Source organism: Paralichthys olivaceus, chromosome 6 (assembly GCF_024713975.1).
Source record: "Paralichthys olivaceus isolate ysfri-2021 chromosome 6, ASM2471397v2, whole genome shotgun sequence".
NCBI classification, from domain to species: Eukaryota; Metazoa; Chordata; class Actinopteri; order Pleuronectiformes; family Paralichthyidae; genus Paralichthys; species Paralichthys olivaceus.
Window position 1 is genome coordinate 5,219,596 of NC_091098.1, and position 576,716 is coordinate 5,796,311.

At 41.0% G+C, this 576,716-nt stretch overlaps 18 protein-coding genes and 1 long non-coding RNA gene across 41 annotated transcripts; 10 read left to right on the top strand and 9 right to left on the bottom strand.

Moving 5' to 3' along the window:
• Nucleotides 1–11,462: 11,462 nt before the first annotated feature.
• On the bottom strand, nucleotides 11,463–24,916 carry adnpb (activity-dependent neuroprotector homeobox b). 3 transcript variants are annotated; one of them, XM_069526360.1, is made up of 5 exons: nucleotides 24,254–24,392; nucleotides 19,183–19,276; nucleotides 16,743–16,859; nucleotides 15,717–15,809; nucleotides 11,463–15,553 (listed from the first exon to the last, which is right to left on the bottom strand). In XM_069526360.1, exons 3-5 carry the CDS (start codon nucleotides 16,848–16,850, stop codon nucleotides 12,539–12,541), a joined length of 3,216 nt encoding a protein of 1,071 aa, XP_069382461.1. In that variant the 5' UTR covers nucleotides 16,851–16,859; nucleotides 19,183–19,276; nucleotides 24,254–24,392; the 3' UTR covers nucleotides 11,463–12,538. The 3 variants fall into 3 exon arrangements, with proteins under 3 accessions (XP_069382461.1, XP_069382462.1, XP_019944768.2); XM_069526361.1 differs by lacking the exons at nucleotides 19,183–19,276; nucleotides 24,254–24,392 and adding an exon at nucleotides 24,815–24,916; XM_020089209.2 differs by lacking the exon at nucleotides 19,183–19,276 and having other exon boundaries at nucleotides 24,254–24,843.
• A 1,159-nt stretch (nucleotides 24,917–26,075) lies between these two features.
• On the bottom strand, nucleotides 26,076–32,802 carry dpm1 (dolichyl-phosphate mannosyltransferase subunit 1, catalytic). 2 transcript variants are annotated; one of them, XM_069526362.1, is made up of 10 exons: nucleotides 32,683–32,802; nucleotides 32,564–32,646; nucleotides 31,428–31,527; nucleotides 30,947–30,980; nucleotides 29,897–29,973; nucleotides 28,994–29,019; nucleotides 28,758–28,853; nucleotides 28,543–28,611; nucleotides 28,329–28,443; nucleotides 26,076–26,552 (listed from the first exon to the last, which is right to left on the bottom strand). In XM_069526362.1, exons 1-10 carry the CDS (start codon nucleotides 32,737–32,739, stop codon nucleotides 26,448–26,450), a joined length of 762 nt encoding a protein of 253 aa, XP_069382463.1. In that variant the 5' UTR covers nucleotides 32,740–32,802; the 3' UTR covers nucleotides 26,076–26,447. The 2 variants fall into 2 exon arrangements, with proteins under 2 accessions (XP_069382463.1, XP_019944769.2); XM_020089210.2 differs by having other exon boundaries at nucleotides 32,564–32,799.
• Nucleotides 32,803–33,459: 657 nt separating this feature from the next.
• LOC109630740 (collagen alpha-1(XX) chain) lies at nucleotides 33,460–67,723 on the bottom strand. 2 transcript variants are annotated; one of them, XM_069527230.1, is made up of 42 exons: nucleotides 67,596–67,723; nucleotides 64,236–64,379; nucleotides 62,927–63,031; nucleotides 59,696–59,839; nucleotides 56,942–57,115; nucleotides 55,615–55,812; nucleotides 54,442–54,609; nucleotides 53,517–53,636; nucleotides 53,260–53,424; nucleotides 51,909–52,067; nucleotides 51,603–51,775; nucleotides 51,320–51,449; nucleotides 50,773–50,918; nucleotides 49,814–49,943; nucleotides 48,880–49,019; nucleotides 48,624–48,750; nucleotides 48,341–48,480; nucleotides 48,119–48,251; nucleotides 47,331–47,476; nucleotides 47,044–47,173; nucleotides 46,796–46,912; nucleotides 46,536–46,682; nucleotides 45,759–45,815; nucleotides 45,199–45,237; nucleotides 44,931–45,069; nucleotides 43,627–43,769; nucleotides 43,189–43,298; nucleotides 40,771–40,929; nucleotides 40,230–40,307; nucleotides 39,230–39,316; nucleotides 39,094–39,147; nucleotides 38,372–38,467; nucleotides 38,194–38,247; nucleotides 38,038–38,091; nucleotides 37,562–37,615; nucleotides 36,612–36,683; nucleotides 36,485–36,520; nucleotides 35,919–35,985; nucleotides 35,608–35,796; nucleotides 35,396–35,473; nucleotides 34,433–34,594; nucleotides 33,460–34,296 (listed from the first exon to the last, which is right to left on the bottom strand). In XM_069527230.1, the coding sequence occupies exons 2-42, from the start codon at nucleotides 64,363–64,365 to the stop codon at nucleotides 34,268–34,270; spliced, it is 4,779 nt and encodes a 1,592-aa protein (XP_069383331.1). In that variant the 5' UTR covers nucleotides 64,366–64,379; nucleotides 67,596–67,723; the 3' UTR covers nucleotides 33,460–34,267. The 2 variants fall into 2 exon arrangements, with proteins under 2 accessions (XP_069383331.1, XP_069383332.1); XM_069527231.1 differs by having other exon boundaries at nucleotides 34,135–34,293.
• Nucleotides 67,724–69,867: 2,144 nt separating this feature from the next.
• slc35c2 (solute carrier family 35 member C2) lies at nucleotides 69,868–79,207 on the bottom strand. 5 transcript variants are annotated; one of them, XM_069527236.1, is made up of 12 exons: nucleotides 79,070–79,159; nucleotides 78,039–78,212; nucleotides 77,481–77,687; nucleotides 76,589–76,739; nucleotides 76,151–76,214; nucleotides 75,954–76,026; nucleotides 74,575–74,743; nucleotides 73,730–73,813; nucleotides 72,376–72,551; nucleotides 71,482–71,611; nucleotides 71,219–71,267; nucleotides 69,868–71,082 (listed from the first exon to the last, which is right to left on the bottom strand). In XM_069527236.1, the coding sequence occupies exons 3-11, from the start codon at nucleotides 77,589–77,591 to the stop codon at nucleotides 71,260–71,262; spliced, it is 966 nt and encodes a 321-aa protein (XP_069383337.1). In that variant the 5' UTR covers nucleotides 77,592–77,687; nucleotides 78,039–78,212; nucleotides 79,070–79,159; the 3' UTR covers nucleotides 69,868–71,082; nucleotides 71,219–71,259. The 5 variants fall into 5 exon arrangements, with proteins under 5 accessions (XP_069383337.1, XP_069383336.1, XP_069383334.1 ...); XM_069527235.1 differs by lacking the exon at nucleotides 78,039–78,212 and having other exon boundaries at nucleotides 79,070–79,207; XM_069527233.1 differs by lacking the exon at nucleotides 71,219–71,267.
• On the top strand, nucleotides 78,658–79,838 carry taf13 (TATA-box binding protein associated factor 13). Of its 2 annotated transcripts, none has more exons than XM_020089074.2 (2): nucleotides 78,658–79,276; nucleotides 79,348–79,838. In XM_020089074.2, the coding sequence occupies exon 2, from the start codon at nucleotides 79,349–79,351 to the stop codon at nucleotides 79,721–79,723; it is 375 nt and encodes a 124-aa protein (XP_019944633.1). In that variant the 5' UTR covers nucleotides 78,658–79,276; nucleotide 79,348; the 3' UTR covers nucleotides 79,724–79,838. The 2 variants fall into 2 exon arrangements, with proteins under 2 accessions (XP_019944633.1, XP_019944632.1); XM_020089073.2 differs by having other exon boundaries at nucleotides 79,137–79,276; nucleotides 79,345–79,838.
• A 910-nt stretch (nucleotides 79,839–80,748) lies between these two features.
• Nucleotides 80,749–83,962, bottom strand: tnnc2.2 (troponin C2, fast skeletal type, tandem duplicate 2). Its single transcript, XM_020089072.2, has 6 exons — nucleotides 83,821–83,962; nucleotides 82,940–82,991; nucleotides 82,396–82,539; nucleotides 81,959–82,073; nucleotides 81,667–81,803; nucleotides 80,749–81,393 (listed from the first exon to the last, which is right to left on the bottom strand). Exons 1-6 carry the CDS (start codon nucleotides 83,821–83,823, stop codon nucleotides 81,362–81,364), a joined length of 483 nt encoding a protein of 160 aa, XP_019944631.1. The 5' UTR covers nucleotides 83,824–83,962; the 3' UTR covers nucleotides 80,749–81,361.
• A 1,594-nt stretch (nucleotides 83,963–85,556) lies between these two features.
• LOC109630739 (troponin C, skeletal muscle) lies at nucleotides 85,557–92,898 on the bottom strand. Its single transcript, XM_069527238.1, has 6 exons — nucleotides 92,648–92,898; nucleotides 90,775–90,829; nucleotides 90,364–90,507; nucleotides 89,255–89,369; nucleotides 87,744–87,880; nucleotides 85,557–86,007 (listed from the first exon to the last, which is right to left on the bottom strand). Exons 1-6 carry the CDS (start codon nucleotides 92,648–92,650, stop codon nucleotides 85,976–85,978), a joined length of 486 nt encoding a protein of 161 aa, XP_069383339.1. The 5' UTR covers nucleotides 92,651–92,898; the 3' UTR covers nucleotides 85,557–85,975.
• Nucleotides 92,899–101,167: 8,269 nt separating this feature from the next.
• LOC109630595 (olfactory receptor 2G3) lies at nucleotides 101,168–102,334 on the top strand. Its single transcript, XM_020088858.2, has one exon. The coding sequence runs from the start codon at nucleotides 101,168–101,170 to the stop codon at nucleotides 102,332–102,334; it is 1,167 nt and encodes a 388-aa protein (XP_019944417.2).
• Nucleotides 102,335–110,225: 7,891 nt separating this feature from the next.
• LOC109630674 (phosphatidylinositol 4,5-bisphosphate 3-kinase catalytic subunit gamma isoform) lies at nucleotides 110,226–121,691 on the top strand. Its single transcript, XM_020088990.2, has 13 exons — nucleotides 110,226–110,333; nucleotides 110,464–110,700; nucleotides 112,096–113,243; nucleotides 113,880–114,528; nucleotides 115,247–115,312; nucleotides 115,757–115,982; nucleotides 116,341–116,435; nucleotides 118,320–118,463; nucleotides 118,587–118,677; nucleotides 119,357–119,487; nucleotides 119,667–119,778; nucleotides 119,938–120,095; nucleotides 120,964–121,691. Exons 2-13 carry the CDS (start codon nucleotides 110,473–110,475, stop codon nucleotides 121,219–121,221), a joined length of 3,306 nt encoding a protein of 1,101 aa, XP_019944549.2. The 5' UTR covers nucleotides 110,226–110,333; nucleotides 110,464–110,472; the 3' UTR covers nucleotides 121,222–121,691.
• A 4,148-nt stretch (nucleotides 121,692–125,839) lies between these two features.
• On the top strand, nucleotides 125,840–181,088 carry lamb2l (laminin, beta 2-like). Of its 2 annotated transcripts, none has more exons than XM_020089346.2 (35): nucleotides 125,840–125,995; nucleotides 139,567–139,644; nucleotides 151,843–152,012; nucleotides 157,475–157,610; nucleotides 158,293–158,366; nucleotides 159,276–159,464; nucleotides 159,870–159,933; nucleotides 160,241–160,443; nucleotides 160,643–160,763; nucleotides 161,352–161,540; nucleotides 162,080–162,259; nucleotides 162,412–162,524; nucleotides 162,965–163,044; nucleotides 163,391–163,547; nucleotides 166,149–166,289; nucleotides 168,074–168,235; nucleotides 168,362–168,483; nucleotides 170,613–170,733; nucleotides 171,239–171,431; nucleotides 171,540–171,683; nucleotides 172,005–172,236; nucleotides 172,319–172,482; nucleotides 172,687–172,911; nucleotides 173,564–173,778; nucleotides 173,898–173,994; nucleotides 174,518–174,890; nucleotides 174,998–175,182; nucleotides 175,315–175,562; nucleotides 176,367–176,582; nucleotides 176,706–176,850; nucleotides 177,009–177,216; nucleotides 178,281–178,422; nucleotides 178,586–178,762; nucleotides 178,983–179,148; nucleotides 180,367–181,088. In XM_020089346.2, the coding sequence occupies exons 2-35, from the start codon at nucleotides 139,605–139,607 to the stop codon at nucleotides 180,501–180,503; spliced, it is 5,529 nt and encodes a 1,842-aa protein (XP_019944905.2). In that variant the 5' UTR covers nucleotides 125,840–125,995; nucleotides 139,567–139,604; the 3' UTR covers nucleotides 180,504–181,088. The 2 variants fall into 2 exon arrangements, with proteins under 2 accessions (XP_019944905.2, XP_019944906.2); XM_020089347.2 differs by lacking the exon at nucleotides 125,840–125,995 and adding an exon at nucleotides 135,814–136,018.
• Nucleotides 181,089–181,532: 444 nt separating this feature from the next.
• Nucleotides 181,533–187,169, bottom strand: asb14b (ankyrin repeat and SOCS box containing 14b). The gene is made up of 10 exons (XM_020089348.2): nucleotides 185,870–187,169; nucleotides 184,629–184,775; nucleotides 184,503–184,555; nucleotides 184,284–184,415; nucleotides 184,052–184,210; nucleotides 183,708–183,953; nucleotides 183,322–183,490; nucleotides 182,248–182,782; nucleotides 182,014–182,167; nucleotides 181,533–181,925 (listed from the first exon to the last, which is right to left on the bottom strand). Exons 2-10 carry the CDS (start codon nucleotides 184,751–184,753, stop codon nucleotides 181,747–181,749), a joined length of 1,752 nt encoding a protein of 583 aa, XP_019944907.2. The 5' UTR covers nucleotides 184,754–184,775; nucleotides 185,870–187,169; the 3' UTR covers nucleotides 181,533–181,746.
• A 141-nt stretch (nucleotides 187,170–187,310) lies between these two features.
• On the bottom strand, nucleotides 187,311–214,243 carry dnah12 (dynein, axonemal, heavy chain 12). The gene is made up of 74 exons (XM_020088734.2): nucleotides 214,108–214,243; nucleotides 213,772–213,996; nucleotides 213,605–213,692; nucleotides 213,489–213,515; nucleotides 213,218–213,407; nucleotides 213,061–213,130; nucleotides 212,811–212,969; nucleotides 212,155–212,350; nucleotides 211,564–211,752; nucleotides 211,314–211,467; nucleotides 211,137–211,228; nucleotides 210,092–210,270; nucleotides 209,836–209,971; nucleotides 209,630–209,755; nucleotides 209,416–209,550; nucleotides 207,914–208,107; nucleotides 207,591–207,834; nucleotides 207,313–207,498; nucleotides 207,014–207,214; nucleotides 206,706–206,900; nucleotides 206,508–206,629; nucleotides 206,287–206,422; nucleotides 206,038–206,184; nucleotides 205,604–205,723; nucleotides 205,062–205,218; nucleotides 204,800–204,972; nucleotides 204,561–204,713; nucleotides 204,217–204,456; nucleotides 203,796–204,041; nucleotides 203,563–203,682; nucleotides 203,335–203,444; nucleotides 202,470–202,653; nucleotides 202,235–202,375; nucleotides 202,045–202,128; nucleotides 201,426–201,614; nucleotides 201,187–201,306; nucleotides 200,873–201,058; nucleotides 200,644–200,795; nucleotides 200,346–200,484; nucleotides 200,056–200,222; nucleotides 199,688–199,943; nucleotides 199,251–199,547; nucleotides 198,879–199,057; nucleotides 198,249–198,441; nucleotides 197,968–198,129; nucleotides 197,682–197,876; nucleotides 197,432–197,565; nucleotides 197,196–197,358; nucleotides 197,020–197,100; nucleotides 196,752–196,928; nucleotides 196,512–196,643; nucleotides 196,337–196,426; nucleotides 196,114–196,254; nucleotides 195,780–196,021; nucleotides 195,540–195,687; nucleotides 195,299–195,444; nucleotides 194,967–195,181; nucleotides 194,683–194,875; nucleotides 194,397–194,589; nucleotides 194,133–194,305; nucleotides 193,397–193,537; nucleotides 193,128–193,286; nucleotides 192,180–192,475; nucleotides 191,854–192,107; nucleotides 191,612–191,752; nucleotides 191,360–191,497; nucleotides 191,051–191,284; nucleotides 190,778–190,966; nucleotides 190,577–190,680; nucleotides 190,284–190,488; nucleotides 189,155–189,292; nucleotides 188,957–189,048; nucleotides 188,794–188,861; nucleotides 187,311–188,653 (listed from the first exon to the last, which is right to left on the bottom strand). The coding sequence occupies exons 2-74, from the start codon at nucleotides 213,978–213,980 to the stop codon at nucleotides 188,460–188,462; spliced, it is 11,919 nt and encodes a 3,972-aa protein (XP_019944293.2). The 5' UTR covers nucleotides 213,981–213,996; nucleotides 214,108–214,243; the 3' UTR covers nucleotides 187,311–188,459.
• Nucleotides 214,244–214,638: 395 nt separating this feature from the next.
• LOC109630594 (protein FAM83A-like) lies at nucleotides 214,639–221,123 on the top strand. Its single transcript, XM_069526643.1, has 7 exons — nucleotides 214,639–214,754; nucleotides 215,071–216,311; nucleotides 216,431–216,571; nucleotides 216,724–216,830; nucleotides 216,979–217,146; nucleotides 218,265–218,389; nucleotides 218,479–221,123. The coding sequence occupies exons 2-7, from the start codon at nucleotides 216,020–216,022 to the stop codon at nucleotides 219,845–219,847; spliced, it is 2,202 nt and encodes a 733-aa protein (XP_069382744.1). The 5' UTR covers nucleotides 214,639–214,754; nucleotides 215,071–216,019; the 3' UTR covers nucleotides 219,848–221,123.
• A 4,932-nt stretch (nucleotides 221,124–226,055) lies between these two features.
• On the top strand, nucleotides 226,056–274,356 carry lamb2 (laminin, beta 2 (laminin S)). Of its 2 annotated transcripts, XM_069526062.1 has the most exons (36): nucleotides 226,056–226,308; nucleotides 226,761–226,828; nucleotides 244,156–244,328; nucleotides 244,443–244,578; nucleotides 247,991–248,064; nucleotides 248,208–248,396; nucleotides 250,118–250,181; nucleotides 254,161–254,363; nucleotides 254,450–254,570; nucleotides 255,250–255,438; nucleotides 256,175–256,354; nucleotides 257,002–257,114; nucleotides 258,253–258,332; nucleotides 259,571–259,706; nucleotides 259,804–259,962; nucleotides 260,439–260,566; nucleotides 260,656–260,785; nucleotides 260,878–261,070; nucleotides 262,079–262,222; nucleotides 262,629–262,860; nucleotides 263,850–264,019; nucleotides 264,386–264,421; nucleotides 266,538–266,762; nucleotides 266,849–267,066; nucleotides 267,163–267,259; nucleotides 267,741–267,922; nucleotides 268,026–268,216; nucleotides 268,431–268,615; nucleotides 268,739–268,980; nucleotides 269,619–269,822; nucleotides 270,146–270,290; nucleotides 270,387–270,594; nucleotides 270,692–270,833; nucleotides 271,024–271,200; nucleotides 271,294–271,453; nucleotides 272,524–274,356. In XM_069526062.1, exons 2-36 carry the CDS (start codon nucleotides 226,798–226,800, stop codon nucleotides 272,658–272,660), a joined length of 5,394 nt encoding a protein of 1,797 aa, XP_069382163.1. In that variant the 5' UTR covers nucleotides 226,056–226,308; nucleotides 226,761–226,797; the 3' UTR covers nucleotides 272,661–274,356. The 2 variants fall into 2 exon arrangements, with proteins under 2 accessions (XP_069382163.1, XP_019944913.2); XM_020089354.2 differs by lacking the exon at nucleotides 264,386–264,421.
• Nucleotides 274,357–275,190: 834 nt separating this feature from the next.
• Nucleotides 275,191–300,201, top strand: usp19 (ubiquitin specific peptidase 19). 5 transcript variants are annotated; one of them, XM_020089142.2, is made up of 26 exons: nucleotides 275,191–275,533; nucleotides 276,572–276,965; nucleotides 283,019–283,147; nucleotides 283,630–283,766; nucleotides 283,993–284,562; nucleotides 285,482–285,824; nucleotides 286,166–286,322; nucleotides 286,451–286,522; nucleotides 287,906–288,021; nucleotides 289,620–289,849; nucleotides 290,006–290,198; nucleotides 290,592–290,725; nucleotides 290,923–291,081; nucleotides 291,279–291,389; nucleotides 291,485–291,595; nucleotides 291,714–291,815; nucleotides 291,907–292,047; nucleotides 292,152–292,270; nucleotides 292,384–292,527; nucleotides 292,819–293,204; nucleotides 293,301–293,411; nucleotides 293,671–293,887; nucleotides 294,039–294,191; nucleotides 294,344–294,510; nucleotides 294,619–294,794; nucleotides 299,021–300,201. In XM_020089142.2, exons 2-26 carry the CDS (start codon nucleotides 276,737–276,739, stop codon nucleotides 299,159–299,161), a joined length of 4,548 nt encoding a protein of 1,515 aa, XP_019944701.2. In that variant the 5' UTR covers nucleotides 275,191–275,533; nucleotides 276,572–276,736; the 3' UTR covers nucleotides 299,162–300,201. The 5 variants fall into 5 exon arrangements, with proteins under 5 accessions (XP_019944701.2, XP_019944699.2, XP_019944700.2 ...); XM_020089140.2 differs by having other exon boundaries at nucleotides 275,200–275,533; nucleotides 296,049–300,201; XM_020089141.2 differs by having other exon boundaries at nucleotides 275,202–275,533; nucleotides 289,626–289,849; nucleotides 296,049–300,201.
• A 551-nt stretch (nucleotides 300,202–300,752) lies between these two features.
• Nucleotides 300,753–306,726, top strand: LOC109630499 (uncharacterized). 3 transcript variants are annotated; one of them, XM_069526067.1, is made up of 7 exons: nucleotides 300,753–300,873; nucleotides 300,942–301,208; nucleotides 301,958–302,134; nucleotides 302,537–302,751; nucleotides 302,862–303,022; nucleotides 303,106–303,238; nucleotides 304,726–306,726. In XM_069526067.1, the coding sequence occupies exons 2-7, from the start codon at nucleotides 300,956–300,958 to the stop codon at nucleotides 304,900–304,902; spliced, it is 1,116 nt and encodes a 371-aa protein (XP_069382168.1). In that variant the 5' UTR covers nucleotides 300,753–300,873; nucleotides 300,942–300,955; the 3' UTR covers nucleotides 304,903–306,726. The 3 variants fall into 3 exon arrangements, with proteins under 3 accessions (XP_069382168.1, XP_019944287.2, XP_069382167.1); XM_020088728.2 differs by having other exon boundaries at nucleotides 300,821–301,208; nucleotides 301,958–302,130; nucleotides 302,533–302,751; XM_069526066.1 differs by having other exon boundaries at nucleotides 300,823–301,208.
• A 2,410-nt stretch (nucleotides 306,727–309,136) lies between these two features.
• Nucleotides 309,137–456,194, top strand: klhdc8b (kelch domain containing 8B). Of its 4 annotated transcripts, XR_011243257.1 has the most exons (7): nucleotides 309,622–309,810; nucleotides 341,783–343,213; nucleotides 405,134–405,298; nucleotides 412,559–412,783; nucleotides 436,105–436,206; nucleotides 447,963–452,983; nucleotides 453,180–456,194. XR_011243257.1 is itself a non-coding variant. In XM_069527160.1 (6 exons), the coding sequence occupies exons 2-6, from the start codon at nucleotides 342,823–342,825 to the stop codon at nucleotides 448,157–448,159; spliced, it is 1,080 nt and encodes a 359-aa protein (XP_069383261.1). In that variant the 5' UTR covers nucleotides 309,137–309,615; nucleotides 341,783–342,822; the 3' UTR covers nucleotides 448,160–456,194. The 4 variants fall into 4 exon arrangements, 3 of the variants coding, with proteins under 3 accessions (XP_069383261.1, XP_019944550.2, XP_069383260.1); XM_069527160.1 differs by lacking the exon at nucleotides 309,622–309,810 and adding an exon at nucleotides 309,137–309,615 and having other exon boundaries at nucleotides 447,963–456,194; XM_020088991.2 differs by having other exon boundaries at nucleotides 447,963–456,194.
• A 9,794-nt stretch (nucleotides 456,195–465,988) lies between these two features.
• Nucleotides 465,989–479,511, top strand: LOC138410569 (uncharacterized). Of its 3 annotated transcripts, XR_011243282.1 has the most exons (4): nucleotides 466,007–467,072; nucleotides 467,997–468,092; nucleotides 468,272–468,371; nucleotides 469,311–479,402. It is a non-coding gene; the product is annotated as an uncharacterized lncRNA (long non-coding RNA). The 3 variants fall into 3 exon arrangements; XR_011243281.1 differs by having other exon boundaries at nucleotides 465,989–466,068; nucleotides 467,008–468,371; nucleotides 469,311–479,511; XR_011243280.1 differs by having other exon boundaries at nucleotides 466,007–468,092.
• On the bottom strand, nucleotides 473,037–478,810 carry LOC109630698 (serine/threonine-protein kinase SBK1). The gene is made up of 3 exons (XM_020089013.2): nucleotides 478,648–478,810; nucleotides 477,943–478,145; nucleotides 473,037–475,854 (listed from the first exon to the last, which is right to left on the bottom strand). The coding sequence occupies exons 1-3, from the start codon at nucleotides 478,808–478,810 to the stop codon at nucleotides 475,183–475,185; spliced, it is 1,038 nt and encodes a 345-aa protein (XP_019944572.2). The 3' UTR covers nucleotides 473,037–475,182.
• Nucleotides 479,512–576,716: the final 97,205 nt, after the last annotated feature.

The following is a 576,716-nucleotide window of genomic DNA, read 5'->3' on the forward strand; positions in this document are numbered from 1 at the left end:
GAGTAATGTGATCTTTTTGTGATCTCGTTTTGTACAAGTTGTAGTCGATCAATGGATTTTTTCGGTAATCCTGAGTATAGTGCATTACAATAGTCCAGGAGAAAAAGTATAAAAGCATGAGTCAGCTTTTTAACATCTTCCAGAGTGAGGTACAGTCTTACTCTTGCACAATTTCTTAAATGACATTTGTGACATTGTGTGTGAATTAAAATCAAGTTCTGAGTGAAGTGTAACACCCAGGTTCTTTACTTGCTGGTACTTACTTGTGCTACGGATAGATATAATTGAGCATCATCGGCATAACAATGATAGCTGACACCATGGTCACTAATAATGTTTCCCAGTGGTATCATATATAGGCAAAATAGTAATGGACCAAGAATGGAACCCTGTGGAATAATGAAAAGGTTATCATGCTGTTGTGAGACATGGTCACAGAGGCTAACAAAAGATGCCAGTGAGGTATGTGTTGAACCAGTTTAGAGCTGTGCCTGTGATACAATTCTAACTTTTGAGTTTGAAACAGGATAGATGCATTTTTCTTATCTGCGATCACTTGAAGATCATATGTTATTTTCACCAGTGCTGTTTCGCTGCTGTGCCCCTCTCTAAATGATGATTTTAGTTTATGATTCATAAGTAGAAATTCATCCAACAGTTTAAATATGGCCTTTTGTTGGAAATGGGTTGTTATGCGCAGAGTAATCAAGATTAAGTTTTTTAAGAAGGGGCTTTACCAGAGCTGTTATAAGTGCATCTGGACAGATACCTTTTTCCAGTGAGCAATTTGAGCAACGTCTCAAAGCTCGAGAATAAAACTGTCTAAAACCTCTTTAAAAAATGTAGTCGGGATTGCATCCAATGAGCATGTGGAAGACTTCAGTTGTGAAATAATGTTACGATGATCTGCTCCACTGATTTTTCTAAAAGAATTTAGAGTTGTCTGGGAAGACGTTGGGGTTGAGTTATTTGATGTATCTTTGGTGTTCACAATACTGGCACAGATATTTATTATCTTGTTTTCAAAAAAATCTGCAAACTCTTCACATTTTGATTGTGAGGCAGGACATGTATTTCGCGAGCTCTGAAACGGATTTAAAAGGTGATCGATTGTTAAAAATAAAAACCTAGGATTGTTTCTACTTGTTCTATTACTTCACAGAAATACGCCTGTCTCTCTCAAGGATCTTGTGAGAATCCCTCTGTGGGTTGTCAATCTGCTTTTTCTCCACATTCTCTCAGCTCTACGGCATTCCCTCTTTAGCAGACGTGTTGTGTCATTTTTCCATGGCTTTAGTTTAGTCTGTGATTTCTTTTTTGATTCCTCAGGTGCCACACTGTCAAGAGCTGATCTTACTTTAAAGTTAAAATGATTTCCTTTGTCATGTATAGATTTAAAATCCCTGGGTAGAGCTTTGATTTTGATTTTGCATGTGAGTACAGAACTCGGCAGCCGAGGATAAACATAGATAGCATTTCTTAATGAGACATTCTGTATCATTTTGTTATTGATGATCAAATCAAAAAACAATAGTGATCTGACAGGTAAGTATCAAAGATCTTGTTAACAAAAATATCTACACCTCTAGTGTGTCGCCATGGTTATGAGTAGGCCTGGCAGTATGTTGTGTAAAATCCAAAGAGTTTTGAAGTTGCATGAATTCCATGGCCTTGCAGTGAGAGGTCACCAGTTATGATTATCCTGTCATGGTTAATTAAACCGACATTTCTGGTAAAAAAAAAAATGAAGCTACAGGTTTTGGAGGTTGATAAATAGAGATAAAAAACACTAGATTTTGACTTTCCAATCTAAAAGCTTGATATTCAAAAGATAAAAAGCTACCTAGACTGTGATGCTTGCATTTGAAAGTGTCCCCCTTTCTTTCCCTCACATATTGGAGCAGGGTCTTTGTTTAAAAGAGCCGCTCCATCTGAATTGAGCCACGTTTCAGTCGGGAAAATTAAACTGATAAAATCATTTATGATGAAAGTCTTATTAGTAAGTGCACGAATGTTTAAAAGAGCCGTTTTTACCTTCTGTCCATGTCTGAGCTTTTTGGCTGGGCTATGATTTTTCATTTACACGGTAATAAGGCCAGACCACCCCCTCGACTGCCTCTTTGCTTTTCTTTGTTCATCACAAATAAAATCCAATCTGGGAGTAATCCTGACAGGAATGTCAGAAGCTGTTGGTGAGGGTGTACCAGAGGCAGAACTGCAATTTATCCACAACGGGGAGCTAGTGGCAGTATGGGGAGCATGAGTGTTTAAAGTGGCAGAAGAAGTGCAGGGGGTGACAGGTGATGTACAGATTCAGTCATGAGGGGTAAATTCATTGTCAATAAAAACCTGTGAACTGTATCCATGCTCATTTTCACATGCAAAGAAATCATTGTACGTTAGATCAGTATTTTGATCTCTCTAGTTTGATCCCTGTCAGTCAAAAGTAGTCGAATGACTAGTTGGTAAAATGATGCTAATAAATTTTTTTGTGAGGCAGTGGAATTTACAGGATTTGCATTTGTGAATTTAAATAAAATATAAATTACAACAATGCCACCTTAAAATAAAGGGCATTATGAAAATAAAACAATATGGCTAAAATGCACTTGTCAAAACCTTTGGACCAAGTAACACTTTAAACACCAAAACACAAATTATTTGAATTGTCCTTCTTTGTTTCCGATAGGTATTTATAAGCTAGTAAACCTTTTTAATTTGCCATAACAGAAAAAGTAAAGGTGTTAGTATTATCCACAATGGCTCTGTTCTGTTTAAATGTCCCAGTGAACTATGACAGTGAATCAGTATGAACAAAAGGACCCTGAAACTGAAGCAGCTTAATGGAATTCAGTCATAATTCATGTTAATATTTACACCTGTGGTTTTCTGTCTAAGTTAAAATGTCTTCTGTGGAAAGATCTCAGTTTTTTAAATTATTAAAATTATTTTTTTAATCAGCAAAGCTCAATAAAATTAAAAAGATGGGATTTAGGAGCATTCATGACATTATGATTTTATTTTCCAAAATAATAGTTACAGCGAGCTTCATTATCTATTAACTACTAATGATAGAGCAGGGACAAGAAGTCACGTTGGTTAAAGTAAAAATCTTTTATGCTCTTCGCACTGTAGCTGCCTTTTGATGTAGCACATTCACAGTGATTGCCCTCAAGGTAATTAGCATTACACCAGACAAGGCAATCAAATACATGGCAATCAATGTGTTCCCAGCACGGCCACATGAAACAAGCTGGAAACTAGCTCAATGGGAGATGTGTGATTCATTCAACAGATCCTCCATTTTTGAAACATCAGAAGTCAACAGCATTCCAACACAGATACAAAAGATCGACATAGTTAGGGAATACTTTAAAGGAGAAACTGACCGCTGCAAGAATCTAGGTAAACCCTGTGGACATGACCTTTAATAAACCAGTGAATACCTTGCTCCAAAAGCAACACAATGTTTTACAGTAAGTCAAGTAGATCGCATTTGTCATTCAGGCCATTGGTGGTTGCAGTATTCAATAGAACACTCATTGATGTTGGTTGTGAAAGAAAAGCACATTTGTTTTCAATTTAAATAACATTCAATTGATCAGAATGTTGCAAATGATCAATGATTTTTCATGGAATATCTACAAAGGCGTACAAGGGCTATTTTCAGCAACCATCCCCCCCGGGTTTCTTTTAAATTAGTCTCTTTCTCCCATGTATGTTGGAGATTATGGGTTCGGCTATAGCCTCTTGTTCTTGTTCTAACCTCAGACGTGATACCATGGTGAGAATGACAACAAGCTTAGACTTAGAGATAGCTGAGGAACTCTGGCAGCTTCATCACATGGCACCCACAAACACCGGTTTCAACGTCAACACTGAAGAGAGGACTCCAGCATGCTGGGCCTCTGGAAAGAGTTGAAATCATACCCGAAAGGAATAGATTAAGATGGGCAAGAGAACACATTGGTCGAGGAACATTTGGGAAAAGGGATATGGATATTTTTGAGACATTTGTGAGACATCGAACAGATGCTGGAGGAGTGCTTGCCCAGATCTGTGGAGCAAGGTGGAGATTTCTACGGAATAAAAGGGCTTCTGAACAAGAGCGCCACACCATCCTCCTGTGGAAGCTGCTGGATCAGAGCCAGTTTGCTCTGACAACAGGGCAATGACCCAAAGCACAGCTCCAAACTATGCATGAGCTATTTAGACAAAAAGCAGTCGACTCTTGTTGTGTCTATTATGAAGCGGCTAGTCACTGAATCTCAAACCTATTGAGCAGCTGTGGGAACAGTTGGTAAAGAAGAAGTGCCCATCGAACTGTGCTGTGATGCAGCCAATGGATGGTTCTTCAATGAAAGCAAAGTGTTAAGTTTAAGAATACAAAAAAAAAACTAAACTTGTGTCCAGAAACTTTTTTACTGCCATCACTTTACAGACTGCATCTTTTTTTTTTAACATGGACACATCTTTTTTCTGTTTTCTGTCCAATAATCAATGAAATGTCTTGGCCTAAGGACATATTGTATCTTTGTTCTACTGCAACATCAGTGTTCAATGGGTGGCACAGTGGCTGGCAATGTCTCATCACAGTAAGAAGGTTCTTGCACCTGATGACCAGCTGGGAGGAGTTTGCATGTTAGGTTTTGTCCAGGAACAGCTTCCTCCCAGTCCAAAGACAAGAAGCTTACATTATTTGGACACTTCGAATTGCCCATAGGTGTGAAGGTGAGTGTGGTTGTTTGTCTGGCCCTGCCGGAGACCTGTCCAGGTTGTATATCCCACCTCTCGTCCAATGTCAGCTGGGATTGGACCCTCAAAGGATGAGTGTCATTGATAACGAATGGATGGATGAACTTCTTCACTGAGTCTTGTTTTAGCATCCAAAGTTTTGCAAATGTAATAGTTTACATGGGAATTATTACAGAACAATCAATTTAGCCATAGGAACGTTTGGTGTGAACAGTTCTCCTGGGGTCATTCCGTAGCATAACATGGGAATTCTTTTTCTCCTTGAGCATGTTGAGCACAGCGACACTACCTCCAGCCTACTTCACCATAAGGATGAGGTTTTAACATTGGTATGCAGCAAACTTCTTACAACATACAAAGTGCTGCATGTTCTTGCCAGACAATTTAACCTTTTTTCATTAGATTCAACACAAAACATTTTGCGTCAAAGTACGTCAATGATTCGTGACTGGCAGTAATGACCTGAGATTTGAACCAACTCTGACAATATGTTGCTTGTAGCCACAGAACTAAATAGTCCTTGTTTATTAGAGAACTCGTCGGTTGAATACTAAGCTCTTTGAGATGTCTCTGTAATGCTTTCCAGCTTTATGCAAATAAACAATACCTCCCTCATCATTTTGTGAGGGATGGTTCACATCAGCAGATGCTTGTTGTAGAAAGCTCACTCAAACATTTTTGTTGGTAATGTGACACTCAAATCATTTATCCAAACCAGACTTTAATACATTTACACAAATGCAACCACAAAACAAAGCGGCATCAGTACTTCCACGGAAACGTTCCATTTTTATCTCAATCAAAGAGAGAGCACGCAACTTCATTCTGAATTTGGCTGTAATTTCCCTAAATTCACAACAGACCATGCTTTTCTGAGACACAATAAAAGGAAATCTCGTCAAACAGACCCAGGAGTATAGAGTCAGTTAGCAAAGCAAATGTTTAACATGCATGAACTGAAACATAACTCAACTTAAATAGTTATTGACATATGGCAAACTTAGCAAACAGTCCATGTGCACATTCAGCAGCCATGGAGTCACATTTGCATTCTGTGTCTGGCCTTCACTTTCCTTTAGCTATGTTTTTTAAGTACTTGTCTCTTGTTGCTGATTTTGACTCTCTGCTGTTGGATGCTGAGCAGGTTAGTGTAGAGTTTTTTGGTCTTTTCCCCAGAAAACAGCTGCATGTTTCAGGCAGAAATAACTTGAGAGTGAACCAAAACAGCAAAGTGGAACAATGAAACTTCAGAAATGTGATGATCTGAGTTCATTACAACGAGCAACTCCTTTTGCTAACAAATAGCCATGTGATCCATATGTAATCAATATCAAAATATAGATTGTAACAGCTTTAATCCCTTTCACTGCATGCATTTAAAGTTTGTTAACATTACTCACTGTTGTTTTTACAAATAAAGAAACTTCTCATTTAGTATGCTGGTCAGTAACCAATGACTCCAATCACTGCAGCTTTTCTTCAGGTGTAAGCTATACACAACAAACTATTCATCTAGCTCCAAATATCAGTTTTGTGATGCAGTTTTCTTTTCATCCATAAACATGAACATGGTCCCTATTATTCTTATTTTACACTGCAGAAACAAAACATTTCTTTTCACTTACTTTTAACTTCAATTACTTTTTCTCCATAAGATTAACATCTGCTAACATCAACTGGCGGTAGGCATTAATTAGTGCGGTGGAACATACACTGTACAAGGGATTGTCTCCTTCTTGTCCTCTGTTCTAAAATGGGACAGCCTTTAGTTTAAAAAGGCATAGAGATAATTATGATCTACTGAGTGGGCCACATGGCTTTCATAGTACGGCCGTACAAGCCAGTAGCCAGTCAGCTTTACATTTGGCCTCAGTGTACCCTCAAGTTAGGCCAGTATCATTGATTACAAGCCCAAAACACTTGAAGGCGCTAAGGTGCCCAGTTATGTCTCTAAAATCTGCTGGTGGCCACTTACTTAAATTGTGCAGAAGACCTTTAAACATAAGGAATATTCACCAGGACGAAGGAGACAGTCTTTCTGCAAGACACAAGTTCAGATGCAATGAAAACAAATGTGACACCTGACAAAAATTGTCTTCTTATGAGGTTCGAAGACTTGGTTGCAGTGCTGTTCTAAACGTGCCTGTCTGAATGTGTTGTCTTGTCCTGTGTTGAAGCTATGGAGCTACTTCAGAATGATTCCTTGTCATGAGTCCTCCTCAAACAGTTCTGAGTATACTGTCACTATTTATTGTTTGTGTGCTGGATGTTGTGTCCAGAGCTTTTTACAAAGAATGAAATAAAAAAAACATTTTGTGTTCATTCTACCTGGTTTATTTGCAGTAAAGATTTTTGAGTAAGTGTTCTCTGAATTTACTTTGTCACTGTTGATGTGTGTGGTTTATATAAGGTTGACTGATTTGCTTAACGTCTAATGTTGTTTTTCATACGTAGCTTATCGGTTATTTCAGAGGTCTGCTATATTATTGTTGCTTTTATTTTCAAAATAAAGTACTAAAGAGGAAAGTATTCTATGAATATTGTTGCCATGACAGAGATCAGCACCCGCAGCACCTGTCAATGATTATGATATGGTGAAATAAAATTTGTTATCCCCATCACACACAATTTTGGGGTTCGGTGTCTTGCCCAAAGACATGTGTAAAAAAAAAAGAAAAGAAAGGGTTCAAACCACCGACCTTCTGGTTAGAGAATGAATACTTGAATCTGACAACAGATCACCATCACAGATTTTTTATGTGCTGCTTTTTATCAATCTAAAAAATGAGTGCACCTTTAGTTATCAGAAATACTAATGACATAACACTTCCCTGTCACTCACCAGCTGCTCCACTCCTTATTCCCCTTCCTTCTCAGACAGCTCTGAGCAGAAGTATCTGGTCTCCAAGCAGACTCCCTCTGTCCCATTTCCCTCCCATCATACGTGCACTTTGATGCAGCAGACATCCTCTCTCCCCCTCTTCAAGGCCAGCGGCTCCCTCACTGTCACCGTGCAGAGCATATGGGACACTCAGTGTCACTCACAAGAAATAAATGTCATATTTAAATGACAGTCTAACTTAGAGAGGACGCTGTGTGCTAGGTGGCTATAGGTCATATCTGTAGAGCTGTTTGCAGTCCTGATACATACATGATCGAGAAGTGTCAAAAAATCCTGGACACTTTCCCCCTTTTGAGCTTGACATAAACTCCGGAGATTGTCTGCACAATGTCTTTCTCCAGAGTTGTCTTTCACTCATGAGCAACGCAGCGGGAGAAAGTCCGCAGCGACTGACTCGGACATTGGCGTGCTCTGGATAATTTATGGAGATTATTCAGAATTCAGAGCATGACTGGAAGCAGCTTTAATATCCTTGACTATATATCTTTCACAAGCAGCCATTTGTTATTTTAGGAGTCGCTTGTCCGAAGATTTTGGTAAGGTTTATTCTACCTCCTCAGGATTTCCCGAGAAACAGAACTTATTAAATGTCTTAATTTGAATGGTTTACAAAGCTTTCCTCTCTCTCTCTCTCTCTGACCAGCTGAGGAGGGTGGAAATAATCGATCCAAGCTGACTCTTCCTCTCTGTACTGACTCTGTCCAGGTGGAAGTTACCACGACACACTCAGGGTTTCCTAAAGTGCCTGAGGCCTGGTTTCTTGTCACCTTTTCCATGACTTCCTCTCTTACTGATCATCTCATTCTCATTCTTTTACCCCCACTTACGCTCCTATGTTCTCCCTCTCTCTCTCTTTCTCTTCCTCCCCTCTTACTGTTCACATCACATCCTCTCTTCCTACTGAATGATTCAATCCCACCATATTCTTTCCATGAATCATTTGCACGTTGTGTGTGTGCGTGCCACTGTGTGGTCCCTCAGACTGCAGGAGGCGCTACTAGTAGGGATAGATCTGCAACCATCTCTCTCTGTCTCCCTCTCTCTCCAGCCCACCCCCAACCACCCCCTCCAGCCTCTCCCTCTACTGTGTCTTCCCCCTCAGCCCCCCACCTCTCCCCCACCTCATCACCCAGCACTGCAGAAGAGGCCACTTGTCTCCCCCGCAGTCTGCAAGGCCTGTCTTTACCCCCCCCCCCCTCCTCTCTTCTATCTCTGTGCTGCTGTTATTGTCCCACTTTGTGTGGCGCCCTGATCTGGATGACCCCTAGCCACATGCGATTTTCAGAGGACGCGAAGCACAAGATACGCACAACAACATCTTCACAACACACAACATCACGAGCATCCTTTCGTTGACACACTTACATTAATTGTTTTTGCAATTTTGTTGAGATGAATCTCACACAGGCTGCTGTCGGTTGCCTGCAGAGGGCGCCACCACCGTCTCTGTGGCGGCCAAAATTACATTACAACCTGCCCCCCCCCAACATGTCCCTACTTTTCTCTATCTCACCCCCTCCAATCTGTCTCCTCCTCTCTCACCCCTGTCCTTCCTCCCCCTCTCCCCCCTCTCTCTCACCCGCATCACCTCTGTGGGCTGCAGGTCAGTCGGGGGCAACTGACCTGAGTCCAGTTCAACCAATTATCCTCCCTCCTGTAAAGTACAAGGGTTGTTTTGTCTCGCCAGCCTGTACCTCTTTGTGTCTGACAGCACACACACACACACACACACACTGACAGACAGACACACAAACACACACACCAGGGCCTCTCCATCCCTCTCCTCCAGCTGCAGGGGGCGCCAGCCTCTACACCACCATCACCACTGCCTTCACCTCCCCTCCCCCCCAATCCCTCCCTCTTCCTCTCCCCTCTTTCCATCCCTGCTCCTCTTCCCTCCCCTCACACCCCTCATCCCTCCCTCTGCCCCCCCACACTTCCTCCCCTCTCTGCCCCCCCTCATGGCTTCTTCTCCTTGGCGCCCCTGTCCCTCTCTGACTCCCTTTTTCCTCCCCACCCCTTCGTCTCCCTCTCTCCTCCCCCCTTTGAAAGGCTGTTGGGCGCTCCTTCTGCACACAGCACTGCAGATGAGGCCTCTGCCTCCCCCACAGTCTGTCAGGCCTCTCTCTCTCGCTCTCCTTCAGCCTCCCCCACCACTCCTTCCCTCTCTCGCTCTCTCTCCCTTGCTCGCTCCTCACAACAGCATAGCAACACTGACTAGCCAGCCAAGGAGAGTCTTGCCTCTATCTCTCTCTCTCTCTCCCTATTGCACTGGGGTAATTTCCCTCCATTTTAGATTTCTTGTCCCTGGGCGCAGAAGGGTGGGATTTTAATGAAACAGGTAGATATATACACAGCTAACCTACACTTCCACCTCATTCAATTTACCTGGGTTGGAAAAACAGTGTGACTCACTAGATCCCGGTTAGATGTGATTGATCCTCATACTCTGGGAGCGAACCTTTCATCCAACGGCAAAGGGTTAATAATGTAGTGTTCTATTTCTAACCAAGGCTTCTCCACATCTAATCACAGGTAACACACAGACAGCATCCATTTGGTGTGGTATTATAAAACCAGAACACAAAGGGACATGTTGAAGCCCTCTGACTGAACGCATCACACATTCTGTTTCATGTTTCCTTTAAGCAGCTCATCCACAGAGAAGGGCATTCAAACAAGGCTTTACACAGGTGCTGTGTTTTGAGCATGGCCATCATAAGTCACAACTCATAACGCTGCCATCTGGAGAGGAACCTTTTCCAATGATTTCAGATATTCAGAGTTTTTATCCAGCAGGGAGATTTACAGTAGAGAACCACTGTGATCTTACGAGGCTTGATTGGAGGGCATCTTCTTTTTGTTACCAAGCAATGTTGGATATTCTTGGAACTATTTTTGGCTTCTTACAGACGCAACTCCTGTATAACTAATCTTAACCTCATATGTGATGAATCAAGGTTCATATCCTTTGCTGGGATGAGAGGGTGAAAGAAGCCCTTTCATATCCGGCTAATGTATGCTTCACTTCCTAAAAACACACCAAATTATCTAAAAATGAAATAGACCCATCACTGTATAACTCCCCAAGATGCTTTTTGTCCTGGCTTTTGCATCTGCATTGTTAATTTAGCTCAGTATTTCCACCTACATTGTCATTAATCATTAAAAAACATTTTCTTCTGTTTTTGTGCTACAAATAATCTTAAAATGAAAGTCTTCCCTGTTGGCCCATTGGTTTGCACATTTAAATGAATCCCCCCTCTCTACATCCCTGCTAATTCAATGTAAGAAAATCTTTGCTGTGTTTTTCTAGCTGAGCAACACATTTCAACAGAGTGTTTTTTGATAGATATGTTAACATTTGGTTGGTGCTTTGGAGATTAATCTGTTGACCTTTCAGATTTATCTTGGGGCTGCTGTGGGGTGTTGAAAAGCACAGCAATCAATGCACCATTAACCATACAACCTCCACTGAGAAGTGATTTATTGCCCCTTAAGTCTCATTCACTTTTGCACTACTTAATAGGTACGCTTACTCTGAAGCACAATGTTTTCCCTTGTTTGTAGAAGTTTCGTTCTGGTGTCGTAAAGTTTCCAGTATGACGTACATGAAGAAGCAGGTTTAAGGAGAAGTGCTGACAGTTGCAGACAAATGTGGATTTACCACACTCATCATCTCAAAGAGAGAAAGACAATCAAAGTCTCTCCAACTATTGCTGTGCATCAACGAGCACCAATAATCTTTTTTTGTGTGAGATCTCCCTGTTCCTCACTTCAGAATTCAGAAACTGGCACACATCGCTATCAGTTGTGTGAGAAGCACAATTACAGCACTTTATTGTTCATAAATGCTTAAGTGAAAAATAAAAACGTAAAACAAATACACACAATTCAAAGAACACATACTAAACACAACTCTTTTTGGAAAAAACAAATTGCTTTCACGTTTATGGATGCCAATGTGGTGGCTACTGTCCACTCTTGTGGGGCAAAGGAACAAAGTCTTGAAAATGAGATGAAGTACAGGACAGTAGAGGTTTATTAGCTGCAAAAAGATGATGAAATACTCCTTTATACTGTGAGAGGATGAGAACAGCATGGTGCCACCATTCTTCCAGAACAGAATTCAAAGAAAAAGATGATGAAATAAAAAAATAAAATTATCAAACTAAAAAGCGGAAACAAATCAATTCTGTTTTCCATTCATATATAGATATATTATTTTGCAAAAGAAAAAAACCTAAGTTTTTGTTAAAAAATAAACTTAAACATACATGAAAATATCAGCCACCAAAGCAACACCTATCGTTAAGCATATCAATATAGAACATATGAGGCTACCTTACACACAGGTAATAGCAAATATTTAAGGGAACATGTACAGCAACATCTGTCCAAACATGTCTAAAAGACTGTACAAATTTACACTACCTAACTCGGTATAACTACATGAAAAACAATGGATTATCTGGTCAGCCTGAAAGCTTGAACTCACAACAACTCATGTTTTAAGCCACACTCTCAAGGTCAGTGGCTAAATCAACGTTAATCACTCATCATCTCAATGTAATAAAGTATATAGAAGGCAAAAAACGTTGTTTCTATTCGTTTGGTGTAACTTCACTGTTGTCTTTGAGAAACATTAAAACTCCACAACTCTTTACATCGACCCTAGCTGCTCGTTGAGTCCTGCCTTTAAATGTCATTGAATGGCTTGTTTTGAGTTTTTGCTCAATCAGAGTTCTCTCCTCATCGCTCCCTCCTTCGCAGATGTCCAATCCAACACTGCGGTGTCCTTCCGTTCAGGCGAGGCAGATTCGTTGGCGTGGATCAAATCTAAAGTGTCTCTCAGATTGTGAGTGGTTTGGGGTTTTCCAGTCAGACCTGTTGTTTGCCCAGCTGGGCCCCGTCTCTCCGGCTTCGGGCAGATGATGGGACAAACTTGGGAATAATGATAGGCAGAGCGTCTCTTCCTTTAGCAACCGGTCTTCCTGAGACCTCTGTGGACCTGAAGCCGTTCTCTACATGTGCTCCTTCATACTCATCCTCGTCATCATCCTCGTCGTCGTCATCATCCTCATCATCATCATCATCATCCTCGTCATCAGACATATCATCCAGATCTGAAACAATCTTTGCCCCTGTCCTCGGCTCCACTTCCTCTTTAGCTCCGGTAAGCTGTTCGTTACCATGGCAATGTAACTCTCCCTCTCCTTCCCTGTTATCTTTCTGCTGCTCTTCCTCATCACTGTCAGAGTCAATAGCAATGGGCTCAGAAAGGTCCAGAGGAAGTTTTTGTGCTGAGGTGCTGTTGATTGTCTTGGCTTGGTCTTTACTGGCACTGTTGGGTTTGGGAAAAGATGTTGTTGCTCTAGAAACGTCCAAAGTCTCACTTGGCTTTCCCCTTGGTGATGGGGCCACACCACCATTAGCAGCTACAAGCTCCCTGTGTTTTCGCAGAGCCTGTTCTGACACGCCCATACGCGTCCTGGATGTCCGCCTCTTGCTGTGTCTGTCCTCGTACACGCCATCCTGTATGAACGCCAGCTCGTGACTCACTTTGCTTACCTCGTGCATACTGAAGCCGAGCAACACGCTGGCATTTTGGGTTTCACATTCCTGTGTGCATTTTCTCCTCCTGTTGACAAAGTGGCTGGAGATGTCTGACTTCCACAGCCACAGACTGGCTGCGAGCTTCTCAACCTCCCGCTGTGTGGGATATGGCGCTTGATTGAAATACTCTGTTAGAAATGCCTTCCTAGACTCGTATGACTCCGTTTCATGTCCTTTGGGGTCAAGAGCTAGAACTACAGGTTCATCTGGATTTTCTACAAATGAAGATGGACCGTTGATATCCCGTGGGTGGGCCCTTTCGCCAGGGGGTCCCGACCTCCTTCGTTTTGGTGCGCTAGTGTCTGAGCTATGAAAGCCGGCCCGTTTAAGAGCACTGCTCTGCGCCTGGCTGACCCGAGAAGATAGAGGTGCTCGACTGTCCTGTCCATTCTGGGATTTCCCTACACCTCGACAGTGCACTAAGTGTAGAGTGATGGTGGAGGCAGTCATGTTACTGGTATACACCCCCAAGCAGTGAATACATTTGTAGGTCAGTTTCTTTTCTACAGGATGGACTGTCTGAATCACCTGGTGCCTCTCTCTCAGGTGGTGGGCCAGTGAGTCTGAAATTGGGCCCTTAAGGATAGAGAAGCAAAGAGGACATAGTGTCTTGCCCACATCCCTTTTGTACGGTACAGATGCTTGTGGGGCGGTCTTGGTTGGCACATTGTCAGCAGCCACTGAAGATGTTTTGGGTGGATGCTGAGGCATTAACCTCTTGCTTGATAACAGCGAGGCAGACAAGGCCGATGACACGGCGCTGTTGTTTTGAGCATGAAATGCCACCGACTCCTCTGGTGCGTCCTTCATGTTGTAGGTAGTAACAATCAACTGAACATTCTTGGGATTCCCTTGCTGCAAAGTGAGGTCAAAAGTCAAGGGAGAGTCTGTACGTGGGCCTACACTCTCATCTGGGTGTGAAAGCCTCATGTGGGCCACCATCTTCTCTACGTCATTGAAGGTTGCCCGGCAGTGTGGGCAGGACAGGCCATGGATCAACATGTGGTTTAACAGTGTGTCACTGGGGAGATAGCGGTTGCAGTAGAGACACTTGCTGGTGAAGTTGTGGATCTTCATGATGTAGTTGGCAACAGCAGGCACCTTCTCTGCTTTGTGTTCTTTCTCAAAGTGAGAACTGTACACATTCTCTGGGAAGAGCTCATTGCAGATAGTGCAGATTTTCCACTTCTGAGTGTAGGACGTGCCAAGGACTGAGGAACCACCTTTTTTGGCCGTGAGAGACGCTACAGTTGTGGCTGCTGCCTGGACACGTGAACCCAATGAGTTGGATTTGAGTGAAGAAGAGGCACTGAGCACAACTGGACTCCGCAGGCTGCCGCCAGAAATAAGCTGCTTTGCTGCATGTGACTGCTGGGGCACAGAAACCTGAGCGTTGCCTGGTAAACTAACTCTCACCTGACTGCCAACAGAGAACGGGTGGGTGGTACCGGCCTTTAATCCGACTGCATCATGCTTCATCCCAGCCAGAAGACTGTGAGAGTTGTAGCCCGTCTTTGATGAAATAACAACCCGACCCAGCTGTTGTGAGCTAGGAGACCTGGTAGTGGCCATTACTGCACCTTTAGGGCCCATCCCAATGATGGTCTTATCTCCTTGGGTTTTGGGGGGGATCATGATGATGGGTTTGGGACGTGGGACTATCACACTGGTGTGCCCAATCATAGCAGTTACCTGGTAGCCAATCCTCTCATGGTCCTCAATGACGTGTTGAACAAGTGCCTCGTATGTCCTTGGAACAAACAGACACTTCTTACAGTGTATCTGATTACTATTAACATTGTTTGTGTTATTACTCTCTGTATTTCCCGTTGATCTTGCTGTGCCGCCATTCTGAGCATTTGTCTTCTCTCCTGGTTTTGCAATATAGGGCTGGGCAACTTGCTGGAAGTGTTCCCGGTAGATGTGCTTTCGCACTACATTGTACAATGGGTCCCTATAGGTGCACTTTTTGCAATAATACACAGCCTGTTCCATACTGTCCCCACTCCTCTTCAGTAACCCATCCTTTATCATGAGCCCACCAGCCCCTGCCACCATTCCACCGGGGCCATGCCGCACGGTGTTGTTAGGCATGTGGAAAAGTTTGATGTGCGTTTCCAGAGTCTTTTTGTTGCCATTGTAAGTGCAGTAGGGGCAGTTGAGCAGAATATTGTTCTCAAAGTCCTCGCTGTGGACATTGCGGAAGTGGCTCTTGTATGCAGAGAAGTACTTGGATGAAAAGAGGCAGCCAGAGCAGCAGAACGGCTTCGATCTGTAGTCCTGGAGACAAACAGGTAGAAAAAAGTGTCAACTTTATAAAGGTTCTTCAACAGTGAAACTATTTTATTGCGACATCACAGATACTCTTGCTTTTTGTGGTGTAAGCAAAAAATTTAAGATTCAAAGGGATATTTATAGGTGTATTGGTGTATGCGTCACACACCTGGAATTTGGTATGCGATGGCTCCCACATGCACACATCTTCCCAGGTAGTGTGCTTAATATACACATCTGGAGGAGTGAAGTCTTTATAGTCCTGAAACACAAGAAATTAAAGATTAGTACTTGACGATGAAATATTAGATTTTTTATTCTATGGTGCATGACATACACATATTAATGTTAAATTCTGTCATTTTTCTTGCTTTTGAGTGATTCTTGAATTCAAGCTACAGCTAGCTTGAGTGATGATACCTGTTTACTTGGGGACATAGAGAGGGTTTGTGGGTAACTGTTCGTACCATTCATGAATTGTAAGAAATGTTAGTCTGTCGTTCTATGTGTCAAAGAAAAGGTGACTGAATGAGCACAACACAAAAATGCAGAGATGTTAATTACTTTCTGTTAGTCAGACAGATTTCTATTATCACATGGGACACATGTTTACTTTGCACATTTTTAACTGAAATTGGTCAAATGAAATGAAATCGTGACATAGTTCAGACGGTTCCCTCTAGACCCACTATAAACCCCACCATCAAACCCCATCAACATTTCTTCATGTTTGTGCCTAGGCCTCTATGAAATCCACAGAACCGAATGCTGAATTATGTAAAGCTCTTGGTTTCTGCTTTTAAGCCTGAGGAGCATCTTTCTCGTACATTGAGTGAGATTTAACAGAATGAGGACATGGTGTCAATGAGGATAATCTCATAATACTGTATGTGTTGTAAGTACAGTTCATAGATTTCCATCATCATATATTATCTGTATTCATGCAGAAGAGCCAGGCACCCTGCTGCTTAACTCTTATTTCCTGCAGTGAGCCAAACAGAGCAACTATCTAACTAATTCCTAAACTGACCTTATCACCAAACCAAACCAAATTTCCCGTTAGTGCAACATGTATCCAGACAAGATCTGTTCTTAAACCCCAGCAAAAGATGAAAATATTACTTTGAGCGTGAAGGCAATTATGGATACACTGAAAGAGAAGTTATCCGCAGAGTGGTACGTGCTGTATGCTCACCTCTAGGTGATCTCTGCAGAACTCCAAGCCGATGTCTCCCAGAACCTTCTTGACATTTCTCCTCGCTTTCCGCAGACTGCCCAGGTTATTGACCGGGAGCTGGAACATGCTGCCCACCTGAACAGAGAAGACATGCAGCGTGTGATTAACAGGTGTAGGGGTAGTGCAGGGAAAGGTGAGTATCATGAGTCATGAAATCAACAGCTCTCTAAAAAAGACATGTTTAATCTTTCATTTGAGACAAGAGCCACAGAAAAACTCTTTTAGAGAAGAAATTACAGATTCAGTAGTCTGTTAAAATGATGGATTTTTGGAATTTAGACATAGCTGTCTGCCATGTAAAACAGGGATTTTCCTGCAGAGAGAATTTCGAGGCAACAGCCTCAGTCGACTTTCGTGCCACCTCTGCCTCCTGACAGCATTCTAGTACAGTGGAAACAACGGTTGATTACTGTAAACAAATTGCGTAGCTTCCGTATGATAGTCCTGGAACTTGAGAGAAAGGTTATGGTGTCAAACAGACACACACAGACTGACTCCGCTGGTCCCCTCTCTCTCTCTCTCTCACTGACACGCAGACAGCCCCTCCCGATACACACGGTGTCCTTTGACACGCGTAAACTCGGGCAAACTTTAACAATGTATGGGAAGCTGGAGGAGATGGCGGGGCACACTCGGTCTGTCTTGATTCTTTTGGCAGTGCACAGCGAGAATGATAGAGACAGAGAGGAAAAACTGTAAAAAATGTCCAAACGTGTATGAAAAGACCCCAAATTAACACTGTCAGTGGAATCGGTGGAGTTGTGCATGACCCCCTAGGTGTCTGCCCCCTGACTTGGTGGTGCTGTGGCCTGGTGGTGTGCTCTCTGGCCCATGCAGTGGAGCTGTCCGGGGTCCCTGGGTCTGTGCCTCGGCGCCTTGCGCTCTGGAGCTGTGTGTGAGCTTCATGTCTTTTGGTACACACTCCCCCCAGTCTGACGGCTCAGTACCACCCCTGCCTAATTTTTAAGCCCTGATGCATTGGCTTTACTCAGACACGGCTACAGATGTGACAAGTAGTACAGCATCTGCAGCAAGAGTGATATGACAGTTAACAGTTATTCCGCAGTAGATTATCAAGCCTAATCGTAGGGACGGAAGGGATTCACACTGAAAACAGACCTGAGTTAAATTATTGCACAGGGCTGCGGTGGTTGGGACATGTTATTTTAAGTGCCCTGGACACAATGAAAAACGATGCAATAAGTCCAGTCTAAATAACAAATGAATGCAGTGGAAGATTTATCAGGCACCCAAACACTGCACAACACTTTGTGATAGATGCGATTTTACAACTCTGGACTTCTCACAGCAGCAACACTTTTATCTTGTCGGGAAGATCGAGGCATCGAAAATCTTTGTTCATGTTACACAAGGCTCCAATTGGTCGCAATGCTGCCTTCTTTTGAAAAGGGACCTTTAGAGAAATTTACTGCCATAAATGGAGGTTCAATTTGATTTTCTAACTGATAGCCAGCGTCCATCTAGACACAGGTTTATGAAACATTAATACACTATTTTTAAGTGTAAACAGCAGCAGAGGCAGTATTCACACAACACACACCTGCAGCTGCACAGCAAAGCAGACCAACGAACTAAATAATGTTTCCTGTTAAACACCATGACTCTGGCACCAGCCCCATTTTGCAATTTTTTTTTTTACACATCTCACAACAAAAAGGTCTTTAACTGTTTTGGGCACTTTTTCTATCTTTCCCTCAGACAAACATCTGTCAGTCAGAGTAGCCTTTGGCAGCACCAGGAGACATCCTGCCGTGTGAGTGGCCCATTAAAACACCCATAAAGTGTTGACAGGCAGGCAGGCAGAACTCGGAATAACACCTGCCCACTCCTGTCACACACGTGAATGAATGTAAAAGTCCAGTATGGAATCAAAACAATAAACCCAGAGTATTACCAATGTACCAGAAAGACAGCACATCGTGTCTGATATGTATCTGATCTATATAACATTTTTAAATCATTCTCACACATTGACTTGTCATAATAGGAAAAGCACAGAGGTGTTACATATATAATTTATGATGACCCAGTACACCAGTCAAACTGAATATTTTATTACAACTACTCTTGTACTGTGACATGTCAAAGTACTCTGTATCAATGGCTTATTTAGAAAGCTTCAATCAAAAGAGTTTGAGAGGCTGAAGATGGTTCAGCAAGTAAACATCCATCCATTTCCATCAAATCATTTAGACACCACACTAATGACTGAATAAAGATAGAAGACACGTCTTCCTCCCACTGTACAAAAATGATGCAAGAATATCCCAGGTACAGCTGTGGCCACTGACAACTGGATTGATGCAGTGTCAACAATAAGGTGGCTGTTGAGTCAAAGGGCAAGGCTTGCAATTTACCAGTTGATTTATATTCTCACCTGTGGTCATGGGCTTTGGGTTGTGACTGCGAGAGCGAGTTCATGGATACAAGTGGCAAGAAGAAGTTTCCTCTGCTGGGTGGCTGTGCTCAGCCTAAGAGATCAATCAGAACTATGATGAGATTTAATATATAGCTGCTTTCAGACATGTACTGACTGTGCAGATACTCTCCGGAGGAAGTGCATGTGTGAATGCAAATGTCCGAGTGAGAGGCTCTACAGTTTCTGCGGACTTTCTCAGCCCTGGCCCCAAGTACACAGTCCATAGAGATTCAGGAGAACTCAATGTGAGAGAACAGACGGATTCACCGTGATCAAGTGGGGGGGTTGATGGCACTTCTTACATGCGACAGATGCAAAAATCAAACAAAACAAAAGACAACGAATATCTCCTGGTGAAAGAGCAGTGTCACATGCAGAGAGGACACTGACTGATGCAGGTGTGTGAGTTTTAAATAAAATCACGTGAGGTAATGTTGCTTCCTGCCTCTGCTTGCTGCACCCGCCTGCTTCACCTCTCGCCTGAATAATGCGGAGGATTTGTTGCTGTTGCGAATGCATCTGTGCAGAGAACCACCCCCTGTGTTGTGCATGTGACAGACAAACTCTGGGTCAACTCCAGACTCAATTTTCTGGATTTTACCAGTAGGTCTGAAAACAACTTTTCACCAACAAATAAGATTGAAGTGATAAAGTGAAAGATAAATGAATGGACAAGTTTCAATGCAGTCTTATTCAACAACCTGCATTCTTCAATCAGCACACATATCTCCTAAGTAGTAGATCACTGTTCAGAAGATCATTCATGTCTGCTTGAGCTGATGCACTAATAATAATAAGAAGAAGAAGGAACACCTAACATAGTTTCTGAATGACTCATTGCTCTGCAGTGAACAGTTTAGCAGCTACCAAGAGTTTGAAAATGCTAACTGGATTCCCTGAGGTGAGTCAGTCTGTAATACTGCAGAGCAGAGGGGCATGGACACGCTGAAAGAGACACCTGTAACCATGGTAACTGTACACAAAGATGGTGACTGTTGTGGCCTCAAAAAGCACTGAAGACACAACAATTACACAAATTTGATCAGCTGAAAATACAACTTAACTAAACTGTCTTCTGCTTCCGTCAACTAAAACTAACAAAAATCATATCACTAAACTTTTACTAAGACATAATGCAAAAGCAGTTGCCAAAATATTCTCCTCATCTAAAGTTTTTGACCTCTAGAAGAAGTAATACCCATTCCTGTAAATGTTAACCCTAACCTTAATGTCCCGAGATACACAGCAATGTGTCTGCAAAGACAGGTGAGACAATTTCTAACTTGTAAACAAGCCTACAAACAATGCAGGTTTTGAATGCTGGCCATAAAGGACGGACCCTGCATTTCAGTGAGAAACACGACGTAGACATAACCTTTGATTCTTTGAGAGAAAACTCCAGCACACCTTTACCTACAGGTCACAAGCCAGTGCTCAGTGGTTTGTAGGACTGCAGCTCTTGATTGTTATTTTTTTGGATTAATCGATTAATCTAACGATAATTATTTATTACTCTATAAATATAACAAGGAATTTATAATTTTTTATATTTAAAACTTGTGCCAGTTATATTTATTTAATCATCTCTTAAATACAAACATATGACAAAAAACCAAGTATGCACTGTAAGGCATTATTCCACAACAAAAAATAGCCCAGTCTGAACTGCTCAGCCTCTTACAGTCCCTTACAAAACTTCTCCAAAATAAAATTTGTGGAAACGCTTGTTCCATCTGAATAAAGGAATATATCAATCTACGTTAAGATATCCAACAACAAAATAAATGAAAACCAAAGTAAAATTCAAGTAACTTTCTGGAGGAACATCAAAACACTGTAAATTAAAGTTTAGCAGTCTATCAAAAAATCATCTTAGGGTGAAATTAGTGGAATTTGAGTAACACTGAAACTTTTTTAAATTAATAATTTATCTCTTAGTAACAAACACACCCAAGCACATAACACCCCCCCCCCCCCCCTCAGAAACATCATGATATCTAACATACGTTATGATTCAGTGCCTTATATTTTGGAGTAGTTTTATCAATGACTTTATGTTATCAAATAAAATAAAGAAAGGTAAATTAGTATTTCAACTCTGTTTATTATTCATTTTCACATTAAACTGGAGGGTACTGCAATAATAAAATAAATGTTATTTTCCTGTTTCAAGTAAAATAAGGTTTGCATCTAAAAACTAAATAAAGAGCTTTTAATTATAGGCATCTTAATAAAGTGCTTAATTTTGGAAGAAAATAAATAAAAAGATGTGATGATTGAGTTTCCCCCTTTCTTCTTCCTACATTTCACATATAAACAATCTCAACAAATATTAACAACTACACAGCTTTAGCACATTTTCTCTTTGTCCCCCACTTTCTCTTGTTCAGTGACAGAAGTAAACTCTACCTTGTGCTGCCAGGATTTAATACCGTAAAGACGGAAAAGCGGTGCAAGTTAAAATAAGACTGCCATAATTGTGAGAAAGGTGTACAGTTTTGTTTCACTTCAGCTTTTCCCTTCAGGTGAATCCATGCTTTGATGAGGCGCAGCCACCTTCCATATGACGCTTCATGTTTATGGATGTTTCTTCTATCATTAGTAAAACCACCTTTTACCAGAAGTAAAGGCAGTTTGATTCACAGTCCTAATGTGCTCTGCTCAAATATCTCTAAGAGGTAGATGCAGTGGGGTCAAAGGTCACTGTAGCATGGCGACAGAAAGGCACAACAGTTACAACAAACAGCCACGTCCCAAACAATTCCTGTGAACACCTCAGCTCAATTCACTTCTAGAAAGCACAAAACAGAATGGGGAACTTTTTGTGTGTGCGTGTGTGAGTGAGTGAGTGAGTGAGTGAGAGAGTGAGAGAGTGAGTGAGTGAGTGAGTGTGTGTGTGAGTGTGTGAGTGGTTCCAGCAACTGTTGGCCGACCAAAGTCGGTCCTCTTGATTGTCTGCTGTCTGTCTTACATTTAGAAATGTGCTTGGGCCAGAGTGGGAGAAAGAGACACACAACCCTACCCAACTCCCCCCTCTACCTCTCTGTCGTGCTTCCTCCCATTACTTGCAGATGGCGCTAGAGAGGACCTCCATTATGTAAGCTTCCCTATACTCTGCCTGCCCCCTTTTTTTCTCCCTGCCTTGCAATGCTATCACAGAATGGCGCCTCCTATTGAGTCAGCAGCAGCCTCTCCAATATGTCTGCAGTGGAGGGGGAGGGGAGGGGAGGGGGAGGGAGGGAGGGAGGGAGGGATGGATGTTGGGAGGGAGGAAGGGGAGGGACAGAAGGAGCGAGAGAGATCAGGGAAGGGGGAGGGGGAGTGTGAGAGAGAGGATGAGGTGGGGGGTGAGGCAGCTGAGAGGAAGAGAGGGGAGGGACGGAGGGAGACGGAGTGGGTGAGTGAGTGAGCAAGCAAGGGTAGGAGTGTGAGGGGAGAGATGAGAGGAAAGGAGAGGACAGAGAGTGAGTGACGGAAGTGGAGGGGGGAGGGGAGGGGATGGGGAGGCATTGAGGTCGGGCAGACAGGCTCAGAGGAGAGGGGTGAGGAGGGAGGGAAGGCGAGGGATGGAGGGGAAGAGGCTGAGGGGGGAGAGAAAAATGGGAGAGGGAGAGAGAAAGAGGGGGCGATGGATATACATGCAGGGGAGGAGGGGGGGCATGAGGAAGAAAAGGGAGAGAGAGGGGGGAAAAAAAGCCAAGGAGAGGCTGAGCAGGAGGGAAGGGAGGGAGTCAAGGAAGAGGAGAGGGAGGAAAGGCGATAGGAGGCTCTTCTGCTCGGCTGAGGGCTGCCGGCAGAAAACAGGTTTCTCCTTCCACTGTGGTGAGAATAAAAAGAACACGAGGCCTCACAGACCTTCAACCACAGACCTCCTGACGCTCGCTCGGTCCTCCACCTGGAGGAGTTTACCTGTGACACTGCTGCTCACACTTCTCCTTCAGAGTGTGGGTGAGGACCAAAGGGGGAGAAGCTCCTGGTGACACCAATATTCACAGAGACACCCGAAAAGTTTGAGGTGCTTAAAATGCAGCAGGGTGAGTTCAGGCTCAACACCTGCGTGCAGCCCACAGCCGTGGAGGCAGAGGGCGGTCTGGATGTGATGTCTGAGGATGCGCGTGCATGTGTGCAGCAGTAGGAGATGGATGTAGATGTAGTGACCGTGTCCATCATCTGACACTTGCCCTGAGTGCATCACAGCCCCACACTCACCAGAGTGGCTTTGATTAAAAGGCAAACTTGCAGGATGCTTGTATGATTCCCACGCCTCGCTGTGGCTGGGAATGTATGGAGTGGAGGTAGATGGATGTAGATGAAGTGTCCATGTTCACTATCTGACAACCTGCTGTGACAGCCCCTCTCTCCGCCGGCTCAAACACGAGCTCTCGGTGCATCTCAGCCCCACAGTGTCACCTGGCTGGAGCCCGATCACCTCACAAGTGGCTTGGAATAAAAGAAACTCATGATGCTCTTGTGAATAACATGCCACTGTGGACATGTATCGTGTCCCCCCCCCCCCTCACCACCACCACCTCCAAGTCAACACTCCATGTACAACAGCTGCACTTTCGGCACTCGCACTATTTCTCGCATTGGAAACTCGTGGTGTGGTTGTCAGTCCAGCTGATCAACATCTGGCAGCGTCCAGGTCGATAGCTTCGGCGGAGAGCTGCTGCCACTGACAAAGAATGAGGACACACCGTGCGGGGTTAGCATGCTAAGCTAGCCAACTCGCAACAACAACATTGACTAGTGAAGAACTGACGCTGCCATTTGTTTCACCCAGTCTCCCACTGTTTATTTGGGTTTTTTTTTTTCCGGGGGCTGTGGTAGAAACAAAGCTGCCGGGGGAGTCGTTCAACTTGGACGGTGAATGGACCAACACAAACACAGCGTTAGCCGTGTTTCACACAAGTTACCTCAGCTGTAGTTCAGCGCCACCCGCCGCATCAGCGCAGGTAGCAGCCGCACAGCTAGCAGCGAACTGTGGCTCTGTGGGGGACATGTCCAACACTATGACAGACAAGTTTACCTGCTTTCACATCCACTGCTCCCGCCCGAGTCAGAGGCGTCACCCCGGGATGGCTGACACGATATTCGGACACTTCTTCTGCTGATATCCCGGTGATGTCCTCTCAGGTGATCGGTAGATCCGTCGCCGCTCTTCCCAACCCCGGCGGTCCCTCACCGACAGGGGCTATCCTCTCCTCTTCCCTCCGGTCGGGCACTGAAAGCCTCCGAGCCTCATCAGACTGTTACAGCCTCCGTTCGGCGGAGCGCTGAGGGCGGACACATGTCCTGCTGTCGGCAGCAACAACCCGGGAGGAGCCGCTCTCTCAGTTAAAAAGCTCGGAGCGCCTGAGTGTGCCGGGCAGCGCACAGCGGTGAGACCATTCTCCCTGACAGACAATACACATCCAGCCTAGAAGCTGCCCGATCCAAAATGGCGCAAATAAAAGGGGCGGAAGTGACATCTACTTGATTAGCATAAATAATCTCATTGTGAGGTCCTCGCGAGCCGGGCTCATTACGACTCCTGATTGGTTTGTCAATCAATTTGGCCAATTAAGAAAATGCCTGACAGAAAACTCACCTCTCCGCTCCCTCTCAGCCCGGGGAAGGCCTTTGGTTTCCGTATGCGAGGCTGGGGGGTAAACAACCCGGGGTAGCAGTGGCAGGATCTCACCGCCAGCGGGCGTCCTCCTGGAGTGGGTTTCAGCGATTTGTGCGCATGCGCGGTGTGGCTACATCTGGCGTCCTCCTCCTCCTCTTCCTCCTCCTCCTCCTCCTCCTCCTCCTCCCCTGCGGAGGGTCGAATGCACACAGTGCCTCAGCACTCAGCCCAGGAGTGGTGTCTCTGGTATCTCCGATAGGTGGCGCTGTACGGTTGCTGTGCCGTTACTGCCTGGTCCTGTCGAACCGACCGGAACTACTTTCCTGAGCGGTTCCCGGTGAAGGACAGCTCCGAACCCAGCGTCAGCACATCAGCCCACGTGACATTTCAGTGGTTAGAGTGGTGGTAAAAGTTCTCCATCAGCAGGGGGTGATTCACCTCTTCATCATCATCATCATCATCATGTGAGCCAACCACCTATTTTTAAATGCAGCTATTGTTCCTCACTGATGTTGCAGAGTGGAAATTTGAATAAGCAGTATAATAGATCTTGACACTCGGCCCCCTCATGAAGACCAGGCATGTAAACAGGATGTGTCTCATTGGAGCGTGGAGCGATCAGGGTGTACAGGGACACGGGGCCACGACACTCTCTAATTGCTGTTAGAAGAAAAGTGGGACATTTACTGTCTTAACCTCTGACTTGTTAAAAGTCGTTCATGCACTGCCTCCCTAGACACATACTGCTGGACTTCTGTAAGCATTGACTTCTTGTCCTGTATCTGGTGTATAAGCTAGTGGACGCTGAAAATCCCTTCACAATCAATTAAGTGTCCATCTACCCGTCTGTCTATCAATCTATCTACAGTATCTAGATAGATCCAGATTTGACCCCTGGACGACATTTCCATAAGTGTGTGTGTGAGATGACTACTACTGTCTATGAGAACACAACACTGCATACGAGTGAAGACCATACGACATGGTTGAAAGTCAAACTACGGTTTCAATGGTCAGGGATCAAGTATAACTGTGTTACAACATTATCATCATGAACATACAGGACAGGCCTGAGGTCACATCCATGCACATGAGAAATGGTCTTTATTTAAAAAGCTGCCTGTGTTTAAAATCTGAATATGAATGAGAGACGCCGGTCGCTCTCCATAACCCAGTTCAGGTTTTGACTCATTGTACAACAAAAGCACAGTCAGAGGAAAGAAAGGAAGAGAAAACAGGGGATGATACAAACTGTTTAATTTGATAGACACAATGACAGGTGTAGCAGTTCACTAAACAGAGTGGAGTCAGCTGTCTTGACTGGAAATGATGAGAAACTGTACTTTGTTCACGATTCATTAAAGAGGATGATGGGAATGTAAAGCACTGTGTTCCTTCAGTACTCTGGACAGCTACTGACAAGGAATTACTTTATATTTACTGCGAACAGGGGACAGAGATGTCTCCATGTCGTTTGACATCATGTCACTATCGGAACATTAAGCGGAGCTTTTTTTTTTTCCTCCCCTCATTACAATTCTGATATAACTACTGTGCACAGTATGGGAGACAGCCCCGCGGGATATCCACACATCAGACAGTACGTCACTGATCATGTTGTGGCAAAGAGTGTGAGCAGTCCCTTCGCGAATGACACGATCTCGTTCCCTCCCAGTTTGGACTCTCCATAAACTCGATCCACAAAGGAGATGGGCACCTGTTTGTTTCAATGAAGAAGAAGAAGATCATTGTTTTTTCAGTTCACACCACAAAGCAGAGTCACAACACTGAAGTTAGCTTCAGATTCTGAGGTTAAAGGGCAAGTTAAACTACATTTATTTTAACTACTTATAATTGTGATAAAGTATTAAACATTATAGTTCCAACACACTTTCGGAAAACTAAAACTAAAAATGATGGTTTCACAGATTTGTTTTCTACACTCGAAGAAATTAGACCAGGTCTTTCTAAAGGTCCAGTGTGTAAGATTTAGGTGAAAGGGAACTATTCGCAGAAATCTAATGTAGAATAATCCTCATGATGTTTTCACTAGTTCGTTTCATTTAAATTGTATGAATTGTAGTTTTCTTTACCCCAGAAAAGACCCTTTATATTTAAATACTTTATATTTACATGGAGGGGGTCCTCTCTACAGAGGCCACCATGTTTCTTACATTAGTCCAGACTGGACAAACTAAAACCTTTTGAGTTTTTATGACAACTGAAGCTACCACAGGTTCTTTTTCATGTTTGGATGGAGAGGGTGAGGTGAGGGGTGTTCAGCTGCAATTTCAACACTAGATATCACTAAATTCTACACACCGTACCTTTAACTTTAACTTCCAATTCTGAACCTACAGATCCAGCCTAGGTTTGATAAATCTACATAGTGTGTAATAAACTGGTTTTTGAGCTTAGATCTGGACTACTCTTTTTTAAATGAATGTAAATCTGAACCTGGACTTTAAAAAGTCTCTGGAAGCGACTCATTGATCTAGTCCACATCTATCTATCTAATCAGTCTACCTAATAATTCCAGGAACTCCGGGTCTCTATGTGGAACACATATCTCAAGAACATTTGTCTTATCAGCTTCACACTTGGTATATGTATTGTTAAGAAACTGCAGCTTTGAATTTGGTGCAATTTGGACACTTGATAAGTTCAATATTGATACACTTTGAATGAACAGGCAACCAACGCTGTGTAGCAACGGCTGCTGGAACTCATCTGTGTCAGTCACGTCGTAGATCATGACAGCACATTCACGGCAACAGCAACGACTTGTGATTCTCCAGTTCAGGGTTCTGCATTCTGAGTCAAGCTCCACTGAACTTTGAATAAACAGGTCAACAGCTCTTTGTGCAGCAGCAATGGTTTCATGGTTCTGTGGACTGAGTCTTGCAGCCAGTCTTTGCTTTCTGTTGCTCAATTACTGCATGTCACTTTTACAGAAAGCAAACAGCCCATTCCAAACAGGCACGCTTAGAACTGCACTGCACTTGTTTCACAAATCTTAAGTATCGTGGTTTTTCAGTTTAACCTGATCCTCATGTCTGGATGCAGATTGTTTTTACAAATACGACACAGGTTTCACAAATCTGTGGGTTTCCTACTAACCAAAAAAGTAAAGCTTGTAAACTACACCTAGTCTGATATGGTCTCCCTCTCCCATGTTTCACTAATCTGACAAGAGGTTTTCAACAGTGTGTGACCATTTGAACACACCTTAACTCAAGCATTTTCTATGTTTCACAGTTGGGGAAATGGGTTTAAATGGTGTTAAGGCCTTCATTATGATTTCTAATGTTTTCACTTCTATAAATAATGTAAAAAACATATAATCTAGTGAAATAAATAAAAGTAACATTTTAGTTTTCTCCAGTTCAGAAACTGCAAACCAGAAGCCACTTCAGTGTCACTGCTAGGTCCTCATTATGTGAAAACCATAAATACAGAAATTAGAGTGAGGATGAGAAAATCAGGGTCTCACCTCTCCGACCGTGTAGTTAAGCTGTCTGGCGCGGACGATCATCTCCATCTGAAAGACGTAACCTTTGGACACGCAGCGCGCAACCAGGTTCTCCAGCACGTTCTTCTTGTACAGCCTGATGGGAATGAGAATAAACAAACAGCACGAGTGTGAAACATCTCACTTCCATGCACGTTCAGTTCAACAGGCAGCGGTGTTTCCCAGCAGCACATACCTGAAGCTGCCTGTGAGGTCTGAAGCATCGGGTCTCAGCAACACTTGCGTCAAAAAGTTGGCTCCTCGGCTGAGAACCAGATGGAGACAGAAAGGAAATAACCCTTGTCCATGTGTACACAGATTGTTTTTAAAGATCTTTCTTTCACGTTTTGGCCTTTAGTCTACATGGAAGCTGAAAGGTCACTGAAAAAGGAGCATTCATAGTGCTGTTACCTGATTAGCTTCCTGCGCAAGTCCCAGCCGTATACGCCACCATTGCCTCGGTAACGAGTACCAGAAACAAGGTCGCAATTACCCTCTTTCTGCTTTCTGGCAAACAAGGAAAAAAGAATCTTTAACAACAGCGGAAAACAAATTTTGTTTTCACTGACTTAAGACTAAAGTTTAAATATGGAGATTTTTTTTACTGTGAATATCAATTATAAAATCAGGAAAATAATAACACTTACTCAATAAATTCTGGAATAAATTTGGGCTGAAAGAAAAAAAAAAGAACAATCAAATCTCAGTCACTGAAGAAAAACGAGACATGTACTAGTTCTATTACAGTTCAGGAATCTGTAGAGCCCCTTTCTCACTGGTATAAAGAAACACTAACACCCACTAATATCTGGTTTTTGTCTGCAGTGGGGATTGATACAATCTGCATTGACTCCCGGGTTAAATGACTCCAGACACAGGTTTTTCATCGACTCTAGCTCAGATCAGTAGTGAGAGAAACGACACACCCGGGTAAAGGTGCTTATTTTGCAAGACAGCGAGGTGAGAGGGCGCCTCAGCTCCCAGTGTGTTCACGATGTCAGACATAATGTGCCTTTGGAAAAAAACAGAAAGGCAAACTCCTCGACTGGCAATCAGTAAGGACTACCAGTATTAAAATAAAATTATACACCCACTAAATTTTGTGTAAAAAGAGGATAATAGAATAAGTTAGAGCTGAATTACAATCTAGCACTAATAGTTAATAGTATATGTTAATACAATCAACAACTGTTTTAACTGATAGTTTTAATCAGTGGCTTCAGCTTCTTGAACATGAGGATTTGTCTCATATCAATTTGTAATGTCACCAGTAACCTGAATCTCTTTGGGCTTTAGAATAATGTTCAGACAAAAGAAACAGACTGTGACACATGTAGATCTATCACCACCTTCTGGAATTTTATAAACTAAATAATAAATCAATGAATCAAAAAAGCGTCTATTTAGTCCCTGTCAGTTTACAGCGAGGGCTTAGCCTCATGTGTTGTGCAGCCATGGACTGTTATCATGCCAGTAGAAGTCAAACGCCCACAGTGTGTGAGTGAACTCTGAACATACTGTGTACACACAATGAAGCAGGCTCCACTCACATGATGGGAGAGATCTGCATCCATTATAAAGATGAAGTTCCCAGTTGCGTGCTTCAGGCCGTGGATGTAGGCAGTGCCTTGGAAAAGAAACAGGAGTTTATCAGAATTTGGCAAACGTTACTAAAGCCATTTAAAGGTTCAGTGTGTAAGATTTAGGTGAAATCTATTAGTAGAAACTGAATATAAAATAATCCTCATGATGTTTTCACTCGTGTGTTTCATCTAAATTGTGTGAATTGTTGTTTTCTTGAATGGGCCCTTTATGTTCAAATACTTTATATATTTATATCGGGAGTGAGTCCTCTCTACGGAGGCCGCCATGTTTTTTACAGTAGCCCAAACTGGACAAACTAACCACCTTTTGAGTTTTTATGACAACTGAAGGTTCCCACAGGTTCTCTTCATGTTTGGAAGGGGAGGGTGAGGTGAGGGGTGTTCAGCTGCAACATGCAACTTCACCATTGAATTCTACACACTGAATCTTTAAGGGATGAACCTCAAAGAATGTCTTCACAATGGGGTCTGCACTTTCTCCGGAGTTTGCCTTTTACATATGAAGAATGCAACGGGAGATTCTCCGGTGAGACAGGTACAAAACAACACAGACATCCCCGGAGCTTTCAGGGGAGGAGTTGCGCAGTATACAGGCAGCAGGACGTAGCAGCACATCGACACCAGCGACGCTGCTGGATTCTCGTTGTCTTACATGTTCTAATTTTTGTTGAGGTCTTGTACGTGTATAGCACCTCTTTTTCATCCTGAGATAACTGTATTGTTTTTGTTTTTGCAGTTTTGCATCCGTTGCTGTCTAGAAACATCATCAACGCAAATCCTCCAGAGAATCTCTAGCTGTTTTCTAACATGGGCTCATTAAGACATTATATTTTATACAAGGGGGCTGGGAGGAGACACTCCAGAGAAAGTCCGCAGCAACTGAGTTGGACATTTGCGTTCTCACATCTGGATAATTAAAGGAGATTATCTGGACTTCATTGCATGTCCGAAAGCAGCTGAAGATGAAAACACACATTTTTACAGTCTCAAACTTACCGAGGCCTAATTTTTTCGCTCTAGGTCGTAGAAGCTGAAACACAGAACAGAAAGAGTAAGACTGTGCATGTACACAGACATCAAGGTAGACAAAGCATGAAACAGCCTGGGGCTCCAAGCTGAGAATGGCTAATTACTTCTGTCCACATCAATGACAATTTTGTGAGAAGCCCCTTATATCTTAGGATCAGCTTTGTACAGGAGACTGCAACAACAACATGATGAGAAAACCCTTAACAAGTCCCCATGCCACTATATTTTGCCTAAAGTCTTAATTGTAGAGGTTTGGTTGAAGACTAGAACATCTACATGTGTGTGCATGATGTGTCTTGGATGACTGTGTGGTTTAACTATTATTCATGTGCGTGCGCTGTATGCACTTTGTTCATAATATTGATAATAACCGTTTGAAGATAGAAATATTGTGGCTTGGTATCATGTGTTTCTGCTCAAAGAAAGACAGCAGTGATCCTTCACTTACTATCCTGTCCTCTCCATATATTTTCTGCAGCTGCTCTGCCACCTCCAGGGTTCCATCTGGGCTCCCGTCATCAATCACTATGATCTCGTAGTCATACCCACTGTAAACACCACAATTTAAAATTACACTTCAGATTGTAATCTGGTTAGAACACACACACACACACACACACACACACTTAAGGGTAAGTGTATTTAATGTCCCCACTAACACCCAAAAAAGTGAAAAATATCAGTTCAGTTCACTGACTCCCTGTCTGTCACAGAATTGACTTCAAAAACCTACTGTTGGTTTCTACAGATCTCCTGCTACATCATGAAGCATCCAGACTACCGACCACCGGTTCACCTGGGACGAGTCTACTTTCTGTCCCCAGACTCAAAACTAAACCTGGAGGAGCAGCGCTGTGTTTAATGCTCCACACGTGAGAACCGCAGGTCTGCTGCGAATCTTCGGTCTTTTTACTCGATGCTGCAGACCTTCCTGTTTGCCACAGCCTGTTATCATTTCAGTGAATCACTCAGCTCTCACACTGCACTGTTACTCTTTTACTTCTTATCTATTTATATTTTTCTTCTCAGTGCCACTCTTTTTAAATGCTTCGTTTTTGTTTTGTCTTAGCTGCTTTCACAAAGTGTCATGATGCCTTTAATATCTTATGTAAAACACTTTGAGTTGCCTTGTTGTTGAAATATACTGTAAAAATAAACTTCATGATCATTTCATTTGTCATATAATCTATGAACATGACCTCATTGTTATTAGGTGCAGTTTATTTATGCAGCAGCGTTGAAATTGTGACATTAACCCTAAAGAAATAATACAATATACCTATTTGTCACAGTCAGCCATGTTTTTTGTTTACGTTTCATGTCAACTCCAACCGGGGAAATCGTGACGTTGTCCTAACTTCACAGGAGTTTATATGAATCTAAAGAATAAAATGAAGACTCTTCAACTTATCGACACTAGGCTCAGACCCAACCTGGAGCTCAGAGCCAGGTCTCTGCCCTCACACAGCCTCCAGAGGTTGGAATGAGCGGCTGCTCTCAGGCGAAGTGACAGCTCATCCCTGGCTTTAGCACTGATGCTAGCTAGCGTCAGCAGCAGCTCCGCCAGCCGAGAGCCGGACTCACCTCTGAGTGAAGCACTTCACCAGCAGCCACACGATCAGAGGGAGGTTCTCCCGCTCGTTGTAGGTCGGTAGCAACACTGAGTATCTGTCTTCTCTGTCTTCTCTGTCTTCTCTGTCTTCTCTGTCTTCTCTGTCTTCTCTGTCCCGGCTCGGCTCGGAGCTCTTTCTGCTCGCCATAGCGACGCGAGGGGCACTTCCTGTGCGAAGTAAGCCACTCCACTTCCTGCTGGTCCTTTTCAAAACAAGTGGGGGGGGTGGTGGAAGTGGAAGTACTCAGATGTTGTACTTAATACAAACAATACCTCAGTGATCTACCACAAAATATCCAAAGAAAAAGTAGCCTACATAGGTTTTACCATTACCACCAAAATGTTATGTACTTATTATGTAGAATATCCAATTTTCAGATATTAATATCATTATTTGAATTGTTGTAAGTGTTATTATAGTAGTATTGACAGTAATACATATTCATTTATTCATTTCTTTTTAATAATCTCAATCTGCAAAGTAACCAGTAACTAAATCCTTAAATTAAATAAAGTGGAGTAAAAAGTACATCTCTAAAAAAAGCAAATGAGTAAAAGTAAAAAGTATTGTAAAACTGAAGTACTCGAAGAAAGTACCTTAAATTGCTATAGTTGAGTATGTGAAGTTATTCATATTCCACAGATTTAGTCTGTTTACATCAAACCCCACTCCTTCTTCAACATGGATATGACTAAGGATTTTGAATTTGCTATTATAAGACCCTTGTTATTTACTCTGTCTTCTCTTGCCCTCCACAGAGAAAGTAGAGTGTCGTGATGTAGAGCACTCTTAGTCCTCCAGGAGGAAAAGCATTTAACAGCACCACATGATATAGTTATTTTGAATAAAATAATACTACACAAGACACATATTAATGGAATTTTATTAACAAATTAATAAAAAAATATACATACGAAAAATTCAAACACACACACACACACACACACACAAACACACACACACAAACACACACACACAAACACACACACACACTATGTAATGCTTATTAACCAACCCCCAGGAAATCATTAAATGTAAACATTACTTTTCAATGTGAATAGATACAGTATAAAATATTATAACATGAATAACTGTATACAGTAAATATAATAAACATGAAATATACAAATTATCATACACAGGGCAACAAACGTTCTCACAGTATCATTTCTACCATGGGACAAAGTGGAGCTTTTACACCATGGATTGTGTGTTTTGGTTATCCTTGAGGCAGTAAGGGTTAGGATGGCCGATGGAACAGGCAGAAATGTAACACAGGTGGCTAAATTAAACTACGTGACATCGATACAGTGCATGAGTACATTTACATGGTGTGGATAAGATGACACTTTACAGGTCCCAGTGGGAAAATATTTTCCTTAATTGATGTTTGTCTGTCCATCGAAACGCTGATCTATATGAGGAAGCTCACTTGTTCTGTTTCTTTCAGAGAACACATCAACAGTCAGACAGAGATCTCCTTCCTGTTATTTCCTTTTCTCAGATATAATGAAGCATCAGCATCAGTCAGTGGAAAGTTCAACACACCGAATCTTGTCAGTAGTGCTTTTCTTAAATCTCCATATCCCGTCTGTCATCCAGCTCCGAAGGACGCACATTCATTTCAGACCGATGTCAGTCACCATGCAGCTGCTACCTGCTTCTTCATATCCACTCAGGGCTCGTAGCCATAATAAGGGTCTTCTGGGTGAAGAGAGCAGGAAATAAAGTCAAGTGGAGGCTAGAAACAGAGCTAAGAGTGTTTCTCTGTGTGTGGTGGGCACAGACACAAGTCCAATACTGTATTTTAATATTGCCCGGAGCTTTCCTTGTTGCTTACCTGTTTGCTGGGGAACTCTGGGGCAGCCTCCACTACTGTCGCACATGCCCGGTGGTCCAACTTCGCCTGGCTGCCCAGGATGACCAGGGATTCCCGCTGGCCCTTGTTTACCATCATCTCCTTTGGAACCTGGGTCTCCCAGCTTGGACTCACCTGAAGGCCCTGCAGACAAACGCAATACACAACACATATGCATCAAAACCAATTGTCAGTACTATAGAGTTGTTAACTGACCGTTTTGTGTCCTATTAGTTCAGACATGACTTCTTGCAACTGATAAAATTTGATGCAGTGTCCGTTCTGAACCTGCCTGTTCTCTCTGTTAAAGCTCTGGAGCTACTTCAGAATTATTCCTTGTCATTAGTGAGTCCTCCTCAAACAGTTCTACAATATACTGTCACTTTTTACAGTCTATGGTGCAGAGTGAAGTTAGAAAACGTTTTGTTCATCCTATCTGGTTTGTCTGAAAATTTTATAGTCAATGCTTTTTAAAAAGTTAAACTGAATAAGTTTTATTGCTGTTCATGAATGGGGTTTATATAGACATTTTAATTATTTACTGAACTAGTGTTATTTTTTTAAACATTGCACGTTGGCTGTTTTTGGAAGTCTGTTAACAATTGACAATCTTCAGACCCAAGTTCACAACTTTTCAAAATAAAAGCTCTGTAGTTCCTTATACAACCTTATAGCAACCAAACAAAGATTGTGCTTTTACTTAGACAAATTGCTAAAGAGGAAGTGATTCTATGAATGTTGCTGACCAAACTCAATAGTGTGTCCTTTGGACCTTACACATGCCAAGCATGAAGCCAATAAGTTGAATCGTTTGTGAGATATGCTTCGCACAAACGGACAGATGTTTGTGGAATATGTAGATAGATTCAACTATTCAAACGATCAGAGCACCAACAACTTGCAATACGTAGTGAGTATGAAAAAAAATGACCCATGAAGAGATACCTGCAAGTCCTTTGACCCCTGTGGACCCCTGGACCTTGGTCCCTGCATCACCTTTCCCCCCGGGCATACCTCTCTGCCCTGCAGAAGAAGAAGATCCAGATCAGCTTGTAATATTATCATAAAATTAAAGGTGACATCATCAAGATGTATAAATGTAAAGCCTATCTGGTTTCTATTCATTTGTACAAGCCCTCGACTAGATGGAGTCTTACCCTGTTCTCCTGGATATCCAGGCCTGCCAGGTCTCCCCCTCTGACCAACCTTACCCTGGTTGCCCCTGGCACCTGGTGGCCCCTTCGGCCCTGGGATGCCCGGTTCTCCCGGGGGCCCCACTGGCTCCTCAATAGGAGCTGGCTTGCGACTTATCTCGTTCATGAACATGTCAAGCTTCAGCACCTCCTCTGAAAAAGCAAGAGTGTCTTTGCATCTGGAGATCATTCTAAGTTACAGCTGCACAGATAAACACACAGATACCTTCACTGGAGAAGATTCCCATTTTACCTGTTTGCTAAAGACAACTTACTGTGCACTAGATGCTCACAGGCCTGTGTGACCAGCTGGTAGATCATGGCCATTGACTGAGGTTCCCCCTGTAAAACAAAAGCTAACTCAACAACTGTGCCTCCAACAAAAAACAGCGTTTCACTTTGATAAACCTTTAATTCACTAGTGCAGTGTAAACCTGCCTGGTTGGAATGGGCTGTTTTCTAGGGCCTGCGCTAATGCTGGTTGCAATTTTCTCTCTGAGAGTGACCTGCAGTGATCGAGTTAAGTCCGAATGCAGAACCCTGAAGCTGCGACCCCACTACTGCACAAAGAGCCGTGTTTATTCAAAGTTTGCCATGAAAGTGCTGTTGTGGTAGTCTGCAGCATCGTAGTCTGCGACTTAAGTTGATAAGTCCCAGCTAACACTGCTACAGAGCGCTGGTTGCCCGCTCATTCAAAGTTTCTTGATCCTGAACATATCGCAAAGTTGACAATTAATTTCCTTGGGTCCTTAACAATACACATGCCAAGTGTGAAGCTGATGAACTGTTGTTGAGATATGCAAACCTGTGCTGCAAGAAAGAATACATAAGAAAAACCCACCTTCTCTCCTTGTTCCCCTTTATTTCCTGACAGACCCTGTAAAATGAAAAACACGTGTATAGACTATAAATAAACAAATGTGAAGACATATAATGGCTGATGTTGTCATTTGTCCCTCTGGTCTTACCGTAGGTCCCACAGGTCCTGAGGGGCCCCTATCCCCTATAGGCCCTGGGTATCCTGGCAGTCCTTGGAAACCCTGCACAATACACACAGATGGATGAGTGGAATGCAGAAAAATGACAAAGCAGACTAAACTTACAAACTTGATCTCAGAGATACCAAATCCCCCGGCAACAAGAACTGAGTATAATGCAGAATTTACACAGGGCACTAAACCTGTGTCTTTGTCCATATTAAACAATAAATTGACATGACAAATTTTATCCAGCTGGGTGTGAATGATACCACACACAAACTATTTCAGTTAAATGATGTTACGGTGTGTTAATACATTTGGAAACAGTGCATGTCAGAGAGGGAATCTGAGGCATAATCTTATACTATGAACAATAGAGACATGATACAAAGGCCAGAAGTTTAAATTCCATCTATCATTATTAGTATTATCATTAGTATCAGTAGGTTGCTATCTTAAAATAGTGCACCTCAATGACAAACATCATCAAAAAAACTGTTTAAAGATCCAGTGTGTAAGATTTAGGTGAAAGGGATCTATTGGCAGAAATTTAATGTAGAATAATTCTCATGATGTTTTCAATAGTTAATTTCATCTAAATTGTATGAATTGTATTTAGGAGGGGGTCCTCTCTACGGAGGCCGCCATGTTTTTTACATTAGTCCAGACTGGACAAACTAAACACCTTTTGAGTTTTTATGACAATTAAAGGCTACCGCAGTTTCTTTTTCATGTTTGGAAGCTGAGGGTGAGGTGAGGGGTGTTCAGCTGCAACATGCAACTTCACCACTAGATTTCATGCAATTCTACACACTGTACCTTTGAATGGCTGGGCTACATGCAAGGTTTAATTCATGTGTGAAAAAAACGTGACAACATTTCTGGCCTGACGATATATTCTAACATTTGACACTTGGATAATTCAAATTTCGTCTTACCCTGGGTCCAGTGATACCAGGTGAACCAATGTTACCTTCGATCCCCCTGATGCCCTGTGACACATGCAGAGAGAGGAGAACAGACACAGAGGTAGAGGGTCAGCCCGGTGAAGAACTGCTCACGTCTACTGTTCTGTAAAACCGTTTTCAGGTGTGAACTCCGGAGGATGTCCGCACAATTGTCTTTCTCGCATGAACATCAACGCTCTGATTTAGTCCAGTGGTTAAATCACTTGCCCAGTGACGCAATGTCAAGGGTTCAAGACAGGAGACCCCCCCCATAGTAACAGGATGTTATCAGGAAACCTGTAAGGAACCTGGATTTTCCAAATAAAACTCAGACAAACTCCAGAATTTTTACGGGGGACTGGCCCGGAGAAACTCTGAACATATAGCAACTCCGAAAAACTTAGATTATCTGCAGTTAAGTGCATGTTTGAAAGCAGCATATATCCAGCTGGGCTCAAACAGCTCACCTGGGGGCCTGGGATCCCCTCTTCCCCTTTTGGGCCTGGAGGTCCTGGTAAACCCTACAGGACAAGACAACGATAAGAGTTAAATTAGTATTTATCCAACGTTACAGCATTCTGTGTTTTCTTGTGTTTTCGTGATTCTCTTCTGTTTAAACTCACCTGGACTCCTGGGCGGCCAGGATCCCCCTTTTCCCCACTTGTACCAGGAGGGCCCTAACAAGAAAAACATGAAAACAGAAAGCAGGTAACATTTTCACTCAGATAATAGATTCATAAGTAAGTAGTGTAGCATCATATTTATCATTGTCATGTATTGAAGTATAAGACATCTCCCCACCGCTTTGCCGTGGACAGTCATGCCACGGGGTCCTGTGCTGCCGACAAGTCCAAGGCCTCCCTCAACTCCAGATTTTCCATGGGGACCCACCTCCCCCTGAAACACAGAGAAAAGTAACATGAAGATATCCATTTGTGAATCCAACCAAACCTCAGAATACAACGTGAACTAATGTGTAATTAATGTGTAAAAGCTGAACTGATTTGACATGTTCAAAAAGAATATGAGAATATTTAGAGATTGTTCTGAAGAAGCAGACTTAACAGGAGTCAAACAGCTTGATGTAACAATCTCTTCTATATTATGAGATGATTCCTGTATTGCCGACCAAATGTGATCCTTTCTTAGATCAGTGCATTCGAATCATTTCACTAAACCTGTCAACATTTCAATGTTAACTGGCTGCGGCTGGCTTTGTCAGTCATTCACATCTTCAGTTTTTATACATAGCACGGTTCTGCACATTCTTTAGATAGAAAATCTGTTCAAATTCATGTGTTTTTGTTTAAACTATGGACTTTGGACTTTTGCTTTTTGGACACTGCATTAAAGTGTAAATGCAAACTTAAAACCTAAAATTATACCTGAGACTTTGTACTTTAGTTTAATATCCATTAATTTAACACATAAATGTTTGCTGACATATCCTTGTTAGGACTTTGCGTTGACCTCCATTCATTGTGGACAGCCTAACCAAAATCGTATCCCTTTTTTCACATCACCTTATGGCCTTGCTCTCCCTTCTCGCCTTTTTCTCCTCGGGGACCTGGTTTTCCCTGGTAAAAAACAAACAGAAATGAATGTCACCATGCTGTCAAACAAAAAAGCGATTCAACAAACACTTGAATGGTGACGTACAATTGGTCCGGGGGAACCTGGAGCTCCAGGGACGTCAGAGGAACAGGAGCAGGTGTAGGCGGGGGCAGGACAGCTCTCCTCATCTCTCTGATGCACCCAACAGAGACACAGCAGACGACAAAGACATGAGGTCTGCCCTTGTATAATGTAATTACTGTGCTCTACTACCCCTCACTGTTGCCGTTAGAAAAAGTCAGTGTGCAGGCTAATATTCTACAGCTTATGATCAGTGTCAGTTTCTTTTTAGTTTACAGTGAATTGTCAACAATAGAAAACCTTCACAGTAAGCACTTGGCTCATTGTATGTCATAGACTGCATATTAAGATGGACGATATGTCTCCACTTCCTCTCACGTTCTAGAAACGGAGCCAAAATATCCCAGATATGACGTCAAAGTCGTTGAATTGGAGCCAAAGTCGGCGCACTAGCAATTGGGAAATGGGGCCTTGTATTGAGGTACATGCTCGACCAATCGTGAGTCAGTTTCTGTCGATCGTGTAGTTTCACCATGTTTTTATAGCATCAGATAACTAGAACTAAACTGAACAGATAAATGTGCATTTGCACATAGAGCAGTGAGATTAGAACTACCTAAAACAGTGTTTCCCCAAATATAGTTTACTTAGTGATGGTTTGATTTGATCAAGAGTTTATGAGGCTGCATTTCAACATAATGAAAAATTACTTGTCAACATTTTGTGATGATCGTAAGTTTGTCACCTAAATCATGACCACCCCAATAAAACAAATGAACAAATTCACATTCATTTTTGTGAACTTACACTTTAAAATGAAAAACTATGAAGTTCACAAACTATGAATGCGAACTTGTTAATTTTTATCTGTAGGAAGTGAACTTTGAAGTAGATCTTTTTAAGTGTGAACAACACTGCCCATGTTTATATGCAGTCTATGTTTCAAATACTGTATTCACTCACAATGAGCTTATCCCAAGTAAGAATGGCAGAAGAAGGTAAATGTAAATAATAACAGACTGACCACTCCAGGCAGGTCACAGCAGGTGTCCTCTGACGCCCACGTTGTGTTACAGACAATCTCAAAAGATTGCAGCTGGAACTGGATTCAGAGAAGAACAAAGGATGGAAGTTGAGAACAGGGCAGAGGAAAGGACCATCAGATGTTTTTAGGCTACAACCACATTAATACATCTCTAATTTAAATGCATCAACTCTGCTACAGATTCTCTACACTGGAGTTTGAGCTAAAAAAGGAGAAGTTGGGAGAAGAATTCTGTATTTTACAATGTTTTAACTGTTTGCATGTGACGAGCAATCTGTGACAATTTCTACAGTTTCGACTAACTACCAAAGGCTTCCAACAGTATATGTGAGTGGTCACATGATATGCGTTTTCAGCTGTGTTTGAATGGACGAGGAACAAAACTGATACAGAGCCAAAATGCTCAGGTGGGACAATTTCAAACGAGAACATAGTGGTATGGATGTAGCCTTAGAAACGCTCAGTGTTTACAACATTACTGACAGACTGAAATAATCAGTGCTGAATAGAGAAACAGTACCGGGGCAGATCCACTGTTGGGTCCTCTGGTCTTCACCAGTTTTCCCAGCATCTCAAAACCGTCAGTGGGCAGGGTGCCCAGAGGGCGGGCAGGTCTCTCCCCCACACGCTGGCAGTCCACAGACAGGGCGACACTCACCTGGCTGACAGACAAGTGAACCTGCAGAGTGGAAGAGAGAGGACTGATTAAAATCACCAACAAAACGACATTAAATCCCAGACTGCGTTGTCATATTAGGCCAGAGTTTTAGATTTACTAGACCAAACCTCTGAGGAAAATGCTCCCGAACAACACATTATAAATCTATTGTTACTGTTATGATATTCTTCAGCCTGGACAATGATGCTCTAAGTGATGGAGCTAAAGTTCCTATAAAACTATCACTGGATACTCAAGAGAAAAACACTATGATTGTTAAGCTAATCCAGGAGCGATAAGCTTCATTTTTGTACGATTTCTAAGTAGATTTATGCACGTTCATAATCACACTGAATCTAAAAATGTGTGCACCATGTTTATGTTAATATTTGACTGAGCAAATCGGGGAGATAGGTTGCTAAGTAGCAAGTAAATAAGTGTAAGGCTCCATGAGCTATCACAGTCACTGCTGCAGCTCCAACTGCTGATGAAGATCAAATAAACCAAACTACAGTAACTGCCCCCTGAGGTCCCTCTCCCTGTGCCCCCCCCTGTGACCACTTGTGATCAGATCTCGCATCCCTGCTGTATATGCAAATAATCCAATCTGTCATTTGTATTCATATTGATGAAATGATGTGTTTTTACCCAGTCAGAGATTACAGGTGTGTCTGATCTCACTGTCTTCGTGTGTGTGTGTGTGTGTGTGTGTGTGTTGGTGCAAGCAAGAGATAGAGAAAGGGAGAAAAAGAGCGAGCTCAGCAGGAGCTGAGTGAATCAACGTGCTGTACACAACTCTACAGTGGATGAAGATTTTACCCATTTGAAAAAAGATACACAGATAGGTCAGCTCTACGTGCATTGATGACACATTAATGATCTGTTCACTCAGATCACATTTGCAGGTTGTCTGGGACACATGTGGCCACATTGTCTGACCCACCAATATATTGAAAGTATAGTAAGCAAGTTTTCCCCCTGCCAGACTGGGCGGCTGTGGCTCAGAAGTAGGGCAGCCATCCTCGAACCAGAAGGTCAGCAGTTTAATCCCCAGTCTTACCCATCTGCATGCCAAAGTGTCCTTGGAGATACTGAACCCTGAATTGCCCCTCATAGAACAAAAAAGTGCTGCTAATAGATAAACTGTATGAATGTGTGTGTGAATGGCAAACTGTACTGTAAAATGGCCACCACCATAAATCAACACTGACCACATTTCGATTTTCTTTTTTTATGAGCAAAATCTGCTCACAGACACACACACAAACAAGTTGGCAGCAGACACATCTGTATTGTCAGAATGTGTAACAAACACATGATTTGGTCTTTGTGAAAATAAATGATGTACGTGTGTATTTGGATATTTAGCAGGGATGTGAATTCAGATCACAAGTGGTCACAAGCGATGCATTCATGATGCATTTTCATATCAGGTGCATTTTAATACAAATGTCGTACGTAACACTGCTCACTTATGATCGGGTCTCCTAGGGTGGATGTTAGTACAAAGTCTGAACTCTTAAAGGTTCAGTGTGTAGAATTTTGTGATATCTAGTGTTGAAGTTGCATGTTGCAGCTGAACACCCCTCACCTCACCCTCTCCTTCCAAACATGAAAAAGAAACTGTGGTAGCTTCAGTTGTCATAAAAACTCAAAAGGTTTTAGTTTGTTCAGTCTGGACTAATGTAAAAAACATGGCGGCCTCCGTAGAGAGGGTCCCCTCCATGTAAATATACAGTATTTAAATATAAAGGGCCTTTTGTGGTTTAAAGAAAACTACAATTCATACAATTTAGATGAAACAAACTAGTGAAATGAGGATTATTCTACATTAAATTTCTGCCAATAGTTCCCTTTCACCTAAATCTTACACACTGGACCTTTAAACCAAAGAATTTCTTTTTACTCAGAGGACATTTTTGACATATTTTGTTCTTAAGTTTGTGAGTAGGAGTAAAAGTGAATATTATTATTTTATTATTGATTAAACCATTAAGGTTTTAAATGACTGTATGGTGTCATCTGCAATGTAATGTATAATATAATATAATATTAAGCATTGCTGAATTTTACACTCTCATATCAGTTGTTGGTCTTTTCATGTGTAATATTCTCATCTTATTCTGACAACTGATTCTGTGCTGCATGTCTCTTTTATTTCTTCTCATGACATTTCTGTTTTATTACACAAGGGTTAGCGAGTCCTGCAGGAAGAGAATGTCAGTATTTCATATCCTGCAAAATGACGGTAGGGTCAGTTCTGTGTATGTTGTCTCTCACCTTGTGAAAGCTGCCATAGAAGAGTCTGTGGACCTGCGGCTGGTCGAAGGTCAGTTCCTGCACCTCTCCCCTGTAATCCAGACTGAAGTACACCAGGTGCTTTGTAGTGGCTGTGGATAAAATCACTCATTTATAAGTTATTTCTTACATCAAACCACGGGGCGCTTAAGATGGGAATGTCAGCTACAGTTTGGTTTGATCTAGCTGGATGCAGAGAAAAACTGTCTGGGTGTAAATAAAAATAATAAAACTAGCTTCAATAAACATCTTTTGCCTCAGTGAGTTTTAATTTACCATTAACGAAACTAAAAAAATACAAAGTGAAAGCAAATTTAAAAAAGGCAGATGTTTCAAATGTAACTTGAAAGTTCTTGGTCATTTTGTTCGTCTTCACTCCCTGAGACTAGACGGATGAGAAGATGCATTAATGCTACTCACGATCTAGCACCACTCCCATCTTGGGCTGGAAGTCATTGTCAGTTAGCTGCCACAGAGCGAAGGGTTCCCTGGGTGTATCCTGCAGCATGCGGAAGGCGATGCCGATGGTGTGTTCTGGAGAGAAGCCTGCAGGGTGGATAAACCTGGAGCGATAGAGGGAAAGATCGATAGGTTCATTACATGAGGAAACCAGGAATCTGTGTGTGATTCAAATAATCAAAAATACACCTCAGTCAGACAACTCACATTCAAATGAACAGTAGAACATGTTTGTGTTTGGCGCCTAGTCTCCATCTTAATCACTCCCCCAGATATGATTACACAGACATGATGGGAGTGATGAGCAAACATTTCCCCATTGGAGCCTACAGGTGAAGCAACTGGCAGCAACACTGACACAGCAGCGGAGCAAGCAGAGGGAGAGAGGGGATATTTTCTCTGCTTAATCGGACCATCTAATAAGATGGGTGTGTATTATACATGATTGTGGAGAGTGAGGTATGTCACGTGATTGGAGCAGCGCAGCTCGAGTTGGCTGCCTGAACTTCACGCCAAATGTCAAGCTGATAAGATGAACGGTTCTTTAATATGTGAGCTACATACAGACAGAGATTTCTGGAATTAGAAGATAGATTAGACAGATGCCTGCATTTTTATGTTCTTCTGTCAATTTGATGAAATACTCTACATATTGTGCACTTCATTACTTTTTCTCTTTCTTCCACCATTTGTGCATCGTATTGAACCCCTACGACTATTGTTCATTTCTTCTTCTTCACATATATTGTAAATAAACCTCTGTAGATTTGACTTTCTTCCTTTCACACTCACTCATTACACAGATTTGAGTGCTCCAGCCACATTTGGAGGTTGTCATGAAACCAAAAATAAATTGCTTGTGCAGCTTTTACTTTAAGCACAGCATACATACAGCTGTATACAGCTGTGATCATAGCACGTAGAAAGCATTTAAGTTTATAATGAAGGCTACAGGCTCTGTATGTAATTCATTGGTCGAGGCTGAGGACCAAGGGTGACAGGGTCTTTGCAGCAACTCAGATTGGCGTCTTCAAATCATCTCTCAAAACTCGCTTTTCCAAATGGCTTTTATAAATTGTTTTATGTGCTTTATCCATTGTTGTCTTAGGTTTTTTTGTTTTCTTGATTTATATTTGTCCTTCTTTGTGTGGAAGGTGCTACATAAATGAAGTTATGGTCATTGTTATTACTTAGGTTAGTAAATGTGGGGCTGCATCGAGACAAGGTCAAATCAACAATAGAGGCTGAAGTGAAATTTGTCTCACTTGGTGCTCTGTGTCAGTTGGACGTCCCTGAACAGGGTGTAGGTGGGGACCGTGTTGAAGACAAAAGGCTCGGCTGCCACGCCTTCCACGGACGAGTGAGCTCTCTGTGTCAGACCAAATGCTTCCATCATGTCGAACCCTGACACAACACACACACGGCAGAAATAAAATGAGGCACATCATGTCGACAGTTTGAATCTGATGTTTCAATGATTTAAAACAAGTTTTTTATGAACATGTCGTTGCGAGTGAGGACAACAAGACTCACCTTTAACAATGCTGTTTCTGATGGTGACTTCAGGGCACACTGAAGAGAACACAAGAGGGCAGTGTTGAGATATCAGAATAAAGGCTGATAAACCATCAGTTGAAGACATTTTTTTTTCAGTATCTTCAACCAGACAAAAAAGCATTCAATCTCACAATGCACTCCAGGTACATTTAGTTAAAATTGCTTAGTATTAAAAAACTATATTTTAAGCTCGAGAAAATTATTAATTATTAACTATTTGAATGGCCCCATTCACATTTAAGTGGTCTAAATTCATGGCTTCAAGACCAATTTAGTCTTAACTATCGAATCAAATCATGACTTCAGTGCTGCAGTCAAATCAATTTCAACCACTTCACCAAATCCAACAGTTACATATGTGTCGAAAAATAAAAAAACTGATGTATTCCTTCTTTTGCAGTGGACCTGCTGTAGTCATCCACTGGCAGCCTGTCAATGTCTTGACTCTTAACATGTCCATTCGATTTTAGACTGAAATGACTCAAATATACTTATTGTTCTAATTATGAGATAAGGACAATAAAATGATTAGTGACCTTCATTGTGGATTGGATACATCCAGGGATGGATGGGAATTCTGGCTGGAGCTGTAGCTGTAAATGGAACAAGAAAAAAAAAAAAAAATCAATCACCCTACTTCACTCGCCACTTACCCTCATATACTGAATGTATCTGTCTATAAAAACAGTAACTCTACTCAACACCTATGATTTTGTACATTATACAAAGGAAAGCAGCCAAGAAATTATTTATTTTCTCTCCTTTTCGTGTGTAACCTTCGTGGTAATTTAAAGCTCTGCATTTTCTCTGGAGGGGCTGTACGTGAGAACGCAAATGTCAGAGTGAGAGCCTTTCTCAAGAGTTTCTCCTGCCAGCTCTCGTGCAAAAGCTTTGAAGAATGAGCATATGTGAGAAAACAGCAGATGATCCTCTGCAGGATTCACCACGAGCGAGTGGGGGTGTTGATGACGTTTCGAACACAAAACAGGGTCTGAAAGACCGCAAACGTTGGGATCATTAAAAGCAAACTTGATTGGAGAGGGGAATTTGGGCGATGCGGACGTGAAGAGGTGAACTGAAGCCAGATTATTGATCCACCTCATCATTAATGAAGTGTTAGTTGTGCTCGCGCAACGTGTGTGTGTGTAAAATCGCTGCAGGGAACGTGACTGCACCATCAGGAGCACAGTGCGCACTGGAGATCACTCACAAAAAATAAAGAGAACCTATTCACTTGCAAACTTCCATTGTGCGGACATCCTCAGGAGTTCATGTGTGAAAATGGCTGAAGTGACTTGTTGCTGAGATCAAACCTGTTGGATGGAGAATGGAGACAGCAGCCCCCTCTGCTGAGCCGAGGAGTGAGTGCACACTGATGCGATACAGAGTCTCTGGATCCAGATCAGTGAAACAGTGACTGCTGCTGGACTCATCAACTCTTTCTTCCTTTGTTACTTTGTCTACACGCACACAGACATAACACACACATGTTCAGACCAATGGATAAATTAACAGTGGTGACATACACAGAGCTGCCAGTTGACAAACTGTAACTGATTTAACTTTAGATTACCTTTGACGGACTGGACGACAATGCGATATCCATCGACAGCAGACACGGGTCTCCAAGACACACAGATGCTGGAGTGGTCTGACCTGACCACACTTACACTGCTCACCCGCAGACTGGCTGGAGAGAGAGAGCGTGGGGGAGGGAGAGCTAAAACAAACTTTCGGTAAAGTAAAATTCAACATAAGATCTTTTCCAGCAGGTGATGATTTCAAAAAGCCATGTGTATCCCTTCAGAGTGTTTGACTCACTGGTTTTGCCCTGAGCTGAACCGCTGCCTCCTTCTCTGTTGCGGTACTCGGCGGTGACCAGGATGCTGTAACGTGTATCTGGTTGTAATGACTCGAGCACCACCCGCTTTTCACTACCTGGGACCAATACCTGAGGACAACAAACTTACTTTTTAACTCAAAACGTGCATCTGTCAGTGCAATCCCAGAGATGTTTTACAGTGAGCTCAGAGCAGCAGAATGATTCAAACGACAAAGGATGAAGGACAAAGCAAAGGAGCAGGAGGTGATGATGACAGTCCACTTACAGTGCTGTCCTGGGTTTCAGATCCAGTGAGCGCAGTGTAAGACACACGATACTGGAGGACATGAGCGTTGGGAGGTACCCAGCTGACCACCAAGCTGACCGCTTTCTCCTCAGAGACTGTAACGCTGGACGGGCCTCCACCAGACACTGCAGCGAAGAAACTTACACTTACTATAAGATTAAATCAGTTCATATAATACTACATAAAATATTCATTTTTAATCTCCATTGTCCCACAAGAGGAAATGATGAAATACTTTTTGGCAACAATTAGGCACAATAAGATTTTCACCAAACTTGGTGGGAAAAGTAGTTATTATTATTAATTATAAGTTATTATAAGTTTTGCAGCTTTGAACAATAATTTATGATCATATGTTTGAAAAGACATCATCATGACCTCATTATGTAGTAATGCATTAACTTTAACTGAAACACATTCTACAACTTATTACCTCCCTCACAGCGGTTATGTTTTGTTTGTTTGTTTGTTTGTTTGTAGGCAACAAAACTTAGTGCAAGGATGAAGTATGGGTCAAGAAAGAACCAATTAAATCTTAGTGCAGATCTGGATCAGGCCACGGATCCAGACATTTCTTTTCACTCTCTTTGAAGTTTACATTTTTCAATATTTTCTCTTGATTTCTCAGAGAATTATTAATGGATCTTGATGAAAATGAAAAAAATCAGGCATGTTTAGGACACTAACTATTGGGCCTCAGTGAGGGTATGTGCTCTACTGAGTGCTATTCCATTATAACATTAGATTAGAGTGTGGGTTTGACTCACAGGTGCTGTAGCGTATGGCCACAGCTTCACTCTGAGCTCCATCTCCATAAAGTGCGGAAAGAGAGATCTGGTATTCCTTATCGTCCTCCACCCCCTCCAGGATCGCTACTTCACTCTCGCCACTTACCCTCAACTGAAACACACAACAGGGAAAAACAGCAACTTTTATACTGACCATTATAACATGTAATGTGCCGCAACCATCCATTTGTTCAGGCTTACCTGTCTCAGGTCTCCTCCACTGAGGGAGATCCACTTGATGAGGTAGGACACCACATCATCGGCTGCAGCCTCCCAGTGAACAGTGATGTCACTGCCTGAGAAGTTAGTCACCCTGAGGTCTGAGGGCGAAGGAACCTTCACTAGGAGAGAAGGAAAATGTGGAAGCATTAAAATAAAGGACACTTTAGCCTGCTCTGATATTTTCATGCAAAGTTAATTTTATGTTATTTTTACACTATGATTATAATTATGATTACATTACATATGATTATGCTCGTCTTACATGTGGTGACGTTACTGGTGAGTGCTGTAGAAAGGCCTTGTGGGTAGTGAGACTGCACTGAAACCAGGTATCTGGACAAAGACGACAGATTCTGCACCACCACTGAGTTCAGTCCTGTTACCTCCACCTAGAAAGATATTTTATTCATAGAAAGATCATTTATTCACTTCTGGATATGTGTTCCCTTTACATTTCTCAGCCCTGAGGATGGTTATGAAGACAGAATGTTTAACACTACTGTATATTGTGAAATTACCTGCTTGACGTCACTGCCGTGGTTGGTGCTGTAGGTGATTCTGTGGCCAGGGACGTCCAGGGTTCCAGGCACCCAGCTCACCCTCAGCATACTATGGGTGACCATAGGAAACTGAACACTCAGAGGTGACGCCAGGGGCACTGCAGGGAGGCAAAAAGTGAGGCAATAAAAAAAAAAGAAAAACAAATGAGTAGTGAGTGCACTGAGGCAATTATTTTATCTGTGTCGTTATGTTTATATTGTATTTTGATTTTAGAAATGGAAGCGAAAACATGAGAGAAAAATTGTTGGAAAGGGAAATGAGAGAAAAAAAGTAGCCACAGATGTGTCAGATGGGAATGTTTGTGTTTGTGTGTCTGTGTGGAGAGAAATAGAGAGTGAGCAAGGTGAGTCAGGACTGAATGAATGAACGAATGAATGCACGCAGCTATGAAGAAAGATTTTACCAATCTAAGAAAAGTATCAGTAATTATGGGGTGGTCAGTGTTGATATTGTGGCAGTGACTTCTAACAAATCAATAAATGGACACTAAGAAGTATAAAACTTAAATATATCTAAACTGTAGCAGTTCAGAGAATGTAGGCAGAGTAGGTGGTCCCTTGTTCACCAAGCAAAAAGAACATAGCCACATGCGTCCCAGACCACCTCTGAATGTGGTTTGAGTGGTCGGATCTCAGGACCCATTGAGGACACATTTGGTTACATTCAGACCTGTGTTACTGGCCACTTGTGATCTGATCACTCAGGACCAATGTTAATACAAGGTCTGAACGGGGTCAAAGAAAAACAGGGAAAGGTGGATTGACAGCAGAGTGAATTATTATGACAGAAGTAAAGGACAAAAATGAGAGGGAGAAATAAAGAAATGTGAGATAGAAATGAAAAAGTAGAAAAACGAGAGAGGGGGATATTTTGGCATCGTGGGTGTCTTACGTGTGGTGGCTACAGCAGTGACAGGGTCACTGGGATCCTCGTCATAGAGAGCATACAGGGTGACTGAATAGTCTGTTTCCGGCAGGAGCCCTGCCAGCTCCAGCACTGTCTGGTCTGCACTGAATTTCTCCTGCAATTTTACACATGTACACATGTGGAGTTAAAGATTATTCATATTAGCACAGGCTGGAACAGAAATCACGTGGTACTAAACCTCAAGTTCTCACAGTAATAGGACTTCACAATGAGTGCAATGGAAATGACCAACAAGAACCTGTTCATCTCTAACCAGCTGTTTCATTTGGTTTCTGGTAATAAAAACACTATTGAGATACAATTTCAAGACAATGTCGGCTCTTCTGTTGCATCATATGTGTGAGGACCAGGACAGGAGGCAGAGAGGAAGTGATTTGAGGATGAATACTGAAATGAAATACTGACACACACATCACTCCTCCATCTGATGTGGAGAAGAAGCCAGGGATCTAACCTCTGACCCTCTGGTTAGAGGACTAAGCTCACAAACCCACCCATTCATGCACATAGTCATACAGCACTTCTATAGACACTGATTTTTCTATCACACCATCACAACTCCCATTCATTCATGGGAAATTCAGGGTTTAGTATCTTGCCCCATCACACTCTGGAATGCAGATATGAGGAGCCGGGTATCGAACAACCCCCCCTTGTAGGGGACAACCCTCTCTACCTCCTGAGCCTCAGCTGCCCTAATAATGGGGCAGATCCAGAATATGTTTCACCTTCTTTAACATTGTGAGGGTGTTTTTTTTAAGTTTTCACCAATTTTTCAAGCAATAATTCAAAGATCTTGATGAAAAAAATAGGGCACATTCAGGGGACTGCTTTCTATGAGTGTGACCAATGTTGTGAGCTTGATAGAATTTGAAACAGACTGAAATAAACCTTAAGAGAGCACAGAGAAATCCATTTCCCACCTCTTTGGCGTCGTCTGGCTCTCCATGGTTGAGGGCTGAGTACAGGATCATATACTGTGTCGCGCCAGGCGCTGCACCCCAGCTTACACGCAGCGTGCTGAAAGAAGAAGGAGTCACCTCCAGGTTGGAAGGCATGACGAGGGGCACTGAGTCATGGAGACAGGAAAACACAGAGGGAATAAGAGGAGAGATGTTTCACACCTTGAGTAAAAACAACTTTGACAAGGGCTAAACTGTGATGGCTCGACAACTGGGACAGTCATCTCCAAAATGACAGATCTCGAGGGGTATTTATAATAAGCATTAGTTACTAACTACGCAAGGGGTACAAGCAAAGACAACCAGTGTGGCAACAGAGTCATGGGCATTCTCTTTCACGAGAATTGGATGGAAGGACAACCCGTAAGCAAAATGCTTCCAGCCACTGGCTCTTACCAGCACAGAGGCATCAAAATGGAACAGCAAGGGTTTTTACCTTTAAATGTAGCCTATCATCATCATCCACATCCTAAACAAATACAATATTTAACAGTGATGTCAGTCTTACGTGTGGTGACAGTTCCTCTGAGCGCCAGGCCAACGTTGTTTTCATACACAGGGAAGATGGACACGTGGTACAGCGTCTGAGAGGAGAGGCCTTCCAGCAACACAGTGGACTCTGATCCGGCCAGTACCACCTGGAAGCAAAGCATCGCTTACACTCACAAAAATATCCAACACTTCTAATATTCTGTAAAAATGTACCTGTTCTATGAAAACACAAGGCTGCTTGGAATTATTCACAGTGAAACATGAGTCTGCTTTTGCACAACAATGGGGAGGTTTCTCACCTCCTGTGGTCTCTGACCCTCTGCGCTGTGGTAAACCACCCTGTACTGTTGGACTGGCTGAGCAGGATTGGTCCAGTGTAGCTTCACTTCTCTGGAGCCCAGATCAGAAAAGCGTAGATCAGTAGGACTGGGGTAGGAGAGCACTGGGTCGTCTGTGGGTGCAGGCTCCATTCCTGAGGACACAGCAATGAAGAAATTGCACCGGAGACCTCACAGAGATATCAGTTGAGAAAACCAATTTCTGACTAAATGGTTAGAAAAGAAAGACAGGTGGGCAGATAGACAGACAATTGATTGATAGATTACGTTTTGAAATGCCACGGTCCTCTATCCTCCCACACAGGATGTGGACCAGTCGTGCCACCAGTTTACTGAGCAGAGGGAAGTCGTTGACATTGTAGACGTTCAGATCCACAGGCTCTGAAGCCACATGTCTCAACTCAGCTTCATCAGCGTTCTTCACACCTTAATAACACAAACAAATAAATACTTCACACAAAGAGCATTTAGAATACTGTACCTCCAAACACTGAAAACATAACAGGAGCTGTGTTACCGTGTAACATCAATGAAACCACATCAGGCCTAAATTCATAATATCACAGAGGCTGAACAAAATAAATGTAGACTGCTCACAGTCCCATGGCCACAGAAGTACAGTGGGTGAATGTAAATGGCTTCTCTTTTACAACAGCAGCCCCAGGAAAAGGCAACAATATACTTTGTACATAAATCAGTGTTACGCCTGGCTCTGAGGCCGCAACAACACAGACAAGGCAGCGTGATGTAGCGAATTACAATATGCTTTATTGATTTAACATAAACGGAAATGAGCGATGGAGTGTGAAAGTGAGCGTCAGTAGTGTGTGAGGGTGTTTGAGGGCTATGTAGTATGTGTGGTGCATGTTGTCAGGTGCAGAACATAACAAAAGTAGATGCAGCAGGATGGAGATCTCAGGGATGAGTGAGAGAGAGCAAGACAGCCCACGGCAGGGGGTTTATAACAGCAAGCCAATCAGGGAGCCCTGCACAGGAACCTCCAGCCGGCTAACAATCAGCAACCTGCAAGACACACCCACACAGCATACACACCATACACAGACAGGACACAGACATGGGCTGGGGCCGTAACAATCAGCCACAAACGTCTGATGTGTGAAGTGAATAACACTGATTATCTCAATGCAATGGCACTTGTCAGGGGCTAAGACATATGAGGCAGAAAGCGAACAGTCAGTTCTTGAAGTTGATGGATTGAAAGCAAGAAAAATAGGCAAGTGCAAGGATCAAAGTGACTGTGACATGGACCAAACAGCTGTAACACTGAGCAAGAGAATGAAATATAATAATTAAAAAATAATCTAAGGAGGAAAAAGCCGTGCCATACACGTAGAAGACACCGAGGGTGCCAAGTGCCCTGTCACATTAATGTTCAGGTCTTGTTTGAGGAACATAATAAAGAAGGTATTGACTTGGCCTCAAAAAACCTCAGATGCTAATGCCTTGGTGACTGTGGTAGACGCCACATTTTCAGAGTTTGAGCTGTTTCAGTTGGTCAAACAAAACAATATTAGGGAGCTGGTTTTAAGTTTGTAACCCATCACTGTATTTCAGTTTGTATTCACACCACCTCACACTCTCTTATTTTCAGTCTCACCTACAGCGATGATCTCCACGCCGGCATTCTTTAGCCTGTTTGCCGCAGCAATGGCATCATCCTGAGATTTCCCATCAGTCAACAAAACCAGGAAAAAGGGTGTGTCTGACCTCGCTCCTGCCTCGGCCCTCATGTTATCCTCCATGACGTGGAGCAGCGCCTGGCCTGGGAGATGGATAGATGGTTGACACTGACAGACGTGGTACATACTGTAGATTGTCAAATAGAATTAAAGCTGTATTGTGGGATGTGTTTACCTGTAAATGTGTTTCCTCCTTTATACCTAAAGTTCCTCACTGCCTCCAGCAGTTGATCTTTAGTAGTGAAGTTGTTGAGATGCCACTCAGTGCGAGGATCTCCACTGTACTGGGTGAGACCTGGGACAAAAATATTACTTGTAGGGGTGGTCGGTAGCGTAGCGGGTTGTGCCGCCACCCCATGTATAGAGGTTACAGTCCTTGCTGCAGTGGGCCCCGGTTCGGTCGGCCCTTTACTGCATGTCATTCCCCTCTCTCTGCCCCCTGCTTCCTGTCTCTCTTCCACTGTCCTGTCGATTAAAGGCATAAAATCCCCCCAAAATATACAAAAAGATATATATATATTACTTGTAAATAATGACACAATTCAGCTAATAATAAGAGTTGATCAAATCCAGAGCGATGACTTAGTTCTTTGAGCAAATAGCTAACAGCAAATTCTGCTCTCTGAGCGGACGGGCAGGTTTACTTCTTGGGTTAATGAATTTTCGCTCATTATTTTTCACAAAACCTTTTTTTTAATCTCTATAAGTGGGTGATTGGGTGCTCTGTGCTGTTACTAGGGCAGAAGCAGGGTATTTATCTGTGCTTGTGTGTTGTGTGTGTGTTCTGTTAGCAGACTAACGTATAAATAAATTATGGTCATCAACACCTCACCACAAGTGGACCAATCAGCAGCAATTCAATTAATATTGATTAATAAATAGAGCCATAGCTGAGCCATATAAATATACATATTGATCAATGCTCCAATGCCCTATATGTCATCACTTATGATATTTGACTTCAGTAACCTCAGTAACATGCAGTGACATGAATGGAGCAGAAGACAGAAAACCCACTGTGCGGCATTATGTATACATGAATGCAGAAAATCCAGAGAGGAAATTGGCCAATGGCCTCATCACCACACTCTGATTCTCACCGATCTGAATGTGGTTCGGCCCAATGTGGAAGGGAGTCACCAGGCCTTCCAGAAAGTCTCGGACGCGTCTGAAGTTGGTGCGCCCGATGCTCCAGGAGCCATCAACCAACAGCATGATGTCCGCTGCTGCCTCGCTGTTGCACTCAAACGGCTTCCTTGGAGACATGCCTTTGTAAAAAGATTAATTATATATTCTTCACCTGTTCAAGAGGCATTTGCAATCAAAGCTGAAGAGCATTGAAGCTACTTCGGGGGGGGGGGGGGGGAATATAAGACCTCATTTGCACACTTCATGTTTGGTAATCCTTTCATTTGTCACCCATCTGTGTTTCAGTGAGAACAAGAGTAAACGTATGGTTTTAAATCAGGAAACAGATGTCCCTCTGCATTTAGACAGGCACAATGTCTGTGTTTACACGTGTCGACAAAGTGCATACATGAACATGAATGAGTTTCCATGCATGTGTATGTGTGTGTGATCCCTTGGATTAAGAGGGAGAGGACACATGTGCCCTGCAGACAACAGGGTGGCCTGTCATTATCCTTTCTTTTACCTGTTCCTCCCTGTGTAAACACTGTCATCACATTTCAAACTAACACTTACTGCTCTGAAGCCATTTGTTCCTCCTAATCCCATGTGATGATGGCCAGATGTTCCTTAAAATAAGCTGCTGAACTTCTTGTTTTATTATTTCCATGTTATGCTCATGAAAGTAATAAATACAAAATTTGCTATTTAGATCTTGGGGCTACAACCACATTATTAGGTTTTCATTAGAAAAGCATCAACTCTGCTGCAGATACGTCTGGTGTCCGCTACTCCAGAGTTTTAGAGCCACTAAAATGGAGAAGTTTGCAAATGCTGCTCACCCCGCTTTAGTTTGAAAACTCCTGGGCTGCTCTTTAGTCTAGATGGGCATAAATAGAGCAACAGCTATTGTGCAGTTAAATTATAGATTTAACGAAATTGCTGCCGTTTGTATCATAGCACTTTCTGCAGCTGAAAACAAAATGCTTCCTGTGTACAATAGCACACGCATGCCCAGTGTACGTGATTGGTCACGTGATATGGGTTTTTTAGTTAAAAACTTTGTTTTCAAATTAAAATGTATTATGGATCTGGCCTGAGTTTGTAGTGTCATGTGTTTTGGAACACTGAAGAAAAGAGGTCACCTGCAACCGGCTGGTTAGGGAATGGTGTCTTCCGGGGTCTCTCCTCAGCTGGTTTACCCTGTGTTGTCCCTTGCTCCTCCTTGTTCTGCACCTTAGACCGATCCCTCTCTTTTTCTTTCTTCCTCTTCCTCTTCTCTTTGGTAGTTTTCTCGGTGGTCTCGTCAGGGAGCTCTAAGTGGGTTTCTGTAGCCGGGGGCTCTGGAGCAGAGAGGGAATGGCAAGCACATGGGTGAGGTTACAGTAAGATAAGCAAAGATTGTTGTTGAGGCTGTGCGTGACCGGAAATCTTCTGTTGACGTTACATCAATCTGACTTCCTGAGTATCAAAGAGAAAAGTGAGAGAAAACATGATTTTTTGTTTGACAAACCCTCTTCTTTGTCCATTAATCTCGTCCCTGCTTTCATTGCATGTCCCCTCTTGTCCTCTCAAGAGAGTTACTCCATCTACTGTTGCTGCACTGTCATTATTGTGTGTGTAAATGTGCCAAAGCCCTTTGGTGTAGCCTTGCATAAATACAGTACACTGTCTGTACAGTGCAGGCTGTAGATGTGTTGGGAGCTTTTCTGCTGCGTCCGTCCTCTGGCAGCGTTATAATGAGAGAGGCCATGGAAGATCAGAGCAGCCAGGCTTGTGACTAGGACAAAAATAATCTCATAACATAACCCAGGGCTTCAGGTTCTTTGCACTGGTTACTTTCTCCTGTTAGTGAATCATTTTTAAATCTCACTCAGTTCAAAGAAGGCTTTGTGTAGCTCGACATCAAGAGTAGATCAGTGAACTTTGAACTCTTTAGATGTGATGGGGTTAGGCCTGTGAGCTTTTCCAGGTTAACGTCAAGGGGTGATTGAGTCTTCCATTTAATATTCATATAGTTGCCACTGTCTCATACCTTAATATACATTTCTATACACTTGCCTTGTCTGACCATTGAACTGACTCGTTCACAGATTTTCTTCATTTATGCTGCTCATGTGTTTTTTTACAAAGTAAAGATTGGTTTGATGAGTAGCTTTGGTTTTATGGTTTTACCGAAAATCACTTTAGGATTTTGCATTGTGTGATAAAATTATTGTTATAAATATACCGATTCAATATCAGTACAGACACCAAAGTGTTAAAAGGTCTAGGCAATAAGACAATATCAATACCTATCAGACTAAAGTTTTCATCAATAGTAATATAACAAAAGTTCAGAGTTTAAAACAACAACCTGGAAGAAAACTCAGCCTTTAAACTTACAAGAAATACAAATTGGAAATTGATCATGACAAGATCTACTAAAGGAAAATTTTTGGTTGTTGCGTCATTATCTACTCATCACACTACCTGTAGTAGTGGCAGGAGCAGTGGTGATGAGGTTCGGATAAAGAACTGTCGGCATGCCCAGCACAGCCTCTGTTGCATCGTCCGGGTCTCCTGACCCAGACCCACCTGGCAACAGCTTCTTCCGATTCTCTCGGCTACCACTGCGAATCATCTCTTCCTCCCGCAGACCCTCCACTGGAAGACAGAAAGTGATCTATGAATATTCATCATACCAAGGACAATAATACAATACTCAATCATTTCAGAATATGTAAAAAAAATCCTTGCATTTACATTTGTACTTAAATCAAAAATAACCAGATTGTCATAACCATATCACTTTTTACCACAAATGTAAACCTCAGGGTGGCAAAAGAAGAAAAGATTCATCCTCTGAGGACCATGAACGTTTGAACCAAACTGACCCAAACTCCCTACAGTCATTCAACATAGCTAAAAAATAACATACCAGACAAACATGTCATTTCAGTATCAGTACCATAGGTCAATGCACACAGCACTCAAGGGGATTAATATTTAACCAAACAACCACCTATGTGCTGGTGTCAGTCTGAAAGTACAGACATCATCACCATTTGTAGAAATACTATGACAGTGGCGTCTGCTTAGTATAATGTATCAATGGATTCACTTTCTGTCATTTCAGTTTCTTTGTTTCACACAATTAGCTCTAGCTGATGATGAGGAAATAGACTCTGCATAATAACACAGCTAGTCGTGTTTTCATTGATATTTCAACATTTCTACTGCCATATAAACAAACACCTCCTTCAGTTCATCCATTCTCTCCATTCTCATCAACTAATTCTGACTTCTCCATAGTTTTTGTGGCTATTTTTGGCAAAGGATGTAGTTGAATAAATATTTGTCAGGATCCAATGTTTGGAAAACTTAAGTTTGACGCTTGCCCCTTTTTTTGTTTGTTTTGTTTCTGAACCATGACTCTACAATCTCTATCCACATTTCTGGGCAGGGAGGGAATACTTTACCTCATCTTCTTGAGATTTCTTTCTTACATGCTATTGGCAAAGTTTTAACCAGGCACCCATCCCTTATTTGTATCTTCTCTCTGAGATTAAGGCCCCTGTTTTTTGAGTAAAACTACTGTAAAGCCTTCTGGTTTCTGACTGCATGACTGGACAACATATCTATTTTCAAACTTGATTTCAATTTGAGAGAAGTTGGACATTAGAGAGAGAAAAAAAATGAAAAAGCTGGAGGTAAAAACAGAGCTGTTTCATATGTTACTATTTTTCACTGGCCTTACCAGGTCGTGTTGGCTAATCCTTGCCTGGAGTGAAGAGACAAGTTCAACAGCAGCAAATTGAGGGTGACATTTCCAGGGAAGTAAGAACTATCTTATCGCAGTGACCTACTATCACTGGCATGGCTCATTATAAGTTCTGGGCCCTGAGGGACTCGAAGCAATTGGAAAAAGCAAAGCCACATTGGGAAGGAATTCCCAGACTGCAATCATTCCAGCTAGACAGCCCCATGTTACAAATTTCCAAGTAGACATGTTTTTGAGGCATGCCTGCACATGTTCGACTCGACACAGTAACCTACTATCACTGGCACGGTTTTACAAGCAGCCAGGGGTTAGCTCCATTATACAATCTAATGAGCTGGGGAAGGATTACCTGTCCAAAGTGTCTAAATAAAATGTCATCGGTGGAAAGGGACATTCAGGGAAAATGAATAGACAAAGTGCCGTGAATGTGCTGTGATGAGAGTAACTGTCACTGCATTGGGAAATGACAATGATGGTTCCAGCAACAAAAGTGTCTGAAATAACCTGAGGAACAATAGGTGAGCATCATTTGATGCTGCTCGCCAAGCAGAGCCTATCCCCCCCCCCCCCAGATAAAAACCTGTAAACTAAAGACAAACTCTCTGAAAGCTGCTCGTCCTTCAGCTCAGTGCAAGAACCTTGACTGTAGGTATAATTTTAATGGTAAGTTTTCCTTTGTGATCCACAGAGGAACAAATGGTGGGCAGATTTACGACCCTGGAACATGCTTATCGACTCACAGTAAGTTCAAAAAACAACCCACCATCAGCCTGATGGTGGGTTGTGTGTGTGTGTTTGTGTGTGTGTGCTTAAGAATGTCAAAAATGCACCATCTCCTCCCATATGACTTGGCGGTCTTGCCAAAGTCACAGTACCGACTGAGTGAACAAATGATGGTATTTCTTTGTATCTCTAGTCAGTGTTGTACATCACATCATGCCTGTGGATTTTATGTTCCTATTCCAACCACACAAAAACACTGTATTTGTTTTGTGACATTTCACTAAATTTGAAATTTTAAAAATAATAAAAAATCTTACACCATGATATGAGATAAGATGGACTATATATATATATATATATATGTAGTCTCATGCACATACCATTAACAACCTTACTTATATCTACTTGTTATTCCGCACACTGTGTCTATTTCTTTCTCCTGTCAATCTATGGTGAGTAAACTACAAACCCATGAATGGTTCAACATCAGAGATAAGCACTGCCACCAACCCCTGACATTTGCCCTTCTTTGTCTCACATACCTCAGTCAGCAATCACAGGCCACTATACAGTGGACCGCAGATTCGTTCCTGCCCCACCTGTGATGATTTACCTTAATGGTTCATTTCCGTCACGTTTGAGCCCAGTGGCCTTGATCCCAATAAGCTCAAGTCATTTGTTCCCTTTGTGTTCATCCACCTCCCTCTGTGCTCTCCCACCCACCTCACTGTGTTACCTACTAGTGAATCGTCTCTTTGCGAGAAGTTTCTCTGTCGTCCCATTGAGCACCAGGATTTGGAGGGCATACTCCTGGCTGGAGTCCAGTCCTGCCACGGTAGCTCGGCCCCGTGTGGTGGTCAGCATCAGCTCCGGCTGTGGGACCTCTGATAAAGAAACAAGCATTTTGGTGAATTATTGCCTTGATTTTAATTTTGAAGTGGAATTCCAGTATTTTCCAACCTGAACCTTGTTGATAAACGTGAGTTTGCAAATGAATGTTACAACCTCTTATCCTGTCTGTTTAGTTTAATCTGGTTTTATTTTAGTTTTGAGACATTTGGAGATTTACGTGTCTTACCTCTGTTGACACCGCACTTGTAACCATAGTGCACTGTTTGAGGGTTGCTTATGGGTTGGGCTGATATGCAGCAGCAACCGTATGTCCCATGCTGGTGAGAGTTTCTCACAGGATTTCAAGGTATGATAATTTTCCCGAAATAAAATCTGCTGTGTTTTTCTGAATTGACAACTTAATTATGAAGCATTGCATTACTTCATGCAGGACACATGTGCTCAGCTGTCATAAGCTGTCAGCTAGGTTTATGGGTGCTCGTAAGTCACCTACCAATTACAGCCCATTCTCTCTACAAGCAGTCCATTTAAATACAACCTGCTTCTCACTGAATACTGCTCAGGTCCACTGCAACTCATACTCTACTGCTAGAAAATTGCCTACAACGCCCCAGCCTCCACCTTTTTAGCACTGAGTCTAAACATGGTCTCAGTAAATGGTATTCATCTTGAACAAAATGTATCTCGCCTGCTTACGCCCACTGGGGGTTTTGCACATGTTCCTTGTTTTATTTTGGCATGCTGCCTGGCGAGTAGGGAACATCCAAAGAATGGAGCCGTCCGCGCCAATCATAAACGTATTCCCATTTGTGTAATAAATGGTTAAATCATGACAAAGTGCTGACTGAAATATCGTAAATTTAGAAAAACAGAGCAGATATTTTTTTCTCAAGAGACAGCAATATGCTTCCCTAGGAATCTAAAGGACCAATTTAAAACCATTGTTTTAAAGAACCATTCATGTACACACTGACAGTAACGAACAGACGGCCCAAGTCAAAAAATACCCAAATTGCTGGAAATAAAAAAATCAAACATAAGCTGGAGAGAGCCTTTATTTTAGTTTTAGAGTGGAGCTGAGCTTTAATAAAACCATCATGTACATAAAACAAGATAGTGTTCACAGAACTATCTGTTGTGAGTCTCTTAGTGAAAAACAAACTGAAGAGAGAGATAGGAGGGGGTGGTGATTACTTTTTGAAGCCAAGTGAAGGATTTGTTTTAGCATCTGTCTGTTTATAAAGCAAAACTGTTGTACAACGAAAGTAAACGCTCTAAAACTAATTTTTCAAACAAAAATAACATCTTCGTGATGAGCCAACTGTACAACTTAATAAACTTAAAGATATTAGATATTCTGTCGTCAAACAAATGTATACTCCTTCATACTTTCTTCTGCTTTGTCAGCAATTCCACATCAAATTTTCTCAAGGCCTCCCTCTCCTAAAACCCTCTCTTCAGTTATGACCATATTAAGTTGAAGGCAACAGCACAAGATCAGACATCTCCCTCCAATATGCTGATTCATCTAATCTTATTACTAACACATCCACAGCAAACACAAATCATTCATATGAGTCATCAGAAGTGCAGTCCAATCTTTTGCAGAGAGAGCATCCCTGTCAGTGGCTTCGAAGGAGTGTTCACCACAGTGGCACAGCTAGGATTTTTCTAAATCAGAGGCCAAACAGGGTCCACAATTTACACAGAGGGGCCCATTATATGTCAAATATCCATGTACAATTCCTGATTCAGTAAGGTGCACATATAAAACAGCTCTTGTTTACTGTTAGCTTTATAGATTGGAACGAAGCCCCACATCATTGAATATATTTTCAAAAGTTGTTCCACATTCAAGCACATGTATACTTAAAGATTTATTTTTATTGTTAGTAAGTTTTTTAAGACTATTGACAGGACAGGGGCACTTCAGCGGCCAATCAGATTTTTGCTGGGGCCTTGCCCCCCCCCTAGCCCCATTGCTGGATCGGCCCCTGATTTAATAGCTACTTCTTTTCTTGCTCTCATATCACATCACAATCTATATTCAATGGAGGCTCAACTTCCTGTTACTGTATGGAAAAGTGAATGTTTTATGGTAATTGAATTTAAAGTACTGAGTTTAAGCTGCAACTATCAGCCTTTAATACATGAATAAAACTGCCTACATCTTTCTTTATCACAATAGTTCAGGTCATATAAGAGTTGAACTAATTTGAAGTGTCCTGCTGCAGTAATTTTTTTTATAGTGGAGTCATGATATACAGTCTGCTCCTATCATTGAAGTCATGTAGATGATGCACACGGTTTCCAGAAATTTTCTAATTAGATTTAACTAAATCTTAACAGTGAAATGTGAAGTGCATTTGTTCTACCTGTGTCTGTAAACCTGAAGTAAAATAAGTCTTAAATACAAGTCTTGGCTGTACATTCACCCTGAAGCTAACGGGGCTTGCTGTGTAATCCCTCTCTCCTCTCTCTCTACTTTTCAAAATCTTTCTCGATACACCACATCCTCCTCTGTCCACCAAATCACAGATCTATGTTGCAGCCTTCTGCAATTCTTTTTTTAATGCATTTCCAAGAACTGTACTGCCTAACCTTGCCCTTTATCTCATCAACATCACCTTTTCATCCTCATGCTGCCCCCCTCCCACCTCCTCCCAGACCCTATACCTCAAGGAACTGCAAAGGAACTGAAATCTTCCTCTGAGTGCCCCCCCCACCCATCCCTGTCTCGGATTTAGACCTGCCTGGGCTTAGCTGAACCGTGTGGAATGGCAGATAAGACGGTGACAGAAAGAAAACAGTGCAAAGGAAGAAGTTAGAGGGATTGGTGTGAAGAATGAGGAGGAGGAGGAGGAGGAGGGGTGGCTGCATTCTTATCCAGACCATCACCTGTGAAGCAAGACAGCTGACACATTCACCTCAGTCTGGATTACAGAGGCCCTGTTCAGACCTAGTATTAACATTCAACCTGAGAGATCCAATCACAAGTGCACCGTTTAAGTTTGTCTGTTCACACCTGACATTAAAATACCTCTCTTTAGGAAAGGTTTATGTCAAAAAGTATTCCACAGAGTGTTTTTAACTTTTCAACAGAGCCAGGATAGTCTCACCTGAGATGGGTTTCACTCGGACCTTGTAGCCCTGAACGGGTCCATCGGCCTCCTTCCATTTCATCTGCAGTCTGTCCTCAGACAGGACCGTCAGTTTCAGACGACCTTGACATTCACAAAAAAGAAGGTATGAGTCAAGAGGGTCAAGAGAAAGGGAAGAGCATAACAGCTGCAGACTTTTCACAGATCAAAGAAACAAGCCCTCTCATTTCCTTCTGCCGAAATCAAATCCACTTCTTGTTTCAACCTCATCTGCATAATTTCCAGCAGGGGTTTTCTAACAAGCAGTGTCTTTCATGTTTCTATCCTCTCACCCTTCATCCCTCTCTCCAGCTGCCTATTCATCCATCAAAGCACGCCCTGTCCTCTTGGCTGGTATAGAAACGGGAACAGGGTGCTGGTCGGGGACTGGAAGTTCATAGGTCATGTCAGAGGAACGCCACAGACTTTAACTGTGTCAGGGTTTTGTATGTACAATGTGGCGGGGTAAAAGATGGAGAGGAAGATGAGGGGGGAGGGAAAACGGAAGCAAAGAAGACAAAGGAGTGTAGACATGAACATGAATCATAGAACTTTGTCTTCATCCCTTCTGTGGATGTATGACCCTCTGCACTCAAACTGATCTTTTTTTGACTGGCATGTATGGCGAACGTGCGTGTTTGTATGTGTGTGGGCCAGATCCTCATTTTGCTGGGAGCCTGGCAGAGGATCAGATAGGGTCTAATGGGGATTTAGAGAGACTGGGGTCAAAGGTCTAACAAAAACAGCTTTTCCAGACAGGCAGACATATCGAGCATGAAGACAAGCACAGTAGCTGTGTTGTACTTCCTCATTTGTGGGGTAAGAGATTTGTGTAATTGTGACTGGTATTTATTAATTTAGCACTGAAACAGTAACGCCTTTGATTCTTGATTGTTTTATTTTTTATTTCTAAAGAAATGTAACCATAAAAATATTTTAATGATGGAAACATCACTGCACTGTGATGTACTCTTCCCCTAATCACAAGATATAAATGTTATTAAATTAATCAAAACACTAAGCAGACTGAAAATATGTATCATTAATTAGTAAGACTGGCATGTGTAAGGAATTTAAATGTTAATACACTGCGAGGTCGTAAAATCTCTTTGTCAGTGGAGATTGTTTTAGTAGTTTGTTATTGTTCTGAACATGGTAATAAGCTTTGTAGATTGTAATTCTCTCATTTGAAATATACTACACAACAAGTTTTTCTGCCATTATTTTCAGTGATTCTTACAAATTCTCTTATTTTAATCAATCCCAGAAGTCACAGAAGTCACTTTACCTTGGCCGTGGACCCCTGGGGAGAGCAGCAGAAGAACACTTAGCAGGAAACACAGCATTAGCCAGAGAGATGATGATGGCGACGATGATGATGATGATGATGATGATGAAGTGAGGAGGTGAGGAGACATGAGACAGGTGGAGCCTGCAAACATGAGAAACAAATGGATCCATTCATTAATATGTATGTGTATGTATATATTAATAGACCCTGAACCCTTATTAATTTTGGGGACTGATGCTGATCCTGATATTAGGAGGTAAAACATTTCTGATAGAGCTATATCAGTTGATATATATGTGTGTGTATATATATATATATATATATATATATATATATATATATATATATATATATATATTAATTGAAAAAAATTGTGTCTCTTGTGTCAAAGAGTGTGTGTGTCTGCTGTGTGAAATCCTAGTATCACCTGTTGATCATCGATTTCAGCAACAATTCTTAGTAATCACTGATGTTATTTGTTAAGCTTAAATAAAATATCTACAGGTCCAGCTCGTCAGATACGAAGGACGGCTGGTCACACACACTAATAAATCTGAGTATGGTAACTTTCAGCATTTTCACTTTATTTTGACCCTTGATAAACCCAACAATAAATCAAGAAAAATAATCTGCAAATCAATCAGTCATGAGAATAATCAAATATTAACAGACACTGTGCTTTTCTGTAAAAATTCACAGCCTTTTGAATTGTTTTCATTTCAACACAGCAGATAAAATGCCACCAGGAGACCCTGACACATTTTCCCATGGGAACTCTTTTTATGGCTGACTCAGACTACAGGTGCTTCAGTGCTCGTCCCCATTACAGACCCTCAAACTTCACACAGCTAATGACAAGCAAAGGGCTGTAATATTAACAAACATGCAGCACTTTAGGAGATCGTAAAACCAACACGCCTCTGTCTGGTGGACGGATACAAACAGTATACAAAGTGCAACACAAAGTACCTTCAGCCGATTCTGAAGTTTTAATGCTTGTTTTCTCATGAAGAAAGATTTGGGGATTTGGGGATTTGCTACGAGCCTTGAGATCCGTTGGTAAACGTCTGTATAACACATTGTTTGTATTTGGGGGGGTCATAAATCAGAATGTTAAATCACCACAGCTCAGCATTTTTTAATTGTCAAGCCCTGACTCCAGTATAATGAAGCTAGATGTTATTTTGAAATACACTTGGAAACTGTAGGAAAATGAATATAAGATGTGTAGGCAGGTGCTCTTTAGAAAACAAGGGCCAAGACCCAGACATTGTTCTCTGTGAATAAGATCACTGTTCGACAGAAAACAGACGGGACAAAGCTGTAATTAACTGACTGGTCCCCCGGCAGTCTCAGACCAGCCACTGTGCATGAGACAAGTGTTACAAATGAAATCATCTGGGTTTGGAGTAAGTGGCAGTTGGGTGTGTTCAACATCAAACTGTGAAAATGATTGAGGGAATGGGAGAAGCAAGGACAGATGGCGAGAAATACAAACACGCAAAAGACAGCTCTGCTGAATATGTCCCCATGATAGAAGTACAGTTTGACTCAATCAAATTAGGAGGTTCTTTTCTTAAATGTGAAATCTACATTATTTCATTTCACGCTGAGAATTGGTTTTATTTCTTTCTTTCATGAATTCCTGTCCGAGTTTTCTACCTGTTTTCTAGACACACATCGTGGTTATCCAGGCCACCACTGGACAGTTTAAGAGAGACTTCCAGCCTGAAGTCTTCTCAGTCCACTGGACGTGCAGCCATCATGTGCCGTGTGTGACTCGTATAGATTGCTCTTTTTGTTTCACATGTAGCTGCATGTCTGAATGTTGCCAAGTCGGAATTTAAATATCAGTCATATATGTCATGCATACCTGCCCGTCTGTCAGACGCGCAGGAAGAGGTGGGTGTTGTAATGCAGTGCTGATGGACCGACATGCCAAGAGGATTATCGAGTTTCCTCTTTTCAGTTCATTAAGTTGATTTGATTTACATTAAGTCATCTCAGCAATAAAGACCAGGACAAGTCTACTCTTGGACTTTAAGCTGTCCCCTTGATTCATCAGATTTTTTGTTAAGTACACACAGAGGGCATTGAGTCACTTTGACTAAACGTGTTGCCAAATCTCTTTCTATTTTTAGAGCATCACTTTTCCTTGGTGCGTAGGAAAACAAATTTCACACTCCACTTTAATCACAAACAGTTTCCTGGATCATGGAATACAACGTCCAACGTGAAAGGTATTCTATTGATGATTTAAAGCTGATATCCCGTTGCTGTGGTTCTGTAGATGACTATACCACAGTAAGACAACTCATGTTTTTACTGGCCTTACAGTGATCTCAGTCTAACCCAGTGACTGTCCAGTGGCCTGTGGACGAGGGGACAGACAAAACATGTGCAACACTGGACTGTCTGATTTCATTTGGAGCTCGATAATATCAAGTTTGTTTTAAAACACTATAAGTTATAAGTACATAACGTAAGTACATCTAATTATATATTATTTATTTACAAGTACATGTCCTGTGGGAGAATAATAGTGAATGCTGGTGTGTAAACACACAAATGAAAGATAATAATAAAGATATTAAATACGTCTTCACTGGAAAAGGTGCATTGCAGGAACAACTAACTTTAATCACTGAAGTGTTCTTCCACCAGTAAACAACTCCGTCACATTGTGTTATAAAACATTATATATATATATATGTGTGTGTGTGTGTGCGTATTGAATGGAGGAGCTTCAGGAATGAGCTCCTATAAACTATGTGAACACTGATATCTGCTAACCTGCTGCTAACTGCGCACATTAGGGGAAATGGAAAGAAAAGGAAATGTCTCCGAGCTGAAGTTTGGTTTTTCATGAATATAGAAGTTCTTAAGATGAAGGCTCAGCAGATCAATCTGTGTCCGCTGGCGGAAGTTTAGCTGTTGTCTATTTTAAAAGGAGGAGCAGTCAGACTCGAGTATAGTGAGCAGCTCAGTGTCCTGAGAGAGACAGAGGACAAAGACAGAGATAGAGTACAGAGGACAGAGACAGAAGACAGAGGACAGAAGTAGAGGACAGAGGACAGAGGACAGAAGACAGAGGACAGAGACAGAGGACAGGGACAGAGACAGAGTACAGAGACAGAGGACAGAGACAGAGAGAGACAGAGACAGAGGCAGAGACAGAAGACAGAGGACAGAGACAGAGACAGAGGACAGAGACAGAGGCAGAGGACAGAGGCAGAGGACAGAGGACAGAGGCAGAGGACAGAGGCAGAGGACAGAGGACAGAGACAGAGGACAGAAGTAGAGGACAGAGGACAGAGACAGGAGTAGTTTCCTTCCAGCAGCCAGGTGAGCTCTTACCTGGCTGAAGCGGGACTCCTCGTTATTCCTCCACACAGGCTCCGCACTGCAGCAGCGACATACCGCTAAACTGAGGGCAGCTCCCCTCACCAGCAGGTCACCTCCCCGGGGCTGAAACCCGAGAAGAGGGGCCCTCCCGCCGCCCCGGTATGGGCGTGCCGCTCCGGTTAGGAAGAAGGAGGAGGAGGAGCAGCAGGAGAAGGAGAAGAAGGAGGAGGAGAAGGAGGAGTAGGAGGAGGAGCAGGAGGAGCAGCAGCAGGTGGAGAAGGAGAAGAAGGAGGAGGAGGAAGATGAGTACGAGGAGCAGGAGGAGGAGGAGGAAGAGGAGTAGGAGAAGGAGCAGGAGAGAAGGAGGCTGAGGAGGAGAAGGAGAAGAAAGAGGATGAGGAGGAGGAGGAGAAGAAGGAGGAGAAGGAGAAGAAGGAGGAAAAGCAGGAGAAGGAGAAGAAGGAGGAGCAGGAGGAGGAGGAGCAGCAGGTGGAGAAGGAGAAGAAGGAGGAGGAAGAGGAGTAGGAGGAGAAGGAGGAGGATGAGGAAGAGGAGTAGGAGAAGGAGAAGAAGGAGGAGGAGAAGGAGAAGAAGGAGGGGGAGGGGGAGAAGGAGGAGGAGATGGAGAAGAAGAAGGAGGAGGAGGAGGAGCAGCAGGAGGAGAAGGAGAAGAAGGAGGAGGAGGAAGAGGAATAGGAGAAGGAGAAGAAGGGGGAGGAGAGGAGAAGGAGCAGGAGAGGAGGAGGAGGAGAAGGAGAAGAAGGGGGAGGAGCAGCAGGAGGAGAAGGAGGAGGAAGAGGAGTAGGAGGAGAGGGAGGAGGATGAGGAGGAAGATGAGTAGGAGAAGGAGAAGAAGGAGGATGGGGAGGAGGAGAAGGAGGAGAGGAGAAGGAGCAGGAGAGAAGGAGGATGAGGAGGAGCAGGAGAGAAGGAGGATGAGGAGGAGAAGGAGAAGAAAGAGGAGGAGAAGGAGAAAAGGGAGGAGGAGAAGGAGGTGAAGAAAGAGAAGAAGAAGGAGGAGAAGGAGGTGAAGAAAGAGAAGAAGAAGGAGGAGAAGAAAGAGAAGAAGAAGGAGGAGAAGGAGGAGAAGGAGGTGAAGAAGGCTGGAAGCTCAGCACAAAGCATTCCTAGAGCACAGTGTGATTCAGTGTTTCCTAACATTGTAGTTGGGATGTGAACTCCAACAGTCTGGAGGATGTCAGGTTTAACAGGTGCACTGTGGGTAAAGTGAATGGAACCTCTTTATATACAGTCTATGTTCCTGACATGCACTGAGCTCTGGAGAATCTCCTGACATTCTCCAGAGGAGGAGGAGCTGTATGTGTTAACCAGAGGGACAGCGGAGAGTTTCTCCAGCCCCCCCCCCGTGTCATAAAGGTAGAAGACACAGAGGAAGATGGAAAGTGAGCTTTTGCTGATGTGCTCTATACAACAACTGTAAACAGGAGCTCCATGGAATTCAAACTTGACATCCTGCCTCTCCCCTCACCTGAACGCTCCAGAGACTTCTGTGTGGCTGTGAGCGGAGAGGAGAATCTCCTGCTGCCTGGTTCATGTGACAGGGAAGGTCCCGACCCATTTGTGCGGACATCCTGCTGAGTTCATGTCTGAAATGGCTCCCCAGTAAAAACTCTGGAGAAAGTCCAGATGTGAAAACACAATCCTCTGGAGGATTCACCCGGAGCAGTGGGAGTGTTACAACAACAATACAAATATCTCTGGATGAAAAAGCGGTGCCATACATGTAGAACACACCACTGAAGATGTCGGGAGAGGGTTCTGTGATTTGGGGCCGACACTGGTGTGGATGTCCTGTTCACGAAACATGCGTCCTCCACAGTTCCAACAATAACTTGCATTCACAAACTGTACGATAACAAAGCAACATGAAAGTTTCTATAGCTTCTCCGTCTATCGGTGCATATCAAAATATCTGAATATCGTAGAAAAGTTCTCTATTGAATTAAAAGTTAAACTTTAATATATTATAGACTGTGCTTCATTGGCCAGTCAACTCATCTGTCTCATCAAAGTCTTATGTCTCACTTTGTGTAATGAATCTAGTTTCATTTTTTCCATTAGATTAAAAAACGATATTGTAATTTTTGAGATTCATCTGTATTTACCAGAGACCTGTGCCTCCTACATGTCTAACAGGTGACCAAGTGTGTACAGGTTCAGTTTCCTCAATGATAGTTATCGTGAGCGTGGCACCATGGGTACATCTGATTAAATGAATGAACAGGAAGGCAAGAAGATGGAGGAAGGAAGAAGGAGAAAATGATATTTTAAAGTGTGTTTCACGTCACACATTTATTCTGGAATTAAAAAATATTATTTCAACTTCTTTTTACACATCATTGCAACAATGCTGCATTTCTACAGAAAATCAAAACAGAAAAAAACATTAAAATACTAAAATGGCTTAAAACTGAAGGCGACATAACCACAGATTTAAATCATGACGGATTTTAAAAATACCTCTTTGAAGACATTTACAAGGCACATGATGGTACAATCTCCTCAGATCCATTACATCCCACAACACTTTTTGGGAGTTCTGTTAGATACTGTTTTAAAAATTCTACATTTTGTCACATGTACCCGTGTTGGGACACACACCATGGCTTTGTGTTGAAAGGGACTTCATGCCACCAGACGTAACATCTAATCTAAGAACACTTTGAGTGGTCTTGATAAATCAAATTAGTCAATCAATGGATAGTTAATCTGACTTTTAGATAACCAATTAAACATTTGAGCTGCTTTTCAAAGAAATACGCAAAAGATTCCCTACTTTCTTCAAAAGCTTCTCAAATGTGTGAGTTTCAAGATGAACCTTAAGGCTTTAGGTTAAGTTGTGATGGGCATTTTTTTTCTTTTAGACTTAAGAATAAGTGAATTAGTCAAGAAAACAACCTGCAGATTTAGATTCACTGCTCCTACTCCTTATCACTGTGATACCAGAGCTCTTTAAATTCATGTTGATTGTTCCTCAACCAAACGTCAGAAGATATTCCCACAGTGTGACAAGTCTATAGCAAAGAAAAATTACCCTCTACAATTCAAGGTGTCAAAGTAACATTTAAAGCTTTAAAGCTCTCCTCCCCCATACATCATACTTTGACACTTGCATGTATTAGCTACATTTCAGAGGCCCCCCCAAGGCAGAACATCATAACTTGTGTCAAGTTCAAAATCCACAAGTAACGTACAGCTGACTGCTGCCCGAAGACACGATCAGTCGGAGTAAAGAGCGGGAGAGGCTGTTTTGGATTTGGTGTGTTATGAGAGAGCTGTAGAGCAGTGTGTGGTATGATGGCAGTCAGGACTTCATTGGCTCGTATCCTATGTCAGTGCAGAGTGATTTCTTGTTCCTCGTCTTCGTCGCTGTATCCATCAGCGACTGAATCCTCTGCATTGTCTCTGTTTTGCTGCAGTAACGGCAACTCAAGCTCTGGGCTTCGACTGTTAAGCTGCCTTAACGTTGGGACCTTATCTGATGGAAAAATACCACATGGTTGAGATCGTCATCGCTTCTACTTCCACTCAAAATTTTGCATGATTATCATTACATGAGCGTAAATGTTTGAGCTTCACAGAGCATTAACGCTGCAAGCTGCTTTCTCATTTACCTACTGAGGAGGGAAGGTTCACTGTGCTCATTGTTTGTCAGTCATGGTTCTGATAAAAATGCAAGTTACATATTATGATAAAATGTTCAATGATTGGATTTCACAGTGAAGGAATGGATTTTTTGATTTTTAATTCAAAGTATATTTGACACATCATTAAATATGTCTGGAGTGGATTTTTTTATATTTAATTGATTCTCAATATGTTGTTGCTGAAACTGATCAAACTCTCTCTTAGGAAGAAAATTAAAACCAACACTTACTTTTTGAATAGTATGTCTTGAGTCCCACATGCAATGAAATGCCACACAGGCACACAGTGAATCCCAGCCAATTAAGCGAACTCATTTTGTCTCCCATCAGAGCTGCTGCCAAAAGCAGAGTACACACCTCCTGCAGGAAAACAGACAACAGAGGGCGACAGAAAGAGTTATGTGTTAGAGACGCCAGAACAAGTCCAACAACGCCGCAGTGTACTGCTCATTACACGGCAAAAAACTACAAGTTGTTGGACTGATGAAAAATGAATGTCAAAAAAAAAAGTCAAAGCTGTTTAGTTTGTCCAGTTTGGGCTACTGTTAAAAAAAAACGTGGCCCCCGTATAGAGGACCCGCTCCTGATGTTAATATAAAGTATTTAAATATAAAGAGCTCATTCTAGGGTAAAGAAACAATTCGTACACTTTAGATGAAACACACAAGTGAAAACCTCTCTAGGATTATTTCATATTCAATTTCTGCCAATAAATCTTACACACTAAACTTTTAAGTATTCTAAAGCCAACAAAGTTGTGGAGCTAAAAAAAAAGGCAGACAGATTTCCAAATAAGCACCAAAAGGAAACATGGTTCTCCCACATATACCTCTTTTACACCAAAATTACCGAGTGCACATGGGTTTTTTAAATGAGGGTAAAAGACCATAAAAGGCAATTGGCTCCTCTCCCTCACGTCACTTTCTTGCCAAATAAACATATTCACCCGGGCGTCACGTTTCCATCAGTGCCAATTATAGCCGGAGACGATTACAACCTGTGTCTACGTCACAGTCATTTGATCTGGGAGTGAATGCAGACTGTATCCATTCCGATTGCCGACAAAACCCAGATGTTAGTAAGTGTTAGTTGGGTTCATTGGGCTATATTGAACTGTAAAGCACCTTAAAGATCCCTGATATTGAGAGAGTGAGGCTGGAGGTTCGGGAGACGAGCAGGAACTCTGAGAAGCCTAAACCAAAGGCCAGCGAGCCGCCGATACTCAGCGTGAAGAGTGAGTATAGGAGAGGGGAAAGCTCCGTCACCCGGAACAACTTTTCTGAGGTACTGAGGCTGAGTCCTGGAGAGAGACAAAGAGGAGAGAATCAACACAAAGGCATCATTTATAAGACATCAATTCATATCTCATGTTTTTCAAGGCCAGTTCTCTGTACATGTGCTGTGCTGTAAATGTCACTGCGAGTGCTGCTTGAGCCTGCAGAGGTTTACCTGTTGATTTGGGAGGCAGAGCAATGAAAAAGCCAGTGTTAGATCTCTGGCAGGCGTTGTCAAGCAGCTGGAATGTCTCATAATCATATTCACACAGTCAGGGAGCGGTGTTTGCTCACTCTCATAACAACCAAAAACCACATTATGCACATTATGACTGGTTTATTAGGGTGAAAAACAAATGCAGCTAATGAGAAAATATTTTATCTGCAGCTACATGTTACACTGACTATTCAAGCTGAAAAGCAGGAGTGAAGAAATGTAAGAATGTGTGGCACTGAAGGCACAGTAAAACTATGGGTCTGCCTCAGTGCCTCAGTGCCTCAGTGCTCAATACCCCTCACTTTACCCTACCCTTGTAAATGTGAAGGAGAACCTGTGCTCGGCTTCTGTCAAAAAAACTCAAAAGGTGTTTAGTTTGTCCAGTCTGCACTTATGTAAAGAAACATGGCGGCCTCCGTAGAGAGGACCCCCTCCATGTAAATATACAGTATTTAAATATAAAGGGCCTTTTCTGGGGTAAAAAAAACTACAATTTATACATTTAGATGAAACGAACTAGTGAAAACATCAGGAGGATTATTCCACATTACATTTCTGCCAATAGTTCCCTTTCACCTTAGTCTTACACACTGGACCTTTAAGTCGTTCTTGAGATGTCATGTTCACAAGAATTGGACGAATGGATGGACGACCCGCAAACATTATGCCTGTTGCCAGCATGGAGGAATAAACACAGAGAAGGTAAAGTTCTCCATGTGGGAAAGATGCAAATCAGCATTCTTCATTATTTGTATAATCATTATATACACTGTTATTTCATTATCATTGGAGGTACCAGACTGATCAAAGAGTGACTTTACCTAAAGATACAGGGGAAACATGGAATCTCCCACAGGAATCTCTATAACATCCGTTTTTGAAAACAACTCAAATTGTGTAATTAGCCCTGTAGAGGTTATTTTGCTGCATCCTCACGCTTTACTGCAGAGTGACTATGACACAGCACAACTTGAGACCGAATCTCACCTTCATTAAACAGGAAGAGGGGAAAGAGGCCAAGGAACATGAGAGGTTGTAGGTGGTACATGGCGTCTATCGGGTTCTGAAGGCCTGAAGGAAGGGACAATATGAAAAATTCATGTTAAAGAGGAGGATAAACAGGTTTAGAGCAGCCAACATCAGCATCTCATGGCTATGGTAAATCGTGAATAACAAATGTAGATGTACTGAGCAGTGTTGAATGTACTGCTTTGCTTGGGGTGTATTTTCTATTAGTATTCTGCAGCGCTTCTTTCAAAGGTTTCAAATGACACTTATTCAATTGATTTAAAGTGAGAAGACTGTGAGGCAAACTGCACAATGATTATTCACTGACAGAGTCGTAGTTAGATTTATATTACCTCCACCCCTCTCTGCTTGTTTGTGGGTTTGTTTGTTTGAAAGCAAGATAATGCAAAAACTACAAGACATATTATTTAAAAACTGGAAGGATGTGGTATGGGTCAGGGCCGAACCCATTATATTTTGGTGCGGATCCAGAATGGGGCTGATCCAGGAATTGATTTAATGAATTTCAAGATTACAAGATTGACACGTGTTGAGGGAATAATTCACGGATCTTGATGAAAGAAATCTGACATATTTCTGGGACTGATTTCTATCACTGTGTGCAATTTGGTGAAGCTTGATTGAATTTAAGGGGACCATAGGTGCACGCTCTACTGAGTGCCAATCTAGCTTTCCATTTGCATTTAAAGCTGCCTCTCTTCACAAGTAGTGGCTCCAAACACCTTTTTACTTAACTCAATTCAATCAGGGTTCCACTCAACTGAAATTAATCATTTTCAATCTGACAGCGAATCAACACCGACCCAGCTCTGCTTTCTGCATCAGGACCTGGGTGAGGGTCCAGCGGATCCCCCCTATGAAGGACGCCAGCAGCACCATGACGAATCCCTCCAGGTTGAACTGGGTCGACTCGTATGTAAACATAAACAGACCGCAGGAGATCAGCAGGACCACCAGGACCAGGAATGGGTTCTGATTGAAAGGGACACAAAAGAGAGACAGAGAGAGAGTAAGGGAGGGTATCAGGGTCAGGTATAAGGAACAAATATGAAATGACAATTTTTTTTCCTTCTGCACTTTGAGAATTAAAGGTCCAGATTTAGGTGAAAGGGATCTATTGGCAGAAATGTATAATCCTCATGATGTTTTCATCTAAATTGTATGAATTGTAGTTTTCTTTACCCCAGGAAAGACCCTTTATATTTAAATACTTTATATTTACATGGAGGAGGTCCTCTCTACGGAGGCCGCCATGTTTTTTACATTAGTCCAGACTAGACAAACTAAACACCTTTTGAGTTTTTATGACAACTGAAGCTACCACACGTTCCTTTTCATGTTTGGAAGGAGAGGGTGAGGTGAGGGGTGTTCAGCTGCAACATGCAACTTCAAAACTAGATATCACAAAATTCTACACACTGTACCTTTAAGATGTGAAGTAAGTAAAGTCAAAATAAGTGAGAGGAAGATTTTTGTCAAGAAAAACTTCAACTCCTCTGGTCCTTCAAATCCAGTTAGCAGAGTGACTGACAGCTGTGTGAGCTGACAGAGCGAAACATCTTTGAAGCATCGATATCTTTGCATTATTCCATTACCAGCTCTTCCAGTTTGCAGAAATTACAACCACTTTTTGCAAGATTGTGTGGTTTCTCCTTCTTAGCAGGAGCAGTTTTCTCTGTCTCAAAGTCCGAACACTGATTACAACATGCACTCATTTCCTTGTTATCAAAACTGATTCTGAAGATTAAAAACCCCAGTTCATCTGCAGGCAAAGGCTAGTAGTTTGATATATCCTTTCCAATTTTATTCTGGAATCAAGAATCATGTTTCATAATATCTCCAAGTGCACTTTCTATCAGTGCTCAGTTTGTAGTGAAAGTGAGTGAATTTTTGGTACGACTTATTTCAATATCCAGAGGAAGAATACAGGAGGGGTCAGGATAGAATACATAATTTGTGATCAACAAAAGTATGAGCATGCATATTAATCCCTATTTTAAAAATTCCATCCTCCTTAGCACTCCTCCTCAGAGTTGCCAAACCTTCTGTTCTTTTTTGTTGTTTGACTAAATTCAGGAAGCAGAGCGTAACTCGAGAAGACACAATTACACAACTCTTAGTTTTTGCACATCACATGATTTCCACAAGTGTTTGAGGTTGACGACAAATAATTCTCACTCACCGGCTCCTCTAGTTTAAACACCAGGGAGAAAAAGAGGATAAAGAGTACTGCCGTGGACTTGGTCATGGTGTATCTGAAAATTATATGAAACAAGTGGGATGTCACAATCCAATAATGGGTTGAATATAACACTAAAAAGCTAAAGTTCATACATCAAGTCATATCTTCTATTTAAAAAGCATAATGTTCAAACTTACAAGCTTATGGTGATAAAGAGTAAGCTCCAGTTGGAAAGTCCAATATCCAGTGCTGTGGCCAAGGCTGGTGGAGACAGAATGGAGAACTTTTAGAAAACATACTGTCTTTGTAACTAAAAATTATGAATTACAAGCACAAGGGTGAAAAGAGATGCTTTGTAGTAAATAAAAGAATAGCTTCAATACACAAAACAAATCTGCTGGTTTATGATTTATGATGAATCGCTTTATTAGTTAGATTAAATCTTTTATTCTCACAGGGATGATGTAATATTTCTGTTGCTGTGGACTTTCGTCAAATGTCTTCACTCAGTCTGCTTAGTCAGACATGATTAAGATCTGACTGTCATTAATCTGTATTTCTCTGTTGTCTGAATACTTTGGACTGTCTTCCCAGCACAGAGGGAAAACGTTCAAGGGCTCAAACTAAAATCTCACCAGTGGGCGCTACTTTTATGAGGTAATCTGACCAGCTCAGAACAACACGGGATTTCCCTGTCCAGCACTGCATGGCCCTTCTCGTCAGAGACGACAGGCAGAAGATGATGGTGAGGTGGACCAACGTCATGAAGAGGGGGTAGTGGAAACCCTGAGAGGGGGAGAGAAAAACAGAAAGGGTTATTTTAGAGAGGGATGGCCTGGGTATGGGAGACACTGGGTATGGGAGACACATCCACAGTTTACCTTTCACTCATGCACAACGCAGCGGGAGGTTCTCTGCTCAGATGAGTTCACAGCACATGGACACTGGCATCGTTCCTTATCACTCCCTTGACATTTCATCGGTGTGTTTACGCAGATAGCACCTTTTTTATCCTGAGATATTTACATTCTTCTTTTGTTTTTCAGTTTTGCGTCTGCACGTGTTGGAAACGTCATCAACACGACAACTTGTTTACGGTGAATCCTGCGGAGGATCTCCTGCTGTGTTCTCACATGGGCTCATTCAGATATTCTCCAGAGCCTCTCAATCAGACATCTGCGTTGTGCTTTTACAGCTCCCCCCCAAATATGCCCAGAGATTATCCAGAGTCAGTACATGTCATTGTATTTGATGTTAATTTTTGTATCTTTGATGTAAATTTTTGTCGGCTGGTATTCCTGAAAGGACAGCATGAGAATTTCATTGCACAGGGGAACTCCTGTGCATTTGACAATAAAAATCTTTGAATCTTTGAATAAGAGCAGCTTTATGAATGTGCTGCACACACTGTATGAATGCGTTTCAATGGGTGAATGAAAAACTGAAAAAGCAAAAGCCGATATGTCCTGTGAAGAGGAACAGTTATTTTAAGGAAGCCAGCTGTGCTGTATGAACTCCTTCACTTACCTTCATCAGCCATTTGTTATAGAAGGTGATGCCGATAGAGAAGATATAGTAGAGGAGAACTAATCCAACGTTGCGAAGCCCCCGACAGAGGAACTGGACAGGGCACGCCATGTAGGGGCTGCCAGGATCAGCTGTCTACCACAGACAGCTACTGAAGGGAGGTCATCTCCTAACTGACTCTGCATCCATCTCTGTTGTCACCCATGTCTGACAGACCCAGGAGAGAGGGAGAGCCCCCGTGTGGAGGAGGAGGAGGAGAAGGGGGACGATGGGGGAGAGAGAGAGAAATAAAATAAATTCGGCTGTTTTACAGTGAGCAGGCACGTGGTTTTATGAGCAGTAAATAATCCCAGTGCAGCATTATCTTAACAGACACATTAAGTTTGATAACCACAGGGAGCTAGCTGCTAAACCACGTCAGCTAACTGTTGAGCTGCTACCAACCTTATGTCGACCACATTCAACCAACATGAGCTAGTTCACAGCTATTGATCAAACAGCATCTTCCAATATCAGCGACTGAACCCAGCAGAAGCTTGACACAGTGGTTGCACTCACCTGATGTTGTGTTTGACAGCACGGATGTCTGACTGCTCGTTATCTGCGCTAACTACTCTTTTAGCCCATTCATCCGCCTGCTGTGTAGGCCAGCATTGTGAAGGTGGGATCAGTGAATCAGCCAACATGTAGCTCAGCGTTGATCTTTAACCCTCCTCGCTGGCTCTCTGCAACCTGTGACAGAGTACACAGCGCGATCGCCCCTGAGGGGTGTCATGAGCGTATGGCGACACCCACATAGACCAACCCTCTTATTAATACTCGCAGTGTCCACGTGTTAGCTACAAGTCACATGCACACACACTTCAGACCTTGACAGAATTGGCAGGAATCGCCCTTTAATTCGGCGTCAACAGAACCAACCAGGAATGAATACGGTTTTCCAAAATGTTTGACTTTTGCCTCCGTTCACACTGCTGGAGCCTTTCACTGAGACAATCCACAAACCCACAATCTAAATCGGATTCATATTCTATATCCTTAGCCCAGGGCTGGGATAGTTTAGCCCATTTACACACACACACTGTTAACCCGGAGCTGAAATGAGCCCAGGGCTATACTCTTCACTGTGTTCCTACTAGCCCTACTTCCTACTAGAGCTAATGTTTACATCCAGTCTAATGACGCGTCACCCGGCTGCTCTGACAGGACGCAGCCTCGTCACACACCCGGGGCAACTTCCCCCCACAGTGTTCAGCACATCTCCCAGGGTTATTCCCGCAAACCCCGGTGAGCGTGGCCAGCAAGTCCCGCGCTAAACTTCGGGTTGGTCAGCACACTTTGAAACGTGGCAGAATGATGCCAGTGTAAAAGCTTCCTGAGCGTTAGCTTCAGGCTAACATCTCCTGAAGCCCCAGGGCTAAGAGCGGCATATGAGAAATAACCACACAGTCAATAAACAATGGCGCAAGGCGGTGATCCAGACAGAAGCGGTTATTTCAATGTCAGATTTTAGCATTCACTTTGCCCTCGGGTGGATGCGAACGAGACCGAAGCAGTAGAAGATATAATGTGATGATAGAACAACTCACCGTCAGTCATGGGGACGAGTCGCTGCGGCGGAGCTGCATGTGCAAACTTTGAGACGCAACAATCACGACTTGTGGGGAAGGGAGCAAAAATAACCACTAGGGGCAGTATTTATTAGTTTGATCCTTTTCTCCGAGAACCTCTTCCGCAGTCAACAAACAAGAGGCGGAAGTAAATACGGTGTGTTGTCCTGCAGGCTGAGAGGAAAGGTAGCGCTTCTTCTTTAACCGCACATCAGAACTGCGGGACTGTGACGTTAACCCGTGTTGTTTTCCAGCAGAATGGCGGATGAGGAAGACGAGGCCGGCTTCGACGAGGAGTTGGACGACGGCACCGGCGGGGTGGACGTCGGCCACGGGAAGAGGAAACGGCTCTTCTCCAAGGAGCTGCGGTGCATGATGTACGGCTTCGGGGACGATCAGAACCCGTACACGGAGTCCGTGGACATCCTGGAGGACCTGGTGATCGACTTCATCACGGAAATGACCCACAAGGCCATGTCCATCGGGCGCCAGGGCCGCGTCCAGGTGGAGGATATCGTGTTCCTGATTCGCAAGGACCCGAGGAAGTTCGCCAGAGTCAAAGACCTGCTGACCATGAACGAGGAGCTGAAGAGAGCCCGGAAAGCTTTCGATGAAGCCAACTACGGCTCGTAAACTCTCCCCGGGACACTTCATTCACACAATGTGGCTGTTTAGTTTGTTTACATGTGTTTGGACTGCTGTCGGGGAGTGATTTCAAATAAAGTAATCGTTATATTGTTTTAATAAAGCCAGTTGTTCAGTTTAATTTGATCAATCGAGCAGAATATATCTGAACATTAGGAATGTTTACATGGACACCAATATTGTGATGTTAACCCAGTCAGTAATTTGAGTAAGACACTCCCATGTAAACAGCATTTTCTGATTACCTGAACAACATGAAACTCGGAATAAGCAATAATCATATTAAGACGTGTGGAGTATTGTGACCAATATGTAGACATGTATGCGTATTAATCACATTATAACGTCCGACTGGAGATTTCACAGCATTTTGCGACATCGACATACAAAGGTACCCAACAGCCTGACGGTGTATACCCTGAGTAAGGTCTTCAGTTGTAGCTTTAGTGTGGCAATTTACAATTTCTTGTGAAGTGAAATTCAGGATGATTTGGAGTGTTGGACAGAATTAGATGCTTTTTCTATGAATTTCTGACATTTCAAAGAGTAAATTCTTCTCAGGGGCAGTATCGATGAAATTTAAATTATTCCATGTGAAAGTAAGTGGTCTGCTGAACATTCAATGACACAGTTGCATCATTAGGAATTCTTGATCTGAAAAATGGATGCCCCTACATTTAATTTCAGTATCTGTAATACGATGGGTTCAATGCTGTCATCTCAGTGGCCAGGTAGATACTTGCCTCCTGCGTGATAGGGATGGCAGTGAATCACACCCTCACATAGTCCACTCCTTAACAGAGCTTTGTGGCACAAGCACTCTGAGTTTCTATAGGGCTGTTGGTTTGACCTCCCTCCCCCCCTTCCCAGATGATAAAAGTAATCCCATTCCCATCTGTGGGGCCTCAACACATGAACAGCTCTGATCACAATCATGACTGTTGAGTCTGGAGGTTTGTCACAGGAGCAGCTGATAAAGACAAAACTGTGGTTCAAACTGAAATGGACAAAAAGAAGAAACAAACAGATTTTATTGATATTCCTCAAAATATTTTTTACACTGACCATATATATGTAAGACCAACTACAAGTGAGCATGTGTTAGTTAATTTATTCTGTTCAAGCAAATTACTTCTTTGTACAGTGAAGTGGTTGAATAAATTGGTCTAAGCAGCAGGTAACAGGCTGCCGTTCTATCTAGACTACATCTAGATTAGAGCTTTACCACCAGAGTGGGGAGAGTGGTGGGGCAGGGTGTCGCTGATGACACGTATACACGCCATGTATACTGCAAAGGGTGTGTATGGACAATTTCCCCCTTTGTTGCCTTGCCGTCCTGTCACCAAGTACAGTTTCAGCGCAGCATCCATAGGCCGTCTGCATTCACACACAAGCCGGGGTAGAGTGTACCCCAGCCAGCGACGCCCCCAACCCCAGCTGGGTGCCCCGAGCCGTCTGTTGAGGATGTCAATGAGGATGGAGAAGAGAGGCAGTGAACCAGGTGGAAAGGAGGGTAAGTATGTGTGTAAGGGTGGGGTGGTGGTATAGTGGGGTCAGTAGGGTAGAGTGTATTAAGAGTGGGGGGTTGACAGGGGGGAGGAGGAATGTCCATGAGTCTTTCTGGTTTTACTGCACATTCTCCATCATCTTGAGGAATTCTGGAAAAGAAAAAAAAAGACAGAACATTTCATTAATACCATGATGTTGTTAGAGGCTAAACTCTAGAATCAGAAGTTTAAAATCATGCATATAAATATTTGCTTAATAGAATTGTGATAACTGAAATTACAATATTAAGGTACTTTAAATTCTTTGGAGTGCTTCAAACACTCCCCAGGTCCTTCAGTATAATCAATAGCATAAAAAGTAATTATTCTAACATCAAACCAACACAATCATCATCACTACCATGTAGCCTATACAGTACGTACCATCAAAGTCCAGCATGCCGTCAGCGTTCTTGTCTCCATCCTTCATCAGCTCATCAATCTCCTCCTCTGAGATGGGCTCGCCGGTGCTGCGGATGATGAGGGCGAACTCCTCTCTGTCGATGTAGCCGTCGGCGTTCCTGGAGAAAACAAGCAAAATGTGTTTGGTTGTAAATATAAACAGGCATCTCTGATAAGAAAATAACATCCTGTCATCTGTGGATGGATATTCTGTGGCTAAATCGAGTTAGTGTGTGCGTGTGCGTGTGTGCGTGCAGCAACAGTGTGGCCGTACTTGTCGAACACGCGGAAGCACTCTGCCAACTCTTCCTCGCTCTTGCCGGCCTGGTCCTCCTTTAGCAGCCTCACCATCATGACCAAGAACTCCTCGAAGTCGATTGTACCGCTACCTGAGGTTAAACAAGAAGCCACATAACAGGTGAACAACGGCCAGCCCGGTGCCATGTGCCACCTGCTCGCCACGTCTTTGTGCGCACCATTTTACGCACGAACAACAGTAAAAGGAAAACACTTGAGTTTAGTGAAACCCATTAAGCAAAGCATCTTTCTAGGTTACTGATGTAATTTTAAACAGAACCAAGTAAATGAAGCTTGGTTTCTAATGATGCTGTTCCTTGTATTGTTGGCTGCTGTCTTGTGCGTAAAAATGCTCATTGCGCACACCAGGCTTACAGTTCGACTATCAGAGAAACACTGTCACCCGTTGCTTACCATCCTCATCGACCTCCTCGATGATCTCATCCAACTCTTCTCTTGTCGGGTTCTGGCCCAGCATCCTCATCACGGTACCCAACTCCTTGGTGCTGATATCACCGCCACCGTCGGTGTCGAACATGTCGAAAGCGGCTTTGAACTCTGGGTGAGACAAGGAGACATGGTCGAATTCAAACAGAGACACAAGCGGCGCTGAAATAATGCAGATTAGGAAATGGGATTATATAACGATTACCCATAAATAACCCCTTGGTTTTCTCCACAAACTTAACTAAAATAGACGGAATCATCTGTGTGAATGACCGAAGTCTATAACTTGCTGTGATGAGCATCCTTTTACCCCCAACATGCTGTTGTTCTACTCAGACGGTCTTATATTGTCTCCCTTTTCTAATGGAGCTCATTGTGAAAAAGAGTAAACTCATTGGATGTGGAACTGGAATAGATACCATTGTAGACCGCTGTGGCCGCTTGTCGATAGTAATCGGTTTCACTACTCGTTCCTGTGCAAAGTAACGCGTTACTGAAGCCTTTTACTCACCAGCCAGCATTTCCTCGCTCAGGTAGGAGCGGGCCTCTTGTTGCGCGTCAGTCTGGAAGAAAACAAGGGCCACGGCGTCACATCATGATTCACTACAGGCTTCATTCATATAGTCCAGTTAACACCCAGTCACACGGAGTCACAGAAACTGTCGCAATACACACGGACATTTGAGTGCGTAAAAATCAATCCATCAAATCAAGGATGCGCACATGATTCATTAACAAACGAATATTGTATTGTATTTGAATCAACGTTTTAAACTGTAAACTGTATTGTTTCATACATTTCAGAGAATGTATCTAAAATATTGTTTTAATTAGGAAGTTGTATTATTAGAGTTTCTCATCATAACAATTAATCAGTCATGTAGGATTCCGTCGCTGTGTCTCAACAGGTTTTTCGTGTCGGCTGTAGATTAGCGCGGCTATTTCAGGCTCAACACATTAGACTCTGCTGTATATGGCCTGCAGACATCCAATCCCTGGGAATTTGTTGCCCAAGCAGAATCCGCAGCTGACACCCACCCAGCACCCACTCTGAACTCTCTACAAGGATTAAAATAATTAGCAAAAGATAACTGGCTACAACTAATAGGCTGGTTAGTAACAATTCAATTTAAATGCAACTAAAATGTGTCTGAATGCAACATTTTGACATATTTTAAATAGATCTAATTTAAGGGAGGCCAAAGGATTAACATCTAAGCATCAGTAACAAAAGGAAACATGCTCAGGATATAAATTTTTAAGCATTCATATTCCACTAATAGTCATTAAATTTCCACTTCACAATCGCTCATTAATATGGTTTAATAACTAATGTCTGCTTGGCCTCAACTTGAAACAGTTCATCCCATTTGCACAAGTGACTGATCTTACCATGTTTGTGGATTAGCTTTCCCCCCCAAATATCCAAGGATAAAAGAAAAGCCCAAAGGAGTGGTCAATCCGTGTGCACCCCGACAGAGAGACTAGACGTCAAGTGATGGTTCACACACACTTTAAACGGGGGAGCCAGGTCCCGCCCCCTGCCTCTCACAGGCCTCCAGATTTAGTATCCTGAACTTTTAGGGTTCTGGGGCCAGGGCAGGCCAATCACACATTAGAGAGGAAAGCTCTTGTTTCTTGAAGTTGCAAGATTAAGAATGGAAAAGAGGTAAAGCTGGAGCTTTTAGCTCCACTTTGTTTATACAGGCCACCATACAGAAATGTACACAAAAGAGCAAAGATGCAAAACATAGCTTTTTTGAAGGGGATGTTATAAATATGCAAAAGATATTTCAGGCTCTCTCTGACTTGGTTTGTTAAAACTGAGACCACAAGAGGTCGGACGTGAGAAAACAACTGTGGTCATACTGTGAAATATCCATACTGGAAAGCAACACGCTTTAAAAAACGAATTACGGCTGAATGCATTGGGTTACTATTATTAAGAAATTGCCCAATAAAACCTTTCAGTGGTGACCTCCTAAAATGATTGAACTAAAATGTAGCCAGTATTCAGAAAGAAATAACTCTTAATCTACAGACTGTGCAGCTCATTGGGGCTGTTGATTTCCATTTAGGCCTTGTAAATATAAGACAGTGGGTGAGAAGGGGGCAGCCAAAGATTTCAAAGTGGGTTACAGGTTTTGTGATGATGGCATTTCAATCTGGGTGTGCAACTCAAAACCAAAAGAAAAATGCTGGGGGCTGGACCTCAAACTCACCCAACCCCCCCCCAACACCACCACCAGCCTGCCTCCACCCTTTTAGCCGTGCCCTGAATAGCATGCAGGTTTTAGGGCTGAGAGAGGGAACAGGGACATGGGGCATACACATCCCATACACACCCGTAGCCGATTTGCCCGAGAAACACAACCTGGTGCTCCTTGTATGGTGGGCAGTTCCTGCAGGAGGAGGGCCCCCTGCCGAGAGACGGGATAGGAGGGGAGGATGCTGAAGAGAGGAGCTGTTGTGGAGAAAGGGGGTGGGATGTTGCTTTTGAGAGATGGTGGGGGGCTTGCAGGCTATATACTCAAGAGGGAGACCTGCATTTTCCAAAGGGAGAATAACCTCTGTCTGACTGCCTGTCCCAAGCTTCTAATGCTGGCCGACTTCACCTCCTCTCACACCGGGGCCTGGCCACAGGGGGCACTGATTTCTGTGCTGGGAGACGTCCGCGTGAAGATCAGCAACAGAGCGTTACCTATATGACAGACTTAGGGGGAGTTGCAAGTGATGCAGTTGAAACCAGATCACTGAAAGTTTCTGCAGATGTGACAGTTTTCTAGTGCTGAATGAGACAGGGGAGTTTGTGCAAGGTATTATCTATGCCAACACTGCTATTGCAAAGTCCAGCATGGAGGATAGTTTGGGTCTGGAACAGAGATAAGAGCAGTGGAACAGTGTTTGGGTTTCTGTGTAAAGGTGCTGCTGGTGGTGCAGAGAGCAAACATGCTCCTGTGTCTGTGTAAATGACCACTTTTCATGTAGTTGTGTGTATGTATGCGCATGTGAGTCTGCAGGGATCTACAAGTCCCACTGAGAGTTGAACAAAAGAATGAATCAGGCAGGAGTCGGACAAGATCAGGCGTGTCAGGCATGCACGGTAGAATAATTGGTGAACAATGAGCTTGAAGGAGAGAGTTTATTTATTTAAAAAGCACAGGACAAAATGGTGGGAGAATCAGTGTCGAGGACAGTGAGGGGAGGGGAGGGTGGCAACCTGGGTGGTGTCGCATTTCTGGAGAAACGGCAGCTGCCCAGTAGACAGCTGGGTGGCCCGCGCAAGGAGATGGCAGGATGGCAGGGGGAAAGTGTCTTCGTCTTAAATGGTTTGAAGGGATATTTATAGATGTCGTCACCAAACCCTGGGGCCTCATAGGAGAAGGGGGTAGGGATTAAAGGCACTTGAGTTTCACTTGAATCCTTCCAAATCACATTCATAATTATACAGGGTGATACAGCTTTTGCTCTGAATAGATTTACATCAGACAGCGTGCTTTATGTTCGCTCCCAGGCAGGGTCACCAAGGAATGTAGAGCTGGTCTCATTACTGAACATTCTCCATCATTTTCAGAAACTCTGGAGGCACAGAGAGAGGACGGCAACAGTTAAACAATCAACCCACCACCAGCAGTACATTACACTGATTTGACAGATGAACGATTTGGTATTTTCAAAAGCTCAATGCGCGGACAAAATGTCAGGTCCAGTCAAATCAAGGCCTGCATGTGATTGTAACGCTTAAATTATTTGGAAATGATGAATAGTTCTTCATTCCAGTCATTCCATGTCTGCTTATTTCAATTCATTTTAAAATTACTATTTAAATGTCTTCGTCTGCTCTATTCAAGATTGTACTTGAAACGTTTCCCTCACTTTTGTTAAGGAATAGATTGGCATTTTGAGATTTATAAGACCATGTTTATTAGGCCATAAAGTCATGTCTTTTCTAATCCAAACAAGAGCTGTGTAAGTGTAAAGAATGAATACTGGGTTATGTTCTATGTCTCAGCCTGACAGACTGAAGAGGCAGTGACTTTGTCAGAAAAGATTTTAAGTTTAATTTTTTAATTTTTTAGCTTTTTGGACAGAAACACCCAGGCTAGCCATTTCTCCCTGTTATCAATCTTTATGCCATGCTAAGCTAACAGGTAGAAAGCTGTGATCTGCAGTGGTAATGCTATAAATTTGTAAGTTATTTATTAACGCGTGAGCACCAACCAGTGCAAGGAGCCTATTGTTATTATTTAACAAACTTATCTTCTTTTTCGACCAAATTAAATCACATTTTCACAAAACTCATGTAACTTTAATGACTTGGACACAGGAAATCATATTTTAAATACTTTCACTCTCAGTGGTCGCATACCTCGACATCATGGGGATGCGAAGGCCTAAACCCAATTGTCTTTGGTAATCGCTTCAAAAAAGAGAGCGAGCGAGTAATCTGACTAAGCTAAGCATCTTTTAGTCTAATCTAATTTTAGCATAAAGACTGTACAAAACAAGGGGAAACAACCTGGTTCTTCTCAAAGCTCATAACATTTGCCAACCAATAAAACTCACTGATGAACACTTTACTTAAAGGTACAGTGTGTAGAATTTAGTGGTGAAGTTGCATGTTGCAGCTGAACACCCCTCACCTCACCCTCTCCTTCCAAACATGAAAAAGAACCTGTGGTAGCTTCAGTTTGTCCAGTCTGGACTAATGTAAAAAAATGGCGGCCTCCGTAAAGAGGGTCCCCTCAATGTAAATATAAAGTATTTAAATATAAAGGGTCTTTTCTAGGGTGAAAAAAACTACAATTCATACAATTTAGATGAAACGAACTAGTGAAAACATCATGAGGATTATTCTACATTACATTTCTGCCAATAGTTCTCTTTCACCTAAATCTTACACACTGGACCTTTAAACCAAAAAGAAGAGCTGTAAAAAGTAAAGGATCTATCTATCTATCTATCTATCTATCTATCTATCCATCTATCTATCTATCTATCTATCTATCCATCTATCCATCTATCTATCTATCTATCTATCTATCTATCTATCTATCTATCTATCTATCTATCTATCTATCTATCCATCTATCCATCTATCTATCTATCTATCTATCTATCTATCTATCTATCCATCTATCTATCTATGTATCTATCTATCCATCTATTATCCCTCATATAAAAAGGATTTCTCCTCCTCTGCTGTGAACAAGCTAATTAGCTGAAACTCAACTGCAGTCTTTTCTTCCTGCTTCCTGTCTCTCTATTACCACACTGCATTATCCACTTGAACTCTACAGGTGGATTGTTCTCACCATCAAAATCAATCTTTCCGTCCTTGTTTGTGTCCGATTCTCCAAACATCTCATCAATGTCTTCCTCTGCGACTGGTTCTCCAGTGAGATGGAGGATTTCTCCAAACTCCTCCCGGTCGACGAAACCATCTCCATTTCTGCGGAGAAAAAAAAAAGCAATATTAAAACTACTACTAACACTGTGTGTTCTGTAGAGTCAAACAATATAAGATTTGCGAGGCAGATGCAATGTAGTATTTCAGGTTTAAAAAGTCAAATCTACACATATATAGACATAAATCTACTTTATAACATAACTACAATTTTTTATCAAGACCCATTCAATTTGATCAAGAATCATGACTATGAATAATAAATGTTAGTGCTCTCTAGTGGAAAGAAACAGTTGTGACTATGTAATGAGAAAAGCACATCCAGTAGATTTGGAGCAACATTAGGTCTCATGTTTCTGGAAATGTAAGTTCATCTCTCTCGCTCTCTCTCCCCCCGTCTCTCTCTCTCACTCTTTCTTGTTAACTGCTCCCTTTCCTTTCACTGTCATACAATTTCTGTTTGATTGCTACTATATATACATATATATTGATAATGCAGAGGATACACTGATCAGTCACAACGTTTTAAGGACATGTGTAATTTTGACTTAATAAGGCCATGAAGTCATGTAAATTAATCAAACCTACAAAATACTCACTATGAATCCCAGCTCTAAAAACAGGCCACAGTTTTACACAACAGCGCCACGACATGAAAATCAATCAGCATGAATGAATGTTGTGGCAGTTCAGTGTTTGTACCTTGTGTTAGATTGCATTCAAATTATCTTGGAAGAAAAAACACAATTGCTTCAGCCTCTTGTGTCCATGATGAGTATGACAGAAAAAAAAAGACAAGAAAAAGCAGTCTCACTTGTCTTTCAAGTCTTCCGTACGTAATTTGATGGTTGACAGTGAGAAAGACATGGAACAAGGGCAGAGGGAGGGAAGCATGACACAAAACAATGTCCCTAGAGCCAGAAGTCAAACCCTGGACAGTTCAGTCATTTGGTAACATGATACTCCACACATTGTTAAGATGCTTGCTCATTGTGGGAACTGTTGGGTTCCTCTATCATTTTTAAGGTCTCGCTCTTACTATAAAACGTGCCTTGAGATAATGTTTGTTATGATATTAATACAAATCAAATTAATTTAGTAAATATATTCGGGCATAGCATTTTTGTCTTTTCTGTAGCTCAATCATTTTTGACAGACTGGCTTGTTCTTGCTCTAAAATACAGATGATTTTTTGTGTAGAATGTATTTATTTCTTTGCTTGTTAATAATAAAGAGACGTTCAACAGAAAGTTATTAGATACTGTGCCCACACATACCTTTGGTGTAGATATACTAGGTTTATGACATTATTTCCAATTACAAGAATATTTGCTAATTAAAAGTTCCCTTTTTGTAATTGTAATTTATTCTAATCTATTGAGTCTTTAGTGAAGCCACAGTGCTAAGTAAATGTCATACTTGTCAAAAATACGGAAGCATTCAGAGAGCTCCTCTTCACTCTTCCCAGCCTGGTCCTCCTTTAATTGTTGCACCATCATGACCAGGAACTCCTCGAAGTCAATGGTGCCGCTGCCTGAGGAGAGGGGAGGTACATGAGTGAGGAGGGGGGACATCAGAAGACGGAGGAGGCAACATGATGTGGTCCACCTCGAAACATTTTTTTAATTCCGCCCTCTTGGAGAGAGGCAGTTTTCTCAGTCATTCCCAAATGATAAATAGACGAAAAAGAATGGGGGTCTTTTGAAAGCTAAGTGTTTTTAATTTGGATGACAAGTTTACAACTGTACTGGCCTGCAGACAAAACACATTTTAATCTGACCTCATCCCTTTAGAGACAGGGTTTATCCCACACAAACTCACAACACAACTCCTCTGCTGTTTTGGCTGTATGATGAGTATAATGGAACTAGAATTTTGAATCAGTTCTCATCTCCCTCTACAAGTCCCCACTGATGATGAGAAGAGAAGAAGCTCAATAAAGAGAGAAATAACCCAGTGTTAAACCTCACATAGATAATTTATGCTGAAATCATGTGGAATCCAAAATATATTAAAACTTTTTAAATGGTTTGTTCACGATACAGAAATAGAGGAGAGAACAGATTTAAATCCTGAATAAGGAAAAGATCTTATCTCTCATTTACCAGTGTCAGCCGGGGTTTCTGGGCCAGAGGTGTTCCCTGGACTTCGGTGTAACACCAGGGCCAACACAGTCACATCTATTTTGAGTTTCCAAATGATCTAACCCTAATCTGCATGTCTTTGTGTTGGAAAGTACTGTTAAATATACATTGGATCTAGTCATCGCTTACAAGGACTGTGTTTGGCTTAATACCCTTTTCTGTGCATATGCAGATCCACTCTGTGATAAATATTTATCCAGATAAGAATTAAATTATTTTATGCAATTTTCCAAATGTCAGTGCATTGGGGACCAACACTAAATTGCTTTCAGTAGAGATTGGCCTCTTCTCTGCTTTAAAAGATGAGTGAGCTGTGTGATCCTTTTAATCATCCTTAGAGTCTTTGCGTTAAGTTAGATTAGTGAGATCACACAATGACCTCACCATCCTCATCCACCTCCTCAATGATGGCGTCCAGCTCCTCCCTTGAGGGGTTCTGGCCCAGCATCCTCATCACGGTTCCCAACTCCTTTGTGCTGATGTCACCGCCACCGTCTGTGTCGAACATGTCGAAGGCAGCCTTGAACTCTGAGAGGCACAAAGAAATTGTTCCAACTCAGAAAGTGTCAGCTTTAACTGGCAATACAGAATCAGAGAATAAAAATGATTTCTTGTCCTCAAATGTTACATTTGGGAAGCTCAGAATATCTTGATATCATTTTCAACTGCATATTCAGTCTCACTGACTTCATCATGATTCTTTACAAAAATCTGAAGGTTGACGACAACCAGAAGAGGACCCTCAGGTATTACTCTGACTCATTCATGAAATAGAGTGGACAGAGAACGACTGACCTGCAATCATTTCCTCCGTCAGGAAGGAGCGGGCATCGCTTTGGGCGTCAGTGGGCTTAAGACAAGGAAATGGAAAAAGGTGTGAAAGGCAGTGATGGAAAGACGAGAGGGGGCATGGAAAGAGAGATAAGTTAATCTCACTTATCAGCCATAAACAGTACACCTGCAGCTGCACAGCAGTTTTGAGTACTTTGACAGGTATTTGTATTAACAGATGTTCGATGTTAATAGATTATAGAAATGCATAATGAATATATTAATGTTATACGATCTATTTGAAATGAGCACTTGTGTAATAATGAGTGCTAATGGAACAATGTAGAAATGAATGCAGAGTACTCATGTAATGATGCAGAGTGCTGATGTAATAACGTAGCAATAACGTTTTATAAACGAGTACTTAGTGCTTGTCTAATAATGTATCAATGACTATTGAGTACCCATATAATAGTGTAGCAATACCTACCTAGTTCTAATGGAATAATGTAGCAATAACTACTGGCCACACGTATAATGATGTGGAAATGTAGCAGACTTACAAAAATAAAATTCTTTCAGTGTGCTTTCAATAATCATTATACAAAGTATACTATGCAGTAATACATAATAAAACATGTATGTTTTTGCATGCTGTAGTGCACTGAAACACTGGTATGATCCTTCCTCCCAAAAGAGAAAACTAAAGCCAGAGGTATTGTTGACTAAGTGACTGCCAAGGACTTGAAATAGTGTCATAGGTCAGGTAAGAAGTCATGTTTAATCCCCGCCAGCTGTCTGCACCGGCTAATAATGGTTCTTAAAGGGGAACGCAGCTCAATATAAAACTCACTCATTACACATTTAAGACTTTCTGGTCACCAGTTAAACAGTTGAGGTTTCATACTGATACTGGTTTGGTTGAATTCTACTTTTCAAGAATGGACCAACCATCTAGACTTCAACCTGTTGGCTTCTGGATTTGATCCAGACTTAATGAACATCACATAGATCATACTTTACATGTAATAGGAATACTTCTCGACAATGTATATGTATTCATTGGGTCTTGTGCCAAGTACTTCTTCAGTTTTCTTAGAAACATTACAGAGTAATACAAAGTGTGACAAAAATAACAGTTCCTTCAATTGAGTGCTGATCCCCTTTAATTGTTATATAAACCATTCTTTGTCAGTAGTTCTGTAGGACAGTAAGTTATTTTCATTCATTCCCTGTTTACTTGACAGAACTTCATCAATACCGTATTGTGCGGACTGGGGACAGTCACACAATCTCACCCATCAGTATTCTTTAAAGCTAATTTTAAAGTGACACTTGGGAGAGGATTTGAGAGGGATTTTTTCTCAAGGTGAATGTCCTAACTTAGGACACTCAGAGACGGCAGCATGTCTTCTCACTTTACTCAGCTGTGAGCGTTCTATCTTTAGTATCACCCCCTCCGATCTAAATATCAATCATATTGAGCTTAGTTACTAATAGTTGGAAACACAAAAGCAGAACGAAATCATATTGTGCTGTGAACAAAGTGGGGTTACAGACATTGGACATGTGGACAGAGGTTTCCAACAGCAGGTTAGGATCATTTGTTTTTTTGTCATATAAAAAACAAACAAACAAAAAAAATGACGTCAAAATGTGAAGATTAATCTCCCAGAACACGAATCCCAAGAGATAAAGCATCGCTTGCAGTGAAATCCAGCCATGCTGCAGGCGAAAACCTGCCGGATGACTGAGGGGGAGCAGAAGATTCTCCATCCTCTGTCGCATGGATTTCAATCCTCATCAATGGAAAACTAAAGCAAATCTTCACAGAGCAAACTAAATGTCCTTCTTCTCGTGGCCCCTTTTACCTCCCTCTCAGTTGTCGGTCTCTTACCATGGTGGCTGGCTGTGCTGAACAACAGACACTGGTAGAAACAAGAGTCTGGGAAATAAGATCTCCGCTCCACACTGTCCAGGTAGCACTGTCGCTTTTTACTCTCCTCTCCGCTTAGTACACTCTTACCCCTCTATACATTTACTGAAAATGATCAGGATTGGGCAAGAGCCCCCCTCCTCAGGCCGGAGCCGGCCAATCAAAACCAACTTTAATTTGTGCCCTCTTACAATGTCCTGATGGACATCCCCTTGTGTGGCACACTCTCCAATCCCCCATATTTAGACAACAGACAACCTCAGTGACATTCATGTGAAAAAAAGAAAACAGGCATCACAGGCATTGGGCAGCTGGGGGTTATTTTGGCAAAGGATCAACTGGGCATCTCAGTGCGGATGGACACTTGATGTCACATACTGTAGAAGAACCAGAGTTCATGAACGCCTGCGCGTGCACACACATGCTCGCACGCGCACACTCACACACAAACACACACAGATTAACACCTCGCTGCATGCATGGATTCTCTGACTCTTTCGCAGGGTCTGTTAACCCCATCTATCTGCCCGTCTTCCTGTCTTCACCGCTGCTGACTGTGTCCTTGCACTTATGACATCTGTAACTTAAGAGGTGTACAAATGGATCTGTGATCTCACACAGCTCTACTGACCATTTCAGCTATTGGTCTCTCACTCCCACAATAAGTAAACATACAAAACCATCTCAATGGCTGCAAAACAGGCAAAGGCAGCAGAGGCAACAGCTGGAAAAAAGAAAGAATATTGAGTTTTATAGACAAGCTCCCTGTTGTACTGTGCACAATGCAGGATGTTGTGGAAAATGAAACACTTGCTGTATCTGCTCCCATAGAAAAAGTCATGACTGCTTATCATGTTATGAAACTGAAGAGGCCGCAGCAAAGCTAGCGGCAGTAAAATTGTGTTTAGTTTAAATGCTTAAATGCTCCCAATAATCCCGATATAATGTAATTATATCACAGGCATCTAAACACAAATCAGAGCGGAGGCTGGGAATGTCATTTGGTCATTGATCATTTCAAAGGAGCTTGATTTGTCTGATTAATGCAATATTATCTCAAATGCACCATTGAAATGATTCCCTTACACTTCACACCACCAAGTCAGCTGATGGAAACTCATGTGCTCATTTGGAGTCCTTGCTGATCTTGGTGTACACTGGAATTTTAAGCAGTAAGGCTCTGCAGCCTATCAGCTCGCTCACTGGAAATCTATTTACGCCGTGTGCCTTCATTGCCATGGAAACGAAAGCTATGGTTGCTCATAATTACTCAGGCTTCTTAAGTTGAGATCCAATCCTGCACTCTATGTGCTAAATCAGAATTCTCAATAGCCTTTACTCATTATCGGGGGTAGAGAGGAAAACAATGGAGCCACTTTTAAAAAGACGTGATGGATTGAATAGCTGACATTTTTAACATCCAGTGTGTAGTAGAATGATATTATATATAAATCTCTCTAAATATTAACAAAACAGCAAATGTGTAGCGGTCATCAGGGGCAGGGCAGAGTGCTGTCTGTCTGCGGACTGAGTCAAAGGTGTCTTCGTCTATGTCCTACACCAGGGGACTGCATTCACAGAATCACTTCCTGTTTAACAAGCTTTCTTCAAAGTAAATTTAATTTGGGTCTGAAAATTGTGCTCAGTAAATCATTCAAACTTATATACAAATCTAGCTGGTTATATTTATATAAATCAGATAGTCAAAAGATAGTTCCAACTACAGTACCTGTTATTAATATAATAATAAATGATGCATCAGTGTAAAGGGTGTGGTTTGGACCCAATAGCAGCACAAAGACAGGCGGGTATCGTTGGTAACAAACTTTATTGTTAAAGCCACAGAGGAGACGAGAGTGACACTCTCTATGCAGAGCAGAATCAGGTAACCACCGGATAGCCACGGGAGCAGACAGGCAGAATCCTGAAAGGGACAGGCGAGGATCTTGGTCAGGGACGGAAGGCTGAGTTGATTACCAGGAGCTCGGTCAGGCAGGATGGTCGGGGAGAAGCAGGGTCGAAACCGGGAGATCAGGCAGAGAAACGCTGGAGAGTCTGGTGCAAGCATGAGAACAATCTGGCAATGAGTGAGAGTGGAGCTGGGGCTTAAATGCAGCCAGAGCAGAGCAGAGAGCACAGGTGAGTGGAATTGGCTTGATGAGAGGGGTGTGTCTGATTGGCAGATTGAAGCAGGCAGGTGCAGAGTGGTGAAGCAGAGATGAACTGTGACAATCAGGAAGTCATTGATGCAATGGTATGCAAATGCATGATCCTACTATACAGCTACTTCAATATAATCCATTTAGTTATCAGCTTAGTTGACAACAACTTGGACACCTATTCAGAAGTTGTAAACAAACATTTGAGCTCTAAATCAATATGAATAAATAATCAATATGTTTTGAAATGTAATCAGAAAGAAGCTAGTGAACTTGTTAAGGAGTAGCCTATAAATAAAACTCTAACCACTGAATGTGTAGAGCAGCAGAATTTAGTCTTAAATAATAAACATAAAACAGCCCCTCACTAAGTTACACACTTAGACTGAGTTGTGAGCTACAACAAACACCAGTGGTGGATGGGATAACAACCTGTTGTTTCATAGCTTTGCAGAACAACGTTGTTAATGACAATACGACACAAAACACTTGTGTATCTGAGTTAAAGCATCTCGTGGCATTAAAAAGTAATGTTGTACAAAAACTCTGATACGCTTCATAGTTTATTTCTTGTGCACAATCAAAGAAAACCTAACATAGGCTGAAAGTAGCAAGTTAACATTGACTGTAAGGGGCTGCTTATGTTACTTGGGTTAAATAGTTAGAACCCCCCCACCGGAAGTTTGATTTAAACTAGGATGGTAAAATGAACACCACAACCCAACACATTTCTAATCTTGTGCTTCCTCTTCTTTGAGTCTCTCTTCGTGCTGAATCATCAATGTTCTGATCTCAACAAGCCTGGACAAATTACAGAGTAGACGCCAGTCAGAGGCTGCGTGCATCAATTTCCATTTTTAAGACGTCATCACTTAAAGGTCTCACTTCAACTACACAAACGTATTTTGATACAAAAAAATATGAATCCATAACCCTCTAAACAGTAAGATGATATTTTGTTGACAGATTTGGTCAGTTGTTGATTTTTACACCAAATGAGGAGAAAGAATCTTACTGGTAAATCGAGGCTGATTTAACGACATCACAATCTCATTGTATCACGTGTGTATGACATAGTCTAATGATCATCTTCTCTCTCTCTCTCTCTCTCTCTCTCTCTCTCTCTCTCACTCTCTCTCTCTCTCTCTCTCTCTCTCTCTCACTCTCTCTCTCATTCTGCAGGCATCTCAGTCTCCAGAGCTGCAGTCATAAAAATTTGAACCATGAAAATAATACTGTTGATGCTATCATTAATAACATCATAACATCTATCAGTGTAACTCTGATTATTGTCATGATAACAACCAGTCTGACAGAGCTTAAATATGAAGGTAAAAACTTCCCTGGTCTCCCGTTTTCTCTCCATCTTCTCTCCCCTCCTTTCCACCCACCTCTCCTCTTTCCCCCCATTGTTCTCCGCTCACCCCAACCAGTCAAGGCAAGTTGCCACCAACACTGAGTCTGGTTCTAGAGTTCTTTCTGTTGAAAAAACCTTTCTCTCTCTTCACAGTCACAAAGTGTTTGCTCGTTGTGGGATCTGTTGGGTGTGTATGTAATTTTGTGCCTTGAGATAATGTTTGGTACCATACAAATAAAATTGAATTGGGCACACGAGCAGTTTGACATTTAAAAAAGGCTGCAGATAAGAGCAGACAGAAGAATAACCAGCCATGGTGGAAATAGATTTTTTTTTTTTAAAACTCTAAATTAGACCTCAATTAATAGATCCGTTTCTTGCTGCTCTTATAAATGTGAGTCATGTCATATCCTTCTGTTGGGCTTGTTCTACATTTTCATCATTGTTCCTTTTGTTTTCCAACTCCAGTTACCCTTGCACAACTGTGCAACATGATGTAACATGTACCTGAGCTGAAGCTTTTAAAAGCACAGCTGTTTGTCCCCATAAAACGTTTTCACCAGGCTGGTGCTGGGTGAAACATATTTGTTTTCTCATTATCGTTACCATAACAGCAAAGGTCCGAACTTTATATATGTAGCTTGGAGGACTTGTACATTTGAAACATGCACCAACAGCTCTGCCTTTGAATTTGAACAAAATAAAGCTCAATAAGAGCTTAAGTCTTTCACAGTCTGAACCAACAACATAAAGGCTTTTTGTTTGCTATTCCAAAGATCAAACCATTGTGTAATTAAAGAATTGCCGCCTCACGTTTGTTTAGCTCTGCCAACCACTGCAGAGGACAAAGATGTCACAGTGAAGTGGAACTATGTCATCACCTCATCATTTGAAGACATTCGAGTTACATTTTATTATGATAAGTGTATGAATTCTTGAGTTAAAAGATTTAACATTCATGAAAGAGGGATGGACGAACAAGTGGATGACCAAATGGATAGATGAATCAATGGACGAACAGATTAATCTAAAGTGCATGGACCACTGGACGACTGCACAAACAGAAAAACACAATGCTGCCGCTGGGGCCAGCACCGGGGGACAAAGTCAGGCCTGTCAAGAAAAATGAAGTTGATGTGAAATATAATGCTTTCCTAGAGAAAAGGAGAAAAGATCAAGACAAGCCAGTGTGCCCATAGTTTAGCACAGGCATGCTCACAGTGATGAAAAAGGATGAGCTGTGATAAAGTTATTCAGAGTTTTCAGGAGACTTTGTGAAGGAGGAGCCAGACAAACCCATTGCTGAACAGATGTGTGATGTGGAAAAGATATCCCCAAAACACCAGCACCACAAAAAATGCAGCTTTTCCCACTGGCCAGTGAAAAAAAAACAGATACTACAAACACTGCTGATGTCAGATGGTAGTGATTCACACCACCACTACCATCTGACATCAGCTGTCTCATCAAACACGAGCAGTCCTGAATTTGATATGTGGGTTCAATCATTTCTACCCAACACACCCTTTCTTTACTTCTATCCTTGCTCCTTCAGACAACACTCCTCTCTTTAATCACCCTCCTACTGTTCTCCATGTTTTGATCCTCACCCATCTCCTCTTTCCCTCTCAACCTCCTCTCACCCCTCTCAGTCGTCACCCATGCCTCACCCCAAGGGCCACAGCGCAAGTTCAGGCTTCATGCCTTTCGACTTACGTCACCCCCTCATAGAGTGCCTGTTTGCTGCCTGACTGACAGCACCAGCTGATGCTCTGCCCAGCACCAGCTTTTCCACAGACACTCGTCCTCTTGTTGGGTCACTCAAATAGGCGCAGAGGGGTGACACAGAATTTTGGTTTAAGAAAAAGAGGAAAAGGTTTTTGTCTTTTTTTTGGTCCTCTTCCCTTTTTTGTCCTTCTTCCACCTTCTTCTTTTCTACCTCCCTCTATTCCTGGACATTCCTGGGGGGGGCACACCCTTTATAAGGCTGGAGGTATGCCATCACTCCTCCCCCACTGTCCCAATATCCCCTCATCCTGATCCCGCTTTCGCTACTCTTATATGTTTCTGTCTAACAATAACATTACCATCATATCATCAGTACTATTACCATCATATTGCCACTGCCAGTTATCTTATCTACCTATTCATCTTGTGTTTCTGTTTTTATTCTTTCTACCTCAATATTTTATTTTATTCTATTGTATTGTATTTTAATATATTCAAATATACCAGCTGCTATGACGACTTAATTTCCCTTCGGGGATGAATAAAGTAATCTATCTATCTATCTATCTTTCAATTATACTTTTTTATACTGATGACGAATGTGAAGGCAGAAAACGGGTTGAAAACCTGTTACAGATTAGATTACAGATTATAGCCACTGTCATAGTGGCGTGGCTCAGATGCTTGTAAAATTTAGTTTAGTCTTTGTTTATAGACTTTTTACCCAGTGGTGACTTCACCTTACTTTTCCTCTAGCGCCACCAACAGGCTCACAGGTGTGACTTCAGAGGCGAATGACTGAAGACACTAACCCCCCCACATTCTTTGTGCTCAGAGATAATTGGCCTTTATAGCACTTGTCTAATGGTAAATGGTTTGTATTTATATAACACTTTTCTAGTCTAGGTGACCACTCAAAGCACTTTACAGTACAGTTTGCCATTCACTCAGTCACACACACATTCTACCCCCCTCAGCCTTATCAAGGGCAGAAATCACTTGAAAAAAATCCATGGTAAAAAATGAGCTAAAATAAAAGGTATTCAATTCAGTTCAAATCATAACATTTTAAATTTCAAAGGTAGTTTAAAAATGTAAGCACAGGATTTTGGATCTGTATGTATCTTCATTCCTTCATCATTTTGTCATTCATGCTTTTATTCAGTATACCTGCACCAGTGCACTGCATGGACCTTTGGCCCGCGGATCAATAAATATGAATGTAATGATATCATTTCACTGTTAAGTCTCCTAGTAAAGAGTTCAATTGCACCATGCAGCACAAACCTTGCTTCAGAGGAAACAAGCACAGACTTCCGCACTGCAGTTACCTTTCTTTAACACTGGGAGTCAGTCTGCACCCTTTTAGTCAGTGCAAAAAAAAAGTTGCTTCCATGAGAATTACAAGGAAAGTATTTATTATTCTGACCCAGAGAGGAAATTGATGATGTAGCCTTGAGATTAATTAGTGTTTGGGTTCATTGTTTCAGCCTCAGAATTTGAATGTGTTTATCGCTTCAGTGCATAAAGCTTTCAGGAGTTTCACCAACTCCAGACTTCATAATTTAATTTAATCAGTGAATGTGTGTGATTTTGTTACCACTTTATTCTGACTATGACTTTAACATATTCAGGAAAACTGGGATGAATAATTATTCAAAAAGCCACTAAAATCTTCAGAGATTACTTCTCTGGTTTCTTGAATTGTCAAATAACACAACATATGTTCTGATGCATGTCTAATTATTGTTATTTCTATCACTTGTCAACCCTGTCATTATGTTGTGTGTAGTTGAGTCACAGTGAACATCTTTGGGGCTCCAGTGTAGATTTATCAGGCATTGGTGTAAAATGCCAAATGTCTTGAGACTTGAAATTCTCAATGGAAGAAGACAAGCTGTGGTTTTATCAATCACACATCACACATATATGCACAAGTACTGAAGAACTGAGTGTTGAATATAGGAGTGCAAAAATTAACACAAACTCCAATCGAAACTAAGACTGTAAATACCATAAGAAACCATTCATCCCTACTGCAAATATCAACAGGTCCACCAACCCTCCAGACATGTGCCATGTACAGACGTATAGAGAAATAATTAAATAAAGGCAAAAATAATACATAAAATATAATAAATATTTGGGTTTTCCATTGAATTGTACATTTTCCCCATCTTCCATTGTAATAAATATTTCCCATAAATTTAGATATTTCTTAACATCACCATTTGTATTACAATATATCCTTTGAGTATATAATGCCATTTAACAGCATTTTAAAATTGTGGATCTTTCAAGATAAATCTTTTCCCAGCAAAATAATCGATTTTATAGTGTATTTCCTTGTTTCTTTAACATATAAGTCTAATTGAAAACTCAAATTCATAGCATTCCACATTAGCTGAGCCTCCCTCCAAGAGGCACATTAATCTGCCTCTGATATATAACCCAAATATCTAACATTTTCATTGTTGGTAGATGTATCTATTGTTTGTTTTAGACAATAATCTAAAAACTTGTTTCCACAGCATAGAAAAATCAAAGGTGTTCTCACATTTGTATATGTTTTATAAGGGATAATGATATAGATTTAGAAGTTAAGTATATCTTAATTCCATTCAACCATCTTGTAATTGTTATAAAAGCTCCTGCAAAGAATTTGGATCATTGTACAGTAACATAACTTAAAACATTTTTATATTGAAAATAAAAAAAACAGCCTGATATTGTATGCGGTAGGCTATTTCTATTTTTGAATTTATCTTATCTTCACACTTCCGTGTGCTGCTGTGTCAATTTTGAATTTGCTCTGCAGGGGATCAATAACTCATTATTAATGATAAGGAAGAAAAGTATTAATCTGGTCTCACAAGGAAGATGGTGACGTTATGTCTCAAACACACAGAGTATAATCCTCCACATCTGGACACTGTTCAGCATCAGTCGTACAGATTATACCACTGGTGCGTAAAAGCGCATTGTGGACCGTTCATTCCACCTATACTCATCCAAACACCTGGATGCTTAGATTAAGCTCACACAGTGGAGGTTGTCACAAAGTGTGCGTACATTTGCTTGTTGTATGTGAGAGTGGGAGTAGGGGGGGGGGGTCTGCCAGGTCACGGGTGGACAGAGATGCTGGAGGCTGCGGACCAGAGGAGCGCACAACTCTTCTGCTGAGGAGGAGGATGGTGAGAAGAGCGCAGACTACTTCACATCAAAATTCTACCTGTGATGACGAGCACAGAGACCGACAACCTCACCGAGCAGTGCGACTGGTTCAGCGAGGGGAACCGAACTGAGCTGCGCGTAACCGGGCAGCTGGACACGGCCGGCTGCCTCTTCCAGTCCATAATGCCCAACGGAGACGCGGTTCCAGCGCTGATATGCCTTTTGGTGCTGCTGACCATCTTCTCGTTACTGGTCAATGGAGTCACTCTGCTCGGGATAGGTTGTTCCGAGGACCTCTCCTGGGAGCCGCGCTGTGCTTTCCTCAAGAACCTGATTCTGAGCGACCTCATGCAGACTCTCAGCTTCAGCCCGCCGGTGATCCACTCGCTAGTCCTGCGCCGGACGATGGAGTTCAACACCTGGTGTTACGTGCAGTACTTCGCAGGAACCACCAGCATTTTCTCCAGTCTCGTCACCATCACCTGCATGGCGCTGGAGCGCTACTTGTACGTGTGCCACGCCATCCACTACTTGGTGATCCTCACTCAGGTGCGTCTGCGGAACACCCTGAGCCTCATCTGGGTCTTCTCCATCTCCATCGGCATCGTTAACATGCTGCTGCTGCACACGGGCTCAGGGCACAAGATCGAACGGGCCACCAAGGGGCTTCTGTGCGAGCCGGACGTGGTGGAGCAGCACATGGGATTCCCCCGCGCCTCGGCGGTTTTTCGCAAACTCGTGGGCTCCTGCACTCTGCTGCTGTGCCTGTTCGTCCACGCGTTCTCTTACTTGAGGATGTACCGGGATGCGCGCAACGCGGTGATTCCGTTCAACACAGTTAACACCACGGCGCGTAAAACCGTGCTGTTTTACTGCGGCATGCTGTTCCTGCAGCTGCTGCCGCTGCTCATTAAAACCGCCTCAGACGCAGTGTGGGAATTGGAGGGCACCGTGGCTATGGTGGCGCTGACTTCTCAAGACCAGGGCGCCAGCAGCACGAAGATGACCCCCTCGGCCATCGCGTCCGGGCTCCACGTGTCCCTGCTGGTCATGCTCATCGTGCCACCGTGCATCAACCCGCTGGTGTACGTCCTGAGGACAGCGGATTTGAGGCAGGCGCTGCTGAGACTGTTCCGGCAGTGGGTGGAGAATACGGTGGTGGTTGTGCGCGATGTGGATGAGATGTGGTTCCGAGAACATGTGCATCGAAACCGAGTCCAGGCGGGTTAAAGTTCATTGTAATGTTTTTTTTAACTGATGCAAGATCAAACTGATGCAATGCTCAGACACCAGGAGAAAAATGAGCAACACAAACGTCATTCTTATTGTTGATACTGTTTTGACAATCATAAGAATCTCTTTGTCTCATAGGTTTAATTTCAAATCAGTGTCCAGCAATTTACTACATACCCGAATGAACATATTTTTAAAATTATTTCCAAATCAAAACCAAAACGTGAACCGTCTCAGGACTACACCTTCCCCCATAACTCATGTAAATCTCAAGCTGTCCAGTGTGTAAGATTTAGGAGAAAGGGATCTATTGGCAGAAATGTTATGTAGAATAATCCTCATGATGTTTTCACTAGTTCGTTTCAATTAAATTGTATGAATTGTAGTTTTTCCCTAACCCTAACCCAGAAAAGACCCTTTATATTTAAATACTTTATATTTACATTGAGGGGTCCCTCTCTACGGAGGCCGCCATGTTTTTTACATTAGTCCAGACTGGACAAACTAAACACCTTTTGAGTTTTTATGACAACTGAAGCTACCTCAGGTTCTTTTTCATGTTTGGAAGGAGAGGGTGAGGTGAGGGGTGTTCAACTGCAACATGCAACTTCAACACTAGATATCACTAAATTCTACACACTGAACCTTTAAGCACCAGGAATGGGGAAGTTCATCCATTTCTCTCCCTGGCAGACCCTCTCAAACCCTGATAGGATGTGATCTGACATTTCAGGTGTCTCCACCCCCAGGCCTGTCCATTAGGCCTTGCTACAGTAAAGTCTATAATCAGAGCCTTAAGTGCAGCACACAAGTCTGCACTGAATGAATGTGAAATCAGTGTTGAGAGCACTGAAAACTGTCATAGACTTACTGCTGTAGTCGGATTTATGAATTGAAAACCTTATTTTGTAAATTACAGCACACTTGTAGTAACAGTAACAGTCTATAACACCTTTTAAAGCACTTTCTAAATACAAAGGGAGTTCGTGTTTGTCTGAATGATTGTATTAACTAATGAAAAAGCAGCCATGTGCAGTAATATAATATAAGATCATCTGTGCAGTCGGCAGAGGAGCCAGGTTAATTGTTCATTGATTTAATGGTAATACCTCGGGTGTTCAGTAGTGGGGGATCACGCTCCTGTCCCTGACTCCAGTGAAGATGAGAGTTGACTGTTATCCTCTCTGGATCCATGACACCACCACAGACTGTCCCTCACTGAACGGTTGCTGGACCACGAAGTGTGTTCAGCAGAAACCAGGATATCTGGTGAAACACCTCCGATTGTGTGAATGCATAAGTTACGGACCCCCAGTGACATTTGGGAAAAATATATATATTACGTAAACCATTATATAATAACGTGTGGGAACGAGATAAATAACTCATGGCCAAAAGATATGATTCTGTTCTTTACTAACAAGATCTGTGGAACTGAAGTGAAGAAGCCTCCTGGATGAGATATGAAATTCTTCCCTTTAAGCACCAACAGTAGTGTCACTTTGGTGAGGGCTGACTCAGAGAGAGAGGGGAGAGGGGGGAGGGCTGTCACAAGGTGAATCCTTAAACTATCTATCCCCAATAACAAATTAATATTTCATTTCACAGGAGAAACTGACTTAAAGAGAATGATGCAAGTATAAAACTATGTCTGGTTGTATGTTCGACTCCAGCAGCTGACAAAGGTTTATCTTTCCCTCTGATGAGATCTATATCTTTCATAAAGACACTCATCAGAGTAGATAAAAGGATTTTGTGGGTCTCTGAAGACCCTCGTCCTCCTCAGAGACTCTAACAATCCACACCAGCTCCAGAGGGTCCTCTGAGAACGCTGATGTCACGTTTGAAAGGTATCAATTGGTAAGTGGGTGGTGCTTTAGGGTTGATCATTTATGTCCAATTTAGTTACCATGAGTTACCATGGTGATTTACCCCGGTACAAAGTAAATCGCAATTTACCCTGATGTTACCCTGATAAGCACAAATCCAGCTTCGTACTACAGAGCCGGGAGGAAACTCATACTGACACTACGATTGATAAAACTTGTGCATTTGCTTTGTATTTGGTTGTGTTGTGTGTATTTGCAGTGTGTTTTGTATTTTGTGTATTTGCAGTGTGTTTTGTATTTTGTGTATATGCAGTGAGTTTTGTATTTCGTGTATTTGCAGTGTGTTTTGTATTTTGTTGTGTTGTGTGTATTTGCAGTGTGTTTTGTATTTTGTTGTCTTGTGTGTATTTGCATTGTGTATTTGTATTTGGTTCTGTTGTGTGTTTGGATTGTTTATGTTGTCAAACATGATGCTGTTTTCATTTGTGTGTGTTTTGTCTAATTATGTTGTGTTGGACTCTCAGGGCCACCTTACTAGAAGGATTATGTGCTTATGGCACCTGAAACATTTTGCACTTTTTATTATTGTGTTGTTTTAGGTTTATGTATTACTGCTGCAGCCTATGACTTCAAATTGAAATATATACACGCACAAGTTTTACATATAAGTTAAGAGAGCATATACTGAGCAGGGAAAACATCTTGAATCATATCATACTTTCAGCCTCTTTGGCGGCAGATGTGAGGAATGACTGCTGAAATCCTTCAAACTGAAAATTATTATTGATATTTTGCAACTGATGTCAGCTATTTTTTTTACAGTGAGTTACTAAGCTCTTGTCATAGAATGAATATTGTACGGTAAAAAAGAGATGTATTGTTTTCATGAGGAGATGGATTTTTCTGAGCTTTTGCACTGTGAATAAAGATGTATGGAATCCAACAATAAGAAAAACTTGGTGGGTTCCGTTTTCTGGAAAAAAATCCAAAATGTGATATATTTATATGTTTAGCATTAACAACACCTTGAGTCAAACTCCATTGCCACCATTAGATGACAGCTGCTCATCAGAAAATGTTTTTATATACGATTGATTGTAAGATTTGGTTTATACTCAATGATATCAGCAAATTGTCAACAGTTTTTCTCTGACTGAGTTGTTGATCTGATTTATAAAATAAGAAAAGATAATCTGTGATTAGTCCCACAACGGGGAAATTGGCTTTGTTAAAGCAGCAGGGACATTCAAAAATTGCTTTCAGTAAAGTAATACGTTACTTATAAGTGAAATGAACATAAAAATAGAAACAATTGAAAAATATAAAACTATAAACCAATGCATATAGTGTAAACAGAATATGTGCAGTGACATCGATTGCACATAAACCATTGGATTGCACTGACAGAAATGAATATTGCACAGTTCACAGAGTCAGACCTGAGTTTAAGAGCAGTCCATGATAGGTGCGTTTAGTCCAGCTGGCACCTATGGTGTTCACATGACACACGAACATTTTGGAGATGGGAAAAACTGGAGCCAGATTATTGATCCACTTCATCATTAACATTAAAACCAACAGCGTTATTTGTGCTCGCGAGACAAAACTGTTCCATGAGAACTTTCAACTGAAAAAGATATAAAACTATTTACAGGAGATTACGTTCAGATACCATTAAACATTAATACCTTCTAACACTGTGCGTCATCGAGTACGAATTTAGTTTTCATAGTGTGTGTGTGTGTGTGTGTGTTAAATCGCTGCAGTGAATGTGACTGTGCCATCAGGCGCACAGAGCGCACACACAAAGAATAAAGAAAATCTATTCACTCTCAAACTTCCATTTCCAAATAACGTCCCAGAGTGAAGGTTAGGATTCCGCTGATGTGTGATGTAATCGGTCCGATTGCTCTAAATATATAAATACTGTGGTGACACACTCGTGCGTAATGCTGCGGGGTGAATACACGCGCATGGAAGGATGAGGAGGAAACGGGGGTTCAGTGATCATAACGATTTTTTGTTCCATGTTGATGATGATGACTGATCAGCTGATATAGATGCTATAGATCTGTGGTCCTGGATCTTTGTACTGAACTGAGTCCAGTAATACACAGATCGACTCGACTCGACCATTCCAATTCAAATTCATATTCAAAAGACTTTATAGACATTGCACAGTCGTACTTCGTACATTAGCACAACGAAATTGTGGCACAGTCCTCCTCCTCGATGCCAAATATACAATTAACAAGACACTAGACACAAACCACTACACAAATTGAGATAAAAAATAAGGGGATTCCAGGGCTAAAGGCATTTAACGAAGTGGATGTTGTACAAAAAAGAATAATTGTACCGATACATGCAGATGATATGCATATTTGGAGAAGTGCAAACTGTACAGAATAACAAACCACTCTGGTTTATTAACATGTATGTGTGTGATATGACTAACTCTGTATAATATTTACCTTATGTAAAGCCTTTTTTAATCATTTAAAAAATATATATTTTAAATTGTATAGATTGGGGACATCACAGCTGTCCCTGAATTTAATAATCCTGCAGTGTTGGGTTATTAAAATAACAGGCGATACAACAAGCCCCTCCACATTTTTAGCCTCCACCTTTGAATTCGATTTTTTATTTTTATTTCAGGCACTCATCCCTAGTTGCTAAGGTGCTTATGGGGCTGTCAGCAATGCATGCACTAATGTATCCTGCAGGCCACATTGATGGGCAACCTACTAAGCTGACCTTCTCTACAGGCAGTATGTATTCATTTGCATTCCCAATTCCTGCAAGGTGGCCTTGTCCACAATGTCTGAAAATGCTGAGAATCCAGGAACAGACCCAAAGTGTATTGTGTTGATTCCCTTTACTTTTAATTCAGTCTATAGACAAATGAAGTGAATTGTTGCCAAACATTGTATTTGTTCTTTGCAAATAGAAACAATGTACATTTTTATGAAGGATACATCTGATCTCGAGTAGTCATTGCAACCAAACCTCTTGTAAGGACAGGTGTGAACTGACGTACTCAGAGTCGTCCACTTGTGGTCGGAGCACCTGAGACTTTCACATATGTTGATTCCGGGTATGAGTGGGGCCTTTGTGCGACTGATGAAAATCCCCTTTGAGATTACTTTGTAAGCCTCTCCAGTTTAACGCAGATGAGACATCCTGTAATAGGAAAAAGGTTTGTTTTCATCAGTCAAAGTTGCTCTGACCCACAGCCTGAGGTTTTATAAATTCTGACCTTAGTTAACCTTTGTATATGGCATTAGCCTGAGGGATCCTTTTTTTTTTTTTTTTTTTAAAGATGATTCATTCAGTACAGACAGGAACAAAACAATATATGTCAACCATTAGTTCAAATTTTGTTAATGTTGCCAAACACCGTTCAACCATTCAGTTCAGTTAAGGTAATTAAACACTACTTTAATGTATAAAAACAAAATCAATGAATGAAAAACGAAGGAATGAAAGTCAAACTTTAATCAGTTGGTGTCCTGGTCACACAAACATCTCTTCAATATAAAGTAGAGCAGTGACATTTTTTATCAATGTTTTTATATTCAGCTTCAATGTTCAGCAAAATAAATCTGGGATAGAGATCTCAGCTGAGCCTTTTTACATTTAGATATCTTTAATAAGAGTTCATCCAAAGATTATTCTTTACATCTGTCTCAATGTTAGTCACAGTAATATTTTTACAGATATATGTCATCAAAATAGGAAACTTAGATTAACAAAAGAGGACACAGAAGTCAAATTTAATTCTATTAAATTTAGAAGATAGCTAAATCAATTAACAGTGAGCCGTAACTATATATATTATAAATATATTTGAGAAAGGACAGCCTGTATGGTTCAAAAGCATTTCATTCACAAAATTCTACACACTGTACCTTTAAAACGTATGAATCACTTATTTTTGAAACAAACAAAACCAATTCACCGAAGGTCAATATTTTTTTCCGTACAATTTTAAACTTTACAAATTTCTCATCAAGGGTTGCCAGTTTGTGTTCCTTTTTAGACGGTGAATAAAAGAACTTAAAGCAAGCAGGAAGACATAACAGAAAATCATACAGACATGTCATCAGTGAGTGTTGTAACAGAGAAGAGGAACAAAGAGTACAGAGTCCAGGGAGGATCATTGGACACAGGCGAAATACAGAAGCACAGATAATCGTAAATGAGGAACACAGGATCAAAACAGGAAGTACATCAATCAGATAAATAGGTAAGGAAATGTCAAAATAAAAGAGGAAATAATTAATCGTAATCATAAAGTCCTTTATCGCATCATAACATTGAGACAGGATACATGCGCGTGCTATACCTCTATTGCATTTCTCTCTGTCTCTCCGAGGTTTCTGGGGTCTATTTTATGTCTACATCAAACCAATAGATGAAATAACATCATGCTGTAAGAAATAAGAGTTGCATAGAAAGTGCATTTTGATTGAAATGTAATGACAGACAGGTTACACTGTTTTAAATACACTGATTATTGCGATGTGATCAAATTGAACAATCAAGGACTATAGACACACAATAGACAAATGTACAGACAGAGATGAGACAATAGACACTGATACAAAGTCCAGCTAATTATTAAATTGGTGCATGTGTAGTTATGTAGAGAGGAAACAGTTAAAAACTGTTGAAATGGAATTCTGGTATTTTTCCACCTGGCCATATATATTTGTAAAAGTAGGTGTGTAAATGAATACCAGACATGTTGCCAGACTTAGAGGACATTTCGTGGAGTGTCACAGTTGCCCCATAAGATAAGTTATTAGCCACTGCTGCCTTGTTGTGACAGAGGGCCCTGCTTGAATCCCCCTTCAAATCAGAGGATATTGTGTGAGATGGTGTGACAGGTGCATGTATGTGTGTGGGAATGGACAGGTATGTGTTCAGAGAGGATCCAAATGAAAAGTGAAAATAGATCCATTAATCATAAAGGGATGGAGAAAGAGAGAGAGCAAATTGGTGAAATGACTGTGGGAGTACATTAGGTTGTTTGTTATTGCGTTAATCTAACTATTACCATTATCATTACTTTTATTTCCCATTTCTTTATTCCTTCCTCCTTCATTTCATCTCTTCCCCTCTATTCCTTCTCTTTTTTAAAATCCATTTACCTTCAACATAGACACTACAATTTGCCCTTTATCTATAACCTGACCTTGGGTAGTGCTTGGAGAGAAGGGGGTATTTGTGGAATTAGCTATTCACATTATTCTCCTCATTGTGTGAGGATGGTCAAAACCTCTTTCACCCTAACTGGCAAGGCCAAAACACATTAAAATATATATATAAAAAGTATTTTGAAAAATTATAAAAACAACATTGGATACAAATACGAATACAACATATGAATACAAAAAAGAAGCCCTTAAAAAGAGTTGCATAGAAAATGAAGAATGAAACTATCATTATACAGTACTCCTTTTATAATAAAGTGGTCTCAGTGTTCTTTTATATGCATCTCAATTAAAAACTATGGTAATAATGATCACTTTAAAGCATGCACGTCAGCTTATTGTTTAAGTTTAGTTTAATGTTGCATAAGTACACAACTGTTTTAAAGTGTGGAACAAGTGCCACTTTAAATCCTCACTGGGACATTATGGCAGATTGAATATCATTAACTTCACTTGAACCATCTAGAATTCAAGGTGAATCCACATTCCACTCTAGAGTGCCATCAAAGATGAACAAGCCAGACAAACCAAACCGGTTTGGTGCTCTCCTGCAACACTTTGAGTCTAGCCGCTTTTTAATCTGTTAAAATTAAAGTACGCAGAAGTTCTCATTTTCCTTCTCTGTCCTTTTCTTTTTGAGGACATAACTAGAGTTAAATGGTAAACCAGGGGTTTTTATAGCAGAACTTTATTAACCCTGGCCCTTGACAATGAAAAAGTCACAAAGGTTAGACTTGCTCTAATTTATAACAGGAAACAAGGAAGTCAACCAACATTTATCAGAAAAATGCTTGTTAGGATTTTTTTTCTGTGCTGCTGTTTGAGAACAGGTATTAAAGAATGAGGAAGTCTCGAGCGATCATAAAAACAACTCAGTGTTTCACACTGTCACACGGGTACACACTCACACGGACTCCACCTTAACGCAGCACCCATCATCATAAGGTTTGTTTGGTTTCTAGTTGATTTGCTTTGTCCTAGTTGAATTGCTAAATCTGCACCGCCATATCAGCAACCTGTAAATCATTCTAATAACCACTCAGATACATGTTTAAAAGTACACCTTTAACTTCAGGTTATATCAATGGAAGCTCGACGGTTCGTGAATCAGTCTGACAGCCCATCTGCTGCGGAGCCTCAATTAGAGATGTCGACACAGAGCTGCTCTGAGAACAACCTGAAGTTTATCTGTGAGTTTAAGCCTGGGCCTGGTGAGGAGGGCTACAATGTTGACATGGACTGCAAGTCAGTGTCAGTCATCCTCCCTGCTCAGTGTAGCATCTACCAGCTGAGGCTGCACATCTGTCTGCAGGTAAGCCCACATTTATTTGATGGTCAACTAAAATTCTATATTTTATGAAGGTTGTATTCATGTTTTGTTAATATGCACATTCATAGCTGGTCATAGCAATAAAGTACATTCCAGAGTACTTTATAGATAAAAGTAACAACACTTTGCAACCTGAATATCCACCAAGGCAAAGTCATTTTGTTTGATGGTGGTATTAGTGGTGGTAAAGAATATAGGTTCAGGAAAATTCCAGGTAACACTGATTGATCCACCACCTTGGGCCAAACGTGTCTGAGCAACAATAAGATTGATTTTCTTGAAATTTGGTTCAGTTTAAATCCCAATACTGAACTGATCTCCTTACTTTCTTTATCTAGCACTACCATTTGGTTTGTTTGCACATGTCCTGACAACTATTAAACAGTTCTCTATGGCATGGATTTTGTACAGAGATATGATTTGAAGTTATGATCTCTTATTTAACAGCATCGGTAGGTTAAAAAAAAGTGTCAGCACAGTGCCCCAGTACGGATGGGGTCTTTCTGTGTAGAGTTTGCATGTCTTCTCCATGTCTGTTTTCTCTGGGTACTCAGCCCACAGTCAAAAGATATACAATTTGGGATTAGGTTAAGGAAGGCCCCCTTTTCCACTGGTCAAAACACCCACTTAACATCTGTCTTTTGTCTGCAATGGGACTGGATTCAATCAGCATTCAGTATTCAAAAGACACAGGATTTTATCGGCTCCGGCTCTGATGTGTAGTGACAGAAACATGACACCTGGGTGAAGGAACTCATTTGGCAGTTTTTGGTGCAGTTGTGATGTCAAACGTGACGCACCAAGGAAAAAAAACTTGGAAAGGAGTCAACTACCTTCATTAGTGGGTTTACCCACATTCAAAATGTATATTTGCTAATTTTGGTGAAAAAGATGTATGAGCCTGTAGGTGTGAATATGAGTGTTAAGTCTTTCTGCCACTATATGTTGGCCCTGTGATACCCTGGTGACCTGTCTAGGGTGTACCCTGCCTCTTGCCCAATGTTAGCCGGGAGTGGCTCCAGCTCTCCCCACAACCTTAAAGGGACAGTTCACCGAAAAACGAAAATTCCTTCATTATCTACTCACCCCTGGGGTGGGTGAAGTGTTTGAGTCCACAAAACACTTCTGGAGTCTCAGGGGTAAACAGTGTTACAGCCAAATCCATTCATTTTATTTTGTCAAACTAAAATTAAAGCTATTCCCAGACTCACAGACCTCACAGTACTTCAGCTTTAGCACCTCTATGCTATGCAACTCGATCTTTATCCTAATTAAAGTTTATTATACAACCTCACAGGGTTGCAAACATAACTTTAAACCTTTGTTCTTGTACATATTGTCAACCTGCAACCATCAACATTGTCTCTTTGCCTTTAGGCTGAGGAAAGAAACTGTCATCCAGCTCCAGTTGAAATACTTGACCCAGAGACCTACACTCTGTTATATGCTCGGGGGGATGACTGGTACGAGGCCTACGATGACTGTCAGGTTATCGGGACGTTAGACATTCCATGGTTGCGTGACGACACTGGGCACCTCTCTGCACACATGGTGCTAAAATCTGTGGTGGCAGTTGATTCGGAGGAGAAGAAGAAACACCTGCAGAGTCTGGCTCACCTGATTGGACACAACCTCGAGAAGGAAGCGTCTGACAGACTTGGTGAGCTCACATTCACCCGCAGGAAACTGGCATCTCCAAGAAGACTAGAGCTAAGAAATCGAGATGACAAGTTGTATGCCACTGAGCCTTGGGTAACAAGTGCCCCCATTCCAACTGAACTGCAGGAACGACTACAAAGGAAGCTTCCTGTCACCCTCCATTACATGAGCAAGATCAGCTTCAGCATTCAGGTGGATTTTAGTGCAACCCCAGATGTTCTTCTGGAAGTTCTCAGAAGGGTGTTGGCAGACCAGGGGCTTGATGCCGATACTTCTGATAGTTTTGCGTTAAAAGTCTCAGGCAGGGAGGAATTTTTATCAGGGGACTACCCTCTCAGCGATTTCCTCTGGGTTCGACAGTGCTTGAGGACCAATCAAGACCTCCACCTCTCTGTGGTGCCTCACTCACAGCTTGTCAAGGAGACCGTCCAGTTTGTGGACTGGCCGCTCGTTGATGGTTTCAGTGGCCAGTTCAGCTCCCATGATGATCTCTGTCTGGAAGGGAAGGATCTGGATGACATCTTCATGATATCTTTGTGGGACTGCAACAGAAAACTCAGAGTCAAGTTGCTTGGCTTTGACATCCCAAATCTTCCAGACAAATGCCCCCAGACCGTTTATGTTGAAGCTTCTATACTTTATGGCACCAAAGTTCTTTCTTCAGTCTCCTCTGTTCCCAAGACCTTTGCAGATGAAGTACTGTGGAATGAATGGCTTGAATTTGATGTTCTCCTCAGGGATCTGCCACGTGGATCTAAGCTGGGTTTCACCATTAATGCAAGTGGTGGTGACACCTCCCCAATAACCAAAGACACAGGGGAGGGGAAGTTGCTCTACTTTGTTAATCTTCTACTCATAGATCACAGGTCAGTCTTTGTAGTATCATACATGGCTTTGCGACATATTCAGAAGTGTCTTGTTAGTGTCAAACGTTTCCAGTCAAGTCATTTCAAAGCCCTCCATAGTTTGGGTATGTGTATGTTTGGGTTTATTTATCTACATGATTTTCCCTCATTTATTCACACAGCAAAATAAAAGTTGATCTTTAAGAACATTTCCCTTGAAGGTCCAGTGTGTAAGATTTAGGTGAAGGGAACTATTGGCAGAAATTTAATGTAGAATAATCCTCATGATGTTTTCACTAGTTTGTTTCATCTAAATTGTATGAATTGTAGTTTTCTTTACCCCAGAAAAGACCCTTTATATTGAAATACTTTATATTTACATCGAGGGGGTCTCATCTACGGAGGCCGCCATGTGTTTTACATTAGTCGAGACTGAACAAACTAAACACCTTTTATGAAAACTGAAGGTTTCCACTGGTTCTTTTTCATGTTTGGAAGGGGAGGGTGAGATGAGGGGTGTTCAGCTGCAACATGCAATTTCAGCAATAGATATCACAAAATTCTACACACTGTACCTTTAAACAGTTTAGTTGTTTTTATAATAATAATTCACTAGATGTTCTCAAGCCATGTGTTTTTTGACCTTCATCCCTGCAGGTCTGTCCTCAGCCAGGGCTCCTACACCCTGCACATGTGGTCCTACCCTGGCCAGGAGGAAGAGGCCATCACCTACCAGGCAGACAAACTGTCCACTGCTACTAACCCAGACGTAGTAGACTCCATGGCTATAAGCTTCCTTCTAGACCGCTACAGCTTCCCTGTGGTTCTGCCAAATAGCTTTAGTGCCTCTGAATGTTCCGGCAGTCCCACCTCCAACTTCTCCCCAACTAAATCAACTGCCTCCTCTCACAACCTTTCACCCTGTTCCACTCTACCCAGCACAGTCTCTTCCTCTCAGGATCTGGAACCTCCTCAGGGCCCATCAAGTGACACTGTAACTCTCAGTTCCCCACCCACAAATGTCAACACCAAAAATCCTTGCCTAAAAAGGTTCCGGGAGGAGAGCGTCCGCTACGCCTCCAACCTACCCCTCTACCTGCGCAATGTTGATTGGATGAACCGGAATGTTGTTAAGGATGTGCACTGGCTACTGGGAAACTGGGATACTGAGGATCTGGATCTTACACTGGCCCTGCAGCTGTTAAGCATGGATTTTGCTGATGAGAGGGTCAGGAGACTTGCTGTCCAGAGACTGGAGAGCCTGTCCAATGATGATGTATTGAAGTATCTGCTACAGCTGGTGCAGGTTTGTTTCAAAGAAGACTCATCATAAGTGTCTGCTGTTGATCTGAAAACTGTGAATATAACAAAATGGACGTATTTTCTATTGGAAGCTTCTATCAATATTATACATTCAAGTGTTAAAAACCACAGCCATTGCATCAAAGTTTTGCATAGTTGCAATAACTCAGCTCGGAAAAGTTTGTCCAGCAGATTCAACATTTACAATTCTGAGAATTTAATTAATATTTTTCAAAAAAAGTGTATCCTGTCATGTCTGACAGAGATAAACAAAAGTGAACTAATCGTTGCCAACCACTGATGGTGTTTGCTTTGGGAACATTCCACTTTAAATGATGAAAATTGAAAAAATTGATTATTCTGGAGGAGGAGCACAAAATCGATTTTACAGAGTGAAAAAGGACAACTGTCCCATTTGCACTATTTGCAAAACTTTTGTACAACTGAATAACAACTGTAGCTCTCTGGACAACTTCTCTTTCTAAAGGTAAGGATTCTTCATGTGCATCAGAGTCAGTGCAGCATCCTCACCAGTTAAAAAGCCAAAATGCATCGTTGTATAAAAGTTAGACAAGAAGTTGTAAGTACGACAAAATATAAGTGGAAACCGAGTAATTCGTAATAACATTAAAAAAAAAAAAGGATTCCACTGTGTGTAGATATACAGACTGTAACTTAGTGTCATTACTTACAGTTTTTCTTTGTCCTTTTTATTCATACAGACCCTTAAAGTGGAACCTTACCATGACAGCTTCCTTGCTCGTTACCTCATCCAAAGAGCTCTGCGGGTGAGTTATGCAGCATTAGTACATACAGCATCATACTATGTTAAGACTAGGAGGTCAGTGATCATTTACCAGTTTTTATTGGTATCTATTCATTTCTTTTAAAAAGAAAAAGCCAGAACATTATATTCTCATTTAATGCTTTGTCTCTCTGAAAAACTACTAAACTGAATACATTTCGTGTTATACAGAGGTTATTGACACTGCAGAGTAATTAGACTCAAATGCACAGAACATCCTTGAGATCACTTTCTAGGATAAAAGACACAGACTCATAACATTTAATCATTATAGTTCTTGCCCTCTGCTACTCCTCTTGTGTGAAATTCACTGTGTTATTTTCAATGACTGACTTCACCTATACACTGTCTGGGAGGTTCACACAATAGTGAGGCACTTAAGTCTAATTGCAGTGAAACATGGCCTCATTCACATCTTTGATTGCAGAGCAAGAGAGTCGGCCACTTCTTCTTCTGGTACGTCCGCAGCGAGGTGGCAGGGTGTCCGTACTTCCGCCAGCGCATGGCGGTGATTCTGGAGGCCTACCTGCTGGGCTGTGGCCAGGCCATGCTCGACAGCTTCACCCAGCAGGTCCAAGCTGTGGAGGCTCTGCAGGAGGTCGCTTTAATGATTAAGAGACTCTTCCCTGACAAGACTGACCTCCATCCTACAGGTAGGACACAACCAGGACATACATACTTATGTGTTCATATAATGTATTCCTGCATTCACAGCAGGATATAACATTTCCTGTCATGTTTATGTCTCACAACCTGTCCAATTCATCAGCAAGAATTCTGGCAGGAACACAACCACCCTTTTTCCATCTTGTGTTACAAAACCTGTGCCACACCACTTGTCTAGCAACTCGCTTACCAGTCTCAGTTAATATATCCATTTGATTAGTGAGTCAAATATTTTTTCTTTCCTGTAGCAGGTACTCCTGTCTGAAAAAACAGGATAAATATTTAAGTTGATTTAATAAAAAAAAAATGATGTGTGTCTTTTGTTTCTTTTTTCTGTTGTTTCAGCTCCCCTCAGGCTCCAAGAGCTTCTCAGAAGCTGTAATCTGCCAAATGAATTCCTGTTGCCCATTGACCCCCGCATCAAAGCTGGAATGATCCTGGTAATCTTTGTCAATACTCTGTTTGTGTGTGTGTTAAATTGAGTGCATTTGAGTTGAATTATGGTGTTCTTATTATTTAAATAATATCTTTAGCATGTTTATTTGTGTGTGAGTCTCACACTGACCATAACATAAAAATAATACTTGCTCCTCAGCTAAATGAAAACAGAAAGTAGCTACTGAAAAGTTTACAAAGTGATAGGTACTGTATATTTGAAATATGTTATTGTCCAAATCCATTTTTCGAGTAATTAGGATATTTTCATTTTCTATATTGTTTTCTATTTTTATGTTTTTTCTATTTTTTATATCTATGCTTGCTAAAACACACCACAGCAAATCCCCTATTAACCTACAATACACCCGTATTCAGATTCAGATAATAATCAAATCATAGAGCTGAGAAAAGATGAGGCACAGCTGAGTGCGTCACAGTCACCAGGTCGTCTCTCCCTCTCTTCATTGGTGTCTCTTTCTGTTTCTTTGTCATTCTGCCTTGTCTTTTTTATACACTTCCTTTTCTCTTATGTTGAGTTCTTTTCTGTCTGACTCGTCTCCTTCCACTCTCTCTGTGAGTTTGTTCTTCTGTCTCTCTTCCAGGACTCTCATACCTCTAATTTTGTTCTCCCTTCCATCATTTTTTGCATGGAAAGGATGCTTGTGTCCTTTATTTAAGCCCAATTCACAATCTCTTGGTTAAAATCTATGTTTCACAATGTAGGAGTATTCTGTTAATGTGGAGTATGAGTGTTGGATTCCTGAAATACTTATGACTGAAATATTAGAGTCTGAAGATGGAGCCAGTTTGGGTGATATGTTTATACAGAGCACACATTTGCATATGCAGTTCAATTCAAATTCAATTCTATTCAAAAGACTTTATAGTCATTGCACAGTCGTACTTCGTACACTAGCACAACGAAATTGTGGCACAGTCCTCCTCCTCGATGCCAAACATACAATTAACAAGACAGAAGACACAAACCACTACACAAATTGAGATAGAAATAAGGGGATTCCAGGGCTAAAGGCATTTAATGAAGTGGATGTACTGTACAAAAAAGAATAATTGTACCGATACATGCAGATAATATGCATATTTGGAGAAGTGCAAACTGTACAGAATAAATACTATATACTATATACCGATAACGTACCGATATATCTGGATAATCTGGATAATATACAAAGTGTTTTATTGCACCTATAATGTCCCGAAAGTGTTTATTGCACAGAAAGGTCAAGGACTGAAAGTCCCATAGTGTTATTGCAGCTGGAATGACACATGAATTGAGTCAGATATTTACATTTACATTTATCATTGCAGTCCGTGACTTCAGAACCCTGAGCCTTCTGCCTGAGGGCAGCGGCTCAAGCAGCCGGTGTCCTGGATGTGTGCTGTCTCTTAGAATGCTGCGTGCCCTCCTGAGACAGCGGGAGTTATAGAGATCCTTCAGGGAGGGGAGGGGTCGGCCGATGATTCTTTTGTTGTATGCAGATGACATGTTGTTGATTATGAAGTGAACAAAAAGGGTAAATTCAATCCCCACTGCAAACGGTAGGGTTGGTCATTTGTTTCTGAGACACTTTTTATATTGTTTGTTGAAATCCTCTCCAACTCCTGACAGCCATCAATAAATAGAGAGTCAGTAAAGAGTCAAATAAACAAACAAGCAAACAAACAGATTCTCGTTTGTTGTGTTCGTTGCTTATTTGGTCAGATTTTCAGTGGCTTGAGTTCAGGGACAGACCATGGCATAGTTATCTTTTGAGGGAGTCAGTGGACAGAGTTGTCTGGACCTTATCAGGAGTGTAAAGAAATTGACTTCAAGACATTTTAAAATTGAAAAGAAGATCAGTTCTCTTTCTGTTCCACCCGTCCAGCTGGATAAGTGCAAGGTGATGGCCTCTAAGAAGAAGCCTCTGTGGCTGGAGTTCTCTCCCATGCCGTCACCCACCTCTGCTACACCTGTCGGAATAATCTTCAAACAAGGCGACGACCTCAGACAGGACATGCTGGTCATTCAGGTGAGGGAGATTGTCCATAATTACACAACAGGCTTTCGAGTAATCTAACTCATGTTGTTGTGTGGTGTTGATTAATGTATTTTATCTCTGGGTGAAGTGACACATGTGCATCTTCCTGTTTAGACATTGATGGTGATGGACTCTATCTGGCAGGAGAAATCTCTGGACCTTAACCTTGTTCCATATGGCTGCATCTCCACAGGACACAACATAGGTATCAACATCAGTGTGGTTTAGAATTACCCCTCTCAAACACTTTGAATATTTTTATTTGGACGAAGAAAGAAAGATTTTATTTTGATTTTTTTAAATACAGTACATGCTGTTTGGTTGGTTCTGTTTTCAGCAGCTGTCCTCTGAACCCTACTTAACTGACTCAGGACTGTGGCTCTGGTTCGCACCAGATTGCATAGTTCTTTTCAAAAGTATTACATTAATAAGAATTGTATGTTTATATTTATAATATTTGTCTAAAAGTAGGCCTACTCATATTCCTTTGTAGTCATTATTCAGTCAATGCCAATGAAGGGGTGGGTGAAAGGTTTAAATCCACAAAATGCATTTGGAGTCTCAGGGGTAAACAGTGTTACAGCCAAATCCAAAACAGTTGAGGTCACTGGTGATCAATTCTTCCAACGTAAAAAATACATAACGTGCCTCCATGATACTTGTGTGGTGTCATCCAAGTTTCTGTAAGGCCTGACATTCAAATTCAACTCGAGTCTGGCCACTTTTTCGGGTTGTCCTCAAATTCCTCGATAGTAGAAGGCAGATGAATGATGACATCTCATCTGAGATCTAACAGCTAATGTTTCCACACGCTTTATTGATGCTGTTAAAACCTCCATTTGCTCCCACCAGCCCCTGTTTTTAATCAAGTGCTTGCTCAACAGGTATGATTGAGATCGTGAGGAATGCAGTGACTATTGCTGCAGTGCAGAGGTGCCACAGAGGAACAGCTTCAGCTTTCAGAAATGATGCTCTGTTTGAGTGGCTCAAGTCCAAGTGTCCACTCCAGGAAATTGTAAGTCTTATGAAAATATGGAGACGATTCAGAACCTGGTTTTATACAATATCTTCTTGATCCAGATTCGTGTGTTGGCCAAATCACATGCTGGGTCATATTGGTCTGTGCGTGATTGCTTTTGATCTGTCTTGTTCCGAAATATTTCATTGGACTTCTGTAATCTCATTTCACTACAGCACTACGAGACTGTGGAGAGGTTTGTGAAGTCATGTGCTGGTTACTGTGTGGCCACTTATGTCCTGGGTATCGGAGATCGACACAGTGACAACATCATGATCACAGACCAGGGTAAGCCTCACACATCCCTGAAACACTTCATCTTTCAATCCTTCCATGATTAAAATGACGAGTGAATGACAGACAAAAAATTAACGAATGAGACTGAATTAAGAAGACAAATGATGAATGAAGAGTAGGAACTCTCATGATGTTTATTTTTTTTAACAGGGAACTTGTTTCACATCGACTTCGGTCACATCCTGGGTAACAGGAAGCACTTTCTTGGTATGAACAGGGAGCGTGTCCCATTTGTCCTCACACCTGACTTCCTGTATGTCATGGGCAGGGTCAAAAGACGCAACAGCCTCTATTTCCAACGGTTCAGGGTAAGATGATCTGATTATGGGTGTGTAGATGTGATTGTGTGTGTTTTTGTGTGTAGTTGTTATTTTTGTCCATTCCTGAAGCCCCAAGCACACAAGATCCTGTTGATGAAGGAAACAGGTTACAAGATGTTTCATTTCTTTTGTTCATTTTAACAAGTCATTTCCTAAAAACAGCAGGGAACTGATTATAGTGGGACTATTTTCAGCTGTGGAGTAATACTTATTTGGTGTCTCCAGCAACATATGTAACTGACTCAAATTAAAGTACATTATATTGTGTAAATGATATTGAACATCTCATCCAATACAGTTGAGGGCCTTATTATTTTGGATACACAGAGAATACTTATTCGTTGAATAAATGGCTAGTTGACGAATATAAAAAAAGATTACAGCAGCTTCATCCATAATAAAAAGAAGTAGGGTCCGAGATGTCTCGCCACTTCCTTTTATGGAACATCAGCAAATTCTAAAGTCCGATGCTCAGATGATGAAGTCTTGAACTTTGATGAACGGTGATAATCAGATAGAGATTGATTCTTTTTCAAAAAACCCAAACCCATCTTTTAACTCCATTTACTTGAGTACTATGAATATCATTATAATATATATATATATTTTTTGCCTTTATTCAACAAATTAGCAAAACATTACACTGCACAATGGGGATGTAGGTGAAATGTATGCAGTAAGAATTCAAGTGGATCCACTGAGCGTGTTTACTGGTATTTTATTAGTAAAATATTCAAAATTAAAACCATAAAACTATGATTTCTTGCATCCTATTATATTTTCCTCTTTATTTCCTCAATATTTGACCTTGTTCCCTCTTCTACTTTTTCTTCCCCACTCCATCTACCACCATAAGGACACTTGCACAGAAGCCTACCTCTCCTTGCGCTCCCACTCTCGTCTGCTGGTCACTCTTTTCTCCCTCATGCTGCTGACCGGCATCCCAGAGCTGAGTTCCTCAGAGGACATGCGCTACCTGAGGGAGGTGCTCCAGGAGGAACAGGGGGAGGCGGAGGCCAAGGAGCATTTCCTCCAGCAAATCTCTGAGTGTGAGAAGCTGGGCTGGACAGTGCAGGCTAACTGGTGGATCCACGAGATGGCAGGCATCAAATGAATGTTTTGTTCTGCTGTGCTTCAGCTCTGGAGGAGTTTTTTTTTGTTTGTATTATTGTCATTTATATGTATTTGTGTAGCAAGTACAAGCTGTTTCTATATGCATCGATCTGGAGGAGGGTGGAAGATAATGGCATGGTAACCATTAACATGTGATATTTGTTGCACTGTAAATATATGTTATGTGCAGCTTCCTTTATCTATGAACACTCAAACATTGTTTTTCTATTTGCCATTTCAAGTCAATTTAAATGTCGGGGCTTGTCGACACTTGGATGACACCACACGAGCTGTATGAAGGCATGTTATGTTTTTCTGTTGTTTTATTACTTCCAAAGAAGGACTCCATCCTCCTAATCCATCAGTATAGTGCTGAGTATAATGAGTGAAAATTTTCACTTTTCAGTGAACTATCCCTTTAATAACTATATTCCACATTAAAACAGGCTGTGGGGAAACCAAAATGGCAAATGTCTTAACATTTCTTGTGGTATGTGACATCACAGTTATTTCACTTGGAAACAGATAGAATTGTTATTTTCACCTCATTAATCTTTTTAAAAAAACATTTTGAGGATTCACCTTCCACCTGAAGCTGTAAGAGTACAAATGCTGCCACTATTCAAAGTTTTCTGATACATTTCAAACATAAGCTGCTCTCGGACATAAACTGAATTCCAGAGGATCTCTGGACGTTCTCCAGAAGGGACTCCAGAAGAACTGAATGGTAAGTTCAGGTTAAGGGTATATGGTCAGGACCGTATACCGTATAGACAGGACCTTGTTGGCGCTCTGAGTCTAAGGAAAGTGCATCAAGTTGAATGATGGGGGGCGGCAACAAAGACAACCAAGAGATCATCATATTTGACAGACACATGTAAATCTGACTAATGTAGCAGCTGCTTACTTGTTCATGCTGGTGTTACTAACTATTCCGAGCTCACACAAAAACAGTCTGTTGGGAATATCCTTAAGTGTCTCGTGGTATGTGACATCACAAATATTAAAGGTATGTCACTACGATTAAAAAGGGGCACATTTAATCTAATCACCCCATAAAGTGAGAAGCTGAGAAGTGTTATCCACATTCTTTATCACCAATATTGGTTGAAAAACTTCTGTTCAGCAGTCTTTGCGTAATCCAAACAAACCCAGACGATTTGTCTTTTGACTGGAGTTCAGGCTCCACATTTAGGCCTTCCATTGGATGTGTTTCCTCACTAGAGGGCAGACCTTGGTCATGATAAATACAAAAAGCCCATTTAAGGGGAGTGAAGTGAGGATGACAAAGACTGGATCTTATCTGCTGCTGTGCAGACCTCTCATCAACATCCGCCAAACACAGTCTTCATCAGGAGTCTAAAGCAAATGCTGTGTTAGAAATGTTTGCTGGGATTGTGTTTGTGTTTTAAAGTGTACACATTTGCATGATTTACTACACAACTGGATTGCAATGAAAAAGCACATGAAGGGTCAATTCTAATGAATTGCAAGCTGATTTGCGTTCTGCGTTCCCGCTGTTATTTGTTTTTATTTCAACCTAAATCTATTCAAAACTTACCCCTTAACCTTTACCTAAACCCAATTATAGCCTAACCTTAACTTAAGCCTAACCTATCCTTAACCTTAACTTTAACCTTATCTAAACCTAACCTTATCTAAACCTAACCTTACATTAACCTTAACTTAAACCTTACCTTAAATCAAGACCTTAAAATTAAATGATTTACATCATGGAGACTTGCTATTTGACACACACACACACACACACACACACACACACACACACTGTAAAATACATGAAAGCATGTGCAGAATGAAAAGAAGAGGCTATTCCTGGTTTTCAACTGTTCATTTTCGCTTTTTGAGTGTGTTGCAATCAGGTCAAACACCTTCTCCAGATGTTTCCCTATTCAAAGAGCATAGCTGTGGACAGATTACAACCTTCCACCAGCATTCTCACCTCTCTCATGTATTTATCATTCTGTCAGTTTTCCCAGCTTTTCTCTCACTGTTTCTTTATCTCCTCACAACTATTTCTCCCTGACAATTTTTTTAAAGTTAATTCCTGTCTACCTCTTGTTGAACTGCTGCTTATCTCTTCGTGCTTTTGTTGATCACTGTCCTTGGTGCTTCTAAGTTTCATATAATGCCTTTGATTACAACTTACAGTTTAAAGTATGTGTTGTTTTTGTGCTTGCTGTTTACTTTCATCTTTGTGTTACACTGCGCAGTAGATAATTATGTATTCCAGCTTTTTCTGGGATTTACCTTGCACAACCTGCAGTGATTCCTGACAGCGGGTTTTACAGCTTTAGTCTTTCGTTCCCCACATCTCACTTTGTCTCACTTCACTGTCGTTCCCCTGAGCATCAGTGTTAACACATAAACATATCTCTACTTCCATCGATCTTCATTTCAAGACAGCACGTGCCAATTAGCTGATCAATCTGGCTTATACCAAGGCTAACCACAAACCCACACTGACCTCTTGCAGAGTAGATTGTCACCATATTAGGCGGCTGCTGGTTAGGGATATGTGATGTGTATCAGTTGACTCGGCTGGCACCACATAATGAGCTTGGCGATGGAGACTGTCATCTCTTGATAATTCCCCTGGTTCAAATCCTGTCGGTGATGAGCTATCCCTACGCACGCCATTGAAGCAACATAGGGAAACACACTATGCTGCTAGTGGAAACATTTTATTTGGTGCTTCCGCTTTCACGTGGGAAGGAATGACATTGGTTAAAATATCTAACCCTTACACACACAAACAACAAACACATCTTACTCTGAATGGAAAACTGATTTTCACTGTTGATTCATTCATTGCTTTGTTTACCTCTCTTTCCAGTTTACCTCAAGGGGCTCTGAGAGAAAATGTCAAATATTCCAAATCACCAGTCAGTTCAAGTTATGACTGTTTAAATCATGTTTTGGTATTTCAGTCCAGCTTATTATAGACCACTGTTGTTCTGCTGTTGTTCTCGGCGGTTGGTTACTCTTAGTAGACTAACTGAAAGATTTACTGATATTAATTAAATGTAAAAGGCCATATTATACAAGCCAGTGCATTCTCACAGCAGGAGAAATAATAACATGAATGATGTTTACTTCAGGATCCTGATCCTTGGTATTGTTCATATTCTCATTTCTGGAACCAGGAAACTTGAACATAACCTAAAATATTACCAATCAGACTGTCTGCTGTGAAAAGACTTTCAGGTGTATTCGGGCATCTTTTAATTTAAAAATGAGGAATCATTCCTCTTACATCCTCGTTCAACCCAGGCACTGAAATCTAATTGGCCCATGAAGTGCCCCAGTCCTGTCAGAAAAATAGTCACTTACTAACAGTATTAACGGTCCATCCATCCGTCATCTATACTGATTATTAGTTTTGATCGGCTAACTCCAGACTTTCTTTGGAGTTAACAGAAAGGAAGAAAAAACAACGCAGAAATCTCTCTTAGGGGTGGAGCAGCAGGCAGGATGTCACGTACTGATTCTACTGTGGAAATCAAATGTTTTTGTTTTCAGCACACTGAAACCAGTATCCACCCTTATTACCAAAACCTCTCTGGACATCTTTGCTGATGTCTGTTGGGTTTTTTTCAGTTTTGCATCTGTCTTATGTTTGAAACATCATCAACACAGTGAATTGCTCACAGTGAATCATGCAGTGTTCTCACTTCGGGTCTGCAGACTTTTTACAAGGTGACTGGCTAGAGAAAGTCCAGAGTCCAGAGTCTCTCAGTGAGACATTTGCGTTCAAACATGCAGTCTCTTTGGAGAATGTCCTGAGGATCTCCGTAGTTCAGTACATATCTGAAAGCAGCTCTACAGTCAGTTTTAAAATCTCCAATTAACTTAACCACGATCTAGATATCTTTAGACTGAAGAGAAAACCCATGAAAACACGGACAGGACATGCAAACTCCACACAGGAAAGACCAAGGAAGAACCGGGGTTCAAACCAGGAACCTTCTTGCTGTGGCTGCTTGTTTGCTTTGCTTTTTAACACACAATGACCTTGAACAAGGACCAATTTCTTTTCAAAATATATACAATGATGTGTGCTTAAAGCTAGAGCTAACAGTTATCAAGGAATGACTTCAAGGTTCAAGGTAACTTTATTGTCCCTGAGGGGCAGTTTGTTACACAGCCAGCCGAGCAGCCACACAATCAGTGGACATAAAAACAATACCTCATATTGTTCAGGCCTGTAACAGCAGGGACAAATGCATTTTTAAACATGTTTGTCCTGCATCTAGTTTAAATATACTTGATTTAGATATCATTATATACTCTATATACTGAACCAGGAACTGTGCATGGCTGTTGGGTATATAATTGGCCCCTCTGTAAATTGTGGCCCCTTTATGGCTTTAGATCCACTGGAGGAATGTGCATGTAACATGTGTCTCTGTGAGAAAAACCTGATAATGTTAAGTTCCTTTGGTGCATTTGCTTCCCTGACATTCAAGTTCACTGGCGAGCAGCGCGGCACGGAGGGATTAGTGGACAGTAATGTTTAACTGGGACTGGGTGGGTCCTCACCTGCAGCCGCTCCGCGCTCTCACCGCCGGTGTGACACTTCAGCTCCGCCTCCTCCGCTGGGTTTACCGCCGCGGACCGGACACACTCACACACACACACGTGCACACACAGAGGCGGTGCTGCCGGACGGTGTGTGTGTGCGTGTGAGAGAGAGAGAGAGAGAGAGGGAAAGTGTGTGTGAGAGAGAGGAGCAGCTGAAAACTACCGAGCAGGTGAGAGCTCCATCTAATCTTCCGTCTTTGCGAACATTTGTTACCGGGCCACACCTCAGAGAGACCTTCTGTCAGCACAGTGTATCCACCACCAAGTTGACATGGAGGCTGTGTTATTACTGTGCTACCTGCCATCTGAACAGGCCAGGCTCATTTCATCACCTTTAAGCCTAGTTGACACGTTGATGTAGACAGTGGAGCGGTTTCACCTGAACTTAAACAAAGAATTGGTGCGTAAACGCTGCAGTTTTAACTTAACTTAAAGAAAGTATTGGTGCGTAAACGCTGCAGTTTTAACTGAACTTAAAGAAAGAATTGGTGCGTAAACGCTGCAGTTTTACCTCAAACTATTACCGTCGAGATGTCTGGTTATCTGGTTTGGTTTGCATCACAGCATGGGGTTACTGTTTAGTCCTTATTCAACCCTCCTGAATGAGCCAGGAGTATCACTAGTGAGCCTGCAGCAACTCAGGCTTCATGTTCCCCTCTACTCAAAAAATGTGTGTCCAGTAGAAAACTGTTGTGCATTTGTCTGCTGTAGAAGAAACTGTGCTTATCGTACCTCAGAGTTTAATGTGTGATGTGCTGGAGAGCAGATCCAGTGTGGTGCACATGCACTGAGCAGGAACTCCAGAGGTGGTTCATCAGTTAAACATTTGAAATGAAATGTGTTTGAATGTGGACAGGTTCTGGATTGAACTCGAATCAAATTATATTGGAATATAACCCATATCCACAAATCACAATTTGTGTTTCAACAATATGTTTGTCTGAGTTGTTGTTGGGAGGGGATTTGGTGGAAAAACCTTATCAGACACTAATTATTATTTAGAGAAGATCTTTTTATAAAAGGAATGAAGAGGATTTAGACTAAATCAATGCAAAAGCTGGGAAGTAAAATAGAGAGCTGCCAAAAGTTGTGTCAGACTTGTGCTGAAGAAATGAGAAACTTGCACTTGCACTGTGTGTGTGTGTGTGTGTGTGTGTGTGTGTGTGTGTGTGTGTGTGTGTGTGTGTGTGTGTGTGTGTGCAGGCTGCTAATGGCTGGGAGGCTGATTTGTGACACTGTGGCACACATTCCTACCAGATTAACCAGCAGCACAGATTAATGGAGAGCAGAGCTCACATTCGCCGTCCAGAATGGTTTGAGTAATATTCAGATGTTTGCTGCAGGTGAAGAACAAACACACTGTTGTGTTGTTTCTGTAAAAGATGGACCCCTGAGCTCCCATGAGTTAACACTGAATATCAATGTAACCTCAAAAAAGCATGTTCTCCTTATTGGTGCCTTTTGTGGGATTCCTATAACCGTTTAACTTTTCAGTGAGGAAAAGTTGGCTCTCGTCCTTTGAGTTCAGGAATTCCATATCAGCACTATTTCTTTTCAGCAACTTGTCAGTGTATTTAGACGTGTGTGTGTGTGTTTGGAGGGACATGTTCCTGTGGCCCTTGCAGGCTTAGTCTAGCTTTAATCAGCTCAAGGACATGGCCTCTCGCCCCACTGCTGAGAGCAACTCTAACCTGAAAGGTTAAGAGGATCCACGAGTCTCTCAGACCCCGAATGGTAGAGCTGGCTATGTGGGAGAGAGGAACACAGTGTGGGGGCTGCGTGGCCTCTCTGTTAATTGATTATTGATAGACCAATTGGGGTTTTGATGATATATGCGAGGACATATGCTGTGCAGGGATGAAAGGGTGTTAAAGGGTTATTTGTTAATTGTGACCAAAATGATCATGGTTATCAGAATTATTGCTGTATTGTTAAAAAAGCTTCTTGATTGCCCCCCTGGTGGCTGGCTGCAGTATTGTTTATAAACCCCGCCTCCGCCTGGTTAGTGGAAGGGACATGGACCAAACTAAAGTCAATTTGACAATTTATTAATTTCAAGTATTGTTGGATTTGTTGGATTTTCCAGTGTAACTATGTGACATCAATATATGTACTTGTCTGAAGTTCAGTAAATTGTACAATTCAAGTCTTGTGTCAGTCTACTTTGATGTCAGGGTCAACTGAACATTAGAAAACACTGCTATTTATTTATTATATACTATATTTATTTATTTCCTTCTTTACTGCTAATATTGCCTAATATTACATTCGATATTGTGTTACATGTTGTTATATTATTTTCACTTATAATAAATGTATTAACTTACATTTTGGATAGTTTTAGTATATTTCAACAATACCGCTATAAATCTGATAACCATGATCATTTTGGTCACTGTAATAAGACCCAATCCGACTGATACCCTGGCAAATCCTTCTGTTTTGTTATTGTTGCACAGCTGCTCCCATTGTGTGTTTCCTTACAATGTTTGCTGTGTGTGAAAAGGTGAAAGTCTTGCCAGTAGTTTTTTTCTCTTATTGATCTTGGACATACAGCGTAGCCCTAGTTACTGGGAAACAGTGTATAGAAGAAGTAGTTTTAAAATAAGGCTTTGATATTGGAGCCTCTGTCATGGCCTCTTCAGGCCGAGACGCTCATAATTACGTTGCCCGATATAAATCAACCCCTTCACTGACAAGAGGGACTGATGACTGCTACGCCTATTTTTCATGTCTGTCTTGCTCTAGTCATCCTGTCTGAAAGTTATATCAGGCTAATTTATCTCAGCGTATCTGCAACAAATGGTACTTTCATAGTCAGGAGATATAAAGATTTACTCTTGGTATAGGGGAGGATAAATAATGGATGAATGGATGGATATGGACTCTGGTCAGTTATTCCCATTATAATGATTTTTAGTCTGGTTTGATTATTGTTGATCATTTTTCATCTTCCATGAGCAACATGCTTACACACACACACACACACACACACACACACACACACACACACACACACACACACACACACACACACACACACCTCTCTCTCTCTCTCTCGCTCTCTCTTCCTATTAACCATTATAAATGTAGCCAGGAGTTTAATTCACCTATACTGGAGGTAGTTATAGTATAATAAGGCCATGAAGAATGTGGCTTGAACCAGGACAGTTTACCTGTTTACTTTTTCACAACTAGTCAACACTTTGCTCCATAAACAGAACAACTTCCGTCAGTGACCCTTCACAATAAAAGTCCCATACAGCTTCACTGCTATGATGACAGGCCAAAACAAATTCACTGACCAACCTTCCACAATAAGGCAACAAAATAAAATAGCTTACATACATTTCTTGAATAGCCAAACGTTACACTATAAAAACTAACCGGATATTGTTGATGTCATTGATGTCATTACCTATATTATTAGCTATATATTCGCTGCGTTGTTTGTTGTGTGTCTTTTTCCTTCTATAGTATAAACAAAATGAAAATCGTGGACATCCCTAACGCACACACACGCCTGTGAGTCACATCAGAGATTTTCTCTTCAATAACAGGAAATGCAATTTCCTTAAATCTTACTGAAAAAAGAAAAGCCAAAATATACAGCTTATCATTCATGTTGACAGGAAACACTGATTGCCCCTTTGCTTGTCAGATCACAGGACACGTCATCTGTACTTTCAAGTGCAGATTGTTTGTCATTTGCAAACCAGGTCTATTTAGCTGAGTCATCAAGCATGAGCCTTCAGATTCAGCTCACTGTAATAAAATATACATCTGCTGGAGGTGATGAATGTAGTGAGAAGAAATGCCAGTTTACACAGTGCACTGTCGTTATATAAGTGATGTCACCGTGAGATGTGCATGCACGTGGGGTAGAAAACTAGCGAGGATCACCCAGAGATCTTGAGGAGATCAACAGGGGAGTGGTTTTTGTGCCTTGAAGGAATGAATGGGCAGAAAATGTTGATTGTCTCAAGAAGGAAAACCTCTTTGTTAGCTCAGAGGGAAACATTTGATATTAGCATCCTAGTGATATGGTATCTAGCTACCGTTCCTCAATGGTAATCCATGCATTATGTTCGCTGACACATCCCTGTCATCATGTGGTGCGAATAAACACTACTGAACTTTCCAACAAGTTCCTTCCCTATCTAAATCATAAACATGCCCATATACAAGCCTTGATGTTCTTTTAACAGTGTCTCTCCTCCACATTACTGACCTTCTCTACAGGCCTTTGTCCTGAGCCAAACTCTGCATTGCCCTGTTCACCTCCACCTCTTACATACGGATTCTCTTGCTTTCTAGTCCAAACATGAAAAGTGGTGATTGAGTTGGTTGGTGTGTGTCTGCAATGAATTTAATCACCTTTAAACCTCCTTTTTTGCCACTGCCTAGTCATGCCCTTGCATGAGCTGCTTTGGACCTTGCAGGCGTGTCTCCCTGAGTTAAAGATTAATTTTTATGATTAAAACAAAAGACCCCTGATGACATAGTTGATCGGGGAATTGGACAAGAGCATAACCAAGGCAAAAAACACTTCACTGGTTGTCCATGAAGAGGAACCCACATACACATTGTCCAATGGGTGTGTGTGTGTGTGTGTGTGTGTTTGTGTGTGTGAAGTACAAAGGTTGCATCAAACAAAAGTCAAGCAAAATCAATAGTAGTAGGTATTAGGTGTGCTTTTATTAGGTATTTGGGGTCAGTAGCAGTGAAAATCTGCAGTGCATGGAAGATTGAACTCCCCAAATGCAGAATTAACTTTGACGGTAATCTTTCTTTTACTGTGAGATACCATCAGAAATAAATCACATATCCAGATAGTATTATGAGATTTCCTATGGCTCCATAAGTAATCATCTGACATGCATGTATGTGGTGGTTTGAGGAATTGTTTGATGGGAAGACGTTTCCTTTTTTGACGCCATGGCTAAACTGAATCCCTTCGGGTTGAAGAGGTTGTGTTTGGGTGGTCTATTAACTTGTAGAGTGTCACTGATTTACTGTAATCTCTTATGATTTGGGCTCTTTGAGTGTTTTAACGTAGAGATTTCAGTTCTCATTGTTTCCTTAGTGTTGCTTAAAGGTAAAACACTGTATCATATCTATTGAAATCCTCTTCACGTCCCAATAGCAACCAATAAATGAATATTGGCTGGCGTACCAGTCTGTCACTTACAGATTCACCCTGCTTTCACTGCACATAACTAGAGTATTTAGCCAGGGAGGCTCACACTGCTCAAGCAGAGACGATAATCAGTTATTGAGAGAGTCATGGAAAAGTCAGCCTATAACAGTTTTCAGGCAGTGCACGTTCATGTGTTTCAAAGCTCAACCACAGCTTTAAATCTAACGGACTAGACAATGCAACACCCCGTACCTATTTAGAATATTTACAACTTCAATGTTTCTCCAAAAAGTTTGGTACAAGTTTTCATATATTTTTTAATTACTATGTAATTGAAAACCACTGCTATAAATATTATTCATGCTATATATTTAAGTTGAAAAGTGAAGCATGGCTTGAAAGGCATCACAAAGACTGCAATTTACTCCCTGTCTAATCTGGGCGGAAGCACTTATTGTGGTTATGTTACAGTAACACAAGTGAAATCAAATATTTTAGAGTATGTTTATATTTTTTAGACACAGCTAACTAACTCAACATTTAACAGGAAGATCTGAACAATAAGGTTCCCCAGGGAGCTGGAAGTATTTTTCACAATATTTGACTGATGTCACAATCAGGAAACAGCAGTCATTTATTTTGTGTACATAGAACCTTAGATCAAAGCTTAGCTTTTAAGCAATCCTATCTTGAGAGCATGTTATCTGCTGCTTGCTGCACACTGCAGGTGTATTTGTGGTAGCTGCATATTTTAGAATACAATACATTGTTAAAGATTAAACCAGTGTCTCCAATCTTAGTCAGGGTCACATTTCAGATGCCCATTACTTGTTAAAGGTCCAGTGTGTAAGATTTAGGTGAAGGGAACTATTGGCAGAAATCTTATGTAGAATAATCCTCATGATGTTTTCACTAGTTCGTTTCATCTAAATTGTATGAATTGTAGTTTTCTTTACCCCAGAAAAGGTCCTTTATATTTAAATACTTTATATTTACATGGAGGGGTCCTCTCTACAGAGGCCGCCATGTTTTTTACATTAGTCCAGACCGGACAAACGAAACACCTTTTGAGTTTTTATGACAACTGAAGCTACCACAGGTTCTTTTTCATGTATAACATTTTTCTATATTTCACTTCTTTCCTGTCCTATTTACTATCTAACCAACCATATGATTTATAAAACTGTACATAAAAGTGTAGCACAAAGTAGCAGCTGCTCCAGCAGATACATCAGTAGCTCACACCCTGGTGCCTCAGTATTAATCATCTAATTGTCATACATTAGTCAGTGAGACCAAACCAGTGTTGTGTTTACTTTTGCTGGTTATACTTTACTTGCATTATCTTGAAGTGCCTTTTCTTAAATTATTATTAGATAAGCTATAGCTTAAAATGCTCAAAACAGTTTAAAGTCAATTACAGTTAAACATTCATCTAAAAGTAATGGATTAATAGATTTCTGAATTAAGTTTGATGTTAAATACGTGAAACAGTCAGTTTCAAATGGCATGCAGATCCACTTTAATATCACCAGTAATATTAAATGACATCCAGTTTAATATCAGTTGAATTGAACATATTTGGAACATGGTGCAGATGTTTAGGTGTATTTGAATGAATCTGGCTGGACTGAAACCTCTGGTGGAGTTGACAGTGGTGCAGGTTTCAAAAATGAGTCACCTCCCTGTATGGAAAACAGACTTCCTGCATGATCTCATCTGTATGATCTGATCCCATTTCCAGCCCAGCCTTGTTTTACAATACCTTAACAACAGTGTCTCAGCCTGCAGCGCGTCTGCAGTGTTTTCAATGGCTCAGTCTGAATCCCTTCATTTGATGTGTACACAAACCCACGTAGACACACACAGAGAGTCAAGCTTATCATGTTATGGTGTGCAAGGATCTGGGAGTCTGGGATTGTTTGGACTAGTGTCTCAAGATTTCTTGTCTTTGTCTGACTGTCGCACAGAAGTTATACGAGTTTCCCTTTATCTTTTTGTCGTTATTGTGTGTGTGTGTTTGTGACAAAGTCTTTGTTCAAGAACATTGATTTTCTGCATTCAACTAGCCTTCACACTACGACAATCATTGTTTTATATTTCTTATTGCCTTTACCTATACATTTACTTTAATTATACATTTAGAACCATATTAATGTATGCATGTATGCAGTGTATCTATTTTAACAAGCAGACACATACAAGGCATCCCAAACCACACTGGCCACTTACAATCAACAAGTCTGATATTTCAAAAATCTAAAAAGACAGAATGCAAAACTTTACTATCAATACAATAACAAATCATACAATCATTATTAAATGAGTGTTCTGTAGAGCACATACCTCCACCAAGGCCCAACACTCCCCTTGTGAAACCACGTTCAAATGCACTAGATCCTGACGCCAAGATCTGTGAATTACTGTCCGAGAAATCAACGCAAATGTGTGGAAACATTCGCAAAGTAAAGTGGATTCCAGGATATACAGTAAGATTCTAACTCTGAAGGGGACCATGGCCCTCTCATCGTGACTCTGATTAAGTTGAAATTGAACTTGTTTGACTGTAAAAGTCCTCCATGATGGATTTGTTGCTCATTTGTACACTGTGCAAATTGTAAAATGCTAGTGCAGATATATATGAATGCAAGATTGGTGAAAAAAACATGTCTGCCATCCACTTTGCATAGGGCAATTGAGACTTAAGAAAAAAAAAAGTGAAAAGAATCCTTTTGATGAGGTGTTGCATTGATACACAAAAAACGCAATAATACAGATTTATTTGGTGTCAAAATGAAATAACCAACTATGCAATGTCTGTGTGTAAGAGTGTAGTGATTGGCATGACTTCTAAATTCTCACAGCAGATGAATATTTGACAAAACCTCAACATAACTCAGCCCTCTTGCCAACAGGAACTCCACTTCTCTACTCTGTGCCGCCTGCATGACATGTTAATTCGGTCCTTCTCACTCTTTAGCAGAGGTCAAAGGTCACGTCATAAGAGCAGTATGAGTGCGAATGCTGCTTTGTTCTCTCCTGCAGTTCTGCAGTTGTCTCACCTAAATCTCTCCCATGTGTACACATATATCCCGTATGGTGATTTCTTTTACAGGTACAAACACGCACCTTCCCACTCCTCTCTCTTTCTTTTTTCTACCCTGTCATGGCACCAGAGCTGCCTCAGAGTTGTACGGTCCATTTTCATTTGACAGAGAGTTTGAGATAAAGATATTGAGACCAGCCTTCCTCTCTATGCTAAAGATAAAGCTGAAGGCAACAGCTAGGTAACCTGAAGGCCAGGTTTAAAAACAGCTTTCAAAGTCGGATCACTGCGCAGTTCACACTACACTGCTTGCTGTCTTATGATTGGGAGTCTTGCAGTTGTTGTGACTGACTGGTAAAAAATCAGGGGGCACCTCATAACTACATGTACCTTCACCACCTTCACCCGTCCTGAGCTCTGATTGGATGGGGGTAGCCAGAGTTTTTTATGCCGACTCACACTAGATTTCCAGCAGGTTAGAAATCAGATCGGAGTCTGCGACATGCTGGGACGAGCCCTTTAATCGTGTCTTTGAAGATTTCACACATAGCGAGTGGCGACTGCCGATCGGTGTGGGCTTTAGCTTTGCACTGTGACTTGAAACAAGGGTAATCAGTTTGTCTGCTTTTTCTAACAGTAACAAAGTTATGTTTGCTACAAGCATAACAAAAAGTCAGTATATATTATTGTGCATCTTGTTTTTAGGTCTATTGAAATTTAAAATAATTACATCCTCCTTTAATACTTCAACTCGTATGTGTGCAAATTGAACATATACAATTCATTCGTGAGCTGCATCAATCTTGTCATCTATCTATGAACCATGAAACTAAAAAGAGTATCTATATAAAGAGTATATGTCTTACCAGTCGACTACAGTCTCCAGAAAATTTCTCCTATTTCTAGATCTTGACTAGATTTAAGAAGTTTAAGTTTTATATTTGCGATTACATCCATACTACTACATCTCAACTTTGCCCCGGATACGCCTGCAAGCACACTACTCCTACAACTTTTAGAGCCACCAAAACAGAAGTTTAGAAATGCTGCTAGCTTTGTTTTGCTTTGCAAACTTGGGTGTAGTTTTAGTATGGACGGTCAGAAGCGGAGATGTTTTGTTCGCCTACAAAATGCTTCCTATTTGCACCAGCACATGCACGCCCAGTGTATGACTGGTCACTTGATATGCGTTTCTGGGCATGTTAGTATGGATAGAGACGAAAACTGATACAGAGTCAAAACTCTCTTGTGGACAGAGATCGTAGTAGACAGTAGTTTGGATGCAGCCTCGGTACAGAGGAGAAATGTTGGTCAGAGTGGAGAAGAAGCTTTTCGGCTCCTCTTGTCAAGTGCCACCAAAGTGCTGTTGTGAGGGTGAAGCTCTGTGGCCTAGTTTACCCCAAACAATCTGTCCCTTCTCATCTTCTGTCTCTTCCTCTGTTAACCATCTCTACTTTCTCTCTGGCTTCCTCTGCATCTCTTGCCCTTCACTCTCCCTTCGTGTCCAGAAGAAAGGGGTGGTGCATTCCAAAAGCCTGGAGACCATTCCCCTCTTTCAGCCAGTGGCCCACAGAGTGACAGAGGAATTAGAATAAGAATAGCTGCCCATTCACCCCAGTGCCCCAGTGACGAGTTGGAGGGAGCGAGGGAGGGCGAAACAGAGGGAGCCGGAGGGAGGAGAGGAATGAAGGTGGGGGGGGGGTCCCGCAACATACTGTGTTCCCATTGGCCGCTGGTGTTCCCTCTGTTTTTACATCGCTGCCGTCAGTTGTGCTTTCAAGTTTGTTTTACGCATTCTGGCGCACATACACACCGCACATGTGCATGCATGCGTAAATATACACATTGGGGTCCTGGGTTTGCACACATGCACACTGGAATACGGGAATCTACACACACACACACACACACATAGACGCTGTCAAGCAGCATTGGCCTGCAGAGACAGAGTGAGCATATCTGACCACGCAGTGCAGTGCAGAGGAGAGTGAGGTGTCCTGTGGCTGTGTGAGTATGAAGCTGAAATCATTTATTGCCAAGTATGGATTTATAATGAACATTATACAGTGACTGTTACATTGTCGTCTGTGTCTCTGTAACAGAAGGTGAAGTCTCTTGTGTTTTCTTGACTAATCCACTCTTGTTTGGATCATAATGCGACCTTGTGCTGTCACCACCGCTGTGGTTTGCCTGTGACTAAACTGTAAACTTTTTACTATGTAGCTGTTAGAATGTAACATTGGTGCAGCAAGTGGTTTTTCACTTCCTTAGCAATGGAATGTGTCAAAATACACATTTCATCTAAGAATGATTCTTACCATCATGTCTCTGAGTTTTTCGTGTGAAGCAGGAGGGTGATCTTGTTGTTATATTCTTGTTTTAAATCATATGCCAGTCACATCATCTCCAGAGCTCTTCATTAGCGAAGAGGCTTCAGGGCTCTCTCAGATGGGATATGTGCAATGAGGGTCCCCTTTGCACTGGGGCTGTAGTGGTAAAAAATAGATGCATCACTCTATCTCAGTGTCTCTACTGTCAGATGAGGAGATATACCTACAGTCTTGATTCAAACAATATTTGTATGTATAGTCTGAACAAGTGAACATTTACCTTAAAAATTAAATCAGTATTTTGTGTTACTCCACTGATCATAATTTAACCTATACTGCTGTGCATCACTAAATATATTCATGGGGTAGAATTCATTCCTTTCTTAAAATATTTATCAATCATTTTTTAGCAGGTCCCATTGTGTAGTTTTCAATATTCCTCGTAACTTGAACATGAACGGTATTTCATCAGTTGAATCCAGTGAAATCCTCGAATCACTCTCTGTTTGTCTTCATCCTTTACCTCCTCTAAGTCTTGAATCAGTCTCACCCTCTTTTCTTTGATCATGCTTTGTTACACTTTTACATCCTGCTTGTTTTGTTGTGTTTCCTCTTTGTATGCCCCTCTCTAGAAATACAAAAAGGCCTTATTTTAAATCTCTGACAGTGAAGCAAGGATTTATTGAAATGGACAATCCTTTTATCTAACAGCCTTGTATCTCAGCAATTATATGAACTTCAAAACCAAAAGTTGTGCTGCTTAACATAGGATGAAATCATTTTGCTTTCATTAACTTTGCCACTGCAAATTGCTTTTGAATCCACTCTACTGCATCAATGTTTGGTTTCAGTCAAATACAAAACTACAAGTGCGTTCCAATTTACTTGTCTGAAAATGATCAGTGTCCAGGTGGGTGAACCACAACGAAAGTTCTGTGATGCTTGTTTTATTTTTGTCAGAGAGCACCAACAGTGATTAATTATTATTATTATATTTTTCCTGTCTTGCATTCAGACCATTAAGGCAGCTGGAAATATCAGCAAGGTAGTCTTGGAAGTCATTTTTTATACATTTTTGTAGCTCCCCGCTTTTTTCCAAAAGTACGAGCCTCATCTCGTCTTGCAGATAAAGAAATAAGAACTTTTTCTCTGTGAAACCATTGAATTTCTTCCTGTTCAAGGACTAGTGTCTGACAGAAGCTGATTATATGTTGTTGTGTCCAACTAGACAAATTAATTAACATACCGTCATATTTTTAAAAAGAAGAATCAACATATTGGGTGCTTTTACTTCATATTAACTTATTTTAAGTCCATTCCCATGACCTCTTTGTGATTCTTTTGTGACCCTCCAAAGGGGTGGGGGAGATCCGACCCCTATGTTGAGGTTTATGGCAATATAACTCTGGTCAAAGGCAAACAACTCCAAATGCAGCCTCAGAGACTTGATCAGGCTCAAAATCAAGGCCTTCCATACGAAGGTTCAGTAGAGAGGTATCAGAATTGTGGGGTAAAAGGCAAACATCACTACAAGGATCAGAGATCATACACGTAGGAACTGAACTCAAAGGTGTCAAGACAAACATAAAACACTCAGAGGCTGCGTGTGAAAATCACTCGCTAATCACCCCACTAAAGAGTGAATTTGCCATTTTGTAGTGCTGTCTGAATGTTAAGTGATTTTTCTATAGCCTGTACTAATTGTATCCCACAGTGTAGTGTGAAAAGTAGTGTACAACTGATGGTCACTAACCGAGCAATATTTACCATCATGCATTGCACTCGTGGAGATGACAGAAAGAAAAATAGGGGAGAAATTACAGAAGAAAGGGGAAGTACATCTCAGCTTTCTCTGTCTGGTGATTTTACTCCTTATTCTTATCAAAAATATTATCACAAGGTTATATGTTTAAAGTTGCAGACATTTTCAAAGACCTATATTAAAATAGTTTGTTTAAACATGGTCATTCAACAGGCATTTTATGTACAAGTATTATAAACATTTAAAACTTATCATGGAATTTTCCACCGGTAGACATTGTTGTTTCCCGTCATAATCCTGTGTAATGACGTAATTACTGATCCGAGTAGTGAATGAAAGCATCTTCTTCTTTTGTCGATGAGCTCACTATATAGTCTGCTACATAGAAGACCTTATATAGTGAGTAGGAAGTAGTGAATGAGTGAGTGAATTCGGACACAGCCATTGAGGCTAAATACTAAAAGAAGAGTGGAGACAACGAGACATGTTAGACACAGGAGGGCAGGTGTGGGTAATCAAGAGAGCGGCAAACATGACCACGAGGGAAGTAACCTAAAACGAGACAAAATGTGACAATCAAAATAAAACAGGAAACAAGTGAGATTTAAATATTGTACATTTTAAGAATGTGTAATTAATGAAATAGAGGACCAGATGAGGTGTGTGATCAGGTTGCAGTCCATACCAGACTGCAGGACCAGTGTTAATTAAAACACTGACTTAAAGGTACAGTGTGTAGAATTTTGTAATATCTAGTGTTGAAGTTGCATGTTGCAGCTGAACACCCCTCACCTCACCCTCTCCTGCACATGAAAGAGAACATGTGGTAGCTTCAGTTGTGATAAAAACTCAAAAGGTGTTTAGTTTGTCCAGTCTGGACTAATGTAAAAAACATGGCGGCCTCTGTAGAGAGGGTCCCCTCAATGTAAATATAAAGTATTTAAATATAAAGGGTCTTTTCTGGGGTAAAGAAAACTACAATTCATACAATTTAGATGAAACGAACTAGTGAAAACATCATGAGGATTATTCTATGTTAAATTTCTGCCAATAGATCCCTTTCACCTAAATCTTACACACTGGACCTTTAAGAGATGTGACAGGCAATTTTTCTTAAAAATCATACTGCACATGCACAGTACCATGTTAATATGAGCAGGAATAAACAAGTAAAACTACCTGTTTGAATAGTGATGTAGGAAAATATAATGTCATCCTTGAAGGTAGAGGGTAATATGAGCACCAACAGTTGCTTTACACAGGCAGTCAGGATACACATTCATTTAGGCTGGTACAGGCATCTAAATATGAAGCTGCCAGTTTAGAGTGAAGACTGCACCAACGCTGCCCCTGGTGTGAAAGATGGACTGCCCACTATGATGACAGTGTTACTGGGGTGTTTTACTAGATGACGATCTACTTCTTTGTCTCACTCAGTATTTGTTTGTGTCTGCTTGTTACAGCCAGAGACAGCTCAGTGTCCACGCATCCAGACATCCTGATGATCATCATGACTGTGCAGCTGAGCCTCCTCATGCTGGGTGAGTTTACAAACCAATGCAATCAATGCATCACCTGTCATTCTGTGTAACTTGATGTTAGCGGAGCTTGGTTTGTTTGTAAAAGGGTTTGTGAGCATGCACCGCAAGAGAACTCGAAGACAACAATGTATTTTTTATCCCTTCAATCTGGACTGTAGACTCGTTTTCCACTGCTGAGTGGAAAATGTAATCCAAGAGAAGCCTTACTAACATTTAGAGAAATTTACTGAAATGTCATGTGTGTAATTGAGGTATCCATTATCACTGCTGGCTTCTTCGTATTACACACAGGGTGAGTTGTACTCCCTTTGGTGATCTTAACATTTCTATCTGCTGCCAGCAGGTTAAAGTGAAACCTGTCTAGTACATTGATTTGTAACACAACTGATGACATTTTGTCTTTAGTGCTAAGTGGCTAATGACACAACAGCTCCCCAGGATGTGAATCATTATTGTCATTGTCATTATTGCCTCCTGGTGGCTGGCTGTAGTATAGGTCATAAACCCTGTCTCCTCCATATTAGATGATGGGACATGAAACGGCATCACATAGGACTAAATAGTTAAAAAACATTAAAATTTTCTGGGGGGGGGGGGTTAATTATTCAATTAATGCTATAAAAATGGGGTGAAAAGACATGGTTGACAGCTGAGACTGACTAGCCAAGGGTCAAGCGTGTGTATCGGTGGGATCTTGCTAGAGTGCAGAAGTCTGCATTAAGAGATGGCAGAGTTCATTTCCAGGATGTTATGGCTTCATTTCTGGATAGTTTTAGGAAGTGGGGACGTGTCGTCCTTCTTTATATACAGTCTTTGGTGCGGCAAACAGAAGTGAACTACAGGGACAACAGTGAACCATAGAAATAAATAAAGATGTAATAAATAAAGACGAGGTTACATTTTACCAACGATCAGTCATTCTAAGAAACATCGGAGCCGCAGTGCATTGGAATTTACAGTGGTTACTTTTATGGGACAAAAAGAAGAATCCAAAAGATACGTGTGGGTTGTTTTTGCTTCTCTGCTGCTGCTACTTTATCTTCCCTGTAAAAACAAGACAAAAGACAAGCGAACTGTAACCACACAGCAAGGACACATTCTTTTTTTTCAAACCAAATGCTCCCTCAGTGGTGAACATGTTTGTCTCATCACAGTGTCGTCTCATTCTGAGCCTGAGCCCTGTTGTTGGGGTTGTTGCAGGTTTTTGCTTTAGCAGACTCCCATCTAAGGGAAATCCTCAGTGACTCTACTCTCCCTATGTCACTAGGTGTAATCCATTATTGTTTCATGTATGCTTCTCACAGGATTGAGCTGGTACCATGACTGTTTGCACTGGATTGTGTTTCCTGCACGGAACAAAAAATGGATGTCTTAAGTGCAATATATGGAGCAGGATGGTAGAGTGATGGGCAGCCCCGGAGAAGCGCCCTGCGAGCAATTGGTTTGGTGCCTTGCTCAAGGGCACCTCAGCAGTGCCCAGGAGGTGAACTGGCACCTCTCCAGCTACCATTCCACCTTCCATACTTTTTAGTTCATGCTGGACTTGAACCGCCCACCCTCCGGTTCCCAGGCCAAATCTTTTCAAAATTCAATCAAAATGATGTCATAAGTGATTGGCCGACATAAGACTCCATGGCTCATTTAATGACATGTTCTCTGGTGTCCTTCCACTGACTCTGTGTGCGTCATCTTTCACTGCTGCTTTGGGTTTGGGGCTGGGGTCGCGTTGACATTGGTTCAAACAAATGAAGACATTTTTGCTTTGTGGCTTAATCTTTAAGAAAAACGCTGGTGATATCCCAGGTTTTATTTTTACTGTTGCCATCATATTCCATGAAAAGATGAAAAATGTTTTAGTGACTTCTGTTTCCACTGACTTCTTACATTTTTCTACATATATTCTTTGAATTTTTCAATGTCAAGAACTATGTCATTTACTTGAACAGCCATCCATTGTAGTTTGTTTTGAAAGTTCTGCATTTGTGCTTGTTTCAGTGATGTATTTGATGCACTAGTATGAATTTATGTCTGTCACTGTTACAGTGTTTGGACAATAATTGAACTCTGTGGCACTCTGTTGATTCATGGATCTTGATGAAAAAAGTCAGATGTATTTAGGGAACTGGTTTCAATGAGTATGTGGAATTTAATGCAACTTAATTGAATTTAAGGAACCATTAGCAGATATATACAATCTAGTTTTTCATTGGATGTATCGAGCGTCATAAAAATATAGACAATCATTAGTCCGTAGTCTTTAATGAAGACATTCTATATTTAAATCAATCAAATTCATGTGAATAAGGATCTTCCTTTTAAACAGGGTGAATTATTTTCAAGTTATTATTTTCACATGTTCAATAAGGGGTTGTTTGTACTTAGTTGCACATTTTCTAAGGATGAACAAATGAGGATTTTTCTGCTGCCACTGTCTACTGTCCGACTTCACTAAACTGTGCTTAAACCTGTGAGCCCTGTCACAGTGAGAAGTTTACTGTGTTATTACAGCCCAATACACCAACAGTCCAAGAATATATTTCACCTAGTTTCAGATGCACGTCAAGGGCATGTGTGTGTGTGTGTGAGTGAGAGAGAGAGAGCAAGAGAGTGAGTCAGAAAGACAGTCTAAGAGAGAGTCCACCTATAAAAAAAGTACTTTTTCTTTTATACCGAGAGTACTCAGAAAACAGTGTGATTGAAGAAATGGAAACATTTTAAGATGCTGTAGTGTCTCTGTTGATTTAAAAATTCAGCGGAGCATCTCCTGATGCTGCTTCTGCGGTGGTCATTTAAACCTGGTTCATTAGGTCAGGTCGTTGGGAAACTGAGTGAGAATCTGGGGTATTTGTGGAATGTGTAGTAGATGACGGGCTACTGACAGCAGAGCTGGATCTGAGGTAGCATGGGCACAGGGTTAATTGGTGATTGAGGGGCATTTTTCAATAGGGCCACACACACACATGCACACACGCACACACACACACACACACACACACACACACACTGCATGTACACACACTGTTTAATGTCTATGTTTAACTGGCAGGATTTTAGCCTGGCTCACCCTATGACCCATGTGTTTGAGCTTCTCAGGAGACTTAACAGTGATTTTATTCAAGCTATAGAGAAAGACCTTTTCTGGCCACCCACACACAAAGAAATGGAGACTGATTAGACTTGCTTTTCCTAACTGACCTATACACAGGCATCTGGGTCAACTTGTATAATAATTATTAACTAGAAGAAGCCTTTATTCATGTGTGCCTGTGTGTGTGTGTGTGTGTGTGTGTGTGTGTGTGTGTGGGTGGAAACAGTCAACCTCAGTAATGACAAGCTTGCGTTCAATTCCAATTGCAATACTAAACGGGTCAATTTGCATAATCACCATCATTGTCCCTCACAGACACTCTGCTGCAGGCTCACAATCACAGACCTCTAGTGCAATTTTATATAATTCAAATACCTCAATAACCTCTTTGGCCTCAGTTAATGCTCCACCTTCAATCCACCTAACCCCATTAATCACATTAAACCTTGGTACCTAGTCAATCAATGTAAAGCCTGTCTCCAGAAACCTATGAGTTCTGTTTGACCAAACACTCTCTTACTAACCACAAACTAAAAAGGTTGTGCAGTCTCTCTTCCTACAAATCCGAACCATCTCCAAAATCAAACCCATACTTTCACACCCAGACTTGGAAAAAGTAATTAACACACTAGTTTCTCTCTAGACTGGACTAGTGTAACTCCCTCCTCTCTGGAATAAGACAAAAGTCACTCTCTTGCCTCCAACTAGTTCAGAACGCGGCAACTAGGCTTCTCACTAGTCTTAAAAGGCAACATCGTATCACCCTGATCCTTGCTTGTCTCCATTAGCTCCCTGTTCGTTTTATAAGAAGATTTTACTTATCACCTTTAAAGCATGCATGGTCTGGCCCCAAGCTACATCACAGAATTGTCCACCTTCTTAGGTGCCTGCACGCAGCCTTAGATCCTCAGGTGGAGCCCTGCTGGCTGTTCCAAAGTCAAAGTTTAAAACTAAATATGAGCTTTGGAACAGCCTGCCTGAGGAGATAAGGCTTGCAGAGTCAGTGACTTCTTTTCTTAAAACCCATTTTTATAGACTTGATTTCATGTGATGTGTTTTTACTGAGTTTTTCTTTTCACCTTTTATTTTCCATTTTCCACCTCGTTCATTTGTTTTTATTGTCATATTACTGCTTTTATGTGTTCAATTTTTCATGTGACATAGTTCTAAATGTATTAATTTAAAGGAATTGTTCTCCCAAAAAGGAAAATTCACTTACCACTGTGCCGATGGAGGGGTGGGTGAAGACTTTGAGTCCACAAAACAAGAAAAAATACCCTAACCCTAACCCATAAAATGCCTCTATACTGCTCCTGTGGTGTCACCCATGTGTTCAAAAGCCTCGACATTCAAATTCGACTCGAAACATTGTCATTTACCCAATGTTTTTAGTGATCCACATGCGAACACGGCTCCAGGGGATATCAGAGGTATCCCCTGAAACTCCAAAAGGGTTTTTTGGACACCAAAAACATAAAAATCGGTTACAAATGAGAAAAACTTTCTGCTGAGGCTGCAGGTAATTGAGTCTGAAACTGAAGTCAGTTTCATTAATCCATGGAGCCAAGTTGTCTTCTGTCAACAGTCCAGGCTGCTGTGATGGTGTCAGGAACATCTCGACATTATGAGCCCTTTGTACCAACCAGTCATGGAGTATTGCTGCTGACTTTGTTTATCTTCTTACAGCCTCAGAAGAAGCCATCTTGTAATGGGTACTTCCTGCACGATAATGCTCAACGTGCAAAAGTCTCAAACTGGTTTCATGAACATGACAGTGAGTGTCACTACTTCAGTGCCCTCCTTAGTCACCAGCTGTCAATCCAGCTGAACCAGATCTGGGATCTTTTTTAAAGATCAGGGGCCATAAAGGGGACACAGTTAACATAGAGGGGCCAATTATATGTCCAGCATCCATGAACAACTCCTGATCAGTAAGAAACACAATAAAGTCATGTTTCCTTTTAGCTCTATAGCTTTGAGAAAAATCATACGTCATTGAATACAACTTGAAAATTATTCCTTGTTCAAGCACATTGTGGTCTTCAAAAAAATGTTAGAAAATAAAAGTTAAAAAGAGTTAAATTAGTAATATTTGAAGGAGACAACTTCATTTATAATAAGACCACTGACAGGACAGGAGCACTTCAGGGGCCTATTTGATTTCAACTGGGGGCAGTGCCCCCTTGCCCCCCCTGAGTTTAACTTCTTTTTAATGTGGTAGGACAGGAGATTGGCAGCATGAATGTAGCTGACAAATCTCCAGAAATTAGGTGATGCAGCCATGCTAACATGGAGCAGAAATTCAGAGCAAAGTTTCCAAATTCTTGTTGAATTTCTGCTCCAAAGAACTTAAGCTGTTTAAAGGTATCCTGATAAAATAAATAAAGTGCTTGGCGAGTGTATGTGCAGAACTAGAGAGTGTGTTTGCATCGTTTGTGTCCACAGTGCTGACACCTGGAATGTTTCCCTAATAAATAACATCTTCCTCTCTGTCCCTGCATTCCTGTCATAGCACTGTATTCAGAGGGGAGGTGCCTTAGCGTGTGTTTACCTGCGACTCTTCCTTTGTGTGTAGGTTTCATAGCCACGTGCTACACTTTAATCACACACTGGTAAACCAGCTGGTGTCAAAAAACATCTGTACAACCACTGTCTTCAGTTCAGGACACAACTCATGCGTAACCTCGCACTCACATAGGAGCTCTTTTTGTGTGCACCGGGCACATTTGTTGGCTTGTTACTGGAGACTCTCTTCATTTATAACTTTATTGCAGTTACAAAGTGCTTGACAATAAGCAAGACAACAAATAAAATGAAAGGACAGAAAAAAAATGAAAAGCCCAAATAAAATAAGGAAAAGCTTGGAAGATGGCACTGACTGTGGGAGCCGTATTTCCTCAGGTTCATTCTGAAGCCTTTGAGTCCTGACTGCAAAGTTTAGTTCTGAGTGTGGTCCCTGGAACAGAGAAGGCCTCTGCTGGAGGATCTTAAGCCACAGGTTGATATGAGATTAAAAGGTCGATAGTATAAGCAGTAGCCATGCCATGAAGTTCTTCCAAGGTAATTCACATTAACTTCAAAATTCAATCCTAAAGTAAACAAGGGCAAGTGTTACATGGCTAATACATGTGTAATATGATTGAACATCTTAGTTACAATTAAAAGTGGAGCAGCTGTGTTTTAGGCATTTTGCATCCTTAAGGCTGGAGTCCTGTGAAATGTCTTGACAATAACTCTTAAGATTACAAGTAATAACTAGGACTGCGAGCAGCACTGTGTGGTTCCAAGCACTTGCGAACTAATGCGTCTGCGGGGGAGGGCGGGCAGGGACTGGGTGAAACCCCCTCTGCGGGAAGGATAAAAGGGTCACTCACATGGTGATCAACGAAAACTCAGTTTCTATATGACTTCATCATTAATGTCTTGAGGCCCTTCTGTCAAAGTTTGACAAGGTCGCGGTCAGTGGATGAGGAGTACATTGAAGTGTAAGACGTGCAAATTACTGTGATTTTAAGTTATGATTTCTGTGTAGATGTCGTCAGGTCTGGACTGTTGTCCGGTTTGGAGTCAATCGGACCATGTATGACATGGTACCCACCCTCCCTGGTGTTACATGCCCATTATTGTTGTGTCAATACTTCAATGAAATCCCAAATATCCCACAAGCGCCCTCTCACAGTATGTGCAGAGGACATAGTGTTTACAGATACAAATTTGTTACAGATGCAGAAACAAAAACCTGAAAATGTTGACACCAGTGCACATTCTGACATTCTCCTTGCTAGTCGGGGCAGGTCAGCAATATGTCTCCTGCAGCCCACACAGGGAGTGGGATGAACACCACTGTTGTGTCTCAGATGTCACAAGGATATTTTGAATGGATTGGATGTTTTGCATGGGGGTGTGAGCGTAGATGACAGCTTTTCCTTGTAATTATCCTCACGGACACCATGCTTTTCTGCTGGGGCACAGTGCGACAGATCGGAGGAAGCCCTTAGACCGAGAGCCTCTGTGGACGGCCAACAGTTTAGCAGCAACATTCCATGCATGTGTGTTCTATTTCAAAACACAACCTCAGTCACTAATTAAAACTGAGGTAAAATTATGACTGCTGATGGCTACATGTCTAGACAACATGTCAGGAGATGATGCCATAACACATCTGGAAGTTCCTTTTGCCTTTCAAACTCTTTATGAATTGATAACTCCAGTGCATGCCAGGGCGAGTGTTGCTCGAAAGATAAGAGCTTAAAATTAATTGCAGCTTTAAAACAAAAACAAATTTGTGGTCAAAACCACATGAATATGGTGGGAACCTGCTGTTTGTTGGGACCTGTCATTTGTGTGACAGCCTTGGTGACTCATGTTGAGTCGCACTATGAAAATGAATTTGGTTGTGCCAAGATTTTGTACTTTAGTTTCTAAGAAATCAGAAATGTGTTGCTTTGATTGTTATAAGGGTATGCACTTTATTCTACTGACTTTTCATCAACTCTTGTATTTTCCTAGTCTAGTGGCTAAATGAAAAGCAAACTGAAGTGCAGAAGCTGTGGCAGCGGGACACAGGAAATAATTGCACGGTCACACATGTGCAAATGCATCACAGTTCACCAAAGCTGAACTTCACACAAAGCCACTCTGTGATTTGCCTCGCAACAGGAAGCCAATTTTGGATTAACCCTTTCACTTGCACTGTTTGGAAGTGAATAGGGGAAAAAGGTTCCTATGAAACATTTGCGTGTCAAATACTTTGAAAAATGATATAATGTTGAGATAAAAAGACACAACTGATGTTTTTACTTTTCCTTTTACTAATCCTGTATATTCTTCACAGTACCCTTAATTTAAGACCCTTCTCGTGATCAGTGCAGTAATATTTCTGTGCATGCATCCAGTGGTGCAGGTTACTTGACCAGTGAGTGAACCCATTGTGCAATGTCATACCTGTATAGTGAGTTCAGCTGAAACCCACTCACAGTCGGTCTGTCTGTCAAAGGGCTGTTTGAGGAGGGGGGTACACCAGTGATGCTTTACTGAAGACAAACGTGGGCAGGTTTATACTTCTGCTTACCCTAAAAGTTGTTTGCTATGGAAATGCATTCTTTGGTTCACCATAATAAGATACAGCACATTCCTTCATGCTGTTCTTCTCCGTGCACAGTCTTGTATCTGTATTACATCCTTGAGTTTCAGTAAGTGTGTGATGTTTGGTCAGGGTGTGATTGATCTTTATCTACAGTCCATAGGTTTGCCGTCCAACCCCTTTATGTGCAGTTGCGCAAGTTTGCACTATACATGTGCACACCTGCCTGTACAATTCTTGTATTTGTCTGTTATTCTTGTTTACTGTGTAGAGTATGTTCATACAGTCATACAATTGAATAATAGGCTGTAGAATTGTGTTACTCCTGACAGTGTAATCAGTAGAATTGCTCACAATGAATGCCAGGCTTTTCAAGAATTCGAGAAGAATCTTGTACGTGCACACCTGTGTATGTGTGTGTGTTTCTGTGTGTGTGCAGGAGGATTAGAGGAGCTGTTTTTTACTATCAGGAAACTGAGACAATCTTCTGGCTTTTGCTACAGAAGTTGTACATTATATTATTGTATTTTAATCCTCACAAACTACTCAAACTAAGTTTAGTAGTAGTAGTGCAGTAGTAGCATAATAGTAAGTGCATATATATTTTCAGTGCAGTTTTATATATTATCTATTTTATTCCAGACTGATGCTACAGACAGAGGGGTAATTTTGGCTATGTCAAGAAAGTAAAAAAACAAAAATAGATTAATTAATTAATTAAGTAAAAAAGTAAAACACATTATTTCAGTAATAATGTGTTTTACTTTTCAAGGCTCCAGATTTACCTTTTCCACTAGTAGCACTGGTGCTCCTTACTGAAAATTAGGGGCACCAGCACAAAGTTTAAGCGCACCACTTACAACAAAATCTGTTCAGCCTCCTTGACATCAACCTCTTCCAAGCTAGTTCCCTCAAGACCTTTTCCAATCAGGTCACTGTGTCCCCATGCAGGGACCCTCTGACATCAGATTAAATCCCCTTCTGTGCTGAGAATCCTGTCATATATTTTCCTGAAATAAGCTATTGTGCACTTTTACTTTTGTTACTTTAAGTACATGCTGATTATGCTGGGTATCGCCACTGATTTCCCAAATCGATTCGATTTCTATTTGATTCAATATTGATTCAGTTAGTCTCCAATACAGTGCTTCAGAGAACTAAAGCTGGAAACTGTGCAAGGAAACCCCTAACTTGGTGCATTATTGAAAATATTAATTTTTAATTAGATATATTAAATATTACGGTAGGCCTGGACAATATAGTGTCCTAGAAATGATTGTGATAAATTAAATCACTGTCTCATTTTGAAACAATTTCATACTGCTGAAAAAATAATATTAGAGCATAATCCTGCAAATACACCCTTTCAAAGAGCAATGAACTTTCAATTCTTAAGAATATTCAGTCTGACATTTGAATAACAATTAAAAACATTATAATATCTTCGATAAATAAACCACAAATAAAATAAACCACATACACAACCAATAAATAAAATGGGTCTCCTAACAAAAATTGCTCTTGAATAAACATTAGATATTTGGCACATGGTATGTGTAAGAAGCTTGTTGAACAGGATGGTTATTATTTACCAACTTATGATCATGTATTTAGTTATTAATCGATGGTGTCGGATCATGTATCTGTGTCACTTTAACACTGAGTCCTGGCTGTTCGCGTCACGTCTCGTGTTAAACTGAGCGCACACAAAATGTTGTCAATTAATTTTTCAATATGTTCAAACGCAGCCTCATAAACTCCCCAGTGAATCAAACAAACTCTCAGTAAACTCCATGTACTCCATGTATCAGGTCCTGATAACTTGTGATGAGTGTTGGTGTTCATTAGTTAAAGTGAGTGCAGGTCAACATGAATGTGGAGGCGGACGCAGGAAGCTCCAGCTCGGTACAAACCAACTGCCGCTGATCATTGCGTGTGAGTGAGGGCAGGGCCCCGGGGCCTGTATGTGTGTGTGTATGTGCGTGTATGGACTCCTCTTCGCTCCCAGTCTGAGGAGTTCAGGAACACACACAAAATGTTTTGCCCACTACTGGTATTTTACGTGAAAACCTATACAATGATGATTTTAACAAAAAACGTGCGCCTATTTATGACATTTAGTCGCACTGTCTCCAAAAACAATTGCAAAATGTGACTAAATGTTTGCAGTCTGGAGCCTTAGCTTTTAAATATGGTTTGAGTAAATTCTATGACCCTCATCCAGAGGAAAACCTTGTCTACCAGTGTAGAGCGCAGCATGGATAATCTATTACACGCGTGGCTGATCCAGTTGTCTTTGCTTACAGCTGTTGTTCAGTTAAATTCAGCATTTTACAATGATAAAACTGATAACATGCCAAGCACACAAACTATTATTCAAGCAATTACTGTGTAATATAGACTGCATATCCGTTTCCAGGTGTGTTAGTATGGACACGGATTAAAACACAAAAACGTGGTAGTATGGATGCTGCCTGACAGAGACATATATGAAAATGCGACCTAAAGCTACAATTATACAATTAGGAGGGGGTTGAAAAACAAAAGATTACAGTTAAGTTAGCTCGCACTCCAACATCTTCCGTGAAGAATCAATTACAAGCAATTATGTCTCGGTTTTATAGACACACCAGTGTTTAAGAGCCCGTCATGTGTCCCACCATTAGTCAGTCGGTTTAAAGAGGATGTTTTTGATTCCCTCTCAAACAGTCCATTTCTCTCCAATCACGCCTCAACATGTCGCTGCTCTGTCTCCTGTACAAGAGCCACATAAATCTCTCTCCACGTCTCTCATCCCCCCATCACTCTGTCTGCTGCTGTTTATGGAGCCTCAGGTTTTTCCTTGTCAGTCACATTCTCTCACTCATTTGCCTCAATTTCCCTTCATGTTGATTCAAATATCACACACTCTGACGGCTGGTTTGTGATGTGAGGGAAGGTCCATGAATGATAACTTTTTCTGTCTTATTGAACTTCCCCCTTTTCTGTGGGAAGTCTTTTCATTAGGTTTCTGTCCATCTTTCAGTTTCCCTTAAACAAATTTTAGTTCAATGATTTTCGCTCCTCCCCTCACTCTGTCTTTCTCTCTCTTTTTTGTCTCACATGTCCGTTATGAGGCCTGTTATTCAGAGGCAGTGATGCAGAGAGAGTGTTGACATGGGTGAGAGGGAGAGTTCCAGGGAAGAGAACCAGAAAATAGTTATGGTTAAAGGGATAGTTCACTGAAAAATTAAAATTCACTCATTATCTACTCACCACTATGCCGATGGAGGGGTGGGTGAAGTGTTTGCGTCCACAAAACACTTTTGGATGGTGATAATCACAAACACCAAACATATTCAAAATATAATATAAATTATTATTGAAGTTCATTTTGATAAGAACTCCTTAAATTAGTTTTATATTTGATGACCATTATATGCACTTAGCATATAATTATTAACAATGGATATTTGTTACATATGAGCTGATAGACAGTACACACTTTGATAACAACAATACTGCAACAATCTGCAGCTAATATTTCTACATTGGTCTGACTGATGCACTGGTGTTTTAAATGTGTCTGTGCCTTTCCTGTGCTCCATTTGTCTGGGTGGTGTTGATTAAATGGAATGTAGGCATGCAGCATCTGAGGCATTGTGATGAATTTATATCTGAGGTCTTATGATTCCTTTAAAAACTGAAAAAACAAAAGCATTAAGACTGAAAGCAGCACTGTACTAAAGCGTATTCTTTGTTCAAATCAGACTTTTGGTCACCAGAACCATGGACTGCTCCTGAAAAGGGGGAGAGACTTAATGACTCTAACGCCTAATTATGCAAATAAAGCACACTGATCGGTGCTGCATACAGACACTATATTTAGAGCAACTGAAGGCAGGACATTAGATTTTAATGAGACTAATGAGAATTCCTTTGATCATTTATTGTAGTATTATAAATAGTTATTGATGGTGTGTGCTCATGCACGATTAAGAAGTTCACTTGTATTCTCTCCTTTATTTTCACCCTCTGTCTCTTCCAGCTCTCAGTGTGTTTGGACAAGAGCTCCCATCAGGCCCTCATGGCTGCACGGACGGAAGCTGCTACCCTGCGACAGGAAACCTTTTGATCGGACGTGCAGTCAACCTAACTGCCACATCCACATGCGGCCTGGGCGGGCCTGAGCACTACTGCATTGTTAGCCATCTGCAGGTCAGGACCCGCACTGTTGCACATCATTTCTTTCCTTTTTTCGAGTTTTATTTGCTGTGATTCACCTTGAGTGTTGCTATAATTAAACTCTGCCTTTCTAAAAGTCTCTCCTATAGCCTTCACTCTCTAACCTCCCTGTTTCATCTCTCAGCCCTACGCCTCTCCCTACACACTGCATGGCCCCCTGCAGTCAATGCAAATGAAAAATGGCAGTGTGTTTGTTCACTCTTTCATGCAGTTGTCCATCTTCATGCCTCATTCTGCTCTCGTCTATCTTCATTTGTTCATCTGTCCATTTATTTTTAGCCCAGTTTCCATGAGTAGGCCTTCAGACACTACATAGCCAGTCAATATAAGGGCCCAGGTGTATACACACAGGTCCACCACACCTTTGTCACACGCTCACCCTCCTCGATCTCTCTATGTCCTCACACTGCATCTCTTTGTCTCTAGCTGTTTTGACCTTGATGTTCCCATTTGAGCTGTTTTAGGGACTCATCTACAAAGATTACAAATAAAGAGTGCTAAATTGCATGTGCATTATAACAGATTGCACGTTTGGTTAGTGGGTGATAATTGCATAAATGGTAACAGGTACAAACATGGTAGAGGAAGTAGTATTTAAATGATACTTTTGCGTGTTTTACTGGTTTCCGCCATGGAGCATTACAGAGAGTAGAGGGACCGCAAGCCAAGGTTACTATAGTTTTGAAATTTCATTAGTTTTTATTTAGTTTTTCAGTTTGCTTTTTTATTTCAGTTTAGTTTTAGTTCAACAAGTGATTTTGTAGTTTTAGTTTAGATTTTATTTTGAGGAATCGACTAGTTTCAGTTTAGTTTTTATTTAGTTTTAGTCTTAGTTTGAATTTTCCAGGTATTAAGAGAAAGCCTTGACTTGTAGAAGCTGAAAAAGGATGAAACAATGTGTGACACCAAATATGGTTAATCAAGTCCTTTAATTTCATTCTTTAACCATCACCTGCAGGACAGGCAGTAATCAAGGAAGAAAACGAAACAACAAAGAAGCTGAATTTATCTGCTTTTCAGTTTAGTTTTAGTTAGTTTTGCATTGTTCATTGTAGTTTTTATTTAGTTTTTGTTTTTTTTGCAATTGTAGTTTTTATTTTTATTTCAGTTAACTAAATTATTTTTTCATTGCTAATTTTAGTTTTAGTCTTAGTTTTCGTTAACTATAATAACCCTGCCACAAGCACAAAGCGAAATTTGATGCCATGGAATTGGAGGTGTTAGCGGAAGAGGCAAACCAACATTAGTATTGAGCAACAGGGGCAGTTCACTTTCTGAAAAAACCTGTTCTCTCCGTCTTCCTCCATGCCATTTCCTCCTCACCACAATAACAGCCATCTTTATGCCACGCTGTGCCAATTAGCACCTACCTTTCAAACGTATTAAATATAGAAGCAGTCACAATCACCGCACAGTCACACAGCTTGGTTTTATTTGCCCCATGCAGTCACTTCTAACCTTATCTGAGTTACCTGAAGAGAATGAGGTTCACATACAAATTGAAGAACGTTATTATGTTATTTTGATTGTTTTGTGAGTATCCATCCATCCATCCATCCATCCATCCTCCAGTGTTTATCTTTTGATGGTTGTGGGGATTGGATCTAATCCCAGTTGACATTGGGCAAGAAGCAAGGTACACCCTAGACAGGTCAACATACAGAGACATATGACAGGGACACATATAGAGACAAACAACTATTCACACGTTCACAATTTACCCCAATCTGCGTCAGGGACTGTAGGAGGAAGCTGGAGAAAAACCCATGCAGACACATGGGGTAGGTCAAAACCTTCTTGCTCTGAGGCGACAGTGCTAAGTAGTGCATTTTTTGTGAGCATCTAAGATGTATGGGGAGGGTAACAGGTGAACAGGGTTGAACATACAAATCTAGAATGGCAGTAGAGGCTCAAGGCTCAACAGTGCCCTGAAATTCAATAATGCCACACCAAATTGCAAGACCACTGCTTTATTTCATGAGAACGTTTCATGTTGAAAAATGCCCATCTTAAAATCTCATAATGTTAAAGAAGGTGAAAATAAATCCTGAATTTGCACTATTCATCAAATCAGCTCCAAGAGTTAGCAGGATGTTCCTCGGTGTATAACCCACCCTTCCACCAAGTTTCAGACAGACAGACGGACAAACAGCAATAAAAACATAGCTTTCTTTGCAGAGGTAATAAACCAGGACCCTAACACTCCCAGCATTAATCCGACCACAGATATTTTTTGAGTGCTATAGAGAGTCAGTAGCATTGTTTTACAGCCTCTGCACTGTAGTAACCTCACATGACCTGATTCCTGACATGGTGAAGCTGACCACTCTTGTATCCACACAGCACATCAGTATATCTCACAGGCATGTATCTGCCTGCACTTCCATATCCTCAGGGCAGGAATATCTTACAGTGTCAACTTTCAGGTGAACGTGAATGACATTGTCTGATTGGTGAGAGGCCCTCAACCACCGTGAGCGGGGGGGGTATGATGACAAACTGTCAGACCATAAATCAAGGTGTGGAAGATTGCAGGTATGTCAGAACCCACATAAGAGGCCCACACCAAACATTTGTGTCTCACCTTTAAAGGTTCATCAATCATTCCTAAAAGACACAGGCTCTACTAGGTAGTGTTTTGTCCCTTGTGAGATCAGTTTTTACTTCTCAGGAGAAGCAGGTCATTTAGGGAGATGCTGTCAAGCCCTGGTTCGGTCCGTAGTCCCACTGTTTGTGTGGACCTATAAATTTAGAGAGGTGAAGAAAGAGACAGAGATCGTAAAATGGGGAATGACAAAGTCAAAGTCTAAGATGAGATATGAGAAGCAGGGACATTTCAGTTCCAGAGGTAGAACTGAGGTGGAAAGGATACTGAATGAGCGAGGCAGGGCACTCTTTATTTTGTAAAGCCCCCATCTTAAGCCTGGCATACAATGTGCAATTGTCCTAAATCATGAGACTCATGTTAGAGTCAGACTGATTTTTACCTTCTTGCCTGCATTGTTGCCTGGCAGTGGATAGGAAGGTGCAAGGAGCGATCAGACGCTACTGACTACCCGTCTGACATTGAATTTCTGACTTGTCAGTAATTCTGGTTGGCTGTCCTCAGGCTCTCACTCAGTTGAAACAGAGTCACGAGTTGATCCTCCCAAAATCAGCACATTCTCTCTCACCGCGTCTACGCCAAATTTCAAAACACAACAGCAGAAAATGTAGTTAAAGGTTCAGTGTGTAAGATTTAGATGATCTATTGGCACACATTGGATGTAAAATAATCCTCATGATGTTTCCACTTGTGTGTTTCATCTAAATTGTATGAATTGTTGTTTCTTTACCCCAGAAAAGGTCCTTTATGTTTAATTCTTTATATTTACATCAAGGGTGTCCTCTCCAATTCTTCCATAAACTGTTCTTATGTCAATGCCTCTTTTTTGGATGTTTCGTCACTCACAATGACACATACTATCAAGTTAGCATATTTCTCCCTTGTTTGCATTGTTAGCAAATCTCAGATAATGTACTCATTCAGTGTGAGGTGAAATTTAACAACATTTCTTAAATCGGCTTAAGTCGTCGGAATATTTGTGCTTCAGTCCTCCATCCATCAATCTGGTGATGAGTGACTGGAGAGCCAGAGACTTCACACTAGGGAGGAGTGAAGTCGATTGCAGATTGCGCACAACTGCGCTGCTGCTCTAAGGTGCCACGAACGAAAGCACACCCACTCAGACATTTTATTTGCCAAGCTAGGAAAAATAAGTCGAATATTTAGTTTTAAAACTGAGTTGTAAAAATGATACTTTACTTTGTTATGTGAAATACAATGGAATGTTTTAACACTGCAATTGTGCCTTTTGGTGTCTTGTAAACCAATGTGGTCGAGGCACAAAAATATAATTAACTGTATTCATGCAAGAGTGGTACTCAGCACAGTTTCTCTTGTGGTTTGTAGTTATTTTGTAGCTGCACATTTTCTCTCCTGACAAAACCACAGACCCTTGGCTCTCAGTGGTGGTATATTGTAAATGGCTCTTTTCGCTTCGCTGTGTGTTTGTGTGTGTGTGTGTGTGTGTGTGTGTGTGTGTGTGTGTGTGTGTCACAGTAATGCTGCTGTGAATAATCACTGATTAGTAAGTGGAGGTGTGTTTGAGGGTGGAAAGTTTCCTGCTGGGTTTAGGGAGGGCAGGTAAAGAAGGCAAACATGCATGTAAAAATACACACACCTGATTAACATGTATAGATGTAAGTGGGCGTGTGCGTACATGTGGTCAAGCACAACCACATTCGTCCAGCACTTCCAGCACGCTTTAGTGCATTTCTTTTCAGGGTCTCTTAACAGCCATGTTGTTGTTAGCTGCTTAATCACCCCTGACAACAGCCTAATTAAGAAACGCTGCCCTGGAATCCACTGTTGTTCTGTGCCAACCTACCCTCATTTCCCTGCTCCCCTCTCTGTGGCCTCCTCTCAAAAGCACCCCCTCTTCTTAACATTTTCAGCATCTCCCTCGCTCTCTGTCCATCTCATCCTTTGTCCTTCACCCCTGCTGAAAGCCCTCTTCACTGCATACTCACGTATCTCACCTATGTCTTTCCTTTCAACAACCATCCTCTCTAACTTTTTTCTTTCACCTCGTCTACCAAGCTCCCAGGCTTGGCCTTGGTTCCCACATTGTTGTGTTGTTCCCATGCTCTTTGCCTTCACACTCATCTACTGATTTCACCATTCCACTCTTGCATATGAATTTCCCGGCTTACAAATCACTGTGGTGAACTGTGATCATGTTTGAGATTATTGCTTGTTATCTGTGTGTCTTAGTCACCCCACCATCTCACCCCAACTATCTCTGAAAACAATGAATTTTTTGCGAGTCATCATTATTGCCACGGAATGCAGTGTCCTGCCCTCAAGCCGGTGTAATAGGCTCTCCACAATAGGCAATGACCTGCGCCGCACCACTGGGCTCACAAGAATAGAGACCGGCCTGTTTTCTCCCTTTATCTTCACCCCTGCCTCTAACTCTCCCACTGTCCTTCTTACTCTCATAAGCCCACTTCTCTTTCTCCCCCTCTTTTACTCAGTGCTTTCTTTTCTCTCCCTCTGACTGCTCTTCCTTTTTAATCTTTTGACCCAGTGAAGACACAATCCAGTCCTTTCTGGCTTTTCTCCCAAAGTGCTACTGGCACTACATGCAGTGCTACTGGCACACGATGGCAATACAGTTTGACAACTGAAAGGACTAATCTTAACAGCTCTATGAAACTGTACAATACAAGACACAAGCTGCATAGACAGAATGAAATTTCAATCTAGGCTTATTGATTCATCCAGTGTTGCAACAAAATGTTGTAATTGAAAGTAGCTCACTTACAAAGCGATATTGAACATTTCTTAGAATTTCTGAATTAAATTTTTATCTTTTACTCTTCTTTAAAAGGAGTCAGACAAGTGTTTCGAGTGTAACTCCCAACACCGCTACGATCCGTACCGCCACAGAAACAGCCATCGCATTGAAAACGTGATCAACCTCATGGACAACATTGGAAGCAACACGTGGTGGCAGTCTGTCAACGGTGTGTGTGTGTGTTTCTCTCTCTGTATGTGTGTATGTTTGAGGAATTTGTTCTTCCTATAAATTAAAGATGTTATCGGTTTATTCAAGGAAAGCTGCTGAGGTGCATTGATATCATTAAAAATACTTGTTACTTACACTCTAGCTAAATCTAAATCTTAACATTGATATTTCTTAAAGGTCCAGTGTGTAAGATTTAGGTGAAAGGGAACTATTGGCAGATATTTAATGTAGAATAATTCTCATAATGTTTTCACTAGTTCGTTTCATCTAATTTTCATGAATTGTAGTTTTCTTTACCCCAGAAAAGACTCTTTATATTCAAATACTCTATATTTACATGGAGGGGGTCCTCTCTACGGAGGCGGCCATGTTTTTTACATTAGTCCAGACTGGACAAACTAAACACCTTTTGAGTTTTTATGACAATTAAAGGCTACCACAGTTTCATTTTCGCTTTTGGAAGGGGAGGGTGAGGTGAGGGGTGTTCAGCTGCAACATGCAACTTCAACACTAGATATCACAAAATTCTACACACTGTACCTTTAAGGAGAGACAGAAATGTAAAGAAAGTTGGAAGAGTTCTCTCTATAATCAGTAAAGCAGACAGTGACTATGGGAGATGAGACTTGTACATGAATTGTACATTGAAAATTGAATTGAAAAAGTTATTTCCTCCACAGGACAGGAGGACGTGAGCATCAGACTGAACCTCGAGGCCGAATTCCACTTCACACACCTTATCATGAAGTTTAAGGTAAGCGCGCATTGTTTGCATATGTGGATGCCTGCATGCATGTGTGTGTTTGCAGACCCTTGTCTAAAATCCTCCATAATGTTGCCTGGGAAAAAAATGACAACTGTTGCCAATCCCTGCCAGTCCTGCACCACCGTGCAGGTTATAGTGCAGCTTTAATGCACAGTGACAAATCACAGCACATTCTCTCGAGTTTTACTATAGCAGCAGTGCAACATATACATGGACATCCCCAAGCTCCGCTTAGTAGCCTGATACCCTGAGGTTCTGCATGAAAGCACAGGTAAATGATTGGGTTTTTTTTGTGTGCAACAAAATGAAAGTGACCATGACAGAAGCTGTTGCTTCCAGATTTAATGAAAGCAGTGAAAGAAAGGAGGTTAGTTGGTCTATCATGATATAAGTCACTGACTGATGCACACCTCTTTAAGTTAGATGTGTGTCTTTGTTATTAGTTTAGGAATCAAAAATCTTGAATTAATATTGGAACACGGTGTAAAAGCTTAACACAAAAACCCATATTTTCTGCTACTGTCTTTTCTGCTTCCACAAAAATATACATGTTATACATCGCAACAAACGAAACTTGCAACTTCTTAACAATCTCTACAAATTCTCTGACTGTTTCTCAGTCAGTCCCAAAAGGCCTTAAGTTTCTGGAGGGACAGAATTCGGAATATGTTGAAGCATGGTAGGCTGCATACTAAGTTTGTGCTGGTTATGCACACTCTGCACACCTTCATCCGACTTTTAGCAAAGCAAATATAAAACAAAAGGTCCAGATAAATCACACTCGCAGGCTGCACTCATCTTTCTCTGATAGTTCATACGTTACTGATTGATGTGATTGTTACTTAATTAGTTAGTACTAAACCATATTATTTTCTCATTGTCACTTTCCCTCCTCAGACTTTCCGACCTGCAGCTATGATCATCGAGCGCTCAGCTGATTTTGGCCGTACATGGCGCCCCTACCGATACTTTGCCTCAAATTGTACCAGAACCTTCTCTGGCATCCCATCCAATGGCCTTCGCCACATTAATGACATCATCTGCGAGGAACGCTACTCTGACATTGAGCCTTCCACTAATGGAGAGGTAAGCTGGAGGTAATGTTTGAGATGCTCTGTGTGCTCAATCCAAGCCTTCCCCATCTGTATGCTGAAGTGTCCTTGGGAAGATGCTGAACCCTGGCCTGCCCCTCGTAGAACAAAAAAGTGTTGCTAATAGATGCACTGAATGAATGTGTGTGGGAATGGGTGAATGGCAAACTGTAATGTCAACACTTTGAGTTGTCATTAGACTAGAACAACACTTTATATAAATAAAACCCATTTACCATGCTCTGGTTCTCAGCTCCAACCCCATTGGTTCCCATTGTAGGCAGGAATTGGAAAATGTTAAAGATACAATATCTTATAGCAGTGTTGTAGTACTCCCTGAATCTAATGTTTCATTTTTCTCTCAATTTCTCCACCTGATCATTTATCCTCTGTATTCAAGGTTATTTATAAAGTGTTGGATCCTGCCATTCATGTGAGAGACCCATACAGCTTGGACATTCAAGGTCAGTGAGGACTTTCAAACTCAGAATATGGAAAATGTACAGTCATTAGCAGCTCAGCATAGTGTATGTGTCAGTCCTGTGATAGGGTTATGTCAGCTGGGATGTCCAGTCCCCCTTTGGAAATGTCAAAGGAGTACCTGCTTGTGCACATCCTCTTCTTATTCCCTTCGGAGTTCTTAATCAGCCTTTACATTTATAATGGTTCATAATGTTTTCTGTTTTAACAGTGTCTGAAGTTTGCAAATGCTTTCAAGAAATTGAATCATACAACAATCAGTTTTAATTAGTCTCTTTTTCTTCTCTGCAGAACTTCTGAGAATCACCAACCTACGAATCAACTTTACCAAGCTAAACACTTTGGGAGACGACTTGCTGGACAGACGTTTTGACGTCCTGCAGAAATATTATTATGCCATCTATGAGCTGGTGGTCAGAGGGAGCTGCTTCTGTTATGGTCACGCCTCAGAGTGCGCCCCAGTGCCAGGGGTTGACGCCCGGGAAAATGGCATGGTGAGTTGTTAGACTGTTATTTTTATTATTTTTACAACCATATTATAGGGCTTTAATGATTCTCAAACCAAGACTGGAATTGCAATATAAAAGTCCACGGTTTCATGCTGCGAATAAATAAATAAAGGTATGAACTGAACTGTGGATATGCCTACATCAACATTTTCACTTATCATTTTGCTGCATTCTGTTTGGCCAGATCCACGGTCGCTGTGTATGCAAACACAATACAGAGGGCCTGAACTGTGAGCGCTGCAAAGATTTCCATCATGACCTGCCATGGAGACCAGCGGAGGCAGAGAACCCTCACTCATGCAGAGGTGGAGCACACACACATGCAACAAAACTATAGTTACTACTGACTTAACCCTTAAAATGAAACTTCCCTCATTATCTACTCACCACTATGCTGCTGGAGGGGTGGGTGATGTGACTGAGTCCACAAAACACTTTTAGAGTTTCAGCCTTAAAAGATGACTTGACTTCAAATTTTAGGAATTATAATATAGGGATATTACATAATGTGAGAACACACATAGAAAAGATGATGCAGATAAGGATATTTACAATGAAATGAAATGTTTTCAGAGGGATTTAAAAACTATTCCTTGGCTTTTTCAACTCTTACTCCAAGACACACACACACACATATATAAGCACTCACAGAAAGCCAGCAAAACATTCAGATACTGCTAACCTGCTATTGCACTGTAAGTCTCTTCTTCCTGTAGAAGCAACTCCTTCCTGAAAAGCTGTATTGAACTGTCTCCTCGACCCATTAAAGTCTACTGCTTTAAAAGTGTTAAAGACGGCGAGAGAGTTGCCATTAATGAAGCTCTTCAAAAGTTGTGGTTCCTTCTTACAGTCACAGTAATCTTAGTCATCTTTTTCTCTGCTTGTTTCTTCAGAGTGTAACTGTAACAGCCACTCAAACCAGTGTCACTTTGACATGGCGGTGTATTTGGCCACGGGTAACGCCAGCGGAGGAGTGTGCGATGACTGTCAGCACAACACCATGGGACGCAACTGTGAGATGTGCAAACCGTTCTACTATCAAGACTATATCAGAGATATCAGGGATCAACGGGTTTGTGCTGGTGAGTCATTTAACAAGGTTCTGCTGGACTGTGCACTTTAGAAGCAGTAAATGGCTCCTTAATTAACCCAGTATTGAGCATTAAAATTAGATTTCGCCCACACAGAACTCTACCAGAGGTTTGAGAAAACTTCATATTTTGAGAGAAAATGCTCTTGTCTAATGTTATTGTTCTTGTCTATGACTATTGTTATCCATTTGTGTCATTGACGAGACAGATCACTTGATTTCAAGTCAGTGAACATCTAGATCATCTTGAGACAGCTTCCAAAACAAATGAAAGACATGTCCATTTGCTATAAATGTCAGTTTAAAATGAATATGAGAGTAAATGTGATTATATTTGAAACCCATCATAATAATGTTGATACACATGAAAACTTAAATTTTTTGAAGATGTAGACAGTCAATGAAAGTGCAGGCCTGCGGTGTGTTGTGACATCACCATATGAAGGATTATATGTGGCAGCCATTTTATAGTAAATGCTGTTTTCTGATGTTTTTGCCTCTAATTATTTCCCCCCTTTACTTGACCTCCAGCCTGTGACTGTGACCCTGTGGGCTCACTGGAGGGGGGTGTGTGTGACAGTCACACCGACCCAGACATGGGGATGATCGCAGGACAGTGCCGCTGCAAAGTCAATGTGAAAGGCACACGCTGCGACGACTGCAAAGAGGGTTACTATGGACTCAGCCAGAACGACCCTCTAGGCTGCCAGCGTATGTATATGTGTGTATGTCTGCCACTGAAACCACACACATTTCAAATATGCATTTTCTTACTTTATGTGTGTGTGTGTGTGTGTGTGTGTGTGTGTGTGTGTGTGTCTGTGTGTGTGTACATGCATGCATGCGTTTGTTTCTCCCATCAGCTTGCAACTGTGACCCTCGTGGTATCATTATGATGGGAGCTCCTTGTGATCAGATCAGTGGGGACTGCTCCTGCAAACGATATGTCACAGGACGCTACTGCAACCAGTGTCTGGTGAGTAACAGCTGCTCTCCTTTCAATCTGCCGCTAATTGAACATTTTATAACAAATGATCCACCACTAAATATCATTGATTAGCATTTCAAGTTAGCTGTATAGCATTTCCAAGGAAGAAAACCAGATAATGGAGAACGTCAAACTGCCAGGTTTTTAAATGTTGCACATGCAGGTGCATTGACTGTTTTAATAATTCAATTATTATCCTAATTAATAAGGTTTTAATCACTTTATGAGTTCAGACCTTTTTTATTTTGTCACACTGTCAAAGAGGATATTCAGGTTTAGAGTGAACTTATTTTTCACCAGTCAAGGATAGCAAATAAATATTTTGGAAGTAGTGATAAAGAAATATACAGTTTTACTCTACAAGGTCAGCAGAGCTTCAGACATGTCACTGTACATCCTGGTGTTGAGGCTTATTTCCCTCCCTGCAGCCTGAATACTGGGGGCTCAGTAACGACTTGGCCGGCTGCAGATCCTGTGATTGTGACTTTGGTGGAGCCTTCAACAACAGGTACGGACGGAAACAGATCTTTATCTTTATCTCCTGATGCACCTGAACACATCGGCAGTGATGATAAGCTGGGGTCATTGGGTGTTTTGGTTCTTTGAACATCAGACGCCCTCCCCCAGGCGACCCAGCCGTGGTTCGTCAGGCCACAGCTCGTAACATTTGCTTTTTGAGAAAGAGGTGTTTTGTAGTTTGTATGAAAAGGATGGAATCATTTACTTGGATTAACTTTGAGTTGGGGGTATGAATCATTCAGTCTGCTCCTGAGTGAAGACCACAACGAAAGGGAGTAGAGAACTAATGTTCAAACATTTATATACTTTGAATTCCCTGTTTTCTGTTACTTAAGGTGCATGATGGAAAATGGCCAGTGTGACTGCAGAAGACATCTGATTGGTCGACAGTGCTCAGAAGTGCAGCCTGGGTATTTCTGTGCTCCGCTGGACTACTACAAATACGAGGCTGAAGTCGCAACTGGACACTCCCCCAGTGACCCTGCGCTGCCGGTGAGCAGAGCATTACAGTTCAGTACAGATCACAACAGATCACATTGCAGTCATTGGACACAGAGCGTGGAGTATCGTGCCAGGTGTCAAGAATTTATAATTCCCAGTAAGAACAAAGAGGTCACAGACCACATAGCTTTATATCGTAGATACATGCCTCAACACTATTCGCAGTTGATATAATCTTCCTCTGTCTGTTTAGTTTCTCAGAAAGACTGTACAGGCTGTTCCAACAATTTATCTGATAACATATGATAATGTGATGTTATGTCTGTTAGGAATTTCATATCGTTCTGACTCCACCAAGGTTGGATTTGGAGGAATGTGCTTGTTTGGGTGCTGAATTAAAAAGCAGAGGTGATACATCTTGGATGTCTTGCAAAGACATTTTTGTTCTCTATTTAATTAAATATTATTATTGTTGCCATAACTAAAAGGCTTTTTTCTGGGTTTAGGCACTGGGTTGGCTTCTGTGAGTGGGTTGGGGGTCGGGATGGGATGCGAATGTTTGTTCAGGACATTCGTGCATCAAGAAAATTTGCATTTTCACATAATGTTGGACCAATGTCATTATATCTTTACAAACACAAGCCAGCCTATTGTTTTTTACAGTGACCTTGTCAAGAAGAAAAGCAAAACTAAATAATGATGCTGAATTGGTTTCCTCTGTGGCAGCAGAACATCTGACAACATTCTTCCGAAACCAAGGCAGGTTGATCAGGTTCATACCTTGATCATGAGTTCATACTTGAAATGCTGATCAAAGACGCACTAGAAGCACATTAGATACACTATAGCCTTAAAACCTGCAAATAACCCATTCACCATGTTGCATTTGGATAATGTAGCACTTCACAAGAACGTAGTCACGCTGCCACTCTCTTCATTCAAACAAAAATATCTATTGTAATAAATGAAATTATGTTTGTAGAGTCCACACATAAAAGACAACCCCCACTTTTTAGAACCTTTTAAAAAACATATTTTGTCCCTCCAGAGCTCTGTGCATAGGTTTGTCATAATTTATCTGGACTATATTTCAATAACCCATAAATTATATTATGTCTCTCTATCCACATCCATCAAACATAAGCAAGTAACCTATTCAGATTAGCTTGATTCATTTATTTCTATTCAGACGAAACATATTTATTCCTGATTCACACAAGATGACATAATGTATTTGTCTTGATTTGATTCAGTCCAAGTTCATTAGAGAAGTTAGATTTATGCCTGCTGATTTTGAATCATACTAGTGCAGTGTAGTTGTAAACCTGCCTGTTTGCAATGGGCTGTTGGTTTGGTCTGTGGATGCAGTTTTCTTTCAGAAACTGTAAAAGTCACCTGCAGTTGTCTGAGCGACAGCAAGTAAAGACCAACTGGAGAACCCTGAAGACCTCACTGCAGCACAAAGAGCTGTTTATTTTAAGTTTGGTAAAGCTCAACTCAGTACGCTGGGGAACCGGGGAATTAGTTTTCATTGCCATTGTTGTAACCACATGTTGTTATAAGCTTGTTGCTGAATGTCACTTATGCTGAAAAGCCAGCCACCACTGCTACAGAGCACGTTTCGTATATTGTCAAAGTTTATTAATATTGAACATATTGCATGTTCAAATCGCACCAAATGCATCACTGCATTACCATGAACCCTTACTAATAGATATGCCAAGTGTGAACGGTTCTCAAGACATTTGTTCTACATACAGACAGAGATTTCTGGAATTAGTAGAATGAGGGATGATACGACTTATCATTGTTTCTTGTTTGCTTTGTTTTGATGACAAGAGTTAGATGGCGGAACAATAATCCTCATTTTCACAACTTAACCAAACGCACTTTCACCTTTAACTCACGGTGACCATGATCCACCTTGTTCCAACACAGAGCCCAACACTGTGACAAGCCTCTTCCGGCTGTCACTTACTAATCTCCATTTCGACACACCATCCCTGTCTCTATCCTCAGCCATCGTTGCTGTCTTACATTCCTTCCCCTTTCAGTCAGTCTTTTTCACTACCATTCACCCGCCTCCATCCTCACTCATAATAGACCTCCCCACCTCTGGCCCCTCCACTTCCCTCATCAGGCCCTCCGGGCAAGCTCAGGCAATTCTTAGCCTTGCAACATCACTGCCAGAGGAATGTGGACAGAAAGACAAGTATTGACATTCAGAATGTTTAGAGAAAACAGTGACACGAGACCCTAAGAAACAGGAGATGTGTCTTTGACATTTTGACGTCTTTGGCTGTTTTCTTCAGGGGGTGAACTTGAGACTGGATGGAAATTGAGTCTATGTGCCAAAGGTTCAAAGTCAAAGTCCTGGATTCCTGTGCAGACTTTAAACTACACAGCAAAAAACCCATAAAAAACACCTGATAGAAGGATAGATGCCAACTTGTCTCAATTCATTATTGCTGCTTTACACACACAAGACACACACAGAAAAACAAACTCAGGGTCACATTTTTGTTCCTCTTCAACACGCTGGTAATTTCGGCACAGCATGAGTCTCTGTGCTCCGTGTTGTCATTTTCACTTTTGAATGAGAAAGCAATAAAAGATTAACCATGTCCTCTTCTCTCCTCTCCTTCCTTTCAGGGCAAAGTTCGTCCCCAGGCAGAGACCGACTGCGTTCAGCACCTCAGTAACCAACTCAGGCGTCACCGCCGCCACCGCCGCGTTACCAACTCGCAGCAGCATCGGGCGGCACTGAGACGGATCCGCCAGCTTCAACAGACAGTGTGACATTTACTTTGATTGATGCATGGGTTTTATTTATGGTTGATGAGACACAGAACATGTCAAGGTTAGAACACTTGTTTCCTCAAACAGTCCTGAAGGTTGTAGATGACAGGTGGTTATAAATAATAAGCTCTGGTGGTTCTCAGCCTTTTTGGCTTTGGATCCCTGCCCCTTCATCACACGTTATAATGGGCTTAATAGGCTCATGTATTTGTATGAATGTATCTTAAGTACTTAAAGGTACAGTGTGTAGAATTTCGTGATATCTAGTGGTGAAGTTGCATGTTGCAGCTGAACACCCCTCACCTCACCCTCTCCTTCCAAACATGAAAAAGAACTTGTGGTAGCTTCAGTTGTCATAAAAACTCAAAAGGTTTTAGTTTGTTCAGTCTGGACTAATGTAAAAAACATGGCGGCCTCCCCTCCATGTAAATATAAAGTATTTAAATATAAAGGGGCTTTTCTGAGGTAAAAAAAACTACAATTCATACAATTTAGATGGAAGGAGGATTATTCTACATTCAATTTCTGCCAATAGTTCCCTTTCACCTAAATCTTACACACTGGACCTTTAAGTTGCTTTCAGACATGAACTGAACTCCAGAGGTGTGTGAATGCAGATGTCAGAGTGAGAGCCTCCCACAGTTCCTGCAGACTGTAAAAACAATCATGTGATCTCGGCAGCGTAATTATTCCAATACATCCTTTTGCTGTTGTGAACGAGTCTGTGCAGAGAACCCCCCCGCTGCATTGTGCATGTGTGAAACGAAAAATCAGACACTCAACTGTCTGAAAACGGCTTTAAATTTCTAATTTTAACAACATTCTGGAATGTAGAGGTGAAAGTTTTCAGTACTTTTCCCAATAAGGTTCCTTTTGGAAACCTTTGTTTTGAATGGTATACTCCACTGAGGCAATGTTAGTAGTGAGGTAAAACAAGGCATTGAGTTATACATAGTAGTAATAACAGCATATAGTACGTACATAGAGTGCAACATTTCTATGGCTGACATTGTCAAAGTTTTGTGGTCATGTGCTGTATGCACCTCTCTGCAGTTTGAGGTCACTTACCCTCATTAAATTCTTGCTTGTCAAGTTAATTATTTCAGCCCAATCTAGTCAAGCTTGAAGCTGAATAGTGAATATGAAGTGTGGGGACATTAAAGAGTCCAGTGGAGTCAGGACCACCAACACTGAGACAATGATAAGTCCGAGACCAATGAAGTTCAATCACAGCGTAGATTATGGAGATCTATGTTCGTGTGTCATAAAGTGTTTATCAAAATACTGAAAACCTTTTATTGATTATTTGCACTCGTTTGGGTAAATAGTTTTAATAACTGCTTGTGATGGTGACACTAATTATTCAGGTGTTTTGTTTTAGTGATATAAAGTAGAGTGAAATCAGAAAAATGTACTAAAGTATCAAAGTAGATCACTGATTCATCACCAATAATTATTGATTGTTTGTTGAAAATCTCACGCAAATTTAGAATTAATCTTCAAGTGTAACATTTATAACCAGGATAGACAGGATAAGAAACAAAGTCACCTTTCCAAGTTCAGTTACTACAATTTTTTAATTCAAACTGGTGATTATACGTGTAACCGAGCAGACTCTTCATAAAAGCTGCTTTATTAGACGTCCATGCACCTATAATAAAGAGAGAAGACCTCTCAGAGTGAACCAAGTGGAGAGTCAGTGATGTGAACAGATTGGAAAGTACAAATGTTAATTATAAGAAAAAAAACATTTTGGTAATTCTTCCTGTCTCCCTCAGCCAGATGTGAGAACCGTTCACAGAGAGCACTCTTCCAGCCACATGGTGACGTGGACAGGACCTGGGTTCGCCCGTGTCAAAGATGGTGCTGGCCTGGTGTTCACTATCGACAACATCCCCTACGCCATGGAGTACGACATCATGATCCGCTATGAACCCGAGGTGTGTGAGTGTGTGTGGGGAACATGACCTACATGACTTACTCAGGTAGACTCGTGTTGCTAATTAATGAAGGACTTCTGAACCAAGCTTGTCTCTCCCTCTCTCTCTCTCTCTGTGTTTGTGTAGTCCACAGAGGACTGGGAGGCCGTTGTCAGTATTACTTCAGTTCTGCTACCCTCCAGTCTCCGGTGTGGAAACCTTCTCCCAACTGAGCAGCTCTACACTGTAACACTGCCACACCGCAATAGGTACCACAACTATTGGTGTGTGTGTGTATGTGTGTGTGTGTGTGTGTGTGTGTGTGTGTGTGTTACTGATAAGTCTAAGACCGTGACCATTTTTTGCCTGTATGTTTATTCAGTTTGTCCAAGCATCCACAGGTGTTGATCTGGGTTGTGTTGTTTTACAGCTCGGGAAAAAATTGCATCATTACTTGTCACTTAGACTTGCCCTGGCTTGTGTGCGACTGTGTGAGTCGGGCTTGTCTTTATTTTTTTGTATTCCACTGTACCCTGCTGTAGATTTTTACTATTGGTTCTCCATTGGGAGAGCAAACATACCAGAAAGCCTGTGTAACAGTCAGCCACAGCTATATGAAAAGAAAGCAGCAGCTCTGTTTACATAGCGAAAACAATCACATGACCTTTTAGAGAAAAGCAGATAAAGGTAAATTCTGGAGAAATGTTTCTATATCCAACCCCCACACCTGGCCCAGGTTCACTGAGTTTGTCTTGGATCTTGTTCATGTTTAAATCCACTATCACATCAAAGGTAGTTCAGACTAATGTATATCATCAATGTGACACATAATCATAGACTGTATATAAAAATGAAGCCAATGCAGAACTGACTGAAACTTGTATTCTCTTGAATGAACAGCAGAGGGCGACTCCAGTGATTGCTAAATGAAGTTGGTTGCAATAGAAATTGTATTTTCTAAAGTCAAACTACATCTATCAAAGAGACTTAATAACTCTCAGTACAATGATGATACTCGGATTTAAAAAATAATAATTCATATCACATCTGCTTGAACAAGAACATTGCTAAAAGCCTTACATTAAAGATTGCAGATTACATATTGAGTTTATGATATGAAAAGCTTACTGCACTGATGCAGAGTCAACGCATTAGACAGATTATTGCAGATCAGACGAGATTAAACGTTATTCATCTCTGTGGTGAGATCAAAGCAGCAGAGAACAGGAAGACTGTTTAATTTCAACCTGCTGAAAAGCTTTTCACAGTCTGAACTGATCTGGAACTAAGTGGTCGGACTAGGCCCGGATCCGCCTGTCTCAGTGGACCGTATAGCTCGGCTTCCGCTCTCTTCTGTGGTGGGTCCATCAGCCAAAACCAATTAGCAATGAGAGGCCAAAACACAGACAACAGGGGGGGAAGCCAGATGCAGGCATAGGGTGGATCAAGTCTCCCCCTGGTGAACAGTGACTGCTCCAGAAACACACAAGTCAGACATGGAAGTGAGGAACAGCCTGCCACTAAAATATCATGGTCAGCAGATTCATTAAAACACTGCAAGATTTAATAAAAAAAGAGGAAATACATTTCGGATTGGATTGATTTTACACATTTTATTTGCCATCATAACAAGATCCATGCTAATCAATTTTCGCAAGCTCGCAATCAGCCTCATTTCTCTTATGTATAAGTGCTAAAGTGCATATGTATTGGTGCAGAAACGTCAGTAAAATTTGATTAAGATAGGTTTCTCTTTGAATTTTTGCTTTTCCTATTGTCTTTTTGACTACATGCAGAGTGCAGATCAGTGTGCCAGGCATGCAGCCTTATTCCCATAATCAAAACATTCATAGAGTGTTCTGGTTCAATGTTGCTGAGAATTAATTTAACAAATAAATAACAATTAAATAAGATTCAAAGTTTTACCTGCAGAGCCCATGAATCTGCTGATGCTGAGATCCTGAAGCAAATGGCTCTGGACCAGGAGGGAAGACCCCTCCGGGCCCCAAGATGCTAGGGACACACACACCCAGGTCTGATCCGCCTGTGGTGGTCCAGCCTTAGCCCTTCAAATGTATAAGAGATATTAACCCTTAATGGTTAGGGCATGGGGCAGCATGCCCACCGACACTATTAATAATGTAAATATAAATAAACTTAAATGGGGCTCCGTCAAATGCAGTAGCCACGGCTGGTTTTTAGACATTAAATTCACAAAAAACACTTATCTGAACCTTGTTACAAACCCTGTGGCTTTGTAACGTCATAGGCTACATGAATGTCCCTTCTTTTCACAGGGAGGGACGATGATTGAGGTGTCATTGGCTGTGGAAGTGAAAGTTGAAACACAAAGAGAAGAGTCAGAGAAACTTTGTTTTTATTTTGTGTGTTTTGACAGATATATCCAGATGCCCAGGCCATTCTGCTTCGAGCCCAGCAACCGTTACGTGGTGGCAATTAGGTTCCAGCGCCACGGTGTCTCACACAGACATCTCACTGCCTTCGTTCTTATTGACTCGGTGAGCTAAGAATGTTGGCCCGCCACCCTCATTATCCACCTCTCTCTATGCTTGAAAGGCTGCTGTAGTCTGTGGAGCTAATGTCATCGGCCAACATGCACGCTACAGTAGCCTTCACAAATGTTTCTCCATGGAGATTATTAAAAACTGTAAAAACGACACTAAAGCCATTCCATGAACTTCCAACAGGAAACAGATTTTAGCAGTGTAGTATTTACAATATTTGTCCGCTTGTGTAATCACTGTTTTTTCTTAATATGAATATAAAGCACATTCCAAGAATAAACCATTCAAATTAAGGGACACCCACACAAATACATTTAGTTTGTATGATGCTTTTATATCTAAACCTGTTTCAGGTTCTTCCTCTCAAAAGAACTGTTGAATTCTTATGATTTCTTTCAATAAGTTCATTACTATAGCTTATCAACTTTGTCAGCTTTATTGCATTGACTATAATTACTTCTTTGATTTGATTCTTTGTTTTTAAAAAAAATCTCAATAGCTGGTTCTAATTCCCAAATACACTGAGCTTCCTGGTTTCCAAAGTAACGAGCCATTGGCCGAGCAGCGGCGGGAGGAGATGATTCGCTACATGTGTCTGGATTCCTTCATGATCACACCGATGCCCGTCCTGGCTGAGATGTGTTCCAAACTCATCTGTAGTATTTCCTCCATCATTCACGGCGGCGCTCTGTGTAAGTACAGTCATACATAACTCACATTTAGTGGAAGCAAGTTGAAATCCAGTGACAGCTCAAGTTTCTAATGCTTTTTAAATATTGTTCTGTATTTCTTGTATCCAGCCTGTCAGTGTGACCCGCAGGGTTCCCTCAGTGGGGAGTGCGATAGAGTGGGAGGTCAGTGTCGATGTAAACCCAACGTCATGGGTCAACACTGCGACCAGTGTTCCCCAGGAACCTACGGCTTTGGAGTGAATGGCTGCACTGGTGAGTCTGCTATATGATCAGCTAACTCTCTCACATGGTAGCACTTAATTACAGATCAGAGCATAATAAATAAGATTTGTTTTATCAGGTAGTCTAAATTTTTGCAAGAGAGACTTGGGTAGAACAGATAAAAACAAAAAAACTCAGTACTAATTGAATTTCAATCCAAAGAGAAGTCCAGTTACACCATCACATTATTCATATAAATAATTCACTTCCATAATTCAGTATATTTTTGTTCAAAATTCCAATAGGAAAGACAAATAGTGAATATCAGTTGGGGAACAGTGAATAACCCTTTGAATACCTCACTCTGTCCAGCCTGCGACTGCCACTCTGAGGGTTCATTGAGCCACCAGTGTGACCCAGTTACAGGCCAGTGCCAGTGTAGGCAGGGAGCCACTGGACGGATGTGCTCTGACTGCCAACAAGGCCAGTGGGGCTTCCCCAGCTGCAGCCCCTGTCAGTGTAACGGCCACGCAGACCTCTGTGACCCCAGCACCGGGGAGTGTCGAGACTGCAGGGACTACACAGCTGGACACCTCTGTGAACGGTAAGGTTATAACACTCAGATCAGATGTCAGACTCTGGTCTTTTGAACCTCGTGGTAAAATACCTTTCTGCGTTCGCCCTAGTTGTGTGGATGGCTTCTTTGGGAACCCAGTGCTTGGCTCAGGGGAACACTGTCGGCCCTGCCCCTGCCCTGGAAACCCCGGCTCAGATCACTTTAACGGACACTCCTGTCAAGCTGATCACAGCACTAACCAGATCATCTGCAACTGCAAGCAAGGCTACACTGGTGAGCTATGACACTGGTGTCTTTTGTTGCTCACTTTTCACTAGGCCTGATCATTTATACACATATATTTCATTAATAATGGCAAAATCACTGTGGCTGATTCTGCACTGAACTACTCAGAGTTTAAGACTCTACTAATGTCTTACATCAGTGTAAAGAAGTTTTAAACCCAACATGTGCCACATTCTCTGTTTTCTTACCAAGGATCCCGTTGTGACCAGTGTGCCCCTGGTTACTATGGTAATCCAGACCAGCCTGGGGGGCAGTGCCTACCATGTGAGTGTAGCGGCAACATCGACACCCAGGACTTTGAGTCATGTGACCCCAGGACCGGCCAATGCCTCAAGTGCCTGTACAACACCGACGGCCCCTCCTGTGCACACTGTCAACACGGTTACTATGGCAACGCTCTGGCCCATGACTGCAGACGTGAGTAATGATAGCAAATGTATCTTTCCAATGTTATATTCGATGTCTGTGTTGTGTTAGATTACTGATGTTAGCGTCAAAAGCTACATGCCTAAAAACTGAGTGGATGATAAACCACCAACTTCTCTCTGAGTTTTAACTTTATAGAGAAAAGAAGAAGCACCTGTATCCAGGGTGGAACTCTCATTAAACATAGGAAATTTGGTCCAGATCTGACTTTGTGAAGTTTCAATACTTCATGATAAAGTCTCGAAATTCAACACAGCACCATTGATGAAAACTCACAATATTCACAATGAAGGTGATATTGAAAGTGATAGGATCAACCTGTTTGGAGGATATCCAAGTGTAAAAGGAGTTATTTTCAGTTGCTACTAGGTGGCACTTTGACTGAGCCTGAATATCGTAAAGTAGATATGTTCAGGCCGAGATTCTTATCTGACGTGATGTTTGGTACAGATTTGACCATGTACAGGCCTGTTGTAAAGTTCATCTCGTTTAACACAGAAATTCAACAGACCTGCCATTTAATGAAATTAAGAACGTTCAGTTTAACATTAGACTGCCAAATTTCTTATTTTATCAAAATACGGTTTGTGGAAATTCAACTTTGTGTCTTTGTGTGTCCATTAAACAAATGTTTTCTTGTCAGGTTGTACCTGTGTGACTGCTGGCACTATGCAGTCTGCTTGCAGCGATGGACAGTGTCACTGTGACCGGCAAACAGGAGCCTGTCCTTGCAGGGAGAATGTGGCTGGAAACAACTGTGACCAGTGCGCCTCGAACCACTGGAACTACGGTCAGGACCGAGGCTGTGAGCCCTGTCACTGTGACCCACAACACGCTCTGGGTGCTCACTGCAACATGGTGAGGAAGTGGAAAAGGAAAATGATCAATTATAAGTATTGTTATTTATTTCTTATCCGTATGTGACTGCCTATCATTCTTGGTGAAGCTATCTCTCTGTCTCTCTCTGTATTCTACAGTTCACAGGCCAGTGCCACTGTCATCCAGGCTTTGGAGGCAAGCAGTGCACTGAGTGTGAGCAGTTCCACTGGGGTGACCCTCAGGTACAGTGTCAAGGTAATTCACCCTGTAACAAATACCATAGAGTACATAGCACTTGTGAACAGGAATGGGAATTATATTTTAGGCTAGTTATAACAGTGAGATTTAGTGACGCTAGAACAACAGTCCATCAGTGTATACAAAATCAACTTGCCATTCCTACCATTCATATGGTATTTATCATTCCGGGCCTCTAATGTGGCCTGAAAAGATTTATTAACAAGGGTTGATAATGTATTACATCATTAAAACAAGGGCTAGTTTTAACCAGGTGTTTTAGACTTCTCTGTAGTGTGAGGTCCAGATTTTCAACTTATAATAATCTAATGCAAGTTAAATAATGATGATGACAAAGATTAAAAGCCAAAGAATCCCACACAATGTCCATCACTTGAGCTGACCTTGTTCACAGACATTTTCTGACTTCAAAAAACACCAAACATGAAAAACCTGCCAGTCAGAAGATACCAGCACCATCTCCGACATGAATTATACTAAATGTCTTTCTTTGCCTTCTCTCCTGGTGCCTTCCATTCAGAGTGTAACTGTCATCCCCTGGGCTCAGAGATGGCCCAGTGTGACCGAACAACGGGAGCATGCGAGTGCCTGGAGGGAGCAGTCGGGAAGCAGTGCGATGAGTGCGCTCGAGGCTTCACAGGCGTTTTCCCAAAATGTGTCCAGTGTCACCCGTGCTTTCAGCTGTGGGATGATGCGCTGTGCCAGATCAGAAGGGACCTGGAACACATCCAGTACACGGTGCAGAAGATCCTGGAGAGCGGGGTCACGCCAGGAGTAGAGGACACGCACATCAAAGAACTGGAGAGGAAGCTGAAGCAGGTGCAGGATCTGATCAGTGTGGACGACAGCGACAGGATCCACCAGCTGATTGGACAGAGCATTGATGACCTGAGGTGAGGATGTCAAACCGTGTTTGGATTTCCACGAATATGTCTTCTTTCACTTGCTACCAAAGAACAAACCAGGTAGTAAATCAAATACACCACTCTTTATGTTTCAGGGCTGAGATTGCACTGACCGATGGGCGTCTGATGGGCGTCACCCGAGAGCTAAATACAACAGCAGAAGAAGAGGAGGCACTGAGACGTACACTGAATGATCTGGAGAAAGACCTGAGGGACATCAACACCACTGTGGCTCACAAACAGCGCCTGCTCGATGACTACCTCACCGCAGGGTTTACAGGTAGCAAACTCAATTAAGTCAATGAAACTCAACAGCACAAGGTCTCATGACAACAAATAAAAGAAGTAAATATATAATGAATAATTAGCTGTCAATCATAACTGTCAAACTCGTATTCTTGTCTCATCCCAGATCAGTTTGAGAAAGTCAAGAAGTACTATTTACAGTCATTGGAGGCTGAGGAGAAATGCAACAGCTCAGTGTATGGTCCCTCCAGTGCAGTGGAACAGTCCAAAGAAACCCGCACTCTTACTGAAAACCTGCTGGATGCCAGCAAAGACAAGTTCCTCCGCTCTCTGGCAGCTCAGAACAAATCATTGAACGAGCTGCAGGAGAAGGCTCACAACCTGGATGAGAAGGTCCATCTCCTCAGCCAAAAGGTAGACAGAGCTGCAAGTTTCAGCCATTTGCTCTTGCAATTGACTGATTTGTTTATTTGTGTTAGCTACATTTAGCCTCTGCTTAGTCAGTGATACATTTTTGAAAATTTGAGTAATTGACTACAATGTTGATGCTGATTGTTGATGCTCTTTTTTTCTAATTACTCTTAATTGAGTTCAGTTACAGTGACATCTAGTGGCCTTAAGTCATCAGTAGTAGCTACTGGAGGGTGGACAAAGACGCACTCAATCACAAACATTCACGAGTGGATGGTCTGAAATGGGCTGAAAGTATTGGGCGTACCGAATGAAAGAAAATTCTTTTATAATAAAATGATTAATCACATGATGTAGCCTTGATTATGGACTTGACACTTTCTCCACTGACTCTAACTGAGGCTAAACTGTGGTGGAAACGTTTGCTATCACCAGTCAACACACTGCATGTGTGGTTAAATGTGCAGTGCACAGGGAGCATGACTGTGCACATTTGGTATTTTGGTGACAAGATGAGGCTGGTACATCTGGGGACAAGGAAAGATTGAGATGAACTGGATGTGTTAGCAGCAGGAATTGACTCAACCAACCAGACATACTTTTATACTTCAGGTGAGGGCTGGTTGCATTGTGGCCCCGTTGATCAATGTATAACCTAACAAATATATTGTAAAAGTAAATGTCGGCCTGTTTATACCTTGTATTAATACCTAGATCTAATTATATAACTAAACATGAGTCATACATTCTTTCCAGATACATTTTCTATTTTCGTAATTCGTAATAATGCATTGTTTCTCCCTTCAGGTATGTGGTGGTCACAGCAATGACAGCGTAAATGGAAGTTGCCCAGACAGCCAGTGTGGTGGCGCCGGTTGCCGTGACGATCAGGGTAATCGTGTGTGTGGAGGCGACGGATGCAACGGAACGGTGAGCGCCTCCATTGCTGCCCTTAAACAAGCTGGGCTCGCCACCAACGGTTTGAACACTGCCAATGAGGAGCTGCAGGGTGTCGCAAAAAAGGTACTGAAAAAAGTTCAACCACTCTGTATTTCCTGTGTGACAGTGCGTCCTGTTATCTGCCACGACTCGAGAAGCCAAATAATGGTTCTTTGTTGACTTGACATCGGGGTTTGCTGTGTCCAGCTCCAGGATATAGCCTCTCTGACGCAGGATGTGAAGAACCAGGCGATGAACACGCTGGAGAAAGCCCAGAAGAAGAAAGACCAGTTTGAAAACAACAACAAGAAGCTCAAAGATTTCATCGAGACGATCAGAAATTTCCTCACTGGTATGTTTATCATGATTCAACTGGTAACTCTTCTAAAAGATTGATCTTAGTTCAGCTAAACTGAGTTCACCCGCAGGAGGAGAAAATACAGCATGATGTTGTGTTTGAGTGTTTCTGTATTTGACATCTGTTGCCTCTCCTTCCTCCCTGTTGTGCAGAGGAGGGAGCCGATCCAGAGAGCATAGAGAAAGTGGCTCTGCAGGTGTTGTCAATCAAGCTGCCGTTCAACAAGACCACGCTGGACAACATGGTCATGAAGATAAGGGACGGCCTGTCCAACCTCACCAACGTGGAGGACATTGTCAACCAAACCTCGCAGCACATCAGCAAAGCCAAAGAGCTGCTTGAGCAAGCTCAAGATGCCAAGTTAGTAATCCTGCTGTTTCTCAAAACAGAAACAACATTCACCATAAACTCTTGCTGTTAAAAGAAGCATATGAAAGAGACAGCAAAGACTAGCAAGACATTTCATATTTTAGCATCCACCCACAAAGCAAAAGACATTAGATTTGTCAGATTGTATATTAGGGTCACACTTTACTGTTCAAAACACTAAAAACACTCAAATATATTTGCAGTATTCCTAAAAACTGGACTTAAAAGCTTCTCAAATCTTTTTTATTGACTATGACCAAAAAATTCACAAAATGAATTCCTTCAATGGCAGTTGTGTGTGTGCATGCACACAAACGACTGCAGCTGAAACTACATGAGGTTGGACTGTGTGCGTGGATGGTAACAACTTTATGGACAATAGCGCTGCGCACAGCGCTACACACAGCTGTACGAATAAAACAACAAGGTAGAAATCTCTTATATTATGTTTTTGTGGTTTTTCATTATGAAACTGTTGCAGGACAAATTAGAATATTGCGAGCCACCACAATCTAGATTATAGGGAAACACTGATCATTATATTTCATGTCATTTGGATGATACTTTTATCCAGAGCAACTTACAGTGCATTCAACATCTATGAGGGTCAGCATCATCCTGCCCAAGGATACTTCAACATGAGCTGGGATTTGAGCCACCAATAGGTATATTGTAGTAATGTAGACAATTATCCCCAGACTCTGTGGGTTTCCTCAGCTTAACTGTTTTGTTTCCTAGTGACAATTTCAGATGTTTTGTTCAGACAAAGCAATCGTTCCATGTGATCTGTCCAGGGGCAGACAGTAAAGAGCTACAGGTATTTCCCTCAGGAGTGGTACGGCCACAATCTCAGAATTTCACTTTGCTTAACCCAGTGACTGCAACACGTAAGGAGGACGCCATGCCATGTCTAAGCCAGAAACCTTCCCCCTGACAACTGAACTACCAGACCCCCAACTCAAAAGGAAACTAACAAACAAATGGAACTATTTGCATTTATCACATTAATGTTTCAATCACCACCTTTTTCTGTTTTTTCTGGTGACGTTGTGCAGGAGGCGAGCGGAAGGAGTGAAGGATAAAGTCAATAGCACGAAGCAGGCATTGGAAGTGTCTGAAAAGGCCATAGACAAAGCAAGAACAGCCCTGACAGAGGCCAACAATAACCTGAACAGCACCAGGAAGGCAACTGCTGAGGTACAGCATGACACCCGACACTTAGCTGTAATGTTCCATTAACTTACCACCTGCCTGTACAGTGCTTTATTTTAATTTCTTTTCAAAATAGAATAATATATCCTCTCAAATTGCTCCATTTATTCTTTTAATGATAATAATAATACTAGTAATTTTCTCTCAGGTGGAGGAGAGGCTGGAGCAGCTGGATGATAATCAAATGGACGTCATGATGCGTTTGAACAACCTCTCTATGGGGGTGGAAGCTCTGAGGAACAAGACGGAGCAGAACAGACAGATGGCGAAAAACGCCAAAGCACTGGCTAACAACGCCACTCACCGAGCGTCCTCACTGGAGCAGGTAAGCACAGTATGAAAGGATAAAAGATTCTGTGGCCTCAGCGAGCAAAACACCAAGTCAGAGATCTTTTATGTTATTATGAGACGTGCACCAAACTGTCGGTGGAAAAAATTAGAATAAGGCCGACTGCCACAGTGTAGAGAATTAATGGGAAACACTGTACCAAGATTTCTTCACAAAAAATAAGGTTAAATGTAACAAGACATGTGCTTTCTCCCAGAGCCTCAATGAAACAGAGACGCGGTTCCATGAGCTGCAGACGAAGGTGGACAATCTTGGTGGTGAGTCTGGAGATCTGAACAGCATCAACCAAAGGGCGAAGGACATGAAGAAGGAGGCAGACGACCTCTTAAACAAAGCCACTGACGGGATAAAACAACTCGAGAGTGAGTGCATGAAGCTGCTCTCAGTCTTAACAAGTTTTTTATCAGTTATCTAGTGTGGTGCTGCTGTGAGAACATCTGTTGCTTTTTAGCGTAATGCAACAGTTCACTTCTTCTCTTTTGTAAATGATGCGAGAATGTGTTGATACTTGTTTGATCCTTTAAGTTTTGGCAAAAGTGTCTTTCCCTGGAAATGAATACACACAAACACACACAAACGCACAAATTAGCTTGCTACACACACTTTTTAACAGAAATGTTAGTTTCTATGAGGTGAAGCTTCTTGCCTCTGGAGTTTCCTGACCGCCAAGACCACAGTTGTCATTTGAATCAGCACAGGCAGCTGCTGGTGAAACAGCCAGGGTCCCAGGGCTAAACCATGTCTGAGGAGCACGCGGTCTGGAGCTGAGATAGTCGGCTGTGCCAGTGGTTTGAACGGTCCATGTGAGAGACAGACAGGGGTTATGCGAGGATGGTAGACAAGATGGTGGTTTTCGGTTTGGAAGGTGCAGCTTTCCAGATTCCCACTCACCAACAGTTGCTGGGGGCGGGGGGCCGACAAACCTTAATTAGAGGGTGTTAACTTTTCCAATTTGATGATTTAGAGACGTCCCAAACAGGTGACTCTACATCAGCGTTAGCCCTAAGAGGTCCAAGATAGTTTGAAACACTATGTGGCATTATCAGAAATAAGGGCTGCTTCCTGTGGCTCACAGTAAATGATGAGGTTTTGATTAGGTTATTAAATAAATAAAATAGGTTCAAAAGTTCTAAATAAACAGTTTTGTGTCTGAGATTGTTTGGGGTCATTCATCAATACATCAAATTTTATTAGTATCCTCTCCCAGGACGGACTGAAGCACAATAGATGCTGAGTGTAGCAGAACATATCAATAAAATACCATAAATGGAGAGGCTCATCAATGTTTTTATAGAAATGAAAGAAGAAGGGAGCAGTAATGACAATTGCAATAATAGAGGTATTGCCAATAATAGTAGTATATGTGAATAGGCATATTGTTTATCTAAGCAGCTGCCTAGTTGTAGTCACTATTGATCTGCCACCATGATCATGATCCACTGATCTGATGGAGGAAGGACAGTTGAGCAGCACATATGATTTTGTGATTCCTGTGGATGAGTGAATGAACTCTCAAGTTGTCCAGCTGTAGAGTCCCTTCTTGCTGTCGCCCATGTTGACTTCTGTGTCACTCTCTGCAGAATTGGAGAAAAGGTTCAAGACAAATGAGCGGCGGATGCAGAGGCAGCGCGCGGACCTGGACGAGCTGAAGGAAAACGCCACCGTGGTGCGGGACAAGATCTGGGAACAGTTGCAGAAGTACTCTAGCTGCGTGTGAGGTCGCCAGGGTCGCTTGCTGCCTGTTCACCGTTTGCTGCTGTGGTCCAGAGTACAGTGTGACTGATGCTGTGCCTAGGACAGAAAACTACAACGCTGCTCTGGTACCTCCATATTTTTACTGCTACTGTAACTTTTACACTTTTAGCCATCAAGTGTTATATCACAGAAACTTCCAATGTCCATGTACTGTACCACTGTTTGACCTAGATGAAAACGCCACCCTGTGTGGTGTGTATGTCTTTAAGCTATCACAACAAGTGGATCACTTTTTGTTTCATTTTATACACCATGATAATTAATTTCATTTTCATGATAAGAAAATATATATCAGAGTATGTTATTAGAAAACTGTTATTTTGACCAAAAGTGCTTTTAGGGTTTTGTGTGTGGTGGTAGTATGTTATTTACATTATTACATTTCTATTAAGAAATATACAGATTGATTTCTGAAAAATTCAATGTTGTGTTTATTTTTATCACTAAAAGAAACTCTTGATTATATACTTATGAAGTATTCGTATAAGCAAAATTAAGACTGACTCGCAATGATGGAGAAAAATAAATTTGATACAGTTTATTTAAACTCATGACCTCCTGTGTGTGTCATAAAGTGCATATGTTATCTTACATATATATCACAAATGTATTAGTCTATGGTTTGCAGACAAGAGAATCTGCACCACCCAGCTGTGGGGATGGATACTGCAACAACTGAGAGAAATGTGATGGACATGGTCCTATGTCCAGGATATGGAATTTAAACTATTTAACGACACGAAGAAGTAATTACATGTAGGATGATATCTTGTTTTATACGACCAAACATTACCTTTATTTTTATAACCTCTATGTGAGACCTTTTTTACCCGACACTCACTGAGATGGCATGTGGCTGACAAGCTACACACACCTTAGAAACCCATGCAAATACCACCATTGTAACACTTCATCCTGCCACCAAGTGGTGAGGGAGATAATCACATCCTTCCTTCCACCTCACATGATAAAAGAAAGACACAGTTAAATGTATTTTTGATTACTTTATAAACATTTTGATCGAATGCATGTTTTGTTGCTCTCGTGTATTTTTTCATATGATAAATAAACTAATTATATTTTTGCATTCACATTCTTAAATAGTTGCAGTAAGAAGCCGAGTGTAAAATAAATATAATTAAGATGATGGTAATAATATCCTTATGTCAGAGAATCTTATATAAATCTATACAATGGGATGGGAGTCACATGGGAGTCACCATGCTGCCCCTGCTGTAAACATCAAACTCCTTGTAGCGGAGGTAATCTTTCAGCCTCAGAGGAAGAGGGAGAAAGTTGATGAACGCCGGGGCTCGCAGGCGCAAGCGTATGAGATGCTCTCTTATCTGCAGACGACACAGGTGCTTCAGGCTCCGAGCATTTCCTGAGTGTAGAGAAAAAAATCATCAACATTACTTTTGCTGCCAGGTAAATAAATAAATTGACTAATGGAGGATCATGGCAGCTCTTACTTTGAAGGTGACAGATCTCCGGCCACTGTTTCTGCTCCTCCAATATGTGCTTCAGTTTGGTGCAGAAGGACACGTGGTCGGTGTAGTCGAGCATGATGCGCACCACCTGAGCAGATAGGTGCTTCAGCCAGGACACGGTTATCACCTCACAGAACTAAAAGGCACAAAGAGACACGTGTGAAAGTCTTTACCTCCACTTCTCCTCCTGTTTCTCTCCGAGCAGCTTCGTCTCACCACCATGTCTTTGATGACTGAAGTCGTCCAGGGGGCGTAATCGTGGGAGCTGTCGCCATAAGGACAGTCAAAGCAGCGCTTGACATCATACCCATGGTTCAGGATCATTCTCAGCATGACCTCGTCTTTCAGGGCGTACTGCAGTGCTGAGGGGAAGTGGGTGGTGTTGATGCGGGAGTAGTAGTTCACATTTGCCCCAGACTTCAGCAGCGTGTTGATCAGTTCATAGTTGCCCTGTCTGAGAGCCACCTGCAAACAGTTGATAGGGTCCTGGTTCACCATGGCCCCTGCCTCTAACAGCAGGCGGGTGCACTGAAGGTCATTGTTGGACACGGCAAAAAAGAGGGCCGACCTGCGGTCGTCTTCGTAGTTGCGGCGCACCCTCTGGTGCAGCATGACGTTTGGGTCATAGCCAGCTTTGAGCAGCATCTCCACGCAGTGGGGATGAGCCCCGGCAGCTGCAGAGTGGAGAGGACTCATCCCGCTGTCCCTCACAGCTTCCAGTGTAGTCACAGGGATGAGGTGCTTCAGTGCCCTGTCAGAGAGGAGTCCACGTTTAATAACACACTCAGTTTGAAAAGATGCTTAAACATTTCAGACACCAACTGCAGAGAATGTCTATAGAATGGGGTTCAAACTATCTCTGAAGTTTGCAGCAGGAGATTCTCCGCACAGACGCGTTCACAACAACACAGAAATCTCTGCAGCGTTTGGGTGGGGGGTGGTGGTGCAGCAGACAGAGACAGGATGTAATGTATTATTTCTGCAGTAGAGATTATTTGTTTTTGTTAATCGACTCTTTTCACCATAGGCTCTTTAGACATCTTTGTGTCTCTAACATGTGTGGCACCATTTTTTCATGCTGCCATATTTGTATTCCCCCCCACTTGCTTGCAGTTAATCTCATGGAGGATCTACTGCTGTGCTCTCACATCGGCAACTGCGAACATTGGACTTTTTAGAGCTTGCCGACTGCAGAATATCCGGAGGCTCTCACTCAAACATTTATCACACATTCAGGCTGGATCTCCGGAGTTCAGTGCATGTCTGAAAGCAGCTACAGATTCTCCTCACAGTCTGTGTCCATGGTAGGCCACACGATGAATGGGCAGGTGGCCGCTGTAAAGAGGTACGTTGGGATCGGCTCCATTTTCCAGCAGTAGGGAGATTATGTCAGGGTTTCCTGACGCTGCTGCATCAAATAAAATAGTTCCCGAGTCAGATTCACACCACGCATGGGCTCCTGCAGAATTAATACATAGGAGGAAAAGAAAAGATTTAATTTGCAGAGCTGAAAAGAGAAGAATTCATATAAGCTGCTGCTTAGATACAATATATGACCACTATTTCTGTCAATACCTCTGTTATAATAATTGTCATCGCTGCTCCCTTCATCTCTGTCAGAGTTTATGATTTGTGAATATAGGCTTTACAAATAGAATTTGATAGATGACTGTTACCTTTCTGTAACAAAACCTCCACCACATTGAAATGTCCATTCTGTGCAGCCAGAGCCAGCGGCGTTTTCTTTCTGACATCACACGCGTTGGGGTCAGCACCGGACTCCAGGAGCAGGTAGACAAAGTTCTCCAGGCCTAAAAAGGCACATTCATGGAGAGCTGTCCTGTTGAGCGGCCCTGTCTGGTCCACTGTGGCTCTGTAGCGGAGCAGCAGAGTGGCCAGGTCGTACTGGTCATTAAGGATAGCTTCGAAATTATTCAGTTGAGAGGGAGAGAAAATATGTTTTAAAATCTTGTGTAAAATGAAATGCATTTTGCTTTCAGATGAATTAGCTGTCAGAGACCTGCCACTAATGGAGAATCCTGCTCGTCGTTCTGCAGATCCGGGCTACAGCCGTTCTGCAGGAGGAATGTGGCGTTCTCTCTGATTCCATGGACCACGGCTAGAAACAATGCTGTCTCCCCCTTGATAGTGCGACACTGAGTGGCACCTGGGGGTGAGGCTGGAAGACCAAACTAATCAACATGCAGAATTTGACCAAAAGAAGAAGATTTTTCTTGTTTTAACTTAACTACCTGAGAAAATGATCTCTAGTATCCTTTTATTCAGCTGCACTGCGGCCTCATGCAGAGGGATCCATCCTCGCTCATCCACTCTGGACAGAGTCTCTGGCTGCTCTGCCAGTTTGTTCAGTGCATCCTCATCACCTGCATAAATAGATACATTATAATAATACATTTTGATGAGATAATTAATCTGATTTAGTTTTGTCGGATTAAAAATACATCATTTACCCTCCTTGATTGCTTTGAAAATCTCATCAGGGTCATTACTGGGTTTCAGATCACTGCCAAATAACAAGAATTGAAATTAACAATGAACAGAAAGAGACGTTTAACACTGTGCGGTCAGAGATTTACCTCGGATTCAATCCTCTAAGTTTCCTATACTGAACCAGACTTTGTTCAATTATATACTGTGTTGCCTCATCTTCATCCAAGTCATCATCTGATTGAGAAAAGTCTTCTTCTGTCTTTGTGGTCATCTGAAATGCACAAGGAGGTCCTCTGGAGAGATAAAGTAAAGGTAGGTAGGTAGGTAGGTAGGAAGGTAGGAAGGTAGGAAGGTAGGTAGGTAGGAAGGTAGGAAGGTAGGTAGGTCAGGTAGGTAGGTCAATAGGTCTGGTAGGTAGGTCAGTTAAGTAGGTCAGGTAGGTAGGTAGGTAGGTAGGTAAGTAGGTCAGGTAGGTAGATAGGTAGGTAGGTAGGTAAGTAGGTCAGGTAGGTAGATAGGTAGGTAAGTAGGTCAGGTAGGTAGATAGGTAGGTAGGAAGGTAGGTAAGTAGGTAGGAAGGTAGGTGGGCAGGTCAGGTAGGTAGGTAGTTAGGTTAGTAGGTCAGGTAGGTAGGTAGGTAGGTAGGTGGGCAGGTCAGGTAGGTAGGTAGGTAGGTCAGGTAGGTAGGTAGTTAGGTTAGTAGGTCAGGTAGGTAGGTAGTTAGGTAAGTCAGGTAGGTAGGTAGGTAGGTAGGTCAGGTAGATAGATGGGTAGGTCAGTTAGATAGGTGGGTTGGTAGGTCAGGTAGGTAGGTGGGTAGGTAGGTCAGGTAGATAGGTGGGTTGGTAGGTCAGGTAGGTAGGTGGGTAGGACAGGTTGGTAGGTAGGTAGATAGTTAGGTAAGTCAGGTAGGTAGGTCAGGTAGATAGATACGTAGGTAGGTCAGGTAAGTAGGTCAGGTATTTAGGTAAGTAGGTCAGGTAGGTAGGTAAAAAATGTAGGCATCCAATAGCTATAAACACACATAAAGGGCAAGAAAAAGCAATTGAGAATTATAGAGATGAAGTTAAATGCTTTGCAAATAGTTAACAAATTGTCAACTATAATATATATATATATATAAAGCTATATGAGGAAAACCCTTGTGCATGGGGGGTGCTATATATCCAGCAACAAAGATAATGACCTGGAAATGAAATGAACAACATGACATTGAAATTCAACAGCTACAAAGCCCAGATCAACAGCTAAATCTTTACTGAATTTAATTAGTGCCTTTCAAGAGACCCAAGGACGCTTTACATGTGTCACTATAGGGACAAATATTAGAAAAGAAAAAAATCCACACAAAACAGTTTTCTCTAAATGCAAAGTGTCTGTTTGTTACCTTCAGTCAGAACGTAGTCTTTGGTTGGTTGTATCTCTCAACAGTGTGGCTCCTCAGTGTCCACACACACTGGAGCTATTTATATTTCCTCCTCTATAAATACAAGATCACGGGGTCTTTGCTGCCACCAACTTTAACCTACTGCTAAATACCACCAGATCACACACACATTAACTCAGAGCACAGAAGAAAGGCAAATATAAAAGAAAAAACCCTTGGTGAGATCATTCACCAACCTATAACCATTCATTAAAAAAACAGGTAAAAATCTAGATTTTTATATTTGTTTGAGATCCAATTCTGTTCTTCTAATAGTTTTATCTCTTTCAATATTGATCCTGAAATTGCTTTTGTTTACAAATGCACAGAATAGTGTAATGAAATTCCTGAAGAGCAGTGGCTCTCAAACATTTGCACTTCAGAGAACCGATATCGATGAGAACACAGTCCCCATTTAAATTTTATGTTTTAGATATGTTGTGTTAGTGAGTTTATGAAAATCAGGACCAAAATGGCCCTATATTCTCTCAGTGTGTTACACATGGATGAAATTTTAGTTTCACTTGTGTTAAAGTAGGTCTGGTGTCATGATTCTGGCCTCTTGTGAATGATTCAAAGACTGTTTTGGACCTTTTAAAGATTTTCTTTTTGGACTCTTCTGTGATGTTTTTCCTTCTGTGTCAATTTCTGGATTTGTCTTGTGTTTGATATTTTTTTGCACGCTAAGTTCTTTGTTTCCTGTTTTATTTTGAAAGTTCCTTCCTTATGTGTTTCTCTCACTTAACTTCTTGTGATCGTCCGTCTCTAATACGTTTCACCTGTGTTCCTGCCGCTCGTCTATATAGTCTCAGTGTTTCCCTTTGTCTTTGACAGGTTGTTTGACTTTTTCCTGTCATGTTCCCAAGGTCCACTTGTATTTTGCTTCTGGTGTTTCCAGTGTTTGATTACCTTAGTTTGAGTTGTTCCCTCTGAAGCTTGTTTTGTGTTTTATGAAATATTCCTCCTGCAGTCTGTATTTGCACTGTGCCTGCATGTGGGTTCAGCTTGCTGGAACCTGACATCTTGAGATGTTGCAGCAGGTCACAGCCTCACGTTGAACCAAAAGCTGAACAGGTGACAAATGGTGCATGTTGAGAAAAGGAACAGAGACCCCAACATGTTGGGGAAGAGAAGCAGCAGTTTATACAAGCAAGAAACGTTTGTCTAATGTCAAGTTTTCTTGTTACAAGCTGTATGGTTTTTTTTATTGAAGAAACGTTTGGCTTCTGGTAAATGAGTGTAATTGTGTGACTGTCTTTAAGCTCATTGTTTGAACTGATTGGGCGGCAGTGTCACATTTTAAATTAGTGACTGAGCTGTCGCTGCACACTGGGCTTATTAATGTGTTCTGTCGGGCTACATGAAAGTGTATGTGTCTCTCCAGTCAATTTATTTCAGATGATGTGATCCATGTGAATTTATTGAAGTCTTTCAGTTTCTCTGTTTGACATTTCCCTCTCCATATGCATCCACACCAGTTCCCTATCCAGTTTTGAAACACTGAAACTGAAATTACATTTTATTTTTGAATTGTTAAGGAACTGCGTGTCCACAAGCATCAAAGTGTTTAACGTTCCACAGTAAATAGCTTCAGTCTTAAAGTGTGTTTTCTGATCTGTGACTAGCTCGTGTTTCTTGAAGACATTTCACCTCTCATTCAAGAGGCTTCTTCAGTTCCCACTGACTAATGAGATGTGTCAGGAATTTAATACCTGTGGGTGTTTACCAGTCCTGAGGGTTGTTACGGTATACATGCAGAATGTTGAGCACCCAGCTAACTAGTTAGTACCCTGAGTCAAGACCCTGTTCAGACCTGGTGTTTACATCTGTCTGAGACATCTGATCACAGTTGGGCAGCTCTAAGTCTTGTCTGTTCATACCTGACATTAAAATGCGTCCTGCATGTGTCTCCTGTGAACACTTGTGATCAGATCTTCCCTGCTCTATATGCAAATAAACACGAACGTCAAATATGTTTGCAAAGACCAAATGATTTTGTTTTTACGTGGCTGAGTTTACAGATGTGTTTGATGATGTTGTGTGTGTGTATATCGTTGTGAATAAGAGATAGATACATGGAGGTAAATGGTCTTTATCTGTATAGAGCTTTTCTAGTCCTGATGAACACTTCACAGTACAGTTTTGCCATTCAACCATTCACACACATTTTCATACAGTGCATCTATGTGCAGCACATTCTCTATCATCCATCACTAATGCACAGCAGTGGCCCAAACATATTGTGGCCACAAGCAAATCAACACATAGTCACTTGTGAAACTCGTTGGTCCTTCATATGTGGCCCAGGACATATTTGTGTTCACACAGTAAAAAGAAGGTGGACACACGTTTTTCAGACCACACATGTACCAAGTGCTGTCCACGTCTGATCAAGGACAGATGTTAATACCAGGTCTGAGTAGGGGCTCATGCAAACCTATCAACCTGCCTGAATGACTCAACACCCCACAGGACAGGTGCTAACCCCTACTGGTCAGTTAGGACGGCATTAGAGGAGAAGTGCACAAGCATTCCAGGGGATTGTTTAGTTTCAGTCATCGAGCTGGCAGAGCATGGCCACACCACGCTTGATCCAGTGTTGAGGCGGTCTGCTGGTGGTTAACATCAAGGAAATGACAAAGTTGGTGGAGTGGCCTGTGGTGGACAGGGTGCCCTTTCTCTCACTCGTCTTGTATAAAGGGCAAACGTACAGTTTCTGAGGCTGATCACTGCTCCTCTTCTGAGCTGCGTGGGAGAGAAGGAACAAAGTGAACACGAAATAATAATTGATAAAAAAAAACAAACAACAGATTTACAAAATGAGAGTTGAGACAGACACATGAAAACATGAATGAAGTGCATTTTATCTGTAAGATAATACATACTGGGTTTTATCCAGATGATGGGCATCATGTCAAACAGGACTTTGGGCAGCTGCTCAGCCAGAACTCCACTGATGATAGAGACAAACAATCAGCATTTGTCAAGTCTCCTCTTATTTCTCAATTACAATTATATTCAGGAACTATTATAATAAAAAATATCTACCGCTCTTTGTCCCATCGAGCTCCATCCAGAAACAATCCAACAATGTAAACACCGTCCTCAGGTGATGTGTCTGACTCATTGACAGGAAGAACCTGTAAGATCATGAAAACAAAACCACATATCAGCGTTCACATCAAGACGACGAGACAATCTTTTGAGTTGGAGACAAAAGCTTTATGAGAAGTGGGTTCATTTGACCTCAAAATCAAAACTGAGCAGGTCAATGGGCATGTGGTATTTCCTGGCATAGTTCTGCATAGCCCCAGTGAGAAAGGCCTGGGTGAAGAAGAAGCCAGACAGCCAGAACACGTTGGGTTTGCAGGTGTCGTACCATCCCTACAGACACACAAAGTAAAAGTGTAAATACACTAAAGGTCCAATTTAATCAAATTGATGAAAATACTGTTTTGTTTTTTCCCCTCTTTTTATTCAAGGGCGTCTTTTCAGTGTGAGAGCAGGACTTATTGATTTCACAATCAGATTTTGTGATGATCTCATTCAAAATCCTGCACTCTGACTCAGACAGCCCCTGCTTTTGAGTTCCTAAAATTATCCCGCCCTCGCTGTGAGTTAGTTTTACTTCTTTAATGTGCGTTCACACTGAGCACGACTGGATGACTGCTACCTGAGGCTGACCAGTGACCAGTTAGATCACACTCTAGCTCGGGTCGGCGCCAGGACTGAGTTCAACATGTCATTGACTTTGTATGTAATCTCGACATGCTAATAATTTGTATTATACAATGCACAGTAACAGTCCCATACAGGCAGTTACTTTAACACGTTTCATGCACTCCCGCCCTGAACAGCTTTACATTACATTACATCATTTAGCTGACGCTTTTATCCACAGACTTACAATGAGTGCATTCAACACCAACTATAAGGGGCCATTTAGGGGCTCAGTATCTTGCCCAAGGATACTTCGGCATGTAGATGGGGAAGACAGAGGATTGACCCGCTAACCTTCTGGTTTGAGGACGACCACTTTACCGCAGCCGCCCTTTATCTACACACTCAGATACACACCCACAACGATGGTGGGAACATTTCATTTTCGAGTGATGAGCAGTGGAGAAACCCTAGAGCAGACATTTCAAGCTTTCACAGCATGAGTGCAAAGAAACGAGCTGGAGCAAAGGCAATCTGAGTGCAAGCAGACCGAGTGTAAGCAGAAGCAGGGGCGATTTGAGAAATCTGAACATGGCATCAATAATTCCTGCGTCAATTTAAAGACCACACCCTTGAATACAGAGCATAAAAACCTGTAATGCATTTTCCTATCTCCAGGGCAAATATTTTAATATCTCTGCTGAAAGAGTTTCACCTGCAAAAACTTCAATCTTGAGAGAAAGTCAGAAATGTAGCTGCCCAAAGGTTTGAGGCTCGGGTAGGAGCGCTTGACCCATTTCTCTGGGACCTTGCCCACCATCAGACTGCTGGCAACAGCCTCCAGATCTGCATCCATCACCACCAGACCCTTGATGGCCTTCAGCAGGTTCTGTAGACTCTCGCGGATCGTACTACACAGCCTGACAGAGAGGGAGAAAAAAGTCATGTAAAACAAATGGTGATGTTCTGTATTTCTTGGAGTTATGACACTCAGCTGTCTGTCCATACGTGTTGTAGCGCTCCATCTCTTGGACCAGGACGGTGTTCATACTCTCCTCATAGAGCACTGGGAACTTTGACAGAGCTGCTTCTATGTCAAAGTTACTTGGAAGCTACATGTGGGAAACAAACATAACCAGGTTTCCATGAGCATGTCCACTGGCATTGATGATGATTTCTAAAAGATGATGACATTTCACTTGTTGATACCTTGGTAAGGATGCTGTCAGCTATGTCATAGAGTGTGTTGTCACTCCCAGAGCTAACTCCTCCTTTAGCACCACCACCCTGTGTGACTAGGAGGGAATCAAACAGCATCTTGGTCTGCTGGAGATCTTTAGAGATGTCTACGTTTTCATGCATCCCAAAAACCTCTGGGTGCTGGCTGAATGGAAGCTCCTACCACACAACAAAGGTGTACTCAGTTGGATATACAGTGTATGTATGAGATTGGCACAATATTTAAATGTAAAGAGTTTATACCTTGATAAATTCAATGTAGTCGTCATAGATAGATTTAGGTGGGGCATGGTATTCACCACTAGGGGAGAAAGGGTAGCAAGGTTTCTCAATGACATCCTTGTTGTAGAAGTCTGTCAAGATGGTCATCAGGAGACGTCTATCCCAGTCATCTGTCACACGGCCTCCGTAGTTACATTCCCCGGTCAGATACGTTATGGCCTCGAAGGGCACTTCATTGTATTGGTTCACAAACAGCTGAAAAGGGAAAGAAAACTAAAAATTAAACCCAGATCAGATTGTTGTACAGCCAGTCAATCTTTCAATGAATACCTGTAGCTGTCTGATGCTTATACGCAGGTCAGACTCGTTAAAGCCATAGGGAATATTCCAGCCCAGTGGACCAAACTTCTTTCTTTCCTGAACAAGTGCATGGAAGAAGCACAGTCCATACAGGAGCTTTTCCCAAACCTAGTGGAGAAATCCAAGGGTCAGAAAACATCCTTTGTGTGATGGACTTATTAAATAAGGAAATATAAATTCCTGTTATATACAAAATGAAAAGGAGCCTCTTCAGTTGCTCACCAGCTCCTTATTGGGGCAATTATTGAAGAAGTTGGGGTCAGAAATAGGATCTGACAAGTAAGACTGAAGCAGGTTGAGTCTCAGTCCCGTAGGAGGCTCATTTGTCATTTTCACCCCACTCTGCAGGATGGTCACTGGAAACTGACATCAGAAAGGACGTTATTTATTCAGGTCTTCATTTGGATGAAATCTCCGTAGCGCTGTTTGGATTTCATAACATTCACATGTTCACTGCAAATTACCTTTGGTGAGGGGTAGCTTGTGAGCCAAAGGCGGAAGTCAGGATGGCATGTTGCTGGACTGAAGTCCTCACAGATTTTCTCCAAAGTGGACATCCAGGAAACAGCCAGATGACAATTCTGTAAACACACCCATGTCCCATTCTGCATGGCTGTAGATATCATTTTAGCAGCGATGGGACCCTGGCCTTGACCAAGCGAAATGGACTGGAACTTGACTCCACCCATGCTCTTGTCACTGGCAAACTTCAGTAAGCCTGTGGAGGGATTTTCAAGGGTAGCATCATCTGAAACGTTGGCAGTCAATCATCGGTCAAAGTGTGACTTACTGGCCATGGGATCTGCTCCTGGAGACAGCACAAACACCAGAGGGATGGTGGAGTTGGAGTCCAGGTAGATCTTACCCAGGTCAAAGGGAGGGGCTTGTACAAATTTCTTCCCCAGTTTGCCAGTCACATACTTAGTGACAGCTGGCACTATTTTATCAGGTCGGAGACAGCGAACAATGATGATTTTCTGCAGGTCGTTGAGTCGATCACACCATGGTGCAGGAAGGGGAGTGTTGCAGGGCTCTTTGCTGTCGTAGATGGGCTTGAAGTCTCCCGGACTCTTGATGAAAGCCTCTCTGTGGAATACATGTTTGTTTGTTTAGGTATTTGACGAGGGACAGTGCTGATTAATAAACAGAGAAAACACTGTCAATAAGACAGAGTTAGCTGTACAAGCTAATTTACATCTGTTGTCCACGGCCAGCTCTTACAAGGTTGTGCACATGAAATTATGTAAAACTAAAATACAGTGATGCAATTGTGTTCTTCTGCCAACCAGTGCAGTTTCAGTCGACATACATTTTTATCCAAGCTCATATGAGGTCACTGTGACCTTTGACCACAGGACTCGAATAAATTAATCTTTGAGTCCGAGTGACAACTGGTCAAAATATGACAAAACTCCCATAAGGTGTTCATGATATGTCCTGTTCACAAGGCAAAAAATATTATGTGAGCTCACAGCAACCTTGGCCTTTGAACTTACACTATAAAATTCTAGTCTAACTGATTATTAGTACCAAATTTCAACTAATTCTCTTAAGTTTTTCTTGAAAAATCATGTTTGCAAAAACTGGACAGATTGGTAAAACAGAAAACATAATGCCACTGGCCGTCACCGGTGTAGAGGCGTAATGAAACCCAGAGTCCCTTTAGTAATCAAATGAAATTCATAAAGTCTACAGGATACACCTAAGTCATGATAAAGATAATTTTGATGCTTTTTACTTAATTCCTTGTAAGCCAGGCAGTTCACTTGCTCGACATATCTCATCCCAGCTTTTATCCTGCAGCCAGCTGGGGTCAGGGTTATCGATGGTGTTCTGCAGGCCCACTCCTCCAGTCAGGAAGAACATGAAGTCAGTGTACTCGATCTCCTCCTTTGCTCTGAATGTAAATATCAATATCAGATATCACATATCATTATATGAGAACCTGATATAATCTGACTAAGAAAAATAATTCAACCAGTGTCCCACAGTGTCTTTAACACTTACAGGAGGAGATTGCAGCAGAGGAGGAAGGAGAAGAGCAGTTTGTCCTTCTCAAACAGAGAACGACAGACATTGCAGAACAGATTATAGGTGAAATGATCGATCAGGTATCGAAGCCTCCTCTCAAGGATCTTGGACTTGTTACTGATGAATAAAAGCAAAGAAATTTGGAAACAGTAAAAAGTACTGAACACCCAAAATTGCATGCAGTAGCATCATACAATCTACTGTTGTAGGTTGGGTTTTCAAAACTGGTGGAAGGATAGTTGATTTTGACATGAATCAGCTGTATAAAATATCTGCAATCGAAATATTGTTATTCTGAATAAAGTCAATTGTCGGAATATTTATGTCCATGTAAATGTAGTAGGTGAAATATAAATCTGAAACCAATTCCGACTGAGACAACAACCGATTCTGACATCCCAACAGAAACTTTTAAATTGCTGTAATAATCTGTTGTCCAACATGAAATTCCTGTGATTTTTAATCTTGTATTTACAGTTTGCACAACACATCATTGTTTTCTCTCTAGAGTCACCAAAGTGTTTGCTCTTCGTGGCAACTGTAATACTCTTATACTGTAAGGTTTTGATCTTATTAGGTTAACTGCATAGAGATAATTTATGATGTGATTTGGCACTGAAGTAGATTATTTAGCTGGTATCGTCATAAAGAAAAATTGATCTTGATGCATGATGTCTTTTAGGACAACGCAGAATACATGTTCCTCTCTCACCTGTCTTTTATGGAGTTGATGTAGAGGTTAACAAACCAGCTCAGAGAGTACTGGTACATGGGGTCGATATTGGTCAGATCAGCAATACTGAAGAACAGGACGGAGGAATGCTTGGCAATGGCTCTGTAACCCTCTCTGGACTCTGCTATCTCAATCTCTGTCTTTTCTGCAATCTGAGAAACATGTAAACAGAAGAATGTGAGACTAACAAATATCAGACAAATTCACACATTCCAGATGTTATGTTTTGCCTGTGGTCCACACCTGCTGTTTTTTAGTAATCTCATTGGACATGATCTTAGCGGAGTCTAGAATCTGAATAGCACTCTCATCCTCCAGGATGTTTCCCTCTGATGACTGCAGCGTCTCTAGGATCTTATCCTCAATTTCCTTTAGCTGCCTCTTATTAGCAGCTGACTGCAGAATTAGTGCATTTCTCTCCTCCTCCAGCTCTGGCCTGTAGAACATAAAAAAAGCAGTTGCGATGCTCCACTGAGGTGAATGGTAGTATTTCAGTGAAATGTCAAAGTGGCCCTTTAATGCGCATTACCTCTCCCTGGCAACCACGATGCCCAGCAGCTGGTCCTCCAAACCCTCTGGGGTGATCATGAAATTTAGCAGGGAAACCTTGGTGGCCAGTTCTGGTAGGTAGTGAGGGTTCCTCAGCTTAGTGGTGATGTAGAAACGGAAATCGCACGAGTATTCAATCACACTCTCCCCTAACTTGATGCAATCCACACCACCTAGGGGAAACAGAAAAAATCACACAATTTACAATTTCCGCTGTTTTTAATCTCAGATGAGCATTTAGCTGGTACATCACATTCCCAGCACCTTGTTTGAAGGTTTGTTTGAGCAACAGTGGTTCTAGTGAAGGGTCCAGCTCCTCTCCTACATTTTCCAGCAGTAATGGGGTTCCAAACTGAATACAGTTCTCCAAAGTTCTCATGTAGTCTGCATCAGTCAGCTTGATCACACTCAGGTTGTTGTCTTTCTCTGAATTCTTCACCCACTTGTTGGCCTGGCCCTGAGGGTCAATCATCAAGGGCCTACAATGACACAAACAATGATCCTAGTTTGAGTTGTATTAGCCAAAGATTTCATCCGTGAAAAATGTTTCAGTAGATTTATTAGATAGAGAAAAGTTTTCAGCAACAAGGACTCACCATCTGCGTGAATTACTGACAATGACACCGTTGTCGATGGAGAAAGAGTCACTGGGAAGGCCTGCAATGTTCCAAGCCCTGATCTTAATGGGATTTCCGAGGGTTTTACTGAGAGAGAAGTCATCTGATGATGGAATGTTCTTAGACTTGAGAATTTGAAATAAGCAGAAAAGAGATAATAAACAATTAAATGTGTATGACTTCAGAGTAATTCAAAATACAAAATAAAAAATTGGGTTACTTGGCAGAGTTTGGTCCATAATTTGGTGCACTCATGTCTGAAGCTGGCAGTAAAAGCCCCGAGGTAGGCGATGACACCAGCAGAGATGAGAACATCTCCAGTCAGGTTGTCGTATGTGTTCTGCAGCTCATCTGCTGCCTTAGACCACCTGCACACAGATTTCAGTCACGGGAGTCTTGTAATTATTTTACTTGCAAAAAATATTGAAGTAGTAGTAGTATTTCAGTGCATCATCATCACCTGGTCTTTTCTCCACCCAGACCCCCTATGAGTTTCTCAGCCCTCTCCAGCTTCCTGGCACACAAATCCACTTGGAACTCCAGCTGAGCTTTCTCCTCCGTCTTCTCCTCAAAGGTTTTCTGAAGAGCAGCTAGACGGTCCTCGACCTCCTTTAGCTCGGCTCTCTTTTGGTCCAACAGGGTCATGGTAGCAGCCAGCGACTCTTGAGCCTCCGCCAGATTGGCCTTCTTTGGAGCCACAACCTAAATGGACAGAGAGTGGTAGACAGTGTTTATGCATATGCTTACACAGATTATTAGAAAAAAAAGTCTATTCAAATCCAGAAACACTGCACCTTTGCCACACGGTCATACACTTCCATTGCTTTTATCCACTTGCACAAGCCCTCTGCTGCAGAGGATGCCTTTGCCACTATACTTGGGTCAAAGTCAGGATTTGTCATGTACTCACTACGGATTTTTTGCATCACAGTGACCTGCAATAGAGAGATACAGGTGTAGATTTAGACTAAATCCAAGTGGTTCCCATAATAGGAGAATAGTTTTCCTGACACTCACAGGAATATTGTCTTTGTCATATTCTTTAAGATCTCGTAAGAAGTTCATATCCCCCAGTAGCTTCTTGCTTGGACCCCAGTAGTCAAAAACCTAGACAATAAATAAAAACAAAGAAATATTAGCACAAGTTGGAATGTTGAAATAAGATGTATATTTTTATTATCCTTTATCCAACCTTTTTTCCAGCCCCAGCTGGGTCAGCAATCTTATCTGGCTTTATGTCCTTCATCACACACACAGCAGCCATCACCAGCTTCACCCCTGAAGGTGGATTTTTCATCGACTTCACAATTGTGACATCAGAGGGCTGAAATAAAAAAACCAACAGCTCAACTAACTCACCTGTCTAACATGTATTGGTCCGAGTGAAAACTACACCTGGTACAAAGAAGCTTTGTGGTGTAAGGGTGCTTGCCTTTAATGTGTCCAGGGCAGAGAGAGCAGCTTCCAGGGCAGGAATAGCCTCTGCCAAGTCGCTCTCACACTCGTTCTTCAGAGCCTGAGCCTCATTGGCTTTTAGAGTTGCTGCCTCCTCATCAACACGTACAATTTTACTTTTGGCTTCCACCTCCACAGACTCCACTTCAATCACCTGAAATCAGCGAGTTTAATAATATACAATATATATGTATTATAAATATTTCAGTCAGTGTTGGGGCTGAATAAAGATGTGATCTATTCACCTCCATCATTTTGGTGTTGTCTATCTTTGCCTGCTCTAGCTTGGGCTGTAGATCCACCAGCTCCTTCTTCATCTCACCCACCTACAGAATAAATTATGACTGAGGTGTGCAAAACATTATACATTAAAAAAGGACAATAAACAAAACAACTCATGTAAAAATGGTTCTGTATGTACCTGAGATTCAGCGAAGGCTAGTTTATCCAGACCATTGGTATACCTCTGTTTTGCCTTCATGACAGTGTCTCTTTTCTGAGTGAGCAGCAGACGGAAAGCTGCTATCAGCTCCAGATAGGATGTGGGTGTCACATAATTATGGCGACCAAGCTCGGAGAGGAATCTGAGGTGAAAACAACAAAAATTAATTGTCTATACATTTAAATATACAAGCTATAAAGTACCCAACACCGTACCTCTGTGAGAGCTGTTTGGCAGAGGTATGGAATGTTTTGCAGATGGGTATGACCTCCTGCCTCTCGTTTTCACTCATCTCCAGTGACTCCAGGAGGGAGTTGGCCACTCGCTCCAGAGCCTCCTCTGGCCATGGCTGTCAGGGCAGAGAGAGGGAAAGGAAAGTGAGGATTGGAACACACTGCTCAGAGTCTTCGGATTAGTGTCTATAATTCACCTATATTTCATTTTTGTCTCATGTTTATGTAATACCTGGAACCAGTCAATGGTACAGCAGTTGATAAGAGATGGAAACTGGCGGAGGCGATTTCGAAAGGCATCTCCAATTGGACTGAAGGCTACAACAATATGCAGGTTCTCTTTACAGCGTGCCACGAAGAACGCAAATAGAGTCAGAGGGCTCAACTCCAAATTCTTATTGCCAGCCTGGGCAAAGGGACGTACCGCCTGAAGAAAGAGAGGTGACATAAGAGTTATCTTAAATACAAATAAATAGGATCACATACTAACTGCTCTATAAGGTCCTATAACAACTTACCTCCATAATCTCTTGCTTCTCATCTATGGCAAACAGATTGGGCACCTCTCCTGTGTTCAGGACACTGTCCACATCTTCTAGAAAAGCCTCGTTTTTTATTTGAGCATCAGTTAGCAAGAACACCGTCTTCTGACCTTTCACCCCAGCATTTTTCAGTAACATCTGTAACATAATTAAATAATATATTAAATAATATTGAAACATCAGTTTAAACAAGCAGAGGTCACAAGAGTGAAGCGTCATGCATAAGAATAATAGAACACAGAAGTCTTTCCAAAAACCTTGAGGTCATCTCTCCAGTCAGTTATGCCATAGTTCTTCGAGATCTCAGGCTGGAACAGCGTCATGTGTGCCATGTACGTAGCCAGACGTGTGATGGACTGGCGTCCACTGCCTCCCACTCCCACAAGCAGGGCATTTCCTCCAGACTGTTTCAACACGCGGCTGATACGGGACAGATGCTCCAGGACGTAGCTGTAACGCAGACATTTTATACAAGTTACAATGTCCGTACAGAGAACATGAACATAAATAAATAATAAAATTGTCTCTGTTTACAGTTAATCACCATTCACTATGTCTTTTAGATGAATCTATAATCTGAATGTGCAAAGAATTCTCATCTCTCTTTCATCTTATTTATTTTTTTATTCAGTATGTGTAATTTAATTAATCTGTGTCCAATATCCTAATCTGTTTGTGCAACATTTATCAAATTATTTTAACTTAAGACACAAATATACATTCTTCAGAAAAAATCCCATTTGAAATTACATTTGTGAGCTGGATGCAATGTAATTTCGTTATACTGTGACAATAAAGTTTTAAATGCTGTATTACTTCATGCTTAGTTCGATGGACAGTTGAAGACGGGGGCATGTCATTGAGTCTGAAGTATTTAAGTCGTTTACCGGAAGATGACGAGGTTCATGTGATTCTTGTGCATCTGATTGTATTCGTCAAGACACGACTCCACCACCTGAGAAAAGCTTTCCATTGAGGGCACCTCAGCGTACAGCCGCTCATCATCCTGCAGGTTGAGGTTCATGTAGTCCCCAAACAGAAGATTGTGCATGTCCTCCTCAACCAGCTGAGAATGGTAAATCATTCAGAATTTTCTTTTCATTTATTATGTATTTTGTGCTACTAGAGCACAACCAACCAACCAACCAAAGAGGAGAAACAACAGGCCAACACAGCTCTCTTCTCGACTAACATAAAGTGAAACAGAATGATAGTTAAGCATATAACACAACAGAAAATACAACTCAATTTCAACTTACTTTACTCCCTTGTTTCAGGTGATCAAACACCTGTTCAAAAGACTCTTTAAAGTGATCTTTGAGGATGCTGTTCATCAGCTGGAAGAGCCACGTGCGATCTTTGTCATCCACCAAACGGTCATAGTAGACACGGAAGACCTCATGGACAAACAAGCGAATCATAGTGCGCTTGTTCTCCAGTGACTCCTTCTTAAGCAACAGGCAGCCTTGGATTACGCGTGAGAAGTCCCGCAGGTTGAATGTGTAGTGAGACTTGGCTGGAGTTGGAAGCAGGTTCTCCATGGCTTTCTTATACACCTTTGGAAATCAACAAATTATTCCATAAATAAAACAATACAAATGATCAGGAAGCCAAACTGTGGAAAAGATGGTTACTAAGAGACTGTAACACATGAAATGTGTTAGGTATTATCCAGGTGTGTCTTTGGGTCACTTACTTCCATTGTAGCCATCACTATTTGGTTGCCAACAGTAAAATATTCAGGTGGAAAGTCATTGTTTCTGAGATACAATGCCACCACATTGGAGAAGATGCGAACCATAGTGTCATCACTGAAGGCATTGATGCTAAAAATGTTGAAGTGCCGCAGGAAGCGAGCTGTCACTGCATTCCTCCCTCCACCAGGGGGGCCCATAGCTGAGATGAGCTGGAGGTCGACAAGAGTGATCTTGGAGGTATCCTTCAGATCATACCTGACGGAGCACAACAGATAACTGGCTGATAAATGAACAGTGCTTTGGTGCAGTAACTTAACTCACACTTGTTTTAATATGACACTGGTCTCCAATATTGGGTAGTTCATACCAGTTTCCATGGTCTATGTACTGTCGAAGAAGCTCCACAGGTGGCTGTGCTCCAAACTGTTCCAGTGCAGGCATGTTCATGTCATCCACAAAGATGACACACTTCTTGCCCATGGGGGGCCCAAACACTCCCTTCCTTCTCTTATCTAACCTGGACATGATGATATTCTGGAGGATGACACAGAGTGAGGAACAAAAGATATTAACCTATGTTGTTTGTCATGATTATTGCTTTTTTTCTTCTTTATTTTTTACAAAAATTATTTCATCTGAGGTTCGCAAAATGCTTACCTGGGTTTGGTTTGCACTTGTGCGGGCTGAGAAATTGATGAAGAATGGTAAATAGCGATCTTTGTCCAGATTGTTCATCAGTTTCTCTTTCACGTACACTGACTTCCCAGTGCCAGTAGGACCAACGAACAGGAGCGGACTGAGCAGAGAAATTAAAAATGCAAAAAAATCAATTTTGTTAGATGACATTTAAATAAATTCTGATAAAAAAAAAATGGACCACAAAAAGAAAAAAATATATATAAAAAGCACTTTTGATTTGTGTTGATCATTGCCTATGACCCGTAAAAATACTAACACTCCGTAGCTGATGCAGAGGTCCAACAGATAAGTGTAGCGAACAGTGTCCATGGTGGGAACAATGATCTCTTGCACTTTGGTACTTTTGTCACCCAGGTTGACATTCTTGATGGCATCATTCCAGTGAACCCAACGGCCTTTACCTTTAAACTGTAAAAGAGACCACAGTCTGATTTACTGATTTAAACACAAGTGGAACACATGTGAGTGATGAGATCACACAATACCTCATAGAAATAGTCATACACCTGGCCTTTGTCATCCATGGGACATTGCCATTTTCCCACAGAGGCAGGGACTGGGAATTCTGTTTTTCCTGAAACAGTCGCCCTGAAGAACTCACTGAAAGTCTCTCTGCTGTCTGCATCACAGCTGCCGCCCACTGACCACACCAGGGAGAAGGCAAAAGCTGCCTGTGATCACAAAGTGGATGTGTCTCCATCAGATAAGTGAAGGGAGACATTTGCATGGATGTGCACTTCCGAATGAATGGGTTTAAAGAATTATGGTGATGAGTTGATAAATGATTGAGTGCTTTTACCATGATCCAGACGCAAATATTTTTATCTCCAGGATCCGTCTTTACAGGTTCAGTGAGCAGCATCTCAAACAGTCGACACAAGGACACAACAGTGTTACTGTCGCGAGTGGAAACAACTTCCTGTAAACAAAACCATCATTAGGGATGATTAAACATATAGTTGCGAACTGTGAAATGTGAACTAAATGTTCTGCAGATGTTTGTGTCTGGATTGTTTTGGGGGCCTTGGGGACACCCACTCTGCAGTTTTTACGCAGTGTCCTAAGCGCAGGCGGCAGGAGCCAATGGAAGAGTTCCAGCAGCAGTGAGCGGTTGTCCGGCCTCTGAAGAGCATCAGGAAGAGAGTTCATCCAGGAGATGACTAGAGGCTCCCAGCCCAACTGAGATGGTTCCATATAGATCATCCCACATCGACTGACTGTAGCAGGCTGCAGTGAGAAAAACACACAAACATGATCCTTTTAATAAGATCCAATAAGATCCTATTAATCAATATAACTACTATGGAGTATCAATCAGTTGTGGATTTTTTAGGCTGATACTGATCAATATTTGGGAAAAACATTAAAATGACAATATATTGGCCAGTATTTTCTTTTTCAACTTGAAAATATAACATATACCAAAATTGTTTTAATCATGATATACAGTGCACACTATGCTGTATGTTGCAATTGATGAAGCAACTTTAGCGCTCTTCTGATCTCTGATTATTATGTGAATGAATGAAATGTTGTTTATCTTAGTAATCCTACCAAGCATGCAGTATAGCAGCTGTTTTACTTTAACATTTAAAATAATAGATACATATAAAATTTGAAAGAAAATCATATACTTTACTCTAAATATCTGACTTACAGAGGCCTGTGATAGATCCATTGCTTCAAATATCAGATTCATCTGGTTGGACATCTGAATGATTTCACCACTCATCAGGCACAACTGTGGAGGAAGAGTAAAGCAATAAATATCTTGTTCATAATAATAAATATTGCACAAAAGTTAGTAATACTAAAACATCTAATGGTTCCAATGTGTATTTATGAACCTTTTTGTTGTCATCCAGCACAGTGTTCATACTCTCAATCCACAGTGTGTCTATAGGACCATCAAACACCACCCATTTACGGTCTGGTGTTTCAGCTGATGCAAATTCACGAAATGTGTTGGCCACGATTCCATCCGTCCACTTAAAAAGAGGAAAAGCAAAAAGTGAGAAAACATAGAGGCAGAAAGGGACAGTTGCTGTGGAAACTGGATCTGTGACACAGGCATAAACTTACCTCATGGGAAACTAGATCAAACTGTCCAAAGAGCTGTCCCATCGTGATGGACTTTGGGTTTAACGTCCTGTAGATGACCTTCTCCTCTTCACCATACCCTCTCTCATTCATGAGAGTCAGAGTGTCAGCAAGCATGTGCAGCACCTTGGTCTTTCCAGCAAAAGGCTCACCCACCAGCATGAACCTGATATTGCAATAGGAACATCTTTATGCAATATTGTGTTTAATATTTTCCCAACCATGTCTCAAACATGTGAAATACTGTATAACTGGAAACTGTGAACATCCATCCATCCATTCATTGTCTTGTCTCATTTATCCAGGCTCAGGTCATGAAGGTAGCCAGCCAGGTTGTCTCCCCAGCCAAGCATTCCAGCCCTTCCTGGGGGGGTCCTGTGGCATTCCCAAGCCAGATGGGATATGTAATCCCACCAGAAATGTCAGTTTCTACCCCGGGTTGTGCTCCTGGTTGGGCATGTCCAGTAAACCTCCAAAGGGAAGTTCCCAGGAGAAACCCTAACTCGATGCCTGAATCACCTCAACTGTCCACTTTTGACATAAGGGAGCAGAAAACTCTGTTTAGCTGAAAACATCCATCCATCCATTACCTATACCGCCTATTCTCATTGAGCGAGAGGAGAGGTACACCCTGAAATGGTGGCCAGTCCATCACAGGGCCAAACCATAGAGCCAAACAACCATTCACTCCCAATTTATCTATCAACCTAACCCCAATCTGCCCAGTCTTTGAAGTGTGGGAGGGAGATGGAGAAAACCCACACAAATATGGGAAAAACATGCAAACTCAATACAAAAAAGTGCAATATAAAAATTTGGAAGTGTGAGTAATTGAAATGTAACATACCCATGCCTGACTATCATCATCTCATATGTCTGAATCATCTTCTTTAAGAAGACCTCTGTTGGTTGTATATTGTTTTTCTTACAACACTCTGCAGCAGCCTCCAGAAACAACTGCCGAGGATATCAAAGAAAACATTGATTATAATAATCTGCACAATATAAAAAAAGACAAAGTACAAGTTTTTAAATGTTGTACAAAAGAATAAGTAATGACATCAATGAATCTGACCTTATAGTCAGCCTCAGGAAGGGAGACGCCTGGGAACAAATCACTGGTGATCCCATTGAATAGCGGAATATCATGGGAGAGAAACTTGGGCTCATTGACATCCTTTATAGACCTGAGGAGCTGAGCGTGACAAAATGTGGACAAAAGAAACAGCCACCAATTGACAAACCCAAAAAATTCAGAAGCTGGACACTGTGTATGTTAATGTTAAGAAAATGCAATAACTCAAATACCAGTATGTCCTCATTCTCCTTCGGAAACTTCAGCTTGAGGTTTCCTGCAGCCACAAGTACAGCTTTGACAGCTCTCATGCCGTAATCGTAATGAAACTGGGAAGACAGCTGCTCTGAACAGAGCCTGTAGGTCATCACTATCTTTACGGACAGTGGTTTAGCATTGAGGAAGCCATAGGAATACAGTGAAATCTCTGCTATCAGTGCGTAGTTGGGCACCATCATGGCCACTGTTCGGAACAACACCTGCATATAGAAGAAACAGAAAAATTGACTACATCTAGTATTGAAAATGTTAGGCAAAAGCATATATTTTCAAATTTTATGTTGCATTGTATTGAAGTTGTTCAAAAGCACAATCATTGCCTCAGAGTACATAATTTGATGTCTGACAAAATAGAGCGTATCCGTAGTTTAAGACCTTGAGATTGTCTGGGAGTTCTGAGCGTCCTGCATAGCCAGGGTTCATCGTTATGGACACGAAGCAGTTGGGATTGAGTTTGAGCAGAGTCCCCTCGAAGTCAAAGTACTCCAGCTTCTGCTCGATGGCTCTCTGGATGCACAGAACCTGCTGGGCCACTACAGACAGCACCTCCAGCTCAATACGGTTGAATTCGTCAAAGCATGCCCACGCACCAGATGATGCCAGTCCTTTGAAAAACTGTGAGATTGCACCAGAATACATGTTAAAACATAACCTTTTTGCTTATATAACATTAGCATTAGAATTATAAATTTGAATCCAAAATTTCCTGCTGGTGTTACTTTTCCCATAGCGATGTAATCCAGTCCATCAGAACAGTTGAAGACCACACACTGCACAGCTAGAGCCTTGGCGAGGTCTTTGGTGGTTTCGGTCTTTCCTGTTCCAGCAGGACCCTCGGGTGCACCGCCCAAATTCAGGTAGAAAGCTCCAATCTGAGACGAAAGTCTTAGAATTCAGCAGTACTCCAACAATACAAAAGTGTATTCACATTTAAATAATTATTTCTCTGATATTTTACCAGAGTTCTGTAGCATCTGTCAGTCAGCGGGGTGATGACCAGACGTGGTGAGTTCCCCAAGTACTCGTAGGCATATTTAACGTCACAGTTGATTATGCGAACACGAACGTTATCATTGCTCCAGTAATAACGCAGCTGGGCGAGCCACTGGAAGTCGGTCTCATGTGATACCCCTTTTAAAATTTGATATTTGATTTAGTTTCCATTGCTGAAGCAGAGCTCTGTAACAATTATCCGTTCTTTATTTTTTGCCATGAGGTACCTTTCTCAATAAGCTCCATCACCACATCTCTGGCATGGACGTCGATCGTGACCAATGCTCCCAAAGTGATCCGTGTTTGTTTGGGCAGTTTCCCTCTCACCAGCTCCACAATGTTATTCAGCTGATCCTGCAGTTGCTGATAGTATTTCTTTAAACCCTACATAGAGCAAAAGACAAAGCCTTTTTTATGTTGTGTGTGTATGTGTTTTCCAAGGTGAAAATATTTAGGTGCTATGGTTATCTAGGGAAAATTCATGTCAGTCATTCAGGAGAGATCTGCAGCAATTCCATTTAGTTTAATCTGTACAACACAAAATAATTACATTTTTTCAATGCAAGAAGGTAGAGGTATTATTATATTACCCAACAATATTACTGCTGATTTGATTACTATTACTTGGTAAATTTGACAGTAAAATATTTTCGTATTCACAAATACATGACGCATCGTTTCCATTAAGTCAGCTATGATTGAAGGTATTTGAAAAGTTAAACAATGTAAATTGTAAACCCCTTTAGAAAAACAAGATGTAAAAACTTACGTCAGCCCCATCTCTGATAGCCTCATGCACCTCCAAGGTCCAGTAGATCTGGGAGGTGCAAAGCACGACCTGCCCAGGCCATTCCTTCACCCACTGGCTCCGCGCAGTCTCAGCATAGGCCTGTACATACAACCACGCTTTGCTCTCAACTGTCACTGACTCATTTAACTTCATTGAAGTTATGGTTGTCACATTTTTTCTAAATCACATTTATCTTATCAATTGAAATAATCTTCACGTCTTTGTAGGCATCAATAAATAAAGTTTAAAGATTGTTGAGTAGCCTGCTGTTTCTAGCTTTACCAACACTTGCTTTAAAACAAACCCCAGATTGTCCAGATGCAGCAAATGATCCGTACACAACATGATGCTAGTTCAGTTAACAATCCAAGGTATTATGTCATCATATGAGATATAATGAAGATCAATCTCACCACTCTGGACCGGGCCACCACATCTCTGACACTGCGAAGCATCACATCCTCCACCTGCACCAACCACTTCTCCACAGCTCCTCTGGCTTCAGACGTTGAAATGTTTTGGATTAGCTGGACACGCTCCCCTTCACTGCTATACATGGCCTGGGGACAGTAAACAGTGTGTAATGTAATACAAGTAAAATAAATAATAAAATAAACAGCCATTATGTCATGTACCGATTACAATATATGTGATTGTCTTACCTGAATATCCAGATTGGGTAGAAAGTCGAGTTTAGAAATGCCTTCGAAGCACTTCTTAAGATGGGGCTGCACTCGCAGTGGGTCCTTTGTCTCAGACAAAATCTCCAGCATTTCATCATTAGACAGAAAGAAAAATCTGGAAGTGGTATTAACAACAAGTATTAAAACCTGGGACATTCATTAACATTTGAACATAAGAAAGTTTGAAAGTTTTTTTTTACCGTGGAAAAAAGAGACGTTTCTTCTCCAGGTAGGCATTAAGTCCTTTCATGATTCTATCCAGGAGATTGTTAGAATCTTGCAGTTTTTCTAGCAAACCAGGCAGTGAAGTTGCAGGCAGAATCTATGTTTTTAAAAAATCATTAGTTAACTTTCAAGTTATTTGTTTTGTGATCACCAAAAACTGTTTTGACAAGTACCTTGGGATCCTTAACGCAGTGTCTCATGACTTCTCTCCAGTTTTTGTCAACAGTTTGGAAAAGTCGTCCCTCCTCTGGAATCTGTTGCATGATGTCCTGAGAGGAGAAGATGGGCTCCAGGTAAAGCCACTGGGCCTGCACCTTCAGCCACTCATCTATTGTTTCCTGAATGCGAAGCAGACGCTCCTCCCATAGCTGAAACCAAACAACAAACAGTTAAAGCTTTGCACGACTAGGTTTACATTAAGAGAGCTTAAAATACACACACCAAGAAGAGCTCTATTTATTAAGCATCAGCTTCAGCTAACCTTGATCTGCTTTTCAAAGGGCTTGATGAAAGGTGAGCCCCTCATAGTCTGAGTCTTCACAATCTGGTCATCTAGAATTGTCTGAATCTCATCCCAGGAAGTCAGGATAGAAACCCCCGTCTCCCTGTAAGGTTGGTGGTGTAAAGAAATACCGTCCCAAATGTGCACCATGGCTTGCATTGCCTTCTCCAAGGAAAACTCCTGCAGAGACACAGACAATGACGGTACACTGTACGGTAATCAAAATGGAGATTCAGTATTGAGGTGATGTGAAAATAAACTTAAATCAAAGTCCTCACTTTACTTGCAGCAGCACTGATAGACTCAAACTCTTCCAGGTAAGGAGCCAGGTTTTGTTTGAGAACTTTGCGTAGAGTAGTACCAGAGTCAGGAGTGAGGTCATAGCCCACTATATGTGACATCTGGTCCCAGTGGCGGGCTCTGACACCTGGATTACACAAGATGGAGACTACAGGGATATGCTCCTGTTGACACAAGCATATTCCACATATTATTTTGGCATCAGGACTCCACTCATTATGAAACTCATGACATTAATGAGCCCCTTAATTAATACCTTGAACTCTTTGATCTGCTCCATTACAGTGGAGCACAGAAGCATGTTGGGGTTCTCTTGCTTCCTTGGGTCGTCTACACTAGGTTGTCGCTTAATCGTTCCAACAAACATTTCAGTATCTTGCTCGACCTTGTTCTGTTTCTGTTGGAAAAACTTTAGCATCTTTAAGATCTCTCTAAAGAATTCATCCAGTTGTGCCTCCATGCTCTCCCCCTCCAGGTCCTGGAAGGATCCGTCCATCCATCTATACACAAAGAGGATGAACGTTTTTCAGGGAATTTGTTTTAAATATAAACACAACAAGCATTAAACTGAAATTGGACCTGTTCTCTGTGCGCTGCCACTTCAGTACAAGTCCAAACAGCTTCTGGTACATTCCAATGCTCTCTTTGATGACATCGACCTCTGGGTAACATGTGGACTCCAACTGATAGAAGGTCTCTTCTTTGTTGATTAAGTCAATTTCCTCCTCAGCCTCCTGGAGAAGTTTCTGAACCGTTCTGACATCTGAAACATACTACACCCCCAAAAAACCAAGACAGAAGACAATTACATCTGCAACGTGATATAGAAAATAAATTGAGCATAAACTAAAATAAATAAGAATCAGAATCATTCATTCTTGACCACACAACCAAGATAGTGGAATTATTTTCAGTAAACCAGGGAAAGCCAAACCAAATGTCGACATGGCGGTGACCCTACTTCATTACGCTACACAATAACACTCAACAATATATGGACAGGACAATATCACATACAGTAACATCATAGTTTCGACTTGTTAAAGTGCATGTAAATCATTATTGTCTTTTTGTGGCTCTGCGATTGTGTGTTCCATTTGAGTGTGTTAGTGATGTGAGTGGCAAGATATTTGAATGAGTCCGTTACTTTTATGTGTTGGACAGGGATGTAAAGGGGGTTTTGGGTGAGGGGCAGTGTCTGAAGTCAAAAATGATTTCTTATATTTTAGATGTGTTAAACTGGAGGTTGCCGACCTGGCACTAAGTGACAGTATGAGAAACCTGCCCACTGCATTAATCTTCGTTGTTGAAAAAATGAATAATTGAACATGTCTTGTCAGACGAAAGAAAACCAAATTAATTAGAAAATTGAAAAGCTCATAACTACAACTTAAGAGTTATATTGAAACATTGTTATACCAAAGACCAGTTGCTATTGACAGAAAACCAGATAATGCAAAATATTGAGAGAGGATAAATGGATGAATTAAATTGAATTCATGCTCAAGGAATTAAAAAATCTTTTGTACAATTCTGAATGCTACTGTCATTGTAGCATTTCCAAACAAACTATAATTTCAGCATATGGCTCTCCTAGTAATTCCAGGCCTGGTTATTAAATCTACTGACTAATTTCACAAACATCTGTCTGTCTGTCTGTCTGTCTGTCTGTCTGTCCACCCGTCCGTCTGTCTGTTTGTGGAACGCATATCTCGCAACCCGCTCATCTTATCTTAATTACACTTATATAAAGCCACATATGAACATTAATAAAGTCAATTCAGTTTAATTTAATGAAAAACATTGACAATTAAATCATGTGACAAGGATTAATTCTGAAGTAGCTCCAGAGCATTAACAAGAGAACATAACATTCCAAACAGGCAGGTTTAGAGTGCACTGGTAGTAATAGTTTGACATTTTAAAAACGTTTTGCCGAGAGTAAGATGAGGAGAACCAGCAACATATTTACTATATGAGAGTCTTACCATCTAACTCTCTGCAACAAAGCAAATACATGTTACTATACTTTATCAAACTATTCCTTTCAGGTTATCTGAGAGTCAGTAGAGACACAGTACCTGCTGCATCATGTCCAGCTCAGAGCAATGTGGGAACTCCTCTATTCTGCGTCCCAGCTTCTCCAGCTGCACCATCAATCGTTCTCTTTTAGCAAGCAGCCCCTGCTCCCCTTTCTGCTTGGCCATCTGCAACACCTGGAAAGTGGCTGAATCAGGTCATCCTTAAAAAAATCCATCCATGATATATTGTTAAAGGCAGACAAAGGAGCTATACCTCATCATTGAGTTCAAAGACATGGAGAATGTTCTCTGGCCAGAGAAAGACAGTTGAATTCAGCTCCAGATCCTCAGGCTCAACGACGTGGACGTCCAAGAGGTAGATCAGTCTGTTGTATGCTTCCTGTTAAACAAAGTGTGGAAGTGGTTGGTATTAGAATCACTTAAATTACATATTTTTGTAATATATGTAAATATATTTACCTTTATTTTGTCATTCAGTTCTGCAATACTCTTTGTCTTAGTAAAATGTACGTAACCAGCCATTTGAGCCATGTCCTCTGTGTTCTCTGGAACCTTCAGAGCTGTCTCTCTGATGGTTTCAAATTCAGAGCAGATCCTTTGGACACAAATTATTGTTATCATTAAAAACAGTATTTGTTAAAAGCAGAACAGTATTTTCAAATAATGAAAAAAAGAGGGACTGTTATATTTCTGAATGTCACAAGACGTGACTCACAGTAGGTTTTTCTCACGGTGGCTGGTGATCATTTTCTTCAGAAGAATTTCGGCATAGGCTTTGGCTTTGTGAGCCAGCCCTTGTTTCAGCTCTTCACAGTCCAGATGGACCATTGTGAAGTGAACTTTTGCTGGGAGGCTGGTGATCTCCTTTGACAGAGCACGAAAATCCTCCACTAGCTTGAAAAGGCAGTGAGATTTGTTCATTAACTCATAGTTCAAAAACTCATAACGACTTTATCCTTGAACTGGAATCAGACCTTATATGATTGATATCCCACATTTCAATTAAATTCATTTGTATTGTGCCAAAACATAATGGGATTAATGTAATAGGACAAGTAGTTTTAACAGATGATCAATGGCGCTCCATCTTAGACTTGATATACACACTGTGCGTCTGCTAAACATGGCCTAATACATCTGAAACTAGTACACAGAGTTTATCTTACTAATTCAAGATTGGCAAAGAGTTATCCGAATATTAAGCAGACATGCCCTCGATGCGGAGGCCAGTCAGTACATGTTATGGCTGTGTTAGAATGTCTGCACCTTTTGGATAAGTAATGCTAAAGCTTTTAGAGAGACATTTTAAGTCGTATTTGAACCCGATCCAGTTTGTGCTCTCTTTGGTTTAATATCACAAAAATCCTGTGCTCTCTTACCAATCAAAGCCTGTATGGTTCTAGCTTTCAACTCACTCGTTGCAAGACTTTTGATCCTCTTCGATTGCAGGCAACATCTCCTCTGTCCTTTTCTTAGTAGGTCAAAGATGTTATGTCATTCCTAAAGTTGCCCTCAAAAGGTCCTCTCAAAGTTTTCTAAACTTTATGGAGACCTTTCCTGGGCTAAGATATTTTCCACTTGTCAAAAGACCCAATATATATTGCTTATTTGCTCTTGAGGAATGATGAAGTCATACATAGGCACAGTACATGCTTTGTATCTGTTACCTATGTGGGATTCAACTGTGAAACATGCAGCAAGGTAGGTTGAAGTAAAAAGGTGTCATGTCCTCCAAGAATTCAATGTTTGTATTTTGTTACCTTAGCGTACTCATCAAAAGAGTGCTCCTCTGCCATGAACATCTCCACCCGCGTCTGTGCAGTTCCATCGATTAGCCAGTCATACTTGTCAACTGCAAAGTAAAGCAGAAGTCAGCAATGAAGTGTCTTAAGGCCTGAGGTGTGACGATAGGATATGACTGCATCATGGATCATCACCATAACTCTGGAAATGATTGTTTGGTTCTTCCAGATTCCTGCACACAGCTGCCTTTAAGGCGTCCTGAGCCCAAGAAAGGACGCGATCAGCCACCTTAGCGTCAACAAACGAAGACGTGGCTTGTGTCAACCATGACTGGACCGTCTGTACTCTCTGTGGATAGGTTTCATAGATATCAATACTGGCTCAAAATACAATTCTATACGAAAAATGTGCCATAAAGTGGTCATTTAAAGTGGTCATCTTCACCTGCAGTGTATTTGTGATGGTGTTAAGAATCTCAAAAACAGCAGCTTCCAGATCTTGTAAGGTGGGGTATATTTCCATCTTCTCATCATCAAATGTCAAAGACAAACGGAAGAGGGGCAAGCAGTGGTGATTGCTCGGCTCAAACAGATTGACAAACTTCTCTACACTTGTCTGAAGCATGGATTTCAACTGGGAACAAACAAGAGAAAAAAGTGTAATCAGGAAATATAAAAACAAAGAGCACCACTGTAAACACACTTTCAATAGAGAAAGAAACAGATACATTTAATAATGATGCTTTTCTGCAATTTGTACAAAGAACTAACTGTGGACATCTGACCTCAATACAGCAGGCTGTGTACTTGCATGATTTGCATTATGTTCTGTTATTACAACTCTTAATCGAGCAAAATCAGTTCAATATAACTGATTTGTTTTCAAGATCCATTGATTATTCCCTGAGAAAACAATGAAAATGCCCAATATAAAAGAAATTGATCACACAGTATCTAAGATTGTTGATAACCCTTACTTTAAATCATTTTTATCGGACACGTCTCGAGTCATAATCAAGCCTAATATCAGTGTTACCTGATTGGAGATCAGTGTGGATGCACAGTCATAGAAGCAGTCCAGTCTCTCCTCTTTAACTGCTTTCAGAGTTTCTTCACTGGTTAGTAAGTGGATAACTTTGGGAAACCAGGTATTCATGATACGATCTTCTGTCCTCTTACACTCCACAGCCATTTTGTTCTGTAGGTTCTTACAGTCCACGGGTCCTGAAGCCCTGAGCCAGCAGAAGAAGAAAGTACTTTGAAACATCTCAAAGGTACAGTGTGTTGAATTTAGTGATATCTAGTGGTGAAGTTGCATGTTGCAGCTGAACACCCCTCCCCTCACCCTCTCCTTCCAAACATGACAAAGAAGCTGTGGAAGTCTTCAGTTGTCATAAAAACTCAAAAGGTGTTTAGTTTGTCCAGTTTGGACTAATTTAAAAAACATGGAGGCCTCTGTAGAGAGGACCCCCTCCATGTAAATATAAAGTATTTAAATATAAAGGGCCTTTTCTGGGGTAGAGAAATCTACAATTCATACAATTTAGATGAAACGAACTAGTGAAAACATCATGAGGATTATTCTACATTAGATTTCTGCCAATAGTTCCCTTTCACCTAAATCTTACACACTGGACCTTTAATATGTGCTAATTTTAGCAGAACGTCACCACATTCATGTTGTTTTCTCACCTCCATCCTGAAAGATCAGCCAGGACCAGGGTAGAAAATGTTGTGTAGCCAATATCCAAAACAGTTTGCATGACCGGATGAAGAATGTGCAAATTTCTTTTTATCATCCTGCGGGTTCTGACAAAACTGTCATGCCAAGGCCGGGAGAAATCAAGAACGCTGCAAAAGATTGTAAATGTATTTTAGAAAAGGATGTGAAAATGGATCAACCACTATTTTGTGTATGAATAATTTCTGTATAGACACTCACTTTATTTGGGTAGCTGTCTGTTTTTCTGAGATCAGCTTCTCTTTATCTGGATTCCTCAGCACAGAGTCCACTAAAGGGAGTGAATATGACATAATAATTCAGCTGTCGTCTGCATGTCCTCCACACACATAAACCACACACAAACAACTTGCATTACCCGTGTGCTTGACAATAACATGGCGGAATTCGTCGCTGACTTCTGTGCAGAGCTCCTGCAGCAGCTTATTTGTCTCAGGACTCTCCTTCAGTTTCTGCGGGACTCGGGAGACAATGGAGTCCAACCACTGCTGCTGGATGGGAGCGAATGGGCGTCTCTCCACACATCGCTTCAGGAACTCATAGTTCATCTGCCAAAATAAAACAAAGCGAGCGGGGTGACATAAGTAGTCTCTAGACAGGTCAAATTTAAAACTTTGAAGAAAACTCACCTTGCATTTCCGCTCCTCACTAAGCATCTGGAAAGCAAATGTTCAGCCCACATTATGTCATTACACATTATTTATATATGAATTCATATTTGAATGATGTGTAGTTGGATACATACAGAAGAGGGAAACTGTGGCTCTGGTGACTGATTGCGCACTGCTCTCCTCTCTTTGCTCTGTCTGTAAGTTTCCATTGCTCTGGAGAACCTGAAATGAAAAGTGTTACACAAGCCAACACAGTGATGACCTGTCCAGACATCAGTGGGGTGAGGGGGAAATAGCTCACAGCATCTTGTGGCGTAGCTGTTGTTTGCTCCTCCTGTGTCTCAGCAGCTTCTTATAAACAGACAGCCTCTTGGATATCTCCTCCTTAGTTGCTTCCAGCTGCTCCATCTCTCCTCCCCGCTGATGGGGGCCTTTAATAGGGGGCAGGACGGGAAACTGCGGCATGTCCTTCGTCTTTACGGTTTTGAACACTCCTGAAGAGGCAGCCATCTTTGGCCGAAAGACACTGAGAAGAAGAGAGTTTGAGGCTAAGTTACAGAAGTTGGAAGCTAATGCTAGGCTAACTTCCAAGACAACAGATCTGGCGCTTTCCTCGCGAAGATCAACCCGTGCTCACCTGCACTGTCTCCTCCGTCACGCCGTTCACGTGCAGTTGGTTCTCTCGGTTTATCTGTGACACTGACGCGCAGCAGTGTTACCATAGAAACCGTAAACAAGGCAACCACGGCAGGAGGGGGCGGGGCACGTCGGCGGTTCCGGTTTCAGGTGCAGGGTTGCCAGTTCTGACTTTTCCCGCGGAATCTTTTTAAATTTTGAGTCCTGTCATTGCAGCAGCATGTTTTTGATTTAGGACCGAGGTGGCGAGGGATCATAAAGCATCAAGTATACACTTCACCCCACTCTATACTGCCTGCTAGTGGTCAAACTACAAAAAAGAAAATCTTAGGACTCTTGCTTATTACTATGAAATGAGGTTACTAATCAAGAGACTGGGATGAATCTCATATATAAATTAAAAACCTGGCTCAATTAGATTTTTAATTGATTTAGCACTGCACACTACCAATCCCATCTGTGGAGGCATTGTTGTTATCTCTAAGTTCGACGTTACTACATAAACATATGTTTGTATCAATGTTTTCTTATGTGCCATTGCATATTTTATTTCATGTATTTTCTATTTTATCGGATGTGGATCCTGTGTCATCATCACTACCTGCTCCTCAACAACAGAGAATTGTCTGAAGCACCGTAACACACAAGGTTAGGTGATGTTCTGACGAGGAGGTGGTGATCAGAGTGGAGGTTGTATGCAGGAGTTGGATAGGAGCGCAGTTAATTGAATTTTTTTTTTAATTAATGAAAATGGTAATTTACACGTGTATGCAGGAGATAATGGGCTGTTTCCTACATAGAACATATAGGCTGTTTTTCTTTTTTAATGAAAGGAAAGAAGGTAAAAGACAGATTGGACCAGAAATGTACTGACTGCAAAACAGACCTGTGTGTTCCTGTTCCTCGCTGCTCTGTCTGGGTGTGCCTGTAACTCCGTGTTTGCCTTCTTCTGCCTTCCATCCAGGTGTTTGACGTGAGCTGAAGAGACAACCATCCTCATTCCTGTCACTCATTCTGCTCCATCGCTTCACCCATCTTTTATCTGTGCTCATCTGTGCCGGCTCAATTGTGTCACGACATGGAAAAGGAAACTCCCAAATTGAGGTGATAATTGTTTTGTACCATGCTTGACGTGGTTAATCTACCAGAAAAACAATATAAGATAAGATAAAAACGTACAGGTATCATCCCACGCTGGGGAAATTCACCTGTTACAGCAGCAGACAGTCAGAATGAAGTAGACAGGAGTATGAAAATGTACAATCTACGTAATATACACCTTTCACTACAGATGGAAATATTGTTTCTAGAGAAATGTACTTGAGTCAAGGGCAGTGGCACAGATTAGATTCGATTAGCTTCTACTTTATTGTCATTGCACAAGTACAAGTACAAAGCAACGAAATGCAGTAATCACAGGATGATTATACAAGGATGTAAACTGTATTTGTGCATTAGTGCAAGAAGACATTGAATCACACCATACATATGCATATACAGGCTGTTATAATACAAAATGATTATGTGTATGTGCTTTTTTTTGTATTGTATGTCTTCAAACTAAATTTAATTGAATTATCTATCCTCTTTGACACGTGATGCCATGTCCTTACAAATTAATAAATACTTTTATTTTGCATCCCTCCCTGTGTATTCTTCTGGAAAGGCCAAATCAGCATAAATACAAATATGCACGATTTATGCCTTTAGGACTAAACTGTCACTTCTCATCACTTCAAATGTCAAATCATCACGCCCTAAGTTGGGGCGTGTCATCTTTTCTTTAACCTCTCTTGTCTTTCTGTACCAGTTCTTTTTTAGAAAACACAGAAGGCTTCTAAAGGCTGTGAAGATCATGCACAGCCGCGACATCTGTTTATTCTCGTTGTTGAACTTGAGCCCAGCGTACCACCATGGATACCAGCAGTGTGTCCGTGTTGTGGTACAGGAGGTCAAAGCCTCAGGGGAAGGTGAGACGAAGGGTTCAAGATCTCCGCAACCCTTCCACCTGTTACAGAGATTTTATAGCCATCAGACCTGTGCTGGACCTGAGTCACAATGAGAGCGTCCGGCTGGCGGTGGACAGCCTGCTCAGCCGGGGCTTACAGGGATACCAGGAGGCGTTGAACGCAGAGGGAGAAGCTGACTTTCTGTCAGAGCTGGAGAAGAATTACATCCTGAGAAATGGAAAAGAGGGCAATGCAGGTTGTAGATTTTCCTACATTTTTTATGAACAGTTTTCCAGTTTTCTTCTTGTTTTTCCAGCTGTTGTGATCAAAAATGAATGCTTCATAATAGCTGTATTGTTTTTGTGCTCCACACAGCTAGTCCTGGTGATTCTGATAGCGATGATGAAAAGGTGTTAGAGGGCTTGTCAACTGGCTCCAAGACTGCCACACTGTGCCCTGCAGTGACCACAGGACGAATTCCTACGGAGGCAGGTTTAGGACAAAGCAGCATCAGAGGTATTCAAAAGAGCAGAAACGTATTTTATTACTCCTGTGTAAACCTTCATAGCTGAAGTTTTAAAATGCTGCAAACACATTTTTGAGTCACTACAAAATCTTTTTGGTTCTTGTTTGCGGCCATTTCTGATCATGATTTATGATGCTTTTAGATCGTGTCCGGGACAAGCCCAGTGTTGAGGTTTATTTCCAGTCTGATGGTAGAGGAGGAGCTGGTTTGAAAGACCTGGTCAGAGAGTTCATCAGGAAGGCTGCACACGTAAGTCTGTGTGTGTGTGCACTTATATCTTTGAGCTATTTTCTTTGTGTCTTTTGTGTGATTCTATTTGCATGTGTAAAAAGGAACATGACATGCATGCCCCTACGTGTTTGTGTGTGTGTGTGTGTGTGTGTGTGTGTGTGTGTAGGCCCTGGCCATAGTGATGGACAGCTTCACTGACGTGGAGCTGCTCTGTGATCTCCTGGAGGCCAGCAGGAAGAGGAATGTGTCTGTTCACCTGCTGTTGGATCATCTGAACCTGAACCTGTTTGTCACCATGTGGCAGGACCTCAAACTCAACAGCAAAAACTTCCCCGTGAGTTTTCCTCTCTCTGCCAGCTTTATGTCTGCATCACTCCACATTTATTTAGTTGCTGTTACAGTTAAGTTTATACCAAACAGCATAAAGAAAAGAAACTATGCCTAGGTTTAGATATAAGGCTAAACTTGTGGTGAACTACCATCAGTCTACAAAGGTTCATTAGTGTCATTTGGTCATCTTGCTCTTGTAACCTTGACAACCAGAACACCAGAAAATGACAAGCATAGGTTTTTACACTAGTTGACCTTGTCAGCATGGTGCAGGTGTACTGACCAAACAGCTCATACTTTGAAGCTGGGGACTTTTTCTGGAATTACACTTCTGCCGTTGACACATGTATCAAAAATGACCAATGAAATTCTGCTGGACCTTCATGTGGGCTGATCACAAACAAAAATAACAAAACAATTTTAGAATAAATGCAATATTTTTAGCTTTTAGCTTTAGCTGTCACTGTTGTTGAGGATTTTTTGACAATCCTCACACATTACTGCATATACCACTATATATAATGTATATTACACATTATTTCTGTACACCACAAGCACATGGCATGAAAATAAAAGTGAACACAAAATGACTAGCTCCGTCATGAAAGAAAAGGACATTATATAGATGAAAAAATTGTCATGAACAGGTTTAATGCTCCTGAAAAGTCGCTGGGAAAGTTCTTTGGAGTGGTCTCAAAAGTCCAATAACTGTCAACTTAAACTACAGATGTGAACCTTAGTTAAATGAACTAAAATAGGAGAGTTTCATGGCACATTGTTGACCTTGCATTCTCACAATGAACTTGGCTGCACGGCGCCACAAACAACAAAACAATGCATATGTGATTATAACATTTTAGTAATTTATGAACCCTTTCACTAGTTCCACATCAGATTCTAATACACAGCTTTAACCTTACATCACATTAATAATTTATTAATGTGATGATTTATTGGATGAAAATAAAAATGTTGCTTGAAAATGATTTCTCAGTGTCTAACTACTCATTTTACACAACAGCACTTACATAATGTAACTGCTATAAACCAAACTGTCCCTATCAACTGTCACATCATCTTATCTGGCCACAGTGACTGCAGCACCGTCTTGTGTTTGTCTAGAAACTGTCAGTCCGCAGCATCGATGGACAGACCTACTGTGCCAAGACAGGCAGGAAGCTGACAGGTCAGGTCGCTGAGAGTTTTATCATCACTGACTGGACTCAGGCGCTAACTGGCTCATACAGGTACACACACACACACAGACCTGCAAGAAAGATGACTTAAAGAGGATTTACTTTGGCAAACCCTGATCCGCTGTGTGTGTCTTTGTCAGTTTCTCCTGGCTGTCATGGCAGGTCCATCGTAGTCTTGCTGTTCTTGTAAAGGGCAGCGAAGTCATACCTTTCCATCAGGAATTCCACAGACTCAACTCCAGCTCCAAAACAGTGCCGGGCTTTGTCACATTTATCACTGTGCCTCACTCTCTCCTTCTTTTCATCTCATCACCTGCAGCCCAGAATGATCACACTGATAATAACATATCCAAGTCCCAACAGGCCAACACAGTGAGCCACTGGGCTCTGACCAGAGATGCTCCAAAGACCAAGATGACTGCAAAAATTCCACTTTCATCAAACCCAAAGAGCCCAGAATTGGAGTGCAACAGAGGTGACACCCAGCATTTACAAGGGGCAGTTACAGGTACACAAACACACACAACACCTCCATCGCTGTATCCAGAACCCTTGGAAAATCCTTGTACAAAAACACATGAGAAACCTCTGGACAAGAATCTAAACCAGATCCAGAGTCATTCTGAAATCGGTCAGACCCAGGTCACATACGTTCAGTCTCAGTGTGCTGGCCTTAACACCACCACCACAGCCGGAAGGAATGCAAACGTTCAACAGTCAAACCCTCTTCACGCTGGAAACCCCACACACAGACAGCAGATGACCAACACTTATCAATCCACATTGATGAAGAATTCAAATCTTGATCGTGACAGCCCTGTTACCGGAGGACTTTTCTCTCAGCAGAGGAATAGAAACAGACTGACGAGGCCTTCAGGGACAACTGCAGGTCTCAGCACACAAACAGCACAATGGAACTTGTCACTCAACCCCAAACCAACGGTGGAACTTAAATCTGATAATCCCAAACTACAGTCTCCTCCTACATCACAGCAAAAACAAGCAAAGACAGGCCCTCAGTTCCTTTTGAATCTTTCAAGAGGACACTCATCCGGACACCAAACCAAATTCTGCTCTGTGGGAACAATGAGGCAATATCAGCACCAGAGTCAGCACCAACCCCCAAATCATTCACACCCACCCGCTGAGTCTCTACGTTCAAAGTTGGCATCAATAACTGCGGGAATTCGGCTCCAGACGCACCCAGATCTGCTCTCACCAGGTACAGGTGCCAAGCTGGATCTACAGCCCCACACCTACCAGCAGGTGAAGCCCCCTCCCAGGCCAAACTGGATATTCCAGATTCACACCCCAAGACCCAGGCCAGTGGCCCGAACCAGCTCTCTTGGCGCTACCTATCGGACTGGACAGAAGACGCTGGAACAACCGGGCTTCAGGCCAGCTCCTGCTGACATGAATGCATTACTGAGAAGAAGCAAGAGCTTGACTGAGAGACGCACAGCAGGATTAAAAGGAGCAGGACTGAATCCAAACATTACCAAGACTTGACAGAAATACACACACACACACACAGATATTATTTTACAGGAAAAGTATATTGACATTCTGTACAGCTAATGAAATAAATGACTTGTGAATTTTGTGTGAAGCATGATACACCTTAGTTAAAAAATAGAAAAGCTTTAATTGTGCAAAACAATCAATGACTTTGGTTTCTTTAATGTTTTAATCCTACGAAGCGGGAAAAAATATTTTGGTCTATTTTTGACAATTAAAATAGATTTCACTTGGATTTGAAATCTCTGCTATCCTCATAGGTGTTTTCATTTCTCAGTTGATTAGAATTATGTTTCGGGAGCTAAGTTTTGTCACAAAACCTTAGATAAGTCTATGACCAGTGTAACATCAATAGTAAAATGTACAGGTTCTATAATATACTATGGATGAAATTAATTTCTATTGACACTGTTAACGTGTGTACATTATCTATATAAGTTTTGGATGATGTGGGTTTTTTTTCAGTGGTCTGGTATAATCTTCAGACCCAAGTTCACACTTTTTAAAATCAAAGTTCTGTAATTCAGCTCGATAAAAAGCATTGCAGCAACAAAACACACTGTGCTTTTTCTTCCAGCAAAAAATATTTGAGGGCTGAACTAGAAAATATTTATTCCATAAGAATGTTTCTTTTCCTCCTCTGGTTTTGTGTGTGTGCAGATTTGTGCTTCTACCCCTCATCTTGCCATCAGTGGAGGGATTTAGTGCCTCCTACGTGAGGAACCACTGTCATTCCCAATTTCGACAAACCCAGTTAGGCCTTGATGGGGGATCATGGGAGAGGGATTTGGTTTAGTTGTAAAACCTTTGAACATGAGACATTATAGTTGTGTCACTGGTGAAGAGGAATGCATTGGGTGAAAAGTGAGGTTATTAAGTGAGGAAATCAGCGGGAATAGACATCACTGTGTCATGAGTAGGTGATTGTGCTGATTTAGGTGTTTGCTCTGTTCTGCCCTTGTTTTCAGCAATATGTGGAACCCATGCTCTGTACACGAGGCCTGTTTATCCTTCCAAAACATTTCCCATAACCTCTACTCACTGACTTAGGCGTGCCACAGGTCCACTGACGTCATGCTCACGGCTCTTAACCTCAACTGTACTTTTCCAGTTCAAGCTTAGTGCTAAGCTAAGCTCAAATTCAAAATGTCATTTCTGAGGTTGATGTGACGTCCAAAGACGTTTATTGTAATGACAACATGGTTTTAACATGGTTATCATTTACAAATGTATCATGTTATACCATTAAACATGTAATGTTACAACATGATAAGTTTGCCTTTAATGACAACATAAAAATATCTTGTTTTACATGAATATATGTTGTTACTACAATAAACCTTTAAGGTTGTTACCTGATACTGACCTGTTTTTCTTTTTCTTGCGCGGCAGCAATATACTTCTGTAGTTTTGTGTAGTAAAGTAAATCTAAACTGCTCCATAGGTTGAGTCATGGTGAGCAATGCCCGGCGAGCTATTGCTCCTCTCCACTCACTCGCCGAGTATTTGATGATATTAAATTATTTTTCCAGCATTCCAGAGATCCCAGTGCCTGCCCCGTCAAGTTCACCGTGTCTCTAAGGCTTATCGCTTGCTCTTTTTCCTTCCCTCTTTCTCTCTGCATCTCGCTCTTGCCAGAGAGCCAGGCAGAGTGCACAGGCTCCACTGGTCAGTTCTGGTCATTTTGTTCCTCTCTGTGAGTTTGACACCACTGCTGTAGAATTTGGAGTAAAGGCTACAACATTTCCTAAATACTCAATTGAAGTATGAATACCTCAAAATTAAATAAATGAGAATTCTTATTCCACCTCTGGAGATGACCATTAGCACTGAAACAACAGAGTCATTGTGCTTTGCTATACAGTATGATCTTTTAATAGTTTGGAAGGCAGTACGGAAGGAAGAAGAAAAATGATAACGACCAGTGATAAAATAAATTGTTTGTCTTTCTTATCCAGAGTCTCACTGTACTGACTGAGTGTTTGATGCCGCCTCCTACCTGAGAAGCCATGACAAACTCAATCATTGCTGGTGGATTAGCAACAAGTTATAATGTTACTGTTGTGTTCATGGCTTGTTTCTGCAGAAGTCCACTACATGTTAAACATTTAAGGTCCTGAAAATGGACTTGAAGTAACACAATCACTCGGTAAAAATATAGCAGCCTTTGACAGTATTATATTTACACATTGGGTTATTTGATATTCCATACAGATGTATTAATTAATAAGAAAGATTCTTCTGTTGTGTGTTGAGATGGAGCTTGTTTTAAAGGTTGAAAGGTCCGGAGGTGGTTTACAGGAGAGGAAAAACAGAAACCCCAAGTTCTAATGCACAAGTTTTGTGTTTTGGGGACTTTGATTTGTGCATCAAGTTGTTTCAAAAACCATCTGATGGCCGCCCACAGACGACAAGGGGCCTAAAGACGCTGCTTTTTGTGGAAAGTGGTTTGAAAACCTTTTTGAAGCAGTGGCTTAATGAATCGAATGTATTTTATGAGCTTATCATGTGTGCAAAGATGCTGGAAGTACGGGGGTGCAGCACTCCCCAGTGACAAATGGTTGTAACTGCATGGCAAAACAAATTCATAGTTTAAATAATATTTGATTTATTTTCGAAAATTCAGTGTATTTTCTGTGCAGTCATCTAGATCATGCAAGAGGATCATAGATTTTAGTAGTGGTAATATCAGTTAGATGTCTCAAAAAAGAATTCTGGATTATTTAATTGTATTTTATTGAGATATAATCTTGTGCCAGAAAGTCGTGGTCAAGATGGGTTGGATTAAATTGCCCTAAAACCCTATTTGTGGACTGCAACAGTGTAAAACGTTCTAAAACTGATATATAATGCTATTCAAATTAATACAAACATTACGAATGTTGCGCTGCATTGACAACACTGTTTATCCTGTGCAGGTTGTTGAGTTCTCATTATTTCCCAACATCACTCTGGTCTAGAGCTACTGAAAACACAGTGTGGGGGCGTGCAGGGAAAAATAAAAAAATCACTAATGTTTTGACCATGAACCCTGATCAACCAGGTTTTATTTCTGGTTGATTTGATCTGCGTCTATACTTCCAGTGATTCCCCTGCTGCTCTCTGCAGGCTTCTGGCCCTGGCTTGTTTGGCTCCTAACAAAGAGAGGCTGTCCTCCTGCAGCTCAGGGAATGTGTGTAATATGACAGATTTACAGCAGCCTTTGTCCTGCAGATCAGTCGTCCCAGCACAGCAGCGGCCGAGGCACAGACACCTGTATGAATCCGACACTGTGTTAAAGAGAGCGAGCTGAAAGACTGCACCTGTACTTGTGTAATTTAAGCACACAGAGGATGAATTGAATGGATCACATGTAAACTACATGATGTCTTTTTTTTTCCTCCCCTGAAGATAGACCTGACCTTTTTGTTTCCCACTGGGACTTACTGTAAATCCTGAGAGAAGCAGGCACCTGTTGGATGAAGCTGCTGTTCTGAGGCCGAGCAGGCAGCCTGGGGGTGAGGGAGGATCTGTGACCTGTGCGCGGGCACGGGCTGCAGGCAATCAAAAGGAATCTAATCCGTCCACCAGGGAGCGCGCATTCCTGCTCCGTGTCAGCCTCGCACAGCGCACAGAGCCAGGCTGGAGGGAAAACCTGCGGTGGGACCACAGAGGACCACCTGCCCAGGTCCAACACATGAATCACCTGTTATTTATCATTCACCACATACACAGGATGCAAAGACTGCACCCCCCACATGTGATATTACCCCCACTCTCTGTGCTCTGGACTGACTGAAGTATGCACAATACATGTATTATATTATATTGCATTGCATGATACAGTACAGTTTATGTATATACCATTAAAATATTCTATTATTGTTAGATAAGTTATTTTGTTTACTGTATAATAATATATTTATTTGCATGACCATAATTGAGTCATAATACTTGGATCATTATCTGAATCTTATCTTATCTTAGCATCTTAGATCTTTGGAGGTAACATGGCTCAATACATTTTTTTTTAAATTTCAGTTCAATAATAAGCCAATGTTATGTTTAAAGGTCCAGTGTCTATAAGAGTTAGGTGAAAGGGAACTATTGGCAGAAATTTAATGTAGAATAATCCTCATGATGTTTTCACTAGTTCGTTTCATATAAATTGTATGAAATGTAGTTTTCTTTAAACCAGAAAATACCCTTTATATTCAAATACTTTATATTTACATCGAGGGGTCAGTAGTTTTACATTAGTCCAGACTGGACAAACTAAACACCTTTTGAGTTTTTATGACAACTGAAGCTACCACAGATTCTTTTTCATGTTTGGAAGGAGAGGGTGAGGTGAGGGGTGTTCAGCTGCAACATGCAACTTCAACACTTGATATCACAAAATTCTACACACTGTACCTTTAACGGTCTAGTTGAGCGTGCCCATGGCATTAGGTTTATATATCTCATATCATTAAGTGCACAGTGTTATAATGATGAATCTCTTGGTCTTAAAGTGAGTTGATCAGGAACAGCAAGGCCTGCTGTGAAAGGGACACATACATATTGGATGGATATATTGAATTTAAATGTTGCTTCATAAGTGGATGTGGGGCCTTGGTATGCGCTCGATTTTGGGAGATCCCACCATTTTGACAAATTGCTGATTGCTTTTTTGCTATATGTATGACAGACAGTAATGGAATGGGGTGTTGAAATGGTTCTTCCCACATCCTGCCTCTTTACCCTCCCTTAAATTATTTGGATATCTGTTTTTTACTGGGTAGAAAGATAATGACTTCTTTCCACAGAGATGTGTTTGTCTTATCACCTTGTCAATCTGATGGCAGAGCAGTGGATGGAACACACTCTGCTGTTACAGCCCAGCTGTTCACCAGAAAAACACACACACACACACACACACACACACACACACACACACACACACACACACACACACACACACACACACAGGAGAGAGAGAAACATTCATAGACAGCATTTTGGTTATATAGACAGGGTTTACTGAACAGAATTGTATGCATACAACAATGAAACATATTTCAAACAGTATTTTGTGATGCCCATTAATGATAAAGCTTGTTTTTATTTTAGTTACATATTTTTTTTAAAAGCTGGAAAATCCGCCGATTTTCTTATCACAAACTTTGTAATTAAATCTGATGATATTAGCGGCATATTTGTTTAAATCCTTCCATATTGGAAGGTCACAGTTTTGATAACATCTCAGAGGCTTTTATTGACAATACAGTGACTGATGAGATAAATTCAGAGTGTTGATGCTGATTACATTTATGCACAATAACAGAGGTGGACATTAGAGCTGGACCAATATAATCACTTGGGTGATAATATCAGCCAATAAGAGCATTTCACAGGCATATCAGTATCAGCATTTATATTTGTCAATGTGCACAGGTATGAAAACTTTTATTTTACAGAATAGACAATGCAAAAAAAAAAATGACATCGGCATTGGCATCAGCCCCTAAAACTCCATATCAGTCAGACTACAGTGGACATAGGCAGTCAGCTTCTGCCTATTACTATATCTTAATTTAATTTAAAATGTTTCGTCTTCATGCTCGGCTTTGTAAAGGGTTTCCTTGCTAGGGTTTTACATATTGCTAACAAAAAAGAGAAGTGTCATTTAAAATGCAATCATTTTTAATTGATGGAGAAAAAGCTTTGCAGACCGCTCAAAGTGCTTTTGTTGTTAAACAATTGATTAAATCAGGTTTTTAAATTGATGGAGCCGTACTCCTGCCAACTTTCACTATGTGATTCTAACTTCTGGCTCTGAAAAATGAAGCCAATGCGGAACTGCTTAAATGAACAATACCACAGAGCTCCAGCGGGGGCAGGCTCTAACAAACCTCGGACTCCTCAAAAACACTAACTTCTATTTTAAAACCCTCAATCATTTTTTCCACGAGTCATCACGGCGTCTTTCTCTAAAGTGACTCCTTATCAGTGAGGTCCATATGAAAACATTATCATAAGTAACTAGATATTAGGGCTCAACGAGTGGTGGGTTTTGGGGCGTGTCTGTTTGAGCGTCATGAATGATTGACAGGCAGCAGACCAGGCAGACAGAGGGAAACTATCCACATCGTGTTCACTCACTTGTCAACAGTTACTCTTATTCTATCGTTAAAGTTTGTTCTCGACTCACTGAGATTAATCTTGTTCTTCAGCCCACACGGGGACTCGAACCTGCGACCATCTCGTCAGCAGCACCGCCTCCCCTACTCCGGCTCCGGCTCCGCTCCGGGAGTCCAGCTCGGGGTTTCCAGCGGAGGGACGCAGGAGTTGCGGACTGTTCTCCGGGTAAACACGCTGCTCACTCCGCTGCTCAGTGTCCCGCAGCTCCGCAGCAAGTGGAGCAAGAGAGAGAGGAACACCGTGTGATAGCGCACACAGAGCGGACATCTGGACCAGCGAGAGCCGGAGAGGTGAGCGAGGAAACCCGGAGCATGTTGAACTTTAACCTCAGCACCGAGGTTTTTTATTTCAATATCAACCAGTTTAAACTGCTCAGGAGATCTCAGTGAACAGTGGTCGAGATTTAAACTGTGCAGAAACTGAATGTGGTTTCAAACCCTGACTGTGTTTGACTCTGAGCTCTTTACAGGGACCTGAGGTTTGTTTTAACTCTCTCATGTATTCCCATGAATACCTGTAAAACATAGAGTGGAACAAAATGACCTCAGGTACAATACAGTCCAACCACATACAATCAGCAGTTTAACAGGCAATCAAAGTGCAATTTAAGTTCAGATCCTTTTAAAATGCTGAAGGAAACTTTTAGAAACGTTTTCTTTCACTGATGAAAAACGTGATTGTACAGGACCATGTGTGAACAGTTGCATGTGTCAGAACTGATCTGAACACTGTGATGCTGCAGGTTGCCTCCAGCCCCAGTGGTCAGTGTGTTCTCAGAGATGCGGGCCTCGCTGTTGACGCTGCTCTGTGGTGAGTAAAGTCTGTTCACTTTGAAGTCTCTCCCTGTTTTCTGCTCCGAATCAAATCCTCACAAGTCCTCCAGTGAACGAAGCGTCTGCAGGTCACTGGGCTTCAGTCTGACCAGCCTCTTGATCATTATACTTTCATGTGTTTTGAAGTCTGGAGATGTGGAGCTGGTGATTTCACTGCACACTTACTGCATGTTCCTAGTAGTGCAATGATTCCAAGATCCAGGGGGGTCCAGCAAGTGGATACTTTGAAGAGGTCTTGTCTCAGTCCACTGGTGGAAGCTGCACTTGTTTTCAGTAGAAAAAGATTGGACCAAAGCTATTGGATGTATATTTTTTGCAGTGTAAAAGTAAAATCTGTTCACTTCTCAGACAAGATAAGATAAGAAACTTTTATTGATCCTCCGTCGAGGAAATTCACAAGTGATAGTGCAGCGTAATGGAAGTAGCAACGCAAGGGGAATATATAGGAATGAATAGAAAATAGAAATACTAAGAGCAATAAAGTAGAAATAATACTATATATAGGCTGATTTAAAAAGAGGGTTATTATCATGCAGTTTCTCCATTTTTTGTAATATAACCTAGAGTGAACCTAATCAAAAGTGTTCCCTGTGCAAAACTGTGCTTTGTTTATGCATGTTTCATGCATGTAACTCTTCCATAAGAAAAAGGCTATTTGAGTCAACAACAAAAAAACGTTTATTTGTAGCTAATGTCCCTGTATGCTATCATCGCTGTGAATATTCAGTAGCTGCACTCTATTTTACACGGAGCACAAGCTAAGGTAAAGCAGTAGCCTGAACGTGTCGGATGTGAGGCCCGTGGGAGTGTCGGCCCCTGCGTAGAGGTAAGATAGCTGATGTTTCTTTTTTAGGGCTCTCTGTGCCCTCCTGATCTCTGGGGTCATCCCTGTCTGTCTCTCCCTCACTCCCTGTCTCCCTGCGGGTGGCGTCTCTCTGTTTATGGCCCTCCTAAAACAGCCCAGCTGAATCCACAAATAGAGACACTCCACTCCATACCTATACCTACAGCACTGCTCAAGACCCCTCTGGATGCGTGTGTATGTATGTGTGTATGTGATAAGAATATGGGAAATGCACAGGTTTAAACAAAATAACACACAGGCTAACACACCATATTTGATAAAAACTCATTTTGAGTCAGACAACAACACTGAAAAGTTCATAAAAGTATGTATTTCTGACACGTGCCCCTTTAATCGTGCAGGTGCACTCAGTTTTATCAGCAACCTTAAAATTTATCCGAGTAACGACCCTCAATAAAACACATCCTAATGCATTTGTTCCCTGCAGCTCGAAGACAATGGGCTCATTGCTCCAGCTAAAGTCTGTTATTGCCTGCTGTTACCACCCGGAGTGACCCCACACACTTCACCTCCCATCTCCACTACAGCTCCTTATGACTGAGCTTGGTGCTCCTTTTTTTAAATTACAATACCAGTTGAGCTTCGGTGCAAAGTGTACATCATAAAAACATAGCTAGACGCAAGTGCAGGGTCAGAGACTTATCTTCAGTTTAGTAATTTCATGAATCAAGAGGAAGGAAGTGACAAAAACAACAAAGTCCTGAAACGATATTTTCGTAGGTTTTTATGGATGAATAATGGGATTCTGCATTTGATCGTGACTCATTGACATGACGAGAGTAGAATAATCATGGTTCATGGTCAGTGATTTAATCTCTTCATCGCAGCAGCAGGTATTTATCTGATCGTTAGGTAGCTGGTCTCGTCCACAGTCTGTCAGTGGATGGACGAGCACAAAACTCACCTCCCCTCTGCCTCAGTGATTCCAACACATCATCTCTCCTGATGTCATCTCTCTTTTCTGTTGCATTCATTTCAGTGAAAGTATCTGCTGCTCAACATTTCTACAGCTCCAGTTTTAGTTTCCAATGTTTAAAGTATACAGACACAGTAGCATAGAAACTTCACCACCAAATGGCATTTTTTGCAGACGGACAGAGACACACCAGAATTTTTCTCAATCCAAGTACCATAGAAGTCAGCTGTCTCAGAGTTGAAGAGTAAAGAGCAGGGATGTGAAAGAATGTCATTGAGGATTTTAAGAAAATGTCCGGAAAGGCATAAGAGTCACAGAGAGAGAGACAGGATCAGCTGAGTGGGCATTAGAGGAAGCAGTGGAGGTAACTGGAGACACGAAAAGGTTTTAGAGCGGAAAGGTTAACTTGGCGTCCGATGTGAAGTGTGTTTAAAAACCTCACACACTGTCATTACAGAGATAGGGAGCTGTCTGTTCAGACTGCGGACGCCTCAGAGGACGAGCTGCAAGGTCAAGGGTCCAAACCCCTGGGTCAGACACGGGGTTAATTGGAGTGTGTGTGTATGTGTGTGTGTGTGTGTGTGTGTGTGTGTGTGTGTGTTTGAGAAACAGAAAGAGAGAGTGAAAGGTCTCAAGCTGATCACAGTGACAAAAGAAGCTGCAGCGCCTCAATTCCTGTCTTTCTCTTTTCACTTTCTATTTCTTTTCTCTGGAGTGGGGGTGGAAGGAAGATCTTTAAGAAACTGAGTGAGTGTGTGTTTGTGTGTGTGTACATGCATCTGCAGAGATTCTCTCATATAAATACAATTTCAAGCTAGATGTAACTTTTTAGTATTTAAAAAGTTTTTCCCCTCATTAATAATATTTGTAAACTATAATGCACATGACTTTTCATGAAGTGGCGTTGTTGGGGTAAGCTGAGGGAGGGACCAGCTCAGTATTCTTCTGGAGGACGGAAGGAAGTGGGAAGGAAAGAAGGACGGGAAACTTAACATGAAAGAGGATCGGGGTTTGCCTCATGATGCAAAGTAAATCCTCTGTAATTCACCTTTCTTGCAGGTCTATGTGTGTGTGTGTGTGTGTGTCTGTGTGTTTGTGTGTGTGTGTGTGGTGGGGGGGTGAGACAGTGTGTTCCTGAGGCCTTTGTAAGCACCAGCCTCCGGAAATGTGCAGATACCAGAACAATGGTGCGGTAAAGCCTCCTAACCACCGGCACTAGAGAGAGAGAGAGAGAGAGAGAGAGAGAGAGAGAGAGAGAGAGAGAGAGAGAGGCCGAAAAAGAGAATGGGTTGGATAGTATGAGGACAAAGAGAAAAAAGGGAGAGAAAGAGTTCAGGCGGGGGGGAGAAGGAGTGAGCTGAGAGAGAAGGAACAGGTTTGTTTACATGAAAAGACGGTGAGCTAGGTTTCCCAGTCCTGTTGGCAGGGGCTTTTCTGGATGAATAGAGGATTTGGAGATAAAGGAGGAGGAGGAGGAGGAGGACTTGAAGGGCAGGAGGAAGGGGCAGGGAGGAGGAATATGAAACAGAGCTGGTCACATTGAAAACAATGGGGTGGCTGGTACTCTGGTGAACCTGAATGGAGCTGCCATGCAGGTGCTGACAGTGAGGAGGTGAGCAGTACCACAGTAAAGACAGTAACGAGTGAACTGAGTGTTATTAGTGCAGTTATCAAGCAGACTTATTAAACACGCCCTAAAACAATCACAACAACATGGCCTGTTTCACTGATGATGTTCGGACCTGTGGTGTAAATAATTTAATATAATGAGGGATTTTGTTTTATATTCTGTGCTTGATTTAAACAATGTGGACCAAATTACTTTGTCTGTGTGAAGGTTCTTTTTTTTTTTTTACCCAGAAACACACTTTCAAACATGACCTCAGAAAATGTCATGGGCATTTTCCAGCTGTAGATTTTGAGCAGATGAATGAAACTCACAAACTTTCAGTTTGATATATCTTAGAAATTGGGAACCCGACAGTGCTCCACCGCAGTATACACAGTGTAGGTGAAATATAACCAGAGCTTTACTTGTTGTCAGATGGTTAAAGAGGGATTCTGTGTACCCTAAGAGACCAGACAAGGTGAAGCCACATCAAGAGAATGTAGAGGAGGGAAATAATGCACTGTCGTGTATTGATGTAACACAAAGAAATACAGCCATGACATGTGAAACATAGAGTAACATGCTGCGTGCTCTGCTGCAGTGTGGCTGGACTCTGTCTCTGTCATGTCACTAACTGTGACACATTCATTTCAGATTCAGTTGATTTCTGAAGGCCGCAGGGCAAGTCTAATAGCAGGCCAATAACAGATTGTGTTGTACACTGAGGCACTTCCACACTTAACAGACAAGCAGCAGTTAGAAAAGAAGGTAGGAAGGAAGGAAGAAAAATAGGACGAAGTCACAGAACAAGGAAGGGATTGAGGGAGTTAAGGAGGAAGGAAGGAATTAATGTTATTTTCTTGAGTTATTTCAGAGCTTGATTTTGTCAAAAAAGACAGGGTGACCTCTAGCCACACTGTGTGGTGGTTTCATCTTGAAGCCCTGTAATTACACACACACACGGCGCACACACACACACGCACACACACTTGGTCTAATAAAATCTTGTGGCTTGTAAACATAGTCCAGCTGTCTTGTGTGTGTGTGTTGCAGGACACTGTATTTGACACTGACATGAGAGTTGAAAACCTGCATGCTGACGTAGCATCATGTTTTAGAGATTTAGACTAACTTTGACCACCGTTCTAGAAAGCTATTCGTTTTCCTACATGTAAATCAACAAGCAGCCTGCGGAAACTTCCTTATGACGTTGTATAACTCATCAGAGGGAACAAGTTAATAATATGAATAAATTACTTCAGGAAGTCACTATTCTGCTGCCATTAGGTTGCAGGGCTTTGATAGATTTATGTCAGGCCGGCATTTCCCATTTTGCAACTTGATAGTGTTTTTGGATTTACATTCATTAGATGCTCCATGAATTGTAAACACCTGCATCTTTCCAACACTGAACCATATTGCCTGGCATCTCCAGGCCAATTTGAATTTGCGACTGGCTCTGGAACCTCTACGTTTATTTTCAGTTTCTGAGCAGTCATCACTGGTGACAGATAGAAGTACCTCTGCACTCAATTGGACCTTCAACCAACCAGAGCAACAAAACATATGGCTCAGCATCTCACCGAATGCTGGAAGTGCAATAGTGTGTTCCCTCTGAGAAAATATTATGTCCAGACAGGAGATTCAGTAGACCTCTCCACGTTGCTCACAGCCATCTTGGTCTGTCAGTCATCATATTGAAACCCATTTAAGATTAATTATTTTGATTTGCTAGAACTGTTTGAGGACGATTGTTGTAATAAACTACAATAACATGCAACAACAATGTATATGCAGATATTAAGGATTGTGCAGCATCAGCATTTAAGAGTCTGATAAGTCATCTTTCTACTAATCGTCTCTGTCTGTCTGTCCATCTGTGGGAAACATATCTTGAAAACCCTTCATCTTATCAGCTTTACACTTGGCATGTGTGTTGTTAAGGCCCAAAGTGTTGAAAAATACTGAATAAACAGGCGACCAGCGCTCTGGACTCATCAACCTAAGTAACTTTGTCGATCCTGATAACAGCTTGTTTATGACAACAGGCACGCTCATTACAATGTCAATGACTACCCATTCTCCATTTCAGAGTTCTGTGTACTGAGTTGAACTTCACCAAACTGTGAATAAACAGGTGTCAGGTGGACAGCTCTTTGTACAGCAGCGGGGACAGCTTCAGGTTTCTGTGGACTGAGTCCAGCAGCAGGTCTTTACTTTCTGTGGCTCAATCGCTGCACTTTTACAGTTTCATAAAGAAAGCTGCAACCAGCATTACCACAGACCAAGTACACAGTTCATTCCAAAGAGGAAGGTTTAGAACAGACCCTACACTAGTTTTCATAATGCAAAAAAAGCAATTTCCAAAAAGGAAAAATACATCCAGTATTATTTAAAGCAGTTTGTCAGATTTATTTTCTCCTGCTCTCGGTCACCTCTAACCTCTCTCAGGGTAAACATAAAGCCAACAGACCTCACACTCACACCCTTGTGTATTCTAAATTACACTTTTCTCGAACACAGGAAGACAATTCCATCATTTAATTGTCATAATAGTCACTATAAATACATTATTGACCCCCCAAGAGAGTCACAACACAAATATTCTGTTTACAATTTAAAAACACAGCCACAAGTATTTGTAATTAAGTACAAATGTATTCACACAACAAACAGCAAGATTATTTTAATGTTTTAAATTTGCGGAAGGCATGCAGGGCACAAAAACACACATGCAAACATGATAACCACATGCCCGGAGTAATGACAAGTCCCACGTGTGCTGTAGTTTTCTTTAAGTGAAGCCAGATTTTCTTCATCAGAGGCTCCGAGTAGCACCTACAGCGAACACATCTGCACTTCGCTCAGCGTTCGCTCGTCTCCCAGAGCAGCTGCTGAGCACCAGGGCAAACACACAACGTCGCAATCACTAACCAAACCCACTGTAGCTCACTCTGTACGGCTGAGTAACCGATGGATAAGCTGGTCTCCAACATCTGCCGGCCATGTGTGCCTCTTATTGAGGGGATTACTTCAGCTTCAGGCAGCATGGCAGAGACTCTGTGGTCAGTAACTGGCTGTACAGACGAATTTTACAGATACGATCATCGTAATCATTTGAGTTCCTCTGCACTTTGTTAAATTTCAAGGTTGTAGCTGCACCCTTGTACCCTTGTTTGTGGTGGTCCCACTTATGGATAGATCTCCATTGAGCTAAGGACTGAAAGATCATAAGAAATTTGAAATAGAAATACTGTGTAAAGGGCACAGTGCTAGTTTTTAAACTGTGTCAAAATTATTTTTAATTTTCATAGATGGTCTGATATTAGGCCTTTGTTTTCCCAGAGTCAACATAGAGGTCCGTGAAGTGTGACTTTATTTGATTTCTTTAAGCGAGTGTTTGTAAATCTTCGGTAACTGCAGACATGTGGGAATGAAAGCCGGGCAGACGCAGGATGGGCAGGATTCCCATCCAGCTCCCACTCTCCACTGTCCACCTGTTGCTCATGATGCCTTGTTTCATATTTCCTCTTTCACATCAGAGTGAGTCAGACAGCTCCAGGATGGGACTGGAATGTGAATGTCTGCTCCAACGGGACCAGCTGCCTCCCAGTGCCAGGCCTTGTTAATATAACAGCCTGTGTAATGGCCGGTGTCTGGCCTCACTCACTGGGACCCTCTGTCGGTCTGTCTGAGAGCCGTGCAGACACACTCAGAAACAGCTGAGGGACTGTCAAAGAGCAGGCCAAGTAAAATCACTGTATATGATGAATACAATCCAAATATAGGCTACAGAAAATGAAGGTTTTTGGCTTTTGAAATGCAATTTTTTTTTCAAACACAAATCTAGGTCTTTTACATTATGTATATGCATTTAATATTTAGTATGAGTTCTCTGAAGCAAAAGGATTTGTGTTTCCTTTTCTGGACAGATTCCAAAATATTCTCTGCAGCCTTTGTAGAATTTTAAACAAGTAAAATAAATATTTAAATAGATCACAGTTTAATGGAAATTAAAACAAAGAAAATTATGCACTTAAATGATGTGTGGAAGGGGGTAGTCTGATGGGCCGAACTTTTAAAACAGAAGTATAGATGTTCTATATAATATGCATATGTTCTATATGCAATCGTAAACTCTACCAACATGATTTGCAGCCGCTACTTAACTTAAATTAAAACTTACCTAGTGAGGCTGTTCCAGAATATTAGATGCCATATCACTGATGACTTTAGACCTGGAGTGGGGAACAGATAATGAGAGGGAATGGAACAAATCGAAAACAGTAACCTTGAAATCAATTAATTCTATAGGTTATTGTTGAATGTAATTGTTCTGTGAAAGAAATTACTTTGGCAAATGTTCTTACATGTATAGATCAAAATAAGGTTGCCTCTTTTGGCCTACTCCTGAAAACAAAAAAGAAAACAATTTCCAAGAGGTTTGAAGTGGTTCAGATCATTTCTATCATATGCATTTGTGAAACGATGGAACTAGATGCCTGGTTTTGGTTGATAAAGCTTAATGGTTGCATGCACAAACAAATGGGGCCCTGGACTGAACCATGGGGAACACCACAACAAATAGAACATTTACAGAACTCCCTGGACAACATTAGTAGTTAAGCTCATAGACAAACTTGCTGATTGTTTGAAAAAACAAAACCCCAACATTGCACAACAGCAGATTTAGTGCATCAAATGTTTATTTTACACTTATACACATCCATGAACAAAAAAAGTAGCATACAGAAGAAAATGGTGGGTCTGTAGCTCTGCCAGCACTTTTCACACCACTAGTGACAGATCTGTTTTGGACATCATCTACTCCTCATTTTCTAAAATGGTGCGTGACATTAAGGTCAGCGGCGGTTTTTTAGAGGCGAGGTCTTGGGATTTGATTAAAGAAGGGAGGATGAAAGAAGTGATGAGGTTGAACGGCAGGGCAGAGAGAGGAGTCTGACCTGCTGAGGAAGGAGTCATTAGAACAGAAGATAGATGGGAGGCGAGGGCTGGCATTAATAAAGAGGCGAGGAGGGGGGAGAACAGCTGGATGTTTGGCTGTGGAAGTTGACCATCCATCAGCTAAGTGCAGAGCAAAGAGAGGACGAGACATGGCAAGGGAGAATGTAAACTAGTTAACTGAGAGTTAAAAATAAAAGGCTGTTGACTTTTCTCTGATGGTGCATGCTAAACATATCCCTGCAGCCTTCTAGTCCCACACTCGCTCAGGTTTGTCATGCAGATCATTGCCTGTGTTAAAATGATGCTATTCTTGTCAGTTCACTGCCCGGATGGCCGAGCACATACTTGATCCGACCATGCTGTCATTTTGATATGCTCAGCGTTCGAGCTCCCCCAGCATTGCATCCTGTCTGAGCAAACATGGTGTCCTTGTGTGCTTTCTTGTGAATCTGTTTGTTTGTTCAGCTTGGTTTCCGACATTGTTTACGCCGGTTGATGTGACAGCAAACTGTTTCGCCGGCTGGTTCCAGTGGAATGTGTCATGTTGATGCCACATCCCTGCCCCCCCCCCCCCCCCTACACACAAACATAGAGCTGTTAGAGTTAGTGACTCTGTGGGATCACATGGATACAGATGGCTGACAAATTAATAGGAAACTTGCATAACGTTTCTTTAAAAGATGTCAGGCCACCACAAGTCTATAAGTCTGGGAACTCTGCAGAGAAGAGCATCATTGACTCAAAAGTCACTTGATGAGGGTAGTGGTGGTGCTGTGTAACACAACAGTCCAAAATCTCTCAGAGCTATTTAATTGGCCCTTCACAAAGCTCTGTCCCCCCTAACAGCATATTATGACATATTAGCTTTCAATTTAAAGATCTCATACACGTATTATAAATTGTCTGTCAAACCACAGTATAGACAGCAGGACTGAATTATTATATTTCCAAAAATGCCAAACAGTTCTTTTAATTACTGTCACAACAACTCCAGATTTGAATTGCTATTTAGCACATTATCAGTTTACAGTAGAAACAGTGGAGGATTCAAGCACTAAACTGAAACAGACATAAGCAGCCTCTCATTTTTATTTCACTTTTATCAGCTCCTGCTATCTTGCTAATGAACATATTAGCATTATATCAATTTCTCCAGAAACGTGACTGGTTCATAGTATCCTGTCCACAAGGCTTCCGTCACCAAGCAGTTGGTAACTGCTGTATGTCGATATCGCAAAAAACTCTTCAAACTTTAGTAGAACATTATAATGTGGCTAAGTCGAATACATGTCCACATGGAAAACTCTACATGCCCTAATTTGATTATTGTTTATTCTGATTATGACCTTATTCAGAAAATCAGAAAATGCTGATTACAGGCAGTGTCTTATTCAGACTGTGGTCTCACTTTGGTTAATATCAGAATATTGCTCTTCATGTAAATTAATATTGCAAATTAATATTGCTCTCCATGTTAATGCAGTCACTGATTACTCATTGCTGTAAAATGAGACAGAGGCTGAAGCTAATAGTTCCTCTGTAAAAAGTCTGCAACTTGATCAAAACTGGAAATAAAGACAAAAAACATTGTTTACCTGGCTGAGCTCCTGCCTCTTATATTATCATACAGTACTGCATACAATTTTTTAAATGAGAGATTTGGTGAATATCAATGCAGTAATACAGTAAATGGTTCAGCCAGCTGGGAGTTGAACCAGGGGCCTTCTGCTTAAGGCACGTTATTTGGTTGCCACCACATTCAAGCTTTTTTATTTTCACATGATGTGTTTATGCTGTTTATTTTATTTTATTTGATCTGTTGCACTGTAAAATAAAATAGATAATCATAAACTAAGCTTTTGAGCAGACGAGCACACATAGCTATACTTTTTCGTAAAAGTGAAAAAAAAAAATTGGGGGGGGGATAAACATGGGAGGATACCCTGCAGGCTGCATTCTGTATCAGTGCCTCTGACAGTTAAAGCATTGCCTCATGTGGAAGACGTGCTGGCTTCGAGTCAGATTTCACTGTCCTGTAGCATGAGCATAATGATATCATGTCTTTCTTTTAGCCCTGAATAGGTTCACAACAGTGGACAGTTTGTCACTTGTTTGATGGCTTTAACAGCTGCCACAGTAACACTTAATATAACGCTTGTCTTTGTGCTGTTATATGAACATTGACATACATGTGGTGCTATGAGCAGCTCAATAATAAACCTTACTGTGATGTATGGCTTTAAGAGGCTAAGGAACGGAACGGTGCACAGTATGGTGCAGGGTGAAAAGCGCGTAGCCCACTGTTACAGGCTAACGGCTGGATGAACAGGAGTATTTTGTGAGGTGAGACCCCCACCCTCGCGTACACACACACCAGCAGCACCATTGCCATCCCCTTTTCTTCTCTCAGCTGTCAGCTTACATTCCTCTCCGCCATCCCATTTATGGTGAAGTAAAAAGGAAAGAAACCATCAATTCTTTTCATTTTGTCCTTGAAGCTATAAGATTAACTTTTAAGTATCAGATGGAGGGAGAGTAACAAAAGCATTGCCCCACAACCTCCACTCTCCTTGTCAACTGCCTGACCACCCTTCAATCACACTGAGACAAGGCTTTTGTAAACCACTATAAACCCACCACCATCCCCAAAATGATAAAGTGAAACTTTGGGTTCATTATATTATATATTTAAGTGCCAGCTATATGCTGAATTTGTGAGTATTCCACCTTAAATCAATTAATATCAATCAAAAAAATTGTCCAACCAACAAAAAAACCCAAATCTACCTGTAACACAGATTGAAACCATTCATATTTCCTCTCATCTAAACCACATTCTGCTCAAAAATGACCACCTACTTCTATTCACTACTAAATACATCGTCTCACAGCTGAGCCTGAGACATAACTGGTGATTCAAGGAAAGAGCTTTAAGCTGCTTTCAGACATACGCTAAACTCTGGATCATTTCCTGACATTCTCTGGAGGGGCTGTATATGACAACACAAATGTCCTGGGTTTCTTGTGCTTGTCTTCTTGTAAAACAAAAGTAATATGCAAAGGGATCAATGTGAGAGCATGACAGGAGATCTTCTGAATGATTGAGCGAGAAGATGTGTTGATGAGACATGTGAAAAAAGCAAAAATGAAAAAAAACATTAAGATACAAATATTTTAGGATGAGAAAACGGCAGCCACATGTCGGTGATTAGGGCTGACGGCAGTGTCAATGTGCTGTAAGCAAAAACATGATTTCCGCAGTGGAGTTAAAACATCATTTCCAGCCTCTGCCTGCTGCACCACCCCACACCTGAACGCTCCAGAGGTTTGTTGTTGTCAATGTGTCTGAGCAGAGACTCACCTCTGCATTGTGAAGGACAGACTCTGGAGAAAGTCCAAACTCAATTGTGCAGAGTTCGTGTCTGACAACAGCTTTATATTCTTGATTTGCTTATTGTGTCTAACTGTCTATCTACAAGTTGGATGAGGTCTATAACACTCTCCTGTTTGTCTGGTACTTATTTTTACCACCAAACTTAGGTTTAAAATGATACACTGAGATAGGAAAGGATAAGATAATCCTTTATTAGTCCTACAATGGAGACAGTAAAAAAAAAACAGTAAAGTGCTAATAAGAAATAGAAATAATATATAGGCCTACAGTGAGAGCAGCATGTATACCATGAAAGGGATTGCACAGACAGAAATGAGTGATTGCACAGCTAAATGAGTTACATCTGAGTTTATGTTTAACTAAAGGACATGACAGGGTTACCAATCTTCTCGTCTACCCTTCAGCAGAGGGGCCTTTCCAAGGATGTCAAACCTTTCTGAAGTAACACCTGTTTTGTTTGAATGTTAAATTAACATCTTTGATGGGGCGATGAGTATTAATGTTACAGAGACATACTTTACTCGGGAATTGAAGCCATGGTGTCAGGGGCTTTAGGGTTACACAGAGGTCAATGTCTTATACATAATGTTGTGCGAGAAAAGTGGCAAATTCTTCTTGGTGCACTTATCAGCATCTCCTTCATCCTTTTTTACTCTTCACCTTCACCTGCACAGTTAGAGCCTCTACTCTGAAACTAGTTTTAGTATTTTAAAGAGCTTTCAATACAAGTGTCTACCAAGTGATAGACACCACCTTCCATTTGTGTCTATTCATACCTTCCTAACCTCCTCAGGCATCTGCTTCTCTCTCTGGTTTGCATCAAGGCAGCAGTGATCTGATCACCGTCAACTATGCGACTCCGGCATCATCCCCCTGTCAGGCCTGTGTGTTACAGCATCAGTGTGACAATAACAAGAAATACCTCATCAACGACACTGTTTATATTCCTTATCATAGACATTTAACTGACTGAGATGTTCCATATTGTAGCACACACCACAGTTACCATAAGGATAAGTTAAAAAAGAATGTTCCTCAAGAAAAAGAGGCAGAAACCCCTAATACCCAGTTATTTCAGCTCACCTGGTAAATGGTCTGTATTTATGTAGAGCTTTATAGTCTTGATGGCCTCTCAAAGCTCTTTACTTTCAGAGGCCATCAAGACTATAAGACCAGTAAGACTCTTTACAGAGCAGTTTTTGCCACACACTCACACATTAATACAGTGGATCTATGGGCATCACTTAATGTATCACGCATCACACTAGCAGCTCAGCTGTCAGAGGCAATTTGGGGTTGAAGGAAACCTTGGCACACAGAATGAGGGGGAGTGGGGCAGAAGCAATGACGACCCGCTCTTCCTCCTGAGCCACAGTCGGCCCTGGTGCTGTGAGTAGAGGTGTGGAGGCTGTGCAGGTTAACGTAGACAGAAAACACACAAAGATAAAAGACAACATGGAAACCAATGATTAGACGACACATCAGACGTCTGCCTCACTCCCGTTCCTCCACCCTCCCTGATCTCACCACATGCGCGCACACACACACACACACACACACACACCTTTGATAGAGTGCCAGTAGTTTTCTGATTAGATATCAAGTTTCGTCTGCATGGGGTTTCCCACTGTCTGTCTGTACGAAAGCTCTGTGCTGTGTCTCCTCGTCTTTCCTCAAATCTGTTTGTGTTTGTCCACACTCTCTTCCTCTTGTCTCTCACACTTAGATAAAGGATAACGGAACGACCTCAGGCCTCTGTTATCAACGGCTGTCATGTCAGTTGTTGCTGATAATGATAAATGCTGAGCAGCTCAGATCTACCTTGTATTTGTTAGTCTAATAAATGTCTTTGCGTAGTCAACAAGTACATACTTGATGCTTGCATTCACTTGAAAATTAGAGGGGCTGTTCTGCTGTAGATGTGTGTTTGTGACCCACAGTGTGTTAACCTTATATCGACTTGTTACTCACTATGCTGGCACCAACCTGAGACTTGTACAGAAACCAGGCAAACACAGGTTTCCTCAAGAGAGTGGGTCAGGATTGTGTTTGTGTCCATGTGAACTCCGCACAGTTCCCAGCAGGCCTCCTGTCAAGACCTGATAGCTGCGTCAGGCTGTGATAATACGATGTTTCTGTCTATGTTGATCAGTGAGAATCCTGAGACCGTCCAGACTCTGGCAGGTACAGCAGACAGTCTCTCTTCATGCCTGTCAGCATTAAAAAGTTTATGAAATCTCACTTTCTGATGGCGCGTAGGCAGCAGAGGCACACAATTACAGAGAAAGCTGACATCATGGCAGGCTCACAATGTTAAGATCTGTTCATTCACAGTCTATATTTAGTGAGTAAGGGCCTCTTTTCCACTGTGTGCTGTGAAGATAGGGGACAATTATATGTGGAACATCAATGCACAGTTCCTGATTCAGAAAGGTGAACCATTAAGTCATTCCTTGTTTACTGTTAGCTCTATAGATTTGAGCAAAGTCACACATCATTGAATATATTTTGAAAAATGTTCCTTGTTCAAGCACATCGTAGGCCTACTTTACAAAGTGTATAAAATGAAAATTGATGTGATGATGTTGGCAACACAAGTCGAGTACCAAAACCTTTGGTTATGGTTTTCTGACTTGAGGTGGCTTTCACATGAACTGTCCCAATCGAGAACCATGTGAATAGATTATAACTCCCGAGGAGCGTTACCGAGATGCCAAGGCTGCCAAGTGGTAGGACTTGTCTATAGGGATGTCCTTAGCTTCATGTTATAATTTAGCTTGCAACAAAAAGTACAAGCTATTAAAGTAGGATACAGGCTAATTAAGAAACATAATTTCAAAAAACTGAGAGAACAACCCAATAAATTTGAGAAAGGTTGCAAGGAGATTAAGTTTTCATCTGCGTTTGTCTGTTAGTTAACAGGATTACGTAAACCCTTGGTAGAAAGATCCAGTATTGGTCAGGAAAGAACCCATTCAAGTTTGGTGTGGATCTGGATCAGGGGCCGATCCAGGGAGGACAGTTTTCTACACTTTTGTTGATTTCTCAGAGAACCATTAATGGAGCTTGATAAAAGATCAGGCATGTTTAGTGCGCTGATATGTGTGAGAAAAACTAAAAAATGTGTCTCATGTATTTAGCGGTTCTCAGATTGACACCAGGACTTCTTCTGTCATGTATGAGGAGCACTACCCTGCTGCAACAGGCTACTCAAATGAAGCTGCGGGTTATGGGCTGTGTATGTGTGAATGTTTAACACTGATGATATAACACAGACTAAGGAGAAGACTAAGCCTGGACTTTTTTAATCTGTTGTGGAATGTGAATATAAACCCTGTTAATTTGATTCACTGGACGTGTTTACATGCTGCATATTTCCACATAGAATATATAGTTCTACACAGTATGGAGGGAGGATTAGAAACACCTGTTGTTTACAGACTATAGATTGACAGCTGAACCCCTGGGTCCCCATGCACCCTCCTCATACCAGATTTCCTCATAGCTACACACACACACACACACACACACACACACACACACACACAGCGACTACAGGACCCAGAGGGGAGGAGAGGTTCTCATCAAGATGTCCAGTGGAATGTAATGTAGCGTCTGCAGGTTGTCACAAAGGTTTACAAGGTTTATTTTAACTCCCACACATAGCACAGCTCTTAAGTCACAAGAAGGCTCCGGTTCTTTGTCACCGACAGACACACTATCTCTTAAAATGCTTCTTTACTTTTATTCACATAATGTTTAAATTTGAGCGAATACTAAATACTTGTTTAACGATTTTTGAGATCTTAAGCTTCCAACCATGCTGGTTCAAGTCAACCTCTGTATGACCTGCATTGGTGTGTCTCCAGATTTAGCCTGTATCTGGGGCCTCATGTCAGGTCAGTTGTTTGGGACCCCTGCAGACTGCGGAGCCTGTTAACCTGCAGGGTTTCGTTGAGATAATCCCGCTCCCGCTGGATGTTGTCCCAACATTGAATCAGCTCTTGATCAGGCAGTAGCCCTGTAGGTGTGTGTGTGGGGGTGTCCAGACCATAATCCTATGCTCCATGACCTTTATGAGGTTTTTGTACAATAATAAATTATAATTAGGGCTTTGGTCAGCCATTTACCAGGGTCAATTTTGAAGTTGGCTGTGCGTTTTTTGTTAAGTCAGATGAGCAAAAAGTTTAGTGTGTGCATAAGCATTCTTTTAGTTCCTTTCAGAAGTGTGCGTTATCTCTGAGCTTTAGTTTAAACATTTGAATGGAAGCAATTTAGTATTTTAAACTGAAAACAATTAGATTATTTAAGATGATATTTGATATTTTTTACAAATTAGATCCCAGTCTCCTTCCAAAAATGAGGGAGCTATTAACTTAGTCCTATTGTCCCTTTCGGGGCATTAAGCACTAATGATCTACCACCATCTGGGCCTGTCCTGGGCTTTGCTTGGGTCTGTCCCCATGTCAGTCCCATCTCTCTCAGCTTGGCCATCACAGCTTGCCGCCACTTTCTTTTAGGCGGGCTTGGTTATAGTTTTCAAGGTATTGTCCATCTGAGGGGGGCATGCCCAAGCCATAGTAATCGCTGGCGTCTGATATCCAGCACCAGACTGTGACTCTTTGTTTTCTTGTAAAGTTCTTAATTAGGGATCTTTTAGGCCAAGAGAGGTGCCATATTTTCCTGATGCATCCACTGTGGAAGGTGTAGATCTTATTCATGTCTCCTTTTACTACGCGCCAGCATTTTGAGCAGAGGAGAAAAGATTTGGCATTGCTGTTGTAGAGTCTGATTGTAGTTCTCAGCTGTACTGCTTTGAATTCCAGAGTCATGCAGAGTCATACAAATGAGTGACCTATATCCTGATGTTATAGGTATATCAGTGTTAGTGCAGCATTTGATTTATCTTCAGGAGTAACACCAGGTGGAAAAGCAGTGATTTGCTGCCATCTCTGATTGAAAGTTTGAAGCCTGTTTCATCTCTGTTTCATCGACACCTGGTTGGGTGTGGTCAGATATGCAGCGACCTGGAGTAGACCTGTAAATCACTGCAACAAGGTGAGACGTTAAACCAGTGAAGGTCAACACAGACTTTAAGGGGGTGTGAAGTTACTTTACAAAACACCCCATCACAGTCTTTCTAAAGAAATTGCACTCTCTGTGCTCACTTGAGACTTCATCTGAAATACCCGGGAGGCTTTTATTCTGGACATGGTGTTGGTATAATATACTGTAACTGTAGATCACAACACTGAGGGTGATTTCATCTGAGTGGAAATGAGGATATGTCATAAATACAAGGGGGAATATAAAGTGTTGCTGTAAAATCCTTTTTACAGCCTGTCTGCACTTTATCCTGGAGTCGGAAGTTATTCATGAGCATTTCATGTTGTGTCTTTTTCTCTGACTGAAAAAAGGGTGTTGATTTCAATTTCAATTTTATATGCAAGCTCAAGCTCATGAATATGTGCTGTATTAAAATATCAGTCAAATCACTCTGCGCTGGTTTTCTCTGCTGACTGTAATTAATTGTCTTGTTTCCCCCCCCCTCACAGTCCTGGCTGCTGCTGCCGCTGCCCAGGAGCCTGACCACAGCCACGGCTGTGCTCATGGCAGCTGCTACCCGGCAACAGGGGACTTGCTGGTTGGACGAGAGAAGAATTTGAAGGCATCATCCACATGTGGGATGAGGAGAAAAGAGCCGTACTGTATCGTCAGTCATCTTCAGGTCAGTGAAATGAAGTGAAATTTGAGTTTCGTGCCTGTCTGTGTCACTTCTGTGTTTCTCATTGACCTGTTGACACTGACCTGTTGACACTGACCTTTCCCTGTCCTGTTGAAGGATGAGAAGAAGTGTTTCGACTGTGACTCCAGGCGGCCATATGACCCCGTCTACAACACGATCAATCACCGGATAGAGAACGTGATCACCACCTTCAAACCTCACCGCAAGAAGTCCTGGTGGCAATCTGAGAATGGTGAGAAGGCCTCATTTTCTGCACATCTTCATTTGAAAATGGCATTTTACAAACTAAAATGGACCACACATTATGTTTTTGGATGTTCAGTATGTCCATCTGATTATAACAAACATAAAAAACTTGCCTTGGGCTCGTTTGTTCTAAATTTGACTCAAGAATGAATCAGACTTCGGTGGTCAAAGGTCAAAAGTCACCGCAACCTCTCAAATGAAAAGGTATTTGACCATAACCCAAATCATTGTTTCACACAATTGTCTAATAGGAGAAGTGTTATACGTTTTATAACGTTTTATAACAGAATGGTTAAAAGTCAACTTCATTCGGCACAAACTATTATGGACATTATTCAAAACTCAGGAATAGAAGGGGATTTTGACCATATTTCAAAGGCTGCCAATCAGCTTTTTTTTACTGATTTGCTTTCCTCATGTGCTTCCTGCCTGCTCCTCATCCTCCACCTCACCCTACTCTTCTTCTACATTAGCTTTGCTGTCGTTCACTAGCAGTTATACAAGTAGATGACTGGGTTCATTTCTCGTTCCATACACAATCTTTGAAGAGTTTTCTTCTGTCATGAAGGGTTAGTAATGTTTGAATCTTTTTCTTAAGTACAAAGCTCCAAGACTCTCAATTTTCTTTTAACCTAAACTCTCTCAACATTGATGTAACCAACTTTAATTATATTCTCTGTGTAACTTGACAGCAACGTTTTTTAAATACTGTGGACAAGAGCAACAACACAGACATCAGAGAATTATTCAAATGCTTTATGTGCTCTAATTTAGTGTCTCTGCTCTTTATTTAAGCTCAAGAGTCTTGTCTATATTTTTTTTCACCTCATCACAGATATTTCATATTCATGCATAGAAATTTGCATTAAACCTTTCATCAAAGCCAATGCAGTAATAGATTTGAAGTGCCCATAAAAGCGTTAACTTCTCAGACTGGTGTTTCAATTTGGCTTCGTCAAAGTTGGTAGAATAGAATGACAATTAATTAGTTAATTTGGCCTCTAATTGTATATGAAAGCTATTATATTAAAGAAATACAGGCAGGATAGAGGGGCAGAGATGTAAAAAGACTACTGAGTGGTTATTCTGAAGCAGAAATTATGTAGAAAATGGGAAAAAGAACCAGACACTGTGGCCAACATCCTCGGACCAGCTACAGATAAGTTTAATGACAGGGTAGGTTCTGCTCTGGCCTCTTACTCAGCAGAGTAAGAAAAAGGGGAGGACAGGGGAAGGAGAAACGTTAAGGCTCAGACACAAAGATAAAAGTGGAAGATGATGGAATAATTAAGACAGAGTGAAGGACAGTATAGTGAGTTAAACTGGTGTATTTCCAGGTGTCCATAAATCTCCATCTCAATGAGTGAGTGCTGAGCTCTGTGTCAGACACAAGGCTCACTGCAGCTGTTTGCGAGCCATGACACTGGAATGGACTGCTGCTGATGACAGCACTGTGCATCACTACAGGACCCAGAATAGAACACAGACTAACAGAAGAAGGAGAAGGGGGACAGGAAGTTTGGTGACTATTTTTACTCCTGGTTGCTGATCCTTTTCCATGGCATCTTAGTGGCATTTCTGTGCTCAAAGTGGCACTGTGCACAGTTGGCCTATTTGATATGGATTACAGTGCTTGGATTGTGTGCACTCACTTATTTGAATGGTCATTTCCTGGAGCTGCATGCATACAAGCAGCCATTATAAGCCACAGCTAGTGAGTGTCAGCTGCACAGAGGAACAGGTGTGTGTCTGTTTCCTTTCTCCTCTCAGTTGAGTATGTATGACTTTCTCTAAAACACCTCAGTTAGACAGGCTAAACGTTTACTCTTTGAATTATCCAATCACTCCCTTCCTGCTACCTCTCTTTCTCCCCCTCTCCATCTCTCTCTTATTTCCTCCTCTACGACTGGGTCACACCCTTCCTTTTCTTTCCTTCCTGTGCCTTTGTCAACTGTTGATTTGTGGTGGATTGTTTTAACGTATGTTTACATGCATTTATCAGGAAGACAGCTCCAGTTTGTACGTTAAATGAAGTAGCTACAAAAATCTGTACCTGGACTCAGTGTTAAAGCATAAAAAAACACTTTTTTAACCATAAGTTAGTCATGGCTTCCAATAGAGCATAGTAGTGATCGCCCTTTAGAATGTCTCTGGTTCCTTAAGTACATTTCCCATTCATTTTCTCTATTGATGTTAGTTAGAACCACGCCAATGATCTAGGAGATGAATCGTGACAAAAAAAAATTGATTCAGAGTAAAAAAATATTGAAAAATGGAAAAAAAGCAAAGGTTGTGTAATCAATTTAAGAGTTAAGGAACTACACATCCCATAAACCTTTGCGAATGATGCTTTTTCAACCACTCCGAGCACTTTAACATTTTCACAATGCCTTTAACAATTTTCACTTTTGGACTCTGAAAAACATAGCATGGTTACAATATTATGACTGATGATCAAAATCTATATTTAGAGAATTAATGGGATTTTTGCCTCTTGAAACAAAGTGTTGAGCTCCAGCACATGGCTGAGTTGCAGGCTGTGAGGCCATTAACGAGCTGAGTGACTCTGAAAGGAAGTGACCATAGGATACATGACCAATCAGCTTTGGACTTTTTAATCACATGCCTCAGTAGAAAATCATGGAATCCCACACAGTGTTTAACTCCCTACATTACAAGACTTCAGATTCTTCAGATTTCTTTTCTATTGATGTCAAGAGTTTTTGATCCTTCGCACCTATCTTTAAGGGTTTATGGTATGCAAGATCTTAATTTGCAATTACTCTTTTTGCATCAGGTAAATACCGTGTGCCACACGTATTCACACTTTCATCACCTGCAAATGTTGAACTGGGGATTCCCCAGGATACATGGATGTAAGCTGTTTTTTCATTAGTGATTTGAATATGTGTTTAAAAGAGATGTGTGTTCTCTTCTTTAAAAAGTTACTGGATTACAGTGTTTAGTTTGTAAGATGTCAAATGCATGTGCTGTGGCTTTTATGTATTCGTACACAGGAATGGGAAAGTCCTCTTGGCTTTGTGCTGCACACAGAACATGAGAGAAAGTAGTTCTCAGAGTAAAGTGGCCTTTCAGAATATTTGATGCCCTACAACTCAGGAAGTGCGTGGGCTTTTCCGACTCGCTCGCTATATTTCTGCTGCCAAGACTGAATGTGCTTTCCTGTCAAGATGCCATTCCTCGAGCCAAGAGCACGGAAGCTACTTTACTGTCGCTAACCACTACATTCTGTCATCCATCTGTCAGAGATGTATGATAGAGATGGAAAATAAGTGTAAATGATTTAAGACGTCTTTAAAATAACCGGCAAAAATGTTGGCTTTATATAAACTCACCATCTCTCTGTATCGTTATCTTTGTGTGTGTGTCTCTCTCAGGAAAGTCTGATGTCTTTATCCAATTGGATCTGGAAGCAGAGTTTCATTTCACTCACTTGATCATGACCTACAAGGTAAAAATAAAAGCTGGTTTACCAACTTCACCTTCATCTACACGAAGCTAAAAAGAAGGACTCACAGTCACTCCAGGTGTGCTGTACCTTGTTGTATTTTTCCATTAAAAGTGTTGTGACACTGTGACATTCTTCTTTTGCAGACCTTCCGACCAGCGGCCATGCTGATTGAGCGCTCTGCAGATTTCGCTCGCACCTGGCAGGTCTACCGCTACTTTGCTCACGACTGCGCCGCAGCCTTCCCCGGAGTCTCCCAGGGTCCTTTGCGTAACATTAATGATGTCATCTGTGAGTCGCGTTATTCTGACATCGAGCCATCAACAGAGGGAGAGGTGAGCGTCTGATTCAAGAAATAGCCTGAGCTGTTCAACGCAAACACTAAAGCACATTTTATTTTAGTGAAGAAAAACAAACGTTTGACACTCATTGTTACATAATACATTGATTTTGATATGGAAGTAGAGTGTTTTTTGGATAAGAAGCTTCACATCTAATGTCCATGCACATACAAGGAAATGTTCCATATGATCCTGTTATTTCTCCCCAAGAGTTAGATAAGAGCACTGATACCTCTCTCAGTCTATGAGCTTGGCATAAAGACTGTAAGCAGCAGCAAACTGCTACATAGTCCTAGTCATGCTAAGTTAAAGAATTTTAAGGAAATCATCATATTTGTCTTTTTTATTGTATTTATTGCCATGCTCTGCTCCATGGTCTCACACCGCACCCTGCGATCTTCCTCTATTCTCTTAAACTCATTGTGTTTAGCAGTGAGCATGGTGACGGAGCAAATGAAGGCTTTGCTGCGAGCGTGCTTTTTCTGAGTTTCATTCACGAGGATGTTGTCCTTCTGTTGGACCATGTGATCGAGCTTGGTCTGCTCATTTGTCAGCGTGGTGACCTGCTGCTTTAGTGTCGTTGTGGAGGTTGCTCATCAGAGAACCTCTATGTGAACCAGGGAGAGTTAAACGACAAAGTTAAGGTTAGTTGGCCAATTGCTCCCTCTTGATTAAACGGCAGCAGCAGATCTGCCACAGGAAGCAGAAACACAAGAGAAGAGAATAGACTGAACAGGGCTGAGCTGCAACAAATTTATGTTTTGTTTAGATTTATGTTTTATTCTCAACAATAAATCATGTTGAAAAGTACATTTCTTGTCTCTGGCTGATGTTGGGAGTCTCCCATGTTGTTGACAGAAGAAAAATGGTAGAGAGAGGAGAGGGCAGCATGTCCCAGCCTTCTCTCTCTTGTGATTCTACTCCGTCCTATTCCTATCAAAAATAACTGAATACCGAAAAGTTTTCCGTCATTTCCACTGGTTTTAAACAGTCTGTTTATGCAATATTTGTGAAGGCGCAGTTAGTTTTTAATGAATGCCAAGAGACAAATTAGTGAGTGGGGGTGGTAAAATGGAATAAGAGCAAAGCAGCATATCCCAAAGTTTATTTCTACATTCAAACGGACATTCAAAGTGCTTTTTATCTAAAATAATTAATACTCAGTGTTAAATAAACATATATGCGACAGTGATATAAGCTAATTACTGCCACAGAGAAAGTTCTTTTGCCTATGAGCTCACTAAATAGTCCTCTACATAGACGTCCCTATGTAGTGAGTAGGGGAAAGTTTGCAGGGGAATGGAGGACGGACTTTGGAGGAGTAGCCGACAAACACACAAACCACTCTCCAATTGTAGTAGGATGTAATGTGATGATAATTAAAATGTAAAGATGAAGTGGGCAGATCTTATCATCAGAGCCTTTCCAGCTGTTTCCCTCTTTATATTTATATATAAGCTGCAGACTTGACTGAACTTCTTGACACTCAACGATCCAAGTAAGCAAATTCCCCATAATGCCAAGTCACTCCTCCTTTATCATGTAGCAGGGCACACACTAGTTTCCAGTTCATCAGTTGCTGCATTTGAAATCATGCAGTGTTAAGCAAGGAAAAGAAACAAAACTGTTGAACTTCTGCAAAAGAAAAAGCACAACATCTTCTGTGCACACACTCACGCTGCATAAATCTGAATAATATGTATTCCCTGGTCCAGGTCATCTACAGAGTGTTGGAGCCAGCCATCAGGATCGAAGATCCATACAGCCCGAGCATCCAGAGTAGGTCACACTAACACAAACATGTTTTTAACAGCAGCTGATGATACACCATTACCCTGTTCAGACCTGGTATCAACTGCGTCCTGAGATCCGATCACCCAAACCTCATTTGGCAGTTGTCTGAGAAACATGACCAAATTCACTGACCGTGAACGCAAATGCTGTTTAAACTTATTTTTACACTTCTCAGTGTCCATTTGTTGTTTTGTTTGTAATCATCACCACAATATTGACACTGATCACCACATAATAATGAATACAAAAAAAATAGGTGTTAAAATGTTTTAATAGATGAGGGCATTCATTAATTCAGTCCCTCTTTACATTTCCTTCTCTCCCTCTCTCACACACACACACACACACACACACACACACACACACACACACACACACACACACACACAGACACGTGAGATCCAATCAAGAGTGGTAACAGGAGATCTGATCTCTCAGGACTGATGATGATACCAGATTTGAACAGGGCGTTGTTGTAAAAGGGGCATTGGACAAACACAATACCCTTTTTGCATTTCTTTTTGTTACAAAGCATTAAATAATATCAGCTAATGTAGAACTTACATCCCTGTTGCTGTTTGTTACTGTGCAGCCAGATGTTTCCTTAGTTTAAGGGAATATAAAAGTTTAAAGCTCTACAGCAGTTGTAACATCAGCTATAAATACTGCATGAAATATTTTATTAAATACAATATAGTGGTTTAAATCAAGCAATAATATGGGAAATCATACCCTCATATCAAAACAATAAAAGTTATTCCACAGAAAAGTATCTCCTGTTCTTTCGTTGGCTTTGTTCACATTTGTCACCCTAAATCAAACCGGTTTACACAATTAGCTCTTGTTATCCAGCTGTGACACATTATGGACTGGAACAGCTTTTCTCTCTGGACTGTGAAACATGGCCCTGCTGTGTGGAAGCCATGGAGAGATGTGAAAAGCAGCTGTTTCTCTCCCACACAGCCTCGCTGTCCTGGCCCTCCTGTTTAGACTGGCAGGACATGAGAGCCTTTCCCAGAAACCCGAGCTCGGTTTCCACTGCAGCAGCAGAGGTTGACTTGTCCTGTTGTTAAATAACTCGATGTAACTGGCCCTGTTGTAGAGCTCTGACCCCTTCACAGCTGAAGAATCCATATTTACTGTCTGCTGTTGTAAAGACTGACTGAATTAATCAACATGCAGCCAATGTTGAACATTATGTCCTGACTTTAACCTATTCTGCATCCTTAATTAGGAGACCATAACCCCCATCCCGACCCTGACTCAAACCTTAACCATCTACCATGCAAAGCATTTGACCAGCCGAGCCTTTGGGGATAATACACAGCCTTAGAGGAAGCACGTCATGGAGGCTTCTTCTCTGTCTGACTGCCTCTCTCTGTGTCGAGCATTTGTTAAATTGGCCTTTCAAATTTTATACCACAAACTTAAGATCTACTATGCCCTGCAAGCAGCACTTCATAACACTTCCAAATACTCCCTATTCATTAATAATCCTAGCTCCTCTGTATATTTCTATATCATCTGGTGCAGGTATTTTCATGGTATTGTAGGATGTTCGCATTTGTTTAAAGAAATGCTGAAACTATAGAGATTTTTGTCCCTCAGGTTTTGACACCGGAACATAAAATGTGCTGTTGATTTGTCTCTTATAATAACTTTCTATCATAACTATTAACTTAAATAAAAAATGTTTCTAGATCAAAGCATACAAGTTTTTTTAATGTGTTTTTAGCCACGTTAGTGATTTGTTAAAAGGATGGCAGTCTTTGGTCTATCACACCTCAAACTACTTCCTGCACCTATATTAGCATTAGCAGTTTCTTCCAGTAGTTTGGTAGTTTTGGTCTATGGCTAAGTACCTGCAAAACTAATTAAATTCAGCTTCAACTGTACTTTGCAGTTTTTGCTAATTTGCAAAATGTTAACATGCTTATATTACCATGTTAGCATTGTCATGAACATGTTATCTTGCTGATCTTAGCATTTATGCACTGCTGTGCCCAATAACAACCTCACGGGCCATTAGACTGGCTGTAGACTTAGTCATCTAATAAAGAAGGGATAATTTAAGACGTTTCTTACTTGGCATGGTGACATATCTGCTAAACATCATCATTTGACCTTTAGTTAAAGCACCATAGCCTCACAGACGCTTCTATTTGTCAAATCATGTTGGTCTTTCAGAAGTGATTTTATTTCAATCAGGAGAGACACCATTTGAAGAATGAACAACATGTATTGCTATGCACAGTCAGAGATAAATGTGATGGGATGTAAATTAGTCTATTTAGTGGTAAGAAGATCTAGAAAATGTTGAGGATGTTCTGAAATGAGCTGATTAGAAGAGGAGAGTGAAAGGGAATTGTGAATAAATGAGACATCTTTCTGATTGAACCGTAATGCTTCATTGCAACTAATCAGGAAACACGCTTGAAATATAAAAAAGGTCGTCTGCACCTCTTACTCAACTCCATGTATATCTTCAGTTTTCTGGTCTATATTACTGCATGAGGGGAAACAGACACTGCCATAGTGTAGTGTAGCCGGAGGGATTAGCTCTTGTCTGTCAGAGTGGGGCTCTGTTGCTGCAGATAAAGTCAGAGGGGTAGGATCAGAGTGTGGAAGAATATAAATCCTCCCATGAAGCATTTCATTCATTTTAATGTGAGACTGCTGCTTCAACTGCAGCAGGGTTTCAAATGGCAGGAGAGTCAGAATGCAAGAACTGTTTTAAATCTTTGTCGTATTCATTTTTGTGGAGAAAAACCGATTTAGAAGTAGATTTAATATAGACTGAAGTTACTCTGTTGCTAAATTAAGAATGTGCATAATCATCATAGTTATATGATAATAGGTATTCACTCTACTGCCTACTGGTATGCAGATTTTATAGGGACAATATTGTAGTACTGTGTGTGTGTGTGTGTGTGTGTGTGTGCGTGTGTGTGTTTTCTGGTGAACAGCTGGACTGTAACAGCAGAGTGTGTTCCATCCACTGCTCTGCCATCAGATTGACAAGGTGATAAGACAAACACATCTCTGTGGAAAGAAGTCATTATCTTTCTACCCAGTAAAAAACTAATATCCAAATAATTTAAGGGAGGGTAAAGAGGCAGGATGTGGGAAGAACCATTTCAACACCCCATTCCATTACTGTCTGTCATTTTCAGATTTTCCATCTTCTGGGAATTTACTTCATTCATACATGTCATTTAGATTGCAAAAAACAGAAATCAGCAATAAACGTTCATAATTTTAAATACAAATCCATTCAATGCAAAAACCTACTCTGGAGTTTAGCAAAAACAAATAGAGTATGAGGCTTCATCTGTATGAATTTGTCAAAAAGGTGGGATCTATCAAAGTTAGACTTTTGAAATTCCTTCTTTGTGATGCTGTGGTTGGAAAGTAACACAAAGCAAATCCATACCTTTAACTAGAATTGCACTCAGTCGAGCACATACCAAGGCCCCGCAATCCCCTTATGAAACAACATTTAAATTCAATATATCTACATTTATTTTGGATCTGCACCAAATTACACACACTTATCAATATCAGTCCTCTGAACATGCCAGATATTTTTCATCTAGATCCATGAATCGAGATGCTGTTTTGAAATGATTTAAAAAGTTGAAAAGTCTTTGCCCTTTTGTGTAGGTACAACTTATGAAATTGTTTTAATTGCTTATGTGGTGAATATTATCACGCCATCAGAATTTTAACTGCGCATCCTAAAGTTCCATATAACCTCATGGTGCCTCAAATCTCTGAGGACTAACTACTCCCCAGACCATCTCAGATCATCAACTGTTGTTCACCCATAATGCTTTGCCACACAGCTTTTACCCGCTCCACTGGCCCAGACTGGGGGAAAGGTGCTTTTGTGCAGTTGTCCACAAGAAATGATCTGCACCATGTTCCTCCTCCACTTAGTCTCTTCTTGTCTTCATGTCCTCAGACCAGCTGAAGATCACCAACCTGAGAGTGAACTTCACCAGACTTCACACACTGGGAGACAACCTGCTGGACCCGAGAGCAGAAATAAAGGAGAAGTATTACTACGCCATATATGAACTTGTCGTACGAGGAAACTGCTTTTGCTACGGCCACGCCTCGGAGTGCGCACCCATCGACGGCATCAGGGATGATATAGAAGGAATGGTGAGATTGCACACACGTACACACAAACACACACATGTCCCCAAACAGTTTGCAGCAACTCTCCCTCCCTCTCGTCTTGTTTTAAGGTTCACGGCAGGTGTGTGTGTAACCATAACACCAAGGGTCTGAACTGTGAGCTATGTGATGACTTCCACAATGACCTGCCCTGGAAACCAGCTGAGGGACGCAACACCAACGCCTGCAAGAGTGAGTCCTGAGGAGACAGCCCAATGGACATTAAAGGGATAGTTCACTGAAAAATGAATTCACTCATTATCCACTCAGCACAATGCTAATGGAGGGGTGGGTGAAGTATTTGAGTCCACATTTAAGACATTTATGGAGTCTCAGGGGTAAACAGTGTTAGAGCCAAATCCAATACATTTGAAGTAACTGGGGACAGATTCTTCAAACGTAAAAAACAACAGAAAGCAAATAATAAAATGCCTCCTGTGGTGTCATCCAACTGTCTGAAAACCCCGACATTTAAAATTTGACTCGCCTAAATTCGCCTAAATATCCACTGTTGTCCTCCTCCTCGTTACTGCTGCAGTTCTCTCGCTTGTGAGTATCGCGAGAACTCTTAAGAACTGCAGTGACTGCAGCAGTAAACGACTTAAGCCTCAATGCTGTTTACCCCCAAAACTGCTAAAGCGTTCTATGGACTCAAACACTTCACCCACCCCTCCATCGCCAGAGTGGTGAGTATATAATGAGTAAATATTCATACTTAAGTTAATATAACTACATGTTAGAGTTATTGACACATGAAAAGATATAATCTAAGATGCTTTTTGGATTTAAATCTCTGGGAGAAAGTGGAAATGAAAAAGCAGAATAACATAATTTATGACAAATCTGTTGGAATTCATATCCTGTTTTTTAGAGTGTAACTGTAACGGCCACTCCACCACGTGCCACTTTGACATGGCGGTGTATTTGGCCATGGGTAACGCCAGCGGAGGAGTGTGTGACGACTGTCAGCACAACACCATGGGACGCAACTGTGAGATGTGCAAACCGTTCTACTACAAAGACCCCATCAAGGATATAAGGGACCCACGGGTTTGCGTAGGTGAGTGTCTTTGTGTGGCTGATTAGAGGATTTCTACCGAATTCGACAAAAGCCTGTTTGTCTGTCTGTGGAATGCATATCTCACAAACCGTTCATACTGGGCATGTATCATCTTAGTGATCTAGGGAAGTGCAGTAATAAATTTGGTGCAATTTAGACACATTAAATTATTAGAAATTGAATAACAAGCACTCTTTAGCAGTCAGGCGGTGCTTCAGTCTGTGGACCAAGCTCTTCTTCTATGTCCTTAGCGTCGGCAAACAAAACCTGTCCTGCCAGATCATTTTGATCATTTTTTTCTTTTACCATATTAGACACAGAAACACATTTTGTTGCTTAACAGACCTCTGAAATTAAAATAAGTCATTCAACCTCATATATAAACCAAACAACTGAACAGTGATAAAGCAAATTCTGTTTAACTTTATGAAAAACATTCACTGTAAAATTGCAGGATGAACAGTATTCTGACTTCACTCTGCACCGTAGACTGTTTATAAAAAGCTCCGCACACAACTGCTTGAGGAGGACTCACTAATGACCAGGAATAATTCTGAAGTAGCTCCAGAGCTTTAACACAGGACAAGAAAACAGAACATTACAAACAGGCAGGTTTAGAACAGGCACTGCACTGATTTATTTAAATACAAAATTCTATTCCAACATCATAACATAAACTCACACACAAACCAGACCTACTCAACATGTACCATATAACTTCTCATCTGTCCCATAGCGTGCGACTGCGACCCGGATGGTTCTCAGAACGGGGGGATGTGCGACAGCCACACAGAGCCTTCCCTCGGCATGGTGGGAGGTCAGTGCCGTTGCAAGGCCAATGTCGAGGGGCCACGTTGCGACAAGTGTAAAACCGGCTTCTTTGGCCTGAGCGCTGAAAACCCTCAGGGCTGCCAACGTGAGTACCTTCTCTGTGACGGTTCACACAAACACAGAAATGTTGTAATCACCTAGACTGTCATTCTGAGATGAGGTCCTTCAAAAATTCCAAAATGCATATTTGATTTTGCGTTTGTATACGTTCATATCAGTCAGTAAATAACCATTATACTGTAGAATACAAAAGATGCTGTATAGAGATCTGATACTTTATCATAAACAGTGTTTTAATGTTATGAAAAATCATTAAATGGAAATCTATTAGGATTCAAACTTTTGAATCCTTATTGATTCAAAACGTTTTTCAATGATGAACCCCTACACTCAATAAATCATTGTTTTTATTACATAAAGGACTGTCCTTTATCCTTTATCATTATCTTGGACTGGTGTTCAGTGGTAGCAGCATTTTAGGTGAAAGATTGTGAAATAAAAGCTCCTCTGAACTGTTCTCTCTGAACTGAAAGACGATTAAAAGTTTAAAAAGATTTCGGTAAAATGAATCAGTCGAAGTCTTGCCATCTCCCACTGGGCTCAGTAATGAGATGATGACAGTGCCTGCAGTTTCTTATTCAGTAATTTTTTGATGGTGATTTTTCGTTCCAATGTGCTGCAGTAACTAGTTGTGTGTGAATAAACGTCACGACTTTCGCCCTCGCTCTGCAGCCTGCTGGTGCGACAACAGAGGAACGGTGTCAGGAAGCTCCCAGTGTGACCCCATCAGTGGAGACTGCTTCTGCAAGCGTCTCGTCACTGGACGCAGCTGTGACCAGTGTCTGGTAAGAAGACGTAGCAATAAGACGTCTTTTTAGGCTTAACGTTTGTTTTCTTACATAAATGAAAAATCTCAGATTTTCTTAAATCTTCATATATAAAATTACTTTTCTTACTTACTTACTAACTTACTATTGGTGGTATGTGGCTGGGAACTAAATACCCTCCCATATTTTCTCTGACCTTTATGTCTACATAGGGAGCAGGTCCTCCTCCACAGAATCTCTACACCACCATATTTCTACAGGAGCCCAGAGTGTACAAACTAGACTCTGGCTGTTGAGAGGGCAATTTTATTTTATTTTTGATATTTTCACACATACTTGGAAAGGAAGGAAGGGGAATTCAGTTTGTTGCGATCTGCCGCCTCACCACTAGATGTCACTAAATCTCACACACTGACCCTTTAATATCTAAATGAAGGCCCAAAGTCTAATTGGTTAGTGATGCTTCTTTACTTTTCCCTCTGATTCTTTCTCCTGTTTATCTCCCACACTTTCTGCCCCAGCAGCCCACGTGGTGGTGATCAGCTTCCTGCTCTAACTCAACCTGTTGTCCCAAAGCTACTCAGCCAGGAATAGTGTAGGCAGGAATGTGAGCCTGTGTCTAAATTTAGCCCAGGGATTTGAGACTTGTCCGGTTGGTGTGGGTTACAGCAGGCCTAAAATGGTCAGGGCCTGGACCTGGTCCGAAAGCGGATCCTGACTGTGCAGAGCCTCATTTTAGAAACAATAATGACATCAGTGGAAATAATATTTAATGAATCCCTCTGAAGAGAAAATGCAAATTACTTTCACTGTGGTGAAACAGAATAAATATAGAAGTTATATGTAAATGTACAAATACAGAAGAAGCTGCCTCAGAATAAAAAATCCACATTGTAAAGTCAGCTCTTTTTGAAAGAGAAGATCCGACAAAGTGAACTGGAAGGAACAAGGTAGTAATAAAATAACCCTGGAGGCGATGGATGATGTTTTATTGGATTAGAGAGCTGCATACAATATTTATGACTCACAAGCAGCCATGACAGTCAAACTGCTTTGGAAGTTCCCCTCAGTCCATACAGTAATAGCATGTGATGCGTCATGTCTGTCTGGAGCTAACTGTCTGTCTCTCTGTCCCTCTGTCCTCCTGTGTTTCCAGCCTGAACACTGGGCACTGAGCCACGACCTGAACGGCTGCAGAGGTTGCGAGTGTGACATCGGAGGAGCTCTGGACAACCAGTGAGTGGCGCTGTAGCCTCAGTCATGAGTCAAAATCAAGTTTGGAGCTGTTACAAATTATTAGTTTCTGTCTTAATAACATCCAGAAACTGATCATTATCCCCAAAGCAGCAGCTGCAGCATCAGATTTATTGGCCTCCACCTTTTACCCTGGGAGCAGTATTTCTTTACACTTCTTGTTAAATGCTAAATGTTAATCATCTCCTGTGCAGTTGACATCCTATAATATATAACACAATGCAGTCATACAGTTACTCACTGATACTGGAAGCATGAATGTAATCACTCAGTCAGTCAGGCCACTGTTTTAATCCAAACTAAACTACTATTAGATCTATGCTATAAAAACATTCACAAACATTTATGATTCCGAGTGGATGACTCATACTGACGGTGGGCATCGCCTAACATGTCCTGTTTTGCCACTAGAATTTAAAAGTGAACTCATTTAAACTGTAAGTTGTCTTGCTTCCGTGCCAGCAACAGCTATTTGCCAAAGGCATTATTTTTTTGGGGATGTCAGTCTGTCCGTCTGTACGTACATACATCAGTCTCCGGTATCCTTGTATACTGTTTACATTTTTCTTTATATTTTTATATATATATATGTATAATTTTATTCTTATTTCCTTATTTTAATTTAATTTTTCTCTACCTTAATGCCCTTCTGCTGCTGTAATGTCCAAATTTCCCCTGTGTGGGATGAATAAAGTCTATCTTATTTTATCTTATCCCATTCTCGTGAAGGTGATATCTGAAGAACATCATGAGGGAACTTTTTTAAATTTGATACAAACATTCACTTGGACTTATAGATGAAACTTCAGAAGAAGTTGGTGGTCCAAGGTCATTGTGACCTTTTAAAACACGTTTTGCCTTGTGAATGTGATATCTCTGGAACACCTCAAGGGAATTCTTTCAAATTTGGCGAACATGTTCTCAAGGCGTCACTGATTAACTGATTAGATTTCGGTTGTCAAAGGTCAGTGCGGCCTTAAAATTTTTTTGTGATATCTCAACTCCGACTTGAGGGAATTTCTGAAACTTTTAATCACTTGTCACTTAACACTCAAGTGTTTAGATTTCAGTGGTCAAATGTTAAGGTCACAGTGATTCTATGTTAATCTTGGAAAACAATGATTTAGAAATATGTAGACGGAAACTGCACTGGTTATACTGCACGCATACAACCACTTATGATTAAGCAGGGAAATAACAGTTATTTGTCTGCTCTGTAGCTGCTCCATGGAGAGTGGTCAGTGTCGCTGCCGCAGTCACATGATGGGACGCCAGTGTACACAGGTGGAGTCCGGATATTTCTTCATGGCTTTGGATCATTTCATTTATGAGGCAGAGTTGGCCAAAATGGGACAGGTGAGCCAGCTAGTTTTCTCTATGTACACATGTATTGGAGTGATTCTATGGCCTTAGAACGGAAAGATAACTTTAGAAATATGTCTGATATTCTTAGGGCTGTATGCTGGAGACCAAGGAGCACCAGCCAGGTCGGCCTGCCACCTGGACGGGCATGGGGTTCGCTCGGGTTCCTGAGGGCGGCACCCTGGAGTTCCTCATCAGTAACATCCCCTACTCCATGGAATATGACTTGCTCATTCGCTACGAGTCACAGGTCAGTGGTTTTGTGCAGGTGCATTTATTACCTAGAAGATCATAAATCAAATAAAAAGGATCATAAAGAAGAGATTCGCTGGAAAATAAAGCCTAAAAGGAATAGTTAATTGAATCCATAGCTTCTACACTTTCATTTGTATAGAAAGCTTTATGCTAACCTATAAGACTCCTGACTGACAGATATGAGAGGGGTATGACAGAGCTATCAAATTGATATACTTTCCTTTGCAGACAAAGCTCAACTGCCTATTAACTCAAAACATGCTTGATGTTGTGCATGTTACAGCCATTAGTCTAAAAATCATGTTTATTTTAAACGTTAATCATTTTCCGAACCATAGTTGGTTGATGTCCTGTCTTTCAGTCCAGACAGCCATTACCTTGTTACTTTTCTTTTCCCCTTTTTCATGCTCATATTTCATGGTCAGTGTGCTCCAGGCTGCGTATTGACGGTTTAACTCGGTTTTTCTATAGATGCCACGGGACTGGGAGGAGGTGCGGATAACAGTGATCCGTCCAGGGCCGATTCCTACCAGCAGCCCCTGTGGAAACACCATCCCAGATGATGACAGGCTCACAGCCTCCCTGCCCGCCGGAGCCAGGTCCGTGGCTCAAACACCTAACCAACACACACTCAAGCATAACACGTAATCGCCTAATGTGAACTGTGAGCTCACTCTGTTTGCCTCAGGTTTGTGATCCCTCCTCAGCCTGTGTGTCTGGAGAGAGGTGTGACATACACGCTTCGCTTTGAGTTCAGACGCTATCATGATGCCAACAGTATCCTCACTGGAGCAGACGCCGTCATCCTTGTGGACTCGGTGAGATTTTTTTTTTTCAATAAGCACCTGACTCATAAAGAAATTGTAGTTTTCATTCCACACACAAACATCTCCCTCCTCATCTTCTCCAGATCGCCTTGATGCCACGCCACTCCTCCATGGAGATGTTCAACGCAGGGGATCCAGCCTCAAACATCAGGAAGCAGACCTATGAGCGGTACCGCTGCCACGAGGGGGCGAAGGGTGTGACCCGTCCCCTGATGAGTGACACCTGTGCCAAGCTCATCACCAGCATGTCGGCCATCATAAATGATGGCGCTCTGCGTGAGTGGAGAAACGGCTTATTAAACTGCCTTGAATTAATGTAATATTGTATACAATGCAGGAGGCTACAGGGTGACATGACACTCTTCCTGACATTTGACCACCCTTGAATGTTGAAGATAAAGGGGAATTGCAGTGTCTTTCGACCTGGGCACTGTGTTTATTGTGCGTCCTTTATTGGTGAAAAAAAACCCTTTTATCGGACATTTCCTGGACTGTCGAAGTCGCCCCATAAGAAGCCACTGCTGCTGAATCTGGGCTGCCAGCAGAGATGACCTACTGGACCCATTCCAAAAGTTTTTGTAAATACTATTAATTTACACACACATTTATAAACAGAGGGTCCAGGTAAAAAAATACTGAAATCCCCCTTTAACATTTTTAATTACATTTTTCAAAATAGATTTATTTCAGTCAGACAACTCAAGTTCAAACATTTATAGCAACAGTAGAACATGTTAGTGTTTGGCGTCTGGGCTCCGACTTAATTGCTCCTCCTGATATGATTACATAGATATGATGCTTTTGTCCTCTAGATATACCCTGGTATATAATGTCACTCAAAGACTGCAAACAATTTACCTAAGAGCCATAACCAAGCCAGAGATTAAGTTTCACACTACTGAAACATGAAGGCGCTTTAATTCGAACAGAGGCTCTAAAAATGTTGTCTATCACAGCCAAATAGGCTTTGATCTTGGCATTCTGCACGCATTAGAGGGAAATTTAGAGCTAGTTAGACTCCGCTCTTTGTATAATTCAGGCCGTGGTAGGGTTTGCATGTGACTCAGCAGGTCCTGAAATAACATAAATGAAATGAAAGTCTTTCTAGGCTAACGAGCCTCCATTTCAGTAATTGAGTAATACACCACTGGCACACCACACAAGTCTCAGCTGTCAATCAACAGGTTGAGTGAAGTGTAAAATTAGTCATCATTATGTTAGGAGTCAGTCTGTATTAGTTGAACAGTGTGTTCATGATGCCTTTTTTTCTTTGTCCTCGTCCAGTTTGTAATTGCGACCCCCAGGGCTCCGTCAGCTCTTTGTGTGATGTCCGCGGGGGCCAGTGCCGCTGCAGGCCCAATGTGATTGGTCGACGCTGTGACCAGTGTGCGCCAGGCACTTACGGCTTCGGACCCTCAGGCTGCGTAGGTGAGAAAGTCATATACAACTCTAGGCCTTTTCAACTTCGCTTGAGATGCAGATCTGTTAAGGTAACATACTGTGTGATGGAACATATCAACATTGTCCATATTACTCTCTTAAACTAAATTAAATCACTTTCAGCAAAAGCTCAGTTTTATTCTGATATTTGATTATTTCCTTTTGTCATATATTATATTAACGAGGTAAAGTGACTCCTTTACAACAACATTAAAACAATGAACTCTGTAAATTTGAATCGGTTTTAAGCATAGTGGCGCCCTCTACTGTCTCTCTGTGCACAACTGCAAATGCAAAGTTATCATATATCTTTCATCCCTCTCTTTCTCTTTCTGCCTTGAATTCGTTTTCTTCTTCACTTCCCCTCTCTCTTCCTGTGCCTCCCTCTGTCCAGCCTGCGGTTGCAGCTTGGAAGGCTCTGTGACTCGACTCTGTGACAAGTTCACCGGTCAGTGCCAGTGCCGCCCGGGAGCATTTGGTCAGCACTGCGACGGGTGCCAGACGGGTCACTGGGGTTTCCCCAACTGCCGACCATGCCAGTGTAACGGACACGCAGACCAGTGTGACCAGAGGACCGGAGCCTGCATCAACTGCAGGGACAACACTGGAGGGGACAAGTGTGACAGGTGATACTTCAGCATGAGGGGGTTCATGCTTAAGATGTCGGTTTGGCTTGGTATTATCAATGTTTTAGGTTTTTTAGTTCTATAACAAAGAACATACACATAACAAATATGAACTGAAATAAAATAAGACTATAATATAGAATATAACACGCAATGGGCCTCATGCAAGAACGGGTTCATACTCTTATCCTAAAATTCTCTACACATCACTTTTGTTTGTATGGTGAGTTCTGATTAACATGTTATGTTGGATTAAACAAACACTTCTATCTTCAGAAAAATGTCAGAATAACGTGTGTGAATATGATGAATGCTGCCTAGGTGTATTTGAGAGAACGTGCACAAGGAAAGGAAATCAGCTTAATTAATGCCCTAATAATAACAAATGAGGCTCCTACCCAGTGTCAAGTCCTGGTTTCAGAGATTCAGAAAGTAAAAGACAGCAATGTCAGCAGTGACCAACTAAAGCAGTGCTGTTAACACTGTTGATGCTGTCTAACCTGCTCAGTGAGAGACTTTAAACCTGAAGGAACAATATCAATGATTTTTTACTATGCCTGGTATTACTCTTGTACCAGTCCCTATATAATCAAACACATGTAATTAGTCTGGTTCTTCCGTTTATTGGCGGGTCGCCAACGTCAAGGTGCATTACCGCCATTAAAATAGTCTGGCTTATTTAGACATTTATACACATGAGACCTCCCACTAACTTATGAACCAGAATAGCATGATCTAACTATTTTATCGTAAAGAGTCGTCTTTTACTGCAGTAAAAATGTAACTTGAAAAGACAGGCATTAGTGGACTCATTGTTCAACCCTATCTATCATATAGATATGAGGATGAAGACAGGGCATTGTCTCCCCAATAAGATATTCATTGTTTGAATTTAAAAGAAACATTATTTTAACTCACTGTGCATACACTTTTGATATAACATGCAAAATATGTACCACATTCACATTATATTTCATTCGCCTGTGTAGGTGTGCCAATGGTTACTACGGAAACCCAGTTCTGGGCAAACCATTCGGTGGTCAGTGTCGTCCGTGTCCCTGTCCAGACGGGCCCAACAGCGGACGCCACTTTGCTGCATCTTGTTACCAGGACAACCGTAACAGGCAAATAATCTGCAACTGTAACCAGGGTTACACAGGTAAACTTTATTATTATTATTATTGCAATTTCATTTTGTCTTCTTCTTGCTGTCTTGTTCATCCATTGCTTCCTCCTCGCCATCTTTCTCCTGTTCATCATTACATGCTGCGTAGTTTTGCTTTGGATGATTTTCAAACGTAACTCTAAAACATATCTGAGTCAAAAGAGACTGAGGCTCCTTACGCCTCCGAAGCAGTTCTGAAATATATCAGTGCTATAACATAATTTTTTTTTTTTAACACAACAAGCCAAAGGAAGTAACTGAAAATAAGGTAAGACTGATGTTTGTCGGCGGGCTCTGGTGGATGGTAACTTGTATTATTTGTTATTTGCCTCCCTCCCTCCCCCTGTATAACTGGCACAGGGATTGTTAAACGCTCCGGGGTGGCCATTTTAAAGCGTGAGTAATGATGGTTGACCCCTCCACCCTCGTCCCTTCCCTTCCACTTCCTGCTCCTCATTTATTCTTGCCTCCAACCCTCCATTTTAACTATCCTATATCCATGTGTGTCCTCAATACCCCCCCCCGGTAGTGGTGCTGTGCCACAATGCACTCCTGCCCCCGTGTGAGACCTGGCTCAAAGTATATAATAATATTATAAATATATACATATATATATTTATATAATTAATTCTTAATCATAAAATGACATTAAACTTATATGACGCATGGTTAAATCATTTCAAAACATCATTTGAACCAGGTCTGTGTAAATGTCCCCATGACAACGACCTGACCCAGATGAATTCTATTTGTGTGATTGTGTAACATTACTTAAAAAAAAATGTTTCCACTGAAAATACAAAAAAAAGAGAAAAATGTGAGAAAGGTTTGTACAGAGATGTTGGTGTGATTCTCAGTCTGGGTCAGCTTCTGTCTCCTCTATTTGAAGTGGAGGTTTAACTGTTCACCTTTACAAGATGAATGACGCAGGGATGTGGTTGAGAAGTGAATTCAGCGACAAGAGAGAAAACGGTTGTATTGTTAAAGACGAACAGCTGCTGATGTCCTTTTTTGAAACTATCCTACATTTTTAAACAAAGCACAGTGTAGAGCACTGTAGGCTACTGAAAAAAATTATTATTATTGACCTGTCTGGTAGAAGAGAGATTCTCAATTATTCCAAGGACCTCCCTTACAATAGAGAAAATATTCCCCCTCAATATTGTCCCTTTGAATAATTTGACATAGCCCTGTTTTGTAAATATCTCCTTTTTTATGTGAGAGGACAACAAAATAGAATTGTCTTACAAAAATATTATTCATGTATTAAAAAATATTGTCACTATGACAACATGCACAGACCCCCTGGCAGTGTGCTATGGACCCCCATTTGAAGTAGTAAAGCAGACCATAATAGAAGAAATACGTAGTCCCCTCCTGAACAGCTCTTCTATTTTCTACCCCAATTTCTCTCCTTCGGCCCACCACTGCATCTTATTCCCCTTTGCCCCCTCTCATCCCTGCTCTCCATTAAACTTTCTCTCTTTTCTATTTCTCTCTCATCTAGTCTTCCCTCTGGTGTCATACATTCCAAATATGAATTCATCTGAGTCCAAACAGAGTCCAGAAACGTACAGTATATAGAATATCTTTACTGTCCGTCAAGATGGAAATTTGTCTTCTGCTCACCAAACACAATAACACAAGAAAAGCAATAACATTAAAAGAAAAATGCAATGAGTAAAATCAACACATGGATATACCAGTGTGAGTTCATACTGTGTGAACCAGGAAGTGTCCAGAGTGGATACATTTGTCTGTGTAGAGAATCTTGAAGCAGATGGAAACATCCTCTCTTATGTGTCATTTGTCAATATGTTGTTTATAATCCACTGAAGGTGTGATGACACATTTATGTTACTAATGAGAGCTGTTTAACAAACGTCACTGAGTGATAAGTAACAAAACTGATTCTAGCAACATGTACGAATTGAATAATGTTCATGCTTTAAAGAGATGGGTTAAATCAAGTCTAAAATGTACAAATATGTTTTGTCAATAGACAGTTTCCCCTAATATATTCTAGGCTATGTCTAGGGGCCTGGCATAGTAGCATAGTATATAACAGAGTATAATATGCAGAATGAGTATTGTAAAAGAGATTCAGAGAATAAACTCTCAATTTTTACGTGAATAAATATTTAATTCTATGAGATTAAGGGAAGAAAAACATTTTTTTTTATGAAATAAGCAGCAAGGAGAACCTACCGACTATATACAGGTGATCCCTACCAAACATTTCTTCTCTCACAGAAGTCAATTTCCTTCAAGTCTGTGTGGTTTTTTGCAGAATCTTTTCAAAGTCCAGATACTTATGATTATGTGGTGCTGATGAGCCGAAATATTAAGAATTTCATAACTTGTGAGACCTACGCTTTCAGATTTAGTTTCTTCAACATGGCCATAAAGATCAGTGTTACTTTTAATTACCAATTGATTTTTCAGCTTTAAGTTCAAGTTTCTGTCTTTTTAACTTTCACTCTCTTTCCTGTTTGCCTTTTCTCTTACCTAGGTGATCGATGTGATGAATGTGCCCCTGGTTATTTTGGCAACCCCTCTCAGCCTGGGGGGCGCTGCCAGCCGTGCCAGTGCCACAACAACATAGACATGTCAGACATGGATGCGTGTGAAAGGCAAACCGGAGAGTGCAGGAAATGCCTCTACAACACTGAGGGCCCGAGCTGCGGCATCTGCAAGAGTGGCTATTTTGGGGATGCTTCCCGACGCAACTGCAGGAGTGGGTAACATGTTCCAAAAGGTCTTGCACATTAATGTTGTTTCATTAAAGAAGTAACATGATTTTTGTAACTATTTTCATTTCAGAGTGCACCTGTAACTTCCTGGGTACTGAACGCAGCCAGTGTATGGAGCGGGGGGACTGTGTGTGCAAGCGCGCCACGGGCCAGTGCCAGTGTCTGCAAAATGTCGTAGGTCTAACATGTGACCACTGTGCCCCCAACCACTGGAACCTGGCCAGCGGGAGAGGCTGTGAAACCTGCGGCTGTGACCCCAACAACTCTGTCACCTCCTCGTGCAATGAGGTGCGGAACATAAAGACCCTTTATTCAAATTGTGAATACGTTCAAATCGCCTGTGACCTTTGTTAATTTGATATTTTATCTTTTTCTATCTTGCAGTTTACTGGTCAATGTCAATGTCGTGATGGCTTTGGAGGGAAGACATGCACAGACTGTCAGGAGAACTACTGGGGAGACCCAAGGACGCAGTGCAGATGTGAGGACATAACTGCACATCGTGTAGTAGTTTCAATTCAGAAATTAAGTGTTTTAGCTGCTGATGTAGAGAGATGGTTATAGACAGCTCATCTCTGGACAGTAGAGAAAGCGATGTATGTCAAGAAGCTAATTTTGGGGGCACAGCTTTGACGAGAGAGCTGATTGGAGGGGGTGGGATGTATCTGTCACATTTTTTTGCCTGCTCTTGCTAACATTTCCGGGATTACCAGCCCTAACTTTTTACATCCTACGAGCATTCATTTGAAAATGCACTGCACATAATCCTTTTCATGATAATCAAGACTACTTGAAATTGAAGAAATAGATTTGGAACTGACAGCTACTATGGTGACAATTAACAATTTACAATTGGTAAAATTCTGCATATAACATACAAACATAAATTTAACTGTTTTCATTTTTAAACTGTCCTCTTGTACAACATTCACAATACACTCCTTGTGTTTGGCCTCCTCCAGCTTGTGACTGTGACTGGCGTGGCATTGAGACCTCTCAGTGTAACCGCGTGACTGGGCACTGCGTTTGCCAGCAGGGGGTGTCAGGTGTACGCTGTGATCAGTGCGCCAGAGGCTTCTCTGGCCAGTTCCCCAACTGTCAGCCCTGCCACCAGTGCTTCGGGGATTGGGATCGCATTGTTCAGGTGCAGTCACACGCCAGTCCTCATTTAGAAGTGGAAAACAGAATAACCGATCGTTGAGAAGTGAACCATGATCCCACTCTTCACAATTTCGTCTCATTACCAGGACCTGGCAGTGCGCACCAAGGCTCTGGCAGAGCGTGCCCACGAGATTCAGACCACTGGGCTCACTGGTGCCTATGAGAAGGCCTTTAGAGACCTGGAGGAGAAACTGGCACAGGCTCAGGGAATTGTTAATGCACGCAATGCCACTGCTGCAGCTGTAGCTACCCTAATGGAGCTTATCGAAGATCTGAGGTACAGCTCTTACATTCCACTACATTTTTAAAATGGATAAAATACTGTTTTCTGTTACTCAAGTAAGACTACTCCATCAGTATTCTTTTTTTTGCATTTGGTGTAGAGAAAAAATAAAATAGTAGATTTATTCAATTTGTCTAAGAAAGTGAATTTGAAATCGTATCAGGATTACAGATAACATCTCCCAACAACTGCTTGTCTTGTCTCATAGAGCACAGATCGGTGAGACCACAGACACCCTGAACCGTCTGGAAGGAGACCTAACCATGGTACAGGACAGCAACTCTGAGGCAAGCAAGGAGCTGAGTGCTCTGGAGCGAGAGGCCAAAGAACTAAACCTCACTTCAGAGCAGCTACACCGTCAGCTGGACATCCTGAAAAACTCCAACTTCCTAGGTGAGAAAAGAGGAAGAGTAGAGTTGTCCCCTTTTCTTCCCCTTCTCATCCTCAATACTCTATGGTCCCTAACAAACCATTAACCATTTCTCAAACTTCACTCTCTCTCCTTCTCTCCTCTAGGTGCATACGACAGCATCCGTAGCTCCTACAACAAGTCTCGTGATGCTGAGAGGCGTGCCAATGAATCGACAACCACCAGGCCCAGCACAGTCAGCCAATCTGCAGACACCCGCCGCCGCACCGAGCGCCTTATCACCGCCAAGAAGGACGACTTCAATCGTAATAATGCAGCTAACAAGCGTGCGCTGGGAGACCTCAGCACCAAAGCACAGGGCCTGGACATGAAGAAGATCAATGAGAAGGTGTGATCTCATTCTTTGTTCTTTGTAACAGCCATTAGAGGTGAATTAGATGTGATGGGATCCATGTGTTCACCCACATAAAAGCAGAGATGTGATGAGGGTTAAGATAAACTTTGTTTGCCACCAATGGTAATTTACAGTGAAGTAAGTACAGAGGCAGTTAAACTGAGAGAAAGTGGCTTAACGTTTTCTGGTTGGGGGGATTGTAATTCCATTTTATGGGCTTTTTTTGCGTAGTGATAATAAAAAGATAAATGAGACATCAACATAATAGACCAAATTTTAATAAACTTTATATGTATATGACTGAGAAACGTTTAAAAGCAGGATAAGCAAGAAGTAGGTCCGTCTCTATGGATAGATGATATGGTGTCAAAAGATCTGAAATGTACTGAGGTCCAGAATGGACCTTAAAAGTCAGCAATAAAATATTAAAATAAATTTTAAATTGACCAGAAGCCAATGAGGAGAAGCTAAAATATTCTTTATCACTTTTAGTAGATTTGGGGAGAAGTCTGTCTGCTCAGTTTGTGTGAGCATACACAAAACTCCCTGCCTTCAGGGAAAACTATCCACAAACAGCATATAATGCTGACAATATCACACAGATACAAATTGGTGTATACCTGTCCCAACAGGTGTGTGGTGCCCCAGGTGATGCTCCCTGTGGGGAAAGCCCATGTGGGGGTGCAGGTTGCCGTGATGATGAGGGAAACCGTCACTGTGGAGGCCTGAACTGTAACGGTGCTGTGGCAGTAGCTGACAATGCTTTGGAGAGAGCCAAACATGCAGAGAAGGAGCTGAACAAAGCTATGGGAGAGGTGGAGGGACTCTTCACCAAGGTGTGTATATTGATATATGAATGTGAAACTGACTTCTCTTGCAGACCATTCAAAATACTTTACACAACAAATCACATCTTTTTACATCGAGATAAGACACATACACACCAATGATTCATCCTCTGGGACAATTTAGGATTTAGTGTCTTGCAAGATTGAACCATCAACCTTTTTATTAGTGGATGAAGCCACTCAACCCTCTGAGAACAGTTACAGAATATAAAATAGTTCATTTTCCATACATCTGTACTATTTATATATAGTGAGGAGGAAGTTGTATCTGTTACCCGTATCCGCTATTAGCATTTCTACCTTTCTTTCAGGTGGCAGAGGCCAAGACCAAAGCAGAAGAGGCCAAGGGTAAAGCTCAAGCAGCTCTGGACAAAGCCACAGCCACCAAAAACAAAGTGGAGCGCTCCAACAATGACCTGAGAGACCTCATCAAACAGATCAGAGACTTCCTCACTCGTGAGACTTATATGAATTCAAATTTTTCTGAACAACATATAGAATAATCATGTCCTGTGTCAACCATGTCATTTCTCATATCCATCTTTCACTCAGAGGAGGGAGCTGATCCAGACAGTATTGAGGCAGTGGCAAACCATGTTTTGGAGCTCTCCATCCCAGCTTCACCCCTCCAGATCAGACACCTGGCTGATGAAATCAAGGATCGGGTTCGCAGCCTTTCTAATGTGGATGCCATCCTGGCGCAGACACAGGAAGATGTTCGCAAGGCAGAACAACTGCTGCTGGATGCCAAGAGGGCAAGGTGGATGAACCAGTGCCAGACTTAAACCATTTGTACTGGTATAAGATTATTTGTGCTAGCAGGGAGCATTTCATGCTTATCACTTTGTCTTTGTTAGGCATCATTCTGAGGGAGTAAAGACCACAGCAGAGACAGTAAAACAGGCCTTGGTGGATGCTAAGAGTACCCAGACCTCAGCAGAGAAAGCCATAGCAAGAGCCAAAGCTGACATTGACATGACTGAGGCCCGACTGGCTCAGGTAATCAACAAAAATTGTACAAATACCTGTACCTATATCACGGCTGTATCTGTGATGGTTGGTACAGTTGTTCATCAATGATAGTCCCTTAATGATAATTAATTGTTCATTTCATTTTTAAACAACATAAACCATGTAGTAGTATTATTTTAAAAAGATTAGAATTTACCTGTACGTTTTCTCTCCTTAGATCGAGTCAGAGACATCTAATGGCGAGAAGGACCTGAATGATGCCATGGACCGCCTGGGCACCCTGGGACAGGAGATCAATGCACTGAAGACCAAACGTGCCAACAACAGCATGGCAGCGGCCCGAGCCGAGGAGACGGCCACCATGGCACGAGACAAAGCGAATGAAGCCAAACAGGTGAGTATCTGTAGTTGTGTGCATGTGTGTGTGGTGTCATTGAAAGCATCAACAGATATTATAGAAAATTCTTCCTGCTGTCTTGATGTCCAGATTCTAGATGGTCAGCTGACAGACAAATACCACGAGGTGCAGCAGCGGGTTGACAGCAAGGCCAAGGCCGTGCAGGACGCAAAGAAAAGAGCTGAGAGCCTCAGAGATGAAGCAAAGGAACTACTGAGAGATGCCCAGAACAAGTTGCAGACACTAGCAGGTGCCTACTAACATCAGCATGTGTTTATGTGGCCATTCAAACATTATCTAAATGTTTCTACATCTATCTCTATCTACTTTAACACAGGGTAGTGCGATTCGAAGCATCTGCGCTAATAATAATACAGTACACATATAAGTTTTGAAGACTAATGTATACAAAAAATAAAATGGGTAAAAGAAATAATAAAACGAATGAAATAGATAAGTCAATAAAAATAGAATTGAAAGAAGCTAATCATCATTAAAACTGTTAAATAACATGTTGGCCTGGCTGGTGCCAAGAAAATGGATATAGAAACTGTTATATGTCAATAAATATGAAAACTGTGTACACGGCTAACAAGCTCAGGGAAATTACTAACCTGTCTCTATCCATGTGTAAATAAATCTGCTAACCAGCACCTGTATTGCTCAGTAATGAACATGTATATATTCTTTGTTAAATCTATGCAAAGCCGAAGTGCACATGAAATTGTGGCCTCATAGGGTCTTATGAGCTGGACTATTTCTTGGCCAGGCTCTTCTCAACTGGTGGTCTGGTAACCAGCCGGAATGATATGAGGGTGGTAAAGATTTTCTCTTCTAAATCTCCATAAAAAAAGTAAACTAAAATTGGTCTTATTATTATTATTATTATTAATAAGAAAATACATTACTTTAATTTAAGTTAACAGATCCATGTGGCTTAAAGTAAGTCTGAGAAATTGTTGTATTGAGTAAGGGCCTAAAATGTATATTTCAGTTTAATCCTGAACTTAAAAATGTATTTAAAGGAGCATCAATAGGCTTTTTGTCATTAGAAGAGTCAGCCATATTGTGTGTCATCATAGCTGTAAAAAAACAAATATCAAGACTTTTCAAGATGCCATTGATTTAAAAAGTAGTGATCTTAAAATCAATCCCTGAGGAACCAAATAATTAATTTTAGCTCTTTGTGAAATGATCATGTACTCAGCAATGTGTTCTCTTTTTTTTAAATGACTGTGATGATCACCTATCAAAATCAAGTAGATTGACTATGCTGCTGTCTAGATATGTAACTATTCCTTAAATTCCCTGTTGTCACAGAACTAGAAAAGAAATATGAGGAGAACCAGAGGAAGTTGGAGGGGAAAGCTCGTCAGCTGGACGGCTTGGAGGACAAGATGAAAGCCATCCTCAATGACATCAACAGACAGATCCAGATCTACAACACGTGTCAGTAACTCACTGCTCTGTGCTGTATGAAAACGGGTCCATCGATGTGTCATTTTGCTGATTCCCTCAGATACAGTAAGCTTTCAACAGACTTTGAAGAAATGAATTAAAGAAGAAGGCTGGGGCAGTTCATTACTCCGCAAGTGAATATGAATATTTAAAATACTGTCATGTATTTAAAAAACATTGCCAAAAATTGAGATATATGAACATACCCATGACTGAACACTTATATGTTGCCTTGAGCTCACATATTTTATTTGCATTGAAATATTTCCACATTATCTCTGCTTGTATTTTCTAAAATAATATGGAAACGTTTCTGTGTTTAAATCTTGTTTTGAATATGGAAACGAAAATTATATTTTCGAAAATTCAATGATGCACAGATTTGAGACTGAATATCTCATTTTTTGAAAAGAATGGTTTGCAAACAAGCTGTTTAAATGTGTATTGTTTGTTTTTTGTTATTGCGAGTGACAGCTGCATAATCAGCAGGTCATTCTTGTTTTCTCCACCTTTTTATATGAACTCTGTTACTACTGGAAGTATATTCTGAGCTGTGCTCATCACAAGAAGACTTCATTTAAATTGTATCAAATAAACCTCGATACAGAGACAGGCTCTAGGAACTGGGCCCTTGTCCCTGTGAAATTTAGGTGCTATGTGTAAGGTTTTGATATTGCTACATAACCAATGTTGGCATTAACAAGTGTGTACGTAGCACTCCACAAATGTTGCAAGTTCAACATTGAATCACTTGCTTCTGCTAGAGCCAGTATGCTATCCAGCTGGCACCACCCTGTCCTATCAGTGGCAAAGAAAAAGTACATGCAGCCCTTATAAGGACATACCTTTCCAGTAAGGATAAAGAGACGAACAGGGTTGTTGCATTTATTTAGATTTTAAATTTAGAGTTTTCAATTCAAAGTTACACTTACAATGGTGCTATTGTTTTCATCACATCTGCCTTCGTACAAATACATAACAAGTAAACAAATGGCATGATATGACCATTTTATGCAAAAAGAAATGAACTGCAGGACTTGCTAACCTTCCCACAAACCACCTGTCTGCAGCAGGAGGATTGCTGTACATTTTAACACACCACACAGGAATAATAATGGATGGCAGTGTTACGCTAACAAAGTATACTTGCAGCATGTATATAGGGATTGCAGTGTCAGAATTGATTAATAAATAAGACATTAGTTTCAGTCGAATCTGATGTGTTCTGAAGGGGTCAATGTCAGATTTAGGTTTGATTTGGCTTTCTTTGATTTAACTTGTGCTAAGCTAAGCCTAGCTAAACCAAGACTATTTTAAAAATAGAAATCATTTATGAACTCGTTCCTTTGAGTCATCACCAGGATTTATTTTTGTAAATGTCAAACCCATGGTGCACATATTGTCAAGGTTTATCAAATTCTACGGATGAAATATGTAGGAGCCGCAGAACGTGTTGCCTCACTGAAGTGCCATTGAATTCTACAGTATATACACTGTTTAATTTTGCTGTGCCGGTATACTCATGTACTGATTGCATGACAATGTGTGTTTTACGAAACATAAACCAAAAAACTAATTGTATACATATTTCCCCCAGCTTGCATATCAGCTGGTTATTTTGATATCTTATTGCCAAAGCAGAAATACCAAAAGATGCTTGTGTACATTTGTGTCAATAAAGTTTAAGTAACTTAATATTTCTGTAAGTTCTCTTTATTCGCCTCCTGAGCGGCAAGTTCCTTGTTTGACTCCTGGCCAGCAAGAGCATTTATTCCATTCTCCTATTCATGGCTCCATTGTCAGTCTCTTAGATAAAGGCAAAAGGCCAAAAAACTATATATTTATATATATATATACCCACCCCACCATTTGTATTCCTCAAATAAATTAGTAAACATGCAGGGGGCCAGGGATAAAGGTGAAAATGAAATGTTACCTAATGATCAAGTTACTTTCAAGTAATCACTCATCAGTGCCATGATTATTTCTCAGGATGCTCTTTGTATCTTCTCATGCTCACAGTCAATTTCAGGGCACAGGGTGTCATTTGGGACTTCCGTAGTTGGAGTCTTCATGCATGGGAGCCCTGCCAGCCCCTTCCTTGATTTGATTATGATGGATGTCCTCACCAAGACGTGGCCTCATTAATAGGTAAATGCAGGAGCCACTTTAAGGCACCTTTGTGATGTACACTGGCAATAATGCATTCAATCAAATGGCTGAATATGAATTAGAGCAAAATTAACATGGAGACTTCAGGGACCCAGAGGATTGACCCCCCCCCCCCCTTTATCTCTTCATGTAAGAAGACTAGATAATTATGGACTGAAGAAAGTGTGTGTGTGTGTGTGTGTGTGTGTGTGTGTGTGTGTGTGTGAGTGTGTGTGTGAGAGAGAGATAGTGAGAGATAGTGAGAGATAGTGAGATAGTGAGATAGTGAGAGAGAGAGAGAGAGAGAGAGAGAGAGAGAGAGAGAGAGAGAGAGGTGAGGCGGGTTGAAGGAAGAGCTACGTACCACGTGAACGCGCCAGCCAGGAAGTGGTCTATGCGCGCACTCAGTCCAGGTTTGGCCGGACGGTGTTTTCGTTGGAAGTAGGTCTCTCCCTCTCAGACTCCATGACAGCGGCAGACTGAACGGTTTTCTGTTTGTTGTCATTCGTTTGAATTTTGGGATGGAAGTAGTTTAAAGTTTCCAGAGATGGGTCCTGGATAAAGGAAGAACATTCCAGAAACGCCGTGGACTGCGGGGTTTCGAGGGCACCGAAGCAGCGCAGCGGCCCGCGGCCGTGAAGGAGCTTAGCAGCCGGTAGTAGCAGAAGGAGTCGCCGGCCATTGTGTGTCAGCAACGGATTTCTCACCGCGCGGAAGCCCCGTAAGTCTCCCGTTTCGATGCTGTGATGAATTTGGCCTGTAAAGCTCAGACGTGTGTCAGGTGTCACGACATGTTGCGGGGGTGTTTGTGTAGAGTAGACGGACACATGAACTCAGCTAGCGTTAGCATGGATGTGGCTAATGACATTAGGTGCTTCGAAGACTGGGGGAGCGTTTGATTTTAAGACCCGTCCGGCGCTCTGCTGGAGCACAGATGAATGTAGTGGTCGAAATGATTAACTGAAGTCAGACTAAAGGCAGAATAAAGTCATAACGTGGCTGGTTATTTCCAGGCAGCAACGACAACACCGCTAGATTAAACCCAGTGTATTATTTAAATTAAACTCTAAGGTGTCTCCCACCAACCGCACTGTCCCTCACTTCCCGCTGTAGAACAGGCACATTAAATGAGGATTTGCTGATTCCAGTAAACGGGTTGAAAACCGATTAATGAGCCAATCACCACATCTTTTATTTGCTCTATAGACAGGCAAATATACAGTCCGTGTGAACAGACACATGTAAGCCGCCGACACGCGTGTCCTGAAATAAACGAACCTCTGCCGTCGGCTGGCTAACTTACCCGCTATCAAGCTAACGTCTCCAGGGACGGGACGCTGCATTGTTACGCGTGTAATAGCTATTTCAATAAACACTGTTCGTGATTAAGTCTCTATCCTGCGCTGAATGCCAATAAAATGGCTGATTTGTCTGTTGTCCTTTGTTTGTCATTTGTCAAGCTAGCAACTCGTAGTTGCTATGCTAAGGAAACGAGGCAAGGCTTAGCCTCGGTCTAGTTCGGCTAATATTATGCGCAACTTTATGCTAACGCCTCGTTTACTATTATGGTTTTGATTGTGGTTAGCTTTGAGCAGTGAGTCGCCCTCCTTCCAGCTGTGGCCATGCGTGCGTACCCGTGTTTACATGCAACAAACGTAGCAAAGGCAGGTTGCTATGATCACCTGGGTTGTTTCACATTACAAACAATGATCACCAGCAGTTTGTCCTCATGATTGTCTCTCTGTCTAAACTGCCTTAGGCCCCCTACCCCCGGTAGCCTTCCTGATTCTGTTCTGGGAGAGTTCAGACAAGTATCATCGCCAAGATAGCTGGGCCAGGCAGGAAGAGGCACACCTCAGATCCAGACCCCAGCAGCGATAGTGATTCCGGCGACGGGCGGCCTGTTAGTGCCAAGTGCCTGAAGATGGCCAGCAGCGGTGGGACCGGCATGGCTGGTACCGAGTCAGCGGGCCGTCGCGGTGGGGCTCAGCAGAGAGGAGGAGGAGGCGGCGGCAGGGACGGCTGCTCGGACCTGTCCTCCAGTACTAGTAAGAAAAAGCAGAAGGACAGAGCCAACCAGGAGAGCAGAGAGGCCAAGAGGGCAGCTGCAGCCGCTGCAGCAGTAGATGGGGTTATCGCTGAAGTCAAGAAAGGTAGGTAGATCTACACATATTGTGCACTGACAAATATTTGTTCTTGATACATTTCCAGATTATTTGTCAGGTCAGCATTCCCTTTATTTTGTTGTTCAAATATATTCATAAAGAGGTGGAATAATGCATTCTAACTACACTGCAGTAGAAATGTTTTAGTATGTAATAAAATAAATTGATTGAACCTTCCTGATAGTTCAGCTCAGTTGTTTCCACTTGCCATAAATTACACTGCATTTGACAATTGTAACACACATGTATCTGAGAAGCAGAGCAGTGTTACCTATTAATTATCAAGACTGTGGCGCCTGCCATTCAAATTTGTCTCACCACAGTTTCATAATGAACCAAAAAGTGTTTTCACACTTCTCATAACATACAAGACGTGCAAGATATATGTATCGCAAAAGACTGCACAGACTCCGCTGCTCTCTCTGTGCGATTTTGTGTCTCACTCTCATTCTCTCTCAGCTGACAGTTTAAATGTTGATTTGTTTGAAATGACACCACAATATCTTAACTGATCATCACATAACTATCGATAATTTTCTTTATGAGTTGACTCTTTCTTCAGAGCAGCCATCCCGCTTGCTCCTTTTCTCTCTCTGGCAACTTAGTAAATGTATGTGGAGCTAGAGGAGATTGCGGAGCCCTCGGTTTGGTTTGTCGCAGTTGGCGCAGTAACAAGCATGAATGATAAAGTCAGAGAGGAGCAGTATATCACTGACAGAACCACTAAAAACTGTCAAAAAAAACCTTTCACAGTCAAGCTATGTATGAAAGACCCCACATTAACACTATAGTTGGACTTAGTGGAGCTGTGCATGGCTCTCTGGTTTCTGCCCCAGATTTGGCGCCTTCTCCTGGCTGTGGAGCTGTCCTTGGTCCCTGCGTCCGTAGCCAGGGACTGTTAATGTTTATTTATTGCTAGTCATATTGTCATAACGATATTAAACAACGTTATCGCATATCACATGTTTTTCTAATATTGTGCAGCCTTAATCTCTAACTGTTATGCTCCGTTTCTGCATTGAATAGCTGTGTGCAGCACTTTTAAAATTCTTACAGTCCACACAGACAGTCAAACCTCATAGTTTCCACTTCTGTTGTGTGGATGCGCACAAGTGGCATCCAATACAGCTCTCTCTCTCATGTGAGAAGTTGTTTTTCACTCTTCAGTCCTTGTACCTATCACTCACAAGCTGTTGCGTGCATTAGCTATACTTGTGTACATGCACTAACCCCCACAACAGCCAAATAAATATTTTATTATATCACAGGTGTCCTGGGAAGTTTGTCAAAATTATGCTTACATTCACTGTCTCTCACTACAACGTATTGTGCGTGTCATTGAGGTTCCACAAATTCATTGAAAGGAATACCTTCTGCATAATAAGCTGATTTTTGAATATTTAATATCGTGCATTGTTTACATCCATACATACTAGTTTGCAGGCTCGTTCATCTTTCTGCCCTCTGTTGGTGCATTATTCTGCATCTTTCTACAGTAATGCTATGAATTGTCTTCAGCAGATTGTGACAGCAGGAAAGTGTATTGCATTGCCCATGTTTTCTTGCATGCATGCATGGTGAAAATCCCCACATTGTGTTTTTATGAGCGTGTCCCTCTTTTGCTGGGAACACACAAACATGCAGGGGAGGAGATTTACATCCAGTTGCTAGTGTTGTGTTGACATTGCAAGAGGGATGCTGATTGAAAAAGAAAACGTGGATGTAAACATGCAGTGTTTAAAAAAAAACAACATTACATTATTTTTGTAAAAAAGTTTACAAAAATGTTTAAGAGGAAAATAAATGGTAACAATATGTTTGCTTGACCTCAAGAATACATCCAATGTGTTTTGGTGAGATACACTGAATATAAATTGAAGTTTTCAACTACTCTGAATATGATAATTGCAAAAACAGGAAAAGCTGGCTAGAGAAAGCTGTTATGGGTGTGTTATAGCTACAAAGTACACACCAAAATTCTGATGTCATTGTGTTGCCACATATTTATAATATGAATTATACATGCTGATCTTTAAAAATGTTTTACATAATGCTTTGAAAACATTTAATACAGCTCTGGAAGAATTTAAAGACCACTGCAACATTATCAGTGTCTCTATCAAAATAAAATGAACATTTTCTCAACAACTGACGATATTTCCCCTGAAATGAAACTGGAACCGGAATGAAATGGCTGCCACATATCGAAATGCAGATTAAAGACAGTTGACCACTTTGTACATACTGTACTACTCAGTTATTGTGGGATGTGTTTGTCCAATCAAATTTGTTTTTCTTCTCTTTGGACTTAAACTGTCTATGTGTGGGTGTAGAGGACAGCGTTCCTTTAATACTGTTTTATGTCTGCTATTAAATTGCTAGTGGCTGAATATGCACTTTATTGTTGGAAGAGGAGAGTATTCGTACATTGATGGACATTTTTTTTCTTGTTTGAAAGCACCCCCACACTGGCACTTATCAAGGACATATCAGTGTTTCTTGGGTCTAACATCTACCTCTAGTGGTGGAACTCAGTAAACCCTGCTCTCTTGTGCTTAAAGATGAAGCTAGACATGATAATTATATTACATGTCCTCTAGAGTATTTAAAGTTGTAAAGGGTTGTGCATAATCATTACAGTGTCCATCTTTGGATCCACTCACACTTGCAATAGTTGCAGAATATGCTGTCTTCCCTGAAGGTTTTCAAATGGAAAACAACCTTTATAGCTCACCTTCATTTGTCTTGCTCAAACATCGTTACAGTAATGAGATAGAAATATAAATTATGGACTCAAACTTAAAACTGAGGTTCTTCTTGTTATTGATATTCTTGACATGCTGCTTCATCCCCGGAGGCAGAAGTGCTGATGCTTGTCATATCGCATTTCCCATAAGTCCTTGACCAAAGAGGTATGTTAACAACACCATCTCATACAAGTCTAAATCCAGTGATGATGAAACTTAACGATGCAAAGCAGGATTACTTTAATTTGTGTGTTGCCACAGCAGTACTTTGATAAATATTGAGTGCCTGCCAATACAGTGTGTCTGTAAAGTGTCTAAAGCAGATTTAAACACTCCACTCTGTATGGAAAAGTGAGTAAATTGCCACATATTGTGTTTGTGTGACTTAATGGAAGCTAACCTGTTTCTTGACTGGTATTTTTCAGCATATTTAGATCAGAGGTAAAAAATTCAGCTTTAATAATAGATCTTAATGTTGATGACACTATAATGCGGACACAGCACTTGATAATTAGCCAGGAGCAGCTCCAGTGAGGATACTTGACATCAGATTCTCAGGCAGATCCTCCATCCTGCTGGATTTTGTGTGTGTTGACTTTTTTCTTGCTGAATGTCACAAGATGGTGTTTATGAACAACATCATAAACTAGATGACTTCTTGTGCAGTGAACACCAAAACATGAGAAGACGGGGCCGTGTTTTGATTATTCTGCAATATGTAACGCTAGTACATAAGCCTTGATTTATTGGCACTTAACTGTGTTGTGGTCTATCTTTGTGATCTAAGTACATTCTGTTTTAATGTTGGTATGGTATCCCATGAGGCAGCTGCATTTGTGTTGCAGGTTTTCAGCTTTGTGCTGATGTGCTATAAATCTAATGTCAGCCCCTGATCTGGGAAACTTGTGTTTGTCATGATCATGAGAACACCCCCTTTAAACCAATACTTAACTATCAGAAATCAGATCTAGTGTTATATGTAGGATATTCTTACAGGTATGAGAAAGGTTTAGGGGATTACATGTCAGTACAGTCTACCTGTTTAATACTGATTGAGATTTGAAATATCTCAAAACCATTCATATGCACTTACTGTGAGTTTGAAATGTAATTGATGAGGCTGGATAAAGACAGACACTTTGCAGGCTACATAGTGTTAAAAAGCTGATTCTTAAGAGGTTGTACATTCATTTAGCAGAATTACCAGACGTTTGACAATGCACGTGCACCTGCCACAACAGTTTCAGATTGACGTTTCTCCTCCAACAGATATCTATTTAAAACTGTATGAAGCAGAACATGAAACTTTGAATTCAAGTAAATCAAGGGGTACATTCTAAATGCTGAGCTCTTCATTTGTTAAATGTTTTTTAAAAGATTAGATTACTAATTGAACTTAAACATCGTTAGGTATGTTTGGTGACTGGTGTTATTTGAACAATAATTACCTCCACCAAAGATGTTATGTTTTCACCCCTTGTTGGTTGGTTAGTTTGTTTTTTGGAAGCAAGATTAAACCATTAACCACGGCACAGATTGCCATTAAAATGTAGTGGAAGGATGCAGTATGGCTCAGGGAACAACCCCTTACATTTGGTGTGGATCTAGATCAGGGGGTGGATTCAGGTTCAGGAACATTGTGAGATAGAGCATTAGTCAACATTTTCTTGATTTCTGAGAATAATGCATAGATCTTAATGGAAAAAAAATCAGGCATGTTTAGGGCACTGAAATTTGGTGAAGGTCCAACAAAGAATCTGGATATATTGAATCTAAATGTGGGTTCAATAGGAGACTGTTGAGCTTTGGCAGAGCTATTAACCATACTGAGTGCCATTGTAGTTATGGAATAAATGTTTAACAGTAATTAGTATTTTATATTTAATATACTGTATTTCTTTTATTCAATTTCTAGTGGTTATGATAACCTTTTTAACTTTAGTTGCAGATAGAACTGGTGAATGTGTTATTTTTTCTTGTGGCAGTTAAGAGCCCTCTAGCTTCTGTCATGTGAACCTGCGCAAGGGGCTCAAAGTATTTTATTGTGTTAATAATGTTTACATCACGAATGTTTGTCATACTCTGTTGTAGTAAGTCATGAGAGTACACTGTGGTGTGGCTCCCTTGGGAATCCAACAGTTACCATCTGGAAGGGATTGGGTGTTGCTTGACCTTTCTGAAGTTATTAAGTCAGCGAGAGAGAGAGTGAAGGAGTGAGGGTGGGAAAGTTGAGGCTCCTTTAGTTGTTCTTGAAGACCAAATGGAAACACGAGTGTGTGCATGATTCATACGTGACGATTTTTGCCGGCTGGGCACCTATTCTTGGCACACTTTCTTTTGTCTGGTGATTTTATTTTATTTTAAGTTGTTGCAGCAATTTTAAGATCACAATGAAAAATGGTATGTTCATTTTCAAATTTTTCTTAGTTTCTGCCTTTGATTGAACCTTAAAGTTTGTGTATGTCCTGGTGGCATGTTTTTCGAAATAAGCCAAACATTTGCTTCCATGCCAGAGTTTGTGAGGCACGGATAATTTTAGTCCGGTCTGTGATTCCTGAGATCACTGTACTGTCTGCTTCAGTCTGTCCCTGTGTGCTCTGGGCTGACGCTGAGCCTATGAGTGCAGTGGTATGGCCTTTGTGAATGTGTTTGCATTTCAGTGTGTGTTTGTAATATCTGCGGGTAGCAGAGATGTTCACCATTGGCCTTACTCAAAAGCAGTTTTTTGCCTCATGTACTTTTTTCTTTGGGCTTCTGGCATTAAAAGATTTTTTATCCAGATTTTATCTAGATATAATTTTAACCTGATCAAATTTACACCAGATGATAATTTGTGTTTCCGGTGTCCTCATTGTGATCACAAAGCTATCTGATTGCTCTGTCAAGCGTACGTCATCCTGCTGAAAAAACAACAAATATAGACTCCATCCATATGTGTTTTGAACACCCTGAGGATTGTGGAAAGGACTCATACATGTTTCACCATTGATTTGGAACAGTATTCAATTATTTTCACTCTTGTAATTGTTCTTTGTGGTTTGGTATCACATTATTTCTTGTATTAATTGCGGGCAAGATGCTTCACTTCACTACGTCTGGAGATCACAGTCTGATCAAAAACACATTTTAAATCTTTCTATTCTAAATTTTAGAAAATTAGATTAGAAAATTAAAATCTGTCCTCAAAATGTTTCTGTAGTGTCATATTTGTAATGGACATGGTGTATTTTGTTATCTCTGATTCGTTCTGTGCTTTCACATTGGTGTGATTGTGTTCTCCTTTGTGTTTTTCAGATGTGTTTGTGGACTGGAAGCAGAATGTTAATGAAGTAACAGTAAGGCTGCGCTGTGGGGAGGGGGTGCAGAGGATAGAGGACATCAACACCACTTTCTCCGATACACACTGCCACGTGCGCTTCCCTGGTAAGTCATAGTAAAGCATGTAACTAAAACAGCAGTCGGCATTGGAGCACAAATTAAGAGAAGTAGGTTCAATTATATTCAGATGAAATCACAAAACAAGAATGCGCAGTTGATGTTAAGGCCTTATTGAAATTTGAATCTGTATTTGAGAGATCAGATCGTCAGCTATTTCCCTTTATAAATTTAGCCATTCTAATGAATATTTCAGCAAATCCCAATATATTTCATCAGGCACAAATATGATGAAATTGTGGATGAGACGCAAACATTTCAATTGGCTCTCAAGGGAGAATCGGGCAGATGCTGCAAAGTATATACATGCATGTGTTGAACGGTTCTAAATGGGTTAACTCCATATGCCTTAAACAAGTGTGTTCAAATCTGTCTGGCATGAATAAGTAGTCTTTTTTTGATCATTTATATTGAGTTTATGGGTCCAGTCCAGCTCTAATAACATCTGAATGCATGGTTTTGTCATCAAGATGGACGACAGTGGAGCTGCCAGTTGCAGGAGGAAATTGAGGCCTCATGTAGCAGAGTCCAGTACAAGGAGAAGGGAGGTTTCCTGCATGTCATCATGCACAAGAAGATTCCCTTTCACATATGGCCATCGCTTAAGGTGACTCCCATATGATTAGAGGATTTCTTTTATGTAGTTTGTCCTGACATGAGTTCATTTGTGTCCTATTTTTCTATATAGTATTTTATAATTTCATTTGAATGTGTCATTTTAGTATTGACACATTAATATCCACAACTAAAGGTGGCATTCACACTGTACAGGATCTTCAGCTCAATGTGCTTTTGGGTAAATGAGAAAATGGTTTTGCTTCTTTCTGCTTCAGTCAAACAAGAAGGAGAAGGAAAAGGAGGCAGCACCTACCGAGACCAAAAATGTCAAGGACCTGGAGATAAAGCCGGTCGCCTTGGAGTCATCCGAGACACCCAAACTGTCCACCCCGCAGCCACAACTTCATCCCTTGCCTCCCTCCTTGCCTGCACACAGCGAATCAAGACTTGGTGGTGGAAAAGCTGAGCGGGGGGTCAAGCGCTGTATGAAAAACAAACCAGCGTGCGACAAGGACACTGTGGACACTGTAGGGGTGAAAGGTGGAGCCAGAGATGGCTTAGCCACCACCAACAAGCCTGTGACCGAGCAGCAGCCTCAGGAACCCAGCGCCAAACGCACCATCGTACACCAACCCAAGACCACTAATGAGGCTACAGCATCTGCTGACAAGGACACACAATCTGTCAGGTCTGATGGTAAAGCTTCACACACACACCTGCCCGCTGGTCGGAGCCCACAGACACAACGCAGGGATGTAAATAACAGAGCAGAGAGACTCCACAGTGGTCAAGAGCAGGAAGCTGGAGCTGCTGTCGCTGCTCCTGGCCATACCAGCAACACTCAGGTAAGAAAGCTCCAACTATGTTGCATTCGTGTAAGATGCTAAAATGGATTTTTGTAATTTTGTTGTCAAAATTTGATAAAAGGGATGGTTAACTGAAAAATAAACTTACCACTATGCTGATGTAGGGGTCAAGTGTTTGAGTTCCAGCCAAAGTGACCCCTTCTTCCAATGTTATAAAACAACAGAAAAAACATGCTTCCATACTGCTCATGTGGTGTCATCCAAGCCCCTGACTTTCATATCCAACATCATCCTTTTATACTAGGGTACATCCTGATGTGAGGAAAGAATTTAGTCGGGGGGGGGACTTGCCTCGCTCCGTCAAATTTCTTTCTTCAATTATTTTTCAAATTCTAGGTTGTCTCTCTATTCTCTTCTTATTCTCTTCTTCCAACAATGATTAATTGATTTCAAAAACCCGTCAATGATATGAATATGTTTAATTTATTATCTAGGGCAGCAGGGCTCCATCTGATAGGCCGGTGATTTTTCTGGTGTGTCCATGAGAATGTAAACGCGCCTCTGAGGAGGATATCAGAGGACATTTAGGCTTAAAACACGGTGTAAATGACACTGTTTCAACTCGAATATAAATGTTGGGGCTTGCTGACACTTGCATGACATCGCATGAGGAGAATGGAGGCATTTCATGTTTTTGGTTGCAACACTGTTTACCTCTGAGACTTCAGAAGTGTTTTGTGGACTCAAACACCCACCCCTCCGTCGGCATAGTGCTGAGTAGATAATGAGTGAATTGTCATTTTTTGGGGGAGCTAAAATCAAGTGGAAACCCTTGCGGAGTTCGCCTTTGAATCCACTGCTCTCGGATATCCAACTCATCTCCACAACCTCTAAGACCTGAGAGAGGGAAAATTCCTCTCTGGAGGATTCAAACAAAATTTGTTTGTTTTTTGTTCAGGTGGAGGAGAAACAAAACCAGTCGCCAGACAGGTCTGCAGCAACAGCACATGGCCATGAAAACCAACCAGCAGCTCCCATCAGCACCAGTGACTGTCTAAAACCTGTCTGCTTCAACAATGAAGTGGAACCAGAGAAAAGTCCTGTTCAGCAGGAAGCTGAGCAAGAAACTCCGATCCGCCAGCAGCTCAGATCAAGAGAGACGGAAACCGTATCAACTGTTGGCATGGCTGCCAAGCCAGGCCTGTCACCTAGTGCTGCCCAGAGGCAGAGCAGCTGTGACGGAGAGGAGAAGAGGGACCAACCAAAGGAGGAGCCCTCTCTGGAAATTAAGCAACAGGAAGGTGTGTTGAGAAGGTTGTGATGTAGAAAGCCTTGGGGTTGGATTGTAAGTTTTTGTGTTGAAGTTGTGCGTGCATGTGTGTAACAACCTTCAAATAGCAAATACCTTTGACCCTAATTTTAATCCAAGATGACTATCTTTACCGAAAATTATAATCCAGACACATTTTCTGTTTTTGTTTTCCCTTTTTCTATTAACATTATTATTTTTTAAAATATTGCACTGACAGATTAACAGTGTAGATTAAGCTTTAAAAATGATCATCATAAAATACATTGTCGGTACGGACTTTATTCATCATTATGACAGGAGTTTGCTGATATTTACAATTACTTTCTACAGCCCCAGAGCCAATGGTTAACCTACAATTTGTGAAGAGTGATTCGTATGAGAAGGGCACCGATCTGATGGTGGTTAATGTTTACATGAAGGGGATCTGCAGGGAAACAGCCAAGGTCATCTTCAGGGAACAGGACTTCACCCTCATCTTTCAGACATGGTAGTAAATGCGTTTACACATTAAATTGAAACTGGTTATCCAATTATTGTCCCTTTTTTTTTTGCATGTTTTCATGTCATAAAACAACCACTGAATAACATATGTTCTCCTGTATCGTCCTCTTTCAGTGATGCCAATTTCCTGCGGCTTCATTCAGACTGTGGGCCCAACACAGTTTTTAAGTGGCAAGTCAAACTCAGGTAAGAGCTGCAGTGTCTGTAGTTGACATCCGGTTGTACAGTTGGAGAGAGGAGAGATGTTTTCAGTTTAGTTGTGTGAGCCGTAGATCAAAAAAAGTGTTGTGCCAGAACTCTACTGCTGCATTTAAAATAGATTGTTGATTGACTGATTTGACCTGGTATCACAGTTAGCTAAGTACCAAGCTGTTTCTTTTATTGCATACTGTTATTGCTTATTTTTATTGCTAACTTGACTCATGTGAGTTGACCGAGACATTAGTCTTGCATTTGGAAACTTGTGATCAGGAACTTGATCCAGTCGATCAGTTTGTCCTTTTAGGCCTTAGGTGCAGCACACAAGTTTAAACTGAATGAAATTCAAATCAGTGTTGAGAGCACTGACCACTGTCATAGACTTACCTTTATCAATTGAAAACCTAATTTTGTAGATTACAGCACACTTGTGATAACAGTCTGTAACATTTTAAAGCACTTTCTGAATAAGAAGGGAGTTCATGTTTGTATGAAGGATTTTATTGAAATGTGAAAAAGCAGCCATGTGCAGTAATATAGAAAATTGTGGATGTGATGCATTGAAATGCATTGAGATGCATCGTTGGGCATTCAAATCGTTGACTTCTGAATCGTATTAAAATCGTGAGGCTAGTGAAAACACACACCTCTATTAGAATTAGCTTTTATCAACATAGACAGTGGTTCCCCTTCCACCATGTTGAAGCACTATGTTTCTACAGTAGCCCAGAAGAGACACACCCATCACTGGTTCTATAGAGGACCTTTCAACTAGGATACTCAATAGGATTTTTACAGAGGATTGCGATATGAAACCTTGCTGTAAAAACTCTTTTACACCAAAATTTGTGGATAAATGCAATTGACTAATTTCCAGTAGAGGAGTTTGCCTTTCTTTTTTCCCCCAATGTATCACGTTTGTTGTCCAAATGCATTGCAAACTGAGAAGCTCTCATTGCTTGGCCAAATCAGTGTGTTAACCTGGGTGTCACGTGTCCATTGGTCAATCTCAGCCAATTAAAAAACGTGTCAACTGCAGAGTCATTTGACCCGGGAGTGAATGCAGATTGTTTCCATTCCCATTGCAGACAAAAGTCAGATGTCGTTGGGTTTTGAGTTTTTTGACCAGTGGAAAAGGGGCATCGGATACCACTTTATTTTACACACCTGGCTTTTCAAATTCCAGTTATTACAAAAAAACGAGATGTGTCATAATTCTATTCATCTACATATTAGTTTATCAAGTTAGACTTTTGTGTTTTTAAAATGAACTGTGTCAAAAGAATAAATATCAAACCTTAGTTAGTTTTACCTCACTGCCCTTTGTCTTTTTATCTGACCTGTGTATTTTTCTTCATCCACGTGCTTCAGGAACCTAATCCAGCCTGAGCAGTGCAGCTACTCGTTCACCCCGTCCCGGCTGGACATCACCCTGAAGAAGAGACACAGCCAGCGCTGGGGGGGTCTGGAGGCCCCTGCCACACAAGGTCTGCTGCCAGGCTTCTATTTGTCAACACTGTAAAGTTTTTCGTTTTTCACGAGTGGTGAAATAATACACTATTGCAATAACATTCTTGAGTGGCTTTTCACACACGCACTGAACTCTGCAGATCCTCCATATTTTCTCCAGAGGTTTGAATGCAAATGTCCAAGTAATAGGCTCCAGATTATCTGCAGACTTTCTCTGCCTGGCCTCCTAGCATAAAGTCCATACAAATTCAAGAGAATTCGATTTGAGAACATTGCCGGGGACCCCCGGCTGGAATCATTGTGAGCAAGTAGGGGGGTTGATGACGCTTTTAAAATGCTACAGACTTAAAAATGAAATCACAAAAAGAAAAGGTCTTGCGATGAAAAAGCAGTGTCATACGGGTAGAAGATGAAGATATGAAGAGTTTGTGGTGATAAGAGCTGAGGCCAGTGACTGCGTTGTGAAGAAAATCGGAGTCGATCACTCCCTGCCTATGCCGGCTTCACGTGGCTGCTCCATCTCTCGCCGAGATTTGTTACTGTTTTGAGCACATGTGTGCAGAGAACCTCCGACTGCGGTGTGCATGTATGAAAGGCAAACTATAGGTAAACAAAATTCTCCGGACTTTACTCGCAGGTCATGCCTGAAAAAGGCTTTGAACAATCCCAAACATGAAAATGAAATATGAAAAGCAATGTACACTACATAGACCTTAATAACTTGTAAACTGTATTTTTTTAAACTTCAGTCAGTATGTCAACGTCAAAGAGTCACTGTGGACTAGTTTTCCTCACACAGACAGGTGACCTGTATGTCTGAATGTTTGAATGAGAAGTTGGTGTGGTGCCATGGTATGTTTTCTTTGTGTGCGTGCGTTTCAGTGGCTATCAGTGACAAGAATTTGAACTCTGTCACTTAGCCAGTAAGTAGATATGGGTGCCAGTCTCGTCTGTTAGACTTACGTTTGTTGCAGGCTGTGTGACCCCAAGATTACTTGAGAGCTTAGGCGTGGTTCGAAATGCAATTGGATGAGGATTTCTTTTCTTTTAACACTTATTCAGGTGAGCTAAACATTCAAAGACATACAAAATAGAAAAACGTATAATTCAATATACTCAAAGAAAAAAGTTTCCAGTGATAAAAAATGAAGTGTGTTCACGTACATTGTTGGCACACTGTAATCTTGAGACAGATAAAAGGGATTGTGCTTCCTTCCTTCCTCCAACACAAACCTGTTCTGAAGTCAGTGGCATAGTATTTCACTCTTGTTTTAAGGTACATTGTCAAGAAAGTGATGCACAAATACACACAAGTTCCTGCTTGGGCACAAAGTGATACTGTTTCCTCTTCAGAGAAGAATTCTTTTATGTCCTGTAAACTCAGCCTCTCTAATATTAATAAGCCAAGTTGGAAGCGTAACCTGGCTGTTAAAGTGAACAGGTGAAGGCACACTGATTGGTTTATTGCTTATCAAACATTTTGTATGTTGTTAACCTAACAGAGTGGACAGGGACAAGGAAACAGCCTTAATGCACTTGCACTATGACCGTAGATTGGTAAAGACTTCCTTTTTGGCATTTCTTCTAACCAGAACTCCATTCTCCTTTGTTGAAGGTGCAGTGGGTGGCGCCAAAGTTGCTGTGCCCTCAAGTCCTGCCTGCATTGAGAAGAGCCAACCAGGCAGCAGCCAGCACAACCTCCCAGCCAAGGAGGAGCCTCCAAGGGTTGGGGAGGAGAAACCCAAGGCCTCGTCCAGAGTGGAGGATGGTGGTTTGGATAACGTGGCTTCTCGCACAGTCTCTGAGCATGTTGCTATTACCAAGCCAGAGCCAACGGTTACTACGGTGAGTCACAAAATAAATATTCAACCAAACGTGTCATTTGGATGATGAAAGGAAAACACTACAGATTTTTCCAGTGTACTTGGTCTTGTTAGTTTGGTAACTTGTTATCATTATCTAATTAGAAGAATGGGTGTGTGTTTATATTTCCTGTCTCAGCCTAAGCCTACCTGCATGGTGCAGCCCATGACACATGCACCTCCTGCTAGCAATGAGCGGCACGAGGAAGAGGAGGAGAAGAAGGTGTGCCTGCCTGGTTTTACAGGACTGGTCAACCTTGGCAACACCTGCTTCATGAACAGTGTTATCCAATCCCTGTCCAACACCAGAGAACTCAGGGATTACTTCCATGGTAACTGCTGTTTTTGTTGACGATTCTGAAAAAGTCAAGCTCCTGTCGACCAAAAATAACATTCTGTTATACTTATGCCAAAAAGAAACCCTTTTATTTTATAAGGAAGTTAAACATGTGTTATTAATGTTTTTGTGCACAGATAGATTAATAGTGTTGTGCCACATTGATTCTGGGGTTAGTAACTTATATTAACAGCTACAGTTTCTGCAATTTAAGCATTTAAAGCATTGAGATCATTGCTTAAAAATCTAAATATATATCCACATCAAGTCATTTGAAGTTTTACTATGATGGACAAACAGTGACGCATGAAAAATCATCAATGTCTATGTGCCTTGGGTTGCTGTCTGGTTGTGTTATGTTATGCCTGTGTTTTCTGTGCCCCTGCAGATCGAGCATTTGAGGCAGAAATCAACTGCAGTAATCCGCTGGGAACAGGAGGCAGACTAGCCATTGGCTTTGCAGTGCTGCTCAGGGCCCTTTGGAAAGGAACACACCATGCCTTCCAACCCTCAAAGCTCAAGGTACACAAGATTTAGTGTATATGAAATACATTCAAAATTCATCCCCGTATCTTAAGCGACTAAGAACTGATGAACTTTGAAAGTTGCAACACATCTGATTTTGACTCCATGCATCATATTTTCAACATCCCGAAACATAGCAAGCCAGATTGATCAGTGTTTTCATTTCCTGTTTCATTCTTCTGTGTTGTTTGCAGGCGATTGTGGCCAGCAAAGCCAGTCAGTTTACAGGTTACGCCCAGCACGATGCTCAGGAGTTCATGGCTTTTTTGCTGGACGGGCTCCATGAGGACTTGAACCGCATCCAGAATAAACCATATACAGAGACAGTTGACTCTGACGGACGTCTGGATGAGGTATGTGTAGGTTCTCATCTGACACAAATGTCAGGGATATCAACAGTTGTTGATTAGTGATGTGTTCATGTCAGTTATATTTTACACAATCATTCACTCGAGGTAGCAAAGTGAGAGAAACATGTTTTGGGGAAATATTTATTGAGCACCCTACATTCTCATCAATGCTTGGTTGTGTGTTTTGTGTATTGGTGCAGGTGGTGGCAGAGGAGGCATGGCAGAGGCATAAGATGAGGAACGACTCCTTTATAGTTGATCTTTTCCAAGGCCAGTTCAAATCCAAGCTGGTTTGCCCCACATGCTCCAAGGTAAAACATTGCCACAAAATGCTCTTGATTTAGTTTTTGTCTTGTTACAATGATGTCTAACCCGACTAACTGCCCTTTACATTCCTTTTGTTTAGGTGTCAATCACCTTTGACCCCTTCCTCTACCTGCCAGTCCCATTGCCTCAGAAACAAAAGGTGCTGTCAGTTTTCTACTTTGCTAAGGAACCACATAAAAAACCTATCAAGGTAAGATAAAATAACTGATTTCAAGTCTTTGCTTAAGAATTTAATTAAAAAAGGAAAACATCAACAAATCTTACATGTGAAGCAGGTTTTTAATGAACTTTTGTGTATATGTGTGTAGTTTTTGGTTAGTGTAAGCAAGGAGAACTCCAGCACTGCTGAAGTCCTGGAATCCATTTCCAGGAGCATGAGGGTAAAACCAGAGAACTTGAGACTGGCAGAGGTGAGATATTTACAATATTCATTTTAGAGGCTCAACCTCGCCGACAGAAATGTCCATGATTGGACTGAAAATTGGACTCCACTCCTCTCAGGTTGGGAAGAACCGCTTCCAGCGCATGTTCCTGCCGTCCCATTCCCTGGACACGGTGTCCTCCTCTGACATGCTGTTCTGCTTTGAGGTGCTCTCCAAAGACCTGGCCAAAGAGAGAGTGGTTTTGCTCCGAGTACAACAGGTAACAAAAAAACGAATTGTCACTGTACCTTCTACAGCACATTCAAATAAATCTGAGCTTGCAGATATTGAAAGGGCTTTCATTTCCCTCTGTTTGCCCTCCAGAAACTCCAGGTCCCTAATATCCCCATCTCAAAGTGCGCTGCCTGCCTGAAGCCTCCAGTTTCTGAGGAGGACAAGCTGAAGCGGTGCACTCGCTGCTATCGTGTGGGCTACTGCAATCAGTGAGTCCTCCTCTAAAATGTAGCCTCCGGCTCGCTCAACATGGACACCACAAGGAATATATCACTTTGTTTTAAATAAATCCATTATAATTCCCATGTTCTCGTCCTCTCAGGGTATGTCAGAGGACCCACTGGCCCAATCACAAGGGTCTCTGTCGACCTAACACGGAGCATGTGGGCCTGCCCTTCCTGGCCAGCGTGCCAGAGTCTCGACTCTCCTGTGCCCGCCTCACTCAGCTTCTAGAGGGTTACTCCAGGTACATGGTCTAAATTACAGTTTGCTAAACTGTCACTCAGTTACAAGATAAATAAAAATGAGTCGAACAAACACGTAAACATCTGCCAGTTCCACTTTGTGACTACTTTTATCTTATGTCATATTATTAAGTAAATCAAATTTTCCCTTCAAAAGATGTACAGAAATAAACCTTGTAATCAGACCTGCACGCTACAAACATTCACACATACAGAATGTGCAAGTCCCTGCTGAATGGATGTAAGTAAATAATGTGCATTACCGTGTTGTGGGGGTGTTTCTCTCTGGGCAGATTTTCCGTCAACGTGTTTCAGCCTCCTTTCCAGTCAGGCAGGACATCCCCTGAGACATCCCAGTGCAGAGCAGACCTCCCCCCAATGCCTGCAGGCTCATCTGATGGTGTTGGATCTGGTGATGAAGCCATGGGTGGGAGCAGTACTACAGTAGCAGGGGACGTGGAGTTGGAGAGCCCGTCTCTGCTGCCTGAATCCCAGGCAGAGTACGGCCAGGCCTCAGCCCCCCCCTCTGTAGAGGCCCTCTCGTCCTCCCAGACCTCTCTCTCCACTACAAGAACCTCAGATTCAGGATTCTCTGAGCCAGTCACTACAACTTCCTGCTGCTCTCTGGACCCTCATGCTGAAAAAGAGACGTCGTGTGAGAAGGCAGTGCGGCCAGAAGGTGATAATATAACATACAGATCCACCACTGTTTTTCTTTTTGTGTTTTTTCATTCTCTTGCATCAACTTATTTCTCATTCTTCTCACTTTTTGCAGCTGCAGTAACAGGGTACCAGCACCCAAGTGAGACAGCATCAGGTCATGCCAGTCAGTTTTACATCTCTCTGCTGGACTCTAACAACAAGGAACAGAGGCTGGATGAGAAAGGTAGGACCACCAGTCTCTTCTGTAATTTCTATATATGTACATTTTCCAAAATGTTGAATTGTAATGCTCACGTGTCATGTTGAGACAGTCAGAGAGGTGTTGATTTACTTTAATGATGCTCAAGATGGGGCAGTGAGTTTTTCATATACCCATCTCTGCGTGGGATATAAGCTGTTTTTGCTGCGTCGACTCCTACTCCTAGAACTAAAGTTCAACATACCAGCATTATTTTCCTCCTTCTCCACCCCCCCCTCTGCAGAGGACTTGCTCGCTGACCTCCCTGAAGACGTGACCTTGGAGCTGGTATGGAAAAACAACGAACGCCTGAAGGAGTATGTGCTGGTGAGCTCCAAGGAGCTGGACTACGAGGAGGACCCTGGCTCTCTGAGTGAGACAGCCAGGGCTGGTCACTTCACCCTGGAGCAGTGCCTCAACCTCTTCACCAAGCCTGAGGTGCTGGCACCAGAGGAGGCATGGTAGGGGTCTTATTTATCTCGTTTTAAGATAATAAACAAAAATAAAATGTGTCTGTCTCTGTCCGTCTGTTATCTGTCTTGTTTCTTACTGTCTAAGGTAACATTGTTGTAGTTGCATATTTAAAGTCTTAAAAACTTTAACGTTTTTAAGGTACTGCCCAAAATGCCAGCAGCACCGTGAGGCCTCCAAACAGCTCCTGCTGTGGCGTCTGCCAAACGTTCTGATCATCCAGCTCAAGCGCTTCTCCTTCAGGAGCTTCATCTGGAGGGATAAGATCAATGACATGGTGGACTTCCCCGTCAGGTAAACACACATCAAAAAGTTAACCGGACACATCAACTATTTACTCATTCACATTTTTCTAAACCATGTCAATTTTGTTTATTTTAATGTAAAAATGTGTTTGTGATGCAGTACTTTGATCATTGCGTTCACATGTTGTTCTTGTCCTGTAGGAATCTGGATCTGAGTAAGTTCTGTATAGGCCAGAAGGATGAGATGCAACAACCTCCTATCTATGACTTATATGCAGTCATCAACCACTACGGTGGAATGATAGGTGGCCACTACACGGCCTACGCTCGCCTGCCAAGTGACAAGAACAGCCAGCGCAGTGATGTTGGTGAGTGTGCAGTCAATTAAGTTTAACCCCTTATTTATTCATCTGATGCAATTGTTTCATCATCATTCCTTTTTTCACTTATTCTTTTCTACACATCCTTTCCCAAAGGCTGGCGTCTGTTCGATGACAGCACTGTGACAATGGTGGAGGAGAGTCAGGTGGTGACGCGCTACGCCTACGTCTTGTTCTACCGGCGACGCAACTCCCCTGTGGAGAGGCCACCACGCTTCCTTCGGCCCGTTGGCGCAGAGTCGCCCACCGCTGCAGGAGCTACTGCCAGCCAGGTGAGGGAGCCACATTGGCAAGAGACTGAGGGCCTGTGTCTGTCAAAGGGGTGTACAGATTAAATGCTGCAGCAAAGATTTGGATCCTCTTCAAATGTGTATTTTCCTTTATTAACCTTAAAGAAATGTGTGGATTCTGGTTTACTTTTATTTCACACACACAATGATGTTCAAAAGACTTAAACACCCTATTATACATCTTGTATTTCTCACATTTCTACTGATCAAAACACAATATAACAGAATGATAAAAGCAACACTATCTCTTTAAGACTGTTGTGTGATGTGGAATAGTGTAGGGTTGAATAAAAGGTGTTTATAAAAGGGCTGAAGTGTTTTTGAAAATATCCTTACTGCATCACGGTCAATGCAGTGAGTTCACCAGGATAGGGTTACAACATGATGAAAAATATATTTGAATACAACAGAAGCGTGTTCAAATCCACGTTTAATGGATCTACTGCAAATGTGTGTGTCTCCTGCTGGTTAAGAATTAACAGTATTTGGCAGGTTGTAACAGAGAAGCCAGTGAGTTGTGAACCAATGGCTCTTTTTAATTGGTCTTGACAAGAGCTCCCACTCCAGCCCAGTGGGTTCATAATGAAGAGATCCATCACTCACATTGTCTGTTAATCTCAGCTCAATAGAGCTCAGTTGTCAGGCAGCATTAGCATCATGTGACATGTAGTTTTTCAGTGGCGTGTACTGATGACACTGCTTTTATTGTCCACACTATCTTCTCTCCACACAAATGGAAGAAATGTTGCATTAGTTTTTATGGCATAGGTTGTTTGGTTCAACCTTGTGATCCTGTGGGATAAAAGAGAAGAGTGGTTGTTGAAAAACTAAGTTCCTCATACAGCTAAGCTATTAATAATACAAAGGTTTTTTTTTATTTTGTATGTCCAGGTCATAGTGATTGTGTCAACAGTCAACACTGAACCATACACCCTCACGTTTTTCTCACACACCATGTTGCTTTCTGTACAAGAGCACAGTTGAGATTTTATGGTACTTTCGTTTACTCAAATGGGTTTCTCTTAAAATCGTGTGACTTTCCTCCACCTGATTTCTGGAAGATGAGCCTCTCAGACAGCCTCATGTCCTTAATCTATCAACTCAGATGTCAGATTCCTGTAATCGACACATTTGATTGGAATCTGATAGATCAGCTGATCGTTTCTTATTATAATCGTACAATGTGTTAGACCGCACCTTTTCCCAGAAGCTGACACCGGTTTCCGCCAATCGCAGGCCTCTCTGATATGGCGGGAACTGGAGCAGGAAGAGGAGGGGCTTGACGAAGGCCCACGCAGACTGTTCCGCTCTGCGCTCTGGAGGCAGAAAACTCAGAGGAACAGTGAGGAGGAAGACAAAGATAGAACAGATGAGCCGGTGCGACGGCACCGCAGGCAGAGGATGTCGGAGTATCCCGACGATGACTGTGTGCGATACTTTGTTCTGGGCACGCTGACCGCAGTCCTGGCTCTGTTAGTCAATCTGGTCTACCCTCTTCTTTACAAAGCCAATTGATCCTGAGCTGTGGCCACGGCGGTCCCAGTTATGAATGTGAGGTTAGATATAAACTGATGAGGAGGAAGTTAAAGCCAACAGGAAGTAAAGTGGTTCTTCATTTTATCCAATACTCTAACTCAACCCTTTAAAATACTTTTTGCAGCTACTTCACACAGTAGAGTGTTGTCTGAAGAAACTCCCGTAGTCAAAGCTGCAGTAGTGTTATTCTATCAGCACAGTACTGGTGCATTGATAGTAAACTACTGTGCCTCGGTGCGTTGTTTTGACTCTTGCATCCAGCGAACATGTACTTTCCAACAAGCCTGTAATTTTAAGAACCATATTTTTTGTGAAAGAGCTCCCGTTCACTGTCTAACTTGCAATCAGAAATGTATAATGCAAGGTTCTGTTACTAGAACATTTCTGAAGGTCTAGTATTGCAAGTTAGACAATGTGTGTGGGAGCTCTATCACAAGTTTAGACTTACTCGCACCCTGTCCGCAAAATGGATGTGCAAAGTGTTTTTTAGTTTCAGAATCAAATTTTTAACAGTAGTTAATTGTCAGTTGACAATCAGCTCATCTACAACCTTTATAAATTAACTTTATTGTGAATCTGTTCTTAATTAACTTTGAAAAAATAGTTTGACAAAATCTTCAGTGAAGAGACAGAAAAAACTGAATAAGATGCGGTTGAAAACTCAGGAAAATGTTAGTAAGTAGGTATTTAAGTTTCAATTCTTCCTATTTTTCTTTAGAAAAGCTGTGTAGTTGTATATTTATGTGAAATACATATTAGCTAAGTGTAATCACATATATTTCCTGTGCAATAGTAAAGTTACTCTTGAAAGCGACACACAAAGCCATAATTAAAGGCCTTTAGTTTTCATTGCACAACACTGCAGAGGATTGTGGATGATTGTGAGACAGACAAATGGATTATGTCAGAACTTCTGTCTTTTTAAATATGCTGTATAAATTTATATGTGTGACAAAATGCTGTCACAATTTTTCCTACATTTAACACACGTTTAAGTTTCAGCCTAAAATGTTTTGTTAATGTCCAGACATCATGTTATTGATAACCTGTTCCAAACTGTGTTTTTTGGTTTTTATTGAAAATTTTGTTCCGATCTGTTCTTAGTTGCTTTTATTGAGATATTTCAAGCAATAGACTGGTGAGGGGGATTTTAAAGTTCTCGTGATGAATGGTTAACATGATGATGCAGTTTGTTCACAGTCAAGAAACAAGGAGCTACCGTCCACTTCTGAATGTAACCTTTTTACTATATGTTGCCTTGTTTTGAGTGGGAAGCTTCATAGGTTTTCATTGTGGACATAGTTACACCTGTCGCTTAAGCTGCTTTCAGACATGCACTGAACTCTGAATCATTTTCCGACATTTTCCGAATGGGGTTGTTTGTGATAATGCAAATTTGAGAGGCGCAAGACTTTCTCCAGAGTTTTTCCTGCCAGTCCCTAATAAAGACTCTATATAAGCTGATGTGAGAACAAAGCAGGAGCGGGTGTGTTGTTGATGTTTCTAACATGCAACACAGACAAATGGAAAAAAATAGGTCACATGCACACAGAGGATGTAGATGTCTAGAGAGTTTTGGTGATAAGAGCCAACGCTGGTGTAAATGAATCAATATGTTAAATCCTGCTCCTCACCTGAATGCTCCTGAGATGTCTGTGTTGTTTTTAACGCGTCTCACAGAGAATCCCCTGCTGCGTTTTTAATGTGTGAAATACAAACTCTGGAGAGAGTCTGGACAAATGTGGTGTTATGTGGAGTTCCTGTCTGAAAACGGCTTTACAAACTATGTCAATACTGTCTTCTTGAAATACTCTGCTGTGTGATTGTTATTAGCGGCTTTTGTTTTAATTTGCAATCTCCAAAAGGCGTTTCTTATTTACTGCATACGCCAGCCTAAGAATGTACAGGGGTTTTTTTTCTCTTAATGTTTCACACTTGCTCAAACTCTAAACTGTCTATAACTGATGTCTTTTCTCTGCAGTCTTTGCAAGTGAGTATTTAGGTCTCAGGGAAATCTCAGCTCACTTCTGGTATCTCCACTGTGTAGAGCTACCTGTGTTTGCCTTAAATGCTCAGCATAGCACCATCTTTGTATTCTTGACTTGGATATATGCAAGACTGAGGTCCATCTTAGGCATGTGCTTAATATACACTACTGTTGTGATAAACTTAAAAGTATGAAACAGCAGTAAAGAACAGATCTACTAGTCATCCTAGATTTTAGGAGCTTTTAGAACATCTGTCGTTTGTGACTCAATATCAATGGACCTGACTGAAGGATAAAACTACATATTAAGTATTCAATATAGTCTGTTGTATGATGTTAGTGCAACAAATAATGTATTTTATGAGGAAATAATCTCTTACAAGTCTATAATATACTTTTAAATCGATATGTTGTTCATAAAATCATTGCGAGTACTGTATTCAAAAGAAAATGGTAACCTACCTAATTTCCCTGCAATAATGTATCTAGATACCTCTCATCTAAATGCTGCTTTCGAATACATAAAGCATTGTGCTCCTTTTGGAAATAAAATCTCCATCTGTTTATAGTCTTCATGTACATTATTTCAGTCCTGTTAACACCCTGAGTGTTTTCCCCACACAGATGAAAGCTGTCAGAACACCACACCAGCTTGATTTATTGTTAACACTGGTTTATTTTATAGGCCTCTGGTCAGTCAATGTTCGGGACTGACCTGGATCCCGAAGGACCCCCCACGCTGACCCCAGAGGTCCCCTCTGACCTCTTCGCCCACTCCGGAGAGTGTACAGCGCCATCCTACAGCAACATGGAGGAGGTGGACTAGTCGTGATGAGGACTGATGGAACGTGGAGATAAGGGCTGGTGATCCAGGGAGGTGGAAGCTGCTCCTCAGTTGCAGACACATCAGTGCTCATTTCTTTACACAGGCGTCTGAAGCGGCCGTTAAAATGAAGGTGAAGATCTGGAGGTGACCTTCGAGGACTTGGCGGCTTGCGAAAGACCTTCAGATACACATATAGATGTGTACTCAGCACCAACTAGACACATCGTTGATATAATCACATTAATATAGTTACACATTGATAAAGACTTAACAAGCTGTGTTTGTATTTCTATTCATTCAGTGCATATAGTGACTCACAGACAGAAGCTAACGCGTGTATAATCTGCCCCTGTAAGCTGATGGAGTTGATCCTCAACCACCTAACAGAGTTGAGTGGAGCCTGCCAGACTTCCATGCACCAACGCACCTTGCGGTCTGGTTTCAAGCTGAAAACACTGCTAACTTTCACCAGACCATTTCATCCCTGACCACGGCTGTCGTCGATCTGTGGGCTATAAATGGGGAGTTTTGAGTGAAGATTGTTGTATTGTGTGTAAATCTTTATTTGTTTGTGGCGGGTATTCATTAAGTTGGATTAGATTTGTTTCAGCTGATGTAAAGAAATTCAATGTGAGATAAGTGATGACCTGCTACATTTTTGTTTTTTTCTTTTTTAAATCCAGAAGGCACACGATGTTTGATTTGTAAACCTCATATTTGGCTTCTGTTGCTTTGGCATGTTCTTTTTTTTGGTACTTGTTTGGATATTTGAATCCTGTGGATGCAACTGTCAGAGGCTTCAGTGTAAACTGAAAAAGTGCATGACTGCATGTTCATTCAGACTGTATCCCAAGCCCCTGTTAAGTATCCCCTCCCTCTTAAACGTTGCTAAATGTCATTATTTCTGTTTTGCGTGAGTTGTTCGGTCTCACCCCTCCCCTCCTTTCTAATGGTATAATATGAAGTGGGGATCATTAAGAATGCTGCTGTGGATACATATGAATGGTTAATATAAATAAAACAATTTTGAGTATGGCCGACATTTGTGTGGGGGCTATTTTTATTGTTTTAGTAGACACTGTCCAGGGCCCATTCAAAACCTGCAGAGGGAAGTTAGAAAACGTGTTCATCCTACCTGGTTCATCTGCCATGAAGATAAGTCAATGTTTTTTTTCAATAAAATGAAACTGAATTTGCTTTATTTTCATGTGTAGCTTGTATATAAGTTTGAATGATTTACTGAAGTGGTTATTTTTTACCATACATAGCATATTGGCAACTTCAGATGTCTGTTAAGCAACTGACATATTGCAACAAAAGACAAATTGCCAAACAGGAAATGATCCTATGAATGTATGAATGAAAAATTATTATTGCTGGCGATGCCATCATGTACCAAAATATACTGTAATGTCAAGAAAATAGATTTTGATGGAGTGTTAATGTCTTCCTGTCTCTATATTAACAGGTCATAGTGGACACAGAGGAAGACATGTTCAATCAGATCCACAGAGGACACACTGCCCTGCCACCCACTGGTTTCCTTTTAATTTATACTTAATATACATAATTTGTCCATTAATACAACACGAGTAGCCAATAAGATGGAGTTTCACATACAGACCTGAGGGTGGCGCTGTTTGATTTGTATGGCAGTGCTGAGCCAGGTACATGACGAGGAAGAAGACGGCATGGGGAATGGAGATGAACCGGTAAATAACAAGTGCATGTCAGTGGAGCAGGTTAGATCAGGAGTTTCAGTCCAGCTCTCTTCTGACAGGGAACAGCCTCGTCATGGCGGACTTCACCGAGACCAGCGGCCGACAAGCCGAGCGACACGACGGGACCAACGGCAGAGCTGTCCCCGGTGAGTCTGCGTCCCCTTGGGGGCTCCGGTCCTCAAACCACCGCCAGAGGAAAAAGCTCGTCCTCCACATGGACGTGAACAACACCGTGGTGGTGTCCGACACTGTGACGGGTCAGGGCACCGTGGCTGCTCTGGACGGCTTCCTCACCACCTCCACCTGGGGAAAGATGACCAGACACGGTAAACACTGGCTCACTGTCACTCAGCCTGATCGGTCAGGTGATGGACTGAAGCCATTGTTCCTGAGGTGCTGAGCGATCACACCGGACCTCAGTTCATCACCTGAGCTTTTAAAGACATTCTCCCTGTGCGCTTCTCCCAAACACAAGGGACGACACTTTGTCATCCAACACTAAAAGTTAACTCGTTATTTGAACCGGACGCATCATTGGGATGACAGTGATGCCGAATTGCAGGTCATTGTTAACATAACCAGGGTTTATGTCTAAAGCCATGTTTGATGATGTTTATGAATAAAACCTGAAATTGACTGTTAAATGAACGTTTTCTCAAATAGTGTTTGGTTGACTCATCTAGAGACACTGATGTTGGGGACAAACATAATTATGTATTTAGTATCTTTTCTCCCTGTCCATTCAATATAAATGTTATGTTATATATCCCTCTCTCTCACTGAGAGTCTGCCAGAGATTGACAGAGTCTCTCTCTCTGTGAGAGGTTGTTATGCTCTTGATGTTATCTGGTGGGAAGAAGATGAGAACCACATGTCCTCAGCATTGATAACCCTGCAGTTTCTCACTCTTCAGTAAGCAGACAGAGAACAGGACGCCATGAACCCCATTACAAGAACGAGATCATAAGACAAGAAAATAGATTTTGACAGAGAATAGATTTCTTCTGTTATTATTACTTGTTTGTCTGCATTTCAAGCCGTTAACAGACTCTTTGTTTTCTTCACCTCTGTGCAGGAAAATGGGAATGGCTCAGTGACTCGCCCTCCCTGCTGCCACCATGCAAAGATGCAGTTCGTTACTCCGTTCAGTTTGGACGGATTCCTGGTTTCACCTCTGGTGCGGGACGACGTTTCCGTGGAGTTCTCGATGAACACCTGGATCAGCTGCGCTGGCCCGAGGGTGTCGAAGCAAGTATTCATGCAGGAGAGCGAGATGACGATAATCTACTCATATACTGACCCAGTGATGACCACTACGTTTTAGATTTCTACTCAGAATTTTTTTACAGAACCAATATAATAGCAAAAACGATTGCAACAGAAAAAACACAAAGGAAGTTCTCCAGGCTTCTTGGGAGCACGCTGAGTGGGACAGCTTGAGCTTCAACCAAAGACAAAGAGGCCAGTCTGGTCCTGTCTGGCCTCCAACCTGTTCCACTTAGCGCCGTCCCAAGATGGAGAACTAACTTTTGTTCACTTTATAAAAAAACAACATGATAATATGACACTGCAGAACATTGTAACTTGGAGTCAAATGAAAGTTTGTTTGTGTGTGTTTTACCGACTGCTCCCTAACTTTGCTGTCTGCAGGAAGACAGCGAGCTGTCTGTAAAAGGAGAGGACGGACGACTGTACCACTGGATCCTACCTTCCTTCTTCCAGCTGCTCAAAGACCTGGTGCAGGAGGGATGGGAATTTGCCATTCTGTTTCGTACGTTTGGAACAGACCTACCTCGTGTGCTGAGAGCTGTGCACAGAGCACTGAATGAAGGGGCTCATCCACTGTTCCCTGATCTGCCTGATCTGAAGGTGGAGTAAAATCATGAGGGTCAATTTACCCAATTCATAAAAAAAAATATTCCACTGTGAAGATGAGTTATTCACAGATTTGTGTCATGTTTTGATTCTCCTCCACTCAGATAAATGTGAATATGACTCCAGGAAAGATCCGCTGTAGCAAGAAGGGAATCGTCCTGAGTCGAGCTGAGGACCGCGTGTCGTCTCGAGACGGAGAGAGGGGCCTGTATCAGTATTTCAGCTCAGTCCAGGGCCTGGGAGGCTTTCAAGACCACTTTGACTGGTATGTGTAACACTCCTCAGACCATCATTCATGTGGGACCCCCTCCGTCGCCCTTTTCCTGATACATCTTGTTTCTCATCCAGGTGGGCCAGTAATACCTTCTCCATCCGTGGGGGGAAGCCTCTGTGGGTCGACCCATTTGACCAGAGCGTTCAGCACATTTTCATAGACGACAACATGCGACAGGATGACGAGGACACCATCGTTCAGCCCAGGGTACTGTCACTTACTTTTTATTCATCACCATAAATACATCAACTGTTCTTGCAGACTGCAAGGACTGGAGCTACACTGACAGCTTTTTGGTAATGCTTACTGTTAACGTTTTTTATCTATCACTTTTCTGAACAATATTACAAAAAAGAAATAACACCAGACAGATTGATACAATGAGAATAAGTCAAAGGAACATGAGCAGAGAAAAACTGGATGATGCAATCATATGAGTAAATAAATAGAAAAGTTTTAAGATGGGATTCTCAAAAGCTAGAGACTTGGTTTCAGTTCAATGGGCAGTGAGCTCCACTGTGTGGGAGCTAGTTTAAATACTCATAAGATTATTTTGTTGATGTGCTCTGCTACATGTGGAATTGATTGCACCTCTGACCATCCTGGGAGAGGGATCCCGCACATGTTACTCTGCCTGAGGTTTCGACATCTCTCACCTGGTTAAAGTAGTTTTTCCTCACTCTGGTTGAGGCTTCAGGACAGAGGAGGTTGCACCTTCTTAAGCTCTTTGAGACAAACAGTGATTTGTGAATATGGGATATACAAACACAATTTGATTGACTGATAATAGCAAAAGCCCTTTGTTATGTGTCGCCAGCAGGGCTCCATCCACATTGTACAGTTTTTATTTTAGCAGATGCTTGAGACAGCACATCTGTAAAAGGTGAATTCTGGTATTTTTCAACCTGGGTTCTCTGTTTTATAAATGTGGGTGTGCAAATGAATTGTACTGGAATCAGTCCAGTAGATCGTCTCTGCCGACAGACGAGAGAGAGACAGACAAGAGATGCTCAAAATGCTAGAAAAACAATTCCGTTCATACAAACAGCTGTTGCATGAGTTCGAGTGCATCATGACGGTGTCACAGTGAACCAGCCTGAACAACAGCACCACCATCCTGAAACTGAAGCAGCTGAACAGAATTCAACCTTCATTCTTTTTATTATTTCTGCATCTGCCAGTTTCCTACTTTGATGTCATCCATCAGTGAAAAGAGCCATTTCTCAACAGGAGGACATTTTTAGTAGAAATATTTATTTGCCAACACTTTGCAGTTACCCTGGTGAAAAGTCACACTTCATGTTACCTTCAGGTTCTTTATACAAAGCTTCGGATTTCTACAGTTTTTCTGATGAGAATCATCTTTCATCTTATGTTCATCATCCTGTAAGTGTCCCAGGATGATGAACAGTGTTCAGTGTTATGTATGATGTGGTGTTGTTTGCATCCTAACTATTGTGTGTATGTTTCTCTGTCAGTGAGTTGTTGATATCCTGGAGTCTGGACTCTAAACACGCTGTTTGCATTCTATTTTTGTTTTTGTCTTCCTCTTTTATTGCATAGTGATGATGTTAATGCAGCTACTCACGTTGACCCAGACAAAACAATGCAGCTGGTTCAGAACCCCTGAAAGTTAAGAAACACAACTTTCTTCCTCTTCCCTCTTCATGTGTGTGTGTGTGTGTGTTTCTCAGATCTTCCTAGACCCAGGTGGCAATGACACTCGTGTAGCCTGCACCTCTGAGCTGTACGACATCACCTTGGTCCAGAACGACCTCCTCCGGGCCATTTCTGACCTCAACTATTTCACTGAGCGTGTCAACATCTGCCTGGAAAACTATGAGAGGAATCTCCAGCAGGGGGCAGGCTAGGGTACACTTTGTCTCTGTGACAAACTCCAGTTTCGGGTAAAATAACCAAGGTACTACACCATCCCAGCACAGACTGAGGATGGAGACACAGTTTACTGTAGGCAGGACTATTTAAACGCACAGTTTAGAGACCGAAACACAAAAGTAGGAAGATTATATCTAGAAGGTTACATGAATCAGAGTTTTACCAAGGAGGGATTAACGTTATGTTAAGATCAGAGCTTGAAAAGAATGCACATTGAGCTAAGACGTGTCAGCCAGATAAGTGTGATTTTAATAGCACACATACTTCATTTACTCCGGGACGGCAGAAAGATGTCAGCTCATAAAAGGAGCACTTCAGTTTGACCATGTCCACTGTGCTGGGCTGAACCTCAGCAAATAGAGGTGTGGACTTCATGTAGCACTGAAGTGGCCAGAGCAGTTTAATATGCAACAAAGGCTCTGAGCTGGCCAGCGTCCCTGGAGTCAGTTATACTCAGAAGAGTTGCAGTAGTTGTTTGTAGAGTATTTATTATACTCAGAGTGTGACTCTGTTTAGATTTTATCTGTCAGCGCCTTCATTGTTTACATCCGCTCAGAACTGAGAAGTGATACTAGTATGTTTCCAGATGACTGAAGAAAACGTGATCACTGGGTGTGACTGTGCAGGCTCAGGGCGACACCTCATAATGACACTCTGACCTCGATACCATCGGGTGTGACTAAGAATCACAAACCACACCATGTGACATTAATAAGAGTACACACCATCTGTACATGTGGTTCAGAGGACTCAGTATCTCTGATGCATTTCTTCTGAGCAGCTTGATCAGAGGAAGTAATGTGTTGTTGAAGGTCTGACTCATAATTAGTGTTTGAACCGACTTATTTACTGCAGTTTTTATTCATTTACAATATTAGCAATATTGGATTGTGTGTGAAGGTGATGGTAATTTTTGCGAGAATATATATATTTATATTTGGATGTATTTATTTCCAAGCTTTCAGGGAGGTTTTAATTGCTTTGTGTTCCTCAGGTCAGAGACATGAATGCAAACTATTGATAATATAAAGAAATGTAATCAAAGCACCATTAAAAATAGTGGAGTGGTGATACAAGGCTTTTCTCAGTATGTATATATGTTTCTTGTGTGTGTGTGTGTGTGTGTGTGTACAGCACTCTGTAGCAGGCAGTGGACAGTGGGCCTTCCCTCTGTGGACCGGGTTGAGCATGTCTTCCTTTACGTCCTCAGATAAACTACAGCAGTACTCAGCAAATTGGTCAAAATATATATATAATTTGATTATTTCACCACATCAGACTGAGACACTGACACCGAACACAGGTGCGGATGTCCGTCAACTTTCTTAGAGTCACCTCCTGTTTGGCAATTTATCTTCAAAGTAAAAGCACAATGTTCCTGCTGCAATGCTTTACATTGAGCTGAATCGCAGAGCTTTTATTTTGAACAGTTGTGAACTTGGGTTGTGTCGATGACTTAACGTACCTCTGAAATAGCGACATGCAAAGAATGAAGCATTGACAGCAGTTCAGTAAACCTGCAGTCACACAAGGCTAAATGATTGAATCCTCTGTCTGCTTGGTAAAAGCAGTGGAACTAATAATAAGATAATATGAGCTTGTGGTGTAGAGATCTGCACTTTGTATTGTAGAGTTTATTTTGGTTCTGAAAACACTGTGATTCACAATCAAACCTCATGATCATCAAGTGTGATGCTTCTCTACCTTAGACTGTACATCACATCGATTTTTATTTATTTTTACTTTTATGTTGAATATTAACATGTGCTGTTAAATAAACCTTTGAAGTTTTGTGTTAATTGAAACTGTTTGGTGTTTTGCATGACAACTGAAGAACAACTTAAACTGACATGGTGCATCAGAGATGTAGGAAATCTAGTTCAATTGTTTTGTCTTAAAAGTCTGAAGAAGGTCAGAGTAAGAAAATCATTTTAAAACATAGGAGAAGATGGAGAATATGTCTTCTATGTTTAAAGGTCTACCACACGTATTAAGATGGTAGTGTTAAAGGTCCAGTGTGTAAGATTTAGGTGAAATAGAACTATTGGCAGAAATTTAATGTAGAATAATCCTCCTGATGTTTTCACTAGTTCATTTCATCTAAACTGTATGAATTGTAGTTTTCTTTACCCCAGAAAAGACCCTTTATATTTAAATACTTTATATTTACATTGAGGGGACCCTCTCTACAGAGGCCGCCATGTTTTTTACATTAGTCCAGACTGGACAAACTAAAACCTTTTGAGTTTTTATGACAACTGAAGCTACCACAGGTTCTTTTTCATGTTTGGAAGGAGAGGGTGAGGTGAGGGGTGTTCAGCTGCAATTTCAACACTAGGTATCACTAAATTCTACACACTGAACCTTTTAGTCTAGATGTTAGGGACATATCCTCAGTTGTGTACTTTATCCTCTTGGTTTTTTTTAAAACATAAAAATCTATGTCTTTTGTCTGTAAATAAAAGTGGGAGTCTGGAAAATCTGCAACAACCAAATAAAGAGCAGCCTCAGGTCCTGTGGTTGCCAAAAGTATCACATTCCCTTCTATTTGGCCCCATACGTATTATGTATTTAGACACAAATTAACCAAATACAACCTATGTTTAATTTATTATCTAATTAAATAATGTTTAACATTTTTATACAGGCTTTTTTGTCTCAGGATGTTGAAGGGGGCGGCGCCCCAGCATCCCATATTAACCAGCTGCCACTGCTTTGTGTGAGGGACATATCTTCAGTTGTGTACCTCACTGCCATCAGGATTTTTGGCCTTTTAATCACAAGACCCCCTCTTCTAAGGCAGGCCCACCGCAGGTTGATCAGACGTGATGTTTCTCTTATGGTCTGGCGCAGGGCTTGTCTGTGGATCCCCAGATCTTTGAGCATCCTGATGGTGGATGTTGCAATAAAACCCTGTGGAGGAGGCCCTCTCTGTCCCTGTTCCCCCTCAGTGACAAATGTTGGTCTTTGAATTGCGCTGGATGTTTTGGATGGCAAGGCATTGGTAGCAGTTCTCTTTGTTTCTATCGTTTCTGCAGGGCATTTGTGTACCTGGTTGTGTCTAAACGTATACCTACCTTTGGAGAGACGATTTTACAACCAGTGAGGATGTGCCTGAGGGTAGCTGGAGTTGAGCAGAGTGGGCAGGATTGATCTTATTCAAGCACTGCTGGAGGTTTTTGGGTGAGGGTTTTCAGAACTGCCAACTTCCGATAAATGGAGAAAATAGAGACTCAACAGCTCAGCTATAGATCAGCACATTGATTGATATGTAGTCGTTTGTGTGGGAGAGAGACCAGGTCAGGTCCACTGGGTATGAGTGACAGAAGATGTGTTTAGGGCAAAGGCTGAAGAGTAATGAAGTAAATGAATGTGTGTGAATACCTCTGCTCCTGCCACATCAAAACAAATGCATTTATCAGCAGCGCTGCAGATACCTGCACTTCTGCGCTTCATACATATGTTTTGAAGGTTAATTTTGTCTTTCTGTCTTTATTTGTACTGACACTGTGAAAATGACAAGAAAAATGTAAAACTAGTGTTACAACGTGCTTCACACTATTATTCAAAGTCCAGAAACAACCACATAAGAACAACATGAAATAATTGAAATCAAATAAAAATATCACATTGTCCATACAAAGTCCTTTAACAGAAGAAACAACACGAAACAAATCAAAAACAAAAAACCTGTGCACCTGTCGGACCACGTGTAGAATTGCTGATTACATTCTCCACATCCATCACCCACAATGCCACAGTCCATCAGTCTTTTTCCACATCTGCTCATGTGATCCAGTTACATCAAATTAAAACAGTGTAATTCATTTTTAAATCATAATATTATGAGAATAAAGTCCTGACAATATACATGGGTAAAAGTCATTATATTAAGTCAATAAAAGAGTAACATTTGAGGGAGAGAAAAAACCTGCCATTTTCTCCTCCGCATAAGAGACAATTTCCCCCATGTCCATGTGGTTCCTTCATCTGAATAGACCGATTTTCTTTCACAATCTTTTCAAAGTACACATACTTAAGAATGAGGTGCTGATGTGCCAAAAGATTCAGTATTTCAGTATTTGTTAAACCTGAAGTATAGTTTCCCAAGTTTTCCCAAGCTGCTTTTGAAATAACATGGAGCCTAAAACTACAACTCGTAAAATGTTGAGTTTATTCTGGTGATATTATAACTTTATTCTCGAAAAATCTGAATCTTCAAATTGGCCCCAATATTCCACCGTACTCATGAATGAGTTCCCCTGGAACCCCCTTGAGGACCCTTTGGGTTCCCCGGGCCCCACTTTGAGAACCCTTGCTCTAAACCTTTACTTTTCCATGTGTTTTGTGTGTTGTCGTGGCTCTGTCAGTCCACGTGAGGGCAGCAGTGCAGCTTTCAGTGGCAGCTTCTTCCCCTCCAGGTGAGTCTGGAGTTACCTGATCCTGCTGCTGAGCGGAGGAAGCCTCAGAAACACTCGAACTGCGTCTCACAGCAGCACAGACACAGAGAGAGGCAGCAGTCCGGGTGTGTCGGTGAATTAAGTCGGGTGTTATCACTGGAGGCTGGTGGGGGGGGGGGCAGCTGGCCGCCTGGCACCGTGGACGCAGCGGCGCTGGTGACGCTCGATGCGCACTGAGTGAGCAAACGGAGGGAGGAGAGAGGACGGGAAGAGGAGGCAGCAGGGGGGGTGAGTTTATTCAGATGGTGCGGGACGATGGTGACAGTGAGTGCATGTTTCTGTGGACTGTGTCAGTGAACAGTTAAACAGAAGGAGCGATAATTCTGCTTTCTCCATCCGCGGGTAACAAGCTGCTCCAAACATTTTACGCGCGACAGCTGCTCCGACGCAGCTTAAGAGAGCGTCCACCCTCCGGACAGAAAGGTAAGGACGGATGACTCCTAAACTTTCCCCCTCTCTGCCCTTACTCCATGTGGTCATCTGGACACACAGCTGCCTGTGGAGTTATTACAGCTGCGCTTACCCTGGCACCGCTGGATGGTGAGATGTGGCTTCACCTCCACGCACACGTGCTCTGGTGGACGGGATGCTCAGGTTGTTGTTGTTGGGTTATTAAGGACCCTCCGTCATCAGATCTCTGAACTCACTGTGTGTCATTAAGTTAAATAAGTCCTCGTTTAATGATGTGGCTGCAGCGATAAAATGGTGGAGGAGGATGGAGCAGTTATCGTCAGATATCAGATTGGACGCCATGTCCAGGATAACCCCAGCACAGGTCAGTGTGAAGTGTCATGAAGTTGTCATGAGCAGCCTTTGTCTCCGGATGGTGAACATAATAGTGATCTGTTTTCTTCTAGTGCAGATTCAATGATTTGGGTGGGGGGGTTGCTGAGTCAATCCATCCAGCTTGTCAGTGAGATGTGTCTTTTCTAGAAAAGGCTAGTGCCATCTGCTGCACTGCCCAACATCTGGATGTGTCTGTCAGTCACGAGAAGGGTCTGTCTTCATTCAGCTTTCAGAGCAACTACAAGTTTCTTCCGCTGTGTGTGTCTTCAGGTGTAGAGTGTGTTCCTCCTGGAAGTGATAGTCGCACACACTCGCCCATGTAAGCACAATGCATTCCCTAGCTCTAACCTGAACCTTAACCATAACTACTAAATGTCTAACCTAAATCTAACCCTAATTTAAACCTGAACCTAATTCTTACCCTAACCCTAATGCTAAACCTAATTTAAATCTAATTCTAATTCTAACCCCAATTCTAAGCCTAACCCTAAAAGTGAGTCTAAACCCTCAGTCCATAGAAAGTAGAGCAGATAGTGAGCACTCACCCAAATATCCTCACTCTGTAAGGTCAAGGCTAAAAATGTTCCTCACAAAGATATCTGTACAAGTGTGTATACACACACACACACACACACACACACACACAGAGCCCACTTCCTTTTAAGAGCAGCAGCACGATACAGTTGAAAGCTCTCGCTCTTTCTGTTCAAAGAGTTTCTCTGTTCCCACTTGTTCAACACCTCCCATCACCCCCTCTCCTCTCCTCCCTGCTGCTGCTGCCTTCTCCCATCCGACCTGCGATGTTAGTCCCTAACTTGGTGTGAGTTCATTAGCATAATGAGGATTACAGCCTGATGTGCAGCGTCTGGACCTGTCTGTCTGGATCCAGCGGAGCAGCAGTGGAGCTGCGGCAGCTCTTGTTGTGCCAGCAAAATGCCACCTTCAATCGGGACTCACCGGGAGTCAAGTATGGAATTGACTACTGATGTTGAGTTAGACACAGTGGCTTGTTAGATATAAATGGAAAAATGAAGCTTATATTATTTATTTACTAAGTATTACATTAGCATTACAAATTAATGACCTTATTCATTAATAGTTTGAATCAGGCTCAATTCTGTTGAGACGAGGAAATATACGTCTCTTCTTGTTGTTTTCTTTTTCAAACTAAATTTGATTCAATTTCAACTGTGAATTTTATTTGTATAGCGTCAAATCATAACATACATTATCCCAAGTCACTTTATATGCCGACAACATCACAGGAAAACCCAACGGTTCCCACAGCGAGCAAACATTTGGCGACTGTGGAGAGAAACAACTTTCTTTTGACTGGAGGAAATCTCCAGAACCAGCCTCAGAGGCCATCTGCCTCGACTGGTTGGGGTGAGCAGAGAAAAATGTAGAGAGGTGGGTGGAAAACAGGGGAGAGAATATCATAGCTCTGTCAGACTGCTTATAATGAAATCAGCAATTGAAATTTATAGGCGATGAAACCCTAATATTAATAATAGTAATAAAAATAATAATAATAGTTGATAAGTTGATGAAATAGACAGAGAGATTTACTTTGAAATGTATTCTAAAGTTCAAATCATGGGTCGGCCCTAACAGGAGGACACAAACCACATGACAAAAACTACAAATGTATATTTGTTGAATCTCTTCCCCGGGGCAGATCATGACATGTCAGGTCTGCTCTGATACTTCTCATGTCTTCTCACGGAGACGAGTGTGTCTTCAGGTGTCTTAGCCCCCTCTCTTCCTATGCATCATTCATTGCATCATTTTCTGGTCGTTTTACAGTAATTTAGTGAAAGCGCAGTGGCTCTGGTGCTGAAATCACCTGTTGTGTGTGGCTCGTGTTGCTGTAGATTGTGTTGGATGAAAACTGCAGCTGGGAACAGCTGATGGTGACCTGCAGGCCTCATATATCAACTGTGTGCATTGATCTGTTTCTTCTGGTCATGGAGCGTGTGTACATCGAGAAATTCAGACCACAATAACCAACCGGAGAATTTATTAATGTCATTCAACTGTTATCCATTTGCCTTAATGATGATTTGGAACCGTTCATTTGAATTTAGGTACAATCTGTTTTCGGGGCTTATCTTAAGGAGGGCTGATGGGAGGGGGTGGGATGTATTGTGTATCACATTTTCAAAGCTTAGCCTGCTCTTGGCATCTTTTCAAAACTGGTAATCTATAGCCCCTATTCCTCTGGTCAAAAAACACACTAACACCTGCTAACATCTGGTGTTTGTCGGCAGTGGGAATGGATACAATTGACAAATGACTCTGCAGTAGAAACTGCTTTTTATTGACTCTGATCGGCGGGGATGGAAACGTGACACCTGAATGATTGAGCTAATTTGGTGAAACAGCGAGGTGAGAGAACACGTTCACAGCATCAAACATGATGCACAATGTTTCTACTGGCAGTTGGAAAGGAGTCAATCAATTTGACGATACATGTTTAAAGTGCCTGCCTATATACCCCCTAATTCTTGTGTAAGAGTTATATGAATTGCATTAAACTTAAATTGAAGTTGTGCCGAGCCCTGTATGTGTTTATGCAATCCTTTATTTGACCGTCACATAAACTCTCCCCTGTTCTGTATCTACATTTTTAGACAAGTCATTTGTCCACACTGTTTGGTTTTAGCTGAGCATCATCAGAGACTGTGGTGCTCTTTGGTTCTCAGTAGTTCACCTTTAAAACAGAGGCTGCCTGATGTTACACTGCAGTTTGGTGGCTGGCAACAGGCTCTGCAACATTTCTGCAAAACCACAATTTATCCACGGCTGAAGGAACTGAAGCAATTGTTCTAACTGCATCACACACGATGTAACTTTGCCTAATGAGTCCGTGTGTGTGACAACAAATGAATTGTGGAAATGGGGGAAAAATGTTGCAGAACACAATGTGAGAGACAAACAAGAAGTGTCTACACACTATCACTGTAAGACTTTGACCAAATGCATGCTGGGGACGTTTCCGTCTTAACTTTGTAGTCGCTCTGTGATGTTTTCAGTTTGAGTTTTCTCTGCTGCTATGATGAGGCCGTTTTAAAGAAATGTGCTGACGATAGACAGAGTTCTGTGGCGCGTTTGTGTGTGAATGAGCAGATGAATGTAGAACAGGTGAGAGCTGAGATGTGTTACTGTTAATTGACCATGTTTCATAAGCTGCTTTCAGACATGCACTAAACTGAAGAGAATCTCCAGATAGTCTCTGGAGGGGCTGTAAGTGAGAGCACAAGTCCGAGTGAGAGCCTCCAGACTTTATCAGGAGTGTCTCTTGCAAATCCCCGAGTAAAAACTCCAGAGAATGAGCCGATGTAAGAACACAGGAGGAGGTCCTGCTCCGTCGCCAGTGGGTGTGTTGATGATGTTTCTAACACGTGACAGATGGAATGGATGAAAAAGTGGTGCAATACACTTAGAAGACACCAACTAAGATTACATCCTGCCTCTGTCTGCTGCATCAACCCTCACCTGAACGATCCGGAGATCGTGTTCCTGTACACACATTTTGCTGTGTGTGCTCTGATTAATGACACCCCTGGACTCTGCAGGACAGAGCAAGTGCACAGAATAAAATGTCCTCAGCTGCGATCAAGGTGGTTTGTTTGGGACAGATACACACACACACACACACACCAGCTACAGACATTAACCTGGACAGATATGCGTGTGGAGTTGAGCCAATATTCCCATCAGAGGATTAAGTGGTGTGTTTAGAGTGGACACTTTGGAGATCCATCCTGCGGCTCTGGGACTTTCAGGCCTGAATGAGGTGATCAGGAAAACTAGTTCAATAACATAAGTATTGTATTTATATAGCCATCGATAACTAAAGTAGTTTGAAGAAAAAGCTGTGTCTGTGGCCCTCGCAGGACTCTAATAAACACGTCCACGGTCTTACTGCACATGACTGGAGTCTTAAGCCAGAGAGACATTCACCACTGAAGCAGAGTCGATAGCCAGAAGTCAGCAAGCGAGTCACGGAAAAGTCATCTTCTAGTTGTTAGGCAGTGCGTGTTCAATTGTTTTAGGGACACGGCTTTGAGGACCGGGGGTGTCTGTGTATCATTTGAATTTAAAAGGTTAGCCGGCACTTGCTAGCTCTTACAGGATTACCAACCCTGGCTTTAATGTATGTACAGCAAATTATTCCTGCTGATGAAGAATGTCTATGACATTTCAAGGTGAAAATAAAGCTTGATTTGCTGAGTTTTAATTTTAAAAAACCTGTTGGGACTCGAGGGGCTCCTTACTTCACAATTACAGTCATTAACATATCCATTATCCTATTTTCTCATATTTTCTCATACATACTGCCCACTCCAGGCCGGCAAGCTGTTTCCTCCTGTCTGCTGAGTTTATGCAAAGCTAAACAAAGCTTAGCTCAGCCACACTAAGCTCAGTTTAGCTGACCTGCTGATGGCTGTAGCTTCTTACTCATCTTCCAGACATGTTTGTGATATCAATCTTCTCATGTAACTTTTGCAAGAAAGTGAATAAAAAGTATCCTTTATCCTCATATGAAAAGGAATCAGTGAGGAACGTAGAGAAGGCGATCAGCTCACTTCCACGTCTCCTGCCTCCATCTCTGAAGATGTAGATTTCACCCAGTGTGTGAGCCTGTTTCTCCAGCAGGCTGGTCCACATGTCAGCGGGCCGCTGCCACGTTAATTAAACCCGCTCCAATTATTATTAGTACGTGATGTCAGGATTCTCTTAAGGACACATGGAGGCTCAGCAGGTGTGAGATGGCAGCAGTCTTATTATTTAATCACAATTAATTGGTACTACGATTCTCCTCATGATCATTAGGCCTGGCGCTGTTGCAGGGCTGCTGGGATCCTGATTAAATCGTGTGGAGGACAGTGGAGTTTAGGGAAACATGTTGGCCTGTGCTTGTTTTATGTCTCGTTGATATATTGGGTACAAAAGTACAGTGGGTCCTCTAGGGACAGAAGCAGCGTTTACAATAACAAGCATGAAACGTGAGCTTGTAGCTATATTTACTACCCCAGCTCATTCTCATCTCAGTGCAGTGGGATCAGGTTATTGGGCTGAGACATGCTGTATTTTGATAATGCCACATCTTTAAAAAATTAAATATTCTTGCATCTCGTTAGATATGGTTTTGTAAAATTATATTTGGTCTGGTAACTAATCGACACAATCTTCAGACCCAAGTTCACAACTTTTCAAAATAAAAGTTGTGTAATCAGCTTGATATAAAGCAGTATAGCAACAAAACAAAAATTGAGCTTTTACTTTGAAGAAAAATTGCTAAATGAGCAACATGGTGATTATAACATTATGATCATGGCGGTGGATCGTGATCATGGTGGCAGCTGATCATGGATAGTGGTGGATTGTGGATCGTGATGATGGATCCTGATCATGATGGGGGCTGATCATGGACTGTGATTACAAGACTTACTGGCAGAAAGTCCTCCAATTCAATTGTCGTTTCTGCACCCTTCACCTCTTTCTCATGTGTAAATACTTAAAACATTGACACTCCTTGCCATTATGCTAAACCCTTTTCTTCTAATCAGTGTTGTAAATACTGTTGATTTGTTGATGTGTTCCGCTACACGCAGCATCTATTCTGTCAGTCCCGGGAGAGGGATCACTCACACTCTCTCCGAGTTTTCAGAAATGTGTTCCTAGCTAATAATTAATTTTTTTGCGGTCGTCCTTACTCTTGTTGAGGGACAGACAATGTCCCACCTTGTTAAGCCCTATGAGCCTAATTTTGATTTGTGAATATGGGCTATACAGTACATATACAATTTGATTGATTGTTTGAACACTAAACTTTGGGTCCAGACAGGTCATAGGTTAATATGACAACAGAAATATCTTTCAAAGGAAATAACTGTCAGGTTGAAATATGTGAACAACCTGCGTTTAGGGAAATCATTGTTAGGCGCAATTTAAAGGTAAGGGAAATGTTTCATTGAATAATTACTGTAATGGTTTAAAGTTTAGGTGTGGTTGTGAGAGAATCTGGCTCGGTTGTTTGATTATTTTATGTGGTTGCTTCCCCTTTTGTATTTACCAGAAGCACATGCTCAGACTGGAAGGGAACAAGCTGCTGTGTGATTGCTTTGTGTGACTGCCGCCACACGTTTCAAGCTCGCCAGAGGCGCAGAGATGCATCAGCTCATGGAAACTGATTACTGTTTTATCTTTTTGTGTGATTGCCGCCACCAGAAACACTGGCTTCCATGCCAGCTCTTGCCGGAGAGGCGTGTAAAAATGTGGCTCAAAGACAGAGCTGTACCATCAAGGAGAAAGCTCAGATTCATCATGAGAATGTCCTATGGCTTCTACACACGTGACACACCAACTACGGCTACACATGATTAATGCTCATTATTAAGTGTTTAAAATGGAGGAAAATGGCTTTATACCATCCTTGGCCATTTTACCTGAGATGAAATGGTCTTTACATTGCGTCACCAGCTTGTCCGGCCCTTACAGCCGTCGCCTAGCAACAAAGCTATGGACAAAATTGTTCTTCGCTTGAAAATATGTTTTTTTAACGTGTATCGTACTTACATTTAAAAATAAGCTCTTATGATGTTTGCGCCTTGCTTTTTACCACCATTAACTCTTTGAAAAACAGTTTGTCACTGAAGCAATGAATCATGGGATATGCTGGGCCAGGAAGAATCCACCTGGTGGAGCCTCCGTTGCTCACGGGTGGAAGGACACATTTGGAGGAGCCTTTGAATTGGGACAGTCTAGTTGGGCCATTGTGGCGTAATTGGTCTACAAATTATAAATTACTACAAACAGTCCCAAATTCAGAGACAGCTATTTTGTAATGATTCCCAGGCGTTACTGCACCTCTCTCTTTTTTGTCTCACTCTTATTCATCATACCCCAGAGGATCTGTTCTTTTCTGCTCGTTGGCAGCCATGTTGGAACTGACCGGCAGCCTCTGAGGACCTCCAGGACCCCGTAGGTCTAATATGGATGGTCAAGGTGAAAGGAGAGGCAGGGAAAGAGGGACATGGTCCAACAGCTGGAGCTGGATGGTGCTCGAGCAGCCTGTTGCACGGACTCATATTTTTATATTTTCTCAAGCACTGTTTATAATCCCACCTTTATTACTCACAGTTTAGAGAGAATCAACATCATCACCCACCATGATCATATCATCAGCTGGCTCATCCTGAGTGTTAAACTGTTTGATGGTGTGTTAGTCCCAGCCTAATGCTCTCCAGATAGAGGACCCTCTAAAATGAGTTGAGCTGTTGAAATGCAGCAGCTCTCTTTCAGAAGTGTAGTGCAGTGTCCGCTCTAAACCTGTCTGTTTGGAAGGGGCTGTTTGCTTGACCTGAGGTAGTACTGGTTGCAGTTTTCCTTCTGAAACTGTAAAAGTGACGTGCACTAATTGAACCAAGGCGATTAAAGACCGGCTGCAGGACTCGGTCCTCAGAACCTTGCAGCTGCGTCACATATGCTGCACAAAGAGCACCTGCTTATTCAGTGAAGATCAACGCAGTTTGAAGCCCGAACTGGAGAATCAGTTGTTGTTGCAGTTTTTGTGAAAGGGCCCATTTTCATCAACGTGCCTGTTGTCGTGATTGCGCTGTAGTTGTCGTGATCCACAATGGTACATTGATGAGTCACAGCCACCATTGCTACAGAGCACTGGCCACCTGCTTATTCAAAGTTTTTTAATATCCACAGCAAATTCAAAACTGCACTTCTGTGAGTCCTTATAATTTATTAATTCTGCTGCAGAGATCGTGTTTTTGTTAACAGCACATCAACACCAGCATTGGCCCATATCACCAAAAGCTCTCTTGACATCTTCTTCTGTGTCTTGTTTGTCAATTTTGCATCTGCTTCATGGTAGAAACCTCATCAATGCTCCCACTCGCTCACAGTTAATCTCCTGCTGTGTTCTCACATGGGTTCATGTGGACATTATCCAGGGTTTTTACTACGAGGCTGGCAGGTGAAACTGGAGAATGTCTGAGGCAAGTGACTCAGGCATTTGCGTTCTGTCGTACAGCCCCTCTGTAGAATGTCAGGAGACTGTCCAGAATTCAGTGCATGTATAATAGCAGCTATACAGACTTCAGATTTCTGGAATCACAGATGGATGGTTGTTGAACTGGGCTGAGGTCTTATATAAACCATTTTTAAAATATGAATAACCTGATAATGTGTTAATAATTTAATCTGAATATCTTCTTTGTGAAGAGAGGGAACAAGGTCAAAGATAATCAGCTGTTGTTTACAGGGTTGCTCTAACAATTTGTATTACAGAAGTCATGTAATCCTCCTCACACTCCCTGAGCTCTCACGCCTCTCTCCTCTTCTTCACCTTGCTTGATTACATTAAGCATAGTAGAGGTTATTGATGGTTGACATTGACATCCCTAGCTCTATATTTAAATAACAAGCCTTCAGGGACAAGAGCAGTATCACCGCTTTTTTCTGTTTTGTTTTTTTAGCACATGTCCTTGTTTTCCTTGTTCTTCATCGCCTCTGTGAACGCTGTCATCCTTTTCTCACTTCGCATTAGTTTCTTTATTATATTGTGCTTTTGCGGCCACAGTGCACAATAGGCAACATCACTGTGGCAGCCAGATATATCTTTTTCACATGGATGATTTTTTTTCTGCTATCCCTTAGCCCACTCTTTCCTGTGTTTTTTTCTCAAGCTCTTCATCTTTTACTCTTCTCACTCTCCCTCACTGGCTTTTTTCTTGTCTATTATCTCTCCTCCAACGTCTGCTCTCCTTCCCGCCCTCCCTCTGTTGCTGCGTCTCTTAATTCGGCCTCACATCTATTTAAGGAAGAAATCAGTGTCTGCTGGGAAACTGCTGGGCTGGGTGGGGGAGATTTAGCTGAATGGCACAGCAAGTCCCTAGATGCCCTGTTGTGACTCACGCTGCAAGGGAGGAAGGGGGAAAAAAAGGAAAGCACAATGCATTGTGTCAGATAGACAGAGAGATATGGACAGAGCAGCAGTGTGAAGAAGAGAAAACAACTGTACAGTGAGTGGACACAGGCGGAGACTGACACATGAAGCAGGGGACTGGGGAAGGAAGTGGAGTGCTGAGCTCCATGTCTGCTGCGTCCTCTCCTGTTGTTTCTGCACCACCATGCCACTGTTGTTTGGCCATGAAAGCACACACAGATTTACACACCAACCACACACCTATACTCAACCCCCGAAGTTTGTTATTTTGTTTTTCAATCAAATGTGGGTGTTATTTTTGTAGTAGGGGTCATCATGGGGAGGTTTGTATCACTAATAGCACTACAGAGCAATTAGTTTATTTATATGGATGTCAGTATCTCAGTTATGAGGCTTATACCAGTTTTAATCATGGGCAGGTTATGATGTTTAAATGGAACACAGAGTAATATGGAAATGCATATTGTACATAATAAATAACAACTTAAATAATAATTATTGCATTTATACAGAACCTTTCAAAACAGCCTTACAAAGTGGTTCACAATGAGGGTAAATAAAAACAAGAATACAAAACATCGAAGACAAGAAGCAAATTCATACGATGTTATGTAAAATCAAAGACAGATAATGATATTATACAAAATCTAAAAGACAACAGATAAAATAGTACAACATCATTTGCAGTAAAAGTAATGGAAAAAGACAATAACAGAAACATAAGTAATAGCCATAAAAGAATCAAGTGAAAGGCATTTGGTAAAAGTATGTTTTGATAAAATGTGTTTCCTGCAGAATTGGATTCTATCTCTCGTGGCAGTGGCTGATATCTTTGAAGGAGGTCCAGCCGGCATATTTAGAATACTCAAAACCGGAATAAGAGCTTATCCGGGTTTCTTAATCTGATGTGTTCATGTGCAAACGACTATATCATCTATTGGCAGGGGTTGGGTCCATTGTAGGCTGTTTGGGTGATTATTTGGACACTAATTTGAAATTTTACCTCCAAATCAAGATTTAGCTTGTTAGTAACCAGTTTGATAATTACACTGTGAGTTTCTCTCATCTGACTGTGTTGTAGAATTGTCACCCTGTTCCCTGATCTTCACAATTAGCTTGGCATGTCATTATCATCCCCAGTATAACAATAGCCATGTTGTATTAAAGCATAATTATCTTTTTAAGATTCATCATAGGCTTTGTACCTGTAAGGTGCATGAATGTGAGAAAAGTGAGAGGCAAAAGGCAAACTGGGAAATTTAAATCTGATAGCAGAGGGAGGCAATTACTAGATGAAGTGGTGCACTCCAAAACCAGATTAGAGCAGTGCTGTGCTTGTTAGATGGGAGTGGTATACAAACCAATAATTCTCTGCACAAAATGGCAGATGCTGTTTGTGTGTGCAGAAATCAGATGGTTCACAGTTGGTTCATCTGGGACGACGAAAATGATATAGGCTCTTACATTGAAATCACCATTTTGATGTGAGTTCTATTTTCACAAGAGCAGCAAATTGAATAACTCTCGATTTCTTTGTAGCTCTTTCTTAAAGTGTATAGTTTGAAGGATTATATAACCCCATACTTTTGGATTAATTCAGTGAATTCATTAATGCGTGTGAAAAGAGTACACTATCTATTGATGTTCTTTCAGTCGGCTTTAATTGCTGTATTGGCAATAGGCCAAAATTAGTTACAAGATATTGGCATATCAGATATCGGCTAAAATCCAATATTGTGCTTCCCTAGCCATAATGTCAAAAGTCATCAGCACATTTATTTAGCTGTATTTAATTGCTGTGCTTTAGTCTGTCAGTTGGCATAGCAGTGAAAAATAAACTCTGGCTCTGGATCAGTTTGGTCCATTAATCTCGAGGGATTGTGCATTCACACTTGGCCAAAAACATTTTCTGTAATTATTTTATGTTTTGATGATAAATAAGTGTTTTCTGTCTTTCTGGTGTTCATGGATAACCTTCAGAGTCAATTTAGGGTCACTTCTTACTCATCCGTTTTAAACTCACTCACACAGGGTAATGAGGCAGAAATGACAAAAAGCTGGTTTGAAGTTGTGTAGCTGTGAAGCTAACATACCGCTAGTTTAGTGCTGAGCTGTCATCACAAAAAAAGAAAAAAAAGGCAATGGTACAGGACTGTGTTCATAATTATTTTAAGAGTAAAGAAACTACGCATCCATCAACCTTGTGAATGATCCCTTTTCACCTCTTTGAACTCGAAACCTCAGCGTGTTAGAAAGTCACGGTCGCTCCGTGTTAAACGTAACGCTGAAACATCTGATCGTAGCTGACATGATTTTCCATTTCCATGGTAACAGCAAGATCCACCAATCAGAGACATTGATATTACTCCTGAGGATTTTGGGTAGTGTAGTGCCTCACCTTGACTTCAAAAATGTTATATATTATATGATTCTGGAAATGGTGTTGGTATCGTACAGACTTTTGGCTTCAATCTCAAAGCTTGCAGTGAGTCTACCTTGGATGGTTAAAATATGGAGGTTTTTTTTCTTCAGGAACCACACTGTTGAGCTCTATTCCAGTCCTAGTCTGGTGTATAGGTTAGACATAGCTTTCAACTTTAAATAAGTAATACTCTACCATTGTCTGTGATAACTTTTTTGAGCAGTTTTTCAGTCCCACTATTTAATTGGTTTTCTCCACCCTCAGTTGTACACAACACCGACTGGAGCCTGTGATATGATAGAAATGTGTGACCATTCATTTCCTGCGATGTTCCAGTGAGCAAAGGTGCAAACCACATATACGACCACCTGCCTTGTCTTTTCTTACAGCATCATATCTAATAAAGTTTTAAATAAGTTTTCACAATTTCTCAGTTCTTCATTATTCTGACTTTCCTTCCACCTTTCTCGTGCACATTTTTCTTTGTGGTTGAAGTTTTTTTCCCAGCAACTGGTAAATCTGAAGATCTATCTCTGTTTATGTTTACAGCAGGCTTGCTCTCTATAGGAGACATATCTGTTTTCCCACTGCTCACATCTCAACTCATCTTCTCCCATATCCTTACCCACCTTCCCAAACCTTTATTTAATTTTTATCCATAATCATTTTTAGCAATTTGACCTAGTTCATCATTTCCCTTGGCTGCTTACTCAAGCTTTTCGTCTCTGTTGTTTTTCTCTTGCTAACTGAACTCCGGGGGATGTTCTTGTGTCTCTTGAGTCAAGTCTAACACCCCCATGGAACGGACTGCTGCACTGCTGCGTTCTCAGAAAACTTCAGATGCAATATGAGCTGCGGCCTTCACTCTCTCTGCAGGACGTCGCGTCACTCAATATAACTGCGGGCTGAGGGCGGCAGAATAAAAAAATAAATAAAAGGCTGTTCATCACTGTGAGATAATTCTAGCTGTACACAAAGACAGCTGAGAAGTGGGGGTTGACTGGTGTTATGAAAGATACGAAAATCAAAGAAAAGGTCAAATGAAATTTTTATTTTACTCTACGTAGAAATGCTGCATTGCATATATTCACTGCAAGAATTGTAAATGACGTAGACGAGCTGCAGGGTGGAGACACTGCACCCTTCAACTGCAGTGGTTTGAAAAAAGCATCTGACTTCTCCTGAATCCCCCTGCTTCAATAACACCAGTCAAGCATTGGTATTATCTCCAGCTCAGTGTATGTGCGTGTGTTTGAACTCTGACCCCCAGCCTTGCTGTAGATTAAAACTCAAGCTGGCATTATGAGATATACAGATGGACTCAGTACATGACAGGCTGGGTTAGCATATACACATTGTTTCAGTGGTGCTTCATCAGTCTAGAATATAAGACGCAGCTATAGCTCAGTGCAAAAAAATCAAGTTGAACTCACTGCAGCCTCGTCCGGTACCTTCGCTGCCTCATGTGAGATACAAGCAAGTGATCCTGAACAGCACTTTTTTTAAGGTCAGTAAACAGATTCACATTTACTAGCGTTTTTCTATCTATGATGTCAAATCTAAAATGCATTCCTTAAAAATGGTTTGGTGTCATTGTAGTTGCAGTGCGTCTCGCCACTTCTCTCCATTGAAAAGACAGCAGTGTCAAATGGTGCAAAGTAAACATCCCAAATGATTAGAAATGGATGATTAGAATTGGAATTTGTTTCAAAATATTCATTTTGTAATTAAGCTCAGTTTTCAGCTAGGCTGTACATCACTCAGTGAAACCTTACAAATCTTAAGACTGTGATCCTGGTTGATCATCACTGAGGTTACTACTGGTTTCTACAGGTGCGGTTTGAAACTACAGGGCTGTAAACACTGCCTGGGCAGATGCATACTGGTATACTTCCAGTTAAGCTCTGGCTGCGAACAACAGAAGAAAATGTTGGGTTTATTTATTTATGAACTTTACAGAGCTCTGACATGGCTGCATGAGAGTGAACAGTAAACAGGTTGATATCAGTGAGAGAATAACACAAAACACTGGAATACACGCATGGACTGTTTACTGTGAATCCTCTGAGCATACTGTAGGTAGGCAGTAGTGTGAATCTTGTCTGCTGCTTTTAGATTTAGTTGTAGTGCCTGTTCTGAAAATCTGTATTTAGATAATTAGTTATATAAATCAACCTCACCCTTTTCTTTTTAGTCACTTTGTGCCAGACTCTGGACTCTTTAGTGTTTAAGAACAACAAAAAGCTTTAAGGTTAGATTTTCATATAACTTCATTAAAATGCTTACAATATTTCACCTAAGTCTGGAAAGACATACATTAACAACATTATCAATCCAATGCAGTCTAACTCTTGCAACATCCATCAGAAAGTAACCAGTAAAAAGTCTCCCTGCAATAATTCTTAGTGGTTGTGTTTTTAATTTAAACTATGACTTATGTCCAATAAGCTTTATTCAAACGCAAAGCAATGTACTACACTGTTATATGTGTTGGTTGTTATATTCTCTGTGCTTTAACATGGAGAGTATTAAAACCAACAAGTCTGTTTGAGACTAAATCTCCATCTGAAAGCAATGCACAGTTGTTGTTTGATGCCGATGAAAGGATTGTCAGTTTGAGTGGGATATCACTTGAAATTGTCAGACTGTATATGTGAACCTGAGTGGTTAAAAAAGTGAGTTACTGATGGTTCATTTTTTCCAAATTGAATCACGGTATTTGCTTATTGCAAAATTTTCACTCTGTAAGAAACTTCTTTCAAGGTCATTGTGTCTCAATGATTTATTACTAAGAAGGGCAATTCCTCACAGTATTAGCTCTGTTGTAGGCAAGGACCACTTGAACAACATTAAAACAAGTGAACAGTGATGGGCCCAGGTGCAGGGTCTCCTCAGACTGGTACCTCTGGGTATTGATTAAAACAGAACTTTCTGTAGTGAGGAAAAGGTTCCTGAATGTTAGGACAAGACATTACTGATGGAGTGTTTTCAGAGATGGTGATTAATTGACAGCTTAAACTGTAGTTTATACTCGCTGCTCCCACCCCGCCCATCAATGTCATTTCCGCTGCCGCGTGGTGTCGTTTCGGTTGGTCGCGCCCTTTCAAATTTTATAACTTGGCGTGCGGCTAGGCCATTACAAACATGGATACGCTGGAGGCAGGAAAGTGAGAAATGGTGATCTACAGGGATCTCTATGAGCCATCATTAATGAAGGAGCTTAGAGATCCGCAGATGGCTCCTGGAGGGGGATTACAGACACTCTTGGTAAAGATAAGCCAGAAAAAAAGACTCTGGGACTGGTTTGTCAAGGCGAAGAAGCACGCACAAGCCCAAAGTGATGCTCTTCTCAAACGACAATTCAGGAAAGTAAACAGAAAGAGAAGCGTCCGTGCCGCAGTTCAATACAACAGTGTTTCCATGTGGGCACTCACGGTACCAGTCTGTCGCACATACAGCGTCAGTCTTTAACTCAGTCAAGGCCAGTAGCTCCAGGAAAACTGCACAGGGAATAAACAATCCACCAGACGATTTCCTCCTGACTCCGACTTTAGAGATGAGGCATCTGCTCCCGAACGGAGACAACATGCTGACTTTACGACGCTTTTTTTCACATCCTCTCCACTCGTTGTTTTTATGTGCAGGTCTCTCTATTGCTTTTGTACGTGTCTGCATGTGTGTATGTGTGTCTCTCTCCATGCATTTTTCATAAGTAAAACAGATCCTCTCTGACCCCTTCACTCATTGCTGTGCTGGTTACGAGTCACTTCTGTATAGTGGTTCAGAATACACAGGTCTGAGGTCTGGGATTGTGATTGGATTATTGACTGATTGTGGGTGTGACTGTGGAAAACACGAGTGACCTCATCAAACTCTGGACGTAGTAAACACACGGGCAATATCGCGGTCAGCAAGAATGATCGTGGTCATGTCCATATATCGATAAGTTGATCATGTAACGTTTGACTGTGGATTTGATTAAATGTGTTTGATTCATTTGGAACGACCCTAGACTTGAATTAAAAATACTTTCGTTCAGCCAGCTTGTGTGGTGTTTCTCATGTTGTGATGGAACACCAGTTCTCACACAGATGTAAAAATGATGCAACTATCCCGTCGATCCATCCTTCACTTAAACATTGTTATAATAGATATGAAGTCACTGTTCATGAGCGTTTCTTGTTTTTGAAAGAGACTTTTATTTTTCTCCTGTTTGTAGCAGCTATTATCTGTCAGTTGTTGCGGCAGGGAGAAAGTGAAGGCCACACAAAGAGGATTACATGGAGACGATTAAATGGCGCTGATTGAAGAGGAACTAGCAACATAATACCAGCAGTCTTGTATGTACCCATGGGGTCACGACACTGGCGATGTGATTGCTTATCATTTTGCTTTACTCTACCAGCCAGCCTTCATCCCCGATGATGTCACCGGGGCTGTCTCCGTGGAGACAGGTAGTGGAGCGACTGATTGGACAGTTAACCTCCGGGGCATCTACGCCGGCTGTGCTTGCTGTTCCTCTTAGTGGGGCTGATGGGAAATGTGTGCCGGAGAGAAACACTTTCATTTAGTCTCCCCGGCCGACTGTGTGCGTTGATATGATTCCCATGCCAACACATTTTTCTTTGCTCTTGCGTGCCTCATTGACTGTGACCATTCTCTCCCTCTGCTGTTTATGCCTCACCAGAACTATCCCTGTTTTTCTCTCTCTGTTTTATTCCTGTTTACCCTCCCTCCTCTATCCCTTTATCTTCACTAGTGTCTTTATCTTTTATGCAAATTGAAACTACTTCGCGTTTTTCTTTCATGCTCTCTCTTCCTCTCCTCCTGCTCTCTCCACTTGTTCTTTTGGTGTGCAAGTCTCTCTATACAAACTATTTTGCACGTGTCTGCATGTGTGTATGTGTGTCTCTCTCCATGCATGAGTACTGTCTCACTAAATTATTTTTTCACACTGGTTGCCCTGATCTCCATTGAAATTCACCACTCCTCATTTAGAGACACTGGTTCCAGTGTTGAATCCCCGTCTAGTGGTGACTCAGGCTTCATTGAGGTTGGGATGACTAAGCCAGACACCATTCACAGCAACCTCGGGAGGCTCTCACAGCCAGGACTTTTACGTTTGAATTTCCCTGCTGCAAATATTGGCTGCTAAAGGATGACACACAGCCAACCTTTAACCTGTCAATCATGTCAAGGTTTTCACTGTTAGAATTTTATAGTTGGAGTAGACGGAGATAGACTGGTAATCCAATCAGATGATAAAATCTGCATACTTTTCTGAAATGGTAATTGTTAGATAGTTGGTTAGATGGCTATATTTGATTAGAAACAAAATTCAGCTTTTTTAATTACAGAAATCCAAATATTGAATAACGCATACAAAGATACCATAGGTTTTTTTTAGCCTACAGTGCCATCGTAGTGTTGACCACTGCTTTTTGTCATTCTGTCGCCGTGTTGTACATGTTGTTGCACAGTGCAGCTAGCAATGGTTTACATTGGGTTAATGAACAAGTCCAACAAGACCACTGCAGCATGGCTAAATGTAGAGCTGAATAAAGTTGGAGCTCAGAGTCGGCCTCCGTTTTTCAACTGATTTAGCCTTACACTGTTATTTGGCATCTCAATTCTGTGCTGTTCTCAGCAGAGAATTATTGCCAGTGTGACTGAACCACATTAGAATAGTGGTATTAATGTATTAGTGTGCTTTTGGAATACACTGGAACGTGTTGTGTTTGCTCACAGCTAGGAAAATATCAGGAATGACAATCCTACAAACTGTAGCTCTCTTTAAAACCCTGCTGGTGGTAAAGATTCTCCGTCTAGTGTTGAAATTCCATTTAACACTAGAGAGAGTTTTAACAGCTTAACACAAATGTTTTCAATGTGGCCCCAGGGGAAATAATCTCCAACTATTCTCAAGGCTTCTGATGCAGTTTGCATGTCTTTATACTGGCATTATGGTGCTATAGTGGTTAGCACTGTTGCCAGCTTGCATGTTATCCCTCCACCTACATGGGATCTGTAGTGGTACTCTCGCTTGCTCCCACATTCCATAGACATGCTGTCCAGGCTGTACCCTGCCTCTCACCCTATGTGGTATGGATATGTGTGTAGTTTCAAAAGATCCCAAATAAAGACGCTGAATTATGTGGTGCAGGCTCGGGCTGCAGTGACTGCTGCAAGACTAGCATACGAAACTTGCGTCCTTTGTGGGCCACATAGACCTTGTCCTCTGAAAGAGACGACCCTGAATTGAGACACAGATTTACTATAATCTGTAAAATGAATGTGAGTTCCTTCACCAACCAGCAAATACCTGTATATGTTGGAGCCAGTGACAACAAGCTTGCTCTCTTAAACTACCTTAGGTTTGAGGACATATTAAGAGCTTGTTGACATGAGGCTTTTAAAGACCTCAATATATTATTTATGTTTCCAGAAGTGTTTTTGCTGAGGGTCTGGAAATACATCAACCATTCTATTTTTCAAGACCGAAATTAGCCTCTGCAGCAGATTAGAGGAGCCAGCCACTGTCGGACTATGTATCCAACATTAGATCTGTGTGAGCCGCAGTGTTTTTCTCCCCTCTCAACATCTCACTTGGTCAAACATCTCTTTGATCAAAAGTCTCACAGCCAGAGAGGATTGATTAGATTCAGCTCTCTGGCCACTTTTGGCACAACGGGAGGGAAAGAAAAAGTGAATGCCTGCTTGATTTTTAAAGGAAAAGAGTAAAAGCCAAGTCTGTAATAAACACATTAGCTCTGTCCCAATTCAGCGTCCACCCCCTTCATTGGCCACATAGACCGCTAAGACCAAATTGAAATGAGACTGGCCGGTCTACAGAGGATTTATGGCTTCACCAGCTTGTCCTGCCCTTGTCGCCTAAAAACAGAGCTGCAGTTGGGCAGGAGGAGAAAGTTTTAGTGCCCCTCGGTTTTATAGCATATTTATCATTAGCAGTTTGGTTAAGTTGAAGTGTGATACTCAAGCATCGGGCGTCTTATTGCTTGCTGGTACAATTACAATTACCTGTTTAGAAGAAAGCTGTATGATTGCATTGTTTGATGTGATGGGAATGATGGAAATGTCCTGTTTAAATAACAGCATTAGTTTTTCTATCTTCATAACATCTGTCCAATCACCCATTAGCATTAAGGCCTTTTACACATTGAGGGGCGTGACTAATATATGAGACAATTCCTACCAGCAGTAATGCAAATTGCAACAGTTCCAACACACGTTCAATAATGGTGAATAAATTCAGGGCAGCTCATTCATCACAAGGAATGATTGATTCAACATCAGCCTGTGGTGAGGATTTTCACTTGTAACATTTTCAGACTGAATCTGTGAAGGGAACTGGGATCGGATGGATGAGAAAATTAAAAGGGTGGGTGTTGAGAAAAGTTGTCTTGAACTATTTTGGGGTTTTGGGTGGACTTGGCTTTCAACTTAATTGTTCAGTCCATTAGAAAACAGCCTTCATGATGAAATAGCCAAGAGTAGATTAAAACGCTTTTAAGTATTCAAAGCAGAGGGGGAAGTGAGCAGAGCAGCTGCAGTGATTACCCGCTTGTCTCGACACACTTCACAGATTGTATGTAAAGAGACTCTCCAGCTCTGAGATGTGGGAAGGGAATCAAACGCATTTGACCTTTTTGTTGAAAAAGATGTTTCCAGAGATCAGCAGACATTCTGTTTAGAGGTGAGATCTGCTGGCATGAGCCAGCTGTCGAGTCAACTGTCTTTGTTTCTTTAGGGTATGCGAAGTGAAGGGCTTGTTTATCTCATAAATTATCTTCATGTGGAATATTATATATGAAATATTATTATGTAGTGTATATAATAAATAACATTGAAGAAACATTCTCACCCAGTGCAGCTGCATAGCTTTGTTGGATTGGTAGAGAATAATACTTTGTTATTAAGAGTGTATTAAAGGCACATTTTACAACAGATCTGTGGACCTCTTAAAATTACATTCTATGTTGCAGCTTTGTGTTAAAATAAAAAAATAATACCCCTATACCTTCAATACCCCTGAACAACAAAGTGTAAACAGAAATTTGCAAATGTGTTCAAATTTATAAAAAGCTAAATTGAAATATCACATTCAAGTATTCCAACCCTTTGATAGGACATCTGATATGTAACTCAAGTGCCTCCCATTACTCTCAATCATCTTTGAGATGTTTCTACGCCTTGATTTGACACCACCCATGGTGAATTGAATTAATTGCATTTCATTTGAAAAGGCTCACACCTCTCTAAGGTCTCATAACAGATGATGAAAAAACCAAGCCATGAGTTGAATGAGCTGTCTGACGAGCTCAGGAACTGGACTGTGTTAAGGTTCAGATCTGGGGAAGGTTCCAAAAAAGGAATTCCACACTGTTGAAGCTGCCAAGGAGCCTCTATAATTCTTAAAGGGAGTAGTTTGGAGTAAATGTCCTAGAGCTGGATGCCCACCTGAACTGAGCTGGGCCTTAGTAAATGAGGTGACTAGAGGTGGTCCCTCTCCGCTGCAGAGACATCTAAGTGGCCAGACTGAAGCCTCTTTTTTGTGAAAGCTTCCAAAGAAAGAGGCACCTAATGGACTCTCAGACTGCCAGAAACAAGATTTTCTGGTCTGATGAAACCAAGATTGAACATTTTGGCCTCAATTTTAATCGTCACGCCTGGTTTGCTCCGGACGTGAAGCTTAAAATCGAGGTCTGGGCTAGAATTGATTATTCTTTTCAAAGTTTCTTCCATATATTGGCTACATGTGTTACTCAATCCGGTTCACATTTAAATTCACATCATTCACTAAGCAGTAATTAAAGATTCACCTTGATACCTATTAGAATGTGGGGGGAAATAAAAATTGAGGACAGGGTAAAGATTCTAATCAAACCACCGGGAGCATTGTTTGCCTGCATTTTGATTTGAAGCAGTCATAATTAGTCATTATCTCATCACCAGCAGAATGTCATTCATTTCCCTGGGTCCTCTTTGTCATCTCCTATTTCCCTCTTCCCCATCACCACTCCCACAACATTGTTTATTATGTAAATGCAAGTGCACAGCCTATGCAGTCTTGGAACCCCATGGCTAAAGACATCTTTAGATTAAAAGATGAATATGAGAGAATGAGTTCAGAATTTCATCTTTTATTTCCTATTTATGATTAGAAAAGTTAAATAACATAGGGCATAGCATGTTTTTCAGACAGTCCTTCAGTCTCCTCCTTAGAGGTTGAAAAGGGGCTTGATTGAGTTAATGTCCAGTGATTGCCTTTGGCAGTCTAAAACCTTCCACTTGGTCCCCTGATAAAAACCTTTGTTGTGTTTGAAGGGTATTTTGGCAGACATATTTTTCCGTAGACTTCTGAATTAATTCTGCTGTTCCCATCATGAGTTACATCATCAACTAGAAGGGCACGTGGAGAGCGCATACCTTAAATTATTTTTTCAAGATTCATGAAATCAAGGAAATTGTTAAAAAACACCCATCTTATGTTAAAGACAGTGAAACATACCTATACTGAAGGTAACAAAGACACCACATTTACCATCCTTCAAAGAAGAACATGTATGTGAGGTTAATGTCCTATCAGTCCCAAAAACTCCAATAGCTTTTGCAGCTTGTCTCTTTCTTTGTACTGATTATGGGTGCATGCTCTGCTTTAGTCCAGTGGTTAAAGCACTTGCACCATGTGATGTGAGTCTGGATTCAAGACCGGGTGAGGACGGGAGCTTTTGCTTCACTTTTTGGCAATTTAAATAAATATAAGCCCCTCACCCCCCCATAGTACCAGGAAGTCTGTAAAGAGCCTATATTTTGGAAATAAGCCCCCCCCCCCCCCCCCATAGTAATAGGATGTTACCATGAAGTCTGTAAAGAGCCGATATTTTGAAAATTAAAACTACCAAAAAACATATTAACTTAGAAACCTCAGAGAGAGCCACATTTGAGGGCTCCCTCTACCTGAGAACAGACTGCGTCTAACATTGTTGTTGTGAGTCAAATTGCTACACAGATACATCCACAATATTATTTCTCATTTATTAACAGTAAGAATCTGCTTATGAAATAGAAGTGGAAGCTGCCTGTCGCAAAAACCTCTTTCTTGTCTGTAAGAGACTTTATATTATTTATTTATATTTATAATTTATGTGATATAAGAAAAAGCTCTAGCGCCATTCTCGTTTTCTTTTCTGCAATGATTTGGTTTCACGGTTCAATTTGTTCTGTTTTTAAGCTTCTGTTCTGTTTTATCTTAAAAACCTTGAGCTGCATTTCATGCTGTGAAAAGGACCATATGTATTAAATGTATTATTATTATTGTTATTATTCACACCAGTTAGATTAACATCACTACTCTTCCTGGCCTGCTGTGGTCACCAACTGGTTCCCTCTGCCTCCCTCTTCTCTCTGGCATATATGAGTGCATGTACTGTGTTGCATTGCACCGCACTGCAGAAGAATCCTGTGTGACAGTCCTGACTCACTGCAGAAAAGCTGTTGTTGAGTTGTTTAGCACTATATAACAACATACATTATGTCAAAGCACTTTGGGGGGGGGGGGGGGGGATCACAGTTGCCATTGATCCTCCATTCTGATCCCCACATATTCAGAAAGGAATAAAACCCAGCAACATGCCCTTCCTGACCCTTGGTGTCCTTGTAGGCACCACAGTTACTAAAACTGTGAAGAGTCTGTTTGACCATTTCCTCCCACCTGGAGAGAGAGATGTAGCAGCACCCATGCTAACTACTGAACTGCCTGAATGGGAACCTAATGCTGAAGAGGCAGAGGCCAATCCATTGGCCACTGCAGAGTCAGAGCCTGCAGCTGTGTTTGATAAAGAAGAACAGGATGAGGTTGGACCTGCTGCAGCTGTGTTAGACGTTGCAGCATCAATGGATACAACCAGTACTGCGGCTGTGTCCCAAGTTGCTACGGCTTTCAATCTCGCTGCACGCGCTGTGAATAAGGCTGTAGCAGAATTGAAAAGGACCTGCCCCGCCTCTATTTTTTCAGGTGATACAGCGCCAATGGAAGAGACCAGTGCTGCAGCTGTGTGCAACCTTTCTGAAGCTGCAGATGCTCTGTTTAACTTGTCAGTAGAACTGCACCAGGCCGGTGCTGATGCTGTGTTTGACACTGCAGTGGCTGCCCTCAACGCTACAGCTCTAGAGGATGACTCCAGTGCTTCAGCTGTGCTGAATGTGGCTGTAGATTTGTACAGTGCTGCAGATGCTTTGCACAAAGTCACAGCATTGGATTCGACCAGTGCTGCAGCTGTTTGCACCTTTGCTGCAACTTGGTACAATGCTTCACTCGCAATATACAAAGCTGCAGCAGCACTGCATGAGGCCAGTCGTGCTAAAACTCTGTTTGGTGTAGTACAACCTCTCTCATATGTAACAGAAAGAGCGGATGTGGACAGTGCTGCAGCTTTGTCACCCGTTGCCACAACTGTTTGACGGAGCAGGTGATAGCTTTGGAGTTTTCATCTCTCAATGAGACCAGTCCAGCACAATCCCGGGAGGATGGAAACTGTCAAATTAGAAATAAATAAAATTGAACAATATCTGCTTACTATCTATTTTCTTGTATATACCAGTAGCATTGCACCTCTGTTGATTCACACCAATGTTTAAATTTACAGAAATAAAAATTAGTCTTAATACTCTACTATACTATTGATACAACTTTAACTTTCATTTCAATTATTTTTAACTTTCTAAAAGTCAAAACTTTAAAGAAAAATTACAATCTATTATCAGTGAATTTTCAATTAAGATGAAACACAAACATGAAACCAACGGGTTCCCTCTGCCTCCCTCTTCTCTTTGGCATACTGTATATGAGTGCATGCAGTGGTGGCGCCAGAGTATTTTTTCTGGTTCAACTACGGTGGGGCTGAAACACACACATGCACGCACGTGTGCGATACACACACACACACAGACAGACAGACAGAGAGAGCGAGAGCGAGCAACCCATATGTCCGGCCGAGCCTGACACATGGAAGATGTGGGACCGGAGTGGTCGTCTTCCCCTGCAGGTGTCAAAGGTGTGTCCGTAGTTTATCCAACACACCCGCCACCGCCCTCTGTTGTTCTGTCCGACGACGTTTAAAAACAAATTTATCCATGATAAAGTTTGACCTGAGCTTAATAACGTGACTGTAAACCAACTAAATGTCTCTGTGACGAGCATACACTCAAAGTGCGCTCACATGAGTGAAATACGTCATGTGAGTGACAGTTGTCATCGCAGCTGCCTGAATGCCGTTACGATGTGGAGGCGCTGTTGGACTCTGCACTTCTCTTGGTTTTATGGTAGGGCTAACGGTAGCCCCTAGCGCCGCCTATGAGTGCATGTGCTGTGTTTCACTGCACCGCGCTGCACAAAAGTCCTGTGTGACAGTCCTGACTCACTGCAGAAAAGCATAGGAATCAATCAATTCAATGCATTTGTTTAGCATCACATAACAACATACAATATGTCAAAGCATTTTGGGGGGGAGGGGGGGACATGACATCACCATGCCATTGATCCTCTAGTTTGAATAATAAATCCAGTCTTGCCTTCTTTCAAAGTCTTCTTCAAATGGTGCTTCCATTACTGATTACACACAGTGGAGGCACTTTTTTACATCAACATGAGTACGAGCACTTCCACCTGAGCCAGTGAGATTTTGATTGGTACTGCCACTGATGTTGAGGGAAAATCACTTGTTGCATTGTGTGATCGCACTAAATCATGCACTGTATCAGAAAGTGTCTTTTTACACATTAGCAAGACAAATCTGTGTGTCTCTGAACAATTCCCACAATAAGAATATACAATGAGAGGGAAACATGTGCTGCCAGTTGTGTTCCTAAACATAAATGGAGACTGAACATTTTCACGTCACAATTGTTTCATTATAAAAGACACTCGAAACATAAAAACGATTTTTATACTTGTTGGATGCTCTGCCAATCTCGCCAAACTAACGCATGGTTTTTCCTATGGTAGGTGTGTCCACCTGGAGGTTATTACATGTTACTGAACTAGTAACCTATAGACACATTTTGATTTCTGTTTTGTTTGAATAGCAGCCAGCTCTATCTATCATCTGCTTCAATTCATATTGTTAGTATTGATGATACCGGTTCACACCTGGAGGAGTCGGGTTAACACCGGGGTGATTAGTTGACGGACATATTAATCTCCCAAGAATTGTGATCAAGTCAAAATGTAAATTGTCTGATATTAGTTTATATGCTAATACATCCCAATTCAATTACAGTGGTTTGTGTTTTGTGCTAATTAGCATTTTGTGTTGTAACTGCATGTTGTCATGCTACTATAAGAATAATGATCAAAGTGGTACTGAACTTAATTGGTAGTGGATTATTTTGATTAACTGAATTTGAAGTGAAGGGCCTGCTGGGTATCCCAGGCTACTTTAACTGTCACTGTTTGTTACTAGTAAGGACCAATGAGGGCCCCAGAGGGTTTAGATTGTCCCTATATATATCCATCGGCTTTTCAGCAACTGCCCATTACTGCAGACTCTGGTTAATAGATTCTATAGGATCATTGATCCTTTACACTTTGCCCTATGTCCATTATATGAATGGCTGCTGAAGGCAAGATTTTTAAATAAACATAAGTAATCAATATTCAGTGTTGGAGTGGGATGCATTTTCTTCTCAGTGCGATGGCCTTGATTGTGCTAAAAGTCCACCATTGCTGAAGAGAGTTAATCGTGCATTAATTCGGTGATTTTTGCAAAACTGTTCCACCAAGATACATTAGAACAGTTCCACATTTTCTCAGTGAAACAGAACTGCAGGATCCCTCAGGCGACACACTGCTGTAAATGCACTCCATGAGTTCCCGCATTTCAGCTGGTATCTAGTTGTCGGCTCACATATTAGGTTGTCAGCATGTGTTGCTCGTAGGGACAGAGCACCCCAGGGAGTCTTGGTCATACTCACATCTGCCATGCATGCTCAAACACTGCACCATTCACAGCTGATAATCAGAATGTATAATAATCTCTAGAAGCTGAGCAGTAAGAGAACAGTTTGTACTCTTTAGCCTGCTGGTATTTTATAATAAAACTGTTCAATTTAATCCTGAAATGAATAACCTACACCACTTTCAAAACAGGCAATTTACAAATTCATATAATCTCAGCCTTTAGGCCACCTATTTTTGGCATCATCTAGCACAGCTTTCATTGGAGAGAGAGTATGAGTGTGAGAGGAATAAGATAATTCTAAGTAATGAACATCATGGGCATAACTTTGAGAATGCCTTGTCTGCTTATTCGTCTGACTCACTGGAAGATCTACAGGAAGGGCCGATGTCGTTTTTGCCCTTGTCGGTATGAGGATGTGGGTGTACAGCTTGTTATGATAAGCTTGCGATGTTAAATTTAGCAGCAAGATTTACATCTCACATCAAATTCTTCCACACTGCCATGTGTGTTTCCCATCTTATAAAAGCTTGCATGCTGCAATCTTTGTATTCTAACATAGCAGTATGAGCTTACCTCCCCAAATCATAGATCAGTGATAAATAGTATAAGAAGAGCTTAAGTCAGATTTAATATTTTTTTGTAGTTGTCTTCTTAGGCTACATCCCAATTACCACATGCATCAGTGTTGCTTTGTTTATGCCTGCTATCCAGAGGACTTCAGAGTGTTCAAGCTTGGAAACGCTGTTGGCCCCGTTTTAGTGCAAACAGGCAGAAATGGAGATGTTCGGAAATGATGATGCAGTCATTCACATTGGCTTCCTGATTGACTACCAGCTTTGAATGCAAGGTTTTCCTAACACTTACTCTCAGCAACTGTTCCACCCCCTTCGTTTGTCCAAGAAAAGAAATCCCGGCTTGTCTTTTCACCAATGCTTTTACTATCTTGTAGTATTTTCTGCAACTTAGCAACCAAACGAAGAGTAGACAGTCTGCTTACACCCAGTTTACACTGGCATGTACATGATAAGTATATGTGACTGGTGATAAGCATTTTAGGTGTTGGTATGGACAGAGATTATTTCTGATTAAGGGCTAAAATATCTGGATCTTAAAAAATCCTGTTTTAAAACCTGTTATGGATGTAGCTTTAGTCTTGCCAATGGGCTACAGAGCTCTCAACAAAGCAAATTCACTGCTATGTAATTTTCCTGTCAATCCTCAAGTCTCAGTGTAATTACCTCCTGCTGTGTCTCCACCACACACACACACACACACACACACACACACACATCCAAAATGTTTTACCCTCCTCTTGGTGAATTGGTGTAACATTCATCTTAACCTGTGCATGGTCCTGTGATGACTATGCAGGCGCTCTAGTGCATATATCATATAAACTGCATGTGCATTGAACAGTAACAATAAACAGCTTCATTAACAGACCAGGCCTACCTCATTCCTCAGCTTGTTGACTGTTTTTTATCCAGACATAGCAACATGTTCACAAGCTGTGAGGTCAGTCTGGTGACAGTCTGTTGTTTGCAGCGAATATCTGATCAGATGGTAATGTCCCAGGATTTTAGGACTGTTAATCGGTTACATTTTTTATTGAGGTTGACGGTTAAACAGTTGATAATGAACAACAATGGTGAAAACGTGGAACCCACGAAGTTGCCAGATATGGTCACAATGAGGTTTCTGTGTTGAACCTGGCCTGTGTTTCATGCACCGTCTGTATCACATAATACCTTCTTGATTACTCCCTGATGGGAACTTCTCATCAGTGGATTATTTTGGTTGGTCATCCACAATCATGGTCCCACATCTTTGATTTGCCTGTTTATTTGTACTTGGCCATCTGCTCACTGCTTCTTCACTCCTCATGTTGAGAGACAACCTTCATTTACATGGCAACACTCAACTCTGAGCCACGTGTGAGCTCTTTTGTGCCTGAACTGTTTGTCAATGAAACATGTTATAGCCATGTTAACCTCTCCTAAGCCAAGGAGATGGTTTTCTTTTGTCAGTTTACAGGATTATGCAAAAGTACTGAAAAGTTTTCCATGAAATTTTGTGTAGAGTTGGGACATGACCCAGGAAAGAATCAGTTATAATTTGGAGCAGACCCAAGTAAATACACAGTTCCAGGAAGTATTTTTCACATAATTTGTAGCATTTCCCCACAAAGTTAATCTATGGTAACGGGGAGTGCACCTGTATGTGCACAAACGCAGCTCTCATGAACACCAGATTCCAAATGACAGGTACACAGACAACTACATTGCAACCACATTAAAGATCTCTTATGTTAAATAGTAACATTTTTGGAGGTTCATTATGAAACTATGGCACAAATTAGAAAATGGCGGGCTGCCACAGTCTAAATAATTAATGGGAAACACTGATTTGACATGGCACGAGGGGGAATTAGCCCTCTAGTTCCAATTACCTTTGAACTCTTACAATTTAGACTCTATATATATTATAGTGTTAAAATGTCTCATTAACAGTTTATATGGACAAAAACCAGTGTGAAGCTTAGACTTGCGATCTGGACTGTAAAAAACCTTCCTATTGTCTTCCATTGGTGAACACATTTCAGTCACAGAGATGTTAGGTAAAAGTTAAAAAAAGATTGTTTCTTTCTGTTGTTGCTTGAAATCAGGAAACAAATTTGTCTTCTTCATTCCCAACAAACTCTGTCATCCCTCGAGGACAATTATCGGATTGGGGGCAGCACTCTCTGAAAATACACTACATGCTTTATTTATGCGACCATTTTCACATATGCCACAGTGCTCTCCAGAGTCTGGAAACACATTTTGAGGTGTGATGATGATGCCAAAGTTAGTTTACGTTTAAACTAAGATTCTTTCAGGTAAACGCATTAGAATTAATGGTTCAAATACATTTTGATACCCTTGAAGTTTAGTCCCTTCCTCCTTAGCAGCACAATATATTAACATGATGATAATAAAGCTATAATAAACCACAATAACAGGACTTTTTCAATGCTTCAGTTTTTTAAAAGGATGAGTTCAACCCATGAAACACCTAAGTATTTATTTGTCAAATCATGATATAAACGTAATGCCATATATATCAGTATTATTTGCATCTTGTTTAGCATCAGCAAGGTAAAAGGAAAAGGCAGATTTCCCCTGGTTCCAAATAAGAGACTATCTGTGGTGGTACAGAAGTAGTTAGGATATTAAAGGTCAGATCTATAACAAACTACTATAATATTTAAGCTGTCCCCTGGAACCCCAAAAAAGCCAAAACAAAACAAACTTCATGTAATGCATTTTTTTGCATATTCTTTAGGTCTCTTACAAAAAAACATGCAACATCATAATGTTTTGTTTTTTTTAAAGGTTCAGTGTGTAGAATTTTGTGATATCTAGTGTTGAAGTTGCATGTTGCAGCTGAACACCCCTCACCTCACCCTCTTCTTCTAAACATGGAAAAGAACCTGTGGTAGCTTCAGTTGTCATAAAAACTCAAAAGGTGTTTAGTTTGTCCAGTCTGGACTAATGTAAAAAACATGGAGGCCTCTGTAGAGAGGACCCCCTCCATGTAAATTTAAACTGTTGTAAAGTATTTAAATATAAAGGGTCTTTTCTGAGGTAAAGAAAACTACAATTCATACAATTTAGATGAAACGAACTAGTGAAAACATCATGAGGATTATTCTACATTAAATGTCTGCCAATAGATCCCTTTCACCTAAATCTTACACACTGGACCTATGAGGTAAAACCACCAACCTCTGTGAGACAGTATGGTGATATTCAGACTTTTCCCCAGACACACTCACATGCACACAAACACAAAGCTGTTCAAATTCCCATTCACATCATATGCAAATACATCCACACACACATTTATAAGTGTAGACGCACACTGACCTCTCTGTTTTTGTCCTCATTTCTCTTTTCTCCTCAATTGTAAAAAGGTCAGCATGTCTACAGGGCTCAGGCCACTAATTGGGGGTTAGAAGAAGGCATCATTAATTATGAATATACTGTACAGTGTATGTGTGTGTGTGTGAAAGAGAGATGGAGGACGAGGACAGCAGAGGAGAAACAGATATACTGTGCTGCTTTCCTGCTCTCCTCCCACCTGCTATATGTCATTTTCCCATCAATCCTCAGGTCACAGTATATTCAAGACACACACACACACACATCCACACACAAATTCAGTGCTGATTATAACATGCTCAGTAAATCTGAATGCTAGGCTGTTATATTGAGACCTGACAGGAGATGCGTTCTGACTCAGTTTTCTCCTCCACCTCAGCCTTGAGTCATCCACGTAGATACATTACAGAAGCAAGAAAATAAAATTGGGAAATCAGGAGATGTCACATTTGCAAATGTAATGCTTTGATCAGATTTTGACTCCCTTTGGGACTGATTCCAAATTATGGGGAAAGAATCTCATAGCTCATGTCTTCTTACATCTAATGAATCACTGCCAATTTCTTTTAACAAGGTCTTCGTGACTCATTTATGCCTCGGGTTGTTTGAACTTTTGTTGTGTAACTATTTTATATTTTATGTTTTCAGTACTTTAGTGGGTAATGCATGGAAAGCAAATTATTTTCCACTTGAATGAAGGTTGTCTCAGATCATGGTCTCATGGTCAGACTTACTTCTTTAAAACGACAACATAAATAGGTCCATGTGAAAACATGCAGATGGAGATTATATGCAGAATTCAGTGTGAGCGAGTGGGTGTGTTGATGATGTGTCTTACAATTGACAGATGTGAAACTGAAAAAACAAATAGAATACAATTATCTCAGGATAGAAAAGAGGTGCCATACACGTAGACGACATTGACGTCAACTTGCAAAGAAAACGAGATTCAGGCGCTCATGGCGATAACGCCAGTGTCAATGTGTTGTAAACAAAACTGTGATCTTCACAGTAGAATTCATATGTTACATCCTGCCTGGTGCACCTCTCCTCACCTGAAGACTCCAGAAAATGATGTGTTATTGTTAATGTCTCTGACTGGAGAATCTCCTGCTGTATTTTGTTTGAAAGAAAAACTCTGCTACTGCGGAGAACGTGCAGAATCCTCTTTTTTGCTGCCACAGTAATATTGACCTTTACTGGCTCATCGTCTGTTGTCTGGGTGCTCAGGGTAGACTTGTTGTTCTGGCTGCAGTCGGCACGATGCAGGAACTTGGCTTGGGTCAGCAATGAGTGAAAGTGTTGCTTCTACAAGAACGTAAGTGGTTTTCACCTGAGGGGGAGGGGTGTTTTGCTCAGCACATAGCTGTTGCATCATGACGGAAATATATGGAAACTAGTTAAAAGGCACTGGATTATCTACAGATATGATCATATGTGTATTATTATCAGGACCCCCTGGTTTATAAGAAAATACTTACAAAACCAAAACATTTCCACCACTGACACAATAACATGAGAGATCTCCAACTGCTTTGCTTCTGCTTTCTGTTGATTCCTTCCACGATTGATGTTAAAAGAAGTTCTCTCACATGCGTCTCTGTAGCTGTCGCTACAGACCGAATCAATTCTGTGGGAAATTCTAGTCTTACGTGCACGTCCTGCCACAGACAAATAAACATGATGTTGTTTCAAATGGGCCTACATATGTAACATCTTTCTTCCATCATCCATATGGCTTCTCGAATTCGCCTGCTCCTCCAGTAACCGAGGCTTTCACAACGAAAAAAATGCTTTGAACGAGTGCGAATTATGTGAACACACAACTGCTTTGATTTGACTGCATTTTTCATGGCGGAAATTTCCACAATTATTAGGGACCGTCAAACTCTATTTTACCCTAATATGTAAACGTTGCAATTAATATGTGATTCACATGCGATTCCATGGGGGTTGATCCAAACAGATCACAGCTCAAGCGTGGTTCCACCGGTAGTTGTAATTGATATCTATATTTAGATTTAATTGGTCAAGCACTGCATGTCTTGTCAGTACTGACAGTTTACCATTGCTCGACTGTTTTCTTTGTCTCATGTAGCTGAGGCCATCACAGCACGTTGTATTGTTTTATCACAGTGCTGTTTTTGGTCTAAACAACGGTTACACTTGTTAGACAGTAAAGTGCTTAAAGGAATATGACATAAAGTCTAATTGTTGAGCATATAAAGAAGATGTTCTTCATTTCCTGAGTTTAAAAATTCATTCCAGCTCTTAATTTACACTCCAACATCTAATCCTGTGTTGTCTTTTCTTACAGGCTGGGCGTCGCTAAGGGAACCCCATCCTCTCCAAAGCTACCAGGAAGCTGTGGAGCACATAGCTCAGAAGATGCTGTGCCTGACAGCGAGTCCTCGAACAAAGCTCGTGGGATTTGGAGCTCTTGTTTAATTAAGGGAAGAAATTCTTTCTTAAAATACAAGAAAGCCGTGCAGTCACTACACACCAGTAGATCTTTAAACAATTTGTTTTATTTATTATTATAGGATTTTTTTCAGTGCAGGCTCAGTCACCAGGGTGCAGAGAGAACTGTGGAGCTGCAGCTGAGGACTGGTACCCTGTAAAATTGTCTTTTTGTTTGAAGATAGAAGATTCCCTGCTGCAAAGGCTTTCTCTTGGATTATCAGGTCACTGGTGAATGTCAGTGCTCCGTAACTTTCCCTCTCTTGGTCTTTGATCCAGGGCCATCTCCCCACTGCTCCTATTTCTTTTTCATTCATCCATAATTGATGTTTAGGTTTTTGTGGTATTAAGTATTAACCTTTGGGACTCCCCTGGAATATACTAAAGCCGAAACTTTAACCAAACCTGTCGGCAGGATGTGGTGAGGAAGAAGAGAGAGGGGCTGGAGAGAGAGGAACAGACGGGAGTGAAAGGCAGATGGCTTCACTGCTCGAAAACACCAACAGCTGTATGAATAAAACATTTGAATAGAGAGAGTCGTGACATCTGGGTGAGGAGTGAGGTAGACATCCTCCTCATACCCTCGGTCTTTCTTTTTCCCTATTCCGTCCTCTCACCCACTAGCCTTTATATCCTCTTCATCCCACCACACCTCCCCTCCTCCCTCTATCTTTCACTCCGTCTTGTCCCTTTCCCTCTGTGAAATCAAGAGTTCAGGTGGTCACTCAAACAGACAGAAACAAGTTGTGCTTCCACTTGTTTCGTCTTCTCTCGCTGAGTTTAGTTCCACCTGTGTGTCCCCTCTCTCACTCCACTCGTCCATCCTGCACCACCTCCTCCTCCTCCTCCCCCAGCACGCTGTGTGATGGTGCGTCCCCTCCTCTCGGCCCTGGAGACATGCCCGTGCAGGAGATGGCGGTGAGTCCTGTCAAGTCCCTGTACTGGGAGCAGTTCCCCCCCATGTCACAACGCCGCGTCTACTGCACCCCCGTCTACCACGAAGGCCTGCTCTACGTGCTGGGGGGCTGCAACGAGACCGGTATGCCCCTGGACAGCGTCGAAGTCTTGGATGTGGAAAGCCAGACATGGAGCCAGTTGCAACCACTGCCCACTGCACGGGCGGGCGCTGCGGCTGTGGCACTGGGGGGCCAGGTGATGGTGCTCGGGGGCATGAATCAGCAGCAGACTCCGCTGGCCTCTGTGGAAATGTACCACCCTGATGAAGGCAAGTGGGAGACGAGGACCAGCCTGGGTCAGCCATCTATGGGCATCACCACAGTGGAGAAAGGTAAGAAAGTAGAATGCATGTTTGTAACTCTGCTTTTCTCTGCAAATCCATGTGTGCAATTTTGTCATCAATAGAGAGAGCAGCAACAGATCCATTCTTTTTAAACTGTCAGACCACAGTATTTTCTCTACAGTATAAACTCTGTATGTTGTTACCACTGTTCTTCAACAAAGTAACTGAACGGCCGGTTCACGTTAAAGGACTCTGCTCCTCTCATTTCACAGAGTGTCACCATGTGTTACTGTCTTTGCTTGGTTTGAGGGGCAGATTGTCGGGGTGTGTAATCCCTCACGTATATTCTAGTGCTGCTGTATAAAATGTATCCAAATACCTGAACAGCCTTTGTCTGACAGGTTTACTTGACTGCTTTGCTCATTTGACTTCCACTACGAGATTCTACATTTATCACTGTGGGACTTTGAGTTTCATTCGTCAATTACTGTAAAAAAATAAATAAAATCTCGGCTCATGAAGAAGTGATGAGGTTGAGTGTACAGCAGCTTTGAAATATTTATCTGACTTTAAGATTTATAAGAAAACAAAAACAGTAGCAACAGACTTTTTCCTCCATAACAAGTGGGGAAGTGAGTTAATTAGCTGCTCGGGGGAGAAGACCCCTGAGCTGTTCAGCAACAGTGAAACTGTCTCCTGAGTGGAAGCTGTCCTCCTGTGATTAAAGTCGTTTCACTGAGATCAATGGCTGCCCACATGAAGCCCAGGCTTAAGTTGGGCTTAGGCTCTGTAAATATTGTACTGGTGCAGTCCCAAGATTCTGATTATATAGATGCTCAATAGGTTGTATAGGTGTCTACTGCGATATCTCTGCATGCATGTGTGCGTCCTTCATTTGGTCTCTTGAAGAATGTCAAACATGGCTGGCGTGGAGGAGCCTAGTGGTCATGCAGTCTGCACTGAATAAACACACTGGACCTAATGCTCATTCCTCAGGCGTGTGCAGGCTGTCTGAGGTTGTGAATGTTGGCACAGATGGAAGGAGAGTTGTGGGACAGTGAAGAATGATATGATCACATACTGTTAAAGAAGAAATGATACGCCACACATCTTTAGCCCAATGTTTCGGAGAGATTTACATTTTGAAGAGATTGATACTAGACTTAGAAAAAGAGCAGAGGGAGAATACAAGTTAGGCACACTTGCTGAATTCTCTCCTCTGTGCAGCTTCCTGTGTTTACATTTCGGGCTGCATGCTACTGAGAGCGACCTGATGAACGGAGGAATCAATATGACCTTTCAAGGTAATAGAGACAGAGTGGGGGAACATTTCTATGTTTTGTATTTTTAGTCCATATACAATATTTCAAGCACAAGGGAATGAACAGAACAGAGTGTTGTGATCTGTTTGATTCTTCCAGCATTTTTGGGACATTTTATGTCACATGCAGAAACAGTGCTATTTATAAGAAGCAGCTATTATATATTTATAACTTTACCAAAAATACATAAGAAAGTGTAAATAAAAGACGTATTTTTCTGCTGTAGTGTGTTTGCCAACTTACTAATTACTACAAAAGTAATGTTAACATAGTCTTAATTCAGAGCCAGGAGTTCACTGGCTAATTATTAGTGTGAATTACTAGTTCCGGACTGGAGCATCCACTGTGTGAGAGCTGGTCCTGCATAGAGAAATGTTCGCAACTATTTTGGATACCAGAGATTCATTTGCCAGTTCTGACTTTGGTTAGTTCTCATCCTGTAGGGCTCCAACGATTCTTGAACCAAAACCAAAATCTAGACGTCCATGGTTTCAGTTCGCAATACCAAAAGACGGAACTGCGACGCATCTTCCTGCCCACCCCCACTGCTGTGCGTTCATTTTTATTGCATCTGTTTTTCGTTTTTTGAACTGGATTGAACTGAACTGTGTTGGGCTTGTAGGGGAGACTGAAACAGACTTTGTAAATATACGGATTGAACTCTGGACAAAGAGATAATTTGATGTGTACTTTGACATATTAGTTTCATGCATGCCCTATCTGCTAACATGGAGGAAGCAGGGTTAATGAATGTATACTAAAGCCAGCCACCAGGGGGTGGTTGAAATCTTTTGGCTTCACATTTGGGGGAGCTGTCATGCCGTCCATCTTAATATGCAGTCTTTGGTTCTGAGTCATAATTGAAATTTAATTCAAGTGTAGTATTTGAGGTGGGATACATTTAAATATTTATATTTACCAAATAGAGCAATGTCTTTTGCGGAACTCTGTGGTGCGTGGTAATGAGCGTCGAGCTGGGACATGCTTTCAGTCCAGATACAAGTGTAGCAGAAAGAGTTGTGTTGTCGAGCCCTGCAGTCACAACACTTCCCTAAGTGTCGTACTCATTAGAGAAAGACTTTAGAGAAAAGCTTAACATTAACAGCTCAAACAGTGTTTCACGTTTGCTGAGAGCAGCAGAAAAGATACCAGTGTTTCTCAGCAGCTGTGGTGTGAACAGGAACATATAACAATATACAAATAAGAGAGGCACCCTGTAGTGTCTCTTTGCAATTATTTATTTCACCCTGTTTTCAGTGTTAAGTCATGATAGGAGGATGAGATTTTGTGTAGTTAATAATCAACCCCATCAGTTAATCTTAAGGGATTCATTAAACTGAGACACGAGGGACCCCATTGTTAGTCTGTGAGAGATTATAGCTGCAGTTGTGCATGTTAATGTTAAACTTCATTTTACCCTGATTATTTCTACAGCAGAGCTCTGCGGTACTGCAGCCTTTCTCTAACTACTCTGTCCTTAAGTTAGTGAACATGACTTCATGTGTATTGTGATATTTTCGCGTGTTTCTCTGTTGCCCTCTGACATTCGACAAATGATCAACTCTATTTGTGTGTATAGAGTATAATAGTGACTGCCCACCTTCAGAATGGCTTTGGTTGAGGAAGTCAATTTCCCTTAAATTTTCTCCATTGATGTCTCAGAAAATCCTTGTGAAAAGAGTTCTTAGCCTGGAACCAGGCCGACCAGCTGCATCGTAACCATGAACCATTTGATTCGAAGCAAAAGAAAATGGAGTGAACAAAAGGTACTACGTATCCAATAAACCTTTGTGAATGATCCCTATCCAAGGACGTCCAGTGCATTTCTTTTTTAATTTAACCTTGTGGCAGTGATTTTCATCTTTATACTCTTTTCCTCATCTTTAGGAAACCTCAGCATGTTACAAAAAGAAATCATGGCCGCTTTGTGGTAAACGTAATGTAACGCTCAATCGTCCAATCATAATCAACATGATTTTTACATTTCCATGGTAACAGCAAGCTCCACAAATCATAGGATTGTGGCTACTGTACTACTTCTCCTTGAGATCAGAAATAAAACTATTTATCAAAACACAGTTGATATCACACAGACTTGTGGTTTGGAGCATAGAACATTGTGCTAAGTTGAACTTGGATCGTTACAATATTATGGCAGATAATCAAAATGTGTGGTACTCATCTCAAACTGGTTTAGTAGGTTAACTCATCAGCAACATGTGTTTGTGGTGTGGTGTGAATACTGCATGTATGTGAATGTATTCCCACAGTATGTCACTTGGCACAGAGAACCACCCTCATCAATCCTTCAGCCCGATCACAACAGACAGCAGGTGTTTATGCATTCATTTTACTTGCCGTGCATCTCAATAGGGATTTCGCTTGTTTCCCTGTGTTGGTGACTGGACGATGAGCGAGGTGTGCTGCCACATTTACCACTGGGCATGAAACAGAATGTGCGGTTATTGGAGGAAGTGGAATAGACTTCCTCCAACTGTACAAATATAATATATTAATTCTCGGATACTGGCACCGTAAAAACCACAACCGCAGAACAATATCTGGGAGCAGAGAACATACTTGTGAGCAAGCATTTCTGCTTTGCATGCAATTGTGGTTCCGAGAGCACAGGGCTGAGATGAGCACAAGCTCGCCTTCCCCTACACGCTCGCAACCACCCCACACCGTCTGACAGTCGACTTTTGAGTCATGGACCAATGTCTGGTCCTGATGAGGTGAAACTTAATTTCTGAGCTCCTGGTTAAGGTTAGAGGTGAGATGTGAATTATGGTTTTTGAGGTTAGTGTAAGGCATTCATTTGTTACAGTTAATGTTAGGGATAAGGTTTTGAAAGGAAGTTCCAATAGGGATAGCTTTGCAGTCCTGTTTGTGTGTTTGTGTGTGTGTGTGTGTGTTTGTGCGTGTGTGTGTGTGTGTGTGTGCGTGTGTGTGTGAGAATCACATCTCAGTGAGTGCTTTGAGCCTGTGTTGAAAAGTGTTGGAAACGTCCACACAATCTCCACTGATGTATTCTAATGTTGTGTGTGTGCGTGCGCGCCTGCATCTTGCAGATGTGTCTTTCTCCTCCCCTCTCATCAGTTGCCCCCTAGCTGATTTCCTGTCCGTCCCCTGACTTCCTCTGCATTTCATGGGTGACTGATCAAGCAAGCATTGCTGTTGCTTGGCAACAGGTATGTGGCTGTCGTGTTTGTTTTTAGACTAATCAGAGGGAGCAGGCAGATTAGTTGTAAATATGTGTTTGTGTGTGACAGGCAGAGGCACACATTGAGTGTGTTGTGTGTGTTCCTAAGTTAGCCACAGATATAATATGGATTGCACAGAGTGACTGTGAATCTATGTGCATAATTTTGGAGCCTCGGGCATAATAACTGCTCATACCCACTGCTCCATAAGAATATAAGCTTTTCTTCCTCTTCATGCCTTAGAGAAGCATTTCTTTAATTGCTACTCCAGCATGACTCAAGTGTCCTAATCCAACTGAGCTGATATGTATAATGTCCTTCCTTTCCTCAGTGTGTGATTATTGGCTGCTGCCCTCTCCTCATAGCTTGGTCAGCTGGCCTACACACTGCCTGACATAACCGCTCCTCGAGGCTGTCAGGCTCCACAAAGATAAATGTTGTTTATGTTTCAACAAAGAATAAAATAAATGCACTGTGTCATGGCTTCACAGAGGAGGAGGAAGAGGGAAATCCTTTAGGGAGAAAAAGGTGTGAAGTCAGTGACAAAACGTCAAGAAAGACGCTTCTTCCTTCTCTTGTAGTTGCCTCCCATTCTTGGAATTAAAATAAATCATATGTTGTGTCTTTTTTGTGCTTTAGAGCATCCTGTTGCAACTTCCACTTATTAGCTGGTGCTTGCTTTTCCTGAGCAACCTGTGATGACCTGGTTTCTGGGCTCCCGGAGCTTCCGAATGCATAATGCAAGGCTCTGCTTCATTCTACTACGAGCTGCTGTAATGTTCTCTGTGATATGATAATGTGCAGAGTTTTGGATCACTTTGGTCATGTAATGGATTTGGGATTGACTTTGGTCATGCAATGGATTTGGGATTGACTTTGGTCATGCAATGGATTTGGGATTGGAAGGAGGTAGCTTAGAAATATGTGAGGCAGTGAACCTCTGGGCTTAAAGCAACACTAGGTAGTTTTTATACCTGAAAATATCAGCTTGATCATTTTGATGATACACAAACTTGTATTGGGGAAAATGATATGTCTGACAGCGTTCCTTGAACGCCTGAAACTGCACCACTCTGGCGAACTGTGCTGAAACATTACCACCTGCTTAACAGCACATGGCACACACCTAAAACCAGAGGTGCAGCTAGCTATAAGAGACAACTAGCTTGCCATTATTAGTGTGGACATCATTTCAGAGCTACTGTAGAAACCGAAGAGGACATTGTCTAAACGAAAGTGAATACCGGAGCATATTTTACTCGTTGGCAAGAACTAAAGGAGGCCAAACGATGCAGGCCAGATGCCCACCTGGTGCTGTTGGTATGGGGCAAGTATTTCAGGACCTTTGCTTGTTTGCTGTGTCTTGTGCTGTTCTGACTTTGGGCTGTGTAAGTGAAGTTGTTAACTCACAAGTTTGTCATCAGAAGCCAGGTAAACCCATTTCCATAGAGGTTTAGCAAGCCAAACAAGTTCATGTTTTTAAAAATACATCATACATCAAAATACATCTGTTTCTGCGTTGGCTTTTTGCTTGCTGTGTTAGCTAGTATGCTACTGTTAAACGCTTGAGAGTAATGAATATTGTAGTAAGTGTTTACTGCCAGACCCCAAAAACTTTGGTTTCCGACGTTGCTGGTTTATTGTTTGTCAGCCTGTCAACAAATAAACATCTGTACAATTGTGTGCATGAGGAGGTTCAGACTGCAACACTTATTTACTACAGCCAATTACGCATTCCACCTATAGGGGGAGCCCAGGTATAGCCCAGAGTGAATATGGCATTGTGTTGCTTTAAGTCTGAAGCCCTTTTCACACTGGTCCTAAACCTATTACCACCCATCCTAACGTCTGATCTGACTCTTATCTTTAATGGAGAAGGGTAGGATCAGGAGTTATGACTCTGCATTCACAGATTTTTATCACCTCCAGCTCTGATCGCCAGGGATGAAAACATTACAACCCAGTGGACACGCTTTCTGTCATGACTGGTCGGAGCCACATTATCAACTATAGCTATCATGGAAGCGATGGCGGCTTGTTGCCTCCGTCAGTATCTTTGGTAGATCTTTGTCATCTCAACCACAAAGTCCATTCGTCTCTGTTCCGCTTTGCTCCGTCTCAACATTTTGTAGTCACTGGTCTGTTTGAAGAAACTGAGGTAAAACAGATAGAAAAGTAGATATACCCATGAAAGTCCTTCGAAGTGGAGCGACAAAAGATGTGCAAACACACTCACACATCACACACACACACACACACACACACACACACACACACACACACACACACACATACACACACAGGGTTGTCCAGGGGACATTCTCAGGCTTTGCCTTTAGCTTCAAAGAGTTAGGTAAGCCTAGTTCACCACCATAACTAATTAACTAACCACTTTGTGCATGAGTGTGTATTATAATCTGTGTTTGTTGTGTGATATGTGAATAGATAGGTGAATAGACTGTAATTATATTGCAAGTATTTCAGGATACATGTCGCTGACAAGTAAACACATTTTCATTCAGTGCTTCCATACACCTCGTTTTTCTATCACACGTCATTCACACACAAGCAATTCACAGTTTAATGTCTTGCTCAAGCACACTAGAGAAGCGGCCGATCGAACCACCGACCTTCTGGTTAGTCGAAGATCCGCTCTGCCTTCTGAGTCACAGCTAACTGTATTTGTCCTTAAGTGACACACACACACACACACACTCACACACACAACCATAAAAGCACCACAAGGCTCTGTTCTTCTTTAAGCTGTGATTGTTTGTGCAAACTTGTTATGCAGCTTTTAAAAGCCATCATTCTGAAGGGGTTTTCCTCTCAGAGAGGCTTATATTTGTGAGAATAGAAAAGCCTGACATAATGACATCAAAGTGACATTCGTCTGTGAAGACGTGGCTTTCAGCTTTCTCTGTTTTGCTTGACAAGGCTTTACCCCTCAGTGTGCCGAACTTAAAATAATACGACTTTTGCTCGGAACAAAGTTTCAGAGTTTTTGCTTTCCATGCACCTCAAGTAAAACCCACAGCGCCGAGCACAGTAGTTTGTATTCCAGCTATCAGTCTCTGATGACAGAAGTCTCAGATCGTGGGGCCAGGCTGAGCTGAAGTTGGGATGTTCTGCTCGAGGGGAACTTGCTGGAGTTTCTTCATATTCATATTTCAGCCAATACTCTTTCTCTTCATATGATGGCAAAAAAAGGTTTTTACTTCTTTCTGTTCTGTCGGGGCAGCAAAGCAACATCCATCAACATCAACAAACACAACACACATTCTGTTGAAAGATCGGATAGCACATTGTGGCTCCTACAAAATAAAAGTTAGACACATCATAAATATTAAAGGCTGAATTTCTTTGTTAGCAAGCTTTAGAATTAAATCATGATTTAACTGACATACCTGATTCAGTTTGCTGAATTTATGACACTCTTTTTGATCTTAGTCTATTTTTCCAATGTGGTTACAGTGGCCGTGAAGAAAAACCTTTATTGGAAAATGTAATAACAAAACAGATTTTTAGTAAATACACTAAATCTAGTTTTTAATTTCTTTCCAAAATCAAAACTCTCACATTTTAATTTAAGTGAGTATATGTGACTTTTATTCAACAGCAGCCTTACCTGCCTCTGTCTAGTCTAAAAGACACTAAACATTTATATTCGGCATTTTAGAGTTCTGCTGTCTTAGTGGCGCATCTGATCACTTCCTTTATTGATAAATAGTTAAATGTAGGTGTAGATAATCACAGCACATGAAATATAGTCTTGCATCGCCAGAGTAGACACAGTGGTGCGGAGTTTAGTACTATCACCTCACAATAAGAAGTTTCCTGGGTTTGGCGGGGGTCTTTCTGCATTTGCATGTTCTCCTGGTATCTGTGGGGTTTCTATTTCTTAATGAATTTTTCAAAGAACTTGTTGAAAAAAAAAAGGAGCTTGATTATCTGAGTTGCATTTGTGAATAGGTCTCAGTTAATATTTGATTACCAAGTAGCATTGTCAGTGGTCACAGAGCAGGCTTACAACCAATCAGAGCAGATTGAAAAAATCTATGCAGTGCTGCTGTTCGTTCTTCTTTTACAGAAAACAAAACGTTAACAAAAATGCCTCAGCAGCAATATTCTGTCAGTCATTGTATAAAACCCACCCCATTTTAGATAAATGGTTTTGATTGGATGTGGGAAAGGGCAAGACCCATCTATGAGAGCGAATCAGCTTACAGATTGGTCTGGTTTCCAGGCTACATCAAATATCCTAATAGCTGGAACTTAGCGAGCTATTAAGAACATTAACAGCCAACATTAAATTTTGGGCTCAGCCACTCACACAGAAAATGTGTGCCTTGTGCTTAGCATTCTTTCTATTCTTATTATTTTTATTCTAGGGAGGAAGCCACAGCTTCAAAAGACTCAGAGATTTAAGCTCCACATTGATGGCAGCCTCCATAGTCCAAAGTGTAACACAGCACAACATCTTTTTTACTCCACTGGAATAAAAACACTTCTTCTTCAACAGTATTCTAAGTACGTACATTGTTCTTGCCACCTACACATGACTGCATAACACTAAACAAGATACTTCACTTGTCAGAATATGCTTAGAATATGTAGGGTAGGTGAAAGAGGCAAAACAAAAGTGTTTGCAGCGAGAAAGTAGAAGACGGCTCGTGGAGAGATAATAACTCCTGGAAGTGTGCTGAACGTCACGGACTGATGATGCACAATAACAGGAGAGTCTCTCAAAGTGTGACTGTCCTTAAAGGAGGAAGAGGTTGAGTGCCATCAAAGTGGAAACACGCGTATTCCCTCTGCCACTCTGCCCCAGCAGAGCCTTAAAACAAGAATGGAGCCTCTTTGGCCGAAGACTGGGGTGCTGACTCTTCACACTTGCAGCAAGGATTAGTTAATCTGGAATCCTGGTGTCTGACAATATTCTCTCCGCTTACTGTTAGTGGCAGTGCCTCATCCTCTCAGCAAAGCACTTTACCAAGGGAAGCCTGGAGCCCCGCTGAGGCTTTCATTAGATGCTCAGAGAGAGGATGATTAGAGAGGGAAAACCTACACAAACAAGCTGGCTGCCTGACAGAGTGAAATCTAGAGACATGAAACAACTCGAATGTGTTTCTTGCTCTGGGTGGGGAGGTCTGTGTGCTCAGGAGGAGCGACTAAGACAACAAAACAGGAGATGCTTGTTGGCTATACAAGAAAAAAGGAGCAAAAGAATTGACTTCTAACTGAGTTTAGTGGTGTTCAATGGATGCACATTTAATATGCAACAGTATCACAACAATAATTTAGTTAGTTATGTTTTCATGTGGGAAACTGGTTTCTTTGCTTTTAAGTTGACTGGATGGTGCAGCTTCCAGCAGCACTTGCTTGAAAAAGCAACTGGCTGCAAGGTTAGGCAGCACAGAGAGAATAAGAATAATTCCAGACATTAGAAGTTCAGACGTTAGTTGACTGTAGGGGGGTGTAGAGGGATTGGGGGCATATGCTGTGCTTTGATGTGTCTTTTATAACAGTGAAGCTTTGGCAAATAAAGCACTTCTGTCTGTTTCTATATTCAGATTTTGCAGGCCCAAGATTTTTGTCACAAGATAAAAGTTGGCCAAGTCTGAACAATCAATTCAAGTCCCCTTAGAGTTTTTAATAAAGCAGTCGTTCTTTTAGTTACTGTTCTGCTATTGGTCTGGTCTCATCATCAATCAAGCTTTGTTATCAACTGTAAAATCCTATTGTATCCGCTTTTACACGACTAAAAGCCTGTTACCATAGAGCTCTGTTTTGAGGTGATTAATTTCAATGTCATTTAAATCACAGCATTATAGCAATTAGTTATACGGTTACATTTACCAGGGAAACCTTTGCTCTTTGTAGCATCTTGGCAGCAGACAAGATTCTGCAGGGGAATCTAATCCTCCTCAAAATGGCACTCCACCAATTCAGCATTGCACTCCGTTAACATTGTCAGTCTACACACGTTCCTCTTTCTGGTTTATACCTGGGGTCTATGTTACCCACAATGCATCTCCAGCAACAGTTCAGGAGGAGACTGCGGTAGGGTTGGGTGATGTCTGCTGAATGACTATGCCTGTGTTTACAGTGTAACATTGTGATGGATGATGGTTTGGGGAGGAGGGGTGTACAGGTTTACTAAACTCCAACAATAGTAATCATCATAAGCATAAGCAATTAATTAATTAAATTCTTCTCATTGTATTATTAATTTACAATTTAGCCTATTATTACAATTCAACACACACACACACACACACATTTTTCAGGTTAGTCTGAGACTGTCTATGGTTGATTTATAGATTTATGGTTTCCTTTATTTGTCTCTGCATGCTGTACACGATTCAGAGCAAAATAAGCAGCGAACATCAGACCAGCAACAGTACACGTTTCAAGAGATTTGCAATGTCTGATACTGTATATCTGTAGAACATGTCACAGAGATGTGACTTTGAAAGCATTGGTTGAGGGGCAGCTCTTTCCTTGTGTACGCTCTCTTTCTCTGTCTATTTCTCAGCGTGAGGGTAAACACATTTGTGAAATAGACAAAAATACACATTTGAATGGTAATTACAGCATTCACATAGTACTGATATTTTTAATATTCAAATTATATTAAACTCCTAAAATTTGTTCCAACAGCCCGACAATGCAGAGTAGAAATCATTCAGCGGTAGCTTCCTATTTTAAACTGGCGTTGAGAGTAACTGTTGCTGGTTAAAAAAAACAAAACAAACATTATGCTTGGCCCAACAGTCAGTCAGTCATAGGCAAAACACAACTGCATTGTCCTTCGGCTAAATCCAGACTGGGATAATTGCTAATGGTTTAAGCAGAGATTAGTCAAATAAGCTGGAGAGTTCAGGCTCTTTTGTTTTCTAATTTCACTTCCCAGTTGTTTTCATTTTCAAACTTGTAGTCTTCTGCCCCAACAGACGCTGACTCAGGGGACATCGATCGAGGACAATTATCAGATTTATCACAGTTCCCTCTGGACAAACAAAGGACTTTATTACCTCAGCCAAGGACATTATGTTTCACTACAGTCAATTAGCTTATTGGTTGGTTTTGCTCTAAGATTAAACGGAAACTATCGGATCGATTGCCATGAAACTTGGTGGAATGATGCAGTAAGGATCTGGGATATTTTTCTTATTACTTTATTCAACGTTGTGAGATTATCATAGATTTGGTTAGGGAAAAATGAATTTGGATTTTTAAAGCGTGAGCATTTTGGTGCAGTTTGAATGAAATGAAGGAGACTGTCGAGCGTTGGTGGATGTGTGCACTCTACTGAGTGCCATTTTAGTTTGTTGTGATGGAATAAAAAATTAGTAAGCCCTAATGGGATTATAATTATACCAAAAGCTTTTCACATAAGCAAGAGGGTGTGGTGGTGGAGAAAGCTTGATCGTGACAGGTTAAGTGTGTGGTCATAACGGATGCTGTGTCACCTGTATGAATATGACTGGATAGCCAAGCAGCTAATGGATGAAACTGTTTTCTGTTTACAAGGATATGTGGGTCTCCAGGCTCAAACGTATGCAAATTAATAACAAAATAAATCCACACTATCTTCTTCTGTTAATCACTAACATTACCAAGAGTCGAGGAGAGCTGAGGGAGCACTTTCACTGCACCTGAGTGACTCTGTGGTCATTCCGCATAACATTAGCGCATTGCAGAGCATTAACAGTCCCATCCCAGACTGCTGATGCAGAGCCATCTGTGTTGCAATAGTGGATGAGGAAAAGTTCAGCTTTAACCTGCTGACAATGAGAAAACAAAGCAGCCGCATTTTCTCAAATGTCCCTTCATGTCACATTCTAATGTGACATGTGAATTATTTTCTTGTGCCCATAATGCACTATGATTGCGCTGTTTTTAAGTGTCTGAACATGGCTTTCAGTGATGGGTGCTTTTTTGAGGAGATGTTTTTACTGTAGACTTTCAGAGTTCCTCTCAATCGACCGAGGCAGAAATAGATTTGATGTTGAAAGGAGTCTGCAGGCACATCATGTGTATGCGATACTGGGGCCAACAAGTGGCTAGTGAGCTATTGGCCTCATGTACAGTGCTTATAAAGGCTTGTTCTGCACTGAAACATGTAATACAATATAAAAAAGATATTGAATTAATTATTTTTTGAAAATATACACATATTAAACTGAGAACAGGGTCAGTGCAGATATTTGGCTTCATATCTGGATAGTAGTCCAATTCTTACACAGTCTATGATTTGAACGCACTGTAATTTCTTACAAAATGAAAAAAACAAACACATGATGACTGATGACTACAAATCTTTAGATATAACTCACTGAAATGATTCAAATCAGCACAGGATTATAAACTGATGGTGAATGGTGCTGAAAGAGAGAGACTTACGAAATAAATGTGTGGTAGAGTAGATGAGCACAAGAATAAAAACACTATCATTCAAAACGTTTTTGAGAGATGGGGGGGGGCGGGATTAAACACTTACATCACAACCATACAGGCTGCATTAACACCAGTGAGTCAGTGACCCACACGCTCAATACTTGACCCCTCAGTTGTTCGGATGTAAATGGAGATTGTTTCCCTCCCTCGTTTATGCATCATTAAATATTACGATGAGGGGCAGTGAAGCCGTGGGTTAAATACATGCAGGGCAGCCCCTTGCACACACGCTTTTCCACAAGATGCACACGCACATTTTTCATTGACAATTTAGCGTCTAGGCTGATGGGGTCACATTAATGTTTTAATGTCTGATTAAGTGTTTTCCTCTGGAGAGCTCTTGAAGGAAGAGCATTGGCTTTTGCAACAATTGAGTTGAGACTGCTCCAGTTGTTTTTTTCTTATCACTGGTCTCTGTTCAGCAAAGTCTCTGCCAGATTTAAAGTTTTAGATTTGTTTACTCATGAACTCTATATTGTTGTTGATGTTTTGTTGTGTTACAGTCTTTTTTTCCTCAGTCAATTAAATCAAATTGTGTTTTTGCTGCTAATGAGCCACACTTCACAACTGAAAGAGGTCAATTGTGTGCGTGTGTGTGTTTGTGTGTGTCTGTCTCCCCTTTTTTCTTCCTCTATTTTTTACCTTTCCTCACTTTTATCATTGTTCATGCTGTTGTATCTGCATCTGGGCCACTGCTCTGCCTCCACTTCCCCCACATACATTACAGGCTAGTAAGCCAGATAATAGAGTGATAGTGTTGTCTTAATGACATTGTATGAATATGGATGAGTGTCATTACCTCTGCGGGCAGGTGAGTAGACGGATAGCGACAATTTTATTGAGAATGACTAAGGGTGAGCTGAGAATAAACAGATTTAATCTGTCTAACCTGATTAAAGACGTATGCATTAACTGAAGGTCAAGACAACAACAACATAACAAAGTAAGTTTCCTGGAAAGTTGTTTGTATTCAGGACATCACTGGTGTCGGGATGTTGTCACTGAAAAACGTACGTAACTTACAAAGCACTCACTCATCCCTTTAAAGGATCATCAATTCTGCCTTTATGGCAAAAAGAGATACGTCTGTTTTAAATTGTGTCGACGGTGGAGGAGGTTGTGATCACGTATCTCTTAAGAAGGAGGCAAAAGACGACTTCTCCATTTTGTCTTTCCTTCCATGTCTGTACATTGCAGAAATCAGGGCAGAGTATGGACAGATGTATACGTAGCTACCGTTGAGCATAAATTAACCATAATGTGTCCAACCACAATCTATCTTGTGAAAGTGGGTGTTGTATATGGGAACAACTGGAAAAGAGTATATGAAATAAACTCTTAGAAAAACTTGTAGAAACACCAATCTCAATCTCAGTTAAAAACAGTGCATTGGTAGGTAGGTATATATAAAATATTAACATACATGACCAGAAGTATACAGACAACTGAGCAAAGTGTGTAAACACCCAAGCATAACACCTTTTTAAGCTCTTTTGGCAACAAGCTCCACTTTTTCTTGGAAGAGTTTCTACCAGACTTTGGAACCTGGCCAGGTGATGAGATCTGGCTCATGGCTCACTTTAAGAATTCCAACTATGTGTCTTGCCAGACCAACAGTCCAAATCACACAAAGTATCTTTGTTTTGACAGAAATAAATCGTGGTTTTCTTGCTTTAACAAATCAAAGAGTGGAAAGACATGCCAGCAGGTTATCCATAAGACATCGCTATTCTACATATGACCTGCTTGATGGATGTTTGGATATTTTTGGATAGTCTTTTATTTCAATTTATATTGAGCTGTACATGTGCATATAACCAAGTTCTAAAGTTTCAGCACGTGAAGATGGATCTTCAGGGTCCCTTGTGGCTCCTGGGGTCTTGTGGCTTTAGCCTAGTTTGCAATTGTTTTCCAGTTTAGGAACGGAGGTGCATATTTAAACAGACAGCATGTGTCGCTGAAGTGCCATAAAGTTGGTATTCCACTGTCGCTGTAGAATTCCACAGATGAGGGAGAAATTACTTGAAGAATTCTGGGTAGTAAAGTTGATGTCATGCTAAAGATGGTGCTTGTTTGACTCATATACCAATCTCCCCCCAATCACCCAGTCTTCTGCTTTATAACAGCTAAAGCAGGAAACATGTCAGGGCATTTGTGCTGTTGCTCTGCTGTGAGCAAATCTTTGTGCATGTGTAGTAGAAGTTGTTGAAGTAAGTTGACTGCTTTGTGTATCCTGCGTCTGTTTGGTGCGTGGGTTATGCATATCCTCAGAAATTAATGCAAAGCGTTTATGCCAGATGGAGCAGGGAGTTGTTGACAGGGTCAGTGGGTAGGTCATCAGAAACAGAAAAGGCTGAGTACTGGCAGAACAAGACATGTAAACTCAGTTTTCTTGACATGTCTGATATACCACCTTAAAATGCACAATCATGGAGGGTTGCCATCTTTGCGTTTCTCACATGCACAGAAGTGGCAGAAAAAAATCATTCGGAGTTAAAGATTATAGAGTGGCTAAACAATCTTTAGTCTGAGTTCTGTGGTGTGCCTTCAACTGGAATCCTCCAGTAACACACGTTGTGCCCAAGTAAGTACTGGAACAATAACGTTGCAGCCAGTTGCCTACGGGTATGTTTGATCAAAAAGCAAGAATACCACAGGCATGAGCATTATTTTATGTCAGCAAAAAAATGTAGTGTTTTTTTAAGCCTTGAATGGTGATCCAGTAAATGCAGTGTCTCTGTCCTGTGTGACCACTGAAAGTGCAGTAATGGCTCTCACTCCACTCATTTAGATACCGCAGGAGCAGGAGCCTGGTGTTCTTATTTTAAAACAACTACCTGGGGGTGCATGTGCTGAGTGGAGATTCTTGCCTGTATAGACTTTGATTCCCCTTAATTGGAAGTGAGAGACCCCAGACCAAGGGAAGCAAAGCTTGTCCACACATTTTTGTCCATACAGGATATACAGTATGCACACTATGAACATCATCATGGATCAACGTTTTATCTTAATATCTTTTCTCACATCTTTCTCCAGACATGTCTCCACTAATCCTCTCACTCCTGAATCACACCGCCCGCTCATTAGCTGCCTGTTGATGTCTCCTGTTCCCTCTTTGCTCTACTCTGTTCTTGCTCTGTCTCTTTTTAACACTTTGACCTTTACAATTCCCACAAACTCCTCCCAGTTTAGTCAAACACGTTTTAATGAACAGTAATATCCCTCCTCCATCTTGGCCTCACCCGCTCTTCTTCCCTCCCCCGCATCTTCACTATCTTGGTCACACATGCCTTTTTAAACAGTTCTCTCGCTATCTCACCAACTTATTCGAAATGTGAATCAGTTAGTGCCTTTTATAACTAATTACTCAACCAAATCTCTGTGGACAGCATGAGTCATATACAAACACACATTCACGATGCTCAGCCACTGCGTGATACATAAAGTATTTTTAATTCTTCTTAATGGTAATTTTTAGGTTTTTACAGGCACATTTGAATTTGTGGCCTCCCTCAGTGGTGAACATCTAAGCAGTGTAGACCTCCAGTGTGTTTTCCTCTCAAGCTGCTTTAGGCAATGTCACACCTTGGTGCCCCTGAACTGCAGTTGTGTTACACCTGAATCCTCCAATACGACAGCTTCACGCTCCTGTGTTTCTGCTGCTTTACATCAAAGAGTGCGAAAACAAAGAAGCAACCGGGTTTGAAATGTCTTCCTCTGAGATATTTTGACTTTCTCCAATATATTCTGCTTCCTGTCTTACATTTTCTTGCCAGGCACCATTTTAGAAAATGGCTCTGGTGTTATTTGTTGAGGATGACATGAAGGGGCGGCTGCTGCTCAGAGATTGCTCAGAGTTTGTGAGTGATGAGTGATAGAGAAAGTGCTGCAGTGCACGTAGATGCACTGTATGAATGTGTGTCAATGGCAAAACTAAAACCTATCACTTAAACCTATGAGTGGTCATCAAGTGTAAATACAGACCCTTTACCATTTTAATTGCTTTTTAACCATTTAATTTTGTGATCAACACATTATAACTGTTTATAGAGAGATCATAATATATATTTACATAATTAGAATATGGGTTTACTTCACGTTAAAGTAAAACACAACTATAATCAGATTCTGACTTTGTCCTGCTGAACAAATAAGTTCATTCATAAAGTTAATTTTCTTGATTATTTTGTACAAGTCTGAACACATATGTGTTTGACAGGTATTAAAACATCACAAATAAAAAGTAGGTTACTATAGAAATCAGTGCTAATGATAGTAAATCAGGCTAACTAGCCTCGGTTTCCGACAGGTGCAACATATATTGATAAACTTACATTTTACTTTATATTCTATAGCACTGTGAAAAGAGCTTCTGCACATTGTCCAACTTATGATCAGTGATTTATTATGCTGCAAAGTTTTCTTAGCAGACCTTCATCAGGCAAACATTTTGTGATAATGAGAAGTCATCTTAAATGGGGAGTGGTCACATGTCAGCCACCCAATGACTATCCTAAACAATTGCAATTTTCATTTGCAGGAGAAACTAATTTTTGGCAAGTACGAAAATCTTCTCTATATAAAATCGTTAGTTAAATGACGTAGTGATTATTAATGTTATTTTTAGTTTTTGCCATAATTGGGTGTTGCTTCTTGCATGCTGGAATATAAAGTCAGGACATGAGCATGAACCAGGAATGTGTTTCAGTTGTGAAAAGAAAATGAGAGCACATCTTCACCTATGAGTCAAGGTTGGCTCATTTATCATTAAGTGAGCCAAAAAACACACACTGTGTTATGCTGTGTCCAGTGAACCAAACCAGTATGGACATTTGAAAGCTACAGGGCTACAACATGCTCCAGTTGAACACAATTGAAGTTGACAGCGTGTCACCTGCCACCATGTGAAGCGCCTGCCCAGAGGCTGGAACACCGGATTCTGTTTTCCACAAATAACAGTTTCATCCTCTTTTATATGTAGAAAATTCAATTTTCAGTTTAATTTTAAATGTCTTCCCATGCTTACTTATGACCACCTGTCTATTCTGCCTCCACCATTCAAGTTTCCACCCTATCTGGTTTCTGTCGGCTTCACTGGAGGCTGTTATATGGTGGGATGGGACCTCTGTGCTAAGGAAGAAAGTTTCATTAGTGATAGAGCTAATGTGCTCTCTGGCTCGCCCGCCACACTCATTCTCTCTCTCTCTAATCATCTCATCATCAAATCATCATTGAGGTAGGGAGATATATATTCCACGCTCATCCTTCCAATATTTTTTCTCTCACTTAGACGTCTGCTAACCATCTCTCTCTTCATGCCGTCTGTACTCTTTCTGCCACACTGACTCATTTTTACTCATCTTTTAACTCTCCGCCTTAGTTTCTGTAGGCTACATTTTTCTTCCCACTATCATATAATCCCTCTATTATTCATATAACGGTTAAATCCACTGAATCTGTACAAGGGATAACAACAGTGCCAGTGTGAAAACTTACACAGCACTCAGGTGGCTGTACCAGGTCTGTGACTCTTGGTGAACACTTGCTGTAAACCAGTAATTGTTTATTCTGTTTTTTAAATGTCCCTAATGATTTGGAGTTCTCTCTAGTCAAAGTACATTTAAATCTTTTAATCAAGCTAAATAAGGTGTCTTGGACAGAAGTCTTGTAATAAACAGCATAACTACATAATAACTAAATCATCTAGCTGATGGAAGTAACAACCTTATTTATAAATAAATCCCTAGAGGTACTAATGAATACTCATCATTTTAAGTTCTGCTTTTATTTCTCTGCATATTTTGCTCTCAGTGTTTCTGATTTAATTACAGCTCTCAGGTAATGTTCAGGTGGCCTTGGTATTTTCAGACATGTAACATTTCCAGTAGTTATAACTATAAATGGAAGGACATTTTTCTCTGCAATTTGAATGGTTAGTAATAAAGTATATCAATGCACTTACAATGAAATAGCTTGCACTTAAATTTCCTGCACTATAATGTAAGCTTTTCTCTTAACGCTCACTGCACTTTAGTGCCTTTGTAAAATGTCTGCTCTTGGAGTTCTTTTGCAATAAATCAGTCAAAATTCCCTAACCAATAGAATGCCAGGGATAGTGATGACAAATTCAGTTGACCTTCTCACGTTTATGTACGGTTTCTATAAAGTACAGCATGAAAAGAAACACGGCAGCGGCTAATTTATTTTTTAAGGTTGCTACAGTGTTCCCACAATGTAAAAAAAAAATGTAGATCCTTGATTTGTTGCTACAGTCTGATCAGAGATCTATGGGACTCCTGCTGAAGATGTCATTGTTTTTCAGTCAAGCCATTGCGGGCCGGAGTGCATGAATAGTTAAGTACCGCCTGTATGGGACTCTCTCAGACGTAAAGCTATAAAACACCAAGAATTAGGGCAGGACAATATCGCTTTTCAGGAATACACCTGGCGTTCTATTGGTTTGGGAACTCTGACAGACTTGCTGCACACAAAAAAATACAAGAGAGGAAGAAAAAATTACAAATGACACTGTTACAAAATCGGAACATAAAATCAATAAGTCCTGCTTTCAAGCTGAAAGTTCACACTGTTAAATAAAGAGAGGAAAATAAACACCCTCATCTGTTATAGCTTCAAACGTGTTCCAGGGAAATTGTGTGAAAAAGAAGAAAATGGACTTCCTCATACCTTGTCCCTGGAGTGGATGTGTGTGTATATACTATGACTGATGAAACAGCAAAGATGAGATTTCAGATGAATAATGCAGGGAGCCCTGGTGGATAGGTGCGTTGGAAAAGATTAGAAGCTGTTCCTGTTGCTTTTAATTTGCCTCAGTATGGTCGTGTGTATGCATGTTACAGGCGGTGTGCCTGCTTGGGAACATGCATGTACATACAAACAGGTCATCAGGGTTTGACAATATATAACATTTAGCGATCCATGAAGCCCTCAGGTAATGTTGCAGTTCAACTCTCTTCACAGCCTCCACAAATAATTGACTTGTGAAAGTGTTGTAACACACGAACACAGACCCACATGTACTATTTATAGCAGCATGCTGGGGTGCTCGCAGCGCTGTGATGTCTTGTTCTTTTCTGCTTTCAGGTTTGATATCACAATGTCATTTCCTGCACTCTACATTCACCACATGGTCCTCAGATAGATTAATAGTTTACAATGAGAGACATCCTATGACTACAGAGACATCCTATGACTACAATGCTTTCATTTCATATCTGTTAATTCAGATGAGACCAAGCTGAATTTCATTTTCACCCTGTTTTTTCAGGCTGATTATGACGACAGAAAATCACTGTCACTATAGCAATGCACATGTTTTCCTACCCTGCTTATTTTCAGGCATGCAAACAAACACAACAAGAGAATATGATGCCAGAGTCACAGCTAAAAATAGTGCTGTGAAAAGAATTTGAAATCAACAGGAGGCATACTGTAAGTTAAGGCTGAGTAGAGCTGATGTTAGCTACAACATAGGTGAATATGCTTTGTTTATTATTGCAGTTTATTTGCTGGCTAACAATGCTAAGCACTTCTAAGATAACTAGCATGACAATAGCATGCATATAATACACATGTAATACTCAAATATGAACATGTAGTCATGCTTAATGCTGTGGACTGGAGTCAGTCTATATTGTTATCTCTTGCTGCAGGGGTCTGAGTTGAACGCGTGGGTTAGGAGGTTGGTGATTCTGTTTTCTTTGGCAGTCCAGGAATTTGAGACAATCTTATTGTTAATTAGTGGACACACGTCTTTAGTGATGGTGGTTAAACTGAGCAGGAAGTTGTCATTGCCGTTCAGTGTAGGTTAACCATGTCCAGATCTGATGAAGATGTCAGCTCTTCGCTCAGGTGAGATTTAAGGGTGTTGCTGTTAGTTTTGTGACATGGGAAATCAATTCAGAATTTCTGACTCTGACTAAGACTAGTGGAGGTAGATAATCAGGGATGATTGTAGGAGGGGCCATGAAATTCAAAAGGAAACTGCATCTGCTTTTTGCTTGAGTGAGATGAGGAACTAAAGACAGTTTAAAGACATGTAAGGTCAAGACTAGAGTAACGTCGCCTGTTAGAGACCTAGTAGATGTCAGGGCCGATGCAGGTCAAAACATTATTTGATGTCAACAATAGGCTTCTGTAACAATGCTCATTCCATTCACCGGCACGTTTCATTTTCCCTGCATGAGCCACATTGCTCTTCTAGAGAGTTGACAGTGAGAATGGTGTGATATCCGTGTAATATGTCATATACCGTTTTTTGCAAAACTTTGTTTCACAGTTAAAGCGTTTCTGTTGACTGACTCCATTCATTTGTTTTAATAAGGTCTTTATTGTTATTATTGCAAGACCGGAAGATGCACAGCTTTGGAGTAATGGCATTTAAATGAGTACATGGGCTACTTTTATTTGAGGAAATACAGGAGTTAAAGCAGAAACCTCATGTTGCAGCTCTGAAGCAGACACGCTTCCTGACTGAACAATAGTTGCATTGCTTCACATGCTGAACATGCACCCAGTGTGTGGGACGGATAAAGTGAATGGAGGCAGGACGGTGCACGAGCAGTAAGAAGTCATGTGTGGATATATTTGTTGCATTGCTTTGTGTGTCCCCACTCTTGTCTACTCTACTGCAGACTCAGGTTGCTCAGGTCTGTTGCCAGTATCTTATAGATTAGTTGTTACAAACCTCAACCAAATAAAATAACTGATACAGTGCTGCCCTGTTACTGTTACAGACCCGGTGCAGCTATAAAGCTCAACTGTGCTCAAAGTATTTCCCGAACAAGCTGAGAAACAGAAGTCAGGGGCTGGTTCTTGGCACCTTATGAGATACTGCCAGCTGGATTTCCTTCAGTGAGCCCATAAAAGCTGTTATAAGTCCTTGTCATGTCATCAGACTCACTCCATCAGTGGATGGCAAAGCACCAGACAAAGTTTCATCAAACTTTCACAAGTTGAAAAGCAAAGTTGTTAAAACTGCTTACCTCTTACTGGCTGACTTTTCTGATGCCACTATTTTTATACATTTTTTTTTCTAAAGATAATGCATTATTTAGTTTTGTTGTCAGTGTAGCACATATTCAGAGCCTTGTTGGATTTGACGGGTACATCTCAGCTGTACCAGAGAAGGACGGAGGTCTCGCAGTGTCAGAAACACCAGAAACAGGATATTTCCGTAAATCAATACAGCCATCAACCCATCATAACAAAAAGTTTGATCCGTACAATGTAAAGGCAACACATAATACAGAGTTCAGGGCAGAGTCTCAATCACATCCATTGAGTCTATAGTGTACTACATTTACTGAGTGTGTACAGTCATCCACTATAATGTGCCCTGAAAATGGAAGAATGCAACATCCTCCATAATTTTTGCGTGTTACAGTGCAACTTAACTGTCAGAGCAATTGATGATGTTCAGAATCTCGATTTACAGCTCACTGACACGTAAACTCTTGAGAAGTCCAAACATTTCATTTAATCATTATTCTCATATAAATCTAGGTTTAATCTAAATTGTTATCAAATGTGTGTCTTAAATTGAAGGATGGACGTCCTTAACCCTTGAAATTAGAGTTATCTGAGTTATCTGACTACACTAGTCATGTTCAGTTGGTAGTCTATAGTTTTAATTAATGTTATTTGCATCAGAATATGTGAACCATAAATGATGTGACACAGGATCACAGATTGTGGTGCACAGGCTCAGGAGGCAGGTGAGCACAGGTGTGGTAACAGTCTGTTCTAGGTCAAAGGGCAGTCAGACCAGCAGTCCAGAATAAAGGCTTGATTGGTAAGGCAGTGTGGATGATCTGCCAGAGCGTGACTGATAGACGTCTTCTGACATATACGTGGATGGGTAGCAGCTGGGTGGGTAGATGAATGGGTCAGGTGATGACAGAAGAGGGTAGAATGTGCAGCACAAATGATGTGTCCCAATTTACTGAATAGATCACACTGGGAGGACACAGCCTGTAACCGCTTCCCAGGAATGTGGCCCTGTTTGGCTCAAATTTACAGCCCTCAGTGTCCCACAGTCCAGTGCACGGGGAACAGCTGTTGAATGGTATTTGGAGCCAGGTGATCGTCAGTCACTGGTGAAGGGTAGAGGAACTGGAGCCACTGATTATGGAAATCACAAGTTTTACTGTTCTTTTTAGGACTGCAGGTTTACAGGCAACATTAACATCATTGCTTGTGCCTGGTTAACATTACACTTAACTGTGGTAGCCTGAAATGTCAGCCTACAGTTAGTTAATAGCTAACTCAAGCTTGAGTCGACACAGCAACAAAATACCTAAAGAACCCAGCTGTGGGGAGACAATTGATGACAAGGTCGGAGCTGAGTATTTTACTTTATTAAGTACTGAAACTGTTCTTTTGTGTGCAATTATTGTTGGGTTACAATAGATTTATTATGCTATTTAGACATTTTAGTTTTAGTTCTTATCGTCAACCATCATTTGGTGCTTTTTCCTAAGGACATAGCATCGCTCCAGTACTGTTTCAAAAGTATGGATTTAGCATGATTATTGATAAGAACCCAAATGATACCCAACCCTACAGGAAAATGCAGGATGCAGAAAGAGATTTAGATGAGTAGACACCACTTTCAAATCTGTATGCTAAATACACTCAGCAGTCATTTAGAATAGCATGAAGACAGGAAAAAGTTAACCTAGCCAAAGAAAAGAAAACCTTTACGTTTTTTTTTTGATGTAACAGTAAAATAAGAAGTTACCACCAGTGAGCGTTCACCATAAACTTTTTTTTCAAGTCACATGAAAGGAGTGAGAACATTTCCATGATAATTACTTATCCTAACAATGGTTTATTCGTGTTGGTTGTGTAGGAGGAGGTCAGAGTTACACTCACTCTCTCTCTCTCAGAGAGAGATAAATATATAGAATAAAAATGTTTCATCTTGAGATTTTTCTTGAGTTGACTTGGCACCGTGGCAGCCTTTGACAGTTTCTCCCTGCAGATCAGGCGGATGTGTGGGCTTCACCTCTTTTTGTTAGGAGCCGTACTGCAGGTAGCTTTCACTGTACTGGCTTTAACCAGAACCCTGCTGTTAAGATTGACAGTTCAGAACATGGCGCTGAGCGTGTTGTGCTCACGCTACAGAGAACGTCTCCAGAGCAGCCACTCTGATCCTGTGATCTGCCCATATTCATATTTAGATCAGAGACTCTGTCTCCTTCTTATTTGAACTTCTTCCCAGTGGCAGATGCACCACATGCATAGACACCAGAGTCCCAGAGTTGATGTTGAAGAGACCTTTCTCCCCAGAGGATCCAAATTCTTCATCCCTGGCATTCAGATCAATGTACACTAATTTGATACATCATATTCTCATCTTCATTGTAATGTGAACATTGCAAGAGGTTGTGCAAAATGCAATGTTACATTTTAATAAATTATTTTTTTATCTTCTTATATTTAGAGATGTCTGACATGCACCAACAACACCAAAACAAATTCCATGTATGTGTAAACTTACTTGGCAATAAAAACTTTTCTGATTCTGATGAATGAGAAATAAAAAAAAATCCATAAAAACAAGGGCTGGCTCCTACTTTATGCTAGACCTATTCTCATTGGGTAGCTCCTTCACGTTGACCTGGTAATATTTAAATCAATCTCTGTGGTGTCTGCAGTGCACCTGACTTGTATGCCTCTCTAACCCATGCGCTGGCACTGTCTGACCATAGAGGTTATGGATTACTGAACTTCCTGACCTCTTCCACCAGCGGGCCCGTGAACCATGACGCGGCCTGTTGGGCATCCCCTCCAGCCAGAGCGGGCTCCGAGCTTGACCTGTTTTGTGGTTTCAGTTCATAAGACATAAGGCAGGTTTCCCTGTGCATAGGGTACTGTAGTGGAAGAGAGTCCATACTTTGGGCTACTGTCTCCCGAGTCTTGACCAGAGTCTTGTTGGGTCACCACGCACTGTCAGCTGCTGTTGCGCTCCACTGTGTCTCAAGGTGTGTCTCATACATTCCATCAGTCTTTCCCTACAGCTCAACCCAAAAAATAAATGAATAAACAAACTTCCTATATCACAAATGCATCCACACAGGCTTTCTCACCTCTCTGACACACACACACACACACACACACACAAACACACAGCTGACAGCACGGAGGTGGCTTCACTTGAGTAGAAAACAACAGTTGCTGTAATGACTGAATATAAAACAGGCTTTTACACAAAGTACAAGTTCAAGGTTCTTTGCAGACATAGAGTAACAATGTCAACACAAGGTTCAGCAGATTTAGTTTTGCCTCCTGTCCTGGTTTATTATGGGAAAGACATATTGGAAAATGACAGTATAACAGTATTTTTAGCTTTGCTGATCTCGTGTATCCTTGGCATCAGCTTACACACTGATAGGAACATAAAGAGAATAGCTTCAGTCGTCCTTGCCTCTGCTTTCACCCTCAGCTGTTTGTAGTGCGATCACAATGTGGCCTTTTAACAGAAGAAAAGCCTCCTCATCTCTGAGAGATGACTCAGGTGGAACTCTACAAACCATAAATCCTTAATGATGTCTACATCAGGTCACTCGGGCCAGGGAAAGAGTTTAACTCCATCTCTGAAATTCTCTTTAGAAGTCTGCGTGAGGTTGTTATCAATCATCCTGTCTCCTGTCCGAGGCCGAGACGACTTGATTCAGAGATGGAATCATCTGACCTCCTGAACCTGCCTGGGGCCACTTTATCTCACCTGCATTTTGTGAACAGTTCCATCAGAATTTGCGTCCTCCTTTTTTCATCAGAGCGCCTAGTGTTTGATTCAATATGGCCACACATTCATCAGCAGCTTGTGAGGCTCCAGGTGTTGCCTCACCTCTCCTCTCTTCCCCACACTCATTTGAATTGCAAATTTCTTAGAAGCTGAAAAGCCGCTAGCTGCAGAGTGGCCGATCAACCTGGACTCCAGGCACACACACACACACACACACACACACATACACACACACATGGATGAGAGAGAGAATAGAAGAAGGAAAGGTGGTGCAATCAAGATTATTCCTTTGCCTCATCAGGACAGTAGAATTGCCATGGTGCCTTCTTCAAACATTTTTTTCTCCTGACTCTACTGCAATCCATCTGAAAACTAATAACCCTCAATATTTATTGTACCCAGATGTTGCAGGGTATAAACTAAAATGAAACTACTCCATATGAGGAACCTTTTTTGTTTTTTTCAGGCAAAACAACCTGTGTGTGTGTGTGAGTGTGTGAGTGAGTGAGTGAGTGGCACTTGACTGCATTACCATGTCTTTTGGGAGATAAGTTGGGGCTTTCTCAGCAATCCTTGACTTGATAGAGGCGGTGACAGACAGGAGGAGGAGAAAGGGGGGCAGTAATGTGTTGTAAGTGACTGATGGAGGACGGACATGGGCAGTGAGCTTTATGCAGGGAAGACATGAAGTTAAGGGAAGAGAGACAACGTAAAGATGATGGGTACGGTGCAGAGATTTTTCAAGTCTTGACAACACCGGTGTTATCGATTACTTCGGATATTTTACAAGAAAAGCAGCTCAGTATTCGTAGAGCTCTTACTTTGATCCTGAACATGAGACTTGTTATTATTCCTATCTGAAGGTGTGTCGTTGTGAAGTGTTGCCTCCACATGCTGCCACCTTAATTTGACAAAGTTTGCAAATTGCTTCAATAATTTCAACAGGCTCCACCTAGGCTTCAGATTAAAATATCATTAAAATCATATCAATCATATATCGTATCATTACCACATCATCTTTGAAGAGTTTGCTGTTCACTTTGACACCTAATCCTCTGTCTTGTCTGTCAACTCTCCTTTCATCTAAGGAGATAATTTTTACACCCCCCATTTAATAGAACATCGCCAGTTGTCATATTGTGCCATCGTCACATCATGTCTATAGAATACTACTCTTTAAAGATCACAATAATTATTGTTTGGTGATTCTAAGCAATTGTGCTTCAATATCCCTCCAGCAGCACAGCATTGTTTATAACCTGTGTCATAACTTGTCAGCGCCACCTACAGGGAAGTACTGCATGCTTATTTTGTGAAAGTGAAGGTTTTCATGGGGGTGAGATTTCTTACAGTGCTGCTGATGATCAATCTGACTGTGAAGGACGGTCAGTGTTTTTATGCGGGAGAGAGAGGGAGAGCAGGGAAAACAGCCATTTCATTTCAACTTTAAAAAAAATAAACTGTGGATTGAACAATTTTATAACAGGCATCTCTATAACACGTTCACCTGCAAATAGAAATTCTCTTTCTCCTTTCTCTCTCTCAGAAGAAATGGAAGAATTGACAGGTCTTTAAGGAGGATATTTTTTTGGACATTTTATCCCCCCATAAATTGCCAACTGATTATTGTCCCATACTAGCACAGAGCATGTGTTGTGACTGACAAATGCATGTGTATGTGCATGTGTATGTCGTGTAGTGATGTCCTTATAACATTTTGCTCCCCTTCAGGAAGTTTAGAGGTTTCACTTACACGTAGTTTGTCCATGTCCTCTCTTTCTTCTTTAACTTTCATTTCTCTTTACTTTTAGTTGTTTCTCATCTCATCTGCTCCTTCCTCATCATCCCTTTTCTTAAACCTTGTCTGTCTCTGTCTCTTGCTCCCTTGGTCTCACAGGGGCATGTCATCATTGATCATACAGCCCAGTGCATTGCCTTCAGATACTCAGGAGCCAGTGAACACGATATTACCACTTTTTTCTCAAGCACACGATAAATAAATGTTCCTTCTTTCTACGGATGTCTTTTCTATTTCCTCTACTTCATTATGGCCTGTGGGCATTATATATTGTCTTCATATGAGCTCACTTAATTTGAGTGCTTAGGATAATTACAGCATTTTTTTTTTTAGAACTGCCAGAGCTCAGGGTACGAAGACAAACAACTGCAATGTTTTGGCTGCCTGGCTAAGAGGCTGAACACAAACAGAGCAGGAGAGGAGATGCAGGAGTGCATGTGTATAAAGGGGAGAGCGCAAGCACACACACATTTATAAATATAACACATGCACAGGTGGATGCATGAACACACACATGCAGACAAACAGCTTACATAGAGCAGCACGATCGTCTGTTTTATAGAGATACCGCGCGCCTCCGGCATCGCTGCGCTCGCCAAATGTCAACGTTGTTTTGTGTGAAAAGCATTCGTCTATTCATAGGGTGTGTCAGTTTCCATTGAGTGTGTGTGTGTGTGTGTGTGTGTGTGAAACTTAGGAATCAACATGAGAGCATATGAAGCATAGTTCTGAAATGAATGCGTCAAATATACAGCCTCACTTTCTTCCTGAATTGTGCGCAGTTGGTGGCACCGTTCCTCCAGTCTGATGCCATTAAACCATTTTTACCTATAAAGGTTTCCATGTAGTCTTAAAATCTGAAATTTAGGCCTTTAAAAGTCTTAAATACATTGAAATATTACTAATAGTTTACTTTTTTATAGGACTTTTTGGGGCATGCTTGATTTGGAATGTGATACAAATGATAGCTTGCTGTAATAAATCTCGTCTTTGCTGTGGTAAAGTTGATGAATGCCTACTGTCTCTGCCTGTTGCTTGCAAGATATGTGTGTATATATATAGTGTATTGAGGGTGAATCTCTACAAATTTCTTGACTACTTCACCTGATATTCAATTATGGGGAGGTGTAAGTAATTCTGGGACTTTGATATTCCCTCATATCTGTTCAAGGTCTCATATTTTATTCAATATGGTCGTAAAAGTCTTGAATGTCAAGTGTAAAATGTCAAAAACGTTTGTCCTTGGCCAGTAGATATTGATAACTGATAACCTATATATCAAAATATTCATAATCGTCCTGTTACCTTTAGCAAAATCCTCTTCACTGTGGTACACAAAACAAATATCCAAGCTGGATCATGCAATCCTACAACTTTCATACATCTTAAAATCTGTGTGAAAAAAATGTTGCTGGTGACACTTTTTCAAAATGACATTTTTCTCTGTGAATATCACAAAGCAAATTCTATCAATTTCTATATTATTGCTCTGGAAATGTGGAGACAGATATCCCCAAACCTGGACAAATACAACTTTGTCAATCATTGCCTTGTGAAATGATAAAACTTGCATTTTTTTGTGTTTTATGTGCCCATCACTTGCTGAACAACAACATTTTGATGTGTATCCAGGATTGTCAGAGGGTTTAAAGTTAGACGTCGAAAGAGAACAACTTCCAGAGTTCGATATTCTGTTGATTTATTGATTTTCTGGAAAGCGGTGGAGCAGAGTTTAGGGTTAGTTTGATCTGAAAAGTTTTTCTTGGCCCAGACAAAAACAGAAAACACACGGTCCTTCATAATATTGTGGGAATGAGAACCCTTTTTTCATGTAGGTTTATATAATACACATGTAATTATCCAGTCAGTCAGTCATGTGGCAGTGGTAAAAAATCTAGAAGGCCAGGAGATTCGGTTAATGTTCAAGCATCAGAAAGAAGAAAATTGTGATATCAGTGACATGATTGTTGGTCCCTGTTATTATCATCCTCTCTGAGAGGTATGATCACTCTTAGTTCTTGCGTAATCTTGCAAACAGATAAAATAAATTGTCCTTGGCAGAGGCAAGAGCACTAACCTAAGAATGAGTAACCATGTACCAGTAGTATGCAAAGATTACGCTGTAAACAACAGCAAGGTGCTGCTCTACTGCTGCAGGCTCAGTAAATGAGCCGCACCAATCTTCCATATTTGTCACAGTGATTTTGGAACACACTTTTAAATGGATAAGCTTGGGAGTCAGTGAAGCTTGTAATTGGCTTATAGCATCTGCAGGTCCTCATGGGAAACATTGCTATAGATTTAAGGCTGTTGCATAGTGCAGAGGGGTTAGACACATCAGATGCTGCTGCTGCAAAGTCAATCTGAGAAGAAAGACACTGAGATAGCAGGCAAACATCTGCATTGTTCAGTTTGTGTGTCAGTTTGGGATAATCTGTGTGGGTGCAGGAGATGAGTGGGTGGGCAGCAAGGGGGAGGTGACCCTGAATTCTGTCTCCCTGGCTATCAACAAAGCGCCCTCATTGTCTCCCATTTCAGCCGCCACCTCTGTCTGTCCCTCAGTCTCTTTTGTTCCTCCTCCCCCTGCTATTCATACAGACCAGTCTCATTTCCTACACTGCCCAATTTAAGGGATAGTGAACAAAAAAAATGAAAATTCACTCATTATCTGCTCACCACTATGCCGATGGACGCGTAGGTAAAGTGTTTAATTTCCACAAAACACTTCTGGAGTCTCAGGGGTAAACAGCTAAATAGAATCCAATACGTGCATCGATGAGCCAACTCGGTCGCAGGAAACGAGATGGTAGAGAGGGAGCGAAACACGGCAACGTGAAAACAACAAGCTGTGATCCCTGGAGAGTGTCTTATATTCTTACCTGCATATATTAATATGCTGCCTCTGCACTGTGCTGAGGACTGTGCCAGGCTTAGTGCGGAAGTAATGCACATTAACACCATAACAGATACTGGATGTGCCCATGGAAAGACACAAAGAGTCATTTTAATTTCCTTGTTAAGTTTGCATTGACTGTCAGATAAAAAAAGATTTTACTGGACATAGTTTTTTATTTTTACCTCCTACAAGGAGTTTAAGTTCTCATGAAGGTTTGTTGTTTGTTATTTAGCAACATTCCACAAAAACCACATGGCAGATTATAATGAAACTTGGTGGTAGGATGTATTATGCGTCATGGAAGACCTCATTGAATCTGAAACAGGAGGCAGATCCAGGAAATATGTCACCTTCTTTAACATATTTAGGCGGTTGGTATTAATGAGGAATATAAATTGGTGCAAATCCAAATAAAAATCTGGTTCTAGTGGATTTAAATGTGGTTTCATTGGGGTGCAGACTCTTTTTAGCTGCTCTATGGTAACAAATGGGCTAGAAACCTGTAATGACCACCAATGTGCAGCTGAGAAATGTAATGTGTCCTTAGCTAAAAGACTTGTTTTAATTAAAGGGGACTGTTGGGCCTCGGTGGAAGTAAGTGCTCTACTGAGTGCAGTTCTAGTTTTTCAATGTGACCTTTGTGTTCTGGCACTTGTAAAGGAATACATTTAGCCCTGGTATCATTAAAAACCCAAACAATACCCATTTCTATTTAAAACTCTCAATATATCTACTTAATTTAACTTCATTTCTTGTTTGAATTTCATTTTTTTAGGTTTTAGATCAAAGTTCACATCCTATGTATCCCATCATAATTACAAACTGCAGCCGAGCTGGTTCAGTGATGAATAATGCAGAAAAGACAAAGTCAATGCTGGCTGTTTGCTACATGCATAGATAATCTGTTAGGGAACTCAGCATGGGATTGCATGAGCACTTAAATTATCTCAGATTTGCATGAAATATAGATGTGGCCCTCGGAGTGTTAGTACGAGGGAAAACACTGAGCGGCCTGGCATGACATGGAGGCCAGCATGTATTCAGCATGAAGATGAAAGAAGCATGTTATATACACTTTCAAATTTGTGCTTTCCCTTGTTTTTTCTCTCCACTGGCCGACCAAGCTGCAGGCAACAGCTGAGAAAGAGAAGTAGAGTTACAAGGACTTGTAAAGGAACAGCGACATCCCATGTGTCATACAGCTATAACCCCAACAAATATATGACATTCTGTTGAGATGACGCGGCGGGATGATAGGGGGAGAAAACTCAAAGCGGGAGGGTTAGGGTGGGGGAGGATGTTTATCCATTAGCTGGTGCACCAGTGCACATTGTAACGAGCTGCTAACAAGGAGGAAAACAACACATGTCCGTGCACGCAGTGTGGACGCAGGTTTTGTAAGAAACACAGGAAATACAGAAATAGAACTCACAGTCAGACCTACCTGGCTCCTTTCTGCTGGTCATTACACTCAGTTTGAAAGAAAGATTCATGGTCAAACAAAAGGAGCGTGATTGCAGCTGAGGTTCGTGTGTGTCTGCTCAGTCCATTATTGATAGCAGCTCAATCTTGGGCTTGTACTGTATGTGAGTGAGTGTGATGTCTGACTGGTGAACCTCCAACTGAGGAAGAGTGGGCGCCTGTCAGAACCAGAGAGAGAGAGGGGGGGGGGGGGGGGGGGGGGGGATCTTGGCTCTAATGAGAATTGTGATGTGAGATGTCCATAGGACTCAATATGGAACTTGGACTGTCTTCCTTCCTGCACCATGTGCTTATGGGGTAAGAGAAGAGGAGCGAGACTTGAGAGGAAGGACATGCTGGCTCTGGGTACATAGCCCCCCCATCCATCGTTACTCTTCATGTCCCCCCTCATCAACTATACTGTGCTTAGTGATTATTTCAGTTGATCAAAACATGGCTTTTATATTGGGCCAATGCTCAGAACAAAGCTGTTTTCTTACACGAACTCCTTCCGCACCATTGGGTCCGATCTTTCTCCAGAGTTTGTCACATATGAGGAATGCAGCAGGAGATTATCTGCTCTGACGCATTCACAACAGGCAAATCTCCAAAGTGTTCAGGTGAGAGGTGATGCAGCATGCAGGAGGCAGGACGTATAACGCATTAATCCAGATGCAGAGATTCATCTGTTTTACACGTTTGTCTTCATCACATCCAGTGCTGGCCATTCTCACCGAAACCTCATCTTCAACACGCCCTCTCCACACAGTGAATGTTTCCAATAATCTCCTGCTATAATCTCAATGGGCTCACTTGGAAATTATTGTGGTTGGCAGGAGAAACTCCAGAGAATGTCTGATTCAGACATTTGAGTTTTCACATACAGATATTATATTATTTTACATATTGATCATTTCAGGAGATTATTAGTTCATGAAAGCAGCTCAACTTAGCTACTGTTATCTGGGAACACAGTGACATCAACAAAAAACTCAAAGCAGGCTAAGAATAGGAGCAGTCAATGGTCATCAGACCCAACCCCTCACCAGGGGACCAGATGCAGTTCTCTCACTGCAGTGCAAGTAGACTTTGAAGTACCTGCAGTGGTAAAATGTATTTTGGATTGTCCCTTTGTGTCTATTGGAGACATACCTGAAAAGATCCAACAGAAAAAAACATGGAAGTGGCTGTGCACTGCTCTGTCACACAAAAGTACTTTTCTCTTGCTAAATCAAATTTTTTGAAAACTTGCATAAATCATACATCTCCCCTTTGTGCTGCTTCAATGTCATCAAGTTCAAGTCCTAGAGTTTCTGAACGAGAGCCACAGAAGTACAGGAGACAAAAACTCACGTTACAACACACACAATGAAAGAGAATTACAAAGATGGAAGGAGGTGACAGCGGCTGTTGCAATTTATATCTGCAAAAACATGGCCCCTGTTGACATGGTTGAGCAAAGGTACGAATAACTGTGTTCTGCACATAAGATGAGATTTTGGTTATATTGTACAGTAAGACTGCTGAGAAAAGAAAGGAAAGAGATGAGTACTGTAACTCTTAACCTTTGCATGTGTGTTTAATAAGCAAATGATCTGGTACTGTTTGAATGTCATTACCTCCATCAGTGTGGTTCTGTTTTCATTGGCACTTGTTTATTAGTTAGCAGAATTACGCTAAATCTACTGGACGGATTACTACGGAACTGGGGGGAAAGATGTGGATAAGATAAGACAGGGAAATTATTCTGCTTGCAAGATGACATTTTCACTGCTTTCCCAGAGATTAGTTCATGGATCTGGGTGAATAAAACATCTGGCATACTTATGGAATTTAAATCTGTGAGTGTGTGCATTTGGAGCAGTCTGATTGAGTTTAAGTGGACTCTTCGGGGATCCATTCCAGTTGGTACTTGTGCAAGACTACAAATTTTCATGATGGAGGTTTGGATCGTCCAGCCAGATTGTTTAATGGTGTGATGATCTAATAATAATCTGGATTATTTTATTATCTGGCTGAGGCATTGGCTTGTTTACAACCCGTCTCGTTTGACTTTTTGTTGGGTGTAATGCTGCCTTGTTCTCAGGAAATACGATGCCATCAAACCATATAGAAAGTAATGACTTCCATTCATCTTCAGTTGCAGTGCAAAGGAGAGGAAGAGAAGGAGTGAGGGTGTCTGTGACAGGGCAAATGTGTCAGCAAAAGCAAAAGATATCATCAGTTGTTCATGAGGGTTTTAAACCCGTAAGTGTGTGTGCTTCTTGTCAGTCAGTCTTAGTGTGGATTAAACTCTTGTAGTGGCAATACACAGAGCAATAGTGTGGATGACAGCAGAGTTCAACAGGCTGTGAAGCTAATTTAGCAGGTTTCATATCTGTTATCATGAGTGCCTTTGATGCATCGTGCACTTTACACTCCTGGACTCCTCACTCAGATGCTGCGTGAGGTCTTCTGGGGGTTAGAGAGGAGCTGTTTTTAGAAAAGTGACATTTTGAATCATGCAACAGTGGAGATAACAAAAGAAGGTAGATAAAGGTTGTTCTTTCCCTCTTCTTTAGACACCACTGATGTGCCTCAAGCAAGGCACAAAATACACCTAGTTGCTCCACAGCCCATCGCAGTCGTTCCTGTTGCTGTGTGAATTTGGCGCAGTGCGTTGTAGCAGCAGAGCCTGTCGAGAGCTCCTCCTCTGGGTATATTAAAGGTTAACAAATGCACAATACGGACCAGTTCATGTGTCAATTAAGCCGGTGCTTTAAACAACTGCTGCCACTCACTGGTGCTCTCATCTTCCACGCAGAAACACAAGTGTAGCACAAACTGAAGTGGAGGGTTTTCACTGTATGAGAGCTTGCAATGCTGAGTTACAAAACACATAGAGGTTCAGGCTTGATAAAGACATCAAGGCCAGAATCAATAAATAGAATTCAATAGAGAATCCCACCCTACAGCGTAGAGTAGTTACTCTCTGGATAGAAAGACCCAAAAAACAACACAAACATTCTTCAAAGTCTGTGTCTTTGTGGATCATGTCCTCAGGGAGCTTTGGAGGAGTCTCTTTTCTTTTAGTGTCACAGCTGGTATTGAGTTATCCATCTGGATTTTATCTCATGGTCAGTGTGATACCTGAGCAATTTTATCTCTCATATCAAAGCTCCATTCTTTTACCTTCACATTAAACCATCTCTTGATCCACAGGACTTTTCTCACTCGATCATCGAACGACCTACAGAGAATGGGATTTGAGTCTTTAGCTCTGTCTCTTTGGATTATTCACCTGCAGCTTCTTTGGCGCCCGTCTTCACTTTCAGTTTAGTAAGAATAATCCCAGTTTTTCATTCAGTAATGTATTGTATGAATTGACCCAGACTTCATTTTTTTCAGAACTGTCATTTTAATCTGTAATAACTTTTACTTGGATGGAATACTGTCAAAGAGAAAATGTGAAATCTCAAAAAAATGAATTCACTAAGATGATAAATATTAATTATGTGCCAAGTAAAATGTGAAATCACTTTACCTACATGCTGTCTCTACTTCTACTTGTACTATCTCGTTTTCATAACCTATCAAAACCTGAACAACCTCAAAAAAGATTATTCTAAATCCTAAATATTGTTTGAAAATAACCTCCCAAAACCACAGGATTGTAATGACAATCTTGACATTCACTAAAAACTTGATTGGTTAGACCCTGAAGTAGATTGAAATATGAAATAAAAACAATTACAGAGCATAAATTGTTTTGACTCTTAATCAGGTTTTGCATCATCAGGCAGGTCAGTGAAGATGTTGACTCTAACTCGCCTACTTTTGAACTACTTTTTACATTTTTGACGACATTCCACTGTTTTCATTGGTGAATGGAGTTGATGCTGGAACTATCATGTGATTTAAGTGTTGAATGTTGGTCACATGAGATCATAATAACTACTGGACCTTTGGGGATGTGGAGTTAATGGGGGATGCGGCCCATCAGTGACTTGCTCGTTTGTCAGATGAATTATTTTCAGATTAACTTAATAATTGATGGCTATCGTATAACGTAAAGAGGCTTTCAGCAAATTCAATAAAGAGACCAACTACCATCCTTACCTTTAAGTCAGTTCAGGGCTTACCGTCTCCTTTTTTTTGTCTATTTCCTTTTTTATGCCACCTGGCTCAGTTACTATGTAAACGTGAGTGTGAACGTAAATGTCAATGCCCCATGAAGCCTGGCAGTTGGGGTGAACAGTGATACTGTCAGCTCCCTCTGCCTGGCAACACAGTGTTGACTCTGCTACCTTCAGACCCATGTGTGCATGGGCCTCATAGAGAATCTGGTGTTCCAGTCTCCCCGACAGGCAGAGAAGTGAACACAGCAGATGGGGACGTACTTTACTTTTGTCAGGGGACCTAAAAATACAGTCAGACACTGGTTTACAGGTGCACAGAGGGAAGCCAGAATTAAACAGTGAGTCGTCTGCTGGCACCATGGGAAGAAGCATCAGTAGCAGGAGCTGCCCACTCCACAACCTCAATAATGCAACAGATCCAACACCACCTCTGTCTCTTATTGACAGACAGTCCAGCTTTTATTATTGGATTTATGAGTCATATAATCATCCTTCACTTTGAAACTAGTTTCTTTATCACATCTCACCTCAGTGAAGCAGTTTACAGGATGCACAAGACACTCAACAGAGGCTGTTCTTCTTTGCACATGAGCATTACTGTGTCCTAACCTAACCTTTGGGAAATGTACCCAGCACCGGACCATGGGCCTCATTTGTAAAACAGTGTGTAGGATTCATACTAAAAGAGTGTGTGCGCACCTGAAGGCAATGTTCACCTGGAAATGTGCATACGTGGATCTGCCTCATATTCCGTCCTCTTCACACCCACATTCAATCATAAATGGTCAATGCAAAGCACCCTGATGAATATTAAGTTATCCTGCTGACCAATGGGTTTTTACAGTGAGTCATAACATTACGCAATGAAAAGAAGAGCAACTGTCTGACACTGACATCGAGGTGTTTGTTAGTGAGGTGGATGTTAAGAAACACAGATCGTTTGGTGGCCACAGCAGCGATACACCGTCACTAATAAAGACAATACACTGATACACTGCTGCTGCTCTGGATAATACAGTGAGTGAGAGTGAGGACGATAGAGAGAACAGAGCCTGAAAAACAAAAAAAATCAGTTTCAAAGGTGGAAGCAAAAAAAGAATCGCTTCACACTGTCAGAATGTGCGGGGACTTATTGTATCGCCTGTTCATATTTGAATCATCCTAAACGGTTGGATTATTAAATTCAGAGACAGCTGTGATGTCCCCAATATATACAATTTGAAATAATTGTTTTTTTTAAATGATTAAAAGAGGCTGTACATAGAAAGGTAAATATTATACAGTGTTAATTATATCACACACATACCTGTCAACCAGAGTGGTGAGATCTTTTGTATTGGAATGGTTCGGTTTCATCGGGTCGATCTGTGTAATACTGGACTCAGTTCAGCACAAACATCCAAGATCACAGATCTATAGAATCCATTAGTCAATATCATGGGACAGGAAATCTTTGCGATCTCTGAACCCTTGTTTCCTCTTCATCCTCCCATTCGCACACTCGTGATTCCATCAAGAGGCATTAAGCACGAGTGTTACCACAGTATTTATATATTTAGAGCAATCAGACCGATTACATCACACATCAGTGGATCCCTGGAAATGGAAGTTTGAAAGTGAAAAGTTTTTCTTTCTTTATTTATTGTAAGTGACCTCCGGTGCACTCTGTGCGTCTGATGAAGTGGATCAATAATCTACATTAGTTCCCCACCTCACGTCAGCATCATCATCATCTCCAAAACGTTTGCACGCATGGCTCAGAGTTAGCGTGGAAGTGCGCACATTCTCCCGTCAAGTTTGTTTTTATAAATCCCAACGTTTGCGTGAGAAGTGGCATAAGCATCTTTCATGCGTATGCAGTGGTTATAAATGAGGCCCGAGGTCTGTAATTATTATCTGTGTTCAGCCTGTGGAGAGATAAGGATCCAGCTCAAACCTGAAAATGGCCTCATTAACCTTAATGGATGCAAACAACAGCTCACTCTTCTACTTGTTCTATCAGTCCACTTTCACTTTTCTTTGTTTACTTTGTTACAGTTTGGTTTTCGTTAAACAATGTCATTGTCAGACATATTTAGATTGACAACTTTTAAAGGAACAAAAGCAAAAATGTGCACAAAATGCCAGTACTTTCAAAAAAAGACATCTACACTTCAAATTAGACTTTTTCATATTACCTCTGCCATGGTAGTTATATTTTCACCCCTGTGAAAACCCCTGTTGGATTGTTTGTCAGCAGGATTATGCAAAAACTACTGAATGGATTTCCATTAATCTTTGGCCTAGAAAGAGCCTGTGAACATTTTGAGGCACATCCAGGAAACGTCTTTCTATCACTTTAACATTGCGAGTCAGGGCATTTTCTGAAATTGATTGATTACTTTATGGATCTAGATGAAAAAAAATCATTCCTGTTTCAGGGACTGATATTTATGAGTGTGTACAATTTGGTGCAGCTTGATTGTTGACTGTTGGGTCTTGGTGGAGGTGTGAGCTCTATTGAGTGCAATTTTAGTTTACTTACATTTTCCTTATTTACACATATCTATAGTATTTTTATTTATTCATACACAAATACAAGATAAACACAATTCTTTCTAGCTTACAAGCATTGTGTGTAAAATATAATATTCTCGTCACTAATCAAGCCAACCAGACACCTATGCTTGCTGTTAAACATAACAGACCAGAATTAAGTGCCTTGGAATTCTACACCTGACACATTTATTTCAGATGAACCGCGAGCAGCATGCTCTTTTCTTCTCATTTTTTTTCCAGCTGCAGAAATACAGAGTCAGTCCTTCTGACTTTACCTAATGAGTCAGCTTTCTGTGATTTGTTCTCCTCTCTCCTCAGAGTGAGAGTGACACTTGTGAGAATCTGTTCTCGCTCTGCTTCTCTTCAGTGTGCATTAAACCTATCTGAGTTTTAACTCAACATTGGTGTGTTGTTGCTGATCTGCAGTGAAACTCAGAGCAGATTCAGGTTTGTAGCTGTCAGAGGTGAATATGGTGTGGTTGCTTAATTCTGGCTTGAGTTAATGAGGACGGCCCCTGCTAAAAACTCCTGAAAATGTTTGACTGAGCCATTAGAGAACACAGCAGGAGATCATCGTGAGGATTCGCAGTGAACGAGTGGATGCCTTGATGAAGTTTCTAACATGCCAAAGAAGCAATACTGAGAAAAAGAACACAAACTTCTCAGGTTGAAAAAGAGTTACCATACATTAAGATTACATTAAGGTAAAGCATGAATTATTTTTTTCAAAAATAATAATTCATATCGTTAATTTAATTTCTGTATACTCTACAGAAAATTACAGAAACTGGTTGAATGGATTGAAAATTTATATTTAAAAATAGTGGAGGCCTCCTGGGGTCACCTTGTCACAGTTTAGTCATTGCCGCACACTTCTTCTGTAAAGATAATTGAAGTGCGTGACTGACTATTGAAGAAGTGGTGTTCAATATGTCAGGAAAGCTTACGTAAAGTCAGCGAATCAGAAAAGAAAAGAGAAAAAGGAAAGAAAACAAACGGAGAGCAGACAACTGTTGACAGATTTCTTTCCACAGAAAGATGAGTGCAACCAGTAATTACAGTTTATTACACTCGGGACAAACTGGCTGAGCTGCCTTAGTGTGTTGCAGATCCACAGTTGTCTGATGATCATGTAGCTGAGGATTTAATCCGCCTTTACTGAGCAGTTATGGTAAAATAAGAACTGAACAATGTGGACTTGAATCAGAACGACATGTCTGCTTACTTTTCCACCAATAGTCAAATCTCGCTCAAAAACAACAACCACGTCTGTTGGTGACCCTTCAAAATAAAAGTCCCTTATTATGACAAGAAACACAAATTCACTGAACAACCTTGTGATGATGCACCGTGGTTCTACAGCTGAGCTGTGTTAATACAGAGGGTTTATCTGGAAGATGGCCAGAAATAAAACAAACAAACAAATGAATGGATTCAGTCAACAGACACACTGGAGTCATTTTCACTGTGTGTTCTGTTGTAAAATGAGCGCATAACAAGAAGAAAATAGACGAGACCTTGAATATCTAGAAGAGCAGCACGGCAGCTGAATCGCAAGTGGCCCGGTTTTTCCACAGCCGCTCTGTGGCACAGGTGCAGCCATTGTGACACAGGTGTGACACCCTCAGGATTCACAATTTTGCTATAGCGGCATGATTCTATGGTTTTAATCTGCTTGAGTATCTCCATGATTATTCATACAATCAACGGAGGAAGACCACCTTCTTAGCATAAAATAATCCACTTTCAAATGATGGCTTACCTATATCTGTAATTGTAGTCATGGCTACTGTTCATTAGTGACTAGCCATACAAACACTACAGATTCATTTGTACAGTTGACTTTGTTATTTGTTGTATAGCAAGGGGGCCCAGAACCCAGTATAGGGCCCAGAACCTTGTGCTACATATGGATACAAAGTTGGCAACTTCTGGTCTCTCGTGAATCTCTAGTTCTGGGTGTGTGTTGATTTGAGGCAAAATGTACGCACCCAGCTGTTAACGCATCCTCTGCCAACACACACATCAACAACATCTTCTTCTTTGCATCCTAATTATTCATCTAAGGCGTGTCCTGACCTGATGGTACGTCAGTGCCCTTAGTCTAATTGATACTGGAATATTTCATTTTACTGGAAAGAAAATTACGACTTAGCAGCTACAAAAGCAATAAATAATCTTTCACAATTTTCTGAAAATATAGTCCTGTTGAGTCTGGCCGAGACGTTTCCCGCTGACTTTGAACACCTCCTGTTTCTGACAAATGACTCAGCCCTCCCCTGAGCGAATAAAGCTACCAGCCAATAAATTCTTAACAGCATGCTGTCCTCCACTAATGGCCCATTGTCAAGAAACACATCACCTTAATGGAAAATGCTTTGTTACCTACCAACTCGCTACTTGAAGCAGTGTGTTACTGTTACATGTGATGTGTGTCAAATACAGTGTGCCGAAGTTGGGTGCTATTTATTTTGTGCACACTTCAAAGCTTGTGTCGCTGTTTGTGTACATCCATCTATAGTGTGTGTGTGTGTGTGTGTGTGTGTGTGAGTGTGTGGAGTGTGTGTGTGTGTGTGTATGTATATTAAAGATAACTCTGGGACATTTGTAGGAAAAGAGCAGCTGCTTTGTGTGAAACATGCTCTGCTTTGTGGAGGGATTTACATTATCTCTACTCTATGTTGGAGAAATTAGATATGCACCAAGGTGGCTGTCAAAGCATTTATCATTTTAATAAGACAGAGGTCGTTCTGGGGCCCGAGAGCTGATTCTCTTTAGCACGCCGCCCTCTCCAGTGGCCAAATTCAGTCTGAGCAGATGATATTTAAATGTCCCACGGCTGAGCATGTTGAAAAACCATGTGCTGTTAAAGGGATTTTGTTTGATATGTTATTTAATGTCACAAATTTCCTTTGTAAATCAATGCCTGTGAAGCTGACACAAAAGTTTGCCTTCGAGGGAGAGCAGCAAATTCTCAGCTACCAAAGACACTTGAAGGGGGGATGATAAAGTGCTGATTCAGTCAGTGTCTGAAGTGTGTTCAGGGCTGAGCGTGCAACATTCATTTCTCTGTGCTGCAGTGAGGAAGTGGTGAATACAGAGGGCTGTTGTGGCCTGCAGAGGGGGGGAGATGTGTGTGAAGGTAGACAAGGACAAACAGAAACAAAATAATCTCTCAAAATAATTTCTGAAAAGTTGTTTTGATTTTACTTGTTGTCTTGAAGCTGCAATTATCTTCCAAGATAATGATTACAAAGCTGGTCAGGGCTACAGCTAATCATCATTTCATTGCTAATCAATTTTTGATTGAATAATTAATCAGTTCTCAAAGTGTCTAGCTACTGTGAAAAATGCCCATCCAAGAGTGTCTAATGATCAGTTGGAGACGCTTCGTCTGGTTTATGCGGCTCTTTGAGGCAAAATCAATTTATTATCTCAAGTTGACCTGTGTGGTTAGTAAAAGAGACGGGTATCATGCAGCTGTGGACCCGAACCAAACCAAACTACTCAGTAAAGATACAGAGTACAAACTAAATCAATCTCTGTCCCTATTAGTGTTTTGGCTCTTTTTCAGTTGTAATCCCTGTCCATACTAACACACCTGAAAACACATCATGTAACCAATCATTTAAACGCATGCATGTGCCGGTGTAAACACTACAGTTTATGTAGTGTACGTCATGTAGGGCTCAAAGTTTTAGTCTGTCTCATGCACATGTAAACACTTCTATCATTGTAAACCACAGAATCTAACTGCCCAACAGCTGTCACCAAAGACAACAGGATCAACAACGCTTGTTATCAATTATCCATGTTGTTCTCTACACTGGTAGTCGAGGCTAATGCCAGTTGTTTTCTACCAGCAGGAGGTCATGTGATAGGAGCCTGATTAATCAGAGAAGGCTATGTTTTGGCAAAAAGACCCAATCAGTAAGTGGTTGTGAGCGTCTACGTCATCGTTTCCAAACATATTAGTTTCTGTCCGTCCAGACTAAAACGCTGCCTCAGCTTTCAAACTAAAGCGCGGCCATCAGCTGTTACAAACTTTTCATTTTAGTGGCTCTAAAACTCTAAAGCAGGGTGGACGCCAGTCTGTAGCAGAGTCGATGTGTTTTCAAATGAAAACATACTAGCCTGAGTGAGACAGAGTCTGCTGCCCTACGTTAGAGAGGTCATGCTCGTTTATGCTCCAATATAATGTTCTATCTCCTGCCCTCTGCTTAGAAGAGGTGAATTTACGGCTGTTACAGCAACTTAATACGATATTACCTCTGGATTTGTTTTGTTATCTAGTGTTGGAAAATAATGTAGCCCATTGTCAATCTTTTTTTTAGTGTGATAGGCCCAGAATGGCTTGGAGGGATACGTTGAAATTTTGGTTTGGTTGATTATGTGAAGGTCTCTGTCATCCTGAACATCCAGTCAAATCCTGTTCAAAGATCTGGGACTTGAATGAGTTGTTGCTTGATAGTCTGTAAAAAAAAGTGAACCAATGGATGAATATTCATATTGAACAGCTAAATTAGATTAATCTGATATTAGGGTGTAGCCATAGAAACAGCACTACTGACAATACAAGAGCTTTTTAATAGAAAAGAGATGTTCCCCTGATGTAGTTCATTGTCATTTTCAGTCTTTTTGTGGAGAAAAAGGTGAAATGTAAAGACAGGCAGTCTCCCTTTACACAGTTCAGCACATTCTTGCTGGTCAAGCACAAGCTGATGTTTGAACCTGTGTTTATTCTTGAGGCCTCATCTAACATAGAGCCTCCAGTAGCCTCCAGAGTCAAAGTCTGACCAGTTCCAAAGACGGAACTGTAACCTTCACATTCATTTGGAGTGCAGTGGTGTGTAAGTACTTCACATTAACACCTCCTTCACATCAGCATGAAGTAAAGGTCCAGTCTGCATAAGAAAAGAAATGACCTTAAACTCTGGAATAGTGTGAAAACATTTTAGACTTTTTACTTCACTACTTTAACAAAAGTTACCGGCATCGTGTGGAATCACTGGGAAGTTATATTGAATAAATGAATTTTCTGCTGAATTTGAAGCTTATAGAAGTATTTTTTGTGTCATCGTTGTGTGTGTCTGTGTGTTTAGGGGCGTGTACGAGTGAGTGTAAGAGCTCCTGTGGTTTGTGTGAGATTCAAAGCCATCTGTCTGGTTTTGCTCCGCTGTTCTGGTGGAGCTCTGTTACTTCAGGGAAATCCTCAGTGGAATATTAGCTAACGATCCCATCAAAACTTGCATTACCACTGAGCTTACCTGGGATTACACACTGCAGAGCCCAGCGGAGGAGCGGGCAACACTGTCAGACACGGTGGAATAACACTGCTGAGAATGGTGTCGACAGTGAACAGGCAAACAAGGAGGCCCAGGCATTTATAGATGTATTACTTTTAGGTGGGCATCCTTTATTATGTAAGAGATCTGGGAGTTATCGGATATAAATTATTTTAGGGTATAATTGAGAACAATTATTTAGTCCAGAGAAGAAAAGCAAAAGAACAAGGAGGCAGCAACAGCCAGTTGAATCTAGGATTTTTCTAAATCAGGCTCCATAAAGTGGCCACAATTTACACAGAGGGGCCAATTACATGTCCAACTTCCATGTATTATTCCTTGTAATTTATTATAAGTGTTGAGAGTATGTTAATAGTGTATTTAAAAGACTATTGACAGGACAGGGGCACCCCAGGTGCCAATCAGATTTCAGCTAGGCCCAGTGCCCCCTGGATCCGCCCCTAGGAATTGCACACTAAAAGTATTAAATGTCCTAATGCTGACATTCTTGTATAGCTCACTTTAGATTCACTGTAGATGGTGTCTGCCTGTCTGGCATAGTTTAAATTATCTAAGCAGATGCCAGAGTTTGTATTTTACAGAGGAGACTTGAAGGTGATGCAGAAGTGGTCTAGAAACTTTTTGATTCACTCTCAGAACTGGCAGCGACACAAAGTCACGTGTCTTCATGGTGGCTGCTGTCCACATGGACAGAGCTCAATACATTTGAGTAGCTGAATGTCACTCATGGTGTTTCTGTGAAGGACTCTGACGACCTTCCCTGAAGGAACATAACTGGGAGAGCTGCAGCATTAGGTGACATTTGAGCTCTGATACTGAAACACTAGTAAAACGAATACTTTTGCTAGGATGTCAGATACAGTGCAATTTACCTTGTTGGTTTATTGGTCACACCGGATGTCTCACAGTGAAGTTCACATGTCCCTCAGAAAGTGACTCCTCATACTACCAGATGAACCACAGCTGCTGAGTAAATCACCACATGAAAAATGTACTATTCTACTGATCATCGTAAGTCCATGCAAATGAACAACACTGTAAAATGTGTAAGAACCCTCACGTCTTTCAGAAGCATTAAAATGGTCACTCAAACCTATGTACAGTTATAACATTAAGTAAAAAAAGGGAGAATATAGTATAAAGATACAAATAAAAAAAGAGTCTAATTGTACGTTACAACATATTGCTAGCAAAAAACACTAAAATATAACTAAAATAAAACTAAATTGCACAAATTCTCCTTGTGTATCACACAAATACACAAATGCAACAACACACCACTGCACACTTATGATGCACCTTGATGCAAAGTCATCAGTCACATCATTCTGACCAGCAACTGCATGGTTAACACTCATCACAGAAAGGCCACTCAGGCATTCCTGTGATATGCTGGACCTCAGGTAAGACTGAAGACAAATGAGTGATAGAAAACTGATTGTGCAAATGTAAGTGCTCCCTTTTTCATTTGCGAGAGCCCCGTGCGCCCAGCATGGTGCCCATGTCGCCCAAACCTGCATTCGCATTAATGTTCTCTCCTCTCTCATCCAGCACAAACCCAAAATGTTTTCACTTCACCTCCAGCTGCTTCACTGTCTGTTTCGCTCTGTGTGAGTGTAAACTCTGCCTCGCTCTCAGACACAGAGAGAAGCGGCACAACCCTTTAAATGTCGGTGACACTCATGTAAAATAAACACGCACGTAAACACAATGTGCAAGTTACCGAGGTCGGCAAAATATTTGAGTGTATATACGATAGGTTGATGGAGTAATTATCCTGACGGGGTGCTTGTATCTCTGCTGCTAAATACATGTTGGGGAAACTACTACTAAGGATTGTGAAATAACACATCATTATCTTCTCAGTACAGTGCAGAGGCCCAACTGAGTTGGGTTCTGAGATGTTTAGAAGCAGTTCAGGAAACCTTCCCTGAACTCTGTCATGTTGAGAACAGGTGTGTCTCACTTTCTGCCGTACAACATGAACTTGCAATGCATTGACAGTGAACAGTAACGTTGTTTTGGCAAGGTCACAATGCTCATCTCCACATCGTGATGACTCTCCACACTATCTGATCTCCTCAGCAGGATTTGACCTCTCGCTTGTTTCTTACAGTTGTTTAGAATGAGTGATGTTAATAGCAATTATGATAATAGTGACTTTGTCATTATATATGATCTGTGTGCTAAACTGCATTTTCCCCTTGTTTAATAGCTATAGATGTATGATAGTGTGCGTATGTGGAGGCCTTGTGTGATAATGTGTGAATATAATTTCATATTGTTAAAGAGCCTCAGAAATGAATCAACAAACTAAAATCTTTGTTGCTTGGGTGAAGTGACCCTTTAAAATGAAGCGAGTAGCTCACCATCTTATGTTAATGATATCCTTCTCCATCCAGCTCATTGTGTTTTATCATCATATGAGACGGGCTGTTGCTGCCGGTTTGTGCTACTGTTGACACCCGCGGAATGATGGGTAATGATGTTGTCGTGTTTGAACTGTGCAAAGCAAACCCTAGCTGCCATGGCTCGCTCTTCCGCCGCCCTGTCATCCGTCAGCTCAGCTCAGGCAACTCCACGCAATCCACCATCACATCTGCAGAATGGGACGGATCAGACAAATTAGTGTATGTTTTGTGTGTGTGTGTGTGTGTGTGTGTGTGTGTGTGTGTGTGCGCATTAGGGAGATGAGGGAGAGAGAGTCTGTCTGATTATGTTGTGTGTCAATGACAGCAAGACAGGAGCAGGAACACAAGCACAGGCTCAGATTGTGTAGTGTGCGTCTGTGTCTGTGTCACTGCCATAGCCTGTGCCAGACGTCGCCAAGCTGTCACTTTAGGTTAATGTCGGCTACCTTGTGTCTGGAAAAAGTGTGACATGCCTGCACAACATTACAACTGGCTTGTCGCTGTATCTCATCATCATCATCCTCATCATCATCATAGATAACACACTCTTTCAGTGTTTTTCTCACTCCTGGCTCACACACAGCTGACACTGCTTCACATCCTCTTCTAGTGATTATCTCATTACGCGCAGAGTGCAGTTTTCCACCAGGTACCTGTTTGCATGGATTGCGTGGTACATGAATCACCTTAAAGGTCGACTGTGACATTATATTTAAGTACATCCATTATCATCAGGGTGAAACCTGGCCTTTTAGCATCACTTTCATTACATTTCAGCACAAAACACTGGCTGAGAAGACACTTAAATAATAAACAAACCGTTTGGTAGCTGCAAAGAGTCACATATTTACATGTTCTCCTTCTCTCTGTGGTGGAGCTAAACAAAACCTGTCCTCATTCTGCTGCTGACTAAACAGGCAGAATGTATTATGCTCTGCTTTGTACAAGGCTCACAAATTAAAACAGCAGTTAACAAACATAGACGCTCATTACAGTTGGTCCCAATCATTTCAGCCGTGGCTCTTACAGGAAATGTGATTAGTGCATTATGTAGAGGGAGAGTGGAGAGAGAGCAGCTATACTGATGGATTGCTTTCCAAATGAAAATGTACTTCAAGCTTTAATAACAGAACAAACGAGTGATTAGTGTCTTTAGGCAGGTAGCTGCAGACATTTTATGTGCAAGATGTCAGTAGCATGTATTCCGGTCAGACTGCAGTGAGGATGTGTTACTGCAGCACATGCAGGAACATGTTCAGTACAGGAAACACATTTTCCGTGACAGTGGGCCTCACATAACATCATCATCTCTTACTCACTTCTCATCTCAAATCTGTTCCTAAAGCTACTTGTTATGCCCTATGTGTGTCTTTCACAAAAATGTTAGCTGAGGACTTCACAGTCCGAAACGGTCAGTCATAAAAACAAAATCAAAAAGTGTTGACCTAAAGGTGGCGCGAGACTTCTGCCTGGGCCACACTAGGTGCGTGTGTAGTAAATCGTACCTGCTGCATTCAGCTTTTACTTTGAAACAAGTACAAGAAGTGTAAGTAGTTATATTTGTTACATATTTTTCAGATTACAGATTCTGCAGCTCTAACATGGGCACCAAAATGAAAAGCAAGACGTTCCACGATGCACACGAGCTGCTCACGCATCCAGTGTGGCTTTGGTGTGAGATGCGTAGTGCTCAAGGAGATAAGGCAGTCATTGTGATTGATTAGAGGATATCTGGTAATGTTCCAATTCAGGGTGTGTGATAACAGAGCATGTTGCTCTGGACAGCAACCTGCAAAAACAATTATATAACTTCTGTATAAGAGTTGTAGAGGTAAGTTTGTCACGTAAAATAAAATGATAAAATCAAAAAAAATCTCAGTAAATTGAGAGGTCATGATGCACATAACACAGAAGTTAAGAGTAGGATATTCATTTTCTATTTAGTTGCTAAAATGGAGAAAGTTGGAAATGTTGCTGGCCCCGTTTTAGTTTGAAAACTCTGGTTCAGTGATTTAGTCTAGCCGGGCAGAAGAGATGTTTGGAAAAGATGATGTAGACAAACAACCTCTGACTGATTGGGTCTTTACGTCTGTTAACCTCTGCTGATTCGTCAGGCTCCAATCACATAAAGAAAACAACGAGTATTAACCTCGGCTACACAACATGGATTGTCCTAATGTCAGACATTTAGCTGGTGGCACATCGAACTTGCCAACTCGTTTGAAATGGCATCACCAGAGTGATGTTCTGCTAACATTGGGAACAACACTAACATTAGTGGGAAACAAGGAAAAAATGAGTTCCATGCAAACCCAGCTCCCTACGACATTAAGGCTGCCGCTTGAAAATAATTCAAAGCAATAACGAGCAACTCTCGTGTTTGTACAGCAGTAGATATGTGACTGTTTTCTGTTGTTGAGAACGCAGGGTTCAAACACACACTGAAAGTAATCGAGTCATGTTGAAAAGTTCCCTCTCATCTGCATTTGAGCCAGTGAGTCACACCAGCCCTTTATAAACCTCTGTCCCTGGTGTTCTCCACAGTGGAGACATTGTAAGTACCAGTGGGGCATCAAACCCTCTGCAAACAATAGTAGTTCATTATTTAGTTCCTATATTTTATAATGATAATTATAATATACAATAACGGTGCAATTTTTACATGCTGTACCTTAATGACTATTTGTATTTATTTAATTATGAGAGTGTTTATGTTGTCATTGTATGTAAAAATAGCTTAAGAAAGACACATATGCTCGAAAGAAAAACAAAAATCAGGTTAATGTTTTCTTTACCTCGTTTCAACTGAACCGAAAAACATTCTGACAACTTACCAAACCGTGAGCTCAAAACTGAGATACATACAGAACCCTAATATTTGTGTAGCGTTACACCCCCAGCACTTACTGAACAGGGAAGAACTAAATTCACAATACTTGCTTGATTGAAAACAAAAACGGTGCATTTTTGAGTCTGGGTTACCTGAAGTTGATTTTGATGCTAAAGATTTCCACAGATCTACCTCACTCCCTGGAGTTTATACTCTAGTCACAACAGCACTATTGAAATGTGCTGGTTTGAGGGCAGAAGAGCCATACTTTATTGATCCTGAAGGAAATTCAAGTCAATGAAATCACTTGTGGTCCATTTAGGAAATCTGTTTTGGTACCAGAGGTTCTTGCATGAAGCCCTTTGTAATTAAAGTAAGGCATAATCAGTTTTCTTATTTAACCAGAGAGGGGTGACTGAGCTCTAGCTCTCTTTTTACTACAGGGTCCTGCAAACACCCTCTGTTGACAACCAAGCAGCCCCACAGGTGCTATGTGCTTTGCACAGGAGGGTATTAGACCTGTATTGCTCCTGCAGAAGGAGAAGACAGTTTTTATTTTTCCTGTTTTCCTCTTCTAACCTTCACTGTGTTCACATGGTCTCCAAGTACATTGTTGAAGGGCACATCACATGTTGTTAAAGGATGATTACAACTGTATTAGTATCCATGTTCAAAGATCGCAGTCTCCTCCCGCTCAGCACAAAGCGAATAAATGAGCACACTGTTTGTGCAGTGCAGTAAATGTCACAGCTCAGTGGGGAGGATGAGGAAATGTTCAGGGTGGATTTATCTGCAGAGAGGAGCCGCAGTCAGATATCAATATTAACCAATTTTTTACTTGACATCAAGCAATTTATCACTTGTTAGCCCAGATCCATGATTGCTGCTTTATTGTGAATTCAAAGTGGTTTTAACACCAGTGAGAATAAAATTGTTCTTGTTTACTTGTTTACGGTGCGTATGGAGATTTTAATGCACACTGTTCACGTAGCACTGCAGTTTACACAGAACCAGGCTGTCACAGTTACAGATTTATTCCTTCTTTTTCAGTGCTCTGTTCTGACATTTTTTTCAAGTCATCCAGACAGTCTTTTTTTTTTTTATCCAGATTTTATCCAGTCTTTTTCTGCATGCATCTGCAAAAAAGTCCAAGAAACAGTGTGCTGTTTTCATTCCCCTTAGGAAGTATTTTACTCCCCTTAGTCTTTTGGATCAAGGACATCTTTTTCATGTATTAATTATAATTCATATGCATTTAAATGCAGACTGCTCAGCTTGTTCTTGCTTGAGTTTAAACAATATTTACATTTACAATTGCAGCACCTGGCGAATGAAGCAGATGGTGTTCAAACCATCAAGGTGCAGGTTAGAAAATAAAACAGATGTGCTTGGTGTTACTTAACAACAATAAACTTCAACAGTAACATCAGTGTTTTTAAACTAAAAGTGACTTGTGTTTTTGCCCTGATACCCAGTCAAACACACAAAGTTGTTTATTGGATGGATCCTGAAGTGATCCTCTGACCTATGAAACCTCTTGACATCGGACATTGGATGTGCACATAATGTTGCAGGACTTTGATAACCCCCTGACTTTCCCTCTGGTTTTTGGTCTTAATAATTGTTGAAGTGATTCTATGAAATTTGGTTCAGACATTATTGTTGCCATTTGGATGACAATGGCCCCACGTTGCATGTCTTCCTCATGCTGTCTACCTCTCACACCAAATATTGTCCTGTTTAATAGGCATTAAAAGCAGGAAGCTGAAAAACAAAGATCCAAGGCTCATTGTCATCACATGAGACGATTCTGTATTTGTAAAATGATTCAGTCGTATTGTATTCATACTTATGTGAGTTTGAACAGATCCAAATAGAAGCAGGAGAATCATTAAACACTTGTTGTAGCTTCTGTTGGTTATAACAGTTTCCTATCGAATGCTGTGATGGGTTAGGGTTAGGGTTGTGAAGTATTTATCATGATGTTATGGTCAATTTGAGATGCTCTGGATGGGCAATGTTCAGTTCAGAAGTGCTTTGTGTGTCCCTCTGAGCATGTTAAATCCTAAAGCACCCTGCAGTGCTGTGAGTGCTGATGATTGCGGCCACAGTGGAAAACAAACCCTGGCAGCACTAATGATATTCTGGACTGAGAAAGCCTTACAGGGTACCAACATAGAAATTGACCAACATGCAAAAACACTGCCACAGGGATTTACTTAATTCAAACAGAAAACACTGGTTTTAATTTGAAACCTTCATGTGCAATTCTTTCATTTGCTGCTTGCAGTCTCTATCTTTGCAATAATTAACATGGCCTTCCCCTGCTAACTCTTTGATTCCTGTCAATTCCAATATGATCCCTCCTCACTCACACTATTAACTAGAATTGACTTTTTCTACTCAGCCTCAAAAAAGAGGCTAATTTCCAGAGCACCTGCTTATCTAAACCACAGTGTGAAGCTTAAAGAGAACACGTTTAGCTGCTGCCAGGTCCCTTCATAACAAGAGTAGTAACACACTTAATGAGCCCAGCTGCCACAGGCAGACACTGTGAATGGGATTCTGGAATCCCTGCCTCAGTGGCACTGTGAATGTTTTTGGAGCTTAGCAGGTAAAGATCAGACATACGAGTCATGTCTTTCAAGTCAACACTTAAATGTCGTGGCAGCAAAAGAACGGTGATAAGAGCAGTTTTTTTTTTGCTGCATTCTCATGACAGCAATTCAGTTTTTCCTGTAATGAAAGAAACTAACCTGAACCAGACAAACATGTCCTTCAGGGTTCACCCCCTCTGGCTCTATTTTTGTCAGAGTCAAGGAAACATGCATGTGCTTACAAGCCTGAGGCAACTCTCAAGAATAGTAGATGCAGAATGTCGCACTATCCAAGAGCAAGGGAGTTTGTGTGACCGACAAGTAGCTTTCAGAAGATCACATTCTAACAGACATAATATTATACAGGCATGTATTGTGGTGAGTGAGCTTTAAGCTAAGAAGAATTCAGACAGAGATCTGAATTTGGGGGATTTGAGGATTTGTGAAGGAGCCTTGTTGCTGCTGTGGAGCTGTTCAAACCAGACAAGGTAACAATACTTGGCCTGTGATAAAAACAACTTGCTATTTTGAGATTAGTGCAGTCTTGCAAGCCATTTTAAGGCAATGATTAGTTTGAGCTGGTCATTTTGGCTTCAGCTATGAGCATCATCGTTATCATCATCATGATCATCCTCATCATCATCATAACCACTGTCATTTAAACCAACGGGAGAACGGTTGTTACTGAAGCATTCAAAGCTCAGCAGAGGTTGCAGAATATTCAGAACACGGCTACATCACGCTCAACAGCTCAGTGTTGTGGACTTGAACATGGAGTACTCTGTCAGTTTATTCTAGACATGATCTACAGTGTTTGTTGGTTACTTAATTGCACTGGACAGGTCACGTTTAGCATCCATATATTTGAATTAATCTCTATAGCCTCAGATTAAAAATTTTATATCAGAACATCTACTTCCACTCCACATTTCTGCTTGGCAGTGTGTTGGGCTGTGCTCAGCTATTTGCTTTAAACATGGGACAGTAATTTTCAGCTTTATTCAACAGGTGGTTTGCAAAATAAAGGAGTGTGAAAATTAAGGCTTGTACGTTTACACTGATGCATGGTGAAGCACAGTTGCAGTTGTCTCTCGATGTGGGTAGCATTAGGTGTTTTATATATATATATATATATGTACATATATATACCTGTGTTTTAAATTACATAGGTATCGACTGTAAATTTATGAAAATCACATAAATTAATAAACTTTGTCACAGAAAATGACTGTTAGTATGCCCATCATCTCAGAGAAATTCCTTTTCCCTCTTTAATACATTTTTATGGAATAAAATAGTGTCTAAAAAGTCTAGTGTACTTATAATCTAATATTAACCAACAATGAAAACCTGAAAACTGAAACTAGACATGTGTAAGTGTCATTTTTCCGTTAATTAATTCCTTAATAATAATAATAATTATACATCACTGTTTTTTGTAGGGAGGCCACTCATTATGCCAGTGTAGATTACACTTGCACCAGGTGCTGCAACTGTAACAGTGTTAAAATCCCTGTGGATAATCAAGCACAGATGTAGGTGGGAGCAGGTGGGCAGCATCATCATTGCAGGATAAAATAAATTATATATATATCTATTAAAATGAAAATGTGATAGGCTGGATGTAACGATTCATGTTAATGCATTGCCCCCCATTTAACCATACCCTCCAAATATGGTGCCTGATGATTAAAATTAAGTTTTAATTTTCTGTGGCTGATCTTTCTCAGTTTTCATCTACCCACTATTACTTTGACATCCTTTTTTTGTTACACCTCTGATGCTGGTTAATTTAAACATCACTAATATTAAAACCAAATGACATTTAATCAGGCTGATTGTCAGTTCATGTCTTTTAAAGTTGGCTTGTTAGACTGTTTATTACGGCACTTTTAATTGCAAATTATGTGGACGTTTAAAAATCCGCAATTAAGGCAACATCTTAGTGTATGGGGAAGACAGATTTTTAATAACAAACTCTAGGCGTAATTAAAATCTCAATGGTGAGAAAAAGATGGTGTATTTGCAAGATGGGGCTGCAGGGTTTTGAAATGCAAAGGAAGTGGGACTGAAAAAACTACCTGCATAGACCTCTGGTGAAAAGTAGAAATAATTGATAATCTTCCATACATTATCTATACATCTACATATCGTTATGTCTGTTAGCAGTTAACAACTTGGGAATTGAAGTGTAACATAGCATGCGAGAGTAGAGAGAAGATACATTATGCATGACAACAGTAGTGTTTTTCAAAGAATGACTTGTGCGTGGTTTGTGTGTAATTTCTAGTGTTGTTGCGCATGCATGATCATCCTTGTTTGTGCATAGCAAACAAACAAAGGGGAACCACATTTCAAAATATTGCAACCATCCCACCCACCACACGTAACAAGTTAACAGCTTTCTGTGATTGCCTGCAGCAGCATAAATGAGAAAGCTGCTAAAAAAGAGGTTCACAAAGACTGGTTTACGCAGGGTGAGATAATCTTGAAAAAGTGCTACAAAAAACTCAAGCCATCAACATCACCATCCTATGATTCATTAGTTATCCAGGGGCAATAGTAAGCTGGCCATAGGAGGAGATAGATCCTGCAAATGTCAAGACATGAAAATGACGGAGGTGTCCACCCAAAGTCGAGCACTCCAAGACTACAAGCATTAATAAGATGGAAGGTGAGGATCAGTGAGAGTCAGAGCCACATTCCAGAATGAAACATGGAGCATCCATTAATACATCAGGAAAATGGCCCCTGGGGATGAATATTAAGAGAGTGTCTCAGGCAGTGGATGACAGAGGGTGATGAGAAGGAAGAAAAATATTGTGGTAGACCAAGCCCCATCCATGGAATGTGTCATCAGCGGATAGAGGTAGTGGCTTACACCAAGAAATCCTGCCAGTGGTGAGAAAAGAGCGACCTAAAGGATAGCACAGAGACTCTGATAATGGCAGCACAACAACCGGCCCTAAGCTCCATAAGGCTGGGGTCTACCACAGCAGACAGGACCCAGGGTGCAGGCTTTGCAACGATAGTCATAGCGTAAGATGCAAGCTGGGACACATATGACCGAGTGGCTTGGATAATGTACAGGAACATCTGTGCCAAGAATGGAATGAGAATCCCAGAGATCTGAAAGGACATACCACAGAAAGTGTTTTAGAACAAGAGAGCGAAGATCCTGTGAGAAAGAGCTGCTGGTTAACCAAGCAAACATAGAGGTGGTTGATAAGAAGCAGAGGAGTGTCAGGGTTAGTGTGATACTGGTGCAATTCCAGCTGACAGCAACATCAGAGAGAGGGAGAGATAGTGGAGAAATACTAGGGTCTGAAAGAGCTAGATCAATTTGAAAGATAAAGTCTGAAGTAGTTCCAGGGATAATGGGAGGGTTAGGGGCTGTGACCTCCAAACTGTCACTGCACACAACCCTTAAACGTCCATCCCTTCCACACCCTCAGGGTTGCACAGCTATCCCTATGAGGACTTTGCAATGACTTTCACTCATTGTGCACAGACTAACCTAAACCAGGACTTCAGAATTGATCCTCTGCCTCATTAGGACTGAGCTTTAGATCTACTGGTCCTGACACGGTCAGTGTTTACACTAAAGGTCAAACAAAAATGAGTACGCACACATTTGTAAAGTAGATATGCTTCATCCGATGAGATTAGATCTAACACTCTCTGTTGCAGCATGTCTGTGTTCTCTTCATTAAAATGTCCACCTGAGAGAAAGCTGCTTTCATCTGTGTTGTGTCTGTGGTATGAGTTTGATCTCAGTGTGTTGAACCTGTTTCCTTTGTCTGATTGTTATTTATGCTCCTTGTCTTCACACCGACGGCTGGCGTCTTTCAAGCCAACAAATAAACTTTGATCTTTTCAATTTTCAACCTGGTGTACAGATCGAGGTTTTAAAGGGACTATTGATTGAGCCTCTGCCCCTTTAAAGAGGACATCGTGATTGCTCTACTATATTCCTTTACCATTGACCCCCTGAGTGAGTGTGTGTCTGTGTTGTCTTTGTTACATTGCACCTATAGCGTGCCTGTACACCAGCCATTCTTCATTACACTCTTTTGTCCGTGACTCGAGAGTGGAAAAGGAGAAACGGAAAGAAGAAAATAGGGAGCTAATCACATAGATGAAGAAAGGATGAAGGAACAAAAGATCGAGAGAAGATAAATTGGATAATAATTACAGGAATGGGCAAAGGAAAGAAAAAGGGAAAGAAAGATGGAGCCTGACTCATCTTTCCTTCTCAGTGAGGACAATTGATCCTAATGACCCCAGCCCTCCACTGTCTATACAAAGTGCATGATGACTATAGCTGGCAGCTGACTGGAGGGTATTATGGATCTGTATATTGATGAGTGTTCATTAGGACGAGTGCAGTAGCCTTTAAAGTGTCGCTGTGGGACATCATCTTCCATCCATCACAGCAGCAGTAAGGACTGTCATTACAGGAGCATGGGGCAACTTTGTACTTGCTATGGTTCCAGGGGTGAAATGTAAAAAAAAAAGTAACAGTGTAACAGATAAACTAGTGTAACATTCCAGATTCAGTAATTGTTAAGAGGATATTTGGATAAGGGTTATCATTCTTCTGTGTAACACCACACTTCTTTGGATACTGATATTATAGTTTCTCAAACCGCAGTTCCCTTCCTGTTTTCTTAACATGCCTCTTGTACACTTTGTGGTTTTTGAATTTGGACTACACTGCCCACTTTTCTTGTGTAACCCGAGCTACCACACTGGTGACAGTTGTGATTTGACGTTTTTTAGTTCTCTGTCCACTTATCCATTCATATCTCCATAGTGCATCATGGGAATGTCCTCAGATTTGGTAAAAACATTCACTGTGGACTCAAGGATCAAATGGTTGGATTTTAGTGGTCAAAGGTCAAAGATCAATGTCCCTGTGCCCTCTCAAAACATTTTAAATGTGAGGTTGTCTGACTGAATTATGACACATTTTGTATCCATGGTATCCAAAAGGTCAGTTTCACTGTGATATCTTTATATTCTGATAAAACACTTTTCTATATTATTCAAAGCCAAACCAGAAGGGCATATTGTGTCCATATTTCCTGTAACTTGACTCGTTGGTGGAGATATACAACCGCTTGGCTCGTATTTTTCTTCTTATTTGCTCACTCTCTTCTTTTAAACTTTGCTTTCATCCTCTTTCTCTCTTGAAGTGTTTTTAATCCAGACTGAGTCTGACTTCAGGAAGCCTCTAAAAATAGGACTACTGGGTCCGATGATTTGTCACATTATATAAGTGTTCCACTAACCTCAGAGGAACCTCAGAGGCCAACAGGTTCTCTGTAAACAAACGTCTGAAAAACTTTGAAGACAAGTTGAATGACTTACTAATCTTTAGAAGGGAAAAACTGTGGATTGATGTATACACAAACATGTCGATAAAACAGAGTGAATGGACAAGTTAACTTTGAATGTGAATCAAAATAAAATTCTGCAGTGAACACATTTACATTAAACTTTACATTGAACTGGTTTGAGACATCTGCCTTAAGGAGAGAGAAGAGGTAAGTGTAAAGGTTATTTATTGAATTATACTCATGCATTGATTCCTTTTTCTGTCGCTGTTTTGAAATACCGTCCTCCTTCTTCCTCTCATTACAATAATCAGTTTGATTAAACATGAAGACTATTTCTTGCAGCATGGCAAATATTACTTTTCAAAGGAAAAATACAATTATTTTAATCATGTTGCAAAGACTGATCACCAGAAAAGTTTGCTTTAAATAACATTAAATAACATTTTGCCATTTCTTGCTTTTTGTTTCTGAAGCCAAGCATTTAATACCAGGGCTGCAGCATGGGGGATGTAAATGAGTAAGGGAAACCGAGATGAGAGGGAAGGATAAAGGGTTAAAATGATCGGCGAGGGAAAAGGATTCTGTAAAAGGGACGGATGAGACAGTCAATTAGACTGAATGTGTGAAGTAGGAGATAGAAAATGATGAAAGCAAAGTGAATGTAGCGGTGAGAGGAGGTTGCAGGGGCAAGAAAATATATGAGGGACAGGCAACATGATATTAACAAGAGAGGGACCTAGAGACAAGTGAGATGAAAGATGTGCTGTGCAGGAATCAAAGCAGCAGACCCAGTGTGTACATCAGGTTTACAAAGAAGAACTGAAATAAAAAGATACACCAGTGTACAGTAAGTCATGTATATTCATTTTGTCCTTCATATATGCTGAACTGGTACATTTGCAGTTCATTGCTTTTGATCATTTGTGTGGATCAGTGCAGAGCAGTACAAGCACAATTCGTCCATCACTTTCAGTGCTGATGGATTTTTTTTCACCAAGCACTAGCCTGCCAAATTGCCACCCCATAATAATAGTCTGTAGGTTACGCTGTGGTTGTCATGGAGTCTCCCAGGGCGATGTGCAGAGAATAGAGCATGGTTTCCTTAATTACAGGCGATTGCGCATGATTAGGCCGAGGCAGGGCCGAAAGACACACACACCACACACACACACACACACACACACACACCACACACACACCATACACACACACACACACACACACACACACACACACACACACACACACACACACAATATCACACAGGTAGCAGTTGTGAGATGCTGCAGGTCACAGGTCACACTGTGGGTGGACAGGGAATGTCAAGCATTTACAGTTACCCAAATAATGGTCGATATTTGTCAGTGAGTCACACTTTCACTAAATCTATATGTATACATGTGTGAGGTCTTAACATCTCAGGTAATAGCTATTTACACACACACACTGTTTATATAAAGCTCTGCACACAAATAATAGAAAGTGACAGCTCATTGTAGAACTGTTTGAGGAGGACTCACTTATGACAAGGATGTAGCTCTAGAGCTTTAACACAGGATAAGAAAACAGAACATCACAAACAGGCAGGTTTAGAATAGATGCTGTACTAATTGCCACTATTGCACGATAACTATTAAAGGTGACTGTGAGCACAGAGGAGGCTCAGAGAGCACCTCCACCTGCAGCAGAGGCTCAATCAGCCAGCTGAGAGCTGTTAGCTGATTGACCCTCTGGTTTAAAAGGCAGCAGCAGAGCTGCCAGAGAGAGACATGGAGACGCATGAGGGACACATGGAAGAGAGACGCTCATGAGGGACACAGAGACAAACTGCCCGTTAAGAGTTTTGTGAATTTGTTTAGAAGAAAATAAAGATACTGAAAAGCCTCTGTTTAGTCTCTGGCTGGGTTTGGGACCTTCAATTGCCATAGTGATTAATCAACATTTGGATCAGCTACTGAAAAGAGAAGAACTGAACATTGATGTGGTTCACTTGTTTGCGAACATGGTGAAAGCCAGACTTGTAATTGATTTTAGTTTTTACAGAGCCTCTCATGACTTGGAGAGTTTCAGGCTGATGTGGGGACACAAAGAGGTTCTCTGCTCCATCGCAGAGGTCTATGGAGATGTGATAAATATATAATATAAACACAACTTAAAGTTGCTCCATGTTGTGTTTTCTTACCTCTAGCACTGCTACAGATAAATGTTTTTATGAGCAGTCCCCCATTTAGTTAGTATTGAGTACAGTTGTGCAACATGTGGGCAATGCAATACATATTCCAAGCTGTGGTTTTACAGTATTTCACTTGTTGGCACCAGGGCTGGAGAAGCAAATAAACATTATTTAAATAATGCAGGTTTAAGATATTAAGAATGGTTAGAAAAGCTCCCAACAAGTTGATCAGGTCTCAAGGATTCAACAGATGTTCACATCAACAACTGCATTTGTTGACGAGAAAATCACCCAGGGCACGAGAGAACATCCGCTGTGGGCAACAGCTCCTGGTGGTGCAGGAGGTGTTGAGTGGGACTGACAGGGTCTGTGAGGTCTCAGGATTGACTGACAGTTTGGTGCCGCGTCAGCTATAATGAGAACACAGCATCAAACTGTCGTGGCAGGGGGAGGGAGCTGAGTCCGAAGGGATTAAGTGTTCAATGTACAGTATTTTCCCACATTCTTTCAAAGTACACTTGTACAGGGTGTACCCCGCCTCTGACCCAATGTCAGCTGGTTTAACCCGCAACCTTCAAAAGATAAGCAGTGTTGATGATGGATGGATGATTTGTGGAACACGCACTATTTGGTATATAATAGGTAGAAACTGGGATGTAATAGGTAGAAACTGGGATGTGACAACATGGATCAGATGAAAATAAACAGTGTGGATGTATATCACAAGTAAGTTATATATTAGAGCATTAGATATAATATTATAATATAATTTATATTATATATTATATATAATATTAGAGCATATTTGGTGTTTTCTACAGGATGAAATTTTTGCAGACATCTTATGATTTAATTCCAGATAAAATCCAAACTTTTCCCCAGAGAAAGACATTTGAAAGAAAACGTCTCTTGTGACTTTTTTTTCACATTTATTCTCTGTGAAAACAAATTCTGGTTTCATTGTACCTGGAAACAGTCAACATACAGCTGCAGAAAAGTGTAAAAGCTCAGGTCAAGATGTTTTGTTTGTACCGCTTTTATTCATGCTCAGTCACATCCTGCACTGGAAGCTCTATTATAGACACACAGCATTGCTGTATAATCTTCTCCATTAGCATTATGTGTACATATGACTATATAAAAATGCTCGCCACATCTCAACGTCCTCCCACTGAACAATAATGAAGCCAAAATGTCCTGTATATAAAAATTACAGAAACCATATCTGTGAAAAATATATTTAGTAGGTGTAGGAGTAGGTGGGGTTAAATGTGCAGGCAGCCACCAGGGGGCAATTGCGATTTTAATTTACACTACTTAAACACTTCCGTTAGAAGAAGGCTTAGTTTGCACTGACAAGCAGCTGTGCAACCACTTCACAAACCATCACAACTCAAGGCCTAATGATCAATGATCTCATGAATAAGCTTCCCCTCATGCATTGGCCATATTCTTCAGATTAAACTAAGCAATGATGACAGGTTTGTGTAATTACACGCCCAGTGTATTTACTTTGGAGGTAGATCTCTGGTGTTGCCCCGCTCATTCCATTCAGGTTAACATTTGAACTATAAAATGAAATATTGGACTGTTTTATGGATTATCATACAATGTGATGCACACGTTAACATTCCTTTCGAGTTTTCATCTAGAACCATCATCCCGTCAGTTTGTCCAGTAGTTTGGTTTATCTTTCTAAAAGTTTGGTTTTTCTTTACGATGACCATCAAAGACTCACAGAGCTGTTAACATGGACTCTCCTTAAAACCGCTTATAAGTCATTAAAGAATAGTGATGAAGCTTCTACTTAGAAAGCTCAGCAGCAATCATGCTTACACTGTAAGTAAGTGCCGCTCTGCAGTTACAGAGTTTGTGGCCTCAGCTCCGTGTCTCTGAAATACACACACGTACACACTTATATTCTACATTTTCTGCCCTGCCTATCAACATCTGTGCATTGAGAAATTCTTAGCATGATGAAAGTGTCCTTGCTATGTCATTTATTTTATGTTCAACAAAATAAGATATACTCCGTGTTGTAAAAAATGTGGAACTGTGTGGCAATAGCACTCGTGTCAATCTGCATTCCTAGTGACAGATTTATTATTGCTTTATTCTTCACAGTTTAAGTCACAGCTCCGCAGATCTGTCATCTGCCTGGGTGTCTGAGACGCTCACGCTCTCCCTCCATGTCTCTCAGCTTCTCTCTGTCTGTCTCCTTCAGATTTAAGTTGTCACAACTTTCAGAGCGCTGATGAGCTGGTAATCCTCTCCTCCTCCTCCTCCTCCTCCTCCTCCTTCTCCTCCTCCTCTCCTCTGCAGCATGTCAGCAGGAGCAGTGTGACTGCTTTCTCAGCAATTTTGCTTTCTGTTGCTTCTCTGTGTATTCTAATGACACTGCAGTGTTTGGGGATGTGTCCTTGAGGAAAAGCAATTCGCTGGTCATCTGGGATGTTGTCAGACCTAAGCATAAATATTGCAGATAGTTTGGATGACTGTAGTCAGATGAGACGGATAGCGGACATGACAGCTGCATCAGAAATGGCAGGACTAAAGGACACAGTCATGTGTCTCTTTCTCTGGCTGCCTGGAAAGACATGTGTAGCATTCTTCCTCCATCACCTCATATTACTGTAACATGAAAACAAGCTGGACAGAAATATTGCATTGTTGCACTAAGAGTAAATTACAGCAAGCTTTTAATTCACAGTGAGTCTCTGTCTTGTGTCTCTCTACAGATGGGAAGGTGTATGCGTTGGGGGGTATGGGCGCAGACACCACACCACAGGCCCTGGTGAGGGTTTATGAGGCAGAGAAGGACCAATGGCTGCCGATGACCTCCATGCCCACGCCGCGGTACGGAGCCACTCCCTTCGTAACAGGAAACAAAATCTACATGCTAGGTAGGACACGAGATTCCACCGTCTCATGGCTTTTTATATCTGAGTTTTAACCGACATTGTCTGTTTCTATCTCAGTGGTTTTCAGATTTAGGAGCTCCACGAGGTGCCCTCTAAAAAATCATTATATAACCGAAGCCTCTTTAGGGGTTCAAAAGTGGAAAAACGTTCATTAAAACCTTTATGTCTCCTTTATTTATTATTTTGGCTATTGTTGTTAACCATTTCCTCATATGGTGTAACAATTAATTTGTCAGATTCATATTGGTGAATATTAGGACAAAGCCAATGATTTACAATAAAATGTGAGAGCTGGGTTTTAGGCTAAGACCATTAAAAAAACTAATGGATATGAATTTCATACGTCATATCTGATTCTTTTGGGAGAAGCACACAGACATTGCACCCAGTCTTAAAGACACACACACACGTTTCATCTGCTCTTATTGGGTTAAACTATGACATCTGTTTTCATAAAATATTTTTACAAACCAAAAATATGAGTAATAACACTGGATGTACCTGTAGGAACAAAAATTAACGTGGGACTATATAGAAATGACTTAGAACAAAATTAAATCAGCAGTTTTATGCCATGATGCTGTGCAGATATGTGGATAAATATTAACATTTTTTAAACATGTAAAAAATTAATTTCTAAATTAATTTGTCCAACATTTCTTTTTTCTTTATGAGGATGTTTGGCTGCAAGTGTCTAAGCAAATTAATGGTAAATGGACGATGGTTCAATAGAAATGTTGGCATTGTACCAATTGTCAGCACAGCAGTTGGAGGCAATTTGGTGTTCAGTACCAGGCCCAGGGACACTTGAAAATGCAGACTGGAGGAACCAGGGATCAAACCTCTTGTTAGTGGATGGCCCTCTCTACTTCCTGAGCCAGAGCCATTACTAAGAACAGCCTCCCAGAGCAGCTGGTGTTGCTGTAAACTTCCTTCTTGTCTGAGGACATCTTGTGTTGTCACTTGTATTGCAGCAGATCTGTTTTTTGTCTTTAGATTGAAGCACCGGCATCCTGGGAAAAATTGCATTCACTGTCTGTGCTGTCCAGGATGGGAACTGATGAGCGCCAAGTCCTATCAGCATTTCTTTTAGGTCTATTCATAGTGACACGTCTTTTCACTCTTTACTCTCACAACAATCCATATTTCAGAAAAAGCTCGAATGACAGAAAGCACTTTGTGTTACTACAGCAACCATAATCATGAGATGCACCAAAATTAGCATCTTACAGCATGTTGTGAAATCACTGCTCCATGCGACTACTTAGTCTGTTCTTTCTTGCACATATAAACACAGTCTCTCAGATATCACCAGAGAGTTTAGGGACTGTGTAGGGTGAGGAGGGACACACTTGGTCCCTATCTCAAGGACGTTGTCAGCTAGTGATGGATGACATATTTGAAGAGGCTAAATCCTCAGGCGATGGGGTTGTGGGACCATTTTGAAACGCTAGGCTACTCTGATGCTCACTCAGGGCTTAAATGGAGTGGATAAGGGGAAAGTAACCGTGCATTTGTCTCCTGTCCAGTCTGTCTCACACAGTTGTCGTGTCTGTTTTTTAGCATCAGCCTTTTAGCTCTGTGATGTTATCTGCCTGGTTGTCTGAGCCGCAAAAGGAGCAGAAACAAATGTGTCTCGGGTCTGCAGAGTCTCACAGTCGATACAGTATTGAACAGAAGGACAGATTTTTAGAACAATATTGATCAGATAGACAGTCTCTGTACAATATATATCAGTAGGACAAAAAGACCAAGTCTTAGTACAGAATTGACTAGAATGATAGTATTATCCCACTCAAAAATAACTGTTGATTTTATGTATTTCAGTAACATATTACATTGATCTCATATATGTAAAGTTCCACATAAATTTATTCCATAAATTCAATGTAATGGGTCACTTTTCAGGAATTGCTTCCTATGTGGATTTAATGTGAATAAATAAAATAGCTTGAGAGGGATTTAATTAGATGAAGTTAAACTTATACATAAATATATACATTTGATTTATTCTCCCTAAATCAAAATGATTGAAAACATTTCCGGTTACATTTGTCGGCATTGTATCTCATTTTGTCATTGCTCCATAACACTTGCTCAAAATTTCACACCAGCCCTGAGAGAGAAATTTGAATCACACAAGGCAGGGTACGGGTATTTCACTTCACCAGGGAAGCATTTTGCAAAGAGATGAATCCATTTCACGAGATAGTACAAGCAACAACACAGCCTGCATTCAACCTCCTGGGGGGAGGGTTATAGCTGCTCATTTCTATTTCCTACGTTTTTATTCACACGCTCCACCAGAGGCTAAGAATGACCCTTTTAATGATGGAAGTCACTGACGCTTGAGCAGCCGACAGACCTCAACACACTGAGAAAACCTTTCTCAATATAACAACACACTGACTGCATTCAGAACTACTGCAAACACTGAACACACTATACACTAGTATTACTCTTGAGTACAATATTGAGGTAATTGATTCCAGAGTACAGTATGTTACTTGAGTATTATCTACTTTACTCTGCTGCCCTACAAGACTTGTTGCTGTACTACAATTATTTGCTGTAGTTACTAGGGTCACAATTCATTGAATTGTTTTACAAACAAAACATGTTAAGTTAATCTGACTGTGTGTTAATCATTGTTTTTTAGATAGCATCATCTGTATGCTTAATGCAGGCCCTATATTACCAAATCATCCATCCATCCATCAATCAAACAAATTCTATTTGTATAGCTCATATTCACAAATCACAATTTGTCTCATGGGGCTAAACAAGGACCAACATCCTCTGTCCTTAACCCGCAACAAGATCCATCCATACGTCTTCCACTCATCCAGTATCACATAGTGGTGGCAACAGGGTAAGCTGCAGGGTGTCAGACATCTTATCAATCCTTTCTGGCTCCTCCTGGGGAATCGACACCAGAGTGTCTCCCACTTTGGAGCGCACACAGAAAACCTCCAGATGAAGGTGTTGGGAGGCATCCTGAAAAAATATCTGAACCTCTTCAATTTGCTCCTTTTGACATACTACTCCGAGCTGTCCTAACTTCCCACCCTGTCTTCTAACGCTGAGGGCCACCCTCACTACTCAAAGCTCAATATCTTAAGTGAGAGTCCAGGACCTAGAATTACTGGTAAATCGAAAGCTTTTCTCTGCAGCTCAGCCAGTCCAATGTCCGCATTGCTGCTGATGCTACACCAATGCACCTCTCCATCTCCCACTGTGAAACGCCATGCTGTGAGACTGTGCCTGGAACAGGGGAAAAATCTAATTATATAATGTATAAAATTATACAACTAACAGGAACATTTAGCTGCATAATGAATATGTTTAACTTTGAATACTTAAAGTGGATGTTGATAACAATTGTTCTCACATTTTCAATCCAAATTTTTTAAGTGGTCTTTGCCTAAAAGCTGCTCTGGTCAATACTTTCATATCAAAAGAGGAAATTACAGTAAAATCATAGATCTACATAATGATTCTCAAAACGCATGGTTTGGAGCTATGGGTTAGATGTTAACATTAATTATAATTTTTCTATGATTATTGTAATTAAATTCTAAAAAACTATGTTGTGAGATGCTAAAGCCCTGCCATGAGATCAGGCCTGAAGTTTGTGCACTGCACCCTCACATCAACATGACAATATGTCTGTAACACAGAAAACAAGACAACATGTTATGTTTAAAGTGGACAGATTCTGGACAGGGAAGAAATGACCAATTGGTAATACTCATCAACCAAACAGTTTGTCAAATTCAGAATTTAAGAAGATGGATGGTTTTTGTGTATTTACCTGTTTAAAAAAACATAAAAATATATGTATATGAACACACTTTCCTGTACTTTACCAGTGTTTTAACATTTAGAAATGTGTCTTAGCTGGAAAACCCTGACAGGCCATTAAATTCAACCATACCTAAGACTACACTGGCATTTCAAGAATAAAAATTTCCATACAGCACTTCCACAAGCTGTATGTCAGTACTGCTGCTCATGACCTGAGTGGTAATGCCACCCTAACATTTGCACTGCTGTCTGTGAACTTTCAGCACGGTGCAATTTAAAGGCCTGCTGTCATTCATCTGAAAAGACTTTGACATTTAAGTGGTGAATGATCAATTATTCAATATGTGCAACATTTATTTTTACTAAATTATAACTTCTGTTAAAAGTTCCATCATCTGCGAACATCTCCTGGTTTGGAGACACCAATCTATTCCTCTCATAGACATAAAAACACATTCTATCTATAAACAGCTTTTTAAAGTAGTTTTATGTGTACACCCATACAGACACATTAAGTGTGTTGTTCTAAACCTTAAATAAACACACAACAACACATTGTCTATAATATGATGAGATCTTGCAGAAAACAGCATCTGTAGCTTCTCTGCAGACCAACAAGACAACAGTTTGTACTGGTGTGTTTGGAGCAAATGATGCCTGACAGTGCATGGCACGGAGAGGGATGGCTAATCTACATAGCATCCACACGTATACAACACACAAACACACACGAATACAGCGAGTCTTATCACATTGCACACAGTTATGTGCAGTGAGTAAACAGAACAATGTTGTATTCATTCAGCACATTTGGATCAATGCATGACTGATTTAGCTTCCCAGTCAACACCAGACTTTATGGCACATGACGCAACTCATCAGGCTTCAAACTTCCTCATCTTGAAAATAGTGTGTGTGTGTGTGTGTACATACACAATTTGAATCATTGTTTTCACGGCAGTGTCAGGGTTGTTAAGCAAAACTACACACTCAGCTTTAATATCTTATTGTATGCGGAGAAAATATAAATATTACATCTTTAACATTTACGTAAGCTTTAGCTGGGAACAAAATCAGGAGGCTTTCAGACTGATACCTTGAATTATTAATCAATATCAAATATCCTTTTGGTATAACAAAATCAGTTATCATCCAGTTTCACACAAAGGGCAGTAAACAGATGAAAAACTCAATTACCCCTTTAAACAGCTTCAGTTCTCTGAGGCCCTGTTGGAGGACTCCTTGTTCTCTTCACTGCAGATGGTTCTTTAGGACTCTGACTTTGTAATTGGGCTCGTTATCATGTGTCTGAGTGGATGTGGGAGCGATCTGACACCTCCCTGATGTAAGTGCATGATGGATTAGCATCTATCTGTACTCCTCAGAATTGAGGACACTGCTAATTATAATCAAATCCCTGACTTCGATGGCATAAACACAGCCTTTAAACTTCAAGGGACCAAGAAAAAACCCACTATAACAGCAGCACAGATAGTTCCATCATAACTTGGTTTGGTTCATACCCAACAAACTCACCAAGGCATTCTTCTGAATCACTGTTTCAGCTTTCGAGTCTGTGCTGTCTGAAAACAAAAACAGCGTTCAGTCGTCTCTGTCCTGCTGTTGTTACAGACGTGTCTGAGCTGGCTGTGGCCTCAGCTCTCATTATGTGTAGCACACAAACATCTAAGACTCATAGGAAATTGTGTTCATTAATTGCTGGTAGAAAAAAAAAAAAAAAACTTGTCCTGAACAAACAAAACTTTTATATCCGTAACTAATAACCACCATCCTTATCTAAACATATTACTGCAGTGCCTGTTCTAAACCTTCCTGCTAGAAATGTTCTGTTCTCTTGTCCTGTGTTAAAGCTCTGGAGCTACTTCAGAATTATTCCTTGTCATTAGTGAGTCCTCCTCAAACAGTTCTACAATATACCGTCACTTTCTATTGTTTGTGTGCAGAGCTTCTTAGTCTATGGTGCAAAGTGAAGAAAGAAACCTTTGTGTTCATCCTACCTGGTTTATCTTAAATAGAGATTTTATAGTCAATGTTGTTCACAAAATGAAACTGAATTTGCTTTTATGACTGTTCATGTGTGGTTTATATACACGTTTGAATGATTTACTTAACCAATATGTTTTTGTACAGTACATGTTGAGCTATTTCAGCGCTCTTGTTAAGCAACCCACAATATCTTAACAACTCCTCAGAATAAATGCTCTGTAATTAAGCTCAACATTAAGCATTACATCAACAAAACGAACGTTGTGTTATTACTTTTTTTACCTGCGGTTTGACCCCGTTTCTGACTGCATGTGTAGATTATCTGAGAACGTAGAAGAGGGCGTGTTCAACTCAGTCCACAGACTGAAGGCACGTTGCCCCGCCCCACCAATTTTGACATTGCACTCTCTCTGGTATATAAGCATTACAGTTGCTTTATTTTACAAAACTGTCAACAATGCGTCTGTAACAATGTGGTATCACTGTAAAACTCAAATATGAATACAGATTACCCAATCTTACAAAAACTAAAACCATACACAACATATTTGACCGTAATCAATGGCTCACACCGTCCTTCTTTCTCTCACGCCTCTCTGACTCTGATGCTTCCCACTCACTTCGACTCTTTGTCTCGCTGTTGCTATCGATCTCTGTGCCACCCTACCCACTCCTGCTGACCCTCTTTCACTTTCCTCTCACACTCCTCCACATTCTCCTCTCCTCCCTATGTTGCTCATGCACAATGTCTCTGTGTCATTCACTCATTTTCAAATCTTCTATTCCCTTTATTTGGTTCTGTGTTTTGCTCTTCTTATCCCCTCTCTCTCTGCTTCCTTTCCTGCTCCTCCCCTTCTCCCTCGTGTATCCTTCCTCCCCCGTCTTTGTCCTCCTTTTCACCCTCAGCACCCATCTCACGTGGTCCAGTGCTGTGCGCAACCTCTCCTCTCCCTCTCCATCATTGACACCCTTACTGCCCAGTGTCCTCACCACTATGCCTTTGCCCTTGTAGTTGCATTGCACAAGGTTATCAGTTGTGAAAGTAAACAACTTGCGGGCATCCTTGGGGAGCATGCTTCTGTTGTGTTCTGTTTTCAATCCAAAATGAAATGTGGTCCCAGTGCTAGTCGGCGTGCTTGCCAGACGTCACGTAAATGCCACTGAAACTTTGTGACAGGAACGAGGGTTTAAAAAGCAATGAAAAGAAGCAGGGAAAACAATAAATACAATGGAAAAAAATCAGGAAATAAATGTTTTTGCGAGATCTATATTCCTGGAAATGTATTCCATGTATGATTGTGTGCATTTGGCAAATCAAAAAGATTTAAACATTGATGCACTGCACATTCTCAGTAGGTGTTAACAGTAGAATCAGTGAATATATATATTTATAGCCAGAGACATAAATTGTTCCTGCCTTCCCCTCAGGTGGTCGTCAGGGAAAGATGCCAGTGACGGCGTTGGAGGCCTTCGACCTGGAGATGAAGAGCTGGACACGCTACCCCTGCATCCCGAGCAGGAGAGCCTTTTCCTGCTGCACCACCAATGAGCGGAGCCTCTTCAGCCTGGGGGGTCTCCAACAACCGGGGCCTCACAACTTCTACTCCAGACCTCACTTTGTCAGCACCATGGAGGAGTATGACCTGGATCAAGGTAAGTCATGGACCTAACTTTTAAGATGGTAAGATTTGCTTGTCACTATTAGGCCATATCTATATGACTACCTGAATAGTCAGCTTAGTTACCTGGGTCATTAAACACTCGGTGGGTCAATCCCTGCCTTCCCCATTCCATTCCACATGCCAAAGTGTCCTCGGGCAAGATACTGAACCCCAAAAACTGCAACTCATAGAGAAAAGTGCTTTGAACATAGATGCACTGTATGAATGTGTGAGTGAAAGGCAAAACAAACTGTACCGTAAAGTTTTGAGTGGTCATCAAGACTAAGACCTGCGATACAGGTAGTAGTTCTAAATGTCTCCTAACTCAGACAGTTTGGATGTTGTCGTGTTGGTGTTATGAACTGATTTCAGACATGCACTGAACTCCAGATAATCTCCTGACCTTCTCTGGAGGGGCTGTTAGAACACAAATGTCCAATAGAGGCTCCGGACTTCACCAGAGTTTCCCAGCCCCCAGTGAAAACTCTGGAGAATGTCAGAATGTGCCGATGTGAGAACACAGCAGGAGATCCTCCACAGGATTCACCACGAGTGAGTGGGCACTGCGATGTTGTGTGATGACGTTGTGATGACGTTTCTAACACACTATGGAAGCAAAACTGAAAACAACAAAACAAATATCTCAGGATGATAAAGAAGAGCCATACACATAAAAGACACCAACAAAGAAAAAGTAAAGAAGCAGCTAGAGCGTGACTAACTGTGCAGCTGTGTATGTGATGGAGCTGCAGCTTGGTATTTAAAGCACAGTTGATTGAGATGATTGGTGGCAGGATCCTACTCCTGTACCCAGAGCACACAATCAGAGGAGGCCAGAGCAGAGGGCGTGACAGAGGCTTAATATCAGTTGAGTTCCACAGGCCGGGTTATAATTATAAATTATTTCATTATCTAACACTGTGCAGGGGGTTCTATTTCATAAATTACATTTTACTGCTTGATTCCCCATAGTGTCTCCCTACAAGTGACTGATCTGACTTTGATAGTCCAGTGCTGTGTCTTATTCTCTGCCGGTCTTTTGCTAATCAATAGAATTTCAGACAATGCAGAAACAAAGTGCATCACCAAAGCTTATGAATCAGTAAGTCACATAAAGACAGCTCATACATATTTCTGATGTGGAAATAGAACATTTTTCTAATTGGATATAATCAATAAATAAGAGCATTTTAATGATGAAGGCACAAATAACAATGACATGTTTCCCATTAGATTTAAGAGTGTGTGATTCATCATTCCTTTATAATGTAATTTGGGGTAATTTATGTATTTGGTTTTAGTTTGATTGATTTGGATGCATGGGAAGAGAGAAGCTGCCTTAATGCAGCCATAAATAACTTGTCTGTTTGGTGTCTCTCTGTGTACCACCCTGCAGCACTTTGAATAGAGCGAGAACACGATCTGTTCATGCTCATAATCCAGCCCAAATATAGGAAGATTATGCGTTAGTCGAGTCAGGTCATATCAAAGCTGATGAAGATGCTGACAGAGAAGGCTGTCGCTGCAAAAACAAATAGTTGCTCACACTGCTGACAAGTTATGGCTCATGTGAAACGTTGCCACATAACTTCCACTGAACAAATGTGGCTGATAACGTGTGCTCTGATATAGAAACAAAGCAAACAGGTGCTGAAAATACAATATCCATAACTTTGATTTTACAGCCACATTTTGCTGCACTGTGAAGGATTAGCACCCAAATCTAAATCATTACCTTGACAACAGTACGATTTGAGCTATGATAAGCTTTCATTAGTCCGCTATTTATTTCTTCTGTTTTAACATCAGTGCCAAATCCCATTTAAGCACCATAAAAACAGAGCAGTGTGCCTCCCTCATATATAAGTCTGTTATTATGTCTGTTATTAACAAGAATCAGATACATATCCCATATTTCAGATGTTTTTTAAAAGAGTTTAATCTTTCGAGACTGATCCACTTGGATGCTGTGGATTTGAAGTAAATTTAGGGGATTATTATGGTTTAACTTTTATTTAACCAAGTAAGTGGGCTGTTGGTAAATCAGCACTGAGGCCTTTAGTGTGATGGTGGAGGGTTTAAATGTTGGCAGCGTGAACATCGGCAAACAAAAGCACGATAGACATGGGACTCATAACAACTGTGTCATACAGTGTAATCTGCAATGTAAGAGTGCACCAGAAACATATCATAATAATAATAATAAACATGATATCACAATAATACAATAATAATGGAACACAGTTGGGAGGCTGTAATGTTGTTCTCATCTCAGGCCTTTTACAGTCACTCACACTGGCATTTTAATTCCTTTTCTGTTCAGTTAATTTCTTTAATTTCCATCAGCACAATGAGAAGTGAAGAACCTGCCATGATTCTCACCCGGAGTTTGAAATTTTGGAAACGCTTTCACACATTAGCTTTGAAAAACACACAAAAAGTACAGTTGATTACATGAGTAACAATTAGTAATAACATTTTCCAGCAGGCCTACTCACGTTTCTAGTGTGTGGGCACGCAGGAAAATTCACTGAGCGCACACTTCAAGATGAAAGTCAAGTATGAATGATGGATAAATGGAAAACAGCAGTTGTTTGTTTTAACTTACACAACTGTGACACAGTGTCTCCGGTATCTTTAATCTAACCAAGCTTCACAGGGGCTTTTCAATCTTGTGGTTAAATTCAGTGAAGGAACATCTCAACACACGTGCTGAAAGCGTGATGAGTCATAGCACCATAGACACATAGATGACCGTTGCCCAAAGCTCTGTGGAATGAGTCGTGATTTAGTTCTGGCTGAGTGGTGTTTATGAGTTGCAGAAAGTAAAGGAAACTGTATTTGGACGTTAAGAAAAACCCTGAAAGCATGAAGAGAGAGTAAATGACACTAGACACAAAGCCGACAACAGACCATCTGATGAGTCACGAGGGTTCAACACTTCATTACCAGGGCGACAGCAAGTAATTTGTTTTAGCATTGACTAATCTGTCAACACTTCTTTTCATTTAGTCACTAACTCAAGGTTCTGGGTTTCTTTCATGAATCAAGAGCCACAGTATTGAAGTGTAGTAAAGTGCAACATATTCAAGGACATGCCAGCACAGTTTGGGTAATTTTTCTGGTCAGAGGAGCCGGTGGTGCTGAGGGGTAGAGTCTGAAAGAAGATATTATGATGACAGTGGCCCTCAGAGCTCACACTCAATTTATGAAAACATGTGCAGACAAAAACGGAGAAAACATCTTCATCAATTTGACAGTAAATAGGAGAAATGGAAAACCCACGCAGATCCTCAAAACACAACTGAATCCTCGAAACACAACCAGATTCTCTCAACACAAGCAAAAAAAATCCAACAGAAGTGTTTCCAGGAAAAACTACTGATGAACACAACTGGAGCACTTGAAGTTGGTGTTTAGTTTGTCTAGTCTGGACTAATGTCAAAAACATGGCAGCCTTCGTAGAGAGGACCCCCTCGATGTAAATATAAAGTATTTAAATATAAAGGGCCTTTTTTAGGGTAAAGAAAACTACAATTCATACAATTTAGATGAAACAAATTAGTGAAAACATCATGAGGATTATTCTACATTAAATTTCGGCCAATAGTTCCCTTTCGCCGAAAATTTACACACTGGATCTTTAACATCATGTTGGCTAGTTATAAAACATGTATCAGCCTGTTTTTCAATTCATTTAGTGTATTTTGTCAGATTGCTTGAATTGGCAGGTTAATAAAGCAAAAATCTAAGACTAGGTTAACAGCATCTGCAATATATCTGAATCATACGACCACAATGATAAAATAAGCATTTATTCACTTAATTAAAAAAAACTGAAGGATTTCAGAATAGTAGCTTCACAAGTCACAAACCATGGAAACAACAAGAGTTCCCACACAATGTTCATCTATTTTTAGTGTCCCCTTGAGTATTTGGTTGTGTTCTAAGTATTTGGTTGTGTTATGGGGATTTGCAGTGTGTTTTTTATTTGCCCTGAATGTGTTGCAGTGCATTGAGCTCTCAGGGCCACCGTACATCATAGCATGTGTGTTAATTATGACCAATCAAATTGTCTGCTCTCCTCTGCTTTAAACTCACGGCTAACGGGTAAGAATCACCTATTACTTTATTAGATTGGTGGAATTATGGGAACAAAATTGTTTCCTCTGTGTGATCTGTCAGTTGGAAAAAATAAATCAGGGTTTGATTGTGCCTTGTCCAGTTCAAGTGAAATATGTCCAAGATGACAGGTGTGACTGTGCCCTGCTCCAAGCAGACAGGTGGTGGGTGGCGCAAAACACAGTCACTTGGCACCAAGATTACAGAGCACCACTGGACTGGAAATGTCTCACTCTCTCCTGTACCTGGCCTTCTGCTGACGTGGCGCTGTGGGATGAGGTGTGATGTGAATTTTGGTCCATGTCATTTTCTGTGTGATGAGTGAGTCACCTCCCCAAAGGATTATGGAAAAGTAGGAAATGTTCTACTCTATGCAAATGTAGGTTTTTTGGACTGTCTCAGAAACCCCACAGGGATTTGGTCATTCATATAAAGAAAAGGTGATGTAGTAGAGAAGAGGAATATTCTGTATTCTGCAGTCCCTGTTCCCTGTCTGCAAGGTTACACATACAGACACAATTAATTCATTGTTAGAGATTGTTGAGGTTGAAACATGGTAGGTTGCTTATTACATTTGCTACTTGCTGGCTTGTGAGTGATAGTGGAGTACATATTGGTGCATGGGGAGTCCCTACAAAACCAAGCTGGAAGCTGCAGGTTCAACAATTGTGTTTGCTGACATTTGAAGAAATGGGGAAGTCCTTGAGAGTTTTTAATTAGATAATAAGTACATATATTGTAATTTTCCTTTGTAATTATATAATATGTCGCAGAAAAAAAGGTTGAAATTCTTTTCCCTCTCACATTTTCATTCACTGCATTATATTCCTCGACTGCTAGAATGCTATATTATTAGTATATGTGGCTCGTAGATGCTGACATTAGCAAACACACTGTGTAAACAACTTGCCACATCAAAACCATGAGAGTTCCATTTGAAAGCTCGCTGATCACTTTCATCAAAATATCGGCACAAAAATAAGAATAAACAAATGAATAAAAATGTCAGCATGTTAGCATATCACTGTCTACCAGGCAAGAATTAACATTTAGCACAATGCATCCTTTCACAGCTCCCCGTGTCTGTCAGCTTGAATATAATATTTGATTTATCCCTTTGCCTCTGTGAATCCCCTTTTAATGTGCTTGGCTTTGAAGGATAATGGCCTTTTTTCCAGCGATCAGACCTTATCCTCATCTCACCTTTGAAAAAGAGCCCAGACTGGAGAACTGACAAAATGAATACAACAAGGGCTGTGTTCTAGTTTAGGTGTGAACGCAGCATTGTTGCACTGCATCATCATCACCATCATCTTTATTTGTCTAGTACCTTCATGACAGTGTTATCTACGTGCTTCCTATTGTTGAAAAAATCCCTCATGTGTAAGCGTGAGACTAAGTTTACAATATGAAGATAACAAGTAAAAAAAACTCAACATTGAATTATTCATTTAAATGATTCAAATGATAATAAAACCAAACAATTTACACAAAAGGGTTTATTTCCTTTTAATTGGGATGACAGTGAAATAAAAACAGTGACATTTTGGGTACTTGTTCTCAAACCTGAGTACGGGCACTTTCACAACTACCTTGTTTGATCTGCACCTCAGCTCGTCAAGTATAAATACACCTGTATGGAGACCGGAGGCCCATAAGGCTATAATGACAGGACATATATTTGTCATGCAAAACTTACTCCATTCCCTATATTGCAATATGAAGCAAACCTTAACTGCATCAAATGTTAACATTGCCTGGTCTGGACTTTTCAGGTATAAAGACACCCTAAGCAACCAAGATGATGTCATAAGGTTAATTCTTGGCTCTGACTCAGAGACTACACAATTTTAACCAAAAACTTGCATTTCAAACCAGTTGCATGGAGTTTGAAAGACATGGGCATTTACCAGGTTATAGAATGTAGATGCTCTAACTGAACCATACTGGGAACTTAAAGTCACAAATCTCAAAAATGTCAACCTAGAAATAAGAGTTACAGAATTACAGCCCCATGCTCAAAAGAAACCTCTGAGTTAGGCATTATAACAGGCTTTTTCCAACAACACGACAAATGGCAAAGAATCAGGAAGATGGAAAGGGATAACAGCTGCTACTATAATTTATCATCTGCAAAGACATGGGCCCAATTTACACAGATGAGAAAAGGCCTGAGTGATACAAGGAAATGTGTGGTCATCTGGATATGGAATACCTCTATTGGGATATGGGAATGTGGTCATAGCCCCCATCACAAAAAATACACTATGTTTAGAATAAAGTAAGCGTTAAACAAAGAACCATGGAGCTCTAACACGGATGATGAAACCTGACACAGAGGTGATACGGATATGGTTCTTGACTTCTTGTTATGTGTTTAGATTATACCAAGATGTCCTCCAGATAAAAGTCGTCACTGAAACACAGTAAACACTGAACATGTTGTATAGTTGCATGTGTTTGACGTGGAGCTTATGAGAGTATTGACAATTCATGTATATGCTCATAAGCATCAAAACAAAAGTCGAGCCCTCAGTGGTTGTTTTATTGTTCGGCTGTATTTGCCAGCTCTGTGTGTATGTGTCCACGGTTTCTGTGGGGCTTTTTTCTTGGGTGTGTTTCAGTGTGTGTGACTAATCATCTCCTGGATCTTTGGTGTTGTTGCTTGGGATTTAATGCTTTATTTCTGTCGCTCCCTTTAGCGGGAGGGAGGGGGAGCTCTGTAACCAGGGTTGACGGCGGCGCTATGATCGACACGCAGAGCGTACAGATCACAGGAGCGGAGATACAAGCGAATGTAACATGGAGCCATCAAAGCAACAACAATAACAGCAGCATATTCATATGCAGAGTCCTCCTGAGGCTTCTGACACTCACCTCACCCCCCCCTCCCTGACGACACCCTTGGTGAAACAGAGAGAGAGAGAAGATAGAACAAGAATAGAAACAAGGAAATTAAAAAGATATGAAGGGCAAAACCTACAAGTAGATTAACCTCACACAGTTTGATTTAAAGGCTCAGGAATGTTTGGCCAAGTTTACCCACAGGACAATCATTTACATTTGAGTGTGAACGAGAGCTGTTGTGTGATTATGCTCTTTAATAGATTTTATAACCCTCTGGTCCTTTTCCAGTAATGAGCAGGATCATTACCTGTTCATTTTTGTACTGTCTCTCAAATGTTTTAATCATGGTAATTTGCATTTAAATGTTCCCCACATTAGTATTCAGGGCTGGTGAAAAGCAAAGTGGGCTGCAGGGTGAATGGATGTTCTGTGGTTCAGTGTGAGTCATTTCTGTGTGAAGATACAGTAGCTCCAAGTTAACAAAGCCAGGAAAGCTGTAGCACCTTAGTCATTCTCACTTTTTTAAGAGAATGCAGCTTCTTTTGGGGTCAATAAACCAGTAACAATCACTGTGTTTAGCTCCTTTTCCACTGGTCAAAAAACCCACTAACATGTGGCTTTTGTTTGCAGTGGGAATGGATTTAATCAGCATTCACTCGCAGGTCAAAAGACTCTGCAGAACACAGGTGTTTATCAGCGGAAAAAAGACGACAGGAAAACTTTTCTACTGACAATAAGAAAGGACTCCATTGCCTTTTATGCAGGTTGTGATGAATTTGGTGTAAAAGAGGTATTAGAGTTCAATACAAAGAGAAACAGGCTGAAGTGCTTTGACTTACTGACAAACTGTTTTTGTTATTTATTGAGATAATCTTTCTACTAATTAAAGGTTCAGTGTGTTTGGTTTTAGGACATCTAGTGGTTAGGTTGCAAATTCCAACCACATGAATACTCCTCCCTTAACCCCTCCACTTTCAAATCTGTAGGAGAATATCTGGAGACGTTCAGGCCCTCTTTAGTGCCTGTATTGGTTTCTACATTTTGGGCCTCTGTTGAAACATGGTGGTGCAACATGGTGGACTATGTTGAAGAGGAGTCACTACCTGTGTAGAAATGGTGTCAGGAAACAAACAGGAAAGGGATTCAAAGTGTATAACACCAAACACAAGAGTAGAGCACTACAATAATTTGAAGACGGTGTATGTATGAATGATTTCATTTTCGGGTTGAGATAAAGGTCAACAGAGAAGCAGAAACCTGAGGTCACGCCCAGACAGCAGCACACGCTGCAGGAGAGAGGCAGCGTAGGGGCAGGGAAACACACTTAAACCATGCTAGCAGCACAATGTGCACCAGATAATTAGCCTAAAATCCACAATCCCAACAAAGTGGCTGATTCTAATGTAAACACGTCATACCCCTTGTCATTTCAGCAGTGAGTGGATGATAAAGAGTGGTGACAAGATAATGGCAGCAATGCTGTTTTTGTTTGTCTGACAGGGTCATCCAGGATTAACATTTTCATCCTTGAATATTAGTAATTTATACATGTATACTGTTTGTGATATGCAGTGCCTCCCTTTGTATAGAGCATCCCAGGCTGTTTTCTTTTTTTGTTCAGGAACATAGACACTAACAGCTGCTGCTGGATGGTTGAAAATTGTGGGCCAGACTAATAGACCCTGTGCTCGGCATGAATAGTCCCAACCTTTTGCTTCTCTATTTTTGGTTTTGGAAAAGTTAAAGAGAAAGTCACATTGTAACCTTTTATATGTGGAGCACTAAGCAACAGGGTCTCAGAAGCAGATACATCCAAAGCTTAGCTATGATTACAAACTAGCATTTGACAATTAGTGTGCACGATGGGTCGGTGGCCTGCCCTAGTGAGTCTTATCCATTATATGTTTAATTGGGTGAATTTTGAAGAGCAGCAGGCTTTTCATAAAGTCTGCCAGTGTCTCCAGAGCCATACATCTTTTCATCTTTTTGCTCTCTCATCCTGTCCATTCACACTGTCCACGTCCTCTCACATTCTCCTCCCCATCCAACTCCCCAGGCCTCTCGGCTTTAAAAAGGTCCCTACTTTTTCTCACTCTCTGTCTTATCTGAGGGTTTTTCTTCCCGCTGTCCTCAGTGGCTCTGCTTCAGTCACACGTACAGTATTTCTCACCCTTTAGGTTCACGACCGATCAGCAGCAAGGACACCAAAGGTTTAGCTTGTGAATCCAAAACTGGTGACCTGCTTTCTGTTCACTGCACCTGTCTTCACCTTCTTACAATCATCTTCCCCCTCTTGACTGATGCTGATAATCAGTTTCATCATGCAAAAGTGGCCTTTCCAGAGCCTGTTCAGCTGATTGTAGTGGTGAAATGCAACTGGTTGCCGGGGTTATTTGTTTTCCTGCTACGCTTCTCACTCACCTTGCAGCACGGCAGGCATGTGAGACTGCCACATTAGTATGCTAATGAACACAATGGCTATATGGTAATTATATATATATATGCATATTCAAATGATCCCCTAACTGACGGCTGCTGCAGGCAACTGTAAATATGACAAGTATGAAGCTGTTTCACTGTAGAATATCATATCTGTGTGATTAAGAGACGGGATTACAATTCAGACTATTATTGACTAAGACATGCTGTAACAGGAAGCATATAAATTGTCCCATGAGAGTGCTGGTGATAGTGTGTGTGTGTGTGTGTGTGTGTGTGTCTTTGCGGCCATGTGTGTATTACAAAGCTTCCTCGATTCCCAGCTGTGGTCAAATGTATTTGAGCATCTCAGGGGGAAAAGAGTGAGATGTGGATGGGGAGTGGGGGAGGGGGTAAAGGAAAATAGATTAATTATGCAGTGCCATATGTTTAGCAGCCTGAGAAAAAGGTTTCCTCCATCACAAGCCATCCACAGAAGACGTCGTATATGCACCAGCTTATGGTACACTCAAAGCTGGAACACTCAACGATATACATTTTTTTAATTAAGTTCTTATGGGTGCGTAATAGATCCCCCGTGCATCCTGTGTCCCTGGAATAATGGTGTGTCCTCAGAAATGAATGCTGCTTGTCAACAAATGCAATCAAGCACACGATCAGTGGGAGCCGTACGTACGGGTGTGAATTAAGGTCAGCAGTAAACAGAAACACTGGCAGAAAGTTTTTAAGAATAATGGAGTTGCTTCCACTGTGGCATTTTCTGCAATGTTAATGAATGCTAAAATTATGACAACCTCCTTGAGGATCACCATGTTTAATTATGTTTGCGCTGTACTAAGTCAGAAGTCCTCAAGGCGATATGCTTTTTAATACAAGACACTGACAAGTATACAAACAGCCACTTCTCTATGGATTCATAAAAAGGCAAATCCAAAACCAAGACAGCTGGTATTGGATGATTCCACAAGTCTCTGCTAGTTAATTAGATGTAAATTACGTTGTTAAATTATTTTTTTAATACTGGGCTATAAAAAATAAGGGGTTGGGGTTCGCCAGGTATTGATTAGTATTATGCAAAACACTTTTAGACAGACTCTTACACAGTTATTAAAGCCATTCCTTCCAAAAGCTGTGTAATTATGATGGGAGCAACGGAAAAAAGTTAGGTGATGCTATTATTCAGTGTCCATTAGTGATGCATGGATTGTTGCATCTACGCACTCGTGGTAGATCCTCAGGTTGTTTTTTATGGTCATAAAAATGTTTATTTCTGATTAATAGCGGATGGGTTTGGGTTAGTGAAATAGGCCAATTGGTGAAGTCATTAGTGCTGCGAGTGAGCGCTCATTCAGTGCAACCAGGTGCATCATTGAGGTGAGGCGGAGGCATCCTGGCACAGTGGATGTTATTTTATTCTTGGAATGTTCAGGCAGTTCTCTTAATTGGAGAAAAGAATTCCTTCGGGTAGGTGAGGGGTGGATGAGATTAGGATAACGTCACAGCCAATCAGCACATCTCTAGTATCCATGTCTGCATTGGACACATTGAACTTGATCTTTCCCTAACCTTAAATGTACCATAGATGACATGTGCAGATATTATAAAACAACAACTTTAAAATGTTGCTATTGAACATGAACGTAATCCCAAAAAGACCTCATATTTAACAACAAAATGAGCACATTAACCGACAGACAAAACTTTCAGTGATGCTGTAACACAATTAATATTACATTAGCTACAGCTGTAATAATCTACCATCAATGACATTGTTCATTTTAAATGTTCCAACAGTACCTTTTCCACAATGGTCTTCACTAATACAAACCTATTATTGAGAGAAATTGAAAAATAACAAGAGATTTATTAGCATCAGAGCTTAAAGAGTCTGGGCATTTTGCCACCCAGGAACTGGATCCAAATAGAACTGGCTAATGGAGCCCAATTTTCAATGTGTCACCCACCCACTCATCACCCCAACCTTCACACCTTTACATTTACTGCACATCCACCTCACTTTTACTCCCTGCCTTGTAGTTCATGTTGTTGACATAAATTTAAAGGTGTGACATCGTTCAATATGAACATAATTTCCTGGATACAGGGCTGTTACAGTAATATACCTTGTACACCTCAGGATGCAGCGTATAAGAGGATAAGGTGCCTAATCAAGAGCTGACATCTAAACTTGTCATTACTCCAATCAAACATAGCAACTCATAATCGCTAAAGAACCACGTCACCAAGATTAGGGACATGAAAAGATAATTACTGTGACTATTGTGAGGTAATTTTCTCTTTAAACTTTAAGGTTAACATGGTCCTCTAAGCACTGAAAAGCGTTTGTGACCTTGGTGACATGAATCCCATCTTAGATCAAGTGCAAAGAAAAATCCAGCTTTATATGTCAGAGGCATAAAACAGCAGCTACTTGCTTTTGACAGCCTGTTTAGTTACGTATTCATAAAGACAGAGATACTGGCAATGAGTATAATGCATTTTGTATTAGACTTTGGATTAAATGTGTAACAAAGAGCTCTTATCCAGCACACCATTTCTCTGCTGAATGTAATTTAAATAATGACCCTGAGTTATTGACAATAAGGCTCAAGAGAGGGATTACATCACCTGTCAGACAAAGTCAAGGTTTATCAAGAGAGAAACACTTGATGTACCCGAATGCCCCAGGAACTCAATTCAAAGAAGAAAAAAAATGACTATGAGATGATGGAGCTTTCTTCTCTGAGAACTCCATCAGCTCTTAAAAATGACCTTGTCAGAGTAAAGTGATCTCGCCTCATGGTGTATGTCCTCTGTGCGTGTTTACTCCAGATCATCAGTCCTCCTCCAGGCTCCTTTTAGCATTTCAGACAGCAGTTCTCATTCTTAGACCTTGTTCTTTTTGTTTTTCCTTCTGAATGAATTGTTCCTCTGTGGCAGGACAAAGCATTTAACACAAACCCTTTGTCTCTGACTACTTATTTTTCAATGTACAAGATTGCCCAAGTTACAACAAAACACATCTCTCACTTAGATCTAGTAGTGTCCAGCCATGCAGATGGATTTGGTTTATTTGCTGAGCTTCTGACACACATGCAGTGAACATTGATTACGATTAGTTTACACTTGGGACCCTGATGCTAATGAACCAGTTCTGGTCTGCCAGCCTGCCAGAGGGGCATTGCAGTAATTGATACGAGAGATAACCATGACCTAAACCTTGTGAGGTAGAGCCTTGTGACATAATGTGTAAGGTATTATGCCGTATTGTGCACGACTGGTCAGAGAAGGATAACTGCTCATCCAACATTCTGGGTTAATTGGCTGGGATGATGAGCAGTTCAGTCTTAAATATTACTCTTTGTCTTGTCCACTCACCCCAGCAGTAAACTGGGAAAGAAAAAACAAAGCTATGTTCTGGTTAGATACCGCTTCAAGTGACAAATACTCAGTTTTGGTCAACTTTGTCTTTAATCCAGTCCAAAATGCTGGAGCAGTCACACAGTACGCGCCTGCACCAAGAAACCACATTTTCACTTTCAAAGCACGAACACACACATTCACAGATCTGTTGTTCTCGCACACAGTAAGTGTGTCATATCTCACTTCTTCAGGTGTGCGTACACTCCTGTATGCTCACACACACATGCTGAGAGGCTAATGGGTGTGGAGTGTGGCCTTAACTGGACTCTGATGGTTGTTTTTCACACAGTAATTGAGCTTCATTCACCTTCATCCACATCATGGTGGTCACACTACCTGGTGAACGTGTTTTTGAAATAAAGGAGGAGAAATGAGGGAAGGAAAAACAAGATACAAGAGTTGACGTGAGAGACCGTCAGAAACACTCAGTGAGATGAAATTGAGTCTAAAACAGGTAAAAAGACAGAATATCATCTCCTTTTTTTCATTACAGTCTACGATGGCTTTAAAATAGCAGCTGTCATCCCCACTTTTGTTATTCAGCCGCTGCTGAATCTGATATTATCCTGTGATCGGGTAGACTTTCAGATAGGCTTCCTGCTGATAGCATCTCCTTCTATAAAATCGCTGTCTGAGGAATAATTACAGGTGTGCGAATAAGTGATGCTCTTCCTCGCAAGGGGAACGAGAGGAGACCACAGATGTGCTGAGCGGTGACTCAAAACCTGTCAGCTGCTGTCAGACGTCCAGAGACTTGTTTTTCCTCTCACTGAATCATCACTGTCATGTTTACACTCTCCCCCTCATGGCCTCTCTTTGTTACTGTAACTGTTTTCAGGATTTGATGTATGGATACTCAATACTGGCTATTTTTGGCTGTTTTGAAAAGTGTACATTTTTGCATGGCTTTATCCTCCAGACATATTTCCAACAATCTTTTGATTTCTCTTGCCGTGCAAAGCTGTATGAATAATAGTCAGGAGGTTAAAGTGGATGAGAGACAGGCCATGTGTGATTCATAATAGACAGATGATTATTGGTAGATCTTGACCCCTCAGTGCAACCATTAAAGAAAAATATACTTCCTCCTTTTTTTTGTTTTTTCTATGTGAGCAAAACACAATACAGAACTGCATTAATCTTTGAGATAAGGTTCATCATTTGGAAATGCATCTCTTTCTCTGCAGCTACTCTTTTTCATCTCTAATTCTTACTATTCTATAAAGTTGTAGTAACAAAGGGTCCCCTGGGAACAATTAAAATGTAATCTGAAAACCCTGTTTAATTATCTGCTTTACCAACCTTGACTAGATGTCATGTTTCTGAACAACTAAACTGGTACAACTAATGTTTTTGTGGAAATGTAATCGCTGGCTGAATCATGTTTAGAGTCAACATGGGGCACTAAATTTGTCAACAGAAGCCTAGCAACAGTAGGTGGTGACTGCGGTGGATAATGTCGACGACTGTCACACCAGAGATCAGGGTTCATACTCACAGTCCACTAACATCCACTCGTTAGGTTTGGGGGCTAGGGAAAGATGTTGTTGAATGTAAATATATATGTTGTGTCTGAGGCCACTGTGAACGTTTTCTGAATGAAACAGTTAGATAAGTACAATACCCACAACAGTGGGTATTTATCAGATATTATGGAGGATAATAAATACCTATGTAAGCATGTTTTATCTATGTTAATTATGAACATATTTGCAACTTGACAATTAACATTTCCTCATGAAAGCAAGAGTGAGTTATAATATGTTACCAATACATCCCACCCCCTTTTGGCCCTCTCATACACCACCAAAACATACGTACATGCAACGACTGACATCTGCCGACTTTTCTCGCAAACTTGTGGCTATCATCTCTGCTTCCATGGTGCATGTCTTTCCCGGCTGGTGAAGACTGCGGTCCTATGCAGAGGACAGGCAGGTTTAGTTAGTGACAGACAGGTACGCCAGCCAATCATTTGATTTGTTCCGAATTAAATGATTGGTGGTGTTTATTCCAGTATTGATAGAAACATGCTGTGATTGCAAATACGTTTCCTACAAAATGCAGTTTAGTTTTTCTGTATGAAGCCTAAATGTATTTCAGGGTTGGCTTTACGCATAAATAGATGAACCTTTTAGGTGAACATGTCTGGTAAACGCAAAAGATATTTTCCCAGCAAAACTTGACAATGAACTAAAGAGTTGTGATTCTCTTTAAGAGCTGGAGTCATTGAGGAAAAGTTGGGTTTGGATTAATTCCATCCACTACTAACCACTGACAGATCATTGGCTACTGTGCATTTCTCCTCTCAGTGGGCATTGTGTGTATATCAACTTGCAACACATGAAACACATCAATGCAGACAATTAAAAGGTTGAATACTGCATAAATCAATACAATTTAAGCTGCAGAAATTAGTTGGCGATGTCATTTAGATTTTTTTCCCCCTCTTTCATCTGTGCATTTCATTTCTCAGATGTTTCCTCCTTTTCTTAGTCTGTTAAGTACCAACATCTCACTACCTGCTGCAGATCCAACTTTTTACAGTCCAGGATTACACATTACATTGTATATATATATACTGTATATATGCACCAAGGCATGTGATATTTGTAGATGGATGTTTTGTGTTGGTTCAGGCTCTGCTTTCAGTGGGTGGTTTTGCTTACAGCAGCTAAGTGATGGATTTGTTCATGTCTGTGCTGTGGAAGGTCATTCACAGTGCACTTGCACACAATTAAATGAGCAATGGGATTTTAAAGGAAGGCACATATGGTGAGGAATTAGCATTTGTGGGAAGATCCGCATTTAAAAAGCATGATATGGTATAAATGAAGTACTGATTAAAGCCCACATCACCCACTAAGCATGAATATTTTACTGAAAGGCCAAGGGACAAGTTGAAACATGCAGCTTTTGTATCCTGCCCTTTATCCTTCTTTCGGGCTGTCCCCTAAAGGCCAATTCATGCTTCTGCGTTGAAGCTACAACAGTAGCCTACGCGTAGACGTGTACCATACGCAGAGCCCTACGCCATAACCTGACGTGCACATCCCCCAAAATGTATCTACGCATCACATTTCCTGCAGATTCTTTGCCATTTTCGTTACACTTCTTCATCTATCAGCTCCAACTCCAACATGATCCACTCAGTAACCGTCGCTATAGTTCTGAAGTTAACAGAGACCACAGACATTTTGTTAATAAGGGGACCAGAAACTGGAAGACACTTAACACCAGCTTAAAAACTCTACTGCCATTTGTTTTTCAGCGGTGTAATTGCAGCACTACTCACATTCACCTACATACAACTATGACTGCTTGGCCCCGTGCTTAGGCTGTGAGCATACCTCTGGCTTAGCTTTGATGCAGAAGCATGAATTTGGCTCAATGCCCTCCTGGATAAGACAGATGTCCAGGATCATATCCAAAGTAAGCTGAGTAATATCTTCCCTCATTCCCTCAGACTCACATTCAGCTCAGGCATTTGTCCTTCCTTTTCAAGGGTAGCTGTCCACCGTGGGTTTGTCTGTAATTCACAAATCAACACTTTCTCTTTCCTCTGCACTCACAGGAAGTTCTGTAAGTCCTGCTGGGTGTATTGTTTCCCCTGATTACTTGGCACATCCTCTCAATCCTCGTTAAGCATGCAGATTACTGCATCGATCCTCATAATCGATAAGGTTGCTAGTCATGAAACCTGCATTGCAGCAACTGCCTCAGGCTGAGTGTTTATTTATGAGTATGTGTGTGTGTCAGGCTCTGTGAGTGGATGAAATGATCTGCCTGTCCGAGATGCAAATCCAGTATCTGATAAGAGGAGAAAAATAATCACTTTCAGAGAGGCAGATAAAGAAAGACGGAGAGAGACTGTTGAAGGCTTTATATTGCACCGGCAGCTCCAGCAGAAAACCTAGATAAGGGAGGAGAGAGCAAGCAAGACTTTTTATAGTAGCGTGTTATGTGTGATTCAACAGAGCATTAAAGAGACCCACGAGAGCTGGGGAGTGGCTGGTGGATTTACCAGTGTGAAGCATTGGAAAATATATTGTTACATTTCTTGGTCCCTCAGGGAAGTAATATCAAAAAGGCTTTTATAAAACTGGCACACTTTTTTTTATTCCAAACCTAATGGTTGAGCTGATCATTTACAGCATTTATTACACTGTAACCTCTTTACTGTTTTATCCTAACTGGTTTATCTGCAATGAAGAATTTATCGTCAACATTTATCATTGATTGAAACTGACATCTTTACTTTTCATAAGGCTTATATATATATATATATATATATATATATATATATATATATATATATATAAAGTTTTAGTGATACACTGGACTGCTGTTTTTTCACATTGCATTTCTATTTTAGGGGTCATGTCTGCCATTTTTTAACCTGCTTAAAAAATTGATGAAGATGAGCAATGTCACCAGAGTTGCCTGAGATGTACTCAATCTTCTGATGCCAAAAGTCCACCAGATGACAATTTTGATGTCACTGGCAGACTTTTGCCAGGTCCCTGGCCATGTGCTAGAACATTTACTTTGAGTGCTTTGCTAACGTTGTTTTATGAATATAAATAAACCCAAATAGATTTTTTTCTGACAACCATAGACTGATGTATGGGATTTTTGAAGCCTAATATATTCAGAAAAATTGTTCAAGACAAAATCTGCGGACATTGGAGAAAAAAAAACTGTTAAGAAAAGCCTGCATTCCTCTGCATTATTCCCCACTGATTACCATTCTTAACGGCTGGCTAATTGCTATTATTGCATTATTATTCCTTTGTACTTAAAATGCAGCCATGCTTCTGTGGCCTTCTGTTGTCTGACTGCTTGTTTGCATACCTGACCTCCTATTATAAAGTCACACAGTGATTTGATGCTGTTGTGAAAGTGAGGACACCCCCCTGCTGTGTTGTGCACGTGTGAAAGACAAACTCTGGGTAAAATCTATAGCTAATCTCTGGATTTTATCCACAGGTCATGTCTGAAAACAGCCTACGTAAGTAACAGCTAGTTTGCATATGGCTGTTTAACTGTTCACTTTGTCTTCAGTATGCTTGAATGACAAATCGGCATCTTTTTCACATCACTGTGATGAAATCTCATCCTACCTGCCTGTACAGATCGCTGAGGATTCATCATTATTGTCAGCCAGCAGATGCAGATGCATTCAACCATATGGGAACCACACAGTGGGGCTATAAAAACTGAAGACCTCGAAGTAACTAGGTCGAGCGTGTAGGAAAAACAAACCCCTTCTGACAGTGATCAACTTCAATTCTTCAACACTTAGGATACACAGTATTAAGGTCATTTCTCTTCATTCTGCGATGATCTCTCAGTGATGATTCACATGCTGAGACAAGTGTCTGGGTGGTGTGGAATATCTTCATGGTAATATATTGCATTCTAAGATGTGAAATTGCACCTTCAGATTGTGTTTAATTTTTCACTTCAGTTTGGATTGTACTTTTTCATCAATGGACTTTAGAAGAAGGAAATATATTTTATTGTACAAACTAGACTTAATGATATTTTATTACAATCATTATTTCTATGGCACCTTTTTGCAAATCCTCAAAAGTTTTTAAGAACAATTTGAGGCACAGCTAATATACATCATACATAAAAATATAGAGCTATACGACAGTCTGCCTTGGGTAAATCTTTACTCAACTCGATGCAGTCATCAATTATGCAATCTTTAAAACCTCTGGATAGTTTCTCCACCTCAAAGATGTGGAGAAAATGGGTGCAACATGCAACCTCACCTCTAGATGTCACTAAATTCTACACACTGAACCTTTAAATTGAATATATCTTGAATTCTCAATCATTGGAAAAGGAGGGGTTTTTTGTGGTTTAAGTGAGCTTGTGAATTCAGATCACTAGTGACGCAGGTGTTGGATGTCTGCCTGAAATTTTCATTTATAAGAATGTGAACTATGACAAACCTGACTATGACATCCCATAACCTTCCCAATATCTTTCCATTTCTCTATTTCCATAATGATGACATTTGAAACTGGTGTCAGGTGGGATGTAACCATATCCTTCCACTGTGTGTGTGTGTCTGTGTGTGTCTGTGTGTGTGTCTGTGTGTGTGTGTGTGTGTGTGTGTGTGTGTGTGTAGCATGAATTACTTTGTATGCACAGGTGAAATTGTGGACTGAGTAAAGTGCTGGTGTCTGTGAGGGAGCGAAACAGAAGAGGGAAGAGGATTGATTCGGAGCTTTAAATAAACGCATCCCCCTCTCCTCCAGCTGAGTCCTTCAGGCAGATATCAGCCCCACACGTCACTCAGCTGCTCCTGCTCACCACCACAGTCAGTGTGAGAGCAAGCACCTCTCTCCGTGTGTGCAGCTCAGGCAGTCGGTTTTTCCAACAGGAACAAGGGAAATGTTGGCCAAAGTAAATTATGGACGGCTCATTAACCATCCCCAAGTTTGTAGTTGGCTAGAGAGGCTGAATTAATGATATGTGCTGACAAATGGCAGTATCCCCTCCTCTAAGTGGCTCATTTGTCCTCTTAAAATTTCAAGTGGCTGTGAGAAATACTGCATGTGAATATTTCTCTTTTCAGTTGGAGAATGGTTGGCTCGGTCTCTTGGTCACTTTCTGCTTGTCAAGCCCTGTGAGCGGCAGTGTGTGAGCATGATTGTTTGACAGGTCAGTGTGTGAGAAAACATACATACACCACCTCTCTATATGACTCAGACACCTTCATGTGATCAAGGTGATGTGTTGCAAGTAGATTTCTATCCGGACTGCAAAAAGGGATTTGATTCAAGCAAAGTTTCATCATTTATAAAATTGTTCGATTGAGCCTTTCTAATAAAGTTCCCCAGTGGTGTAAGTTCTGCATCTGTAACCAGAAGGAGTGTGTTGGGAAATCATCCGTTGTAGATGTTATGAGCCAGAGTACGTTCAAAAACTGCTTAGTATGTGTGTGTGTGTGTGTGTGTGTGCAAATCATGTTTGGACAAACAAGCACTGACTAAAACAATGCTTGGTGTTAAACAGCCGACCTGACTGAGAGCGGGTTCAGATTCATGTTTGTCTGAGCTAATCAATCACTTGATTAATCGATCTTAATCCTGTCCCTTCAACTGTTTGTATTGGTCACTCGTAATGTAGGATGATTATTCATTGCTGTTTGCTCCATAAGGTGAAAACAACGTCATATTACATCATCAGTGAACACAATGTAATCAAACTAGGTCTTTGGTTATTGTTTTAAATGAGAGACTCCTAGTAGCTAAAGCTACATATTGGACATTTAAATCAAGCTTTGATTAATTGCATTCAGGAGTTTGACCATTAAAGAAGGAGCTGTTCTTAAAATCTACAGTATATGGTGTTTATATTGTGTCCCTCTCAGAGTGAACCGTGCCGACCCAGACATCTTTGAGAGCATTAAGATTTGTTTCATCACCAAAATGAGTCACGCAAAAACTTCAATGAAATGTTGACATGTATTGTCGAATTGACATCACCAACCCTGTAATAGTGTAGTAATTGATCAGAGCCATGAATCCTCTGTCTGTGTGTATTCAAAAAGTTATGTACACAGGAAGATGCTTTTTTATTTTACATTACTTTACTTACAAAAGCACACAGAGGGTGGGGGGTTAGAGGGTTTGTTTTGGGGAGTAGGTGAAGGGTAAGGGGTGGGAGAGAAATTGGTAAGACGGGGCGGTAGACAAGGGAAAGGGAGAAGTGGGTAAGGTAAGAAGAGGTAAAGGGTTCAAGTTTTCAGTAAAAACCGTGAGGCCTTCGACTCTTCTTCGTCTTCTTCTAATGCAGCTGCTTATTGTTCTTTGCTTTCTTGTTTGAAGATTTGTGTTCACTCTCCTCTGTCTCGTGCTCCACCTCACTGCTGCACTCTTCTCCGGTCTGAGTCAGCTCCACCAGCTTTCCTGGTCTCAACCGCATATATTATGAGCTCATCCTTGTGTTCAAGCTCTTTCAAAAAGTTCCCACTCCTCCTTCAGAGCAACGTTGGCCTCTTCCAGAGTCTCCGCCCTGCTCCAGCATTTATCAGCCTTTGCTGTCTCGTGGTGCAGGTATGCCCCCAGAGTTGCACACCTGGCCTCAGTGCTCTTGAGCTTCTGGTGTTTTGCAGCCAGCTAGGCCAGGGCATCAAGTCTGAGAGCCTTAGTCTCAGCTATGGCTTTAATAAGGTCATCTCTTATCTTCTGGAGCTGCACTGATCCACAAGCCTGAAGAATAAAAACATACATGGAATTCTTGAGTAAAACTCCACTCCCACCTTAACCAGGGTTCCTGCAGCTCCTTAAAAAGTCTTAAATTACACATACAGCTTCGATCTGACCTCTGATGGTAGCTTATATATTTCTTACATCATTAAGTGCCCCCGACTGGCTTGCGGTGAATCCAGCAGAGGATCCCCTGCGGTTGGTATCATACACATGTCTGAAAGCAGCTTGAAGGTTTGATATTTATCACCCAAAACTAAAAACATTTCAAACAGCCAGTGTGGAATTTTTTGTTGAACGTCAAATTTATGTTAAGGCAACTTACCTCTCACAAACCTCTCTCTTTGCGTCTCCTTACACTTGCACCGTACTTTATCGGTGAACCCCTTAATCCACCACAGCTGCTCAACTGTAATTACAGTTATTGTGATGTTGACTTTGTGTTTTGTGCACTTTCTCACGCTGCTAGCCTGTGCTCTGAGGATGGGATCATGGCTTTCAGGCTGCCCACCATGGCTGCAGTTCCCAGGGGGGTGTTTGGGGGAGCACAGACCTGGAGAGCAGATCCACGCTGTGAATAGACAAACTCTCTGCCCTCCTTCAGCTCTCTCTCTCTCTCTCTCTCTCTCACAAACACACACACACACACACTGGTGGGCCCATCAGAGAAGTGGTGCAGAGGCTGAACTGAATCCAGAGATGGCTGAAACACTGAGGAGGAGAAAAGGAAAAACTAGTTACAAGCTTGCATGCCTGTTTAAAAGCACAAGCCTCTTGTCTCTTCCTGTATATCTGCACTATGTTTGCTTGTTGTCTGGTCTTTTCCACAGCTGAATAGATGATCTGTTGCAGCCAGCGGATCTGTTGGTGCTGGGGACTCTGCGTGTCCGTCCTCTGACTCAGAGATTATCATTTAGTTGCTCTGCAACTCTGCCATTACTCCCCTGCAGCCTCCTTTACAGCAGCACTGCAAAACATTTGCCCTCTCCTCTCCTTTGAAAAACTGTTGATTCCTTATTTTTCCATCCTCCTCTCTTCCTCTATGGTTATTGCTGACTAAGAAAAATAGGGAGTTTTTCCACCAAAGTGATGTTTTCTTTTAAGTCTCTTCGGTAGTGGAAAGCACATTTTAACGTTAGTTAAAAAAACAAAACAACAGAAAAGCAGCAGCAATATAAATGCCTCACAGAACAACTGCACCTGCCTCCTAACAACAGCAACAGTTGTTTTGTTAAACTAATTTTGCAATCATCCCCCTCTCTCTAGTGTCTCTCACATTCAATGTTGGCAACATTTTAACTGGCAGTCTGTGTCCTCAGTGCTCGGAGACTTGGCTGCAGTAAAGTACATTAACAAACAAACACCCGTCTGTTCAGCGGAACTAAGCTTATTGTGTTGTCAAATGACAATTCATTTGTTCACCCACCCATCTATCGACTGAACGACACCGTGATCCACTATCATGCTGCTTATGCAGGCAGCAGCTGTCGTGGTCGGGTGAGACGTCAGAGCAGACTGCTCGTCTCACATACTGATGTTCTATGAAGTTGATGAACTCCTCTCTTGATCAGAGAGTATGATACAGTCATCGTGGGATCTTTTAGCTTCTGTTTTTTTAAACTCACCTTAAAGAGCTCATGATTGTATGTGAATGTTGGCTAGAGGATCAGTTGTTAAAATGAGAACTCTGCCCCTGGTGTCGCTCAACTATAATTGAATCTAAGTCTTGCAGCTGATTGCTGTTGGTGGTGATCACTTCTTGCGTTTTTGTGTGAGTCTGTGTGGAAAAAAATAACAACCCAATAACATCATCATAAAACAACATTTGATTCATAGGATAAGTGACATCCTAGAGAAGTCAAAGAAATCCAAAAATGACGCCATGCATATAGTTCAAAAGTATATTTTTGTAGCTTCATCCTATAGCACCTACAGCTTATAATAGATCAAATGATGTATGGCCATATGGTAAGAATTATGTCATCATTAGCTTTTGCAAACAATAACAGGGGACAGGATGGTATAAAACGAGTAGCGATGACTGTGGCTTTATCATACAATAGTATTGTGGACCTGATTAATGCTCTAGTGGCTGAATGGGAGCAAATATTGCAGCAGAATATTGTCCAATGTGATGCTCACATTTTTGATGTGTGAGTGTTTACATACAGTACTTTGTTGTGTAGTTATTCCCTCAAAATGAGAAACTTTTCGCTTCTGTCATGGCTGACTCTCTTTTCTCCTCCGACAGGCATCTGGATCAAACCCAGCCGAATGTCCAGGATGAGGGAGAAGCGGGCTGACTTTGTGGCAGGTTGCCTGGGAGGAAGGGTCATCGCAGCTGGTGGTCTAGGTCAGCACCTCCATTCTTTTACCTGTCTTTTTTCTGTGCATTCTTTTCTCTCAATAAATTACAATGCTGTGCTTTGACTGAAGAGGGAAGAAAGGTGAGGCAGAACCACAACCCGGGTCATAGTAGTGAATGACGTCCATTGTTGCTGCACCTTTTTTCTGTTAATCAATGCTACATACCTCACAAAGGCCTTAGCCCAGTGTAGCAAAGCATTTATCTGTGTGTAGAAAACAAATGAGTCAAACACAACAATGTGTCTGATAGTATGTGACTGCAGTGTGTGATGCGGAGGTACATCTAAAAGTATATCTCTTATTGGCTTCATTTTATATTTGTATTTCTGTTCCTTTATGTTTCTCTACTACAGTTGTACAATAACCAATTTTTCCCTCAAACTATAATACATGTATATCTGCGTTGCCCTTTATCGGCTTAAAAAATGATGATGATGGCCTTAGCTCAACGACACTGTCATAAGAAAAGAAATGTCAATCATCAATTAGTACTATGTATTTGAACCTTTTCTTAAATGAAACTCATACACCAACACTTCAGGTGACATCAGACATTTCTCACAAACCCCTGTGACCCGCGACACCTGACGAATGGTCTTTGGGAGATGAGTCAGCAGTGACAATAAGAGACAAAGCTGTCAATCAACCTGTTGTATTTTTTTGTTATCTACTTTTATAGATGTGAACATTGCAAAAAAAAATATATATATATACATATCAGGAGCGAAGCAGATCTGATTCATGCAAATATTTAAGGAACGTTCAAATATTTTTCACATTTCTCATAACATAAGAATTGTTTCATCCATGTTAAGCAGTGCTGTACTGCTAAAAAATAAAGGTGGGTAAACCATAATTTTCTGGCAGCTCTCTCACGCTGTTATTAAAAAAGTGGATGAACTTCAGGCACCCAACAACTGAAATCGTATCATATAGACCAACTTTTATTTTCTATCAAGCTCTAGTTGCTAGTTGCTTCACAAATTCTGCTTATAAAACATATTAACAGACAACAATAAAATCCAGATTCTACATTAATGCATGTGTAATACAGTCTATGGTAATAACACATAACAACATACACAGGGTGCATTCATTGTAAAAATGGCCGAATAAATGTCCAGCCAGCATCATTGGAAATTAAGTTTAAAATGTAGCTGTTAGAATATGATTTAGATAGCTAGCCTAGATACACGTCTTACAGATGTATCCTGTTTGAGTTCATCAAACTTCACAAAGGCATGTTTTTAATCTTACTTACTGATAAACAAGCAACCACCATTTACCATTTGCAACTGAACTGTCATATAATGCTCAGTAAACAATGGTGTTGAATTTGACTCAAAGTTTAAAAAATTGGACAATAACAAGTGAGTAAACAACATTAAAAATGTGTGTAAATGCTATTTTGCATTTAAAAAGGTACTTAAACAGGGTTTGTTTGCATTTCCCCTGACTACAGCCCTGATCTAAAGCCTTCAGGAAACATTATTTTAAGCGGTTCTGTCTAAAAAAAAATGCAGTTTCTCAATTGGACCTTTTTTTAAATAGCATATTTTGGCGAATGCACACCCAGTCTGCTGTGTAAGATAACATTCAACAGTTTGCACAGCAGATGAATATCTACCGGCTGTAAAAGCGCTCGCAGATTAACTGGGTAGCAGCAGCACCCTTCAGCTACCGCCATTGGTCACCTGACCCTTGCTTCACAGGATGTAGTTTTATGTCAACAGTCTATTTCTTGCCTTGAAACCTCCTGCTCCCGGTTTACTCCCATGTCTCCACCTCCAAATTCTCAATGTGAAATTTCTATTTATGTGTGACTTCACAACCTTGTCCCCAAAGTCAGATGAGGCATTATGCAAATGTTTTCACAGGCGGAGTAATCCTAATGAAAAATAAATTGATCCTCATATGTGAAATGGAATGTCCCTTTAAAGCAAAGATAGAAAATGTAAAATAACCAATTTCTCCTTGCAGAGCTGGAGGTCCCACTGTTCCAGATGTACGCATGTTCAAATCCCACAACCACCGTTTTAGAATATGCACATACCACCACTGTTAGATACCAAACTTTACCAAGGCTGCCAACATTATAAATATGTACATATATATATATGTTCTTGTCCTCTAAAATAATTTCATGGATATTTATTTATTGATTATTGATTAATTATTATTTATCAATATAAACATTTATAAAGTTAAAACATCTGTAAGCCTACATAATAAACATAAATCTTAAAACAGTTGCTCTGCCTCTTCAGGGGTCACACAATGCACTGTCAAGAATGAGAGAAAAAAATACATATTCAGTTCCTTTGAAAAGTGCAATAGAGTTTCAGTTTAAATGTATGTACTGTATCAATAACCCTTTAGAATTGTGCTGGCATAGACAGGGAGAGACAGAGGAATACAACAACCTCTGGTGTCTCGTTTAAAACAGCAACACATCATTTATTATGCAGCATGTCTTGACATACAAAATGTAAACACACACATTAAGGCACTGTATTAACAAAGCTAACTTAGAAAACTGGAGCCTTAGTCCTAAACTATAAATGATAATAAAGTAATTTGTTAAATTAAACTATATTCATTTTCATTCAGAGCTTACCATTAGTTATACTGCCATTTCTACATGTTTTGAACCTTGCACATGCGTACATCTTGAACGGGGGATGGGCAGGGGCTCTGCCACTCTGCAGGTCGATGCATCATGTTGCCCAAGTAAATCAAAATCATGTCTCTACTAAGTATTGGAAATGTAAATATTTCCTCATGCTGAACACATGTCTGAACTGGAAGTAATGGCAGTCTTCACTCACAGCAAATCAACAGCACTGCCCTGATTTATCGAAAACATCGACACACACACACACACACACACACACACATAGACAAATTAACTTTCAATTTTCTCCTCGACTGAGCTGCATTTGTTAAACGTAAACACTCTGGCATGAAGAGAGACTGAGCAATGCTACAGATTAATCTGAGGTCAGCTTTCCTTGAAGACATGCTTGTTAAGCAGATATTGACTCCATTCTCTGCATCTACATGCATCAGCAAGATGACACACACACACACACACACACATTCAAACTTAAACATACACTTGCAAACTGGTGTTAACATACCATGTTAATAAATAGGTATAGTATTATAAATAAATTATTTCTGTTCTCCATCTCAGTTGTCATCTACAAATCAATACTGCATCAATTTTGAGATACTGCAGAAAAAGATGAGACAGCTTTTACTGGCTGTTACACTGGTTCTGCAGCATGTACAATTGTACATTTGATGTTTTGTGGCACAAAGTATAAAGAGTTGTTTCTGCGTATATATGTGTAGGGCAGCCACAGCTCCCTAGAGTTCATATCTATCACGTTTATCCTCTTGTGTAATGTTCAAATACAAAACCTACTCTAGCAACAAGAATTAACAAGTTACAGGGAAGGGTACAAGCCTAAATGTTTAATGCATGAAGTAGAGGCTCACAGTTATCTCAACCATCACTCTATTTATTCAAAGCGCACTCAGTCAAATTACCAATGTGGTAGAGACTGGCAGAGACTACAGCTTTAATTTGCTTCAAATTGATTAATACCTTAGTCGTTAGATTGTTTTTTTTTTTTTACCACATTCCCATATAGGCCTTATTCACTTAAGCTGCTTCTCTCTGTGCAGACCTCAGAGGGATAGTCAGTAATGCAGGCTGACGTGTGTGTGTGCGTGTGTGTGTGTGTGTGTGTGTGTGTGTGTGTGTGTGTGTGTGTGTGTGAGAGAGAGAGAGAACGCCAGTCCTATCCTGTTGAGAGTCAGTTAGAAATTCAGCAGACGACAGAGAGAAAGGACAGAGAGGACTGAATGAGGTACCAGGATGAAATGGATGTGTGTGTCTGTGTTGGCTCACGTAAAAATGACACATTGAGGAGGAGTGAAAGGGAAAGAGGTAGATATATTTCCTCTCTTTGTGTGTCAGCTTTGACTCTTCCATCTAATCCATGGGGGGATTCGGGGGCTTGTGAGTCATAGCTGTTTATGGCACATTTCAAACCTTCTGCCTTTTGACTTCGGAAATAAAAGACGAAAATACATCTGCAGAGATCAAAGAGCATCTGTAATGTAGTTGCACGCGCAGACACACACACTCACACACACAAGCACTGCATATGAAAGCACTGCATGAATGTGTATGTGAACAGATAAATGTACCTTGTAGTGTAAAGCGCTTTGAGTGGTTGTGAAGACAAGAAAAGTACTATATAATGCAGTATGTTTCCCATTTAAATAGCAAATTATTTCATACTCCTTGTATACTCTTAACTCCTCTAAAACAAGCTGTCTGTTCAAAATCTATAATCACTGCAGACCATACCATCTTGTATGTGTATGCGTTAAACTCTACTTAATGAAATAAAGCATCCCAAATACTATGCCACCAGGTTGCCTACAAAACTCTATTGAACATGTTGCTCGAAAACTAACAAATTTAGATTGGATTTTTATACAACTGAAAAACAAATCACATATTTTACTACCTAACACTATTTACCACAGTTACAACAGTGTAATTCAATTAATTATTGGGGACAGCTATTAAACTCATCACTGGTCATCGTTGATATTTATATAGAATCAGCATCTCTGTGTTGAAATTATAATGGCCTTGGTATAAGTTGCCAAAATATTTGACTTCAGTAGTTTAGTTCAATGTGGGAGGAAGAATGCATCCATTCTCCTGAAAGAGTTAGAGGTGATTATAGAGGATCTTTTTTCCTTAGCATGAAACAATTAGCCAGTATATACAACCCGTCACATCAGGGTTCACATGAAGAAACAGAAAACACAGAGGCAGCAAAACAGAAAAAACTGGTTCAAGTAGCTTTAAAAAAAGAATGTGTGCAAACCCACTGAAGAGAACTGGTTTTGCTCTAAAGTCAAACGATGGTCTCTCTTTCGGTTTACTGCACTTTGTTTAAAACTACTCATGGGAATATGTTTGAAGGCATCCTCAGTTTAAGAGCTTGTATCAATTCAACCTCTGAGCTTTCTTACATAAAATAAAATCCTGATCTCACTGAGACTCGAATAAATGAAAGTTTACTTAAATAAAAGCTTAGAAAATTCATAGTTATGATAAAAAGGCATAACAAGTTCAGAGTTCAATGTAGTTTCCTTTAAATCATGAAAAATACCTTTAACAGGCAGAATGACTTGCCTCGCTTGCTTTGTGAGTCACTGCTGCATGTTGATGCTGTTATTCTTACAGTTCGTTGCAGACAGATACAGATGAATTATTCAGATTTGTAGAGCTCTGTAGAAAAAGTAAATCCAATGTAATTTTCTCTCACAAGAACTTTTTTATTCTTGACATCACAAGGCCACACAGTGTCACAAACTTATTACACAACTATTAAAGCTGCTTTGTTTTGTTTAACTTCCAGTCTACACTTCAGTAGATTTGTGTAAAATGCAAGAGTACACCAAAAGCATCAAAAAACACTAAAAATTTCCATCACCAGATCTTTCTGTTCATAAAAATTCTGTCTGCCATTTCCAGAGATGTGCATCCCTGCAGGCCAGGTGAGAGCAGCTGGTCATCATGGCAGCTCACAAGCATGCTCCATCACAATCCTGCAGAGTCTCACCTCAGTGAACTCTTTCATGATTCATTGTTGGTTGGAAGATTCAATCTTTTTTGGAGATAAATTATGCTCAAGAATTAAATCTAACCTTTTATTGTTAACATACAGGTAATGCTGTATATACCAAGGCTGCCTCAGTGGAGTCTTGGGTTCTGACAGTATATGTGCAGATATCACCACATTTTAAAGAAATCAATAAACCGGAAATCAACAAGAACTTTATATGTGGCAAATTAGATGTGTTCTCACTAATTTATTATCAGCCAAATAAACTTTCTATATTAAACACATAATGGTTGTGGCTGGTAGATTGGTAATCTCTCTAAAACAGATTTTGCATGTGAAAATGCAGAATCTGCAGGCGCGCAACTAGATTTTGGGACCTTAAGGTTTTTCATAACTGGTATAACTGTTTGTATGTTTTGTTAAGAACTGGTCAAATGGTATATGATAAAGGAAACTAGATAGACTGTAAACAGTGTACACTGAAGAGAACATAACGTCTTGGCCTGAAGCCCCATTGCCCCCAGAGGCTAATTTGTAGTCAAATGATAGCCAATGGGCTCTGAGATTGGTCAACTCTGGACAATAAGTTGTTGAATTCACTATTTTGTTTCGCTTCTCTGACATCCTCCAGTCAGAATCTGGGCCCCACCTTCAGTCAAATACAACAGAGACAGACAGACAGATAAGAGGATTAATGAAGAAATTAATAACTGTCAAAATTCCAGTAAGCTACCTCTTACGACAACAAGCCGCATCAGAAATAGGTTCTCAACCACTCTCCTGCAGAGAGAAGGGATTTCTCTGAGCAAAGGAGCCCAAAGCAGCAAAATGATGACTGGAGATTGAGTTGAATTAATAATTATTTGAGCAAATCCGAGGTGAGATCAATCAGGCAGTAAAGCTGTGATAATCCAGTGTTGAGGAAATCAACCTTTTGCACTGGACTCTCCTGCAGCAGCACAGCTTCCCTGAGCTGTTGCTACTACACATCCACAAGCATCTGCCAGCAGGGACTAAACACCTGACCTGCTCTACACCCCTGATAGGCACAGTGTGAGCAAGGAGGTCAAGAATGAGTGCAAAAAAAAAAAAAAAGCCATGTAATGACAATGTCACAGCAATCGTGACGCTGCCACGAGCTCGGCTGCAGGTTTATTGTGGCTTCAGTTTGTAATGAAGCGCTGTCCTCTGGTCTCGCTGCCTGATAGAAGATATAGCAGGTGAGAGAGAGGTGACAGGAATAAGCACTTGTAAGCTTCAGGATGGATGGTACTAAGAAACACTCATGGAAACAGTCGAGGATGTAAGAGAAAGCAACGGACTGTGAAAACCACTGATGGGTTTGGATTTACCCGATGGCCAGTCTTACTATGATAGATGGGTCCATTGTTGGTGTGTTTGTGAGAGTGAGAAAATGAGAGCGGTTGCATGGAGGAAGTGAAGCAACAGTGCAGTTCTACATCACATTATAATGCAGTGGCAGGACAAATGAGACTGGGGCATGCCTGCAGGCTGCCGCAGTCCAGGTAATGGTTTGCAGAGTGTGGCTAATGTTAGCCTTCTACTTTCCTTTAGCGTCCACATGCCTGTGCTGAATGTGATAATGGATTAATTTCCAAAATCCTGCTGAATCATGCTGTTTACGAGATGTCATCTGTCCCACTTTGCACCTTTATGACATCCAGGCATTAGAGCAGGAAGAGAGGGGGTCTGCTGTCTGTTTAGCTCCCGATGGTGGGCTGCTGTGTTAAAACAGTTAACTGGCATTGTGCATAAATAAAATATATATATATATACATCATGAGGATTATTCTACATTAAATTTCTGCCAATAGTTCCCTTTCACCTAAATCTTACCCACTGGACCTTTAAGAGACCTCTGAAATAGCCGACATAATAATAATGTGTCCAAAAATAACACCATTCAAAAATATATATTAACTTCACACATGAACATGCAATAAAACAAATTCAGGTTCATTTTACAAAAAACATTGACCATAAAGTATTGTATTGCAGATAAACTGGGTAGGATGAACACAAAGTTTCATAATGACTTGACAGTATATTTTACTCTTTTCAGTAGCAGTTCTAGACCAATTTCACTGAGGGGGCCAGGCTGGGGCCAGGGGTTTTGTCAGAGGGGCACATTCAATCGAGGACAAAAGAGAAAAAAAACTGTGTTCAAGCTGTCGACATTTTTAGTTGAGTAGCCTATAAAAAGTAGTAGCGCATAAAAACTCCAGCGTATAATACTTTGATTCATATTTGTTACAATTACAACTTTAATTCGTGCTTTCCATGTAAACACCCACAGATCGTTGTTTTTGTGCAATTCCAAAGCAAATGAAGCAAGTCTGATGGAGTCTTATTGTACCAAAGTTACAAAACCTTAAAAACATGTCTATAGTCATATATAGTTTATGAGGAAATAGTCTGGTGCTCTAGGTTTTAGTTTCCTTTTGCTCTGTTTACTACTATGCAACTGTGCATATATAGTTAAAATCAGACTGCAGGCAAGGATAACAAGCTTCAAACAGAAATGGCAAATAAATATTGTTTGGTCATTGCACTGTGATTACATTCCACATCAAAATGTTTTAATTTAAAATGCATCACTGTTGTTCACGATAGAGTTTTGGAGCTTCGAGACTTATTAAATGCTGCCGGCCCTGTTTCAGTTTGTAAACTCTGAGGTTATTTTTTAGTCTAGATGTGCCCACGTTAGCTTCCTGACAGGGTCTTATAAGTCATGAGCTATCCTTCTGTTTCGTCGCACTTTAATCACATGACTCTTTTCCAGAGGACAAGAAATAAAGTGGCCTCACCCTTACTAGAATATCATGTGATATCTGTTTTCAGATTATTTCTGATTAGAAGCTAAAATACCCTGGATTATTTCCATTTCAAAAATACCTTTTATAAGGAAAATAGTATGAGTGTAGATGAATTTCTTTGTACCTGTGTGTGTGCATGAAGTTGGACAATGAGAAGAGGAGAGAAAGGGACGCTCACTCTGGAGGAGTTGAAGAACAAGAGAACTGGTGAGACAAAGAACGATGCAGCAGACGTAGCGAGTTAGAGAGGTGACAGGAGCAGAAGCCGGGAAGACAATTTAAGACGAGAGACATCAAAGAGGACAAAGTGAAGCCAAAATGAGAGAGGGAGAGTTGAATAGAGAAGGGTTAATGAGAAAGTAGAGCTGAGGGGAAATGAGATGAAAAGGTTTAAGTTTTATAAAGTAGAAAGAAAAATGTTGATAAGAAAACAGAGGGAAAAAAAACTAAGTATAAGAAAGAGGAGGCTACGAGTTAATGATGCCAAAGACCAAATAATGTGAGGGAGATAATGGATGGAATTAAAGAGGATGAATAGAGGTCAAAAGATGAGAGGGAGCAGAACAGCGGAGGAGAGGAGTGACGACCTGTGAATTGACATGACGTGGGCTGAGAATTAAAAAAGGAAGCCTTTGAGAGCAGCTAAGTTTGTGTGTGTGTGGGGGGGGGCTCACCAGTCCACATCATTTGGGGACTCGCTGTGATGTATGTCTCCATGGAAACAAAAATTATTTAGGGCTTGCATGTATAATGTCAGAGAGGATAGCACCTGAGGTGGAGAAGAGAAGCTGAGGGGGAGGAAAAGAGAGACAGAGGAAGAAGAAGAAAGATCAGAGCAGAGCTGAGGAACAAGATGGATCCTTGGTGAGACCCAACATGTGGTCTATAAATGAAAGCGTCTTTGTCATTTTTTTGCTCTCCTGTTGGTGTCAGCCTGTGGAGTTCATAGAGCAGCTTCTAAAAAACTAAAATATATAAATATAAAATAAAATTGCATTTCTACATTACGTAATAGAAAAAATCATTCTACCTAAAGCCAGAGGTAATTGGCAGCTTTTACATTAAGTTGTACTAAACAGCCCAAAAAAAAAAAAAACAAAGTTTAATAATTGATTAATTGATTTATTTTGCATTATCTGCTCTTTCTAAAATGTGGGAGTTATAGCAGTGATTGTGAGACAAAGAAAAGGGTTCCAAATATATAAAATCAAAACCTGTGTGTGCAGGTGAAGGGGCTGGGAGAGGTGAAGGGGCTGGGAGAGCACCTTCACCTGCACCACAGAGGATCAGTCAGCGCAGCTGAGAGCTGTTAGCTGATTGATCCTCATGCTTGAAAAGGCAGCAGCAGAGCTGCCTCAGAGGGACACACTGGGGAAGAGACTGGGTGAAGCTGGAGGTCCAGCAGAAAGAGCTGGATCCTTTAAATTAAGTGTTTTTGTGACTTGTGTTAAAGTTTTAAATAAAGAAGTTGCTGAGCCCGGAATGGTGTGACTGGTTCGTCTCTGACTGTCGTGGTGAGAGCCCCGTTGCATGGTCTACTGCCACACTGTGTTTAACTGATGATGACTGAGGAAGAAAAGAAAACTTTCATTTTGCTGGTCTGTGCCATAAAGTTGAGATACAAGGAAAACATTTAAACTTAATGTATGTTTTAATTAATTTCTTTCTGATATCATAGCAAATACAGATAATATTAAATCTGCATCAGTTAGTTTTATGGCCCCCAAGTAGCCATAAAACTTATGGCTACCTGGGGGCAGCACAACATCAACAACAGGCAAGCAGTTGCCTACTTTCACATTCAGCATACGCAACAATATAAGTAATCAATAATCAATGTTCACTGTTTTTAAGCTCTGTTTTTTGGGCTCCAACTACTCTTGTGGGAAATATCTGACTCTTTAGCTTCTAAATACTCCATTGTGTTCATCAGGAGCTCACTACCTTTGTCTGTCTGCTGTTTGGTGTTGGACAGGCAGCACACAGTCTGAACACAACACATGAGCGCAGTGAGGGTGAATCAGAACAAAAGGTTTGGGTAAAATGCTCTGTAGAGCTGAGAGGAGCTGCAGGACTGGATGCTGTGTCTTTATTGGGTCGCTACTACAAGCGACCCCTTGCATGTTACAAATTACGTTATAAACCGTTGAAGACAACTAAACAATGAGCACATATGCTGTATATATATCTTTGCTGTTTGTTGTTACTGGTGCACTCGGTGTACCACTTGGTTTTACACTTCCATTTGTGAAAACCAAAAAAGTCTTCAGTTGCTCCAGAGGGAGCTGTTGGAAATCAGACATATGTCCTCTTGTAATGTCACATGATTCAGCCTTCAGACCTTTGTAGCATGACACACCCAAATCTCCAACAGCTGGCCGTATAGTTGCATTGTGGGTCATGCAGGTGCCCTGTCTTTGACTTGGAAGAAAAATGTGTGAAATAAAGAAAATAGATATTTGGTTCCCTTGCAGTGACCATCATGAGTACAACAAAGGTACAGAAGTGCTATGCTAAACCAGTGTAGTGCCCAAAGGCCCTCCCAAGATTTAAAGGCTGCAGCTCTATGATGCTGTCCAGCTACACCAAGGGGGTGTGTCTCAGGGGTTTAGAGCAGTCGACCTCTAACTAGAGGTTCAGTGGTTCAATCCAAATTCTTTCATAGAGCACTTTATGATCATCAAGACTAGAAATGTCCCCTTGCTTTGCATGACAGTAAGGCACTGACTTCACATTCTGGTTGAACGTTTGTGTAGATCAGCTTTAAATAAGAATACAGTGTGTACTGGATAACATTTTCAATTGGAGTTTTTTGTAAATCTGCTGCTGTTACCTACAGTTTACCCCTTGCTTGTGCAATCACAGTAACCTATAGATATAAAAAAAGACCATTAGAGTGTGTTTATGGCAGCAGGGGGAGTTGAGTCAGGAGAATTCTTCATCACATCTCTGTAGGAGGTGTTACCTTGGATTCTTTGCATTTGTGCGTGTGTACATGTATTTATATTATTGTGTGTCTGTGTGTGTGTGTGACTGAGTTAATGAGTTATTTCTACTCCTGAAGCCGTGCCTACACGTGTGTACGTGGTGCTTGTGGGAGGTGTGATAAGTACACGTTATTCATATGTGTGTGTGTGTGATATGAATTTCAAGATTTGAATCTGTTTGTTTCCAGTTGTTGTCAAAGTGAACTGTCTAATCCTGATTAGCATTGTCATCCTAACATTTTACTTTACATTTTACAGGTAATGAGCCATCGCCGTTGGGCACAGTGGAGAGCTACAACCCTGTGAAGCGGCGCTGGGAGTATGTGGCGCCCATGCCCACTGCACGCTGCTCCTCTGCACTCCTGCAGACAACCAGCATGCTCTTTGTTATTGGTGGTGTCGCCCAGGGACCCAGTAATGCTGTTGAAGCCCTCTGCTTACAGGAAACAGTGTGACTCACATACAAGCACACACAGGGAATAATGCAACGTTGATATTTTAGTCATGTATGTGCAGAAACACAGGAATTGGATCCACGGATCACACTTTGAGATACTTTTCTATCTTAATGTCCCACTCATGGATTCCTCTTGTGAACTGGGATATATACGTGTCACCTTCAGCGAGGATTTCTAAAATGGGATCTGCAGAAACAGTTTGAGACAGAGATGGACGAATACAAGATTACAAGTCAGTCTGACTGCTGTGACTGGCAAGAACAGAAAAGTGACAGCTTTTCTTCTCGGGGGAAATCAGAGGAAGAAAAAAACATGAGCAAAAAAACGATACACACACACACGATGTGTCTGAAGAAACAACACGCCTTTAAACTGTTGAGCATTTTTCAGAATAAAAGCAGGGTACTTTGCTGGATAATAAAGGAACATAGGGCCATATCTGTATTTCCTCCTTTGCAGCAGCGTCGCTCTCACCTGCTGCTGCAACAGCAAGCTTGGACACTTTTCTATATGATCAGTGACGTTCTGGGAATGTGAATGTCTGTTTTTGTTCTTCTCCTTTGGTTGCAGTGTTGTATACATTACGTGAGACATTTAGCATTGCTAGCCACCGTTACCACGCTGTCAAAAAGAGTGGCCCTTGATACGAGTTGCTCCGCAAGCGGCTCAAATGATCAAATGATGAACGCCCAGTAAAACGCCGGCTGACGTCGACCACAGTCACTGTGTTTCCTTTATGTGCAGTTGGTGAAGGTTGGTTGACTGTGGTTGAACTTGTCGGGATCTCGCTCTGCTAACCATATACCCGCCTCTGCTACAACATGAGCACAGCAGCAGTCAATCAGCAAGCTCAAATGGTTCCTCACACTGCAGAATTGAGATGTAGGAGCTAATGGAGTGAATGCAGAGGTAGTCAAACAGCACCTGCTGCACTGAAGCATCCTGAAAGATAAATAATAATCTAAACCTCAGCCACCTGACATTATATTCCCCTCGAGCTTTATGATTGATGGCAGAACTATGTTTCTTTTAGCTCAAACTCAGCAGCCAGATGATGGATGAGGAGGGGAAGTGTATCTGATGATAACTGTGCAACATTTTGGAGCAATGAAAAAATGTGGGTATAGTCAGAGCATCCTAAGGTCCAGGTTACGACTCCTGTGTCAGATCCCTGTTCGTAACTGGTTCTAGGCTTCATATTTTTTTTAATTGCTGTACAAAACGGACAAAATCCTACAATATATACAGATTAGTGTTTTATTGTTATGACCTCGGTTACATTGATTCAATGTTTTCCTTTGGGTTTTCCGATGGACTTGTGGTGATCCAGGTGTGAAGCATTTACACCTGTCTGTTGTGCAAAAAGACACAATGAAGTCAGATCACATTCAGAGGTGGTCTGTGCGGCGTGTGGCCACATAATTTCAGCAGTTTGAATGTGTGTTGGCCATTTTGAAGGAGCAATTGATTCTCCAAAGACTTCTGATCGATTCAGTTTGTTTTGGCTGAGGTAATGCTCTGTATAAGAGTTGGGGATAAACAATGATGGAGGGAGCTGCTCTGCAGAACATCCTGTGACAGATTCAGTGACCTGTAGACAGCAGACGAGGCCAGGCAGGACACAAAAAGGATGAGCTGCTGCAGTGTTTCCTTTTGGCTGGAGCCTGTTTTGAGCTGTGTCTCGATTCAGCGGCCACATCCTGCGGAGGACTCGGTCTACACAGCCGACATCAGCTGCATCATCCAACGGCCACGTACACACGCATCGGCTGAACCGAAATGAGACGGTCTGGGCTTCCTAATGCATTACCAGATTGTACCGCCATAACAGCCGTCGCCTAGCAACAAAGCTACAGACGAAAATGTTCTTTGGTTGAACTATATTGAAAACATGTTTTATTTTAACATGTGTAACGTTAGCTGTTCGGTTAGAACTTAGATTTAAGAATACATTTTCCTGACGTTGACATGAATTATAATGAATCATGGGATACGTTGGGCCGGGAAGGATCCAACCGGTGGAGCCTTCGTTGCTCGGGGGTGGAAGGACCCATTTGTCGGCTGTATTTGGAGGAGCCTTCAAATTGGGACAGTCCTGCGCCTCGGTCTACGAATGCAGCCGACTAAGGATGCGGTCCCTGATTGAGACACAGCTTTGGTCTGTTCTGCTGTGGACTGTTCCTGCCACATTTGAAGCATTTTTTTTAAATCCATGTGAACCAGTCATCCTCTTCTCCATTCAGAATTGATGCACTGGAACAATCCATCATTACAGCTGAAGCAGATGCACTAGGTGGAACTGTCACACTGGAATTACCATTAGTCTGAGATTAATGTATCACCTACATACCCCTATCCCATGATAATGATATTTGATGGTAAGTTTATTTTAATTCAATAGTGTTTTTGATGATTAAGTGATTGAAGACAAAGTGTACTACAGAATGATAAATTGATGTGAGAGCCACAGATCATTCAATTATCTAACGTAGATAATTAAAGAGAGGTCAGATCGCGGGATATGATTGGTTGGTCCCCAGATAATATTCTATACACGTCTCCATCTTTAAATTTCAAGAAATAATACGTGCTGCATCCAAACAATTTCAGATAATTAAAGAAATGCAAGAGGCTAATGAACCACTGTGTCTGCTAATACAGGAACCCCTACTTAAGAAGACATATGTTGATATATATGCAAAGAGGGAGGAAGATAAAAAGGCTGTATCAATTATAGAGAGTCAATTATACAAGTAATCATTGTTTATTACATAGGAAAACACATGCACGCACACACACACACACACACACACACACACACACACACACACACACACAAATACACAAATCTATTTCCCTCTCTTGCCCCACCTTTTGTGCTTTTTTGGTCTGCACCCTGGCACACCTTGTTAGCAGAGTTAGACTCGGATGAGTTGCCAGCTGACAGTTGGTTATTTCTGGTGCTGCATTGTGTGCACCTAATTGAGTGTGTTTGGTGGAAGCCTCACACCCCTCACATACTCTATGTACACACAAACATAGACGCATATACACGTGCACACTACAGCCCGTATGCACAGTCAAGCACTGACTTTCAACCCTAAGCATTCATACTTACTCAGATACTGTATGCTCTCTCACACACACACACACACACACACACACACACACACACACACACACACACACATAATGCAGAATCTAGCCCCTAACTTTAATCATCACAGCTTAATGCCTAACTCTAATCTAATTCAAACCCTAAAATCAAGCTTTAACCCTCAAACAGGCCAAAATGTCCTCATTCCATAAGGTCTATGCTCAAAATGGTCCTCGCAAAGATGTAAGTACACACACACACACACACACAGTTCTACTTGGCACTAACCACAAAAGCTTGGAGAGAATACACAGATCACTTTGTCGCTAAGTAGCTCTGCTGGTAGGGGACTGTGGCCCTCAATACACTGATTAGCCTCCAATTTGTGTGAGAGTGTGTGTGTGCGTATGTACCCTTGCATGTGTGCTTTTGTCATGGATGGATTTGGAAGTAAATACATTTTGGCAACAAAAAGCCTATTTTCATACTTCAACTTGCTCAAATACACCCAAAAGGAAAAAATTCATCAAGTGAAAGATTTAAAAACAAACAGCAATAGTTGGAGATGCTTACACTTCACATATTTATGGGGCTGCAGGGGATTTTCTGTGTTGCACTGTCTGCATTGTCCACCACCATCTCTTTAGAAAACAGTTTCTCTCTCTTCAACTGCTAAATTCACCCGCTGGTCTCTTGCTTTGTCTTATTTTATATTTCTTTTTTTATCTCAGTATTTGGTCTCCACCTGGCCACTTGTAAAATATGGTATAAGCTTGCTGAATATTTGACCACCTGCAGTAGCTGTCTCATGCAACTGTAAACAGTGTGGACCTTACAACCAAAATAATGAGCTATAAAAGGCTTAAATGCTGCAGCTGGAGATTTAGTCACATAGTCATTGAATTAAATTCTCATTTTAAAAACTCTCATAAGTGCAATCATTTCCTGTGTGCGATCACAATTGTATACTTCTGACTGTATGTGGCTGTGTGACTTTCAGGGTCAGATTGTTTTACAGTGAAATCCTTCTGCTGCTCCTGACGGCAGGTTGAGAAAAAGAACAGAAGAACAGGATGCTTCAGTGCAGGTAGCAGCTCATTTCATGCTGTGCCTTTTTTTAACAGGCCCTGAGCAGATGATGCACAAGCATTTGTAAATGTGTTCTTACAGGACAAGAGCATTAATTTAGTTTTACGGGTTTCTGGGTGAGATTTGAACGATCTAAAGCATCTGAGGCACAGGTCAATGCAATAAGAGCCCTAAAATTATTCCACAGGTTTTTAATAAAGCAATCTTGTAAAATAGAAACAAATGCACAAGCATAACACCTTCTTTTCAGGCATGTTTCATCATCTGGAGCAAACAAACTTTCTTACATTGCCCCCAAAAGGTTGCCTTGTGTATCATTACCTCTCGAAACATCTGTTGATTTGCTGTCCCCTCTTGTCCAAGAAACATTCAGGGCCCTGTTTCAATGTAGGCACGCTGCTTGATTCACAAAAAACAAGATTCACAGACTCAGGTTCTGACAAAAGAACGGGGGTGCGTTCAGCATGGTGCCAAGCCGGGGGTTGAAGAAGCTGACTTTACAGAGTTTTCACTTTTTTGCATCCTTTGTAGAACTGTGTCTTATTTTTGACAATGAAAAGGCTCTTTTTATGATTTCTGTGCAGGAAAAAATGAACAGTTTCCTGGGCAACGAGGAACAGTGTCAAAACCTGCAGGTAGCATCAATGTGTTCCTCTTACATTAACATACCCACATGATCTCGTTGTGTTTTGTCTCATATTTGGCCCTGAAAAGAAAAATCTAACATCCACATGACTATTACTGTTGAAGTGATCTGGATTAGATATAATGTTTTGTGTTCTTTTGTTTTCAAACTGTTCATTGTTGTTTGTTGATATTTTTTCCCTCCAGATGTTTGTGCTGTGGATTGAGGTCGTGAGGTGACACATGTGTCGTTGTGTTGTGCAGATCAGAGCTGGGTTCCTCAAAGTGGTTGTAACTAGTTGTGTGTTCTTGCAAAGCTTTGCTTGGGCTGATGTCACAGCAGATATTATTTTTCGATATATACATAGATCTGTTTATTTTTACCATGTTGGTCTTGTACAGTACGTAGTCATGCTCGCTAACGTACGGCTCTTAAGGACAAAAGTCTACAGAAGAATGACAAGAAGGTGAACAAAGATATATTTGCCACCAACATATTTTATTAGTATTTGAGTATATGAGTGGTTTTTAACTCTCATGGGTTTTCAGACTGCAATCAGCAGAAAATAAATAAAATAAAAAATGTGTGGGAGCTTTGAACCGAAATGCTTCAAAAAGCTGCCATCTCCGAATCCCCAGCAGCTGGAGAACCACTGGTCTTCAAAGCTGTCCATCATTTTCAGAGCTGAGTATTAAACTAGTTTGTACAGACGTGTCTCTGCTTCTGATCTCTCTGGCTGTACTGTGCTGCCTCCCTGCAGTGACTGACTTGGTAAAACCTCTGTGGTCTCAGTGGATCAGTATTGCTGTGTGCTCTGTACTGTATGTGCAAGTGTAATTTGGGAGGTTTACTGAACCAAATCTAATGTTCTGAAGGTGATAAGAAAGATAGAAAACTGAACACAGGGAGAGGAGGACTGCTGTGTGGGGAGGTGTCGGGCAACGTGTGTGGAATTCTAAAAAGTTAAATATATCCTTATTTATGTTATAATACTTTTCACTTTGTATTTTATCCCTGTACTGACTGTGAAAACATATATTGGTTTAACTTCTGCCATTCAAATAATCACACACATAAACTTCTGCCACTTCAAATTACACTCTCAACATTAAATCAAGCCCCTGCAGCACTGAATTCATGTTACACAAACAATGACAAGATATATATATATATATATATATGTATATATATATATCCACTATGAAAAATCCTAATAATAATGAAGCTGTTTTCAGACATGAGCAGCAGGAATCACTATTCAGATGAGGGGGAGCAGACAGAGGCAGGACGCACAGATCACATGTTTTTGTTTACAGCATCTTGGCTCTTATCACCAGAAGCTCTCTTGACGTCTTTGTCTATGTATTCTCCATGTGTGGCTCCTCTTCTTTAAACTGAGATATCTGTATTATTTTTGTATTTTTCAGTTTTGCGTATGTCGCTTGTGAGAAATGTCATCAACGTGCCCTGACAACAGCCCTGATAATCTCCTGATGTCATCCAGACTTGAGTGCATGTTTAAAAGCAGTTTAAAGATCTATTTTCCACATGACGATCAATTAATCCAGTGAAGACAGTTGGACAACGTCTCTCTGTTGATTAGTATTGTGTCCCCAGACTGAAAATGGTCCTGATTATGTCTCTGAGGACAGTTTTAATTAGAAGTCCTGGGTTACAAACTGTGGGCATGGACTTTGAAAACTCTGACTATCAAGGAAAGTGAATCTTATAAAACACAATGTTGAGTGTTTTTAACTCAATCCACTTTAGGGGAAAAAATTAGGAAAGACTCTTTTTCAAATTTGTCTTGCAAGTGCTCTAATTTTGTAGAAAATCTGAACACAAAAGTCCACTAACTTGAATTACACTGAAATATTAATAAACATCTGATAAAAATGTGTGTTACAAAATTCTAAAATGTACATTCACAGTCACAGTACATCAGGGTACAGTTTATTCAATTTAATAATTATTTTTTCCTGCAATTGAGACAGAAAATTGTGAAGCAGTGTGGAGAGCATGTGGGAAAGTGTTTGACTTAAAAACTGATAACACTCTCATGTCTCTATATGGAGATAGAATCTTATTCTATGTGCTGTTACTATTGTTTGACCTTTTGTCTGTTTATCCACCCGGTACTTTTGCACTGTGTTTTAGCTGTTGCCTGGCAACCTCAGTGTTGCACATGACGTTAGGAAGTCCCTGCAGCTGGCTGATGTTTGCTGAGAAATAATTAAGATCCCCCTGAAAACCACAAGTTAGCAGTTTCCCTTTGTCCAGCCATAAGAGCGTGTCAATCAAAGCACATTTCCCAAAAGGTCAAATTATCCCATTAATCAACTCAGATTGTGACAGGGGTCATAGTGGACTGACCTATAACATATATAATTACATGCAGGCAAAAGTCAAGGCAAACTAGAAACGAGCTTCAATATATTTCTGTTCAGCGTCACTCAGCAGCAAACACATTGTGCTGTTGATGGAGCTAATGTGAGGATCTCACTCTGAGCCACAGATGTACAAAGTTATTATAACATCATTTAAGCTGCTTGATAATCCCTCTAGAAACAAACAAGATTAGACTGCTGCGACGAGGGTTCCTTTTCATTCTCACACAGACAGAAGGAAACAAGACGCGATATGCTGCTGTGGCTTTTGACATTATGATTTGTATCATAATGATAATATTCATCATAGTGATACTAATGGTTGGGGTTATTGTTGTCAAGGTAATAGATTCATGACCTTGCAGTGTTTTTATGGAAGACAAAGAGTGGAATCAAATGTATTGAAGAATCCAGGAGACTCCGTTAGATTAGTAGGATGTTGTAATGTCCACATGGAAAGGCTGACTCCCCTCACTGAAGCCTGCCAGTCACACTGGGACACTTTCTGAATCATAACAAAGGTTAATGTTGGGTTAAAGTGTTTGGTCAAAGTCGGTCTCATTAACACCCACATCTCTTAACATTTTTTATTCTTATTAATCAAAATATCCTGAAGGAAATATAAAATAGTGAGTCTTCATAGATCCACATCAGATCCCTTGATTTAGCAGATGTATGTCATGTTGATGACAGTGTGGTTGGCAGGCTTTGGTTCTCAGACCGAGTGGTGGCTGTGACTCCAGTGCAGTAGTTCAGTGCCTATACTAAATGTGAGGTAGTGCCTCGACTATGAATCCTGTTCTATAATAAAGTATTTTGACTTGCTGTCTGATTCCATATGTCCTGTGTACTTTTTTTCTCCCCCTCCTTGCCTGACTGCGGCACCAGAGGAAGAAAAAAGAGCAGATATAATTACAGGAAAGAGCATATACCACAATCTATTTCCATTTGCCTATTTCCATGTGCCCGTCTGTGAAGAAGTGTATCAGGAGCTGTCACCTGATCCATTATAGATGAGGCTGACATCAAAACCCACTTCAATCGCAGCACATGGATGGAGCACTTCTATAAAGAGAGAGAAAAACTCACAATGAGCACTTCTATTCTCACTGTGGTAATAACTGGATGTATGACTCCATGGTCAGCTGCTTCTCCTAATGAATCTCCTTTCTTCTTGATACTCTCCAACGAACCAGTCTGTCACACTGAATACGAGCTGCAGGAAACAGCCATTATTTCTACCATGCTGTGATTGAAATACTGTTCTCGCTGTTGTTTTACAGGATCTTTAAACTTCACATTAATAAGTTTGAACCTAATAACATCTCTTTGGCTTAGTCTACAGCTGGAGTTTTAAGCTTTAAATCGGGGACTGGATCATCTTTAGTTTGAAAACTTCTTTTTATAGTGTTTCCTGAAACTAAGCAAGAGCTGACAATCTACCTCTGACATGCACATGCCCACTGTATGTAAATAGTTGTATAGTATAAATATATTAAAGCTCCTACAATGAACTTTACATTTTATTTTATTTTGGCGCATCTGTGATCATGTATCTTTTTGTAGCTGTATGATTTAGAACTGTAATATGACAACATTATAATCGTTTTGTCTGATCTGGCCGGGGTCCGAGCTCATCACAGACTCTATAGTTTATTGAAAAAGACAATTTTCTCCCTGATTGTCTTATTTGCTATTTTAAGTCTCAAAGAGGCAGCGATATTCAAATGAGATAGTTTCATAACCAGTTAAAAACTCCTTGTTGTACGTATCAGTATGAGTGACTTAAAGCAGGAAAATCGACCTTTCAATAAGTCCAGTACCTATGGTGATATTTTATTCAAGAGTGTGTGAGAGCAGGAGTTATTGATTTTGTAATGCTTGTACTCCAAACCCTGCACTCGCACTCAAAAATACCCTGCTTGTGCTTAGATTTGCTGCACCCCAGCTTCAATTCTTCCCCTCTTCTGCTCGAGCCCATTCTGCTTCTCTGTGCATATGAAATATCTGCTCTTGGATTTCTCCTCAGTGCTTGGAAGTTAGGAAATAAAAGTCCCTTCCCTGAAATAATAATTTGCAGTTACATGCAAATTGTTATTTTTACTCTTGTATGGCACTTTATGGCATTCACAAAACCTTTCTCCCTAGCATTTGAAAAAGTTTGTACCCAGGAAAACATAGTATATTTACTTCTGTATTGTGTAACATTTTTCTTATATTTTGTAGACCTATTAATTTATATGTCCAGAAAATAAGCACAATATTAATCAATACTATTTATTTTATTTATCTCCCATTCTAATTCTGCATGGTACTATGGTTTTTCAAAGAAGTTTGATACTTTTCAACATTACAATAGAAATGGTAGTGTATGTTGAGACTTGGGTATGTCAGCTGGAGCTACCAGAGGGTAAACTTGACCAAATCCAGCAAAGATGAGGACAGAGTTGCAGATATTAACATACAACTTTTACAGCATCCAGGACCAGCTTCCACATGGTAAGAAAATTCTCTTCATGGTGACTGTGCTTGAGTTGTCTTTTTACATAACTTGTAACCCCCAAGCTAATGCAGTAATGCCTCTTACATACACTGTGGCCTTGGAAATATGCTGACTTTAGTAACCTAGTTAGCCAGATATGCAAGATTAGGAATTTGGATAGAAGGCACTGCAGCCGTATAAGATCCACTGAAAGAAAAATGATGCCATCTATACTGAGAGGACAGCATGAGGTGACAGTGACAGCAGGGAGGATGAACTGAAACACATACACTGTTGAACTATTGAAAGACCAAATTAACTTGAAGGACAAGGCAATTAAACAGACAAACAGTCTCTGTTACTTTCAGCTGACATGTGTGACGCTCTACAAATTAGAGGAAGCATTTCCCGAGCAGCTCTTTGTGGCCTCGTGTTAGCTTAAGTCAGACGCAGCATTAGGCCCAAGAATGAGAGGTATGTTAATTATTTATGATCATTTTTAATCAAAGATTAATGATCATCCTATCGCCTCTTTTACCCAGGCAGTCCCTGGTGTCTGGTCTGACACAGATTCATTAGAAGCATTATTCCCATTAAGTCATGTAAAGACAATGATAATAAACAAGTGGTTGAAGATGCTTTTTGAAATCTCAGGCCGAAGATGAATATTGCAGAAAACTAGTGGAACTCAAGTCGGATGTGTCACATTAAACACCCCTCTAAGATCTGTGGCCTGGGTTTGAAGAATAATGAGGGTTCTTTCTCTTGGGACACATGCACACTGACTTTATTCACTGGCTGTCGACCGCCACCTTCTTATTTTCATCCAGGGAGAGAAAAAGGCGGATGAACAACAGGAAATCATGAGTCTGGGTCTAATGAACATTCTGGCAGAGTATAAAAATACATTTTACCCATATTAATACTCTCTACCTGGAACCCGTGGCATCATGAATATATTTGTCACATCGTTCATTATGTTTGGTTTGATCTACTCACACAAGCAGGAAACACCAGACACAGATCAAACAGATGATAATGCAGCCGGAAACCAACCTAATATCATTCACATGAATTAAACAAATGAGCCAATGCATAATATAAGATCACAAAAACATTTTGATCTAATTTGTTGAAAGGTTTTTTTTATCACAAACACTTGTAATTGTTACCTCAGAAATTAAAATAGAAATAAAATCTTTGGCTTTAACGCGTCAGTGGTTTAATTCTGTCTTAAAACAATACTCATAAACCTACACCAGCAAACACAAAACAAGAAACTTTTCAGATTTTTATATGATCCTATTTTAAATGTTGTTTACATTATAATTATAATTACAAATTATAATATGTAACATTATATTACATTCTCTTCTATTAACTGCTTTTATAACGATACGGCACAGCACTCATGTAGTTTGTATGTTTTTGTATATGCAGTATATGCACACACTTAAATCGGGGTCCACTTGCTTCACACTGCAGCAGCTCTTTTCCTCGCACCATATCTGGACTAAACATTATCTTCAACCTGCAGGTTCAGTGGATGAAACCTTTCAAAGCAGGAATTCCCCCATTTTCCCTCTGAGATGTGGATATGACTGGTGTTTTTTTATTGGTGCAAACATGGAGATGATTATAACATGAGCCCCAGCAGAGCACAGCCTGTCCTCCACTCCTCTGCCAAGTCAACGCTGTTATCTCTTTATTATGGATGGTATCTCTCTTTGTGGTTGACACTGATAGGGCGGGTAAAATTAAATTTAGTAAAGTAATTTAAGGCGGGAAGTTAAAGGTTCAGTGTGTAGAATTTAGTGATATCTAGTGCTGAAGTTGCATGTTGCAGCTGAACTCCCCTCACCTCACCCTCTCCTTCCAAACATGAAAGAGAACCTGTGGTAGCTTCAGTTGTCATAAAAACTCAAAAGGTGTTTAGTTTGTTCAGTCTGGACTAATGTAAAAAACATGGCGGCCTCCATAGAGAGGACCCCCTCCATGTAAATATACAGTATTTAAATATAAAGGGCCTTTTCTGGGGTAAAGAAAACTACAATTCATCCAATTTTGATGAAACGAACTAGTGAAAACATCATGAGGATTATTCTACATTAAATTTCTGCCAATAGATCCCTTTACCTAAATCTTACACACTTGAAGGGAATTGAGTGCTACCACCTTTTTTCAGTCCCAATTGTAGCAATAAAAGATTAAACAGTATACTTTACCAAGCATAGATTTGTCCCCTTTTTATATAATTTCAGTTAAATTCTCCATTTATCTTCAGTATATATAATTCTCAACAAAATTATGACATTTGTGATTTTTACATTAGTTATTCTGCTGTTGAATTGAATCAATCCCCAGCACTTGTCTCTTTCTGCCACCTAGTGGTAAAACAAGTCTTTGTCCAAAGTGCCCTGCCCAAATCAACATCCTCAAGTCTTTGAGTGCATGTGAAGTGAGTGCCACTCATAGAACAAAATTTTTTACCAAGCAAAATTCCAGTAGGTAGAGTACAGTTAAGTAGAATGTCTTTTTTCTGTTATATGATCACGTATATTAGTATTGTTCTATTATTGTTATTCAATCATTTGGTTTTAGGCAGATTTAATGTTTCTCGTTACTGTGTATACTGCAGGCAAGTCTTCCTAAACAATGCATTATATTTTACAACCCATATGCTTTGTAAGTAAGAATCTCATCTGAAAAGCAATGGGAGATCAATAACTTTCTATATCAGGGGCCATAAAGGGGCCACAATTTACACAGAGGAGCCATTTATATGTCCAACATCCATGAACAAGTCCTGATTCAGTAAGGTCCACAATCACCTTATTCCTGTCTTTCTGCTCTATAGCTTTGAGCAAAACACACATCATCAAATATATTTTGAAAATCATTGTTCAAGCACAATATATAGTTCAAAAAAGCTCAGGAGATAAAAAATCTTAACAAATTGTCATATTTATTGTTTTTTTTAACACCAGTGGCAGGGGAACCCCAGGGATACTGCTGCTGCAAAGCAACAATTATATTTAATGCAATGGAGTAAAAACTACTACAAAGTATGAAAAGAATTATTGGATTGAAATATAATTCCATGCTATATCCTCTTCCACCTAAAGAGCTAGATGCAACAAACATCTTTTTTTTTCTCTACTGGCTCTGTTTCTGCAGGTCCACTCCAGCTTTGTTAAGATGCCCGTATATTTCGTCAGAACCGCTTGTCAGACAGTTGAATGGCTGGAAACCCTCCACCCCTCCAAATTTCTGGCGTCAGACTAAGAAACTGCATGTCCAACAATTGCTGCAGCTTTCCAAACCTGAAAATCTTATGCTTTTGACTATTCGATCGATAAGGTGTGTGGAGGCGAGAACATAGACAGAGTATGAACTTCCCCCCATCAAGCAGTTTTTTCCCCTCTTCAATTGTGGCCATATGGATCATGTATAAACACTTGTGTCCTTCCAACATGTTCAGATGATGCATCAAACTAAGGCTCTGTCTTTCTTGTTCTAAAGCACTTTTTGATGGGCATGTAACTCTCATCTCCAGAATTAGTGTCTGAAGCAAAGCTTGCAGATGGCTCTTGGAAAGGCTGAGCGGGACCCTTGAGATCCTCCATCACTCCTCTGGTCAGCCCAGTGGAGGCCAGCTTCCTCTTGTTTTTCTTCTTCTAATATCTAATGCTGCCTCAGCTTCCTGCAATTGGAACTGATAGTTTGATTCAGACTCAACTGAAAAGTCAGAGACCGGACCAAACAAGGTAGTAGTAACAGTTTCTTTATCTGGAGCCTCGAGGTGTGTGAGGGTTTTGAGTAAGAAGTGGATTTTATTTCTCTCTGTCAAATGTCAATTTCTCCTGGTGCTGCAGTTTGCTGAATGTCTTGTTTTTACCTTTTATGTTTCTCCAGGACAAGAATAGTCTAGAATAAAATCTGCTTTTACAGCAGCAGAATTACTGGAGCTGGAGAGAGGGACGCTGCAGTGGTTTGAGGATAGATTTTGCAATGTTTCTCCTCAGTGCTGGAGAGAGGCCCCTGGTTTCCATGACATTTAGAGTTGTTTTCTTTTTTTCCGTTCCTCAGCACAGTCAAAACTGCTCTCCACAAAAAGGCTGTGCTTAAAAGCCAGAGTTCTGCAGCAGGAAGCCCTCATCAGCGGCTGTGTTCACCTCCTTCAAGAAATCAGCCACAAAGTACTTCTTCTCCAACCACGCATCATTCTGGATGGACGGACTCAATGGAAACACAATGAAATCTGAGGTCCACGTCTGACTGTCATACTGTAGACATTAGTACAAATGCAGATCAAACGGTTTGTCAGATATTTATTATACAGGAAGGAAACAGAACATTATTTTCGGTTACGATCAGCTGAGGAAGACACCACTGTTGATGTTACATCTTTAGGTAATGGTATAAATGTCGATATATTGAGAATCAGACTGGAGCTGAGTTTGTCAGTGCTTAAAATTGTCTAGCCAAACCTCTCTGCTGAAGTCATGCAGACTCCGCAGGTTGTCAGGTGATCCAGAAGGGTCCTTTTCTCTGGAACAACGTGTCTGACGATGTGAGATCAGTCACGACTGCATCCGAGTTCAAAACCAATGAAAACTGTGCTGTTTTCTCAGCAGTGTGGGTAGCCGCTGTGTGTCAGTGGTTTTATGCCTGTGGGATGTGGGTTCTGGGTAAGAGTTTGCACATCATTTTTAAAGTAAAGCTTTGGGGTTGATAAACATATTTATTTTGTCTTTCTGTTTTTTCCTTTTTTGGGGGGGGGATTCACTAAAAAAATCAAAATCAAAGACATTCGCAGATCAGCTGTTTAAAGTGATATGATCATGTGACACTTCCTTCCGTCTATTCATGCATTCTTACATTATAATCTTTACTTCTGAGGGTCGCTGGGATCAATCCCAGGGGACATTGGGCGAGAGGTGGTAGCCTACATCTTTGACAGGTCGCCAGCGTATCACAGGATCAACAGAGGCAAACAACCATTCGCACTCACAGTCACACATTTGTCTCTAATCCACTTAACCCCAATCGGCATGTCTTTGGACTGTGGGAGGAAGCCGGATGCTTACAGACACAGGGAGAACATGCAGCTCCACCCAGAAAGACATTTAATGTGGTGTTCTCACTTTAAGACTAAAAAAAAGCTTTTAAGTTGAATTTGTCTTTGCACATTTATACAGCTGGCAAATGAGCTCAGGTGGCAACAAGTTAGAATACGACAGCAGTTTAATTTGCTTCTGGTAGGGGGTCATTATAACACAGATGAACGACTGCTTCAGTATCAACTGTGTGGGAGAAGATCAGCTGCCAGTGAGACAAAATGAAAGTGGTCCCTTGGTTTGTGCACTGAATTTCCATGGAGACAGTTCATCCTGCTACAGTATGTGGTGGTAAATGTCACACTGTCATGTGGGACATCACATTGTGTGTGTGTGTGTGTGTGTGTGAGAGAGACCACTGACAGTTATGTATTCTAAGCACACTGCAGGACCCTGAGCACATGGATGGCATTTATTCACCTTGATGAAAATAGATATTAATATAATTCAGTTAATGATACATTATAAATAGACAAAAGCCCACTTTGCAGAAACAGACGTTTTTCTAATACTCTCATAAACACAGCTGGCAGTTGACACGTTTCCTGAGAACGTGTAGAGATCGTGAAAGATCACTATTTCCTGTAAAGATAAATAGATGTCCTTAGAAACAAGTGGTTTGTGGCTAAGTTCTGCCAAGTTAGCTCATCTCTGAAGCTGATGGTTGAGGCAGTTATACTCTTATCTCTGATCGTGCAATGCACAATTGTCAAATTTATGGTTAGTCTGCTTCATCGAGAGAGATCTAACATTAAGAGCACTGCGGTGATATTCCACTGATCAGATAATGAATATACAAAAACATCTCACAGCAGTTCAAACATGTACCACTTATATTTGAACAAAGATAGCTAGTGTCAAAATGATTTTGTTTACTGAACTTAATATAAGTTCAATGTGTCTCTTTTTTAGTTTATAAAGGAAACCTGAAATGAAAGAGGACACAACTATGGCTCATGGTAAACTCGAGCTGTCATCACTTTTAACTGGGATCAATTGGGTGTCATGTGTTTTATCCTTGTGTCTATTTGTGTATTTGTATTTTTTATTTAAGAATAAGAATAAAATACATGAAAACAGAAAATACATGCCGTGTAATTACACATTTAAACAAGTTGATGGAAGACAATGGAACCAACAAGCTAATCATCAAAGTTGATTTTATAAAAATGCATTTATATAAAAATATTTATATGTACTGCATTAGTCTGACATTCTTTATTTTTATTGTCATTAGTGTTTTCTTTCCCTGTCAAATAAGCAATTAGATAAAAATATGAAGTTCATGTGCATTTCCCCACCAAGACATTTACCTCTAATAACACACTGCTAATTTCCCATGCCATACATTTAGGTACTGTAGCTTGACAGAGTTATAACACAACTAAGTTATAGATGTGATATCAGTACATCTCAAGCTACACATCTGAATTTTATCATTTATCATTTTATCAATAATCAAAAAGGTTATAAGGTTGTAACGGTTGTGTAGAATTTTTAGTTTATTCTAAAATATTTGAGGTTTCAAATGTTTAAGTAAAAGTTTGTTTAAAATTTAAATCATTTGGAGAACATAAAAATACAAATCATGCCAAAGCGAAAAAAAAGACGTTTTGCAGATATGATGTCATTTTATAGACAAAAGGATGCGATGTAATAAGTTTGGATCTATGAATACACATAATAAAATCCTTGTTTTACTTGTACCATACTTTTTTCATGCCACTTGACATATACTGCATAAATATATTGCATAATAATAAATGTTTTAATGCAGCAAAGAATATAGATTTTAGATGGGAAATAATAATAAATAATAGAATTTGTAAAATTATTACATATCAAATTACCAAACTGTATTTAAATCAATAAAATAAAATTCTCACCAGTTACAACAGATAGAGAATACTTGGTTATTTTACTTACTCTGAATGCAGAACCTCTGCTTTACACTATATTTTTAGCATCTGTGAGAACTTGAGGACAGGATGTGATTTATATCGAGAGCTATGGTATTTCCATATGATGATCTTCTCTCTTATCCCCTTATTGAGTGTAACCTGCACATGTTGAAGATAACAGAAGATAACACGCAACAGTGTTCAGAGCACTCAGCAGCGGTTGGTGGTTTTTTAGAGGTTACTCAGGCGCAACTTTAGCAATGAACTAAAAAGGTGCTAAAGAGTCGTTTTTCAGCTTTTCCACTTCACACTGTTATGTTACAGCTCTGGGAAGTCAGAGGCCATAAAACCACAGCTCTGTGCTGCTCCCACAGGTTTTCACTTTGCATGTGTAACCTCAGACCACAGCGTGAAGCAATCACATGCAGTATCTGACGCTGCCCATGTCAAGCTTATTATTTTGTTTAAAGTAAGTTTATTTCATGGCAGAAACATTCATGCCATTTGAATGAAATGAATACAGTTTTATAGGTAGCGATAATGAACCTTGTTCAGCCCTATGAGGCAAATTGTGATTTGTGAATATGGGCTACACATATAAAATGTGAATGATTGAAGAGTTTGGATTTATCTCTTACTACAGTCAGAGTAAAGTAAAGTCAACTTAGTCTTACTTTTGCAGATGAATCACTAGTGATGGAAGAAGTCTCAGATCATTTACCTAAATTAAGAATATGAATAGAGATTACTATAACACATGAATAAAAAATATTCCTTCTGAGTCAAAGCCCTAAAACTGTGAGAACACCCACACATTTTTTGTGTCAGAGTTTTTTGAGGAGCAGAGCTTGGTACTTTTTCTTTTTCTTCTCAGCAAAGTAATCTTTTATTTCTCAGGATTTTGAATAGCTTGTTGAAATTTCTCTAATATGAATTAACAATTAGCTTCGTCGAAAACTTCTAAATCTGGTGCTTCTGAGCTAAGTATAATATATATGTGTTTGTGTGTGTGTGTGTATGTGTGTGTGTGCGTGTGCGTGTGTGTGTGTGTGTACACCTGAAATCTTTATTTTCGATGGGCACATCGTGGGTGATATAAAGCTGAGCTGATTATTCTTCTGCCTCATTCTCACGAGTCATGAGCTGTGGTGATAATGTGCTTCCCCATTGTCTTCATACTGAGCGGCTGATCTTACATGCACAAGGCAAGTTACAGCTATTCTCTTTAAAATCTACCTCGATATATGTGACACATGAAATCTGAACAGTGGCTTACTCTGACAGACTTTAAGGTAAGATATATACACTATATATATGTATAATCTAAATCTTAAAAACTAAATAATAATGTTTCTGTGAGTGGTGAAGCAATAACTATTATTATTATACCTGTAAGCAACAATATAACACCCAGGTTCCAAATTAAAGTTTGGTCATGAAAAAAGGTGAGGATGAAGTTTTAGCATTTGCTCGCAATTTTTTTTTTTTAATTAATCATTTAATAATAATGATGAAATGAAAATGAAAGATAATGTTATAAGATTTTGGCAAACTATTAGAGATGTCCCGTGTGTCAATTGTCCATCATCATTTTTAAGGAACTGGTGACAATTTCAAAGTCTTGCCAATGTTTTAGTTTTTATGGAAATGAAAAGTATATATGAAATATAATGAATAATTAAATGCTAAGGTGAGTCTCTAAATATAGAGCTTACATTTTATTTTTTGAAAGTAAGGAATAAAAAAATGATTTAATTGTTAATGTTTTCAACTTTGAACTCAGATTTCCTGATCTAAATGTTTTGAAACTTATAGTGATTATTGAAATTATCTTAGTGAAAGAGAACATTTCTTAACGATTTTTAAAACTTAAGAGTCACCGCCAGCAAGAAAAATGTTCCAAATTTTAAAACTCCAAATATCAATAAAGTACTTTCCTTAACGTAGTTTTCTTGACAGAGCGTGTAATAATAATCATAATATATCGCATTTAAATTCTTGAAGGTGTGAATTATGTAATGTAAAACTCTTATATACAATAGAATGATTCACCAGTAAATCACACAGCTTCATGATTTGTTTTGTTTCATAAAAACATTAAATAACAGCTATCTAACTCTGTATCTTTGGTTCCTTTTTATCAGAGTCGAGCCCAGATTTAACATTTCCAGAGACAAATGTTCTGGAAATGTGGAGGTTTTCTATGAAGGTAAGTGGCTCCAAGTCGTACAACACACCATCTGTGCAGAGCTGGGATGTGGCCAGGCTGCTGACAAGACCAACTACTTCCGACCTTAACCAGCAGGGGGGCATCTCATGTCACAACAGTGTTCTAAAAATGTCACAAGGTCACTATCAGTGTGAAATGTCAGCTCTAAAGTGACCTCCTGCAGCCTGCTGGCCTTCAGTGCACCAGTATGTGTAACCATACGATAGGCTGCAATTTAACAAAACAATAGTATCTTGTAAAGGCAATAGTAAATGGTAAGATGGCCGAGACTTCTCATAAAGTGCATTAACGGAAAAAACGAATGCAAATGCAACAACACAAATGTAAAGGCCAGACAATGGAAACAACCACAATGGAAGTGAGCGAAGACAGATGTTGAAACAAGCAGTTACTTGCTGTGGGCAGGTGAGCACCTGGTTGTAAAAAAGAATGAAGTCAAAATGCTTGTTTTCTTTATTGTTGGAGGCTCCAAGCACCTTTACCGTAACACCTCAACTATCACGTTACTCATACATCAATGACCTGGTCACAGTAAATATCTCTATATATTATCTCTATTAATATCATGTTTTTGGTTGAGATGTCTCTGTCCCTCAGAATGGGCCATTTTTTACTGGGTTCCTTAACATGTGAGAACTTCCTTTAAAGGATCACTTCATTCATTGGGGAAATACTGAACTTTTATTAATATTCTTGCCGAGAAGATATTAGGATCTTGATCTTGACATGTTGGCACAATAGATATGAAGGCACCACCATTGTTAGCTAAGGTATTTTATGTGGTATCTTTCTATTTCACCACATGTTGTCTTTCTAGGTTATTCAGTCGCCATTTTCTCTGTCAGACAAATCCCTCTGTTGTGTTCTGAGGATTAAAACTAATGAATCTTAATTGGGTTCCAGGTCACCTTGGAAACAGTGCTGAATTCCACCGCTGATCACAACGTGTCACCAAGACGTGTTATGAGGGAGTCAGACCAGCTGAGATGCACTGTAACGGTGACCAAAGCCTTTTCCACAAATTCAGACTAACAAGAATATTCATTCTGTTGTATTTGTTTGGAATGAGCCTGAGCAAATATAAATGTATTTAATATAAAATGATATGCTGCTTTCACACAAGCCCCAGTCCCAGTGAGTAAATGCAGAAAAGGTAATGTGGGTGTGACTGATTTCAGGATATGAGCCCAAAAGACCCAAACCACTTAAACACACCGGGACCCCTGTAGCGTATATTGTCCGGGGCGTAGGATTGTCAGGATGTCATGAACATCCTAGGTGAGTAATTTACACTTTTCTCCTGCTAGTTTTTATTGTTTCACTTACAATTTAATACAGTAAATCATATGTATTTGTGGCATTTTGCCACAAGAGGTCAGTCTTTCTGCATGCTGACTAAAGTCTGACTCTTTGTAAACTTTTTAATATAACGGTATCACATTTGCTTTATTTTTTCTCCATGATTCATGTTTCAGTTCATAGGAATTCGTTTTTTTAAATTCAAATGGCTGTTTGGCCCACAAACGTCCACTCAAAAGCAGATGCAAGCACAGAATTGGAGCAAACATCTTTAAAACCTGGTTTATATGTGTTGTGTTATAACTGTTGTTGTTTGTCATGTACCAGAAAATAACTGATGTATGAACGGTAAATCCTGTCAAGACAAGAAGAGGTGTTTGAAAGTAATGACTCTGAGAAAGTCAGGAGCAGAGGGAACGAAATAGAGAACTTCAGTTGTGACAGTCAAAACATATTTATCAAATAATAATATAATGTATTATTAATATAGTGATTATTGACTGTTATTATTTTGTGATTATTATGCCTTATATTATTGTATTGTTAATGTACGGTTATATTATACACACACACACATTATATACTATATATATATATTTTTTTTAACTTATTATTCAAACCTAATATACTTGACAAATCATGGATAAACTTTTTTCCTCAAATATTTGCACTAATTATTTATACAGTCCAATGCCTTGTAATGCATCATGTATGAACGTTTTTTAATATCGCTCCTTTATATTATTCGATCTCAAATGAGAGCTTTTTTATCTTAATTTTCATATTTTATTTTCATGTAAAAATAACAAGTAGTTTTAAAAAACAGGATAAAAATATTGTATTTATATTATTTATATGATGTGAGAGCTGAAGTCATCGTGGAGAATGACACACAGAGCGCTTTCTCTTTTACTTAAGATGACATGGACGAAGCTGTTGAGGCTCAGCCCCTGACCTCACAGGCCGCCACCGCTGCTGCCTCAAGAGACAACTTTAGCCACGGCGGTGCCCTCGACCAAAGCGATGGAAAGGTTTAATCACACTGGTGAGCCACACAGGGCTTTAAAGCCTACTGAAATAAAACTACATCTGGCTAGGTTCATCATGCTGAGCCCCAGCGCCTGTTTACTCTGATTAAAATGGAAAAACTTACAAAACATTTAAATTACCAACAAGGAAAATTATTATTTTGATTATTATTATGATTATATGTGCTTTAAGATGAAGTGACCTCTTTGACTCACTTTACGTTGTGCAATGTGTTGGTCTGTCATCAAATCACAGGTCGGAGAGAGACATTTTGTTCAGTTGTAGCCTACAGAGTAGTGGTGTAGTGGAGTAGTAGTGTTAGAGTTATAATTATATCTTTATATCTTATATCTTCTTTTTTAGTTTAAAATATACATGCTATTTCTGATTTTATGGGTTTTATAAATTCTGAGTGATTTACGCTTACAAATTTTATGCAACATATTTTTTTTTACAAAAAATTATATAAGAAAAAAGATATTGAGGATTTCTGAAATATTTTAAGAGCTATTACTTTTGTCAATTTATCAACTGCAATCCATCAATAGTCATGTATGAACATGATCTATATTGTTAAATATTAGCTCTATAAAGCAAAAGCAAAGCAACAATAAAGTACATCTATTACAAACCCAGCTGATACAGCAAACTATGCATCCTTATTGTCCTATTGTCACATGTGCAGATTGTGTAGACAATGTTTTATAAGAATTTATAACACTGAGATTTCACAGTCACATTTCTTTGAAGAAGTAATTACCCAGAGTTAAATGAAAAGACAGAAGCACAGCTGGTTACCTTAGCTAAGTCTATTAGCCTAGCGAACACTGAAAGGAGAGAAAAAGCAACGAAATCCTGCTATGAACAGCTCTAAAGTTCACCAATCAATAAGTGATGTCTAATTCAAACATGTTCAAACTCCAAAGTGCATCAACAAATTGTGGTTTTACTGAGGAATATGTGCTGTATATTTCTTTTCTACAGTTTTTGTATAGACTTAATAACCAAGAGATGTGATGTTTAACAGTGAAAGCTTTAGAAATGTGTTACTAGAGCTCAGACTAAGGTTTTATCCTCTGCTTACCTCGAATGATGACTCTGAGATTGGAAACGGCTCAGATGTTGAGTATCAAACTGTATGTTATATATGTGTTGTATAGTTTGATACACAGCACAATGAGCCATTTTCTTCACCGAGCTTCTTTTATGAGTGATTTTACTCAATTCAATTCACCGCTGGTCTTTTCCTTAAAGGGGAAATATTTTTCAACCTGTGTCCTGTGTTTCTAAATGTTGGCGTATAAATAAATATCAGCTCTTCCCAAACTTTTGGAATCGGTCCAGTAGATCTACTCCACCAGCAGCTGTGACACACCAGCAGTAGTTTGACCCAAGTGTTTGCATCCATGTTTAGCACCACGAGCTACAACTTCAGCATTTCTACATCACACAATTCTAAACAATGACAGCTGTGAAGGTTGGCAGGGTATCCGATTGAGACAATTAAGGAATGCACGGACACAGACTATTCCTCTGTTTTTAGCTTTTTAATAGAAAAGAATCACTACAACACTGTGTCTTTACTATAACTCAACAAATTCTGCATCAACTCTCACTCTCTCATTTCCACGTTCCTGCAAGTGTCACAAAACTTGAGTGTGAAATCTCTTTGAGCGAGACGTGTAATGTTGCCAGACTTAAAGCTGAGGCTCAATTTGAGCATTTTACTACAACAAGAGATACTTTTACTTGACATTTCATGGACTGGCCCCTCAAGATAACATTGTAGCCACTGCCATTAATTTACACACCCACATTTATAAAACAGTGGCTTTAACAATAATATTATACAAGCTATTTCCATATTTTTTTATTTAATTGATTTATTATGAATTATCTTTTCTGATTTTGCCGTGCATTTGCCGCAAAAAGCACAGCAGTGCCCCTGGCCGACAACAGGAAATCAACAATTCAAACCCTGCTTCTGCTCACAACATTTCGAATACAGTTTCATCTCTATGCACTTAAACATCCACTATAATCTCTCAAACATTTGGCCCCAATGTGCAAGACATGTGAGAGCAGCTGCTTGCTACAAATGTTAACATGAGTAAGACCATCCATAAGGTACTGACAGACAAGCTAGTGCTGCTTTCAAGAGACTGACATAGCTGCGAGAGCCTCACATGTTTAGTCAGGAGTTAACCAAGGGCCGCTGAGATCACAGAGCCAGCGATACACCCAAAGGGACTAATTTGTAAGCAACAGCTCTCGTATGATATGAAAACATCACACTCAGCCTTGCTGTCAGAAAGCCTCGCTGATGCTTCATGATGTAGAATTAAGTCTGCTGCTCTGTGGCTGGAGCTGAAATAGATACAGTGGAGACATGGTGATCTGTATGTGAACGGAGTACGGTTTTCATCCTGTTTCTTCTCTTACAATTTTTATTTTTGTAAATATGCAACTCTTTCTTATAAATATGCAACCTTTTTCTCGTAGATATGCAACTTTTTCTTGTAAAATTAGGACTTTATCTTAAATACTCACTAATACACTGTCGCAGTGTATTCTCTCACAGTTTATAAGGGACCGAAAAGTCCAGTTTTAAATCCAGAACATTGATTTAAACCATTCCAATGCTGTGGTGTCTCATGGTTCTAATCTGTGGAAACAGATTTAATGTAGAGAACCGTTTCTTTAGCGGCTTGATGCTTCGTTTCTATGGAGGCTGACGAGTCATCAGCTGGGAGAAAGGCCCCAGTTGTGGTGATTTTCCATAACAGAGAGTATGGAGAGTATTATTAATAGTGCCCCCTTTTGTATGGTGCCATGCAGATAGCCTGGATATATTGACCATGCCTGTGTGTGTTTGTGTGTGTGTGTGTGTGTGTGTGTGTGTGTGTGTGTGCATGTGTGTGTGTGCATGTGTGCGTCCTCCAATGTAATGATGAAAAATCGTGTTCGCACTTGATAAGAAAATCCTCTAGTTCAGTAAAAACATTAATAGCAATTAAATACCCACAAGCAATAAAGCACTAATGCTGCATGAATAGTGGATTCATCTGGATAACACCAGTACCTCAATCACTATATGACAGAGTGGGAGGTTGTGCAGTTAAATCAGGATCATGTTAAAATCAAATGAGCAGTTCTTAAAGCAGCTTCATGCGGTGGAAGTCTGGAGATTGTGCTGCTCTTCATCATGTGACGCTTCTGTGTTGTGAGTTACATTACTTCTAATGTTGTGAGTCATTATCTTGCTATAGGATTAAGCCCTGAGTAAACTGTCTGTCTTCTGTAATACTTATTCAGTATTGTCCTTATAATGCATTAGAGCATTTAGTAACAGTTTGTTACAATGCTGTCTTTGCACTGACACAGGATTTGCATGTCAACAAAAATTGCTGAAAAACACTTGTAGGAAATATAAGCGTTAACTTATAAGGTTGCATTTGCTGGAGGGAAGTTAACCAATGCATTTTACCTTTTCTAAACATTCTATTTAATTTGTATTTGTATTCATTCATTACCAAGCAAAGTTTACTTGCATATAATATACAAATTCACATACAGTTCTAAGAATTGACTAATATGGTGTTGTGGTACTCAGGCATCAAGATGAGACATGAGTCATGTAGATAAGAGGAAGAGAAATGAAAAAGACAGACATTTTCTTGGAAATGATACTTATCTCTTTACTAAGTTCTTGAGCTTGTACCGTGAGTCAGGAAAGAACAGGAAAGCATGATCTCTCACTTCTGTGCAATGTTAAATGTGTCTATAAGTTATTTTCATGACAAAAGATAGGTATGCAAAGCATTATTTTAATCTTTTTGAACACAGGCTCTGTTATGTGTGTGAACACCAGCACAGTTTGTGAGTCACATGCTGTTGCAGACTGTGTAGGAGGATTTGCCTTGTGTGTATTAGCGCATGGTGTGCAGTCAGGACCAGAGGTCAGTGGAAAGATGACCCTGGTGTAGTGTAATGCCCTAAATATGCTGTAAAGCACGATGGGGGCATGCAGAGTGAGAGCTCGGGCCAAGTTGAGGTTGGCCCTCCTCAGAGGCTGACACGCTGAGTACTGAAAGCACCTGTGGTGTCCCATGCACCCCAACACAAGCAAAGACATCCATCATGGAGAACCAGCTGCAGCAGATTGTCAAGAGTAGGCAGAGACATCTTTGGGCAATGGATCTGACTTCAAAGAGGATAATATAATATATCAACTCAGGAAAGTGGCTGAAAATATGATTTTATTGATGATGATTCATTAGAATTACATTGTATATACATTTCAACATATATACAATCTTCTGAACAATGATTCAACGATCATGTGAACTGTGTTACTGACACGTTAAGAACAGCAATGAGTCGCACTGTGCAACACAGTTTTTTTTTTACTAAATCTCTTCATTTATATACATTTTGTAATTTAATATTATTCTTTTAAAATCAAACATTTGGGTGTACTCACAAATATAACTCAATAAAATAAAGCATTAATATTTGTTTCTTATTATAATGTCATTAAATATAGTCTGAAACAGTTTATAAATTATTGTGAATATTTGTTTTAGCTTTCAAATTTGTTAGTATACATGCATCCTGCAAAAGTTATCAGTGCTATTGTAATTTAGAAGATTTCGAGTTGACCTGGCAGAAAATTCAAATTCACAGAGAAGATAAATAAATCCTATATCAACATTAACACTGCACATTAAACATTATCTAAATAAATAATCCACTGTTAAACTAACAATATTATTTAGTTTGTGCAGCAACAGAAGTACCGACTGCATTAATACACTTATTCAGATCATTCATGTCAGGAATAACTGTGTTGTTGTCAACAAAAACACAGTTCTTTGTGTTAACAAGGTGAATTCATTTCTTGCATCACATGAAAATAATTTAAACGAACCAAGACATTTTTTATTTCTTTTTTTTATGAAAAATGCAGGAGCTGAAACTGGAATATTGTCAGATCCACAGACTTGATTTCAGCTTAATACTGAATCATTAACACAAGTACGAAGAAAAAGTCATGGTTTGTACATTTATTTCCTACTTACTCATTTGATTAGAATACAGTTCCACAAAGAGATAGAGAGGAGTGCAACTGAGGGTACCAGCTGGAATTGAACCAGGCATGTTGCAGTTGCTGTTGCAGTAATATAAAGTATGTCTGAATGGTTCAGATAATCCTTTCTTTTTTTGGAGACTTTACTTGATGTAATGTGTCTCCAGTCAGGATGTGTGATAGGAAAAGCTTTGCATTTAGAAGTGCTGTGTAAAAGTGTGCTTGAATGGCTGAATGCCACTTGTGTGAAGTGCCTTGAGTGGTCGCTAAGACCAGAATAAATGGTTCAGTCCATTTACCATGTTTCATCACTGCAAATTGCATGAAACATATCAGGCACTTTAAGGCCTTTTAGTTTCAGGGCCTATCTTCCGGAAGTGTTTGTGCTAGTTTTGGACTAACGCAGCTGTGATTTTCTCTACTTGGCTTTTAAAGGGAATGGGAGATGGCCCAGAACACAGCCAGGATGAATTAGAAAGTACAAACCTTTTGAGCCATGATCCTGGCTCAGCGATCTCTTTTCTTACTGCGGCTGAACAAGCATAAGGGGTTTTAGACATGCTCCAAAAGAACCATGTGCTTTATATCATGTGCTACAATCAAACGATAGAGCCCATGGTTCTAGATGCTTTATGCATTAGGAAGTTCAAGATGATTCAATGATACAAGTCACTAAGCATTAGGACATTCCTCCACCTTGCTATGCCCAGATGTATTTGGGGAGATGCTGGCTTTTTCTTTTTCTGCTGTTTCCTGCTGCTCCATCCTATATGCCATCTTAAGCCAGTCCTTCTCCGCATATGCTCTCACCTCTCCAACTGTACACCTCTCTCCTGCATCCAAAGCAAGGAGCTTACTAAACATCTCCATGGCTTCTGGAGTGAACCTTTTCCATAGAGGAGGGATGTCCTCCTCAGTGATAGGGCTCTCCTCCATTCTGCACCAGTCAGCAAACTCCAGGTAGAAGTCATCTGAGTCCATGCAGCGCTCCCACGGGAAGTAGCCCGTAAGAATGCAGAAGATAACCACTCCAAAGGCCCAGGTGTCCAGGCTTGGCTCCACACTGAGAGGGGGAGCAGTCACTTCTTTTTGGCCCTCTAGCATCGCCATGGTACAAAGCTCTGGGGCCATGTAGGGCAGGGTTCCTGATATGAATCGTATGAGTGTGCCTCTCTTCTGGGCCAGACCGAAGTCTGCCAGCTTGACCTGGCAACAATGATTGTCCAGCAGAAGAATGTTTTCAGGCTTGACATCTCGGTGGACCAAGCCATGGCTGTGGATGAACTCCAAAGCACTGGCGATCTGGAGGACACAACGTTTGACTGAAGATTCTGGAATACCCACCTGAACAAAGAAAGGAATAGAGAATGCAGCTTTTTTTAAATCATTTTGCAAATGTTCCAGAATTAAAATGATCACATTAAGAGCATCAGTATACTGATGTTACCACACAGCAGTACTTAGCCCCATTGATCAAATCTTCACGCTAGGTGCAGAAAATAGATTATATCGAATTGATCGAGATCATCGGTTAAAACAACATTTGTATTTCCTCAGTAAGGTTGGCGCAGAGAAACCTTTGTGACAGACTGACAGAGTGCTGATGGGACCTATTGGGCTGCACTGTATCTAAATACAACCTCACTAACTTGCTACCATGGCTATAGTCTAATGGTGTGGTCACACCTAATGCGGCACAAATTTTTCTCATTTCAAGATTATATACAAGGTCAATGCAAAGAAGCGTCTAGACACGCACGTTTCATGCAATTAGCCTAGATAAACACAAATGATCCTGCGGCGCATATAGGGGCGTTCAGGGCATCACGGAAATCTGTGCTGTGCTCGTGAATACCTCTCTTACACCCAAAACAAAGCACACCATCACAAATCAAAGTGTCTTTGAGAGTTCCAGCCTGCTGCAGTTGTCATTTTACCCAACCAGTTTCAATGTTGTTGAAATAGCAAATGCACTTAGACATTGATCGTGATATAAAATAACAAATGTGTAATGTCAAAATCAAGAGTTTTGAGGCACAAATTCTAGGGGTTGTGATGATAAATTGACATGGAAACAACATACTGAATATGTGAATGGTGAAATCTCTAAATCAAAAGCAATTCTGTACAAATCTAAAAGCACATTAGATCATAACGCTTTACATATAATTTACTGTTAACTAATACTTCCTTATCCATCATACTGTGTGGAACTGTGGGGTCTACTTTTAAAACAACTTTAAATTCAATTGTTTTACCACAGAAGAAAGCCACATGTATTGAAAATAACCTAGGTTATATATAACTCTAACTATTTATAAAATACCTTGTGATGAAATTACATGATTTGATATATTATAAGATAATGCAATTATGTTTATATTCAAATCAAAATCCCTCGAAGCTTATTTCTCTTTTCAGGACAGTAAATATGATTTTAGAGATGTTTGTAAATCTGTGGTACAAAAAGCAAAAAAAAAAAGATCAAAAAGAGATGTGTTTCAATTCTTGTGGTTAGATGGGAACATTGCAAATGTAAACTTTAGAATTTGTACCTCCATATTTGTTTTTAAAATGTTTATATCGATTGTATGTTTTGATTTGTTTGTATAAATCTAGAGGATTAATTAGATGGACAAAAATGTAGGATAGGCATATAGTGTATAAGCATCTTGCTTCTGCTGGTCATTTTCAGTCACCTTATACATTGACTGTTGACAATGTGTATAATATTAATAATTTCAAATACAAAGATACTACTCCTTGGTCTTTAAATGAGGTGTGATCAGATGCATTGTTTGTGTATTGCTATCTTGAACTGATTGGACAACTGTTTTAGCGATGGTTTTAACTAGTTTTAAAGGTGCATAATCAAAATAGTAATATGCTCGTACAAATGCGGGCACACGTAACATTCTGCTTGATTCACACAGATGGTCTACTGATATATTTCTTACTACCTAGCAAATAGGCCATTTTAATAGATATCCATCAAGCTCAGGGGCAGTGCAACATAGTAAGCAAGCAATTTTGTGAGACCCCCCCTTTAAATCTATGATAGCCTTTGCAAAGGTGACAGCAAAGAAAAGGTCCAAAGCCCCCTAATGAGGCCTCACTAGCTTTCTTCCAAAAGCCAAATAACTTTAGAGATTTGTTTTTGGGGGGCTAGGGAGGGGGGTTAATTAGCCCCCCCAGTTCCCTGTTGGTTTGAGCCCCAAAGTCACATGAAACACTCCTGAACAAGGTCCAAGTGTACCTGGCTTCCAAACACACCTTTGACTAACTTAAAGTGTTTTCTACAGCAGAAAAGGTCGATTTGAACACACTTTTAATGCCCTTGCTTCATGTGCTTGAGACTATGTGGTCAGATATAAAGAGATAGTTTGTGTTAAAATAGAACCATTAGTCCTGTTATGCCAATGTTTGGCTCACCTTTGGTTGGATGACAGCAAATAGGTCCCTGCCAATGACAAGCTCCTGGGCAAAGCAGTAGTGCTCATTAGACTGGAAGGCGATGCCAAAGAGGCCCACAATGCAGGGGTGGCAGGACAGGTGTAAGGAGATGCAGTACTCTCGCAGAAAGCCCTGCAGCTTAGTCGAGGCTTTGGGCATCACTTTCAAGGCCATGGGAGTCCCTGCAGACAATACATACTTTACTTTGGTTATTATTAGCACTGCTTATTCACACCTTCTTTGTCTATTGTCTTATTGCAGCATTAAACATATTATAACTGCACTGATACTCTGCATTTGCTGTTTACAGTTATAATTATCTAATATACCATTACATGGGTCCAATGTTTTCGTGCGGTGCATTCCCCACCTCTCCTCTGCTCACTGAGGTTGCTCTGTTAAGGTCCTTCCTTCTCTCCTTAGCTCTTTATTTATTTCCTGTTTTTTATGTGCATCATCTTCATATACAGCAAAAAAAATATCTACAAAGTTTAAGAGGTATTTGTATGCCTGGAATGGGGTTTTAGCAGCTCTATGCCAACTTCATAATTACAACAATGTTACGATTCGATAATATGACAACCCGATTTCTGAAAAATCAAATTGAGATAAATCAAATGATTAAAAATGACATGTTTTTACATAAGTCATTCTAAAGTTTTAGAAATCAAAGTGCTGTCATACCCCTGAAGCGGTGTGTCACCAGCAGTACTTTGCCATATTTCCCTCTGCCGATCTCCTTGATGATGTTGAAGTGCTCCTGGATCTCCCGCTGACTGAGGCTCTGAGCCGTCAGCTCCATCAGTTCATCGATCAGGCTCCCGTCAGCAAGGCCCAGCTCAATCATCTCTGCTGCACATGGCCAGTGATTTTTAACATATTACAAAATAATTAAATATGAATATGTCGATTGGTTTACATTCACATGAAATGGGCTCTTAGTCCTCTAAGATACTCTAAGATATGTCAAGAAAAAACTCAAGTAACTTCAAATGTTGCCATGTGGAACAACTAAATACTTTGTATTGGTGGTTTGAGAACTGATTGTCAAAAATAGTTTTGTTTGAGGATAATCTGGTCCTGAGGATATGCACACTTTAGTTTATTTGATATATTAAAAGACAAAACTGCAATAGTATGTCACTATTAATGTATCTAGTTACACGTGAAGGGTTCAGTATATCAGACATTTGTCTCTGCTGGGCATATCTATGAGAATTGTTAACCAAAGCATAATTAATGCATACAATGTCAAAATATATATATTTTTATTGATTTAAACAAATGTTCTGCCTTGTCTTCAGCAAATCATATTATAATGTGTACAAATGCTTCTTTTCAACAATGACTCGTGACTGGGCTTTGGTTTGGTTGACCTGATTTACAAACATTGTATATGTGCAGTTTTGTAAAACACAGTAAATGAGAAAAACACAAAATACTTTTTACATTCATTACATTATGTTATAAATCTCTGACTTTCCTTTCTTTGTAAAGCGGTCTTGGCCTAAGTTATTATTGTTATTAAAGCACTGATATACATTTAAACTCATTCAACCACTGTGTTAATGGGGAGTCCAGGTGGCTCAGGTTGATTGTGACTCAGAAAGCTTTTTTTGCTTATCATACAGACTCATGGAGAAAGACAAATCAACTGTCTGCATGCTATACAATAAACATAATGATAATTTTTAGTGCAAGTTTTCAGTGGTAGATTGTACATGAGTGCTGTAGTGTTACTAGTTTTATTTTTCATATGTAAAGCATTCTTTGGTCTCTTGAAAGGCTCTATATAAATTGAAGCTATTATTATTAACTGCAGTGAAGTTTATTAAATAATAGCAGTGTTGGACATTTCTTCATATTAACTACTAATTACTACTAATACTAATTAACTGATGTACCATAGTGGTCGGTTGCGTGTAGGTCTTACCTTTTTTTATCTGATCCCAAAACAGTCACGTGAGTCTGAAAACAGGTAAACCAAACACACACAGTGAAACACAGTCACACCACCATGCTCTCAGCTGTCAAAATGCAGCTATATGTTGTGGGAGTGCAGCTTGAAAGTTTGTCCTTTCCGTCGTCCACCTTCTCTGCTGCTGCTGCTCCTGCAGTTCAGAGTGGACCTGAGAGCTTTTCACTGCTTAGCACGAAGGTCTGCTCTCAACTGCTGCAGTTCGGACAGAGCCCACTGTGACAGCTGATTACAAACTGCCTCTGCAAACGGCAAACACACATACACACACACACACACTCACAACACACAAACACACAAACACACACACACACACACAGTCAGCCACACTTTAATATGTACTATCTCTATTGATATGCACATGATAAGCGTCAACATAAAATTCCACACATAGGAGCTGTCACTCATTCTCATGTTAAAATGTTGTTGTGCTTGACACATTCATGGATCTGTCTCCGTTCACACATGCACGAGTGTAGAGCGTAAGTCGACTCAGAAGATCCTCACAGCTTCCTCTCACTGAGCTCACTACTTGATGCAGCTGCACACAAGTTTTTCTGCCCACTGAAAATTCAAATTAGTCACACATAGTGATTTTGGCATTTTAATACAGATACGACTTATCAGTTTTCAATCATGCAGCTGATTGTTGAGCTTTCGAGAGACTTTTATGCTGGATGAACTAATTGAAACACTACAACACAAAAAGGGAAATACTTGTCACTACTTTGGTCAGTGCTTCAAACTAGTTTTCATTTCATCCTGCTTTTTACTTTTACTTTACAACAGGTCAGAGGGTCAATTCTGCTTTACCAAATTTACATAGTACTTCACGAACAACACATGTGATGTGTAGGATCTAATTGCTTAACCACCAAAAGTCATATAAAAATACAACATTTGATAGTTTAAGAACATTTTGCTGACAATATTTTGTTTTGCCTTTCAGCAGATACACAGGCAATGTTTGGTGCCTAAATCTAACCCAGTAGTTTTGTTGAAAATAGGAAATTACAGAAATTGATTGATCAGTGAACTCTCAGCAGAGCAGAGAGGAGTGTAAGAACAACTATCTATCAGTGGAGTTTGGAGTGGAGCTATTTTTTTCTTGTCTGGTAGACAAAATAACAGGTTTTCTTTTGGTAAGAATGACTAGTGATGCTGTGAGTTCCTGTAGCGCCACCTAAATATATATATTCATTTTGCGCAGAGGATAAATCCTGACGATATTCTCATCAGCCTCAGCTATACTTGAGTAATAATGCTAGGAAGGGGAATATCATACATTATCCCTGGTAAATATAAGTACATAGTCATTCAGCTCACAGCATGTTACTACTAGGCTACATTTTTAGTGACAAAAGAAAGATTTCTTTCAATCTTTCCTTGGCACAGCCTGTGATGGAGTAAAAACGTTCTCCTTATAATATTACAAGAAAAAGTCATAATTTGAAGAGAAAGAGAATAAATGTTGTTCTGCTCATTCTGATTACAAACTCTTGATTACCAGTCTCACTGTGTTAGGAAACACCTTTGAATATTACACAGACACAACCAATAATATACAACGATTTAAAGTCGGCTACGTCCAAAGGTTATCTCCTCCACAAAAGAATTTATTTCATCCAGGTCTGTGCATTGTTTTCTGTTTTCTTGATAATTTCATATTTGGTCTTTATTGTTGTAATATTAGGACTTTATTCTAGTAGATTAAAGTGGCATCTAGACTCTGAGTATCATGTTCCACACACCATCACTTTTTCAAGATTGTCATCTGCACTCTCCCCAAAAATGCACGAGTCTGCTCTCCACATAAGACTGATCTAACCCAAACAGTTTCTAACCCAATGTGGACATGTAATTGACATTTAATATATATATGTGTGTGTGTGTGTTACAACCTTCCCCGTCATAGTGGGAGTTTGAAACAGTACCAGACCAGTGGGATTCTTACCTCCACTATAAGCCATGAATGCACTCAAGCTGTGGCACACATACAAACAAATCCCTGGGGTGTTGCCTACACCTCAGGCCGCACTAATGGGGTGTTGTTGTGTGGGCAAAGTGTGTCTGTTTGTGTGTGTCTGCGTGTTGGCCAGTGTTTCATTTACAGTGCACTCACTCAACAGTGTGACCCCCTGGTAGTTATTCTGGGGACACCGAGAGCCCAGGCAAGCAGGACCAACGCTACAAAGAAACAGATACTTCGGAGAGTTGGCGTCTGCAGCGTTGTGGCAGGTTAAAGAGGCGTCAGTCACGTCAAGTTCAGAGCTGATCACTTTCCAAAAAGCTACAAAGGTCATTTTGCCGGAGAAAACTGGTATAAAGCTTGGACACTTACAGGTGACCCTTCCAAACAAAGTGGTTGGACATAACATAAATGATGGTATTATCTCATTACAGTCTACTTGAGACCAGGTTTAGCAGCTATATACAGTTTGATGTATCTATTTTTCTACCACATGGATTATAGAAGCATCCTGTTATGCTTCTCTGTGGCATGCAGTCCACAAACATCATCGCAGCAGTCCAAGAGCGTTCGCTCAGGCTGCCATCAGCGATTAAAGTTATGTTGTGGCTCGTGTTTTGAAGTTTGTGATCATCGTGTTACACTGTCACCACAGACATGTGCTCATGTCATGTTGGGATCTCTTACATCCCAGGACGGTGCGGAATAGTGTTGGAGGCGCCAGACAGCGTCCGTATCACAACTTCCCATCCCATTACGATACCGCTGCTGTCCTCATAGTCTCACAGGAGTAGAATTACAGAGCTGTTTAGACTGACAAACCACCTCCGTGCTCTCACTGTTCCTCTGGTTAACATTTTGAGATCAATTTTACGAACATACACTGTGCAGTGTAGCTCCAGCTGTCGGTTCAGGGGTATCGGTGTAAAGATTAGTATTATTTTCCAGGATTAATATTAGAGATGTCCTTTTGACATGCAGTGAAAATTAAGCCAAGACTATCTTTTCCAAAACAAACAGGAGGGAATACTCATTCCAATTTATCATTGTTCCGTCCTCCACATCCTGGAAAGGTAACCAGAGGCCAAAACATTATCTGTTTTTCGACTGAATCGACCTTATGAGTAGACCTCATATTTATCATGTCATGATGTCTTCAAGTTCCAAGCGCCAATGATTAATGGGAAATATGTATTTAGTCCTCGGATAAACTGCAGCAGTGGTCAGCAACTGGAACAAACCTCAGGTCAAAATCACCACCAGATCATTTTGATCATTTAACAGTAAAAACAAACTGAAATAGCCGACATGTATTGTTTGAAAAAATAACACCAGTTAAGTAAATCAATTAAACACACATGAGCAGTATTAGATAAAAAAATGTGTTATATTAAAAATATTCACCATAAAATCTTCACAGCAGATAGACCAGGTAGGACAAACTGTTTTCTAACTTTACTTTACCCCATGTTTAGAAAAAGCTCAAACAATAAAAACTGAAGTTTATTGTAGAACTGTTTGAGGAGGACTCACTAATAACAAGGAATCATTCTGGCTCTGCTCTAGAATTATGGAATTTGAGAATTATACTAGAAGAAGTGGAAAATAATCACAGATATAAAAATATTTTAAGGAACATAAAGTAAAGTTCATGCTTGCCAGGTATATGTATGCATGGTTTGGTTTTTCTCAATGTTAAAATGTTTGTGCTCATCCCTCGTGGAGAGATATCTTCTAAGATGCAACCATCAGAATTGATTCATAGTGCCAGCATTACCATGTGTAACCAGCACTGTTGTCTTTCTCACATCTTATTATGGGCTCTATAAGCAGAGCATACATAGCCCCATAGCTGGACCTCTTCCCTAAAAAGAGGCTGTGTACAGAGGGCTTATTGGAACCTTATATACAAATAATGGCAACACTCGAGTCCATCTTAAAATATGAATATATTTGACGTCTCTCTTTGATATTTTCCTCAAAGCTAATTTACCTACTCTTACTTAAATCCCTCCATGCCCCTGTACCCTCCCCAGGTACTCTACCTGTCTGACCTCCTACACCCATGCACTCTATCCAGTAACCTACGGTCCTCAGATACAGGTCTGCTCACCAACCTCTGTGACAGCCTGAAAACCTGCATGGTGCCATGGCTGGAACTCTCCTGACAGAAAGACACAAGGCCCCATCCCTGGAAACTGAGAGCAGTGGTTCTTTTTAAACTTTTTAGGCCCTAACTCCCCACCATAACAGAATTGTGAAGTCCTTACGAACTGCATGTCCCACACAGCTGCTGTGAACAATAGCGAGGGCAGATAGGAGGCTGGATGACATGTGACATTTAGTTTAACGCTTGAACCTTGAAATTTAGCCCTGTGTGAAGCTACATCAATATGTCATCATTTCCAAAAGTGTCTTATCAAAGAATATATCTGACAGCTGGTCTGAACACTGGCCAGGCCATTCATGAAAGGTTGTGACTTAACTCTACGTGCACAAATTGCCCGTATATGACGTGTCAGTCATTCAGCTCGTTTACAGACACTTTTTATATGGCTCAGAATGTGTGTTTAGGCACGATGTGTTAGAGTGTCCCCCCCCCCCAGCCACATATTAAAATATAGACATGTTCAGACACACAATTTAAGCAGCTGTTATGGAAGAACAGATTTATTCATCAACAGTAATGATTCTGGGTACAGACGACTTGAGCGTGACAAACTGCATCTTTACAGTCCAACTCTTGGTTCCATGGTAGTCACACACACACACACACACACACACACACACACACACACACACACACACACACACACACACACACACACACAGACGTGTTGCTTTAACATTCCAAACAGCATTCTTCAGCTGCCGCTTTAAACTTCTGAGGGTTTAAGATTACCACACCCTTCAGAATGATAATTCACATAACTCTTGTTTAATTGCTGTCATGATGGTGGTAATCTCTGATTGTAGGTTTAATATCCATAATTACAAATTATCAACATGTACACTGCAGTGACACGCTGGACCTTCTGCAATGCAGCAGTGTCAGGACCAACTTCCTGAACAATATTTAGTAGTGTGTTCGACTGCTGAATGAGTCGAAAAATAAATACAAATAAATTCAACAAGAACATTTTTTTAGTTATTTATTGGACATATGGTTGTTTATTTGTCTACTTTATTTGTCTACTCGAGTTTGAAATAATAGCTGGAAAAACTTAGCTATTCTAAAATGTTTGACCTGTGGTGTCCATTTGATAAATGCTTTATTGAATGTAATTGTAAGCAGACCATATGTACATATTATATTAAAGTAGTAGTCATACATATATATATATATATATATATATATATATATATATGTGGGTGTGTGAGTGATTATGTATGTAATTCAAATTATTGTCATAATGCATTGTGTGATGGCCTCTATATGATAGTTCTGGTTCTGCCTGTGTGAGTCTCTGGTTGCCTGGCTCCTCCCTCCTCATTGAGGAATTGGCCTCACCTGCTGGGAGTCTATATAAACCGACAGTCTGAAGATGGCTCTCACTCTCTCCCTCCTGAAAGGCTGGAGTCTTTCAGCCTCCGCTTGGTTTTTTGGGCTTGGTTATGGTTTTGCTTGTGTTTAGTTAGCTTTGTTTATGGATAATTTAGGTTAACTCAGTTACTCAACCCCCACACCTCACCATTGATTACTGATCAAGCATATATGGTTGATGTGTGCACCTTCTTTGTTGTGCTATCAAACGAGCTGGGCATAACAGTTGTTGCTCACTGTAGTTGTTATTGTGTTTCCGTTTGTGGCTTTTGTAGTTTTGTTGTGGCTTTTGCATTCATGTTTTCCATTAATGCACCCATGTGAAACATCTCAGCTACTGTATATAACCCGTTAATCAGCAATATAACATTTGATAGAGTAAACGTTGAAGCCTTGAATATTGTAGAGAGAAACAACACAACAGTGAGCGAACACTTGAGGACAGTGGAGAGAGAATAAATCTCCCTTTTTAACAGGTTGAACCCTCAGACAGAAACAGAAGCAGACTGAGGGTGGGCGAGCAGCTGCCTCAACCGGTTAGGTAATATCTCTAATTGTATTTAAACATATATTATTACACATATAAACAAATCCTCACTGCGTTTTAATATATTAATAGAACATGTTAAGCTTCACAGTTCATTACACATTTTTGACTTGAGGTTCACTTACCAGATTTCTGCCATAACAGATTGGCTGGTGCTTGTGTGTGTGTGTGTGTGTGTGACACACAAGCAGGAACCACCACAAAGCAGCTTTGAGAACATTAGCATGTGTTTATAGTAAAGGTCTTTTCAACTGTGTCTGTGACTTGATTGGAGATGGACACACCCTCTCTAAATACACTGTGAACATTTACCACACATGACTGTTTCCATTTCTTAAGGAATTGAAATAAACCTCTAAGGCCGTCTCTTTAGTCCATCTGTTCACTGGTTTAGTTTCTAGCTAGTGAGTGCTACACTCCGTTATGAGTTTATTGGGAAAACTGAGGCTATAGCTTATGCAGTCTAGAGTTCTTGCTGAAACAGTTTTAGAGAGGTGTTCCTAATAAACTGAAAGCTGACTGTATATAAAGCTTTGTAAATGTTGACCAGACTCATACTGATTTTGTTGAACCCTGTAAATCTGATTTGTGATGGCTCACAGTTTTTCCTGCTGTCAGCAGGGAGAATAAAACAAACCTGTGAAAATCTCTTTAATACTAAAAATAATGTAATGTACACAGACTGGGTGGCTATAGTTTTATTCTACGTACATAAAAATTGATGTCATAATAAACAGTAACTGGAGATCACTGGGCAGTGTAGGTGTAATGTACTACAGAATACCTCTGATCAAGTGTGTATGTATGGCAATGCAATGGTCGTACAAGGGGAGGGGGGTCAGTGGGCTTAATATAGAAAGGTTAGTAAGTGGATGGAGTGGAGGAATGGGGTTTACAGCAGTGCAAGTGTTGATAGAGTGGGTGAAGACAGGCTGCAGAGATATGGTTTCAGATTGACATGCCACCTCATGCCAGGAACCTTCCTCCAAACAGGGTTGTGCCTCTGACCTCAGTTATACCTCAACACTACAAGTCTCTATTTTCCACATAATCAGCTAATTTTGAAAAGAAATGAAGACTTAGTGGCAAATACAGCGGGATTATTAGTTGATTATTCAATTTGTTGACAACAATTGATGTGTTATATTTTTAATGATCACATAATTGCATTGGTCATTTAATAACTAGAAGTTATTACCAAATGTGAGATGTGAGAGATGTATTACTGCTGTCACAAGAAATACAACATCCTTTTAGAGGTGAAGTGGCTTTATTTTTCTTTTCACTATGCACATTTTTCATTTCATTATTAAACACAAAACAATTTCAAAAGAATGATGAATTGAAAGTTTAAGGCTAAAGTAAATTAAAGGGATAATGGAGAACAATAGAATAAGAAACATTCCAGACCCTCTCCTGGATACAACCCTTTATGTAAAGGGTTCTGTGTGGTGTGTGCCTGATCCCCACAGGACCTTTGGGACCTGTGTTAATTAACAGCATACAGCAGCAGAAAATGTTTGTGTTCTGTGTAATTTTGATCCACATATGATATAAAGGGTTGTTGCTGACTCATACTGATACTTACATAAGTTGTGTTTTTGCTGACTAATAAGGTTAATACACTGAAAAAAGTTTCTCATGAGTTTGCCATAACTCATTTTCAAATGACCACAGAATTGAATACTTACATTAATGGTGCCCGCAAATTGAACCTATGGTATCTCAGCTGTTTCCTGACCTGTCTGCAGATCCGTGAAATGTCCACCAAGTATGAGAGGAATGGACCAACATTTTGTAGATTTATTGTTCCTACATAATGGATCAAAACAACTTTGGTGACCCTTTATATCCAATTCTATGAAATTCCCATCACCCTCAGCCGTACTTTGTTCTCAGTGTCAATTGAAGTTTAGCGTGCAGCTAAGATGGTCAGCATGATAAACATTCCAGCTGCTAAACATCAGCATGTTAGCATTGTTATTGTGAGCTACCATTTAGCACTATGCACAAGTACAACTTCAAAGCATGGCTGTGGACTTTTAGTGTCTGGGACAATAATGTGTCTTGCTACTTGTGATAGCAGCACAGGTGGCTGGAGGGAGAAACATATGAGGACTAACAGGCTAAGTCCTGCTGGGTTTACAAAAGTTATGTTCAGGATGTAATGAAAGTTATGTTTTATGAGGTCTCGTGTTCCTGCCAAGGCAAATATGAAACAATGGAATGAGCAGCAATGGCCGAGAGAGTCACACCAGAGTCACGTTACATTATGAACTCTCTCTTTTCCCCTCTTCTCCCTCCTCCCTCCAAACTTTTTTCCATCCGATGAATCCACAACAGCGGCCTCTCTCAGGCCTGCAGCAGATCCTGTGGCTGGTGTTAATTGAAATAATTGTGTGGTATGAGGCTGAGCCACCGCTATGCCTGTCTAGTTATTCTTATCATGGGGTAACAGGGTGGCACACGGATTCCGTAGAGATTTTTACAGGGGACAGAGCGTTGGAAATGTATCCAGGCACAGCACAGAGGCTGTAATCCCCACAGGACTTTCAAGTAGCTGGATACAGTGTGTTGTGTTTTGTCAACAACTGCAGTTATAGTAGACTTGTGTCTTGGTGCAGTGGATCTCTAAGAATAGCTCAATGGTAGCTGATATAATTTTTTCAGGTTGGGTGGTAGGAGTGTGGCAATACTCAGAGGAAGGTGGCAATATAAGCAAAGTCCTCAGTGACGGCACCGCTCATAAAAGTGTCTGGTTTGATAAAGTAATTTCAGCTCAGTCCTTCCTCAAGTCTTTACTCCTTACTTGATGTGGAGTTCTCGACAAAAATTTGCACTGCTAAGGGAAAACACATTAAGCTGGTCAATCGACTTGGTGCATTTCCTTATTCTTTACTTAAAATGAGTGAAGGAAAACTCCTCCCAAAACAGTCCAAACAAAAATATTCCTGTAATCACAACTGTTGAAAACCATATTTAAAGATCATTTCAGCAAAAATTACTTTCTAATTTCTTGTATTAAAGTTCACTACAGTATTATCTCTCTTTGTGGAACAGGCGCCCATTGAAAGATTTTTAAAATGTAAAATAAAAAGTTAGAAAATACAACCTTTAAGAAAGAACAAATATTTCAATTCCTGAAAACTGGACCAAACAATCTCTCCTTGTTAATCAGCAACGATTTAAAATTTTAACTTATTTTGTATTTTCATATAATATATACTATAATAATATGCAATGATAAAAATAATTTAATAATAATATAATATTGGAAATCTGCCATTCTGTCACAATTGAGCAAACTCCAAATGCTACATGCCTTTTTCAAAACAAACATTAAAGTTCCAAATTAAACCCTAAATTGACAACTTCCCTCACGAGTACGTTATACCACTTAAATGAAGGTATTCTGTTGTTTCTTTACAGGCACTCTTTAGGTTCCAGTCCCATGTTCTACATTTACCCACATCCTCAGAGCAGCAGGTAGCTTCAATAAGTATTAATAGTACAGGCTGTGTGGTTTATGAGCTCTGGTAATAGAGTGTAAAGAGCACTGACCTATGTCACGATGACATGTTGATGGTGTCTCTTCCACCGCAGATTCCTGCCTTTATCGTAATGTTGAATTCTGCTGCATGACACTGATGATATAATTGTACAACACACTCATGGAAACATACACACGTGATGATCCTATAACACAAGAAAAGTCACATTTGCTGCTGATGTATGTTGGACACAAGCAGTTGTGATTATAGAGATCAGTTTGCTCCCCAGCTTTATTCGAGGTCAAAGTCAGTAAGGGCACTGTGATGTAGAAAAACAAGTGAAATACTGCCATCTAGTGGCACTAAAGATGAACACATATCCTTCTATTTGCATGCTGGTGGGCCCATATGTGTGTTTACATGAAATTCCATCCTGTTTTTAAGCTCATGCAGTAACACTGGAGATACACCTCTCACAAGATTTGACTGAATCCTGGTCCAGCAGTCAGCGGTGCCATTCTGACTCTGTGTAATGTGTGGAACACTGCCAGAAGAAACTTAATATTTAACTCGATACCTCAGGATTCTTCACCCTCTGCACACGTTACCATCTCACCTTGTGAAACCGAGTCAAACTCAGTGTAACCTGAGCACTGACCCTTAAAGACTTTGCTTCCTATTGCAACAACCAGATGGAGTAAATGTGGTTACAGTTACACTTATTTTAAGCTCAGGGAGATTTCTGGGTGAATGTTTCCTGTATGAGAACATTGGGTGAACATGTGAGTGTGGCTGTATCCAGTTTGGCTCTCAGACATCAGACACTGAAGCTTGTAAAAAGTTGAAGTTACGCAGAATTGTCTCCAATAATTCAATTTCAAAAAGTATCCAAATTAAAGGATGCAGGCTATTGCGTAAAGTGTCAATAAAACGCAACTCAAACATGTTCTCAGTGTGGCTGGTCATACAAATATTCCTGATTGTATCCATGTGTAACTGGTAGACCGAAAAAATGTAACCACTACCATTCAGCAACACACGTTATTCTTTGTTATTGAAAATGAAGCACATGATTTGTTTAATTTTATTTTAAAAAAGGATATTAGAAAATTGGAAAATTAAGTAATTTCCATTGCTCTGACCAAATATAGCCTAGTTTTGTAATATAATGTCAAAACTGAATTAGGCCATTACAGATAAAAGAAAACAAAGAATGTTACAGTAAATCAGATGATAGATACAAAACATTCATGGTATATACTGCCATGTATAAAATGACAGTATTTATTATTATTTTAAATTGATATTTGGGTTACAACACATGCAGTATTAAGTGACGTTAAGTAAGTGCAACCTTTGAGGATTGACTGAAGCCGCAGCGTCCCAGCAGCATGTTTTTAAGAGCCCTGGTCCAGCATCAGAAATCAGACCTGTTCTGTTTCCACAAGTCAGCTCCTCGGTGCTGATGCTGCTGACAGGGTGGTGCTGGGAAGCAGCCACCCGTGAAAGATGCTCTGTTTGCTGGGCCAGGACTCACGCTTGGCTGGGAGACAGCAGGGGACCGGGGGTCGCAGGGCCTGACTGCTTACTAAACTGCTGCTTTAGGACTTTGGTTAAGAGTGTGTGTGTGTGTGTGTGTGTGTGTGTGTGTGTGTGTGTGTGTGTGTGTGTGTGTGTGTGTGTGTGTGACATCGTAAGACAGTCAAGGTAAAGAATGAATACAACAATAGTGCGTGGGGACGTGTCAGGCCGCCCTCTTTTTGCTGTACGGTCATGCACAGTGTGTGTGTGTGTGTGTGTGTGTGTGTAGATGATGCCTTGACTGGTATCCATCTGTTTCACAATCCAGAGGAGATCAACAAAGCAGGGAAATGTAAGTGACAGAACCTGCTGCCCTGCCCCCATGGAGCCTCTCTGTCTCATGCATGCCCACCCACACACACATACTCACACGTGCACTTTTGCGTCTTGACAACTGACTTTGACAGTCGTCAGAGTCAGCTCTTCCTCCATATATGCGGATCACAGTACATTTACAAAGGGCACTACACACTCATATATTTCCACGCAGCCCCGATCAAATGAAATGTCACATTGTTATTGATGTGTCAGATGATTTTGACACTGACATGTCATTTCATATGTAGTGTAGGAGCTATAGGGTTACATGGAATAACATTTGCTGCATATTGTTCTTACATTTGTATTCATCTATAATAACAATGCTGTTAATGTACAAACACAGTCATATGCAAGCACACAGTATTTATTCTTTCTGCCCAACAAGTCAGAGAATTCCTTGTTTAGAGTTTACAGAGCGGTAGAGCCTGATCTCTGGAATCCCGAAGGCAGCGTCACAGTGTGAGTGAACAGGCACAGAGGGAGGTGAGGCTCAGACTCACAGCTTAACAGAGAGAAACACAGCGAGCGCTGTCACAATCCCAACATGTCAGGTTTCCAACTCTACCAGGGTTTAATGTCTAAGAGCATGCGGGCGGGTCAGGCTGAGCGGTCACACTGACACCAAACAGGGCTGTTTGTGTGTGTGTTTGCACATTTATTTGTTGACCTATATTGAATACCTTGAAAAACAAGAAGAGGAATGTTTTGAAAGTGAAATTCTGCAGAAAGAGGAACTGTGACTGTGTGGAGTTACTGGAAGGGGTGTTTCTCTTTCCCACCTCTAACTTCCTGTTTTCTTTTTTTTTTTTAGGCTTTTGTCGTTATCAGTTCACTATACATGTTATGACAGAAGTGAGTCAGAAAGGTCACGGCCCATGTGAGAATTCAACTCATAACAGTTCTTTTTATCGAGCGCAGAGTAAGCTGAGAGAAATGTAGGTAAACCTGTCACTGAAGGCACAAACACATTGAAGTGGCACAGTAAAACCCATCACAGTGTCTGTATACTGTGTCTATATCCTGTTTATTATGCTTTGTACATTCCATTTTGTTATTATAAATCATTTCTTTTTTACTTCAGAAAAGTACATTTCAGCAAAAACAATCTTAAATCTTTTCATAAATTCAGGTGCAGTGTGATTGATGGATTCTTAAAACCAATTATAAATAACATCTTTGTGTATAGGTCAGTTTAGTTTGTTATTCTGCTGACATATTCATAAAAAGTATATGTGCAAGTATATGGAGATATAAAGAAGATGTGAAAATACAGTTTGCTGCAGAGGGTTATATATCTATTGTCACTATTTGTATTATTATTTTATTATTGTTATCATGCACAGTACACATGTATGTGCAGTACAACTCACTATGTACATTCTGTAATGTAAGACAAAGCTATGGTTACAGAATACATGTTTTTGACAGGGGCACATGTTGTCGCTGTCCAGTGAAAACCATTTCAATTTTTCAGATCAAATGAAGGATTGAATGTTCGAATCCGTCTTAGCTCCTGAGAATATGACATATCAGAGCAGCTCGATCACAGATAGAAGTATTACATGAGAGCAGTTTGATTTTAACTTGATCCCAGAGATCAGTCAATGGTACAAAAACTTCCAACAAAGTATTCATTGTTGTATTTTTTGTCATACGACAGAAGAAGTATAGATGTTTTTCACATTTAACAAATCTGCTATGGGGTCTCTGGTATAATAAAGGTATTGAAATGGATTTAATAATTATCGTGGTGAAATATCAAGACAAAGTCCTGAAGTGTTCAATTCACATTCAACTTTAAATACATAGAGAAGGCGTTTGTTTGTTCTTCATTTGGTTGGTACAATATTTACACCAGAAGAGGGCGCTCCAACGTAGGTAAAGTGCAGTTCTTCTACAGTTCACCATCACCTCAGATCCACATAAGACATATTCAGTCTCTGCAGAATATTCCTCCTCCACTGCACTGTGCTCATAAAATGCATAAACGAACTGAACATAGCGTTGGATTTGCAGCTGTAGTGGCAGCAGAAGAGAAAACACACATCCTTATCTCTTCTATCCAGAGAGGAACGTGGTCACTGCTGTGTCTCATCTCACACATCACGAGGCTCCTTCCTTCCTCCTGTGACTGAAAAAAGTGCTGGGTTTCTAAGAATTCATTCACAGTTTTCTTGTCACAGTCTGGCAGCCTCCCACGCTCTCTTTGGAACAAATTGAAAACAAAGAAGTTTCAGTGTTTGTAGGTTTAAACTTGTACACTGACCATACTGCACTTGCACTGCCCCTGTGCACTGTGCATGTGTTTCCCTCTTGCCATGTGTCAGTATATGATAGAGTGACATGTAAGTGCATCTGCGTAAGTTAAAAAAATTGGCTGAATATTTAACGTATTTGATTGATTTAATTATGGATATTTAGGAAAGTAAAACTTGCTTGTTGGAGCAGAGGCTCGTGTGTTTTTACCCCCAAAATTCTAAGTTTTTTCTTTTCTGTTGTAAGTCGCTTCAACAACAGTCTGTAAACTACTCTGAAGTTCGTTGCATCTAAGAGATTATGAGCAATATTTTCACGATGTACCCAGTTCTACAGGATATGCTGGACAAAAGCCTTTAGAGAGTGAAATCTTGCATCCTTTAAAAGATGGATCGGATAATGCTCAACAACCTCATTAACTCTGCTGGATGTCCATCTGCATTTGTGTGTCTGTGAGAGTCCTCTGTGTCGCGTACTGCTACACAATATCGGACCTCTGTGATGTTGGCCGCAGATAGCCAAAAACTGTTAAACTGGGTTGCTCCCCTCTGATGCCAGGCTGCAGCACGTTTCCTTGGTAACAGAGGAGTTTTGGCTGGCAGCCAGGCCCTGCAGTGTGGAGTCCCACCGCATCGATGCCAACCTAAATATACTCCCATCTCTCTCTCCTTCTCACTCACACGGACTCGCTCCACTGCAGAGGAAGACACTCCATCGTCCATAAACGGACCCAGGCCCACATATGGGCATACAGTCGCTGCTGGAGAACGTCAAATAAAGACACACACATTCAATACATAGAAACACTCAGCATCACTACGAACTTTCATGATTGCTGCAGGGAAATAGTGTTTTCTTCAGAGATGACAGTAAACAGCATGTGCATCCACACTCGTTGAAGCTCTGTCGATTGAGTCCCAGAGTCAAACAATCCCACCCTGATGTACCCGTACCTGACCCCCAGTCAGGTTGAGTGAAGCAGTTCTTTGGGGAATAATGAGCTAATACACTGTAGCAGAGCAGCAGCACTGCTGTGTGTCGTGACACAGAGAGTCACACATGTCTGAGTGTGCGTGGCCAAGTGTAAATTCTAATTAGTCACATCTGTGGGGCAGGAGATATCTACTGTACAAGTAGTGTGTGTGTGTGTGTGTGTGTGTGTGTGTGTGTGTGTGTGTGTGTGTGTGTGTGTGTGTGTGTGTGTGTGTGTTGACGATTATTAGGAGTTGTCTTGGAGCTTGATGCCACACTCTCATGATTAATCTGCAGCAGCTTCTCCACACGTCTCTTATCACAATGTCACTCCACCATCCTTTGCCAAGAACCTACACCACATGATCTGGCGCTATATCAGTGCCTCCTTACAGTAAATGATAATGCATATGTCACAGAGCTCTGTGTTATTTCTGTGTTGCAACCTCTCTGCCAAATGTTGTTCAGTGCAGGGTTATTATAGTTAACTAAAACTAAAACTAGCAATGAATAAATAATTTATTTAACTGAAATAAAAATAAAAACTACAATTACAAAAACAATCGAAAACTAAATAGAAACTACAATGAACAATGCAAAACTAACTAAAACTAAATTGAATAGCAGATAAATTCAGCTTTGTTTCGTTGTCGTTTCGTTTTCTCCCTGGATTACTGCCTGTCCTGCAGGTGATGGTTGAAATTAAAGGACTTGATAAACCATATTTGGTGTCACACATTCATACCTGGAAAAACTAAAACTAAATAAAAACTAAACTAAGACTAGTCGATTCCCCAAAATAAAATCTAAACGAAAACTACAAAATCACTTGTTGAACTTACTCAAACTAAACTGAAATAAAAAAGCAAACTGAAAAACTAAATAAAAATAAAAACTAATGAAAATTTAAAACTATAATAACCTTGGTTCAATGTGCAAGCAAACCTGGCCTAAAGCCTCGAAATACCAAACAAAGATCAAGGTTACAATGTTAAAGTCACAGAGGAAGAATAGAACCTGATTACAGTTAAAATCAATCAACCCTGCTTTTCTGAGACTTGTTCGTATGCTTGGTTTTAGGATGACCTGTTCCTGTTGGGTTGAGTATCGCATCCTCCATGAGTCAAAAGAGGAATTGTGTGAGAAATGCATCTGAAAATCAATCAATCCATTTTCATTTTTATTTATCTTCTCAAATCACAATTTTACTCATAGAGAATAACATGTGCAACATTTCAACAGCTATCAATTATGTGGAGCTGCTCCATGATGGAAATAAGTAAGAAATTATATAACATCACATTAGATGCTGAAATATTTTCACTCAAAAGATTTCAGACCATTCCAGTTGTTTAAACTTCGAGGCCATCTGCCTCAACCGATCGGCATTATGCACATGAATGTAGATAAATTAAAAAGCGGATTGTCGATGCATTTTGGTTGATGTGTTCTGTGTCTTTTGCTCTCCACCTGCACTGTTTACATGTAGGTAACCAAAGCCTGCTCAAACAGAAAGTGGAAACAAGAAGGCCTCCGGTCCTAAAACCTTGTCCCTCACCTCCTTCTGAATATTCACATGAAGAATCTATTCATAGAGTTTAGGTGACCACTAGTTTTCCATGCAGCTAAATATCTATTGTTGTGTTTTGGTTCATTTTCCTAACCTCATTCCTTCTTCATTTTCTTCTGCTGTCATGTCGAAGAAGACGTTCAATAGTTCCAGGAGGCTTACTCCTTCCTTTGTAAGGTATCCTGCAACGAAAATGCTGCATCCATGGCTTCCATGGTGTTGACAGGTGAAATATGTTTCGCCCTCGCTGATGAAAATGCCTCCATAAGTGCAGATGCATGCACGTGAATGAACAAATTGTACATTTAAGTGTCCCCCCACGTTTGTAAATAAGGTCATCCTAAAATAGAAGCAGAACAAGAGGTAATGTTAGCCTTGTTTTTAACGCTGCAGCTCTTGGCCATTAAAGGAATCAAGTTTGATGCTGAACCAGCAACATTTCCACTAGATTGGTTAATAAAAAGCTGTAAATGCCAATCTTGGCAAAGTAGCGGGAATAGCAAGCACTAATGCTCTATTTTACAACAGTAGTCAGTTTGTTTGAAAAGCAATATTAAAAAATAACTGAAAACATTCCTTCAATTTCTGGAAACAAACACCCTGTGATTTTAGCGGCTTTTTTGAAACTACCTTTTCACAGAAATGCTTTGTCTTTCTGAGCTGCTTGAAGTTTACCTCCTGTGGTCATCCTCTGAGTGGAGGAGGGGTCGGTTTGGAAAGAGGAAGGGGGGGGGGGATTCAAGAATTTGAGCTAAAGACGACCACATGGCCAAACTCACGTGCATATTGAGCTCCCAGTTCCATGTCAAACTTAGTCACATGTCGGCGTCCATTCAGAACAGAGGTCTCAGCTCAGCAACTAATTTGTGTGTTTTTGTGTTGGTGGTGGTTAGAGGTTAAATGCAACTGCGGTTTTTGACATGTGTGTAACTATACACAAATGCATATAAGTATACAAAATATACAACAAAAATATGAAGTTAGTGTTCACAAGTAGCTTATGAGCCACAACCTGCCTAAATTCCCTGATGGAAAAGTCAGTTCATTCCAATAGAAATGTCTCAGTTGGTGGCAGCTTATTAGCTGTGTTGTGTGTTGCAAAGTCATGAACTTCTATCTAACCCCCAGAGGTATAGTTTTTAGACCTATTAGACCAAATGGTACTAATTCATCTGCTTGTGAACTTATTGTCCTGTTAGCAACCAAGCTAACAAGATTGCTAATTGGTGAGTATTGTAGCTTTTTTTGCATTGATTTCTTTAATACATAGAAGTCAACAGCCCAGTCCAGACAAAGTAGAAAGATTGTTTTTTCTCCAAAGACACAATGATGAATATTGCTCTGCTACTTTCTGGGGTGTCTGAGCGTTAGCTGCACTGAGCAGCATTATTTTACATTGCAGCATGTCTTCATGCATTATTTCACAAGCAGTGTATATAAGCAGTTTCACATCACCTCGGCACGATTAAAGCAATGTTGAAAAGATCATTTGATGGCCTCTCTTTTTTATGGCCTTAAATTTGAGACGCCACTCCAATGGAGAGACAAAGGTCTGTGCTCTACAAGACACCCCGTAACCTTAATGGTCCTCATCACATGCCTTCAAATTCACTTTGACCCCAATTTCATCATGCCCTTCCAGTTCTCTTTGGGAGCCCTGCCTCAGCAGTAATGGGATGTGACGGATGTTTGAGGGCAGTGCTGTGGGAGAACAGGAGCTGGTGTGGTCCTGAGTCTGTACAGGCCATGGGAAGAGAGATGGGGTCCAGCCTACAAGCCTCCCTCCTCCCTCTCTCCCTCACACACACACACACACACACACACATTCTCTTACACCTACCAAGGATTTTTGTTCTATCTCCTTCTATCTCCTTCTTCTTGCACTCTCACCCATAATCTCGTCTTGTCCTCCCTCCTCCTCTTGACCTACCCTTGTATTTGCAATGGTTTTTATTTCTCGGATCTGTCGGAGTCCAAGCCGTGGAATGTTGCCTGGCAGCCTTGTCCAGCCTCCTCCTCCTCTAGCATTCCAAGGCGGGGTCATTGTGGGTGGGATCGAACGAGCGTGGGTCACAGCCAAGGAAGTGAACTAGGAAGTTTTCACAAGAGTTTAGCTTCTTCAAGACCCTTCGGAACCCTCATTCATTGCAACCCTCCTCTGCAGGCCTCCAGGATTCATTTTAGCAAATTAAAATGTATGCTTATTGTTGCCACACTTTGTTGCTAAGTCTAAAGTCAGTAATAAAGGTTTAGTTTAAACCATAATAAGGGTTGTATTAGACTAACTTACAATTGATATGTTGACAGTTGAAGGTAACAAATATTCTACGGTATGAAAGTTAAGTATGATTAAAACAATCTAGCATGCTAACATTTGCCTATGCTTTAGTTTGTGCAGGCATTATTGAAAATAAGTTACTATGAATCCTTATCCTTATGCACAAACCTTCCCCAATACACAGTAAGACATTGATTTATTTATTTATATATATATACATACATAGCTAGCTTGTGGACATGAAATTTAATAATCATGATATAACTTTTCCAGTTCAAAAAGAAAGAATAGTTTTTTTTTCTTGTGCTGTATATTTCACAGAAACCCTGGCTTCATTTGGTGGTCACATTCCTTTTTGGTTTAATGTGGGAGGACGTAGCCATATCTTACATGAGGTGGGGGCATACACACACACACACACACACACACACACACACACACACACACACACACACACACACACACACAAGGGGAGAGTGGGCATTGGGCTTGTGGCTCCAGAGGCCGGATTGTCTGAAAAGATCTGTGTGTGGCGGTCGCGGTGATTCTGGGGCCTTTCTCCTCTGGATCCTTTGTGTCTCATCCAAGGATAGCAAGTTCACAGAAACACAAAGAGACTGGAAAAGGAGGGAAAGTGAGGGTGGACAGTTTTTTTTTCACCCTTTCTTCTCAACGTTTCTTTCTTTTTTGACTTCAAAGGCTACTCTCCGGTACTTGAATGGCCATCATGATTCACGTTCAGGCAATTTAAAAAAAAGCTTGTGGTTTTTTGTCATGCACACTTTGCTTTGTAAGTAATGATGAGGAGATAAATAGATGATGCAGACTGACATGCAACAGTGATACAATATGATTTGACAGAACTGCAGCGGCTTTGGCTTTATGCTTTGTGAATCTATACAGTGTCTGGAAGGCAGGAGTTCATTCTAGGTAAGAGGGCTGCACACATGAGTTCATATCGACCATAATCTTGTTGTTCTTGGAAACCTGAAGCATTTGTACATTAAAATCATCCCATCAGCCTCTCTGCTCTTCCCTTCTTGCTATCCAGTTACATCGAAAATAAATAACTACTTCCTACTACGGGGAAAAAACTCCACTAATATACACACACCATCTGCTAATGCTCCATTTAGCTTTCCAAGAAAGCAGGCCATCTTGGAATAGAAACGCCAAGAGGATGGATCTGTGTTTACATTATTGTCTGGCTGAGTGGTGTCTCTTATCAAATATTCTCCCATTAGTTCGAATCAGTTTCATATCCTCACGTGCACATTTATGATACACTCATATAAACGTGCACCAACACACACACACACACACACACACGCAAGGAAGAAAATGCGTGCAACTAAATTGACAGTTTCCTGTTTCAAAGTGCTTGCACACACACACACACACCCACACACTCACCACAACATTGCCCGTGTAGTGTTAAAGGACCATTTTGTTCCGCACTTGTTGCTAATGAGTGGTTGGGAGATGGTAAGCATTTCCTCCCTGGCTTTTCGTCTCCATAGTGGCCATTAAGGCCCTCATCAATCACTGGATCACAGGCTGAAACCCTCCACTGTCGTTGATGGCTGGGATTGGATCCAAAGAACCCCTCTTTCCTGGAGTTGAGGATTAAGAGCCTATTTTGTTCATGGTCATTTGACGAATGTGTTGAGTGCCAAAATTCCACCTTTTGTGTCCATTTATTTTGTGCACTTTGAAGGGTCAGTGATGTCATTTCTATCACTTATAATCTGGTCAGTTGTAAATTCAGCTACTATCTATTGGCCTATTGGTTCTCTACACCTGTCAGAGAGCCAAGTCCAAGTGGAAAGGCAACAGCATGCTTTGCTGATGGAATTGTAGGGAGGAGGCTGCATCTGACCCAGTTCTAACCATCCTGATTGATCCAGTTACAAGTGTCAAGCAAGTTCAGGTCTGAATAACCTCACAGGTGATCTGGGCCACATATGAGGGACCTACTAGCTGATGTCTCTGACCCCGCTATGGTTTAAACATATTTTTACTCTCAGTGTCAATATGTTCATTTGTTCACGACAATATCAACACTGGTCAACAAATAATTACTGATACTTTTCTTAACTTGGTAAAATCTTTCTTCATAGCTGTGCACATTCATTCAGTCCCTCTGGACTCTGTTGGCTCTCTTTCTTTCACTCTATCTCTCTGTTGTACACACGCACACACACACACACACACACACCAAACTAATTTCAATATTAGGACAGAGCTTCCTCATTCTGAATAATTTCTGTTCTTCCCTCTTCATCTGATGAGAATAGGCAGTTCCCTTCAGCTGGTGCACTGCAACATATATTTCAAACAGCTCTCAAGACAAAGTGACTGATGGCACCTTCAGATTCAGCCAACACTAAAGATAATCTCCTGACATTATCCGGAGTAGCTGTGTGTTTTAACACGAATGTCCAGAGTCAGTTGCACAGGACATTCTCTGGAGTTTCTCCTGCCAGCCTGCAAAAAAAAACTCTTGGCAATGTCTGAGTGAGCCCATGTGTGCCCACTGCAGAATATCAGGAGGATTTGAGCGAGTGGGCACACTGATGAAATCTTTTTACATGCAACGGATGCAAAGTGATAAGGAGAATCTCCTGCAGTGTTCTTCATATGTGAGAGGCAAACTCCAGGGAAAGTCTGGACCCCATTGTGCTCTGGAGTTCAAAAATCTGTAAAGAGTCTTGACAAACATATATGTTACACAATTTACAATGGACAGATGAAAGATTTACATAAAACTTTGTCTTGTTCATTTACAGTTTCAGTTCACACAATTCTGTAAAACATCATTAGTACAACAGCCTATTCCCAAGAAAAAGCCAGAGATGTTCATTTCTATGTGTTGCTTTCATAAACTCTAATTCTTTAGTAGAAAAGAACTCATAGTTAAGCTAAAATGTTTGAAATTATGACACAGTTCTTTTTTACGTTAAGCTCAATTTTACTAAAGCTAAACCTCCTTTAAAAAATATCAATCTAACGTCCAAACCTTTCTATTTTTCCCCTCTGTTGTGCCCATCTTCACTTTCCCCTCATCTCTTTTCTCTCTCTTCTTATCTCAGTCTCTCTGTCACCCTGCATCTCTCCATCTGTCAGTGTCACTCCCTCTCATCTCTCCACATGTCCCCCAAAGCCCACCCTTCTCTGCATCATAGGATTCCCGCCACTTCAGTCTCCAATCTTGTTTCTTGGCAACTGCTTTTCAATAAGGGGCTCTGATGGTGGCGTCGGGGGGGAGGAGGAGGTGAAGGAGGCGGGCGGGGTCTGAGTTGGGGTTCAGGGGAGGAGCTGCTCCGTGAGAATAGACAATATCTGCGCCACATGAATGTTCTAAAAGGTACACGTGAAGATTGGAGCAGTCATGATCACAATGTTGATGTTCACTTAAGTGGGGGTTTGGTGGCTTCTCAGAGTGTGAACAAGAAAAGCACAAAGATTGTCAAGTCGTTTGTGGAGTCACTGAGCTTGGCAAACCCATGTCAACTGTTTCTATGTGTTGCATACAGCTCAGAATCATTCCCACAGGTTTTTAACGCTGCAGGTGGGAAATGGCTTCAGTTGTGATTTATTCTGTATGATGTGAAATGCATTCCGCAGAAAAGTACACAGACAAAGATTGTTTCACACCCGACTGCACCAGATGGAATTCCTGACATATTATTCATGGAGCTATACGACTCACACATGAGTGCGATTAAAGGTTAATAAAGGTTATTGATACAAAATTGATTTTTCAATGAGGGGCTTTGATAGCGAGGACAGAGCTGTTCTGTATGACGGAAATCAAAGTAATTGATTATTTACATTAGTCTCCTCTTCAGCGGGGAGATCAGTATAAAAAAAACCCATGATTACCTGATATCCAATGGAACACAAATGAAGACCAGCATCCACTTTATAAATCATTGATTATTTGACATCTAAATGGAGCTTTTATAGCTTCATCCCGCTGCATTTTTATGAGACCCAGCCTGTGTGTGTTACTGCCGGACCAGCCCACTGCAACCTATGACCCTCTGCAAGAAGGCAAGTTAAGAGCTTTCACCCCTCATGCCTGCCACCCCCTAGGTTTTCTCATAATGTGTGAATTATACATATTCTATTCACATTTCTGTGCTTTTGTGTTTACGTTATGTGTGGCATGCAGTGGCCTCCCCCCCATACCATTTTGTAATGGTAATAGTACTAATAATAGTACTTTTGTTTTTCCTGTGCCAAAATTATTATTTTTGCTGTGTCCATTCTAAACCTGCCTCTTTGTAATGGTCATTTCAAAGGGCTGTGAAAGAGAGACTCAAGTTCACATCTTTTCAAAACAAAAGCTCTGTAATTCAGCTCAATATATAGCATTGCAGCAACAAAATGAACGTTTTACTTTTACTTTGAAGATAAATTGCTGAAGAGGAAGTGATTTTGTGAATGTTGCTGCCATAATAGAGATAAGGTAATGCGATATGTGTTTGAGAGAAAGACATTTGTGGTAGGTATATCACCTTGCTACCTGTCTTTATCTTTCTGGACTCCAACCAGGCTCAACAAATATTTGGATTATTCCTTTAACCTGAGAAGAAACATATCAAATGTGCGGTATCTCTCTATCTATCAAAAAAACAACAACACCTCTTTGAAAAGAAAAGAAATATCTCAGGAGGAAAAAGCAGTATCGTAGAAGACAGAAGAAGATGTCAAGAAATCTTACGACAGTGTCTGGGTGCTATAAACAAAATCATATGATCTATGCAGCAGAGTTATATGTCACTTCCTGCTGCTCAACCGATCTCATGAATATGCTGAGGATTTGATGCTGTTGTGAACACATCTTTACAGAAAACCTCCTACTGCCTTGTGCATATGTGAAAGGCAAATTGTGGATAAAGTCCAAAGCCAGTTCTCCCGATTTAACCATAGGTGTGTGTGTGTGTGTGTGTGTGTGTGTGTGTGTGTGTGTGTGTGTGTGTGTGTGTGTGTTCTGTGATGTTGCCACCCATGGTCAGCAGCAGCAGAGTTGAGAAGGTGAGCAGAGAAAGGGTCTCTGCTGTCGGTTATTACAAATCACTCAACTGACCACATTAACTTGTAACAATTGTGTGAGTGCGGTGCTTGACCCAGACGGGAGGCCTGTTTGCCATTGCGTTGCAGTTAGTGAAATAAATCAAACCTTTAGAGGAGCAAGCTGACAGAGGGACTGGTTGCAGAACAATCAGTTTAAGGGTCAATAGGGGTGAAAGGGACAAGGTCACAGGCTGAGCCCGAAAAAGATGTAAGGGGAAAGTGAGTAAATGACAGAAGGGAGAAAGCTGGGGTTTTGCCTCTGGTGATCTTTGGGAAGTAGGAGAGCAAATGGAGAAGAGGGAGAGATGGAAACGCACAAGAAAAAATTATGAGAAAAGAAAAGGTGCAATTGAACTCTGGTGCCCAGCCTTAAAGGGAGAGAGGAAAGAACAGAGACTGGAAGCATAGCAGGGAGGGAGAGCGGGGAGATGACCCGGGGGTTCACCTAGCTTTAGAGGGTAGTTAACACAAGAAAACTCCTCATGTTAAGAAATAGAGAATGGGCAGTAAATCTGTTTTCAGTCAAATTAGCAGTAAATCTTTACTGCTGGTTTATGTATGACCAAAGGTGGTGCTGAGATAAAAGCAAAAAGGCTTTTCTTTTCTTTCTTTATAGTACCTTACCTACTGCACCGGAAATTCTGCTCTATATAATATAGGGGTCTTCTGAAATGGATCCAGCAGTTCGATGTTATAAATAGATATCAGATGTGATAATAAGTCTGCTCTGATCATCAACATGGCACATAGACCAGGGCAATAGAAGAGTATTGTACCCAATGCAATCAAAATAAAAAATAGTTTGGTACTGTTCAGGTCCAGTCTGGGTTTCTGATCTAGGATCTAGGTTCTCAGTGTATAAACGCTGCAGACTGTTCAGTACTCACAGGGTTGTTTCTAAACTTGCACCCTTTCTCCTCTGGGGACATGGATGATGCTGTTTTCTTTGGCAATGCCAAACTAACGAGCTGTAAAACCATCTGAGAAGCAATATTATGAGGCATTTTGGATTCCACGTCAAATATGTAAAAATCATGGCAAAGGTAAGGCTGTTTGATTGGGCTGTCACTTTACCTAAAAGTCAAATGTTGGGGGAAAAGTTTTTATTCGACCTGTAATGACCCATTCACATTCAAAATATACAGTCTGGACCGTCTTAGGTAGTTTGTCACCCGATCCAGCAGATGGAGATCACTTTCAGCTTGATCTATTGCATTTCGTCATAGTAAATCAGTGTTGTTACATTGTTTTGCAAGGAATATTTAGCAAGCGAAGCCATCCCGAACACCTTAACCCCTGTGAATTTATAAAAATGTTTAAGCCATACTGTTTGATGACTTTAAAATGCAGCTACACTCTTTACAATCAGTGTTGGGATTTGAGTCTTCAACAGACTCCTCCATTTTTACAGTAGCCCAAAATTCACAAACTGAACTCTAGTTCTAGAGAGGGCCTTTTGCATTTTTATGTTACCTGAAGGCCACCATAGATTCTCCTACAGGCCTGCAATGTGAAACCTCACCACTAGGTGACACTAAATCCTACATGCTGGTCCTTTAATCTTTGAGACAGCAGACAGCATCTCAAACCATTTCAAGGTTTTATAATCTTGTTTTCCTCCAGATTCAGGCAATGATTTACAGATTATTTATTTTCATCATTCTCTATTATCATTCACACATTCATATTTAAAATGGTACATTTCTAAGAAGCAGCCCCACGAGAAAGCAACCCCCCACACAATAAATCCAATTACAGCATCTCAACTGATCAAAGATAACATTTTAAAATCTGCATGATGATTAATTTTTTTTGCTTGCCTCATTGACTTTCTCATGCATGAATTTATGACTTTGTAATTGGGCTGGAATCAACACGGATAAGTATTTATGTGTGTACATTCAGAATGGAAATCTGCTGGATAGGACTTAACACACGTGTTTGTGTTTCCCTTGCCTGAGTGGCATGCTAATGATGATGTTGCAGCCGCTGTGGTTTTTTCACACTGCTGCCCATCCCAGATCTGCTCTCCATTATGTAGTCCTCTGATAGTTAATCCCCATGTGGTAATGAGCTGAGGGGACGAGTAATGAAATGCACTGTGTGCTTCTGTATGAGTGTTTATATATATATATATATAGATATATATATATATATATATATATATAGATATATACAGTATATGCATATGTCCACAATTCATTTCAATGGTTGGATAGAATGTTGGGAATTAGTAGGGGGCGTGGTAAGGGGTGGAGAGAGGGGGTGGGTGCGAGTCAGGGTGTGGCTGAAGTGGTGAGGAGGATGAAGAATGAGCATGTCTTTGTACGGATCTGAGCTTATGGTGTGAGCTGTACAAAAATCACATAAGAACAGCCTACACAGCATGAACATGACTGACATTTAAACACACACACAGACACACAAGTGTACACTTTTGCACTGTGACCTTCCACCCTTTGCTGGTAGTATGCAGTTGATGGTCGGCTGCCTTGTTAACCCTGCAGTGGTTAGTCATTCAGCCCCCAACGGATGCTGCTGCTGCTGACCAGGCAAGACACACACACATGCATCTACACACCCAGCCATTCGCACTCGAGGAATAAACCCCCCCAGATATATGCCACTGTGAACAATCCCCCTCACTCCCCCCACATGGCCCCTTAAAGGCTCACATCAAGCCCCCCTCATGCCCCCCTTAAAACGCCCCCGTTGAACCCATGAGTGTGTGTGCAAGGCCCGCCTTCTCAATGATGGTAACAATGTCTGTGGGGGTCCGAGGGTCTTGCTTGGGGGCTTGAGGTGGGGGCTAATGTGTGTGTGCGTGTGTGTTTGTGTGAGAGAGAGCAAGGCTTAGACAAAGAAAGAAACCATCTACATTTTTGATGAAAAGAAATGATAAATAATAACTGTTGGTAACAAAGTGCTTCACAAATTCAAACATCAATAGCCCAGAAATATTCAGTTATTTAACAATTATTATATGAAATGTGTCTAATAAGTATGTATTTGTAATAATCATCGCATAATAATAACTAGTATAGGATCATGTAAGAAAGCGGGGCTCTTGGGAGAGATGAGTCTTCAAGAGGCTCTTGCTCTGGTATCATTTATGTAACACAATATATTGCCATATTCATGTCATATTTACCAAACTGTAAGTATGAGTTGTCAATTGGGAAGAATTCAATTTAATATCTGTTTGGAAATATGATGGATTTCTGTAAGTGATAATATCTCCCAGTTAGAAAAAACTATTACACGCAAGTCGACTAACTGTTGGCAGAACTGGCAAATACATATACATATATAATACCATACACTGGGATGTCTTATATATGCCAGTGTATGAGATACTGTGAGGAAGTGCCAGGCCCCTACACTTCTCTGCCTCCCATTCATTTCCATTATTCTGTCACTGTCTCCGGTTCCCCTGCTGCATCTATAGGTTGAGTTAGCAGCTCACAGCTCTGTGTCGTAGTCTCAACCATCAGTGAAGTCATTGTTGCTACTGCAGTGTCTCCTGTAAAAAACTGGCTTTTGGTCATTAAAGTGAAACCAGAGCAAAAAGGAAATCTAAGTTATTTGATGAAGCAAAGACTTGAGGCAGAATCTCCTAGAGACACAATTACTCCCTCCATGTCTTCACATGCATGTGTGTGTCTGTTCGCACGAGTCAAGCTACAGTAACATCATCAGATGAACTAAGATGCCTGTTGAATCTTTATGTGACATGTGACCTGAGCCTCAGGCATCACTGTATAAGAACACACGTACCGAATGCTCCTTCAGCAGCAATCATGAGAGTGTAACAACACAATACTCCATTCTCGCCATGTTCAAATGATTGGAAATGCTGCTGATGTACAAATCGCCATTGGCTTTGGCTGCTACTGCTACTGCAAGTCTGAAAGGTTTGAGTTGTTTCGTGGAGGCTGGAGAGGTTGGATGGTAACAGCTGATCCAGCCATACATCAAGACTTATTCTTGTTCTGTGTTCACACTGTGTTATTATCTGAGCTCATTTTATGAGCCTTGTGATAGCAGACCAGCGGCGAGTCAAGACATTTTCTGAATGCCTGAGAGGAAAAGTAATGGGACTTTTTCATACATGTTTCTGTTGTTCTGAGGTGAAAGAGCTTAGCACTTAGTGGAACACACTGTCACATGTACTGCATTATCTGCACTGTAACAGCAACACAGTATCTACAACCAGGGCAAAATGTAAGCAATTTTACAAAGAAAAACTAAGTGCAGTCTTTTAATTAGTCTTTTTATCAGAAAAAAGTGCATTTCAATGCATTGAAGGGGAGAGACTGACATTTTGAAGCACTTTCACCCTAAAAGCAATGACCTTCATGTGATTTACTCATTAGCGAACTCAGATTTCAATCAATTTCATTCAGTGTGGTTCTAACGTGTTGCTGTGACAGTGGAGGACATTATGATCTACATCCCTTGAATAACCAAAGAAAGCGCTGCTTGCTGAAACTGTGCAGTATCTTCTATCTCCATGGCCTAGTGTCTGTTCCTCTGCAGCTCTTTACTGCCTGCAGTGAGTCACAAGTGTAGAGCCCACCTGTTACACACTGTCACGCAAGACACAACAGCACAGCACTGTTAACACACACCTGGCCACATTCTGCACTGACAACCCTCAACACAAAAGTCAGCTCTCCCTGGGTCTGTCCAACCCTTTACTGCCTCTTTTTCTTCCAGATGTTTAGTGTAAGGTGTGCGTAAAATTATTATTAAATTGACCAGTTGAGTGGTTAACATCAGTAATGGATGTCATGATAGAGCTGAATACATTAAGCCCCTGTTTTTTAGAATGAAACTGTTGACATGTGAAGGAGACAAGCTTTTATTTGAGCAACGTGCAACAATTCCCATGTTCAGTGAGACTCGTATTTCTTCCTGTTTACACCGACACACACTCATGTCCACCACAGAGGTGGTCTGGGATGCATGTGCCCGCACTGTTTTCATTGTGATAGCAAATGAGTCCTGGGCCACATGTGAAGAACCAACTACTCTGGACATTTCGGACCCGCTACAGTTTATTAAAAAAAATTCACGCAACTCTGTGTCGATATGTTGATTTGTTTGTAGCTGCCAACACAATATCAACATTGATCATCATACTTTCTTACTCTTCATTCAAGTAGTCTCAGGAGATACATCCAGGGACGCATTCTGTGAACAAACAAACCTAACCCTCAACACTTGTGATCAAAACTCTCAGGACAGATGTTAGAACAGGGCCATTGACTCAGCAGAAAAGGGGTCAGAGAGAGGTGGAGGAAAATCACAGAGGTTGCAATTTGAATTTGTAGTCTGCAGCATGCTGTATGATTTTATTCTGAATTTACTTACTTCAGTGCTCCGTCTCCTGGGACCCAGGTTAAGAACTGTGGCTATGGAAGATCAATGCTAAATCAGTCAGGTGCTGCTTTAAACAAGATGCTTTAAATCCCAGCTGTTCCACAAACTCAGACCTAACTCGATCCCGCCGAATGGTGACGACAGAAAAACATATCAAATGAAATTTAAAGAAACATTTTTATCCCACACTAACACCCTAGAATGAGTGTGTATATGTACATAAATGTATATATGTACCTAGCTGCAGTTGGGAGAACAGTACACCTCTATTGATGCTGAATTCATAGATATGGTAAAGTTGATTTTACGATGTAAGGATCCGAGATCTGTGTTTCTTTTTAAACAAATACACCTTGTGAGTGTCAACTGATTTCAAAGATCCAGGTATTTTTTGACAAAGACCTGCTGATGGAACGCACATCGGTGCGTTTTATATTTTTGCAAGCGTTGTTTTTGCTTTTTAGACGTGTAAATGTTAAGCATGTTAACACAGGGACACACATTTAAACCCTCAGAAACCTGTACAATCTAAGGTCCACTTCCAGACAGATGTTCAGGTCTTCATTAACTAACTATAACTAACTCTGACTGCTTTACATTCATGCCATTTATCATGCAGGTAATAAAGATGTCTTTCTATGACCAGTGACAGACATAATCTCTCATCACTTTTCATCTCTCAATGCCCCTTGTATCCTCTGATGAGCATGTGGTGTACAGGGTGGGTGTGTGTGTGTGTGTGTGTGTGTGTGTGTGTGTGTGTGTGTGTGTGTGTGTGTGTGTGTGTGTGTGTGTGTGTGAGAGAGAGACAGATTGCATGTTAGGAAGCATCACAGTTAGGAAACAGCCTCGTGGAGCAGGAGTTGAGAGGGGGATGGGAGGTCACATGTTTTAGGGAGATTCTCCTCCAACATCAGTTTCCAGGTTTTAACCTTCATGTCAGGCAGCACCCATCATTCTCTTTCTGACCCTGACCTCTGATCTTCATAAAAAAAAATGGAGCGCACTAAACAAAAAGCAAAATTATTGAACAAATCATTTCAAGAAAAACAGACCTTAAAAAAGCCCCAACATGCATCCCCCTCTCTTTACTTGCCCTTGTTATCTCCGCAGTATATCTATCATCCTTCCTTGACGTTAATTGTGATTGAATAATAAATGAGGCATATTGTTAAACATTGTTTCAGCTCTCTGGAGCACAAGGGCACACAGGGAGGAGGAGCGAGGAGAGCAGAGGAGCAGGTTAATTTATGATCAGCACCTGGGCTCAAGCTTGGCTGCACAGTCGATTCCTGAAACCTTGTAGATGTGTTTCCAGGTAACATGTTTGCAGTGGAAATAAAATGCTAAAATACCTAAAGTTTGGACCCCGGATTTAAATATTACATCACTCGTGACGTCAGATTTAACAAGCAGATAGACAGTGAGAAGTGAGAAAAGTAACTTCAAATGAGTTTTATATTATATATTCTTTCACTGTTTAAGTTACACCTTTTATAAATTGCTTTCTGTCATGTTTTATATTTTTTACTTGACATGAGAAAAGAGCATTCATTTTTCATTGGAGTACATCTTTATAATCCCTTTAAATGTGAAAATGCACAATAAATATTGTTAAATTATTATTGCATGATAGACATACATGAATACATCTCATACTTCAATATATATATATTGCACTAAATCATAATGCTAGTTAAACATTATGATGTTCTAGACCTTTGCTTTTGGAAATTTTCTCTATCTGGACCTTTCTGAATTTTATTTCAAGTCCGCTGGCTTTATGGTTTCGAAAACACATCTGCCACATTGGGTCTTTTTTTTTTTTATTAGACTGAAAGACTCCAGCTTTGTGTAAGTGTAAATTATTTCCCAGGCCTGATAATAGGGGGCAGGGAATAGAGAGACACTGAGGGGGTGGAATGCAAATGGTGGGGAAATGAAAAGGTCAAGGACAGTGAGGGCACATTGAGGTGAAGAAGGCTGGAAGGTGCAGCAGTGAGGAAGAAGAAGAGATCAGGCACGAGGCCAGGACATGAGGGTGATGTTTGACATCAAACACAACAAACGTTGTGTAAAGTTTACTCAGAGCTCCAAATGATTTCAGAGGGAGATTTGTCTTCTAAGGACAAATGGGACAAACTATTCATGTGACATTCAACAGCAATTTACTTCACAAGCTGTTTGCTCTTGCCAATGAGATTTGCGTACATGTGGAAAATAAAATGAAAAAAAAGCTTCATACACGTGTATCAATTGATAGTCTCTGAAGTGAGGGTTAATAGAATGGCCAGGTAGCCATGGAAACAGAGCAGATAGGTATGTATCTGTGGTTTATGCATCTGAGGATATCCTCCCCAGCGGAGCCACTGATATGTGTAACAGAGCACACAGTTGGGGGGTTTCAAACATGGACAATTACGTCTGAGAGAGACAGATATAATTATAAAAGTAGTTAATGATAATTAAAAATATTCAGTTTGTATTTATGGTTTCAATATTGTTTCAAATAACCACTTTCTGTGACTGGGTGGAAGTCTCATTTAACAAATGACTATGTCCACTTCCTTGTCTATTCTAATTTCGATTCATTGTGCAGGTTGAAACACTATGGTGATAAATCCTGCAAACAGAGTCCTGTTTAAAATGCACAATACAATTATATAAATTCCTATTACCCTCCTGTAGCTAGGGCACAAAGCTGGAATATATACAGAATATATAGAGCAAACATGCATAATTAACATATATTGTGCATGCATCCAGCATATGGCACGCACATGTCATTATAATGCATAAACAAATCCTCCACCCCCCCCACCCCCGTGCAGCTCATCTTTGATCAGCTAATGCCTACTTGTGCAAGAAGTCAATATATATATATTTTATTCTGAAAGAGACACGCGTAACAAACAATATGACCTCATTAACGCCACAATAATAATTGAGTGATGACTCTTGAACAGTAAGCAATAGAGAATAATTCTTTCTGTGTCTCAGTTCAGCGGCTGTATCCTTCAGAGACTGCTTTTGAAGACCGATTGCATCACAGCGGAACGGCTACGTTGTCACATTTCTAAGGCTCCTTCAAACAAACGTCCTTCCATCGCTGAGAGACGAAGGCTCCAACGGGTGGATCCTTCCCGGCCCAACCGATTCCAGGATTCATTACGCTTCAGTGATGAACCATTTTTCAAAGAGGTAATGGCGCCAGCACACGACGAGACGTCTGATGCTTGAGTCTCATGCTTCAACTCAACCAAACAGCTAATGGTTCACAAGTTAAGAAAAACAGGCCATTAAAACGTTCTTGTCGTGTCCATCTCCAGCTCTGTTACCGGGCGATCACAATAAGGGTGTAACAAGTTAGTGTGCCCAATCACCGAAATCCTCTGTAGATGACACCTTCTCGATTTCGGCTCGACCATTGCGGTCTATGCAGCCCATAAAGGAGGCAGTCTTAGTGGGCCAGGTAATCCGGGTCCTCTGAAGGCTGCAGCCCCTGAATTGAGACATCTTCTGATTGGGGGAAACTTGGCAAACAACGCCTACTAGTCATCAGCATGTTGGCATCATCTTTGATGGATTGTTAGCATATTAGCTTGAAGGACCTAATACAACCTGAAGATATCTTCACAGAGCTGCTGATTTGGCTCTGCAGTTTTGGAAAACAGTGGCTCAGTAGAGTAAGACAATTGAGGCTTTACACATAGGGAGAGACAGAGAGAGGGGTGAAAACACACACACACACACACACACACACACACACACATTGTGATCAGGCTTTGTAAATGACAAACTTGGAGCCAGAATGTCTCACATGATCCTATCAGAGCTGACAGGATCCACGAGTCTCTCACTCCGGTCGCCATCATTCCACACATTCCTCACAGTAATATTTGTAGCGCGGCAGTGCTGCTGGCTCTTTACAGTTTAGCCACGATGCACCCGCTCTGCGTGTCTTGTGACTCGCTGCCTCAGAGCTGCTGACAGTCAGACCTTTAGGATTGACGTAGACCGGCATGCACCACATACATGCAGCAGCAGAGGGAGAGTGTCCAGGCCTTTTTAGTGGAGGGTCAGCCTGACACTGATGTCATCCGTGACCGCTGGGCATGAGATAACTCCACAGCTCCATGCCTCCGTGGCTCCTTTTCCATATAAGGATGTCTCCATTCATATTGCAGTTTAGTTATTCTTAGTAAGGCTGTGGTGCGGTTGGTTTTTCAGTGCGGGAAAGGCAAATTGCACATATCGACATCAGCAATGTGCTTTGCTCTCACATGCCAAAATAAATTGAATAAAGTGAATTAAAGAATGAAAACTTGAAGATTGCTCAATATTTTGCTTTTTGTTGTGATTGAGTCATTCTAGTGATGTCTTGGGCAACTCTGCGTCCAGGTAACAGCAGGGGACACCACTGTCCTGCCATGCCGTGTCACAGTGACCTTCAGCAGAGTTGTTTGATCAGAGCATCGGACATCTTCATCCTCTGGAGTCTACCCTCTTAAATGACAATGATAAGATGTAAAAGTCTGTTCCTCTCTGTTTGTATGTTTCCACACACACACACACACACACACACACACACACAAACACATACACACACACACCCACAACACATGAACTTGAAATACATCCCGGCGAGCTTCTCTCAATCCACTGGGGGCTCCCTCATGCCAGCTTTGGTGCTGCAAACACAGACACACGCATACATGAAACCTGACCTAACGTCTGCACTCGACAGCTGCATCCCAATTTGGGTCCTCTTTCCCTGTGAACGCATAACTATGCATGACCATCAGCACTAAACCTGAGACTCCCCTATTAATAACACACCGATGGGAATCTCACTTTGGTGGATACATTTCCCAAACTCTTCTTGGCAGAGATAAAATGAGGTGAAACCTTAAAAAACAATAACGAGATCAGAGATGCCCAAAACTGCTTCATCCTATCTCGTGTGCAGCACATACAAACCTGGCTGTGCTGTGAATAATTGAATAGCGGTGAGTAACTCAAAACGGGACGTGTTGAAAATAGAAAAGGAGGGATTCCCTGCATGTGTGTGCGTGTTTGTGTAGGTGGGTGGGTGGTGGTGTGTGCGTATGTGCAAGTCCTGCTAAGCGGGGGAAGCCCCCCTCTCTGCGTTCCTGCCTCTGCAGTGTGCCTCACCCATCCAACAGCCAATCAGATCCCAGCAAACAGAGAGGAGAGAATTGTGGGGGAAGCCATGCTAGGGATGGTGCTTGCCAGCAGCGATGGGCGTAGGTGTCACTGTGTGTGTGTGTGTGTGTGTGTGCACAAAAACCTTATGTAAATGTTAATAAAATGTGTATGAATTATATATAGAATGTTAAAATATATGATGAGTGTCTATTTGTCATATTTATTTCTTCTACTGATTTTAACCTGCATGACAAATTTGTGTTAGTGTGCGCACACACACACACACAGCATGATAAAGGGCAGTAGAAGTGTAGAGATGAGAGCAAACAGAAGGAACTGCTTGTGATGTTAACAAATCCTGTTCACCTCTGTTGCTGAAAGATAATGTGATTCAGGATCACGTTTATAATCACTCAGACCTGAGGAGGATTCCAAGGGCACAGCATCTCTTAGCCTGAGATTGAGAAAGGGTTAATAGGGCCTGACTAGTACTTATATTCATGCCATTCTAATTTTCATGAATTCTGCATTTTGAATAGAAGTAAGAGTTTATTTGCTTGATGCAGTGAAAAGCAGGAGAAGCAGGAATTGATGTTGACATGCTAGTTCCAAGCATCAGCCTTCGATCTCCAGAGTTGACAATGACCCACCACAGGTTGAAAGGAATAATGTCTGGGCCACACTGGGGTCTGTGTGTGTGTGTGCATCGTGGAACGTCTTGCTTTTCATTTTGTTGCCCATTTCGTCAGGTAAGAGCGGCCACACTGCCTGTGAGAGATGTGCAATAGCCTGCTCTTCAAGAGTGTCAGAGTCTCGCCTAATTTCGCCACCTGCTATGCATTATTCATAGAAAAATAGACAGTGAAAATGATTTCAGTACAGTTTTAATTCCATTCTTTTGTTTTAACAAGGTTTTTATTGTCATTGCAGGACCTCAAGATGCAACACAGCCGTGCACCCAGTGTGGCCCAGGCAGAAACCACTTAATTGACCACCTAACATGCTTGTAGTCCAGTCTACTTACGTCGAGTGGGAGACGGGTCATAGAAGGTTTCACTCTGGAGCCAAAGACTGGACTGTCTGACTGTTACAATAGCATCAGCATCCCTAGAGCCATGCAGAGCGAACTCGGTTATGATCAAACCTTGCAATAGGTGGGAGTTCCTGCCAAGACCGAGAGAAGTCTGAGTCAAAACACACAAGACAAGTCTTGGATGATTCATAACGTATTTCACAACTGGGCTCAAAACTTAAGCCAGATAAAGTCTTACAGTCCCGTTAACCTATGTCCTTATTTTGACTTCCAGACACACAGTGTTTCCCATAACCTTTACTGTAGTATTTCACCATGAAAGGCTACAAGTCAAGTTCAGTCAATTTTATTTATATAGCACCAAATCATAACAGAAGTTATTTCAGAGCACGATTTACATAGAGGAGTTCCAGACTTTTTTTATATATATTTTTTTAATATTATTTAAAGACACACGGCAATCACTCGGCAACAGTAGCAAGAGAAAAACTCCCTTTTAATGGTAAGAAACCTTTCATAAACTGGGCTCTGGGTGAGCAACCATTAACCACCAGCTGGGTGGGAGGAGAAAGAGAAGAGAGCCCAGTTATCAACTAGTTATGTTTTTCTGTCTGTCTGTATATGGAACACATATCTCGAGAACTGTTCATCTTTTCGACCTCACACTTGGCAACTGTAGTGTGAAGAGTCCAAGGACGTGCAATGTTGAATATATCGAGCTGATCTTCAGAGCTTTCCTTTTTAGAAGTTGTGAACTTGGGTCTGAAGATTGAATTGATGATTAACAGACCTCTAAAATTTACAATAAGCAATACATGAAAGAAATAACACAAGTTTAATTTCATGAAAAACATTGACCAAGCAAAAAAACAGAATCCAGTTGATCGCACAGTGGTTTGATTTCAGATAAAGGATGAACACAAAGTTTTCTAACTTCACTCTGCACCATAGACTGTTTATCTAAAGCTCTGCTTACAAACAATATAAAGTGACAGTATATAATAGAACAGTTTGAGGAGGACTAACTAAGGAATAATTCTGAGATAGCTCCAGAGCTTGAAGACTCCATATCGTTGTTATAATTAGTTACCATGCTGTTGTGGTGATTAAGTCACAAGTGTAGACAATACAGTACATGTGACAGTGTGTTCCACTAAGTGCTAAGCTCTTTCACCTCAGAACAACAGAAACATGTATGAAAAAGTCCCATTACTTTTCCTTTCAGGCATTCAGAAAATGTCTTGACTCGCCGCTGGTCTGCTATCACAAGGCTCATAAAATGAGCTCAGATAATAACACAGTGTGAACACAGAACAAGAATAAGTCTTGATGTATGGCTGGATCAGCTGTTACCATCCAACCTCTCCAGCCTCCACGAAACAACTCAAACCTTTCAGACTTGCAGTAGCAGTAGCAGCCAAAGCCAATGGCGATTTGTACATCAGCAGCATTTCCAATCATTTGAACATGGCGAGAATGGAGTATTGTGTTGTTACACTCTCATGATTGCTGCTGAAGGAGCATTCGGTACGTGTGTTCTTATACAGTGATGCCTGAGGCTCAGGTCACATGTCACATAAAGATTCAACAGGCATCTTAGTTCATCTGATGATGTTACTGTAGCTTGACTCGTGCGAACAGACACACACATGCATGTGAAGGCTCGGGTTTCACTTTCATGACCAAAAGCCAGTTTTTTACAGGGGACACTGAACGAGACTTCAGAGACTGTGGCACAGAGCGGCGAGCTGCTATCCTAGACTATTGTGAAAAACAGGTAGTATTTCTGCTGATTGTTTTGTGCATTTATATGTCAGGGAGTGTTGGGACCAGATGTTGCGTCACATTGCTCCATACACTAGTATATATATCATATCTGTGTATGGAGATTTTGGGATCAGAAGCATTCACAACAACAGGAAAACATTCGGGTGAGGGGTGGCGCCTGGAAAGAGCATCAGGAGGCAGGACATGATGAATGAAACCTGCTGTTTTTGTTGTGTTAGAAACGTCATCAACAAATCGTCCTGCTATATTCTCACATGGGCTCACTCTCATTTGAGACACTTAACCAGGAGGCCCGACAGGAAAAACAATACGTTGTATCAGTGTTCACGAGGGATATTTAATTTGAATGTAATTATCAGCAGCGGTGCATCTTTAGTCGTTCTGCCAACAGTTGGTCGACATGCCTGTAAATCTTTTCACTAACTGGGAGACATGATCGATGTCAAAGATAGCGGATATATATTTCCCACTTCACTGCTCATAATAACTGTTTAATCAATATGACATATACTCAGATTTAGATTTTTTGGGGTTCACATAGTAATATTCACAGTCACAATAAACACTGGCAAAACTATACAGGAGATCATCCACAAACACACACTGTTGCACACATCCTCGGACTCTCGAGGTGAAAACAATACAAGCCATGCTGTCGTGGTGGGTAACTGTTGCAGCATTGGGTGTTAAGCATTCACAAATCCAGAAAAAAATACCTGCTGAAAACATGTGAAACAAGTAGGCACAAAGGAGAAGAGAAGGTAGTAACATGCTTTAATGGAGTATGAGGGATATAGAATGAGATATATAAACAAACAATCCGACAACTCTACCCTTTGTCTCAAATTGGCTGGACAACGGTGAGTCTTGTTATTTTGCAGGTCAAAGTTCAGCGAGACTGAATTCATGAGGGAAACAGGAAGCAAATTCATCTTGACCCCTTCTTTACTCAGATAAATGGGGACTGAATTTTGGTGTGACAATGGCATTACTCTTACTTGTCTCTTTGCCCTATGGAATTAGCCATAATTCAATGCCTTGTTGGCTCACTTTTCCACATGTTAACATGTGAAAGTGCTATGAGACAACATAGTACAGAACGCGAGGAAGCGGCTCACATGTTTAAAACTTCCGCAAAAGCCCTACAAAATGTGTGAAATTTGAAAAGTGGTTTTAAAATACTTTGTCCTGCAGAACAAGCTGGGATTTCTGTTGGCTCGCATATTTCCAACTAGATCCACTTTTTCAGGATAAGAAAAACAACACCACATCCCTTGCGCACAAGACATGAACTAAATCACATCCTTTTAAGGGCTGACAGAAATAACAATTAAATTTTTATTTAGGAATAATGTCTAATGTTGAAAATAGAAACACTGAAGACATTCTCAAGCTTTGAGCCCTCTGGGGAAATCTGGAGGTAATCAGTGAATTCCAGACCTGCTGGGCTCTGCCTCTCTTCACAAGTCTCCTGAGACCAGGACTTGTCAGTGTGTGTGTGTGTGTGTGTGTGTGTGTGTGTGTGTGTGTGTGTGTGTGTAAGTGTGTAGGTGAAGGGAAGGAGGAGGGGGTCAACCCACAATTATATCCTTATTATACACCTCAGAACCGAATTAAGAAAATTACTTAAGTGCCTTATGAGGAGAGATGGGGTCACAGATTCAGGTTTCAAAGGTCAAACTGATGACCTACAGGGCTGCTGTTCTGCTGTTTCCAGGATGCTTTTCTGCCCTGCTCCTCACCTCATACCCCACACACCACATAGCTGCAGTCTGACATGTGCTGACAAGCTGTCAGTTACCCCACATAGGGTATATTATAGTCATTTTCACCAATTCAGTTGATGATATCATTTAATCATTTATGGAACCTTGAAGGAATTTGTACAACCTCTGAAACTTGCCGACTGTAACTTGATAACCTACCTAGAAACCTCTTCAAAAATTGTTTGATGTTTAAATGATCTTTTATAGTGAACACTTTACGACCCACAGAGTGTAAATCACAGGCTCTAAAGACAAGAACAAAACTTCAGAACTAATCAACTAAGGTCCAGCCTCCTCCATTTTCAAGAAAAGTCATTGAGAAGGCTGTCTTTTTTGCACAGTGCTAAAGTAATTTAAGTCCTATCTGAATAACAGGGTAATTACAAATTCCAAGTTCCACAAGGCTCAATTCTGGGGCCTTTTTGGGGCCAAAGGAGTAATTAATCAAATAAATAACATCCACACTAAGACTGTCTCAGCTGGATTTTTGAAAGTTGGTACATATCTGCAGCAGGTTTGAATACTGTCATGCTGTCTTTATAGATCTGGAAAAGGTCGTGCACACAGCAGCAGCTGATTCAGAATGCTGCTGCTGGGATCACAACAGTTCAGTCTTCAAGTCTTTTGAAGGGCTTCCTGTCTGTCAAAAAACTGACTTCAAAATCCTCATGTGGATTGGTAAAGGCCAAAATACACTTCTGATCTGCCTCTCTGAAATTCCAGATTGTGTTTTTTTTCTAATTCCTTCAATAGTTACAAGTGGCACCTTGAATTACCTTGTTGTTGAAAAGTGTTACATACATAAATTTGCCTTATTTTTAGATTTTAGATTCTATTGAAAAAAAAAAAAAACATGTCACATGCCAGTGGCCAGGCTGGCTGTGGTGTTGCTTCCACAATCACTTCTTCACAACCATGAAGATTTGGGTCACATTCAAGAAGCAGCTGATTGGTACGGTATTGACAGGCAAATGAACAGAAGGGGCCCAACAGAACCTTTGCAGTAGCTATCAGGAAAGGGCATATAAAGGGTGTAAGTGTTGACGTGCACTTATTGTACTTCGAAACAATAGTAACAGAGCTTCACTGATACCTGGGAATAAAAGGGCAATCAGCTCTTTTGGTTGTTGAACAGACAGAGATAAAACATGTTATCTCCAGGGTTTGAGTCACAGATGATGGGTTTCTATCGACTAACCACCAAGAGACAGAAAGAAGAAATTGACTATGCTCATGCTGACTGACTTCACTGATCTCACGAGTCAATAGTTGGGTACTGTCCCACCAAGGTGATGTTCAATGTGATATACGTCAAAAAGGACATTGCATTGTTCTTTTAAATCTCACAGGAATTTGCATGTGGTTGTGTTCGTTTGCAGTGGCTGCAGATACAATTAGAAAGAGAAAATGAAAAATGGAAACAACACATGCTAGCACTGCTGCAAAGAAAATAGTCCATTCATGTGAATACTTTATACTCTATGTACACGTATTTTTGACCCATTTTAAACTTCTATCCAAGATGCTCAAAATAAACCTTTTTAGCTGTTGCTATGGAGCAGTGTTTTTATGACTGTGTCCTTGTTTTGTTTCTTTCAGTGCATGCTCATGATGATGCACATGTTCAAACACACGTATTTATCAGAAAAATCTCCACTAGGCAACTTTTAATTGCAGAACATTTCCTCTTTTAGAATTATCTCTGCAGCCCTTTTCCTCCTTGTCTCTGTCAAAGCAGCTGTTGTGCAATTTGTGCCATTTTCCAGAGATCTCATCTTCTGATTATTTATCATTTTGTCATCAGTCAGTTCATATAGCACCCAAACACCCTCAGAGGAAAAAAAAAGTCTCCCTGTCGGTCTCCTAGGATCAATGGATGATTGACTGCACCACCAATAATATTTCAATAAATGCATATAATTGAGGGAAAAACAGAAATCTCTCCATGTGTGTCCACTAGGCATTGTCTGATTAGAGCCCAGTACATGAGTCTCAACTCATCAGTTAGAAGTAAGATATAAGGTAGAAAGAGTGCAGTTACACACAGGCACTGCAAAGAAGAAGTGATCAAATAATCACAATGTGTGAAGATTTATCAGCAATAAGACGTAAAGATAGTAAACTTCTAATTCACAGAAACACAGACTATACGAGTGGAGGTGAGGGGATGGGAGAGCACCTGCACCAGATGATCAATCAGTGCAGGTGAGAGCTGTTAGCTGATTGATCCTCAGGTTTAAAAGAGGGCGACAGAGCTGCTTCACGAGGACACTCAGCACAGAGACACTCAGCACAGAGACACTCAGCACAGAGACACTCAGCACAGAGACTCAGAAGAAATGAGAAACACTGGCCTGCAAAGCCAGACCTCAGCAGGAAGTGCTGGGACTTTATGTTGAATTTAATTTATGTTTGCTTATTTGATTTAATAAAGTATGGTGCAATGTAACAGAACCATCTGGCAGCATAAAGTAGCTTTCTCCCCCTTTTTCACTAGGCCCTGTCTGCCTACATTAAACATGTGATCAGTTGATTGTTATCTGCATTTTGATTATCGATTAGAGTGTGTAGACTTTTTTTGGGTTGTGTGTTATCGTTTATTCTGTTATGTTTGTGATGTGTCTCTGTTTGACTGGCTGGTTGGTTTTGCCAGGTAGATGGGGTCAGATCAGCAGGTCAATCAGGGAGAGTGACAAATGGTGTGCATGATGAGAAAGGAGGGGCTGGGCACACTCAAAATGACAGAAAAGGGGAGAAGTATGCTGCATTGAATTACATTTTAGTCAACCTACTGCATATATCTCCTGTATTTTTGCAGATAGGTTGAATTGCGAGGTTCAGCAGTAGCACAAAGTCCACACTTGGTCTTGTCTTATGTGTGGTTTCTATTTGTTTTTCTGTTTAGCTCACCTTATACTTACCTGTGCAGGTAGTAGGTTCCAGGCAGGTGAGGCTATAAAGCAAAATGCCAGTCAGTAGTAAAGAGGGGGTGAGAGGAGTTGGCATCTTGCAGTGAGGCTGCAGATTTTTCTAGTTTGGTGCTCTTTTTCTTTCTTGAGTATGATTTATTGTTGTTACATTTCCCAGGGATTTTTTTAATCTTTATGTTGTGGTACCTTTTTTGTAAATAAAATGCACATTTTTCTTCTACTCCTGCTTCTTCAGTATCATTTTTTTCCAAGTTTCCAGTGCCAAATAGCACTCCCACTCCTACCTGGGGGGGTACGGCACTACACATACCAATTGAGCAGTAGGCTGCTATACTGTATCAGCATACCAAGGTCAATGTCAAATTTAGCTGTTCTGTATTGCAGGGTTTGCACAGGGAGAGGAAGAGTAAAAAGGGCTACAAATTAATGCTTAGATACCCGACCAGTCCGGGTTCGGACAAAAAACTTAAATGATATTCGGGCTTGTGAGGGGTCATTCACATTGGCTGGGGTGTTGTTTTTCATTGCACTAATCATACGTGTCAGGGACAGGGGAACACACAAAATCAGCTTACAGTGCATACGTCAAGCTCATGTTCAGACAGACTGCCACTATTTATGGCTCAGAAGGAATAGACGGAGAAAAGTATTGTGAGGAAATAAAACACTGACACTTGGGGAGTAATTGTAATGCAGAGATACATTATAAAACAGTGAATCTCATAATATGAATTGAATTGTGATGACACAATATCCACAGATAGATCAGAATAGGACCAAGAGTTTTTCCTCAGATCCCTCAAATATCTGTTACCATGCTCTGGCAGGGAACTGCACAGGCAGGCTTTGGGTGACGAGAAGTGGGTTACAAGGCCGTGCAGCCCCCGGGCCCATTTCTGTCCCCACCCTTACTCCTCACTTACTTCTGCCCACTGTGAATGCCTTGGAACTGGGTGAGGGATATAATTTAACAGAAAGTGTGCCAGGGCAGGGCGTGGTCTTGCTGACAGGGGGTTGCTGGGCAGGAGCCACTCTCTATAGAGATGAACCTGGTGACCTAGCCCTGATGGATGTAGCTGGCACACATCGATGTCAGCGTGCAATGATTTATTAACTGGGCCATTGGAAACTGTCATGAATCCAATGTAAGGGAGGGGAGTATCAATCAGTGTCAGTGTGTAGGGATCACACATTAACATCCTGTGGGTGTTTCAGACACTGCAGGTTAATGGTCGACATAAAATGAATATTATAAGCTCCTTTCAAAATGAGGATACCACTTATTTTTTTATTTCCTTATTCTGTTACTGTTCTTTTCCTGATTTGTTCCTTTCTCTCTCCATCCCTTTTTCCTTCCCACTGCGGAGGATTTTCTGACACACGCAGAGCCCTGGATCTGAATGACAAGCACGTTCGACATGAATAAGAAAAGTAAGGGAGGGGGTGTCTGCATCATCACTGCCTCTCAAAGCCAGCAGCAACTCCACATCGACATCTGCATCTCTCTCTCCCTCCCGCTTTCTCCCCCTTTTGTCACACACAGTACCTTGTTAGCCTTTATCTGTGATTCACACTCTCAAACATTCGCCGCCGCTCAATCAGAACGTTCAGGATGAATGTACGTAGGATGCTCCAGAGAGAGACTGTTCTTACTGGCTGCTCAGCCTTTTGCATCAGCAGTGCGTTGTCTGACGTCAGCACAACCTCTCCTGCGTAATCATGAGAGCTTGGAGAAAGTTCTCTCTCTCTCTTACACACACAGGCACACAGGCTCTTCCCCACCTTCCCTCCGTAGCCGCTGCTGTCGTGCTCATTGAGCCAACAGCAGCGTCACTCCACTACATGGGCTGCCAAAAGTTATATGACTCGATTTTCTCTCATTATTATTCTCTGTTAGGGCTGTTTGTTGGATGATAGCATAACAAGTGAGGGGTGTAAACATTAAGTGTAATGCTGGATTACAACTTGAACACTAGTATTTGTATTTGCTGTATTTGACAGCTGGAAAATTCTTGAACTATAGCGAAGATCTTGTGTCTATAATTTCTTTTTTGTGGATATATGAACATTGAGTCACACATGGACATTAGACTCTTTTACACTTAAATGAATAGGTGTACACAGGTTTTTTAAAGGCAGATAGACCAGCTGAAAAAGGTGATTGCCAGTGAGGAGTTAGCCTTTCAGTTTTTTCCCTGTTGCGTGATGTTTGACTTCACTCACACGTTGAAAACTGAAAACCTCTCTAACCTCACTATCTTTCCTGTGCTGCATCTTGCACGATGCAAAGAAAATCCCTCTTGCATGTTGATCTCAACATTTATGCACCATGCCTGGAAGTATAATGAGCATGGAGCACCAGGAAGCTTCTATATGCAGATAAAATTCAGAAGAAGAAAATATTTGCGCAGTCACCTGGGTGTCATATTTACTCCTCTACTGATAAAAACTCATGTCTACGGAGTCGTTAGAGTGAATGTCTGTTATCCATTACCACTGTTAAACAAACTAGATTACAGTGTGTGTTGACCAGTGGGAAAAGGGATTTATTTATATTTTACTTGGAATGCGCAATTCAAGAATGCATCTTCAGTTAGTTCTTTGTAGAATTTAAACAGAATTTGGTCCGGAGTTTCTCTGGAGTTTGCCTCTCCCAGATGAAGAGCAATGGAGATTCTTCACTCAGATGCTGTGATTATTGATACAAATGGTATTGAAATACCTTAAATGGCTGCATGAGCTGTGTACCGCCTAGCTTTGATTAGTACTGTTTTTGTCCCAAACCCAAGCCCACACCTGACTCACCTCACTCAGTGTCCTTCCCTCTCTCCTCTCCTTCCACACCCCCTCAACACTCCCACACCGCCATGAGGTGCCACAGGTCACAGTGTGAAAACCCCTGATCTAGACCAAAATAGACTCCACAACACAACATGGAGTATTGTTGTATCTGATTCACCATTCATCCATTGTATCTGGTTTTATGAATGTCATACAACCAGCACGAAACCACATGCTCATAACCATTTGAGATACAATCTGATAATTTATCCAGCCTATCATCACATGGAACATATTTTCTCTCATCTCACTTATGAATTATAATCGGTGTCATGAGACAAATCATGATGGCGCTCACATTTGAAGACACAGTTCTCGTCTTGGGACCAAAAACAAGTGATGTTCCTCCTCTGTAACCTTGGCAGTGTAGCAGCGAGAGTATTGATTGCATCGCATTAAGCTTCACTGCTCACGTTGCTGCTCCTCTTATGCTGCATGTGTACAGCATACAAGCTAAAGACCCTGTGGATGACTTTTCCAGGCTGCTATGGTCAATGCATGTCTGTGTGCATGTGTGAGTGTGTGTGTATGTGTGAATGTCCTCTCCAAGGGGCCCAGCTACCACACCGGCCAAGAGAGGAAGATCAGCTGTGGTCATGCACACAGGATGTTCCCAGCATGCCCTTGGCTCCCTGGAGGCAACAGAGGTCACACGAGACAGTTCTCTGTACTTTTGGCCTTTTGAATAATTGATGAATGAAGAATATGTTGGTCATGGATATTCAACGTAGAAAGCTGGAAATCAAAAACCATAACAGAGTTGTTCCCAAACATCTGTTTCTGCCTGTCTCGACAACAAACAGCTGCCCTGAAGTTTTCAAACTAAAAATGGATTAGCAGCGTTTCCAAACATCTCAGTTTTAGTGGCTCTAAACTGGTGTGGTCTCCAGACATATCCTTAGCACTGTGTTTTTATATGAAAACATAGTAATATGGGTGTAGCCTTACACACGTTAGGTCGTATAACGCAGAGACAAACGTTGACATTTTCAAGCAAAGTCAATAGGGACCATTGTGGGTTCATGTGGATACCAGGCAATATCCCTGGAAAACGATTTATTTTATTTGATGTGTTAATATAACCTGTAAATGTGCTGGTAGCTGCTTTACTTTGAATACAGCCAGGTTAGCCATATCGTCCTTTTTCCAGATTTTATGCTAAGCTAAACTAATCACCCGCTGGCCCCAGCTTCACATGAAGCATACATATATGAGAGTGGGATTGATCTTATTATCTAACTATTGGCAAGAAAACTAGTCGGTGAGTTCCCCAAAATGTCGAACTATTCTTAAGTTGAAAGAAGGAACATCTCTGATGCCCTGACCACCTCAGGCAAGCTGATCCTAAAAATAGATCTTCAAACAACGCTTCACAATGACCTTTGCAACTGAAACCTAACGAAAGTCAGGCATCAACCATACATATTCATCTTAAATCAATAAATACAAAAATCACATTTTGCTTGCAGCGCAGAAGCTTAGATATTTGACCTGCATTGCTGTGTACAGTTAGAAAATGTAATCTTCTGTTGCCGTATTAAATGATGAGGCCAGTCAAGATGTTACATTTGGTGACAGCTGAATACTTTAAATTGCAGTGATTTTACAGATTTTACACAACGTGCTGCGGTGATGCTGTAGTATAAACTTTTTTCACAGTTCAAACTAATGATACTAATGAAGTATATACACATCATGAACTGTGTTCATATTAATTGGGGGTGGCAGCTGGAGAGGTTTATAAATTAGAGCTTCTGCATAGAGGTTCATGGGAATGAGAAGCAGAGGATTCAGGGACCTGAGGATGGGAGGAAAAGGTAGCAGTGGGTGAGGAGGTTAAAGAGAGAAGGCAGGAGGAGTGAGAGAGCTTGGTATTAGCAGGGGTGGGGGTCAAAGATGGTGGATGGAGTAATAGAGGATAAAGAAAAAGGGATTAAGGGAGGAGGCTCCACTGAGCATCCATCAGAGCAGGAGTGGAGCTGCAGGGCTGTGGTGCAAGGAAGCAGTGGGTGAGGGGGTGAGGGTGGGCTGTGAATTGTGGGGATGAGGAGATAAGGAAGAAGAGGTTTCTGAACATAACAGCAAATAAAGGACGGAGCTGGACATCCTGAACAGTTGGACGATATGTGTGGATATGGGTAAGGATGTGTGTCCATTTGTGACTTTAACTTCCGCAACAGCTGAAGGTCAACATGGCCACAATGCTTTACATACGCACAACACGTGCACTGCGGGAGGGGAAACAGAGGACGCTTCCCAGTGTTATAGGCAGTCGCTGGGGAGTGCAGGATGTAGCGCTGACGAGAGGAACGGATGTGTGGAAGGAAATCTCTGAATAAAGGATGAAACAGAAAAGAGGGATGAGAGGGAAGAGTGCCTGAGGCAAGGATGTGTGGCGACTGAGGGCTTGTGTTATTAACACTGTTGCTGATAATAGCTGGCGGACATCACAGCAGCACAGAGATACCAATAGATTGCCTAATAATATACCAGGCAGTGATATAGTAAACATGCAGAACACATAGAACAGTGGTAGTCTTGACTGACATATCAAAGCTAATTAATTCACCATGGATTTATAAACATTGCAAACACAAGGCTATATCTTGGCCGGTTTGAATTATTTCTTGTGTTGAGGCCAAACACCATTCCCAAAACTGTGTGCTGAAGATTTGATTGATACACAGTGGAGTTGGATGACTAATTACTGATTCTCTTATGGCAAATATGGTCATTAAAAGAAGCCCTAAAGAGCATCCACACTTTCATTTGTGTGTATCTGTAGAGTTGGTGCGTCTTAAGCGAGAAAATATTACAGTAAAGTCATCCATGTTTACACTCGGCATCAAAGGAAAATTTCAGTTTGTCAGAGTTCATTTCACCAACTAAACTTATGATGAAAACACTGTTTGTCAAGATTTTATTGTCAAGATTTTGAACTAAATAAAAAGTAACATTTCAGAACAGGAGCTAATAGAAAATATAAATTATACACATTCTAGTTCTACTTTAAAGACTCAAATAAAGATGGGTCTCGTATCTCCATTCCCTTCCTTTGTATGAAAATGAAGTCAAAATATCTCAGATACGGGTGCCGACATCTTGTGCTTTGTTATCAGCGCAGTAGTGATCATGGTGTGTCGCTGCTGCTACTCATGCACGACCAATCACGAGGCAGTGTCAGCTATCAATCATGATGTTTCACAGTAGATAACGTACATGAGTTTGATAAGACCTACCTAAAATGACAGAAGCTATCTTTCAGAAAATATTATTTGTTGTGTACTAACATGGAAGAGGCTGGTTTTATGACCTATACTGCAGTCAGCCATCAGGGGGCAGTCAAGAGGATTTGGCTCCACTTTTGGGAGCAGTCATGTGATTTGTCTTTATGATGTAGACTAACAGAGGTCAGATGACTGAAATGTCTGACGACATCCACACCAGTCCATCTTCATTAGAAAATGCATCTCCTGTTTGATCTCAATGTCTTCCTACCACATGACCCCTTCCGGAAGAAAACAACCAACACTAGTCTTGGCTACTCGTGTAGAATGCAACATGGATTATCAATAACAAGCATTGTTGAGCCTGTTGTTTTTGCTAACAGCTCTTGTGCGGATAAATTCTGCAATTTAAATGAGTTTTTTGCCTGCAACTAACAACCAAATGCTTTCTGTTTACACTGGCACGCTCATGCCCTGTGTGGGAAAGATGTCATGTGAAATGAGTTTGTGTATGTTTGGGGATTAAAACTGACAGAGGACTCTCTGCTGTCCTGATGTCAATGGGGAGCTCGTTCCACCATTTAGGAGCTGCAGAGGTTGGATGGCACTAGCAGGTAGAGCAGCCAGGAGGGAGTTGCAGTAGTCTAGGCGTGAGACAACCAGAGCCTGGACCAGAACCTGTGCCACCTTCTGAGTGAGAAGCACAAGCCTCATGTTCTCCAAATACACAAAGATTTAAATGCTCAAACTAAAAACTTAGGTTTCTCTGTGTATTTGAATGATTGCAATGCGAACACATTACACAGATCTGTGAACACTGGGGCATAGTTACAACACAATGTGCATCCATCTGCCATGTTTTCCAGGCTGAGACATCTCTGTCTGAAATGTCAGCAATTATCCTTCCTTTTACAGATGAACCATGTGTGTGCACACCAACTGTGGCAAAGTACAGTAATTAAAAGCAGAGGCAGAGAAGTCCATCTGTACATTGTGGTTGATGTTCACAATGAATGATTGTAGTAGTTATTTTACTGTTTGTTCTCTGTTATTTTTTTCACTAATGTCTTATTTTAGCCTCACTGGATCTCTTTAGTCCCTTCACAAAATTTGGGAAGACAACAAGGTTTGAGGGGTTTTGTTGATGGAGGTAGACAGCAGTGTCAATGCTGTTAACAAAACCACATGATCTCAGCAGCAGAACTGATTTTTGTGTTGTTGTGACCGCATTTGACCGGACAGTCTCTTGCTGCGTTCAAAGCAGAAAAGAGTAAAGTGTTATTATTATTATTACAAATTAGAATGAAGGACAAATATATATATACAAATTGTGGAACAAGTGAGACAGTGGAAGTTACCTTTAATGGTTGAACTTTAGTTTTCATTTAACTTCACCGTCCTTCAGATATTGCTTAAGAACCCCCCATCTCCTTTTGTTCATTTTTCAGCTTCTGCTATTTCTTCCTTCAACTACAGGGATCAGTTCTGCTACACAGCCACTGGATGTGGGCTCTCAGACTGACTGGCTGTGATCAGTTGACCAGGGAAATAGACTGGTTATAACTATAGATCTAGACCTCATGGTGCTTTGCTGTTCCTCAATCTTCCTCTCTACTGGCTTGGGACCAGGTGTGACCGGTGGAAATTCAATTGCTCTGTCCGAGGTGTGTTGAGTCGTTCAGAGAAGTAATTTTGGGGATTGTTGAGAGCTCATCTGTCTTCACCAACGGATCACTCTTCAAATGAGAAGCGCGTGTGTGAGTGAGGAGGTGTGTGTGTGTGTAAAGCTGTCAGTCGCTCCCCGCCATTGGCTGCAGAATCTCAGGTGTGACGGCTGCTGTATTAACCCGCCCCGGCAGCCGTCACCCGTGCCCCTTCCCCCAGCCGGTACACACACAGACACTCCCATGCACGGAAACGTAATGAGCTGAGACCTATTAAAAATCAATTTTATAGCTGCTTTGCCTGCTCTCTTTATGTTCCACTCTAACAGGAAAGCCATTGCAGGGATTGCCCAAAGCATTAAGGGGGGTGGGGGGCTTGATGGACAGGCTGAACCCACATTTACAGGTCAGGTGCAGTATGTGGAGCTGTGTATGTAAGTGGTTACAGCCTCATATATAGACATGTAATAGGCCTGTCAGTTGGTCTCGACAACTAATTTAGTTTGCGTTGGGTTTGCAAACATGATTCTTTCCTCTCTGCACTTCCTACAGATTTCTGATGTCTCTATTCAACTTGACACATTTATTACCCAGGAGGTTATGTCCATTTGTGTGTTGGTTGGTTTGTGAGCAGGATGAACTTGGTGGAAGGATTGGACACATGCCAAAAAAGAACCTGTTCCATTTTCCCAGTGAATAATACATGGATAGTGATGAAATGTTTAGGGGACTGATATCTAGGAATTGGCCATTCTAGTACTAGAGCTGCTACTTTGTTAAAATATCCAGATAATTTTAAACAAACATGTAATCCTTTTAATTGCTGTATTCTTTAACTAAAGCCTAAATTGAAATCTATTCTGACAACATTGGATTTTTCTCCCCATTTATTTTATATCAGGAGTCAATGGAGACATTTTGTTTTTTCTTTTCGTGAGGAGTTCAGTCAGACTGGGCAGAGAAAGAGGGAAGCTGCTCGGCTTAAAAGAAGTAAATGAAAATAAACTGGGATCATTTTAACATGTAAAATGCTTCTGTTAGTCTGCTAGAGTCTTGTCATGCTGCTTTGTCCTCTCATCTGCAGTGTGTCAGCAAACAGACATTAACTGTAGAATACTCCCCTATGTGTGGGGAATGCTGTTTTTTGTACACTAGTTGATTTGAGGAAAGTATTATATGTCAACATCGTCTTAATGAGTCATGACAAAAAACACTGATGAAACATTTTAGCAAAGGGACAGAGTGCATTTAAAAAAAAAAAAACTGCAGGTCACCCCTTTACAATTTGATCAGATGGAAACAAACTGAATGTTTCCTTTCCCCCCACATGCAAATAGTACTGTGGTTTGAATTTCAAATAATAAGCGATAGACCTTTAAAGTGTATTTTAAAGATATGTGATGCTGGGACAGACAGGAGTGAAAAAAGTAAAGTGCTTGTTATTGTCAAATGATCAAATTTAAAAAGGTATCTTGCAAAATGTGTGTTTATCAGCTTATAGAATAAAATGGAGTCAATAGTCATATTTTTCATGTTTCCGTGTGTGTGTGCGCGTGTGAGCTGGTGTGTGTGTCCATTCTCAGCAGATGACAGTTGCACAGTGTTTGTCTTTAATTTCACAAGCCTTATCATCTCTTATTTCTGCCCCTCCCCCCCTCTCCCCCCCCCCCCCCCCCCCCCCCACACACACACACACACACACACTCACTCACTTAAAAGAACACAATACAGTGAGCTACTGTCACTGTCTCATTATCAAGAAGCTTTGAAAACTGATTGAATATCCTCTAAAGGCTGGAAAACCAATGAAACACACCTTGAGAGTAGTTTTTTTTTGTCCAAGTAAACAAAGACAGAGGGTGCGGCTGCATCTAACATGACATAGTTTCGGCCGAGACAGATCCTCTTTCTGTAAAAAAACCAGACATATGGATGGTTGATGGACGGACAGAAGTATGGATGGATGATGGACGAAAAGACAAAGGGATGAATGATAGATGATGGACACACAGATGTATTGATGGACACACAGATGTATGGATGGATGATGGACGGACAGACAAATGGATGGATGATAGATGGATGGACACACAGACGGATGTATGGATGGATGGACATATATAGGGATGATGGACGTACAGACAAATGGATGAATGATGGATGGATGGACGTACAGACGGATGGATGGAAGGCCTTTCTCTCCCTCTCTGGAAACCAATCCCACTTCAGTAGGCTTAAGGGTCCACTCACAAAGTCAGACCCATGTGCTTGCTGCTTTCTAATAATAAACACTGCATGTCCACAAAGCTGAGAGTTCTTCATGTTGAAGATTATTGAGTTAACCAGTGAACAATAACACCATTTTCACAATTCAAGATGTATCCTCCTCCTGAGGCTCAGAGACACCACACAGCAGCCGCTCCGTATCTACTGTACACACACATTGAAAAATACACTTGTTCCCTTATTGAAAAAAAAAAATTCAATTTGTCCAATGCACCATCTTATTGATCCACACATCTTTCACTCTTGTTTTTTGTCTGACAAGCCATGATATCTAGTAACCGCTCAGCATTAAGGGAGCCTTCTTGATTTCAGCTGAGTGAGAAGGGGCCGTGAACCAAACCTCTGCTGATCAGCTGTGCTCACCGGTCTTATTCCACTCACAGGATATTTTCTTTAAGCTCCACTCTCCTGAAGGGGTGAAAGTCACATCTGCTATTTGGAGACATCGTTTTAAAGGACTGTGTATTCTCATGAGAGAATATGAAGCCTAATGACAGACCTGGCACTTCTCTTGTTACAATTCTTCAATGAAGTAAGGACGAACTCATTTTCAATCAGATAAAACGTTGCAGAGCACACATGGCACACATTATACGTGATGCTTCCTGACAAAAGACAGCGCTGGATACCCACAGCTGTTTCATTCCCTGATTTAAAGTAAATTTCACATGGTATTTTCCCAGATGATTGCCTAGAAATTATGATGGGCCTCATGCAGGGTCAATTTTGTTTTATTTTGATGCCGATTAGGAGATTAAAACCATGGACTGTGCCATCTTTCTTCTCTGTATTCAGTGTCTTTGAAACGCTGTTCACTCAAAAATTACAATAGGTAGATAAAACTCTTTGAAGCCTAAACTTGTATTATTTCCTCTTATCCAATGTCAAAGATGACAAAAAAACTACATCTTTAACCTCTGTCAGGCATTGTATAACAAAAAAACTTGACCTCCTGATATGTAATACATATTTAAAAATGTATTAGAATCACAGGCGCCATCTCAGTGCCCTCCTCTAACGTGTGTCTCTAACCATATCCTAGCGGGTGAGTGTATTGATTGTGGAAGAGACATTAGATCCCTGGTTATTAATAGCCTGAGGAGGAAAGCCTAATGGGAGCTCTACTTCCTCTAACTGGTTTATTCATAGCGGGATCATTAGTATCATAATTGACCCCCTTCCTGCTTTTCTGACTGACTGACAGACTGCAACCTATCCCATGTGCATGTGTGTACGTGCATTTGTATTACTCTCAGGAACAGAAGGACAGGAGATGTGTGTGTGTCTTTTGTCTATGTGCTTGTCTCTCGTTCTTTATATGTTACCCACTCTCTGTCTCTCTCTCTAACACACTTGCAAACACACACACACACACACACACATACAAAGTCATGACTGTGCCGATGCTACACACAAAAATCGTTGGGCCTCTCATACTTTACACAATGTAGAACGTACACTTTATATTCTCTGCATTGTTCTCATTTGATTGTGTGACTTTTTCATTCTTTGCAGTACATTCCCTCGGTTCCTAATGTGTGTGTGTGTGTGTGTGTGTGTCTTCTCCCGATGGCATCTCAGCTCCCTCTGCTCTTTTACATATACTCTGACAAGAGGCCGCCCTGATCACCTCCCCCCTCCCCTGGAGTGAGTCCCCTGAGGCGACAAATTATTCATAAACTATTTCCTATCTTTAAAGATATGCTTTCAAAAAGCTTTTCCTTGTCCACCATTTAAGCTGCATTAAGAGAGTGTGCGCAGAATGCATGTGTACATGTGTGCGAATGCAGAGCATCTCAGCCGTCTCAGAGATGGGCCTTGGCTGCAGCACAGTCCTCCCCTCCGGCTTTCATGTTGCAGCAACTGCACACACAGAGCTGCATCTCTCTCTCTCTCTCTCGTAGCCCACTGCCCTACAACTCCCCACTTTCTCTGAAGCACAAAAGATGGAGCAGCAAATAACGAAGCATCTGCATTATGTTGTGATATTTTTTGTTGGTTCTTTTCCATTATGTTGCCTCAATTCAATCTCTTTCTATGTATATAAGCAGATGAATCATTTTTTTCCCCCACTAATGAATATTAACTTCTCTCTGCTCAATGCAGGTCCTCTCTACCCACACACATCCTGTTGTAAAGCCCAATATCCAATAGCTTCCTACCCTGAGGCACAGCTTGACACAGTAATACTAGAGTAAACAGCAGTTTAACAGTTCACACTGCTTGTGTTGATTTAAAAGTGTATCTTGTCAGTACAAGAGACGGATGCAAGAATCTGAGAGCTACTCTGAGTTTCAAGGGTGAAATAAATGCATGGCAAACTGTCTTTTTTCACATAATGATGGTGATATTGACTGCATCTGTTATTTTGAGCTGGGCACAGAATGTCTTGTTTCCATTTCTAGAGATGTTTCTGTTATTGAGCTTGAAGGTTAAAAGCCAGTTTGAGAAATAATCTCTTCTTTTTATGATATTGAATAAGTGATGGCAGAGCAGTCGCATAAATGTAGAATGCAGCCAAAATGAAAGGTGTATTACTGCCAGTGATCAACATGCAGAACCCAGAGTTTACTTCTGATTCTCTCTGACTTTAAATATTAAATATGAAATAAGTTTATACTACGTTTTGAAAAATACATAGTCATTATTGAAAGAGTTTAAAATGTAAAAGTTAATCTGAGAAAAGCGTGTATGGATAATACGTAAATACTTATAACCCCACAGGTTCAGCCAATACATGATGAAGTATAGAAATGACTGCCTCTACACATGAAAAGAGATCTAGCCGTTTGAAATATTAACTTCACTGCTTCACCCCATGATCTACGGTGGTACTGCTGTATGTCTGTTTCAGTCGTATCCGTAAGCTTTCAGAAGAGATGCACAAATATGGACAAAATAAATGCATATCATGGACAGAAGTCACCAACTGTTTTTATGTATTTATGTATCTAATGAGCACAAATGAACCTGGACAATTGATGGAAAACATGCATAAACTAACAACTTTCAGTTTGCAAAACATTTCAGTTTGTGGCTAGTGTTTGGTATCTAGCACCAAGTTTATGCCAGGTTTTAAATGATTATATAAAAATATAAATAGCGATATCTTCACGCTGAACATAAAATCTAAATGCTGCTTTTTGTCAGACAGAATAGGAAATACTTTTAAAAATTCAGACGTAGCAGTAATCAGAACTGTTTTGGTGAAACCTGTTTTCACAAAATTTGACAAAAGACATCTCAGATAAATGTTGACATTTAAATCAGTTTTTCCAAGGAGTTTATAACCATGTGAGTTGATATGCGTGTATATTTATATGATCAAAGCATTTGTCTGTGCACGGAGTGTTTTCAAAGAGAGTCTTGTGTGTGGGTGAAGCTCAAGTGTTCTTTCCCACTGATCTTGAACTGTAGTTATAGGTGCTTCCTGTAAGGAACAACGAAGATGGTTAGGTTGCTCTGCTCTGTTGAGTGAGCGAGCGAGCGCTTTGTTCAAGAGTGTTCACCCTCTCTCACCTGCTTATGTAATGGATTTACACACTGGCAAAAAGCAAATCCTGTTTCCTTGTTTTTCCTGCCAGAGTTCCCCGTGGAGCTCTTCCTGATCTGGTGTAAGCGTATGTAAACACACGCACACACACACACAAACACACACATACACTTGCATAAACAAGAAAACAAACCCGAGGATATGTAAGGATCTGTATCACAAATGAACAGGTGGGCGTACACCCACGCAGACACACAGATGTTCGCACTCGTTCAAATATGCACACCTTCCGTCCCACTGAGTCAACAAGTTGTTGGTGACTTGGTGTTGCTGACAAAAAGAAAGAAGAAAAACAATCAAGTTCCTCTCCAGTTTCCACTCAGGATGTGACAGAGACTGACTGTTTTCCTGTGGAAGGACAATGTCAGCACGAGTAGCCATTAACCTCTGAGCCACATTCATAAAAAACACATCAGCTCAACAAGACCAACAGGATGGATTGTTAGAGCAAATATAAGTCATGCCTTCTGCACCCCTTCCTCTGTCAGATAAACAGATGCTGCTGCAGGGTTACAGAGTTCACACTGCATTATTTCAGTTGTGGTATTTAAAGAGTACAATCATACATCATTTCCTTGTGGTATTGTGATAATTGTTCGTGTTGCAGAACCGAAATCAATATTAATCTGGCATCTGGACATCGAAACATATGTTTCCATGTGAAACAGTCACTGCTTTAACAGATACATTAGTGTGTTGGGTTCCATGTCTGGAAAGGGCAATAAATTTGGGAGGAATTCTCAAACCTTCACACTGGGGGATACACATGGAGTGACCCTTTGAAATGTCTGCACTCTGGGTTTAACTGTGGCACATGAAGGCTTAATGGCTCCGACTCATATACAGTATATGTTTCCAGAGGTGGGATTTAGACCTGTTTTTAAGCTTGGACCACAGAAAGGAGTTGCAACTGGCCCAGTGGGCTGCATCATCCATCGCGGTTACACTACTTCGTTCCATTATGTATGAGAAAAAAAATATTTATTTTGCAGTGATTATGATAGAAAGTATAGGCCACTGTATTGGAGTATCATTGCAGTCTTTCGTAGCCAAGAATCCTGTGCTGCAGGAGTTTACGTCACAAATCTGAATCTAGGGCTGCATGTACTGTTGTGTGAGCGAGGTCACACCTTCCTCTGCAGCCACTCTGCTCAGTGATGGATGAGCGATGAAGCAGCTGCTTTCAGACATGCACCTAAACTCTGAACTCTTCTGTCACTGTGTGTGAGGACAGACCCAATCAGTTTACCTAAATAAACTTTGATGCTCACATGCACTGTAGCGATCTCGCTTTCGAAAAACAGTTTAATATGAAGGTTCATTATAATGTGCATGCAAAAGTTTAACCCTGTTGTAATATATGGGTTAGCCACAGATAACTCTAATAATAAACAACCAGTTAAATGCCTGCTGGCTCAATTATTAAATGCATTATTTAATAAATAACAAAGGCTTCTCCACGAACAGCTGTGAAATCACAAAAATAAATCAACAAGTAACCATCACACAATGGGTGATTTTAATGAAGACAGTGGAGGTTGGACCACTGTACGATACGACAAGGCCGTCCCCGTCAACGTAACTGGGACCAGGGAGCGTCCTCCTGGAGGAAGGACAGAGCACCCCCCGCCACCTTTTACAGGAGACGGGCTCAGTTCCCCTACCATGGCAACTTCAGCTGTGACCTGACAGACATCACAGCTGAAGTTGGCATGGTGACTTCGACAGAGCAACCTCTTGTGGGGGTAGAGGACACCTCCAGTGATAACAGTTGTAATTGTGACCTGCTACATCCAAGCATCAACAGGGTGAGTGATCCCCGCCAACACCAGCCTATTTTCGCTGGTTGGACTCAAGAACAGCTGAGCGCTGATCAGGAGTCTGACCCTGACATAGCACCAGAGAAGAAGTGGATGGATGAAGGGATAGCCCGGCTGTCATATGCAGACATAGCACTCTGCAGCCCCACCACCGAAGCCTTCTGGGCACAGTGGAAAAGACTTTACCAGAAAGATGGAGTCATACTGAGGAAATTTTATTGCACTGAAGGAAGAGTGTTTTACCTTCAGATCTTACTGCCTCACATGTATAGTAACTCAGTGATGGACGGGATGCACGGTGGTCCAGTGGGTGGACACTTTGGTAGAAAGAGTGTGACGCGGGTGTTGCTCTTGCTGTTAAAGTGAAATAAAGTGGCTGTGTTAAATACAGAAACAATCTAATCCCTCCTCACGGAATGGTCCGGACGGCAGGTTACCAGCCTGACAGTGAACCAAACAACCAGTGAGCTCCCAACTATGGTTCGGAGCCGAGATACTGGCCAAAGAAAAGTAACACATACAATAGTTTTTGAGATTATTTGAGAGAGCGATGTCTGGGCAATGTCTGTCTCACACTTTGCCACTTCAAAATGCTTTTTGGGGTCTTAATGGGACAGTCGCTGTATCTCACCCACACTGATGAGTGTGATTGCGTGCTGCCAAAATGTGTTTAGACTTCAGCTTTTGAAATGATTTCATATTGTTACCCTTGACTGTCCACATGTTGTCAAAAAGATGACTGTACTTTCATCTCCTCTTCAGTCTTCCATTATATATCTTCAAAATTACAGGTCCAATAACGGCCATTAAAGAAGCTCTCATCAGCCCTCCTCAGGGTCATGTGCATGAACCCACATTTGACCGTCAGCACTTGCGTTGATGTCATTTTAAGCAGGTGCACTCTGTTGCCTGCGTCACTGCATAACGCGTAAAACAGATTTTAACCTTTACGTACTTCTATTCCTCACCTAACACCCCTGCACCATTTCTCCCCCCCTCTCTCCCCTCGCTCAAACCTAAAACTGTATGCTCAGTGGACAGCACATGAGGGAGGGAGATGTGAAGGGATATGGGAGGGGCTGATGTGTGTGTGTGTGTGTAAGGGGGGAAAATGCTGACATTAAAAGCTGGTGGAGAGAAGAGGTAGACAGGGATAGAGAGGGTTGGGAGTGTCATTTTGTGTGTTAGAGAGAGAAAGGGAAAAAGGACACACACAGTGGGAAAGCATGGAGCAGAGCTATTTTTAACTTACTCAGCCTGATAGGGCAGGTCTAAATATAGTGCGGTAGAGGCAGCTTGGGTGTGTGTGTGCATTGAGAAGCCATCTAGGGTGACTGTGGCAGTGTGCTTCTCCAGTTGTAACCGGGATACTCCCAAATCACACACACACACACACTAGTGATAATCATGCTGATGGTCCCCAGCTAATCTTGTTTAATCCATTCACTCAGTGCATCACAACGAACAACAGTGTCATGTTCCCTTTTTGAATCTGGAGGAATTCAGCGCTGAAACTCTAACTGCATTAAACTAAACTAATGAATCAACTAACCAGCTCAGAAATGCAGAGTCAAAGCATCTTAAAGCAAATTCAACATGTACATAACAAAGCTTAAGTTACACTCTCCACCCATTGTTCTACTACAAGACACGGCCAGTGGACGCTCTGGGGTTTGCATAGCCAGATGGGAATATAAGCCGGTTTCCTCAGATCTCTGCTGTAAAAGCAGCAATAGACTTTTACACTTTTAGCAATGACACCACTGGCAGGTGTGTGTATGTGAATGTGTGCATGTCGTGTCCACATGCACAAGGAGCTGTGGGGGTTAGGACCACAGTGCAGCTGCTGCTGTGGTCATGTGTTGTTTCAGGTGTTTTGACAGACAGACGATGAGAGCATGAAGGGACAGCCTAACATTTGTCTGGACACATCACAGGCAGCTCATGCTGTATTAGCTCAGCTGCAAGTGTAATCCCCCCCCCCCCCCCCCCCCACACACACACACACACACACACACACACACACACACACACACACACTTGCACATACACAAAGTAGATCAGTGACAGAATAGTGAGATGTGAGCACTTCACTGACTTGACATCAGAGCACCATGAAAAGTGATGATGACACAGAGGACAAACAGGTTTTAGGAAGCTGCTCCTTTTGTACACAAATGTAGATGTTTGACATCGTTAAAGCGTAAGCTGGAGCAACCAGAGCTGACATTGTTAATCTAAGTAATTCATTCCTCTCTATATTTTATCCACGTTTTTTTGTGTATATTTTTTTTTTGGTTGGGAGGGGCAAGACTAAGTGTGAAAAGTCTGAGAGGGGGTGACACGACCCGGGCCACTGCAGAGGCTTGAACCCTCATTATTACTTGCTTATTTCAAAATTACAACTTTTTTCTCATAATATGACACATTTATGATCATAATATTATGAGTTTCTGCCTATTTACAACTCTATTCTTGTAAAATTATGGCTTTATTTCTCAAATATTATGATAAAATCTCCAAATGTTTGTTCTTCAACATGGCTCTAATCTTTAATCATGGGAAAGACAATGTCAATGTTTTAACTTTCACAATAAGATAGCATCAATGAATCACATTCACAAACATACGTAGACAAAACAAGTGTGTATCATAAAGAGCTGGAGCTGCTGGTGAGTTGTGAGACCAGTCAATGGGCTCAGTTCACAAACAAATGGGCAGTGTGTGATAAAAATTCTAACTGGTGAAGGTCTCCATTCAAATTTACATGAATCAGATAGGAGGCACGAAAGAGCCTCTGCAGGGACAGAATATTTGCAAGGAGTTTAATGTCAAGCTCTCCTCCTGTTTTACGATACACACTTTCCACTGTAGGTAGAGACTTGAGCATTAATCATTTAGCAAATGGCCTCTGTGTGTGTGTGTGTGTGTGCGACGCAGAGAAAATGCCATGGTTGAATATCAAATAACAGTCCCTCTGACCCTGGCCTTTTTGCATGAGCTCCAAAGGTCTCATCCCTCTGCATTATCACATGCCTCATTACTTATTCATGACCAGGAGTAACACTGCTGGTGTGTGTGTGTGTGTGTCTTTGTGTGTAACTGTGTCCCTATGAATACATTTTGTAAATATAAACAATATATGTTGAAGATGTTCACCTCCATAAGTTGCCTCGTCATAGGACATGCACACCCAATTTATTTCCAATGTCGTTAATCGTCAAGTGATGTGTTATAATGACTTCCATGCAGTGTGTGTGTGTGTGTGTGTGTGTGTGTGTGTGTGTGTGTGTGTGTGTTCTCTTCTCATGGATGGGTTGAATACAGGTTAAAAGTCCTTTGTGTAGAAAGCATATATGGTTAGTTAAGGATTCCTCTTCTTCTATCCTCATCCACCAGCAGGAGATTATCTGGAGAATTTATCACAAGCTAGTTGACTGATGATGTTTCCAACATGCGATGGATGCAAAACTGAAAAAAACAAGGAGAATACAAATATGAATTTGTACATTACACCCTGCCTCATGCTCTCCCGTCGCCTGAACACTCCAGAGATGTTCCCATTGCTATGAACATGTCTGAGCAGAGAATCGAATAGATCTAGGTCAACCATTGCCTGGACATTCTGTGTGTCTGAAAACAGCTTATGTCAAAATCTAATTTACATAAAGACATTTCACCTCTCATCAAAGTGCCGTCTTTAGTTCTGAAGAAAAGTCTTCAAGAAACACAAGCAAACAAGTCCAGTCACCTATGTGCACTTGTGCAATTCCAGACCAGGATGAGAATCTTCACCAGACCAGGATGAGAATCTTCACCAAAGTAATGCAATTCCTCACACAGCAACAAACTTGCTTGGATCATCTGCTAAAAGAAGAGATTTTGATGTCAAGTCATATGATAAAGAACCAGAAAGTCTTTCTAGAAAACACAAGTCCCTCCAACATGTAACTGTTCATTTCACTGTTCACCATTGTGGGCATCTCTTCTGGAGCTCAGCGTGTTTGCACAGTAAGTCGTGATATCATATTCTGTGCACCTCCTTTACCGTAACATCTGGCTGAATTCAGATCATCCTAGCGTAAGGGTAAAATGCTACAGGCAGTCGATATGCCGTTTTCTCCCACATTGTGTTCTGCGTGTGATAGGGTGCCTTCCAGCTGAGAGGCCAAAGATATAAGCTCGGCTCATGCACATGCATATGCACGCACCCTCTCACGCACGGACAGCGGCTTGAATCGAGACACAGAGAGAGGCAGAGAAATACATCTGTGCAAGGTAGATAAGACCACTGCTGATCAGGAGCCACTCATACGAACACTTCCCCCTGTCTCTGTCTCTCTCTTTCCACTTTCAAACACACATTACCCACCCTGTCACGCTTCGCACACATGCACACCACTCCTACTGAGATTTCCAGCTCCATCAATCTCAGTTACTCGAATGTCTCCTGCTGATTTTCCCTAACAGACATTCTTTAATGTTCAAACAAGAATGCACATTTGGTTTTTGTGAGCGTTGTCAATCACGCTCAGTGTTACTGCGGATAAAGCCACTTCAGAATTTACAGCATGTGAATTACGTCTAAATTACATAAGAAATCGAGTGTTTCTTTTACCCTTGCGTGTTGACACTAGATTTTTCCCTTTGACTTCACATTTATGTTTGATATTTTTTTTCCTTTATTCATTTTAGCCAAGCGCCCTTCACAGAAGAGAATCCCTGTTGATGTGACACTTCCTCCCTGAGCTTTTTAAAGCTCCCCTGTGGCACTCAACCCTCAGAGAGAGAGCGCTGCACATTTAGCCGTCCATTTGTGTGGCATGCCAATGTATTTACCACACGCTGGCATGGGTACCCCTCTCAACACGCATCGCAGGAACCCAGTAATTGGCCTGGAGAGTCACTTGAGTGTGTATGCAAGCAGCTCCTTAACATGAGAAGTTTGGCATACATTTGCTCACGCATCAGAGTTCCCTTATTCTGCTGCGTGCACAGAAAAACACAAACTGAAACATATGCAGTGGCACACAAAGACATGCACACACATTTGGGCATCAGAATGAATATGCATATATTAATTAATAGAACAATTATGTGCAAACAACACAAACATGCGTGCCTCATGTTCTTCCACCCACAACTTTCTTTTTGATTTTATAGAAACAGTAGTTTCACAAACAAGCTCAGAGAACACATGATTTTTCTGCCCTTTTGAGTTCTTTGAATGTTTTCAGTGATGCCTTGTGATCTTGTACACGCACGCAAGCACACATATAGATGGAAATCTAGAGAAACATGTAAATCATCAGCCTGGTTAAATAGGAATGCAATCAAGAGGATGACTTTTAATAGAGCACTTTAATCCTGGGAGTGAAGATGAAGCAGAAAAAGCAAAAAACAGTTTGGTGTGAAAAAACTGAGCACAAAGGCAAAAAGAATGTTTTACTATAATTTAAAAATATAGACTGAATATATGTATTTTGTTTTCTAAGATTACAAAACTGTGTTTATCTGCAAAGTCAGTCTGTCTTAATGTGAATATGCAGACATTTGTTTTTTTGCAATGGTGTGGATTTTTCCAGGGCTTTTTTCGAGCATGCATCACATTCATTCAGTTACACAACACTGACCGATATTTATTACAAGCGCCCCACATTGGGATGTGAGACAGCTTATTTTAATAAACCTAATTTGCATAGGCAAATATCCTTAGAACATAAAACATCTTTAAAGTGTCAAAGCTCTTCCTCTCAGCCGAGGGCCCAGTAGTCGCCCCTCAGCAATCACACTGAATCACACGCTACACAGCCATCACACACCAGGGAATTCTCTGTGAGACACAGAGAGAGGCAGTGTGTGTGTGTGTGTGTGTGTGTGTGTGTGTGTGTGTGTGTGTGTGTGTGTGTGTAAGTGTGTGTAAGTGTGTGTGTGTACGCATCCATGTGCCCACATTTGAATGTAGACTGTTTAATTTGTGTGTGCATCTGTGCTGATGTGCAGTACCCCACCCTTTACTCTGCACACACACACACACCACCCCCCACCCCAATTTCTCTGGTCCCTGGTGGGTGGGGGGGGGGGCACCTGAAGTGCTTCCTCAGTGAATAAGAGGAGGAACGGGTGAAAGTAGATGAACTGATGATAAATGGACTTGAATATTGTGATGCACTCCAAAAAGATGGAGTTTTTTATCGGGAAATTCAATATAAATAATAATCCAGCTCATACTATACTTGTTTTGAGCATGTAATGGATTGAATTATCTAAACTGGCTTTACTCAGGTAAACGTCACGGTTTAAAGGGGTTTTTTTGGGTAGTTTTTCCTTACTCGGTAGAGTAGGTTAGGTTGAGGGTTAAGGGCAGAGGATGCCACACCTTGTTAAAGCCCTATGAGACAAATTGTGATTTGTGAATATGGGCTACACAAATAAAATTGTATATATTGAAAAACACATTTCAAAATCTAGTTTTTTTGGCTTGCATGGGACAAAATATCACACATTTTGCACCTGTGTCCTGAAGTCACACTAACACAACTCTGGATTGGTTTGAAAAAGTCAGCCAGGTCACTGTGTATCACAATTTCCTGAGGTGAGAGGGAGAACCTATTGAGTTACCTATTTATATTAACACTAACTGCTGGCATCCACACCACCCAACAGAGCCTTTCTGGCCATCAGGCACACTGAGTGACCAGTGACATCCATTAAGCTTTAAACAGCCATGTAGGTGTATTTGCACATGACAGTGTGTATGCATGTTCCTTTAGGAGCTGATCTCCATGTGATAAGCATTGTGGATCAGCTCTGGTATAGATCATGAGCACAGACTCTCCATACCTGTTTGTAATTCTTCATGCATGAAAAATCACAGGCATAAAAAGGATTTTCTATCAGTCTGAAACTCCATCACCTGTCACCCAGTGTGGAAGCCAGAGTGAAACTCCACAAACACACTATCACTGAAGCATTGATCCTGAGGAAAACGTTTGCAGAATTCATTTAACAGCCATAAACCAACAGTGACAGCTTGAGCTGAGTCGTTGAGCAACACCTTGTGTCGATTCCCTATTAGCTCACACTGATGTTTCCTGGAGGTTACATGACTGGATATGAAGACTGGTTTCTGAAAGGTGAAAATGAAAAGAGAGTGATAGAAAGAGAGGATGGAGAATAGAGAGGGAGTTCAAAAAGAATAGGTGGAAGAGGAAAATGTTGATGGAGGTTAGAAGATGAGCTGGGCGAACAGGAGAGCCAAGGCAGAGTGGGGGAGGGTGGAAGAAGAAGGAGATGAAGATGGAGGGATGGGAAGTGGAGGGGGAAGGGGATGGAGAGAGAGGAGGAACCAGGGAGGAGGGGGAGGGGATGGAATGGAACAGCAGCTGCTGCTTATGGTTATAATTGCCTCAATTAGCTGATAGGGCTGCCACGGCAACAGTGTTTGAGTTGTTGCCGTGGCGACCTGAAAGCAGCGTCTTCCCCAAGGGGCGAAGCGAAAGAGTGGGGGAGTGGGTGATGGTGATGATGGCTGGGAGGTGAAGGGTTGAAGTAAGAGAGGAACGATGGTTGAAGGAGTGCACTGCATCAAAGAGCAAAGATGGAGAGATGACGCAGGAAAGATGGCTGCTCGGAGTGATAGATGAGGAGGAGTCTGATGATGATGATGATGGCTTTGCAGCAGTGGGATGGAGGGAAAAGAGAAAAGGAAGGTGATGGAGAAGTGAGAAACTATCACTGTGCTGTAAAAATGGTTAAAGTAGTGAATGAGGGATGGGGTGATTATCATTTGATTGATAATGATGAAAGCCATTATAAAGAGCCAGCACACAGAAAGATAGAAGAGCTACAAAAGAGAATAGTAGATACAAAAGAGGGTGGGTAGAGGAATGGAGAGACGAGAGGTGGCAGGAAGAGGGGAGGAAAGAGATGGTAAAGAGGGAATCAATCGTGGGAAATAGGCGAGCAATATGAAAGAAAGAAGAATGAGGAGATCACGGCAAAATGAAAAAGACCAAAATTGGATGGAAATAATGGAAAGATTGATTTGAAATGAAAACGATGAGAAGAAGGGAAGTTAAGAGGGAGGAGGAGAAGAAGAGGTGAATAGTTAGAGAATCCACTCGATACAAGTAAACTGCTCGGGGCTCAAAACAGGAAGATGGGCTGATTGATTGAGTGTGGAGGTGCAGAGGATGAAAGAGTGAATACATGCATGGATCCACCACAACACTGACACCAGAAGCTGCTTTTAATGTGGCCGATCAGTGTGAAGCTGTATTTTCTGTGGATGGAGAGATAACACATTTTTCTCTGTGTGAACAATCCTGTCTCCAAGAAAGAACAAGAACTTTAAAAATGTGCTGTTATCCATATATCATCACCATCAATTTCTTATATTTATTTGCCTGCATCTGTGTTTTCAAGGTTTTTTTGGTTTGATAATTCCTCTCCCTTCTTCTGTGGAGGTATGTGACAACGCCCTGGATAAACGGCGTCAGATAACGTCCACAGACACTACTGTTTCAGAATGAATGCTAAGTGCTGACACACCACAGCTCACCCAAGACGATAAACCAAATAACAAGAGGGCGGAGACCGGCGTTTCCATCGACCAACTGGAGTTGCCTCTGGACAGAGGTGCGTCAGTGAAGGGAGCGGTGTATTTGTTTTCAAATATCAACAGTTGTTCTATTGTACTGAGGGGGAAGGAGAAATCTCAGTGATTTCAAAATTTGGGCTATAAACTCACTACAGCATTTTCAAGCACCGGCTGCTGAAAAGCAGACTCCTAAGTTCCCCGGCACTTGACCCCAGATGCTGCTTTGGATGTAAAGGACAGGGGGGTTGAACCTGGGTGCAGGGTGTGTGTTGTGGTCAGGGGCCAGCTATTTGGCTCGATCCTCTCCTGCTGTGATCGGCTAACTGGGAGCGGCGGCCCTCTTCGATCAGCAGAGCAATCTGTCACTCTCCCTGATCTGGTGGAAGATGGATGATGCCCATGCTGCCAGACAGCAGCTGTAATGCGAGTGTGATCGCAAGTGTGGGTGTGTGAGAACCGCTGAGTGTGTGACTCGAGCCCGATCTCTCTCGTGTTTAAGCTTCTGCCTCCGTTGTCTCCTCATGCACGCAAGCCGTCTGCAATTTATGCATGTCGAGTGTGTATCGCTTCACGTTTGTCTTTCTACGTGTGTGCCAATCCACCGCAGATGGGCCACCACCAGCGTCACATAAGCACCCACTCCTCAATCATGTCAGCAAGAGCAGACTTGTGATGGTGAGTTGGCAAAGACACAGGCACGCTCTTTCCATATATATTCATGAAAGGCCATCTTTTTCACAGCCAACAGAGTCTTTCTCTGTCATCCTGCCACGCCTGAAGATTTATATGTATGGGGACAGGGGAGTTTGGAGAGCAAACCGCTGACCGTGGATGCATGCATCATTGTACACACACACACACACACACACACACACACAGAAATCATCAGTGCAGTCTGCCACACCCCAGTCAATGAGCTTTATGTATGGTCTCCCCCAGTCTGACAGCTCCACACATTTAATTCAACCTTAATATCCTCCTCTGAGTGATCATGCACAACTGAAGATGAGTGAAACTGGTGTCTGACGCCCGGCGACGGCAGTGACAGGTGTTACGATGTGGATCAGGTGGCACATATTCATTTACTGCCAAGTTTGTGACAAGATTGTGACAATCAGGGAGATTGCACACCCCCCAACCCCCGCACCCTCATAAAATGCCATTCGTGGCTAAAAGATCTCAATTACAGTGACGCCGCTCGAGCACATGGATCACATGCACGCACAGAAAACACACTGAACCTGGCTGTGAAACTGTACATGCTGATAGGAAAAGCACAAACACAGTCACGCTTCACTTTCCATAGCAGAAGCATTTTTGCCTTGATTTCATGTGCCAGATCTTAAAGCCACAATTTCTCCATGACTTTATATATATATAATTAGAGGCAGCCTCACTGAATAACTTCAATGTCATTAGAATATCACTCAACATCAAAATTTTGTGAATGGAAACCGAGAAAATTCCTGTCTGCTGTCTGTCTGCTCCTGTCACAACCGTCCACATTGCACCACTCAGAAGTCTCCATTGTGTCATATGAAAGCATTGCATGAAAAAAGGTTTTTCTCTGAACACAGAACAAAATGTGAAGAAGAAGAATCCAAATCATTATGCAATGAGGTCAAAGTAACAGAGGTCTGGACATTTAGTGCCAGCAGACACACAGTGAGTCAATTTACTTTATCTCACAGCAAACTTCTGAATCTGTGTTGAAATATTTTCACATATTCTAAGAGGGACTTATGTGGCAAACAGAAAAGGAGTCTTCAGGTGGTAAGGAATTTGTGTGTTCAACTATTTCAATAAAATGAAACTTTCCACAATAACGCCTGTTTCATGCAGCAACTGGCCAGATGTGCGGCAATAATAAAGAATAAAATGTTTGAACAAAGAAGCTCTCATTCCTCTCCATTACCGAGCACAGTCCAATGACATCTCGAGGAGAGAAAGGAAAGTGTGTATCTTCAACTCCATTTAAGCGACTATCATCTCGTACACTTCCCTGTCTGTGTGACAGCTGTCTTTTCATCCTGCAATTAATGCAGCAGGCCAGTAACCAGCAATTATTATCATCCTCAATTAATCTGTCAATAGTTTTTTTTAGATAATGTCAGAAAATAGTGAAAAGTCAAAGGTCACGTCTGTAAATATCTTGTTCAATGAGATTCAAAGTATTGTCAAGGATGTGAAAATATTCAAGCTGGAACCAGAGAACAGGTTTTAGACAATGAATCAATCGAAGCAGTTGCTATTTCATTTTATGTTGATTCACAAATCAATGAATGGATCCACTGTTGCAGCGCTAACGTGCAGCTGTTCATAACCACTATAAACACTTCTAATGCATTCACACATAAATTCCTACACAACGTATTGATTTCAAACACATTAAAATCAGTGGGTTGTGACAAACACATTAGAGGGTTTCCATCTTTGTTCAGCTCAGTGTGTTGAGATGGGGAGGAGGTCTATCAAGTGTTCATATCTGTAAAGAAGAAATACTGTATTCAACACACATCACTAGCTTAAAATACTTCAAATTGAAATAGTTACAAGTCTATATTTATGTTTCTTTTGTCATACTACCCACTCAAAGCTCTTTACAGTACAAGTCTCATTCATGCAGATCCACGTGCAGTTCTTTCTCTGTCACACATTCATTCTCTTGCTGTCAGGGGCTCAATTTGCTGGAAATTGGAACGCATACTGGAGACAGAATCAAACCACAAACCTTCTGGTTAGTGGACGATCCACTATACACCCTGAGCCACAACACTCCGAACCTTCTGGTTTATCTTGGTACCACAGCCATACCTGTACAGATTGTTATAGTTGCCAGTAAGATTCCAGGTCAGGACATGAATGTGGCTGTTGAAGGTGAAAAAGCAGTGCTGGGCTCCTCCACATTACCTCCACTGGGGCTCCTTATTGAGCGAGGTCTATAATTACCAACTGGACTGAACAGCAATGAAGCTGCTCAGTGGGCAGCGGATCAGACTGTGCTTGTACCGGACACCTACCAGGTGAACATGTGTGAGGGGATCGCTGTGCTTTGCACCCAAGTGACCTTGCAAGTGTTCAGTGTGTCCATGAAATCCTCAGCTGTCAGGACGACTGCACTGAGAAAAAAACAACACTAAAAAGGCTCATTTATTTTATCAAGAAAACCCTGTCACTGCCCTCCGTCTCACCTGCGAAGATGCTTCACAGGTCCGAGGAGAAGCGGTGCTGACATCGACCTTCAGAGTGTTTCTAAATGGAGACCGACTGGTCATAAATCGCCTTCGTCTTCTATTAATTATCATCAATAACGCCTCCCTGCCCATTTATCTCCCACGCACCCACTAACCATTTCCACTGATCATCCAAACACCCCCCCTCTGTTAAACACAACCCAACCCCCACCACGCATACAAGCACTCATATACACTCACATACATGCACATCACACACAACCCCCCATTTGTTCCATACAAACACCCTCTTCAATTGCTCATTCCTCCCCCTCCCCCCCCCTCCGTTCGCCATCATCGCACTCTCCCACTAGTCTTTACGCACACCCCCCGCGATCATCCTTCACCAGCACTTGTATCAATCCCAATCTGACTACTTCAGCAAGATTTGCGTTGTCGTAGATGACGAGAGCAGGGGGAGGGAAGCATCTCTACGGAAGCAATCCGGCCGAAATTAAAATCAAAGGCCGTCCTTTGAGTGTCCGTCAGCTTTTCGGATTGAATTTCTATCCAATCAAATTACAAGTTGTAGTCGCTCAAGAGAGCCGGGTGCTCATGCAGAAGGTCGTCATTTGTTGTATTTTGACATAGTGCTGAAATGTGCCATGTTTATACAACAGGAACAGCTGTTAAGAATATGCTGACACTTTTCATGTATTTTTATGAATGTAGGAAGAGCTTAAAGGGGCAAATACATTTCTGTGTTGTTCCTCTGATGCATTAGAAAGATTGCTTTTGGAGGGGGGGGGGGCGGGGGTTGGAAAACGCTGAAAAATTTAATGTTCTGGATTTCTACAAAATGAAGTGTGCTGTCGTGAAAAATGGGCTGTTGTCAGCAAACAGACCAGATACTTTCTTGTCATCAGTTATGATGGATGAGCCCCCAGGTTCATTTTATCCTGACGGTTCTGTCACATTGGAAACTGGATGATAAAACGTCTGAAGACGTGAATCTAACATATCGCTTCAACCTGAAGGAAATAAAAGGCAGAAACATATTCTTGGAGAAGTTAACATCATCTTGTTTGATGAAAAATGAAATCAATTTATCTGCAGGACCCTGTGCTTTCCATTTCATCACGCCTGCCTCTTTTCATACTGAACACTGCTCATTCAGATGTCCTGTGTTGTCGTGTAGGATGACGATGAGCAGAAAAGCTGAATTGCACATACGTAGCACAAACACACACATAAATAAAGCGTGACAGTGGTCAGTGCATGAGGAGTTAGCATGTGGCTTTCCCCTATGGAGCTGACACACAGAAAAAGAACACCACTCAAGCTTTACACACACACACACACACACACGCACACACAGACCCATGCATGCTCACAGAGACTCCTCTTGCCCACCGGGGGCACAGCGTGTGAGCCTCTGTTTAAACTGTGCTGTCAGATCCCTCCCTCTGCCTCTACCTCTCTTTATCACAGCTCTCTCTTGCTCTTTTCCTCCACCTCTCTCTCGCCCACACACACTCCGATATGCTCACACACAACACTTACTTGAAAACACATGCCCACACATTTGGCGTAGCTTCCATAGCTTCTAGCGTGCGTAGCCTTTGAGCTACCGAGCTATATTAGATTCTGCATTTTTTGGGGCCTTTTGCACATACGAGACGCTTTAATCTCGTCAGAGCAACAGCAGCGTGCAGCGGGTAAAGGTTGGCCCTGGGCGGCTTCCGCAGGCTTCGCTCTGGGCCATGCAGATTTACTGCCTGCGCCAAGTGTGTTTGTTGGTATGTGTGTGAATACCATGCAATTCTCATTATGTGCAGCATCCAGTGCTTAAATCTTTTAGAGAGGCCTCAGGTGAAAATGCTTCATGGTCAATACTTTCATTCCCAAGCACAGTATTTTGTAGGAGAAAGCCCTGCACTGAGGAAAAGTGCCAGCATTTCCTCTTCCTCCTCTTGTGCAGGTGACGCTCACATGTATTGCTCAAAACAAATTAATCCTGCAGTGTGTAAATGGATTTATATACATGTCAGATGGATTTCCTTACACAAAGCAGGTGGCATCTTTTTCTAGCCTGTTACTCATTCTTGGTTCTTCTTCCTGGCATCTGGGTCTCAGATGGTTTTAAGGGAAAATGATTGGAGGGAAGAGTTTCATTATATATTATTTAGATCAATAAATCTTGCTTCAAGGTTTTAATTTGATTATATATAGAAAACAAATACAAAAATGTAATATATTTTGAAGCTGTTAATCCATTTAAAGGCATCTCATTCTCATCCTCTTGCTTTTTGAGTGTTGCATAAAAGTCTACTCCAAGTATCTGCAAGTTGAGGATTTCAGTACAGTTTATCTGAATCAGAGCGTACATTAGTCAGGACTTAACATCTATGAGATATTGTAACTAGATGCCTTTAACCAGGGGTGGATCAAAAGTAGGATTGCTACTAATGGTTATTTCCATTAGCACCTAATAGAGTAGATGGAATAGATGGTCTATTAAATGTGAAACAATAATGAAAGAATGCTCATCACTGTTTCCCAAAACTTCCAGTGACGTTTTCAAATGTTTCTTTGTTCATAGCAATACACACCCAAAGATATTCAACTGCTGTAAAAGAGAAAAGAAGAAAACCTTCACATTTCTGAGGCATGAGCAAAATAAAACATTTTGGTTAAAAGAAAACATGAAATGAATGCTGAAAATAATTTCAACCTTGTTGCCTGTGTTGTATTTTTCTTTTATTGAATGACATGCAACACTTTCCTTTGAGTTTAATAATTACACATTTACAAATAGATTCAATGCAATCTATGTATAAGGCAGTGTTTTATCATCTTCAGGGTGACTGAAGTTAAACAAGCTCAACTGATGAAATCTCAGCGTTAACATGCTGAACTGCAAATGCTGCAGAGCTTTGCATTCGGGATGCCAGTGCTAACCCAGTGGATCTCCATTGCTTACATACATGAATAACCCCTGACACGCCACATGTCTGACCATGTATAATTCATCGATGCAGGATCAACCTTTGATCTCTGAGGACTGCAGATGGTATCGGGTCAAATTTGTGCACAAGGATTAGAAAATGAATTTTCCCCACGTTTAAGTGGCAGCACTTTGATTCGGTCTCCATGGAAAACATGAAAACAAGTCGAGTCAACGCTGCAAGCAGCTCGGCTTTGAACCACTTTACAAGGAGAGGAAAGGGTGAGGAGAGATTCTGGACCCAGTGAAGGACTGATTTCGCAATGTTTGTTCTATCTTTATTCAAGAGTACAGTATTTCACTTTGAGAGCAGGAATTATTGATTTCACATTCAGATTTTGTAAGGCGTGTGTGTGTAAGATTTAGGCGAAAGGGAACTATTGCAGATAATTTAGTGTAAAATAATTCTCATGATGTTTTCACTAATTCATTTAATCTAAATTGTATGAATTGTAGTTTTCCTTATTCCAGAAAAGGCCCTTTATATTTAAATACTTTATATTTACATGGAGGGGTCCTCTCTATGGAGGCTGCCATGTTTTTTACATTAGTCCAGACTGAACAAATTAAACACCTTTTGAGTTTTTATGACAACTGAAGCTACCACAGGTTCTTTTTCATGTTTGGAAGGAGAGGGTGAGGTTAGGGGTGTTCTGCTGCAACATGCAATTTCAACACTAGATTCTTCACACTGTACCTTTAAATAGACCCTGCTTCTGCACAGATTTGGTCTGCTTGTGCTCTATCTCATCACTTCTCTACATGCCTACACCTGTTCTCAGATTTCTCTGCTCTTTGATTTTGCTGCTCCATGTTGACCAGCAATCTGCTGGTCTCCTGGTCTACAAAAGTGTCAATGTTTCCTTCAAGCAGACTGACAAGAAGCCTTTTAAAAAAGTATAGCGAAACAACGAGGGCTAGACTATTTAATTAGTCATCAGTACGCCTCAAAATCAAAGTGCAGAGGAGAAATGCACAGATGCAGCGTGCGTGTGAGGAGAAGAGCTGAAGCTGGAGCGCAGGAAATCTGTCCAAGAAACAAAATTTCTGAGTGCAAGCGCACAGCACAAGCAAAAAACAGGGTATATTTGAGTGCATCACAAAATCTGAACATGACATCAGTAAGTCTTGCTCTCAAACAGAAAGTCCACAGTCTAGGATAAAAACTCTCCAGTGACTGACAGAAACAAAGAAGTAGCCAGAGACAAACCTTTCCATCACCCACTGATTCATTACCTCTGAGTTGGACATATTGTGATTTTGTGACACTGACAATATCTCCCACTAGTGCTATTGACATGTCAACAGATGGTAGGTGGAATGGCTTTAGATGCACCACTATTGGCAGTTATGTCAATATAAACCCATTATCAACAATGATACAATCAATTTAGCTAATTGCATAGGAGCCATATGCTGTTTCCCTGTAACACATCAAAAGTGGCTTGTGTAGTGTCAGGCTGTTTGTCTGGTGTGACTATAAAATTAGCACTAGGGCTAACCACCTTGAGTGCTTGTGCACTCCTGGTTCAGGTTTTTTTTTCTTTGGTTCCTCTTCTGCTAACACTGCATCTACACAGCATTAATGTTGGATCCCCTAATGGGTCCCATATCTAAATGTTTCTGATGAATGTGACTGCTTCATCTTGTCTTGCTCCTGGTGTCCCCAGTTGCTTAATTTTCTGTTCTGTTGCTCCATGCTGTGTGTTTGTTTGTACCGAATGATTGGTTCCCTCATCTCCTGAGCTCTTCTAGCACAGATGGATTTTCCAGGTCTAGATGTAGATATTTCCACTGTGTGAACGTTTATGTTTTTAGCCATAGTGGCAATGCAGCTTGATGGTAAAGTACAGTTGGGATGGATGGATGCACGGACAGGTGGACGGATGGATGGATTTACTACAGGCATTCTTGGTCCACAGACGATGGATCCTTATAAATTTAGTGATTCCCTGAACGTTTTATTGAGATATTGATTCCCACAAAATTTGGTTCATAAATTCATGGTCTACTCATGATGTGACATCTGCACACAGTTTGCACAAACTGCATTTCTTTTGGTCCTTGAGAATGACTGTTTTGTCACTACACACAATGTCTTCTGCAGATAACATACCGGAACAATTAGATCAATCAATACCTGTAAGACGGATGCTTACAATGGCTCTTCAAGATAATGTAAAAACATTGAGGCCAGTAACATCACTAACCCCCTCCTGCTGCTGTCGGAAGTCTGCATTTATTCTTTTAAAAGCATAGTTGATAAAAGTATGAATCGCTTCACTCTATGTAACATCAGACCCCTTGAGACTTCACACATTCTGCACATATTCTTAGCAAAAGCATCTCACACAATCACTGAGGCAATGTGAGGATGGAATCCTTGATTCTGAAAAAAGATGTATTCTGGAAGCAGCACAGTGTTGAATAACTCCAGGTTCATTCAACTTTCAGCTTATTCACAAAAGTCTTTTTAATTTTTTTTCCCTTTCATTCACTGAAGTTCAGTGAAATGTAGTGCTTTAAATACCAACACTAACTCCAACCCATAACTGACATTAAACAAGGTACACACCACCAGTCTCTCTGGCAAATGTATTTTCCAACCCCACATTTCAGATCTAGGCTGAACTCTATATCTACCTCTCCTGCCAGCCCCCGAGTAAAAGCTGATGTCCGAGTGAGCCCGTGTTAGAACACAGCAGGAGATTATCCCGATGATTTACAGCAAGCGAGTGGCTGCGTCCATGATGTTTTTAACATGGACAGTTGCAAAACTGACAGAAATGAAAAGAGGGGCCTTACACATAGAAGATATAGACCAAGATTACAACTTGGAAAGTTGATATAAGGGCAGACACAAGTGTACATGTGCTGGAAAGAAATTCACACGATCTCCACAATACATTGTGTCCTGCCTCCTACCTGCTGCGCCACGCCTAACCTGAGATTTTTCTGTTGTTGTGAATGTGTCTGACCAAAGGATATCCTGCTGAGCTCTTCATATGTGATTGCTCATTAAGTTCACTTTGGGCGTGGAAACTGTCAATTAAACTCTGGTGTGGACCAAACAATCAGATACCAGTTGATAAGGTTTTAAACTGTAGCAGCACCTGAGTGCAGGGACCTTTATTTAGTCTTTGTATCCAAATCGATGTACATCCTATAACTGATAGAACCTCATTGTGCTACGCTGCAAAATGTCAGCAGAACAACAATGGTATAATGACTGATCCTCTGTGGACCATGGATTTTTGTACCGTTGATTCCAGTCCACCTTTTTGATTTCGATATATTTTATATATATAAAAAGTCATGAGAATGAATCCCCTGGGATCCATGAATACCTGTCGTGGCAATCCATACACAAACAAAGTAATACACAAACACAAATAATGGTGTAGCAACCACAGTGAAAGACGCCTCTTCAACCCCTGACTCTCTTTAGTTGTAAATGAGCCTGACTTGCTGTCTAAATTATAATACTGTATAATTTATTTCTTCATAAACTCTGTCTCTAACTTCAGAGACAACATATATATTTATGAGCGAGTCACCAGAAGTCTAAAAGCTGGCAAATGGTGATGCTTCTTCTTAGTGTGAGTCCTGTTAAGATTAGATAGTGAGGTTTGCATTGTTTCACACTGCACATAACTGTCACATACTGTCACTTCTGAGACACGCAGTCAAATGAAAAACATACACAGGCAGTTTCTCTAGTGCACATAAAGTGTATATATTAAGTCTGGATCATTTAGCCTCAACTTCCTTTCTTAGTGCATTATTTATGTAAGATGCATCAAATAGGGGAAGAAGCATGCCCTGAGGATACGCTGTCCTCAACTGACCTCAAACTGTGTGTGTGGCCTATGTTTGTAGATACACACATGCATATATACGCCTGCATCCTCATATAACTGCCACATCCGTCAGCCATTTCATGATGTGTTCTTGTGAGGGATTTATATCCAGACTGACTGATTTATGTTTGCTGTTTCTCAGGGTTCAGCTTTTATCAGCTGTAGCAAGCATGACAGCCTGAGCTTGTCACAGTCTATGGCTTAGTTTCTTCACCATAGACCAACTGTGAAAGACGGACAGTCACGACGGTACAGTGTGTAGAATTTAGTGAAATCTGGTGGTGAAGTTGCATGTTGCAGCTGAACACCTGTCACCTCACCCTCCCCTTCAAAACATGAAAGAGAACCTGTGGAAACCTTTAGTTGTCATAAAACTCAAAAGGTGTTTGTCCAGTTTGGACTAATGGAAAAAACATGGCAGCCTCCGTAGAGAGGAGCCCTTCTATTGTAAAGGAAACAATTTGTATAATTTAGATGATTACACACTAGTGAAAACATCACTAGGATCGTTTCATATTCAATTTCAGCCATTGGATACCGTTGACCTAAACATTACACAATGAACCTTTAAGAATTGCCATGTTGTGTCTTTTTTACGTGTGTGTGCTCTTGCACTATCTTTGTGAGGAGTAAGAACATTTTGGCCAGTTGTCACTTCTTCAAAGGCCTTTTGGAGGGTTAGTACCTGGGTTCATACAGTTCTTAGGACTGTGACTGAATGCATCTTGTAGAGATGCAAACTGCACTTAAGTCCCCTAGCTGCTAAGCTGCTGCTTTTAATTTGATCCTGTTGAGACAAAGTGTCTCTTAAAATGCTACGTATATTTCCCATAATACAAAAAATGCTACTATTGTTAACTCCAGGCTTGGTATTTGAAAATGCTCTATATTTCAAAAAAAATCTTATGTGATCATGAATTTGAAAAGAGTTAGCCCTGAATGAAAAAGTCATTTTGTCCTCAATCTCTGGTTCAGTGTTTCCCTCCCCCTCCTCCTCTCTACCTTGCTGCACCATGTTGTCTTCCTCTGTCATTTCTATCAAAAGGTTAAAGGAGGATTATTCTCAGTCTCTTAAGCCCCAGACCTGACATGCTCCCTGATATTATGGTGGGGTAGAGCACATGAGCACAATGCACTCAGGGCCGGTCGACAAGGGTTGACATTAATTTACTCTGTGTGTGTGTGTGTGTGTGTGTGTGTGTGTGTGTGTGTGTGTGTGTGACACAAAGAGAGGGAGCATCATGATGAGGGTTTAAAGGTTAAATATCTAACATGGTTTGTGGCATTGATTTTTCAACACAGGATGCTGAGGTTCAGGGCTCTTAGTCTGCATTTCACAGACATTGACACATTGTTGTACAATACTGTTATTTCAGTCAAAAGCATTTTTAATATAAACTGTAGTGGAACAGCAGTTTATGGTTGATTTTCCATTCCTCAAGAAAATGATAAAAGTAACATATTTCACCTCTGATGTATGAGTACACAGCAAGTTAAAGCTAAGGTTGGAAATCCTTTGCAAGTAAAAGCTAATCCTTAGCACGTAAAAGCTAATTAGAGCAAGCTGAACTGTAAACATCTGCAGTAGTAGCTCCTCTGCAGAACATATTGTTGAACTGAGAAGCTAAATATTGTGCATTGAACAGATGCTGCAAATATGAATTGATATTAATGTGAATATTGTGCATTGAATAGATAATGTTGCATAACTGCCTTTCTTTGTGTATATTTATGCTCGTAAATTGAGCATTTAACAGAAATTGCAAAAATATCAAGTTTGGTAGATCTCGGCTTACATTTGGAATCAAAAAGTGATCTTGAGCTTGAAAAGGTTGGTGACCACTGGTGAAGACAGAAATGTTTGCTGGGTAATGGTCAAGAGACATTTTTATGACCATCACCACAAAGAATTCACATCAAAACGTCCTCATCTGGCAACATGGTGCAGGCTCTGTCACAGCTCAGGCATTTATGGCTGTAAGACTTCATGGAGAAAGGTCTTACTCAGGATAAATGCAGACATGTACTGGGTCAGTTTGTTTAGAGATCAGTCTACAGTCAGTTTCAGCCAGAGACCTGTGAGGTCCATTTTTGCAAACTTGCACCCGCAAAGCTCTGTACCAGACCTGACCCATCACCCAAGATTAAACACACAAGCTACAGTGACTCACATCATATGGGTTTTGTTTTCTTGTTTCGGTGGTTGTTCTGGTGACTGACCTGGCTTCAAATTACTTTATGTCCATGTTATTGTTATTTACAATGTGGCATAATCATTTTAATTTCCTCAAGAAAAAAAAACATACTTAAAGTCTCACCTGCGGCTTTGCTGTGTTTAGCTCATTTTTACCAGTGCCCATATCTACAAATTTAAATATATTTTTTAGCTGTTCCCGATGTAGGACTCAGCCAAATGTATCAAAAGGCTTTGGACAAGATTCAGATGGACAACAATCAAACACATAGGATCAGAGAGCTTTTCAGGGTGGAACATCCTCGACAGGCCAAGTCAGTCTCACTCCGCCTGAATGCATCAACTCTGCTACAGATATTTTTCAATGATACAACTTTTTACATGTATAGGAAACAAACTATTTTCAAGTAATCCAAGACAATTCCTGTGTCCAGCGCACACATTTATGTCATGTGATATGCATTTTCAGGTGTTTAGCTATGAATGGGGATTAAAACTGATAAAGAGCAAAAACACTCATGTGGACAAAATGACGTTTTGAAATGAAAATGTTCACTGACTTCTTCTGAACCTTTGCAAAATTCTTACACACACTAACTCATAATGACAAAGTGAAAACATGTTTTCAAATTTTCTTCTGTACAAATGTATTGTTGTGTAAAGGGAATTGTAGTTACAGTAGATAAGCATAATGAGAGTAAAGGAGTTGCAGAATGTGGCATTAATATGCAAGTGTGTACACATGCACCATGCTGTGAATGTGGCTTGTTTGAGTATATTGTGGGGATGGGGGTGTATATATAGTGGAAGTGTACAGATTTGTGTGCATGTATAAGCGACATACACACACACACACACACACACACACATACTAGTCCCTGCTGTTACCAGTGGGATTTCATTATTCACAGTGCACTCCACTCATAAAGGGAAAGCAATTATGATGGAGCAGCCCAAGCTTTTGATGTTGAAAATGCATGTTGAACATCCTTTATGTTCATAGTAGGCGAAGCATGTGTCCATGATGGGGGAGGTGTATCAACGCATTGAGACACTCGATTGTGATTTCACAGTATGCCTCTGCATCATTGCTCTATACTTACAGTATATGTGTGCATGCATGTGTCATTCCACATGCATGTGCGGTAAGTCTGACTGCCGACAGCACCTGTTAAAAATGTAAATTCATCCGTGCCTTCATATTCCCAACCACAGCGTCTCATTATCTGTGCATAGTAAATCATTGGGCTGATTAATTCCACATACCTATGTTTTCATAAGGAATGCATGTATAGAGTGAGACCTCCCTTTTGGCGGCGGATTGCAGACCTCGCAGGCCTCTAAGACACTGCCTGTTAACTCGGTGCAACGTAGAGCTGACATGAACCACACCCTGAAGCACTGATCAAAGTCTGTGCATCTTTAGATAGACAGAGAATCAACCCGTACTGGAGGAATGCTTCTCTAGGCTACATCCACACTACTCTGTTGTCATTTGAAAGCATAGTAAGGTATTCAATCTCATAGTAAGGTATTCAGTCTCAAACAGATCTCTGGCCACACACACATCCCAGTCCATATCACGTTACCACTCACAGACAATCGGCATGGTGTAAATAGGAAGCATTTAGGTGTCAGATGCAAAATTGTCATAGATTTCTCAAATAGCAGCTTGGGTTAGCAATGCTTGATTATCCACGTTGTGTTCTGCACTGGTATCTAAGGCTGATGCTGGTTGTTTTCTTCCAGAAGGGGGTCATGTGAAAGGAGCTTGACAAATCAGGGAAGATTAGGTCATGACTGAAAAGATCCAATTAGCAAGTGTTTGTGATTGTCTACTTCATCGTTCCCACACATCTCTGTTTCTGTCCGTCCAAACTAAAATGCAGTCATGGAGTTTTCAAACTAAAACCAGGCCAGCGGTTTCCAAACTTTTCAGTTTTTGCAACTCTAAAACTCTACAGACGTATCCATAGTAGAGATTCATTTTCAAACAGAAACGTAGCATTAGATGGAGGCAGTCACATGTGATTGATATTAATGCTATATGTTCAAAAACAAAGAAGCTCTTTGGACTTTGTTTAATTTGTATTATTTAATTAATATTAAATGAAAAGCAAACCGTCCATTCAGAAAAGACAGGTTGAAACAGAAATTCAAAAAAAATCATTCTAACCGTGCATTTACCAACTGTATCAATTTTTCCTGGAGTCCATAAAGAGGAAAATGAAACCCCGGGGAGCTGTCAGGGACGTGATAAAGGAAGTAATCAATGTACTGAGTTTTTCCCCCTCATTTATCTCCAACCTGATCTGTGCTAACTCTGCATCCAGAAGTCCAAAGTGAAGCACACAATTGTTTCTTCACAATTTCCAGTTAATTCCAGTGATTCATATTCACACTTATTCCTCCCCCACCTTCATCTGTTCCCCACTGAGCTGAGTACGGGTGTGCGTGTTTCTGTGTCTGTATGCTTGAATGTGTTTGTGTGTGTGTATCAATTTGTATGATTTCTATCTTTGCAAATTCCCAGAATGCACTACCTCCATGGTGTAACTTCCTGGAAAACAGCATTGACTAATCCAGCCACCCAAACAGCATCCACACCAACGCGGCTGGAGAGTGACCTCTGACCCCACAGAGTGTGTCGTACACCGGCACACAACAGCCCGCAGCTTCACTGTCTTCATCCCGACCATCTGGCTCCTACGTTTATGATAATATGATCACAAAGGATTTGATATTGTTATCGGATTATCTAAAGGTCACTGTGTCTCATTCATGTCTCAGTGGTGATGTAACAGTTTTCAAATCCTCGCTGCTGTTATGTGTTGCAGGCGGCAAATACCCACATTTCAAAAAAACATATGCACACATACATAAGGCATAAAATAGAAGAGCCGAAGCAAGGCAGGTCATTAATATTTTGGGGGAATTTTGATTCAAAAGCATCCATGTATACTTTTGTCTAGTGAAATGGGACGACGTTTGAAACACATTTACAAATGTGTTTCTATTTCAGCAGTGAGATAAAGGTTAGGGCCGGACCGAGACAGGATTACCTGGGATTAAAACAGACTACCACCAGCCAGCTAATGAGGGCCAGAGGTTGCCTCTCTCGTCCCCGTCAGTGAGTATAAATAGCATTTAAACCCTAATCCAAGTAACATACAAATTAATCTAAACCATTTTATGTTAATTCATCATTGAGAGCACGTTTGTCTCATTTGTATCGAAGCTCATTAATGACGGTATTATTATTCATGTAGTTTATTAAGGTGCTGGCCAAGTGGATTAAAAGGTGGAGGGTCATCCTGATGTGGGAAATGCAGAATTTGAAAGACCATCCAACAGTTAACACAAGGAATGAAAATAATTCTTCATTGGGTCCTTGTTGTGAAAAGTCTATATATTACCTTTAAAAATATGTTTGCTATATGTACTGCTATATAAGCATTTCATATCTGCATATTACATTCGAAACTACATTGCACCAAACCATTTCCTGGCAGCCGCAGTGACATCCTGGAGTGTCTCGCATCAAAAGGTTGCCAGAGCAGTGGACACTCCAGGAAGCTGCCTACGCCTGGACAAGAACTAGTCTGGCACATATCTTGTCCAGAGCTGCAATGTTAAAAAAAGATGGGTAAACTATTATTTGTGGAAACAAATTTTGGGGACTACTTTACTTGAGTGTTGCAATTTCATAGTACTTCATACATCTACTCCATTAGATCAAATATTGTAAATATTGGACTTTTTCCTCCACTTTTTTTTTTATCTAGCTATAGTTTGCATAAAAAACATTTTGACAACAGTACAACCCAGATTCTACATTAATGCATGTGTAAAAACACCCTAACAACTTCCATAGGGTGTATTCATTGTGAAAATGGCCAAATACATGTCCAGCCAGCGTCTTTGGAAATTACGTTTGAAATGTAATCATTATCAGACTATTCACATTGTTAGCCTAGATATGGCTAATAACATTTGACAAATGAAACCTGATTGAGCTCGTCATACTTCATACAGGCATGTTGTTAATCTTACTGACTGATGAAAAAGCATGCAACATTTGCAATCTGTAATGTTAGCTCGAGGGAGCGGATCTTCATCCCTGTTGTTGTGCATTTAAATGCTTATGCACTTAATCTTTAATGACGTCACTGGTGCTAAAATCACTGCAGTATCCCCCGAAGCTCCAGGGGGCTACACGCCCACAAACCAAACATTCTGTTAAGAAGCACGAACCACTCACCTGTGTTTACCATCGCGTCACAAACCAATATGACTACGCACAGAGCCCTCTGTTCCCGTAGGCTACAGACTCAACATGTTAATTTTTGACGTTTAGACATAGCTATAGGATAGCTGTTGGCCCTGTTTCGTGGTCTGTATGCCAAGCTAAGCTAACTGGCCGATGGCTGTAGTTACCTGTAGATATAGTGTGGTCTCAATCGTGTCATGATATTCTCTTCAAGAATAAGCAGATACAAGGGCTCTGGAAAACATTACTTCAACTCGGTCTATAAAGCTGTTTTTAGAAATGCACTCTGGGAGAGTTTCCACATGATGGGGATTGTCTTCCACAAATGAGCAAGGGAAGCAGGAGATTCTCCAGACAGACACGCTCAGGAGAAAATGTGGAGCGTTCAGGTGAGGGGGGGGCACAGCATTCAGGATATAACGCATCAATTCTGCTGTGAAGATCAGGTTTTGTTTACAAAACTAGTTCCGGCCAGTACTACCAAAAGCTCTCAAATCTCATTGTCTTCTTAAGACATCTATGACACCTCTTTTTCATCCAGAGATATTTGCATCATTTTTTTCAGTTTGGCATCTGTTGGGTGTTTGAGAAGTCTTTAACATGTCCACTCATTTGTGGTGAATCCGCCATATAATCGCCTGCTATGTTCTCATAACGGCTCACTCCGACATTATCCAGAGTTTTTACTAGGGGGCTGACAGGAGAAACTGACAGAGAATATTTTCTATCCCCTCTGGATCATTTCAGGAGATTATCTGGAATTCAGTGCAAGTCTGAAAGCAGCTTTAGTTACTCAAAAGTAGATAAATAGACAGACAGACAGAGATGTGCCGCCATTCATGAGGGTTAAATCAAGCCAAGTATACAACTGGCTGTTGGTTTTACCAGTGCAGGGTTGTGAGAGCAATTGCTTTCGTGCAGACAGCACTGACAACACCACTGTAAAACAGGATCAAAAACTTTTTTCATCTCACGGAAGGTCACCAAACATGCCATATGTGGTCTTGGACAGCGAATATTCCTCTTCTTCTTTCAGCGTAAACAGGCAACATGAAAAAGCAACAGCAGTACAGGACACAGACGCTGTACAGCTGCTGATTTCACATTTCAGCTGAGAAACAGTTTCATGTTGTTACAGTAAATGGCTAAATTTGCAATTGTAGTCTTGTGTTGCTGATTTCACCAGTTCCTCCTCTGTTTTAAAATGTTCAACACAGACTGTTCATCGTCCTAAGTGTTGTCTTCTGTCCTTTCACATGTGCGAGTACAATAAGGATTGGAGCTAATGTGTTTCAAGAACAAGCTCTCCTCATTGCAGATGGCAGTTTTGGTTTATCTTTAAAAAAAAAAACATGCTACAAGTGCTGGGAAGCATCAGTGCTCTTTTTAAAAAACATTAAAAATGAGCTGCCACGGAGAGAGTGTCTGAACACTGTAGCAAATGGAGGATAACAAGTGGCACAGCTGTTTACAGCCACTCCCGCCCCAACATATTTCTCAGGCAGAGTCACTGACAGCCCCTGTGTGCCAAGGCTTTGTAGGCAGGATTTTTGTGGCTTTGAGACCAAGTCGAAACACATCGTTTCCATCACCGCTGGTGGTTTTTTTAAGTCTGTCTGAAAAACCACGTCTGGCCCTGCGTGTCACATCATCCTGACCTACATCCACCTCTCCTCTGTTTCTCCTCCTCTCTCACTGCCCAATGCGGGGGAATGAGTTCATTCTCCAAAAACCACGAGACAATACCTCACCCTTCCTCTCCAGCCCTCCTATCTGAATCACACGCTGAGGGGAGGTGGAAAACATCTCAATCTCTGCTCCTCTCCTCATCTGTCCAAAACAAACAGCTGTGTGAGTGTGTGTCTGTGAATCAGCCAATCGGCCTGTGTTATTCTGACCGGTCTCTGGTAGCCTGCTGTCAGGTGGCTCATGCTGATGTCCTCCTGCAGGGTGAGACAGACTGCTGCAGCTCTGCTGATGTCTCTGAGGACTGATGGTCTGACTGTATTAAAGTTAACAGAGTGACTGATTGACCTTTTCACTGGCTACTAACATGATGCTGATACGTGCTGGTGAGCCCGAGCACACAGCTGAAATATGTCTGTATTGTGTATTAATGTGAGGAAGGTTACAGTCTCTTCACCAGTCCAGTAACATCTGATGTTTTCCACCGTTTTGTGGCCACCATATAATCCTTCATGGATGTTCTGATTTATCTGTTAGCTTTTTGAACGTTGCACTTTCAGCCAATCAAGCATAAGCAATATTTCAAAACTGAATATTTTAGGGGGGAATTCCCTCCGTTTCCAATCAGTTTTTTTTAAACACAAATTCAAATGAGCATGGAAACTGTTGATTTAGCTGAAGACACTATTCTCATTGCTAAAAATAAGAAAAAGCCTAGCAACATGGCTACTGGTGACTGTCCTACTACTCTCTTGAGTAAGAAACAACCATAAGAATCTCAGTTTGAACTAGAAACCTTGACACAGACAAAGTAAAACACTCAGTAATAATGAGAAGGTTGCCAACAATGATGCCAACTGAGTTTAAGTCAGGTGAAAAACATGCTGCCTGTCGGTGGACATTCATGTTCTGTCAGTCACTCTGTGCCTGTCCTTCACTATGTTGTGTTTCTGTACTTTTTGTCCTTCTGATTATATCTCTCTCCATCAAGTTAATGTCCGTCTGAGGTTTACTCTTTACTTACGATGTAACAATATTTTTTTCACATTTATTCTGGTGAGTGTTTTCATAAAATGATATGGCGAGTCAGATCTGTGTTCATTATTGTGGGCTTATGGAAAAACTTCCTTTTTTACATTATAAATGGCTGATTGTATGGTTGGATGACTCACTGGTTGTGCTGGGCTGCGTGTTTGTATCATGACTGATTGAAAAACAGATTTGTTGGCTGACTGACTGACTGAGATAAATTGATCGTAGGTCAGAGCTGGACTGAGGCGTCCGCACTCAGCAAGGAGCCTGACACACAGAGAAAAGAACAAAAGGAGGGAAAGAGGGGACTTGAAGCAGGGGAGGGTTGAGGAGGGTGAGAAGAGGAAGACAAATGAGGTGAACAAGTGAGCGGGAAAGAGGATAAAGTTCTGAGAATTCAGTGTTGTTACTATAAGGAGTGATTACCTTTTGAAGCCAGCTCTGATTCGCAGTGTAGATCTGGTGGGATTATGGGTAGAGCTACAACTTTGATGTTGACCTCAGATGAACTGAAGTGGCTCTGTAAGCCCTTCTCTCATTATGTTTGATCATTTTGCAGCATCTGCTAAACACTTGTTCTGAGCGATGCTCTGATTAACACAACCTTTGGCGATGTTGCACTTTCTTTATCCAGCAACTCTTTGACTCTGTCAGAAGGTTTGCGGGAATCCTGGAGTGTAGATGACCACTGTGCATCATAACAGTTTCTAATCAGAGTATGAATTATGATTAATCACTCAGCACAGAGCTGTGGACAGCCGGGTTTGGATTAGTAAAGTTAGTAGATGCAGCAGATGTTATTATCAACAGGACAAGAAAAAAGCAATATGTTTACATACCTGAGCAGGATTTCATTGTGGTAACTTGACAACCCATAACCTGAACCTTTTAAACCTTAAGGGCTTGGGCTCTGCCTTATTTTTCAACGGACTTTTACAAAAGCACTCCATTATGTAAACGTACCATTAAAAAAGTGACACTGGGACAAATGACCATTTTAAGTGCTGTTGAGTATTTGTAATGTTGGAATCAGTGTAATTTGCTTCCATGTCCACACAGTAGACACACAGGAGCATTGAATGAAAGCGACCGGTACCAGACCAGCTATCACACAGCGGACCAGCTGAGGTTTTCTCATTGATCCCGTTGGAGCATCATGTGTAGGGTGACCTGTAGGATGCGGAGGAGATAAAAGCAATTTTCAAAGCTTTGGCTGCTACACTACTCCAAAAACTCAATATTGGACAAGTTACAATGAATCAACCAAATGTCATTTGGAAAAGGTTAAACTAAGAGCTCCCCCCAAAAAATGTCAAGTTTCAAGTTCATACAAACAAAGACTGGAAAACACATGAGACTTTCTGAGAGAGAACATGAACATGAAACACATCACCTGTGTCAAAATGTAGTTCTCAGAACATGACCTTAAGTGGGGGAAGTACAGGGGCAACACATGCTGAATCTGTGACAATGGCTACAAACTAAATTACTTAATAATTGTTTTTCTGTAGTGGGGAAGGCATCTCAGGAAGGAAGGGCTTGTTTTAATGTGTATGTGTATGAGAAAAACTCTTTCACACTGTTTCCTGTCAACAGACAAAACTGACTAATGCCATGACTGTGATCTTTCCTGCTAACTTCAACCATGTCAACCTAACCAAGTCTCAACCATAGCAGTGGCAGACAATTCATAAATCAAACATTCTTGTAATGTTTCATATGATGAATGGACATCATACAACTTTTTGTAGTCTTATCCACCACTCAAAGGACTTTACACTACAAGTCACATTCACACACACAGACTGTCGTACAACCAGGCAGCACATTTACCATCACACCCCATTCCTACACTGCTGGCTCAGCCATCAGGGAAGAGGTAGGGTCAGTGTCATGCCCAAGGACACTTTGGCATTCAGACTGGAGGAACCGGGAATCAAACAACCAAACCGTCTGGTTACTGGATGACCCACTTTACTCTTAGAAAGGTGAACAAGCAGCATTTTCTGTTTAATATGGTTAATAATTTGACCGTTTTACTGAAAGTGATGAAGGGCAGGTTCTACATGATGGCATCCAGCTTGTGTTGTCTCTCTGAGCTTGTTGTCTTCATTTAAAATGAAATCTTAAATGTGTGTTTTGTTACTTATTTGACAGTTAAAGGTCCAGTGTGCAAGATTTAGGTGAAAGGGATCTATTGGCAGAAATTTAATGTAGAATAATCCTCATGATGTTTTCACTAGTTTGTTTCATCTTAATTGTATGAAATGTAGTTTTCTTTACTCCAGAAAAGACCCTTTATATTTAAATACTTTATATTTACATGGAGGGGGTCCTCTCTACAGAGGCCGCTATGTTTTTTACATTAGTCCAGACTGGACAAACTAAACACCTTTTGAGTTTTTATGACAACTGATGGCTACAATGGGTTCTTTTCCATGTTTGGAAGGAGAGGGTGAGGTGATGGGTGTTGCAGCTGCAACATGCAATTTCCACACTCGATATCACTAAATTCTACACACAGTGCCTTTAAAATACAGACACCTGTGGTCATCATCATGATTCATGTTGGACTGTTACGTAAAATATGATTTAGGCGGACAGTTAGTCATTTTGAGCATTTAAAATATGAAAATCTCCCAGGAGAACAGAGAGATGAAAACCAAGTACTTGAAATATTAGGGTATTTGCAGCTATTACTTAAATCTGAGCCAAACTCTTTCCTTCCATGGCTCTGGCTTTAAACAGAGATCTTAATCTGTTCAGGGAGTCTGTTGCCGTGGTTCCTGATGCTGTAATGCTGCCATGCTGGCCCTGGTCCCACTACTTCCCTCGCCTCTTCCAGGAACTGACACGGAAACATTGGGCACCATGGCAACGGTGGTGCATCATATCAGTTCTCATATTTGGCATCGTCCTTATTATTATTATATCACATCTACTTTAAAATGTTATGTTACTTATAGCCTTTAGTCTGATGATGAACATAGAGAAAACATATTTTGTAATATTTGTGCAGCAGTGTGTGTGTGTGTGTGTGTGTGTGTGTGTGTGTGTGTGTGTGTGTGTGTGTTTGTGTAGGTGTGTATGAGATAAGCTGTGTGTCAGATCTCAGATATTGCCAAACAGAGTTATAATCACAGGGCCCCAAAGCCCAGAGCTCATTTTCGACTCAGGAAACATTATAGTTGTAGCTTCACAACAGGCCACAGTCCTTTGGTCACCGTATGTGCAGACGACAATCTGTATCTATGACAATAAAAATTAAAAACCTCAACACTTCATTCAGTTTTAACTTCACCTAACACTTTTTGACCTTATGTGTGTAAACTACAAAAATATACACCGTAGAGCCAACTGTGATGTTTTATAAGTATCTGGTTATAAGTATCTGTTCTTGATGGTATTGTTGCTTCAATAGCTGGGTTCCTGTGTGGTTTCATAGTCAAAGGGGTTAATCTGGATGATCCTCAGAGGTGGAGTCAGTCATCATGTATTCATCAATTATGCAGGTCTTGGAATGCATTGCATCTGTAAAATGTCTCCAGCCGTCTACTGTTAACCTCATCCAAACTCCAAGGCTCGGGCATCCTGCCCCATCAATAAGTAAGCAAATAGGCTTGTAGCTTTCCGAAAGCATCCGTGTTTACATACGTGTCTGAGGAATGTATATGCAGTGAAGTAATGTGGTAAAATCCTGAACACAACAGGCAGAGATGGACGGGCAGGGAGAACTGCTAGCAAAAAGAAGGAAAAAAAAGGAAGGCAAGCAGATGGTGATGGCAAAAGAAGAGAGGAAGAGGAATAAACAATACTACGTGGTAGCAGATGGAGATAGAAGAGAGAAAGACAGAGTCATTTAGGGACGGCGCAAAGGAGCAGAAGGAGAAGCAGAGAGTGAGTGAGCAGATGAGTGTGTTAGAAAACCCATCAGCCGCTTTAGTCAGCTTGAGAAAATGAACCACAGCAAGGTTCATCTAAGGTGACAGCCACTGAATTCACTCCTACAGCTGATAGTAACATGACATGCAATAAGGGGATGTTTGATTTTGGTTAGTTATCATCATGGATTAATACCTGCTCTTCTGACTCAGCATGTTAAACCACCTCCTTATGGCTCGATCATACTTTACGCGATCCATGTCTATGCTAAAGGTTGCATTCTCGTTCCTAAAACATGCACGTGCCCACGGTTCCATTCTTATGAAAATGATGTTCCACGTTAGTCAGGTGTTCCATCCATGCATGCCTGATCCCATATTTCACTCCATTCCTAAAGGTGGCAGTAATGTGCAATAAGATTGTTTGTCAACAGCCATTTAAACAAAGAAGAATTATCATGAGCAACACAATCTGCGATTATGAGTTCACCCCCTTATATTCCTTCAATGAGTGGTTTTACAAATGTGGGTTATCACCGGATCTCCTTGCACAGAATCTCTTCAAAACAAGCGTCCAAGATCTTTTTCTTCTTGGCTTTGTAACCAAACCAAATGCATGCCACCAACTGGACTGGAAAGTGTTGAACAACCAAACAGATTGTATCTGGAGTATGAACAGATGATGCATATACAGTTAGTGTGGTCACTCGTCATTAATTCTGGGCTTTACATGGTCATTCACATAAAGGTCAGTGCATACCCCAGCGGACATGGGTGGATGATGACATTTACGTCGCAAGCACCATAGCATACACGGGAACCATACATTTACCTCAAAAATTCCGAGATACAGCCTTTTGTTTCTTTTTTTCTTTATGTGACAGGTGGAAAAAATTATTATGCATCGGGTGAAGTGTAACCCTTAAGATTTTATGCCTAGTTAAATGTTCAGTGTATAAGATTTAGGTGAAAGGGATTTTTGGCAGAAATTGAATATAAAATAATTCCAGTGGTTTTCACTGGTGTGTTTCATCTAAATTGTATGAATTGTTGTTTTCTTTACCATAGCATGAGCTCTTTGTATTTAAAAACTCAATATTTACATGGAGGGGGGTCCTCTCTGCGGAGGCCGCCATGTTTTTTACTGTCGTCCAAACTGGACAAACTAAACACCTTTTGCGTTTTCATGACAACTGAAGTTCACCATAGGTTCTATTTCATGTTTGGAAGGGGAGGGTGAAATGAGGGGTATTAAGCTGCAATATGCTACTTCACCTCTAGATGTCACTAAATTCTACACACTGATCCTTTAAGTAATAACAAAAGATGGTGCAGCTGAAAGTGGTTTAGTCATAACAAGAAATGCACTTTGAATCCATGCACACTATGTTCAATAAGAACAAGCTGAATGTAAATACTGAGCAGCAGATCTTCAACCATGTGTTTTCAGTTTGTGAATAAAGCCTCAAGAAACTTCCAGCTACTTACTTTGCTTTAGAAACTCCCTCAGACGTAAAAGCTGCTTTCAGACACAACATTTTCTGAGGAGCTGCATGTGGGAACACATATGTCAGGTACACCCAACATTTTCTAAAACTATTCCTGACAGCCCCCAAGTAAAATGTCAGAAAAATGTGCAGGTGAGCGCATGTGAGAATACAGCAGGATAATTTCTTGAAAATTCACGGTGAGTGAATGGTGATGATGACGATGGATGCAAAACAAAAAAAAACTAAACAAAAAAAGAGTGCAAATATCTAAGGATGAAAAAATTGGAGCTATTCATGTAAAAGACACCAAGAAAGATTAGAGAGGTTTTGATAATAAGCTGACTCTGTTTGTGTACTATATGTACTATAAACAGAAACGTGTTTTTCACAGCAGAATTTACAAGTTATGTCCTGCCTCCTTCCATCCCTCACCTGAAAGCTCCTTTTTTCCTGTTGTTTTGAACTCATCTGACTGGGACAATCTGCTGCTGTGTGAAAGGAAAGGTCCGGTTCATGTCCGGACCCAATTTTGTGGACGTTGCACAGAGTCTAAAAACAGCTACACAAACACTTACTAGCATAAGAAAGAGAATCTGGCTGATCTTTTTGGTTAAGTTATTATGAGGCGAAGTTGAAGACTTGAATTCATCGCAGACATTTTTCCATGCTCTTCCTATCTCCATCACCAGAAGAAATTGCCTGGAAAAAAACAAAGCTGCAGCACTAATGCAGCACAGATGAACGATGGAGACGTTTGAAATGTTTCCTGCCCTGCAGTGTAACTGGATGCGTTTGCTTTCCATTGACCCATTTGTTGCTGTTGCATGAGTCTCAGGCATTTGATAGTACGCCTTGGAGAGTGTGTGTGCATAGCATAGCTTGGGTTATCTTATGTGTCAGGGGAAGAACAGTTGGACTGAAAGTGAGCGGTGAATCATTTTGGTTTTGTAGCTTGAGTTTCACTATGAATTAGGAGACGAGCAGCGAGCCTTTGATGGGAAATTATCTTCATCTGAGCAACTTGCTCAGCAGGAACTTACAATCACATTACTGTCTGCTCCAAGAGGAGGACGAGTACACTCAGTGTCTGCAGTATGCATTTAATAACTTGTCTTTATCTACTGTCATCATTAACAGGAAAACTATATCATGGGGTTTCCATGGAATCACAACATCTTGACTGTGGTCAGAGGAATTTTGCTGCAGACTTGAGTCTGGACTGAGCTCAGTGCAACAGCTGTTTTCATCACCTCACTAAATTCTGGGAAGAGACAAGGGGAATCAGCTGCCAGGGGTCACTGAGTGTGTGTGTGTGAGAGAGAGAGAGAGAGCTGTACAGTGAAAAGGAGGTCACTGAGTTGGTGTGGAAGGGAAGAGGCAGACCGCCCTGCACTCCTGCTTGTGTGTGTGTGTGTGTGTGTGTGTGTGTGTGTGTGTTCGGATCAGCTGTGTAAGGAGTCACTGAGGCCTGAAGCGAGGGTGAGACAGAGCAGAACTGCAGCATTAACCAGACATGGCAATGAAACAGACCCGCTGCCTCTGGGATGCTGCATCTTCCCGGAAAGAATGTGACCTGTAGCAAAATGCCTCTGAACGTCCATCCTGTGCCAAGCACTTGGGGCCATGTTCATAAAGCTCCCTGGTAAGAGCTGCTCCGAGGGATGAATCCCAGAATGGTGTTAGAATTTTGATTTGATTCGATTTCTAAGAATTTCCCCTCACAGTTAAGAATAGATACTGATATAGAAGTAGTTTGTAAGCAGATTATTTACACAGTAGTTGTGAGGGAGGTTTGATGAAGCATTCTATTCATCAACATAAAGGTTTGAGGCTTTTCACATGAGTATTTGGACCAGGTACTCGATGTATGTTAATTAGACTTCCCAAAGGGGGGTCAGCTGATTTTTTGTTTTGCTTGTTCATTCTTGTAATTGCCACAATAGAACTGCTGTGTAAATGTCTGACCAAACATATTAATTAGAAGGAACTAAAACATTGTAAAACATACATACATTAAACATTTTCAGCACTTGAGAGAGCTGCTAAGGTGAAAAACTGCAGGAGGAAGACTTTCAGGAGGTCGATGCTGGATCCACACTGGATGATAGTTAGTGGTGTAAACTCCACTTCTCCTGCGTGTGAGCCGCTCTGTTCTTCTAGAAAGTCGGAGTCTCATCTATTTTCCCTGTGTACCGTGCAGGGTCAACAGCAAAAACGTTGATTGAAGATTTGTATCTATCATTTTAAAACATAAATTGACAGTATAAGGACAACAATGGGAGCAGGAGATGGATTAAGTAACAAATTTCCTACTGCTGGATACAAACCAAGGCCAGTTCATGGTCTGCACCTTAACCCCCCAACCTTCTATAGCACGCAAAAGTGTTAAGAATTTTCAGAAATATAATTGAAACAGAAGTAAAGAAAAATGAGCAGCCTTGGAGCAGACTGCCACCTCCTCAGTGACGGCTTCTTACCTTTTCAGATTCACCCAACTGGAACCTACCACCTGCTCCTGTGATAAGGATGAGCTACACTTATACCAAGCTTTAAAAAATACAGAACAACCAACAGAGTCTAAATATTAGATGCATTGCTGACACTGCAGCAACCTAATCAGGATGTTATTTACCACAGAACAGTTTCACTTTCCTTCCACAATTTGACAGTACTCACTCACCCACACTCGACGCGCAGATGTCCTAGTGACAAACACTGTTTTTACTTTCCCTGAGGAAGTAGCTGAAATGTCCCAAAATCACAGAAATAATACACTCGTACTACTGCCAACCTTTAAATTGATCATAACCCTGTGGGGTTCGAACAGGCTAAATTCTACATAATACAATGATACAACTGCTCACATGCGTCGGAGACGAGCCATTACTCAGGCAATGTGTGTGCACCAGCACGCACATGCCCAGTGGATGTGTATGGTCACGTGATATGCATTTTCAGGCGTGTCCACCGCATCTCTTCTGACTACACCTCGGTGAAGATGAGGTCTAAATAACCCCCCCCCCAAAAAAAAATTAAAGGAATATATATATATATTTCTTTGCACTTATATTGTGGCACTTTGTATTATTTGGCTTTTTGAAGCAAAATGTACTTACTTGATTCTTGATATCTTGTGGGTTTGTTCCCTCGTGGTTGATGCACTTATTGTAAGTCGCTTTGGATAAAAGCGTCAGCTAAATGAAATGTAATGTAATGTAACAGAGGTGGTTTTCATTTGGAATCAAACGAACACATAGTATTATGGATGTAGCCTTAAACTTTGCTGTGCCTCTAAGGATTTTATTCTTGTCAGTCCTCTTTCACTTGTCATACAGTAGATAAGAACAAGAAAAAAAAAGGTGAACTCGGAGGTTTGTGTGGACTTTGGCTTTAATTCTGTGAGAAATCCTTTTAGGCTCTCTGGTGCTGCCTGGAGAATGTCTCTGAAGCCTGAGGAATGCTCTGACATCATTGTTTAGCATTTTGCCAGGGCTGAGGGGATGGGAGTATCTTGATGTAAAAGGCTGACTGAATCTCCTCCGTGTCCTCACAGGGCTGATATATGAGCGTAGAGAGACGACGCTTTCTTTGGAAAAGCTAATCGCAATGGACTGGAGGTTTGAACTGCTGAGTTTGGTTTACTGGTAGTGGAAGGTACTATTAGATGTATTTTTTTAAATATCTTAGAGAGTAGATGTTTTTCTTCTACTCTTAAGTCAAGATCATTCCTGTATGAGCCTTGTTGTTGTATAGAAAATACTTTTGACCTTTGTCAAAGCAGCATTTTGTCTTTGCTTACATGTGCAAATAAATAACACACTGTAAAAAAACACAGCATGTCACATTCAAATATATTGAATATTTAAAAGAAACATCAACATAATAGAGACATAAAACACATTAAAAAAAGTTGGCATCACATGAAGGGACTTTACTGATTAAAATATTTTTTGCCGATAGGTACAAATTATTTCCTGTAGATGTCTTTCACAGTTATTTCCAATGAGAAACAGAAGTATATGGTTCATAAGTCATAAACCAAAATCACCTCCTTCTTTGCTTCTTTTGTTCTAAAGCAAAGAAAAAAGCTTCTTTCTTGCCGTTGTTAATATTCCGGATCTAAATGCATTACGCATTATAGATGCTGCCTGTGCCACTGCTTAATCAAAACAATTGGCACCAGCACTCAGAGGTGCTCATCACTTTCAATTTAGTGAACACGCCAGGAGCAAGAACACAGTGTCTCTCAGGTGCTGCCACGGTCTGCCATCAAAAGTAAGCTGACTGCAGGCCAGCAGAACAGACGCTGCAATATTCTGAATAAGAAGTATGTGCAATATTAGTCACCAGCCCTTCTTCTCTGTGTCAACATATAAATACACATGTGCACGCTCTTAAATACACACAGTAACATGTGCACGTCCTCACACACACCCTCTGCAGAGAGCTTGTTTCTGTTGAAGAGGGAGGGGGAGATAAGAATGGTTCCATGGAACTATGATGCAGTTGCTCGAAGTGGTGGGGGCGGGACTTGGATGTAAACATACCCTCTTCGTGGGCCTGTTCTCTGGAAAGATTTTACACTGTTTGCTGAGCACATACGGCAAACAGACTCTGATGAGGTCAAAGTGTTTGCCAGCATGTTCACTGGAGCTTCCTCGTGGTTTGTTTAAACTGCTCTCTGTCTCCATTATTAGTGACATTCACAGTCACGAAATTGAATGTGAATAACACTGAGCTGAGCTTATTAGTAGACTTTATCCATCAATCATGGTGTTCAGACACATACTTGAGTTAATAGTGGTAGTGCATAGTGTTGACTTCAATCACTCATTAAGTTGCTTTGAACAATCCACGTTCTACCACAGTCTGCCCTGCCAGCATCATTATAAATGTCAGTGAAAATCAATAATAGATGGAACAGCTTGTTTCAAAATAACTGTCATGATACAGCTTGTATCTGCACTTAGGTGCTGTACTGAACATAAAAGCTAAGTACACTCTGCCTTCAGCACTTGGGTCAATTGTCTGCATTCTTAATTTTCTCACACACACATGCCTACACACTCAAATCTAATTTTATATGTTCAGCCCATATTCACAAATTGTAGTTTATCTCATAGGGCTTCACAATGTGTACATGGTGGGACGTCCTCTGTTCTGAGAACCAACAAAAAGCCATCAAGTCAATCAAAAATCAATCACACCGTGAAAACGTTAAACAGGGTGAAACTATGACAGAGTTATTACTTTGTAAGAGCAACTCCAACACAAAGGGTCTTTCAAGGTGTATTCATGATTGGTACTCACAAAAAGAGGTCAAATGAAGGACAACTGACTAACTCTGAGCAGTGTTCTACTGGCAAACCTAAAAGTTGGGAAAGTCATGACATTTAGATGGATCTCACTTTGTCACAGGGCCATCTACCTATTGTTACAGACAAAAGTACAGCCCTTCCAGGCAGTGGTGTTTTCTGATGACAGAGGGAGGTGCTCTGCCGCACTACAAAAATATCACAAGGAATATGACAAAGATTTAGCCCCCAAATATCAATCCAAATGAGGGCTTTGTTTGACTCTTGAAAACAACACCTCACAAATTACAGAAGGATCTGCTTAACAGACAGTGCACTTGTCTATCAATCATTATTTTGCCAGAAAATATACATCTCTCAAGTATTAAAGGTATGGCTCAGGGAAATGCAACAATTTATATCAGTATGTTGGTTGGTTGGCCTTCTCGCTCACACTGAAATATTTCATCTCTTGGATGGATTTCTGTCCATGGTTCCCAGAGGATGAAGTCTGCCTGACATTGGCGATTCCCCAACCCTACCTCTGACACACTAGCATTCATACGGCCAATGAAATACAGTCACTCAACATGTACTTGACAGAGTGGAGCCACACCATATTATCTCAACCAGAATATCTCTGCAGACAAATTCATGATTACCAGACAAAAAACCTTCTCTGACTTTTCCTTGTCACCAACAGGTCCATTTTCACCAATACTATGTCTTCTGGCTACACTAATTGCGTTCACATCATCCCAACTTGCTAATACCCAAATGATTGTGTTCACGATATACATTATACCTGCTAATTATGAGCATCTTGATATCGTTTTTTATTTTGTATACAACTCTGGTCTCATTTTGAGCCATTACTCCAATGATCACCTTTTACTCACAAACTGTATTGCTATGATATTGGGACATGGTGACGTCACTAAAGGACTCCAAGAGAAAGGTGAAGTAATGACTAAAACTAAAACCCATGCTGTAAAACACCAGAATACAAATATCCTATGAGCTGTCATGCATGAGGAATATTTATTTGCAGAAAGTCAGTTGTGGCTTAAGTGGCCAGAAATCTGTTTTTATATGCTGTAAAAACTGCAGACTGTGGAGTCCAACATAAAAAAAAACCTTTAAATGAAAGAAAACTATTATTCAGTACTATCGATAGCATTATGAATCTTACTGTAATATGTTGTCATTAGAA

Excerpts from the sequence above, each read along its gene's own strand:
- adnpb (XM_069526361.1), bottom strand. The coding sequence starts at position 16,850 with ATGTTCCAGCTCCCGGTCAATAACCTGGGCAGTCTGCGGAAAGCGAGG. Across the intron at positions 15,810-16,742 it reads TCTGCAGAGATCACCTAGAG|GACTATAAAGACTTCACTCC; the intron begins GTGAGCATACAG and ends CTTGTGTTTCAG. Across the intron at positions 15,554-15,716 it reads CATCGCATACCAAATTCCAG|GACTACAGATCGAAGCCGTT; the intron begins GTGTGTGACGCA and ends GTTTGTCTCCAG.
- dpm1 (XM_020089210.2), bottom strand. The coding sequence starts at position 32,739 with ATGGCGAGCAGAAAGAGCTCCGAGCCGAGCCGGGACAGAGAAGACAGA. Across the intron at positions 31,528-32,563 it reads GTGAAGTGCTTCACTCAGAG|TGGGTATGACTACGAGATCA; the intron begins GTGAGTCCGGCT and ends TGGTGTTTACAG. Across the intron at positions 30,981-31,427 it reads TATATGGAGAGGACAGGATA|CTTCTACGACCTAGAGCGAA; the intron begins GTAAGTGAAGGA and ends TCTGTGTTTCAG.
- LOC109630740 (XM_069527230.1), bottom strand. The coding sequence starts at position 64,365 with ATGTCTCCTCACCTCCTCACTTCATCATCATCATCATCATCATCATCG. Across the intron at positions 59,840-62,926 it reads CCGAGTGAAACCCATCTCAG|AGGTCCCACAGCCGGAGCTG; the intron begins GTGAGACTATCC and ends TTTCTTTATCAG. Across the intron at positions 35,797-35,918 it reads CTGTGAGCATCTAGTGCACA|AGGAGGTGCTGAAGCTTGAC; the intron begins GTAAGTTGTCTT and ends TTGCTTTTTCAG.
- slc35c2 (XM_069527232.1), bottom strand. The coding sequence starts at position 77,591 with ATGGCGTGCCCTGTCCAGTTCCTCTGTCGGGGGCTTCGCAACGTTGGA. Across the intron at positions 76,740-77,480 it reads ATAACAAATGGCTGATGAAG|GGTTTCCACTACCCCCTCTT; the intron begins GTAAGTGAAGGA and ends TCCCCCTCTCAG. Across the intron at positions 71,083-71,481 it reads CAAGACATACTATTCAAAAA|ATAAGGTCCCAACGTTAAGG; the intron begins GTAAGTGTTGGT and ends TTTTTCCATCAG.
- taf13 (XM_020089074.2), top strand. The coding sequence starts at position 79,349 with ATGGCGGATGAGGAAGACGAGGCCGGCTTCGACGAGGAGTTGGACGAC.
- tnnc2.2 (XM_020089072.2), bottom strand. Across the intron at positions 82,540-82,939 it reads GAGCGAGGAAATGCTGGCTG|AGTTCAAAGCCGCTTTCGAC; the intron begins GTGAGTAAAAGG and ends TGTCTCACCCAG. Across the intron at positions 81,804-81,958 it reads TGCTTCCGCGTGTTCGACAA|GAACGCCGACGGCTACATCG; the intron begins GTACGGCCACAC and ends TGTTTTCTCCAG.
- LOC109630739 (XM_069527238.1), bottom strand. Across the intron at positions 90,508-90,774 it reads GACGGAGGAAATGATTGCAG|AGTTCAAGGCTGCCTTCGAC; the intron begins GTCAGTCGTTCT and ends TGTGCCTCTCAG. Across the intron at positions 86,008-87,743 it reads CGGAAAGATTGATTTTGATG|AGTTTCTGAAAATGATGGAG; the intron begins GTGAGAACAATC and ends CTGTGCCTCCAG.
- LOC109630595 (XM_020088858.2), top strand. The coding sequence starts at position 101,168 with ATGACGAGCACAGAGACCGACAACCTCACCGAGCAGTGCGACTGGTTC.
- LOC109630674 (XM_020088990.2), top strand. The coding sequence starts at position 110,473 with ATGGAAGCTCGACGGTTCGTGAATCAGTCTGACAGCCCATCTGCTGCG. Across the intron at positions 115,983-116,340 it reads GACTGACCTCCATCCTACAG|CTCCCCTCAGGCTCCAAGAG; the intron begins GTAGGACACAAC and ends CTGTTGTTTCAG. Across the intron at positions 119,488-119,666 it reads AGTGTCCACTCCAGGAAATT|CACTACGAGACTGTGGAGAG; the intron begins GTAAGTCTTATG and ends ATTTCACTACAG.
- lamb2l (XM_020089346.2), top strand. The coding sequence starts at position 139,605 with ATGATCATCATGACTGTGCAGCTGAGCCTCCTCATGCTGG. Across the intron at positions 157,611-158,292 it reads GTGGTGGCAGTCTGTCAACG|GACAGGAGGACGTGAGCATC; the intron begins GTGTGTGTGTGT and ends TTTCCTCCACAG. Across the intron at positions 174,891-174,997 it reads CAGAGCATTGATGACCTGAG|GGCTGAGATTGCACTGACCG; the intron begins GTGAGGATGTCA and ends TTTATGTTTCAG.
- asb14b (XM_020089348.2), bottom strand. The coding sequence starts at position 184,753 with ATGACCACAAAGACAGAAGAAGACTTTTCTCAATCAGATGATGACTTG. Across the intron at positions 184,556-184,628 it reads CTTAGAGGATTGAATCCGAG|TGATCTGAAACCCAGTAATG; the intron begins GTAAATCTCTGA and ends GTTATTTGGCAG. Across the intron at positions 184,416-184,502 it reads TTTCAAAGCAATCAAGGAGG|GTGATGAGGATGCACTGAAC; the intron begins GTAAATGATGTA and ends CTATTTATGCAG.
- dnah12 (XM_020088734.2), bottom strand. The coding sequence starts at position 213,980 with ATGGCTGCCTCTTCAGGAGTGTTCAAAACCGTAAAGACGAAGGACATG. Across the intron at positions 206,423-206,507 it reads AAACGTCTCTTTTTTCCACG|ATTTTTCTTTCTGTCTAATG; the intron begins GTAAAAAAAAAC and ends TACCACTTCCAG. Across the intron at positions 196,255-196,336 it reads ATGACAAAGACAATATTCCT|GTCACTGTGATGCAAAAAAT; the intron begins GTGAGTGTCAGG and ends TCTCTATTGCAG.
- LOC109630594 (XM_069526643.1), top strand. The coding sequence starts at position 216,020 with ATGGATACCAGCAGTGTGTCCGTGTTGTGGTACAGGAGGTCAAAGCCT. Across the intron at positions 216,831-216,978 it reads TCATCAGGAAGGCTGCACAC|GCCCTGGCCATAGTGATGGA; the intron begins GTAAGTCTGTGT and ends GTGTGTGTGTAG. Across the intron at positions 217,147-218,264 it reads TCAACAGCAAAAACTTCCCC|AAACTGTCAGTCCGCAGCAT; the intron begins GTGAGTTTTCCT and ends GTGTTTGTCTAG.
- lamb2 (XM_069526062.1), top strand. The coding sequence starts at position 226,798 with ATGCGGGCCTCGCTGTTGACGCTGCTCTGTG. Across the intron at positions 258,333-259,570 it reads GGAGGAGCTCTGGACAACCA|CTGCTCCATGGAGAGTGGTC; the intron begins GTGAGTGGCGCT and ends TCTGCTCTGTAG. Across the intron at positions 271,454-272,523 it reads CAAGTTGCAGACACTAGCAG|AACTAGAAAAGAAATATGAG; the intron begins GTGCCTACTAAC and ends CTGTTGTCACAG.
- usp19 (XM_020089140.2), top strand. The coding sequence starts at position 276,737 with ATGGCCAGCAGCGGTGGGACCGGCATGGCTGGTACCGAGTCAGCGGGC. Across the intron at positions 289,850-290,005 it reads CAGAGCCAACGGTTACTACG|CCTAAGCCTACCTGCATGGT; the intron begins GTGAGTCACAAA and ends TTCCTGTCTCAG. Across the intron at positions 292,271-292,383 it reads CGTGTGGGCTACTGCAATCA|GGTATGTCAGAGGACCCACT; the intron begins GTGAGTCCTCCT and ends TCGTCCTCTCAG.
- LOC109630499 (XM_069526067.1), top strand. The coding sequence starts at position 300,956 with ATGGCGGACTTCACCGAGACCAGCGGCCGACAAGCCGAGCGACACGAC. Across the intron at positions 301,209-301,957 it reads GGGAAAGATGACCAGACACG|GAAAATGGGAATGGCTCAGT; the intron begins GTAAACACTGGC and ends ACCTCTGTGCAG. Across the intron at positions 303,023-303,105 it reads TTTCAAGACCACTTTGACTG|GTGGGCCAGTAATACCTTCT; the intron begins GTATGTGTAACA and ends TTTCTCATCCAG.
- klhdc8b (XM_069527160.1), top strand. The coding sequence starts at position 342,823 with ATGCCCGTGCAGGAGATGGCGGTGAGTCCTGTCAAGTCCCTGTACTGG. Across the intron at positions 405,299-412,558 it reads AAACAAAATCTACATGCTAG|GTGGTCGTCAGGGAAAGATG; the intron begins GTAGGACACGAG and ends CCTTCCCCTCAG. Across the intron at positions 436,207-447,962 it reads CATCGCAGCTGGTGGTCTAG|GTAATGAGCCATCGCCGTTG; the intron begins GTCAGCACCTCC and ends TACATTTTACAG.
- LOC109630698 (XM_020089013.2), bottom strand. The coding sequence starts at position 478,810 with ATGATTGAGCTGGGCCTTGCTGACGGGAGCCTGATCGATGAACTGATG. Across the intron at positions 478,146-478,647 it reads GGTGACACACCGCTTCAGGG|GGACTCCCATGGCCTTGAAA; the intron begins GTATGACAGCAC and ends TATTGTCTGCAG. Across the intron at positions 475,855-477,942 it reads TTGCTGTCATCCAACCAAAG|GTGGGTATTCCAGAATCTTC; the intron begins GTGAGCCAAACA and ends TTCTTTGTTCAG.